Source organism: Schistocerca nitens, chromosome 5, assembly GCF_023898315.1.
Source record: "Schistocerca nitens isolate TAMUIC-IGC-003100 chromosome 5, iqSchNite1.1, whole genome shotgun sequence".
Lineage (NCBI taxonomy): Eukaryota > Metazoa > Arthropoda > Insecta > Orthoptera > Acrididae > Schistocerca > Schistocerca nitens.
The window spans coordinates 607,818,387-608,395,102 of NC_064618.1; the positions used below are offsets into that span (position 1 = coordinate 607,818,387).

Below are 576,716 nucleotides of genomic sequence, written 5' to 3' on the forward strand. Positions count from 1 at the left end.
AGTCTACATTTTATATCGTCTCTACTTCGGCCATCATCAGTTATTTTGCTACCCAAATAGCAAAACTCCTTTACTACTTTAAGCGTCTCATTTCCTAATCTAATTCCTGCAACATCACCCGATTTAATTCGACTACATTCCATTGTCCTCGTTTTGCTTTTGTTGATGTTCATCTTATGTCCTCCTTTCAAGACACTGTCCATTCCGTTCAGCTGCTCTTCCAGGTCCTTTGCTGTCTCTGACAGAATTACAATGTCGTCGGCGAACCTCAAAGTTTGTATTTCATCTCCATGGATTTTAATTCCTACTCCGAATTTTTCTTTTGTTTCCTTTACTGCTTGCTCAATATACAGATTGAATAACATCGGGGAGAGGCTACAACCCTGTCTTACTCCCTTCCCAACCACTGCTTCCCTTTCATGTCCCTCGACTCTTGTAACTGCCATCTGGTTTCTGTACAAATTGTAAATAGCCTTTCGCTCCCTGTATTTTACCCCTGCCACCTTCAGAATTTGAAAGAGAGTATTCCACTCAACATTGTCAAAAGCTTTCTCTAAGTCTACAAATGCTAGAAACCTAGGTTTGCCTTTCCTTAATCTTTCTTCTAAGATAAGTCGTAAGGTCAGTATTGCCTCACGTGTCCCAGTACAAATTGTAAATAGCCTTTCGCTTCCTGTATTTTACTCCTGGCACCTTCAGAATTTGAAAGAGAGTATTCCAGTCAACATTGTCAAAAGCTTTCTCTAAGTCTACAAATGCTAGAAACCTACGTTTGCCCTTGCTTAATCTATTTTCTAAGATAAGTCGTAGGGTCAGTATTGCCTCACGTGTTCCAGCTTTACTAATTCTGCAGCTGATCCTGCCATAGTCAAAACTTATTCGCTAGTTAACTGCCCTAACCGTGCCAGAATCACTGGTTCACTTATTCCGCATTTATTCTCTGGTTAGGCGTAATTACATGTTCGTACAACGCGTTTTCCGAGCTGTTCCGAGAATGAACTTAGCGGCTGCTAAACGGGGACTGTTCAACTGGTCCTTAGTAGTGTAGCGATCTGGAAAATCTTTTCTGTCAAAATTCTTTTGAATACAACGAGAAGATAATACGTAACCTTTCTTACCTGTTATTCCTGTTAGTCGTCCACTCTGGTAATCTGAATCTATGGGTTTCGCTAACAGTTATAACAACGCTGATCATTCGCACACATAATTAATCACATAAACAAACAGCGATTCGAATTCACACTTTCGAGTTTAATCTGCTCAGCTCGTGTAGCCCTGTCCCCTTTTGTCTGCGGGAAAAGTTTTTAGTTCTACATGCGACGAGGATTCCACTGGCAGAGACAGCACGTACATTGTGCATCCATTCATAAATCAACTTACGATTCGTTCAGAAATCAATTTACAATATGTTCAAAAATGTTCAAAAACCAACTGGAATGTGACCAACGTGCACTCGATGTTAGGCGCTTTGTGAAACAAGTTTTTCTTCTTTTTTTTTTTCTTTTAAGAAAATGAATTTGGCGCCGCCTGAAACTGCCAGCCGGGGCACACACCACAGTTTGTCCCTGCTCCCCCCCCCCCCCCCCCCCTCTAAATCCGGATCTGCGTTAGGTGTTAGTTCTCGAAAAAAAAGGATGCATACCTGTCAGAAAGTATTATTTCGTGGAGAAAGATTAGTCCAATAATTCGTCTGTCACTAATTGCACGCCACACTCCTGTTTTCACATCATGCAGAGGTTGTTGTAATACATGAGGATTTTCGGAGCTCCAACGACGAGTGTTCTGATACTTTACGTACCCTAACAAATTAAGCCATGTCTTATCAGAAAAAAAGCGTTTCAGGATCAATTTCCCCATTTTGCACAGACTGTAAAAGCCAGTTGCAATAACGACATCGAGCAACAGTATTTGAGTCCCTCAGTTGATGCTCTCCCGTTATTTTGTATGGTTTCAGTTTCAGTTTGTCCACAGCTCTGTGCGCAGATGCTCTTAACACCAGTCGGAACTGCCAAACGGCGCAGAGATTTTCTCGAACATGTTTCCAAGGCCTCCCCTATCTCGTTTTAATATTCGGTAAAAACATTAGGTTCTCTAGACCTTCGTTTGAGTAACAGAGATCCAGTCTCTTGAAATTTCTTCACTAATCTGCATACGGTCGAATCATTGCGAAAATGCACATCGGGAAATTTTCGTGTGAATTCAAGCTGACATTCCACACACGATTCTGTTTTTACATAATGAGCACAAGAAACACTCGTTGGTCCTTCGTGTATGACATAACGAATGGTAACTCGACAGGAAGCACAAACAAAACACCAGAAAACTCAGTCGCACAGCATAGACGACACGCTCGCAGTGTTTCTGTCTGAGGACCGGGCCCAGCGACATATGGGCAGGGAAAGCCCCGGATTCGGCGCAGTTGCAGTAATGACATCTAGCAACAATATTTGAAGCGATTAAACTTGACAAAAAACTCAAAAGAAAACGCCAGTACACTCAGTCCCACAGGGTAGGGGGCACGCCCAAAGTATTGGCGACCAAAAACTACTCTTTGCGACAACCAGCGGGCGCAGCGGCAACAGCCGGCAAACGCGCTGCGCTACTCGCGGACCCCTCCCGGGCATCTTTCGTTCAGTGCAGATACACATCAAGCCCGATCTCTTTGGCAAGCCGAAAGGACAAGTGAAAGGTTCGTGGGTAGATGAAGCTACGCTAGTAGAGTGCAACAGTCTGGGAAGTGTGCTCGGATGGCCGAAGCGTTTAAGGTGACGGTTCGCATTCGAATTGCGATCCGGCATAAATTTTCACCTGTTGCCACTGATTCATTTCAATGCCCAAATGCGGCTAATTTCACTGAAAAACTTTATACCCCTAAGAAGGACTTTTCGGACCGTTTCACGTGGTTGTATGAACGCCCTTTGCGTTGTACCCTGCTGGGGGGGGGGGGGGGGGGGGGGGGGACTATGTAGAACAAAAAAAAAAATGGCTCGGAGCACTATGGGACTTAACATCTTAGGTCATCAGTCCCCTAGAACTTAGAACTACTTAAACCTAACTAACCTAAGGACATCACACACATCCATGCCCGAGGCAGGATTCGAACCTGCGACCGTAGCAGTCTATGTAGTACACCTAAAGCATCAAAACCACTACCATCTTTACTTTTCTGTATTTTTTTTGTTAATCTAATTCTGAAACTTTTTCGACGGACGGGGTATGATACAAATCATCGGCAATGGTGAAGAAGGTATTCAACTGAGGGAAAAGAACCATGATATGGAAACGAATGAATCGATACTTATCAAGCCAAAGGTACTACGGTATAACTCTTCCAGTGGGATAAGAGGCAATGCAAAACGTTTGTGGTACAGTGTAGTAATTTTTTTTATTATATCCACAGGTGCTAATATTGTTGGCTAGGAAAACCCGACCAACGTGCAGGCGTACATCATACGGGTCGGGAACGGAAAACTCCACTTATGTGCTGCAGACTGCCACGGTCAGTCCTTGTGTGAATGTTTGTAAGACTGCAGTTTGTGTTTACACGTAGAAGTGTACAGACTAGCAGCGCTGGTGTAAAGGATTGTACCCAGTTACGAGATGGCAGACTGTTTTTCATGTATGGACAATCAAAAGGAAACAATAACGAAGTCGAATGGTTATACTAGGACAACTCTACACGTAACAGCCTGCATCAGACGTTCCCAAATAGGGAACAGGAGCTCATACAGCTGATCTGGCACTATTTGATGCCGTCTTTTGGAATCATGTGAAAACACTTGAGACACTTGTCGATACTGAAGAGGACGTTCTGACAAGGATTTTAAAGAGGGTCTCCTAGCAAGGATTTTATTTTTCTGTGACGTTGTTCGATCAGCTCAGGTGTTATGCGAATGGGTTAAGAGCTGAGAGAAGATGGGACTGGTATTTTGAACAACTACTCTTAAGGCAGCATATTCCGCAGGTTGTGCAGATGAATAAGTTATTACAAAGATGTGTTGGATTTTTATCTTTGTCAGCAGACCTATACTAAATCTATGATTTTCTCATTTTCGCTTATAACTTTCCATCCAGTCATTTCAGGACAAGGTTCCCTTCTTCCAGTTGATACGTCTGCCCTTCTCCATCATCCTTGAAAGTGGAATCACCAAACCTGCTATCCAGTCAGTCGTTGATTTGTTCGCGTACCAAATTGGAAGGAGTCAGAAATTGCGGGGATTTCTGTCAGGCAGGGAGAAACGTATCCACAGCTTTTTGCAAAGGATACCAATTAGAATAATGCAAATTTGCAGAATGACAGTGTTCCCTGTTCTGCGTAGTTATTACTGCCATGGTGTACTGTAAGTAAGGTAATAGGCTGTCGCGGACGGCCAGAGTGGCCGAGCGGTTCTAGGCGCTTCAGTCTGGAACCGCGCGACCGCTACGATCGCAGGTTCGAACCCTGCCTCGGGCATGGATGTGTGTGATGTCCTTAGGTTAGTTAGGTTTAAGTAGTTCTAAGTTCTAGGGGACTGATGACCTTAGAAGTTAAGTCCCATAGTGCTCAGAGCCATTTGAACCATAGGCTGTCGCCTCTCCGATCGCTTTCAACAGAACATACGTCCATATAAAAAGAACTTGAGATAAAATACCGCTTTTAAACTGCCAATAATTGGTACACCTGAATCAGTTTCTCATCAGTCACCTTCGCAACCATATCTCTGTGGAAGACGCCAGACTAGCCCCACATAATACTGGGCCCAGCAGGACATTCCGCAGCAGACAGAATATTAAGCACGAAAAGGAGCAATTCTAAGAGGCCAGAGAGAATTTTCTGCTGCCTCTTATTTCTAAACAGTTCAAAGATTCGACTAATAAGCTCATTGGAAAATGGCATTGAATTCAATAACTTAGTAATGATGGGAAAATATCGGAAACGTGTAATTTTAACTTAAGAAAGCAAGCCGTTCAAGGCACATAACCCCAATGTAGCTTTTGACGTAACGTGAGCTCATAAATTAGCAATAAGGAAGAAAATTTCGGATGTTTCCGTTGCTGTACGAATTGGACGATTGTGGTAAGCGCGGGATTAAGCGACGAGTTGCCCTCGCTGTACTGTCATAACACAGGGTCAGTGGGCGGCGGCGCAGCATCAACACGTCGATTAGGGACACTTAACCCCGGCGGCTGACTGTTAAGGACACGCAGCTCCGGGAAGGACCGCTACCGCCGATCATCCTGCGTGACGGTCACCATGAGGCGTCTCAAGGGCCCCGTGTTTTCCCCGTTGACTCTTATTGTGGTTGCAAGTACAATGTGTATACCTGTATTTACATGTATTGGTTGTAAACGGTAATTGTGTACAACTTACCACAGTGGTGCAGGGGAAGTCGAAACAAACAATTTGACATATGACACTTACACTCTGTTAAGCAGAGAAACAGCACACTACAAACTAGCCTACAAAAGACACCAAGTTACAACTCACTTGCCGGCCGAAGTGACCGTGCGGTTCTAGACGCTACAGTCTGGAGCCGAGCGACATCTCCAGTCGCAGGTTCGAATCCTTCCCCGGGCATGGATGTGTGTGATGTCCCTAGGTTAGTTAGGTTTAATTAGTTCTAAGTTCTAGGCGACTGATGACCTCAGAAGTTAAGTCGCATAGTGTTCAGAGCCATTTGAACCATTTGAACAGCGCACTTGCGCCGCACACGATTGTCAATAACCTCTCTTGCGGTGCCGGCTTAGCTATTTCCTCAACATTATTAATTTATACCGTTAGGCCCGCCCCGATTGCTGAGTGGTCAGCGCGACGGAATGCCGTGCAAAGGGACGCGGGTTCGATTTCCGGCTGGGTTGGAGATTTTCTCCGCTCAGGGACTGGGTGTTGTGTCGTCTTCATCATCATCATCTTATCCAACGGGGTGGCGATAGGAAGGGCATCCGGCCACATCTTAAATTAACCATGCCAAACCCGACCATAACCATGCCGACCCTGCGAAAAATGCTGGACAAAGGCACAAGACAAAGAAGAAGAACATTAATTTATACCGTTATATTGTATGTTCGACAGAACACACACATATATATATATATATATATATATATATATATATATATATATATATATATATATATATATTTCTTTTTTTTTTCAGCTGCCCCTACCTGTGGGTTTTATGCAACCTGCAACACCTTCAAATATCACGCACAGAATTTTCCTATTCTCTTGCTCATGACACATAAACTATTACTCATACAGAAAAAATGAACAGGACCTTTTTGTAGGAAATTTAATATAGTTAAATTTTATACTGGTATATATTTTCGCTAGAGGCCTTAGTTTTCGAATCTTTCAATAAAATCGTGCAAAAGTGGCCTTCAAATGTGTTTTTCTTGAGTAGCTCGAAAACTATATATATAGTACATCTTAGGTCTGACTACCTTGATGACTTCAGTGTGGACGCACAACAGGGTCTGACGAGCTTCTTGTTGAAATCAAGGACCCGCTGCGAGCAAGTAGGTGAACGGACAGTGAGTGCTACTAGTGTGAGACAAGCTGAAATTTGGGTCAGATGGGAAGCGTTTCCAGATGGTCGAGGCAGTGTCTCAAAGCTTGCAAACTTGTTGCACTTGAAGGGATCTTGGAGTGTGTGAATTGAATTAAGTAACTTGGTGAACAGCGGCGAACACGAAATAATAATAATAATAATAATGCAACTAAGGTAACCGCTTGCTTTAAATGGGAAATCAGGATTCGAATCATGGTCCGGCACAAATTTTCAACTTTCACCATCGAGTTATTTCGATGCCCGATTGCCGCTGGTATCGGTCTTTCCTTCGAAATTATTAATTTAAAACTTCCCATGATGTTAACGAAAGAAAGAAGACTTTCGTTGACGTTATGTAAAAGCTAAATGCTTTCAAAATTCACTCTAATCTTAACCTTTACAGGCACAATACTTTGTAATAAGAAGGCTAGAGACCAAAAACTATTTAATTATAAGGTTCTCACGGTTGAAATCCAAAATATTTTGACACAAAGTTTACACAAACGCCAATTTTAAATTTTGTAAGTGCAAGAATGAGGGGTTTATAATATTCAAGGACGACTGTAGCCACAAGCTCACACTCTAACTTGGTAACTTTTGTAGGCCAATTTGAGGCTGTTTCCCAGCCTGATAGATCGCAAGCATTCTATAAGCTGTTCCTCTCGACTTCACGTAGGTGTGTTGTAAACCGTTATCAGTTACACCCTGTATGCTCCACCAACAACATTATAGGGTGTAGTCGACAGTACTAATCCCAATACAGACCCCTCCCCTCCCCCCAAGAATTACTTACCAAGTCTATAGTCAGATAGTGACATTCTTGGAGTGTAATGTGGCACAAATGGAAGAATTAAATTCTGAGAGAAATGAGAAACAAGTTTATTTAAATATTGTAATATCAAAATCACCATCAATTACCAAATAGGAGGTTTTATCAAGTGGCATCACAAGAATCAATGATTATTCTGTAAATTTTTGACTCACACATAAACTTTAATTTAGAATGATAGTCACTGCTACGTAGCAGTTGTAATAGCCAAGGAAGTTCTAGTTCACTTAACACTATTCCTAGATTTCATTTTATGACATTATGCACAGTGCAACATTCCTCCCTCTGCCTTCCCCAGCTAATCTGATAGAGGGCAGTAGCAGTAGGACAAAGTATGTGTGGCCCCACTCTCCATTGTTGCCACATTTATTCAAGATGGTGGATCCAAGACGGTGGCAATGGGTATGGCAACATCACAATGACGTCATGGTGGGAAGTACAATTTTTGGCGGGGAAATAGGTCAGTTGGGCTACCAACATTAACCTAACCCCATCCCCTCGCCCCTCCCCTCCCCCCTCCCCCGTAAAATGGCAGGAAGTTCAAATTCCAGCAGGACAATGCACCACACCACAGCTGCCTCCACTAACCTAAGAAAATGGCGGGAAAATAGGTCATGTACGCTACCGCCACTAACCTAAAGGCCCGTCCTCAAGCAACGATGTGTCTGCGCAAATGTCTGCGCACATCTCATCTGCGCACACAGATCGTTGCGTGTGGACAGAAGATTTGCACCAACCTGAGGTGTGTGCAAACCTGGAAGTTGGAGTTGGAGGTTTGAGCGAAACCTCTCAAATCTGTGGGTTCAAACCACATCTGCGCAGACAAGTTGGAGCGTGTGGACAGGAGATCGCCGCAAATCTGGCGCGAAACAGCTGTTTGCTCAGTCTAGTGTTTGTAGTTGTGCGCACAGGGCATTAAAATGGCTGATACTCGTCAGTGTTCTCGAGAGTTTGTTAGTGAATTCATTGAAATATATAGAAACCACCCATGTTTGTGGAAGATTAAAAGTAAAGAATATAGTGACCGAGACAAAAAGACAGTACCATACAATGCTCTAATTGAAAAGTTGCGGGCTGTTGCCTCGGCAAACAGAGAAACAGTAATAAAAAAAATAAAAAAAAATTCGTTGCGAACTGTTTACTGAAAAGAGTTATCCAAAGTTCAGAAATCTAGAAGATCTTGTGTAGGAGTAGATCAAGTATACCAGCCAACGTTATGGTATTTTGATCTGCTTGGCTTTCTTAAGGTTCGCCCTGCAAATTTCGCAGTAAATTTATGTGAGAAAACTGCTTTCTCTTTAGCAGCCACTGTCTACACCATTTTGACCGCTTTCTCTGTTTCCTGCGGTTGGTCTGAATGTTTTTTGCAACACAAATTGTGAACACAGAGCACAACAGAACTTCCTCCATTTCTATATTTCAGAATAACTGAATTAAATTTTTGACGTTTACGGGGAGCGTAGTCGCTTGCCACTGATATTTCTTTTCTACACCGACAGATGGAGGGCGAGTAGTAGATTGCGGTTTGTGTCGTATAAACACACCACATTTGCAGCGATCTTTTGCACGTACAGACATCTGCGCCGATGTTTGCGCAGACAGATCGTTGCGTGTGGACTGGGCTTAAGTCATCTGATTGCCACCTCTTCCTAGGCATTGGCTGGGAAATGACTCAGCCTGTGGTGGCAGTACATCCAACCAGTGTGTTCACCATGAGGTCCAGAGTCCAACTGACTTAGTACACTGTACCACCACAAGAGAGTGCTGTCATCCCTCCCAAACTGTAACCCAAGGTGGCGATCTGGGGTGGGGTAAAATGGTGGGAAAATGATTGAGCCTGCACTGGGCTGCTGGAGAGAGGAAGGAGCGTACTTTATTTATTTGGGAACACATTATTTAGGGACAGATTACACATTGTTTATTTATTACACTGATACAAAACACCCACCCTGATGTGCTTGGGGTCACAGTAAATAGTATGCAGACCTGCAAACTACTCGTAAACTGTCGAAATAATGCAGTACACAGCATAGAGACACGCAAACTACTCGTAAATCACCGAACTAATGCGGTACACTGGTGTACAGACACGCAAACAACTCGTAAAGTGCCGAAATAATGCATTGCACAGCCTACACACACGTAGACAACTCGTAAATTGTCAAGAAATAATGCATGTGTAACGCTATGCAAACACTCTCACAATGCTTAAACAGCCGAAAATAATGCAGTGTACAAACACTCAGTGCACGTCAAAAACGCTTTTGAACTGTCCTCAACCACAACATATCAGCAAACTGTTCCAACATGTGCACGCATTGACACTGCTGCGAGCTATTGCTCTCATGCCGCTGCAGATGGCAGCCATCAGGTGAAAGTCACGTCTATTTTTGAGTATACAGTTAGGAGTTCTTCGAGTGTTATACTGACGTCACATTTCTATGTAAATAAGAGCCAAGTCACCCTCTGGGCCGCGCACGCAGGTTTATCGTTGCTGGTGTGTAAGCTCTCTACCTGTGGATACTGATGTCACAGGTCATGCTATAGAAATCTGTTCCAATGCTTCCCAGAATAGCATAGGGTGCATTGTTCCTAGCGATCCTAACGGGACAAGTGAGCTGCGTATAGCCATGCACACGTGTTTGTCTACCCAGTGTGGCTGACGCATCACCACGAAATGTTCGCATGGTGACTCACCATCTAAAAGGTTCTCAATGTTATACTGACCTCAAATGGCTGTGTGAATAAGAGTCAAGTCAACCTCTCGGAAATTGCAGTGTTCTGCAGAAATAGTTAACGATCACTTTTCTAAGAGCTTTTGTGATGTCTCAGCCTGTTTGCATGGAAATTCTGGTTCTAACGGGACCTGTTAACGAAAATAGCCCAGAATAATACCAAATGCTTTCTTCCTCGTGACCCTAACGGGCCACCCCGTCCATTACTTATCAGTTCCTTCTAGGAATTAGTAAGGTGCTGCAGAAATACTTAACCGTCGATTTTGTTGTAACTTTCGTGACGTTTCAGCTTGTTTGAATTGATATTCTTGTCTTAACAGGACCTGTTAACGAAAATAGCCCAGAATAACACAAATTGCATCCTTCCTGATGGTCCTAACGAGGCATCACGTGTTACCCTTCCCAGAGATCGTAATAACCTGCTTTCAACATACGTCTGACAAACGGTAAACTTCTCACCGCTAAAAGCCTTCATAATGTATGTGCACGCTTGCAAAAACACCATTATTCATAAAAGCATTCTTGTTACATGGAGAGAGAGAGAGAGAGACAATGGTCATATCAAGCACTTCCAGAAATAGTTACATTCCATAAAAGCTTATCATTGGCTGAACATTCAAATGAAGCTCTCTCACTGGTCGCCTCAGTCTATATATAAACCCACAACCAATCTCCATTGTCCTCAGTCTGTTGCTGTCCACCTTGTTGTGTGCTCCATCGTCTCTGTGTTTACTTGTAGTTTTGTCTCCGCAAGATGAAGAGAGGCAGCAATGCTTCAATGTGTAGTGGCAAGAGGCCTAGAGTCTGGAGACAGGATTAACAAGTGGGTAAATAATTTCTCTTTTGAGTGTAGATTTTCGTGTGTGTATGTTAAATTCTCCTTATTAATTCCGTCTGCTTGTTATAGTACAACTCCAGGATTCTATCTTGGAGTGTGAGGAGAGACAGGAGGGGGCTGGACCACAGCAGACTCTCGAAGTGTAATTTGTTCTTGTAAGTAGTGATTCAAAATTTTCTTATTTCATACTCGTTTTTTTCCCCTCTAGCTCACTTGATGCACATGCAAACTGAGCTGTAGGATGTTCCACGCAGCGCTACTGCTGCTGCAGTAGATAGTTCTTTTCAGCCCTCAGCTCTGCCTTCACTCAAAATAGAAATTATTTACTCACTTGGTAATCCTGTCTCTAGAACTCTAAGCCAAGTGCTGCTGCACTCTGAAGCATTTTTGAAGCTACCTCTCTTCATCTTGCGGAGACAAAACAACAAGTACACACAGAGATGATGGAGTGCACAACAAGGAGGACAGCAGCGCACTGAGGACTATGGAGAATGGTTGTGGATTTATAAATAGACCAAGACGACCAGTGAGAGAGCTTCATTTGAATGTTTAGCCAATGGGAAGCTTTTATGGAACGTAGCTATTTCTGGAAAGGCTTGATACGACCATCGTCTCTCTCTCTCTCTCTCTCTCTCTCTCTCTCTCTCTCTCTCTCTCTCCAAGTAACAGGAATGCTTTTATGAATAACGGTGTTTTTGCAAGTGTACTCATACATGATGAAGGCTTTTAGGGGTGAGAAGTTTACCGTTTCTGAGACGCATGTTGAAAGCAGGATATTAAGATTTCTGGGAAGGGTAACACGTGATGCCTCGTTAGGACCATCAGGAAGAATGCAATCAGTGTTATTCTGGGGTATTTTCGTTAACAGGTCCTGTTAGGACAAGAATATCAATTCAGACAAGCTGAGACGTCACAAAAGTTAACTATTTCTGCAGCACTTTACCAATTCCTAGAAGGAACTGATAAGTAATGGACGGGGTGTCCTGTTAGAGTCGCGAGGAAGAAAGCATTCGGAGTTATTCTGGGCTATTTTCGATAAGTCCTGTTAGGAGCAGAATTTCCATGCAGACAAGCTGAGACATCACAAAAGCTATTACAAAAGTGACCATTTACTACTTCTGCAGCTCTTTGCAATGTCCGAGGGGTTGATTTGGCTCTTATTTACACAGCCATGTGAGGCTAAAAAATGGCTCTGAGCACTATGGGACTCAACTGCTGAGGTCATTAGTCCCCTAGAACTTAGAACTAGTTAAACCTAACTAACCTAAGGACATCACAAACATCCATGCCCGAGGCAGGATTCGAACCTGCGACCGTAGCGGTCTGGCGGTTGCAGACTGCAGCGCCTTTAACCGCACGGCCACTTCGGCTGGCCAGCCATGTGAGGTCAGTATAACACTGAGAACCTTTTAGATGGTGAGTCACCATGCGAACATTTTGCAGTGATGCGTCAGCCATGCAGGGTAGATAAACACGTGTGCATGGCTATACGCAGCTCCCATGTCCCGTTAGGATCGCTAGGAGCAATGCACCCTGTGCTATTCTGGGAAGCATTGGAACAGAATACTATAGCATGACCTGTGACATCAGTGTCCACAGGTAGAGAGGTTTCATGCCAGCAACAGTAAACATGAGCGCGCGGCCCAGAGGGCGACTTGGCTCTTTCTTACATATAAATGTGGCGTCACTATAACACTCAAAGAACTCTTAACTGTATACCCAAAAATAGACGTGAATTTCACCTGATGGCTGCCATCTGCAGCGGCGTGAGAGCAATAACTAGCAGCAGTGTCAATGCATGCACATATTGGAACAGTTCGCTGATATGTTGTGGATGATGACAGTTCAAAAGCATTTTTGACATGCACTGAGTGTTTGTGCACTACATTATTTTTGGCTGTTTAAGCGTTGTGAGTGTGATTGCATAGCGTTAGACATGAATTATTTTTTGACAATTTACGAGTTGTTTTCGTGTCTGTATGCTGTGCATTGCTTTATTTCGACAGTATATAGTTAGCGAGCGTGTCTGCAGAGCGTTTTACATGCATTATTTTGAGAATTTACCAGCTGTTTGCGTGGGTATACACTGTGCATTGCATTATTTAGACAGTTTACGAGTTGTTTGCGTGTCTGTATGCTGTGTTGTGCACAGTTTCAGTGACTTACGAGTTGTTTACGTGTCTGTACATCAGTGTACTGCATTATTTCGAGAGTTTAAGAGTAGTTTGTAGGTCTGCAGACTATTTACTGTAACCCCAAGCACGTCAGGGCGGGTGTTTTGTATCAGTGCAATAAATAAACTACTTGAAATCCGTCCCTAAATAATTTGTCCCAAAATAAATAAAGTACACTCATTCCTTTTTCCAGCTTCCCAGCGCAGGATGAGTCATTTTGCCGCCATTTTCCCCCCACCCCAGATCGCCATCTTGGATTACGTCACATGAGGGACAACTGCGCTCTCTGGTGACAGTACTGTATACTAGGTCAGTTGGACTCCAGACCTCGTGGTCAACACACTGGATGGAGGTTCTGTCTCTAATTGTTTAAATAAAGACTGAAAATAAAAACTTACATCCATCCTATCCACCACAGGCTGAGCCCTTTCCCACCAATTCCTAGGAAGAGGTGGCGATTGGATGAATTAGCTTAGTGGAGGTAGCCCAAGTGACCTATTTTCCCGCCAATTCCTTAGGTTAGTGGAGGCAGCTGTGGTGTGTTGCACTGTCCAGCTGGAATTTGAACTTGCCGCCATTTTCTGGGGGGAGGGGGGGGGAAGCAGGAGGGAGGAGACGAGGTTGGGTTAGTGGAGCTAGTCCAATTGAGCTATTTTCCCTCCAAAATTTCAACTTCCCACCATGACGTCATTGCGACATTGCCATATCTATCTCCACCATCTTGGATCCGCCATCTTGAGTAAATGTGGCAACAATAGAGAGAGGAGCCACACATACTTCGTCCTGCTACTGTTGTGTACCGTGATTCATCACTCCACACAACGTTTTTCCACTGTTCAATTGTCCAATATTTGAGCTCCTTACACCAAGCGAGGTGTCATTTGGCATTTACCGGCATGATGTGTGGCATATGAGCAGCCGCTCGACCATGACATTCAAGTTTTCCCACCTCCCTTCTACCTGTCATAGTACTTGCAGTGGATCATAATACAGTTTGGAATTCCTTTGTGATGGTCTGGATAGGTGTCTGCCTATTATCCATTACGCCCCTCTTCGACTGTCGGTTGTCTCTGTCAGTCAACAGACAAGGTCAGCCTGTACACTTTTGTGCTGTATGTGTCTCTTCACTTTTCCACTTCACTGTCAGTCGGAAACAATGGACCTAGGAATGTTTAGGAGTGTGGAAATCTCGCATACAGATGTATGACACAAGTGACACCCAAGCACCTGACTACGTTTGAAGTCCGTGAGTTCTGTGGAGCGCCCCATTTTGGTCTCTCATGATGTCTAATGACTACTGGGGTCGCTGATATGGAGTACCTGGCTGTAGGTGGCAGCGCAGTGGACCTAATATGAAAAACTTATGTTTTTGTGGGTGTACAGATACTTCTGATTACACTGTAGTCCACACAATGGCTAAGGCTCATCAATAGACTAAACATGGTGGCAAACCAGTGTTAAAATGTATTCTTCCAACTTTCAATTTAATGATACAACACATCAGATGACAACTATGTTAGGTAGAGTGAGGTGTGAGAAAGTGTGGAAAAACTAAATATCTAGGGGAGTAGTTGGAAATAATGTGATCTTTTTACATGTTTAGTGGTACTTCGTCTCGATCAAGCGGAGGAAGATTCAGCTTTGGTTTTTTCAATAAGCCATTTGTGCACAGATTCCTCTAAGCTGTTTCAAACTGTGTAGGGACACAGATGATTGCAAGATAAGGAATACAGAATGGGCAAACGAAAATGATGATGATTCAGCAGATGATGAAGAAACTGGAAGAAGATAAATTTGTCACACAATCAATGAATGAGTGGAGATGAGAGAGAAGAGTTGAGGGAATTACACTGAAGCGCCAAAGAAACTGGTGTGGGTATGCATATTCAAATACAGAGATACGTGAACAGGTAGAATATGGCACTGCGGTTGGCAACACCTGTATAAAAATCAAGTATTTGGCGCAGTTGTTAGATCAGTTACTGCTGCTACAATTGCAGGTTATCAAGATTTAAGTGAGTTTGAAAGTGGTGTTATAGCTGACACACGAACAATGGGACACATCATCTCGAAAGTAGCGATGAAGTGGGGATTTTCCCATATGACGTTTTCATGAGTGTAAGTTGAATAACAGGAATCCGGTAAAATATCAAATCTCTGACATCGCAGTGGCCAGAAAAAGATCCTGAAAGAACAGGACCAAAAACACCGGAAGAGAATCGCTCAACATGACAGAAGTGCAACCATTCCGCAAATTGATGCAGATTTCAATGCTGGGACATCAAAAAGTGTCAGTGTGTGAACCATTCAACAAAACATCATCGATATGGGATTTCAGAGCCGAACGACCGCTTGTGTAACCTTCATGATTGCATGACACAAAGCTTTACGCTTCGCCTGGGCCTGTCGACACAACCATTGGAATTAAGATGACTGGAAACATGTTGCCTGGTCGGACGATTCGTTTCAAATTTTATCGAGTGGATGGACCTGTACAGGTATGGAGACAAGTCATGAATCGATGGACCCTGCATGTCACCAGGGGACTGTTCAAGCTGTTGGAGACTTTGTAATGTTGTGGGGCGTGTGCAGCTGGAGTGGTACAGGACCCCTGACACGTCTAGATACGACTCTGACAGGTGACATGTACGTAAGCATCCTTTCTGACCACCTGCATCCATTCATGTGCATTGTGCATTCCGACGGACTTAGACAATTCCAGCAGGACAACACGACACCCCACACATCCAGAATTGCTACAAAGTGGCTCCAGGAACATCCTTCTGACTTCAAACACTTCCACTGGCCACCAAACTCCCCAGACATGAACATTATTCAACATATCTGGAATGCCTTGCAACGTGCTGTTCAGAAGAGATCTCCACCCCTTGTACTCTTACGGATTTATGGACAGCACTGCAGGATTCATGGTGTCAATTCCCTTCAGCTCTACTTCAGACATTGGTCGAGTCCATGCCATGACGTGTTGCGGCACTTGTGCGTACTCGCGGGGGCCCTACACGATATTAGGCAGGTGTCAGTTTCTTTGGCTCTTCAAAGTATTAATCGACAATCATTAGGTATTTATACCAAAGTCAAGAGCAATCAACAATTTTGAGTACATATTCCGTGTGAAGGAGCACAAGTTCTTTGTACCTCATTACGCAATACCACTTGCATTCAGAAGCAGGGCCAGAAATAGGGCGCATGTTTCATGAGGGTGTGATTCAATATGTCATTTCCAAATATAACAGCCTCCTGAGAGTCGTTTAGAAGAAGGACAGATCTATACACCTCGTACTAGATTCCATACAGATCAAGACAATAATCAAGCCAGAGATGGAAAAGTAGACAAATTAGGAGAACTGTGACAGAGATTTGACTGGGTTATACTCTTTTTGTCGATCGATCTTAGATCGAGCTTCTGGCAGGTGGAACTGCATCATTCTTGCCATAGATATGCGTCTTTCCAGCTTTCGGTCGATGTTATCAATTCTGAAGATTTCCATTCGACCTAAACATATCTTCAGCTGCCTTTTTTCGTGGGCTTCATGGTATCCTTAATAAATCAGTAAAGAAGGTCATTACCCATTATGTGAACAACCTGTTAATTTCAAAAGAAACTTGGAAGTATTACAACAGAATCCTATAGGTGTTGGTTGGTACTCTGAGGAACCACAGAACAACCATGAATTGAGAGAAATTTGTTTTGGGACATGGAAGTTGAGATTTTCAGGTCACATTCTTTCATCGGGAGGAATTACACTGAAAACAGAAAATCTAAAGGCGATTGCAGTTCCTGACACCTCACACCAGGAAGAATTTAAGAGGATATCTCAGAGTCATCAGTTCTTATAAGAAATTATCATAGTGGACGTGTTAACAGCCCCAAGACTCTGTGTATTAATGGAAAAAAGGACATTGGGAGTGTGGGATGCGAATTGAAACAAACTGAGGAAATTGATTTTTTTAATTTCGTCCATATCAGTTACATTGGTTATCAGTTTTTGATTGACTCATCCATTCTCAAACCATACACCCAAAATTACAAAATACTTGTCATACTTAAATGTTTACATTGAAAGGGTACAGTACCGCCCGACATTGAAAATAGGTACAACATACTTCATTATTTTTGTCAGAACAACACATTTTTTTGTAAAATAACTCAATTTCAATTAATACAGCGAAGCCGGATACGAGTGTGGGAAAGAATGACAATTTATTTATTTAATTGAGCACATGTGCACTCCCACAAACTAAATCCCTACATCCAGTTTGGTGAGATCTGTGAAATGAATGAATGTATGGTCGTCTGCTAACCGCAGATAGTGAATGTGAATATATCATCATCTTTGAGACGATCCTTTGGCCACCTTTGGTAGGACCAAAGAGATGAAATTTACCTGAGCTTTGAGCGCCTGAAATGTGGCTGACCAATACGGTAGCAAGGTGCTCCCCCACTTCAACAGAGGTGTGAGAGGACCTGGACAACGGCCATGTTTCAGCACTCTGCTGCTGGATCTTGTGCCGTTAAGACCTTTTTTAGTTGTGCTCCGTAATGACAAAAGAGTGGAGACATGGTATGCATGTGGAATATTTAAGAGTAGTTTGAAATAATAATTTCTCTATTTCAGGAACTTTTGTGGGGAGAATTAAGTGTCAGGCAGGTAATATGAATGGGATTGTAGTAATCTTCGGAAGTGACCAACGGTCACAATGAAACCACGTGCAGCAATAAGTTGAAATACTTCCGTGTGCTTAAGTTAAGCTGAATTACTAGCGTGTGTACATTAAGCTGAAATATTTAAGAAATAGCGTGTGTACCATAAGTTGAAATATTTAAGAAATGGTGTGTGCAGGACTTGAAATTAGAGTCGAGTACTTCCACGTGGTGAGTACTGTGTGAGTCTCAAACTGTGTATGAGACAAAAGATAAAGAGAAGTACTCGTCCATGGTATCAGTTGAGGACTCGCGTGTGTGATGAATACGTTCTTAATATTACTTTGCGTGATATGATTCCGTGTGACGCTAGATTCAAACTCTGAGAGAGAAGCAAGGAGAGTCGGCTGTCTATACAGCAACGCCACTTGGCTTGCATTGCACAGGAAGACGTGCATATATCTCCAGAGTTCATAGTAGGAAAGTAGAATTACGAAGTGGGGCAGTGTCGTGTGAAACTGGAATAAATATTAATTGAAGTGGGAAAGCTGAAAGTGATAATGTTGTGACTATTCTCTGTGTAGTATTTCATATTGTAGTGTGGTGTATGTCATGTAATTTGGGTATGTGTGGTTTGCATGGGAGAGTAGCGAGGTAGTTTCAAAAGATTAGTGGGTTATGCTTGTTCCTTCTGTACTGCTCGGTCTGGAGGATAGTTTCGTGATGATGATTGTGAGAGTCGAAGTGTGAGAAATAATAAAAGATCCACCATCCTATCCAGAAAGTGCACTGTAGCGTTAAATAATTACGAGACCATAATATAGAGATTCACCATTGTAAAGCCATGCCCACTGGGCGGAATTTCTCATGTGTTATTGTTGTAGGTTATAGAATTTGTGTGTTTAGGTTAGAGAATTTATCGGAATAAATAAGATAGTGAAAAGAAAAAGATTGGTGGACTTTTCCTTCGAATTGTATGTTGTCATAATGTCCCGAATTTATAATGTGTGCGCCATTCATATTCAGTGTGGTGGCAACGTGTTGACAAAAGCCGTTAAATAAAAAAAAGAAAGAAAATGTGGTATTGCCAGTGCGTAGTGTACAGTCAGAGTCCTGTAAATTACTGATAGTCAGATGCGTGTTTCCGTTGCGTATTAATCATATAGGAGGATAACTTGTAACTTAAGTGTGAGTACTAGAGTTCATGTTACTCGATAAATAAGAATGAATCCACTCGCTTGGCAGACCACTCATCTTGCAGGCCTGGCTGCTTGATGCCACAGTATGAGCAAGGCATGTGGGTGCCTCTCATAATTTCGACCCTGCCTGGATATTTTGTGCCAGGATATTTTGCTGTTAGGGTTTGCTGTTAAGATTTTTTTTATTTTTTGATGGAATATATTGTGATAGCGCTAAGAAGTAAAAAAATTTTTTCTGTTTGCAATTTCTTTCTGGATTGGTGAGGATCTTTTATTTTTTTTATGTAATTAATTGCTATATCGCCCAAGGCTGGAAGATCATTGTATAATTTTTTTTTGCGTAATGTCCGTAGTAACTAGGTCGCAGTCGAAAAGTGTAGTCACCATGGAGAATAGTGATTCTGGGGTGAACGTAGCAGTGCAGCAGGAAGTAGGTGTCGACCATGGGCTAATGAGCGGGAACGGCAAACACTCAGAAGGGGCTGAATTGTTCAGTGGACCACTGCTAGGTGATCCTTTAAGCGGCGGGCTTTGTTCACAATCGGGGGCTTTTCCCGACGACGCGGGCGAGCCGGGACTAGGTCAGGTATGCAGTGAAAGTGCAGCTACCCTTAGCGAAGCTACGGTTTCTCAGGCAAACGAGGTGAGCGCACCGAAAGTAGCAAATGAAAGTGTGCTACTGAAGTTTTTACGGAGGATGGATAGAGATAATAAGGAAAGATTGGAAGCAAATAAGGAAAGATTGGAAGCGATGAATAAAGATAATAAGGAAAGATTAGAAGCGATGAGTAGAGATAATAAGGAGAGAGATAGGGAGAATAAGGAAAGATTTGAAGCAAATGAGGAAAGATTGGAAGCAAATAAGGAAAGATTGGAAGCGATGGATAGAGATAATAAGGAGAGAGATAGGGAGACTAAGGAAAGATTGGAAGCAAATAAGGAAAGACTGGAGGCAATGGATAAAGGAAATAAAGAGGCAATGAGGAAGCTACACACAGTTATCGATGAGCGTCTGTCCGCAGTTAATAATCGGTTAGATGAGGGGGAGAAGAAGTTGGGTGCGTTGAAGCAAGTATGTGATGCCGTGAAAGAAAAAGCCAATAATTTGGAGGTACGAATAAGTGCAATAGAGAGCGATATTGCAGGACGTAGGGACGTGTTGCCGGATGAGCGAATCAAAGAGATAGTGGAGGACTTACTTGCAGATAAACAAGGGGCATTAGACAGCGTGGAAGCGCAAGTCACCCGGCAGGAAGTGGCGCTAAATAAACACAGGGATGAAGTTGCGGAGGTAGTGGTCAGAAGGAATACGATTAGCGCAGATGTAGAAAAGATCAGTATGAGAGGCGAAACAGGCTCTGACAGTATGCAGCGAGAGGTTTATGCCGACCAGGAAGAGATACAATCACTATTACAGTTTAAAGAGGCACAATTAGAAACAAATAGGAAACATAGGGAAGAACTTGCACAGTTGCAATTAGCGTGCAGAAGTGAAGGTGAAACACCACCAGGTAGACTGCAGAGGGAGAGTGAGATAAATTCAAAAAACGAAGATAGGCAGAAAAAGGAAGACGAACTCAGAGAGTTAGAAGAACGGTTGTGTCGGATAAAACAGGTGGCAAACCCAACTGGGTATAGTCCAAGGTCAGAAAACATAAATGCGGAAGAAGAATGTAGGAGGCACTTCGTGTCAGTACAAACGTACACTTGTTTTCCGGATCCTGATAACTACCAACATCCATGCCTGTGGCTGTCTCAATTTCAAGATTCATTACCTTCATCGTGGGGACCGCTCCTCAAAATGAAGTTTGTGTGTAACCATTTGAGGGACGAGGCTAGAGCGAAAATGCAGGAAGTTATTAAAGACTGTAGTAGCTACAAGATATTTTGTGACAAGTTTTTAAATGAATTCTGGTCGAAAAGTAAGCAGGACCAGGTTAAGCAAATCATATTGATGATGCCAAATTGTAATGAAGGTGGAATAAGAGATCCAGTGTCGTGCTATCAGGAAATACTGAAACGAAATAGGTATTTGGATGTGCCATACGAAACTGGGGAGCTCATTAGGATCTGTATAGCGAAGTTGCTGGTGAAATTGCGCAGAGATATAGCGATAGCAGGCAGAGGCGTAGACGATTCTGCGTCATTTCAGCACTTGTTACAAGGATTGGGTAATGAGAGCAATATCGTGAACGGAGACACGACTCATAGGTCAGATAGTGTTGAGGATAGGAACGGCAGAAGCTATCAGAATGACAGGAGAGCATGGAATCCTGGCATTTCATTCTTGTCATAATGGATTGAAGAATAGGAGAAACTAATCCAACACATCAGCCCTTAGCATCTTGCCTTAAAACACATGCCGCTGGCACTGAAAATTGTCTATGTAACAGACATACTCTACTGATATGTAGGAATGCAAATACCATACTTCTGATCATAGTATAAAACACCAGTAATGGAATCTGTTAGGCTGGTATCTCAGAGCAAAATTTGCAAATTTTTATTTGGAACACTAAAGTAAAAGGACTGTTTCCTCAAAGACCAGTTGCTAAAAATGTTATGTAATAATGCCAATGAGTCCACTTTAATTAGTGCGATTTGACTATGGCAGGTACTTAACACGTAATGTAAAAGGTCAACATTGTGACCGAAGTTTTTAGATTAGCTGCCGTCTGATCGGTAGTATGTCATTGTCATAGTGACAGTTATAATGAGGTGCTGCGTATGGTTGTTCGGAATCTGCTGTTAGTGAAAGAGGCCACTAGTACCAAAGTTTCTAACACTTGGGCTGTCCCATTTCTCCCAGCTTGTATATTCTCTGCCACATTTAATTTTCATGTAAGCACAGATTCCTAACTAGGAAATTCTTTGCCGTGTATAGTGGACCATTCAGAGTGAGGCGGATTGTCCATGAAAATGCTGTACTGATTGAGACGATCAAGGGAAAACAATCTCGTGGGCTTCATCACATTTCTAACATCAAATTATGGAAAAGTTAAGGAGAGATTGAAAGTAGGCAATTTATGGTAGATAGTCAGTGTATTTATTTGTGGTGTGTAACGTTGTGCAGGGGCAAATCGAACATAAGACTTTTCAGGCGGGATGTCAGGAAGTATGACGGAATAGACTGGTCGAATGAGTCATGAACAGGAGTCGACAGAGTGGTGCATGTACGTATTTTTTGTCATATGAATAAGGATCAAGTAGAAACGACGTGATGATTAATGAGTGGATAAAGATGGTAGATAGAGAAGCGACGTGATAGTAGTGGATAAAGGTGATATTTAAGGAGAGAAGCGACGTGAAGCAGTGTGATTAATAAAGAGAGATTCGACGTGATGAAACAGTGGTAAATAAAGGTGAGTAGAATTAATAATGTGGAGATGTCTTAGATGTATGTTACAGAGAGGCCTGTGTATGCTGCAATAGAGATTGATGCCAATGGCGAAGGAAGACCAAGAAATGATGGAGTAATGGACGGACGGAGAGCCGAAATACGAATGAAGAGATGAGGACAACTGCACAATGTGAAAGGACATAAAGGGAGTATGAGATCCAGATGGTGAACGTTGTGGAATACTGACGTAGGATGTAATATAAGTGTAAATCTAATTCTTACCATAAGATTTGCAATTTGGCAAAAATAATTGTTTGTTGTTGTTGAAGCCTGGTACCACTATAACCAATCAAAACGGTACCAAGAATGTGTACAGTTATTTTGCAGGATGAATAATTCGTGTATTTTTTGTTCTTAGATGAGATGTCGCAATTCTAAGTGGATATTTAGGAGGATGAATAATCGGTAAAGTGAATGCAGAGGTAAGCCGATGGAGAGAGGTGCCAGAGTGAAAGGACGAATTCGGAGACTAGAATGCTATCTCCGAAACAGCTTCATGTGTTATGTGGTCGAGTATAAGGGAGCAAAGGTATGGTATGTTGAAGTGAGAGTGGTGGTGTTATGAGTATAAGGGAGCAAAGGTATGGTATGTTGTCGTGAGTGTGGTGGTGTTAAGGTTAGCTGACTTCTAGACCTATTCTGTTAGTGTATTAATGGATTGAATGAGAAGGAAAACGTGATGTCTGGTGAGTGAGAGTCGTAGAGTAGTGTGATCAATGCTACCGATCCATAACTAAAACATTATTGTGTTTTATTGTTTGATTGGGATGAACCTCGATGGCAGGTGAGGATCTGACATGTGGATGGTACATACGTGTTCTAGAAATGTTGTTATATATAATAAAAATGTAAAATATATGAAGAGATACTAATTTCAGTCTGTCACAAGCACAAAGGTGCATTGTATGTTGTAGATTTAGAGTCACGAGTTTCTAAAATGTTTATTGTGTTAGGATGTTAAAGTAGTTTACTATTTAATAACATGTGGTAGGTAATTGTGAGCTGTGTAGATTATTTCTTATTTTTTTGTTAGAACACATTCAAGGGGTATTAATTTCAGACTGTCACAAGCACAAAGGTACACTGTACAGGGTGATTCAAAAAGAATACCACAACTTTAAAAATGTGTATTTAATGAAAGAAACATAATATAACCTTCTGTTATACATCATTACAAAGAGTATTTAAAAAGGTTTTTTTTCACTCATAAACAAGTTCAGAGATGTTCAATATGGCCCCCTCCAGACACTCGAGCAATATCAACCCGATACTCCAACTCGTTCCACACTCTCTGTAGCATATCAGGCGTAACAATTTGGATAGCTGCTGTTATTTCTCGTTTCAAATCATCAATGGTGGCTGGGAGAGGTGGCCGAAACACCATATCCTTAACATACCCCCATAAGAAAAAATCGCAGTGGGTAAGATCAGGGCTTCTTGGAGGCCAGTGATGAAGTTTTCTGTCACGGACTGCCTGGTGGCCGATCCATCGCCTCGGGTAGTTGACATTCAGGTAGTTACGGACAGATAAGTGCCAATGTGGTTGCGCTCCATCCTGCTGAAATATGAATTGTTGTGCTTCTTGTTCGAGCTGAGGGAACAGCCAATTCTCTAACATCTCCAGATACTGTAGTCCAGTTACAGTAGCACCTTCGAAGAAAAAGGGACCAAAAACTTAATTGGCTGAAATTGCACAGAAAACGTTCGCTTTAGGCGAGTCACGTTCATACTGAGTTGTTTCCCGCGGATTGTCAGTGCCCCATATACAGACATTGTGACGGTTGACTTTCCCGTTAGTGTGGAAAGTTGCTTCATCACTAAACACAATCTTTGAAACGAAAGATTCATCTGTTTCCATTTGAGCAAGGATAAAATCACAGAAATCGATTCTTTTAATCTTATCAGCTGCAGACAGTGCTTGAACCAATTTCAGACGATAAGGTTTCATAACTAACCTTTTTCGTAGGACTCTCCATACAGTTGATTGTGGAATTTGCAGCTCTCTGCTAGCTCTGCGAGCCGATTTTCCTGGGCTGCGAACAAATGCTTGCTGGATGCGTGCTACATTTTCATCACTCGTTCTTGGCCGTCCAGAACTTTTCCCTTTGCACAAACACCCATTCTCTGTAAACTGTTCATACCAACGTTTAATACACCACCTATCAGGAGGTTTAACACCATACTTCGTGCGAAATGCACGCTGAACAACTGTCGTCGATTCACTTCTGCCGTACTCAATAACACAAAAAGCTTTCTGTTGAGCGGTCGCCATCTTAGCATCAACTGACGCTGACGCCTAGTCAACAGTACCTCAAGCGAACAAATGTACAACTAAATGAAACTTTATAGCTCCCTTAATTCGCTGACAGATAGTGCTTAGCTCTGCCTTTTGTCGTTGCAGAGTTTTAAATTCCTAAAGTTGTGGTATTCTTTTTGAATCACCCTGTATATTGTAGTTTTAGAATAAACAGTTTCTAATATTTTCACTGTGATAGGATGTTAGAGTAGCCTACTATTTGATATTGTAATTATGAGCTGTATAGATTGCTTATTATTCATTTTTTTTTTTTTTACACTTTCATGTTTTGTATTAGGGACGACAGGTACAATCAAGAGGACAAGTGTGGGCTGTATATAGAAAAGGGATAAATGTTGATGTTGTATGTGTAGAAAACTAGGGGGTATGATTTTATGTTTTTAGAACAAAGATTCTTTTATTACCAATGTATCTAATAGATCATACATGTAATCAATGAGTATTTAAATACTGTAAGAATATCCTTTTGTCTGTAATGTTGCGAGATGCACGGAAGGGTCTGACTGATTGGGTGTCGTAGCGCTGAGGGGCTACACCGAACGCGCCTGTACCACATAAGCCAAGCAGACGTCGGCAGCAGAGCCGGTGCGCTCCCCACTCCACTGCCGGTCGGGTTACACTCCACGCGCCTGCTACAGCAGGTCAACGGCCTGGGGCGACACGCACGTACCACTGGCCGTTCATAAGTTCCGCCACCCTTACGACTGGGGAAAGTGTCCCGCGGAGGCAACAGCGGGTGGTTTCTTCTGCTCAACGGCGGAGCGACGGCAGAATGAACGACACGCGGCAGAGTCCGGCGGGCTTTTTTTACCAGCAGCTATTAACTAGTACTGGACTGTGGAGCTGTAAAACAAAATGACTGCTCATATGTCTCCATAAGGTGAAAAGTGAAGGACTGGTGTTTCCACGTTGTGAGTGGTGGAAAAGATTTTGTCTTTAGCAGACAGGACGATCGTTTTGTTTTGTCTTGACCACTGAACGGTGGGATCCATAAACTTTTGGCAGTGACTTGTTAAGTGTACTTTGTGAATTGCATGTGGGACGCTTGGTATACTTAAAGAGGACAGTTGTCGTTTGGTGACTAATTAGTGTATGAACGCAAAACTAAAGTGGGACATTGAAATTTGCATTTGTAGTAGGAGACATTTCTTTAATTGGTGCGGGAATAAGTGCTGTTTGTTGGAACTTACGACTTTTAATTACACCATGAACTGAAAGGACAGAACCGTAGGTAACAGTAGTTGTAGGGCTATTTCTGGACGACCAGATTCGTGTGGATGGTACTCTGAGAGTGACTATGACATTTGTGTTTAATGTGAGATACAGTTTACTGTTCAGTGCGTGTTCAAAATGCCGATTTGAGTGACTTAAAGACTTTCGTCCGGGTAACCATGGGAGAGCTTTGACACCGAGACAGTGTTTCTAAGGAACCTGTCAGCAACTTTTTAGACCCCAAGAAAATCACAGAATGAAATGATTCCTTGTGACTCGCAAGATAGGGAATAATGTATTTGTACTTGTAATTGTGTAAATTTTTTTATTTGTTTCATTCCTGAAGGGACAGCAAGTGTAATTGTATTTCATTAACATTTGTGTTTAGAATAGTTTGTGTTTGTTTTTTGTTTGTTCTGGGTTATCAAGTTCACGTAGCATGTTTATTAGAATATTTGGTACAATGATGCTTTAATTATTAGCCAGTGGCATAATACTAACGTAGCCGCTCTTGTTGCATAGGTCAGTAAGGTTGTCACAGGGGACAAGGGTTTGCATTGCACAACGAATATCGGAATTAACTGATGCATTTTGATGTCGTGGACAGTAATGATCTTGTTGGCGTGTTGACTGAAGCCACTTATTTTCATTATCACAGTGGTGATATTTCACATTAAAGTGTAATGAAGGCTAGTCGAAATGCAAGTTCTTGTCGTCCAAATGTGTAACAACAGAGAAATGAGCAGTAGAGTAAGATACGAGAGCTACTGGTGGATTCAAGCGCTTATTGCTAAACTATTTACTGCGTGTATTGATCAAAGTTGATGGACTGACTAGATCAGCAGTAGGTATTTGTACTGGTGGGCAAGGATAAGGTTAAACTCACAGTCGAGTAGTGGTGGCAATTGCTTAAGTGATGATAGTTAACGAGGTATGACATGACGTCTTAGGTTGACTATATTACGTAACCAGTATGTAACTTGTGGTATATTTCATTGTTTTTCTTCTCAGTTTTATTTCTCTGTACGTTTGATGTATATTTTAGAGTAATGGTATGGAGCCTGACATTCTACATGTAACTAGTGTACGCAATGTTTTTCTTGTGTTGATTTTGTTTTGTATTTAGACTTTGCTGTGTAAAGGGTTTTACCCCGCAATTTATGAATGTCAGATTACTTGCTCTGTGTTTGGATGGTGAGCTATTTAAAATTTCATGAGTACAATTAGTATTTTTTATTTGTTTTAGAATTATTGAATTTTGGATTACTCCTAAAAATAACGGAGATCCCGGTAACTAAGCCAATTTTTATCTCACCATTATTTTTTATTTCTATGATGTGATGTTTTATTTGTCATTTGGATTGTTGTAAATATGTATGTGTACATTACTCCGGATTGTGGAGAGTACAATAATGCAACAACTGTGTCACTAATTTGGTAAAGTAACAGCATTTGGTCGTCTATTTGAGGTCACCAGGGGCTAAGGTCTCCTCCTGGTTATTTTGATGACTTGCTATGTTTGTTCTAATACAGTTTTCTTACAAAAATGTTCGGAACTACCCTCGCATTGCAAGGATAGTACCGTGCCATTTTTTTCTGCATGGGTAGCCGGTGGTGAAAGGGTACAGTACCACCCGACATTGAAAATAGGTACAACATACTTCATTATTTTTGTCAGAACAACACATTTTTTTGTAAAATAACTCAATTTCAATTAATACAGCGAAGCCGGATACGAGTGTGGGAAAGAATGACAATTTATTTATTTAATTGAGCACATGTGCACTCCCACAAACTAAATCCCTACATCCAGTTTGGTGAGATCTGTGAAATGAATGAATGTATGGTCGTCTGCTAACCGCAGATAGTGAATGTGAATATATCATCATCTTTGAGACGATCCTTTGGCCACCTTTGGTAGGACCAAAGAGATGAAATTTACCTGAGCTTTGAGCGCCTGAAATGTGGCTGACCAATACGGTAGCAAGGTGCTCCCCCACTTCAACAGAGGTGTGAGAGGACCTGGACAACGGCCATGTTTCAGCACTCTGCTGCTGGATCTTGTGCCGTTAAGACCTTTTTTAGTTGTGCTCCGTAATGACAAAAGAGTGGAGACATGGTATGCATGTGGAATATTTAAGAGTAGTTTGAAATAATAATTTCTCTATTTCAGGAACTCTTGTGGGGAGAATTAAGTGTCAGGCAGGTAATATGAATGGGATTGTAGTAATCTTCGGAAGTGACCAACGGTCACAATGAAACCACGTGCAGCAATAAGTTGAAATACTTCCGTGTGCTTAAGTTAAGCTGAATTACTAGCGTGTGTACATTAAGCTGAAATATTTAAGAAATAGCGTGTGTACCATAAGTTGAAATATTTAAGAAATGGTGTGTGCAGGACTTGAAATTAGAGTCGAGTACTTCCACGTGGTGAGTACTGTGTGAGTCTCAAACTGTGTATGAGACAAAAGATAAAGAGAAGTACTCGTCCATGGTATCAGTTGAGGACTCGCGTGTGTGATGAATACGTTCTTAATATTACTTTGCGTGATATGATTCCGTGTGACGCTAGATTCAAACTCTGAGAGAGAAGCAAGGAGAGTCGGCCGTCTATACAGCAACGCCACTTGGCTTGCATTGCACAGGAAGACGTGCATATATCTCCAGAGTTCATAGTAGGAAAGTAGAATTACGAAGTGGGGCAGTGTCGTGTGAAACTGGGATAAATATTAATTGAAGTGGGAAAGCTGAAAGTGATAATGTTGTGACTATTCTCTGTGTAGTATTTCATATTGTAGTGTGGTGTATGTTATGTAATTTGGGTATGTGTGGTTTGCATGGGAGAGTAGCGAGGTAGTTTCAAAAGATTAGTGGGTTATGCTTGTTCCTTCTGTACTGCTCGGTCTGGAGGATAGTTTCGTGATGATGATTGTGAGAGTCGAAGTGTGAGAAATAATAAAAGATCCACCATCCTATCCAGAAAGTGCACTGTAGCGTTAAATAATTACGAGACCATAATATAGAGATTCACCATTGTAAAGCCATGCCCACTGGGCGGAATTTCTCATGTGTTAGTGTTGTAGGCTATAGAATTTGTGTGTTTAGGTTAGAGAATTTATCGGAATAAATAAGATAGTGAAAAGAAAAAGATTGGTGGACTTTTCCTTCGAATTGTATGTTGTCATAATGTCCCGAATTTATAATGTGTGCGCCATTCATATTCAGTGCGGTGGCCACGTGTTGACAAAAGCCGTTAAATAAAAAAAAGAAAGAAAATGTGGTATTGCCAGTGCGTAGTGTACAGTCAGAGTCCTGTAAATTACTGATAGTCAGATGCGTGTTTCCGTTGTGTATTAATCATATAGGAGGATAACTTGTAACTTAAGTGTGAGTACTAGAGTTCATGTTACTCGATAAATAAGAATGAATCCACTCGCTTGGCAGACCACTCATCTTGCAGGCCTGACTGCTTGATGCCACAGTATGAGCAAGGCATGTGGGTGCCTCTCAACATATAGCATGCATGTCCATATTACACATAATAGCACTTTATGTCTATAAACATATAAGTACGTATAATATGGATGCATACTACATGTAAACATAATTGTACAACATGTACTTTTTAATTTTAGGTGTGTAGCTTGAGAATGGGCGAGTCAGACCGAAACCGGTAACCAATGCAAGAAAAAGTTGTATGCCATTGCCACTGAGATGAACGTAATGAAAAAATGAGCTGATTTCCTCAGTACTGAACTGTTGCAGACCTACCATCCCATGGCATCATGGCTCGAATGAGAACAATTGAAACATGCACTGTAATGGCACCAATACTGTTACATCCCAGTTTATCAGCAGATTGGGCGTGGCTACTGAATCGGCGAAGCTGGGAATTGGAGTAATGATATTCCAGAAGACTGAGAAAAACAGAGATAGTGAAGAAGGCAATAGCATTTTGTAGCTGTGTGGTATCAAAGCGTGAAAGGAATTACTCTGTGACCGATTCTGAGGCTTTAGCTGTGGTTTTGGATATTTAAGAAGTTCCACTATCTTGTCTTTTGATGGAAGATTAGTGTGTATATGGATCACTGAATCCTAGAATTTCTGCCAAGTTAACACAAAACAGACAGATGTGATGGCTCCTTTTTCTACAAGAATTCGATTTAACGATCAATTATGTCCCAGACAAAACAAATGTTATAGTCGAAGCTCTGTCACATTCACCAGTGGGCCAGATGGAAGAGTTAGCAGAGGATGTTGAAGATACTCACTTCAGTTTATTTTATCTGATAAAAACAGCCTCTGAGAACATCATTACCTTGTCACTGCAGGATATAGTCAAGGAATAGGACAAGGTTTTGGCACTCAGAGGGCTACAGGAGAAATGACATCAGATTGTTTTATTTGGTTAGGAATGGAATCCTGTTCCACCTTAGGAAACTGACTAACTCATTGTGGGCCCTTTGTATTTCAAAAGAACTACCAAATAAAATAATCTGCTATACACACGTCAGGTATGTGCATTTTAGGCCAAAGAATTTTTTAAACCGAGTACACAGACGACGCAAGCACCACTATCCTAGTGTAGCCAATAAGTGGGGTCGCAACGCAGCAGCAGGCTTAATGGGACCACTGCCCTTGTTGCATGGTGGCTTTTGCTATGTACTGGTTGTTGTTGAACTCACGTCTAGATTTGTGATTCCCACGCCATTACGTGAAGCTACCTCACTCACTGTATCAAAGGCACTGCACAGGAACTTCTTAGTGCAAATAGGATGTGTAGATAGGAAATCTCAGATGTTGGACCTCAGTTTGAATCAGAGTGGTGTAAGGTGGTTCTAGGAGGCACAGGATGCAGCCTACACATATTTCAGCCTAACATCCAATTTCGAATCTTGTGAATGTATAATGAGAGAACTTGGAAATTCGTGCAGAATCTACTGCCACAAGCAGCACAGATAAAAGGCGTAGTGTTTGAAGAATTCCGGAATGTACACAACAATATGCCATACAGATATACTCTGTTGCCACCAACAAGGATAGAAGCTGAAGAAATAAATTCAATTTTGTGTCACACCTGGAACCAAGGTCTCCTGCTTACTAGGCAGATGTGCTAACCACCGCACCATCTACCCTTCAAAGACAACGTTGAGGCTCATATATCTGCAGAAAAATGTAATTTCGTCTGTTGCCATCATTGAGCATTTTCAAGAATAAGATGTCAGCCAAGAAACTGCCAGAAATACTTGACTACATGCCAAGGATAAGGGTTCAACCCCACAAGATAATTAATCATGCACTGCACAGGATCTGTGAGGCAGGAAGAAAGAGGAAGGAGAAAGCAGGCAAGAAGGTGAGGGTAAAGAAATATCCAGATAGGACAGACAGTTCTTTTGAAATCATTCTGTCTGTCCAACAAGTGAAAGAGGTTGCGCCATAAATTATTTTCTGTATACAACGAGCCACTGAGGATTCAATGCACTGCACATCCAAATGCGTATGAGTTAGAAACCTTTAAGCCTAAGACGATAGTGTACACCACATATCCCGCATCAAACCATTCATAAAATAAATGAAGATGCGAGATACAGGAATTAGTGCAATAGCAAAGGTGAGAAGAGATGCCGGGAAAGGGTTACCATCTGACTGTACATGGTATACAATTAACAGAACCAATTCGTGAAGTGTGAATGTGGCAGGAGCTTGTAGAGAAAAATAGCATTCAGTGGGAGTGAGGGAGAATTAATTTGAATGCATTTATCATACCCAGTCGTGCTGTATTTTTTTAAGAGAGATTGCATTACAATGGATTCGAAAGAAATTTGTATGGTGAACTACACTGCCACCCAGTACCTACAGGTGGACTTTATTAGTTATGCAGACGAGGAGTGTCTGGCTGGAGAAGGTAAGTTCCATAACTGATGTTGCGTCAAGTCAGATGGTTGTTGCGAGAAATAAGTTGAACACTGATCCTCAAATGGCGTTTTGTAATTCTTAGTTGACAAGGTAGTCTAGTCATCAAATGATAATGTGGATTTATATGTTGTTTTATTAGGTCGACGCCGACCACTATCATTGATGATGATTTATTTGTTTTGATGTTTGGAAGTGGCAAACAGGGTCGTTTGTCAAATAGAGTGTGACATGGATGGGAAATGACTATGGGAATACACATTGTGCTACTGAACACCCAGATGTTCACCGAAACCAGCAACAGCACAGAATTATGATATGGCACACACTGTTTCATACTTCATCAAGGCCAGAGAACTTGCTGTTCTTTTGTTTTATTTTTATTTTATTTACACTTCAAGTTCCATAGGACCAAATTGAGGAGCAAATCTCCAAGGTCATGGAACGTGTCAGTACATGAAAATACAACATAAAAGTAATAACAGATAAAAACAAAATGTTTATGAACCTGGAAAAAGTTAACCCATAAGTAAAGAAACGCAATCAACAATACAAGAAGAATAATCTTAATTTTTCAAAGAACTCCTCGACAAAATAAAAGGAGTGACCCATGGGGAAACTCTTCAGTTTCAATTTGAAAGCGCATTAATTACTGCTAATATTTTTTAATTCGAGTGGTAGCTTATTGAAAATGGATGCAGCAGTATACTGCACACCTTTCTGCACAAGAGTTAAGGAAATCCAATCCAAATGCAGGTTTGATGTCTGCCGAGTATTAACCTAGTGAAAGCTGCTTATTCTTGGGAATAAGTTAATATTGTTCACAAGAAATGACAGTAAGAAATACATATATTGAGAGGCCAATGTCAAAATACCCAGACTCGTGAAGAGGGGTCGACAAGAGGTTCGTGAACTTAAACCACTTATTGCCCGAACTGCCTGTTTCTGAGCCAAAAATATCCTTTTGGAATGGGAAGAGTTACTCCAGAATAAAATACCAATCGACATAAGCGAATGAAAACAAACAAAGTAAACTAATTTTCGTGTTGAACGATCACTCACTTCAGATACTGTTTGAATAGTAAAAATTGCAGCATTAAGTCTTTGAACAAGATCCTGAATGTGGGCTTTCCACGAAAGTTTATTATCTATCTGAACACCTTGAAATCTGAATTTTCAGTTTCACTAATCATATGCCCTTTCTGTGAAATTAAAACGTCAGGTTTTTTTAAATTGTGTGTTAGAAACTGTAAAAACTGAGTCTTACTGTGATTCAGCATTTGTTTATTTTCTCCAAGACATGAACTTATGTCATGAACTGCACTATTTGGAACCAAGCCAATCTTGCACACAAGATCCTGTACTACCAAGCTAGTGTCATCAGCAAATAGAAATATATTAGACTTCCTCTTAATACTAGATGGCATATCATTTATATAAATAAGGAACAGGAGTGGCCCCAACACTGATCCGTGGGGCAGCCCCCACTTGACTCTACCCCAATAAGACCCCACATCACATCCATTCTCAAGATTGTGAATGATGACCTTTTCCTGTCTTTTGCTTTAGGTGAACCAATTTTGAGCTACTCCCCGTAACCATAATGGTCCAACCTCTGGAGCAATATTTTGTGTTCAGTCCAATTAAATGCCTTAGTTGAATCAAAAAATATGCCTTGTTAAATGGCTTCTAAAGCCGAACTGTACATTTGATTGCAAATCGTGTGATATAAAATGATAATTATCCTTACATACACAGTCTTTTCGATAATTTTATCAAATACTGATGGCGTAGAAATAGGTCTAAAATTATCTACATTATCCCTTTCTCCCTTTTTATAAAGCGGCTTTACTACTGAGTACTTTAATCATTCAGGAAAGTGACCATTCCTAAAGGAAAAATTACAAATATGGCTAAATACAAGGCTAGCATGTGCAGCAGAGTACTTTAATAGTCTGCTAGGTACTCCATCATAACCATGAGAGTCCGCAGTTTTCAATGATTTAATTATTGACTCAATCTCCCCCTAGTCTGTATCACAGAGGTGTATTTCAGACATCAGTCTCGAAAAGGCATTTTCCGAGAAAGTTATATGATTCCCTGTACAAACTAATTTTTTTTTAATTCACCAGCAATGCCCAGAAAATGATTGTTAAATACTGTATATATATTGATTTATCAGTAACAGAATTTCTTTTACTATGAACTGACTTTATACCATTGATCTTGTGCTGCTGACCAGACACTTCCTTCACAACTGATCATATGGTTTTAATTTTATCCTGCAAATTAGCTATTCTATTTGTAAACCACATACCCTTTGCCTCCCTAAAAACATTTTAAGCGCCTCACAGTACTGTTTGTAATGGGCTACTGTAGCCTGATTCTGACTACTTCTAACATTTTGATATAATTTCCACTTTGTTCTACATGATATCCTTACCCCACTAGTCAGCCATCCGGACTGCCTACTACTTCTAGTATCCCATTTACAACGTTCTAATGGAAAGCAACTGTCAAAGATCATGAGAAATGTGTTAAGAAAAGCATTCTATTTATCATCCATGTTATCAGTATTATAAACATCTGCCACTCTTGTTCCTTGACAAGGTTTAAAAAACTCTCTATTGCTGTTGGATTAACTTTCCTACATAGTTTGTAATTATATGTGACATTTGTTTGACTACAAAAGCCTTTTAGTTTTAAGATTTGTGCATCGTGGTCTGAAAGGCCACTCACCCTTTTACTAACAGAATTCCCATCTAGTAATGAAGAATGAATAAAAATATTGTCTATGGCTGTGCTACTGTTCCCTGCACTCTAGTTGAAAAAAAAACACAGTTTGCATCAGATCATATGAATTTAGATCTACCAACATTCTTTTTCTTGTACCATCATGTACAAAATTAATATTGAAGCCACCACATATAACTAATTTCTGGTACTTCCTACAAAGTGAATCAAGAACCCTCTCTAGCTTGAGTAGAAATGCTCTGAAGTCAGAGTTAGGGGACCTATAAATAACAACAATTAGAAGTTTAGTTTCACTAATTTCAACTGCCCCTGCACAACATTCAAATATCAGTTCAGTGCACTACCATTATATGTCTATGGACTCAAATGGACAGCTGTTTTTTACGTACATAGCCACTCCCCCACCCTACAAGGAACTCTTTGAAAAACAGCCAGCTAATCTGGCTGGTTGGTGGTTTAAGTGAATCCTTGCAGATCATAGAGTACAATACCTCATAAGATCTATTAACTGACTGAATTGAAATGACGTGTCGTCGTTCCCTACTTACAGCAGTGCAGCGAGTTGTGAGGACACAGACTGATAGATTGTACTGATACAGTGCAATCTCAGGGCAGGTCTGATTCAGGTTTATTACATAACTGTAGCTGCCACAATGGGCAGAGACGCATATACAGCCAATATTTATAGGTAAAAGACGCACTGGGTAGCTCTTGTATATTCTATAAGAATTTGTTTTCTGTGAACTGGGATCGCAGAAGATTTTTGCACTGAAATATTCACATCGTATATGACTGGATGGCACCGAAATGACACTCTGAAAAATAGGTCATAAAGGATTCCACTACCCAAACAAGCGCATCGTTGCCCATTAGAGCAATTAGAATGTGACCAAGCAAAGAGGAGACACCTTGAGAGTAGTCACAGCTTTTGCACCAGCAAGTCATGCTGGCTGTATTATGAAAACAGCTTCAAGATTCGTAGCTGACTAGTTCTTTGCGTACAAGATGTGGGCATGTCTCAAAGAGTGGTACAGGAATGCTGCAGGGCCATCCCTGCCACCTATGACATTAAGAGATGCTCGATTTCTAAAGCATCCCCATCGGATGGACCTGGTCGTCACAAGTTGCCTGCAGTAAGTGGGCAACAAATGAGGCCCTTGTACTGTTTTTGGCTGGGTTGAAAAGAAAGAAAGCGTCTCTGTGTAACCAGGGCGAGAACCTATTTACTTTATGAACGATTGTAATTGCTGAAGCATTGCTTCACAAGGAGATACACCCAAGCTGTATGAAGAGTGGGATGTTGCGAGATCTTATTCATTGACCTCGTGTAATTGTTTCTGTGATTTATCGATAGTGGACTTTAGCATGAAATGAAACAAATCGACCAGAAAATTGGCAAACTTGTTACACTGTTTAACAAATTTTTATCATTGTAATGCCTTTAATTAATTACATGTCATAATGAAATATATTTTTTCACATTCAGAATGAGCATCCTATGTTTATCTAAAGAGCTACAGAACACAAATTGACCTCTACCTATCATCTGTAACGCTGTTCCCTCTCTCTCATCACTTCTTTAAACTTCTCTCTTACATTTACATTGATTAAATTTATGTTACTATACAATTAATGTTAATTTGAACTTCTGTTACTTACACATAAATATATTTGATATTTGTCTATGAAATCACAGACTATGGATATTCTACACTATTTATTGTTTGATTAAACTGTTGTGGGTTAACAAAACTTACTTCATTACTTTTTAAATAACCCATAATACAAAATTACATTCAAGTGCAGGAGCAAACAAAACAACAGAATGCTATATCAGAAAAAAAGTAAATATAGATCATCGGCTGAGCCAAAGAAGATATTCCACAGGAACTTCACTTGTGTATAGCACTATACCATCCCCTTACTGTCACTGATACTTCTCATTAAACTTGATGTATCATCCAGAATGGGCAACAACAGGTAACATAATGGTTGCTGCTGGTTTGCTGGTGGTTGGCTCTGACGACCATTGTGGCTGCTCTGGAGTGTGTGGTGATGTGGCAGATGTGCTTGTCATATCCATAGTGGGTGCAACTGTGTCATGATCTGTGGTGGTTACACGAAAGGCTGGCTTAAGTGTATTGACGTTGATAGCTGTTAGTGTGGCCACTATTTCGACATTGAATCTTTTGTCAGGACTGCTAACTACATGGTATGGTCCATCATGGAGTACCTATTGCAGGTTGCTCACATCATGTCAGAAAAAACGTAGTGACAATCACATAGCACGGCACCATGAACAGGCAGTGGTTCAGCTGATTCCTTGGCGCCACTGGACATAGCTATCATAATTTTGTGCACAGCATTAGCTTGCATACACTTCAGACCGATTTTGGCAAACAATTTAGTTGTTTATGTTACAGGATAAACAACAAATTAGAATTAAATTATATGCATATTCACAGAGTCATTATTGGTCTTATCCACAGTACAATATAACTGAATACGATGTTCTATTGCACACTGCAGAAATTCATAAGTATTATGTATGGTAAGGCTCTTTCATGAAACAAGACTCAGAATCCATTCTCACAGAATTTGTTTATGAATTGTGATGTCTTCGTGAAAAACGCTCTTGCCAAATCTAGGAAATTGTTTGAAACTATATTTAATCTAGTCAAAGGAACTTTCAACAAATTCTTTATTATGGTTCCATATGCATAGTCATTATCAATATTTGTAAGAGAAACGATCATATCACCTCAATTCGCTTAGCCCAGTATCGATCGGTGAAAGAGAGGTTGTGCATTGCCATCTGTGTCAGGAGTATAGTATCGGACTTGAAGAACTAACGATATAATTTATTAATGGCCAAAACAAACTCCTTAGTATATGTTTCTTATCAATTGTTTATAGTAGCCACAAAGTGCTGAGAATTTAACCACCATTTCAAAACATCGACGTTTATTTGATAATAAAAGCATATACAAACAAATACATCGAAAATCTCTATAGGAATAAGTACAGTATGTTTATCTTATCCACTGTGGTATTTTTACCTAACTATTAATGATATAAACAACTGTTTTTTTCTCCTTCTTTATAGCAGACTTTCTCACTTAGAATGATATTTAAATACCATGCTTGTGGAAGGACACTCAATGGGGAAAATGCCGAAGATATGGAACATTTGCAATTTGCAACGAAAACAAACCACAAAATAAAGGCCGGCCTCTGTTGACCGAGCGGTTCTAGGCGCTTCAGTCTGCAACCGCGCGACCGCTACGGTCGGAGGTTCGAATCCTGCCTCGGGCATGGATGTGTGTGATGTCAGGTTAGTTAGGTTTAAGTAGTTCTAAGTTCTAGGGGACTAAGGACCTGAGATGTTAAGTCCCATAGTGCTCAGAGCCATTTGAACCATTTGAACAAAATGGATAGTAGTGAGAAACAAAAGCACAAAGTCCACCAATATGACATGCGTGAGCGCAGGGAAAATAGGTTAACTTCCGATGTTAGCAGACGAAGACTTAAACCTATCTTCCTCACGAAATCTTGACGCAACGTGACGTGACAGTCCATTGACCGCCTGTGTGAATGGGCCCATCTGAAATGCTTTGTGGAATGTTTTGACGTGACGTGACGTGCAGTGTGAATTGGCCTTTATGTGTGTACAAGTTTCAGATGTATATGGAAATCCATATTACGCGTGATAACTAACGAAAATAGTAGCTTATCAGCTCTTGGAATCGGGATTACTTTTTCATTGTTTTATACACTCAATTCTTAATTGTTTTGTCATTTAATAGCGTTCCTGCCAGAGTTTTAGATATATCCGGCGATGTATTTTCTATAGTGCATTCCCTTCTACCTTACACATTTAAATAGAAAGAGCTTCTTTATTTTATTTGCGGTGACGCTGATATTTCAAATGATATTTTTCGCCAGAGTTAGCACTTCCGTCACACTTCCACCTTGTATACTCAATGTGAACACTATCTCTTTGATTATATTGAGTGCGAACTGTGAACGTCTTTGGTATGTTTATGCACTAGGCTGTTGTTAAAACGTGGTCAATATGAAGCTCTTGCAGGGTAATGTTAGAGAAGTTAAGAAGAAAAAACATATTTCGAAAAAACGGAAGAAATCATTGAGGAAGTACATTGACATCAAAGATGTTGATGATTTTCTTGAGGATAAACGGTTGGAAGAACGCTTGGGGTAAGAAGTGTTGCGCTATTGTTACTGTGACAGATTTTGTATTTGCTGTGTGATTGTTATGATACGGTGTAAATCAATTTTCTTGATTACTCCAGTGTCTATTTTGTTGCACGACAGCAGTATATCTTGGTATTGGAATGCCAAAGCACTGTTGGGGTTTTCAGTTGTGGTAAAATGGTGCACTGCTGTTCGGAATAAACTGAGTTCGCAACTACGTTTACTACTGTCACCGTTTTTGTACTAATCTCTCAGCTTGGCCTTATAGCATTTCTCTAAGAAATGTAATGTTTGGCAATACTTGTGACAACCTAGCTGTAGAGGTGTTTTGTAGTGCGGATGATTGCAGTTTCCAAGTGAAATTTTTCCTCAGTATGTGGGTAGGTTAGACTCTTTGACGTCATTTTCATGCGGTGTGTTATATGAAACGGAACCAAATTAAGCGTAATAGCTATCTCAAATACCCTTCCGAATTCTGTTAGGAAATGTATGTTCTCGAACATCCTGTATTGACTGCTGATTCATTTTCTGTTTGCCCACAAAATATTGTGTGCACTTAAAAGTACGAAGTTGTTTCTGTGAAATATTTTCAAGTCAAGTTTTAGTGCTATCTATCAATAATGGGGTAATTATGGAAGCATGTGAAGTAAAAGCAGACTCTAGATGTTCGAAACTCGATGCAGGATATAGCTCACTCCTGCATTCAGGTAGAGCACTTCTGAACGTTGAGAGAGATAATGAGTCGTTTCTAACCAGTAGTCAATAAGTGTAACGATAAGTTGCTTCAACTACCAAATTGTGAATTACAGTATCGTAATTCGCAAGGTAAACATTTCAGTCCAGTGTTGACTTGTACGTCAGTTTCCATGAGGGATCAGGCGCCTTAGTGCGACTACTGCCTACTGTTTGTACACAGCCTTGCTGCAATGCACTTTTACTGTTGAGGGGTGGAAACTGTTTGCATTTCAAGATTACAGTTCTGACTGGCATAGCAAGAGAAGGAAAAGATCTGTTAGTGCACCCATGCTGTGAATCACCTATAGCAGAAATTAATTGTTAATCTGTGAGGGAAAAAATCTATTGTGTTTTATGAATTACAGTGCATTATCCCTTTTATTTTCTAAGATGCTGAAGATGGAAGATATTCTGCTATATGTTAGTACTTACATATTGCCCACATTGCAGTTCATTCAATCAGTGTATTTCGTATAATATGACAAACTAGTGTTTAATGTTAGTTGTTATTGGAAGACAAAATTTCTTGTGCAACATAGAAACTGTCTTGATTGTGCCACAGTATTTGTCTGGAATGTTATAATAACTCAGTATAAATTTGAATTCTGCCTGATGGCCATGGGAAAGTATGAATCTTCTGTTACCACCTGTCTCCTTTGACTCGATATCACAAAAATGGCTGGTAGCAACCACTGAAAATTTGTAATAAAGGTAGATTTTTTGTGCAGAACAGTTTCTGGAGGAGGTAGTAGGCCTAGTTCAGTGCTGCTCTTGGAATCGATGAAAATGTCAGATTTTCTCATATTCAGGAAGATATATGTTGAAATCCCCATCTGGCCGTCCTGATTTAGGTTTCCTATTGTATCCCTAAATCACTTAAGGCAAATGCCAGGATGGTCTGTTTAAAAAAGCATGGCTCTTTTCTTCCCCCAATATGATCTTCTTCTAGAATCTCTAATGACATCATCTGTGGAAACTTTCCTTCCTTCAAATTCATCACAATTGTAACTATGTTAATTGCTTCTTGTCCTAATTGAGCAAAAGTATATTTGTAGTATTTACAAAACATCAGTATCACACTGCCTGACAGAACAAGTCACGCACCCAGAAGACATAGTCAGGTGTCAAATTAACTTAATACACTTACACAGCGTTGTTGGGTACGTAAATTATAAGGTTTGCAATTCTTATGATAGATAGACCAGAGTGTTTTAATGTTTAGTGTTGTCACTGGGCCTGGGAGGGTACATAAGGGACATGAAGAGCATCAATTGTTGGGTAATCACTGTAAAGGACATAGAATTGCTCTGAACTTGGGCGAGACAGCTTTGTCAGCACCAGATGGATTTTGAAAGAGACCTTTTCATGGGTCTCCATTTGGCCAGCTTGTCATTTTATTAAATATCCAGATTTCTGGGGCATGGGGATGTTACAGAAGCTTGATGTTCGTGTTAGACTACATCCAGAAAGTGAAGGCAGTCATGTTTGTCGTCAAGGTTCCAGTTGGCTATGTCTGACCACCATAGGGGACATTTGATGTATTGTGCACCAAGCACATCACAATCCCTTCACATATCCACCTGCCATTTGAGAATAAGTAGTGGACTGTCTCAGCATTCATCCCGCTCCATAGATCAGACTAGCAGCAGCCGAACTAGGAAATTACTGTCTCATGCTTAGGGGCTGCTAACACCAAAACATAATTGGCTGCATTTGGAGTAGTGCTGTGACCAGGAAGTGTGTACTGCTGCTGAATGGCATCACATTGGATTCAGTGATGATCGCAGTTCTGCATTACCACAGATTACAGTTGTCAGTGAATATGGGAATGACCTGGGGAGAGGTCTCGTTCTTCCTATGTTTGGAGAGGTACAGCAGTGTTACTCCTGGAGTCATGGTTTGGGGAACCATCAGACAACTTCAGATCACAGCTGGTAGTGACTGACAGAACTCTAACGGCACAACACTAAGTCACGGACATCCTGCATCTGTGTGTTGTCTCCCAATGACAGTATTGTGGATCCATTTTTCAACTGGACAGTGCTTATCTGTACATAGCACACCTGTCTGTGTGATGTTGTACATACTCCCATGGCTAGCAAGAACTGCAGATTTGTTCATGATAGAATATGTGGGACCAGCTTGGAACTTGACTCCATCCCAGAGTTAGTATCTGGGTTATCAGTGACCAGTTACAACATTTGTGCATGGCTCTCGTAAGGAGATGAGACAATGGCTTGGACATCTTCCCCAAGCCAGTCTGTGCTTGCATTCAGGCCAGAGAGGGTGCTGCGTTATACTGATACGTGGGCTCATACTACAAAGTTCTTTGTAAGTTGGACTATTATAAACACTGAAATAATTATCACATACCTCTCAACCGATAAAGTTTCATTTTGTGTTGTCCTACCTTTCTTGGTGCTTCTCTTTTTGTCTTTCTTTTTTCAGGCAATGTATTTTGTTTTAATAAATCCAAATTGTGTGAAGTAATATTCCCACTGTCTACATAAAGTTGAGATGCATCGAAGTTTCAGATTCCAGAACTGTGGCTTCACTATTATTGCTATGGTATGCAATAGGCCCACATTAATTTATGAATATCAAGGAATTATAAATCCACAGAAAAGTTTTACGTTAAAACAAACCTGCATATCTCTCTTATTGCTGAAGAGGCCAGTATTTTTATTAGCCTCTTAATGGTCTCCATATGATGTTTGCATGCTTTGCAAAGACTTTTCTGTACAATCAGTGGTTCATGTCATGGATTTGTGACCCACGTTATAGAATAATCCACTGTTTAGCTGAGTTGGAGTGTAAACTGTCCTACAAAGTGAAGAGGTTTTTCTAAAGAGAGTTTTGTAATCAACTGGGGAAAATATTGCAGTACTCTGGAGTGTTTTAAAGTACAACTTTTCAGGTAAAGTTACAGTGTGTAGATATATCATTCTTGCGCTTGAATTAGGCTAATTGTTTTATTCTGGTCATGTTTGTGTGGGATTTGTATCTTCCAATTGAGAAATGTGCTGCTATATGGTGAAAATCTCAGTAAAAAGTGAATTATTGACCAATACACTCGGAAACAATTTGTAGAGTTGCTGAACAAGTCTGCAAATAACTCATTTACATTATGTATTGGAACAAATTTTTGTCGTAAAATTCTTCCTATATTGTTTACAACCGATTGTGTGAGGTATGAGTTTTTCCAGTTTTTACAGCGTACTGAGTAATTGATGAGATGTTGGTCATGCATTTAGCGTAAGTTCACTCTTTGCAAGAGGTTAAGTAGGTTGGATACACAGTACATGAGACCTAATTGAGTGCTGTTTAATTATTCGTGCAAAGAAGTTGTTATCAGGTTGCAAGGCCAGTTACCCAGGTGCTGGTGACAAGCCTCTTCCAGCTTTTTGTATCCATGTACAGCTCTTCAACGTGGACCCTATCTGAAAGCAGACCACTTTCAGCGATGTCCTTAATTATGTCGAGCCGTCTTCTCCTTGACCACCCAACACATCTTTTCCCATTTATAGTCATTTCAAGGGATTTGTCCTGATTTTTTTTCCCAGGTCATTTCATAAGACTATTCCATCTTAATGTGGATAAGTAGAGTTTTCTTAGTGCACTGAGCTTTGCGCCTGCATCCATTCTGTTCCCTTCATTCCTTATTGTATCCGTTTTTGTTCACTACAGCACAGATCTAACAAACTTCATTTTAGCAACTTGGATTTCATTATTCTCTCTATCTCTGTTAGAGTACAGGTCTCCAGTGAGCACGTCAAAATGGGAATATAATAGATACTGGAGCTGATTAATTTTGCCTTGTGTGATATCTGGTTTCCCAGAGGAGGCACTGTATTTGATTGTAAAACTGAGCAGTGTTGTAAGTGTGGTTTAGAACTTTGGATTAAATTTTCACAGTCGTATCACATTCCCCAATATTAGAAATTTTGCACATTCTGTGGGGGTCTTCCATTCAGCTGTAACTTGGGCTTTTCCCCTCCTTTGCTTACGTTAATGGCCACAGCTGTTGATTCACTGGCCGTAAGACCAAACTCTTCAAAGTAATTGTTCCATATATTCAGTTTTTCATTTGTATCTCCCCTGATCACACTATCATCGCTTTCAATTCAGGTCGTTATTGGTCCCATCTGCAGCTTGTGGTCTAGTGGCTAGTGTTGCTGCCTCTGGATAACGGGGTTCCGGATTCGATTACCAGCCGGGTTGGGGATATTCTCTGTCCGGGAACTGGGTGTTTGTGTCCTAATCATTTCATCATCCTCATCATTCGTGACAGTGGCTCAATTGGACTGTGTAAGAATTGGGAGTTTGTACAGCCACTGATGACCACGCAGTTGAGGGTCCCACATACTATTCATAATCATCATTAGTGGTTCCTTATCCATTCCATAATACTGTTCTTCACAATGACGGAGCAATGGACTCCGCATTTGATCTCGAACATTCTCTACTCAAACACAGCTGACACATCTTCTGCAGAGCATCTGTACTTTCTAAGTAGGAGCCTTGGATACATTTCTTCTCTCTAGGCACTCTCAGATTTAAGATGTTGGGACACTGTCATAAGCTTTTTCTGTAAGTAGGAAGACAAGTGTGATGCTTCTGTACCTTTTTAAATAGTGTTCTTGTTGCAAAGATCAGCTAAATTAAACTGCTGTTTTTCCTAAATCCATACTGTACTTCCAGAATAGATCAATTTATTCTCCAGTCTCTCTTTTTTTCTCTGTTCTCTTCCAAAATTTTTAATCAGGGCGAAAGCAGTATTACCCTTCCGTAATTTTCAGGCAGATTTTCATTACCTTGGAATAACTATGTAATGAAACCCATGATCAAATTGTCAGGAATGTTGTTCAATTTCCAGATTGTGTTTAACAGCCATTATGTTCAGCTGCCTTGATAGTAACTGCATTTAATTTCACAACAAAAAATTAATTATTCCTGTTGTCATTTGCAAACCAACTTAGTTGCCGTTCTCTAACACTTCCATTCTTTTCACAATACCGAGTCTGTGTTTCATTATTGTTCAGGTTGTTATCCATGTCTCCATTCAAGAGCTGTTATGTTCTTTCAGAAATGGATTACATCTTCCACTATCCTATGAGCTGATATGCTGCTGGTAACACTAGTTGCATAGAATGCAACTTCAAAAAGATAGTCAGATTGTCACATATGCTTTTTTGATTTCATGAATATAAGTGGATTGCTTTTTGAGTTTCATTGTAGTTTCAAACTTTGTGTAGTGGACCAACTGGAAGCAGAACCTGTCTCGAACATTTTCCTGCACAGGCAACATTTTGTTGACATAGTCCATAATTTGGTAGCCAGTGATGCTATGAGTTAATCATGAGATTACTGCATAAATGAAAACTCAACATTCTCCCTGTCCCTATGTGATCCTCCGTTATTGTTTGTTGTCATGGAGCTAGCTTCAGTAAACAGAAAAGTGTTCATGCTACTCTACTTCCACATCTGTACTCCACAAGCCACTTTATGGTGTGTGATGGAGGGTATTTTGTGTACCACTGTCCCTCCTGCCCTTTCCTGTTTCAGGTATGAGTAATGAAACACCCTGCTCTTCTTTGGATCTTCTCTATTTCCTTTACCAATCCTAACTGCTGTGCATCCCAGACTGAGGAACAATATTCAAGTATTGGTCCAAAGAGGTTTTTGTAACCTACCTTCTTGTCGATAGACTACATTTACTGAAGATTCTCCCAATGAATCTGCCTTACCTTCGATTATTTTTATGTGGTCATTCCATTTTAAATAGTTCTGTATGCACAATCAGAGATATTTTATGGATAAGTCTGGCTCCAGTGACTGTCCTGCAGTCTAATTATCATAGCATAGTCTTTATGCGTAATACATTTCCTTCCTCCAGCAACCTATGATATGCTGCTGATACGAGAGAAGTAAGTTCTTTCACATATCAGTGTAGAATTGTTTTTGTATCCCGTCAGGTGCAGTAGCCTTCCTCTGTTGAGGGATTTCATTTGCTTTGCTATCCCATGGTCACATGTTTCAGTACCTGTCATTGTGAAGTTTGTGCAACAATTTAAAGGAGAAACTATAGTTCATTCTTCATCAGTAGAACCACTTTCGATAAAGATGTTTAATATTATGGCTTTCTCTGTAGTCATCCTCAGTTTCAGTGCCATTATGGTCACAGTGTGTCTGGACACGTCTTCGATCCATTTACCGATATAATGTAAGGCCAAAACTTCGTAGCATTTTCTCTCAAGTCAGAGATAGATTTTTACTTTAGAACTCATTGAACTATTCACGCATTACTCTCCTTATACAAATTTTTGCTTCTTTCAGTTTTTGCTTGTCTGCGAGGCATTAGCTACATTTAAATTTACAGTGAAGCTCTTTGATTTCGTAGCAGCTTTCTAACATGGCTGGCAGGCCACAGTAGGTCGTTCATCCCTCAAAGCTTTGCTCGGCACATACCTATGTAAAAGGTATTGCACAATACTCTTGAATTTTGTATATTGATGCTCAGTATTGTCAGTGCTGGATCGCTCAAGTAATCAGAAATTTTCCATGTCACTCTTACCAAGAAAAATATCTTCCTACCTTTTTCTATATACCCATTTACAACTGTATTCAGCAATTCTGTGATGATCTTATAATCACTGATTCCTTTGTTTAGATGAATTTAGTTGAAAAGGTCAGGCCTGTTGGTCACCAGCTCTTATGTTATTTTCATGAATTGGTGCTCATGTCTAGCTAATATTTGAATAATATAATAGAGGGAAACATTCCACGTGGGAAAAATATATCTAAAAACAAAGATGATATGACTTACCAAACGGAAGCGCTGGCAGGTCGATAGAGAGACACACACATACACACAAAATTCAAGCTTTCGCAACAAACTGTTGCCTCATCAGGAAAGAGGGAAGGAGAGGGAAAGACGAAAGGACGTGGGTTTTAAGGGAGAGGGTAAGGAGTCATTCCGATCCCGGGAGCGGAAAGACTTACCTTTGCAGGTAAAAAGGACTGGTATACACTCGCACACACACACATATCCATCCACACATATACAGACACAAGCAGACATATTTAATACCCGTCCTTTTTTCCCCCTAAGGTAAGTCTTTCCGCTCCCGGGATTGGAATGACTCCTTACCCTCTCCCTTAAAACCCACATCCTTTCGTCTTTCCCTCTCCTTCCCTCTTTCCTGTTGAGGCAACAGTTTGTTGCGAAAGCTTGAATTTTGTGTGTATGTTTGTGTTTGTTTGTGTGTCTATCGACCTGCCAGCACTTTCGTTTGGTAAGTCACATCATCTTTGTTCTTAGATATAATATTTGAATAAGGCAGTTAGAAAAATTTCACACTATTTCCTGTCCCTACTAACTACCTTAATCACTTTAGTCTCTTTGTCTACAGCATGTAATTCAAATCTCCATCTAATACTATGACATGACCAGGAAATTTACACAAAATGTTCTTCAAGTTTCCCCTCAGATGTTCTGCCACTATTGCCCCCGAGTCAGGGGGTCTATAAAATCATGCAGTGGCCATGTTTGATCCACCTTTAACACTTACATTCACCCAAATTATTTTACATTTGGACTTCGTACTGATCTCAGTAGACATTATTGTATTTTTGATGTCTATAAACATGTGTCCACCACCATTTGTTCCAATTGGAATATAAAATTTTATTGCTGTTAACATCTGGTTTCATTCAGGTTTCTGTCGCTAGTATTAGGTGGTCATTATTGCTGTTTATAAGTGAGACTAGTTCTGGGGCTTATCCGTAGATGCTCTTGCAGTTAACTGATACCATATTAAGATTTTATTTTTTTGACCTGTCATGAAGAATGCTGCACCCTTTAATCAATGGAGGTAGTATTCTTCCCCATCTGAAATTATAACATGGCTCATCCACCCTGCGGAGGAATTCGTCCATCCTAAAACACCCACATGCACATTCTGCCACATGTAAGAATGTTCATACAATTCTGTATCCAATAGCGCAGGTCAACAAATCCATATCCAAGATCGTCGCAGAATTATCTGTGCCTGTGATGTAAGCCTTTCCTCTTGACCGCAATCACTTTTGGTAAGAATGCTGCAAAACACAAGCTCTGCTTCCACCCTACAAACAAGGCTAGTTACCAGTAGGAACTGTGGATGGGCTGTAAACCCATCTGGCATGTGTCATTTGTGCCAACATTTCCCACAATTTGCAGCGTGGTGTACCCAGTGCTCTCAGTGGCTGCCGGCACAGCCTGCTCCACATCTGTCATGATCACCCAAGAAGTAAACAGAGGGGACCCTGGCCTTCCTTTCTGATCTGCTCGCCATTTAATCCTCTGTGCTTGTCTGGACCTTTCAGGAAGATTGGCCCCACTCTCAACAGATGAGGCCACCCTGTGCTAATTCAGATGTACTTTCAGCATTTGGCAATACATCTAACTTGCTTCTTTTTTTTTTTTTTTTTTTTTTTTAAGGCATAGGGGGGCAACAGTGCAACCCATACCCACCTTTGCCTTCTACACAGAGATTCACAATTCAGTGTCAGGTAAGTGCCAACCAGCCAGAATGCATGGATCAGAAAGTGCTGCAACATCGAAATCTCAGATAATACTGTAGGCCCCCTGAGATACCAAAGCATTCATCTTGTGTGGCCCAGTGCTGCTGTAGCCCAGGGCAGCAACCTCAAAGCTGTCCACAATGGCCAACAGCTTCTAGCTGCTTATGGACCATGGCCAGTTAGTCCTGCCTCCATATGCAACAGGTGCAGTCCCTTTCCATCTTTAATTAATTTTCACCTATATCACAAGTAGCACAGTCTAAATTCTGATGCTATATCATTTCTGGTTTTTACTACACTCCACTGTTAGCTCAAATAATGATATTTTTTTGATCAGTGTTGCTAATTGACGTGGTATTAGGATCACCTGTACAGAAATTTTGTGACCTGTGACATGATGATGTTAGGTTACATCATTCATATGCAAACAAAACACTGACAGTATTTATTTTGCTTCTGCATTATTTTTAGGATTATAGGTTTTTGTGAAAGACTGATGTGAACTATTTCCCGAGATCTAGGCGAGGTTAGCAGCCGGGAGTTAAGTTGTGAGTTTATGAAACCAACAAATGTATGCATACAATTGTGGTTATGATGACCTACTGGTCAGTAGTGTAGCCCAGGGTGTAAGTTAGGTTGAAAGGAGATAGGTTGTGAGTTGTCAAAGTTGATGAATTTTGATATGGCACATATTTTACACACACTGAATTTAAATGAGTGGTTTATTTCTGGCATTTTCATGAAGTTATGTTTCAAAGCAGACGGGTGGTACCAAGAGCTTCAGTATCTCCACTTGGCTCAGTCGATTTCTTTGTTCAACTTGTTGGTGTATTACACTGACTGAAAGACCTTTTCACATCTCGTTTTGCTGTTGTTTTTAAATACAAATTTTGATCCTCTTTCTGTTCCTCTCTGCCTATTTATCATTTCACATCCAAATAAGTTTGTATTCAGAAGCTGTTATATGTACTTACTAAATATTGAAATTCAGTTTAATTTGAAATGGTGACATCCTCATTGGTATACTGTTAGCAATACAAAAATTTTCTATCCCAATTGCAAAGTATATTTATTAACATAACCTGTTTCAATGCTGTATGCATCATCTTGAGTTTCAAAATTCTTGGTTATGAACAGCAAGTCAGTGTGACACTCTAGTTTTAAGACTCTGGAGCTGCATTTTGATAGAATTGCAGTTTAAATCCTTGTCTTGCCTTGTAATTTGTGTTCTCCATGATTTCCGTAAATTGTGTATGATAAACCCACTGAGCTTGTTTCCCTACCTCTTTCATACTCCTGAGCACCTACAGTAGATCGTGAGTTGTTAACTTCAGTAATTATGTTGCTTGTATTCCAGCAAGGGATTTTTGAGTATTGTGCTGGAAAAAAATTTAATGTGAATCATGTATTTGTGTTGTATAAATTTTTGATTGAGTTCATTGTTCAGTTCTGCTGTATGTTTTTCTTTTGCCATTATATTCATATAAAGAGAATGTGAAATGCAACAAATTACCTTATTGTTTTTATACAGGGTACCATTTGAAGACCGACCAGATGAAGCCCTATTCCGAATAGAAGAAACTGCAGACAGTGTTGTTGAAAAACCAGAAACACATCTGTCTAAAAAAGAGGCACTTCGGCAAAAGCCTGTTAGGTGTTTCGAAATATTGCATTCATATTCTGCAGTACAGGACCCAGTTAGAAAAAGGTATGACTATAAATCAATTTAATATACTCCTAGTCTCTGATAAGAGTTGTATTCTGGCAACCTCCTGATATTTGTGTAGATGTTGAGGGGTTTGATGATAGTAGAGCAGATACTAACTGGGATACTAGAGCACTAGCAAATGGAGCATTTGATGCGGGAGTAGGGCAGCTGCCGAAGAGGAGTATTGTTTAGTCATTGATTTGTTGTGGACTGAATTTCAGATGTGAGCTTCAGTGAGTTGAATTTAAGGGCAGGGATGAGGTTGGCAACTGTGACATCAAATGAAATATTTGGGAGAGTACCAGATTGTTGAAAGGCTTGACAAATCATGCATGTGAGAGATTGGCGTAAAGAGTGTTTCTGTCAATGGGTATGAGGAAGATGTCAGGTGGAAGTAAGTTGGAAAATGATTCAAGGCATTGAGGGAGGTAGGTGATATCCGTTATGTAGTATTTTAGGTTCTGGGTGATAGGTTGGATGTGTTGCTCTATTGCAACTGAGTTGTATTTGGTTGTGGCTTTGAAGTCTGCCAATGTGAGACACACCAGAATTTTTGTTTTTCTGTGTGCCATGTTGATTAGAGGGGGGGATAAGAAGTTTTATGTAGGATTAATAAACACTGTGAGAGGTATAGGATTTCTGGTGGCAGTAATGTTTTAATGAGGAACACTTTAGTGTGTTGGTCAGCTCTGAGGCTGATGCAGACACAAGCTACTCACAGTGGTTGGGGATGTTGTGGAATGAAGCAAATGTTAGAGATCTTTAATAAGAGCTGCATGTTTAGATGTAGGTATGGGACTGAAGGTCAGTTCGTGCAATGGGACAGGTGACACCAGGGTGATGCCAGAGCAGAGAGGGATACTGGTGAGAGGTTTATGATTGAATGGGGATAGCTGTAACAGTAATAAGTGTGGATGGAAGATGTAGTAGTAATGGAAGATTTGTGGGCCTCTTGCATAGAATGTGTTGTTGGGTCAGTGTTGTGATTGCAGCAATGGAAGAGACAGACAGAGCTTTGAGGTATTCGACCAAAAAAGTGATTACAATAAAGTTTATGGCAGTCAGATACTTATGTAAAACATTCTAGTAACTGAACTGCCTTTATTTTCAGTAACCCTATGAAAATTAAGAATAAATGGTTTAAAGTGGGCATACAAAGACATTATGTTGATAAATAAATACTGTGCTAAATTACATGAAATTTAAGAGTTATGCACTCTTACCACTTGGCTAACTGGAGGCAGCCATTATAAATCCTTAAGTATCCAGGTGTGGCTATGGACGTTAACTGTTTAGCTTACTTGCAATATTTAAAATGTAAATTTAAAGAAGACATAAGAATGATACAACAGTAAATAGTCACCTCATAGTCTCTGAAATTACATCATCCGATTATTCAGTTTTCACTGAGTCCACCATACATGAGGTGATATATACGTAGGTACCTTTTTTTAATATTTGAAACATTTGATAATTCTTGACAGCTATACACTATTGTAAAACATATTTGCAAATTCCAGTTTAAACTTAAGGATTAAAAGAACAGATATGCAAATCCAGTTGCACAAATTTAGATAATTTTATTCTTATTTTAACTGTTGAGATAAAACTGTCTACATCTACATGACTACACTGTAATTCACAATTGAGTGTTTAACAGAGGGTTCATGAACCCACTTTCAGACCATTTCTTGACCGTTCCAGTATCAAATAGCATGTGGGAATTTTATCAGATGATAAACATTGTGTCTGCAACCCTTTTTTCTTTTTCCACATTTCATACCTTATGGATTCTCTGGATTTTTGTAAATTTCCTGTGGCACTATTTTCCAGATGATTCTAGTTTCTTCATCTGTAATAAAATGAGGCGATGCAGTGGGCAAGGTAGTAGGACTCACATTCGGCAAAAGTAGAATCCAAATGCCTTGTCCACTACAGCTACTGTGGTGAGCCGCATCAAACCAGTCTTTTGATTGAAGGCCACAACAAAAACATGGATGCTTTAATGACTTTGAATTCAATATAAATATGGATCACTAAACCACTCACTTGTGATATATTTATGTATTTCCATAAACTAATTTCCAAGTGATTTCAGGCTCATTTTCAGATCAGGCATGCAAAAATTTACATATTCATGGTATGAGCATGATGATGGGTGTTGGACATTGCTTCATGCAGCTGTATGGGTGGTATCAGTTTTAAGATCCAGCTGTCAGTTTCCATTGCCATTGACCATCTGCCACAGAATTAAGTAATATTCACTATCTATTACTGTTATACAATGATGAGGCAAACCATTATGACCCCTTGCTTGATACCTTGTTTGTCTGTCTTTGGAATGAAATACATCACTGATTCTGTGTATCAGGGATCCTACAGTTTGTGGATAGATTTGTGGCATTATATGTCTATGCACAGGTCATGTAATTTGCATAACTAATGGGCCACTGATTGGCATATGCGGTGATGGCCCCCAATAGCAACCCAGATGGTTTCTAGTATTTATATCAGGTGATTACTACCAAAGGTCCCACCCAAGTGCAGGTGAATGTCTTCGATAGCATAATACTGCCCCCAAACAGCCTGTTTCTGTGGCACATTACTCGTTTTGAGCCGCCATTCATCTTGATGCCATTGTTTATGGAGATCACCATCGACCTACTATAACAAAAATGTGATTCACCCAAAGACCTGACACATTTCCATTGATTGACGGTCGAATCCTGATGATCCCATGACTACTGCAATTGTAATTGATGATGTCATTGGGTCAACAACTGAACACCTAGGGGTGGTCTTCTGTGGAGCTCCATGTTCAGCAATGTATGATCAACGATGTGCTTGAGAACACTTGTGCATACACTAGCGTTGTGTTTTCCCGGCAGAGATGCCATGGATCACTATCTGTCATACTTCACAGAGCAGACAAGTCTCTGAACCCTAAGTTCTGTGAAGAGTCGTAGACGTCCAACCATTTAGCGCCTAGTGGTAGTTTTGCTGTCCTCCAACCTCTTTCTGTAGATGCTCATGACAGTAGCATGTGAACATTGGATGAGTTTCACCATTTTCAAGATACTCTTTCACAGGTTTGTTACAAAATGGCAGTAGGCTGCAGCATTTTGTTGGATGAGTGGTTGCTTACAAAGTGGAGGAATTAGCTCATGCAAAAACAGTTTCCAAGTGATAGCAAAGTATTTTATGTACAGATACTCTTACTTGTGGGAGTTCCTTCCATTTCTTCTTTACAGCATGCTCGGAAGATTACTCCTACAGATTTTGATAAAAATTGTTCCACTCATTGTCTCACAAATTGGACTCAGACAAGGAAAAAGCTCCCATCTTCCAAATGATAGAAGTTGGCCTTAAAATACAGTATTTGTAGACACTCTGTTGTTTATCATACCACACCTAATTGTCTGCTAATCAAGAGATGTACATCACCTCGGAGGACATTAATTTCAACCAGACCATTTGGAACCTTTATGAGAATTGAAGACTCCTCATAAAGTTTCAAGGATGAAGTAACTAATGGAGGAGACTGGAAAGTAGGTTGCCCTTGGGAAGTGTGGTAACCCGTAATCCTAGCTGATATCTATATTGTGGTCAGCTACTACGTGAAGAAGCTGTATTTAATTTCTGCACGTGATTGTGCTATCACAGTTCAGCTAAGCAGTTTCAAAAGCTTGAGCTAAAGTCCTACATTCATTGTCCACCCACTTCAAGAAGTACAATGAGAGACAAAGCGCTACAAAAAAAGATATTATTATGTCATTTGAATAACAAGGAAATTGCAAAAAGTTTGCAGATAAACGGGAAAGGAATGCTACTGGAAGACTGCTCTTCTATTAAATACCTTATGGTCATTTAGAAAGCTTAGTCAAAGATAGTAATATCTTCTGCTTGAGTCCTATGCTACTCCATGGCAGAATGTACTTGCTGATTGTGGTATCAGTTCAGTCACTTCATACGCCATAGATGTAATACTTCATCAGACGTGTCACATCACAACATATTGCGTCTTTGCTGTCTTGCTGGAATAAAACCCCAAGACAAATGATTAGTAGCAGCCAGGCAAAAGAAGACCAAAGCCACAACATCTGCTACTCATTTCCTGTTTCAACAGCTATTAGCACAGGCACAACTCAAGGAAGAGTTTCGTGGTATAAGTTGAGGTAAGGTAATCGTGCAAGATAGTTCATAGGTGTTACCCGCTAGGAGCATGTACTTAAAAGACGACCTGGCACCAGGGAACTGACTGTCCCTAGAACACATGGCGGAATCATTGTTGATTGGTCAGGAAATATTTAGTTTTAAGTAGAATCCTTTCTGTCCATTTTGTATTTGAGTGTATAAAATTATTATTGCATGTCTATATTGCTGTATTGCCCTTACTTGTGCTTCTAACACAAGAAATAAACAAAAATTGGATGCTAGTGTATCTGTACTCTGTGCTGTAGTGTTCATCCATCAACTGTCAGTCAACTATTGCTTTTACATAATAAAATATATGAAATGATGCCATATTAATTTCAGAAATCGTGTCCGAACTCCTGAAGAGAGAAAACATCCAATTAAAAAGAAGATTGAAGAAGAGAGGAAAAGTAAAGAGATTTTGACAGCGAAAGAACTTGATGCCGCTCGTAACAGAATAATAAATGCCCAAAGAAAGTTAAACAGACCAAAGAAAGGAGAATTCTCAGTTGACTTGTGGAATGATAATGGTAAGAATAATTATTACTTTTATCGTATTGGAAAACCAAAATTTTGTTATTTTATCATACCGGAAAATCAAAATTAATTGAGTCATGTTTTTAATAAGGCATTAGCGCATAATTTGAAGACTTTGAGTTTCCCATTGCTCAGATACTGCATTTGTGAGTGCACAAACTGACATTGAAGGGGGCATCGATCTATCAGTTAGTGTACATTCTATAGGATTCTGAAAAACAATGTTATTGTTATAGGGGCGTCAGTCAACAGCTTGTACCTGTTTAAAAAGAAGAGGAGGCATCAGTCATGTGTCATATCTCTGAAAATAAAGCTTACATAGCAGCCTTAATGATCCTGCATATCATACCTTAGACAGTGTTACCAGTAGTATTCTCAAGAAAACAATATGCTGCAGTCATTGCGACAGCTGCCCATTGTTGTCAGCTGGATAGCTCCATCCAATGCTATCAACCAACAATATGGCTCCTTTTGTTGTCTCAGTATGTAACTATGATGTATTGTTACACTTCACAATGAAATGGTGGACACTATATTTAATACATGTATATTTATTAATCACAGTTTCTGAGCTTGGGGTTGTAAACACAATTGTAACAAAGCATTTGGCTTCAGCAGTCAATGTAGACACTACTTTGTGTTGTGTGATCTGAAGATGGCCACTTAACACGTCGAAACTAGTAATAGATGTGGCCTCCCTTGTGATCTTGGCAAATAAAAAGTTTTCCTAAATAAAACAGCACCAAAGGACTCTCTCATGTGTATAATGCAGCAGGGACATCAGTGGTGCAGAGGAAGTAAACTCGGCCTTACGAATGTAGTTTTATCAACAAGTGGAATGATACATAGACACAGTGAACACTTTAATGTTGTTCAAAAGTCAAAATGAAAGAGTTTTTAAAAGTGATAGATGCTCGCTAGTCTATCTTGTTACTACATAAATATCAGCTTTCATAAAATCCAGATTAAAAATATAAAGATCGGACAACAGCACTGTGGAAGATCGTATGGGGAAGTGTTACTAATGATTGCTTTTACAGATTTGTTGTGCCTGCTGTCTTCAGACCATCTCATTTGTAAGTTTGGGAGCCAAGGTGTAAGGAAGGATAAACAAATAGTGCATGTAGTTTGAATTGCTTGAAGATGAAGATGACAGATTTATCATTTTAGTAGTGTGAGGACACATAGTTGTATTTTCATATACAGCTACAAATGAATGTTTCCAAGCCAAATTACAATCAGAGTTTTATGTTAACCCACATCTTGCTTTGTTGCACAAGCACAGAATACAAATAATTTAAAACACTGGCTGTTGTTGTCTCTCTGTGGAGTAATGAGTCTTTTCATTTCAAAAAGTAGTTCTTAGCCACAGTTATTGACGGCACACCACCACTAATCCAAGTAGAGGCCATGAGCAAAGCTTGAGTAGCATAGCAGCTGTTGTTGTAGAAACAGTTTGTTGGCTCTCATTAGGCAGCATGCAGGCATAGTACCACAAGTGACACCTCTTTTAACTTTCCCATGTTTCCTTGCTGCCTCCTATAGAGTGACTGTCACTAGCAGCCCGGATAAAAGAGATGCAGTTTGTATGGTAGTTGAAGTTAAGTCGAGGGTGTCAGAATACAGGGATATGTTGAAGGACAAGTTCCCTTCTCCAGAGATCAGGGAAACTAATATCAAGTAGGAGCAGCTAAATAGCCCATGTAGTTTGTCACTCAAGTCTCTTGCAGTATGCTTTGGCAGATGTTGATTGTTAGTTACCAGTAATGACAGAAAAGAAAACTATATGGTATAATGTTAGAATACTGTTTGTTAAGTACTGTACCAGTCATATGTATTGTTTGCAAGTGAAGTTATTTTTGAGAACATAAAATTCAAATAATTAATTTTGCAGGTAGTAGCCAGGATAACTCACTTGGGACAGATTCTGAATGGCTAACACCCACTACTCTGGTACATACTGTAAAAAACACTGGTCGATTTGTAAAACGGGCTCCAAAGCTGCTGCTGAAAAAGCCCTTAAATGTTCCAGCTGTAGAGAACCCACATCCAGGTGAGTTCCAAGTTTTTGCTGAGGGAATATTGACTCCCTGTATTAACCATAATTTAAACCAAGTGCCAAATGTTTCATATGAAATGTGGCAACATTATTTGTTAGTACTGACTTTTATTCGCTCTGTTGTTAACAAATATGCAAATTTATTTGTGAGCTTTTTGTGATCTCTCATCTATCTGATTTCTTGTCTGGTTTTAGGTATTTCCTACAATCCTTCTTTTGAAGACCACCAAGAATTGCTGAAGAAAGTTGCAGATGATGAGCTGAAAGTAATAAAACAAGAAAAACATTTAAACAGAGTCACCACTCAGATGTATTCATTTGTAACTCCAGAAATTAGAAAAGTAAGATAATATAGCATTTTCAGCAGATCTTATTATTGGTGTGTGTGATGATTACTAATGTTGTTTTTTTTTTATATATGATAATACTTCTCTTGTGCAGAAAGAATGGTTGAATGAAATGTCTGAAGGGCTGCCAGCAAAAGAGAAGGAAACCAGTGAAGTCACAGATGAGGAGAATAATGGTGATAATGAATATAAGGCTATAAATCCTCCAGTCAGGAACTTGAAAAAATCAAAACAAAAGCGTAGAAAACTGAAAGAAGCGCAAATGGAAGAACTGAAACGGAAGCAAGCTATCATCGAGAAGCGAAAAATTGCTGACATATACAAGTTAGTATACCATCTTTATTCACCGTTCATCTATTTTTTGTTCCAATATGTCATAAGTTGTTCAAATTTCATATAATATATTCGTAAAACTGTTGTATTCTGCATCAGGTTGAGGTTTGTGCAAAAAGCATTAGATACAAAGGAGAAGAAGCTTTCCAAGCTGAGAGAGAAGAGAGAAAAGATTAAAGCTCTAAAAAAGACTGAACCCAAACAACTAAGCAAAACAAAATATGAGGAGCCAAATGTGGATTTTAACTTGGCTGAAGAACTTAAAGGATGTCTTCGTGGTGTGAAACCAGAGGGAAATCTTCTCAATGATCGTTTTAAGAGTTTGCAAAGAAGAAGCATTGTTGAGCCAACAGTGAAACAGAAGTAAGTCTCTCCATCCCTCACTCCTTCCCCCTCCCCATCCCCCTCCCTCCTTCAGATTATCTCGTCTCTTTTTCCAGTAACCAGTTTCTCCTGTTACTCCTATCCACATGCTCAAAATATTTGACATTAATGGTAGTCTTTCATGTAGAAGAAAATATTTCCTGCTATGTTCTGATAAATTTGATTCAGTTCTGAAACTTTTTTTTTTTAATTATTATTCTGGCGATTGATTATTTGTTTTACTACAAGGTCAGCAGAAATAGCAAATGACATGAGATATTACACGTTAACCGTTGATATATTTTTAACTCTTTGAGATATTCACAGTTGGATAAACTAGAAATAGAACCCTGGTAATTCGAGCCCCAGTATTTCAAGGTTCAATGTAATTCAAGCTCATCTCTAGAAAATTAAGATTTTACATGAAACTAGAGCAAAAATCTGTTTCCATGTGTTGTCTGCATGTACGTTTTACACGCTTTTGATTGGGTTACGTTTCAATAGAGTAACGCTGTTTTCAAAATGTAACTTAGTTTATTGCTAATAGTTTGTCAGTTAATTGTTGCTGTGTGTGTTTTGTTTCTCATATAAGTGTGTTTCTGTTACAGGGCCGTAAAGAAAGGAAAACGTAAAAGATATATAAAGAACTCTCACAAGATAGATGTGACTGCTGCGTGAAAGGGCAATGCATGTTGTTGAACCACTTTGTAAATATATTTTCAAATAAAGAAATTAAAAAAAAACTCTCTTCCTACACATGTCCAATATTTTCCTGTACTTGTACTGTGAAGTCTTGCTTCTTGTCAAATTTCATAATTTTGGTTTGACTGGAAGTACCCTATTGGTTTTGATGAATGAGTTTACAAGTCTCAAAAAATGTTACTTAACTGGCCATAGCTTTTGATTACATTGACTTCGAAACTCTTGAAAGATTGGTAGACTTTAGTATGTGACATAAATATCAACTTGGTACATCTACCTGTTTGTGAAGTAAAGGAGTCTTCACAGACAGATGGTCAGACACAGTCATATAGCAAATGAGAAAGAAAAAAAAAATTGCATGAGGTAATTACAAATTCACAATTTTCAAATTTTTTTCCCCATGTGTTGTGAAAACCTTCTTATAGCCAAATTTCAGGATGCAGGTACACTGAGAAGTACCCTAGGTTTTGATGAGTGAGTTTGCCAGTCATAATATATGTCGGTTAAATGGCCGTATCTTTTGATTGCATTGACTTAGACACTTAAGTTTCTTACACTGCCAAAGAACATAGAAGACTGTAGACCTTAGTATGTGACAGTAATTTCAACTTCATACGTCTACACGTTTCTGAGAAAAAAATGTTTTTGACAGTCAGCCAGACAGACAACAAAGCGGTCCTGCAAATGTTCTGTTTTTACCGATTGAGGTACAGAACTTTAAAAAAATTATTAGTGTTTTGTGTTTAAATGTAAAGTTACCCAAAATCTGTTTGTGTTTTCAATATTTCCTGTAACTATTTTGTAGGACAGTATATTTTATTATCAGCACAGATCAAGATATGTTAGTATTCAACTTTTGTGTTTACAAAATTTTGGAAAACTAAATGCAGATTTCCTGCACTTATTCGTAAAAATATCTCTGTATGTTGTACTGTATCATAAGGGGACTTTATGAGGGGCAACTCATGTATGATCACCTCCAAAAAAAATTAAGTTAAATAATTTGAGAGACAAGAAATAAAAACTTTGAGGTTTGCGGATGACATTGTAATTTTGCCTGTTATAGCATAGTGTCGTGAAAAGATGTCTAAGATGAACATCGACAAAAAAATTTAAAAAAATGTGTAATGAAATGAAGTTCAATAAAATAAGGCAGTGCAGAGGGCACTAGATTACAAACTAGGACACTATCAAAATATCTGATGAAGTCAGAAAGGCAAAGACAAGAAAATCAGATGAATCCGTGAACGAGTACAAATAATGGGAGGTGTCCCTAACAAAGCAGCACATAAAGATTCCATGAGTCGGTCATACAGACCAATACATCAAGCAACAAATAATGAATTCGTGCACAACATAGATTCAAACTCATTGTCAGAACGTGATTCAGGGCAGTAAAAGGGCGCCACTTATGGAGTATTATCATAATCTATTGGCTGGCAGTGACACGACAATAAATGTTGTCTCCATGCATGTTAAAATATAGACTCACATACATCATTGAAATAAAGAATGGCAACAATTGCAGTAAACAATACAGATAAAAAATAATACATCATAAAATAAGTTCCAAGATGCTACTCCAGGCGGGTGTAAAATGAAAGTGCGCAACGGAAAATACTGAATGCGAAAATCAAGATTTGGCCCTGTCTGACTACCCGCTGAAGCAGATCTTAGGATCTCTTAATTGTGATGTTATTTCCTCCTCCTTGCTCTTTAACATACAAATTACAACCTAAACATAAATGAACGATGAAGGGAACTAGTAATGAATAAATGTTGTTTCTGCTTATACATTTATCACAGATTAAAAACCCTTAATATTGCAAATGTATATATTTCCTAACTAATATTACAGATCAGTTGCCTAAATCTGCCACTTTTTATGGCTACGCGGTCTAATATAAATAACAGAAGATGACTGACATTATCTACGTACCAAACACTAGAAGACACTATTTTCAATTATGATTTACAGTGGTGTGCAATCTCAGTGGAAATGAAACTTATGTGATCACAGCTGTTAGCCTTATAGACCTAATAAGCCGAAGAAATTAGCAAAATCACCGTATGTACTGAGTCCGGTGCACCGGAGTAATGGTTCTCATACACGTTAGCGATGATGGAAGAACTCCAGCCACAAAGTAAACTCTGAACTCCAGGATGGCAGAAGGCGGTCCTCTGACTAGTATAATCTAATACTGTCTTCTCCTCTCTGTGTTCTACAGACAATAAACGCGAACTCCCACCTACAAGGACAGAATTCAAATAATGTCTCTACTTGAGTGTAGTAGATAGAAGTGCTCTCAATCACTGAACGTTGCGTACTCAATTTCGACACCCTACCCAGAGGCGAAGTCCAGAATCATATAAGTTTGCAACAGTACAGTACCTAACTGTTCTAACTATAAAATCTCCCGAGAGCAAAGACAGCAAGTCGTCTGTACCAACAAAAGCTGGTACTGAGTGACCGTCAAACACGGTCACTCAAAATGGAAGACCATATTCTCTCCACCGCTGGCTTCCCAGCAAGCTCGGCTCCCCTCCCCCGTAACTGCAGAAGGCAAGTCTTATTCTCAAAACCACAGAATATTCTCCCTCTGCAGATTCTTCTGAATGTCGACCAACCCTATTTTAGTCTTTTGTCAGAAAGCTTGCAAGGAAATACCAATCCCCGTTAATTAGGAATACTTACAATGGTACACTTCTCCGAGTAAAAATCCTCGGAAGTAACCCAGCTGCGTGATTTCCGAGGTAACGATTCCTTGTTCCTCTTTGATGCATCCCAGATTTTCAGAGTTTCCAAAGTATTATCTCGTTAGCCTTCCGGTCCCACTGCAAATCTGGCTGGTCGCTGCTGTATTGTGCTTCAGCGCTCAGGTACCCCGACCGTCCGTCTTAGCTACTTCCTGTGTTAAGCAGGACTAACACAGCTGTGCAGGCTCTTCCACCCAGGGCTTGAGTTACGCCTGCCATTTCATTTCCACTGGCATTCCAACCTCTACTAGTGTAGGCAATCATTCATTACGCCATTTTGATAATAAAGACACTCCATCACCTTTCATGCAATAAGTGTTAACAGCTATTTACAAGGTGCATGTGGCAATTTCAGTCTTCTTTAAATATTCATATATACAATGTACAACCTATCAAATGATAACTAATTCTGGTTGTAAATCACGGCAGAGTATGTAGATCAGTGCTTGTAAGGTGCAAATTATAACCACCTTACAAAGTTAGAGGTAATTTATTGTGAAATATTTCAGAGGCATCCCATTACGACATGGATCAGAGGAAGCTTGAGTAGAGGTCTAATCATTAGCTCCTCAGTGAATAACTCATTATGCCAGTGTCTTCAGAAAGTTGCATTACTACAACCAAAGTTCTATCTCTGTTATTACTACCAGCTCAAAATTAAATGTCACTGTTCTGTGTGGGGGCTCCTTGTCAGTGTGTTTATATGCCTTGATGGAGATGCATAACAAGTTTGATGTCAACAGCAGAAATATCCTTTATCCATATAATTTGGGAAGAGGCTGTTTCTCTTTTTCTCAGTATGTCATGACTAAAAGCAGCCAAAATTGCCTGCAAGTTGGTAGTTAACTTCTATATAATAACCTGGGAGAGAACTGTAAGGACTCACTTAAACCAGTAAGTTCGTACTGAAAATGAACTAGGTGTGGAGTTTCGTGTACGTGATCACTGTTTTATAAAACAGTGTTTAATAATGTTGAATGTTCAATTTGTTTGTTCATGATTTTGCATTCTACTTGCTGACTGGATATGAACACCTTGATATCAGGCTCCATATTAAATATGTCACATCAAATAACAGACACCAAATCTGTCCATTGTGCCCCTAAATATGTTGTTTCTCCAGCTAGTATCTTTCAACATAATGATGGTATTAATAAGATACACATCAGAGGTCTGTAGGTGTGAAGGTCAAGGTGGTTACAGAAAGTTATGTCGAATATTTCACATATTGTTGCTATTTGCTGTAGATACGTGTTCTACCACATTTTCTCCATATAGTGGAGATGCTGAGTCACATAGGCACAACAAAAGATTGAAACTTCCTGGCAGATTAAAACTGTGTGCCCGACCAAGACTCGAACTCGGGACCTTTGCCCTTCGTGGGCAAGTGCTCTACCATCTGAGCTACCGAAGCACGACTCACGCCCGGTACTCACAGCTTTACTTCTGCCAGTATCTCGTCTCCTACCTTCCAAACTTTACAGAAGCTCTCCTGCGCACACTCCGCTGCAGAGTGAAAATCTCATTCTGGAAACATCCCCCAGGCTGTGGCTAAGCCATGTCTCCGCAGTATCCTTTCTTTCAGGAGTGCTAGTTCTGCATGGTTGGCAGGAGAGCTTCTGTAAAGTTTGGAAGGTAGGAGACGAGATACTGGCAGAAGTAAAGCTGTGAGTACCGGGCGTGAGTCGTGCTTCGGTAGATCAGATGGTACAGCACTTGCCCGCGAAAGGCAAAGGTCCCGAGTTCGAGCCTCGGTCGGGCACACAGTTTTAATCTGCCAGGAAGTTTCATATCAGCGCACACTCCGCTGCAGAGTGAAAATCTCATTCTGACAACAAAAGATTGTCATACACACATGCGACTGCAGTCTGCATGTGTGTGTGTGTGTGTGTGTGTGTGTGTGCGCGCGCACGCTATCCTTTCCATTATATTGTTACATTCCATATTGGATTTTCCATTATTGAATTCTAGCACATATTCTGAAAGCTTGTGAGCAAGAATAATGACTATTGTATCTTGCAGCAGCGTACCATGAAAGATTCTGTTATGTAGCATTGCTGGGATATTATATCACCTTTGTTAGATTAAAGTGAACACTAGTTCTGATCCTTTATACTCCATAGGGGCTCATCACTCTTTGGCAGGTTCCTGCCTCGGGCATGGATGTGTGTGATGTCCTTAGGTTAGTTAGGTTTAACTAGTTCTAAGTTCTAGGGGACTAATGGCCTCAGCAGTTGAGTCCCATAGTGCTCAGAGCCATTTGAACCATTTTTTTTTTTTGCAGGTTCATGCTTGGCTACCATGAGGCCCCAGCCTTGGCAGCACTTTTTCCCTTCCGTGTTGTATGTCTATTCTCTTGCTATTCTATTCCCCTTCTCTTGGGAAACATGTCTGGGGCATTACTGGGAATGTTGTACATTCTGCCTCTGACCTGAGAACAGTCACAGTTTTCTTTTTGACCTCCTTTTCCTTTCTTTGTTTCCCTTCTCTCATTCCTCCACTTCAGCATTTGAGGATCCTGTTTTTTTCTTCGTCCTCCCCGTGCACTCCTGAAGGACAGCCCATGTCTCTGATGCGTGAAAGGTGACTGGGTAACGTGCAGTTACCAGCCCTGGGTCGACAGGTAGGGTTTGCACGTACCCCCTGGTACAGGCCAGGCCCAGGGAGAGGTTTTTGCCTGAGCTGTAAACTTTCCCAAATTGTCAATTGGTCCGCCGGCCGAAGTGGCCGTGCGGTTAAAGGCGCTGCAGTCTGGAACCGCAGGACCGCTACGGTCGCAGGTTCGAATCCTGCCTCGGGCATGTATGTTTGTGATGTCCTTAGGTTAGTTAGGTTTAACTAGTTCTAAGTTCTAGGGGACTAATGACCTCAGCAGTTGAGTCCCATAGTGCTCAGAGCCATTTGAACCATTTTGTCAATTGGTCCCTCCATCAGGTGTTCGGGAGTTGCGACCTGATGTGTGAACAGTTATGTAAGGCAGGTGCGCCCCTTGTGAAGGGGGCCCCCAGTCGGAAGGAGCACGCCATCGGAGACGCTGGCAATCATGGGAGATTTCCTCGCGATGAGTCAATTATCCTCTCCATCAACATCGACGAAACGTAAATATAATGAGGCTAATGATTCGAAGGCCCTTCCCACTGCACTGTGGTTCCTTGTGGTATCACATATTGAAGACGGTCAGTCCTTCACCACGGTCAATCCATTTATTATTCAGAAAGGTGTTGATGCCATTGCTGGCCCTGTGAAATCCTGCTCTCGATTACGGCACTTTGCTTTTGGAGACGGCTTCTGATTCTCAAGCACAACTGTATTCACCTGCCCAAAAGTCATGTTCCTCCTGACACCGAATTCCCACTATATCTAACTTTAATCTGTCCATTTCCCTTTCCAAATTTTCTAACCTACCCGCCCGATTAAGGTATCTGACATTCCACCCTCCGATCCATAGAACGCCAGTTTTCTTTCTCCTGATAACGACGTGCTCTTGAGTAGTCCCCACCCGGAGACCGAATGTGGGACTATTTTACCTCTGGAATATTTTACCCAAGAGGACGCCATCATCATTTAACCATACAGTAAAGCTGCATGCCCTCGGGAAAAATTACAGCTGTCATTTCCCCTTGCTTTCAGCCGTTTGCAGTACCACCACAGCAAGGCCGTTTTGGTTAATGTTACAAGGCCAGATTAGTCAATCGTCCAGACTGTTGCCCCTGCACCTACTGAAAATCCTGCTGCTCCTCTTCGGGAACCATACGTTCGTATGGCCTCTCAAACAGATACTCCTCCGTTGTGGTTGCACCTACGGTACTGCTTATCTGTATCTCTGAGACACGCAAGCCTCCTCACCAAAGGCAAGGTCTATGGTTCACACAAAGTACAAATACGCTAGTACTCAGAGGAGTTATTAAACGTAAAATGGATGAAGATATTGAACAAGAATCGTGAAAGGAAGGAAGGAAGTTTGAAATTTTACGGCCGGTTGATGTCATCGTTATTAGCGGGGGAGGGGGAGCTCGATTTAAGAAAAACCAGGGAAAACTGAAATCTGGGTGATGGAAGGGAGTACAAACCCTACTTCTCCCTAAAGCAAGTCCACTGTGCTAGTCCAGGACCTTGCTTGGTACCGCGGAAAGAACACACGGTCCCCATGCGTTGGTTCACGATAAAATTAAGACCAGAGGGACCCGTATAGCGGTCTGCCCGCTTTGTGGTCGGGCCTGGGTCACCGACATAACGCGAAATTTTCCCACGTTTTTCCACTGTAATATCGCTTGTATTTTACGGTAGTAAATTCAGGCTCTGAGAGATTAAAATCCTGACCTGTTTCACCACCTCCTCAACAGCGCGTTTGTCTGCTGGCCCACCTCTGGAACGCCATGTTACTGTCATTCTGCATGGAATGGTTTCGGCAAGCTATTGGTAGGTACCAGGAAGCATGGCGCACCAGACTTCTACGCTCACGTCACGCAATTTCCGTAACTAACGGACCAGTGTTTGCTGGTACGGAGCTGGCGACCGATAGTGTGCTAAGTGCGTTCCTTCGAGTTCGCATCAGGCAAATTAGATGGCCGACACATCAGCCTGAGTTCACTATCATTCTCCTCACAAACAGCTGCAGCACGATTCTGACTACGTAACACGGACCGTTATCCTAGTGGAAGATGCCATCTGGGAAGACATCAAGCATGAATGGATGCAGGTGGTCCGCAATAATGTTCACAAATCCACAGCTGCCGTGGTGCCTTCTGTACCTACCACTGATTCCATGGAAGCCCATGTGGACGCCTCCCCCCCCCCTCCCCAACCCCCTCATAGCACAATGCTGTCTCCACCGACCTGCGTCTGAGGTGCGATACACGTTTCGAGGATACACGTTTCGCCTGGAAGACATCATACCCAGACATGACTATCGACCTGATGTAAAAAGAAACGTGATTCATCCGACCATGCGTTACTTTTCCATTGATCTACAGTCCGATCTCCATGATCCAGTGTCCACTGAAATCGTAAATGATGATGTCGTTGGGTCATCTTGGGAACACGTAGTAGTGGTGTGCTGCGGAACGCCGTGTTCAACAATGGGTCCTGAACGGTGTACTCTTAAACACTTGTTTCTGCACCAGCATTGCACTCTGTCGTCAGATATCCAGCATTACAGAGCAGGCAAGACTCCGACCTCCACATTTCGTGATGAGGCATTGACGTTGACATCTTGCTGCCTTTTAAAGGCACACTTGCATGCTGAGCTTTTCTTAGCAGGAAACGTAATTATAAGTAATGAAATAAATAATTTGAGCCATATATATAGTCCACGGCTGTATAAATATTGTATGCAGCTGCTGGAAACATTTATTGGCGAAAGAGGAAGAGTCACCTTTTGTTCTCTAGGTCTTGTCCAGATCGGACGTATATGGCACACCGCCATTAATCCTACAAATATTTCATTATTTTATTCACGAGTTGCAACCTAACGGCACTCGTAATCACATAATGTAAGTTTACTTATAATTGTGTTTTCATTTCAGAATATAGTTATTACTAACCTATTATGTTTTATTTTGTGTCTTTAATTATTGTTGAGTGACTTGGCTTGGCAAAAGGTTCCGTACTTTTGAGAAAAAAGTCGTCCAGCACGAACCACCGTCGTCTTCGGGTGCCGTCTTTTCACGAAGTCCGATATCAGAGAAATCACACAGAGAAGAAAACAGTTAAAAATACATGAACGGACCTTTAACGAAAATGCCATGCACAAGCGGAGAGAGTTTGTATAAATGTACTTAAAATGAATTACTTTAATTCATTGTATAGCCTCGATCCAGTTAAAAAGAACAAAAAAAAATTAAAGCCTACTAGTGATTTCACCGTTCTTCAATCACTTTCCAAGCATGTTCACGGCAGTAGCAGGCGAAACGCCAATCATCTTCGCCGTTTCGAAGATGTTCCTCCCCAGGCCCCAAATCGGCGCAGACCCCATGAAGCCATGCATCGAAGTTGTCAGCAAGGCACTGTGCAAGTTGCTGGTGCTTCCATAACGGTGTGGACTGTGTTAATATGGAATGGCCGAGTGCTCTGGTCCAACTGAACCGATCATTCACCGGAAATGATTATATTTGGGTACTTGGGTACCATGTCAAGGAATTCATGGACTTAATGTTCCCAAACAATGATGGAGTTTTTATAGATGACAATTCGCCATGTCACCAGGCCACAGTTATTCGCGATTGGTTTGTGGGACATTCTGGACAATTCGGGCGAATGATTTGGCCACCCAGGCCACCATACATGAATCCCATCGAACATTTATGGGGCATAATCGGGAGGTCAGTTCGTGCACAAAATCCTGCACCGGTAACGCTTTCGCAATTATGGTGTATTTTTGATGGCTTTTGATGCAGATATCTTTCCTCAGCAACAGCAACGTTCCATGTAACTGACAAGATCATACATATTCTTCATTTATCACGCTATTTGCACTGTATTACTGAGTGTTTATTAGCTTATATTTTCCATTGTACGCCCCCGTAGCCGTTCTGGCCACATAAGAGTCAGTCTGACCCGACCGATGGCCATGTCATCCATTCAGTCATTAGGAAGGTAAAATAGTGCGTGAATTTTTAAAAAAAATAAATAATTTCTAAAGAATTACTAAAGGATTTTTAAGGCTACATCTATGCAACTGGTATCTGACTTCTTGTTTAGAAATTTAAAAAAAACACGTGTTTCTGGAAATTCAAAAGGAACTGCAATAGGGTATGAAGATTTTTAAGACAATATTTCCTCACATTAAAAAATTTTAAAGTTAAATTTATAAAAAATTGGTTTTCATTTATCCGTTAGATTTGAGGAAATATTAGTTAGGGGATGAAAGTTGCTATGGAAATATCTCTACAAGGACGCAAAACGTATGATTAATAATAATAACTTTTGGTCAGAAGTACATTCGGAAAAGACCATGCTTATATGGCCTTAATTAGCTTGAAAAGCTTAGAAGGTGTTGCAATTTGTGAACAACATAAAATTCGATTAAATAAAAACAAAAAGATGTCTGCACGACATTCACTCTACGCGAGCGAAACAGCGGGCGCTAAGCTAGTGTTACATATTACTCATGCTGTGGTTCAATGTTCAAATGTGTGTGAAATCTTATGGGACTCCACTGCTTAGGTCATCAGTCCCTAGGCTTACACACTACTTAACCTAAATTATCCTACGGACGAACACACACACCCATGCCCGAGGGAGGACTCGAACCACCGCCGGGACCAGCCGCACAGTCCATGACTGCAACGCTTGAGACCGCTCGGTTAATCCCGCGCGGCTCTCATGCTGTGGGACCATAAGAGATAAAGCTAACAAGGAATATTGAGAGTATGCAAAAATGAGCAACATGAAACTCACAGGTTTGTTTGATTCACAGGAGCGATTCGTGGATTGCTGCAAAACCTTATCTCGTTGACGCTTGGAGTTTAAACGCCAACTTTCTCGCGAAAACCTACTCGCAAAGACAAAGTTTCAAGATTATGTATTAGGTGAGTAACCTATTAACATAGCACAGCGCCTTATATGTATATAAGCGCGTGATGTTGTGCAAAAAATGCTTGAAATTCGTTGCAATATCTTCGTTACACACAAAAGAAGTAAACGTGATTGGTTGTAGAAAAATACAAATAATTGCAACAAAGAATCTCTCGAAAAGCACACAGTTTCCTTTTCACCTACATTGGCTACAGTTTGTTGCCAGGACGAAAGAAAGTATGTTAAGAGGACACAATTCGTTCTACGACGTGGATTATAATCAACAAAAATACGTATTCCACTATCAAGACCTGACAAAAGGAAGATCCACAAAATAGTAGTGTTTTTGTTACAAGACCAGGGTGAAGCAGTTGACGTTAAGTCGGCACAAATCATTCGAGTTAACGACCTAAGTTTATGAGAACTGGGCAGTGGGTAAAATTATGTGAGAAAACAGCCAGAAACAGAATAACGAGTGACCTGAACTTCGTCGTCAAGTGTTTCCCATTACAGTACTTCTGTGTTATTTAGAACACATTGCGAAAATCTGTGAACACTCCCTTCCACCTGCAAAATAATACGCTACGCTTCCGCTGTTAGACTGCACAACACGTAAAGACCGATTCCCACTACAGCGCGGCGCGCAACAACGGCAGCGAGAAGCGTTTTCGCGATGACGTGGCGCGGCGGCTCGCGGAATTGGCGTTCCCATCTGGAAGTGGCATAAGCTAGCGGTAGCCAAGGACGGACCTACATGAGGGGTAGACAAAGTTGGGTGAAGCTATACCAATTTTTTTATTTCCTTTACAACGTACTCTTTCACATATTTCACTATCATGTTTTCTCATTTCACAATAAACAGATTTCATGACTGCCGTTCATGATAGTTCACTATTTCACTTATAAAACCAATCGCCCCAGAGCAGAAACGTATTGTTCCTTTCATTATAGCTTTTAGTATTGCAAATTGCAGTACCTAAACGCAGTTTAGTTGAGTGGTCAGCGCGACAGACTGAAAATCCTAAGGGCCCGGGTTCGATTCCCGGCTGGGTGTTGTGTTGTCCTAATCATCATCATTTCATCACCATCGATGCGCAAGTCGCCGAAGTGGCGTCAAATTGAAAGACTTGCACCTGGCGAACGGTCTACCCGACGGGAGGCCCTAGTCACACGACATATACTATAATGATAGTAAATTACCTGTTGTCTGATAGCCATTTATTTATAAATGAAAGTGTCTGACCGTTGATCCTCAATATTTGCTACGTTAAGATCATGTATTTTGAACAATCTTTGAGTGTTAGCTACTGAAGCTACCAATGAAGTAGTACCACAAAACACAGCTCCATCTGTAAACTGCTACTAACATTATCATTACCAAGACAGACATGACACTAACACTCATACCACAGTGATACAAGTTCACATGCTTACCTACACCACAGGGGATGAACACATTGAAACAATGTGCGATAAAAGAGATTATTCGGATAATTAAGCGAGACAAAAGTTTAAAATGCGATGAGAGACTGGAATCGGGTAGCAGGTATAGGAAGAGAAAATAATAAGAAAACAAAGGCTTGGTAGGAAGGGATGAAGGGGGATGCCACTTGAAAGAATTTCGCACAGAGCATAATGTAATCATCGCCAACAAGTTGCTTAAGAATCATGAAAGAATAATACACACTTGGAACAGCGTTTTCGTAACCAGATTTTAAATTGTAAGACATTTCCCGGTGCAGACGCAGACAGACAATAATTTATTGGTTACGAACAGCAGTTTACAACTAAAGAGACAGTAAACGGTAGCAAATTAAGGAGACAGAACTTGAATAAGTTAAGACCCAGTGTTTTTCGATAATCCAAAAGGTACGGTAAGTCAACGACTGACTGAAACAGACGAACGAATCCACTACAATACGAATGGATATCTTTGAGAGAAGAAGTGGTGAATGCAGCAGACGATGTGAATGGGAAAAATATACAGTAGAAATCCTTCTATAAAACATGATATGCTAATTTAATTGACAACATGGGAAAATATAAAAATGCAGCAAATAAAGTAGGCCATGGGGAACAGAGAGATCTAAAAATGACATTGACAGAGAGTCCAAAATCGCAACGCGATGTTGCACTTGGAAAACATATGTGCCGACATTAAATAAGAAAGAAGAAAGAAAACTTTGCTCAAAGGAGAAGCAACCGTCAAGAAATCATTTGGCAGGACAGGACTAAGCAAATAAGAGAAGGCTAGGGAAAGTGGAAGGAATATGTAGAGAGGAGAGGGGGAGGGGCTATACAAACTAACATAAGCACAATGTTAGATTCCGGTGAAATGTGTGAACACCCAAGGCAGTAATGATCCTACCACTTGGCTAAGCAGACAGACTGAAGAAAGGCAAACCGGTGTTTATAGCATTTGCAAGTTTAGAGAAAGGTTTTGACAATCTTAACTGAAAGACATTCTTTGAAGTTCTGGAGGTGTCAGCGGTAAAACACAGTGATACAAGATTATGTAAAACTTGTACAGAAACCAAACTTCATTTCCAAGACTTCACTGACTTGAAAGGAAAGCAGTAACTGAGAAAGCAGAAGTAGAAAGTATATAAAATGAAGACTGTCAACAGCGTTTCTGATAAAGAAAATTTGCTCGCATCGAATATAAATTTTAATGGTTGGTTGTATTTTACAAAGGTATCTGTGTGGAGTGTAGCCTTGTATGTAAGTGAAACGTGGACAATGAACAGTTCTGTCAAGAAGACAATGGACGCCTTCAAAACGTAGTGATAAAGAAGAATGCTGAAGATAAGATACATCTACATCTACATCCATACTCCGCAAGCCACCTGACGGTGTGTGGCGGAGGGTACCCTGAGTACCTCTATCGGTTCTCCCTTCTATTCCAGTCTCGTATTGTTCGTGGAAAGAAGGATTGTCTGTATGGTTCTGTGTGGGCTCTAATCTCTCTGATTTTATCCTCATGGTCTCTTTGCGAGATATACGTAGGAGGGAGCAATATACTGCTGGACTCTTCGGTGAAGGTATGTTCTCGAAACTTTAACAAAAGCCCGTACCGAGCTACTGAGCATCTCTCCTGCAGAGTCTTCCACTGGAGTTTATCTATCATCTCCGTAACGCTTTCGCGATTACTAAATGATCCTGTAACGAAGCGCGCTGCTATCCGTTGGATCTTCTCTATCTCTTCTATCAACCCTATCTGGTACGGATCCCACACCGCTGAGCAGTATTCAAGCAGTGGGCGAACAAGCGTACTGTAACCTACTTCCTTTGTTTTCGGATTGCATTTCCTTAGGATTCTTCCAGTGAATCTCAGTTTGGCATCTGCTTAACCGACGATCAACTTTATATGATCATTCCATTTTAAATCACTCCTAATGCCTACTCCAAGATAATTTATGGAATTAACTGCTTCCAGTTGCTGACCTGCTATTTTGTAGCTAAATGATAAGGGATCTATCTTTCTATGTATTCGCAGCACATTACACTTGTCTACATTGAGATTCAATTGCCATTCCCTGCACCATGCGTCAATTCGCTGCAGATCCTCCTGCATTTCAGTACAATTTTCCATTGTTACAACCTCTCGATACACCACAGCATCATCTGCAAAAAGCCTCAGTGAACTTCCGATGTCATCCACCAGGTCATTTATGTATATTGTGAATAGTAACGGTCCCATGACAGTCCCCTGTGGCACACCTGAAATCACTCTTACTTCGGAAGACTTCTCTCCATTGAGAATGACATGCTGCGTTCTGTTATCTAGGAACTCCTCAATCCAATCACACAATTGGTCTGATAGTCCATATGCTCTTACTTTGTTCATTAAACGACTGTGGGGAACTGTATCGAACGCCTTTCAGAAGTCAAGAAACACGGCATCTACCTGTGAACCCGTGTCTATGGCCCTCTGAGTCTCGTGGACGAATAGCGCGAGCTGGGTTTCACACGACCGTCTTTTTCGAAACCTATGCTGATTCCTACAGAGTAGATTTCTAGTCTCCAGGAAAGTCATTATACTCGAACATAATATGTGTTCCAAAATTCTGCAACTGATCGACGTTAGAGATATAGGTCTATAGTTCTGCACATCTGTTCGACGTCCCTTCTTGAAAACGGGGATGACCTATGCCCTTTTCCAATCCTTTGGAACGCTACGCTCTTCTAGAGACCTACGGTACACCGCTGCAAGAAGGGGGGCAAGTTCCTTCGCGTACTCTGTGTAAAATAGAACTGGTATCCCATCAGGTCCAGCGGCCTTTCCTCTTTTGAGTGATTTTAATTGTTTCTCTATCCCTCTGACGTCTATTTCGATATCTACCATTTTGTCATCTGTGCGACAATCTAGAGAGGGAACTACAGTGCAGTCTTCCTCTGTGAAACAGCTTTGGAAAAAGACATTTAGTATTTCGGCCTTTAGTCTGTCATCCTCTGTTTCAGTACCATTTTGGTCACAGAGTGTGTGGACATTTTGTTTTGATCTACCTACCGCTTTGACATAAGACCAGAATTTCTTAGGATTTTCTGCCAAGTCAGTACATAGAACTTTACTTTCGAATTCATTGAACGCCTCTCGCATAGCCCTCCTCACACGTGTAACTAAAGAAGAGGAAACTATGACACAACTTGTCTAAAAGAAGGTTTAATTGACAGGACATAATATGAGGCATCAAGGAATCGTCAGTTTGGTAATGGAGGCTAAGCTGTAGAGAGAGACAAAGTCTTGCCGACGGTAAGCAGATTAGAATGAATGTGGGATGCAGTAGTTACGTAGAGATGAAGAAGCCTACACAGGATAGACTACTGTAGAGCACTGCGTCAACACAGCGACGAATTGTATTTCTTGTTAATGCAGCCCAACAGCAAATAACATCACCTGTCATTAGGTACGTCAGTTGCGTATTTATTGCCAGAATATTTGTTTAATATAGCCTCTAGCACATATACTTGTGATGTATTTGTGTATGCATCTCTATTACTCTCTGCAAACAGTATTATGTCAAGGAAAAATTAAAATTTGAAAGCGGTTTTCTTATGGCGATTGTCAGCAAATTTTAAAGTTGAATTACTGTTTTTGTCACTCTTCCATTTGTAGTAATTTCCTTAAGACACGTATTCCTTCGTGAAATAACAACCGACTACTGGTTACGTATTATCCATGACATTAGAATGCAGTGGCAGTTCTCAAACTACGTAGAAATCATCGATGGCAAATGTATCGTAATGCAGTTGTATTATACGTATGCTGCCATACGTTTTTTTGTGCAGTGGAGGCTTTTCCGCTGACTTCAAATATCATGCGACCATTCTCAGGCATATTAAAGAACGCACTGACGTCCTATGAAACTATTTATAATTACCGTTTGTGTCAGGGACAGCACGTTAACCAAAAAATAAATTCGGCATTTTGACAACCAAATATGGAATCGGCAACTGGATTATAACGCCTAAAGTGATAACTGTGAAACCACTTATTATGACTGGTCCTTCATAACTGCTTGCAAGACTGGGATCAATGAGATTTTATGGATATTGAAGACGATTCAAACGATTTTCTAGTGGAATCTTTGCGATATTTGTAGATTATGAAACAGTTCATGTCTTTCTTTTTCGTGAATAGGTGATTACTTACACTTAATCGAGTATTTGGCTGGCATCTACGTTTCTTCTCCTTTGGTCGCAGGCTGTAGATCGCACTATAACTTATTTACGAGACTTAAGCTCATTTTCACGTTAAAAGCTTTTTTCTTCACAGTTTTCATGTTCTTTGTGCTAACTGGCGTGGTGCGCAATTATTATTCTTTCACCAACTGCGGATATTTCACCAATAACTGATTTAAAGTCGTAACTACTCTGTGTTCAATTTATGTCTCTTCTTATTTGGTTTGTTTATGTACATGTTGCCAACCTAACGAAGTATACGCTGAAAACTAAAGCCTGTTCATTCTCTTCCCTTTGCCGGCCGCAGTGGCAGAGCGGTTCTAGGCTCTTCAGTCCGGAACCGCGCGATCGCTACGGCCGCAAGTTCGAATCCTGCCTCGGGCATGGATGTTTGTGATGTCCTTAGGTTAGTTAGGTTTAAGTAGTTCCGAGTTCTAGCGGACTGATGACCTCCGATGTTAAGTCCCATAGTGCTCGGAGCCATTTTTTATCTTTTTCCCCTTGTGTCTGTTTATGTTTATGTGTGTGCGCAATTAGTCAGGGTGAGTTGTAGAAAGCTGAATGTGAATGTAATGTCTGTCACAGTGTAGTTGAAAGTTTTCGTCTTCAGCTGATTCGAGTTTTGGTTTAAATATTGGCTGGTTCAAATGGCTCTGAGCACTATGCGACTTAACTTCCGAGGTCATCAGTCGCCTAGAACTTAGAACTAATTAACCCTAACTAACCTAAGGACATCACACACATCCATGCCCGAGGCAGGATTCGAACCTGCGATCGTAGCAGTCGCTCGGTTCCAGACTGTAGCGCCTAGAACCGCACGGCCACTCCGGCCGGCCTTTAAATATTGTGTGCGGGGGTTCATGTGAGAGTGAGTACAAAGGGTTTGAGTGCTAGTATTATGATAATAATCATCTGTTGAAATATTATTCTACTATTTTAACTATTAATGTAAGCAGCGAGTTTACTCTTACATTAACCCCTCCAAAATATTTAAACCGAACCTTATATCAGCTGAGCACTAAAACTTTCGACTACTCTCTGACAACTATTGCATTCCCTTTGAACTTTCTATAATTCGCACTGACACACACTTACAAATATAAGGAGAACAGAAATAAACAGACATTAGTTTTCAGCATATAATTCATTAAGTTGGCAACATCTACCTAAACAAACCAAACAGGGAGAGACATAAAGCGAACACACTGTAGTTACGACTTTAAATCCCAGTTTTCGGTAAAATGTCTACACTTAGTGACAAAAGAATAATTGTACTCCACAAACATTAGCATAAAGAAAACGAAAATTGTGAAGAAAACAATAGCGAACATAAAAATGTTCTTCTGTTCCATAAGCTAAGTTTTAGTTCAACCTCCAGCTTGTTACCGGGTGGGACGAAACGCAGATGTCCGCCAAAAACTCGATTAACTGTAAGTAATGACTTAAGTAAAAAAAAAAAAATGTGAACTGTTTTATAAACTAAAAATATCAAACATCAAAACAAAATTGAATTGTTCTAGATTCCACCGAAGATGCCTCAAAGTAAAAGGCGAAACCCGTCTTGAACAAATATAGTATATTGCAGCAAGAAATAATTGTTACTTACAAAACGAAATAATCAATCCCTGCAGGTACTTAGCAAATTACATACCAGCAAATTAGTTTCAGTTTAACTTCTGTAGATCTACAGAGAATATTATGAATATTAATATGTTCCATGTCACTGCAATTCTCATTTCAGTTGCTATTAAATGCCGTTTAAAAAGTCATCGATCCATTACAAGAAACTGTAGTTACTTTCACATCTAGATAGAGAAATAAATTTTGCATTCTTATCATGCGACGAAATACATGACTCTTCGCGAGTTATCATTTTCAAAAAACTACGTTTCGATTTCTTCAAGCGTTTATGAAATTTGGGGCTGATATAACCACATGACTTACGACGAGCTGGACGAAGTATCGCGCGCGACCACAGCGCGGCCCGTCCGCCCACATGTCATTCAATAGAGAACGGTGATAGCTGTCGTTCTGTTCTCAACTTTAAAAACAATTTCAGAATGTTGGCTAAATTTCATACACAGTAATGAATTACCGAATCTGAACTGTACGCAATGTCCACACATTGCGGTTTTAGCTCTGCACACTCAATAAAATTTCGTGTAACGGTTTAAGTAAAAGTCATACAGAAAGCAACCACGACGAATAACAAAAAGAAATACAGTCCTACATCGAGAGAAGACATCAACTTGTAAGATGCAGAAGAATCAAATTTTTTCACCAAATAGTTTTGTTGAAATTGGATGATAAGTATTTCATAGATGGCACCGCGTCCGCGTAAGCGCTTCGGCGAAGTTCGTGTAACCCGGGGTTCCGTACCTGACGTCACGCTCAGCGCGTTCTGTGATTGGCGGCATGCACCTACGGCGCGCCGAGCGGCAGGGGTTCGACATCGCAAACCGCAACGCAGAACCGCCTGTGCGCGCCGCTGGCGGCGTTTCCCTGGCAACGAAGGGCCTGCCGCGCGCTTTTGCCGGCCTTTACACTTCGGCAAGCTTCGTTGACGTTCGGAGAAAACAGCCCCAGGGTGGCATCCGTCGCTGAAAGGTATCAGCTAACAACATAATTTCACAGTGCGCAGTTCATCCACAGCGTGGTGAGTGGCTGTTCAGCAAGGTAATATATATGTTTCGAAAATAATTGTGTATCGTATGTGTTTTATACGTCATAACACAGTTCACAAACATGCGCGATATACTCGCTTTTTAGCGAAAGCTTATATTTTCTTTGTTGGATAGTTCAAAATTTTCGCCGTTGTTCGTGGAGAAAAATTGCATTTTGTTTTTGATTTGTCATATTTCTCGTACATCTGTCTTTAATTTGTGAACTGTGTTTTTCACACTCGAAATATTATGTACAGAATGTATAGCTTTATCTAAGATTGTGTATTAGCAGTGTTTACGTATGAAAACTACCATAAATAAGGGTAATTACATGTCTCCACGCCTATGAAACAAAACAAATGATAGAGTGGGCTGATAACGCACTTATTGAAGGTTAGATAAAATATCTACGCATTAGATTAAAATCCAGAAACAGTTGTCAGACAAACGACATGTCTAGAAAATAGAAAGTCGTTATTGACAACTTCCTGGACGGTATGCACGATGTTAAAAATAGTTATAAAAAGAAAAATTACAGTGACAAAGGGACCAGAATTTCCGAACATGCTTATCGACTTTTAAACATTAAACAGAGAAATATACGGCTACCACAAGGAAAGGCAAATGATGACACAGCATTCGTTGGGGGAGAGGTCGATAGTCACGAATTTGGATGCCCTCTAGTTTGTTTGACGGTGAACTGCGCCAAGGAAGCAACAACTCAAGTCGTAGCTCTTTTGTGGCCATCATTTTCCTTTCAGATCAATGGCAGATGGTGGCACATAATATCGCCGTTACTTGAATTTCTTCGTTAGCTTTTATACAGTCACTCAGTGACATGTCCTGTAGAAGATGTGCTCCTATTTGAGGTGGTATGCCCTTGTCTTACTCTGACCTTTGAACTGACTTGCACAGTGGGTTGCAGGAGGACATTTTTGACATCAACAAACAGTGGAAGAGGTGAGAGAAGTGATAAGTGCAGATAAAAATCGTAGGACGATCGGAAGTTGAACCTCAGATCAGGCGCGTATCCATTAAGTCGGCAGACTAACCGATTGTTAAATCCGTAAAGTTACGAGTGAGTATAGGACTCTGCTGCCAATGTGCCACTTCCAGTGGTGAAACTCGTTCGGCAGCCCCTGTGCCCGCAAGCGCCCTGGCCGGGGATGACCTTGGCTGCTTCGTGCCTGTTCGCTGAATGCGCAGGGCACGGGCCTGGAAAGGGGGGGGGGGGGGGGCGAACAGGAGACTATACAGTTACATCAGATCGAAAGGAAAACTCCAACAATGGGCGACAGACTAACGTATTTTGAGTGGAATGAAGAAGCAGTTAGAGAGAATGCTTCGCGAGGGAACAGGCAGTGGAAGGAACATAACGCCAGTTCGAGAGGATACCTGGCCTAAAATAAATCAATTCCTGAAAACTGGAATGGGACAGTCAGATAGTAACGAGAAACTTAGCAAACGCAGCCATCGCCTTTAGGTGACACTGCTACCGTTATAATTACTGCACAAACAAACCTCCAAGGGCTCCATATTATTTCATTTGTTACACTATTTCCCTCATGAGATGCTAGCATTCTTAGATGTTGTTGTTGATGTGGTCTTCAGTCCAGAGACTTGGATGATGCAGCTCTCCATGCTACTCTATCCTGTGCAAGCTTCTTCATCTCCCAGTACCTACTGCAACCTACATCCTTCTGAATCTGCTTTTTACCCCCCATGCTGACCTCCAATACTAAATTGGTGATCCCTTGATGCCTCAGAATATGCCCTACCAACCGATCCCTTCTTCTAGTCAAGTTGTGCCACAAATTTCTCTTCTCTCCAATTCTATTCAATACCGCCTCATTAGTTATGTGATCTACCCATCTAATCTTCAGAATTCTTCTGTAGAACCACATTTCGAAAGCTTCTATTCTCTTCTTGTCTAAACTAGTTATTGTCCACGTTTCACTTCCATACATGGCTACACTCCATACAAATACCTTCAGAAACGACTTCTTGACACTTAAATCGATACTCGATGTAAACAAATTTCTCTTCTTCAGAGTCCGCCCCGGTAGCTGAGTGGTCAGCGTGACAGACTGTCAATCCTAAGGGCGCGGGTTCGATTCCCGGCTGAGTCGGAAATTTTCTCCGCTCAGGGACTGGGTGTTGTGTTGTCCTAATCATCATCATTTCATCCCCATCGACGCGCAGGTCGCCGAAGTGGCGTCAAATCGAAAGACCTGCACCAGGCGAACGGTCTACCCGACGGGAGGCCCTAGCCACACGACATTTCATTTCTTCTTCAGAAACGCTTTCCTTTCCATTGCCAGTCTGCATTTTTTATCCTCTCTACTTCGACCACCATCAATTACTTTGCTCCCCAAATAGTAAAACTCATTCACTACTTTAAGCGTCTCATTTCCTAATCTAATTCCCACAGCATCACCCGATTTAATTCAACTACATTCCATTATTCTCGTTTTGCTTTTGTTGATGTTCACCTTATATCCCCCTTTCAAGACACAGTCCATTCCGTTCCAGCTGCTCTTCCACCTTTGCTGTCTCTGACAGAATTACAATGTCATCGGTGAACCTCAAAGTTTTTGTTTCTTCTCCATGGATTTTAATTCCTACTCCGAATTTTTATTTTGTTTCCTTTGCTGCTTGCTCAATATACAGATTGAATAACATTGGGGATTGGCTACAACCCTGTCTACTCCCTTCCCAACCACTGCTCCCTTTTCATGCCCTTCGACTCTTGTAACTGCCTTCTGGTTTCTGTAAAAATTGTAAATAGCCTTTCGCTCCCTGTATTTTACCCCTGCCACCTTCAGAATTTGAAAGCGAGTTTTCCAGTCAACATTGTCAAAAGCTTTCTCTAAGTCTACAAATGCCAGAAACGTAGGTTTGCCTTTCCTTAATCTATTTTCTAAGGTAATTCGTAGGGTCAGTATTGCCTCACGTGTTCCAACATTTCTACGGAATCCAAACTGATCTTCCCCGAGGTCGACTTCTACCACTTTTTCCATTCATCTGTAAAGAATTCGCGTTAGTATTTTGCAGCTGTGGCTTATTAAACTGATAGTTCGGTAATTTTCACATCTCTCAACAAATGCTTTCTTTGGGATTGGAATTATTACATTGTTCTTGAAGTCTGAGGGTATTTCGCCTGTCTCATACATCTTCCTCACTAGATGGTAGACTTTTGTTAGGCCTGGCTCTCCCAAGGTTGTCAGTAGTTCTAATGGAATGTTGTCTACTCCCGGGGCCTTATTTAGACTCAGGTCTTTCAGTGCTCTGTCAAATTCTTCACGCAGTATCATATCACCCATTTCATCTTCATCTATGTCCTCTTCCATTTCCATAATATTACCCACCAGTACATCGCCCTTGTATAGGCCCTCTATATATTCCTTCCACCTTTCTGCTTTCCCTTCTTTGCTGAGGACTGGTTTCCATCTGACCTCTTGATATTCATACAAGGGGTTCTCTTTTCTCCAAAGGTCTCTCTAATTTTCATGTAGGCAGCATCTATCTTACTCCTAGTGATATATGCCTCTACACCCTTACATTTGTCCTCTAGCCAGCCATTTCGTACTACCCGTCGATCTCATTTTTGAGACGTTTGTATTCCTTTCCTTCTGCTTCATTTATTGCATTTTTGTATTTTCTCCGTTCATCAATTAAATTCAATATCTCTTCTGTTACCCAAGGATTTCTATTAGCCCTCGTCTTTTTACCTACTTGATCCTCTGCTGCCTTCACTATTTCATCTCTCAAAGCTACCCATTCTTCTTCTACAGTATTTCTTTACCCCATTCTTGTCAATCGTTCCCTAATGCTCTGCCTGAAGCTCTCTACAACCTCTCGTTCTTTCAGTTTATCCAGATCCCATCTCCTCGAATTCCCACCTTTTTGCAGTTTCTTCAGTTTTAGTCTACAGTTCATAACCAATAGATTGTGATCAGAGTCCACATCTGCCCCTGGAAATGTCTTACAATTTAAAACCTTGTTCCTGAATCTCTGGCTTACCATTATATAATCTATCTGAGAACTTCCAGTATCTCCAGGCTTCTTCCATGTATACAACTTTCTTTCTTGATTCTTGACCCAAGTGTTAGCTATGATTAAGTTATGCTCTGTGCAAATTTCTACCAGGCGGCTTCCTCTTTCATTCCTTACCCCCATTCCATATTCACCTACTACGTTTCCTTCTCTTCCTTTTCCTACTATCGAGTTCCAGTCACCCATGACTATTAAATTTTCGTCTCCCTTCACTATCTGAATAATTTCTTTTTATCTCATCATACATTTCATCAACTCTTTGTCATCTGCAGAGCTAGTTATCAGATACATTGCTATAATGGCACAACGTTAGGTGTTTAAAGGCAGTGCTGTCAAACATCGCCAGCACAAAGTAGTATCAGAGGATCCTCACATATGATGAGCGGAAGTAATCAAATACCTGTAGATCAAATGTTTTGGTTTATCTGTAAATTAATTACCAGAGACATTTATCAGCTTCGGATTTTTTTAATGAGAACTTGGAGCTCAGTGTATTAAGTGCATAATCCTTCCACTGGCGGTAGATCGTCTCGCCTTCTGTTACTCAAGACGTCTCGAGAGGTGAAAACTGGCTGAAGCCAAATGGTAAAAGCTACGAAATTCTAAATTCCGTCTGGAATACCTGTATATATCACAAAGACAGGTTCAACGTCTGTGGCGGAGGAATTTCTATAGCCATAAATAATACGACAATACCTACTGAAGTTACTACAAATTCCGATTGCAAAATAATTTTGATGAAGACATGTATTAAAGGTATGTTCGACTGGGTGTAACTACAGACAAGGGAACCCCAGAGCAAGTATATATAAAATGGCACCCCTCCCTCTCCCAACTCGGCAAAACTTTGTCCACACATCGTCTCTTATAGCCACTCCTCCCCCTCTCTACCGTCACATGCAAACACACTACATTACCTCATTCTCCAGCCGCTCTCCACCCACTTGAGCCAAATAGTGAAATAATAACACAGTCTGTTCTATTTTAAATATTTCGTAGTAGCGAAATATAAGCTGTCGGTTAGAATGCAACAGCATGAGCTACCAATATGTCCAAAACGCCGCGCATAAAAATGGGATTTTTCCGGAGCTCATACTTCGGGTTCTGTTGGTCGTAGAAAGGTAGCGTCAAGTGTTTGGGATAGTCCTTGAGCTAAGGACCATTTGATACCCACCAGAAGAACCGTCTTACCGTAACTGTTCTGCAGCACAGGACCAACATTTGAGTATTACACACTTATCATCCATAGGTGAGTGAGGCAAATCGGTTGGTTCTTTTTGCATTAGATGTGGCCTCCTGCGAGCCTTAAGGGGCTTACGGAGGCACCATTTAGTTTATAGGCGGTTACTCAGGTAAACAGGGAAAGCATTTTCATCATTTTTCCCCATTAGTAGTATTTATTTAAATTACTAACCTCAGCAGGTTATCCAAATTTTAACAGTATAGTCTCTAGGCATTTCTCTAGAAGCGTCATCTTCCCGTTTTCAAAGATCTTTATCCGTTATCGAGAAACACACCAAAAACATGGCTTTTGGGTACCAAAATCTCGCCACGAATGCCAAGATAGCTGTAATTTTTACGGTCTCTATCAATCTTTAATATTTTATTGATATCTTTTTCCGTTCCCCAGATACAAAGGTTCAAAGTTACCCTACACGTACACGTAAAACACGCGCGTAAAATCTGGTGTGAGGCGAAAATGTAGTATGTAAAGTGACCTAGCACGAAGAAATATGCTGTAATGTGTCTCCATTATAATCAGAAGTGCTCTGGAAACCTCATTTCATAGTACTGATGCCTATGCAAAAATGTTATGTGTGTAAAATCTGATCAGAGGCGTGAAATTTGTTTTCCATTATTTCAACTTCATGTAAGTAAACTATGAGAATTTTACTGACCCATAAAGTTCTTTTCATATGAATGACATGCTTTGCTGTAGCAGGGAAAAGAAGTGAATCAGGGGGAAAATGTTCCTACTGGAGCACAAAAAAGGCGAATATGCTCCTAATGAGAAGAATCTGACAAAGAATTGGGGTACCAGTTGCCTCGTTCTATTTTCCTCAGTGCCATTAAAATTTTCCCCAAAAATTTTGGCATGTGAACAATTTCACACTTTTTTGTGTTAAGAGAGCGGTATTGGGAAAGAGGCGGAAAAGTAATAAATACTGGAAAATAGTAGAGTGGTTGTGATTTACAAAGAGTGAAGAAGACAATGACAGTGTGAGAGAAAGAGAGGGATACAGTGCCAGTGGGAGATAGTTGCCACTGATAGAAAAGTGCTAGGGAAAGAGTGAAGGAGACAATACCATTTGGAGAGGAATAAAGAGAAGCAGAAAGTGGAAGTGGGTGAGAGTCAGTGATAATCAGAGACAGAATCTGACTGTAACAACGAGGAAGAGAGAGACAGTGGTAGTGAGAAAGACAGCAGCAGTGGGAATGAATGAATGAGGTAACAGCAGTAAGAGAGAGCAAGAGGGAAACAGTGAGTGAGAGAAGACAACATTAGTAGAACAGAACGAAGGGGAGTGTGTGTGTGTGAGGCAGGAGGCAGTGGCAGAGAGACACAAAGAGAAAATGACAGTGAGTTGGGCTAAATGAGTGCGCCAGAAAGGGCAACTGGGAGTTGATGGGTATGAGCGACTGACAGCAATGGACTAGAGGATGTGAGCGAGTTACAGTTAAGAGGAGCTTGTGGGAGTGAGATGTGAGTTGCATGTTAAAAAGAGAGTGAATACGTTCGCATGTCAAAATTTTTCAGCAAATTTTTAAAAATGTTGAGGAAGGTAGAATGAGGCAACTGCACCCCACTTTTCAGTCAGAGTCTTTTGAACAGGAGCATATTCGCCCTGCTGTGCTCCGATAGTGGCATTTTCCTAATGGTCCTCACATGAAACAGCTATTCGTCCCTGCACTATTGGCCATAACAAATATGGCACTCTCCCCAAGGCACATGTTAATAAAACACGAAACCAAACTGTTTCTAGGGAGACTGTATTTAATTAGTAAGATTACTTTTTCTACTTTCCAAATAAAAATAAATGTTAAAAATTTATTATTTTATTACTACACTGAACAATGAGGCAAAAGCGAAATATCTAATATGTACTGCAAGAGACAACAAGAACTAGTTGATAAATTCACAGAGGTACTGGTTTGTGTTTGAATATTCATGTAAAATGTAAACTGCTAATGAAACGCGTATGTTTGGTGACCTAAATTCCTGTGTTACTTAAATGATAATGCAGTGCTGGCTTTTACGGCCGGTATTTGCATTTTTGTTGATTTTTGATTTCTGAACCTTAGGCCGGTGAAACGGTCGGGTCGTAACGTCATCAGACCTTGTCTAAGACTGCGGAGTCGTATCGATTCGTGTTATCGACCACGTTGTGGGAAAGAGTTGGCACCGTTTGCTTCATTTAGAACTATGGGCCACAGTTAGTGTCATTTCTGTCCTTTTGTTATTCTGCCTGTTAAAGTTGATTTTGTTCTTGAAGGATTCTTATCTGATGAAGGCTTCTCTCCTGTTAAAATTGTTTTTGTGCTTTTGATGGATTGAAATTAGTCTAATTGAGGGCCTTAGTACTAAATAACACAAATAATACCGACTGTTTCCCACTAAAAGCTCCATAATACGCGTCGAAAGGACTCCGTGAGCTTAAACAATTCAACTTGCTAAGTTTGAGACTGATATCTGAACCTTTACAGCTTTTAATGGTATCACCAGCATCAGGAAGCGAAACATAGCCGCAGAAACATTTCCATAAAACAAAAATTGCTGAAATGAGTATCTCCTCTTCTGTACAGTGACGAAAAAAATCGCAACACCAATAAATATTTAATGTAGAGTAATGAAATTTAGGGAATACGTTTGTCTGGGTAACATATTTAAGCGATCAACATTGCAAGATCACAGGTTAATATAAGTGCAAGATAAGCCATTGCAAATGTGAAATGTTGGTACATTAACAATCAGTGTAACCGCCAGAATGTTGAATAGAAGCATGCAAACGCGCATTGTGTTATACAGGTGTCGGATGTTAGTTTGTGGATTGGAGTTCCACAGCTATTTCACTTGGTCGATCAGTACAGATGTGGTTAAAGATGTTTGTGGATGACTCTGGAGTTGTCGTCCGATGATGCTTCATAGGTGCTCGACTGGAGACAGATCTGGTAACCGAGCTGGCCAAGGCAACATATCGACACTCTGTAGAGCATGTTGGGTTACAACAGCGGTATGTGGGCGAGCAGTATCCCGCTGGAAAACATCCCCCGGAATGCTGTTTATGAATGGCAGTATAACAGGTCGAACCACCAGATTGACGCACAATTTTGTAGCCAATGTGCGTGGAATAGCCACGAGAGTGTTTAGCTGTGTACGAAACCGCACCATCACCGAGGCAGAACCGGCTTTCATCAGAAATTACAACAGACCTCCACCCTGCCCAACCACTGAGCTCTCGTTTGACACCACTGAAGTCGCAGAGGACGGTTGTTTGGGGTCAGTGGAATGCATGCTACAGGGCATCTGGCTCGAAGCTATCCTTGAAGTAACCGATTTGTAACAGTTCGTTGTGTCAATCTGATGCCAACTGTTGCTGAAATTGCTGCCGCAGACGTAGTACGATGCGACATAATCATAGGCCGAACACTATGTTCTTCCCTATCGGCAGTTCCACGTGTCGTCCGGAGACTGGTCTTCTTGCGACCGTACATTCTTGACCACCGCTGCCAGCAATGATGCAGACTGGCTACATTTTTGCCAACTCTTTGCAGTATCATTGGAGGAACATCCAGCATCTCGTAGCCGTATTACACGACCTCGGTCAAACCTAATGAGGTTTAAATAATGGCGTCTTTATCGTCTTAAAGACATTTTTGGCTAACGTCAGCTCGTTAGGTCCAACTCAAAGATACGTAACGCTCACGACTGTTACAGCGTGTAGTAAAAGCAAACCTGATTTGCATACTCATAGTGGCGCTACTAGCGCCACTCTTATGCGACCGCCACGGAATTTGAATAGACATCCTCTGTCAGATGTAGAAACACGCCTACCAACTTTCATTTATGTTTCAAAACTCCTTCTTGGTATTGCGATTTTTGTTTCGACAGCGTATGTGCAAAACAGCTAAGTATTTTAGAAAAATCCATTTTTCACGTTCTTTCATTTTCTAAGGAAATTTATCTACCTACGTCTTCTACTTTACTGGGCAAATCACTACATACTACGTGGCATAGGACACTGTTTATTGAACCATATACAGGGTGTTACAAAAAGGTACGGCCAAACTTTCAGGAAACATTCCTCACACACAAATAAAGAAAAGATGTTATGTGGACATGTGTCAGGAAACGCTTAATTTCCATGTTATAGCTCATTTTAGTTTCGTCAGTATGTACTGTACTTCCTCGATTCACCGCCAGTTGGCCCAGTTGAAGGAAGGTAATGTTGACTTCGGTGCTTGTGTTGACATGCGACTCATTGCTCTACAGTACTAGCATCAAGCACATCAGTACGAAGCATCAACAGGTTAGTGTACATCACGAACGTGGTTTTGCAGTCAGTGCAATGTTTACAAATGCGGAGTTGGCAGATGCCCATTTGATGTATGGATTAGCACGGGGCAATAGCCGTGGCGCGGTACGTCTGTATCGAGACAGATTTCCAGAACGAAGGTGTCCCGACAGGAAGACGTTCGAAGCAATTGATCGGCGTCTTAGGGAGCACGGAACATTCCAGCCTATGACTCGCGACTGGGGAAGACCTAGAACGACGGGGGCATCTGCAATGGACGAGGCAATTCTTCGTGCAGTTGACGATAACCCTAATGTCAGCGTCAGAGAAGCTGCTGCTGTACAAGGTAACGTTGACCACGTCACTGTATGGAGAGTGCTACGGGAGAACCAGTTGTTTCCGTACCACGTACAGCGTGTGCAGGCACTATCAGCAGCTGATTGGCCTCCACGGGTACACTTCTGCGAATGGTTCATCCAACAATGTGTCAATCCTCATTTCAGCGCAAATGTTCTGTTTACGGATGAGACTTCATTCCAACGTGATCAAGTTGTAAATTTTCACAGTCAACATGTGTGGGCTGACGAGAATCCGCACGCAATTGTGCAATCACGTCATCAACACAGATTTTCTGTGAACGTTTGGGCAGGCATTGTTGGTGATGTCTTGATTGGGCCCCATGTTCTTCCACCTACGCTCAATGGAGCACGTTATCATGATTTCATTCGGGATACTCTACCTGTGCTGCTAGAACATGTGCCTTTACAAGTACGACACAACATGTGGTTCATGCACGATTGAGCTCCTGCACATTTCAGTCGAAGTGTTCGTACGCTTCTCAACAACAGATTCGGTGACCGATGGATTGCTAGAGGCGGACCAATTCCATGGCCTCCACGCTCTCCTGACCTCAAACCTCTTGACTTTCATTTATGGGGGCATTTGAAAGCTCTTGTCCACGCAGCCCGGGCACCAAATGTAGAGACTCTTCGTGCTCGTATTGTGGACGGCTGTGATGCAATACGCCATTCTCCAGGGCTGCATCAGCGGATCAGGGATTCCATGCGACGGAGGGTGGATGCATGTATCCTCGCTAACGGAGGACATTTTGAACATTTCCTGTAACAAAGGGTTTGAAGTCACGCTGGTACGTTCTGTTGCTGTGTGTTTCCATTCCATGATTAATGTGATTTTATGAGAAGTAATAAAATGAGCTCTAACACGGAATGTAAGCGTTTCCGGACACATGTCCACATTACATATTTTCTTTCTTTGTGTGTGAGGAATGTTTCCTGAAAGTTTGGCCGTACCTTTTTGTAACACACTGTATTCATAGGCGTCCGCGAGGGGCGGAGGTAGGGGGGGGGGGGGGTGGCAGTGCCTCCCTCTGGAATCCAGACCACAACCATTATATTCACTACAGAACTCTCTCGATTTCTAGCAATGATTGCCTTCGATGCTACTAAACTGCAGATTTAACACTGCCGACCGAGATACTTCACCTTTAGCAGCCGCTATAAATATCTTGAGTATTCTAAGAAGTCACTCAGTTCAAGGAATTTATGCGGCAGTTTCCGCTCTGATGTGCAGTCAAGATAGATGCTTTACATCTGTCGCTATCTTACTGAGCTGCAGAAAGGAGCCGGTCTAACACCCTGGAGCAAGGATTCGTCATCGATTTTCAACACAATAAATGCGGCAGCAGTATACGTGCGAGTCATTCGTCCCCAATTCCCGTAAGGACGCCCTCTCCCCTTGATGCGCAAGAGAACCACAACAGTAGTTTACCATTACTCTATGGAAAAAGAAAATCCATACTGACTTGCTCATTCTGCTTTCAGTTATACATGACAGAGGTAAGCTATGGTAGTACACTCGAAGAACACAGTCATGGTGAATTCCGCCCATACCCAGGAGCACGGATGGGGGCCCTTGTACCTCTATACTCGGTCCCAAATACATCAGTCGAAAAACGAAAATAACATTTTGTGCACTAGAAGAAAAAAAAACTGTGTGAAATTTCAAGGTCGAAAAAATGTGATCTTCAAGGAAGGAACCCTCACAAAGTCTACTGGCGCAACACAGCGCTAGGTGCAGTCACAGACCTACGAATTCTGCTCTCCAGTTGACATGCTGCACAACACTGTGGCAAACTGGAGAGACGACGGTTGCCCTGGTGCAGTCCCAGGCTGCTAAAAGTTGATTCTGCAAGCGAACTTGAGGATACTTTTGGGAGACTTCCCGCATTCATTTAGTCGTATGCTGCCCTGGTCTACACTTTACTGAACCTGCCTAGAAATGTAGCTTTCAGAACACATTTTGTTCAACTTCTGTTATGCCTGTCGACAATAAAAAACATAAACCTTGAAAGTAACGTAAAAAATCCTATTAATGTGAACGGTTATCAAGAAAAAAGTGCTGTAGATGGCGTCAGATTTTTACTAACATATTTGAAAATTTATTTCCTATTTCTCCACTCCGAGGAGTATTAATGTGGCATCTTTGCTGAAATCCAACAGGATTTTCTCAATCATTCTCTTTTCTCCGAAACCGAACATTGTGGGAATATGAGAAAATCGTTTTTGTGGATATTTTCTACACTACTGGCCATTAAAATTGCTACACCACGAAGATGACGTGCAACAGACGCGAAATTTAACCGACGGGAAGAAGATGCTGTGATATGCAAATGATTAGCTTTTCAGAGCATTCACACAAGGTTGGCGCCGGTGGCGACACCTACAACGTGCTGACATGAGGAAAGTTTCCAACCGATTTCTCATACACAAACAGCAGTTGACCGACGTTGCCTGGTGAAACGATGTTGTGATGCCTCGTGTAAGGAGGAGAAATGCGTACTATCACGTTTCCGACTTTGATAAAGGTCGGATTGTAGCCTATCGCGATTGCGGTTTATCGTATCGAGACATTGCTGCTCGTGTTGGTTGTGATCCAATGACTGTTAGCAGAATATGGAATCGGTGGGTTCAGGAGGGTAATACGGAACGCCATGCTGGATCCCAACGGCCTCGTATCACTAGCAGTCGAGATGACAGGCATCTTATCCGCATGGCTGTAACGGATCGTGCAGCCACGTCTCGATCCCTGAGTCAACAGATGGGGACGTTTGCAAGACAACAACCATCTGCACGAACAGTTCGACGACGTTTGCAGCAGCATGGAGTATCAGCTCGGAGACCATGGCTGCGGTTACCCTTGACGCTGCATCACAGACAGGAGCGCCTGCGATGGTGTACTCAACGACGAACCTGGGTGCACGAATGGCAAAACGTCATTTTTTCGGATGAATCCGGGTTCTGTTTACAGCACCACGATGGTCGCATCCGTGTTTGGCGTGATGGTATGGGGTGCCATTGGTTACACGGGTGCCATTGGTTACACGTCTCGGTCACCTCTTGTTCGCATTGACGGCACTTTGAACAGTGGACGTTACATTTCAGATGTGTTACGATCTGTGGCTCCACCCTTCATTCGATCCCTGCAAAACCCTACATTTCAGCAGGAGAAAGCACGAGCGCATGTTGCAGGTCCTGTACAGGCCTTTCTGGATACAGAAAATGTTCGACTGCTGCCCTGGCCAGCACATTCTCCAGATCTCTCACCAATTGGAAATGTCTGGTCAATGGTGCCCGAGCAACTGGCTCGTCACAATACGCCAGTCACTACTCTTGATGAACTGTGGTATCGTGTTGAAGCTGCATGGGCAGTTGTACCTGTACACGCCATCCAAGCTTTGTTTGACTCAATGCCCAGGCGTATCAAGGCCGTTATTACGGCCAGAGGTGGTTGTTCTGGGTACTGATTTCTCAGGATCTATGCACCCAAATTGCGTGAAAATGTAATCACATGTCAGTTCTAGCATAATATATTTGTCCAATGAATACCCGTTTATCATCTGCATTTCTTCTTGGTGTAGCAATTTTAATGGCCAGTAGTGTAGCTTTCGGAATGAGATTTTCACACTGCAGCGGAGTGTGCGCTAATACGAAATTTCCTGCCGAATTAAAATCGTGTTGCAGACCGAGACTCGAACACGGGACCTTTGCCTTTCGCGTGCAAGTGCTCTACCGCTGAGCTACCCAAGCACGGCTCCCGTGTTACATTGGTTCTGGAAATTCAACCCGTAGCTTTACTTCTTAACTCGCCGGATATCCTGAATGTAGTCATATGAGGACGTAATTGCAGATCGTTGAATGAAACAGGAGGCATCCATACCCCTGTTAGTCTTCTCAGTGTTGTTGTGGTCTTCAGTCCAGAGGCTGATTTGATGCAGCTCCCCATCCTACTCCATCCTGTGCAAGACTCTTCCAAAAAAAATGGTTCAAATGGTTCTGAGCACTATGGGACTTAACAGCTGTGGTCATCAGTCCCCTAGAACTTAGAACTACTTAAACCTAACTAACCAAAGGACATCACACACATCCATGCCCGAGGCAGGATTCGAACCTGCGACCGTAGCAGTCGCGCGGTTCCGGACTGCGCGCCCAGAACCGCTAGACCACCGCGGCCGGCAAGACTCTTCATCTTCGAGTAAATACTGCAACCTACATCCTTCTGTACCTGCTTAGTGTATTCATCTCTTGGTCTCCCTCTACGATTTTTACCCTCCACGCTTCCCTCCAGCATTAAATGGGTGACCCCTTGATGCCTCAGAACGTGTCCTACCAACTGATACATTCTTCTGGCGAAGTTTTGCCACAAATTCCTCTCCTCCCTAGTTCAAAAATGGTTCAAATGGTTCTTGCACTATGGGACTTAACATCTGAGGTCATCAGTCCCCTAGACTTAGAAACTACTTAAACCTAACTAACCTAAGGACACCACACACATCACTGCCACCGTAGTAGGCGCGCGGTTCCGGACTGAAGCGGCCGGCCTCTCTAGTACCATTCAGTACCTCCTCATTAGTTACGTGATCTCATCTAGTCTTCATCGCTCTTCTGTATCACCACATTTCGAAAGCTTCTATTCTCTTCTTGTGTAAATTAGTTATCGTTCATGTTTCACTTCCATATATGGCTACACTCCATACAAATACTTTCAGAAAGACTTCCTGACAAATCTATACCCGATGTTAACAAATTTCTCTTCTTCAGAAACGCTTTCCTTGCCATTGCCAGTCTACATTTTGTATCCTCCCTACTTCGACCATCAGCAGTTATTTTGCTCCCCAAATAGCACAACTCATTTACTACGTTAAGTGTCTCATTTCTTAATCTAATTCCTTCAGCATCGCCTGATTTAATCGTCTACATTTCATTACCCTTGTTTTGCTTTTGTTGATGTTCATCTTATATCCTCCTTTCAAGACACTGTCCATTCCGTTCAACTGCTCTTCAAAGTCATTTGCTGTCGCTGACAGAATTACGATGTCACCGGCAAACCTCAAAGTTTTTATTTCTTTTCAATGTATTTTAATTCCTACTCCAAATTTTCCTTTTGTTTCCGTTGCTGCTTGCTCAAAATACAGATTAAATAACATCGGAGATAGGCTACAAACCCGTCTCACTCCTTTCTCAACCAGTGCCTCCCTTTCATGCCTCTCGATTCTTATAACTGCCATCTGGTTTCTGTACAGACTGTAAATAGTCTTTCACTCCCTGCATTTTACCCCTGCCACCTTCAGAATTTGAAAGAGAATATTTCAGTCAACATTGTCAAAAGCTTTCTCTAAATCTACAACTGCTAGAATCATAGATCTGCCATTCCTTAATGTATCTCCTAAGATGAGTCATAGGGTCAGTACTGCTTCGTGTGCTCCAACATTTCGACGAAATCCAAACTGATCTTCCCCGAGGTCGACTTCTACCACGTTTTCCAGTCATCTGTAAAGAATTCATGTTAGTATTTTGCAACCGTGACTTATTAAACTGATAGTTCGATAATTTTCACACCTGTCAACACTTGCTTTCTTTGCGATTGGAATTATTATATTCTTCTTGAAGTCTGAGGGCATTTTGCCTGTCTCATAAATCTTGCTCATCTCATGGTAGGCCGGCCGGGGTGACCGAGCGGTTCTAGGCGCTACAGTCTGGAACCGCGCGACCGCTACGGTCGCAGGTTCGAATCCTGCCTCGGGCAAGGATGTGTGTGATGTCCTTAGATTAGTTAGGTTTAAGTAGTTCTAAGTTCTAGAGGACTCATGACCTCAGAAGTTAACTCCCATAGTGCTCAGAGCCATTTGAACTAACCAGATGGTAGAGTTTTGTCAGAGCTAGCTCTCCCAAGGATATCAGTAGTTCTAATGGAATGTTGTCTACCCTCGGGGCCTTGTTTCGACTCAGGTCTTTCAGTGCTCTGTCAAATTCTCCGCGCAGTATCATGTGTCCCATTTCATCTTCATCTACGACCTCTTCCATTTCCATAATATTACTCTCCTGTAAAGCGCCCTTGTATATGCCCTCTATATACACTTTCCACATTTCTGCTTTCCCTTCTTTGCTTAGGACTGGTTTCCCATCTGACCTCTTTATATTCATACAAGTGGTTCTCTTTTCTCCAAAGGTCTCTCTAATTTTCCTGTAGCCAGCATCTATCTCACCCCTAGTAATATACGCCTCTACATCCTTACAATTGTCCTCTAGCCATCCTTGCTTACCCATTTCGCACTTCCTGTCGATCTCATTTTTGAGACGTTTCTATTCCTTTTCGTATGCTTCATTTACTGCATTTCTATATTTTCTCCTTTCATCATTTAAATTGAATATCTTTTCTGGTACCCATATATTTCTACTAGCCCTCGTCTTTACGTACTTGATCCTCTGCTGCCTTCACTATTTTCTCTCTCAAAGTTACTCATTCTTCTTCTACTGTATTTGTTTCCCCTGTTGTTGCCAATCGTTCCCTAATGCTCCTTCTGAAACTCTCCACAGCCTCTGGTTCTTTCAGTTTATGCAGATCCCATCTCCTTAAATTCCCACGCTTTTACAGTTTCCTCAGTTTTAGTCTACTGTTCATAACCAATAAATTGTGGTCAGAGTCCACATCTGCCCCTGGAAATGTCTTACAATTTAAAACGTGGTTCCTAAATCTCTGTCTTACCATTATAAAATCTATCTGAAACCTTCTAGTGTCTCCAGGCCTCTTTCACGTACACAACGTTCTTTATGATTCTTAAACCAAGTGTTAGCTATGATTAAGTTATGCTCTGTGCAACATTCTACCAGGTGGCTTCCTCTTTCATTCCTTACCCCCAGTCAATGTCCACCTACTACTTGTCCTTCTGTTCCTTTCCCTACTGTCAAATTCCAGTCCTCCATGACTATTAAATTTTCGTCTCCCTTAACTATCTGAATAATTTCTTTTATCTTATCGTACATTTCTTCAATCTCTTCATCATCTGCTGAACTCGTTGGCATTTAAACTTGTACTACTGTGGTGGGCGTGGGCTTCGTGTCTGTCTGTCTGTCTTGGCTACAATAATGCGTTCACTATGCTGTTCGTAGCAGCTTATCCGCGTTCTTACTTTTTTATTCATTATTAGACCTACTTCTACATTACCGCTATTTGACTTTGTATTTATAACCCTGTATTCACCTGACCAAAATTCATGTTCCTCCTGCCACCGAACGTCGCTAATTTCCGCTATATCTCACTTTAATCCATCGATTTCCCTTTTTAAATTTTCTAACCTACCTGCCGGATTAAGGGATCTGACATTCCACTCTCCGATCTGTAGGACGCCAGTTTTGTTTCTGATGACAACGACGTCCTCCTGGGTAGTCCCTGCCCAAAGTTCCGTATGGGAATATTTTACCTCCGGAATATTTTACCCAAGAGGACGCAGTCATCATTTAACCGTACAGTAAATCTGCATGTCCTCGGGAAAAATTACGGCAGTAGTTTCCCCTTGCTTTCAGCCGTTCGCAGTACCAGCACAGAAAGGCGGTTTCGGTTGATGGTAGAAGGCCAGTTCAGTCAATCATCCCCTGAAACTACTGAAAAGGCTGCTGTCCCTCTTCATGAACCACACGTTTGTCTTGGCTCTCAACAGATACCCCTCCGTTGGCTATCTGTATCGCTGAGGCGCGCAAGCCTCCCCACGAACGGCAAGGTCCATGGTTCATGAGGGGATCTTCTCTATACATAAAAGGAAATGTTCTGACTGATTCACCATCGTCCAGACCAAACCGCTAAGAATCGAAACTTCAGATTTAGAAAGGGGGCTGATCTTGTACTGCAGGCATCGTTTAAGAAGCGATATTTCGAAATTCCACCCCCACGGCTATGAAATAGGGGATGAAAGCTTTTCTTGAATATATGTATGCTATTAAGGCATATTTGAAGCTAGAATAACGAAAATTGATATTTGGTTTCTCGGTCAGAAATTAAAAAAAAAGTAGGTGTTTCAGCATTTTTGTAAATTCAAGCCGTAAGGGGTTGAAATAGAAGGTGAGAGTCTTTTTAAAAATAAATCATTATTAAAGAACTACTAAAGCAATTTTAAAGCTACCTCTCTGAAGATTAGAATTTAACTTCTGGGTTAGAAATAAAGAAATACGTGTCTCATTGGTATTGGAGATTCAACCCCTAAACGGATAGAATAGGGGATGAAAAGTTTTATGAAAATATTTCATTATGAAAACATTTTTGAAGCTAAATCTATGAAAATTGGTATTTGACGTATCAGTTAGCAATAAAGAAATATGTCAAAGGGGATGAAAGGTTCTTTGGAAACACCGCCACAAGAACTCAAAACGCTTGATTAATGAATGCCTGCGATTGCAGCTACCAGAATCGCTCTTTGGTCAGCAGTACATTCGAAAAGTTTAGAAGGCGTTGCAATTTGTGAACCAGAACAAAGAAAGCTAAATAACAGTCACCACGACAAATCGGCTTTGTCAGAATTTCATAGAAAAAGAAACATACCGGTATCTTTAATAATTAATTTTCAGTAGGCATAATATATGTTTATAAAAATATTTTTGTTTTAATTAGCACGCAAACTAATCATTAGTGATGGTAACATAGATACCACGTTTCAATGAGATTCCAAGTACAGGAATATCCATTTGAGATCCCCAGGTACAGAGTGTTGATTTGTACGTAAACGATGTGCTTAAGAATATGTTACTTTAATATTTTTTTTAAGCGAAGAATTGCTTCATTAAATTTTAATACCCCATATGTAGCCTGTCCGCAGCTGGTGGTCTCGCAGTAGCGTTCTCGCTTCCCGAGCACAGGGTCCCGGCGGAGTCAGGGATTTTTCACCTGCCCCGAAATGACTGGGTGTTGTTGTGTCGTCTTCATCATCGTCATTCATCCCCATTACGGTCGTAGGAAGGCAATGGCAAAACACCTCCACTCGGACCTTGCCTAGTACGGCGGTGCGGGTCTCCCGCATCGTTCCCCTACGCTCTGTCAAGAAGAGTGGGACTTCATTTCCATTCCATATGCAGCTTAGTTTACTAAGACTAGATACACTGTTTGCACATTGTATTGATTTACACATGGGCAATGAGAGTTAGATGTAAATTCTATTAAAAAGAAAAAAGAAAAGATTCTGTGCCGACCATAGAGTCTAAGAGCGAAGCAGCGGGCGCTAAACTAGTAACATAAAAAGACACTTTATATACAATATTGAAATATGCTTACCTTTGGGTACAAAACCTATCTACGTTAAAAATGCCGAGAAGATAACTATCAAACTTTTGACATAGAATAAGTTTTGCATACTTCTTCTCATATTTAATTCTTGGACCACGAATCAGTTATGTGAAGAGTGGGAAGCTTGAATCTTTCTGCGGAGGCCAGTGCATACTTTGAAGTATGTAACTGATTCTAGGCCGCTGTGCGATTCTAATGTACGAGGGTGGTTTGAGAAGTTCTCGGAATCACCACGACAGGTCAGCGCTAGCGCAACGAGTAGTTCACGTGATGTTCATTGGACTGTTGCCTGTAAACTCGTGCCACATCAATGCTCTTGGAAGAGAGCTGTGGCGCTGACGTGGCTCTGTTGTTGTTCCCGCGTAGTGATTTGCGAAGATGGAAAAAATCGAGATTCGAGCAGTGATTACGTACTTCGTAAAGAAAGGTATGAAAGCAAAGGACATTCATGCCGATTTCCAGAATTCACTGGGGGACTATGCTCCTTCCTATTCAACTGTTGCCAAGTGGACAAATGAATTTAAATTAGGTCGGGAGAGCTTAAATGATGATCCGCGCAGTGGTCGGCCAAGATGTGTCACTACCCAGAAATCATTGCAAAAGTGCACAAAATGGTCATGGAGGATCGCCGATTGAAAGTGCGTGAGATTGCTCACGTTTGCCAGCTGTCATCTGAAAGGATATATCACGTTTTTAATGAAGAATTAGAAATGAAAAAATTATCTGCAAGACGGGTGCCGCGACTCTTTACGCTGGATCAAAAACTCATGGGAATGGACATATAGGAACAATGTTTGGCCCATTTTAGGAGAAACAAACAAGATTTTTTTGCGCCGGTTTGTAACCACAGAGGAAACTTGGATGCACTAGCATACCACAGAGACAAAACAACAGTCAAAGCAGTTGAAACATGCTGATTCTCCGCCACCAAAGAAAGCAAAGACAATTCTCTCGGCGGGAAACGTCATGGCATCAGTGTTCTGGGATGCTAAGGGGATTCTATTTGTAGATTATCTCCCCACTGGGCAAACAATTACCGGAGAATACTATGCTAACCTCCTGGATAAATTGCAACAAAAGATACGCGAAAAAAAGCCAGGTTTAGCAAGGAGGAAAGTCATCTTCCATCAAGGAAATGCGCGCCCGCACACATGTGCCGTCGCTGTGGCAAAATTACACGAACTAAGGTATGAATTGTTGCCACACCCGCATTATTCACCTGATATTGCTCCGTCAGACTTCCGTCTTCTCCCAAAACTGAAAATTTTTCTTGGTGGACGAAGATTCACTGCAAACGAAGATTTGATAGCCGGAATTGACAACTATTTTGCAGGCCTGGAGTAATCTCATTTTCGAGATGAGACACTGGGACATCGTGTATTAATCTACAAGGAAACTACATTGAAAAATAAAAAAAAGTTTCAGTGGCTTAAGTACTTTTTTCTATTCCATTCCGAGAACTTTTCAAACCAATCTGCGCGATCTCTATTAATATTTAGTTTTGTTATTATTATGGTAATGAAACATTGCTGTTATTATTTTATCGAAAGTGTCTATATGTGGCGTAATATTGCTACAATTGATTTAAAGCAGAAAAAGCAATCTAGCAACGCTATGCAAATTCTAAGCCACATACGATCGATATTTTACGAACACACTAAAACACAACCAAATGCACATTGATAATTGCTCGTGAAAATAGATATGCTTCTGGCTGTCGCTTTGCTTTACCACGTGTTACGTCATGTACAATGTTCACTTTTTGTAATGAAAGTCGTCTTCCTTTAGATGCAGTACAGAGCCCAGAGCCTAATTGCATACAATACCCTAAAATGATTGGCAAATTCGTCATCAAACTGCCTGGTCCAGGTCTCCACCATCACTAGAAGAAAAATTATTAAATAATCTGCGCTGATACTAACGCGTCCGTAAAACAATAATGTAAATTTTAAATGTGTCGCGTAATGGCGGCGGACTGCTGCGGTCCAGCGGTGGTGTATTCTCTCCGCTGTAGGCAATGCTATAATTGTGACAACTGCGTTTATTTGATATGGGTTTGACAGTGCTATTGTTGTAATTGTTCGTATAAAACAATGTTCTTATGCGTTCCAAAGTCACACGAATTTTTCTCATGGTTTTTCTACGTCTCACTTCACTTGCAAAAAAATGTTAGTATTACAAGGGCGCTATATGAGCCCTCGGAATGCTAATGGCACACATTTTCAACGTTTGTTATTGGCATTCAAAGAGCGCAACTATATTGCCGTACACTCGTCATTGTTCCACTAGCGTCCATGGTTATGGTTCAATTTCTGGTTATCAGTTTACATTCATTTAAGTTCATTTGTTACATTCGTTGGAGGTCTAGCTTTACAGTGGTTCACATTACTTTTATTGCTGGCCGACGCAGGCTCGTCTTCCGGGCTAGGTTTATGGATATGGATTTTTATTCACTTGCTTGGGACAATATATTGCTGTGTGCTAACTCCCCCATTCGGGCAAAGGTCAATGGGATACCCAAGAAAACCTCGACGGAGCCCATTTGTACCCGTCCTACTTTCTATTCTGGGTTTTACTTTAATAAATACAAAGTTTACGTGAATTATGCATTCAAAATACATTGATATAGAGTTTACATAAATACTGTACAAAGAAACAGTCATGTTCTAAAGTTTTACAAGTTTTATGGTTTTTGTTTGGTTTGAACAGCCATGGTAGTTTCCATTATATACAAATGATTTCCAATTGTTCGGATAAGAAAATGTAGAATAACATTTGACGTTCGCGAGCTGTTTTCTTCATCGTATGCCGCTGTTGTGTCGCTGCGTCGTTGAGAGCGTGCTACAGTTGGCTTGTCAGTACGCCCGGCTGGAACACTGCATCGAATCCAGGACCCTCAGGAGTTGTCTGCTTGGCTGCTGGCGTAGAAGTCTCGTGTTGCGTCGTCTCGTTCACGCCTGGTGGTACTTTGCTTATGCTGGACAACTTCGTCAGATGTATGCATTACAGAATACAGCATTACATTCTGTTCTAGCTCTGACGTTAATGCTGTAGGTAGAATGCATAATCTTTAGTTATTATCGCCTAGCACAGGACCAGTTATGAAAGTTTTTAGTTGGTTTGGGTGTCACGGATCCATAAGTCTTGAATATTGACATTCTGTAGTAAGTTTATCTCGCAGTTTTTGGTAGTATTTTTGCACTTCATGTATAAGTAAACAAACGAACAGTTTATACACATGTAGGCAGCGATTCAGCGTCCGTCTGCTACTGTTGGTGTCACGAACGATGGTGGTCGACTTCAGGCTTATTCTGCCCATCCAGGGCATTCCACATTGGCTTCACGCACAGACTGCTGACGAAACGGCGTGACGTCACTAGGAATACGGGAAGCGAGAGGCGAGGACGCTACACGTGAATTGTTAATGCAAGCAAATTCTCAAATCCCTGCCTTGAAATAAATAGAATGCAGCTGCTTATTAGCTGATCTTCTTGCTGGTCGATTGGTAGTACCACGAGCAAAAGTAGAAATCATTGTGCTATTGCTGAATGCGAAAATGCTTCATATAAATCTGCGGATGTCGTTTACCATCGATTTCCAAACGATAATAACTACAGCACAAATGGATGCCACGTCGTAAAAGAACTGATTCTGTTAATGCGAATATTCATTTCCTTCCCGAAGGTTAGAAACGGGACTTCAAAAAAAAAAAAAAAATGAGCTTTTAGAAGTTTCTTTGAAAAAATAATTTAAAATTACAAAAAATTCCAATTGGACATGGAGATGCATCCAAAGCTGTCGCAAATACCAGCAATGACAAAGTATATATAATGGCCAAATATTCATCCTCTTTAGGAAAACGTTTCTATGTATTATTGGCTTTGAAATTATTCGAGCGTTTCTTATAAAGATAGCCGATGTGAAAAGACAAGAGTACGCTGTGTGCTTTGAACATTTATCTCCGAAGAAAATTAAAGTAGATCGGTCGACCACCACACATAGGTCTTGGCCTGGATGTTACTGCTAAACACGAAATAGATTAAAAACTGAGATACAGCTGTTAAGGAGAGAAAACTACGCTTTGAAAATCAGAAACAGGGTCCTGCAAGCCAAGTATTCTAAGTGTGTTGTGGAAGTAAATAAATGTGCTCCTTCTATATCCGCACGACTATTTTGCATTTCGCAAGCAGAGGGTTCATCGAACTACCACTCTGAAACAGCGCGCGGGAATAACTAACATTCAAATCTTTCCGTGCGAGCTCAGATTTATCTCATTTGATTACGACGATCATTTACCTCTCTGTAGGAGGGCACGAAAGAATATCTTCGCAATTGAAGGCTACAAATGATGATAGAAATTTGATGTGAAGATCCTAGCCGGCCGGTGTGGCCGAGCGGTTCTAGGCGCTTCAGTCTGGTACCACGCGACCAGTACGGTCGCAGGTTCGAATCCTGCCTCTGGCATGAATGTGTGTGATGTCCTTAGGTCAGTTAGGTTTGAGTAGTTCTAAGTTGTAGGGGACTGACGACCTCAGATATAAGTCCCATAGTGCTCAGAGCCATTTGAACCATTTGAAGATCCTACCGGGACAAAAAACGCCTTTGTTTTAATTATTGCCACACCAATTCGCGTATCATATTCGTGGCACTCTCTCCTCTATTCCGCGACAGTACAAAACGAACTGCCCTTTGAATTTTTTAACGATGTCCTCCTCCGTCAATAGCGTTTGATGTGGCACACACGCCACTCAGCAGTACTCTACAAGAGGGCGGACAAGTGTAGTGTAGGCAGTCTCTTTAGTAGACCTGTTGCCTTTTCTAAGTGTTCTGCCAATAAAACGTAGTATTTGGTTTGCTTTACCCACAACATTATCTATGTGATCATTCCAACTTAAGCTATTTGTAATGGTAATCCCTAAGTGTTTAGTTGAATTTACAGCCTTTATATTTGTGTTTTATCACGTAACCGAAATTTAACGGACTCCTTTCCGTGCTCATGTGGATTACTTCACATTTTCATTAAGTCTGCTGACAGTTTTCTTGTGCAGTAAAACAAAAAATTAGATAGTGTTTCACAACAGGTCAGATTTATTTTACATTGACAGTTCCGTGGGTTCAGTTTCAGAGGAACTTCTTCTGGATTCAGATTAAATCACAGGTAATGACTAGATTTCCGTAATCTCCAGAACTGAGATCGCTTCTCCTTAAATTGAATGGGTCAATAAAATAAACGAGTTTTAAGTGACATTTTGCAGTTTTCATGGGCGAATGTTGCTAAGTGTGATGGAGTGATGCAAAAGATAATTTCTACAATAACGTCGAAGTTCCCCTAAATGCATCATAAAGTGGTTTCTCTCTGCTTAAGGTCAAGAACCTTCATTAAAATAAGGCATCTGAAGAAACAAGCTAAAACAGGTAACATAAAAAAAACTTCCCGAGTAGAAAATCTTCAGGAGATTGCTTCGTTATCTTTCTGAGCTACAGTGGGTATTTATGAACGCTGTAAGATGTTCTAGCTCGTAATATTAAGTCTTTGAAAGGGGCTACTCTTATAAAAAATAAAGTTTGAGCAAAATAACATTACTTGCAAGTACCATGTTCCATCTTACAAGTACTACTTACATGTCATCAGCGTATTTCTTCAGATCCTTGTACGGATATAAACCCTTGATTGTATTACCTTCTGCATCTACTAGTAAATAGCTATACCCATGTGAAATACTGATTACCTTGTAAGGCCCTTCAATTGCCACTTCTCCTTTTAAGTACTTAAGGTTGACGATTTAGGGGGGGGGGGGGGGGGAGGTGCGCAGAGACGGTTTTATAACTCCCCAGTCTATCATTTTTCTTGTTTCTTAAGTAACAGACTCGTTGTTGGTTCGTGGGACGGAGCATGTCGCGTGGCAAAACGTATCATGTGGTATTACCTCAATATAGAACATATACCGGGTGATCAAAAAGTCAGTATAAATTTGAAAACTGAATAAATCACGGAATAATGTGGATAGAGAGGTACAAGTTGCCACACGTGCTTGGAATGACATGGGGTTTTGTTAGAACAAAAAAAAAAAAAAAAAAAAAAAAAAAAAAAAAAAAATACAAAAGTTCAAAAAATGTCCGACAGATGGCGCTTCATCTGATCCGAATAGCAATAATTAGCATAACAAAGTAAGACAAAGCAAAGATGATGTTCTTTACAGGAAATGCTCAATATGTCCACCATCATTCCTCAACAATAGCTGTAGTCGAATAATTTTGTGAACAGCACTGTAAAGCATGTACGGAGTTATGGTGAGGCATTGGCGTCGGATGTTGTCTTTCAGCATCCCTAGAGATGTCGGTCGATCACGATACACTTGCGACTTCAGGTAACCCCAAAGCCAATAATCGCACGGACTGAGGTCTGGGGACCTGGGAGGCCAAGCATGACGAAAGTGGCGGCTGAGCACACGATTGTCACCAAACGACGCGCGCAAGAGATCTTTCACGCGCCTAGCAATATGGGGTGGAGCGCCATCCCACATAAACTTCGTACGTTCCAGCAGATGTTTATCAGCCAGGCTGGGGATGGTGCGATTCTGAAACATAACGGCGTACCGCTCACCCGTTACGGCAGCAGTTACAAAACCAGAATCACGCATTTCCTCAAAGAAAAAAGGCCCGATAACGGTAGATGTGACAAATCCAACCCATACTATGACTTTCTCGTCGTGCAGTGGAGTTTCCACGACAGTTCTAGGATTTTCGGTAGCCCAAATTCTGCAGTTGTGGGCGTTGACAGACCCTCGGAGTTTGAAACGAGCTTCGTCGGTCCACAACACGTTACTCAACCAATCGTCATGTTCCGCCATCTTTTGAAACGCCCACACCGCAAATGCCCTCCGCTTCACTAAATCACCAGGTAACAGTTCACGATTCCGATGGATTTTGTACGGATAGCATCGGAGGGCACGCCGAAGTGCCAACCAACCAGTAGTGTATGGAATGGCGGTGCGACTTGCTACTGCACGAGCGCTGACTTCCCCGTGCATAGACGAACCCGCTACAGTTTCCATTTCTTCGTGAACTGTCTCAGCAGCATTACGCCTTGTGCACGGTCGGCCACTACGGGGTCTATCGTCTAAACAACGCGTGGCTTCGAACTTCGAAATCATTCTCGCCACAGCTGCATTTGTCAACCGACCTTTACCCGTTCGAATCCCCTTCCCATAGCGATAGGATCGTAACGCTGAACTAGCGCATTCCCCATTCTGATAATACAGCTTCACTAAAAGCGCCTTTCCAGGTAACGTCAACATGCTGCGACTGCTGGCGCATCTGATTCTCTCTCTCATTACAGTTCCTTTTATACACGATTGTCATGCGCAGTCACTGACGTTTTGCTGTCCAGCACCATCTGTCGGACATTTTGTGAACTTTGTTTTTTTTTTTATTTTTTGGTTCTAATAAAACCACATGGCATTCCAAGCATGTGTGTCAATTTTTACCTCTCTATCTACATTATTCCGTGGTTTATTAAGTTTTCAAATTTATACTGACTTTTTGATCACCCGGTACACCTTTATAACACCGGGTTTGTCAGAAAATGCATCTGAGTATTTAGTCAACAGCTGATTTAGCTCAGATTGCTGGCCAGTGGCCAAATACACTGATTCTCTCAACTTGGAGGAAACCGATTGAAATCTACCAGAAATTTTTTATTCCTTCGTATCAATTTAGTAGAAATCTCCATTGTAGAAGTTATTACTAATGTACAAATACTTGTGACTCCCTACGCGTTACCTTGATACTCTTGAGAGTATTTGCCAAGCAGCTCTTTCGTCTGTATCATTGCCAGTGAAACTCCTCTACCTTCATTCAAAAAGCTGAGTTCACCATTAGAGAGGTCAATATTTGCTTTCCTCTCACGGAGAAACTCACAACACAGTATACAGGCCAGTACCAAACATTTAAATACGAGAAAGGTGCATAATATCGCTTCGTTTCCGATTTAAACATTCACCTGTACCTGATGCTTAATGGTTTGTGGTTGAGCGCCAATAGCACCGGTCACCTTGCAATTTTTTATTGACAATGTTGCTAACTTAAAGGCCTGACTCGCTCTCTTAAAGAATTCTAGACTCATTACATTAACCGAAGCATCCGTATCTATTAACAGGATCACAGGTATTCCTCAAATACTTGTTTCGACCAGCCGGCCGCGGTGGCCGAGTGGTTCTAGGCGCTTCAGTCCGGAACTGCGCGACTGATACGGTCGCAGGTTCGAATCCTGCCTCGGGCATGGATGTGTGTGATGTCCTTAGGTTAGTTAGGTTTAAGTAGTTCTAATTTCTAGGGGACTGATGACCTGATGTTAAGTCCCATAGTGCTCAGAGCCATTTGAACCTTTTTTTTTTTTTTTTTTTCGACCACGGCTTGTACTAATTCATTCTCTCTCTGTGGGCAAGAATGAAGTTTGTTTAACGGCTCTTGTTGCAATTTTTTTTTTCCTACTGACCAACTAGGATCACGTAGCACCTCAATTCCTCTTTATTTTCTTGTTGTTTTCTACTCTCCCAGTACTTCTTCCTCTTCTCCCTATGTTGTCTTTTCCTTTCTTCTGCCCATGTTGTTCCCGAGTTATTATTTATCCTGCATTGAAAGCCTTCTAAATTTAATATTTTATTCTTAAAAAGATTTCTCTCTGGTATCTTCGATTCTTTGATATTGCTTCTTTCTACATTCCTTATTTTTGTAATCCATGCTATTGTCGATTTCTTCTTCCAGAAAGACAGGAATATTTGTTTCATGAGCCTATTCTCATTCATTCGGTAGAGGTGTTCATAAAAGATTAATCTTCTTTTAGCCATTACTTTTGATATTTTCTGCGTATTTTTGTAGATCTCCTCACTACTTCTCATTTTCCAGCCATCTGTAATTTGTATTGTATTCGTCTTTCAAGTACCTCTATTCCGCTTGGTGCTTGAGACCCTTTACGTACATGTCTAAAAGTTTGGTAAACATTTCTAGTACTATTTTTAGCAAAATTTCTTGCATTTCCATAAGCTGAGTTTTTTCAAAGGTTCTTTTAAGTTTTTGGATTATTTTTGGTGTTTCTTTTCTTTGATGTCGGAGTTCTTCTAAATGTTGTTTTTCTAACGTCTCCATTTTTGAGCTCTTTGTTCTAATGCTTCTTCACGCTATTCGTTCCACCATGTCTTCATTTTTTCTTGACCATTCCCAAAGTTTTCTCTCCCGCTTTAATAATTTGTATGTGGAATTCGTGCCAATCACCTTGTTTTGATGTCTCAGTTTCTTCCCTAAATTTTTTGTTCTTTTTTTCTATTGTAATATTAGCTGTAGCAGAGTTGTATCTGATTACTATCTTGGTTGTACTTCTTGTATTAAATGGGAGAAATCATATTTTAATTTTTGAGAGATAATGATCTGTATGAAATTCCCCAATTACGTTTACTTTAACACTCATAATTTCCATGATATTCCTGTTACATATGGCTATGTGTTGAAATTCTTCTCGCTTGGCATTTGGAGATATCTGTGTTTTTACTTTCCTTGGAATTTTGCAAAAATGTGTTTACATCGGGTTTAACCGGAACATTTTGGACGTATTGGTCAGTCTTTCACGAGTTCTGTCTGTTATTAAATGTGCTGGATATTCGCCTACAATATTCTTTAATTTCTTTTCCTTCCCAACTTGCACATTGAAGTCGCCGTGAAGTATTTTAACGTTGTTTTTAGGCGCGTTGGCATTTCAGATTCCGAAAGTTCCCGAAACTGATTTACTTTTTGCAGATTTCTTCTGTTACCATCAATTATAGGAGGTTGGTAATTTATGAGGATATAGTTTGTATTCTTCTTTCCTTCCGTTATTATAACTGGGCTAATTTCTTCTTCTGTTGCCTTTGTCACTGTGATTTGGCGAATTATTCTACTTATCACGCTTGCACGGAAATGAATTACCATTACCGTGCTCGCCATTCTGCTGTATGTCTTGTCATATTAAATCAATAGAACCTAACATTGACATGAAGTGTTCCATATCATGTTCCAGTACGTTAATAAGTTTCTCTTTGATACTGTTCGGTAACAGCGCTTTGAGTAACCGAATCACATTGCAGTTTGAGATAGGTTTATCCCAGTGTCGCCTCTTATTTATATTCTCATGAAATATTTTCTTGATGTACCATGTTTGTGATTATACATCTCTGGCTGAAACTTGTTTTCGCAACCGTTCTTGAATACAAGAAAACCAAAATTTCGAGAAAAACTGATTTTTCGGATTCTTCCCGCGTACTGCAAGTTTCCGCAATTTGCGTTGTCCATAAGGCTGCTTAGCCTTTGATATGAGGGATTGTATTTTCTGTCTCTCTCTGTCCACGCATATGACAATAAGTTCTTAAATCCTCTTATGATCACTACAGGATAATCGATCTCTTTTCATCTGGATAGAGTAAATTGCCTGTGTTTGGTAAGACTTTCCTCTAGCAATATGCAACGTTCCCACAACTGCAATTTTTTGTCTTATAATCAGGCTGTGGTTACTTGCGTTACAAACGCAAGACTGATCATGCGTGCCATGAAAACTATGTGCATTGCCGTATTGTTTCCTCAGTGCACGTTAATGTTATGTCTTGCCTATTGTTACACTTTTTTTTTTCATACACACACTCGGTATTGTTATTATCCCAAGGTGGTATGCTAGATTTTACTTTACTCACTGAGCAACTTGGCTCAGACGTAGTACACTCCGTGTTAACAACATTTTTATATCGAATCTCTTTACTTATTCGTTGTATAACATGTTTCTACACGTTCTGCAATTTCTGATCTTTAACTTATAACCACTGGCTGAACTCTCCATCAGTTTTCTTTGTCTGTTTAGCCAGATGCTGTTTACGTTTTGCTTCGTTTGGGGGTTCTAGGTTCCCTAAACCCTCCGTTATTTTCTGTACACCTTCTTTCATTACATTATATTCTTTTTGCAAAGTTTGCAACTGGCTTGCTAACGTATTGACTAATTCGGCTAGGTCTTAACAATTTATTTTCTTTATTTTTTTTTTAAGTTCAGTAACAGGGAGACCAAGAGATCAATACAGTAAGCAGATTCAGAAGGATGTAGGTTGCAGTAGGTACTGGGAGATGAAGAAGCTTGCTCAGGATAGAGTAGCATGGAGAGCTGCATCAAACCAGTCTCAGGACTGAAGACCACAACAACAACAACTCCATCTTCTGTTTCGTTTAGACTCAGCTCTAGCTTTTTATCATGTTCATTCTATTTTTTTCTCACATTCATTTAACTTTATCTCTAATGGTGCTTGTACTTTAGCGCCTAAAGGTTTGTTAACCTCAGGCTGTTTCAAATCACGTTCCCTGCCGTGTTCTTCCAACTTTCTTAATAATTTTACAAATGGGTCTGGAATCGGAGAACAAACTGACGCCCTTTCAGTCATGTCTGTTCCCAACTTACATTCTGTTTCTTAAGTTGTAGTAACCCAAAACCAACCGCGGAACGCCTTGGGCTGCGGATCAGAGCCGTCAGGCGGGAAGCCGCCGGCGGTGGAGCACGCACCACCGGGTAAACACAAGGACGAGTCGGACGACAGACCAACGACAACTGACAACAGCCGACTATGACCGACACAACAAGGAAGAGATAAGCAACAGAGGCTTGTAGAAACCACAACACCAAACACCAACAGTAAATCCACTCGGAACCAGAGCCAGGCAAATGTCAACAACGAGCAACGACCAGAACGCAGTACCGCCGAAATAGAGACGCAATCCAGAGCGAGTTCCAGACTGACTGGACTAGGGCAGAGTGGGTCCCTATACACGAGACCGGAGGGAGCGGCTATTGGCCGCGGTCTGCACGTGGCTTAGCGGTGGCGCCCTCGCTGCGCGAGAGCCGCTGCGCGGAAGAACCGCCGTGGACGCGGAGCCCTCTACGGGCTGGCCACGTCCATTTGTTATGGCGCGTGCTCGACTTCCGCGGCGGGAGGTACTAGATAAGTGTTACTGCGTTTTATTCCTCCGCCATATTACTATCAGGAAACGACATCGCTTCTACCGAACTAGCGTCCTTCACTTCCAGCATTGTATTGGCTGCAGTGGAGGCTAACTGACTATCTTTCTCTAAATTATACAGAGTACCTTCTTCGGACATCCCTTGACTAGCTTGTGATCCTACTTGTCTGCCAAATATGACCATACCTAACAATACATAATACACGATGTAAACAAATCACGTAGTGGATAATGCCGGATGTTCCACGAGACTTTTCGTGGATGAAGTTGCGACGTTAGAAAATTGTATCGATATATAGGAAGACCTACGATGGATCGACTCTTGGTGAGATAGGCAGTTGACCCTCATAGTAAACCAAACATGCTGAAAGACTCTTTATTGTATGATTATACGATTGCAGAACGATCATTGGAAGCAGTTGCATCCATTAAATATATAGGAATATGCCTAACGAACGACTGAACGCGGAAGGAGCACATAAAATTATTCGTAGCTAAAGCAGATACCAAACACAGATTCATTAAAAAAGTCCTCAGGAAGTGTGATCTACCCACAATGGAGGTAGCTTACAAAACGCACGTTCCACCAATGCCAGATTATTGCTTGTCAGCCTGTGATCGGTACCAGATAGAACTGATAAAGGAAAGAGAGAAAATCCAAAGAAGAGCAGTGCGTTTGTTACTGGTTCATTTAGTACGGTCGAAATCGCCGTGAGAACCTTGGCCAACTCCATTGGCAGACACTACAATCGAGGCTTTCTGTTTTGTGGTGTTCTACTACTGCCAAATTTCCGAGAGCGCACATTCGTGGAAGAGTCAGTCAACATATTGCGTCCCCCTAAGTATATCTCGAAAAAAAAAAAAAATCATGAAAATTAAAATTATAGAGATACCGACAATCGTTCCTTCCGAGGAAAGAGAGTGTATGTTTACCCTCCCACACATCACTATTAAAATTCTCATTCTTGGCAAAAATTTTGAAAGCTTCGAGAGGCTTAGAGTATACAAAAGAATAATTTTTACTTATCTTCATTATCTCATTGTTGTTGTCGATGGCTCAAAGTCTTGTCTAGAGGTACATTCTTGCAGCTGAAATTTCGATTTTGTAGGTTCTTGATGACTAAATAACTGATGAAGATTTGCCTATATTATTCTTGAATTTTATTCTTAAGTCACATCTTTCAACATCACACCGTTTTTACATTTTGTTGGCGACAAAGTTAGAAAACATTTACTTTCATCAGAGGCATGCCCACCACTACTTACATTCTGCGGTACTCACATTATTCCAAACAGTTTACAAAGGAAAAGAGTTTACAAACTTTCTTTACCAAATAAGAATCTTCGTTAAAATATATAATTATTTTGTAAATCAATCTAGAGATAAATTTAATAATTTGCATTAGAGTGTGCAATTAATAATATGAAGTTTAAGTATCCCACAAATTTCGTAATTTCAAATATTTTTAAAAGCAGAGTAATTTTAACTGTTAATACGTATCGATTGTAACACATTAATTTCTTTTTTTTATACATTTTAGCCTGAAATCTAACACATTGTATACAAAATCGTATGAATTCTTTTGATGAAACAGCTGAGATTAACCTATGCAAGAATCGATATTATACTTGATATCGGTTATCTCTATATAAAAAAGGGTAATGTTTAGAGGAGGGTGATTCATTATAAGAGGAAATGACAGTAATACACAAAGTACCCTCTGCCACAGACCATAATGGTGCTTACGGAGTGTAAATAGAGATGCAGATAACAATTAGATCGATTATGTTACTCGTACATATCTGCACAGATCTTCTAGTTAAGACACTCTTATTACCTCGTGACAAAAGAAACGAGACTTCCCGCTTTACTAAGAAAGTATCTATCGTGCCACAGTAGTGGACATTTGTGGACGAAAGTTGGTTCTGCTCTAATGATGGCCTCTACTAGTCGAACATATTTGGTAACTACACAGTTTTGCGACAGGAGTCTTGTTCCTTTTGTGCCAGGCATGCTGGGATGGTTCTCTTAACAACTTATGGTCAATGCCCTCTTTCATCCTACTCCAGGACTGCTAGAACTGCCTCTTAACGTCAGTGTAAGAACACACCAGTCGTAATCATCTTTAATTTTTTGAACTTGGGTGTGTGGAATATCATCCGAGATTGTATTGGAAACGAAAACAATCTTTCATGCACACTACTTACCCTCCTCCAAGCAAAACATTTTATACAATTCTAGAGGAAAGTAATAATGATATTTCAAATGCTTCTAATTTTCACCATTTCGACTGCAGTAAAAATATGCCGAGGTTTTAGTATAGACTTATCGCTCCTTTCAACTATGATAATGATTTATTAATGTGAAAAACACTCAACTTCGCCGTAGTTAGAAATCCATATTAAACTGTAGATTCTGTAACTGGTTGGGTTAATCAGCGTATTGGCTGGAAGAAAGTAAGGGCGCTCTCATTCAATATGACCAAGCCTTGTAAGGCACTACGATGTTCAAACCAACCTTCGGCCTCAGGGCAGATTTACGTTGTATCTGGTAAGCTTTCTCTTCATGAGATATCAAAGTAACTACCGGACTGAATATTCACTGGTCGGTGGTGATTAAAGGTATCAGACAAGCTTTGACCAAAAATGACCAATGGGAATGTTACATAGAGCTAACTATCGAACTTCTTCAAGGATCTTGTAATTCTGACAGGTACACTTGTAAATCAGAATGACCTCCATAACTTGCACTAAATAAACATACGTATTTTATTTTCTGACCATTTTTGGATATTTCCACAATATTTAACAGAGAAGCTGATTTCTCTCCCTCTTCCACACCCGCCCTGAACTCTTCATTTACACAATTTATGCAAAATCTCTGTCCTCGGGTAATGAGATAACAACACTGAAACAACTTTGACTTTCTGTTGTGTAGTAAATATTACTCCACTTTCAAACTGTTTAGTGAAGAAAAGCATGTTTAATCTATTTTCTAAGTTAGATATTACACCAATAATGTCCTACAACGCCATTTAATTTCTTTGTTGCGTACTGTAAGACTTCGGTGTATTTAGTCATCAAATAATATCTTTGGTGATTTACAGCAAATTCGTTCTTATACGATGCATCAGAAGACATGAAAAACATGAAACAGTGACACTAGAAAATGGGTTTGGAAACAAAACCTTGGTAGTGTAAGACAAAAAGTTCTGGGATAAAGATAAAAAAGTGTATTTTCATGTTAGACATGATCAGAGTCAGAGATAAAAAGAAATGTGCAGGTGGATTCCGAACAGTTTAAGGAACTGAGTAACGTTGTGTATTATGATGTCAAAATTACCAACTCACTGGCCACAATCAGAAAACATAAAGTCACATATTATTTCAGTGAGTTTACAAGTTATCATTGAAGTAACAAGACGTAAAAAAAGAAGCCTACCAGCCATACAGAAGACCTGCAGGCGTACTACTATTCTGCAACATTGCTCTGTATTCATGTTTATGCTAGATGTGTTGTTGCACATAAACCGCAGTCCAGTGCGTAACTTCTAAAATTTTAGGTGACGGAACGCATTTCTTTAACCATGCAACCCCCTCCCCTCAGCCATAACAATCTTGGTTTATTATTCGACAACGATATCCTTGCGCTTGGACTCCCGTGGCCGTTATTAAAAACGTGCAATGACGTTACAGTAAACAAGTACAGTGGTGACTGAGGAAATTGGATCGCACTGTGAGTGATCATACGCACGTAATATTTTAAATTTTCGGTGCCGATATGCTCCAGTGAGTTCAAAAAATATTGCCTGCGAGATGGCGCAGCACCGTTGCCGGAATTAAGCCGTGCACCACATAATCAAAAACGTATTAGCTGGTTGGGGTAGTGGGTTTCCATTAATTATGTTGTCAAACTACTTTTTGTTACCCGTAACAGTGTGAAGTTTGAGTACCGTCATGGTTGGCCCTTTGACAAATAACACTTGCTACTTCTCTTTAATGTTATCAATTATTGTACATCGCAGACGTATTTACACATATCAAAAAAAGTTTTGCACCACCTCGGTTCCGAGAGTTCTAGAACCTGTACAGAAAACTGGAATAGAAATCAACATAAACATCATTTCTGCCCTTTTTATTGCCCATGAAAACTAGACACTGCATGTTGTGCCACCACACAGCGAGACCTTCAGAGGTGGTGGTCCAGACTGCTGTCCACACCGGTACCTCTAATACCCAGTGGCACACCCTCTTGCATGATGCGTACTATCCACAACTTCATCAAGGCACTGTTGGTCCAGATTGTCTCACTCCTCAACGGCGATTCGGTGTAGATCCCTCAGAGTGGATTGTGGGTCACGTCTTCCATAAACAACCATTTTCAGTCTATCCCAGGCATGTTCAATAGGGTTCATGTCTGGAGAATATGCTAGCCACTCTAGTCGAGTGATGTTGTTATCCTGAATGCAGTCATTAATAAGATGTGCACAATGGGGGCGCGAATTGTCGTCTATGAAGACAAATGGCTCGCCAATATGCTGTCGATATGGTTGCACTACGATCGGAGGACGGCATTCACGTATCGTACAGCCGTTACGGCGCCTTCCGCGATCACCAGCGGCGTACGTCGGTCCCACATAATGTCACCCCAAAACAGCAAGGAACCTCCACTTTGCTGCACTCGGAGGACAGTGTGTCTAAGGCGCTCAGCCTGATCGGGTTGCCTCCAAACACGTCTCTGACGATTGTCTGGTTGCCCACTGCATGGTGTCGTGGTTGCAAAGATGGACCTCGCCATGGACGTCGGGAGTGAAGTTGCGCATCATACAGCCTATTGCGCACTGTTTGAATCGTAGCACGACGTCCTGTGGCTGCATCAAAAGCAGTATTCAACATGGTGGCGTTGCTGTTAGGGTTCCTCCGAGCCATAATCCGTAGGTAGCTGTCATCTACTGCAGTAGTAGCCCTTGGGCGGCCTGAGCGAGGCATATCATCGACAGTTCCTGTTTCTCTGTATCTCTTTCATGTCCGAACAACATCGCTTTGGTTCACTGCGAGATGACTGGACACTTCCCATGTTGAGAGCCATTCCTGGCACATACTAACAATGCGGACGCATTCGAACCGCGGTATTGATCGTCTAGGCATGGTTGAACTACAGACAACACGAGCCGTGTACCTCCTTCCTAGTGGAATGACTGGAACTGATTGGCTGTCGGACCCCCTCCGTCTAATAGGCGCTGCTCTTGCATTGTTTTTTGCGTCTTTGGGCCGGTTTAGTGGCATCTCAGAACAGTCAAAGAGACTGTGTCCGTGATACAACATCCACAGTCAACGTTTATCTTCAGGAGTTCTCGGAACTGGGGTGATGCAAAAATTGTTTTTGATGTGTGTAGCTGCGTATTTGTTTTACTGCACACTTAAACCGGTTCGTCATCCCTGTCGTCTTCAACGACGCACTCTGCAGAACATGCTTCGTGAAACTGTGTACAGTCTTTCGTCCTAGGTTCTACATGAATTTTGTGCTTGGTACGATAAATTACTCATAAATTTCTAAATACAAGTCGGTTACATAAAGAATGTGTTCTCAGAACGGTGTAGCGATAGATATGCACGCTGTGGAAATACCGCGTTGTTCCCTGAAAATTAGAAATGTTGTCCAGCGAGAAGATTCGGACAGTTACCTGAGTTTCAATAGCTAATTCTGTAAGTAATAAGTATATACAGTATTTCGTTCGGCCTTGGTTTCGCGCAACATTTTGGGTCCACCCTATAGCCATGAGTGACAAGGTGGGGGGGGGGGGGGGGCAGCCTTCAGTGGAAGAAAGAAACTGCGCATTATGTGTCCAGACAAGACATTAATGCGGACTACGTCGCCTCGTAATCGGTAGGTGTTTTGGTGCTTGTATCTCTACCGTCATAGCTAAGTATCGGCCGTAGAGGGAAAAAAAGGTTCAAAATGGGAGCAGGGACATACGAAATAGTTGTAAGAATATCAGTACTGGCGTACCATAGGCCTACACGAGAATTTGAACCACTCGATTTCTCGTCGAAATTCTGTGAATATCTGTGGTAGCCAATTCGTTCGCGCATTTCGCACAAGAAAATTCATGCTATGTTGAAATTCTTTAGATACCGTTTTTTCTGACTGGTTCGATGCGGCCCGCCACGAATTCCTCCTTTGTGCCAGCCTCTTCATCTCACAGTAGCGCTTGCACCCTGCGTTCTCGATTGTTTATTGGATGTATTCCGGTCTCTGTCTCCCCTACAGTTTTTACCCTCTACGTCTCTACCCATGGACGTTATTCCCTGATGTCTTATTACATGTCCTATCATCCTGGCCCTTTTTTTGCCAGTTCTTTCCGTGTGTTCCCTTCTTCGTTGACTCTTAGGAGATTCTTAATAGTTCATCAAATTTTCACAACCATCTATAGCATATATGTTAATACGTATACTGTATATCAGGTGTGTTCAGAAAATAACAAGAATGTTGGTAAATACGTCTGAAAACATATTAAAGAACAACCGCCTTCAGCCACGAATTGTGGTTTTACTATAATGCACGATGCGTTTAGAGCTCTGGGGGCAGATTTTCAGGTGCTTTGACGGTCTGTATCAACTTTACATAATTTCGATTAATTCTGGACCTGGCAAGATCACATTATTATATTACAAAATGCTTCATTATGAAATATAAGTTTATAAAACTATGTTAAATCGGAAAATAACTTACAGTACGTTACATTCTGATTTATCATAGTTTTATTAAATTATATTTAATAATGTGGCATTTAGTAATATAACGATGATGTAAAGTTGATGTAGACTGTCCAAGCACTTGAAGATGAGCCCCCAGTGCTCGAAATGCATCGTGCATTTTAATAAAATCACGATTTCTGGATGAAGGCGAAAGCAATAGTTATGGAAAAACACAGCAAACAACGGATAAAATTGCGTATGAAAAGAATCTGTACAACGACAGCCATAAAGTTACACGTATTTTGATAGTATCGACGATTAATTATTTTTTGTAAAAATAGATCAGGGAATTTTTGTTAAGTTTTCCTGTAAGAACCGAATAAAGTGCAGCAAAGTTCTAGAAATAGGCGCTATTAAGTATTGCTTCTGGTGAGACTGCTTTGAGGGTTTTCAACTAGTACAAACGTTTGGGAGAAGGCGGTAAGGACGTTGGAGATTAGCGCTCCGGAGACCCCAGCCTCAACCTAAGAAATCCTGAAAAAAATTATTACGATCACCGAATCACAGATAAGTCGCTGATGTCGCTAAGATTTTGCATTGGGCACCCCTTTCAGATTGACACACCAACCGGCGGCTTGTGTCACTTTAACCTTAAACCGGGCCGGCCGGGGAGCCCGAGCGGTTCTAGGCGCTGCAGTCTGGAACCGCGCGACCGCTGCGGTCGCAAGTTCGAATCCTGCCTCGGGCGTGGATGTGTGTGATGTCCTTAGGTTAGTTAGGTTTAAGTAGTTCTAAGTTCTAGGGGACTGATGACCTCAGAAGCTAAGTCCCATAGTGCTCAGAGCCATTTGAACCATTTTGAACCTTAAACCGACCCAGGGGTCTTACCATAAACTTTCTTTCGGTTGTTTTGGTTACGAAAAATATGACACAAAAATGTGTACCAAAATTGTTGTATTTCTAACAAAAACAGCAGCGAGTGCGATTTGGTCAAGTGTCGCTAGATGAAGCCAACAACGATGAGCTACTGAAACGTCTCGCGCCGAAATTAACGCTCAGTCGTGCCAGTGGAAACATTCTGGATCGCCAAGGCTGAAAAGAGCTCGACAAGTGCGTGCAAAAAGTGAAGGTTATGCTGTGTTCTTTGATTTTAACGACATAGTGCTCCATGATTGGTTGTCACAAGGCCCAACGATAAATAAGGTTGGGCTCCCATACCATAAAGGAGGAGAGGGAGGGGGGAGGGTCGCTAGAACTGAATGTACGGTTTATTTTTAATGATTTGGAAGACGAACGGTGACTAGTAAATAGCCATAAAAATTTTTCAGGTCCGAACATCTTAGAAACCGGTGTAACACTGACTTTTAAATCGTTTTCTTGAAAGAAAACTATATTTTTTCCTTTCCCCGAGAGCTGGGGGAGAGGACGAACGGGTGGCCCTCCTCTGCCCATAGGTAAAAGCGCCCTTGGTACTAATAACAAGTTTACCGATTACAATCCGAAAAAAACGCTCAGATTGTTGCTCACACATCTCTGCTTGTTCGTGAATTTGTGACCAAAACTAATACTAATATGATGCTACAGCCCCATATTCATCAGACATGGTCCCATGTGGCTTAGGTTAGGTTAGGTTAGAATCTATTCTATGTATGAAGTACAGTTAGTTTAACCTCCACAGATGGGATGGATACCACGACGGCTTTATGCTTGGAGACGACTGCTGCAATGTGGCGTTTGCTACTAAAAAGATACCGAATGCATGTAAATAAGCTATATCTGTTTCCAAAACAACGTGTGGGGGGGGGGAGGGGGTACTGAACAATCTGTCATCAATTATCAGAATTACGCAACAAGTTTTATGAATACGAGATGAAAGGGAAAACCCCTGCTATAAAAGTTAAAAATGTTTTAACTGCGTGACAACATTTTCCTCGTCCCACCTCCAATTAGCGTCAGAAGTAACCACTTACCTCTCAATCTAAAACGCCGTTCTTGATGTGTTTCATATTTATTCGTGCATATGACCAAAATATGTAGTGTCAGCGGTACATAGCATTAAGTCACTGTCCCAAACACGTTATTCCGAGTTATTATGCAACAGTGGTAGGACGTCCAACTTGTGTATAAAGATTTTGCCAATGAGGTTACGGGTGCGTAATGGTTAACTTACGAGGTGAAAGTAAATGCTGTTTCTATTATATGATACACAGATAAAATGACAGAGCAGGGAAGAATTATTTAATTAATGAAAGATAGATTTGTGTTTTCAGAATAGCTCACCTTTTTCTAAAAATGGTGAAAATTAAAGCAGTGGTTGCAGGATATTTAGATAATCAGATTCTAGTACAGGAAACTTCAATGTTCTTTAACACTTGATCAGTGCTCTTTTACACACTTGCTCATTGGATTTGGGAAAGCAAATAACAAGGTATCGATGGCTCTAATATTTTAGATTGAGTGTAGCTTTTAATAAAGGAAATTATCTACAACTTATCACCGTGTCTTTTTAGTACATTTGCACAAAGCATAGTTTCAATATTCGGTATAGGATAAATTTAACATTTTGTAGTTCGGTATCTGGGGTACAAAAGTGCAGATATTAGCCTTTAAATTAGTCTTTAGGGCATCGTAAATAGCATCCAACACATCAAACAAAAGCTTTGAAATTGTGCTTTTAACGTGGTATGACTTGAATATTGGAAAGATGTAATTGCCAGACGTGAAATACCGAAATCTACTTTTACTTGAGCCAGGACTGCATCTTTAATCTGAGCATCAGATTTTTTAACTGAGTTCGAATCAAACACTTCTACAAGTACTCGAATTACGTTTCGTTATCTGAAGGTGTTGCAAATATGAGTCTTTGGCTTTACATACTCAATATGATTAGAGATCACCCTGAAAAATTTGTTTAAAATTCTGCCAGAATACGTTAATTAATCTTCAGTGTCTATAATTTAGCTTATGTGTGAAAGATAAACAAAGCTTAGAATAAGATACTCGGAATAAGTAAAGCACTGAAAAGCAGATGCACATAACACCACATTTGAAACCATTTCATGTAACAGACTCACCCTCCTACTGACGTAAAAACGTCAGTAAGCAATAATAATAGTTTGCAGACAGCTAATGTCCACCTACCACAACACAAAAAGATCCACTACAGTAACTCAAGCATAAGATACTCCTTTGAACAAATTATTTTTTGATGTTATAATTCACACCTAAAATTTTCGATATAGATTTTGCCTACTTGTGGTATCCAATGAACCTGCGATTTCTGTAGATAGATTCCAGACTTTATCTCGATTATGATACTTTTATCCTCAGGATGCCACAAATTCATTCTTTCTCGGATAAGGCTTGAGTTTCTTACAGCCCATACATGAGAACAGCGGTCGATTTGACCGGAGAAAACAAACTGATTTGAATGTCACCGACTGTCGTACGAAGTCTAGGCCTATATGTTTGGGCGATGAGATCCGCTACAGTATGACCACATTCATACTGGCGTACTGATTTGAAAAGATCGGTCGTATTCGGCCGATGTTGGTCGTCAGCGGAATTCACCGGTATCGCTGATACAGAAAATTGGCACCAATTGGAATCCTATGTGACCTATCCAACCATGAAATTCTGCTAAATAAAGCAGACTATCATGGGTTACGTGGAATAATGGGGGGGGGGGGCATGTATTAAATCCTACTTTACAGATAGGAAACAAAGGGTAATAATTACTGACGTAAGGAAAACCAGCTTTATCCAAGTGGAGCACAGTCAACACTGGAGTGCCTCAAGGGTTGGTATTGAGACCCTTCCTGTTTCTTATATTTATAAATGACTCCCCCCCCCCCCTTCCCAATCCTGCGCCACGTCAGTGTCAGTGAGCAAGTTCACAATATTCGCTGACGACACTTCTCTTCTAGTTGATAAAGCAACAGAGAACAACCGGGAAACATCTGTGAACAATGCATCTGATGACATTCTGAAATGGTTTAACCGTAATGAACTCTCTCTGAATATATATAAAAAAACTCATTATGTCCAGCGTCATATGACGTAATAAACTGGGGGATATGAATATAGAATGTAATGGACAACAAATAAAGCAAGTCGACTCAGCTAAGTTCCTGGGTGTGTACATAGATAGCAAACGAAATTGGTCCAATCATATCACGGATCCAGACAAAAAGCTACAATCTACATCATTTGCTTTACGCATAATTGCATCAACCACACATAAGGATACCGTAGGAGCTGCTTATATCGGATATTTCCATGCACTTTTGTCTTACGGAATCACCTTTATGCGCAACCAAGGCACTCATGCAGGAATCTGTTTAGGAAACTACAGGTATTTACAGTGATATCCCAGCGTATATACTCCCTTGTATGTTTCATTAATAAAAACCACTCTTTCTTCAAAACCAATGATGAACATCATGATCACAACACGAGGTCAAAAGAAGACTTTCATAGCAACCAGTCAAACTATACCCTTGTACCGAAAGAAGTAAATTATACAGGCATCAAAATTTACTGCGCTCTACCCAGCGTCATTAAAAGTCTTGCTCCTGAAACACCAGTGTTGAAGAGCAAACTGAAGGAATACCTAATACAAAAGTCACTCTATCCAATTAGTGAATTTTTTAGTGCATAGGAGGAAGATTTTATTACACAATTGAGTTAGCAAAAAATGGTTCAAATGGCTCTGAGCACTATGAGACTTATATCTGAGGTCATCAGTCCCCTAGAACTTAGAACTACTTAAACCTAACTAAGCCTAAGGACATCACACACATCCATGTCCGAGGCAGGATTCGAACCTGCGACCGTAGCGGTTCCAGACTGTAGCGCCTAGAACCGCTCGGCCACACCGGCCGGCAACCGAGTTAAGGTCGGGACACACACGTCCGGGCGGTGTCAGGGCCGAGCGTTGGACGAGTGACGGCCATGCTCCGGTCCGTTCCTGCAGGGGCCACACATAACCGGGGCACGTCCGTGTCTTTGTTGTTCCTTGTAGTGACTCGGACGCGGTGATCCGTGTTTCTGTTTGTGGAAGCTGTAAAACATGTTCACTAATTTTCGTAATAGTGAATTAGGACTTAAAGCACTTGCTTTAGACGAAGAGGAAAAAGAACTTTATTCGTAAAATGGAAGGTTATGGGGTGCCCGAACAGAGGATGGATCAAAAGGAAACTGCTGAAGGATCCGGAAGATCATCAAATCTTCGAAACCTACCTCGAATTCGTGCGATATCAACAGATGCTGCATTTGCTGTACGAGAACAACTCAAAAAATTCCTGAATTCTCCACAAGGGACTGTGGAATGGCAAGAACATGTCGCCTTGGCGATATAACGATGACATAAACCAAACATCTGTTTGTAAAATAAAAAGTAAATAAATATCTTTCGGGTATTAAAACTTGGATAGTTTTTATCTTACCTTTGGCTTGTAGATCTGTTGCAATTGCCTTCTAAACTGTGTCTTTGTACTCGATATTCCTGTAGTTTTCGCTTCCCTGATCGTAAAGAACAGGAAACTTACGAACTTCTTCTATTAGTCGTTCCACATCCATGTTTTGTACACAGAACAGTCTTGCGCAGTTCCACAGCTCACAAGACAGTTCTACCGTCACGCCGTGTCCGTCACGTGAAAATTTAAACACGGCGAATCCCGTCCGGACTGGTCCCGGCCCTTTTGACGTTCCTCGTGCACGGCCCTGTCAAGTGGGGCCCCATACATTTCTTTTAATGATGTATTTCGTGGTGCGGGTGACGGCAGATACTCGGACGTGTCTCGGCACGGACACGGTCCGGACATGTGTGTCCCGACCTTTAGCCGTTCAGTCAGTGCAAGCATAAATGTAAACTATTTGTTGCTGTAGTTTTATATTGTTGTTCAGATACTTTGATGTTGTTAATTTGAAACTGTACACATAAGTATTAATTCTGATGTATGTCATGTGTTTTTATTTCTTCTAGTGTTCCATGTTGTTACTATAAGTCTCGTCAAGACTTAACCATATTGTGTGCTGCTGTACTGTTAACATTGTAAAAATACTGACCCGTTCCATATCCTTGCAAGTCCATTGCTATCAGGATCAATGGAACTCTCAATAAAATAAAATAATAAAAATAATCCGCCGATGACCGACATCCGCCAAAGACGACCGATCCTTTCAAATCATTACGCCACTACATGTACGGTCACAATGCAGCCGATCTCATTGCCCGAACTTAAAGATTTCTGAAGACAGTCGGTGGAATTCAAATCAGATTAAGATGAATGTATGTACCACTGCTGTATGTAAGTTTATCTAACCTATTAATGACGTTTGCAAAAGACATGAGCCTGATTGTCTTCACACAAAAAATGTAAATAAAGAAATAAAAGTTTTTTATTTATTTATTTATTTATTTATTTTTTTTTTTTTTTTTTTGGCATAGTGGCCGACACGACACTTGATTATGGACTGTGATAAAGAGTTGTAGCGTCCTGAGGATGAAAAATATCATAATCGGGATATAGTTCGGAATGTGTGGTCTGAGAACGCTGGTTTATTGGAAACAGCAAGTTGGCAAAATTTTTCCCGAAAGTATAAGGTGCAGATTATAAACTCGAAAATTAATTCGTTCAGGTGACAAGAATGTCTTATCTTATGCTTAAAGTTACTGTAAGGGATCTTTTTGGGCTGTGATGTGGACATTTACTGTCTACAAATTATGATTACCCTACTGGTTACTGCCGATTTTATGTCAGTAGGGTGGTGATTCTGTTACATGATGTGTTTGCAAATGTGGTGTACGTACATGTTTCCACTTTTTAGTGATTAGGTGTTAAGAATACCTTATTCTAAACTTTATCTTTCACACGTTTCGAGTACCTATGTAGACCTATGATTCGAGTTCTATTAGAAAGTCGCATACTCACATTAAAGATACAGTTCTGGCTCAAAATCAGAAGTGAAACTTTTATACTTGACGCATGGCGATTGATCTTTCCAATAATTAGCCTATGGCACGTTCTGAAAAGTACAGTTTCAAAGTTTTTGTGTGATATGCTGGATTCCATTTACGATGATCTGAATACTAATTTAAAAGCTAATATTTTCACCCGTTTGAACCCCAAATACTACAATTTTTTAAAATTTATTCTATACCGAGTTTTGGAGCTATGCTTCGTGCAAACGCATTAAAGGACGTTGTAATATAGTTGATTTTCTTTATTAAAAGTTACACTCAATCTGAAATAATACTGCCACCAGAAATCTTTTTACGTCCTTACTGAAATCCACTGAGCAAGTGTTTAAAGGGCAGTGAAGTTTACAGTACTCGCCACGTTCTTTTCGAGACAGCCCTATAACTGATTTACATGCATTTGGCATCTTTTTAATAGCAAACGCCGCACTTAGGTACTCGTATCCAAGCACCGAAGGTGAAGGTTAAAATCTAACCTACTTCATACACAGAATAGATTTTAACGCAACCTAACCTAACATAATCTCTTCGACCCAGCCAAAACCTGACAAATGAGATCGGCAGCACCGTGACCAAGCTGTCGGTCGATGTTATCGGACGACCTCTTTTGACAGTATCTGGCGACCGTTGTCGGTGTCATCGTGAACGCAACTGAAGTGCACGCTGCTTACAGTGATGGGCCGCGCAAAAGTCAAATTACGCGTCGTAATTCACTAACAAGGAAACATTGTCGACGGGCGAAATCATGGCCTACTTCATTTGTAGAAGAGTCGCCAGCCTCGCTTTAACCCACGAGACGTTAAACTTAGATTACTAAACCCTTGTAAAAATTACGATTGCAGTAGGCTATAAAATAAGATATTTTGTACTTAATTTGATATATAACATGCACCTAATAATTGTAATAAACTAATACATAACCTATATATTATGACTTCCTTTGAATAAAATGTGGAGTAGTGAACTTTACAACCGTTCAGTAGCAACGTAAAATTGCGCCCTTAGTGTTCTAGGTTAAAATAGTCCCCGTGGCTAAGTAATAACACTCAAAAAGATTACAGTTTCCTACCACTGCACTGGAAGACGTACGCCACTTTACCCACTAACTGTTAATGAACCTTAACCAACGGACTCCTGCAGAAGTTGGATACAATACTTTTATGTATGAACACAAAAAAGCTGCTAATATCTTATCAGAGGAAATACTCCATTTTAATCTTGTGAAATACATGCATACTATAAATTCTCTCAAATACGAAGATTGACTTTTACTTATTTGGAAGACGAACCGTATGTTATTGCATGATCATCAGCTACAGGAGATTACTTCTATTTAATCAGAAGAAATCAATGATTTAATTCCCATAATGCACAGAAAGCGATTCCATTTTTTTTTTTTTTCTTGTGAAGAAATATATCATTCAACGCCGAAAGATATGTGTCAACATTTAGTTACCGGTGCCTATAATCATTTTTTTAAAAGGAATGTTGTTATTTGATGAAGCCAGAAGAACAAGAACATTACTTTCGTTTCATAATTTCAATATTATTATTTCATTAATGAGGATATGCATGTAATCAAACAATCGCATTGAAGCCAGGCCCGCGAAGGCTGTAGGGGAGGCAGGAGGCCCTAAATAAAAAAGGGGTATAACAAAAATTAGAAAGAAGGAGAAGAAGAAGGGGTAAAGCATGTGCCAGAAATCCGGAAGATCGCGAGATCAAATCCCATTGAGACATCAAAATATTTCTGTCTTCCGTCACCTCTCAAAGACACAATGCTTCGCTAGAAACAACATGTGGTTCAGATTTCACATTAAACTGTAATACTCTTTCCACAGTAGGCTAGTTTCCAAAGTAGTATCCGATTCTACTCAGTAGATGAATTCTTCTACTCAATAGATGAATTCTTAGATACGAAGTATTAAAAAAAATAATAATTAATTAATTATTTTGTGTAAAGAAAACTTATGCTAAGGTGACACATTCCACATCATTATGAAATGCCGTATTCATGATCTATGGAACAAGGATTAATCTATGTATATATGTATGTATTGAAGGAACATAACTGTGATATAAAGTGACTGAGGTATGCAACCATGTCGAAAAGTATGTCTCTGCAAAAATGCTGAATAGGTCACTGTTGCCATGATCAGATATTTGTTACAGTAAAGTAAATCACCTAACTTGAAACTTCAGGTACCCAGTGGACTCAGTAGTTATATATTGTAGTGATAACAAAAAAGAGCAGATTAACTCAATACCACTACAGTCTGTAACAATTACTATATCCACTGGTTAATTAAAGTTCCTAGTTATGTGATTTATTTTTTTTTAACATATATCTGAAGACAGCAAAAGCTCAAACGTGTAATATTGGATTAATAAAGTCATTTTGTCATCATTCAGCCAGTGACTTTTCCCTCAGTGACCTATTCATCATTTTGCAAACTACACATATGTACCGACTGAAAGTCTTGGACGAGGCTACTGATTCACATACATTTTTTTTCCTCCCTTGAATTGGCCCAACCATGTAGAACTTGAGGCTTTTTGACCTTTCATTTCCTCTCTTCCCGGAACCTCTGCATTCTTTCACTTTCTTTTCTTCTCTCCTCCATGGATATGTGATGTGTGGACCTCCTCGTTAGTGGTTCAAATGGCTCTGAGCACTATGGGACTCAACATCTGTGGTCATAAGTCCCCTAGAACTTATAACTACCTAAACCTAACTAACCTAAGGACATCACACACATCCATGCCCGAGGCAGGATTCGAACCTGCGACCGTAGTGGTCACACGGCAAACTGTAGCGCCTAGAACCGCTCGGCCACCCCAGCCGGCCCTCGTTAGTGGTTTCTCTTCAAAGATTTTATGCTGTTGACTTTACTTCGGAATTATTCTCTGTTTTGGATTAGGCCTATCTTTACTGTAATGCCAGTTTCCTGTGCATCTCTTTTCATTCATTCTTGCTCGGTGTCCATAAATTCAAAATTTCAACCCTCATTCATGCATTGCAGCCATTAATTTTTTGGTGTGCTTTTTTTCTATTTTTCTAGGTTCTCTCAGTAGCCTTATGAGGTTCTAGAATGTTTCTGAGACTCTTCCTTTCCTTCATTTCAAGTTCTTCCAACTGCCCCTTTTTATTTAGAATTAGACACTCTAAAGCACAGAGTCGTTCTGGTTTTGTAGCTGGATTACACTGCCTGATTTTGGCCTTGTATGATATCACACAGTTGGTATGTTCTGTGTTAGTTTATAAGTGAGGTCTAGTTTTGTGGCACTTCCTTTGACTGCCTCTTTATCCAGTCCATTGGGTTGGATCCATTCTCCTAATTATTTGAATTTATCTTGTCCACATTGAATTGTAATTGTTATTATTTTCTTGTCCCCCAGTTTTGATAGTATATCATCAGCTGGCATGCTTTAGATTTTTAAAATGCTGTATGCCACGTGTCCAAGAGGGTGTGTAGAACAGAATGAAATTATTTAGACTACAAGATATCCAGTTGCAGAACAGTAAAGATTTTAGTAGCTGTGTGATGATTATACATAAAAATGTCATGTAAAAAAGTTTAAGACCCTGATTTAAAGATTTCCGCAGAAATCTTCATCAAAACAAAATGAGGTAACAATTTAAAAGATGCATGAGATGCGAGTCAGAGCAAAAATCAAAACACTGCAATTTTCCACAGAAAAATAGCAGTTTATTTAATTATAAGAAAAAACTTAAATAACAGAAAACAGTATGTTTCAGTTAGAAATGGATATTCTCTGATGAAAACTGTTGAGACAGGTCTTTTATGTATTTTATGACATCACTTGTTGCTGTGAGGAAATCTTCAAAATGACCCTTGTAGGCATGTGCAGGGCATATTGATACAACATAAGCAACTGTTTATCGTTCTGCACCACAGTCACATAATTGTGATGAATATTTACCCCACTTGTAGAGAGTGTCTGTACATTATCCATGACCCATTCAGATGCGGTTAAAGGTAGTCTAAATTGCCTGAAGCTGGTTGAATCCAGGGGATTTCTTCTGGCTGCGTGGCAGCTTCAGACATTGTGTGGAACAGTTTTGTTGCCAGCAGCATTTCCGTTCATCAGTGGTGTAGAATTCAGTTTCAGTAAGAGTTCTGGCTGTGATGAGAATGGGACGTCTTGGTCTTAGTCTCTTTCACTTCACAGGGAACACTCCTCCATTATTGGATGGTCAATATTATTAGCAGTCTCACGGTATTCATGCAGTAGTGCATTCTTCCATCTGATATCATGAAGTGGAATGTGGCTCAAGATAGGTAGCCAGTATGTGGGAGCATATCGTATAGACCTACTAACCGTGCTCTTGGCCTCGTTAAGTTGTATGTCTATCTTTTTCACATGTGGTTCATTAAACCAACCAGACACACAGTACTTTGCTGCTGAGTGTACTGAAACAAGTGCTGATACCTGGAGAGTGTCTGCTGACAATCCCCAATGAGAGCTGCAGAATTTATGGAGAATGTTGTTTCTTGTTTTGAGATTAGCAGATGTTCATGTCAAGTGCTCCTTAAAAGAAATTGTCCCATCAAACATGATGCCAAGGTATTTTGGATGCATATTATGATGAAATTTGTTTCCTTCAAAATAGATGTTGATGGCTCCACGTGCCATTCTGTTGGATAGATGAAAACATGAAACGTCTGTTTTATTTGAGTTTGGTTGTAAAATCTATTTACAGAAGTAGTGCCTTAAGGTGTCTAGATCAGAAGTCAGGATTCCTTCAATTGTTTCAGAAGTTTTGTGTTGGGTAGCTATTGCCCAGTCATCTGTATAGCCAAATGTTCTAGACTGTGTTGGAGGAATATCAGACGTACGTAAATTAAACAATAGAGGAGCAAGGACGGGTACCTGTAGTAAGCCATTATTCAATACTTTTGGTCAGCTAGTCTCTTTTTTTCTGTAGTTACGGTAAATGTCCTTCCAGTTAACACATTGTCAATTAGTTTTGTTGTCCATCTGCATAGGACAAACTGCAATAAATTATAAAGCAGTCCATGCCTCAAAACTGTGTCATATACTGCACTTATATCAACAAAAGCAACTGATGTTTTCTGCTTAAATAAATGTTGTCAAACACAAGACTTGATCAGTGGAGCTCTGTCCTGGTCAGAACCCAGCTTGCTCTGTAGGAAGGTTGTATAGAATTCTTTCAAGGAACTTGTAGACATGCTCAATAGTTAGACCAGATATCAGTTTAGGCTGGTCTGGTGCCATGCTGGGCTTGAGTATTGCTATGATTTTTGGTTGATTCATTTTTTGTGGGCCTGAATCAGATATCATAATAACCCTCTTAAGACCCACCATATTCTGTTGGAGGTCAAAGCATTGCTGCAGTGGTAACATCGGTTCCCGTCAGATCATCGAAGCTAGCGCTTGGATGGGTGACTGTTCAGGTCTGATGAGTGCTGTTGGCAAGGGGTGTCCACTCAGCCCTTCTGAGGCCAATTGAGGAGCTACTTGAAGGAGAAGTAGCGGCTTTGGTCATGAAAACGGACAACGGCTGGGAGAGTGGTGTGTTGACTACATGCCCCTCCATATCCACATGCAGTGACGTCTGTTGGCTGAGGATGACGTGGTGGTGAGTCAGTACCATTTGGCTTTCCTGAGGCCTATTCAGATGGAGTTTAGTTTTTAGTTTAAAATTCTGTTAGAGCCATCAACTTTATACCTAATGCAGAATTTAGAGGTGTAGTTACCTCTGAGTATCATAAGATTGATGTATTCAGGACTGTTCCTGTTTTACATTTTGTATGGACTGCTGTTATGGGCACACACTTCTCATACAATTGATTTAATGAAAATACAAAAAAAGTAATGTAGTGGTGTGTAGGGCTAGTCAAAGTGATCACTGTTGATCTCTGTTTGGAAAGCTCAAGTCACTCAAAGTTGTCAAGGTTCATATATTTCTCATCACTACAATATAAAAACAAAATCATGTGAGAAGATGAACTACACTGGAAGTGAAATAAAAGTTGATATTACAAGGCATACAGTGGTAAAAGCAGTCCACTCACCCAGAGTCAGCTCTCTAAAAGTCTTTAATAAATTGGATGGGTGACTGTTCAGGTCTGACGAGTGCTGTTGGCAAGGGGTGTCCACTCAGCCCTTCTGAGGCCAATTGAGGATCTACTTGATTGAGAAGTTGCGGCTTTATGCTTATATGTATGTCTATGTCTTCGAAATTTTTTCGAAGCAAATTGTACAGCATTTCGGGTGAAAATACATTTTACAGTATAACTGAATTTTTTTATGTCTACATAGTATAAACGTGTTAAAATTCTAAATGCTTGACTCCTCATTCTTTTTGCTGGCCTTATCCTGTGTGTTCATGTATTTGCCATGTTAACCTGGATTTGATAACATTAGTGGTAGGGGGTAGCTGCATACCCTTCCTGTTGTAGAATTTTTGTAGAGCAGATCTTATGTAAGACAGCTTGGCCCCTGCATGGAAGCACATTCTTGTCCTCAATGCTAGATGAGTTCATCCCTCTGTTCCAATGGGACAGCCACCTCAGTTTGCTGTCACCTTCTAAGCTTCATGCTTGCTGTGTTATCAATAAAACATTGTCTTCCCACTATGGCTGCACTGCAGGAATGGAGATGTGTGCACAACACCTGCAGTGCAACCTGTCTCAGTAGTTTCATGAGGAATTCCCTGTAGTTTCATCAGCGCTCATAGATATACAATACAGTGAAACTTAAAGAGTCATAACAAAATTCATATCTCACGAACGGTTCAAGGTATCTAAATGAGTTTTTGGCAAATGATAACACACTATGCAGAGAGAATTTTACTGTCTAGTTAACATGCAGAACTTTCTTATCTACTGCAATGTAAAGTAACCACTGACTTTTTCAGTGAAATAATGTATTTATTTTAATGGCCATCAGTAGCTGGTACAATGAGAATTAGTATAGGTTTGTAACAATGTAAGTGAAGGAATCACACTTATTTTTTACTGAGCATGAGCTTTTCTTGAGCTATTGACCTAACTTTCCCTCAGTTGTTTGACATTGCACAGTTGATTGTTTAATAACAGACTGTTTCAAGATTCTCCCACAATTGCAACTGCATTAGCATATTAGTGAGGTGAAATTGTGCAAACCATTTTAACATGGCAGCAAGAAAAAGAAAAGTAGATTTACAAGTCAGGCAAATATAAATCAGTTGTTTCATTGCAGTGTCAGAGTAATCCTATAACTCATTGTGTTTTTAATAATAAACTTTTGACTTGTCAAATTATTGGTCGTTTTGGCAGAAGCTGTTGATATGATCATTTGCAGACTCACTGGCTTTGGTTTAGAATTTCTGTAAGGTAGACAGACATCAGTGTGAAGGCTTCAGCTATAAAACTGTACCTCCCCTACCACACTGTCCCATCAGCAAGAATGCTCCAACCACTACAGTTCTCCTTTCCCTTACCGTGCTGTCTGCACAGCTAAAGGCCATGTAGTATTGTATGCACTGTACCCCATCTGTCTGCTTCCAGTGTTCTCCCATATGAAACTGTGAGAATGTTTTCATAATGTTTGTGAATCATGTAACGGAGGTGAGATGTATGAACCAGCCCAGTATTCACATAGCCAGATGTTGGAAACAATCTCAAAACCACATCCAGGCTGGCTGGCACACTGGTCGTTGTCATTAATCTGCTAGGCTGATTTGATCGAAGGCTGGTGCCCCTCCTGAAAGTAGCATGCTAACCAGTATGGCTACCAGAGTGACTCTCAAAATGTTTGACTCTTATATGTAAAAAAACTTCGTTTTCTGCCTTACGGCAGGTTTTGTCATAGGGGAAGCCTTGTCAGAGAGGTCCACCCCATGAGTGTCTAGGGAAATGATTGCAATGGTGGTTTCCCATTGCATTTCACTGATGATGATGATGAAATGATAATGAGGACAACACAACACCCAGTCCCTGAGCGGAGAAAATCTCTGACCCAGCCGGGAATCAAACCCAGGCACCTTGGCGTTGACAGACCACCGCGCTGACCACTCAGCTATCGGGGCGGACCATATGTAAATATACACTCCTGGAAATTGAAATAAGAACACCGTGAATTCATTGTCCCAGGAAGGGGAAACTTTATTGACACATTCCTGGGGTCAGATACATCACATGATCACACTGACAGAACCACAGGCACATAGACACAGGCAACAGAGCATGCACAATGTCGGCTCTAGTACAGTGTGTATCCACCTTTCGCAGCAATGCAGGCTGCTATTCTCCCATGGAGACGATCGTAGAGATGCTGGATGTAGTCCTGTGGAACGGCTTGCCATGCCATTTCCACCTGGCGCCTCAGTTGGACCAGCGTTCGTGCTGGACGTGCAGACCGCGTGAGACGACGCTTCATCCAGTCCCAAACATGCTCAATGGGGGACAGATCCGGAGATCTTGCTGGCCAGGGTAGTTGACTTACACCTTCTAGAGCACGTTGGGTGGCACGGGATACATGCGGACGTGCATTGTCCTGTTGGAACAGCAAGTTCCCTTGCCGGTCTAGGAATGGTAGAACGATGGGTTCGATGACGGTTTGGATGTACCGTGCACTATTCAGTGTCCCCTCGACGATCACCAGTGGTGTACGGCCAGTGTAGGAGATCGCTCCCCACACCATGATGCCGGGTGTTGGCCCTGTGTGCCTCGGTCATATGCAGTCCTGATTGTGGCGCTCACCTGCACGGCGCCAAACACGCATACGACCATCATTGGCACCAAGGCAGAAGCGACTCTCATCGCTGAAGACGACACGTCTCCATTCGTCCCTCCATTCACGCCTGTCGCGACACCACTGGAGGCGGGCTGCACGATGTTGGGGCGTGAGTGGAAGACGGCCTAACAGTGTGCGGGACCGTAGCCCAGCTTCATGGAGACGGTTGCGAATGGTCCTCGCCGATACCCCAGGAGCAACAGTGTCCCTAATTTGCAGGGAAGTGGCGGTGCGGTCCCCTACGGCACTGCGTAGGATCCTACGGTCTTGGCGTGCATCCGTGCGTCGCTGCGGTCTGGTCCCAGGTCGACGGGCACATGCACCTTCCGCCGACCACTGGCGACAACATCGATGTACTGTGGAGACCTCATGCCCCACGTGTTGAGCAATTCGGCGGTACGTCCACCCGGCCTCCCGCATGCCCACTATACGCCCTCGCTCAAAGTCCGTCAATTGCACATACGGTTCACGTCCACGCTGTCGCGGCATGCTACCAGTGTTAAAGACTGCGATGGAGCTCCGTATGCCATGGCAAACTGGCTGACACTGACGGCGGCGGTGCACAAATGCTGCGCAGCTAGCGCCATTTGACGGCCAACACCGCGGTTCCTGGTGTGTCCGCTGTGCCGTGCGTGTGATCATTGCTTGTACAGCCCTCTCGCAGTGTCTGGAGCAAGTATGGTGGGTCTGACACACCGGTGTCAATGTGTTCTTTTTTCCATTTCCAGGAGTGTACGTGTTTGGAATTAAGTGTATCTATAATTATGTACACTGATTGGAAAAAAAATTACAGCACCAAGGAGGAGTAATGTGACATAAATGAAAGTTGGTAGGCATGTTTCTACATCTGAAAGATGATGTGTATTAAAATTTTTCACCAGTCGCTTAACAGTGGCACTAATCGTGCCACTATAAGAATGCACATCAGCATAAATAAATACTGTATTGGTTGTGAGCATAATTTACCTTTGAGATTGAATGTGGTGAGTTGATGTTAATCAAGAATGCCTTTAAGGCACCAAAGACACCACTGTCACCACCTCACTGAGATTGAATGTGCTCATACAATAGTTCTACGAGAAACTGTCTACCTTCTGTGATAGTGCAGAAAGATTTGGCAGGAATGTAGTCACTGTAAGGTGGTCACAAGAATATATGGTCGCAAGAAGACCGGGCTCCAGATGGCCAAGTGGCAGTACCGAGAGAGAAGACCATCGTGGTTGGCGTATGGCTCTGGCTGCATCTGCAGCAGCAATTTGAGCAGCAGTTAACACCAAAGTGCCACAACAAACTGTTTCAAATTGGTGACTTCAAGGTCAGCTCTGAGCCAGACACACTGTATTGTGCATACCAATGACTGCAAACCACTGCCTCTTGGAACTTCAGTGATGTAAAGTGAGAGCTCATTGGAGGGCAGGGTGGAGATCTGTTGTAATTTCTGATGAAAGCTGGTTCTGCCTCGGTGGCAAGGGTGACTATGTGTTGGTTAAAAAGAAGCCAGTAGAGGGCCTCCAACCAACCTGTCTGTGTGTTAGATACACTGGACGTACACCTGGAGTTATGGTCTAGGGCACAATTTCATATGACAGCAGGAGCACTCTTGTGGTTATCCAATACACCTTGACTGCAAACTTGTATGTCAGTGTGATGGTTTGACCTGTGTGCTGCCATTCAGGAATATCAATCTAGGGGGTGTTTTCCAACAGGATAATGCTTGCCCACGTACTGCTCTTGTAAACCAAGATGCTCCACAGAGTGTTAGTGTTATGCTTTAGCATGTTTGATCATCAGATCTGTCTCCAATTGAACACATGTGGGACATCATCCATTGACAATTCCAGCACATCATCCACAAACAGCATTAACCATCCCGGTATTGACAAACCAAGTGCAACAGGCATGGAATTCCATTCCACAAACAAGCATCCAGCACCTTTACAACACAATGCCTGCATGTTTGCACAATTGGATTCAACATTCTGGTGGTAACACTGGTTATTAATGTACAAGCGTTTCACACTTGCAATGGCTTATCTTGCAGTTACACTAACCTGTGATCTTGCAGTGTTAATCACTTATGTATATTGCCTAGACAAATGTATTCCCAGAATTTTACTCTACATTACTTATTTGTTGGTGCTGCAATTTTTTTTCCTGTCAGTGTATAAGAAACAAAGCCAGTTCCATTGTATATATGCTAATTTTAATTGGTGAACAATGATTTTGTTTCAACATGTAGATTTTACATAAATGAAGGTACTATCAGTAGACACTTCAGATGGAAAGAAGGATGTGGATAGTCAGTAAAAGGAAAAAAAAAATTCTTGCCAAAGTGTTAATAAAGTATAATATTAAAACTTAACATATTGCTCTTTTTGCAGGTGTATCACAGCATTTTAGCATCATTCATAAAATATACAAGTCTGGCATATTTATATTGGGAGAACTGATACAACAATGCAGCCAGTAGTTGTGGTCAAAAAATTGTCTCCTGGAGAACTGAAGAGGCATGGTTATATTGTGAAGGTACTGTTTTAAAAAGAACTAACAGTGTTTGTTGAGCTGTTTACTTGTAGTGAACAGAAGTATCAAGTATTCCAGATACCTTTTAAAAACAACTATGATCGATATACACAGACTGAAATGACAAATGAAAATTTGTACGAAGGATTCGAATCCCAGCCTTGGTACAAATTTTAAGTCGTTACTTCAGTCTGCATATATGTATTGAAAATATGTATGGTACCATATCCAATGCCTCATGTTTTCTTTTACTTCAATTCTTTTTTTAAAAAAAAAATTGGCAGTTGCAAAAGTAGTATATCTTCAAGAATATATCTGGAAGACAGGTAAACAAAGCATCTTCATAGACATTGTGCTACTATGACCAACGGCTGCCAAAATGCATGCTGTGAATTTTGGATGTTTCACAAGTCTATTTTCAAAGTTTCAAACCAAAAGGCACAATATCGCAACCTGTAGTGTGATATACAGCCGTAATCCTGAACAGCCGTTTGGCTACCTTACGACTGCCTGATAACCATCAAAATTTATACAGGATATTTCAGGTTTTTAGGTTTTCCACGAGTCTGTCTTCAGAATTTCAAATAGAAAGATCAGAAATTACACCATTATGTAGTCTCCATCACACTGTGAAGCTCGGGTTGGTTAACTGAACTGAACCACAAGCTGTGCAGACGCAACAGAAGGAATGGTGTTGAATATTATTTCAGTTTCTCATCCCAGTTTGGTTTAATTCAGTTTATGCAAACTTTCAACTCCATTAAATTGGTTTGGTGTAAACCTTACTTGGCCCATTTCTTAACAAAATGATTCTTAACTTATTATCTGCATTAAGTTCAGTCATACTGTGCAATGTACCTAGTAGTAAATGTTAATGAACCCGTTTTGTTCTCAAGAAATTCAAGGCACTCATCTACTTTTAACTACTTATTGTACAAATGTTTTAGGTCTCCTATTCACAACACTGACTTTGACTTGAATGTTGAGATTTTCATGTGCACTAAACACAGCTTTTAGAAGTGTGGAAGCAAAAGCTAATAGGAAGTCTGTTTCTAGTACATCAAGGCCTGTAGAAGTGTTAGTGTATGTATGTTGTTAGCAACTAAGTGTTCAATGGTGATAGTAGACACCGTATTAAGCAAAACAAGGTAATGGACTGTGGTCATTTAATGTTAGTAAAAGAGCAATTATGAGTTCTTCATTGATTATGAGGATGAAAATAGCTGGCTGTGTTCCATACTATGTTTTACTTCAAAGTTTGTTCACTTTATACTCATGTATTGAATGCAACTTAATTTAACTTCAGTCTCTGGTGCAGTACAAGTTAAGTCACTTACAGGAAACATAATCTACCGGGTGATCAAAAAGTTAGTATAAATTTGAAAATTGAATAAATCACGGAATAATGTAGACGGAGAGGTACAAATTGACACACATGCTTGGAATGACATGGGGTTTTATTAGAACCAAAAAAGATACAAAAGTTCAAAAAATGTCCGACAGATGGCGCTTCATCTGATCAGAATAGCAATAATTAGCATAACAAAGTAAGACAAAGCAAAGATGATGTTCTTTCTACATCTACATCTACATTCATACTCCACAAGCCACCCAACGGTGTGTGGCGGAGGGCGCTTTACGTGCCACTGTCATTACCTCTCTTTCCTGTTCCAGTCGCGTATGGTTCGCGGGAAGAACGACTGTCTGAAAGCCTCCGTGCGCGCTCTAATCTCTCTAATTTTACATTCGTGATCTCCTCGGGAGGTATAAGTAGGGGGAAGCAATATACTCGATACCTCATCCAGAAACACACCCTCTCGAAACCTGGCGAGCAAGCTACACCGCGATGCAGAGCGCCTCTCTTGCAGAGTCTGCCACTTGAGTTTATTAAACATCTCCGTAACGCTATCACGGTTACCAAATAACCCTGTGACGAAACGCGCCGCTCTTCTTTGGATCTTCTCTATCTCCTCCGTCAACCCGATCTGGTACGGATCCCACACTGATGAGCAATACTCAAGTATAGGTCGAACGAGTGTTTTGTAAGCCACCTCCTTTGTTGCTGGACTACATTTTCTAAGCACTCTCCCAATGAATCTCAACCTGGTACCCGCCTTACCAACAATTAATTTTATATGATCATTCCACTTCAAATCGTTCCGCACGCATACTCCCAGATATTTTACAGAAGTAACTGCTACCAGTGTTTGTTCCACTATCATATAATCATACAATAAAGGATCCTTCTTTCTATGTATTCGCAATACATTACATTTGTCTATGTTAAGGGACAGTTGCCACTCCCTGCACCAAGTGCCTATCCGCTGCAGATCTTCCTGCATTTCGCTACAATTTTCTAATGCTGCAACTTCTCTGTATACTACAGCATCATCCGCGAAAAGCCGCATGGAACTTCCGACACTATCTACTAGGTCATTTATATATATTGTGAAAAGCAATGGTCCCATAACACTCCCCTGTGGCACGCCAGAGGTTACCTTAACGTCTGTAGACGTCTCTCCATTGATAACAACATGCTGTGTTCTGTTTGCTAAAAAATCTTCAATCCAGCCACACAGCTGGTCTGATATTCCGTAGGCTCTTACTTTGTTTATCAGGCGACAGTGCGGAACTGTATCGAATGCCTTCCGGAAGTCAAGAAAAATAGCATCTACCTGGGAGCCTGTATCTAATATTTTCTGGGTCTCATGAACAAATAACGCGAGTTGGGTCTCACACGATCGCTGTTTCCGGAATCCATGTTGATTCCTACATAGTAGATTCTGGGTTTCCAAAAACGACATCATACTCGAGCAAAAAACATGTTCTAAAATTCTACAACAGATCGACGTCAGAGATATAGGTCTATAGTTTTGCGCATCTGCTCGACGACCCTTCTTGAAGACTGGAACTACCTGTGCTCTTTTCCAATCATTTGGAACCCTCCGTTCCTCTAGAGACTTGCGGTACACGGCTGTTAGAAGGGGGCAAGTTCTTTCGCGTACTCTGTGTAGAATCGAATTGGTATCCCGTCAGGTCCAGTGGACTTTCCTCTGTTGAGTGATTCCAGTTGCTTTTCTATTCCTTGGACACTTATTTCGATGTCAGCCATTTTTTCGTTTGTGCGAGGATTTAGAGAAGGAACTGCAGTGCGGTCTTCCTCTGTAAAACAGAGGAAGACCGCACAGGAAATGCTCACCAATATCCACCATCATTCCTCAACAATAGCTGTAGTCAAGGAATAATGTTGTGAACAGCACTGTAAAGCATGTCCGGAGTTATGGTGAGGCATTGGTGTCGGATGTTGTCTTTCAGCATCCCTAGAGATGTCGGTCGATTGCGATACACTTGCGACTTCAGGTAACCCCAAAGCCAATAATCGCATGGACTGAGGTCTGGGGACCTGGGAGGCCAAGCATGACAAAAGTGGCGGCTGAGCACACGATCATCACCAAACGAAGTGCGCAAGAGATCTTTCACGCGGTCATTTTGTGAACTTTTTTTTTTTTTTTCTAGTAAAACCCATGTGTGTCAATTTTTACCTCTCTATCTACATTATTCCATGGTTTATTAAGTTTTCAAATTTATACTAACTTTTTGATCACCCGGTATTATTGGAAAGTATTTAATAACTTAGCACTAAAAAATGTTGTCACAGTGGACAAGTGTATAAACTACCACAGAATAATAGTGAGAAATAGCAATACAAAGATGCAAATCTTGATGTTTCCACTGATTTAGAGACTGTAGACAAAAGTGTACAGACAACCTAAGGAATCCAGGAATATCCTGACAGCAAAGAAAAAAGTTCAAATTTAGACTAGTAGTAGTCACAGATATAAAATTACCATGAAAGTGTTTCTGTTGGCAGTCATCAGAAGTGAATGCTTGAACTAGTGCAAAACTCTCTGGTTTGTGAACACAAAGTATCTGTTATTTTTTAAGCTAAGTGCAGGTTTCAGAAATGTCACTTATGACTTACTCTGGGGAAAGACCATTGTAAAGAAAATAATTGATTGATTGATAGGATGCTGGGAACAGTTTGGACCATAATTTCAATTATGCAATTGAGAACAACATCAGGAACGTTGCTGGTAGTGCTCCTCACACTAATGTGAAGATTGTGCCACTCTTTGCATGATAGAAGTCCAATCTGATTACATATAGATGTGATTTATTCATTGTCTTTCACACCAGACTCAACATTGTCTACATCTCAAGTAAAAACAGTCAGTGAAGAAACAAAAAAACTGCAGCTTGGACAGCACAAGCATAAAATCACAATACACATGGACTTTTACATCAAAATATAAGAAGCACTTAACATAAGAAAGTGAGCTTCTCATATCACTAAAGGAAAATCGAAAATCTAAAGAGCTTTCTACAGATGTGCTATGCACGTCATTAAGTTACTTGGAATTTGCAGAAATTGAAAAGATGAAAGTAAGTGTGAAATTTCTATTGGCATGATATAAGGAAATCAGGAGTGGCTATATACACATAAAGTGGAATAAAGGCCCTGAAAGAGTGCTGTACAGAACAGTTCTTTTACTGCTGTACTTGAGTAATGATTTTGAAAACTTAAAAGACAGCACTTCTGACAGTACAATTCTTAAACTCCTCTAAGCAGTTAGAGAAAATACTAAAATTACAATAGAATGTGATAGAAATGACTAAGATGTCGTTATGTGATTGACTAAGATGTCATTATATGATACTGACTGCAATCTCAATTTGTATTGTTAACAGGCACTTAGACTTAAAGATGTCCAATTTTTGATTTTCCTTCTGTTTGGCCAGAATGAGTGGTCAACATTGTCACATTTCATTTCTGGTGGCAGACTGGAGTCTAGCATGTGGTTGGAGATTACATGTGCCTGTTGAGCCAATGTCTGAGGGATTTTCCCTGATTGTTTACTGTAGTTCTCCCTTTGCTACCTGAAATTATCGATCATTGCAGCATGAGAATCTAGGATCCATTTACCTTAAGATTTCATTCTTTCTTGTTAAAACTATTGTCATGTTTGTAAATTTCTATGTCTTCCTGAACAAGTGGGACTGGTAGTTCTCCTCCACACCAAGAGCATGCCTATCAACAAACTTTGTTATCTTACATATTCATCATGCACACGCTACAAGCATATTAATCATGCCCCTTTCCTGGCTGGAGTGATGATTTGAGAGATTGTGCAGGTATTAGTGTATGCAAGTCAGTTTTCAGTACATGCTGTGACCCAGGTTCTCACTATTACTTGTAACTAGCACATCTAGGAAAAGAAGCTGTTGGTCTTTTTCTACTGTTCAGATAGAAAGTCAATGACCCTTTCCACAAGTTGGCTCCACACAGTGGAGGTGTCATTTGTGTACCTACATCACACCTTAGGTTTGCAACAGGCCAAGTCCAATGACTGTCTTTCAAAATGCTCCATGAAGAAATTGGCAACCACGTGACGATGTGGTTTATCCATAGGGATACCTTGCAGCTGATAGTAGAAATTGCTGTTGCATCTAAAGTCTGTATTGTTAAATAGGGCTGCTGATAGGAAATTTGTGTATTCAACCTCAGAAACCAGTACATGTTCTGGGACAAGGTATATGCTCCAGGACATAATAATGGAGCAAGAGGCCCATGGGTAGAAAAATGAAGATGAAGAACAACAAATAAGTCTGATTGTGTTTGGACACATTTTTTGGACAACAATGAATATTCGTTTAGATTATGATGGTGAAATATCCCTAATATTTCAGGAATTAACATTAACAATGAGAAATGAACATTTGTTTCTGATACTACCAGCGACAGGCGTTCATGTTGTGGGTAAAGAACGACAGTAAAAAGAAGCAAATAAAAATAGAACTTAGGCTACCTATCACAACTGATACATTTACTGTATTAAATTAAACACTTATTTAGCCTTGATGCACAGACTTAATTATTGGATGACCTATGTTTTGGGTTATGTGCCCATTTTCTAGTATGCATCTGATCCCTAAGGTGGCACCAAGCAAAGACAAACACATGAACTTCTTAATCCAAACTATAAAGGCTACCTTTGCTGACAATTTTGACACTGTTACAGTGTATGGTCTACAACATTGATTAGGACAGCATTTACTATAACTATGAATAACATACACTGGAGTGGAATCATCTGCACAGGAATTGGTGTCATCATCTATTTGTGAATGAAGGCACCCAGGTTCTTCCCACATCTGCATCTACATTGATACTCTGCAAATCGAATTTAAGTGCTTGGCAGATGGTTCATTGAACCACCTTCACAATAATTCTCTATTATTCCGTAAAGCGTGGGAAAATCGAACACCTATATCTTTCCGTGCGAGCTCTGATTTCCCTTATTTTATTATGATGATCGTTTCTCCCTATGTAGGTCGGCATCAACAAAATATTTTTGCATTCGGAGGAACAAATTAGTGATTGAAATTTCATGAGAAGATTCCTCTGCAATGGAAAATGCCTTTGTTTTAAAGATGTCCATTCCAGATCCTGTATCATTTCAGTGACACTCTCTCCCCTATTTCACGATAATACAAAACGTGCTGCTTTTCTCTGAACTTTCTTGATGTACTCTGTCAATGCTATCTGGTAAGAATTCTAAACTCTGCAGCATTATTCTAAAAGAGGATGGACAACTGTAGTGTAGGGAGTCTCTTTAGTAGCTCTGTTACATTTTTTAAGTGTCCTGCCAGTAAAACACAGTCTTTGGTTAGCCTTCCCTACAACATTTCTTGTGTGTTCCTTCCAATGTAAGTTGTTCGTAATTGTAATTCCTAGGTATTTAGTTGAATTTACGGCCTTAGATTTGACTGATTTATTGTGTAACGGAAGTTTAATGGAGTCCTTCAGCACTCATATGGATGATCTCACACTTTTCCCATGTACAGGTAGCAGCATTGTCGAAAAGGGGTGATTAACTGAATCGAGTCTGCTCATTCAATAGAAAATTTGAGGATATATACATCTGCTTCTTTTTTTTTTTTTTTTAATATCTAATATTTCTAATTAAGTGAGCTTTGCAACTTTTCTCTTTGTGTTGAGGACTTCTACTTGTATTACATATTTGTGCTTTTGGTTTAAGCTGTGTTCAGGGAAGGATGAATCAGGCTTTTTTAACCTCCAGCTCCTATGGTGTTCTTTGACCCTAGCAGAGACTGACGTCCCAGTCCCTCCAGTGTAGCAAACTGACACTCTTTGCAGATGATCATATAAACCACACTTTTTATGATGGCCAGTTGTTTATCGTTTGAGTTGCCCATAAAATGTGTATCCTTTGTAAACTGTAGTATTTCCTTTTTATTCTACCTACATTGTTTTTTGGACACAGTAAAGGGCTGGCTTGCTTCTTCAGTTTTTTTAGTGAGAATGTCAATAATTTTAGATTCAAATTCATTATTTATGGTAACTGTTCTATTTTATGAAGTTCTTCATCACATTCTTTTTGGGACTTGAGGATAGAAAGGAGATGCTGGATGAAGTGTTGAAATGCTGTATCTTTGTAGGCTGGTGGATGTTAAGAGGAAGCCAGATTTATATGTCAGTAAAGAAGTCTTTCTGGTAGATTTAACATTTATGCCTGCTATTTTCTATCTGTAAGTTGATGTCTTAGGAAACTGATGTTGGAATTTCCCTACTCCATACTGACCTTTTTAGTATACCATTGGTTCATATTTTCCAAGAACTTCTGGAGTTGTCTAGTGGAACCTTTCCATATACAGAGAATATCATTCATGTATCTCTACAAATAGACAACCCATTTAAATAGTGCTCCATCCTTAAGATACTCAATTTTCCACTTGTCCATGAACATTTCTGCTGGGCAAAGGGGATAAGGGGAGGGCCATTGCCATATCTGCATGCTTACAGTAACTCTCTTGAAAGCAGAAATAATTTTGATTTAAGCAACATTCTATTCTACTAATTGTGCTAAGCTGCTCATCTGGATTAATGCTCTGCAAATACAAGGATTTTGACACAGTATCTATAAAATCTTTCACAGGAATTCTTGAGAACAAGCAGTATACATCAAAAAAGACTGATTTTGTATTTGATGGAGTCTTAACATCTGCTAACAAGTTTACTTAATCCAAACTGTTCTTAATGCCATTTTTCCCTATGAAGTTTAGTTTTTTTCTTAGTGATGGCAGTGAGCTTCGTGACAGTATAGTGCACTGGTGCCTGCATTGCAGATACAACTGGTCAGATGGCACTCCTGGTTTGTGAAGTTCGGGTAAGTGGAGATTGAGTAAGCCATACAGCTATGAATCCCTAGGATTCATTTGAAGGATACTGTTACCAGCATATTCAGAAACAATATTGGAGCACTCGTGCAGTTTACCTGTCACAGGCAAAATTTGTAATAAGACAAACAACATTTTAAAGGCAAAGTGTTTCTGTGTGTTCGTCTATGACCCACAAACAATAGATACATGTTGGTTCAATTCAAGAGATCTAATCTACCAGCCATCATGAAAAGTGGAGTTTACAATATCACCTGCAGAGCATCAGTCTTGCTACATTGGGGAGACAGGGAGGTCAGTCTCTACTAAAGTCCATGTCATGTAGGAAGGTGGCCTAATTTTCAGCTGTTCTGTGCATCGTCCTCCATTAACCACTAGCAGCCAATAAGATTCATTCTCTTTCTGGTAAGTAGCTGTGAGCTACAGCTAGACAGTGAGAACGTCTCTCCTGCCTGCTGCACTGTTGCCTTTCCTTATGACAACTGACTTATTCATTGAATTGTTGATGTTGTTTTTGTGCAGCAATATAGCAGCAAATATGTAACTGTAACTCTGTTAATGCAATTTCCAAATAATGTCAGATTTCAGCAAAAAATGTGAAGTGTTCACAAGCAAGCAAGGGATATTATTTACCACATTTATAACTTTTTAAAATGTGAATTTGAAAGCAGGACACCTACTGTTTACATTTTAAGAAGCAAGAACAGACTGCAGAAGCCTGTTGTGTCAGCTACAGAACTGCGGAGAGAATTGTAAATGACAGTGTCAGAACTGTAGAAACCTCAGGAAATGTTGGTCTTGAGTTGCCTGGAAAGCATTGATGTTGCAAGGAACCTGTAACACAAATGTATAGTTTTGACAATGATATTTTCAAGTGCTCTGTATTTGAAATAAATAAAAGTGGTGAATATGTGGCATCACAAAAAGTTGTTAAAATTATGCCTGAGAAAATTGGCTTTGAAGGCAGCATTTCATCAATGAAAAAAAGAAAAACACACACACACACACACACACACATTAGTTTCACATAAGGCCTATGTTAAGAAGGTAGTTTTTAACTGAAAGAACTGACATAGATGCAGAATGAACCACATCCCCCATAAAGATGCACAATAAAAGAGAAGGAAGTAGTTCAACAGTGCATAACCTGTATACATGGGTGAATCAGAATCATTCCAGGAATATCTGGTGAAAATTAGTGATGGTAGTAGTGGTTTGAAAGTTCCCATAGCAAATGTTCTCTGATAATTATTCTGCATCCTGGCTCTTCTTCTGGTTTTATTTATTTAGGTGTAAGAAATCCAGCAGTGACTACCATTTCCAAATGAATGCTGTCAGTTTCAAGGAGTCACTCACTGAACAATTCGTGTATCAAAGTTGGTCATTAATGTACCCTGCCAGTTATCATTCAGCTGTTACAGAGAAACTCCAGGGAACCAGATATTGTGCTCTGGGTTATAAATACAAATATTCTCCATAGTGTAAACCAGACTCATTCCTAACTCCTGCAGCTCTTTAATTCATACAAGTCATGTGATAGAATGTAAAAAGTTGACTTCTTGCATGTGAATGTGGTCACACTGTTTTGCGTGTACCCACATATCATTGCCAGTATAAACAAATGGAATTAATTTGGGCACTGTTAAAGGCTATGTGGTGAGGGGAAACATTGAAGACGACGGACACTGAATTACTTGAATGTGAAGCAATGGACAACAACACCCCTTCAGTGTGAGACATTGTGTATGGCATGCTGGAAAGCTTCAGGAAGAAGACTTTGAGAGGAAGATGAAGACGGAAAGAAGGTTGGAATATATAAATCATAAATTTACGATCAGATGGTTTGCGCACAGACTTAGACACCAGTGATAATGATATTACAATGTAGACATTGGTTATAAGGCTCGTAGTTTATTGATTAGGAGTTTGTATTTTATGGAGTATGCCGACTGTAATATTCAAAAGAGAAGTTAAGCTTTTACATGTGTTGTATGCACTAATAAATCAAAAAAGCGCCTTGATAAATTTGTCAAAAACTCTGATATTTCGACAAGTAAATCCCTGTTATTCTCAAGGCACAAATTGGAAAATGCCTTAAAATGATATGGAGGATTACCTGTTGAGATATCAGTGGTTTTTGACGTTATTAGTCAGCATTCTCTCAAATTTTTCACAGAAGATGGTTAGTTGTTTGCTTATTCAATTGTTCATAAATGTGGTCTCACGTTGCAGTGTTGAATGAGTTAGTTTACACTCATAATGCCTGTTGACAGCAAAAAAATTGACAACATACTGCCCATTTATTGCACAACAATTTAGACTTAGCTATAGTCAAACACACCTACATACGTGCATCGTACAATTTTTTTTTTTAAATGTATGGGACAGAAGTAGTTATCAAGCAAATGTAACCATTTTGGTTTGTGTTTGAAGTTAATGTTGTTGTGTATTACAATTTTACTTGTAATATAATTCAAGTTGAAATAAATGACAATAATTGCAAACCAGTTTTGATGCCCTTGTCATCAGACAATCATCATTTTGAAAAAAATTGTACTTCAAGTCTTCTCAAAGCTGTGTCAGCTGTTCTTGCCTTCCAAACTCACATGGGCTCAAGCTATGAAGTGGTGGATGCAATGTTGTCCAGACATGAAGTAATATTTCTTTCATGTAGATGATTGAATGAAATCTGTTTCAAAATTTATTAGTCCCCTGGATTTGAGTGTATGGTACGGTGCACCATAGGCAAAAGAACCTGATAGTTGTCTGCAGCAACAGAGTCTGGCAGTGCAAAGTTTGTTTGCCAACACTCTGCTGCCATGCATGTGCAGACCTCATCCCCTCCATGTTTTCCTATTGCCCCTCCTCTGTGTGTGGAAATACTGTTCTATGTGAAGTGGGCTATAGGCTCAAAGAACATCATAGATGCACGAGATTGAAGAAGCCAGATTCAGCCTTTGGCAAACATAGCTTAAACCAAAAGCACAAATATGTAATAGATGTAGAAGTCCTGAAACACAGAGAGAAAAGTTGCAAGGCTCACTTAATTAGGAATACTAAACATAAAAAACAGGTGCATACATCCTCACATTTGCTATTGAATGAGCAGACTTGATTCAGTTAGTCACCCTTTTTGGAAAATGTTGCTACCTGTATATAGGAGAAGAATTTGGGTGCCTTCATTCATAAACAGATGACGACACAAATTCCTGTGCAGATAGCTCTACACTGGTGCGTGTAATTCATAATTATTATAAATACTATCCTAATTAATGTTGTAGAACACAAACTGTAACTGTGCCAAAATTGTCAACAAAGATAACTTTTATAGTGTAAGTCAAGAATAAATGAATTAAGAAGTTGATATGTTAATCTTCGCTTAGTTCCATCTTTGTGTACTAGAAAATGGGCTTACAGTCTAAACCTAGGTCATCCAATAATAAAGTTTGTGAATCAAGGCTAAGTAAGTGTGTAGGGGAACTGACACTACATAAAAGAATATGTATTCAAATTTATGCAATTATTCACTTAACTTTATTATACAGCATAACAGAACAAAACATTACATGAAGCAGGAAACAAAACACACTTCTCAAAAACTAGTGCAAAGAAACTGGCCTCAAAGATAATGCGCATGGTGTCCTGTCAACTTTTGATAGTCACTTCCACACACACACCCCTCCCCTCTCCCCCTCAAAAATGTAGAGTGACAGGTATGGCAGGGTACTTAAACTTCATCTCTTGGCCCACACGAGTGCAGACAGGAGAGAAGTGGGTGCTGTTGGATGGTTCCTCTGATGCAACCAGACCCAGGGTGTTAGAGTCACACCAGTGACAGCTGTGTGGCTCTTGTGGGAGGTGTGCATGAAGTTCGCTGTTGGGTTGTGGGCAGTGCTGACTGTATCCAAGTGGGTTTTATCTGCTCTATGGACACTTTGGTCAGTATTCCATGGAGGAGGATGTCCACCGTGTGTGTGTCTTTCCTATAGCTCTTGATATGGGCAAGTGTTAAGTGGCTGTAGTGGATGTCATACCAGATCCAAGCCAAGCATGGTGTGTGGACAACTATTGAAAGCTTTGTGTGTGAAAATCGGGCGTGTGCTGTGCTGTGACATCAGAGTTGTGTGCTTTCTGATTTGTTGCAAGAGGTGGGGTAGGTGTGCCTCAATCGGGAGTGGCATGGGCACAAGAAATTCCACTGGGACGTGTAATGGTTCCCCATATACTCACTCTGTCGATGAATAGGCCATGTCAGTTTTTAAGGCAGCCCGTAAACCCAACAAAACCAAAAGCAACACTTGAGTCAAAGAGTTTTTGTGGCACATCAGGGCAGCCTTTAAGGTGTGGTACCACATTTCCACCAAGTCGTTGCTGCCTGGGTAGTAGCTAGTTATCTGGTTACATTGGAAAGCACAAAGTTGTGACAATTGCTGTAACAATGTGGACTCAAATTGTTATCCCTGTTTGGTGGTAATGAAAAGTGGATACCCAAAATGAGCCATCCAAGTTTCCATGAATGGTCATGCAGTAGTCTTCACGGAGATGTCCCTGATTGGAATGGCATCTGCCCACATTGTGCAACAATCCACTGCCATAAATAAATACTTATAGCCTTTAGAAGGGAGAGGATCTGACCAAATCAATGTGGACATGCCTGAAATGTGCGTTAGAAATTGGGATTGTCCTACAGCAGCATGCACTTGGTGTCCTACTTTACCATACCCATTGGCACTGAAGGCACATGCAGGCCCACTCCCATGTTCGTTTCTTGGTTGACTGCCATGAAAAACTGTCACCAACTGTACCAAGGTATTAGTTCCTTGGTGCAAGGATTGTGGATGCTGTCAAATAGTTTTTGTCAGAAGTGGGGAGTAATGTATCAGCATGGTCTATCAGTAGAGATGTTGTACCATACCTTAGATGAGCCACAGGGTGCATCTGTAAGTTGGAAATGTAGACCAGTGGAAGATTCTGTCAACAAAGACTGTAACTGTGTGTCCAAAGTTTGAGCACATGCAAGTTCTGAATAATCTAACATTGGAGTTAGCTCATTGATGCATGAAAAAGAGTCTGCCACAATATTGTCAGCTCTGTGGATATGGCACACATCTGTAGAAAATTGGCATATGTACTTGATCTCATGAGCCTGCCAAGGAGAACATGATCACTGATTTTGTGGAAACGTGAAGTGATGGGTTTGTCGTGAGCGAATCTTGTGACAGGTCTGTTCTCAATGAAGGGGCAGAAATGTTTGTCACCATTGTACATCATGAGGAGTTCCCTGTCATATGCATTCCAATGAGTTTGGTCAGCCTATAACTTCTGAGAGAAAAAAACTTAGTGGTTGCTAATGTCCATTCATCTTCTGGTGGAGTGTCGTACCTATTATGAACTGGCTTGAATCGACTTCTAAGGCTAGGTAAGCTCCTGGTGCAGGGTGTGCAAGAGTCACCACATCACACTGGCCGTTTTGCATTTCGTGAAGGCCAACTCCATCTAAGGTGTCCATGGAAGCGAGCATTTACCATTTTGATTACATCCAGTCAATGCATTGTTTAGTGATGTGTGAGTGGTGGTCGTTGTGGAGAGGTGGCATTGATAAAAGTTTATCATACCTAGGAATCACCTGAGTTCTTGATAATTTTAAGGTTGGGGGAGGGTATGCAACAATTTCAACCTTCCCGGCAGTGGAAAAGTGCCCTGAGCTGACACTTTGTAACCTAGGAAGGTTACCAGTGGTTCCCTGAACATGCACTTGCCCTTGTTAACTGTTACTCCATGATCACTGAGCGTGTTTCACAACTCCGTCACATGCTTCTCATGGTCCTCATCATTTTCAGAGAATACCAACATATTGTCTATGTAGGCAAAAACAATAAGCTAACTGCCTCAATACACTGTCCATAAACCTTCGGTAAGTTTGTACAACATTTATGAGCCCAAATGGTGTGATCAAAAATTCAGACAGTCCGAATGGGGTTGTCACTGCTATTTTATGTATCTGGTTTTTGCCACGGGAATCTGGTTGTAAGCTTTACAGCATTCCAACACACTGAATTTGGTGATTCTGGCTCACGAATGAGTAAATTCTTGTATGTGCAGCACAGAATATCTGTCCAGCACAGTTCAGGCATTCAATGCCCAGTAGTCACTGCACAGACACCATGAACCATTTTTCTAAGAGATGAGGTGTAGTTGGGAGGACCATGGGATGTCTGATGGTTGGGTGATTCCTTCTTGTAAGATCTCATCAAAAATGGCCTCCATTTCACATAGGCAATCAGGTGCGAGTCTGTGGACATGGGAAAAAATTAGTGCACGTGATGTTGTCCAAATGTGGTGCTCCGTCTTGTGTCTAACCATGCCACATTTTGTTATCTGTTGCTGTGGCTCAGGTGCTGTTGCTGTGCCATCAGCCAGGCCAGACTCCTTTTTCGGCATGGTAGTCTTCAGTCAGTCATTTTCTGAACATAAATTGTTGAATGTGCCTCTGTTTGCATCACTCTCCTCCTCCAAACTATGGATGGTCACTTACAGATTGTGGTGATAATGCTGCTCCAACCAGATTCTGTTGTCCTGTAATATAAGTGCGCTGGGATTGTCCACCCTCAGGCAGGTATGAGATATTAGATGTCACTCTATTTCAAGGATAATGTTGCTGTTAGTGGAAAGGACGAGGCACTGTGTTGAATCATATTATTTTTACCATTCTTTTCTTTTCTTATATGTAAACTGAGTGGGCTGTAGACACCGACAAAGAGAAATTAATGAGTTGTTTTGTGGCAAGGATAATGTTTTGATACATCTGTATGAAACAAAATAAGAAATATTCTCTTCAATGTATCTTCACCCGTTTGTTTTGATAAGTGGTAGTGTGCGGGCATATGTTTAAATCCATTGTACCAGCATTGTTAAAAAATGTGTATTTCAACTGTACATTAAAAGTGTTAAAATAATTTATTAGGAAAGGAAAATGTATTCATATATTCAAGATGTCCACTCCTATCTGTTCGTCATTTCGCTTGCTGCCGAGATCCTGCATCTAGAGGTTCGAAGCAGACAAGAAGAATTTACCTCATACCCGGAGGAGTGATCCAGCATTGACATTGTTGCAATCAAGATGGAACTCAATGGAATTAATGTGAAGCAGTACGTAATGCAAATTATGAATATTGACCTTGAATGTATTGATATTGAAGGTCTGTTGACATTGCTATTGGTTAAAAATTTACCCAGGATTGTGAACATATTCATAAATTACCTTCAAATTTCTTTCAACTATTCTTTCCAATCAATTTTTCCAATTATTCAAGCAATTATTAATCAATTTCCATTGTCTTCCCACATATACCTATTCAGTGGTGACCTTGAGGGGCAGTAGTGAGTGAACATGGCAGCCTGCACTTGGTAGCATGTGAGTCAAAATGCTTTTGGAACCAGCAATGACCAGTTTGTTGTTTATGTGTCATGTGGCTCACATCTAGCGGCATGAACGTGCGCATGTGTGCTCTATTAGGATGTCACATTGCTGTAAGCACTGCAGCTGGGCTGTCAGCTGATCGATGGTGGCATAGAGGGATCAGAGATCTTCATTCATGTCCGGTGGTCATCAGGCAACCATTGCAGTACAGGGCCAAGACAGCCAAGTCAGCCATTCTTAGGGGGGGATTTGTTATTATGGTGGTTGCGGCCGCAGCCACTGTGGTGAGTGAGTGAAGCATGACGTGTTCTCTATGAGCACCCTGCTGCAGCTCACTTAATGGCTGACTCTTGTGCATTGTCAAGGATAAGCACACCTGCAGAGACAACTGTTGTTGCCATATGTGAAAAAGTGAGGTGTCTGACAGCACACAAGGGTCCACAATAGCCAGCCCCAGACCTATGATATCTCTGAACCAGAGCAACAAAAACTTGACAGTGGCCCCCCTCCCCCCCCCCCCCCCCCACCCCTCAAAAATATGTTCATTTTGTATTTTGTAGCACACATCCTTCTGAAGAGTTTGATAGATAAAACGTATAAGTTCAAGGAAAAGTAAGACATGTTATTTGGTCTTAAGTGTGCCAAACTGCACCGCCACGCAGCTTCTCACAACATTCTTCTATCACACATCGCTGTATTTCACTCTGTAGAATAGAAACATGTATATTTTGTAATGGGAGCCACCAAACCTAAGCCATCAAACCTATAGTCAGGGCGGTGGAAATTAAAATTTCCTGTGCTGCTTCTCCTACTCCCCGTCAGCCAGTTTGATACCCCATCACCCCCCCCCCCCCCGCAAAAAAAAAGAAATATATATATATATAAAATAAAATAAAATAAAAAAAACTTGAAATTGATACTGGGTGAGATTATTTGTGACTGGGAGATTAAGCACTCTACAGAAAATTTGCACTCTTTATTGCCTATTAGCTAATAACTTTCTGTTTTATATGAAAGAAAATTATATAAAGGAAACATAAAACCGGTAAAGACAAGAGACAAGCAAGACAGTGTACATTTCTTCAGTCCTTAGGTTCCAGCATCTTTTCTGTGTAATCTTGCTACAGCTTTACATGGCAAGCTCTAGTTTCTGTGAAATAATCTATCACCTCATCAAAGTTTATCAAACGTTTTGCTACATGAAAAATCAAAATGTCATTGTCTAATACAGAAAAAGCTGTTAAGGTTAATAGTACCCAAGACTGGTGTGGTTTCTTGACCAGATTACATCTATTTTGTCACTTTCTGCTAGATAAAAGAAAATAGGCCATAGGCCTTTCTAATATTCCAGCAGTTGTAACACATGCCAAATAAATGAGATTGTTTTGGCACGATGGTCATTCTTATTTACGTCATTTACATAAATAACATGACAGAATATAATTCATGAAGTACTAATGTCAAATACCTATTAGGTCTACTGCAAGCAAAAAGTTTTATATTAGGAAATAGTTTCATATTTCATTCATATGCTCCAGTTTCTCAGATAGGAGATCAAACAGTAGTAGTAGTAGTACTACGAAACTTTTATAAATTTTTATAAAAATATTTATATAAATATAAATTTGGAATGGTCATTGTTCCATAAAATTTGTGTGATGTCCCTGCATCTCCTCCTTGCTCATTCTAACAAACAATCTTTTCTTCACTAATTCTTCAACTATTCCTGCCATTGTCAAAATATATTCTCCAGTTAACTTCACTAACACTGCCAGAACCACTGGTTCAGTTATGCCACATTTATTCTCCAGTTAGGCTTTATTACATGTTCATACAATTCATTTCTCACACTAATCTGAGAATAAAACTTAAATGGCTGCTAACTGGGGACTGTAAAACTGGCCCTTAGTAGTGTAGTGATGGGGCAAAAATATTCTGTCAAAATTTCATTTTCTAGGTTGCACCAAGAAGATAATATGTAATCTATCTTACCTGTTATTCACATTAGTCAATTATTTCCTCTCTGGTAGTCTGAAATATGGATTTTGCTAATAATTATAACAATGCTTATCATTTGCGCGGCCTGTCAACAGCACAAAAAAACACCAATTATCATTCACCCATTCTGGTTTATTCGGCTCAGCTCATATAGCCCATCCCCTTTTGTCTGTGGGAAAGCTTTTTATTTCTAGATACGATGGGGGTTCCCCTGTCACATCATGTACATTATGAACGCATTCAAAAATCAGCTTATGGTTTGTTGAGAAGTCAGCTTAGAATGTGTTCAAAAATGTTAAAAAACCAACAGGGATGTTAGTTTGAGAATCATATGAATAATCGATAGACCAGCATACACTGGATGCTAGGTGCTTTATGGAACAAGGTGTTTTTCTTCAAGAATATGAATTTGGCGCCCACTGAAATTGCCGCCCAGGGCAGATACCCTGGTTTGCGTCCCTACAACCCCTCCGTAGATCTGGGCCTGGTCATAGTATGTAAGTGCCTCAAAAAGTCTGAAGATGACTTTTGCCATGCTTCTCATGGGACAGGAGTTGCTTTTGTTCTGATCTATAGGTTTTGTGCAGTGAAAGATTAATGCCCTCTTGAGTGTGATGTAAACTTGCTGTGGAGGGGGCTGTAAAATGATGCCCGACACTACTGATGAAGCATGTTAGTCAAGGTTGCAGATCATCAAAGTGAACTGTTCGAAATCTGAACTGTTCGAAATTATCTACTATTTGTTGCTTCACAAAAATGTTCTCCATAACCAAGAGTCACTTCTCTATTTGCTGGGCATGAAACAGTGGGATCCAAATTTCCAGTCACGAAGCAGTAGGCTGTAAGAACCAACAGACGAAAAGTTCATAGCTCATGGAAGCAGCACTGTTGTGGGTAACAGAAACGTGAACATGATCCCATTTGGTTTGATTTCACTGTGTCCTGTAGGTTGGCTGTGTGGGGCAATATCTTGTGGCAGTGTCATGTGAAATCATGGCACAACTGGTGTGGTTGGAAACATAATGTCACGGACAGATTTAGTTTGAGACAAAGGATCCCATGACACCATGAACTCAGGAATTTGTTGTATCATGTTGAGTTCCTTTTTGATGTTCTGTATGGCCGTGTCAATGTAACGGAGGAAGTTTTGTGCAGACAGTATGCTGGTACCTGAGGATACAGAATACATGTAAAGAAAAATTGTCCACCTCATACCATTGTAGTTTCAGGGTACTCATACTACATAAAAGAACATGTACCCATATTTGTGCTAATGTCCAGTTAACTTAATTGTACTGTAACTAATTACATCAAGCAGCAAACAAAATGCACTTCTCAAAAACTAGTTCAAAGAAACTGACCCCAAAGACAATGCACACAGTGTCTTATCGACTGTTGGTAGTCACTCCCACAAGTGCAATGTTCATAAGGAACCCACAGCTGAATCAATTACAATAATTCACTTACATTTCATCAGATGTTATTAGTAGCATATAACCTAAAATTAGATTTACTTTTATATTTATATTTGACAGTAAAGTATTGCTAGACTTTAATTGGAATGCATCACGATTTAAAATAACAACATGTCTTCGAAAAACATGGTGGCAGGAGAACCCACATATAAAAGTTTACAAGCTTTTCGAACCAGTGGTTCCTTCATGTAGCAGAAGGATTGAAGGGGAAGGAAGAGGGGTAAAGGAGAAGGACGGATAAGGTTTAGGAATAGGGGTAGAGTTCAAAAAGCCACCAGTTACCTAAATCATTTTGTAAAACCTCATCAGTCCTTTACCTTCACACCTCTTCCTTCTCCTTCAACCCTTTTGTCAGAAGAAGAAGTCAATGACACTGAAATCTTTCAATCTTTAATATCTTTTACACGTATGTCAAAGCAGTAGGTGGATCAAAACAAAATGTCCAGACACTCCGTGACCAGAATGGTACTGAAACAGAGGATGACAGACTAAAGGCCGAAATACTAAATGTCTTTTTCCAAAGCTGTTTCACAGAGGAAGACTGCACTGTAGTTTCCTCTCTAGATTGTTGCACAGATGACAAAATGGTAGATATCGAAATAGACGACAGAGGGATAGAGAAACAACTAAAATCGCTCAAAAGGGGAAAGGCCGCTGGACCTGATGGGATACCAGTTCAGTTTTACACAGATTACGCGAATGAACTTGCCCAAGTAGATGCCGTGTTTCTTGACTTCCGCAAGGCATTCGGTACAGTTCCCCACAGTCATCTAATGAACAAAGTAATATCATATGGACTATCAGACCAATTGTGTGATTGGATTGAATAGTTCCTAGATAACAGAATGCAGCATGTCATTCTCAATGGAGAGAAGTCTTCCAAAGTAAGAGTGATTTCAGGTGTGCCGCAGGGGCGTGTCATAGGACCGTTGCTATTCACATTATATTTAAAAATGACCTTGTGGATAACATTGGAAGTTCACTGAGGCTTTTTGCGAATGATGCTGTGGTATATCGAGAGGTTCTAACAATGGAAAATTGTACTGAAATGCAGGAGGATCTGCAACGAATTGACACATGGTGCAGGGAATGGCAATTGAATTTCAATGTAGACAAGTGTAATGTGCTGCGAACACATAGAAAGAAAGATCCTGTATCATTTAGCTACAATATAGCAGGTCAGCAACTGGAAGCAGTTAATTCCATAAATTATCTGGGAGTAGGCATTAGGAGTGATTTAAAATGGAATGATCATATAAAGTTGATCATCGGTAAGGCAGATGCCAGACTGAGATTCATTGGAATAGTCCTAAGGAAATGCAATCCGAAAACAAAGGAAGTAGGTTATAGTACACTTTTTCGCCCACTGCTTGAATATTGCTCACCAGTATGGAATCTGTACCAGATAGGGTTGATAGAGGAGATAGAGAAAATCCAATGGAGAGCAGCACGCTTTGTTACAGGATCATTTAGTAATCGCGGAAGTGTTATGGAGATGATAAATAAACTCCAGTGGAAGGCTTTGCAGGAGAGACGCTCAGTAGCTCGGTACGGGTTTTTGTTGAAGTTTCAAGAACATACCTTCACCGAGGAGTCAAGCAGTATATTGCTCCCTCCCTACATATATCTCGCAAAGAGACCATGAGGATAAAATCAGAGAGATTAGAGCCCACACAGAGGCATACCGACAATCTTTCTTTCCATGAACAATAAGAGACTGGAATAGAAGGGAGAATCGATAGAGGTACCCAAAGTACTCTCCGCTACACACCGTCAGGTGGCTTGCAGAGTATGGATGTAGATATGTTTATATCTCTCTACTTACAATATATTTTCAAAAATTGATTATTTTTGTTGATTTAACATACTTTCGAGTTTGACAGCATTTGTACTTTCTTACAACATTTAATAATGAATAACAAAATGTTACTAAGAGCTATGAAATATCTCCATACTTGTGACCTTATATCAAGTTCTTCATTAAACACAAGCATCGAATGCTGCACTAGTCTGTTACACTATTAACAACCCCCCCCCCCCCCCCTCTCCCCCCTTGCACTTTCCAAAATTGTAATGCACAAAGTGTATGCCAGAGCGTGCAAGCAAAAGGTAAAAAAGAAATACAAAAAATACTGTACTGATAAAGATTTGTCCATAAAAGTACAAAGTACCTCACTACTAAGTACTATTGTATGGTTAGTATGACAGTGAGTTGCGAACTCATTACATGAATACACTTTTTTAATTTATATTCTATGCATTGTGTCAACTGCTGAACAAAGTTGCAATACCTGTAATATTTCGTTAATACTTTGCACATAATTGTTTCCACTTTGTTTAGTGTGTTACTTAGTACTGGCAGTAAAGGCAGAATCTCATTTCCATTAATAATTCATTGTCTTGAATTGTTATTCCGTCATTCCACATACTTATTCAGAAAATCCGCTGATAACAAATATTACATTTAAATTTTCTCTTGTCACAGATTATACCATTAATTACTCTCACAAAATTACATGTTTCAGCATCAATACAGTCCACATATCTCCATGAACACAATTTACTTCATTCCATGATACAGGCCCCTGATCTTTATCTTCATTGGCCTACATCATAATCATCCCTAATGCATCATCATCGTCAACAATAATATCACCATAATCCACAAAGAACCATAACTTAGCACCATAATAAGTCACAAAGAATTGCTGACACATCATGATCGTCGCATCATTTCTTCTCTTAAAAAATTATCGGTGCTTCATAAATAACCTTGACAATTCAACTCCATAGTCATCTGTTACCTAGCTGCAACATCATGAAAGGTCAACAGCAACATCCATTTCATTATAACTTCATTAAACTGTAAAGTTCAACTGTTTAAAATTTTTTTTTCTGTTCTAATGATTAACATATATTTTAAGTTATACATGGATGATTAGTATAAGCAGTTATACACAACAAATACTTCCATACAGATCTCTGTCTCCAACACAAAACATGTTGGCAAGAGATGTCAAGTTACTGCCAAGATGGCGGCATGTATACAAACTGTGGTAAATTGCTCTGTAAATTTTGAGTTGTTATCATCAGTAAAGTGTTGTTCATGTGATATTATAGTGGAAAAAGGTACCCCTAATGGTCTCCAAGTAGAAATGGAAATGTGCAGTGCCGGAATTGAACTAAATGTATTACATGAGCTTTATTGTGATATAAATGCAGCTATAAAATACGCAGAATTTTTGGAGAATTTAAAGCAAGTATTGAGGAATCCTCTTGAAAACAAAAACTGTGAATCAGAAAGTGTTTATAGCAGGCCTACACCTTAAAAACTACAGAACAATTTCGACATTCTAGATGGTGGAAAAGCAAACAAGGAAGATTTTAATGATACTGATTGCCATCTAACAGACACTGCTGATATATGAAAATATAGCAATGGCATTGCCCAAAAGGCAGTAATGGCAGAAATATATATCTTAGGAAATCCAAGTTAGTTGTTTACTCAGACAGTTATGGTCGTGATCTCGCAAAAATTTTGCAAAATGAACACAATCTTAGAGCTACCAGCTATGTAAAACCTGGGGCCCATATGCACGAAGTTATGAAAAACAGACAGTGTTATAACATTACACAAGAAACTCAGGTTTTGGCTATAATTGGTGGTGCAAATGATGTCTATTGCAATGAACTAAAAAGTGCCATCCATGACTTACAGAAAACCCTAGATACAGTGAAAAATGAAAGTGTAATAGTGACTGGAATACCACAAAGATATGACCTAATAGAAACGTCATGTGTCAGCCAGGAAATCATTAGGGCCAACAGGCAATTTCGCAAATTATGCAAAGCATACAAAAACACAAATTTCCTAGATGTGAAATTCATGGAAAGGAAACACTTCACCAGGAATGGCATGCATATATATATTCATGGGAGAAAGTTCACAGGTTATAGAATAAATGAGATGGCTGAGATGATGTACACAAATAACAACGTCATACTCATTATTGTATCAACTCCAAACGGTGAAGCCATCTCATCACAGATGATACCAGCAACAAAAAAAGCACCAGAACAAACATAACCAACAGCAGTTACACAAAATGCAGCAGTACAAACAATAATCAGAGCAGAAATGCCAACAACAGGATCACCATCTACAGCAGCATCACAGACAACAGTAACAGCAGAAATCCCAGCAATAGCAGACAACAGTAACAGCAGAAATCCCAGCAATAGCAGGAGCAGCAGCAGACATGGTAACAAACATCCATGGGGCAGCAAGTAGACAGAAAAGGATTCCTACTTCCCATCTGAAGGATTTTTTAATTGCATATATGATGAAAAAGAAGCCACCAAGGTAAGTAACATTAAATGTCTAACAATACTCCTCCAAAATATTCAGTGTGTAAAAAACAAAAGTGCAACAGCTGGAAGTCAAGTTACAAATCTTAGACAGCACTGTTATCTTTATTACAGAGCACTGGTGTAAAGAAAGTGAAATCTTATACATTAATTTACCCTCATATGTCCAAGCATGTTCTTATTGCAGAAACACAATGAAAGGTGGAGGAACATGTATTTATGTTAAGAACAGTATTGAATTTAAAGTCAGAAATGATATTATCAAGGTAAGTGTAGACAAAGACTTTGAAGTGTCAGCAATAAAGATAGTTGCTATAAATATGTCCAAGAAACTAACTATATTATGTGTATAACATTCTCCCAGTGGTAATTTAGAGATATTCTTTTCAGAACTTATACAAAGCCTAGTTCTAGCGTTGACTCTGAAACATAATATCCTTTCGTGCAGGGACTTTAACATAAACACAGCTAAAACAGATGATACCAGTGACACATTTATGAATATCCTATGTAGTTTTGGCATGTCATCACTAGTCAACTGTGCAACAAGAACAACCACACATTCATCATCTACCACTGACCATGTAGCTACAGATGTAGGCATTGTAAACTGTGATATACTTGTTAAAAATCTGGGACTGTCTGACCATCTATGTCGGACTATAAAAGTAAAAGCTTGTGTAAAAAAAGAATCAAAACTGTATGTATATAAAAGAGTCTACTCTCCATCAGCTTTACAAGAGTTTTCCTCAAAGTTAACACATGAAAGTTGGGGTGGAGTTTATATAGAAACTAAAGTGAATAGCAAATTCTCCAATTTTATGTCTGAGTTTAAGTTAAAATTTGAAGAAACATTCCCCAAAACATAAATTCCTATTGGAACACCCACCAACAATAAATGGATTACTAAAGGAATTAGAAAATGTGCTAAAACTTTTCCAAAAATTGCTAATCAACCAATGTTGTTGTTGTGGTCTTCAGCCCTGAGACTGGTTTGATGCAGCTCTCCATGCTACTCTATCCTGTGCAAGCTTCTTCAGCTCCCAGTACCTACTGCAGCCTACATCCTTCTGAATCTGCTTAGTGTATTCATCTCTTGGTCTCCCTCTATGATTTTTACCCTCCACGCTGCCCTCCAATACTAAATTGGTGACCCCTTGATGCCTCAGAACATGTCCTACCAACCAATCATTTCCTCTAGTCAAGCTGTGCCACAAACTCCTCTTCTCCCCAATTCTATTCAATACCTCCTCATTAGTTATGTGATTTACCCATCTAATCTTCAGCATTCTTCTGTAGCACCACATTTCGAAAGCTTCTATTCTCTTCTTGTGTAAACTATTTATCGCCCATATTTCACTTCCATATATACCTATGCTCCATACAAATACTTTCAGAAACGGCTTCCTGACACTTAAATCAATACTCGATGTTAACAAATTTCTCTTCTTCAGAAACGCTTTCCTTGCCATTGCCAGTCTACATTTTGTATCCTCTCTACTTCAACCATCATCAGTAACTTTGCTCCCTAAATAGCAAAACTCCTTTACTACTTGAAGTGTCTCATTTCCTAATCTAATTCCCTCAGCATCAGCCAACTTAATTTGACTACATTCCATTATCCTTGTTTTGCTTTTGTTGATGTTCGTCTTATACCCTCCTTTCAAGACACTGTCCATTCCAGTCAACTGCTCTTCCAAGTCCTTTGCCGTCTCTGACAGAATTACAATGTCATCGGCAGACCTCAAAGTTTTTATTTCTTCTCCAGGGATTTTAATACCTACTCTGAACTTTTCTTTTGTTTCCTTTACCGCTTGCTCAATATACAGATTGAATAGCATCGGAGAGAGGCTACAACCCTGCCTCACTCCATTCCCAACCACTGCTTCCCTTTCATGTCCCTCTACTCTTATAACTGCCATCTGGTTTCTGTACAAATTGTAAATAGCCTTTCGTTCCCTGTATTTTACCCTTGCCACCTTCAGAATTTGAAAGGGAGTATTCCAGTGAACATTGTCAAAAGCTTTCTCTAAGTCTACGAATGCTAGAAATGTAGGTTTGCCTTTTCTTAATCTTTCTTCTAAGATAAGTCGTAGGGTCAGTATTGCCTCACATGTTCCCATATTTCTACGGAATCCAAACTGATCTTCGCCGAGGTCAGCTTCTACCAGCTTTTCAATTCGTCTGTAAAGAATTCGCGTTAGTATTTTGCAGCTGTGACTATTAAACTGATAGTTCGGTAATTTTCACATCCGTCAACACCTGCTTTCTTTGGGATTGGAATTATTATATTCTTCTTGAAGTCTGAGGGAATTTCGCCTGTCTCATACATCTTGCTCACCAGATGGTAGAGTTTTGTCAGGACTGGCTCTCCCAAGGCTGTCAGTAGTTCTAATGGAATGTTGTCTACTCCCAGGGTCTTGTTTCGACTTAGGTCTTTCAGAGCTCAGTCAAACTCTTCACGCAGTATCATATCTCCCATTTCATCTTCATCTATGTCCTCCTCCATTTCCTTAATATTGTCCTCAAGAACTTCACCCCTGTAAGGACCCTCTATTTACTTCTTCCACCTTTCTGCTTTCCCTTCTTTGCTTCGACCTGGGTTTCCATCTGAGCTCTTGATATTCATACAAGTGGTTCTCTTTTCTCCAAATGTCTCTTTAATTTTCCTGTGGGCAGTATCTATCTTACCCCTCGTGAGATAAGCCTCTACATCTTTATATTTGTCCTCTAGCCATCCCTGCTCAGCCATTTTTCACTTCCTGTCGATCTCATTTTTGAGACATTTGTATTCCTTTTTGCCTGCTTCACTTACTGCATTTGTGTATTTTCTCCTTTCATCAATTAAATTCAGTATCTCTTCTGTTACCCAAGGATTTCTACTAGGCCTCGTCTTTTTACCTATTTGATCCTCTGCTGCCTTCACTATTTCATTCCTCAAAGCTACCCATTCTTCTTCTACCGTATTTCTTTCCCCCATTCTTGTCAATTGTTCCCATATGCTTTCACTGAAACTCTACAACCTCTGGTTCTTTCAGTTTATCCAGGTCCCATCTCCTTAAATTCCCACCCTTTTGCAGTTTCTTCAGTTTTAATCTACAGTTCATAACCAATAGATTGTGGTCAGAGTCCACATCTGCATCTGGAAATGTCTTATGATTTAAAATCTGGTTCCTAAATCTCTGTCTTACCATTATACAATCTATCTGATACCTTCTAGTATCTCCAGGGTTCTTCCGTGTATACAACCTTCTTTTATGATTCTTGAACCAAGTGTTAGCTATGGTTAAGTTATGCTTTGTGCAAAATTCTACCAGGCAGCTTCCTCTTTCATTTCTTAGCCCTAATCCATATTCACCTAATATGTTTCCTTCTCTTCCTTTTCCTACTGTCGAATTCCAGTCACCAATGACTATTAAATTTTCGTCTCCCTTCACTACCTGAATAATTTCTTTTATCTCATCATACATTTCATCAATTTCTTTATCATTTGCAGAGCTAGTTGGCATATAAACTTGTACTACTGTAGTAGGCGTGGGCTTCGTGTCTGTCTTGGCCGCATTAATGCGTTCACTATGCTGTTTGTAGTAGCTTACCCACACTCTTATTTTTTTATTCATTATCAAACCTACTCCTGCATTATTTTGTATTTATAACCCTGTATTCACCTGACGAAAAGTCTTGTTCCTCCTGCCACCGAACTTCACTAATTCCCACTATATCTAACTCTAACCTATCCATTTCCCTTTTTAAATATTCTAACCTACCTGCCCGATTAAGGGATGTGACATTCCATGCTCCGATCCATACATCCGACATACATCCGCAAATAATTTCGCCACTCGTTAGGTTCGCCCTGCAACTCTCACAGTAAATTTACGTGAGAAAACTACTTTCGCTTTAGCAGCCACTGTCTACACCATTTTGACCGCTTTCTCTGTTTCCTGCGGTTGGTCTGAATGCTTTTTTGCAACACAAGTTGCGAACACAGACAACAACAGAACTTCGTCCATTTCTATATTTCAAAATAACTGAATTAAATTTTTGACGTTTACGGGGAGCATAGTCGCTTGCCACTGATATTTCTTTTCTACACCGACAGATGGCAGGTGAGTAGTAGACTGGGGTTTGTGTCGTGTGAACACACCACATTTTCAGCGATCTTTTGCATGTACAGACATCTGCGCCGATGTCTGCACAGACTGATCATTGCATGTGGACCAGGCTTTAGTGTTACAGGGCCAGATTAGTCAATCATCCAGACTGTTGCCCCTGCAACTGCTGAAAAGGATGCTGCCCCTCTTTAGGAACCACATGTTTGTCTGGCCTCTCAACAGATACCCATCCGTTGTGGTTTCACCTACGGTATGGCTATCTGTATCGTTGAGGCACGCAAGCCTCCCCACCAATGCCAAGGTCCATGGTTCATGGGAGGGGGGAGAAGCAACCAATACAGAAGCATATAGCAAATGCAATGGTATTGCTTTCAACTACTGAGGAGGAAGTATGCAATGTTATTAGGCAATTAGAGAACAAAAACTCTGCGGGTTTAGATGAAATCACAGTAGGTGTGCTGAAAATATGCATAAATTGTATCAAAGCTCCACTAATAGAAATCATAAATGAAACCTTCAAAACTGGTTGCTTTCCTGGCTATCTGATGCATGCCAAAATTTTACCAGTTAAAAGGTGACATAGAAAACGTTGAAAACTACAGACCAATACCCCTGTAGTCATGCTTTTCCAAAGTGATAGAAACAATAATTAAAAACAGGCTTATGAGCTATCTAAGTAAATTCAACCTCCTCTGCAGTGACCAGCATGGTTTCAGGCCTGGCAGAGGTACAGAATCTGCAATAGCACAATTTACAAAAACAGTTTTAGAATCACTAGATGAGAACAGCTATGTAACTGGCCTTTTCCTAGCCCTGTCTAAGGCATTTGATACAGTTGACCACCAGAAGCTGTTGCATAAGTTAGAGGCACTAGGAGTAAGGGGAGTGGTTCTCAAATGGTTTTGTTCATACCTAGAAAACAGAGTACAGTCAGTAGAGATCACACGTCTCCAGTGGATTGAAGTAAATTGAGAAACATATATCTGATCCACAATATATCAATATTGGGGTCCCTCAAGGAAGTGTACGGAGCCCAGTATTGTTTCTGGTATATATAAATGATTTCCCACAACCTATCAGCCATGGAGAGAAGATATTGTTTGCTGATGACAGCAACATAGTAATCACTAGTAAAACACCAGCACAAATGCTGGAACATTCTACTGAAGTGCTGACAGATGTTCACAAATGGTCTCAGGAAAACAAAGTAACTCTCAACATAAAGAAAACAAATACAATATTCTTTAGAATGAACAGAAAACAGAGTCCCTTAAATTTAAAACTAGATAACATCTCCATAGATGATGTACCTACAATAAAATTCTTAGGGTTGCACATTGACAGCCAAATGAAGTGGAATGAACATGCTATGATACTGTTGAAAAAGATATCCACAACATGTTATACACTTAGAGTCCTTGTATCCACATGCAGTAATGAATGTTTGAGAACTGTATACTTTAGTTATGTTCATTCAGTAACCAGTTATGGTATAATTTTCTGGGGAAACAGTGCTCAGAATTTACAAACAGTATTTAAAATGCAAAAGAGAGCAGTAAGAATTGTAACGAAAAGCAGCAAGCGGGCTCACTGCAGAGAACTTTTCAAAATGTTAGAAATTCTAACTGTTCCTTGTGAATTTATATTCAAAACCATAGTGTACATCAAGAAAAATATAGAAAATTATAGCACAAATAGCAATTTTCATAACTATAGTACAAGAACAAGTCACTGTCTTCACCTAGACAGGAAGAATAAACATTAGACTCAAAATAGCTACTTGTATGAATGTGTAAAACTGTGTAATAAACTGCTGCAGAAAATAAAAGAAACAGATAACATGTACCGCTGTAGGAAAAATATTAAACTGTTTTGCAGGAACACTGCTTTTACACTATAAGTGAATTCCTTAGTACAAAATGATTGTAAATAACTTTTGTTTCACAATATTTAACTATATGTAACGTTTTGATAAGGAGCAGAAATGATTGAAAATAACTAATATGTCACAGTGTTTAACTACATGTAACAACAAACTGTATAAATATATGAATGTACACAAACTGACAACACCCATACATTTTAAAATGTCCTCAGATGGCTAAATAAATAAATAAATAAAGATTCCATGTTCTTCCACAATGTCATCTTTAACATCAGCATGTTGATAGAAACATCACCTGACCAAGACATCTACTCATAACTATTCTCATTATAAGTAAAATTTTTGTAGTTACATGGTAATAACTGCTGATATGTAATCCAAATACATGGCAATATATTCTTGCAAACCACATAAAATCCAATTACAATGAAATACATTTCACTCTTCAGTTAAAAATACGATAATTAAGAAAGAATATGTGTAATTTCAAAAAAGTCACCATAGTATCCACTTAGAGGTAGGTTTTTCACAAAATTAAGTCAACAATTGTACCTTTCCAATCATTATAACTCTCAAAAAATTTACTCCACTAATGGTAATGTTCCCTACAGCTAAATTTCCACAAAATTAATAGACATAGATATAAAAGTAACTGACACTCATCATAAGGATGCCTAATGATAAATCAGTTAAGTAATAGCAAGAAAAGTGACAAATTTCAAATATGTACAAATTTGACTAGTACGTGGTTAGAAACAAAAGAATTACTGTTCCAGAAACTTTCCCAAAGCTATGCTAATGTTAGTGTAATTAATTAGTTGAGTCGTCATTGTGTAATCACATTCCTCATATTAAGTCCTTCATCATCATCATCCACAGTGGGTCAGTCAGCAGAACAGACTACGTTTCATAGAATAAGACAGCTCATAGGCAAAAGCATTAAACAAGCAAACCACAGAGTATTTCAAATTCATGAGATAGTCATTAGAAAAATGACCATGTATGAGAATTCATAGCACAGCGTAAGTTTTTCATTAGCTTCGTCATAATAACGTTCCAACAGTTCTGATTACTTTGACGTAATTTCTCCTTTTTGACTTTCAGCAAAATATTCCACAAATTTTAATTCTCCTTACAGCTTGATTCTTTCACAAAAAACTATTCTATTAATTGTAATACTTTTACTAGATTATCATACAAAATTGTGATTAGTTGAACACAATTTATCATTAAAATTATTAAGCCTTTCACTGCTATAGACATGCTGTCAGCATTCTGTGCTGAGAAAGGCTTTGTTGTCGCTGTACTGCTCACTAAATACTGACACTTGTGCTGAGAAACATCATTCTGTTCTGGCAACTATGAAATACGTATCATCTGTTTTTAAGAAAACTGTTCAAAAAAAAAAAAAAAAAAAAAAAACTGAATTGCTTTTCATTACTCGTCATAGCTTCTGCACTGCATCAAATTAAGCAAAACACTGCAAACTATTTTAAAGAGGTCAAGCGGTCACAGAAGCAAAAACATATTGTGTAAACTTTGCGTATGGTTGATTTTTAGCTCATGCGAAATGCAGGTGAGATATTGAAATTTTCTTATCAGCATAATTGAAGTGCATCATATTGTCACCTAGAAGAAAGTGTAATTAGATGAATGGTGAATAATAACATCTTTAACAAAGGATTATTCAGTACTTGCACGTACAAGAGCACGGAGCAAACTGCCTTCGGCCAGAACACATACAGTATATATACAGCTACAGAACATTCCAGTACAATGATTCTTGACATTTGTGGATACTTCTAGAATGTACTCGAACCGAATATAGAAATTAAAATTGTAGCGTCCAGGTGAGTTTTGAGCTCACAACCCCCATGCAACAGTTTAGTATCGTAAACACTACACCATGGTGCTACTTAGCTTCTTCTGCGACATTGCTCCCTCCGTAAGAGAACAGCGTCTTGGTGTTATGTTGTCTTTGTCCGGGAACGAGTCATCGGTCCTGCATACTCCGACTCCTGATGACTGATGCTCGTCCTGGCGGTGATCTTCGTAGAACTTCTTTTGCCGCTACACTCTTTGTCACCTTTCTGCTTGTTGCCTGTTACTGGAGCTTCAAACTTACCCTGGCTTGCAGGATCCTTGTAGGGCTTCATTCAAAGGACGTGGACCGTGTCTCTGATCTTTCGTCGTCTTGTGTCAGGGTCGAAATCTTCAACTTCATAAGTAACATCAGGACAACTGTCTTACAACCTTATAAGGTCCAAAGTAGCGCCTGAGGAGCTTTTCAGAGAGTCCAATCTTCTGAACAGGAGTGAAGATCCAGACGAGATCACCAGGCTTGTAGACAACGGGGTGGTGGCTCGCGTCTTACCTTTGGCAGTCGTTTTCTTGAGCCTGCAGAATGCAGAGTCGAGCTAACTGCCGAGCTTCCTCAGCTCTGGTTAACACCTGGCCTATGTAGTCATCGTCCACATCATCAGCATGTAATGGAAACACAGTCTCCATCATTGTAGGTGGCTCACGCTCATGCACCAGGAAAAAGGGTGTAAATCCTGTGGTGTCTTGTTTGGTGGTGTTGTAGGCAAATGTCACAAAATGTAGCACCTCATCCCAGTTGCTCTGCTCAACAGAGATGAACATTGATAGCATGTTGGCCAAGGTCTTATTAAGGCATTCAGTAAGCCCGTTAATGTGTGGATGGTAGAGCAGTCGTCATGTGATGAGTAATGTTGCACTGACAGTTTATCTCTGTTACAAGATTCGATTGAAAAACTTTCCCTTGATCCGTAAGTAATGACCTTAGGAGCACTGTGTTGTAATACAATGTCTTCCATGATGAATTTGGCTACCTCGGATGTTTTGGCTGTTTTCACGGCTTTTGTAATGGCATAGCTTATTAGATAATCAGTGCAAACAATAATCCACCTATTGTTAGTAGCAGACATTGGAAATCGTCCGAGGAGGTCAACCCCAACATGCTGGAAAGGCATTTCGGCTGGTGGAATTGGTATGAGTCAGCCAGGTTGTTTCTGAGGAGCTGCCTTTCTCCTCTGACACTTTCGAGAGTGTGACACACAGTGACAGACACTCCTAAATAAACCTGGCCAGAAAAATCTCTTGTGGATTCTATTCTATATCTTAATACATAATAAATGTCCGGGCTCAGGTGTGCCATGGAATTTCTGTAGAACATCTAAGTGCATGTGTTTAGGAATCACTGGTAGCCACCTCTTTCCAAACGGATCAAAGTTTTTCTTGCAAAGTAATCCATTAGCTACCTTAAATTGTCCTTTCACATCCTCTGACTGATTTAAGGCTCCTTCTGCTCAAAAGAGAGATCCTGGAGTGCAGCGAGACAGTCACTATCTTCATCAAAGTCTTGATGGTCTTGCATAGGGTTTCTTGAGAGACAGTCAGCGTCTTGGTGTTTTCTTCCACTTTTGTACACTATGGTAATGTCATACTCTTGAAGACATAGTGCCCACCTGGTGAGTCAACCTGTTGGATCCTTAAGACCTGTCAGCCAACAAGGTGAAGTTTTTAACAACTGTGAATGGCCTTCCATAGAGATACTGTCGAAATTTGCTCATGGCTCAGATCACAGCAAGACATTCTCTTTCTGTAGTTGAGTAGCTTCTCTCAGCTTTTGAGGGTGTCCTAGAAGCATAGGCTATAACCATAGGCTATAACCTTCTCTTTTCCATCCGAAATTTGCACCAGAACATCACCAATCCCGTACCCACTGGAATCTGTGTGTAGTTCTGTAGGTACTATCTTATCATACAGACCAAGTACAGGGTCAGTCATCAGAGCTTTTCACAGCACATCGAAAGAATCTTGTTGACCACCACCCCAGATAAATTTAGCATCAGCTTTTAACAACTCTTGGAGTGGCCTGGCTTTGATACAAAAGTCTTTGATAAAACGACGGAATAAGAACATAATCCGAGGAAGCTTCTCACATCTCTAATACTTTTAGGAATAGTGAATTCCTTTATAGATCTTCCCTTTTCTGGGTCTGGCCGCACACCTTCATTTGACACAAGGTGTCCAGGTATTTTGATTTCTTTTGCTCCAAAGAGACACTTTCTTGGATTTAGGTTCAGTCTGCCTTGTTGGAGACACTTAAGAACAGCCCTCAGTCTTTTTATATGTTCATCTAATGTCTCTGAGAGCATTATTATGTCATCTAAATAACAAAGACACATCGTCCACTTCAGGTGATGTAGAATATTATCCATCATCTGTTCAAACGTTGCTGGTGCATTACACAAACCAAATGCCATTACCTTAAACTCATACAGTCTCTCAGGGTGATGAATGCAGTTTTCTCATGATCAGCCTCATCTATTTCGATTTGCCAGTATCCTGAGTACATGTCCATGGTTGATAAAAACTTAACCCCCTTCAGACAATCTAGTGTATCGTCAATTCATGGAAGATGGTAAACGTCCTTTTTAGTTATCTTATTAAGATTCCTGTAAACAACACAAAAGTGCCACTGCCATCCTTCTTCCTGACAAGAACCACTGGTGACAACCATGGGCTCAGCGAAGGCTGAATGATGTAATTCTTCATCATTTTCTCTACCTTGTCGCAAATTTTCGATGTTCTGTTGCTGACACAAGGTATGCTCTCTGGCTTATTGGTTGATGGTCCCCAGTGCTAATCCGGTGTTTCACCGTCGATTTGTCTAATTTGCCCATCACCTGTGGATTGAAGCATTCAGAGAACTCTTGAAGAATGGCAAGTAGCTTCTACTGTTGTTCCTTAGTGAGCTCTTCTAACAGTTGAGCTAGAAGATTTTGTCTCATAGTGGTAGTGCTAATTTCGTCCACAGATTCGGCATGGGAGGTTTCTGTGATGCTCAGCTGTTCTTCAATTAATGGCTCAGCGTTTTCTATGCACGTGCATCATGGAAGGATCTGCGGTTCTCGACAACAGTTAACTATCCACAATTCACCAAATCCGTTCTTAAACAAGATGACAGAGGCTGGGATGACCAAGTTATTCTTCAGTGGTATGCTTCTCTTACATTCCACTACAAGATCCATGGGTTGATGCATGGCATGACACGTGACAGTTACCTTTCTAGCGCTGACTGCAGGAATGATCAGTTCATTCAGCACACATAAGTTTCCACACACTCGGATGCGCATCTTCCTGTCCACAGTATCTCATCTCATCTAGCATAATCTTCGAGTGACCACAATCTATAAAAGCCTGAGAAGCTTTCAAAAAGTCCCATCCAAGAATGACATCATGACTGCACTCTTGTTAGACAATAAATTCTAAGGGCTGTGTATGGCCACTTATACCCTCATGTATGGTAAATCTTCCTGTAGGTTTTATATATTTCACATTAGCCACCTTCAGCAGAGATGTTTTGTTGATGATGAATACTGTTTTCTGCAACTGGCGACAGTACTTTTCCGAAATGACTGAATATGATGTTCCAGAGTCCACAAGAGCTTGGGCTGGTCAGTCATCCATGAGGGTATCGATGTAGTTTCCTATCATTTTTGAAGTGATCGACAGTGGAGGATTTTTCTTTTCAGCGGCCTCACCTCCAAGGAAGGTTGCACCCTTTAGTTTTCCAGGTTGCAGCGGCTAGGTGATTGGCTGGAGTTTCTAAACGGCGATGGAGACCTTGATTGGCATGTTGGGGAGCGTCCACTCCAGCGACTAGCTTGCGGCGATGGTGACCTTGGTGACCTGCATTGTCCTGCACCCACATCTTCTTGTTCATCTTAATCATTCTGGAGTTGGCATCGCCCCAGATCGGTCTGCTGTCGTCTGGCGCGGGAATCATCAAATATTCGCCACCTTTCTTGTCAATAGCACACCACATGTCCCGGTCATCCGCAGTGGAAACATCCTGGTTGGTTATCCTGGGTTCCCAAGACATCAGTCTTCCTTGCTGCCCAAACAGGTTCCTCATGCAGCATTGTAGGAATGTAACTCTGCCTGGGTCTTAACTTTTTCACTGTTTTAAAGGGAAATGAAGGACCAGAGATTGGGTTCAGTGTCTTTTCCACTTCCTCCCTTACAACCCCTTGAACCGTCTTGGTTTTTTGCTCACTGTGCAATCCAAGGGCCTTCTGAAATTCCTCTCTCACTATCTGACGAAGAACACTTGTGAAATCAGTTGCTTCCTCCATCACAGACATCGATATGATGTTTGGAAGCCATTCAAACTTCTTGTGTGTAATTATTTTTTGATGTATTGTCTCAATATACTAGAACCATTTTATGACGTCGTCTGCTGTCGCAACTTCCTTCAGGCTTGATACAGGTCCTCAGCAACACCCTTCATGAGATGTGCAACCTTGTCTTCCTCCTTCATCTTAGGATCCACTATTTTACACAGTTCCAAGACGTCTTGACTGTAGGATGCTGTAGTTTCTCCTGGGCACTGTGCCCAACACTTTAATTTATCTTCGGCCTTGCATTTCTGTCATTCTGTGTCGCCGAAATACTTGCGCAGTTCCACCTGGAATACTTCCCAGCTTGTGAACTTCTGCTCATTGTTCTCATACCATTGCTTGGCAGTGCCCTCCAAGTAGTAAAATATGTTAGCCAAACACACGGTGTCATCACATTTGTTAAATTTGACTATATGCTCATATACCATCAGCCACTTGTTTGGATCTTGGCCATCCTCACCAGGGAACCCGGAAGGATGTCTCATGTGGTGGCACACTGTTGCTGTCATCGTAATGTCCTCTTCTTCTTCTGTCTCCAGTAGATTGCGATCTGTTGAATATGGCTCGAAATCGGGTTTCTCACCACATAAATGGCGGCTGTGTAGTGGCCTGATGGGAGCCACTGTGTCATTGATAATGTCCGCTATCACAAGTTTCAATACCCAGCGCCTCCGTCAGAATAATGTCACGTAGAAGAAGGTGTATATATATATATATATATATATATATATATATATATATATATATATATATATATATATATATATATATATATATATATAGAGAGAGAGAGAGAGAGAGAGAGAGAGGGAAACATTCCATGTGTGAAAAATAAATCTAAAAACAAAGATGATGTGACTTACCAAACGAAAGCGCTGGTAGGTTGATAGACACATAAATAAACACAAACATACACACAAAATTCAAGCTTTCGCAACCAACGGTTGCTTCATCAGGAAAGAGGGAAGGAGAGGGAAAGACGAAAGGATGTGGGTTTGAAGGGAGAGGGTAAGGAGTCATTCCGATCCCGGGAGTGGAAAGACTTACCTTAAGGGGAAAAAAGGACAGGTATACACTCGCACACACACACATATCCATCCGCACATACATACCCCCAAAACCTCAAAATTCCAATCAACACAATCTGGAACCACAACACCCTAATTCAGTAGTTAACCTTTCCTCCTAACCTCTCTCCCAATCCGAAACCTCTGTCCTATCCAAAGGCCTCACCTTCAGCCCCACTCCCACATTCAACCAAACAGCCCTCGTCAAAGATTTACTGTTCTACACTCGTAGTCTCTGCTGGAAATATCACTTTGCCACGAAGAAAAATGATCCGAATCCTACTGCTAATGATCCAACTCCCCAAGACACTATCCAAATTGAACCCTGCCTGGAACAGTTCCGTCCTCCGTCACAGTGGGACCCACCTCCTCTTCCTCAAAATCACCCTCTCCCAACCTTCCAGGGATTTCTGACTTCCAGCCTTGCCTCTCAATCCTTCTTAAAAAACCTTAATCATACTCCCAACATCACCACTGCTGAAGCCCAGGCTATCCGTGATCTGAAGGCTGATCGATCCATCATCATTCTTCTGGCGGACAAGGGTTCCATGACTGTGGTACTTGATCGTCGGGAGTATGTGGCTGAGGGACTGCGTCAGCTTTCAGACAACACTACATACAAAGTTTGCCAAGGTAATCCCATTCCTGATGTCCAGGTGGAGTTTCAAGGAATCCTCAGAACCTTAGGCCCCCTACAAAACCTTTCACCTGACTCCATCAACCTCCTGACCCCACCAACACCCCGCACCCCTACCTTCTACCTACTTCCTAAAATTCACAAACCCAATCATCCCGGCTGCCCCATTGTAGCTGCTTACCAAGCCCCCACAGAACATATCTCTGCCTGTGTAGATCAACACCTTCAACCCATTACATGCAGTCTCCCGTCCTTCATCAAAGACACCAACCACTTTTTCAAATGCCTGGAATCCTTACCCAATCTGTTACCCCCGGAAACCATCCTTGTAACCATTGATGCCACTTCCTTGTACACAAATATTCCGCACGTCCATGGCCTCGCTGCGATGGGGCACTTCCTCTCACGCCGATCACCTGCCACCCTACCAAAAACCTCTTTCCTCATTACCTTAGCCAGCTTCATCCTGACCCACAACTTCTTCACTTTCGAAGGCCAGACATACCAACAATTAAAGGGAACAGCCATGGGTACCAGGATGGCCCCCTCATACACCAACCTATTCATGGGTCGCTTAGAGGAAGCCTTCTTGGTTACCCAGGCCTGCCAACCCAACGTTTGGTACAGATTTATTGATGACATCTTCATGATCTGGACTGACAGTGAAGAAGAACTCCAGAATTTCCTCTCCAACCTGAACTCCTTTGGTTCCATCAGATTCACCTGGTCCTACTCCAAATCCCATGCCACGTTCCTTGACGTTGACCTCCACCTGTCCAATGGCCAGATTCACAAGTCAGTCCACATCAAACCCACCAACAAGCAACAGTACCTCCATTATGACAGCTGCCACCCATTCCACATCAAACGGTCCCTTCCCTACAGCCTAGGTCTTCGTGGCAAACGAATCTGCTCCAGTCCGGAATCCCTGAACCATTACACCAACAACCTGAAAACAGCTTTCGCATCCCGCAACTACCCTCCCGACCTGGTACAGAAGCAAATAACCAGAGCGACTTCCTCATCTCCTCAAACCCAGAACCTCCCACAGAAGAACCCCAAAAGTGCCCCACTTGTGACAGGATACTTTCCGGGACTGGATCAGACTCTGAATGTGGCTCTCCAGCAGGGATACGACTTCCTCAAATCCTGCCCTGAAATGAGATCCATCCTCCATGAAATTGTCCCCACTCCACCAAGAGTGTCTTTCCGCCGTCCACCTAACCTTCGTAACCTCTTAGTTCATCCCTATGAAATCCCCAAACCACCTTCCCTACCCTCTGGCTCCTACCCTTGTAACCGCCCCCGGTGTAAAACCTGTCCCATTCACGCTCCCACCACCACCTACTCCAGTCCTGTAACCCGGAAGGTGTACATGATCAAAGGCAGAGCCACGTGTGAAAGCACCCACGTGATTTACCAACTGACCTGCCTACACTGTGAAGCTTTCTATGTGGGAATGACCAGCAACAAACTGTCCATTCGCATTAATGGACACAGGCAGACAGTGTTTGTTGGTAATGAGGATCACCCTGTGGCTAAACATGCCTTGGTGCATGGCCAGCACATCTTGGCACAGTGTTACACCATCCGGGTTATCTGGATACTTCCCACTAACACCAACCTGTAAGAACTCTGGAGATGGGAACTTGCTCTTCAGTATATCCTCTCTTCTCATTACCCGCCAGGCCTCAACCTCCGCTAATTTCAAGTTGCCGCCGCTCATTCCTCACCTGTCATTCAACAACATCTATGCCTCTGTACTTCCGCCTCAACTGACATCTCCTTTACAAATGTCTGCTTGTGTCTCTGTATGTGCGGATGGATATGAGTGTGTGTGCGAGTGTATACCTGTCCTTTTTTCCCCCTAAGGTAAGTCTTTCCGCTCCCGGGATTGGAATGACTCCTTACCCTCTCCCTTAAAACCCACATCCTTTCGACTTTCCCTCTCCTTCCCTCTTTCCTGATGAGGCAACAGTTTGTTGCGAAAGTTTGAATTTCGTGTGTATGTTTGTGTGTCTATCGACCTGCCAGCACTTTCGTTCGGTAAGTCACATCATCTGTGTTTTTAGATATATTTTTCCCACGTGGAATGTTTCCCTCTATTCCACGTAGGAAAAATATATCTAAAAACAAAGATGATGTGACTTACCAAATGAAAGTGCTGGCAGGTTGACAGACACACAAACAAACACAAACATACACACAAAATTCAAGCTTTCGCAACAAACTGTTGCCTCATCAGGAAAGAGGGAAAGACGAAAGGATGTGGGTTTTACGGGAGAGGGTAAGGAGTCATTCCAATCCCGGGAGCAGAAAGACTTACCTTAGGGGGAAAAAAGGACGGGTATACGCTCGCACACACACACATATCCATCCACACATATACAGACACAAGCAGACACATTTAAAGACCTAAAGAGAAAATAAGACGACAGGAAAGATTTCGAAATGCAACAGCGACAATAACAAACGTAATTGTTCGGTTGAAATTAATGATATGATTATAATAGAGGGAAACATTCCACGTAGGAAAAATATATCTAAAAACAAAGCTGATGTGACTTACCAATGAAAGTGCTGGCAGGTCGACAGACACACAAACAAACACAAACATACACACAAAATTCAAGCTTTCGCAACAAACTGTTGCCTCATCATTAAAGAATTTAAATATGTCCGCTTGTGTCTGTATATGTGTGGATGGATATGTGTGTGTGTGCGAGTGTATACCCGTCCTTTTTTCCCCTAAGGTAAGTCTTTCCGCTCCCGGGATTGGAATGACTCCTTACCCTCTCCCTTAAAACCCACATCCTTTTGTCTTTCCCTCTTTCCTGATGAGGCAACAGTTTGTTGCGAAAGCTTGAATTTTGTGTGTATGTTTGTGTTTGTTTGTGTGTCTGTCGACCTGCCAGCACTTTCATTTGGTAAGTCACATCATCTTTGTGTATATATATATATATATATATATATATATATATATATATATATATATATATATATATATATATATATATATATAAAAACAAAGATGAGGTGACTTACCGAACGAAGGCGCTGGCAGGTCGATAGACACACAAACAAACACAAACATACACACAAAATTCTAGCTTTCGCAACCAACGTTGCCTCATCAGGAAAGAGGGAAGGAGAGGGAAAGATGGAAAGGATGTGGGTTTTAAGGGAGAGGGTAAGGAGTCATTCCAATCCCGGGAGCGGAAAGACTTACCTTAAGGGGAAAAAAGGACAGGTATACACTCGCACACACACACATATCCATCCACGCATACAGACACAAGCAGACATATTTAAAGCTTTAAATATGTCTGCTTGTGTCTGTATGCGTGGATGGATATGTGTGTGTGTGCAAGTGTATACCTGTCCTTTTTTCCCCTTAAGTTAAGTCTTTCCGCTCCCGGGATTGGAATGACTCCTTACCCTCTCCCTTAAAACCCACATCCTTTCCATCTTTCCCTCTCCTTCCCTCTTTCCTGATGAGGCAACCGTTGGTTTCGAAAGCTAGAATTTTGTGTGTATGTTTGTGTTTGTTTGTGTGTCTATCGACCTGCCAGCGCCTTCGTTCGGTAAGTCACCTCATCTTTGTTTTTTTATATATAATTTTTCCCACATGGAATGTTTCCCTCTATTATATATATATATATATATATATATATATATATATATATATATATACACACACACTCCTGGAAATTGAAATAAGAACACCGTGAATTCATTGTCCCAGGAAGGGGAAACTTTATTGACACATTCCTGGGGTCAGATACATCACATGATCACACTGACAGAACCACAGGCACATAGACACAGGCAACAGAGCATGCACAATGTCGGCACTAGTACAGTGTATATCCACCTTTCGCAGCAATGCAGGCTGCTATTCTCCCATGGAGACGATCGTAGAGATGCTGGATGTAGTCCTGTGGAACGGCTTGCCATGCCATTTCCACCTGGCGCCTCAGTTGGACCAGCGTTCGTGCTGGACGTGCAGACCGCGTGAGACGACGCTTCATCCAGTCCCAAACATGCTCAATGGGGGACTGATCCGGAGATCTTGCTGGCCAGGGTAGTTGACTTACACCTTCTAGAGCACGTTGGGTGGCACGGGATACATGCGGACGTGCATTGTCCTGTTGGAACAGCAAGTTCCCTTGCCGGTCTAGGAATGGTAGAACGATGGGTTCGATGACGGTTTGGATGTACCGAGCACTATTCAGTGTCCCCTCGACGATCACCAGTGGTGTACGGCCAGTGTAGGAGATCGCTCCCCACACCATGATGCCGGGTGTTGGCCCTGTGTGCCTCGGTTGTATGCAGTCCTGATTGTGGCGCTCACCTGCACGGCGCCAAACACGCATACGACCATCATTGGCACCAAGGCAGAATCGACTCTCATCGCTGAAGATGACACGTCTCCATTCGTCCCTCCATTCACGCCTGTCGCGACACCACTGGAGGCGGGCTGCACGATGTTGGGGCGTGAGCGGAAGACGGACTAACGGTGTGTTGGACCGTAGCCCAGCTTCATGGAGACGGTTGCGAATGGTCCTCGCCGATACCCCAGGAGCAACAGTGTCCCTAATTTGCTGGGAAGTGGCGGTGCGGTCCCCTACGGCACTGCGTAGGATCCTACGGTCTTGGTGTGCATCCGTGCGTCGCTGCGGTCCGGTCCCATGTCGACGGGCATGTGCACCTTCCGCCGACCACTGGCGACAACATCGATGTACTGTGGAGACCTCACACCCCACGTGTTGAGCAATTCGGCGGTACGTCCACCCGGCCTCCCGCATGCCCACTATACGCCCTCGCTCAAAGTCCGTCAACTGCACATACGGTTCACGTCCACGCTGTCGCGGCATGCTACCAGTGTTAAAGACTGCGATGGAGCTCCGTATGCCACGGCAAACTGGCTGACACTGACGACGGCGGTGCACAAATGCTGCGCAGCCAGCTCCATTTGACGGCCAACACCGCGGTTCCTGGTGTGTCCGCTGTGCCGTGCGTGTGATCATTGCTTGTACAGCCCTCTCGCAGTGTTCGGAGCCTGTATGGTGGGTCTGACACACCGGTGTCAATGTGTTCTTTTTTCCATTTCCAGGAGTGTGTGTGTCTTTATATATATATATATATATATATATATATATATATATATATATATATATATATATAAATAGAGGAAACATTCCACGTGGGAAAAATATATCTAAAAACAAAGATGATGTGACTTACCAAACGAAAGCGCTGGCACGTCGATAGACACACAAACAAACACAAACATACACACAGAATTCAAGCTTTCGCAACAAACTGTTGCCTCATCAGGAAAGAGGGAAGGAGAGGGAAAGACGAAAGGATGTGGGTTTTAAGGGAAAGGGTAAGGAGTCATTCCAATCCCGGGAGCGGAAAGACTTACCTTAGGGGGAAAAAAGGACGGGTATACACTCGCACACACACACATATCCATCCACACATACACAGACACAGGCACAAGCTTGTGTCTGTGTATGTGCGGATGGATATGTGTGTGTGTGCGAGTGTATACCCGTCCTTTTTTCCCCCTAAGGTAAGTCTTTCCGCTCCCGGGATTGGAATGACTCCTTACCCTCTCCCTTAAAACCCACATCCTTTCATCTTTCCCTCTCCTTCCCTCTTTCCTGAGGAGGCAACAGTTTGTTGTGAAAGCTTGAATTTTGTGTGTATGTTTGTGTGTCTGTCGACCTACCAGCACTTTCATTTGGTAAGTCACATCATCTTTGTTTTTATATATATATATATATATAAAAAAACAAAGATGATGTGACGTACCGAACGAAAGCGCTGGCAGGTCGATAGACAAACAAACAAACACAAACACACACACAAAATTCAAGCTTTCGCAACAAACTGTTGCCTCCTCAGGAAAGAGGGAAGGAGAGGGAAAGATGAAAGGATGTGGGTTTTAAGGGAGAGGGTAAGGAGTCATTCCAATCCCGGGAGCGGAAAGACTTACCTTAGGGGGAAAAAAGGACGGGTATACACTCGCACACACACACATATCCATCCACACATATACAGACACAAGCAGAACATTCCAGTACAATGATTCTTGACTTTTGTGGATACTTCCAGGATGTACTCGAACAGAATATAGAAATTAAAATTGTACAGTAGAGGTGAGTTTTGAACTCACGACCATCCCTGCAATAATTTAGTACTTTAAGTACTACACCATGGCGATACTCAGCTTCTTCTGTGATAATGTTCAGCTCTTTCATCAGTTTTACAGTGAGATTTCCAAAAAATTAGCCATTTTTACTTATAAAGTCTTTTGAAAATTTTAGTTAACTGTTCAGTCATACTGATTACTTAGCATAAAGTAAAATTAAATGACAGGTATGCAATCATTACGTATTTCAGTTATAAACTTCACCAAAAATGTGGAATATAGCACAGTTCTCAAATATTACAATGTATAACATTCCCTAGCATCAGGAAATTCAAAACATAAACAGCATAACAAATGCTCAAGTTATGACAGTGCTACATAATTTCTAATACTAACCGTTAGATAACAAAATCAGTATGTCAGGCAGCATAATAGAACATATTTCTCAGGATACTACATGACATAGATAAAAGCACAATCCTCAGATCATCATGACATCATAATACAGCACAGTACCTAACACCTGTCATTACACAGCATAATCAGTAATGTAAACAGTAGTGTCATTTCTTAAATCAGCATAACGCAAGATAGTTCATAGCATAAAGTGTTTCAGTTTCACCTCTCAACAGAATCCAAGTGCACAGCTACGAAAATGTGACAGTTGACTAATTTGAAAAATTTCAAAACAGAAAATAATAAAAGTAAAATATTAGTATCATCAGATGGCCATGAATGTGGACTAACTGAAATTGTTAGTCAGTCAACACAGCTTAAAGGAGCCACTGTTGTGAAGTGAAGTGCTCTGCTGTCAGAAGTAGGGAAGCTAGTAAAATTGTATTGTGTTGTATTGTATTTTATTGATCCAGGCAATCATAGTATTGTGCAGTTGTACATGTGATATTGAACAGGTCAAGAGAGCATATTTACAAGTAATTTTTACAAATTTACTTTTACATTATTTTGTAGTGAGGAAATTATCTATCTTGAACAAAACAGTCAATACAAATCATAGAATTGTATGGTTGTACATACGATATTGGACAGGTCAAGAGAACATATTTGCAAGTAATTTTTAATAAATTGATTTTACATTATTTTGTAATGAGGAAATTATCTATCTTTAACAAAACAGTAAATTCAAATGTTGTATAGTACAATACAAACAGCCAATACAAATGTAATAGTAAAATAATCCAGTATATTTCATAGACACGCACAGTATACAATAATCCAGTATATTTCACAGACATGCACAGTATATAATTTTCAGATGTAATTGAACATTTATTATAAAATTGTTTACAATTTTAACCCCTTTCAAATAAATGATCAATTACATAAAAGCACTGGTGCAAGAGATATTTTTTTAACTTATGTGTGAAGGCTCTTGGGTTCTTTGTTGCTTTGATTTCATTTGTTAAGTTATTATACATTTGTATCCCAACATTTAAAACACTGTTTTGGTAGCAGGTAGTTCTGGACTGAATCATGTTTAGGTCAGATTGCTGCCTTGTTGCATAGTTATGAATATCTCAATTGAATTTTAATGTGCAGTCATTGTTTAACAGGTATGACTTGAAAAATGAGACGATATTATAAATGTAAGCAGAGGGCAGTGTCATAATGCCATTTGTTTTGAAATGTTGTCTACATGATTCGTTATGTCTTATGTTACATATTATGCATATTGCCTTTTTTGCATTTTGAAAATATATCTACCCCCAGGTGAGTTCCCCCAAAATATGATTCTATACTGTAATGTAGAGTGGAAGTAAGCATAATATACATGTATGAGAGCAGATTTTGTGACTGATTTTTGAGTATCCTTAAAACGTAACACACAGTTGATAGCTTTTTTGAGATATAATTTGTGTGTCTCTCCCACTTAAGATTTTCTTCAAGCCATATGCCAAGAAACTTGACACAGTCCACACACGTAAGCTCTTGGTTCTTTATAATCACATTGAGTGTTTCTTGTTTTTGGGATGAGAGTCTGAAGTTGATGTATGTTGTTTTCTGTATATTTATAATCAGTTTGTTCTCGTTGAACCATTATGACATAAGCAGTTTAATTTTTTGGTTGTGGTCCTTTCTGTCAGTACCTGTTATTAGTATACTCTTGTCATCGGCAAATAGTGTGGTATGTCCTGTAGCGAGCTACGTGCTTATGTCATCAATGTATAGCAGAAACGGCATGGGTCCCAGGATTGAGCCTTGTGGCACACCGTATCTAATAGGCATTGTGTCAAAGGAGTGAACTGTACATTGATGGGTGGTTGTATTCTTTTTTTCAAAATTAATTTCAACTTTTTGTTATCTGTTTGACAGGTAAGATTGTAACCATTTGTTTGCAATTCCTCTTATACCTTTATTTGCTAGCTTCTTAAGGAGTATGGTATGGTCAATTACATCAAAGGCTTTGGATAAACCTAAAAAGATACCAGTAGAGTTCCTTATTATCCAGTGCTTTTAAGGTTTTGTTGAGATACTCATAAATAGCTGTGGTAGTAGTCTTTGGTTTTCTAAAACCATGCTGTTGTTTTGTTAATAAGGATAGTTTATTAGTAAATTCTTCCAATGTGGTGTAAAATAATTTTTCAAATATTTTTGAGAATGAGCTGAGTTGTGCTATGGGCCTGTAATTGGCTACATCATTTTTAGGGTCCTTCATGTGAAGTGGGGTAATTTTAGAAGTATTTAGTAGTTCAGGGAAAACTCCATTTGTAAAGGATGCATTTATTATGTGGGTTAGGGGTTCTACAATAGATTCTCCACATTCCTTTACAGTTAATTCAGGAATGTTGTCACTGCCACTGGAGTACTTATTCTTTAGTCCTTTTATAACTGTAAGTACTTCAGTATTGGAGACTTTGTGAAGAAACATTGATGCCTGTACTGGTATTGTTTCCATTAGTGTTTGGTGTTGAGTATTTGGTCTGTGGCAGTTTTTCTTTATCAGGTTTTCTGCTATTTTGCTAAAATAGTCATTAAAACCATTTACTACTTTAAGGGGTTCTGATGTGACTTCATCATTTAGGTTTAGTTTTAATGTTTTGTTTATAACATGCTGCTTACTGTTTGTTTACCATTTTTTACAACTGTCCACAAGCCTTTCATTTTATTGTTAGATTCCTTTATAAATTTATCATTGTGTAATTTTTTTGCTTGTTGGATTACTTTTCTGTAGATTACAAAATAGGTCTTACAATATGACCTAAACTGATCATCGACTTCATGGTGTTTCATGCGATTTTTTAAGTCACGCTTTTTTTGGCTGGAGATCCTTATCCCCTTTGTTACCCATGAGTTTGTGTGTTTGTTGTGATGACTGTGTCAGGTAATCATTAAAAATATCATCAAACACCAGTGTCTATAATACAGCATCAAGTATTGCATAAAAATATAAATAAATAAAATATCAAATTAAACATGTAGTAATCCTGACATTTTCATAGCTAACATTATTCTACTTTTGCATTTTACAGTTAGCCTTTTCTCTAAACCTGCTGCCACATTAAAACTGTGTAGCTTCTGAAAAGTGACGAACTTACATTGTCACATTGCAGTTACTTTCTTTCTCCTAATGTAAAGACCAAAATGACATTTTTTTTCATCACATTTAAACACTTCACACAAATTAACAGTACTTACAGCATTACCTCAAAGTAGTTCAAAATAGAACTGCGTAATCTCTCAATGGTTAATGTAATTAGCAAGTAAAAACTGTGTATTTTCTCATCAGAGTTGAATTTTTCACACAAATTAGCAACATTTATTGTATTGCTACAAAAATATTTCAAATTACTTTTAAATTGGTTGCAAAATTCCCTTTGATACTTTTTTCACCAGTTGACTGCAAAATTTGTATTTTCTTTCCCACACAGATTCATTGTTATAAAATAAATATGAATTTTTACTCACAGATTGTTTGCAAACAGTACATTTGAAAGAGCTTTCTGTGTATAATGTGCTTAATTCATCTTTGAAAATAAGAGAATGCTTTAGCTAATCATTAATGTTATCTTTGTTGCTCAAAACAATTATTTTATACAGTTATTACATGGAATAATTACATCATCATTAACATTCATGTTCATAAGCCTTTTCAATTTTGATGACAATATTTTGTTCCTCTACTAAAATTATCACTTGAATGTTTGATTCCTGAGATGATTGTAACTGTTAGTACATGTATTAGTGACCTAAGGCTGCACGTTAGATGTTATTGTTGAGATTTTTGCTTTTTAAATTGTCTCCTGCATACAAGATTTTGTTATTGTTACATTTTTTCAAGATTTGTCTATCATTTCCCTCATCATTGTCGAAATTATTTCTGTTTCTTGTTTAATTATTCCTAAATTCTCCCTGCTCAACATTTTTGGTCTCATTTCAGTGTGTAACCATGATGAGTTCAGTGCATTTGAATTTAGTCGTAGCCCAAAATTATACAAACAAAAAAGATTGTCAAATGCATTGTTTTCCAACAGTTTCACTCTTCACAGCATATAATAAAACAAAAATGAAGTTTCTTGTCTCATATCTATTTGTGATTGAAGTTCAAGTTCAGTCTGCTAGTAACACTTGATTCCATTCCATTGTTTTGTCTGCTTTCAGTTTCACTTTCATCCTTGCAATTCCTTCATTAATTGTATTTGCACTTCAAACCAAAATTGCAAGCATACTTTTAGTGGAAGATTATTAACTATTACCTAAAGATGCTAGTTTCAGTCCACCAATTCTAACCTCACCATCCGATAGTTCCAATAATAATAATTATTATTTTAAAATAACAAGTTTGAGATTTTAGGATTGTTTAATTGCAACAGAAAGCCAACAAATATCAATAGATAATTGCAGGAACAGTAATACAGAATGTAATTAATTTTAAATAAAATACGTTAACTTTTGGGTGTTTAAATATGAAGCCCTGATTTGCATGTAAATTAATAATTTAATAAATAATTGCATTTAATCTTCTTTTTGTCTGTGAAGAACTTCTTACACTCTTTATTTTTACTTTCAAAACCATGACAAATCTTTTTATAACTTAACTGATGATTACAAAAATTTTCATTACCATTTAGTGAACACCTGAGACTTACTGCTCTGATGGATACAGCTGCCCAAACATATATATGAATGTAACAATCAAAATTATTATTGAAGTGATTGCATCAGTTAACTTACATTTAAAAATTATGAGTTTACGAAACAGTCAAATGTAGGATTGTGCTCTATAAAATGGTATAGAATGTTTGATGTAACTGCAATGTTGGTAAATGTGACCTTTCAATATGTAAATTTGCAAATTTTGTTCTTTAACAACTGCATTTAATTAATGTGAGTTGTACTTCAATTACACAATGAGTACAGTTATTAACATTTTGACAGAATCTTTCACAACAGGTGTTTTAAAATATACAGTTTGAATATGGTCTTCAACAGAACCACCATTATGTCAGTTTTCCAGAATGAAGACTTCATGCTCCAAATTAAAAATAATAACATTATTTTGAGTCTGATAGTTTTTGTACTCTTTTATAACATTAATTAATGAATGACAAAATGTTAATAATAGTTGCAAAACATTCCCATACTCATGACCTTGGACCAAATTCTTCATAAAACATATGGATCAAGTGCTACATTAGTCGGTTCGATTAAAGGCTGAACAATAGAGGCCATGTTTTTTGCTAGTTCACGTGTCAGTTAGCCAGGAGCACTTCTGATGGATTTTAAAGGTACTTCATCTTTATGGATCTTTGGTAAACCATGCAGCTGAGATGGCAGGGCCTCTGTGCCACACAGGTTCCATTGAGAAATAAGATGCCTTTATTAACCAATTTATATTCTCTGTAATCTACTGTGTCAGATCTACACTTTTAGTAGAGCACCGGATCTAGTAGGTCATGTATCTTCTGTTATTAATGTTTGATTTTTATTAAAAGAGTCACATTTCTCTTGCCAGCAGACAGTACCAGTGTACTGTTGTTGGCATTAAGGATCTTGATAGCATGTAACTCTTCTCGTTTCAGGTTGCAAGCTGATGGTTTTGCTTGATTCCATGATGCAGTACCCCCCCCCCCCTCCCCCCCCCCCCCCTGGCTGTTTGCTTTTTCACAAGGAAGGGTTGTACTGGCAACTTTGGCATTAGCAACAATATCGCCCATTGGTAAAGTTCAGGTGATGGTAACAAAATTCGCTCCTTTTTTAAAGTCAGGCAGTTCCTCTGGGGTCAGTGATGGCCCTCTATTTAAATTGACTGCTGTGCGTGATGTATCTGGAATCGACTTTACCTGTCTTCCACTTATTTCAAACTTTTTCTGCAGTTGTTTGGTGCAGCAATCCAGTTCATTCTACATCCTCCTTTGAGTGATGCTGTCATTCTAATCCAAGTTATGGTGATGCATGCTGCCACTGAGTTGGTAGAAGATGTCCCAAGTTACTCAACAGTTTTTGCCACGTGTCTCCGTATTGTCTGAATTTGTTCATGAAGAATGGCTAATTTCATCTTGTCATAGATACAGAGTTTACAATACAGAAACTTTTGTGTGGTCTGTTTATCCTACCACTGCAATAAAAAAGTGAGAGAGGTCAGTATACGGGCATTCTTTTTCTGTCATTGGTCGGGGCATTGTCACAGTATTGAAATCTGCTCTGTCTAGAGATGTCATACAAAACTGTTGAGGCTTTCCTGACAACATGTTAATGTACACTACTGGCCATTAAAATTGCTACACCAAGAAGAAATGCAGATGATAAACAGGTATTCATTGGACAAATATATTATACTAGAACTGACATGTGATTACATTTTCACGCAATTTAGGTGCATAGATCCTGAAAAATCAGTACCCAGAACAACCACCTCTGGCCGTAATAACGGCATTGATACGCCTGGGCATTAAGTCAAACAGAGCTTGGATGGCGCATACAGGTACAGCTGCCCATGCAGCTTCAACACAATACCACAGTTCATCAAGAATAGTGACTGGTGTATTGTGACGAGCCAGTTGCTCGGCCACCATTGACCAGACATTTTCAATTGGTGAGAGATCTGGAGAATGTGCTGGACAGGGCAGCAATCGAACATTTTCTGTACCCAGAAAGGCCCGTACAGGACCTGCAATATGCGGTCGTGCATTATCCTGCTGAAATGTAGGATTTCGCGGGGATCGAATGAAGGGTAGAGCCACAGGTCACAAGACTCATTTGATTCTGGTGAAAATGGAATTTCAGCTGAATTACTGAAATATTGTGTTGATTTGGGAGTCCCCCACCCACTAGTTAACTTTGAGTCAAAGTGTAGGCCTATTTCTAAAAGACTGCAGTATGGAGTTGTAACCAACTATAAAATTAGAGATAATGGAGAGACCTCTAATCATAAACTAATCTCCCCCTTCCTACATGCTCAAAATATTTGCAAAGATAGCTTACAGCTTAACTTTTACACTATTCTGAGAATCAGCTGTCAACAACAGATCAGTTTGGTTTTTATTCATTCATTCATTCATTCATTCACACATCATGTTCCATGAATCCCATCATGGAAAGCCTTCAGGTATGTGGAATGTGTAAGGACCTAAAAATGTAGCTTTTGTTTTTGCTGGAATTAGCATCGATTTGTGGTGAAATTCCCAGCTAATTTTTTATTTGTTTGTAAACGGTTAAAAGTACAAATTTAAAAGCTTGTTACACTATTTGACTGAAGAGAGAGCCTTATCACATTGAAACTGACTGTTAAAAAATGGTTTTTAATGAAATCTTTGTTTTTGAAACAACTTCAACAGTTTTTTTTTCTGAAATGGTCTTTCCTTGTTTTCTTCTTTTGGCTCTACTTAAGCTACCAACAAATGATTATTTATGTTGAGGAACAGTATAATTTCCATGTTGGTGAATAGAGTGCATATCTGATTTTTGGTGTTTCTTGAAAATGTTTTTGTTTGCTCACCCAAATTGATGGGTATAATATCGGCACAATATTGATTTTGACCTTTTGAGGCTATTTGTAGTAATTTGACCTATATTTGACAGTGATATGGATAGAACCTACAAAGTACTTACCATAGAAGTAGAACCAAAAATAACACCATTCACTCATTGGGGGATGACATTTTACATGGTGAAATTACTTTACAGGTTTTGTTTTGTGGTTGCTAAATTGGAGAGTGTGGACACTGTAAACTGGCAGTTTGTTGCTAGTGCAAATAAATTAGAAATATGATCACCAGAGGTGATGCAGGATTGATGATCCCTTCTGGTGTTGTGAGGGTTGTAATTAAACTTTGTGATGGACCAGGATTAGTCTTTTCACTCATTTCAAAATAAGAAATAAAAACAGTAAACAATGCACAACGCAAAGCAATTAAAGCAGCTACCTCACAGTTGCTAACATAGGTTGTCAGTGTCATAAATGAGTTAGTTCAGGACCAGCCTCTATCAATATCTGATGCAGTCAAAAGTTCAAAACTTCGGCCAACTAAAACTACCATGATAAAGAGTCTGCATTTTCAATGTTTACATGGGGCTCCCAAAAGTGGATTTCGTAAACTGCTTTGCCAATTCACCATCTAGTTGATCACATTAACACTCCAATATTCATTCTAGAAATGCAATTCTGTATGCCAGATTTCATCTTCCACAATCAACTTTCGCTCCCATGTTTTTGAAATGTGCTTGGGTTGTCAGCTTACGTCATACTGCTAAAATGTTTTGGCTAATGTGGGCAGATGACTTTTTGTGCAGTGAAGGAGAATTGGAAATATTAGTCTGAGTGTGAAGTTGTTTACCTTTAATATTTAAAACAAGAGAATCAGCCATTGTGCTGGCTAAATCAGAAACCAAAACAGCTGGTTTTTGATGCAGTAGTTGACCAGATAGCAAAATTGTTTCATCCCCTTAAAATGTAAACATGACAGCAAAAAATGGTTTTCATCTGGAAGTCATGTAAACACAGCGATTATACCAAATTTTGAATTTTAGCTAGCAGACAAATGCATGGGTTTCTGTATTCTAAGATGTTAGATCCCACAGCTGAGTCCTATGTTGTGTTAAGCAGCATGTATAGAGACCATTTAACCACCCACAATTCATAAGGCACCAGAGCATTGAGTGCACTGATACATCATTGCGTTCATGCAGTTTCTAGTTTCCAAACATGTTCTTATGTGGGCAAAAGATAATTTTACAGAAATTTGTCAAAAATTTTAAACAAACAAACAGAACTTAGAAATATAAAATATACTGAGAACTTTTGCAAATTCTTGTACATGATGGAATTCAGAGAACAAAAGACAGTCCTAAATTTTTCATATGATACAAATTGATTTTTCAAATATATAAATTTAACAAGAAACCATAACTCTGACACACAAACCAATGTTGTAACAGTCATACACAAAGATGACAAAACAAAAGTAGGTTGTAAGATACTATGCTGTAGCTAATAATTATATGTACAACTAAAATTATCTAATAATAACTTGATTTTATCCAGGTACCCCTTGAAAATGAGCTGTTGCGTGAAACTGATGGTGGTAAATAAAACATAAAAAAGGTAGCTCTGGTGTATTACTGTTATAGTCAAACATTGATTATGTTTGTTGATATATGTCAATGGTATACATTTCATACAATCTGTTACGCCTGCAAACTGCGTACACAAGGGTGTTAAATATGTATTTCAGGAGAAAAACAATCACTTTAATAAAAAAAAAGATGTTGTTCCTTTTCCCTTACAACTGAGCTGTTATTTTAATCTAACAGTTCAAACAAAATATTTATACAACTTTACACAAACCACAGAACAGCTGTCTACATACTGAGAAAGTCAGGATCTATTCTACAAATATTAGAATTACATGGAATTCATGAGTATAAGTAATTTGATAAAATGTCAAAGACTGCATAATAATCTATTATTTCAGTTTGTTTTTCAATAATTGAACTTATTCACTTTCCTGGCTAATGTCCACTGCCAACCGTAGAGACGAATGGAAATTATTTCTACTTCTAGCACAGTGGTTGTGAGTTTCTGAGCTCATTCTAAATTCACTTTTGGTATTAAGCAAATATAACATTTGTGAGTGTATGTCTTTACCTATAAGTGAAAGAATTCCCAGGTCCTGGAATAGGCTTCTGTAAGATGTTCAGTTAGCAACTTTACACTGTATTTTTATTGCACATTTCTGTGGGCTAATAATCCTTCTTTCACTTATGCTCATTTCCTTAGAAGATTATGCCAAAGGACAGAACTGCTTGAAAGTGTGCAAAGTATACTAGCAATCCTATCTGTTAGTTAACTCACAGAGAGAAATTTCATGGTGCAAAGCAGCCAGAACTAAGCTTTTTGGTTAACTTAGCCACACACTGGTACCACCTAAGTTTATTATTCATCTGGATACCCAACTATTTCAAACACGGAGCTCCATCCAGTGTATTCCTACTGATATTTGCTTACAGTATCTATAAATCAAACATTGGAAGATCCAGGATGGATTAACTACAATGCAGAAAGAGTAGATTGCTGCTCACCACATTGAGAAGGCATTTGTCACAAATAGGCACACTGGAAAAAAATCTAAATATTTAAGGTTTTGGACAAAGTCCTTCTTCAGAAGTAGAAAACACACACACATTCACACAACTCACACAGACGTGGCAGAAATAATGTAATTGGATAGATAAAAAATCTACACCCAAGCGACGGCAGAACACACACATAAAAGAAGGTTATAATTAGGTAATTTTTTGGAGCCAGTGGTTCCTCCTTCTTCAGGCAGAAGGGTTGAAGGAGAAAAAGTGGGGAGAAGGAAAAGGACTTGAGAGGTCTAGGAAAAGGGATAATTTTGAGAAAGTCACCCAGAACTGTGGGTCAGGGGAGACTTACCAGATGGGATGAGAAGGAAAGGATGATTTTTGGGGACTGCACCAGATGAGATTTGGAAACCTGAGAGCTTAAAGGTGGAAAGCAGGCTAATATGCAAGACAGAGATTACTGCTTAAACATCATGCATGAGTTAATAACAGGGAATAGCTAAGTGCACTGTACGTAACAGAGGTGGGACGGAGCAGTGACAAATGGAAGAAAAGAAAATCAAAGATGTAGAAAACTAAAGTGGAGTGAAGAAAAGAGTAGTTACTGTGAAGAAATACTGAGACGGAAGAAATTAATGTAAATTATGGCCAAGTGGGTGGTGAGAACCAAGAACATGTTGCTGTGATAGTTCCCACTTGTGGAGGTTTGAGAAACTGGTGTCGGGGGGAAGAATCAAGATGGCGCCTGTGATGAAACAGGCACCGAGCTCATGATTGTCATGTTGTAGAGCATGCAGTGCAACAGGATGTTATGCATTGCAAGTATGCACCCTTTGCCTATGCCCAAGCATCCTAACTGATAGTTTGGTGGTAGTCATTCTGATGTAAAACGCTGAACAGTGTTTACATAACAGTTGGTGTATGACATGTGTCGTTTCACAAGTGGCTCTCCCTTTGATAGTATATGTTTTGCTAGTTACAGTGCTGGTGTAGGTGGTGGTAGGAAGGTGCACAGGGCAAGTCTTGTTGTGGAATGGTCACAGGGGTAGGAGCCATAGGGTAAGGAGATGGGTGCAGGAGGAGCGTAGTCTAACAGGAATATTGCGGAGACTGAGAGGGCAACAGAAAATTATTCTAGGTGTGGTGGGCAAAATTTCAGATAGAATGGATCTCATTTCAGATCCTCCTACCTCCACCTGTTCCAGCCCTGTAACTAGCAAAAAATATACTATCAAAGGGAGAGCCATCTGTGAAACAACACGTCATATACCAACTATTATGTAAATAATAGTTTACATCGGCATGACTACCACCAATTATCAATTTAGATGAATGGGCATAGTGAATAGTGGCATACGAGTGGGGGCACAGGCATAAATAACAGAAACTGATTAAGAGTTGATGCTTAAATAATTTTAAAAAAATTGGAAAGAATAATTGAAAGAAATTTGAAGGTACACATATCCTGGGTGAATTTTAACTGGTACTAATATCAACAGACCTTCAGTGTCAATACATTTAAGATAAATATTCATCATTTAAAATTATGTACTTCTTCTCATTAGTTTCACTGTGCATAGAGCTGATTATGACAATGCTGATACAGGATCATCCCTCCGATGCTCATGCAAATTCCTCTTGTCTGCTTCGAACCTGCTTATGCAGGATTCTCAGCATGGGCAAAATGATGAACAGACAGACAGATGTTATTGATGTAAATATGTATGAATAAACTTGCGTTCCTAATAACCTTCATAACACTTTTTAATATACGGTTGTAATACATATTTTTAAACAATACTGGCATGGCAGAGCTAGTCATACGTCCACCCGCTGCCACTTATAGGAACAAACAGGTGAAGATACAGAAGTGAATCAACTGAAGATCGTAACCCTTCTCTTTTTTGTATTGAAACATTATCTCTGGCACAAAATAACTTGTTACTTTACTGTTGATTATATAGCTTAGTTGTATAAAAAGAAAAGAATGAAGAAAGAAAAAATAATATGATCCATTATAATAGGCTAATGGTGTATGCTGGCAACAGTACCCAGAGGACACACTACAACATGACAGTCATTACCTCAGTGCCTGTTTCACCATACCCACCATCTGGATTCTTGTATCAGACACCAGTTTCTCAGAACTCTGCAGGTGGGAACTATCATTACAACTTGGCTTTGGCTCTCGCCACCTACTTGGCCATAGTTTATATTAATTTCTTCCATCTCAACATTTCTTCACAGTTACTACTCCTTTCATTGCTCCATTTTAGTTTTCTACATCTTTCATTTTCTTATCTGTCCATTTTTCACTGCCCCCTCCCTATCTGTTATGTAAAATCCACTTAGTGTTTCATTTTTATTAACTCGTGAATGACGTTTAAGCAGTAACCTTTATATTGCGTATTAGCCTGTCTTCCTCCTAGATTTTCAAATCTCATCGGGTGCAGTCCCAACAATCAGCCTTTCCTTCTAATTCCATATTTAAGTCTCCCCTGACTCACAGTTCTGGGTGACTTTTCTGAAATTACCCTTTTCCTAGATGACTCCAGTCCTTTTTCTTCCCTTTGTATACATTCAGTATCACCTGTTAGTCATATGTGATACATGTTCCACATACATGAGCAATATTCTACGATGTATCACGTGAGTGTTTTGTGAGCAGTCTCCTTTGCAGACTGATCCCTAGTATTCTGCTAATGAACTGAAGTGAGACGCTAGTTTTACCCAAGACTATAATGTTTCCCACTCTGAATTTAATCTTATTCCTGTTATATTGTTTGTTAGTGCAACTCTCTGTTTTCTGTTGTTAAGATATTACTCTATCCAAGGAAGGAGGAGATTTTAATGCCCTACCATATTAGTTCCTCTATCAGAATTTTATGAGTTACATAATAAAAGACCTTGAGAAGACCATATTAAAAGCCTATAGGGTAATTTTTGTTGTATAGTAGAAGAAGGGATTGGTTGGTAGGACACATGCTGAGGCATCAAGGGATCACCAACTTAGTATTGGAGGGCAGCGTGGAGGGTAAAAATCGTAGAGCGAGACCAAGAGATTTATTTATTTATTTATTGTCTTTTTTTGCAAACGTCATAGCATTTTTATACAATTTTTGTACAAACAGTAGGAATTTGCAATTCACATTTACAAGAAGCCACTTAAGGGTGACACACTTGGCAATATATTGTACAGTACTTCATAATGCAACATACAGTTGTTACATAGTAGAGGTATCTGAATTTACAGCATGTTGTTACAAAAATAATATATATTACAATCACCTCAGAATAGTACATCATATAGATAGAAGAATTAGGCCTACATTTAAGAATAGCTACATTTTAATATCAGTATTCATTCAGTGAGTACAAACATTTGAGAGTTAAGAACGATTTTAATTTCCTTTTGAATACTTTACCTCTGTGGCATCTTATAGCACTTGGCAGTTTGTTAAACCATATCTGACCATTTATCCAAGGACTATGATCTGTTGTCTTTAGTTTAGTTCTGTTTCTGAAGAAGCAATCTTTTTGTCTTGTGTTATGAGTATGCACATCAGGGCAAAAAAAATGGTTCAAATGGCTCTGAGCACTATGGGACTCAACTGCTGAGGTCATTAGTCCCCTAGAACTTAGAACTAGTTAAACCTAACTAACCTAAGGACATCACAAACATCCATGCCCGAGGCAGGATTCGAACCTGCGACCGTAGCGGTCTTGCGGTTCCAGACTGCAGCACCTTTAACCGCACGGCCACTTCGGCCGGCTCACATCAGGGCACTTAGCTTCATTATTTTTATGGTCCACAAAGAATGTTATTAATTTGTGCAGATACAAGGAGTATACTGTTAGATATTTATGTTGTACAAAGGTTTCCCTACATGAATCTTTGTATCCTAGTCGATGCATGGTCCTGATTGCTTTTTTTTGCAGTGTTAGGATTCTGTTCATGTGTCTATCAGCAGCACATCCACAAACCTCTATTCCATAATTGATATATGCAAATATAGTCCCATAATAAGCAGTTTTTAATGTTTGTTCAGAGACTAATTTTGATAGTTTCCTAATTAAGTGCAATGAACTGCTGATTTTATTGCATACAACATTGATATGTTCTATCCATCTAAGATTTTCATCTAGGTATATCCCCAAAAATTTACATTTGTCAGTGTCTACTTCTTTGATGCCACTTATGTTATCAATACAGGTCTGGTATGAATTACCAAGTTTAAATGGTAATAGCTGGGATTTCCTACTAGTGTCTTTTAGACCTTGATCGTGGAAGTAAGTAGTTATATGACTTAAGCCATCAGTTGCAGCCGATGTCAAGTCATTAGTTTGTTTGCAAAAGAACAAAAGTGAGGTATCATCTGCATAACTAGTTGCGAGTACAGAGGTGCCTCTAAATCATTAATGTAGACCAGGAAAAGGAAAGGGCCCAATACAGAGCCCTGAGGAACACCTTGTTTTACTGTTTCATAGCTGGATTGGAAATGTTTGATCTGACCATTAATTTCATAACTCAGCTTTGTACACTGCTTATGATTGGTTAGATAGGTGATCAGTAGTTATATGGATGTGGCATTTATATTGTAAATTTCCAGTTTGCTTAGTAGTAGCTCATGGTTCACTGAGTCAAATGCTTTAGTAAAGTCTAGAAATATCCCTGCTGTCTGCATTCCCTCATCCAGGGCATCATATACCTTGTGGAGAAATTTAGTAATTGCCGTAATGGTACTGTGATGCTTTCTGAAGCCATGCTGGGTTTCTGCTAGTAAATTATTCTTTGTGAAATAATCAATAAGTTGTGTCAACAAAACAATTTTAAATATTTTACTGAAAATTGGTATTAGTGATATAGGCCTGAAGTTTGATAGCTCTTCTTTTGATCCTTTTTTATGAACAGGTTTAACTGTACTTTTCTTCAATATATTTGGAAATGTGTGCTCCCTGATACTACTGTTGATCATATGGGTAATTATTCCAACTAATTCCTTATTGCATTTTTTAATTATAATACTACTCAGTCCATCCCAGCCAGATGAGTTCTTATTCTTTTAAGTTATTTATTATTTTTTCTATGTCCTCCACATTCACTTCCTTAAATTCAAAAGCAGTTTCAAGCCTAGGGTAAGGCTTTACCATCCGAGTCAGACCAGTGTCATTAACTGGATTCACAGCTGAAGATATAAAATATTCATTAAATATATTTCAGATTTTATCTGGATCATTAATATGGTTTCCTTCATGTTGAATTCTGTCAATCTGAGCATCTAACTTAGGGGTGGCTTTGCAATATCTATTTATTATATTCCATGAAGTCTTCCCTATATTTGATGACTGGGCTATTTCCTTATCTAGGATCTGTTTTCTTAAATTTGAGAGCTGTTCCTGAAATAGTTTTTTAGCTTGATTGTACTTATCCTTAAATATTTGCAATTTCATTGACTTATGAAGCACACATAGATCCTCAATATTTTGCCTGAGTTTAATTATCTAAGCTGGAAGAGTCAGTCTGGTGTTTTTTACATTTTGGTTGTGAGCTACTACTTTCTTAATTCCTTTCACTGGGCAGCAAAAATTAAGATACTGTAAAATAATATCATAAAATTTGGCCCATTTGCATTCAGACCCATTTTGCTGAAGAACTGGTTGCCATTCCTCAGATTCTAGTTTACTTTTAAAAGCATTAATGTTTTTCTCTTTATATCTTGAGTCCTTTCTTGGATGCTTGTGTGTTCATAGTCTACAAATTGACATTTGTGGTCTGTGTAGTGGAAGTTCACATTCCAGCATCTAATACTATTAGTATTATGTAGTCTATTCTGCTAGAAGTAGACTGAGTTACTCTTGTATCTGAATTTACTGCATTCATAAGATTATAGGAGTTAAGGGTATCTATAAGCTTGCTGTTATGGTTATTGCAAGATGTTGCTTCTATATGCAAGTCACCAAGTATTGTTACCTCATCTGGGTCACAGTGTCCCACTATTCTACTAAAACTATCAATGAAAGGCCCTACCTCTGATTTAGGTGGACGATAAATCCCAATAATTTCCTGTTTCATCGCACCCTTTCCGCAACCTTTGATATGGAGTTCAACACCTGTCATTTCAGTCAAGCCTTCAATAATATATGGATCTAGATGGTTTAATTTATTTACTTTGAGCTGCTCTCTAACAAATACTGCTACACCTCCACCTTTAAGATGCTGTCTACAGTAGTTATTTCCTAGGAAATAGCCATCTAGTTTAAAGTAAATAATTTCCTCAGATTTCAGTCCATGCTCAGTTAAAACAACTACATGAGGTGATTGATCATTTACAAAAGTCTGCAAAACATTGAGCTTATTTCTAAGATATTATATATTTAAGTGCATGAGCCTTAATGGTACTTTTAGTTTGTCACTTAGAATTGCCTGATGTTCTGGACTGTTTATATAGGGCCAAATCCAGTTGGAATTGGCCCTTTCCACTAGTTTCCCTGCATGTTGGGATTTATGGCGATAGACCGTTTGTTTTCACAGCTGTTTTCATGAATTATTACCTCAAGAGCTTTGTTTATGTCTGATGCAAGTCTTTTTTTACCAGATAGACTTAAATGTTGACCATGCATTGTAAAACTAGTGTTTTCGTAGCTGTTGGCTTCAAGAAGTCTTACGTTTTTCAACTTGGAGCAGAAATGTTGTAATTTATGAATTCAGAATGAGATTTTCACTCTGCAGCGGAGTGTGCGCTGTTATGAAACTTCCTGGCAGGTTAAAACTGTGTGCCGGACCGAGACTCAAACTCGGGACCCTTGCCTTTTGCAGGCAAGTGCTCTAGCAACTGAGCTACCCAAGCACAACTCACGCTCGGTCCCCACAGCTTTACTTCTGCCAGTACCTCGCCTCCTACCTTCCAAACATTACAGAAGCTCTCCTGCGAACCTTGCAGATCTAGCACTCCTGAAAGAAAGGATATTGCGGAGACATGGCTTAGCCACAGCCTGGGGGTTGTTTCCAGGATGAACTTTTCACTCTGCAGCGGAGTGTGCGCTGTTATGAAACTTCCTGGCAGATTAAAAGTGTGTGCCGAACTGAGACTAGAACTCGGGACCTTTGCCTTTCGCGGGCGAGTGCTCTACCAACTGAGCTACCCAAGCACGACTCACTCCCCGTCCTCACAGCTTTACTTCTGCCAGTACCTCGACTCCTACCTTCAACACTTTACAGAAGCTCTCCCGCGAAACTTGATGAACAAGCACTCCTGAAAGAAAGAATATTGCGGAGACATGGCTTAGCTACAGCCTGGGGGAAGTTTCCAGAATGAGCTTTTAACTCAGCACCGGAGTGTGCGCTGTTATGAAACTTACTGGCAGATTGAAACTGTGTGCCGGACTGAGACTCGAACTCAGAAACTTTGCCTTTTGCGGGCAAGTGCTCTACCAACTGAGCTACCAAAGCAGGAATCGCGCAACGTCCTCACAGCTTTACATATGCCAGTACTTCGCCTCCTACCTTCCAAACTTTACAGAAGCTCTCTTATGAAACTTCCAGAACTAGCACTCCTGAAAGAAAGAATATTGCGGAGACACGGCTTAGTCACAGCCTGGGGGATGTTTCCAGAATGAGATTTTCACTCTGCAGCGGAGTGTGCGATCTTATGAAACTTCCTGGCAGATTGAAACTGTGTGCCGGACCTAGTCTCAAAATCGGGAACATTGCCTTTCGCGGGCAAGTGCTCTACCAACTGAGCTACCCAAGCACGACTCACGACCCGTCCTCACAGCTTTACTTCGGCCAGTATCTCGCCTCCTACCTTCCAAACTTTATAAAATCTCTCCTACGAACCTTGCAGAACTAGCACTCTTGTAAGGAAGGATATTGCGGAGACATGTCTTACTCCTGAAGGAAAGGATATTGAGGAGACATGGCTTTGCCACCGCCTCCGGGATGTTACCAGTATGAGCATTTCACTCTGCAGCCGGGTGTGCGCTGTTATGAAACTTCCTGGCAGATTAAAGGTCTGTACCGGACCGAGACTCGAACTCGGGATCTTTGACTTTTGCAGGCGAGTGTTCTACCAACTGAGCTACCCAAGCACAACTCACGCCCCATCCTCACAGCTTTACTTCTGCCAGTACCTCGCCTCCTACCTTCCAAATTTTACAGAAGCTCCCCTGCCAAACTTGCAGAACTAGCAGTCCTGAAAGAAAGGGTATTGCGGAGACATGGCTTAGCCACAGCCTGGGGTTTGTTTCCAGAATGAGCTTTTCACCCTGTACCGGAGTGTGCGCTGTTTTGGAACTTCCTGGCAGATTAAACCTGTGTGCCGGACCGAGAATCGAACTCAGGATCTTTGCCTTTCACGGGAAAGTGCTCTACCAACTGAGCTACTCAAGCACGACCAACGCCCCGTCCTCACAGCTTTACTTCTGCCAGTACATTGCCTCTTACCTACCAAACATTACAAAAGCTCTCCTTTGAACCTTGCAGAACTAGCACTCCTGGAAGAAAGGATATTGCGGAGAAATGGCTTAGCCACAGCCTGGGGTATGTTTCCAGAACGCTATTTTTACTCTGCTGCGGAGTGTGCGCTGTTATGAAACTTCCTGGCAGATTAAAACTGTGTGCCGGACCTAGTCTGGAACTCGGGACCTTTCCCTTTTGCGGGAAAGTACTCTACCAACTGAGCTACCCAAGCACGACTCACGCGCCATTCTCACAGCGTTACTTCTGACAGTACCTCGCCTCCTACCTTCCAAACTTCACAGATGCTCTCCTGCGAAACTTGCAGAACTAGCACTCCTGAAAGAAAGGATATTGCGGAGACATGGCTTAGCCACAGCCTGCAGATTGTTTCCAGAATGAGCTTTTCATTCTGCAGTGGAGTGTGCGCTCTTATGACACATCCTGGCAGATTAAAACTGTGTGCCGGACCGAGACTCGAAACAAGGACCTTTGCCTTTTGCGGCAAGTGCTCTACCAACTGAGCTACCCAAGCACAACTCACGCCCCGTCCTCACAGCTTAACTTCTGCCATTACCTCGCCTACTACCTTCCAAACTTTACAGATGCTCTCCTGCGAAACTTGCAGAACTAGCACTCCTGAAAGAAAGGATTGTGCATAGACATGGCTTAGCCGCAGCCTGGGGGACGTTTCCAGAATGAGCTTTTACCTCTGCAGCGGAGTGTGCGCTGTTATGAAAGTTCCTGGCAGATTAATAGTGTGTGCCGGACCGAGACTCAACCTCGGGACCTTTGCCTTTCGCGGGCAAGTGGTCTACCAACACAGCTACACAAGCACGACTCACGCCCAGTCCTCACAGCTTTATCTCTGCCAGTACCTCGCCTTCTACCTTCCAAATTTTACAGAATCTGTCCTGCGAACCTTGCAGAAATATAACTCCTGAAAGAAAAGATATTACGGAGACATGGCTTAGCCACAGCCTGGTGGATGTTTCCAAAATTAGCTTTTCACTCTGCAGCGGAGTTTGCGCTCTTATGGAACTTCCTGGCAGATTAAAACTGTTTGCCGGACCGAGACTCGACCTCATGATCTTTACCTTTCACGGGAAAGTGTTCTACCAACTGAGCTACCGATGCAATACACACGCCCCGTCCTCGCAGCTTTACTTTTGCTAGTACCTCGTCTCCTACCTTCCAAACTTTACAGAAACTCTCCTGCGAACCTTGCAGAACTAGCACTCCTGAAGAAAAGGATATTGCGGAGAGATGGCTTAGCCACAGCCTGGGGGATGTTTCCAGAATGAGCTTTTCACCCTGTACCGGAGTGTGCGCTGTTATGAAACTTCCTGGCAGATTAAAAGTGTGTGCCAGGCCGAGACTCGAACTCGGGACCTTTGCCTTTGGCGGGCAAGTGCTCTACCAACTGAGCTACCCAAGCACGACTCACGCCCCGTCACCACATATTTTCATCTGCCAGTACGTTGCCACCTACCTTCCAAACTTTACAGAAGCTCTCCTGTGGACCTTGCAGAACTAGCACACCTGAAGGAAAGGATATTGCGGAGACATGGCTTTGCAACCGCCTGGCGGATGTTACCAGTATGAACTTGAAACTCTGCAGCGGAGTGTGCGCTGTTATCAAACTTCCTGGCAGGTTAAACCTGTGTGCCGGACTGAGACTCGAACTCGGGACCTTTGCCTTTTGCGGGCAAAAGTTCTACCAACTGAGCTACCCAAGCAAGACTCATTCCCCGTCCTCACAGCTTTACTTCTGCCAGTACCTCGCCTCCTACCTTCCAAACTTTACAAAAGCTCTCCTGTGAACCTTGCAGAACTAGCAATCCTGAAAGAAAGGATATTGTGGAGAAATGGCTAGGCCACAGGCTGGGGGATGTTTCCAGAATGAGATTTTCACTCTGCAGCGGAGTGTGCGCTGTTATGAAACTTCCTGGCAGATTAAAAGTGTGTGCCGGACTGAGACTCAAACTCGGGACCTTTGCCTTTTGCAGGCAAGTGTTCTAGCAACTGAGCTACCCAAGAACGACTCACGCACCATCCTCACAGCATTACTTCTGCCAGTACCTCGCCTCCTACCTACCAAACTTTAGAAAAGCACTCCTGCGAACCTTGCATACATATCACTCCTGAAAGAAAAGATATTGCGGAGACATGGCTTAGCCCCAACCTGAAGGATGTTACGAGAATGAGTTTTTCACTCTGCAGCGGAGTATGCGCTGTTATGAAAGTTCCTGGCACATTGAAACGTTGTGACTGACCAAGACTCGTATTCGGGACCTTTGCCTTTGACGATCAATTGCTCTACCAACTGACCCACCCAAGCACGACTCACGCTCCGTCCTCACAGCTTTACTTCTGCCAGTACCTCGCCTCCTACCTTCCAACCTTTACAGAAGCTCTCCTGCGAACCTTGCAAGACTAGCACTCCTGCAAGAAAGGATATTGCGGAGGCATGGCTTAGCCACAGCCTGGGGGATGTTTCCAGAATGAGCTTTTCGGTCTACAGCGGAGTGTGCGCTGTTATGAAACTTTCTGGCAGTTTAAAAGTGTTTTCCGGACCAAGACTCGCCTTTAGCGGGCAAGTGCTCTACCATCTGAGCTACAAAAAAATGGTACAAATGGCTCTGAGCACTATGGGACTCAACTGCTGTGGTCATCAGTCCCCTAGAACTTAGAACTACTTAAACCTAACTAACCTAAGGACATCACACACATCCATGCCCAATGCAGGATTCGAACCTGCGACCGTAGCAGTTGCACGGTTCCGGACTGTGCGCCTAGAACCGCGAGACCACCGCGGCCGGCCCATGTGAGCTACCGAAGCACAACTCACGTCCGGTACTCACAGCTTTACTTCTGCCAGTACCTCGCCTCCTACCTTCCAAACTTTACAGAAGCTCACTTGCGAACCTTGCAGAACTAGCACTCCCGAAAGAAAGGATATTGCGGAGACATGGCTTAGCCACATCCTGGGGGTTGTTTCCAGAATGAGCTTTTCACCCTGTACCGGAGTGTGCGCTGTAATGAAACTTCCTGGCAGATTAAAAGTGTGTGTCTGACCGACACTCGAACTCGGGACCTTTCCTTTATCGGGCAAGTGCTCTACCAATTGAGCTTTTCACTCTGCAGCGGAGTGTGCGCTGTAATGAAACATCCTGGCAGATTAAAAGTGTTTGTCAATCCGAGACTCGAAATCGGGGCCTTTGCCTTTTGCGGGCAAGTGCTCTACCAACTTATCTACCCTAGCACGACTCACGCCCCGTCCTCACATCTTTACATCTGCCAGTACCTCGCCCCCTACCTTCCAACCATTACAGAAGCTCTCCTGCGAACCTTGCAGAACTAGCACTCCTGAAAGAAATGATATTGCGGAGACATGGCTTAGCCACAGCCTGGGGGATGTTTCCAGAATGTGCTTTTGCCCTTTCGCGCGCAAGTGCTCTACCAACTGAGCTACCCAACTACGACTCACGACCCGTCCTCACAGCTTTACTTCTGCCAGTACCTCGCCTCGTACCTTCCAACCTTTAAGAAAGCTCTCCTGCGAACCTTGCAGAAATAGCACCCCTGAAAGAAAGAATATTGCGGAGAGATGGCTTAGCCACAGCCTTGGGGATGTTTCTAGAATGGGATTTTCACTCTGCAGCAGAGTGTGCGCTCTTATGAAACTTCATGGCAGACTGGAACTGTGTGCCGGACTGAGACTCGAATTCGAGACCTTTACCTTTCACAGGCAAGTGCTCTCCCAACTAAGCTACCAAAGCACGACTCACGCCCCGTCCTCACAGCTTTACTTCTGCCAGTACCCCGCCTCCTACCTTCCAAACTTTAAAGAAGCTCTCCTGTGAACCTTGCCGAACTAGCAGTCCTGAAGGAAATGATATTGCGGAGACATGGCTTAGCCACCGCCTGTCGGATGTTTCCAGTTTGAGCTTTTCACCCTGGAGCGGAGTGTGCGCTGTTATGAAACTTCTTGGCAGGTTAAAACTGTGTGCCAGACCGAGACTCCAACTCGGGAACTTTGCCGTTTGCGGCCAAGTGCTCTACCAACTGAGCTACCCAAGCACGATTCACGCCGGGACCACACAGCTGCCCGCATCTCGTGGTCGTGCGGTAGCGTTCTCGCTTCCCACGCCCGGGTTCCCGGGTTCGATTCCCGGCGGGGTCAGGGATTTTCTCTGCCTCGTGATGGCTGGGGGTTGTGTGCTTTCCTGAGGTTAGTTAGGTCTAAGTAGTTCTAAGTTCTAGGGGACTTATGACCACAGCAGTTGAGTCCAATAGTGCTCAGAGCCATTTGAAGCACTCCACACAGCTTTACTTCTGCCAGTACCTCGCCTCCTACCTTCCAAACTGTACACAAGCTCTCCTGCGAAGCTTGCAGAAATAGCACTGCTGAAAGAAAGGATATTGCGGAGACATGGCTTAGCCACAGCCTGGGAGATGTTTCCAGAATTAGCTTCTCACTCTGCAGCGGAATGTGCGCTGTAATGAAAATTCCTGGCAGATTAAAAGTGTGTGCCGGCCAGACTCGAAATCGGGACTTTTGCCCTTTGTGGGCAAGTGCTCTACCAACTGGGCTACCCAAGCACGACTCACGCCCCGTCCTCACAGCTTTACTTCTGCCAGTACCTCCCCTCCTACCTTCCAAACATTACAAAAGCTCTCCTGTGAACCATGCAGAACTAGCACTCCTGAAAGAAAGGATATTGCGGAGACATGGCTTAGCCACAGGCTGGGGGATATTTCCAGAATGAGATTTTCACTCTGCAGCGGAGTGTGCGCTGTTATGAAACTTTCTGGCAGAATAAAAGTATGTGTCGGAATGAGACTCGAACTCGGGACCTTTGCCTTTTGCGGGCAAGTGCTCTACCAACTGAGGTACCCAAGCACGACTCACGACCCGTCCTCACAGGTTTACATCTGCCAGTACCGCACCTCATACCTTCCAAACTGTACAGAAACTCTCCTGCGAACCTTGCAGAACTAGAACTCCTGTAACAAAGGATACTGCGGAGACATGGCTTAGCCACAGCCTGGGGGATGTTTCCAGAATGAGATTTTCACTCTGCAGCGGAGTGTGCGGTGTTATGAAACTTCCTATGAGATTAAAACTGTGTGCCGGACCGTGACTCGAACTCGGGACCTTTGCCTTTTGCGGGGAAGTGGTCTACCAACCAAGTTACCCAAGCACGACTCACGCCCCGTCCTCACATCTTTGCATCTGCCAGTACGTGGCCTCCTACCTTCCAAACTGTACTGAAGGTCTCCTGCGAACCTTGCAGGACTAGCACCCCTGCAAGAAAGGATATTGCGGAGGCATGGCTTAGCCACAGCCTGTGGGATGTTTCCAGAATGAGCTGTTCACTCTGCAGCGGTGTGTGCGCTGTTATGAAACTTATTAGCAGATTAAAAGTGTGTGCCGGGCCAGACTCGAAATCGGGACTTTTGCCCTTTGTGGGCAAGTGCTCTACCAACTGGGCTACCCAAGCACGACTCACGCCCCGTCCTCACAGCTTTACTTCTGCCTGTACCTCCCCTCCTACCTTCCAAACATTACAAAAGCTCTCCTGTGAACCATGCAGAACTAGCACTCCTGAAAGAAAGGATATTGCGCAGACATGGCTTAGCCACAGGCTGGGGGATATTTCCAGAATGAGATTTTCACTCTGCAGCGGAGTGTGCGGTGTTATGAAACTTCCTATGAGATTAAAACTGTGTGCCGGACCGAGACTCGAACTCGGGACCTTTGCCTGTTGCGGGGAAGTGGTCTACCAACCAAGTTACCCAAGCACGACTCACGCCCCGTCCTCACATCTTTACATCTGCCAGTACGTGGCCTCCTACCTTCCAAACTGTACTGAAGGTCTCCTGCGAACCTTGCAGTACTAGCACCCCTGCAAGAAAGGATATTGCGGAGGCATGGCTTAGCCACAGCCTGTGGGATGTTTCCAGAATGAGCTGTTCACTCTGCAGCGGTGTGTGCGCTGTTATGAAACTTATTAGCAGATTAAACGTGTGTGCCGGACCAGACTCGAACTCGGGACCTTTGCCTTTCGTGGGCAAGTGCTCTACCAACTGAGGTACCCAAGCACGACTCACGTCCCGTCCTAACAGGTTTACATCTGCCAGTACTTCGCCTCATACCTTCCAAACTTTACAGAAGCTCTCCTGTGAACCTTGCAGAACTAGCAGTCCTGAAAGAAATGATGTTGCGCAGACATGGTTTAGCCGCAGCCTGGGGGATGTATCCTAAATTAGCTTTTCACTCTGCAGCGGAGTGTGCGCTGTTATGAAACTTCCTGGTAGATTTAATGTGTGTGTCGGACCGAGACTCGAACTCGGGGCCTTTGCCTTTCGCAGGCAAGTGTTCTACCACCTTTGCTACACAAGCACGACACACGCCCCGTCCTCACAGCTTTGCTTCTGCCAGTACCTCGGCTCCTACCTTCCAAACTTTATAAAAGCTCCCCTGCGAACCTTGCAGACTAGCACTCCTGAAAGAAAGGATATTGCGGAGACATTGTTTAGCCACAGCCGGGCGGATGCTTCCAGAACGTGCTTTTCACCCTGTACCGGAGTGTGCGCTGTTATGAAACTTTCTGGCAGATTAAAGGTGTGTGTCGGACCGAGACTCAAACTCGGGACCTTTGCCTTTCGCGGGCAAGTGCTCTACCAACTGAGCTACCCAAGCACGACTCACTCCCCGTCCTCACAGCTTTACTTCTGCCAGTACCTCGCCTGCTACCTTCCAAACATTATAAAAGCTCTCCTGCGAACCTTGCAGAACTAGCACTCCTGAAAGAATCGATATTGTGGAGACATGGCTTAGCCACAGCCTGGGGTATGCTTCGAGAATGAGCTTTTTATCCTGTACCGGAGTGTGTGCTGTTATGAAACTTCCTTGCAGTTAAAATTGTGTGCCGGACCGAGACTCGAACTCATGATCTTTGCCTTTCGTGGGCAAGTGCTCTACCAACTGAGCTACCCAAGCACGACTCACGCCCCGTCCTCACAGCTTTACTTCTGCCAGTACCTCCCCTCCTACCTTCCAACCTTTACAGAAGCTCTCCTGCGAACCTTGCAGAACTAGCACTCCTGTAAGAAAGGATACTGCGGAGACATGGCTTAGCGACAGCCTGGGGGATGTTTCCAGAATGAGATTTTCACTCTGCAGCGGAGTGTGCGCTGTTATGAAACTTCCTATCAGATTAAAACTGTGTGCCGGACCGCGACTCTAACTCAGGACCTTTGCCTTTTGCGGGGAAGTGGTGTACTAACCTAGCTACCATAGCACGACTCACGCCCCGTCCTCACAGCTTTATTTCTGCCAGTACCTCGCCTCCTATCTTCCAAACTTTAAGAAAGCTCTCCCGCGAACCTTGCAGAACTAGCACTCCTGTAAGAAAGGATACTGCGGAGACATGGCTTAGCGACAGCCTGGGGGATGTTTCCAGAATGAGATTTTCACTTTGCAGCAGAGTGTGCGCTCTTATGAAACTTCCTCGCAGATTGAAACTGTGTGCCGGACTGAGGCTCGAACTTGGAAACATTCCCTTTTGCGGGCATATGCTCTACCACCTGTGCTACCCAAGCACGACTCATGCCCCGTCCTGACAGCTTTTTATCTCCCAGTACCTCGCCATCTACCTTACAAACTTTATAGAAGCTCTCCTGCGAACCTTGCAGAGATAGCACACCTGAAAGAAAGGATATTGCGGAGACATGGCTTAGCCACCGCCTGGGGGATGTTTCCTGAATGAGCTCTTCACTGTGCAGCGGAGTGTTCGCTGCTATGAAACCGCCTGGCAGATTCAAGTTGTGTGTCGGACCGAGACTCGAACGCGGGACCTTTGCCTTTCGCGGGCAAGTGCTCTAACAACTGAGCTACCCATGCATCACTCACGCCCCATCCTCACAGCTTTACTTCTGCCAGTACCTCGCCTCCTACCTTCCAACCTTTACAGAAGCTCTCCTGTGAACCTTGCAGAACTAGAACTCCCGAGATAAAGGATATTGAGGAGACATGGCTTAGCCGCCGCCTGGGGGATGTTTCCAGAATTAGCTTCTCACTCTGCAGCGGAATGTGCGCTCTAATGAAAATTCCTTGCAGATTAAAACTGTGTGCCGGACTGAGACTCGAATTCGGGACCTTTCCCTTTCGCTGGCAAGTGCTCTCCCAACTAAGCTTCCCAAGCACGACCTACGCCCCGTCCTCACAGCTTTACTTCTGCCAGTAACTCTTCTCCTACCTTCCAAACTTTACAGAAGCTCTCCTGTGAACCTTGCAGAACTAGCACTCCTGAATGAAAGGATATTGCGGAGACATGGTTTAGCCACAGCCTGGCGGATGCTTCCAGAATGTGCTTTTCACCCTGTACCGGAGTGTGCGCTGTTATGAAACTTTCTGGCAGATTAAAAGTGTGTGCCGGAGCGAGACTCGAACTCGGGACCTTTGCCTTTTGCGTCCAAGTGCTCTACCAGCTGAGCTACCCAAGCACGACTCACCCGCCGTCATCACATCTTTACATGTGCCATTAACTCGCTTCCTACCTTCCAACCTTAACCGAAGCTCTCCTGTGAACCTTGCAGAACTAGCAGTCGTGAAAGAAATGATATTGCGCAGACATGGCTTAGCCACAGCCTGGGGGATGTTTCCAGAATAAGCTATTCACCCTGTTCCGGAGTGTGCGCTGTTATGAAACGTCCTCGCAGATTAAAACTGTTTGCCGGACAGAGACTCGAACTCGGGACTTTTGCCTTTTGCGGGGAAGTGGTCTACCACCTGAGCTACCCAAGCACTACCCACGCGCCGTCCTCACATCTTTACATCTGCCACTACCTCGCCTCCTACCTTCCACACTGTACAGAAGGTCTCCTCCGAACCTTGCAGAACTAGCACTCCTGAAAGAAAGGATATTGCGGAGACATGGCTTAGCTAAAGCCTGGGAGATGTTTCCAGAATGAGCTTTTCACCCTGTACCGGAGTGTGCGCTGTTATGAAATTTCCAGGCAGATTAAAAGTGTGTGCCGGACCGAGACTGGAACTCGGGACCTTTGCCTTTTGCGGGCAAGTGCTCTACCAACTGAACTACCCCTAGCATGACTCACGCCCCATTCTCACAGCTTTACATCTGCCAGTACCTCGCCTCATAACTTCCAAACTCTACAGAAGCTCTCCTGCGAACCTTGCAAGACTAGCACTCCTGTAAGAAAGGATACTGCGGAGACATGGCTTAGCCACAGCCTGGGGGATGTTTCCAGAATGAGATTTTCACTCTGCAGCGGAGTGTGCGCTGTTATGAAACTTCCTATCAGATTAAAACTGTGTGCCGGACCGGGACTCTAACTCAGGACCTTTGCCTTTTGCGGGGAAGTGGTCTACCAACCTAGCTACCCAAGGACGACTCACGCCCCGTCCTCATAGCTTTACTTCTGCCAGTACCTCGTCTCCTACCTTCCAAACTTTACAGAAGCTCTCCTGTGAACCTTGCCGAACTAGCAGTCCTGAAAGAAATGATATTGCGGAGACATGGCTTAGCCAACGCCTGTCGGATGTTTCCAGTTTGAGCTTTTCACCCTTGAGCGGAGTGTGCGCTGTTATGAAACTTCTTGGCAGGTTAAAACTGTGTGCCGGACCGAGACTCCAACTCGGGAACTTTGCCGTTTGCGGCCATGTGCTCTACCAACTGAGCTACCCAAGCACGATTCACGCCGGGACCACACAGCTGCCCGCATCTCGTGGTCGTGCGGTAGCGTTCTCGCTTCCCACGCCCGGGTTCCCGGGTTCGATTCCCGGCGGGGTCAGGGATTTTCTCTGCCTCGTGATGGCTGGGGGTTGTGTGCTGTCCTTAGGTTAGTTAGGTTGAAGTAGTTCTAAGTTCTAGGGGACTTATGACCACAGCAGTTGAGTCCCATAGTGCTCAGAGCCACCTGAACCACTCCACACAGCTTTACTTCTGCCAGTACCTCGCCTCCTTCCTTCCAAACTGTACACAAGCTCTCCTGCGAAGCTTGCAGAAATAGCACTGCTGAAAGAAAGGATATTGCGGAGACATGGCTTAGCCACAGCCTGGGGGATGTTTCCAGAATTAGCTTCTCACTCTGCAGCGGAATGTGCGCTGTAATGAAAATTCCTGGCAGATAAACGTGTGTGCCGGGCCAGACTCGAAATCGGGACTTTTGCCCTTTGTGGGCAAGTGCTCTACCAACTAAGCTACCCAAGCACGACTCACGCCCCGTCCTCACAGCTTTACTTCTGCCAGTACCCCCCTCCTACCTTCCAAACATTACAAAAGCTCTCCTGTGAACCATGCAGAACTAGCACTCCTGAAAGAAAGGATATTGCGGAGACATGGCTTAGCCACAGGCTGGGGGATATTTCCAGAATGAGATTTTCACTCTGCAGCGGAGTGTGCGCTGTTATGAAACTTTCTGGCAGAATAAAAGTGTGTGTCGGAATGAGACTCGAACTCGGGACCTTTGCCTTTTGCGAGCAAGTGCTCTACCAACTGAGGTACCCAAGCACGACTCACGACCCGTCCTCACAGGTTTACATCTGCCAGTACCGCGCCTCATACCTTCCAAACTTTACAGAAGCTCTCCTGCGAACCTTGCAGAACTAGAACTCCTGTAAGAAAGGATACTGCGGAGACATGGCTTAGCCACAGCCTGGGGATGTTTCCAGAATGAGATTTTCACTCTGCAGCGGAGTGTGCGGTGTTATGAAACATCCTATGAGATTAAAACTGTGTGCCGGACCGAGACTCGAACTCGGGACCTTTGCCTGTTGCGGGGAAGTGGTCTACCAACCAAGTTACCCAGGCACGACTCACGCCCCGTCCTCACATCTTTACATCTGCCAGTACGTGGCCTCCTACCTTCCAAACTGTACTGAAGGTCTCCTGCGAACCTTGCAGGACTAGCACCCCTGCAAGAAAGGATATTGCGGAGGCATGGCTTAGCCACAGCCTGTGGGATGTTTCCAGAATGAGCTGTTCACTCTGCAGCGGTGTTTGCGCTGTTATGAAACTTACTAGCAGATTAAAAGTGTGTGCCGGACCAGACTCGAACTCGGGACCTTTGCCTTTTGCGGGCAAGTGCTCTACCAACTGAGGTACCCAAGCACGACTCACGTCCCGTCCTCACAGGTTTACATCTGCCAGTACATCGCCTCATACCTTCCAAACTTTACAGAAGCTCTCCTGTGAACCTTGCAGAACTAGCAGTCCGGAAAGAAATGATGTTGCGCAGACATGGTTTAGCCGCAGCCTGGGGGATGTATCCTAAATTAGCTTTTCACTCTGCAGCGGAGTGTGCGCTGTTATGAAACTTCCTGGTAGATTTAATGTGTGTGTCGGACCGAGACTCGAACTCGGGGCCTTTGCCTTTCGCAGGCAAGTGCTCTACCACCTTTGCTACACAAGCACGACACGCGCCCCGTCCTCACAGCTTTGCTTCTGCCAGTACCTCGGCTCCTACCTTCCAAACTTTATAAAAGCTCCCCTGCGAACCTTGCAGACTAGCACTCCTGAAAGAAAGGATATTGCGGAGACATGGTTTAGCCACAGCCGGGCGGATGCTTCCAGAACGTGCTTTTCACCCTGTACCGGAGTGTGCGCTGTTATGAAACTTTCTGGCAGATTAAAGGTGTGTGTCGGACCGAGACTCAAACTCGGGACCTTTGCCTTTTGCGAGCAAGTGCTCTACCAACTGAGGTACCCAAGCACGACTCACGTCCCGTCCTCACAGCTTTACATCTGCCAGTACCTCGCCTCATACCTTCCAAACATTATAAAAGCTCTCCTGCGAACCTTGCAGAGCTAGCACACCTGAAAGAAAGGATATTGCGGAGACATGGCTTAGCCACGGCCTGGGGGATGTTTCCTGAATGAGCTCTTCACTGTGCAGCGGAGTGTTCGCTGCTATGAAACCGCCTGGCAGATTCAAGTTGTGTGTCGGACCGAGACTCGAACGCGGGACCTTTGCCTTTCGCGGGCAAGTGCTCTAACAACTGAGCTACCCATGCATCACTCACGCCCCGTCCTCACAGCTTTACTTCTGCCAGTACCCCCGTCCTACCTTCCAAACATTACAAAAGCTCTCCTGTGAACCATGCAGAACTAGCACTCCTGAAAGAAAGGATATTGCGGAGACATGGCTTAGCCACAGGCTGGGGGATACTTCCAGAATGAGATTTTCACTCTGCAGCGGAGTGTGCGCTGTTATGAAACTTTCTGGCAGAATAAAAGTGTGTGTCGGAATGAGACTCGAACTCGGGACCTTTGCCTTTTGCGAGCAAGTGCTCTACCAACTGAGGTACCCAAGCACGACTCACGACCCGTCCTCACAGGTTTACATCTGCCAGTACCGCGCCTCATACCTTCCAAACTTTACAGAAGCTCTCCTGCGAACCTTGCAGAACTAGAACTCCTGTAAGAAAGGATACTGCGGAGACATGGCTTAGCCACAGCCTGGGGATGTTTCCAGAATGAGATTTTCACTCTGCAGCGGAGTGTGCGGTGTTATGAAACTTCCTATGAGATTAAAACTGTGTGCCGGACCGAGACTCGAACTCGGGACCTTTGCCTGTTGCGGGGAAGTGGTCTACCAACCAAGTTACCCAGGCACGACTCACGCCCCGTCCTCACATCTTTACATCTGCCAGTACGTGGCCTCCTACCTTCCAAACTGTACTGAAGGTCTCCTGCGAACCTTGCAGGACTAGCACCCCTGCAAGAAAGGATATTGCGGAGGCATGGCTTAGCCACAGCCTGTGGGATGTTTCCAGAATGAGCTGTTCACTCTGCAGCGGTGTGTGCGCTGTTATGAAACTTATTAGCAGATTAAAAGTGTGTGCCGGACCAGACTCGAACTCGGGACCTTTGCCTTTTGCGGGCAAGTGCTCTACCAACTGAGGTACCCAAGCACGACTCACGTCCCGTCCTCACAGGTTTACATCTGCCAGTACATCGCCTCATACCTTCCAAACTTTACAGAAGCTCTCCTGTGAACCTTGCAGAACTAGCAGTCCGGAAAGAAATGATGTTGCGCAGACATGGTTTAGCCGCAGCCTGGGGGATGTATCCTAAATTAGCTTTTCACTCTGCAGCGGAGTGTGCGCTGTTATGAAACTTCCTGGTAGATTTAATGTGTGTGTCGGACCGAGACTCGAACTCGGGGCCTTTGCCTTTCGCAGGCAAGTGCTCTACCACCTTTGCTACACAAGCACGACACGCGCCCCGTCCTCACAGCTTTGCTTCTGCCAGTACCTCGGCTCCTACCTTCCAAACTTTATAAAAGCTCCCCTGCGAACCTTGCAGACTAGCACTCCTGAAAGAAAGGATATTGCGGAGACATTGTTTAGCCACAGCCGGGCGGATGCTTCCAGAACGTGCTTTTCACCCTGTACCGGAGTGTGCGCTGTTATGAAACTTTCTGGCAGATTAAAGGTGTGTGTCGGACCGAGACTCAAACTCGGGACCTTTGCCTTTTGCGAGCAAGTGCTCTACCAACTGAGGTACCCAAGCACGACTCACGTCCCGTCCTCACAGCTTTACATCTGCCAGTACCTCGCCTCATACCTTCCAAACATTATAAAAGCTCTCCTGCGAACCTTGCAGAGCTAGCACACCTGAAAGAAAGGATATTGCGGAGACATGGCTTAGCCACGGCCTGGGGGATGTTTCCTGAATGAGCTCTTCACTGTGCAGCGGAGTGTTCGCTGCTATGAAACCGCCTGGCAGATTCAAGTTGTGTGTCGGACCGAGACTCGAACGCGGGACCTTTGCCTTTCGCGGGCAAGTGCTCTAACAACTGAGCTACCCATGCATCACTCACGCCCCGTCCTCACAGCTTTACTTCTGCCAGTACCTCGCCTCCTACCTTCCAACCTTTACAGAAGCTCTCCTGTGAACCTTGCAGAACTAGCACTCCCGAGATAAAGGATATTGAGGAGACATGGCTTAGCCGCCGCCTGGGGGATGTTTCCAGAATTAGCTTCTCACTCTGCAGCGGAATGTGCGCTCTAATGAAAATTCCTTGCAGATTAAAACTGTGTGCCGGACTGAGACTCGAATTCGGGACCTTTCCCTTTCGCAGGCAAGTGCTCTCCCAACTAAGGTACCCAACCACGACCTACGCCCCGTCCTCACAGCTTTACTTCTGCCAGTAACTCTTCTCCTACCTTCCAAACTTTACAGAAACTCTCCTGTGAACCTTGCAGAACTAGCACTCCTGAATGAAAGGATATTGCGGAGACATGGCTTAGCTAAAGCCTGGGAGATGTTTCCAGAATGAGCTTTTCACCCTGTACCGGAGTGTGCGCTGTTATGAAATTTCCAGGCAGATTAAAAGTGTGTGCCGGACCGAGACTGGAACTCGGGACCTTTGCCTTTTGCGGGCAAGTGCTCTACCAACTGAACTACCCCTAGCACGACTCACGCCCCGTCCTCACAGCTTTACATCTTCCAGTACCTCGCCTCATACCTTCCAAACTCTACAGATGCTCTCCTGCGAACCTTGCAAGACTAGCACTCCTGTAAGAAAGGATACTGCGGAGCCATGGCTTAGCCACAGCCTGGGGGATGTTTCCAGAATGAGATTTTCACTCTGCAGCGGAGTGTGCGCTGTTATGAAACTTCCTATCAGATTAAAACTGTGTGCCGGACCGGGACTCTAACTCAGGACCTTGGCTTTTTGCGGGGAAGTGGTCTACCAACCTAGCTACCCAAGGACGACTCACGCCCCGTCCTCATAGCTTTACTTCTGCCAGTACCTCGTCTCCTACCTTCCAAACTTTACAGAAGCTCTCCTGTGAACCTTGCCGAACTAGCAGTCCTGAAAGAAATGATATTGCGGAGACATGGCTTACCCACCGCCTGTCGGATGTTTCCAGTTTGAGCTTCTCACCCTTGAGCGGAGTGTGCGCTGTTATGAAACTTCTTGGCAGGTTAAAACTGTGTGCCGGACCGAGACTCCAACTCGGGAACTTTGCCGTTTGCGGCCATGTGCTCTACCAACTGAGCTACCCAAGCACGATTCACGCCGGGACCACACAGCTGCCCGCATCTCGTGGTCGTGCGGTAGCGTTCTCGCTTCCCACGCCCGGGTTCCCGGTTCGATTCCCGGCGGGCTCAGGGATTTTCTCTGCCTCGTGATGGCTGGGGGTTGTGTGCTGTCCTTAGGTTAGTTAGGTTTAAGTAGTTCTAGGGGACTTATGACCACAGCAGTTGAGTCCCATAGTGCTCAGAGCCACCTGAACCACTCCACACAGCTTTACTTCTGCCAGTACCTCGCCTCCTTCCTTCCAAACTGTACACAAGCTCTCCTGCGAAGCTTGCAGAAATAGCACTCCTGAAAGAAAGGATATTGCGGAGACATGGTTTAGCCACAGCCGCGCGGATGCTTCCAGAACGTGCTTTTCACCGTGTACCGGAGTGTGCGCTGTTATGAAACTTCCTTGCAGTTAAAATTGTGTGCCGGACCGAGACTCGAACTCATGATCTTTGCCTTTCGTGGGCAAGTGCTTTAGCAACTGAGCTACCCAAGCACGACTCACGCCCCGTCCTCACAGCTTTACTTCTGCCAGTACCTCGTCTCTTACCTTCCAAACTTTACAGAAGCTCTCCTGCGAACCTTGCAGAACTAGCACTCCTGTAAGAAAGGATACTGCGGAGACATGGCTTAGCGACAGTCTGGGGGATGTTTCCAGAATGAGATTTTCACTCTGCAGCGGAGTGTGCGCTGTTATGAAACTTCCTATCAGATTAAAACTGTGTGCCGGACCGCGACTCTAACTCAGGACCTTTGCCTTTTGCGGGGAAGTGGTGTACCAACCTAGCTACCATAGCACGACTCACGCCCCGTCCTCACAGCTTTACTTCTGCCAGTACCTCGCCTCCTATCTTCCAAACTTTAAGAAAGCTCTCATCCGAACCTTGCAGAAATAGCACTCCTGAAAGAAAGGATATTGCGGAGACATGGTTTAGCCACAGCCTGGGGGTTGTTTCCAGAATGAGTTTTTCACTCTGCAGCAGAGTGTGCGCTCTTATGAAACTTCCTCGCAGATTGAAACTGTGTGCCGGACTGAGGCTCGAACTTGGAAACTTTCCCTTTTGCGGGCATATGCTCTACCACCTGTGCTACCCAAGCACGACTCACGTCCCGTCCTCACAGCTTTTTATCTCCCAGTACCTCGCCTCCTACCTTACAAACTTTATAGAAGCTCTCCTGCGAACCTTGCAGAACTAGCACCCCCGAAAGATATGATATTGCGGAGACATGGCTTAGCCGCAGCGTTGGGGGATGTTTCCAGAATGAGCTATTCACTCTGCAGCGGAGTGTGCGCTTTTATGAAACTTCCTGGTTGAATAATAGTGTGTGCCGGACCGAGACTCGAACTCGGGAGCTTTGCCTTTGGCGGGCAAGTGCTCTATCAACTGGGCTACCCAAGCACGACTCACGCCCCGTCCTCACAGCTTTACTTCGACCATTACCCCCCCCTCCTACCTTCCAAACATTACAAAAGCTCTCCTGTGAACCATGCAGAACTAGCACTCCTGGGAGAAAGGAAATTGCGGAGAAATGGCTTAGCCACAGGCTGGGGGATATTTCCAGATTGAGATTTTCACTCTGCAGCGGAGTATGCGCTGTTATGAAACTTCCTGGCAGAATTAAAGTGTGTGCCGGAATGAGACTCGAACTCGGTACCTTTGCCTTTTGCGAGCAAGTGCTCTACCAACTGAGGTACCCAAGCACGACACACGTCCCGTCCTCACAGCTTTACATCTGCCAGTACCTCGCCTCATACCTTCCAAACACTACAGAAGCTCTCCTGCGAACCTTGCAGAGCTAGCACTCCTGAAAGAAAGGATATTGCGGAGACATGGCTTAGCCACCGCCTGGGGGATGTTTCCTGAATGAGGTCTTCACTGTGCAGCGGAGTGTTCGCTGCTATGAAACCGCCTGGCAGATTCAAGTTGTGTATCGGACCGAGACTCGAACGCGGGACCTTTGCCTTTCGCGGGCAAGTGCTCTAACAACTGAGCTACCCATGCATCACTCACGCCCCGTCCTCACAGCTTTACTTCTGCCAGTACCTCGCCTCCTACCTTCCAACCTTTACAGAAGCTCTCCTGTGAACTTTGCAGAACTAGCACTCCCGAGATAAAGGATATTGAGGAGACATGGCTTAGCCGCCGCCTGGGGGATGTTTCCAGAATTAGCTTCTCACTCTGCAGCGGAATGTGCGCTCTAATGAAAATTCCTTGCAGATTAAAACTGTGTGCCGGACTGAGACTCGAATTCGGGACCTTTCCCTTTCGCAGGCAAGTGATCTCCCAACTAAGCTACCCAAGCACGACCTACGCCCCGTCCTCACAGCTTTACTTCTGCCAGTAACTCTTCTCCTACCTTCCAAACTTTACAGAAGCTCTCCTGTGAACCTTGCAGAACTAGCACTCCTGAATGAAAGGATATTGCGGAGACATGGTTTAGCCACAGCCTGGCGGATGCTTCCAGAATGTGCTTTTCACCCTGTACCGGAGTGTGCGCTGTTATGAAACTTTCTGGCAGATTAAAAGTATGTGCCGGAGCGAGACTCGAACTCGGGACCTTTGCCTTTTGCGTCCAAGTGCTCTACCAGCTGAGCTACCCAAGCACGACTCACGCGCCGTCATCACATCTTTACATGTGCCATTAACTTGCTTCCTACCTTCCAACCTTTACCGAAGCTCTCCTGTGAACCTTGCAGAACTAGCAGTCGTGAAAGAAATGATATTGCGCAGACATGGCTTAGCCACAGCCAGGGGGATGTTTCCAGAATGAGCTTTTCACCCTGTACCAGAGTGTGCGCTGTTATGAAATTTCCAGGCAGATTAAAAGTGTGTGCCGGACCGAGACTGGAACTCGGGACCTTTGCCTTTTGCGGGCAAGTGCTCTACCAACTGAACTACCCCTAGCACGACTCACGCCCCGTCCTCACAGCTTTACATCTGCCAGTACCTCGCCTCATACCTTCCAAACTCTACAGAAGCTCTCCTGCGAACCTTGCAAGACTAGCACTCCTGTAAGAAAGGATACTGCGGAGACATGGCTTAGCGACAGCCTGGGGGATGTTTCCAGAATGAGATTTTCACTCTGCAGCGGAGTGTGCGCTGTTATGAAACTTCCTATCAGATTAAATCTGTGTGCCGGACCGGGACTCTAACTCAGGACCATTGCCTTTTGCGGGGAAGTGGTCTACCAACCTAGCTACCCAAGGACGACTCACGCTCCGTCCTCATAGCTTTACTTTTGCCAGTACCTCGTCTCCTACCTTCCAAACTTTACAGAAGCTCTCCTGTGAACCTTGCCGAACTAGCAGTCCTGAAAGAAATGATATTGCGGAGACATGGCTTAGCCACCGCCTGTCGGATGTTTCCAGTTTGAGATTTCACCCTTGAGCGGAGTGTGCGCTGTTATGAAACTTCTTGGCAGGTTAAAACTGTGTGCCGGACCGAGACTCCAACTCGGGAACTTTGCCGTTTGCGGCCATGTGCTCTACCAACTGAGCTACCCAAGCACGATTCACGCCAGGACCACACAGCTGCCCGCATCTCGTGGTCGTGCGGTAGCGTTCTCGCTTCTCACGCCCGGGTTCCCAGGTTCGATTCCCGGCGGGGTCAGGGATTTTCTCTGCCTCGTGATGGCTGGGGGTTGTGTGCTGTCCTTAGGTTAGTTAGGTTGAAGTAGTTCTAAGTTCTAGGGGACTTATGACCACAGCAGTTGAGTCCCATAGTGCTCAGAGCCACCTGAACCACTCCACACAGCTTTACTTCTGCCAGTACCTCGCCTCCTTCCTTCCAAACTGTACACAAGCTCTCCTGCGAAGCTTGCAGAAATAGCACTGCTGAAAGAAAGGATATTGCGGAGACATGGCTTAGCCACAGCCTGGGGGATGTTTCCAGAATTAGCTTCTCACTCTGCAGCGGAATGTGCGCTGTAATGAAAATTCCTGGCAGATTAAAAGTGTGTGCCGGGCCAGACACGAAATCGGGACTTTTGCCCTTTGTGGGCAAGTGCTCTACCAACTGGGCTACCCAAGCACGACTCACGACCCGTCCTCACAGCTTTACTTCTGCCTGTACCTCCCCTCTACCTTCCAAACATTACAAAAGCTCTCCTGTGAACCATGCAGAACTAGCACTCCTGAAAGAAAGGATATTGCGGAGACATGGCTTAGCCACAGGCTGGGGGATATTTCCAGAATGAGATTTTCACTCTGCAGCGGAGTGTGCGCTGTTATGAAACTTCCTATCAGATTAAAACTGTGTGCCGGACCGGGACTCTAACTCAGGACCTTGGCTTTTTGCGGGGAAGTGGTCTACCAACCTAGCTACCCAAGGACGACTCACGCCCCGTCCTCATAGCTTTACTTCTGCCAGTACCTCGTCTCCTACCTTCCAAACTTTACAGAAGCTCTCCTGTGAACCTTGCCGAACTAGCAGTCCTGAAAGAAATGATATTGCGGAGACATGGCTTACCCACCGCCTGTCGGATGTTTCCAGTTTGAGCTTCTCACCCTTGAGCGGAGTGTGCGCTGTTATGAAACTTCTTGGCAGGTTAAAACTGTGTGCCGGACCGAGACTCCAACTCGGGAACTTTGCCGTTTGCGGCCATGTGCTCTACCAACTGAGCTACCCAAGCACGATTCACGCCGGGACCACACAGCTGCCCGCATCTCGTGGTCGTGCGGTAGCGTTCTCGCTTCCCACGCCCGGGTTCCCGGTTCGATTCCCGGCGGGCTCAGGGATTTTCTCTGCCTCGTGATGGCTGGGGGTTGTGTGCTGTCCTTAGGTTAGTTAGGTTTAAGTAGTTCTAGGGGACTTATGACCACAGCAGTTGAGTCCCATAGTGCTCAGAGCCACCTGAACCACTCCACACAGCTTTACTTCTGCCAGTACCTCGCCTCCTTCCTTCCAAACTGTACACAAGCTCTCCTGCGAAGCTTGCAGAAATAGCACTGCTGAAAGAAAGGATATTGCGGAGACATGGCTTAGCCACAGCCTGGGGGATGTTTCCAGAATTAGCTTCTCACTCTGCAGCGGAATGTGCGCTGCAATGAAAATTCCTGGCAGATTAAAAGTGTGTGCCGGGCCAGACACGAAATCGGGACTTTTGCCCTTTGTGGGCAAGTGCTCTACCAACTGGGCTACCCAAGCACGACTCACGACCCGTCCTCACAGCTTTACTTCTGCCTGTACCTCCCCTCTACCTTCCAAACATTACAAAAGCTCTCCTGTGAACCATGCAGAACTAGCACTCCTGAAAGAAAGGATATTGCGGAGACATGGCTTAGCCACAGGCTGGGGGATATTTCCAGAATGAGATTTTCACTCTGCAGCGGAGTGTGCGGTGTTATGAAACTTCCTATGAGATTAAAACTGTGTGCTGGACCGAGACTCGAACTCGGGACCTTTGCCTGTTGCGGGGAAGTGGTCTACCAACCAAGTTACCCAAGCACGACTCACGCCCCGTCCTCACATCTTTTCATCTGCCAGTACGTGGCCTCCTACCTTCCAAACTGTACTGAAGGTCTCCTGCGAACCTTGCAGGACTAGCACCCCTGCAAGAAAGGATATTGCGGAGGCATGGCTTAGCCACAGCCTGTGGGATGTTTCCAGAATGAGCTGTTCACTCTGCAGCGGTGTGTGCGCTGTTATGAAACTTATTAGCAGATTAAAAGTGTGTGCCGGACCAGACTCGAACTCGGGACCTTTGCCTTTCGTGGGCAAGTGCTCTACCAACTGAGGTACCCAAGCACGACTCACGTCCCGTCCTCACAGGTTTACATCTGCCAGTACTTCGCCTCATACCTTCCAAACTTTACAGAAGCTCTCCTGTGAACCTTGCAGAACTAGCAGTCCTGAAAGAAATGATGTTGCGCAGACATGGTTTAGCCGCAGCCTGGGGGATGTATCCTAAATGAGTTTTTCACTCTGCAGCGGAGTGTGCGCTGTTATGAAACTTCCTGGTAGATTTAATGTGTGTGTCGGACCGAGACTCGAACTCGGGGCCTTTGCCTTTCGCAGGCAAGTGCTCTACCACCTTTGCTACACAAGCACGACACACGCCCCGTCCTCACAGCTTTGCTTCTGCCAGTACCTCGGCTCCTACCTTCCAAACTTTATAAAAGCTCCCCTGCGAACCTTGCAGACTAGCACTCCTGAAAGAAAGGATATTGTGGAGACATGGTTTAGCCACAGCCGGGCGGATGCTTCCAGAACGTGCTTTTCACCCTGTACCGGAGTGTGCGCTGTTATGAAACTTTCTGGCAGATTAAAAGTGTGTGCCGGAGCGAGACTCGAACTCGGGACCTTTGCCTTTCGCGGGCAAGTGCTCTACCAGCTGAGCTACCCAAGCACGACACACGCGCCCTCATCACATCTTTACATCTGCCATTAACTCGCCTCCTACCTTCCAACCTTTACCGAAGCTCTGCTGTGAACCTTGCAGAACTAGCAGTCGTGAAAGAAATGATATTGCGCAGACATGGCTTAGCCACTGCCTGGGGGATGTTTCCAGAATAAGCTTTTCACCCTGTTCCGGTGTGTGCGCTGTTATGAAACTTTCTGGCAGATTAAAGGTGTGTGTCGGACCGAGACTCAAACTCGGGACCTTTGCCTTTCGCGGGCAAGTGCTCCACCAACTGAGCTTCCCAAGCACGACTCACGCCCCGTCCTTACAGCTATACGTCTGCCAGGACCTCGCCTCCTACCTTCCAAACTTTATAAAAGCTCTCCTGCGAACCTTGCAGAACTAGCACTCCTGAAAGAAATGATATTGCGGAGACATGGCTTAGCTACAGCCTGGGGGATGTTTCCAGAATGTGCTTTTGCCCTTTCGCGCGCAAATGCTCTACCAACTGAGCTTCCCAAGCACGACTCACGCCCCGTCCTTACAGCTATACGTCTGCCAGTACCTCGCCTCCTACCTTCCAAACTTTATAAAAGCTCTCCTGCGAACCTTGCAGAACTAGTACTCCTGAAAGAATGGATATTGTGGAGACATGGCTTAGCCACAGCCGGGGGGATGTTTCCAGCATGAGCTTTTTATCCTGTACCGGAGTGTGTGCTGTTATGAAACTTCCTGGCAGATTAAAATTGTGTGCCGGACCGAGACACGAACTCAGGACCCTTGCCTTTCGTGGGCAAGTGCTGTACCAACTGAGCTACCAAAGCACGACTCATGCCCCGTCCTCACAGCTTTTTATCTCCCAGTACCTCGCCTTCTATCTTCCAAACTTTACAGAAACTCTCCTGCGAACCTTGCAGAACTATCACCCCTGAAAGATATGATATTGCGAGTCATGGCTTAGCCGCAGCGCTGGGGGTTTTTTCCAGAATGAGCTTTTCACTCTGCAGCGGAGTGTGCGCTTTTATGAAACTTCCTGGTTGAATAATAGTGTGTGCCGGACCGAGACTAGAACTCGTTAGCTTTGCCTTTCCGAGACTCGAACTCGGGAGCTTTGCCTTTTGCGGGCAAGTGCTGTATCAACTGAGCTACCCAAGCACGACTCACGACCCGTCCTCACAGCTTTACTTCTGCCAGTACCGCTCCTCTTACCTTCCAAACTTTACAGAAGATCTCCTGTGAACCTTGCAGAACTAGCAGTCCTGAAAGAAATGATATTGCGCAGAACCGGGTTAGCCACAGCCTGGGGGATGTTTCCTAAATTAAATTTTCACTCTGCAACGGATTGTGTGCTCTTATGAAACTTCGTGACAGATTGAAACTGTGTATCGGACCGAGACACGAACTCGGGACCTTTGCCTGTCGCGGGCAAGTGCTCCACCAACTGAGCTTCCCACAACGACTCACGCCCTGTCCTTACAGCTATACGTCTGCCAGTACCTCGCCTCCTACCTTCCAAACTTTATAAAAGCTCTCCTGCAAACCTTGCAGAACTAGTACTCCTGAAAGAATGGATATTGCGGAGACATGGCTTAGCCACAGCCGGGGGGATGTTTCCAGCATGAGCTTTTTATCCTGTACCGGAGTGTGTGCTGTTATGAAACTTCCTGGCAGATTAAAATTATGTGCCGGACCGAGACACGAACTCAGGACCTTTGCCTTTCGTAGGCAAGTGCTCTACCGACTGAGCTACCAAAGCACGACTCACGCCCCATCCTCGCAGCTTTTTATCTCCCAGTACCTCGCCTCCTATCTTCCAAACTTTACAGAAACTCTCCTGCGAACCTTGCAGAACTAGCACCCCCGAAAGATATGATATTGCGGAGACATGGCTTAGCCGCAGCATTGGGGTTGTTTCCAGAATGAGCTTTTCACTCTGCAGTGGAGTGTGCGCTTTTATGAAACTTCCTGGTTGAATAATAGTGTGTGCCGGACCGAGACTCGAACTCGGGAGCTTTGCCTTTCGCGGGCAAGTGCTCTATCAACTGAGCTACCCAAGCACGACTCACGACCCGTCCTCACAGCTTTACTTCTGCCAGTACCGCTCCTCTTACCTTCCAAACTTTACAGAAGATCTCCTGTGAACCTTGCAGAACTAGCAGTCCTGAAAGAAATGATATTGCGCAGAACTGGCTTAGCCACAGCCTGGGGGATGTTTCCTAAATTAAATTTTCACCCTGTACCGGAGTGTGCGCTGTTATGAAACTTTCTGGCAGATTAAAACTGTGTGTCGGACCGAGACACGAATACGGGACCTTTGCCTTTCGCGGGCAAGTGCTCCACCAACTGAGCTTCCCAAGCACGACTCACGCCCCGTTCTTACAGCTATACGTCTGCCAGTACCTCGCCTCCTACCTTCCAAACTTTATAAAAGTTCTCCTGCGAACCTTGCAGAACTAGTACTCCTGAAAGAATGGATATTGCGGAGACATGGCTTAGCCACAGCCTGGGGGATTTTTCCAGCATGAGCTTTTTATCCTGTACCGGAGTGTGTGCTGTTATGAAACTTCCTGGCAGATTAAAATTGTGTGCTGGACCGAGACACGAACTCAGGACCTTTGCCTTTTGCGGGCAAGTGCTCTACCAACTGAGCTACCCAAACACGACTCACGCCCCATCCTCACAACTTTTTATCTGCCAGTACCTCACCTCCTACCTTCCAAACTTTACAGAAGCTCTCATGCGAACCTTGCAGAACTAGCACTCCTGCAAGTAAGGATATTGAGGAGACATGGCTTAGCCCCAGCCTGGGGTATGTTTCCAGAATGAGATTTTCACCCTGTTCCGGAGTGTGTGCTCTTCTGAAACTTCCTGTCAGATTAAAACCTTGTGCCGGACTGAGACACCAACTTGGGACCGTTCCCTTTTGCGGGCAAGTGCTCTACCAACTGAGCTACCCAAGCACGACTCACGCCTCATCCTCACATCTTCAGTACCTCGCCTCCTACCTTCCAAACTTTGCAGAAGCTCTCCTGCGAACCTTGCAGAACTAGCACTGCTGAAAGAAAGGATAATGCGGAGACATGGCTTAGCCACCGCCTGGGGGATGTTTCCAGCATGAGATTTTCACTCTGCAGCGGAGTGTGCGCTGTTATGAAGCTTCCTGGCAGATTAAAAGCGTGTGCCGGACCGAGACTTGACCTCGTGACCTTTGCCTTTCGCGGGCATTTATCTACCTACTGAGCTACCCAAGCACAACTCACGCCCCGTCCTCCCAGTTTTACTTCTGCCATTACCTCGCCTCTTACCTTGCAAACTTTACAGAAGCTCTCCTGCGAACCTTGGAGAACTAGCACTCCTGAAAGAAAGTATATTGTGGAGACATGGCTTAGCCACAGCCTGGGGGATGTTTCCAGAATGAGATTTTCACTCTGCAGCGGAGTGTGCGCTGGTATGATACTCAGTTGGAAGAGCACTTGCCCGCAAAAGGCAAAGGTTCAGAGTTCGTGTCTCGGTGCGCACACAGTTTTAATCTGCCAATAAGTTTCAATTTATGATTTGTTCATCAAATTTCACTATTTACACAAGACCCGTCCGCCAGATCAAATCTCAGAGGTAAATTTGCTACTATCACATTTTTAGTCAATAGCAACTGCAAGATAACAAGCTGATTTCTTATAAATACACAGGCCTTGTTGCAGTAAACAACATTTGATCCCGCTGTGAGAACAATATAGTTACTTTTCGTCCAACTGGCACATTCTTTTTGTATATTGCTGGTTACATTTCCAAATTTTGCTCCAGGCTTAATAACAGCTGACACACTCACGTTCTCTTTAGCAGAGTTTGATACAAAGTTTGAAACATTGCGTGCATGGCTGTCTCCGAATATTTTTAATTTGAATCCACGATGTATTTGTTTTTGCATTGCTGAAGAATTGTTCTTTGGAGATTTTGTGTTGGTTTTTGTGATTTTTAACACTGCAGAGCTGTCTTCAACATTGTCAGACATAAGCTTTTTTTTTGTTTGGGTTTTGAATGTTTATGGAACGTTGGTGCTCGTCTGCTATTCTTGCACTATTTTTACCTCAATTGTCATGTTGTATTGTTTTAGCTGCAGCACATTTCTTGGGTTCACGTGATTTAACAGTTACAGTACATTTGTTTTCATTCACTATTAAATTATTGCTGCTCCCCAAGATTTTGCATTTGTGTTCTAAGGCAGCACACTTTATTTGCAGCGCTTTAATATCACTTTGCAACATTTCAGTTATTGAATCCTTGTCTCTGATAATGTTTATATACTTCTTTTCACACGTTCCTGTTACATAGGCATAACACGACCACAAGTAGTCCACAGTTATTAATTTTTTGTTTATTTTGCAACAGTTTTCGTGAAACCACCATTTAAAGTATTTGCACTGGATACCTTTCCTGACTTTTTTGTTACATAACTTGCAATTATCACGATTTTTAACTTCAGTTTTATCCCTTTAATGGAACTATTTACGCCCGCTAGTCTGATCAGCGCCATATTTACAGCTACCAGATGAATACACTAAACTGATTCATAAGGATGTAGGCTGCAGTAGGTACTGGGTGATGAAGAAGCTTTCACAGGATAGAGTAGCATGGAGAGCTGCGTCAAACCAGTCTCTTTACTGAAGACCACAACAGTTGTAGTAGATTTGAGCTTGTGGGATTATATATTGCATACTCAATTAGAGAAGCCTCTATAGAAGCCAAACTGAGTTGTTGTCCAGGAATTATTCTCAGAAAGATGGTTCAGTATTCTGTTGTATGAAGCTTTCACAGAAACCTTTAGAACAGAAGGGAGGTTAATCAATAATTGGAGATCAGTTGTGTGTCTCCACTTTTTGTGCTACTGCAGCATTCTTCAAACTTTCAGGAAATGCACCCAATTCATTGACTGGTTGCAAAGGAAACTCAGTGGTGGTGCTGCCAAATCAGTACAAGATTTCTGTTCTTTGTTAGAGAGACTGTCATAGCTGCAAGAGTTACTACTTTTTACTAAGCTAATGATTTTTATGTTCTCTTGAACACGTGTTGGCAAAACTGATGCTGGAGTAAGCATTGGTGGTCTTAAGTATGTGTATTAGATCTGTTTTCAATGGATCATTTTTTGTTCTGTGGTTTCAGCTATTGTTAGGAAGAATTCACTGAATTTAGTAGCCAGTAATTTGAATTTCAAGTTATCTATCTTACTGCTGCTGTCATGTGAGAGTTCAGTAAAATTAGCTTTGATGAGTTTATTTCATTTTTGCCAAACAATGCTCCAAATTGTCCTTGCATTGTACTTGAAGTTTTGCGTTATTTGTCTGTAGTATATCATTTTAGCTTTTTCATGACACATTGAAGAAATTTGCAACACTGCTTGTAGTGTATTTTTAAGTCTCTATTATCCCAGTATAAAATACTTGGATCCCAGATGTTATGCACCCTCTTTCTCAACTTACTCTGTAAATGTCCTTGGCAAATAAATAAAGGACCCCAGGGCTAGTCTGCAGAAAAAAAGAGTATGTAACTAAGATGTTTTTCAACTAAACAATGAAAACTACCCTGTTGGTAATGGCTTTGATGTTGTCAAGTGCTCTGCTCGTGAGTGAAATAACCCCTGTTGATAATGTCTTTGATGTTGTCAAGAGCTCTACTCGTGAATGAAATAACTTAATGGTGTGTATACGTAATTACAGCAGTGTGCACCTAAGAATGCAGGTTGTGAGGCAGTGCGAAGTGGCAAGAAACAGTGTGCCATGTGACACTCCAGCTAATATTGTCATTCTGCCGAGTCTTTGTAGCACGCACATCGAGTTGTGTGCAAAACATTCAGCATTTGTTGACATGTGTGTAGGTACATGATGAAAGACTCCCAGGATACCGTAAAGTTAAAATTTATTAAAAACAAAAAATGAAACACCGATTGACCATAAACATTGGCAAAGACATTAATTATGAATGTGTGGTAAGGGACAGACAAATGAAAAAAAAATCATCATTCATTTTTATTTATACATGGTTTTGTGTCTCCCTCTCTTGTATGTAGAAGTTCTGTTAAGAAGTGCTGTTCAGAATATGACAGGCTACAAGTGTTTTGTATCATACATGTTTCAAAATAAGAAAAACTTTGATACCAATCTTAAGTATTTTTTATTCAGGTGAAGTGAAGCCAAGTAAGAAAGGATTTTCTTGTTTATGACAAGCACTGGTGTACTTGGAGTCCACTGTCTGCACCGACAATTGAATTGTAAAAGAAGAAGTGCGATAGCCAAAAAATTTGTAAAAGCACAGAACATGTCTAATAACACAATTGTATTATCCTATTAATTGTTTTTCACATGCATATATGTATATTATTTATTTTATTTTTTTTTATTTACAACACAACTGGTGGACTTCGGGGCACCAGTTGTGAATAGTGTTTGTTAACTATTGTTATAGTAAGAAATTTCTATGACATTGTTATTAGTCATAAAAACTAATTGTCTGCATTTTCTGTTTGTGTGAATCATGATGGGGAGCAAGTAAAGCAAAAAGAAATTCTGAAAATTGATAAGAATTGGATGCAGGTTATGTAAAATTTTCCATAGTAAACTGTTTTGTTCAGTGCAGCAAAGGTAGGACGGCTACACAAGTTGCTTGCATGGTTATGCTTGGTAGCACCTCTTTTGATGTAGATAGAAACCTTTTCCTAATTATGCCCTTCCTTGAAATATATGGTGGAAAATTTACAAGGATTTTTCAATGTGGTATGTGTGATCAATAAAACATAAAGAGTTGCAACCAATAGTTCACATATCATAATAGATATAAAACAGGCTTTGACATCACATAAATTACAATTATCAAGTGTAATAATTAGCATATGAAATTTTAACATTTTTGTTAATTTTTTTTTTTTTGTGTAATCATACAACATGGCCGAAAAATATATGTCCATTGTTGACAGCAATAGCGAAAATGCAATCATCCAAGATGGCATAGAATTGCGTGATCAAACAATTGAAGTTCAGGCGCCATGAATGCCTATTGCAGAAGGTTTAAGTAGGTCAGAGACGAGTTTCGCAGATGTAACAAATGATAGCGATGCTCCACAGCAGAATAACTCTGACAACACGATATTTACAATTCACGAGACAATGTCAAGCATCTCCCAGAGTGCTGTACCTCTCATGAATGAATCATCAGAGAGCAATACAAATATCAATCTTGACAACACGTTACAAACACCACTTGTTCACAACACAAACATTAACTCAGATAGTATAGCTGACAGCAACCACAGTAGTACAACTGAAACACTACTGTGGCCGTTACTATCTAACATAAACATGAAATATGATAATATGAACACCAATCTCAGTGATATGGAACACAATATGAACACCAATTTCAGTGGTATGAAACAAGATATGAATACCAAAACTAGTAATTTAACACACAATCTGAACAGCATCACACAGGATCTAAATATAATGAAAACAAGAACAAAAACAAGTATTCAAAGATTTGCAAGACACGGTCTCACAGAAATTCAGTGACATAGCCAGTGACATTTGTAGAGTGCAAAATGTAAACATACCCACAACTCCAATAATTACAAACCAGAATTATAGGTAACTACAATAACAACATAAATATGACCAAAAATTCTGCATGTCTATCAACTATTTTTGCAGATTAAGGTTTGCTGAGACATCGACAGTTTCCTGCATTCACTACCAAAGATAAAAGAATGAATGGTAGTATTCATCAGTGCTTTTCATCATGTATTTCCAAGCAACTGGACAGAAGGACAGAAAATCAGATTTGTCATGGGATACATGCAAGGTGACATTCTCTTACGGGCAACTGAATTGGCAGAATGTTGCAGCACTTACATCCAATTTGAATGAGCAGTCCTCCACAAATACTGGTCTGAGGCAGAGCAAGAAAGACTCAGACGTCAGGTTTTTAACCCTGCACCAATCAGTGGCAAATACGGTAGTCTATATGGATACTTCGAAATATACCTGAACAAGACACGCTACAGGATGAACCCAATATCACAGGCAGAAATCTTAACAATACTGAGAAGTTTTTTACCATTGCACATTAGAGAAAAATTAGTCACAATGCCAGAGCATGACACTGAATATTTTCTGTCAGTGCTTAATCTATGAGGAAAGACCTGTACTCAATAGAGCAACAGATACTCAGGCACAACAACAATGTGGTTACGTAAATCAGTCAGTAACACGTGATCCAAACACACAGCAGGGATGGTACCAACAAGTTACATACCCAGAGGTAATGAGTACGGTAATGGGAACAGAAAAAACAAATGATTTAAAAGAAATTTTCAAAACAACAGGAGTAATTTCATTGCACAAGCAAATTACAATCCACCATCACAAGGCCCTATGCCGAACATGAACAGAAACTGTGTGCCCGACTGAGACTCGAACTCAGGACCTTTGCCTTTCGCAGGCAAGTGCTCTACCAACTGAGCTACCGAAGCACGACTCACGCCCGGTACTCACAGCTTTACTTCTGCCAGTATCTCGTCTCCCACCTTCCAAACTTGCCCACAAATATCTGCAGATATATGCAATGACCAAATGTATCAGTGGCCACTGAGCTATGTAATGCTATTAGTTTTAAGTTTTTTTCTCTCAGCGACCAGTCCATCGTCACAGCACAGAAGAAGAAAATTACGTCACGAGTAGGAGGCACCAAATGAAGAAATGGGCCACACCTCGACTAAACAATTTAGTTATAAGGATATTTATACAAAGGTCATAAGGCAAATGAAAAATGAAATATGAATCATCACAGTATGTCTCTGTGACAGTTATCACTACCTATTCGCTGCAGAGTACACGTAAACATTTAAGCATGACACATTATTTTCATCATGGCAGTGACAACAGCAACCATTACAAACTTGTCTCAAATGAAAAAAGCCTACAGTTGCACTAAATTATGTTTATTTTAAACCTTGACCATGGTTTCTGCTGTAATAATATAGAATATAGCATTATTCATCTAGACCAGTGATACAATAAGTGATATTTTATTGACATACCTGTTTTCATAATTTTTAAAGATGTGTCCATACATCTATATGCTGCCTTCAGTACCTAGGCAGGTACATATTTCATTATTTTCATCATGGCAGTGACAACAGCAACTGTTACGAAATTGTCTTGAATGAAGAACAGCCCACAGTTGCACTAAATTATTTTCATTCGATTTAGTGCAACTGTTGGCTGTTTTTCATTTGAGACAGTTCATAACAGTTGCTGTTGTCACTGCCATGATGAAAATAATGAAATATGTACCTGCCCAGGTAGTGATGGCAGCATATAGGTATATGGACATATCTTTAAAAATTATGAAAACAGTTATGGCATTAAAATATCACTTATTGTATCACTGATCTGATGTTATTATGATCATTTTTAGGACTTCTGAAGAAGGCCTTATTATTATAGCAGAAACTGTTGTGACAGTGTCACGACATTTAACAGTGCCGCTACGACAGTACGCGCAAACGGCGATAGAGGCACTCCGCAACTCGGCTGAGCACGGGAGCGCCACCTATGTGTAAGTCGTTATTTCTATCTTGGATTTCCCCACGGATCTATCAGCTGCTATCTCAGTTAGCCCCTCTGCGGGAACCTGCCTTTCTGTCCTTCCAAGAAATGTGTGACTTATTGTCTAACTATTACCGAAAAAACACCCACGTCGTTGCCACACGTGTGGCATTCTACCAGTGTCGTAAACAGCCCCATAAATCTTACCGGGTTTGGGCAGCAGAACTACACTGTCTCAGTAGGAAATGTCAGTTTGTCACAGACACTCATAATGAGTCTTATGCTGATTCAATGGTTAGGGATGCTGTTCTATGGCTTGCTCCTGATAAAGAAGTTCGGCAACGTGCCTTACAACTGCCAAACCCGTCGTTGTCGGAAGCTCTAAGCATCGCTCAATCCTTTGAAGTGTCTCACGCTGCTGGCACGCAAATAGACACGTGGTGTGATGTAGGCACTGTACAGTCAACTTTTGACACGGACAATTTGCCTGTTTCACAGGAGAACGAAGATGTGGTGGCGATTCACTCACGTAAACAACGTCACGTTGGGCCACAACGCTCACAGCGAAAACAGCAACCACAGAAGCAGGTTCGTTCCGCACTTCCTTCTTGTCCACATTGTTTCGTACAGCATGACAGGGCCGCGTGTCCAAAACGTTGGGCCACGTGTAATTCATGTAGGAAAAAAGGCCACATTGCTTCTGTGTGTCAGTCCCCTAAAGTTCCTGTTGATGAGGACGAGGCATCAGACATGGATGTTAACTGTGTGCTTTCTCAAACGAATAAGTTGTTTGTTACTGTTCGTGTTCTGGATAAAGACATTTGCATGCAAGTGGACACTGGCTCTGCAGTAACTCCTGTCAAGGCTGAGATAGACAGGTTAACAGCTTCCAGGATTCTCCTTCCTGTTACCTCCAGCGAATGGGCATCACCAATCGTGGTGGTTTCTAAACCAAACTGGAGTCTGCGATTGTCTGGTGATTTTAAAGCCAATGTCAATGCTCAGAGCCTCATTGACACCGATCCTCTTCTCCGTCCTGAGGAGTTATTTACCAAGCTTTCTGGGGGCCAGTTCTTTTCCAAACTTGACTTATCGGAGGCGTACCATCAGTTGCCATTGGATGCTTCTTCCAAGGAATTTCTCGTCTTCAACACTCCTTGTGGGTTGTATCAGTACCAGCGGTTACCATTTGGCGTTGCTAGCATGGCGGCCATTTTTCAGCAGTTTTTGGAACAGCTCACGGCTTCCGTTCCCGGCTGCATAAACTATCTGGATGACATTGTTGTCACGGGGGCCTCCACTGAGGAGCACCTTCGCAATTTGCGTTCACTGTTTCGGGTTTTGCATTTGGCTGGGTTGAGGTGCAATCTGAACAAGTCACAGTTCTTCCAACCCTCCATTTAGTATCTTGGTTTCCACTTGTCCGTGAGGGTATACGTCCTCTACATCAGCATTTTGCGGCCATTAACGCTCTACCGCGGCCGTCTACGGTCAAAGAACTTCAGGCGTTTCTAGGCAAGATTGCTTATTGTCACAAATTCATTCCATCCGCGGCGCCTGTAGCTCATTCTCTGCATCAGCTGTTACGCAAAAACGTCCCTTTCTGTTGGTCCGACGAGTGTGAGCAGGCTTTTGTCCACCTGAAGGCTCATTTGCAGTCGGCACCTTGTCTTGCCACATTCCGTCCGGGTCAGCACTTGATTCTGGCGACTGACGCATCACAGTATGGCCTAGGGGCTGTTCTTGCCCATCGGTATGAGGATGGGTCGGAACGACCCATCGCATATGCTTCCAAGACCTTCAACGATGTGCAACGGCGTTACTCTCAAATCAGAAAGGAGGTGCTCGCTATCATTTATGCTCTAAAAAAGTTCAGCGTTTTTTTGTATGGTTCTAAATTTCACCTCATCACCGACCACAAGCCGTTGGTCTCTCTGTTCTGCCTATCGGCGTCGCTTCCAGATAAGGCAGCTCACCGCCTGCAACGTTGGGCCTTATACTTGTCTCGTTTTCACTATGAGATTCACTATCACCCCACGGCCCAGCACGCCATTGTCGCGATTGCTGATGGGCCCCGACCCAGTTTTCGATCGTGATGAACTACTCTGTTTCCACATTGATGAGGAAGAACGTCGTGCGGTCAAGGGTTTTCCACTTACAGGTTGACAGGTCACGTCGGCTACTGCGCGGGACCCGGTCCTGCGTCAGGTGATCGGTTTTGTTCAATGGCATTGGCCAGACAGAACCAAGGGCCGGGCATCGGATCCCCTTCGCAACTACCATGCCTTGTGCCTTTGTCTGTCTGTTCGTGATGGTGTTGTTCTTCTGGCCATGGATGGTGCATCTCCACGGGTCTTGGTGCCCGCCTCTCTTCGCGAAGATGTTCTCAAACTGTTGCATGAAGGCCATTGGAGTATTTCTTGGGCTAAGTCCCTGGCCCACAGGCACGTTTATTGGCCCGGTATTGATTCGGACATCACCCACATGGTTGCTGCGTGTGGTCAGTGTGCTCAACAACTGGCTGCACCTCGTACAATGCCCTCTCCGTGGCCTGATCCGGCGCAGCCATGGGAACGGGTGCACAGCCATGGGTACGGGAGCACGCTGACTTTGCCGGCCTCTTCCTCGGTACTTATTGGCTACTGTTGATTGACGCCTTCTCGAAGTTTCTGTTTGTTGTTCAATGTCCGTTGCCCACCACTGCGGCGACGATGCTGGCTTTGTCCAAAATCTTTGCGCTAGAAGGTCTTCCATCCACGATCGTCACGGACAAGGGCCCTCAGTTCTCTTCGCAGACCTTCCATGATTTTTGTACTGGACAAGGGATTCATCATGTTACAGCACCGCCCTTCCATCCACAATCGAATGGGGAGGTTGAGTGCCTTGTCTGCACTTTCAAAAGCCAGATGAAAAAATTCCTTAGTGATTTTTCCACAGATGACGCTCTGCTGCAATTTCTGAGTTCTTATCGCTTCACGCCTCTGGGTGATCGCAGCCCTGCTGAACTCTTGCATGGCCACCAACCGCGCACTCTACTGCACCTGCTTCACCCTGTCAGGCCTTGTGCTGTGTCCCCTAGTGCGGGAAAATACTCAGTGGGCGCCGACGTGTGGGAACGAGGGTATGGATCTCGCCATAAATGTTTTCCAGGGGTGGTCAAGGCTCTTCACGGCCGCCGGCTTTGTGAAATACGTACGGACGACGGCATGGTTGTTCGCCATTACAACCAGATGCACCCACGAGTGGTGGCCATGCCGGTGCCACCGCCTCTTCCTTCGCCTCCACCAGCCCAAGAAGCCAGTCCTGTCGCTGCTGCCAATCTACCGTACATGTTGATGCAGCCGACGTCGCTACCACTTCCGAGTATGCCGGAACCGGCCCCAGTCGCGACGCCGCCTTCTCCGGGACTCATCTCGCTGGAGCACACCCCCAGGTCCACGACACCTACGGATGCTGCTCCGGAGTTTTCACCCATCATCTCATCCAGGAGGCACGCACGAGCTTCCGTCCTGGACATTTTCGACCATACTCTCGTGTCTCTCCGTGGGATCTTCTCAGGGCCTCACAAGAGGCCATGGATGTCTCCACACTGTCCATGTCTCCAAGGAAGTGAGTGTTTTTTTTTCAAGGGGGGAAAAGTGTTGTGACAGTGCCACGACATTTAACAGTGCCGCCACGACAGTACGCGCAAACGGCGATAGAGGCGCTCCGCAACTCGGCTGAGCACGGGAGTGCCACCTAGCTACGAACGGCGCTGGCTGCATGTCACGGCACGGCAGTCGAATAAGAGATACTGAGCTGTTATTATGTAACCAGCTATTGTTTCTAAGTGAGTGTGTTTGAATATCCATGCAATTATTGGTGATTAAAGGTTATAACAGAAACCATGGTCAAGGTTTAAAATAAACATAATTTAGTGCAACTGTGGGCTGTTTTTAATTTGAGACAATTTAAGCATGAGATTTTACATACACCAATTAATTTTTATCATGTTACATGAAAGCTTGAATACTGACATTTCCGGGTATTTGTGAAAGATATGTCTATGATGGTTAAAATGTCATCTTTCACATTAAGCTACATGTGAATTGAAGTAAATAGCACTAGCACATTAGTCAGTACACATTATTTCCATGAAACAAAAGTTCCTTGGTAACTAGTCCATGACTGTATGAGTATTATTTCCTCATAAATCATTGAACCAGTAGTTGAGCATTTCCTTTCTTCCCTCCCAAACAAAGGAGGCAGCATCAAGTGTAGTTAGGTCAGCAATGCGTAATGTTTTAGTCCTATTTTGAATGTTTTTCTACCTCCTCTATGTAAGGAAGAAATGAGCTCCCTAAGTGATTAAACCCTATCTATAAAATGAAGCATAAATGTATCGTATGCTTGTAGTGTATCATGATAATGTGTAATTAATTTGTATATGTGGTGTGAATGAAGAGAAGTTGAAGCTAACAAACAAACTGTAGTAACAGAACCCAGTTAATGAAAATTTCATGATGTTTTGAAACTTAAGAAATTTATGTTCATAGTAGAAGCAATGGGTGAAATGTCAGCCATAGGTATAAGCTATCATGTTATGTATATTGTTGGAACTTGATACTTGTGTGAATTTTGATTGGAAACCAAACTCTACATGAACAAATAAACTTTAAAGACAAGCAATTTATACTATGTTTAGGATGGCTATATTTGTCTTTCAACATGTGGATGGTCAGGTGGGGTAATGTGAACATGTGTGTGCAATGAAATAATTTCTGAGTATCATAGCTCACAACACTTGACACATTTACAGGTGAACTATAGTTGTTCGAGCCTGTACTTACCTCATCGACGGATGATGTTGGTTGGGGTTCTATCCACTGAAAATGTGAGTACAGTGGGTAATAATGATTCCTGGGCTGTAGAAATGGAGATGATCTGCTACAGCATTGGATTTTGAACAATAAGCACACACCCACTGCACCCAGAATGAAGAAAAATGCCACAGCAATAGTTCAGTATGTGACACTCGGGTAAAAGTGTGACACTCAGTGTGAAATCAACACTAAGAAAGCGAGTGCGTGCAAGTGTGACATAAGAATCTAATATGTTGACTGTTAGCATCTAGCTCTTTGCCGCCAAATCTGCCATTGCGCAAGTGCGAAACCCGGCAGCAAGACTGAAGCATACTGAACATTATTGTCAACGTGCTAAATTCAAATATGTAGTGGACTGTCATATTATGTATATAATTTTTTAATTTCTTCTAGAACATACAGAGGATAAGCTGACATATCCATTCCATTAAATAAAGGAGAAGTCGACAAATAAAGGGCATAGACCCCTATTGGTAAATGTAAACAGGTACAAGCAAAAAACACTGTACGTCTCCATACGATGTCAACGTACAGTGTGGGGGCAATTGTGTAGGTACATGATGAAAGACCCCCAGGATATCATAACGTTAATATTTATTAAAAACAAAAAATGAAACACCAATCGACCATAAGCATTGGCAAAGACGTAATTTGTGAATGTGTGGTAAGGCACAGACAAATGAAAAAAAAATCATCATTCATTTTTCTTTATACATAGTTTTGTTTCTCACTCTCTGGTATGTAGAAGTTCTGTTAAAAAGTGCTGTTCGGAATATGATGGGCTTCAAGTGTTTTGTATCATACATGTTTCAAAATAAGAAAAACTTTGATACCAGTATTAAGTATTTTTTATTTCAAGTGAAGTGAAGCCAAGTAAGGAGGGTTTTCTTATTTTTGACATGCACTGGTGTACTTGGAGTCTGCTGCCTGCATCTACAATTGAAATGTAAGAGGAGAAGTGAGATAGTGTAATAATTAATACAAGACAGAACATTTCTAATAACGCAATTGTATTATCCTTTTAATTGTTTTTCATATGCATATATGTATATTATTTATTTTATTGTATTTTTTTTATTTACAACTCTCATATTATTTTAAGTATCATATTTTAAGTACCATATTTTAAGTATCACAAATTACTTAGCCATTATAGTGTTCATTATGGGTGACATAAAGCAAACACAACAAGTATTACTATAGGAAGTGAAAAAATTGGAAATTTGTGGTAAGGACTACGAGACCAAACCACTGAGGTCATCGGTCCCTAGGCTTATACACTAATTGATCAAACTTAACCTAACTTACACTAAGAACAACACTCACACCCATATCCGAGGGAGGACTTGAACCTCCGACGAGGGGAGCCACGCGAACTGTGACAAGACGCCACAGACCACGCGGCTACCCCGCGTTGAAAAGAAGTAACAACAGTAGTTTTCTGAGCATATGAATTCTGTTAGGCAGAGTCAGAGGCAGAAACAGTGGCCAGATGCAGTGCTTGCCCCTGTGTTGCCAGTTACCAGGGTAGGTGATGGATGGACAGAAACAAGAGAGCACACTGGCGCCATTGTGAGGTATTCTCTCTCTCTCTCTGTGCTGAATGCATTGCATTTGCCACCTTCTTCCATGCACCCTGCTATAGTGATAGGTAAGCCTGAGAGAAAGTGGTCAATGGTCACATCTGACTACCCTACCAAAATGACAGGAAATGTCAGTGTCACTGGCCGGGGGCCTGGTGTGTGTGAATTAAAACTAGAATGCATTTGTCAGTCGTTGTGTCAGGTAGAATTCCCAGAAATTTATAGTCCAAGACTGTACCTGATGGCTGCCACTATATGCTACCAGATAATGCAACCATTTCATTGTGCTGTCAGTAAAAGTTGCGATACCTTCACTGCTATAAAAAGTGTTTATTCAGCACAGAAAAATATACAAACTATTTAAAAGAAGGACCACCTTTTATTGAGTACTAAATGGCTCACTCATCATAGAAGTAAGGAATACATTTCAACATTTATTTTGAAAATTAATAAGTTTCATAAAAAGCTGTCAAGGTGTAATAAATATATTATTCAGTGACGTGCTTCATGCAGCAGTGAATAATATATAATAAGTATGTTCAATGTACAAAACTTCAAATGTTTGTTTTACATCATTTTAATTGTACTACGTTCTTGATTTTAGACTAAATATATAAGAAATCACAACAGGAAATTATATGATGCAGCGGAAAATAGTAATGTTATACATTGTCTAAACATTAAAAAATGGGTGATGGCTGATTTCTTGAATTAAGTAAATTTTAAGTCTTACATATAATTAATTTGAATATTCAGTATGAACTATTAAAATTAAGGACAAATGATCATCATCAGTGGAAATAGCAGGATAAATCCTTTGGAATAAATGGGTTCATCTTTAGTTGTAATAATTTCTTTTAAATTAATCAAAATAGTAACTTATAATAAGAAAAACTCCATTAAATAATAGCTGAATAAATATAAACATCACCATGGTGGATGCGGCTTTGACAGTGGCACCCTGTGGTGCCAGTAGTTTTAATGTAGATTATAAGATATAGTTTATTATTCATTTTTTTGTATTTGTATAGTAAGGAAAGTTCTGTATTTAGGTATCAAATGTAAGGATTTGCAGGCAAAGTGGGGGCGTAGATATATAGGGACTGCATACACAGAGTGAAGAACAGTTGTGAACCTGCATTACCTGAGTGGGATTTGAATGTCATTTGAGTCATGAAGCTTTGTAGAAGTTATGGAGACAGATTATGGGTGACTGGAGTGGAGTATTGAAGTTTGTACAGTTTGCCGTGGAAGTGTAGTAGACTGCTGATATTTATTGAAACACCAACTTCCAGAAACCATTTAGCATGAGAGAGTTGGACAATGGCATAAATACCATGAAGAATGGGAAAGCCGCTGGGTTTGATGATATTTGCGTGGAACAGATTAAAAACTTCGGCCTTGGCGCCAGGGACTGGATACTTGGAATTTTTAACGTGTGCCGTGAAACCTTTCAAATCCCGAAACTGTGGAGGAAGTCAAAAGTGGTGGCTCTCCTTAAACCCGGGAAGGACCCAGAGTCTCCGAAGAGCTATTGACCCATACCCCTTCTCTGCCATCTGTTTAAGCTCTATGAAAGATTGATCCTCAACAGAATAGAGAAGATCGTTGACTCGAAGCTAATTCCACACCAAGCAGGTTTTAGACCTGGAAAGTCCTGTACCAGTCAAATTCTAGCATTGACGGAACATATCGAGGATGGGTTTGAGAATAAACTAATCACCGGGCTGGCACAAGTCGACCTAAGTTCCGCCTATGATACAGTACATCACCAGACACTATTGCATAAAATCTACGAGACCCTGAAAGACTACCACCTAGTCAAGATAATCGAATCCCTGCTCCAAAATAGACAGTTCTTCGTAATGCTTGAGGGGAAAAAGAGTCGATGGCGGAATCAGAAAAATGGGCTCGCCCAAGGGAGCGTGTTGGCGCCAATCCTATTCAACATATATACAAATGATCAACCAACTCCAGATAAAACCAAAACTTTTGTATATACAGACAACCTGGCAATAACAGTTCAAGGCAACAGGTTTGAAGCCATCGAGGAGAAACTAGAAACCGCCCTTTCTATAATGTCAACCTACTACAAAAAGAATTCTCTAAAACCCAACCCCTCTAAAACTCAAGTGAGTGCATTCCATCTGAACTCGAGGCAGGCAAAGTACAGGCTCAATGTTACCTGGGATGGGACATTACTAGAACACACAGATACTCCCACCTACCTTGGCGTCGTGCTGGACAGAACATTGACATACAAATATCATTGGGAAAAACACGCAAAAAAGTATAAGCACGAAATTCCCTAATAAGAAAGCTGTCCAACAGCAAATGGGGTGCCAAACCTACCGTGGTCAAAACTTCAGCTCAAGCTTTGTGCTTCTCAACTGCCGAATATGCCTGCCCGGTATGGTGCAGATCCGCCCACGCAAAAAAGGTAGATATTAGCTTGAATGAAACATGCAGGATAGTGACAGGCTGCATGAAACCTACCCCCATAGAAAATCTTTACAGGGCCGCAGGTTTCACAAACCCTGACTCATGTAGGAAAGCCCATGAACATACCGAGAAGCTAAAACAAACCTTTGATGCTCGTCACTCAATATTTGGCCTAGAGTGTGGCCCCAGCAGACTCAAATCCAGACGCCGTTTCCTAAGTTGCGCCTTAGATGAGCTCCCCATCTACTATCCACTAAGAGAGGACCCACCAAGTGGCGTTTCTGGTGATTGGAAAACCTGGAGAATGCTTAACCGCATCAGAACTGGGGTGGCTCCTGTGAAATCTAATCTGATCAAATGGGGTTTGTTGGACGAAAATGACGACAAATGCGACTGTGGCACTCGACAGGACATGGAATATCTCCTACAATGCCCAGCCTGCCTGCACAGATGTGCCCTCGACGATCTATGGCTGGCTAAAGAAGAAGCATTGGACATTACCCAATATTGGGCAAACAAATTGTAGTTTCCGGACACGAAAAAGTAAAAAGTAAGTATTGATAAATTTCATTAATTAAATGGAACCTCAAACAAACTCTTGTGTGTCACCCAGAGTTATTCATTATCCACTGCCTATATTTTAATAATCACTGGTGATAGAAACAGAAACTTTGAGCTTGAGTGGAATCATGTGACTTTGTGTGGTTGCTCTGCCTGACAATTTAGTGGCCACACATTGTTCCAGTAGCCTTGTTATTAATAAGAAACATTAATTCCTATGAGGTTGCATGTGTGCATCGCAAAATTCTTCTAGGGAAACTAAAACTGGCTGATGTTTAAAAATATTCCACTTGTATTGATGATGTCAGGCAAAGGCAACCACTTACCTACAGAGGATGAATGTGTGAAGCACACAGGAGTGTGCATTTGGGTGTCTATGTGATGGTATGTGTGAATGTGTGTGCTTGCACTAGAAAAAAGAGCTATTGCTTGAAACCTACTGTGAATGCTGTTTTCTGTGCTCCACCCATTGAATACTATAGGTGAGTGGTTGTCTTTCCACTATTTTATATATTGTTTCATCCAGGAAATTTCATTATTAGAATAGAGCGTCACATTTACAAATGAGTAAGGAATAAGACTAGAATTAAATACGGTGTAGCATAAAGTTTGGTGCTTGACTAAATCCTGTTCTTGAAGTTTGTAAATGATGTATCCAAGAAATTGGAGAAGTCTTGAATGATTGTGATGTTTGTTGATGCACAAATATGTCTGTAGCAATGTTCAAGGGGAAAAAACACACAAAAAACTATGATATAAATTGCATTTTGAATTGTGTTAACCTATTATTCTTCAACAATGATCTATAGAACAGATGAGTTAGTGCGAGGGGCATAGCAGCATCTTTGTGGCCCAGAAGTCGTCAAGCTAGAAATTCTCCAACTGTTTTGTCTTCTACTCCCATTAATAACTTAATTTTTTCTTTGATTTTCATTCTATTTTCAACACAGTTGTGCATATAATATGTTGTTATTTAACTGAGTGTCATTTGACTTTATTGTTCAATACAGTATTTTCAGTGTGCTGATATCAGTGATGCAATTAGTTGTACTAGAAACAGTATTAATTAAAAATACAGTAACTGAAATTTTTATTGCTACACATAATGATAATTATATTTAGTGACCTAACTGACATATTTGGACAAATTAATAATACTTGTTTAAAATACTGTCATTTGACTTCCCAGTAACATACTTTAATATCTGTAGAACTAATTAACTTCTGAGATACTATAATTAATACTTAAGTCTCATGCCATCATAATTTCCATTGCTGATTTTGTCCCTGTGCTTGTTAGATTCAGAACTCTGATGCTGTTATGGAGTGTACATTACCTTACCTTTTCTGAACCAGATGACACCCCTCACTGATTAATTAAGCCACTAATTAAGATTTTATGTAATTTACCATTATGCAAGATATTTTCAGGATAACAACCATACTCCCAAGTAAGGTGTTCCCAGCATGGATGGTTCTGTGTATTTTTATAATTTATTAATGTTCAGCATATTTTGCAGACCACATTATTTTCTTGGTATCAAGTCCATTCAGAATAGAAAAGTGTAACATAGCCATTCTTCAAAACATTATGTGGTTTCTGAAATGAACAACTCTCTTTATGTTAGTCTTTAAATAGTCCACCCATTCCCAAAATTGCTAGTCTGCACTTAGATACCATGATGCTAACATCTCTACATCAGTTTGAGTAAAACATCTGGGTTCAGGTAGCAGTAGTGTAACATCTTTCTCTCACTTACTTATAAAAGTCAGTGTCTGGCAAACCAACACTTAACATCAGTAACAAGTTCAAGCAAATGCTTCCATCTGTTAGTAAACATGCACCAGCTAATTGTTAATATTTTGCAAGTGCTACTCACTGGATATTGTAATCAGTTTTAGTGACTGTCCACGAATGTGTCTAGCCGACATATGGAGGTCATTTACGTGTATAAACAGTCTAATTCGAAACTGAAACTGACCACAACAACTGTAATAGTGCTAATAAAAGTGTAACAAGCCACTTAACTAATACAGCTATGTTGTGTACATCATTTCAAGTATCCTTGAAAGCCAGTTTTCAGCTAATTTCTGCAAAACATCAAGATATGAGACTTCAGGAATCTGAGGGTAATACTGGTAAAGGAGACCATCCCAATGTGTCCTTTGTGTGTGAAAAAATGAAGAGCAAAACTATGTGATATATTATAAGCTGTCAGAAGCATATTGTTTGTAAATCAGAGAACATTGTATAAAAGGGACCAACTGAATGAGGCAATGCAGCTCTTAAGGCAATGACCTCACATTTGGGAGGATGCAGTTTGTTCTGTTCGGCCATCCTGATTTCGTTTTCCTTGGATTTTGTATATCACTTCAGGCAAGTGCTAGGGTGGTTCCTTCACCATGGCTGTCACTAACCACCTGCCATACTCTCAGAGAGCCTTAACATGTATACTATGTGTTTATTGTTTTTCATTGTATTGCCACGACAATTCCCATTGTTGTTGTTGTTGTTGTTGTTGTGGTCTTCAGTCCTGAGACTGGTTTGATGCTGCTCTCCATGCTACTCTATCCTGTGCAAGCTTCTTCATCTCCCAGTACCTACTGCAACCTACATCCTTCTGAATATGCTTAGTGTATTCATCTCTCGGTCTCCCTCTATGACTTTAATGATCCACGCTGCCCTCCAATACTAAATTGGTGATCCCTTGGTGCCTCAGAACATGTTCTACCAACCGATCCCTTCTTCTAGTCAAGTTGTGCCACAAATTTCTCTTCTTCCCAATTCTATTCAGTACCTCCTCATTAGTTATGTGATCTACCCACCTAATCTTCAGCATTCTTCTGTAGCACCACATTTCAAAATCTTCTATTCTCTTCTTCTCCTAACTATTTATCGCCCATATTTCACTTCCATACATGGCTACACTCCATACAACTACTTTCAGAAATGACTTCCTGGCGCTAAAATCTATACTCGATGTTAACAAATTTCTCTTCTTCAGAAACGCTTTCCTTGCCATTGCAAGTCTACATTTTATATCCTCTCTACTTCGACCATCATCAGTTATTTTGCTCCCCAAATAGCAAAACTCCTTTACTACTTTAAGTGTCTCATTTCCTAAGCTAATTCCCTCAGCATCACCCAACTTAATTTGACTACATTCCATTATCCTTGTTTTGCTTTTGTTGATGTTCATCTTATATCCTCCTTTCAAGACGCTGTCCATTCTGTTCAACTGCTCTTCCAAGTCCTTTGCTGTCTCTGACAGAATTACAATGTCATCGGCGAACCTCAAAGTTTTTATTTCTTCTCCATGGATTTTAATACCTACTCCAAATTTTTCTTTTCTTTCCTTTACTGCTTACTCAATATAAAGATTGAATAACATTGGGCAGAGGCTACAACCCTGTCTCACTCCCTACCCAACCTCTGCTTCCCTTTCATTTCCCTTGACTCTTATAACTGCCATCTGGTTCCTGTACAAACCATAAATAGCCTTTTGATCCCTGTATTTTACCCCTAGCATCTTCAGAATTTGAAAGAGAGTATTCCAGTCAACATTGTCAAAAGCTATCTCTAAGTCTACAAATGCTAGAAACATAGGTTTGCCTTTCCTTAATCTATCTTCTGAGATAAGTCATAGGGTCAGTGTTGCCTCACATGTTCCAGTATTTCTACGGAATCCAAACTGATCTTCCCCAGGGTCAGCTTCTACCAGTTTTTCCATTCGCCTGTAAAGAATTCGCATTAGTATTTTGCAGCGGTGACTTATTACTCTGATAGTTCGATAATTTTCACATCTGTCAACACCTGCTTTCGTTGGGATATTCTTCTTGAAGTCTGAGGGTATTTTGCCTGTCTCATACATCTTGCTCACCAGATGGTAGAGTTTTGTCAGGACTGGCTCTCCCAAGGATGTCAGTAGTTCTAACGGAATGTTGTCTACTCCCAGGGCCTTGTTTCGACTCAGGTCTTTCAGTGCTATGTCAAACTCTTCACACAGTATCGTATCTCCCATTTCATCTTCATCTAAATCCTGTTCCATTTCCATAATATTGTTCTCAAGTATATCACCTTAGTATATACCCTCTATATACTCCTTCCACTTTTCTGCTTTCCCTTCTTTGCTTAGAATTGGGTTACCATCTGAGCTCTTGATATTCATACGAGTGGTTCTCTTTTCTCCAAAGGTCTCTTTAATTTTCCTGTAGGCAGTATCTATCTTACCCCTAGTGAGATAATCCTCTACATCCTTACATTTGTCCTCTATCCATCCCTGCTTAGCCATTTTGCACTTCCTGTCGAGACTTTTGTATTCCTTTTTACCTGCCTCATTTACTGCATTTTTATATTTTCTCCTTTCATCAATTAAATTCAATATCTCTTCTGTTACCCAAGGGTTTCTACTAGCCCTCATCTTTTTACCTACTTGATCCTCTGCTGCCTTCACTACTTCATCCCTCAAAGCTACCCATTCTTCTTCTACTGTATTTCTTTGCCCCATTCCTGTCAATTGTTCCCTTATGCTGTACCTGAAACTCTGTACAACCTCTGGTTTAATCAGTTTATCCAGGTCCCATTTCCTTAAATTGCCACCTTTTTGCAGTTTCTTCAGTTTTAATCTACAGTTCATAACCAATAGATTACAGTCAGAATCCACATCTGCCTCGGGAAATGTCTTACAATTTAAAACTTGGTTCCTAAATTTCTGTCTTACCATTATATAATCTATCTGATACCTCCTAGTATCTCCAGGCTTCTTCCATGTATACAATGTTCTTTCATGATTCTTGAACCAAGTGTTAGCTATGATTAAGTTATGCTCTATGTAAAATTCTACCAGGCGGCTTCCTCTTTCATTTCTTATCTCCAATCCATATTCACCAACTACGTTTTCTTCTCTCCCTTTTCCTACTGTCGAATTCCAGTCACCCATAACTATTAAATTTTCGTCTCCCTTCACTATCTGAATAATTTCTTTTATCTCATCATACATTTCATCAATTTCTTCATCATCTGCAGAGCTAGTTGGCATATAAACTTGTACTACTGTAGTAGGTGTGGGCTTCATGTATATCTTGGCCACAATAATGCGTTCACTATGCTGTTTGTAGTAGCTTGCCTGCACTTCTATGTTTTTATTCATTATTAAACCTACTCCTGCATTACCACTATTTGGTTTTGTGTTTATAACCCTGTAGTCACCTGACCACAAGTCTTGTTCCTCCTTCCTCCGAACTTCACTAATTCCCACTATATCTAACCTTAACCTATCCATTTCCCTTTTTAAATTTACTAACCTACCTTCCCGATTAAGTGATCTGACATTCCACGCTCCGATCTGTAGAAAGCCAGTTTTCTTTCTCCTGATAACGACGTCCTCTTGAGTAGTCCCCGCCCAGAGATCTGAATGGGGGACTATTTTACCTCCGAAATATTTTACACAAGAGGACGCCATCATCACTTAACCATACAGTAAAGCTGCATGCCCTTGGGAAAAATGATGGCTGTAGTTTCCCCTTGCTTTCAGCCATTCACAGTGCCAGCACAGCAAGGCCGTTTTGGTTACTGTTACAAGGCCAGATCAGTCAATCATCCAGACTGTTGCCCTTGCAACTACTGAAAAGGCTGCTGCCCCTCTTCAGGAACCACACGTTTTTCTGGCCTCTCAACAGATATCCCTCCATTGTGATTGCACCTACGGTACAGCTATCTGTATCGCTGAGGCATGCAAGCCTCCCCACCAATGGCAAGATCCATGGTTCATGGGGGGAGGGGAATTCCTATATCATTGTAAAATGTTCCTTGGATGACTAAAAATTAACAAATAAAACGTAATTTTTAAATGTGTCATGGTAATTGAGCACTATGTAACACCTATAAAGAAATGAAGGGAAAAGCTGAAAGACGCACAGAATGGAGACAAGCTGCCATTGTAGCTGTTGCAAACCAATCCTTGGATCGACCACTACAGAAGAAGAAGAAGAAATTGAGCAGTAGCTGATTATAAATAAATAAATAAATAAAACTTCCTTTAATGTGGCTGTAAATTCTGTGAGACAACCAATTTTCAGTTCTTTTGACTGTGAATGAAGACTACATACACATATGAGAGATAACATAAGTTGCATGTATTTAATGGTAGTTGTTCATGTAACCTGTGAAACTAAGGACACTGCCTCATGGTCGATTCTATAAATTACAGTGCATGAGTGGATGTTTTTCTGTTATTCTAATGTCAGTTTTGTGCAGATATATGGTGCTTTGTGACATCTTCATATTATAAATTTTGAGTTTTTAAGTATTCAAGTGTCTTAAGTGCATACAGTATTAATATTTATGGTCCAGAAGATTTTTTGCTAAAGTTAATTAAAAAGAAGTAATAGCTTTTTTAAAAATGTTTTGAAAGATTTTAATAACCTGAAATTGAGACAATCAGTGGTAAAACAAACTGTGTAACATGTGACTGTTGAATGTTGAAATGGTTATAGATAGCTTAAAAAATTCATGTATACATGTTAACAGGGCTTTTGTATATGAAGAAAGTAATTGTCTTTCCGTTTTTAAACCACAGTTGTGCAGTAATACATCAGAGAGACAGTATGAATTTATAAAGGAAAATTCTGTACCAGAATCACAGAAAAAATTACATGAAAATGAAGTCCCACATTTTCCCTCCTGGTAAAGTAAACACAATTTAATTTTTTCTTTATTTTCATTTTTGTAATTTCTGTAAATATTTAATCAAATTTTGAATTAAAACTCAATTGAGTTAATACATGTAATTTAATTTTATAGGTAACCTTGATTATTGTTTATTGATACTGCCTGAGTACAAAAGTGACATATTCTCGAGGAACCTGAAATTCATCTACTTACACGCCAGGGCATTTTGTGCTTCATGTTATTTGTGGCAACTAATAAAAGCCAGTTTCATGTGTAATGTGATCAACAATATTGTTACTAGTATTGATTAATCACTCGATGGAAAATCAAATAAATCCAGAACTGAATTGGTAGTTGGAGATATACTTTTGTCAATGGAATAATATTCAGTTACTCAAGGACACATTCACCCAAAATGCTTTCATAACTCGAAATTATTTAACAAGAATTCAGTTTACTTATAAATGATTCTACATATTTTGCCAATGAGAGCAAACTATCAACTCCTTCTTCCAAATCCTCTCCCCCTCCAACCCTAGCCATCCCTTCCCTTCATTATTCAGTAGTAAGCTTGTGCCTCCAAAAATCAACACAAGATTATAAAGCAGGGTAGATGGATAGTTTATACCATAATAATGAGCCAGAAATTTCATGAGTACTGTTTGTGATATTTAATTATGAAAAACAGAGCAGAAGGACAAGATATAATTATCAAAGTGAGTGAAATATCTGAAATGAGGAAGAAACAGCACCAGAATATTGTCTCTTCTCACATTTAGGTTGTCAAGGTACTTTTATAATGATGTATTTTACTTAGTACAGGACAGAAAAAAAGTTTCATATCAACTGCTAACATAGTGTTTTGGATTTCCACCTGAAATCTGGCACCCTATGCAGCTGATAGTAGTGGACCTACAATATCCACAATTAAGGGCACAATCTAAAATACATAAACACGAGATTCCTATAAGGGCAGAGTTGAAGTATATTAATAAAAACCTAGGGCAAAAATTAAGCTTTAAGAAGGAAAGTAATAAAAAGATAAATTTATTAGATGGTACATTCTATAATGATGAAGGAAAACACAGTTTGATACAAAGAAAAGCAATTACAACAGATACACTCATTCAAACCATTCTGAAATCTACAGATCCAATTTTTTGACAAAATGATCCACAAAATAATACAAAGAGAAATAAATGTCCTTGAATACATTACATTTAATAATGGTGTAATGCTCCTACTCACAAAATAGATGAAAATTAAGTCAAAACTAAGGTTCATAAGTGTTAATTATTTGCAGTATCAGTTTAACATTTTCATCCTAGCAGAATGATAAATTGAGCTTTGAAATAGAAAAACATTACTAAAATACTCTGATACGCATCTGGTTGAATTGGTGGTCATGAAGATCATTGGACTTTGCTGCAGACGTCCCAAGGCAGATCTGGCTGCAAGGATTTTGTTTCATTGAAAAGTCTTGAATCAACTCATTTTAAAGATCTTCACTTATTCAAACTAAATGCAACAGCATTGTTACTGCCTCACACTTCTAATTACATGATGAACCCACCACAGCCATATGGTCACAGTTGCCATCACTAGTACAGTCAGAGCCAGAAGTTAAATTTAAAAAATTCAAATCTTTATTAATGTACATAAACTGTATACACTTGCAATATATCTTTTCTCATAATAGATGCTGGAAATGTTCTCTATTTGCTGCAACACATATCTCAACGTAGTTCTTCCTGTTAGCTGCTACTTTTTGGATGGTTGCTACACTTATGTGGGATAGTTTGCCTGCAGTGTTGTGCTGTGGTTGGTTGACTGTGTGAAGATTGTTCTTGTAGATGTTGTCCTTCAGATGTCCCCAAAGAAAAAAAGTTGAGGGAGACAGATCTGGGGATTTGTGTTACCACAAGTCACCCTCCAAAGAACTCATGCTACAATATCATGGTACTGCTTGTCATGTGCTGTTCCACTATCTTGCTGCAGCCAGCAGTGTCAATCATCAGGCTCTTACAATGCTAAGAATTGTGTGATGATGTCATGGTAATGTTCAACCTTTATCATTTCCAAGAAAAAAAAAGTGGACCTATAATATTATTGTGCGAAACATTGCAGCAAAATCCAACCTTTAAATGTGATGGGATCACATGGAAAACGCAAGAGTTCTGAACTCCAATATCTGTTGTTCTGGCTGTGTGCATAGCCACTTAGATGACCCATACTTTGTTGGAGTAGAAAACATAATCCAACAACTGAACACTTTTGCAAACAAAATGCAAGAATCATTGATAGTAATGTAGTATTTTTCCTGTATCAGGTTCTTGAAGCTCATGCAGAATCTGAATGAGTGTCAGCTTCTTTGTAGCTATGCGAACACTCCTGTAAGACATTCCAGTTTGCCAATACAGCTTTTGTTTTGACATTTGTGGTGAATGTAGCAAGAATATGCAGATACTTTCCAGTGAGGTATCACTTAACACAGAAACTTGGTTGGAACTTTCCCATTCATTCACATTACCAGTTTTTCTGAAATGAACCACTGTGTATGAAATCATTGACTGGTAGGCACCCTTGTTTAAGGGAAAGTTGCCCTAAAGTCTTCATGACATTTTAAGAAAGCTTGTGATTTGAAGTAACTCTCAAGATTGAGCACATGTTCAGCCTCAGAAAAAAGCATGTTTGTTCACACACAGATAACTCAATACAGTGACAATAGTATAGTTAGTTAACCTGGAAACATTCTATTTAGAGAAATGTTATGTGATTGTAGTTGGATAGTTAAACTGTATATTTACAATGTCAGACTCATATAGAGTAATATTTTGTCCTGCCAGCAGTGAACTTTGTTAAATTGGGTTAATTTATGCTGCTTTCTGATTTGTATCAATTACTGAGTCACTTGTAATTTTCAAAGCCATCCGTCATAAAGTGAACATGATGTCTCAACAAACTTAAAGAGATATAAAATTAATTGATGCCATTTTGTGAACTTTATTTGCCAAATAAACAGAATTCAGTAGTAGCAGGAATAGAACATAACATGTTATGAGGCTTCAGAGGCACAAATACAACATTAAGTTACAGTGATGCTTACAAATTCTTAAACCATAGTCAGATCATATTATATTGTCACATTGTAGCAACATGGAAGTCCATATCCAAAAGCAGAGTTGTCGCTGAAATACAACACTTAGCATATTTATTATGAACATCAACATATAGGTAGAACAGAACTGACCTCCTGGATGGAGAGTGCAGCTATGTGCAGAAAGATGCAATATACTACAGTGCTGGTGTTTATACAAACATCAATTATTCCAGGCTATACAAGTATTCCAAACATAAGATATTTCAATAACCTTCCAGGAATGACAAATAAATAAATAACAAATACCTTTGGTGGCCAGATCTGAATTGGCAACTCACCGCAAGCCAGCCATCAGTGCACCACACACTGTGTAAACCACAACTCTCAGCTTTGCAGCCCCTACTGGATAAACAGTGACCCACTGTTATAGAAGTTCTCCTTGGAGCTGACTACAATGACCTGGATGTAGATCTTGACCAGGTCCTCTGAATGGCAGCACTGGTGATCCTCACAGTTTGGTCATGACGTTACATCATCTTCACCATGATGAGTATTAAAGGTAGTCCCTCTCATTGCGTCATGATTATTGAGTGTTTCTTTAGTTTTCTTGAACCTCCCATCATCGATCTGTACCTCTGGATTGCAGTAGAGCTTTATATGGAGGACATGTATGATGTCTCTATGTTTTTGTGTCCTTGATGAATGCTCATAATCCAAACATCATATGTGATGTTCGGCAAGCAGCAAAGGATAATATACAGTCCACAGTAGTACTTTTGTAACTGTTCTGATAGTCACACTTTCTGCACAGGTGTAAAAATCCATATCAAGTCTGCCAGGCTGCATCTCACTGGATGGGGCTTGGTGTTAATGTGATAGATGTCACAACAGACAGTATTGTATCCCAATCTCACTGTTCAGCACCACTGTACATTGAGAGCATATCTGCCAATGTCTTATTTAAGTGTTCTTTGATGCTGTTACTCTGTGGATGGTAGATATTTCTCATCCTGTTGGTGATGTCCCAGTTTGAAATTACCTCTGACACTAGTCTCGACTGGAAAACTTACCTACAGTCAGAGATCATTACTCAGGCTACTTCGTGCTTCAAAATGAAGTTTTCTGCAAGAAACTTTGCAACTTCGAGAACTTTGGCAGTCATCGCGGCTTTGGTGATAGCATAGCAGTTGAGGTAGTCAGTGCAGGTTATTATCCACTGACATTGTGATGAAGCAAGCTGGGATAATTTTAATTCCTCTCTTGTTTTGCCACTGCCTCCTTAAATTTGTTGTTTCACTTTTAATAAATTACCATTAGTATACGTGAGTATAATCTGCATTTTCATAAAAGAGAAAGGCTGGGCCTCAGTTTTAAAGAATATAACACCAGATCTAATTTGGCGCTTAGTGTTATGTATGTAATTGATTTTGTAATTTATTTTGGCTATTCCTAGTTAGTATCTTTTGTTATATGGTGAAATCAGTAATTGGTTCATAACTTAAATTCTATTGTTGATGTATAAACAAATATAAATTCTGTACTAGTTATAAACATTTGGAGGAACAACTAATAGTATTCTTAAAGTATTTATTTGGCTCTATTACAAAACATGTTAGCAAAGCCAGACTTTAGTTAGTTCCAAAGTAATTAACAGTTTTGTCAAATGTATTGTTTACGTAACAATGTATGTTAATTTCATCATTTAAACAAATAATTCGGCCTAAACTTTGTAGTAGAAGAAACTGTTAAATAGAGGGAACTTTTCAATGTATTCAATTAGTTTAGTGAGTTAAGTTTTAGTTCTAATTTCTGTAAATTTAACTTTAAACAATGTGTAGTTTCAGCCCTATTATTATGATGATATATAAGGGCCCAGTTTTTGGTAATGAGACAGTCAGTCCACGACCGAGTTTCAGACGAGTAACGTGTGCTGGTTAGAACAACAACAGTGCTTCAAATTAACTGTGGAATAAGTGTTACACAATTCGGTTGGCTGTAAAAGCAGTGACAGTGTCTGCTCCATACATACCTGATTATTCTTCAAAAACTGTGAACTTTGTGGTTAGGTTTTACTGCTCATAGATGTTCAACAGGAAACTAATGTAGCAGTGTGTGGAGGTTCACCTTGCAAATTATTGATGAGGCTTATGGAAAGTTAAACAATAGTGCATTGACCATATAAATGTGTATATCAGGGGTTGTGAAAAGTGAAAGTAAAAGACAGTGAAACACAACTGTGCATCAGTCGGCTACATTGTTTACAGCAGTCAGTGTCCAAATTACAACCCCATATTTCAGCCAGTACATTGACACCGAGGACAACAAACGAAGAAATAAAAGCAGGTGGAATTGCTACATATGGTGCCCCGGGTTAGGTGTATTCATCTACATCTACATCTACATCTACATGGATACTCTGCAAATCACATTTAAGTGCCTGGCAGAGGGTTCAGGGACCACCTTCACAATTCTCTATTATTCCAATATCGTATAGCATGCAGAAAGAATGAACACCTATATCTTTCTGTATGAGCTCTGATTTCCCTTATTTTATCATGGTGATCATTCTGCCCTATGTAGGTCAGTGTTTGAAAAATATTTTCGCATTCGGAGGAGAAAGTTGGTGATTGGAATTTCGTGAGAAGATTCCATCGCAACGAAAAATGCCTTTCTTTTAATGATTTCCAGTCCAAATCCTGTATCTTTTCTGTGACACTCTCTCCCATATTTCGTGATAATATAAAACGTGCTGCCTTTCTTTGAACTTTTTCGATGTACTCCATCAGTCCTACCTGGTAAGGATCCCACACCATGCAGCAGTATTCTAAAAGAGGATGGACAAGCGTACTGTAGGCAGTCTCCTTAGTAGGTCTGTTACATTTTCTGAGTGTCCTGCCAATAAAACACAACCTTTGGTTAGCCTTCCCCACAGCATTTTCTATGTGTTCTTTCCAATTTAAGTTGTTCATAATTGTAATACCTAGGTATTTAGTTGAATTTATGGCTTTTAGATTAGACTGATTTATCATGTAACCGAAGTTTAACGAGTTCCTTTTAGAACTCATGTGGATGACCTCACACTTTTTGTTATTTAGGGTCAACTGCGACTTTTCGCACCATTCAGATATTTTTTCTAAATTGTTTTGCAGTTTGTTTTGATCTTCTGATGACTTTCTTAGTCAATAAATGACAGCGTCATCTGCAAACAACTGAAGACGGCTGCTCAAATTGTCTCCCAAATTGTTTATATAGATAAGGAACAGCAAAGGGCCTATAACACTACCTTGGGGAATGCCTGAAATCACTTCTGTTTTACTCAATGACTTTCCGTCAATTACTACAAACTGTGACCTCCCTGACAGGAAATTGCAAATCCAGTCACATAACTGAGACGATATTCCATAAGCACAAAATTTTACTATGAGCCGCTTGTGTGGTACAGTGTCAAAAGCCTTCTGTAAATCCAGGAATATGGAATCGATCTGAAATCCCCTGTCAATAGCACTCAGCACTTCATGTGAATAAAGAGCTAGTTTTGTTTCACAGGAATGATGTTTTCTAAACCCATGTTGACTGTGTGTCAATAGACCATTTCCTTTGAGGTAATTCATAATGTTCGAACACATTGTATGTTCTAAAATCCTGCTGCATATCGACGTTAACAATTTGGGCCTGTAATTTAGTGGATTACTCCTACTACCTTTCTTGAATATTGGTGTGACCTGTGCAACTTTCCAGCCTTTGGGTACGGATCTTTCGTCGAGCAAACGGTTGTATATGATTGTTAAGTATGGAGCTAATGCATCAGCATACTCTGAAAGGAACCTAATTGGTATACAGTCTGGACCAGGAGACTTGCTTTTATTAAGTGATTTGAGTTGCTTCACTACTCCGAGGATATTTACTTCTTCGTTACTCATGTTGGCAGCTGTTCTCGATTCGAATTCAGGAATATTTACTTCATCTTCTTTTGTGAAGGCATTTTGGAAGGTTGTGTTTAGTAACTCCGCTTTGGCAGCACTGTCTTCGATAGTATCTCCATTGTTATCGTGCAGAGGAGGCATTGATTGTTTCTTGCCGCTAACGTACTTCACATACGACCAGAATCTCTTTGGATTTTCTGCCAGGTTTCAAGACAAAGTTTCGTTATGGAAACTGTTATAGGCATCTCGCATTGAACTCCGCACTAAGTTTCGAGCTTCTGTAAACGATCGCCAATCTTGGGGATTTTGCGTTTGTTTAAATTTGGCATGTTTGTTTCGTTGTTTCTGCATCAGTGTTCTAACCCATTTTGTGTACCAAGGAGAATCAGCTCCGTCGTTTGTTAGTTTATTTGGTATAAACCTCTCAATTGCTGCCGATACTATTTCTTTGAATTTAAGCCACATCTGGTCTACGCTTATATTATTAATTTGGAATGAGTGGAGATTGTCTCTCAGGATGGCGTCAAGTGAATTTTTATCTGCTTTTTTGAATAGGTATATTTTTCGCTTATTTTTCGAGGATTTGGGGATTACAATATTCAATCTCGCTATGACAACCCTGTGTTCACTAATCCCTATATCAGTTTTAATGCTGGTTATTAACTCAGGATTATTTGTTGCTAAGTGGTCAAGTGTGTTTTCACAACCGTTTACTATTCGCGTGGGCTCATGAACTAACTGCTCAAAATAATTTTCAGAGAATGCATCTAGCACAATTTCGAATGATATTTTATGCGTACCTCCAGAATGAAACATTTATTTTCGCCAACATATGGAGGGTAAATTAAAGGCGCCACCAACTATTATCGTATGAGTCGGGTATGTGTTTGAAATCAAACTCAAGTTTTCTTTGAACATTTCAGCAACTGTATCATCTGAACAGGGAGGTCGGTAAAAGGATCCAACTATTATTTTATTCTGGTTGCCAACAATGACCTCTGCCCATATTAACTCACAGGAAGTATCTACTTCAATTTCGCGACAAGTTAAACTACTTCTAACAGCAACAAACACGCCACTGCCAACCGTGTTTAGCCTATATTTTCGGAACACTGTTAGGTTCTTTGCAGAAATTTTGGCTGAGCTTTTATCCGGCTTTAGCCATCTTTCAGTGCCTGTAACGATTTGAGCATCAGTACTTTCTATTAGCGCATGGAGCTCTGGTACTTTCCCAACACAGCTACGACAATTTACAACTGTTATACCAATGGTTCCTGTATCTATGTTCTTCCTGTGTTCAGCCTGTACCCTTTGTGACTGAAGCCCACCTTGTATTTTCCCACAACCCTCTAACCTAAAAAACCGCCCAGTCCAGACCACACAGCCCCTGCTACCCGTGTAGCCACCTCCTACATATTGTGGACACCTGACCTATTCAGCAGAACCCGAAACCCAACCACCCTTTGGCACAAGTCGAGGAATCTGCAGCCTACATGGTCGCAGAACCGTCTGAGCCTCTGATTCAGACCCTCTACTCTGCTCTGTACCAGAGGTCCACAATTGGTCCTGTCGACTATGCTGCAAATGGTCAGCTCTGCTTTCATCTTACAAGCAAGACTGGCAGCCTTTATTGTATTGTACATAACTACAATAAACAAGGACTCACAAACTCTGAAAAGTGAAATCAAGAGTGGTTCACAGTGCAGCAGTGCAATCGCAAATCAGTGCTGGGGTTTCATAACGAAGAAGGTGCAGCCTGCCATAGAGTACAGGAGCAGCCAGTCAGCACGCAGGTGGACACAGCTACTGAGGTGAACAAGACACCTCGCCAAGAGAATCACAACTAGCCGCAGCCTTGAAGAAGATGGACCAAGAGGACAACCACAACAGCAGCAGCAGAGCAGCAAAAGAAGATTGAATGAGAATAAGGTAGTTTCATAGAAAAAGCTGTTTTGTATTAAGTGGTACATAATGAACAACTTTAACGAACAAGAGAGTGGGACTGAGGACAAAGCTGTTGTTAAATGAACAGGAGGACTTAAGTGTGACTGGTTCTCTAGATGGTGATGATTATAAATCAAACATGAACTTTGAACGATGGAGACGAAAGTCCTATTGGAAAGAGCAAAATGGACGAAAACAGTATGGAAGTGGATGAGGTCGTTAAGGTAAATGGAAATGCCGTGTGGCTAGGGCCTCCCATCAGGTAGACCGTTCGCCTGGTGCAAGACCTTTGAGTTGACGCCACTTCGGCGACTTGCGTGTCGATGGGGATGAAATAATGATGATAAGGACAACACAACACCCAGTCCCTGAGCGGAGAAAATCTCTGACCCAGCCGGGAATCGAACCCTGACCGTTAGGTATGACATTCCGTCACGCTGACCACTCAGCTACCAGGGGCGGACATCGTTAAGGTTAAGGAGGAAGAATCTAGTAGCGAAAGTCAACAAGGGTAAACGTTTATGACATACGGAGAAGTGGAAGCAATGTTAAGGCAAATTTTGAGTATTACCAATAGACTGGCAAGTAGTATGGATAGGATGGAAAATCATATGAAGAAAGTAGTACCTAATATGAATGAGAAATTAATATTGAGTAGTAAGTGGGTAGAAGAGAAACTTTGTGATGACAATAGTAGGAAGGTGGAGGTTTTCAAGAAATTTTGTACTGAAAGTAGAGTTAAACTTGAGAACCAAATAGATCACATTAAAAATGATTCATAAACTAAGGTAGAAATCAAGTGTGCAGTAGTGTTAGAGGAAAAACTGGTAAAAGTAAATGAAATTGTAGATTCAAAGTTGGCTAAGATAGAGAAAAAGGTGGAAGAGGTGCAAAATCTAAAGCATAGCATAAATGATAGTGGGCCTGATTCTGACTGTAGTTGTAATGATGATTAGCAGTGACAAATCCAGTACTGATGAGAATGAGGTATTTGAATTTATAATTGATAATGATGGCCTTGTGGTACACGAAGAAAGAATAAAAAGAATAGTATTAGGCCTAATGAAGAGATAGAGTTTGAGAGTGGTAACGAGGAAGAGGACCTTGCTATCTGTCATTTGACTGTGTCTGATAATCAATTTGGTAAGCAGGATGATAGATTTTCTGGGGAAAAGATTAATGATGATTTGTCGCATGGAGATCGTCACATGGTAAGTAAAAACGAATTGGATCACTGTGTAATAACAGCAAGTGTACAAGGTATATATGTTAAGTTTTTACTGGACAGGGGTAATCATTTGAATGGCATGTCACAGGCATTTTCTGAATCTATTAAGAACACAGAGGGAATAGTAGTAACGCATGTTTCTGGAATAACAATTATTTGTGCTACTGGTAAGCAATTAAAGAGTGTGAAACAATAGGTACTATTAAGTGTGGAATTGGCAGGACAGCTGTTGGAGGTCAATTTGTTGGTGATTCAAAATCTCAGCAGTGATGTAATATTTGGGACTAATTTCTTGTGCAAATCGAAAGTAGGGAGTTCAACATTCTATGTTGGATTCATTATGTGGTGATAATGCTTACCCCAGCTGTCTGTCTCATTTTTTTCATTTTCCATGTTTCCTGAGGCAGTCAAACTCTTCTCCTATCCTATCTGTATTTTATAAGTGAATAAAATAAATAAATAAATAAATAAATAAATAAATAAAAGAGCTGTCGGCATATGTGGAGGATAATTAACATCTGAAGTAATCAGCTCATGTGTGAAGTTAGTATAATTGGGTGCAGCAGCAGAGGCAATATGCAGTAAAAACCATCTTGAATACTTAATATTAATTGTAGTATAATACAAGTGTTTGTGTTCAGTGCAATTGGTATATGGAGATAACAATGTAGCCATAGAAGTGTCATGGTACAGCCTTGTTTAACATTAGGGAATTATAACTTGAGACATAGCTGCCTGGAGTAATGTGTGTGGAAAAAGTAAGCAAGATTTGTATGTACATCGCCCTTTAGGCTAGAATATTAAGCAATTTGATGGAATACAGTGAAGTAATAACTTTGGCTGAACGGTAAGGAGAGTTAAGTTTGCCTTAGAATAAGGATTTGTTACCTTGGAGTGTTTTTCAGTAGAGTCAGTTTTGCATTAGATAAGCAGAGCAGGTGTTTATGTATTATTTAATGAAGCAATAATGAAATAATAAAATAATGGATAATGTTAGGGTCTTAATGGTTAGGGAGCCTGTCTCTGCAGTAGGGATATTTTTTGAGAATGCACTCCACTAACTAACATGGTAAGAAATGTAAGTAAAATAATGGAGCTGACAGGCATTATTAATGCAAAAGATAAAAATATGCAAACAAATGTGGTGTACTGTATTGATGATATAATTGTGAACTAGGCAACATTGGGTACTGTGTACAGGGTGTCCCACTCAAACTTCCAAGATTTCAAGGACCCAGGAGAGAAAAACCACAGTAGATACGACAATGAAAAACGCACCACATTGTAGAGTATCTCAAAGAATTTATATTCCCACATCAGAAGTGCCAAGTATAACCACCAGAGTGCAGCATGGTTGCATGAAGTGAAAATAGTGACTCCACAGCAGCGCACGCAAGCATTAGTGTAGTTTGCAGAAACAAAATCGCCAATTACTGTGCAAAGAAATTATCGTTGTGTGTATGAATGTGATCCACTTGATGTAAAAACAATTAAGGAATGGTATAGGAAGTTTCTGCCAACAAAGTGTTCTGAAACATTCTGGCCGTACATGTTACGGAGTTTGAGAAGAGACAGTGGAGGACATCAGACAAAACGTTTCTCAGAAGCCCATGTAAGTCAATTTGTCAAGCAACTAGGAAACTTGATGTATCTTGATCAACATTGCATCATGTAGTTCACCAGTGTCTTTATATGTGTGCTTACAAAGTGCAAATTCTGCAACATCTGACGTTGAACGACAAACCATGCCAATAACAATTTCCTGCGGATATGCTGCAGCGTAATGATATGGATACCAGCTTCTTGAAAAGAATGTTTATTCTCAGATGAGGCAACCTTTAATCTATCAGGAAGGGTTAATATGCATAATGTTCAGATTTGGGGTTCACAAAATCTGCATGTTGTCATTGAACATATTCATGATAGCTCTAAACTAAACATCTGGTGCGGGATAATGCACAACAGGATTGTTGGACCATTCTTCTTTGTGGAACAAACAGTGAATGGGTCAGTGTATCTGGAAATGTTGGAGCCATTTGTGTACCTTCAGATACAAGACTTGCAATCCAACATCATTTTTCAAGATGGAGCTCTACTGCATTAGTCAATGGCTGTTTGCAAGTTCCTGGATAGGAAAATTCCCAATCGTTGGAACGGACACGGAGGACCCATTGCCTGGCCACCACATTCACCCGATATTATGCCGCTCGATTTCTCCATGTGGGGATTTGTGAAGAAATGCATGTATGCACCCAAAGTGGACAATATTCCTATATTGGGACATCATATCACTAATGTGATTGCAACAATAACAGAGGAAATGTTACAAAGAACTTGGCAAGAAACTGAATATAGACTCGATATTCTTCATGCTACAAATGTTTCACATGTAGAGGTGTATTGATGATAAATAAGTAAATTCTTTGAGATGTTCTACAATGTGGTGAATTTTTCACTGTCATATCTACTGTGTTTTTTCTGGGTCTTTGAAATCAGGGAGTTTGAGTGCGACACCCTGTATATAGTGCAGTTCATGACACTGCAGCTGGGAATGAGAGCTTAACATACAGAGCAATATTTTAGTGAGGTACAAGTCATATAATGCTGCATCATTGGATCCATATGTTATCTGAAAACTTCTGAGGAATTATGAACTTAAAGTGGTGATAGTGGAATGAAGGAAAGTAATTTTGGTGATTAACTGAGAACTGTGGTGCTAGACTGATGTGAACCACTACAACATCCACAAGAGTTTGCTTTTGATTTAATGGAATGGTGCTGCTGCAGGTGGGTCTGGTATGCCGGCCGAAGTGGCCGTGCGGTTAAAGGCGCTGCAGTCTGGAACCGCAAGACCGCTACGGTCGCAGGTTCGAATCCTGCCTTGGGCATGGATGTTTGTGATGTCCTTAGGTTAGTTAGGTTTAACTAGTTCTAAGTTCTAGGGGACTAATAACCTCAGTAGTTGAGTCCCATAGTGCTCAGAGCCATTTGAACCATTTGGGTCTGGTATCAGGTGTCCCAGAGGTAATTGTGGTTTTTGTTCCTGCCGTCAATGTTCATTACAGTGGTTCATGTAGTGTCTTCAATCTGTAGAGGCTTGCATCTGCATCTGATTCTGTCTAGAGTCTTCATGAATTCCAAGTGACTGAATGTTGGAGCATCTTGAAAAATATCCCAGGATAACTGGTTGTAGATTACCTGCGATGACAAACGACCATTTTCACCCCACTGTATCATAGTTCCTCTTAAAAAAATGCTGTTTATTAATTGGAATTCTGCATTGGGCAGTTCCTTCAAGGCCTCTATGGTTTTCAGCAGTGCTGGATCTTCCCTCTGTTCAGCAGCAAGTTCATTTATTGCAGTGATGACTGAGATTTTATTCACACTGTTGTGTTCTGTCAAAGGATTCCTTTGAAGGCAGTTGACATCTTTGTGTCTGCTTTTGTATACCACTGTGATATCATACACCTGAAGCCTCAAAGCTCTCTTACCAGTTGACCTAATCCTTCAGGCTAGTCAGCCAGCATAAAGAATTGTGATCCACCACAATGGTGAATGGTTTTTCAATTAAACCTGCCCACTCTTTGCTGGTTGTGTGTCATTGTTTATCTTGACTTTGTAGGATAGTAAGGTTCTCTGGAAGCATAAGCTATTACCTTTTCAGCACCTTCCTGAATTTACAATAGAACTGCATTGATCCCATAACCGCTAGTGTTGGTATGAAGTTCTGCTTCAGCATTCTTGTCATACAATCCTAGAACTGGAGAAGATGCTGGTGCCTCCTTAAGAACAAGGGAAGATCCTTCTTACATCTTGTTCCAGCAAAATTGGATATCTCTGTGCTATAGTTCTTGCAAGGGATGTACTGTGGTACAAAAGTACCTTATAAGTCACTTTTAGTGTGAGCAATTCCACAGCAATTTCTCATATCATGAGCATGCTGAATGGTCACAAAATCTGTGACTGGTCTTATTTTGTTTGGATTGGGATGGACTCTTCTTGCCATATACTAGGTGCCCTAAGATTTTTATTTGTTGAACAGTGAGGAGGCACATTTTTGGATTGAGGCATAGACCTGCTGTCTAAACACGCTTCAAAAGTGCTGCCAGATAGCTCTGATGTTCTTCAGGTGTCTTAAAAACAGACAATGTCATCCAGATGTCTCGCGTATTTAAAATGTTGAAGCAGTTTGTCTATCGTATGTTCAAAGGTGGCTGGAGTATTAAACAGTCCAAATAGCATAGCTTTAAACTAATGGAGGCCAGCAAGAGTTAAGGAGGCAGTCATTTCCCAGTTAGCCTCATCGACCTGGATTTTCCAGTAGCTTGTTTGCGTATCCATAGCTGAAAAATACTTTTCTTCTTTCAAGTAGTGTAGGGTTTCATCAGTGTGTGACAATGGATAGAAATCTTTTTCCATGATGTTTTACATTTGCTGATACTTGACACAGAAACACCATGTGTTGCCCTTCTTCTTCAGAAGGATCACAGGAGAGGATGAAGGACTCTATGAAGGTTCAATGATATCATCTTGCAGCATATTCTCCACTTACTTATGGATTATCCAACATTCAGCCAGCAACACTTACCTGAGCACTGGGTACTTGGTAGATGATGCTCAGTGTTGATATGGGCCACTTGGACTTATTTTCTCCACTCCTGATTTGAATCCATCTGAAAACTGATACAGAATAGTTGCGACTGATCGATGTTGTTTCTTGTTCAGGCCAGATGGTACTGGCAATTCTATAGTAGCTTATTCCTCTACAGTGCCTGTAGTTGTAGCAGAGGATGATTCTTCATTGATGACATTAAGCTGCCCTTCCTGGACTGGTTCGGTTATCCCTATGCACAAACCCTTCGGGATGAGTTGTGGGTACATGTGAGAGTTAGTGATCCAAAATTCTCCTTTTTTTCTCCTTCACCACCTTCAATGCTTATGATAATAGCTAGCATGTAGATTTCTTCTGTGAGCCTGAATAGCTTCTTGCATAGTTTAAGTGAACATCTTGATTTATGACTGCAATTCATGTCATTGATATGGTGGTATAATAACATCTCCAATGGCAAACAACTGCCCAGAGCCATCTTTGTTATATGTGCATGTTGCAACAACTTCATCAGTCTGGGGTGATCTTCCACAGTCTATTACTGATGCCTACAAGATCTCCCATCTGAGAATGACATTATGACTACATGCTGTTAAAATGGAAAGTTCAAAGTGTTGTTCTGTTGTTGTTACCTATTCTTTCAATACATGTTCCTGTTGACTAGACATATTTCCCATTTGCATCTTTCAGCACAATCATTTTTTATCATAAAAAATTGTCTTCTTTGGATGATGATGATAAGAATCCAACATTACAGAAAAATAACGTCCTGAGTCGACTACTGCCCAGACACTTTAGTCTAATGACATCAATGAGATTTTCTGACCTCTTGGAGGCTGTTGTCCATGTAGGATTTGCATTTGGCAGCCTCCTCTCAATAGAAGGTGGCCTCACATGGATTTCCTAACGTCGGTGGTGATGGGTGCAGCTGATACCTCTGTACATTGGGGAACAGGTCTGTGTGTTTGGGAACAAATTTGTCTGTGGTATGCCATGGGATTTGTCCCACAAGCTGATTGTAATCATATGTAGTTGAGTGATGTGAATAGAACTGTTGTAATGTTTGATGTCTAGTGGCATAGCAGTCATTGAAAACTTGTGTCCTTTCTGTGCAGTAGCATACAATGTGTCCAGGGTGTCCAGCATATTGTCCTCTGTTTTCCAACTATCTGTTCTATGGACTTTATACTTGCTGTAGGAGTTGGTTGTACCTGCATTGGTTGAATCCTGGGTTGTTGTTTGATGACTCTGCTGAACTGCGAGTTGGCTGAATCCATTCTTCCTGGTGTGTTCAGCTGGTGACAGGTTGGTGATAAAGATTGGTACACCACTTTTTCAACATTCTCCATTACCTCCTGACGCTATCAGTCAACATTGGTGGCTGTTATCACCTTGCTTACTTGGTCTTGTTTACTTGTTCTACAGTTCTGGTTTTCATAAAATGCTGTATCTCTTCTCTCACTACCTGAAATCGGAGAATGGTGAGGTTTTTGTGGTGTTTCAGAGCTGCCCTAGGGATCACATTCAGGAGTCAGTCATATTTCTACTGATTCTTTTCTGTTGCTATTTTTTGATATACTGGTACCACTTGGTGGATTCTTCAGTTGTTGTGACAGGTCTTACCAGAAGAGCGTTGGTAAATGTCTTCTGTAAGTCCTTTAATAAATACAATACTTTATCAGTTTCTGTCAGATCTGAATTCACAATGTGGTATAGGAACAAAACATTCTCTATGTATGAATGTATCATTTCTCCATGATGGACCTTTTTTCAATTGTTCTTCCACTAAGCAGACTTTCTGCTGATTGCTGTCAAATATTTCCATCAGTTCATCCTGGAATTTATCCCTGCTTATGACGGTAAACAGGGTGGAGGCCGCCTTTAGATTTATGTTTATGTGGTGTGCTAAAACTGAGTGCAGATCTGATAGCCTCCTCTAGCTGGGAAATTATGCAACTCAGATGTTTATCTGTCTCATTAAGCAGTAAGGGTTCAATTCCATGCTGTTGCCTGTTGGCCCAAATAACACAGAATTCAGATGGTGTGCAGAATAGTTAGACAAATAAAAAAACACTTGATTTTCAAGCAATTACATAAATTACACTGATAAAGAATGAAATAATGTCAAAGGAAAATATATCCCAAGGGATAAATAATGTTGGCAAATGCACTGAATTAAATATTAACTTGCAGTGATCATTACAAGTGAACTAACTAAAGAAATCTATTTAACGGACATTAAGTAGTAAGCAGAGTGATAGGAAATGTTTCATCCATTATGTATATTATGTATAAGTCACTATATTAATCACCAGTGACACATGGAAAATTCTGTCCATACTTGGAAATATAACATTAGCAAAGTCTGTAACTAATAGAAATATGTATTACCATTCACACACAGTGCCCTTAAAAGTCCTGTGTGATAACTGAAATGTACACAAATTCTGAAATGTGCAAATACTGGACACTCTAAGCACTTGCAGCACTCTGACCACCCATAATCTCATTAATCCTACCACAAATGACAAGGAGGCAACTTTAGAGAAACAACACCAGCGAATGAGCCCTGAGACGCACTCTGCCTGCTCTGCTTACTTAGAGCCTTGGTCATGTGACATACTACTGTATGCAAGATACAAGGTTCCTATCCCAGAGAATTGTAATATTTACAGTTTTATTATACTTCACTTAAAATACATAATATATAATAAATAAATTCACTGTTTCTTACATATCTATATCACTTTCATTATTCAAATAGCTGCAAATATTTGATAAAAATATTTTGAATGGATAGCCCATTTCAGTTCAAATGCATGATTGTTCTAATAACCCTGTTCCCTCTGTTCAGTAATCATGCATGTAATAAAATACAGAGAAATGTGTTCTTGTCATTTTTGTCAGCATCAACTAACATTTATATGTATAATGTCTTAAGAAGAAAAACGGAATCATAGATAAGCTATTGCCAAGTTGGTTGTAGCAGTGATTAACAGTCAGTAAATATACTCAGATTGATTTTTTGTAGGTAATGTTGCTTGGCTCATCGTCCAGTAAAACTTTGAGAATGATTCCTTCATAGATCTTACCAGGTTTACAATGATTCTCTTCATTTACATAAAAATGACACTGTTTAAAAATTATCCCTTTCAAATTAAACACTGTTTTTTTAAGTATTACAAAATTTATTCCCTGGTAGCAAATTCTTTGGCATTAGGTGTATTAGGTGTGGACATACTATCTATTTGCAACACATGAAAATTCATGCCAGACTGGGACATGAATGTGGATTTTCCACATATTGCAAGCAGTTGTCGTAATCATTTCTGAGGTATCTGAAGGAACAGACCATTTCTGAGGTGTCTGAAGGAACAGACTTTATAAAATAAATTTTGTAATATGTGCTTAGACAAGCCAACGATGATGACGATAATAATCCAAAATGTTGTGAATTGTGTTTTATTCATCTCATCTCATAACATATATTCACAACCCATTTGGTTTGCATACAGGAGACATGTCAAAAATATATAATACAGTTACAATGATTTTTACATTAATAAATAATAGCACTACAATAAATAATAACACTGTAAGGATATTACTTGGAATAAGTACCATATTGTATCCAGCTTAAATTTCCAGTTTGTCCTGCATGAATTCATCTACTGAGTAATAACACTTGTGTCAGTACTTCATCTAGCTTTATTTTAAGTGAACCTAAATTCACCTGCATCAACTTGTTTCCTTTTAATTTATTACAAATTTTCATTCCCATGTATTGAGGTCCCTGGCGTACAGTCCGAGGCGGTGGGTGGGGAGCAAAAAATTTTCTTTATTTCTAGTATTATGTGAACGGACAAAATGGTGTTCCTCAAATAATTCATGTCTGGCATACAAAAGTATAATAATCTCATATATGTAAGGATGGCAGAGTTAATATTTTAAGTTTTCTACATAATGGTTGACATGGTTCTTTGTGATTTGCAGTGCACATATTTAGCATGATTTTTTTCTCTACTTTTAGTACCTACATTATGTTTGTCGAGTTGTCCCAAAAAACAATAGTGTACCTAATAATAGATTCAAAGTAGCTTGCATATGCTACTTTTTGTGTGTTCATGTCAGTTGCAGTTGATAATATTTGCGATTGTGTAGATGAAACATACCAATATGTTATCATAAGGATAGTATGACATAAGGTGTTGCGCTCAGGTGTCAGGGTGCCACATTTGTGGGCTTACATAAATTTTGTAGCATTGTTATTTCATTTATTATCATTTTAAACCTCAGTTTATTATACTGTCATTAATTTCACTACATCTCTGTTCTTGTTTGACTGTTATTGATCAATAGTTGCACATAAAACATAAAAACTTCTCATTTTTTAATTCCAGAATTCTTTTCACAAAAAGTGAAACTAGCTTTTCATTAGTAATTATATAAAAACACATGTACATGTTAGGAACATTTTCCAATTAATATGTAAATTACAGTGTTGATGAACTGATTGTACAAATTTGTATACTAACAGCTGAAAGCCATGTAAAACTTTATGTTGCAATTTGAGAGGAGTGAATTAACATTTAATTACATGATGTCAGTCAGTATACGCCAGAAAATTTTCGATTTTGATCCACCCATTTTCTGTTTGTAATAATGGATGACACACATAGTGACTGTTAACGCAATATATAAGCAGTGGTGAATCAGCCATCAGGATCCCAGTTTTCCAATGATATTTGTGAGCCAGTTTTGTTGTAGTTTCGTAACCATATTATGCAATAAACATATGATTCTGAATTATTCTGAAATATTGTGTCAACCTGCAGTCCTTGAAATGTATTTTGGCACTACCAAATCATTAGCTGCACTGTCAAGAACTCAGCAAGCTGCAGCAAATTATAGTAAAGCTGACATTCACAAATTATTTTAGTGTCACATCAGCATAAGATATAATCTAGAAATGAAGGTGAATATTTGCTGTTAACTGTTATGCCATGTTGCATTTTTATAGACAATGTGACAAGCATGCACGTATAGCCGAAGTGGTTAAGGTGACCACTCATGCTAAGCAGGAAATCTGACACATTAGCAGATGGCACATTTGTACCTAATATAGTTAATGTCAAAGAATTCACATTCAGTGAATAAATTTTGTAATATTTGAGATAGGTGTGAATCACCAGCTTTGTCTGTAAGCATGTTTAAAGCAACAGACATTGTAAAATATACTTTTGAGATTGACTGGTTATATGTTTCTTCCCATACTGATGCATTATGTATGTTGACATTCTTGATATAAACATATTTGCCCATAGTCAGCTCACAATACAGATTTCACAACATTTAACATGGAAGCACGTTGGAGACTTGGTTTCTTACATCTGCTCTCCTCCAACACTTCACAGAGACTCTCTCGCCAAAGTTAAATCACAATAAATAAAGATAGAACGCCTCTACATCTACATCTACATGATTGCTCTGCTATTGACAATAAAGTGCCTGGCAGAGGGTTCAATGAACCATCTTCATGCTGTCTCTCTACCGTTCCACTCTCGAACAAAACACAGGAAAAACGAGCACTTAAATTTTTCCACAAGAGCCCTGATTTCTCTTATTTTATCGTGATGATCATTTCTCCCTATGTAGGTGGGTGCCAACAGAATGTTTTCGCAATTGGAGGAGAAAACTGTTGATTGAAATTTCATGAGAGGATCCCATCACAATGAAAAACGCCTTTGTTTTAATGACGGCCACTCCAATTCACGTATCATGCCAGTGACACTATCTCCCTTATTTTGTGATAATACAAAATGAGCTGCCCTTCTTTGTACTTTTTCGATGTCATCTGTCAGTCCCACCTGATGCGGATCCCACACCGCACAGCAGTACTCGAGAATAGGGTGGACAAGCATAGTGTAAGCAGTCTCTTTGGTAGACCTGTTGCACCTTCTAAGTGTTCTGCCAATGAATCGCAGTCTTTGGTTTGCTCTACCCACAATGTGATCATTCCAATTTAGGTTATTTGTAATTGTAATCCCTAAGTATTTAGTTCAATTTGCAGCCCTCAGATTTGTGGGACTTATCATGTAATCAAAATTTAGCTGATTTCTTTTAGTACTCATGTGAATAACTTCGCACTTTTCTTTATTCAGGGTCAATTGCCACTTTTTGCACCACACAGATATCTTTTCTAAATCATTTTGCAAGTCATTTTGATCATCTGATGACTTTACAACACGGTAAATGACAGCATCATCTGCAAACAATCTAAGACGGCTACTCAGATTGTCTCCTATGTCATTAACATAGATCAGGAACAATAGAGGGCCTATAACATCCTTGGGAAACGCTGGATATTACTTCTGTTTTACTTGATGACTTTCCGAATTACTACAAACTGTGACCTTTCTGACAGGAAATCATGAATCCAGTCGCACAACTGAGGCAATACTCCGTAGGCACGCAGTTTGATTAGAAGATGCTTGTGAGGAACGCTGTCAAAAGCCTTCCGGAAATCTAAAAGTATGGAATCAATTTGACATCCCCTGTCAATAGCACTTATTACTTCATGAGTATAAAGAGCTAGTTGTGTTTCACAAGAACGATATTTTCTGAATCCGTGCTGACTATATGTCAATAAATCATTTTCTTTGAGGTACTTCATAATGTTCGAATACAGTAAATGTTCTAAAACCCTACTGCAAATTGACGTTAGTGATATAGGCCTGTAATTCAGTGGATTACTCCTACTTCCCTTTTTGGGTATTGATGTGACTTGAGCTATTTTCCAGTCTTTAGGTATGTATCTTTCTGTGAGCGAGTGGTTGTATATAACTGCTAAATATGGAGCTATTTTATCGGCATACTCTGAGAGGAACCTGACTGGTATACAATCTGGACCGGAGGCCTTCCCTTTATTAAGTGATTTAAGCTGCTTTGTTACACCGAGGAGATCTACTTTTATGTTTCCCATCTTGGCAGTTGTTTTTGATTGGAATTCAGGAATATTTATTTCATCTTCTTTGGTGAAGGAGTTTTGGAAAACCATGTTTAATAACTCTGCTTTAGTGGCACTGTCATCAGTGACTTCACCGTTGTTATCGCGCAGTGAAGGTATTGATTGTGTCTTGCCACTGGTGTGCTTTATGTATGACCAGAACTCTTTGGGTTTTCTGCCAGATTTGAAGACAGAATCTCGTTGTGGAATTTATTAAAAGCATCTCACATTGAAATACGCGCCATATTTCGAACTTCTGTAAAATTTTGCCAGTCTTGTGGATTTGCATTCTTTTAAATTTGACATGCTTTTTTTGTTGCTTCTGCAACAACGATCTGACCTGTTTTGTGTACCTTGGGGGATCAGTACCATCACTTATTAATTTATGTGGTATATATCTCTCAATTGCTGTTGATACTATCTCTTTGAAAACATTCCACAAGTTTTCTACACTTACATGATCAGATCGGAAGGAGTGAAGACTGTCTCTTAAAAAGGTGTGAAGAGCATTTATATCAGCTTTTTTAAACAGATATACTTTGCGTATCTTTTTGATGATTGTAGGTGTTACGGTATTCAGCCTAGCAGCAACTGCCTTTTGGTCACTAATCCCTGTATTCGTCACAACAATCACTATTTGTCCAGGATTATTTGTTGCTAAAAGGTCAAGTATGCTTTCGCAACCATTTACGCTTTGAGTGGGCTCATGAACTAATTGTTCAAAATAATTTTCTGAGAAAGCATTCAGTACAATTTCGGATGATGTTTTATGCCTGCTGCCAGCTTTAAATGTATAATTTTTCCAGCATATCGAGGGTAGATTGAAGTCACCACCAACTATAATTCTATGAGCGGGGTACTTATTTGAAATGAGACTCAAGTTTTCTTTGAACTGTCCAGCAACTATGTCTTCTGAGTCCAATTAATAGTTTAGTCCGATTGTCAGGTATAACCTCTACCCATACTATTTCACATGAAATATCTACTTCAGTTTTGCTACAAGGCAAACTACCTCTGACAGCAATAAATACTCCACCACCGACTGTATTTAATCCATCCTTTCTGAACACTGTTAGATCGTTTGAAAAAATTTCGGCTGAACTTATTTCTGGCTTTAGCCAGCTCTCTGTACCTACAACTATTTGAGCTTCAGTGCTCTCTATTAGGGCTTGGAGCTCTGGTTCTTTCCCAACACAGCTACGAAAATTTACAACTACAATACCAATCGTTTCTACAACTACCTTACCATGTTTTACCTGCCCACTTTCTGACGGACACCCCTTCTGTGAATCCCTGAGACCCTCTAACCTAAAAAACTGCCCAGTCACTTCCACACAGCCTCCGCTACCCATGTAGCCGCCTCCTGAGTGTAATGGACCCCTGACCTATTAATCAGACCCGGAAACGCACCACCCGATGGCGCAAGTCAAGGAATCTGCAGCCTACATGGTCACAGAACTGCCTGAGCCTCTGATTCAGACCCTCCACTCAGCTCTGCACCAAAGGACCACAGTCAGTTCTATTGACGATGCTGCAGATGGTGAGCTCCGCCTTAATCTCGGAAGCAAGACTGGCAGTCTTTACCATTTCCGATAGCCACTCGAAACCAGACAGAATCTGCTCCGATCCAAAGCGACACACGTCATTGGTACCGACATGAGCCACCACCTGCAGTTGGTTGCACCCTCTACTCTTCATGGCATCTGGAAGCACCCTTTCCACATCCGGAATGACTCCCCCCCCCCCAGAATGCACACGGAGTGCACACTGGCTTCCTACCCCTCCTTGGCAGCCATGTTCCTAAGGGGCCTCATTATGCACCAAACGTTGGAGCTCCCAACTACCAGCAAACCCACCCTCTGTGAATGCCCAGACCTTGCGGGCCGAGAAGTTTCCTCTGGAATGGGGTGGACGACTGCATCCGGCTGAGAGACATCGCCAGCCACAGACAGCACCCTGAACCTGATTGTCAAACAAACCAGGGAGGCCCTACAATAGGCCCCACGGAAAGTTTTTCGCTGCCTGCCAGACTTTGGATCTCCCACTCAACCATGGGTAAGGGGACAACCTCAGTGCAGGCAGTACCCGGGGAGGTCACAGCAGTGGACCGATCAGAGGACACGTGGGACGTGCTCAATGTTTCTCGCATCCCCGCATCTGATCCCCCACAGTGACGCCCCTTGGCAGCAGCCTCAAGCTGTGTGATGAAAGCCAACTCAGCTTGAAGCTGTGAGCAAAGGGTCCTTAGCTCAGCTAGCATCTGTACACAACAATCACAGTTCCTATCCATTACTGCACTCCTCCTGTTTGAAGCTCGTAAAAATATATCAGTGCAAAGGATTTGTAAGATAACATCACAGCATGTCTGAGTAAACTTTTATGAAGAAAGTAATAACCAGAACACAGATGTATTTTATAGAGAGAAAACAATTTAGATGAAGATGAAATGGGAGATATGATACTGTGTGAAGAGTTTGACAGAGCACTGAAAGACCTAAGTTGAAACAAGGCCCCGGGAGTAGACAACATTCCATTAGAACTACTGACACCCTTGGGAGAGCCGGTCATGACAAAACTCTACCATCTGGTGAGTAAGATGTATGTAACAGGCAAAATTCCCCCAGACTTCAAGAAGAATATAATAATTCCAATCCCAAAGAAAGCAGGTGTTGACAGATGTGAAAATTACCAAACTATTAGTTTAATAAGTCACAGCTGCAAAATACTAACGCGAATTCTTTACAGACGAATGGAAAAACTGGTAGAAGCCGACCTCGGGGAAGATCAGTTTGGATTCCATATAAATGTTGGAACTTGTGAGGCAATACTGATCCTACGACTTATCTTAGGAGAAAGATTAAGGAAAGGCAAACCTATGTTTCTATCATTTGTAGACTTAGAGAAAGCTTTTGTCAATGTTGACTGGAATACTCTCTTTCAAATTCTGAAGGTGGCAGGGGTAAAATACAGGGAGCAAAAGGCTATTTACAATTTGTACAGAAACCAAAGGGCAGTTATAAGAGTCGAGGGACATGAAGGGAAGCAGCGGTTGGGAAGGGAGTGAGACAGGGTTGTAGCCTCTCCCTGATGCTATTCAATCTGTATATTGAGCAAGCAATAAAGGAAACAAAAGAAAAGTTCAGAGTAGGTATTGAAATCCATGGGTAAGAAATAAAAACTTTGGGGTTCGCCGATGACATTGTAATTCTGTCAGAAACAGCAAAGGACTTGGAGAAGAGCGGTTGAACGGAATGGACAGTGTCTTGAAAGGAGGGTATAAGATGGACATCAACAAAAGCAAAACAAGGATAATGGAATGTAGTCGAATTAAGTCGGGTGACACTGAGGGAATTAGATTAGGAAATGAGACACTTAAAGTAGTAAAGGAGTTTTGCTATTTGGGGAGCAAAATGACTGATGATGGTCGAAGTAGAGAAGCTTGCACAGGATAGAGTGGCATGGAGAGCTGCATGAAACCACTCTCAGGACTGAAGACCACAACAAACAATTAAGCATAAGTTTTGGTAATGAAGTTTCATGATTTGGGTAATATTAAATATATAATTATCTGCCAGTTACTGACAAAAGGAACAAATCCAATTTCATGGGATAGTCAACATTTCCTTAAATAGCACAAAAATGGAAGAAATGGCCATTCAAAATATTTTAAGAAAAATATGAACAGTAATAGTTACCAAGTAACATAATAACTCTGAAAGTTCCCGCAATGAACATAAGATATGCAATTTTAAAAGAAACATCATCAAAATAAAAATGGTATCAAACATTTCATTAAATAGAGGTGTATCATCCTCTACTACTGAACAGGCAGCACTGTATACAGTACAGGTTCATTTGGCTGTCTTCTGCATGCTGCAGCAGTGTCATACTTGTCAAACCAGGCACTGTTAACATCAGTGATTTTATCAAAATGTGTTTGCAATAATAATTGCTGCATGGTAATTATTCCAAACTGAACTTGCTGGTGGTAGTTATTTGTGTACATGTGGAGGATTCTGTTTCACTGAGTGTTTAAATAACCATAAAAATTAATTTATTTAATAATTTATAAATGCATTGATTACATCAGAAAGCTGCCTAGCCATGTAGCTGACATCAGTGCCTTGGTGTGCCAAATGTGTTGCTAACTTGTCTGTACAATCATAACTTTGTTATAAATTACAAATGTTTAAATAATAATAGTTCTTAAACTATGAGTTTTATGACTTTGGTGATAATTTTGTTGGAGTTTAGAGCTTCTGCTGATTTTAAAACATCTTTGGATTCCCTGTAGCACACTTACAAGCGATTTTAACAGTTTATGTGAATATATAGCATTTTCACCTTAGTATTTAAGTTATTAGTCCATGATGGCTTCCATTCTTTGATAATGCTGTCCTTCCTGCCAAACTGGTATCTGGGAAATACAGCGGCCTCTCGGTGGCTGGTCACTTGCCACCTCGTGTCAACCACATCTTCATTGCAATGCTCACCAATTCTGTGGCCCAACTGTATATAGCATTCTGCAGGCTCTTGAAGCTCACAATGATATCATATGAAATAATACGGCCAACCTGCTTGTAAAGTAAAAATCTATTGGGCTTCTTTTTACTATTTTTAAATTCCTGTTGAGCTGTGTCATCCAAGTAAAAGTACAAGTTTACCAAACACACATATAATCATCCCACATGTTGTGTTTGGTGACTCAGTTGAATCCTTTCAAAAATTTTGTTGAGTCTTGACCAACATCTCTGGAGAACAATATTGGATGACTGATGTGCAGCTGACTTACTGCTGGATTGGAATCCATTGATTTCTTGGCTATAAGGACAGTGAAAATGATGTAGGCTATTCCTTGTGTTCCATTTCCTGTCCATGTAAGTGACAACTTTTATGTTGCCTAATTGGAGTCATGATGATGTAGATATTTTGAACTACCTAGCTTATCAAGCAAACAGTGTCATGTTGTAACCACACTGAAATCCAAACCTGAAGGCAGGGTTGTCAATGAAGTACAGCACTGAAAACATATTTACTATGAACACCAATTTATAGTTAGAACAGAATTGACTTCCTGGATGGAGAATGCAGCTGTTTACACAAATGTTGAGCATTCCAGAATGCTGGTATCTATACAAACAGTAGAAACATAATATATTGCTGACAAATTTAAATAATTAATTGCTGGTGGTCAGGTTTCAACTAGAAGCCTGCAGCATGCCAGCTAGCAATGCTAACCAGTATGCCACATTATGTACACCACAGCTTGTGGCAATATTAACACTCATCTTTCTTACACCTATATTTTACACAAAATTAATAGTAAGCTATAATGCTTTACATCTATACATTGGTGTTTTCATTGAGATAGGAAAAAAATTTTGTTTCCGAGGAGAACCAGCAAGCCATCTCATAGATAATGAGAACAGAATTTCAATATTTTATGAGAACAATGAAAACATAAATAGATCTGACTGAAGAACGAAAAATAAAGCTGTAGCATTCATATCTGAACGGAAGTAGCTGCTGATTTTCTCACACATAAATACCATTTTTCTCTCGCGAACAAAACCAAAAGAAGAGTCAACATGCCTAATAACAATCTGAGAACTTTTTTCTATGGGAATTTTAAAACCACAAGTACCACCACTTGTTTTCAGTAGGTTTACCTGGAATGTTAATGGTTCAGCCATGTTTCATCAAAGTAATACACTGCTGAACTACTTTCTTCTGTTATTTATTGCATCTTTTCAGGAATGTGGCTCATACTGCAACTATGTCAATTCTTTCTATTAAAAACTTCCTTCCATTGTTACTTTTGATGTGTGTGAAACCAATCTGCTTGCTTTGTAGCCAGTTTTCTCTTGCCTACTTGTTACAAGTTTTTGTGATATTGGATATTCAACAGCTATATACATTTCAAACACGCACTGCATTAAAAGATCAGTGGCCAAGCAGCCCATTTGTTTTATAGCTTTCTTGTAACAACACAAAACCAACAAATCCTGACATTTATACTGCTCTGGCACTTTTGTTTACTATTCTATGTACAGGTCTCGTGCTGACAAATATTTCTGCAGTTTGTTCTTGCATCTTCAAAATGCAACAGTAGGAGTCCCATTTTCAGATTCACATTTGAAAACGTTGTAGATGTGGTAAATAAACCTCCTCACGTGGTTGTGAAGCACTTCATGTGTATTAGAATCAAATGATTTATTTATTTGGAAACTGCGCTAACACATTTTTCAGATACACATTCACAGCTACAGTGCTACAAGAAAATAACATTGATGTGTTAATGAATAATTCAGTTGCTCTCTGAATGGACCTGCATTCTCATGAAGTACAGCAACGGCACAACATGCGGAAGAGAAAATCTTGCCATCTAGGTGTAACTTGTGGCTACCTGCTTGAAAAGAGAATGAATCCTATTGGCTGCTAGTGGTTAATGGAGGGGGATGTGCAGAATGGATGTTGCACAGAATGGCTGAAAACTTCCTTCCCACATGACGTGGTTTTTAGAGTAGCATGAAACTCCAGTTTCCATAAATTTATTGTAAAGACCACAAGACAGTCTCAGCCAATGACTAACATGCACAACATAATGATGTACGACATTTGACTCTGACCCAAAAAACAATAAATAACATAAACAGACATTATAAAATTGAACATTTGAGTATGTACAAATTTCAGTCAGAGTTTGCAACATTTGTGTCAATCATTACTTTTTCTGTCTCAACACACAGTTTATGATGGTGTTCAGTCAGTCTGATACAAAAATATTACTTTTCATTATCTTTTGTGAGGTTGTAATAATGCTAGTTTGTTTAAATAGTAGAGTCATCTCAAAACTAATTCACACATATTTTAGAAATAAAATAGTGTAACATGTACCTGCTTTCAATTACACAGTTAAGTTTCATTTCTTATGAAGATCATTCTTGCATTAATAGTACTCGGTAAGTACATAATATGTAAACCCTTGTCCCTCTTGTCCTCAGTCTGAGTGACGTGTGCTTCCTTTCTAACCTTCACAGCTCTATCCTTCTCCCCTTCCTGAGGAAGGAACTATTAGTTCTGAATGCTTGGAGTGTGTATGTACTTTAATTTGTGTTCATGAGCACTGCTGACATATTGTCTCCAAAAGAGAATTACTGGACAGGTAGAGAATTATCCTTTTGATATAAAAAAGTATATTGTGGCAATATAGGCCTAATGCACTAAAATATAGTTACAAACACTAATTTTCATTTAAATATTGAAAAGTAGATTCTGCATGATAGCTCGAAGAAAGTCTCTAAAAGCTTTTGATAACTCATTAACATAGAGTTGAGAGACTTAATACATTATGACTTTTCAAAAAAATATAGGATATATCTTCTTGCTTCATGTTTTAGTAATTGTGAACCAGCAACCCAAATTATCTATGGAGACATTAACCAAAAAAAGTATTATTCATTAGATTTTTTCATCAATTGCAAATGTAGTTGAAGAAAAATCTGGTGCTCTGTGTTATGGAGAAAACAAATTTACTCAGGAAGCATCAAGCAGTTATTATGCAGCAGCACCAATGCATGATGGGAGTGGTGATTGTGTGGTAGTATGGAGGAGGCTGGGGCAGGGAGGGGGAGGGATAGTATGGTGAGGGTGGTGGACAGTGAAGTGCTGCAGGTTAGACCGCGGGCAGGGGAGAGGTGGGGAGGGGGATAAGTCATGGAAAAGAAGATAAATAAAAAGCCTGGGTGTGGTGGTGGAATGACAGCTTTGTATTGCTGGAATAGGAACAGGGAAAGGGCTGGATGGGTGTGGACAGTGACTAATGAAGGTTGAGGCTAGGAGGGTTGTGGGAAAATAGGCTTTATTGCAGGGAAAGTTCCCACCAGCACAATTCAGAAAAGCTGGTGTTGATGGGAAGGATCCATATGGCACAGGCTGTGAAGCAGTCATTGAAATGAAGGATATCATGTTTGGCAGCGTGCTCAGCAACAGGGTAGTCCACTTGTTTCTGGGCCACAGTTTGTTGGTGGTCATTTATGTGGACAGACAGCTTGTTGGTTGTCATGCCTACATAGAATGCAGCACATTGGTTGCAGCTTGTCTTGTAGACCACATGACTGGTTTCACCTTTGAAGGGATAGGTGATGTTAGTCACCGGACTGGAATAGGTGGTGGTGGCAGGATGTATTAGACAGGTCTTGCATCTAAGTCTATTACAGGGGTATGAGCCATAAAGTAAGCGATTGGGAGCAGGGTTTTGTAAGGGTGGACGAGTATATTGTGTAGGTTCGGTGGATGGTGGAATACCACTGTGGGAGGGTTGGGAAGGATAGTGGGCAGGACATTTCTCATTTCAGGGCACGACGAGAGGTAATCAAAACTCTGACAGAGAACATAATTCAGTTGCTCCAGTCCTGGGCGGTACTGAGTTATGAGGGATATGCTCCTCTGTGGCTGGACTGTGGGACTTTGGGAGGTGGTGGGAGGCTGGAAAGAGAAGGCACAGGAAATTTGTTTTTGTGGAAGGTTGGGAGGATAATTAAGGTCAGTGAAGGCTTCAGTGAGACCCTTGGCATATTTCAAGAGGGACTGCTCATCACTGCAGATGTGACGACCATGGGAGGCTAAGCTGTATGGAAGGGACTTCTTGGTGTGGAAGGGATGGCAGCTGTCGAAATGGAGGTATTGCTGGTGGTTAGTAGGTTTTATATGGATGGAGGTACTGACGTAGCCATCTTTGAGGTGGAGCTCAACATCTAGTAAGGCGACTTGTTGAGTTGAGTAGGACCAGGTGAAGCAAATGGAGGATAAGTTGTTGAAGTTCTGGAGGAATGTGGATAGGTTGTCCTCACATTCAATCCAGATAGCAAAGATGTAATCCGTGCATCTGAACCAGGTGAGGGCTTTAGGATTCTGGGTTTTTAGGAAGGATTCCTCTAGGTGGTCCATGAATAGGGTGGCATTGGATGGTGTGATGCAAGTGCCCATAGCTGTGCCCTGGATTTGTTTGTAGGTAATGCCTTCAAAGGAGAAGTAATTGTGGGTGAGGATGTAGTTAGTCATGGCGACTAGGAAGGAGGTTGTTGGTTTGGAATCTGCCTGGCTTTGGGAAAGGTAGTGCTCAATAATGGTAAGGCCATGGTCATTAGGAATATTAGGGTACGGGGAGGTGGTATCAACAGTGACAAGCATCGTGTGGTAAAGGGACAGGAACTGTGGAGAGTTGGTGGAGGAAAAGATTGGTATTTTATTGGACTTTACTGTCCACCACCCACCATACTATCCTCCCCCTCCCCAGCCCAGCCTCCTCCTTACCCCCACCCAGTCACCACTCCCATCATGCACTGGTGCTGCTGCTTGCAGTGTGGTTCCAGTTGCGTGAGACTGCAGTTTTGTGTGTGTGTGTGTGTGTGTGTGTGTGTGTGTGTGTGTGCGTGCGCATATGTGTGTCTATTGTTGACGAAGGCCAGTGGCCGAAAGCTTTAATTGTGAAAGTCTTTTTTGTTGTGCCTATCTGCGACTCAGTATCTCCACTATATGGTGAGTAGCAACTTTCTTTCTCATAATATTGTTACGTTCCATCCTGGATTTTCCATTGTTTGATTTTTAACATAAAAATTCTTCATTGTTGAATTTACGTTGTTACAGTCTTGTAGTTGTCACTGCATATGACAATTAATATTTTCATTGTAAGGATGTAATGTTGCTCATAACCATTGCTGAACAGCCTTTGGATACATTTATTTTTCAGTTGTGTAGATTCATAGCAGTGTAATCTAGCCAGGGAGACTGCACCACCATTGTAGGCTTCATATCAAAATTTAATGATGTAAAGCTGATTGTTGAATTTTTATTTGGTAATATTCTCATGTTTGGATAATAATTCATTAGATTCACACAGGCCATCCAATGAAAGCTCATAAATAAATAAATATTACTAGTATGCATTATTCAATGAAGAAAACTGAATAACGGAGTCCTAATGTTGGTATGTTACAGGACAGAAGGAAGTATTGTGTGGGGAAGAACACTAAATTCTCCCTGGTGGCCTGGTAGGTAGTATTTACTTAACAGTTCGGTATTTGTATGATCCTTTATTGATGCTTTTAATTTAATGACTTAATAAAATGTTTTGGCAGCAGTTGTCTGTACACCTGCTCGCATGCAAGAGAGTAATATTCCAGGATGTGCTTGGCTGCAGTGGGCATGTGAATCAACCTTTGATGTGGTAATTAATAACTTGTCAGATTTATTTATTCTGTTATTTGTCCTAAAAGTTAGTATAGTGTATATACTATTACATGTCTCTATCAGTAGTACTGATATTTCTCTTACATTTCTATGTTGGTGGTCAAAGTTTTTTGCAGCTGAATGCCTCACCCCTTTTTGTGCCACACCACAACTGAGTGATGGGCATTATAACCCATTTCTCTTTCTAGCATTATGTTTATGACACTTTGTGTTCTTTTGGAACTGTGATTGATACTTGACAACAAAATTCATAAGGCAGTAAATGCACTGTGTGACAGTTGTTGGTATGCTAATTATGTACAAGGGGCTCTAGAATGGACACCACATTTTACCTTCATTACACACTCTGTGCAACACACACTTTTTGGTTCTCAACAATGCATAACCCCAGTGCATGTTGCCACAAGACAGTAGTTGATAAAAATAGGGAAAATAAGTGATCTTTTTAACATGTTCATCTCTAAATGCTCTAATGAGGAATGATATTCTCCAGATTGACAAAGAAGACATTGCTGAGAGCATTGTGGAGAAGCAAGATATGACTTGGTATCATTGGTGGGCAGTTTCTGAGTGGAGCAGTGGCAGCCAAGTTCGATCTACTATGAAGTGTCAAACTCCCTTTTTTTTTATTTGGGTACTGCATTTGGTATTATCTGTTGCACATGACAGTTCATAATAGACCCCACTATCTGAGTTGGTATTTATTGTTGTGTTGCTCTCAGATTAGATTAGATTAGATTAGATTAATACAAGTTCCATGGATCATAAATACGATATTTCGTAATGATGTGGAACGAGTCAAATTTTCCAATACATGACATAATTAGGTTAATTTAACAACATACTTAAGTTAATATAACAACTCTATTTTTTGTGTTTTTTGTTTTTCTTTATTTTTTTATTTTTATTTTTATTTTTATTTTTTTAAATATTTTTTTCCCTTAATTTATATCTAAAAATTCCTCTATGGTGTAGAAGGAGTTGTCATTCAGAAATTCTTTTAATTTCTTCTTAAATACTTGTTGGTTATCCGTCAGACTTTTGATACTATTTGGTAAGTGACCAAAGACTTTAGTGCCAGTATAATTTACCCCTTTCTGTGCCAAAGTTAGATTTAATCTTGAATAGTGAAGATCATCCTTTCTTCTAGTATTGTAGTTATGCACACTGCTATTACTTTTGAATTGGGTCTGGTTGTTAATAACAAATTTCATAAGAGAGTATATATACTGAGAAGCTACTGTGAATATCCCTAGATCCTTAAATAAATGTCTGCACGATGATCTTGGGTGGACTCCAGCTATTATTCTGATTACACGCTTTTGTGCAATAAATACTTTATTCCTCAGTGATGAATTACACCAAAATATGATGCCATATAAAAGCAATGAGTGAAAATAGGCGTAGTAAGCTAATTTACTAAGATGTTTATCACCAAAATTTGCAATGACCCTTATTGCATAAGTAGCTGAACTCAAACGTTTCAGCAGATCATCAATGTGTTTCTTCCAATTTAATTTCTCATCAATGGACACACCTAAAAATTTGGAATATTCTACCTTAGCTATATGCTTCTGATTAAGGTCTATATTTATTAATGGCGTCATACCATTCACTGTACGGAACTGTATGTACTGTGTCTTATCAAAATTCAGTGAGAGTCCGTTTACAAGGAACCACTTAGTAATTTTCTGAAAGACAGTATTGACAATTTCATCAGTTAATTCTTGTTTGTCAGGTGTGATTACTATACTTGTATCATCAGCAAAGAGAACTAACTTTGCCTCTTCATGAATATAGAATGGCAAGTCATTAATATATAATAAGAACAACAAAGGACCCAAGACTGACCCTTGTGGAACCCCATTCTTAATAGTTCTCCAGTTTGAGGAGTGTGCTGATCATTGCATGTTATGAGAACTACTTATTTCAACTTTCTGCACTCTTCCAGTTAGGTACGAATTAAACCATTTGTGCACTGTCCCACTCATGCCACAATACTTGAGCTTGTCTAGCAGAATTTCATGATTTACACAATCAAAAGCCTTTGAGAGATCACAAAAAATCCCAATGGGTGGTGTTCGGTTATTCATATCATTCAAAATTTGACTGGTGAAAGCATATATGGCATTTTCTGTTGAAAAACCTTTCTGGAAACCAAACTGACATTTTGTTAGTACTTCGTTTTTACAGATATGTGAAGCTACTCTTGAATACATCACTTTCTCAAAAATTTTGGATAAAGCTGTTAGAAGGGAGATTGGACAGTAATTGTTGACATCAGATCTATCCCCCTTTTTATGCAAAGGTATAACAATAGCATATTTCAGTCTATCAGGGAAAATGCCCTGTTCCAGAGAGTTATTACACAGGTGGCTGAGAATCTTACTTATCTGTTGAGAACAAGCTTTTAGTATTTTGCTGGAAATGCCATCAATTCCATGTGAGTTTTTGCTTTTAAGCAAGTTTATTATTTTCCTAATTTCAGAGGGAGAAGTGGGTGAGATTTCAATTGTATCAAATTGCATAGGTATGGCCTCTTCCATTAACAGCCTAGCATCTTCTAATGAACACCTGGATCCTACTATATCCACAACATTTAGAAAATGATTATTAAAAATATTTTCAACTTCTGACTTTTTGTTCGTAAAGTTTTCATTCAATTTGATGGTAATACTGTCTTCCTCTGCTCTTGGTTGACCTGTTTGTTGTTTAATAATATTCCAAATTGTTTTAATTTTATTATCAGAGTTGCTGATTTCAGACATGATACACATACTCCTGGATTTTTTAACAATTTTTCTTAATATAACACAGTAGTTTTTATAATGTTTGATAGTTTCTGGGTCACTACTCTTTCTTGCTGTCAGATACATTTCCCTTTTCCAGTTACAAGATATTTTTATACCCTTAGTAAGCCATGGTTTGTTACAAGGTTTCTTACGAGTATATTTAACTATTTTCTTGGGGAAGCAGTTTTCAAATGCATTTACAAAAATGTCATGAAATAAATTATATTTTAAATTGGCATCAGGTTCACGGTACACCTCATCCCAGTCTAACTGCTGTAGGCTTTCCCTGAAATTTGCAATTGTTAAATCGTTGACTGAACGTACTACTTTGGAGGACTGTTTAGTATTGCTGAATGGAGCTATGTCATGTATTGTAACTAGCTGTGCACCATGATCAGAAAGACCATTCTCGACTGGCTGAGCATTTATCTGGTTAAACTTATCTTGGTCTATAAAGAAGTTATCTATCAGTGAGCTGCTATCCTTTACCACCCGAGTAGGAAAATCAATAACGGGTGGCAAATTGAAAGAACCAAGTAATACTTCAAGGTCATTTTTCCTATTACCCTCTTTAAGAGAATCTACATTGAAGTCCCAACAAATAATAATTTGCTTCCCTCTGTCTGACAGATAGCACAACAAGGAGTCCAAATTTTTCAGAAATAGTTGAAAATTTCCTGATGGGGACCTATATACAGTTACAATTATAAATGTGCCTTTATTTAATTTAAGCTCACAGGCACATGCTTCTATATGTTTCTCTACACAAAACTTTTTTGTTTCTATACTTTTTGCACAATGATAACTTTTGACATATATGGCAACTCCTCCTTTCTCCATATTTTCTCTCATTACATGTGCAGAGAGCTTATATCCACTTACATTTACCTTATCCATATCAGTAACAATGTGATGCTCAGACAGGCATAGTATATCTATTTCATTCTCAGCTTCTAAATCTTCTAAACAAACCAGAAGCTCATCTACTTTATTCTTTAAACTCCCAATATTTTGATGAAATATACATACATTATTTTTAATTATACTTTTACGAGAACCTTTCCTTATTCTAACATTTGCAGTACTCTCCTGTCTGAGTTTCTCATTGTGCTTAGGCCTAGTTCCTATACCAGTGGTCACATGGTGTTCAGAGAGGCAGATTATGTCAACTGGGTTGGGTGACTTTAATTCATCAATGCAATTTACCTAGGACTGAGATACAACTTGGTGGAGATAAAATTTCTGGTGATTGGTGAAAATTTATAATTGACAGCTGTGATTGGTGATTCAATGTGCTAGAATTGTGCTGTTTAATTTCTTTCCTAAACTGAAGATTTGTTTCAATCCTAACCTCTCGTAGAACTTGACATCTTTCTGCCTTACCTATCCTAAAAAAGGTGCTGCTCCAACACCTGTAACCACTGGTATTTTACCATTCATGGCAGTGCTTCCCCCCCTTAAATTTCCTGCTATTACCCCAGCCAGTTTCCCCTTCCCTTTCCTGTTGAGATGTAGGCCATGCCTGGTATAGTCCCACCTACTGAGATAATCAACAGGAACCACACCAATATGAGCCCCCACACCCGACCCAAGCAGCCGTTCCAACTCCAAATTAACTCTCCCAACAGATGAGCTCAAATGAGGCCGGTCATGGCGTCTCAGGACAGATACAAATTCAACATTGGTGTGTCTTGATGCCGACGCAATCTTTACCAGGTCACACTCTATACTGTACCCAGGATCTCTGTCGATGCTGTTCCCAGGCCCTCCCACAATAACCACGGTGTCTTCCCTAGTAAATCCTTTACAGAGTGAACCTAAATCCTCTGTCACCTGATCCAGACTAGCACTTGGTTTTAAAAAATTTGTGACCTGGTATTCTGGTCCTAATTCCTCCTGCAGAAATTGGCCTACACCTCTGGCATGAGAACTGCCTAACAACAAAACTTTCTTCCTTTTCGATGACTTTCCTACATTCTTTTTCAATTTCCTATTGAAAGTTTGTTGTGTCCTGTCTACACCTACCTCTGCTTGAGGCTCATCAGTTTCTAACTGTAGCAACAGGTCAAACTTATTTTTGACATTCACCACACAACTGTCAGACTTAGTTCTAGGCCTGTTCCTTCTGCTACCTGTTGCTACTTCCCACCTCTCTTTGCCCTTCTCCCTCCTTAACCTGTCCAGATCTTCCCTAGCCTGATCTAGCTCAGCCTGAAGGGCAGCAATTTTCCCCTCCTGTTCCACTATCTTCCTATCTCTGCTGCAAATCCTCCATAAACACTGATGAGCCTGATCCACTTTCCCAACACCCATGCCACTGCAGGCCCCCCAGTGAAAAAAACTACTGCATCCATCACACCAAACCCCGGAATTCTACGGCAAGTCAGGCACTTCTCACTCATGGCAAAAATAATACTTTAGCTAGAATGAATCAATTAAATTACCGAAAATCAAAAAAGACGTTACAAGAATTAAGCCTATTCACAAATGTATATAAGCAAGTTTCTGATTTTAAATTCCGCTGTTTTTCTGAGATCTGTATTATAACAATGAAGGTATACGCAATTTATTATATATTTCACTCGATGGAATGAAAAAAAAGGACAATTAAACGAGATACTTTAACTTTGATTCTCCAAAAACGTTACGAGAATTAGGCCTATAAACAAATGTATATAAGCAAGTTTCTGATATAAAGTTACGCTGTTTTTCTGAAATCTGTATTAAAACAATGAAGTTATTCGCTATTTACGGTAGTTTACTTATTTGTTACCGAGAAACTAGTTAAATTACCGTGAAACAAGAAGTGAACACGTTTACAAAATTTAAGCCTAAGCGCGACTTCGCGAAGTTACGATCTTTTCGTGTTTTCTGAAAAATTACGCAAAGAAAAGTCAAACCTTTAACGGCAAGACTAAACGATACACTAATGCACGTATTTAATTTGTTGTCGGCGTTAAACTAAATTGTATTCCTGTCCAAATCACTTAACTTTCTGGAAATGGTTTTTGGCATCACTTACTCGGCGGCCATCTTGCTCATTAACTGTTAGCAAATTTTAATGGACCAGATGGTAAATTGTCACTTTGTTTGGATCTTAGTTGCTTTCAGTGTAGATACAGAAGGGTAAGTTGACTTTCCTGAAGAAGTAACTACACCATATTTTGTTGACATTACCAAATAGGTGTCTTCTTCATTCTTGAAAGTAACTTAGAATTTACAGACAGCTCCACACAAGGAGCTTCCATGGAAGATTTCCTCTTCCCCACATTTTTTTTTTTTAAATATCCGTTTATTGGCATCCCTTCTGTTATGTCTCAAAGAGAACTCATTCAGACTTTCTGGTTCTTAAAGCAGTGAAGAGGATGACTGCAACCACAAACGTATGTGAGCACTTACTCTGTGCTATAGTGTCCTATTGAAGGTCAGCTGATTGTCACTCCATTTTGTTTACATGTTGTACTGTAACTGCAGTCCTTTCTCTTTGCGTAATGCAGTCAAAAGAACTGTGTGGGATAGGAAAGTGATGGTCATGGCTTATCTCTGAAATTACTATGGTTTTATTTGCCAGAAATTGTTTATTTAAATTTTGCTATCGATGTATTAAGACGTAATTGCAGGCCATTATTTACATTCAGGATGTGACGTGGTTAGGGCTGCTGATAGACATACATAAAAGTGATCGCATTATCCTGATATCACCGCTTTAAATTTAACCTCCTAAAGACAAGAAATAGCCACTAATTCTGTACATATTCATTAGTTTTCTTGATTCACTTCCCCTTTTGATGCTATTAATGTGTTGACAAATTATTTATGCACCCGAGTGGTAACCCATTTCAAATTACACTCCTGCAGAACATCCCCTTAGTCACAGACTGTCATCAAGTTCAATCACTCTCAATAAAATATTCCTAATTTTGTGCCGTTACTGCAGCCACATGATATTTAGATAGATACAACACAAAATTGTTGCAGCATTTGAAAATTTTCTCAACTATAAATTATCATCCAGTGGGTTCCTATAGCAGTGGAAAGTTCTGGCAAAATGTAAACAGTTTAGAAGTAGAGGTAAAAATTCACTGCATAATTGAGAAGCACATAAAAAACGTTGAAAACTTGCTACCTTTTAAGATAAATCCTTTTTCAAGCTAGAGTACACCCACTCTCTCTATCTCTCTCTCTCTCTCTCTCTCTCTCTCTCTCTCTCTCTCTCTCTCCCACATTTGTAAATGTCTGCTTGTGTCTGTGTATATGCGGATGGATATGTGTGTGTGTGCGAGGGTATACCCGTCCTTTTTTCCCCCTAAGGTAAGTCTTTCCGCTCCCGGGATTGGAATGACTCCTTACCCTCTCCCTTAAAACCCACTTCCTTTCATCTTTCCCTCTCCTTCCCTCTTTCCTGATGAAGCAACCGTTTGTTGCGAAAGCTAGAATAAGATGATGTGACTTACCAAATGAAAGTGCTGGCAGGTCGACAGACACACAAACGAACACAAACATACACACAAAATTCAAGCTTTCGCAACAAACTGTTGCCTCATCAGGAAAGAGGGAAGGAGAGGGAAAGACGAAAGGATGTGGGTTTTAAGGGAGAGGGTAAGGAGTCATTCCAATCCCGGGAGCGGAAAGGTAAGTCTTTCCGCTCCCGGGATTGGAATGACTCCTTACCCTCTCCCTTAAAACCCACATCCTTTCGTCTTTCCCTCTCCTTCCCTCTTTCCTGATGAGGCAACAGTTTGTTGCGAAAGCTTGAATTTTGTGTGTATGTTTGTGTTCGTTTGTGTGTCTGTCGACCTGCCAGCACTTTCATTTGGTAAGTCACATCATCTTTGTTTTTAGATATATTTTTCCTACATGGAATGTTTCCCTCTATTATAACTATATACACTCCTGGAAATTGAAATAAGAACACAGTGAATTCATTGTCCCAGGAAGGGGAAACTTTATTGACACATTCCTGGGGTCAGATACATCACATGATCACACTGACAGAACCACAGGCACATAGACACAGGCAACAGAGCATGCACAATGTCGGCACTAGTACAGTGTATATCCACCTTTCGCAGCAATGCAGGCTGCTATTCTCCCATGGAGACGATCGTAGAGATGCTGGATGTAGTCCTGTGGAACGGCTTGCCATGCCATTTCCACCTGGCGCCTCAGTTGGACCAGCGTTCATGCTGGACGTGCAGACCGTGTGAGATGATGCTTCATCCAGTCCCAAACATGCTCAATGGGGGACAGATCCGGAGATCTTGCTGGCCAGGGTAGTTGACTTACACCTTCTAGAGCACGTTGGGTGGCATGGGATACATGCGGACGTGCATTGTCCTGTTGGAACAGCAAGTTCCCTTGCCGGTCTAGGAATGGTAGAACGATGGGTTCGATGATGGTTTGGATGTACCGTGCACTATTCAGTGTCCCCTCGACGATCACCAGTGGTGTACGGCCAGTGTAGGAGATCGCTCCCCACACCATGATGCCAGGTGTTGGCCCTGTGTGCCTCGGTCGTATGCAGTCCTGATTGTGGCGCTCACCTGCACGGTGCCAAACACACATACGACCATCATTGGCACCAAGGCAGAAGCGACTCTCATCGCTGAAGACGACACGTCTCCATTCGTCCCTCCATTCACGCCTGTTGCGACACCACTGGAGGCGGGCTGCACGATGTTGGGGCGTGAGCGGAAGATGGCCTAACGGTGTGCGGGACCGTAGCCCAGCTTCATGGAGACGGTTGCGAATGGTCCTCGCTGATACCCCAGCAGCAACAGTGTCCCTAATTTGCTGGGAAGTGGCGGTGCGGTCCCCTACGGCACTGCGTAGGATCCTATGGTCTTGGCGTGCATCCGTGCATCGCTGCGGTCCTGTCCCAGGTCGACGGGCACGTGCACCTTCCGCCGACCACTGGCGACAACATCGATGTACTGTGGAGACCTCACGCCCCACGTGTTGAGCAATTCGGCGGTATGTCCACCCGGCCTCCCGCATGCCCACTATACGCCCTCGCTCAAAGTCCGTCAACTGCACATACGGTTCACGTCCACGCTGTCGCGGCATGCTACCAGTGTTAAAGACTGCGATGGAGCTCCGTATGCCATGGCAAACTGGCTGACACTGACGGCGGCGGTGCACAAATGCTGCGCAGCTAGCGCCATTCGACGGCCAACACCGCGGTTCCTGGTGTGTCAGCTGTGCCGTGCGTGTGATCATTGCTTGTACAGCCCTCTCGCAGTGTCCGGAGCAAGTATGGTGGGTCTGACACACCGGTGTCAATGTGTTCTTTTTTCTATTTCCAGGAGTGTATATAAACAAAGATGATGTAACTTACCAAACGAAAGTGTTGGTATGTTGATAGAGACACTAACAAACACAAACACACACACAAAATTCAAGTTTTCGCAACCCACGGTTGCTTTATCAAGAAAGAGGGAAGGAGAGGGAAAGATGAAAGGATGTGGGTTTTAAGGGAGAGGGTAAGGAGTCATTCCAATGCCGGGAGTGCAAAGACTTACCTTAGGGGGAAAAAGGGACAGGTATACACTCGCACATACACACATATCCATCCGCACATATACAGACACAAGCAGACACATGTAAAGGCAAAGAGTTTGGGCAGAGATGTCAGTCGAGGCGGAAGTACAGAGACAAAGATGTTGTTGAATGACAGGTGAGGTATGAGCGGCGGCAACTTGAAATTAGCAGAGGTTGAGGCCTGGTGGGTAACGGGAAGAGAGGATATATTGAAGGGCAAGTTCCCATCTCCGGAGTTCTGATAGGTTGGTGTCAGTGTGAAGTATCCAGATAACCCAGATGGTGTAACACTGTGCCAAGATGTGCTGGCCGTGCACCAAGGCATGTTTAGCCACAGGTTGATCCTTATTACCAACAAACACTGTCTGCCTGTGTCCGTTCATGTGAATGGACAGTTTGTTGCTGGTCATTCCAACATAGAAAGCTTCACAGTGTAGGCAGGTCAGTTGGTTAATCACATGGGTGCTTTCACACGTGGCTCTGCCTTTGATCGTGTACACCTTACGGATTACAGGCCTGGAGTAGGTGGTGGTAGGAGGGTGCATGGGACAGGTTTTACACTGGGGTTGGTTACGAGGGTAGGAGCCAGAGGGTAGGGAAGGTGGTTTGGGGATTTCATAGGGATGAACCAAGAGGTTACGAAGGTTAGGTGGACGGCGGAAAGACACTCTTGGTGGAGTGGGGAGGATTTCGTGAAGGATGGATCTCATTTCAGGGCAGGATTTGAGGAAGTCATATCCATGCTGGAGAGCCACATTCAGAGTCTGATCCAGTCCCGGAAAGTATCCTGTCACAAGAGGGGCACTTTTGGGGTTCTTCTGTGGGAGGTTCTGGGTTTGAGGGGACGAGGAATTGGCTCTGGTTATTTGCTTCTGTACCAGGTTGGGAGGGTAGTTGCGGGATGCGAAAGCTGTTTCCAGGTTGTTGGTGTAATGGTTCATGGATTCAGGACTGGAGCAGATTCGTTTGCCACGAAGACCTAGGCTGTAGGGAAGGGACTGTTTGATATGGACTGGGTGGCAGCTGTCATAATGGAGGTACTGTTGCTTGTTGGTGGGTTTGATGTGGAGGGATGTGTGAAGCTGTCCATTGGACAGATGGAGGTCAACGTCAAGGAAAGTGGCATGGGATTTGGAGTAGGACCAGGTGAATCTGATGGAACCAAAGGGGTTGAGGTTGGAGAGGAAATTCTGGAGTTCTTCTTCACTGTGAGTCCAGATCATGAAGATGTCATCAATAAATCTGTACCAAACTTTGGGTTGGCAGGCCTGGGTAACCAAGAAGGCTTCCTCTAAGTGACTCATAAATAGGTTGGCATATGAAGGGGCCATCCTGGTACCAATGGCTGTTCCTTTTAATTGTTGGTAAGTCTGGCCTTCGAAAGTGAAGAAGTTTTGAGTCAGGATGAAGCTGGCTAAGGCAATGAGGAAAGAGGTTTTAGGTAGTGTGGCAGGTGATCGGCATAAAAGGAAGTGCTCCAACGCAGCGAGGCCCTGGTGGACATGCAGAATATTTGTGTATAAGAAGTGGCATCAGTGGTTACAAGGATGGTTACCGGGGGTAACAGATTGGGTAAGGATTCCAGGTGTTCGAGAAAGTGGTTGGTGTCTTTGATGAAGGATGGGAGACTGCATGTAATGGGTTGAAGGTGTTGATCTACGTAGGCAGAGATACATTCTGTGGGGGCTTGGTAACCAGCTACAATGGGGTGGCCAGGATGATTGGGTTTGTGAATTTTAGGAAGTAGGTAAAAGGTAGGGTTACGGGGTGTCGGTGGGGTCAGGAGGTTGATGGAGTCAGGTGAAATGTTTTGTAGGGGGCCTAAGGTTCTGAGGATTCCTTGAAGCTTCGCCTGGACATCAGGAATGGGATTACCTTGGCAAACTTTGTATGTAGTGTTGTCTGAAAGCTGACGCAGTCCCTCAGCCACATACTCCCGACACTTTCCACCTTCTAATACCTTGTCACCCTCACAACATACCCACAATGACGTCATTAAGTTTTATTTACATTCCTTCCACAAACATGCCTTCCCCCTAGCCCGATTACACTCCCATATTTTATTTACTCAGGCTTGTCTGACATTTGGCATTACCCCCAAAGGCCTAACACTTAAAGTTCCTATCTCTGGCTGTAACCCTTCTTTCCATCAGTCCCTATACCTGTTCCAAACTGAACAATCCATAGCCCTCACCCACCTAACCCTTCACGTACACATCAACTCAGCCAATGAACACACCCGTCAACTCCTATCGTTAATAAAAGTCCTTAATCTTTCCTCTCCCACATCCACACTGGCTGTTCAGAGCATCCTCCTACAGGCCAACCACAAATTAGAACAGCATGCCACCCTCCACCTCAAAAAACTATCCAGTCTCCTGGTTTCCCACCTCTGGAAAGGCAACTCACTCACCCTCCACAACCTTTACAGCAAACCTCAACCTCCTCTCATTGCACACAGACCCAGTCTCTCCCATCTACTCAACCTCCCACTTCCAGCTCCACTCCCCCAAAAACCTCAAAATTCCAATCAACACAATCTGGAACCACAACACCCTAATTCAGTAGTTAACCTTTCCTCCAAACCTCTCTCCCAATCCGAAACCCCTCTCCTATCCAAAGGCCTCACCTTCAGCCCTACTCCCAGATTCAACCAAACAGCCCTCGCCAAAGATTTACTGACCTACACTTGTACTCTCTGCTGGAAATATCACTTTGCCATGAAGAAAAATAACCCTAATCCTACTCCTAATGATCCAACTCCCCAAGACACTATCTAAATTGAACCCTGCCTGGAACAGTTCCGTCCTCCGTGACAGCGGGACCCACCACCTCTTCCTCAAAATCACCCACTCCAAACCTTCCAGGAATTTCTCACTTCCAGCCTTGCCTCTCAATCCTTCTTGAAAAACCTTAATCCTACTCCCAACATCACCACAGCTGAAGCCCAGGCTATCCGTCATTCTTCCGGACAAGGGTTCCACGACCGTGGTACTTGATCGTCGGGAGTATGTGGCTGAGGGACTGCGTCGGCTTTCAGACAACACTACATACAAAGTTTGCCAAGGTAATCCCATTCCTGATGTCCAGGCGGAGCTTCAAGGAATCCTCAGAACCTTAGGTCTCCTACAAAATCTTTCACCTGACTCCATCAACCTCCTGACCCCACCAACATCCCGCACCCCTACTTTCTGCCCCACTTGTGACAGGATACTTTCCGGGACTGGATAAGACTCTGAGTGTGGCTCTCCAGCAGGGATACGACTTCCTCAAATCCTGTCCTGAAATGAGATCCATCCTTCACGAAATCCTCCCCACTCCACCAAGAGTGTCTTTCCGCCGTCCACCTAACCTTCGTAACCTCTTGGTTCATCCCTATGAAATCCCCAAACCACCTTCCCTACCCTCTGGCACCTACCATTGTAACCGCCCCCAGTGTAAAACCTGTCCCATGCACCCTCCCACCGCCACTTACTCCAGGCCTGTAACTCGTAAGGTGTACACGATCAAAGGCAGAGCCACGTGTGAAAGCACCCACGTGATTTACCAACTGACCTGCCTACACTGTGAAGCTTTCTATGTGGGAATGACCAGCAACAAACTGTCCATTCACATGAACGGACACAGGAAGACAGTGTTTGTTGGTAATGAGGATCACCCTGAGGCTAAAGATGCCTTAGTGCACGGCCAGCACATCTTGGCACAGTGTTCCACTGTCCGGGTTATCTGGATACTTCCCACAGACACCAACCTATCAGAACTCCGGAGATGGGAACTTGCCCTTCAATATATCCTCCCTTCCCGTTACCCACCTGGCCTCAACCTCTGCTAATTTCAAGTTGCCGCCGCTCATACCTCACCTGTCATTTAATAACATCTTTGCCTCTGTACTTCCGCCTCGACTGACATCTCTGCCCAAACTCTTTGCCTTTACATGTGTCTGCTTGAGTCTGTATATGTGTGGATGGATATGTGTGTGTGTGCGAGTGTATACCTGTCCCTTTTTCCCCCTAAGGTAAGTCTTTGCGCTCCCGGGATTGGAATGATTCCTTACCCTCTCCCTTAAAACCCATATCCTTTTGCCTTTCCCTCTCCTTCCCTCTTTCCTGATGAAGCAACCGTGGGTTGCGAAAGCTTGAATTTTGTGTGTGTGTTTGTGTTTGTTAGTGTCTCTATCAACATACCAACACTTTCATTTGGTAAGTTACATCATCTTTGTTTTTAGATATATTTTTCCCACGTGAAATGTTTCCCTCAAATATTCTGTAACTTACCAAACGAAAGCATTGGTACGTTGATAGAGACAATAACAAACACAAACACACACACATACAATTCTACTATGTGGAAGAGAGAGAGAGAGAGTGAATACATAATTCTGTGACTGCAGTTCTGTAGGTTGACTGGGAGGAGTGTTTGTATTGAACGGAGTGAGAGAAGGGAGAAAGGAGGTGAGGAACTGGAGGAAAGGTTGGGGAAAGTTGGCTCATAGCGTGGAGTGTGGCTGCAGGTGCATTGGCTAGGCAGGCGACACACAGGCACTGCCACCGACACGTACATGTAGTGCACGATGATGCACTGTCCATGAGTGGCCAGACTACATTCCTCCAAGGCCTCAATACCTTCTCACCACATTCACGTAACCTGATCCCCATCATCCCAATGTGTTACCTTTGTGGAAGTTAACCTCCACCCCATAGGTAGCTCCATCAATATTTCAGTCCATATCAACAGTATCTGCATTTTGACAGCTGTCATCCCTTGCACGAAAAACTTATACCCATATAGTTTGCCACCAGTTATCAGTGAATTTGGAGAGATAAGAATTCCTTTGCATAGTACGCTGAATGTCTCACTAGGACTTCCACACATAGGCAATATCCCCAAAAGCCTGCAGATTGATTTCTCGTCGCATATCCTCACACCCCATAATCCTCCAACCATCCCCAAGAACCAGCTGCAAAGGAGGACTCATATCATTACCTAGTATCATTTCAAATGGGAACAACTGAAGCATATCCTGTGCCAGGGCTAGGAAAAACTATGATTGTGCCTGAAAATAGGGACATCCTACCCACAATCCATCTCTAACCTCCTAAAGTGGAATTCCATTGCCCACCCAACCTATGCAACATCCTGGTCCATCCTTAAGTCACACCCATTGTGTAAGATCTAGCTGCAAAACCATGCAGCACATCCTTTTCTGGTCCTGTCACTTGTGTATCTTATCCCATTAGAGTAGGGCCAGTTCTGCTGCAATTTATGTACAGCTTTCTATATGGACATGACCACTGATCAGTTGTCCACGCAAGTGAATGGCAACCCCAAACTGCACCAAAGAACAGAATTGATCACCCAGTGCTGGAAAAGGTTGCTGAGCACAATGTCATTGATTTCAATGGATGCTTCACAGTTCAGGCCATCTGGAGCCTAATCACCAACACCAGCTTTTCTAAACTACATAAATAGAAGTTGTCCTTGGAACTCATCTTTCTTTCTTGTCATTCTCCTGGCCCTAATTTCCACTAGCTCCCTGCTTCACACATGCTTCCATCCTGCCCCAGGACTCCAAATTTAGTCAGCCTGCACCCACATCCTCTTCCCCACAGTCTCCTCTTCCTTCATTCTGTCACCCCCTCCCAATCCATTCCACACATCAGAGTCATCATACACAGCATGAATGCACCAGTGCCAGTGCCCTTGTGTTACATTCCTACTCTGTGTACCAGAGCTGCCTCTCCCTTCTCCCTCCTGCACTGCTATCCCGTAGACCTGCTGCCTCCTTTCAAACTGTCAATTACCCTTTGCCAGCCCTCCCTCCTACTTCCCACCTCCTTTTTTCCCTTCCCACTTCACCTGGCAGAACCCATCAACCCTGTCAATCAGTAGAACTGCAATCCCAGCATTGTTTATTCAGTTATCACAATATAGCTGTACAGATTATGTGTGTGTGTGTGTGTGTGTGTGTAAGTTTTCAGTCTTGTTTGTGCACCTGTACAGGACTCAATGCTGCAAATATTGGGGAAGCTATTACCTGTACACCTAAATTATTTATCATCATTGGTTTCACTGGTCATAGCTAGTTGGTCCTTGTAATTCTTTTCTACATCTGTGTCCCTACTCTGCAATCATCCATGAAGGGCACGGCAGGAGATACTTCCCATTGTACTGAATATTAGCATTTCTTTCCATTTCATTCATGTAAGTAGGACAGGAAGAACTACTGCTTAGATGCTGATTTGGGCAGTTTAATTAATATAATCTTGTATTCATGATCCTTATAGGAAGATATGTAAGGGGCTAAAGTATATTCCCAAACTCCTAACATAATACAGAAGATTGAAATTGTTTTAAGTAGGAATTTTTAGAATAGTTATGTCCATCTTCAGGCATCTTCTGTTTAAAGTTTCTCAGTATTTCCACAAAACACTCCTGTGAATAAAACAAACCTGTGATCATTCATGGTGCCCTTCTTTGTATATATTTAGTATCCCTTATTAGTCCTATTTGGTATGTCTCTTGCACATTTCATCACTACACTAGGATGGGGCACATGGGTGTTTTGTAAGAATCTCTTTTGCAGACTGACTGCATTTCTCCAGTATTCCACCAATGAACTGAAGTATGCCATCTGTCTTACTTACAATTCAGAATATTTAGTCCTTCCATTTTATAAATAAACATTTCAAAACACCCCAGTGTTTGCGATGGTTGGCTAATTCCAGTTATAAATCACTGTTACTGTAATCATAAGATATTCTATTTTTTTCTTTTGTTACAGTGCACAGTTTTACATCTGAGAACATTTTAAGTAAGCTACCAATATTTGAACATTCTGAAATACATCATTGTGTTGATACAGTGCCTGTATCTTCACAATATGATGTGCTTCAGAACTCTTTTGTAGACTGACTGCATTTCTCCAGTATTCCACCAATGAACTGAAGTATGCCATCTGTCTTACTTACAATTCAGAATATTTAGTCCTTCCATTTTATAAATAAACATTTCAAAACACCCCAGTGTTTGCGATGGTTGGCTAATTCCAGTTATAAATCACTGTTACTGTAATCATAAGATATTCTATTTTTTTCTTTTGTTACAGTGCACAGTTTTACATCTGAGAACATTTTAAGTAAGCTACCAATATTTGAACATTCTGAAATACATCATTGTGTTGATACAGTGCCTGTATCTTCACAATATGATGTGCTTCAGAACAAATGGATGTTTGGATCAATCCAGGAGACAAGCTCAGATAACTGAAGTGGTTAAGGCAACCACTCGTGAGAAGTGGGAAATCCAGGTTCGAATCCTAGTCTGGCACAAATTTTCATGTATCACAAATAGCTGACATCAATGTGTAATCGCAGCATGTGAATAAATTTTGTAATTTTCAAATACACTGCCTGATAAGATGTGAAGCACCCAGAAGACATGGTGAAATGCCAATGTAACTCTGCACATGTGCAAACCAGTGGCAGATATGTAAATGATTAGAGCTGCAAATTTCTATGAGAGATAGAGTGGCCACCACAGTGCATTAGTGTTGTTCAAATGTAGTGTTGTTACAGGTCTGGTAGGGTATATAAGAAGTGTGATCAGCATCAGATGTTGAGTGATCATTGTGGAGGACATTGGAGATGCCACATGCTCATGTGAGACAGTGTTACCTGTATCAGTGTTAAAAGGGGCCTCATTGAGGCTCTCTATTTGATAAGCTGGTTGAATCAAGCAATATAGATTTGTGGGGCATTCAGGTGTGACAGAGTCCTGGTGTTGGACTGCATGGGAATGTGAGGGCAGGTATACTCACTCATTGTCAAAGTTCTGTTTGACCTAGTCTGACCAACACAAGGGAGGATTGTGTTAGTGTGTACCATGCACACTGTAACATCTCCACATCCGTGCCTGCCACCCAAGAACAAGTAATGGACTCCCTACAACATTCTACAACATCCTGCACCATTGGTCAGAAACTAACAGCATCAGAGTAGGGAACTACCATCCCGTACAGAGAACAACCATCCCATGCAGAGGCTGCAGTTAACAACACAGCACAAATGCCATGGGTGGGAAGCATGGACTGCTGATGTCATATTTTGTTCATCAATGAATTGTGGTTCTACACTACCTGCTTGACCATCATAAAAAAAAATGATGGCAACTGGAGAGTGGCCACAGTCTTCCAATTTTCTTGAGAGGCACAATGATGTCATTCCTGACATCTTGGTGTGAGGAGCCATTGGCTCATATGCCAAGTTCTTTGTAAATTTAATTCAAGTCTGTTATCACTGAAGTAATGTTACACACCTTCTTAACTCATGAAGTTTCATCCCATTTCCTCCTCCACTTTTGGCCACTTTACTTTTATTGTCGGACAGTGTATTATCAAAATCGTACTGATAACCTGTTCAGCTTTATCAAACACCAGAAGATCCAGAATGGAATAATGACAATATTATGAATAGGTTTGACTACTACTCACTGTATGGAGCAGACACTGATCTGCAGACAGGCACAACAAAAAGACTGCTATATATTTAAGATTTTGGCCGACAAGTCTCCCTTTAAAGTAGAAAACAAGCACAACTCATACACCTGACCACTGTCTCTGTGTCCAGCTTCAGTGACTAGAGACAGTGGTCATGTGTGTGTAAGTTGTGCTTGTGTGAATATGTGTGTGTTGTGTACTCTAGTAAAAGACCTTTTGCCGAAGGCTTAAATTTATAGCAGTCTTTTCGTTGTGCCTGTCTGTGATGCAGTGTCTTCTTCCTATATGGTAAGTAGCAATTGTTCAGCTTCATTGAGACAGAAATTCATTATAGAGGATTTTATTATCTGCAAAATATCTGCTGATACTATTGATATTGTCTGCCATGTTATTAATATAAAACATTAACAACAAATGTCCCGTCACACTTACCTGGGGATGTGCCTGAACTCACTTCCATATCTGTCAATGATTCTTCATTTAAAATACTTTCTGTTCTCCATACCAACAAATTTGGTGGTCAGACCATTTGGTGGAGGAGGGAGGGGGGGGGGGGGGGCAATTCCATTAGCTAGGCAAAAATGGAGGAAGAGTACATAGGGTTCAGTTCTGGCTAGGGATAGAGGGATAGGGAAACTTTTCTGTGTAGGTGCAGGCAGAAGGAGCAAGGATCCGTAATAGAGGATGAAAAGCTTGTAAAAATACATGGGAAATATCACAAAAAGAATGAGACAGCTGAAGTATGGTGAAAAGAGGTGAAAGCTGATGGTGTAGGGCCAGTAGTACAAGACAGTAATGAACTAAAATAGACATGAATACACAGTAAGAACAAAGAGCAAAATAAATAAAAAGAGGATAACAATGGGATGCTCTGGATGGTGGGGGCTATGTGTGAAGAGAGGGGGGCAGGCAGAGAGAGAGAGAGAGAGAGGAGGGGGGGCAGTGGTGGTGATAGGCAAAAACTGAACATTGGTGATGAATCAGTTTTGCGAGAGAAAGCAAATGTTAAATTAAATGAGTTGAATTATACACTAATGATAATTATAAAAAAAAAATTCTCATAATGTAAAAAGATTGTTGCAATGACAAAAATTACGTTAAACACACATTAAAATGAATTTTTTTTAAGATTACGTCATAGATAATACCAATTGCTATTTCTGTTTCAGTTTATAGTGCTGACAATGCAGATAGTCTTTGTTGGCACATTGTGCTTCTTAAGTATTTCTTAATCAATTTTAACTTTGAGAACTGACCAGAACTGTGAGCATTATTCTGATTGTTATGTAAAGATTTGGATGTACTTTTTCCAAATTATTTTTTAATATGTACTGATTAAGTTGTTTTGTGTCTTTGCTTGAGTCCTGTAGTTTGGATTTTAAAAGTTGGAGTTCCTCATAAAATTTGAAAGGCTGTATGTCACTATTTTTGCCTTCTTGAATATTGTGCCTAAATCATTACACTGTTTGCGAAGTTCGTCCGTAGATAAAGATTTCAAATAATTCATATCGTAAATAAAACCGAATCGTTCAAAATATTCATTGAGTGCTTTGAATCGATGTTCAGTGGCGACTATTGTAGTGACTATCATTATGTTAAAAAAGTTATCTCTGTACTTCATTTCAGCAGATTGGATAGGTTCACAAATTTGTTCATAACTGAATATTCATTTTTTCTGTGCTCTTGTTTTTTTTTACCTGAGACTCAATTTCATAACTACTTTTTTTCTACAAACAATTGAGCTTCTGCACAGACTTCTTGAATCCACTCACGAAATGGGTGTAAGGTATTAATAGTGTTGCCATAGTTTGCTTACATTGTTGGCACATAATAAAATCTCATACCACACATGTCTTGCAACAATAAACTCAAAAGTTAACATTTCCTTCAACACTGCTTCAAAGTCGCTAAGAGTTTTGGAATCACCAGTTCTATTTTTCAGGTCACTCAAACTGTCAATGACATCATAAAATTGCAAAAATATTGCTTTTTCAGCTCCGATTCTACTTTCCCATCATGTTTCAGACACAGGTTTCGATCTCAACTGCAGTTTAGTTTTTATAAGATCCCAACAACTGCTTGATTTTTTAAAAAGCACTTAAACTTTATTGATCAAGCCAAAAAATGTTTTAGCATTTGTAGAAGAGTTAGTAGCACCTGGCAAAAGCAAATTCCAACAGTAGCATCTGCATGGCGTGAACAAAGCTCGTGGATAAATATTGAATATTCTTGTTTTAGCACCTGTATTATTGCCAACCATATTGGCACCATTATCATATCCCTGTCCCTGACAGTTTTGAATGTCTTTTAATGCCAACCATACTGGCACCTTTTTCATATCCCCATCCTTTGTCAGTTTTCCAAATCTAGACCATTATGTTCTACTTCCTTTACAATGCCATTTGTTAAATACCCTTCCATTGTTTCTCTGATGGCAATAAACCCAATGAAATGTCCCTCTATTTCTCCAGTTGAGAAACTGCAAAATCTTAATATTATTGACATTTGTTCCCTACGGCTCGAATCCCTGGTACAATCGAGCATGAAGGCATAATATTTTGCTTGTTTGACTCTGTTTATAATTTTGTTGATAACAGATTTGGACATTAATTTAATTAATTCATTTTGTGTGTCATGGCTCAGATAATGCTGACAAATATGATTTTTGTTAATATATTGGAAGTGCTCTTTTAGTGTTCGATCATATTTGGATAGCAATTTAAATAGGTCTATAAAATTTCCAATGTTTCTGCTGTCATTCAGGTTGATGGATTCTCAATGCTTTCTAAATGCCAGATTGTGTGAAGCTAAGTATTTTATAATACTGATCAATTTTTCAAATGCTGATTCATGACAGTTATATCCTGCGTGAATTGTGTAATGTAATAGGCCTACCAGAACCAGTCTGCAGTCCCAAACGTGTACACTTGGTGTGTGCCGTATAGGTGTACACTTTGGGTGCATCTTGTAATGGGCCTTACCTGTCATAATGTTGCCAGATGAGCCTAGATAAATATTACTACATCAGTACGGGAAGACAACTAAGTAGCTAAAATTTTAACAGTTCCAACAGCTTTTTGTGAGACCCCCAAAGGCGCGAGGCCATCAGCAGTCGCTGATGTCGCCAAAACTTAATGCCGCCAATGGAGAGGGAGGGGGGGGGGGGATGATATGTGTGGGGTTCAAAAATTCATGTGGCGCATGAAGGCATGGGAAGTAACAATCAAAAATTTGTGACCATGAGGGAAGAAGTGTAATCAATTTGAAGGTCTAAGAATGCCACATGAGTTCTGTCCTTTTTTGGATTTTCCCCAAATATGTTTGTTCATTTTTCATCCTCTATTATGGATCCTTGCTCCTTCCATCTGCGCCAATACCAGAAAGTTTCCCTATCTCTAGTCATAGCTTAGTCCTACATACTGTTCCTACTTAGTTGCCTAGCTTACGGATTCCCCCAAATGTCTTGACAATCAAATTAACCATCTCTGGTTGCAACCTCTAGTTCCAAAATGACCTCTATCTGTTCAAATTCTGTCAGTCCATAGTCCTCATGAACAGAGTCCTGAAAATCCGTATAAATCATGTGCAGACCTCATTGCAGTATCTCCTCTCCATCCATAAAATTCTTCTGCTCTTCAATCCCAAATTCCTGCATCCCATCTCCAAGATTGAAATTCTTGCTCTCCAGGAACTAGAGTAGTGTGCACAATGCCTCCTCAAAAAGCTCTCCAACCTATTAATTTCCTATTCCCACCTTGGACTACCATTATCCATGGCCTTTACAAGATCCTCCAAAAGCCACTGCACATTTCCTCATAGCTGAAAATCTCTGCCTCACAGATCTACTACATTTACTACACCCTCAGAAATCCCATCCAACACTATACAAAATCTTGAAATTAAACAGATCCAAGACACATTCATGATCTTTCCACTAAAAGCCGCAGTCCCATAGAAGTATTCTCACGTTTTTGACGGTGATTTAAAGTGTGAAGTAGACATACAAACTTCCTACTTTTTTTATACGAGGTGACTTACTTGAAATTCACAGCCGATCTTCTTTGCTGGCTGCTGGAAAACTCTCTTGACTTCATCTCCATAAAGTGATGCCAGGTACCAGAATATTTGAGCCTCTCTCTCTACTTGTGAAATAAGTAGTAATGCGAACTTTACATTTCGTTAACCAACGGTATATTTGAACTCCATACAGAATAAAATTCTTACTTTCCACAAACATATATGACTTCCAGTAAGTCACTTGCTCTGTACAATGTCAGAAACAAATTTAATTACATTTATGAAAGAGCTGGCTTAATAACCATGACTCTACTTCACAAGAATCATAAAATAGGTCTTGCCTCTACCTAGGCTGGATTAAGAGCTTATGAGAGTACTTTTTTCAATTGTTCTTGTTTCACATAACAATAGTTAGTGAAACAATACACACAGAATTGCATATAAACTCCGTGGTTCTTCCTTACACACGCACTAACACATCTGTAGATTGTCCTACAGATACTTGTCGGTACTGTTCGACTGCTGCGTCTACCTTCTTCCCGCGACTGATTTTAAACTTGCACACACAGACATGTGATGCGGAGGAGGCAGGATTTTACCATCCCACACTCGTATCTAGAATATTGTGTGTTTGAGATGATAGAAGGCTGAGTGATTCTAGAATTTACACAGAAATTCTCGAATCACTACATATCCCTCCCACCCCCTCAGACCGAACACATGATATTTTATATATAATCATTATGCAAGTAATATCACTTATAATAACGTTTCATATCTTAACAATATACATTTCTATATATGTTTATTTACATATCTCTTCTTTCAGTAACAATTCTTTGTCCTTTCTTGAACAATTTTTCATTTGACATGAGCATACACTTGAGGTTTTAGTCAGCTTTATTAATATTTAGGAATTATGAGAACATTTTTTCTTTATTTTCTTTTTCAATAAAAAACTTCAGGTGTTTATGAAACATGCGTAATCTATTTGCTATTCTTATCTTTTTGTACTACCTTTTTTCTAGAACATACTATTTTCATTAGTTGCAGCTTGGAGGAACTCTGCACAAAACAGAAGTGTTCTTTTGACACTCATTTATTTCTACAAAACATAATAACACTAGTTGTTCATAGAATTTATACTTTCCAGAATAGTTCCTATAAAATCTGTGACTTTTGTCACGATGCTGACACCTTCTCCTAGGATCAGCACCTATTCCTTACTTCTGGGTTGACCTTATGAAAGCACTTCCTCCTTCCATTCTGGTAGGTATGCCCCTGATAAAACATCTCTATTTTTTAGGCCACAGGTCATCCTATCTCCACGTAGGTACGCCTGCCCTTAGTGAATTCTGGGTACGCCCCACTTATCATTTCTGAGTAGGCCTCACCGTTCATTACCCTGGTATACATTTCTATGGATAACATAATGAAGTATTTTCTGGTAAAGATGTACATCTGTCTTAAGCTTCACATTTATTCTTTAATACATCATTTACTCCCCAGAGTCCTCCTCTGCTTATCAACTTCTATACATTCAATAGATACTATGTCAACATATACTATTCATGTCTCACTATCCTTCAATTCATTACAGTATTTATTATACTGACATTTCTTATTGATCATCATGATTAACGTTCTCTCCTGCTTTCATTTTCTCTCTTTGCACTTGTCTCTTTCTTAGTTTATATACACCTTTTCTTATGCGTATTTGATGTAGAACCATCATAACTTCCTATAAATGTGTGCGTATTTCTAGATGTACTCATATTTTCCCCTACAACACTTGGCGGTTCTCACATTGTGACAGGCTTTCTTTTCTGTAATTGTATGTTCTTGTCTAAGTGTATACTTGTGTATATGCAGATGTGTGTCCATGTAGTCCGATTCTTCGGCCTTGTTATCTAAATATAAGATGTAGGTTATTAGAAACTACGGAAATCAGGAAGAACTTCAGCGAAAGAAGTTTATGAATATGGAAAGATGGAAAAAATAGGTCCTCAAATAAGAAGTAAGTAAGGAAAAAATAGATGTGGATACTAGGATCAAAGAAGAGGAAGAAGATAGCCCCAAAGACAGGAAACCCTTCCCACCCCCCTTCCCCGGGACTCCTACCTGTTGCGTGGGATTAGCCGAGCGGTCTAAGGCGCTGCAGTCATGGACTGTGCGGCTGGTCCCGGCAGAGGTTCGAGTCCTCCCTCGGGCATGGGTGTGTGTGTTTGTCCTTAGGATAATTTAGGTTAAGTAGTGTGTAAGCTTAGGGACTGATGACCTTAGCAGCTAAGTCCCATAAGATTTCACACACATTTGAACATTTTTTGATTCCTACCTCTCAGGTACTTGAGTGAGATGCCGGAGGAGGTTTGGTGTTAAATTGTCTCCTACAGAACGGACTTGTCTCACCTTCACCTTCGAGGTCCCCAAAAGAAATGCTAGCAACCCTATGGGAAATGGCAAATGATGAAGAATCAGGCACACTTGTTTGTGAGGGTTGTTTGAAAGGTGTGCTGTCTGTTTTGTGTTAGGCATGATTTATCTGTTCTTGTAAATCATGCTTTATCTACAATACCCACGCCTTTCAAAATTTATACAAACCCTCCCATCTATATCACTTCTCATAAAAGGTATAAAATACTCTATGCAAAATAGAAAAGCTGTACACTACGGTATAACAATAGTTTGGCTAGTCACATCTTATTATATTTTCCACAAATATAATACTCTATTTAGTTTATTTTGTCTAGATATCACTTCTTTTCAGTGATTTTCTTAAGTTGTACTCTATTTTATAGTCATATTCAGTTTTCTAAGCAATAAGATTATAGGATAGTTTTAGACTTTAAAGGAACTCAGTGTAAGAATACTATTTTGGAAGAAACACAGAAAACAACTCAGGATCCAACGGTCATCACTCCGCCCATTAACGCAGAATGTTAACGTCCCTGGGGGATAGATGACAGAATAGTTTAAGATTTTAAAGGAATTTGGTGCAAGAAACTATTTGGAAAACACACTAAAAAGAACTTGGGATCTGACAGTTGTCACTCCATCCATTAACTCAGAATTTTAATGTCCCTGGGGGATAGATGACTCCGCCCAGGTTCCAGGGATCTGATATTAACTTTTCTTGTGCACTGGCAGACCAGTAATTTTCTTTAAATTTCTTTTGAAAGTCCTCCCCAAGAGGAAAAATTCTCAATATTTACTGTACTCCATTCTGAGGCTTCCCCTAGAAGGTACCCCATAGCAAATTCGATCTTCTTAGAATCTTCCCAATTTTTTGGTAATGCTCGGTTAAACCTTTATAAGGAATGGATTGTATGTACATCTCTACCTGGCTTAAATTTAGAGAATTGTCTAGATAACCATGAATTAGCTCCCCATTGTAAATCATTCAAAGCTTCACTAGTTAATACCACATTAGGTGAAGTTACCCTTTTATCTACTTTGTCTTGGATAAGCTTGAATTCTCTCCACAAGTCGTCTATACCCTTCGTGGTATAACTAAGTTTGCGAGATAGAATAGGCAATACGTTTCCGGAGGTTATGCTCTCAATAACTTTTTGATCTATAATTTCTTCAACTTGTTCCTCCAAACTACTTTCATTTATGATATCAGAGTTCACTATCTTCTCTTTGAAATTTCTTTCTACATTATCTACTCATGTACAGACACCTGTAATTTGCAATTGAATAATCAGTATTAATTCATTATTATTATCTACACTCTCTTTCAAAGTATTCAATCCCTGCTTTACAGCATTAAACTTAACATCGCACACATTTTCAAAGGATCCTAACTTTTCATTAAGTTCAGATTCCACATTATTACATCTGTTCTCAATGTTAAATTCTAACCTTTCTGATAAATCTTGGAAATTGTCCTTCTGTTTCAGACTAAGATCAGTAAACATTTGATTTACAAGAATGGTCAAGAAATTAGTTGATTCATTCTTTAAATCTATTTTTAAATTCTCTACTCTACTATTTAACGCATCAAATTCAGTCTTAAGTGCATCCATGCAGTCCCATAGATTACCAAATTCTTTGTTTTGTGAGTTGATTTTGGCATTCAGCAAACCTAGATTTGTCACTTGACTGTTAAGAGTTTCACTCTGGGTATTTAATTGTGAATCTAACGAGTTTTACTTAAAACTCTGGGCATTTAAAGCTTCACTCTGTGTACTTAATTGAGAATTTACCAAGCATAATTATTTCAATAGAATCTCATTCTGAGCATTTGATTGCAGACTCTGAACTTTAATTAAATTTGTCAACTCAGCCCAGTCTGGCACTTCTTTGCTCACTTTCACAGCCATAGCTGGTTCTTGAGTGTCCTCAATTTGTTATATATTGTCCATGCTTTTATATGCTTTAGCCCTAGTAAGCATTTAAAACTAACTTTAAATACTATAATTACACAATAAAAGTTCATTCAACAGTATGTACCACTTTGCACTTAAGTAATGAAGTTTAGTTTCATGCTTACCCGGCGTAGAAGTCTCGTTGTGTAGGTGAGCAGATGTAGAGGCGGGTCAGCACCGGTGAACAGCACCTGGTGTCGGTGGCTTTCGATGTACATTGGTTTCCTTGTCTGTGTCCCCATGACGTGTGTGAGAGCTGTATACTCACCACACTGGATCATCTTGGGTGAAGTTTCTACGCATATTTCTTCTTAGACAAATGTGTTGACATCTTCCTTGCTGTTTTATAGTTGTGAATTTTCCATGTCTTTCACCATTTTTCATTCAAATTTGGCTTCATTGGATTCTTGAACATATTCCAATGTCTCAGAGTAAATCCCTTGTCATGTTATGTTTGGTTGCTAGGGCAATACGTAACAAATTATTTTCTAGTTTTTGACTTAAAATTCCCATTTTCTCGGGTCTTTTCACACAGGTCGCCATGTTCTAACATTTTTGATGGTGATCGAAAGTGTGAAGTAGATGTACAAGCTTCCCACTTCATTTATATGAGGTGACTTACTTGAGATTTGCAGTGGATCTTCTTTGTTTTCTAGTTGGCTGCTGGGAAACTCTCTTGACTTCGTCTCCATAGAATGATGCTAGGTATGGGAATATTTAAGCCTCTCTCTCTACTTGTGAAATACGTAGTAATGCGAACTTTACATTTCATTAACCAACGGTATATTTGAACTCCATACAGAATAAAATTCTTACTTTCTACATACATATATGACTTCCAATAAGTCACTCGCTCTGTGCAACATCAGAAACAAATTTAATTACATTTATAAAAGAGCTGGCTTAATAACCATGATTCTACTTCACATGAATCATAAAATAGGTCTTGCCTCTACCAAGGCTGGATTAAGAGTCTATAAGAGAACTTTTTTCAGTTGTTCTTGTTTCAATATCTATGGATTGTCCGAGACCGCCGCGTCTACCTTCTTCCTGCGACTGATTTTAAACCTGCACACACAGACATGTGACGTGCAGTCGGTAGGATTTTACCATCTCACACTCGTATCTAGAATATCGTGTGTTTGAGATGGTAGAAGGCTGAGTGGTTGTAGAATTTACACAGAAATTCTCGAATCACCACAGTATCAGTCATTTACAGAAACCTTACTGTTTACTCCATTCCAAAATTCAGTCATGCTAGACTTCTTAAGGACCTTCTCTCCTTCTCTTGCTCCTACTGTGGAAATACTGTTTCACCATCAACCCTACCAAACACTTTTTCACCACCAGCCCTACCAACTAGACTCAGTTTAAAACCAATACTGAACCCTGCCTGACTTAGTTCGGTATTCCAGCTGACCATGACCCCCCCCACTCACTGGCCCCAAAACACCCCCTTTTAATTTTCTAGAATTTCATAACATCAAACCGTGCCTCACCATCATTCCCCAAATCCTCAGCATGGAAACATACTTTAAATCTGCAGAAAGAATTGCAGTTTACCAGCTATAATTCCTCCTCCCTCTTGGGCAAAAGGTTACATGTTACTTGTTCCATATGATGAGAGATGGAGAGAAGATGGAATTATCTTAATGATGGTAACAAATTTTCTTTCGATCACCACAGTCTCTAATTGTTGGTCTGCTACTAATAAAATGATGCATGATCATGGAAAGTAATTTAAGTATTTTAACACTAGCATTAGCATATAGGAGTGGTACTTCTTTAAATGGGCCAGACTTTGTGAAAAAAATGCAGATTGTTTCGTTGATCATGCAACATGTATTTAAGGCCACAGCAATGGCTGCCGATGAATAGCATCAATGTCTTATTAACACCAATATGCAATTAGTTTAAGTTATACAACATCACCTTCTGCTGTCCATGCAAACAGGAAGGCATCAAGAGACAAGTGGTACAAGAAGAAGTAACTCAGAAGATTTTTTTTTAACAACAAAATTATAGAGAATATTATGTCTTAATGCCCATAGTATCTGTTACTATTTGAGGTTGTGGATTTATTTTTCTCAATTTTTAATGTCCAAACTCACACCTACGAGATACGTGCCAATGGAGGCTCCACAACTGTGGTTTTGAATTACAGGGATTACCTGGTGGAGGGACTCGGCTAGCTGTCAGTTTCATTCACCTACAATCGTTGCCACAGTGACCCCCTTCCAGAAATCCAGTCCATCCTCAATACAGAAACAGATCTCTTGTGCCTTGTCTCTCTAGTCATCTACCGCCTCCCAAATATGAACCGTCCAGTTGGAATGGAGCACTCCTTTCATGGCTCAGTACCACCCATGATTGGAGCAGTTGAATCATATTCTCTGCCAAGATTTTGACTACTTTTCCTCATGCCCGGAAATGTGAAATTTCCTACCCACTATCCTTGCTACCCCTCCCACAGTCATATTTTTTCACCCACTGAACATATGCAATATCCTTGTACATCCCTAATCCACCCTTGCTTCTAACCCCTTGCCTCATGGCTCACATCCCTCCACTAGACCTAGATGCAAGAACTGTGCATACATAGCCCCACTGACACATAGTCCAGTCCTGTAACAGGCATGGCATGAAAGGCCGGGCTATCTGTGAAAACAGTCATATGATCTACAAACCAAGTTGCAACCACTGTGCTGCTTTCTAAGTGAGTGTGACAACTAATGAGCTGTCTATCTGAATTAAATGACACTGCCAAACTGTGGCCAAGAGACAGCTGGCCCACCCAGTAACTGAACATGCTCCCCAACACAATGTGCTTCACTTCAATGATTGCTTGACAGCTAGTACTACCAGGATCCTCCCTGCCAATGCTAGTTTTTCTGTTCTCTCTCTTATTCTGCTCCCCACTCTCCCCCCCCCCCCTCTCTCTCTCTCTCTCTCTCACACACACACACACACAAACAACCTCCCCTCACTGCACCTAGCAGACTTTTCCTTTTTCCATAATATCACCACCATGTACACTTCCACAAGCAGTGCAACACCTTCCCCCACCCCTACCCTGCTATTCCTCCCATCTCTGTTTCATAACATGGCCTTTTGGCTTAACGCTTAAATATTTACCAGTCATTTCATTGTGCCTGTCTATGACTCAGCACTTCCTCTGTATGGTGAGTAGATGAGTGTTGCTATTTATACAGCAAAATAACAGATGATGGCCGAAGTAAAGAGGATATAAAATGCAGACAATGGCAAGAAAAATATTTCTGAATGTGTTAACATTTAATATCATATGCAGGGTAGGGAATCATTTTCATGTGTATTTGTCTGGAATGTAACCTTTTACAATGTGAAACATTGTCAATAAGTAGTTCAGACAAGAAGAACAAGAAGAGAACAGAAGCTTTTGAAATGTGGTGCTGTAGAACAATGCTGAAGATTAGATGGGATTGAATAACTTCTGAAAGGTAGTGAATCAAACTGGGGAGAAAAGGAATTTATGGCAAATTTGACTGCAGGACGGAATAGGTTGAAAAGACATATTCTTCAGTATCAAAGATTTCACATGTTTGGTAAGGTGAGGAAGATATTGGAAGGACTTGGTGTGTGTGTGTGTGTGGGGGGGGGGGGGGGGGGAGGGGGGGCAGTGATGTAAAATTGTGGCACAATAGCAAGGCTTAACTACTGTAAGTGGGTTCAAATGCATGTAGTATGCAATAGATATAAAGGCTTGCACAGAACAGAATAGCAAGAGGACCTGTTTCAAAACCAGTCTTTGTATGAAGATCACAATAGCTTCTGAATATGATGGAGCATTTTCTTTTCTTGTCTGAATCAGAATTTTATTCATCTTCTTCCCCAATAATTCCAGTCTTTTATTGCTACACATTTTGGTTGCAGCTTTCTCTTCAGCATTAACACAAGCATCATCCTCGTCACATTCTGTGTTGTCATTAATTTCCTATGTATGTTAGTCAATGCTATATAACAGTAACAAATTTCAGTTGTATACAATACTTTTTTGGCTTTGTCCTACATTGCTATTTCTAGATGTTTAATCAGCTTTTTTCACTCTTCCAGTATTACAGAATAGCCCAAATGAATCTGTTATAATGTCATAAAATTAAAGTGCAGCTAAACATTTCATTGAAAATTCAGATTCAGCATTCCATATTCAGGGTGTATATGACCCGGAACTTCTGGGAGATCCAGGAAAAACCTGGGAATATTTTCGTCCGGGAGAAAATCGGGGAAAACCCGGGAATTTTTTAGAATTCGGTAATTTTTCATTGTTTTAGTTACCAGTTAAATTTTTGTGATTTTGACTGGTAAGAACCAATACTCTAATGAAGGATATTACTGTATCCCACTTTTGTAGAATAATACTGCAGCAACAAAACATGACGAGAGAGGAAAAAAAACGAAAATGAGACTTGAGTCGCAAAGGAAATGCACCATATACAACAACAAAGCACTGTGCTCATACAAGCGTGTGCCAACTAAAGTGTGTCAAAGGCTTTAGGAAGAAAATTCAGTGTTTCCTAACAACAAATTGCCTCTGATGAGCGGGACGTGACAGCTGTTTACATTAGATTCATTTGAGCAGTTGCAGGCAGGCTATTGCGCGTGCGCAATTGAGTTGCATGTGAGCAGTACCTTCTCCCGCTTCTGGCTACAGATGTGTGGCTTGGCGTCACTATCTAAATTGCTCTGGTTCAGAAATCATAGATCCGGGACGGATGCACAGAGCAGTCTGAGCTGTAGTGGGGAGGTGGGTAGTCTCCACATGACCCGTGTTTATGTTTAGTGATTTTGCAGTTTCCTCTTCAGTTATTGTTCTCACATTAAATGAAAACAAAAAGGATTTCTGTAGCCGGGAGCTACCAAATGAATTAAAATAAGTTCGCATAATTATGGAAGGCTAAAATATTTTGTTAGTTTCAGGTTTTATTTCCACCTTTCTGACAGTCAAGCATTAATCGTCTTGCAGAACAATGAAGTTATTTTTGTCTCTTTGCTAAAGAGATTTGACTTTTATTAATCTTTTGCACTGATGCAGTCAATTTATTTGAAACGAAGCATTTAATTCCGCACTGTTGGCTAGTTTCAACTGTTTGCTGCATATCAAGTGCACGTTTTCCACCTTCTAGCTCATATGGCATTATGCCATAATAATGAACCAAACATGAGATAATAGAGTACTGGTACTCAAGAAAATTTACATCCGAATCTGGACAAAGGATTGTGCACTTTAAGCCGAATTATGCATTTTAGTATGGTTCATGAAATTCCGATGCTCTTGAAGTATCCTTTGATGTCTTTTTTCTTTTATGACATAATGCAAGATCTTTTAATGTTTTACACTTACGAACATGCGGGCTTCCTGCGTCAACGTAGCTGTGGAGGCGCAGTGACGCCTGTTACCTGGTGCTCTCTGGCAACTGCTGAAATGAACCAATTTCTAGCAGGTCACGGGAAAATATTGCGAATGATGGTTTGAAAAATGTTACTTTCAAAGTAAATTTCCTTTTACGCAAAATGAACTATGTGCGAGAATGTACGATGAATTTCTTAGATCACAGGGCGTTAGACTCTCATTCAAAACCAACTCTTTGAGGATGACCATCTAGAAGAATTTCGAGCCCAGAAGATCAGACATTTACGTCGTTAATAAAAATTTTACTGGCACATTGTGTGATGTTTCTTAAAGTGTAACACGCGCAAAACGATCAGTATTATATGTGGAAGCTTAGCTTCTCTTGCAGTTTATTAATCTTGTGAAAGCTTTGTTTTCCTTGTAGCAACACTATGTCTATTAATTTCCACCATTAACTTTTCTTTCTTGTGTGTTTGCGCTCTTTAAGAGTGATCTTGCTATTGGTTAACTACACCACGTGTCCTATGCTGTCATCAGCTGGCGAGATCACGTGACATGAGCTATGACTGGCTCACAAAAGTGCATCGCAATCTCGATTTCATTGCTTCGGAAAGTAACATGCAGTGTTTCGTGGAATTAGAATTTGTACCTCCGTAACACGAAAAAATGCAGCATACATGTTGCTGCACATCAAAGATCGTTCCAAAACATGTTTATTTCCCCCCTGGGTTTCATTTTCTAAAGTGCCGGCAAATTCTACGTCTGTGTAGAAAACCATAAACATTCTAAGGATTGATAAGTTTTACAGTGCCGAGGAAAAGTATACTGTCACTTAACTCGGAAAAGTGTATTTTCAACTGGGAAATCCGGGAATTTTTTTTCTTTGTCCATGTATACACCCTGATGTTACAACTTGTTTTTTCAAATAATTTTGTTTTATTGAGTATTTCTACTTTTATCACAAGATTTAAAATTGCTTCTTGTGTCATTCTGCAACTGCTAATCATTCTTAAAATGTCACTCCTCATTGTAAATAAAAAATCACACAATCACACATTTCTATATTATCACAGGCAAAATGACACTCATAAAAGTTCGATGTTGTCTTTGTAGGGCAGCCCCCCCCCCCTCCCCCCCGAAAAATGACTGAAGAGCAGTCCAATGGAATCTGCATCTTCTTCATGAACATAGTTTCTCTATGAACACACAAAAACTACTTTGTAAGGCTCTTCTGCTGTGTCACTAGTCTCTTCAGTAGGAAAACCATTAACTCCTCAATATATATTTGTAGGGTTTATCTACTTCCATGTGTCCATTGGATGGCTGTAGTACAAGATATTTGAGTCTTCCATGAAATGTGACTTACTTGCAGACACAACCTCTATCAAGCCAGAATACAGCCTGCATCATGTAGGATGGTGCTTTCATGCATAGAGGCGGAGTGCTAGGGAAGCATGAGATCTGTGCATGTGTTCCACCTGAGAGCAGTCAAACAAAATACTCATTGCTGAACTGTGTTGCTGTGTTCAACAGTCAGTTTCATTTGCCTATGGTACATCATATGATATGTTCCAATCTATGAGGAGAATAATAAATTTTGAAAACGCTTTTGATCAATTATCATGAGAGAAATCTTACTTCATGTCTTGATGACATAGTGCCCACTGCTCCACAGCTGTAGGCCACTTGAAATTGAGAACAGCTGATACAGCTTTCTTAAGATGTCAGGTACAATTTTTCTCAAAATGACAGTTGTCTAATGACAAGGTCATTGAAACTGCCTGCAGTAATTGTCATTTATTGTGATTTAGACAGTATTATAAGTAAAATAGAAATACACAACAAAATTAAGTTCAAGAACAAACTGAAATCATTATATTTGATTGACAGTTGCTTCTACTCCATATAATTTTTAAAAATGTGTTTAAGGCATGTGTGTGGGTGTGTTTGACTGTAATTAAGTGTAATCACTGCATGTAAAAAAGAATTGCTGGCAGGAAAAACTAATGTAAAAGACTATCATAAAAATGATCAGTATCCCGAGGGAATGCTGACCAATAACATCAAAAACCATCAATATCTCAACAGGTCATTTTAACACATTTTAAGGCTTTTTAAATTCATACCTTGAAAATGACAGGGGTTACTGTGGAAACACCAGAGCTTTTGACGAATTTATCCAGCAACATTCTTGCAAGTTTATAGAGTGTACAACATGCAGATAAATGCTTAACTACTCCTTGGGCAATATTTTGAACATTATAGTCTATATACTTCATATGATACAAATTCCTAATCAATAAAGGCTATGAAGTTCTCATATACTATGCATGCAATTGGTATGTTGACAAACACATTTTTTAAATCATGAATTTTTAAAATTAATAAATACTACTACTTTACTTTGTTTCAATGTCTGCATCATAATACCATCACCACCACTATCTGAATCTGTGTCCAAACCCTCTGGTTGTAAATTTATGATGATATGTTAATGGCTTACAACCCACTTCATCTCCTTATCAGTCTTTATCCTGAAGCATTTCAACATGCTGCTCACAGTGTGCCCACACTGAAGAGGAGATGTTGTTTATTGCTTCATCCACAAGTGATTCAATGTCTGTGGTCTTGAATGTTTCATTTTATTCTCCCAAATAGCCTTTAAGTATTGCCCAAAGTAATTCCATGGGATTATACTGACAGTGATATGTGTGTAAATGCAAAACTGTGTGAACACGTTCATGTGCAAGAAAGTCAACTATGCATGCTCTGCCAACTGACATATAAATTAACAAGCTGCAGGTGTTCAGCACTAGTCTGGTTTGTAATATGTGAAATATTATTGTTTTTAAGCCAGTGCAAAATATTTGCTTCCCTGATGTTATTTTGACTGGCTTTGAACCAAGGTATGGTAAGAACTATTCATTGAACCACTTCAAAAAACTGACAGTATACATTTCTGAATGGTAGTCACTGCTGTTTTTCTAACACCTGAATGCAAGTGTACTGTTACGAACAAAATCAGAAGAAGAGACAAGTGTTTTGCTGCAAGTCTTCCTCGAATGAGTTTAATTCATCAATGTTTCATCAAGCTAATACACTGTTTAACTACCTTCTTCTCTTGCATTGTGCATCTCTGTAAGGGATGTGGTTTGTGCTGCACCTATGATACTTCATTCAACTAAATTCTCTCTTCATAAAATATTTGAAACCAATGTCTTTTAAAATTCTTTACAATGACGAAGCACCTACCTCGAAGCCCCTGGCAACAGTTGCCTGAACTGCAGGCATGTGTGGGTGAGTTCCGTGTGTGTGTGTGTGTGTGTGGTGTGTGTGTGTGTCGTCCATTTTTGACGAAGGCCTTTTGGTCTAAAAGCTTTATTTGTTACAGTCTTTTCATTGGGCCTATTTGTGACTCAGCATCTCCGCTATATGGTGAATGGCAACTTTCCTTTTGATAATATTGTTATATCAGTGATGTATGTATGATGAAAGGTGACAAAAGAAAATTTCTACCAGTCCTGAGACTGGTTTGATGCAGCTCTCCATGCTACTCTATCCTATGCAAGCTGCTTCATCTCCCAGTACATACTGCAGCCTACATCCTTCTGAATCTGCATAGTGTATTCATCTCTTGGTCTCCCTCTATGATTTTTACCCTCCACGCTGCCCTCCAATACTAAATAGGTGATCCCTTGATGCCTCAGAACATGTCCTACCAACCGATCCCTTCTTCTAGTCAAGTTGTACCACAAACTCCTCTTCTCCCCAATCCTATTCAATACCTCCTCATTAGTTGTGTGATCTACCCATCTAATCTTCAGCATTCTTCTGTAGCACCACATTTCAAAAGCTTCTATTCTCTTCTTGTCCAAACTATTTGTCGTGCATGTTTCATTTCCATACATGGCTACACTCCATACAAATACTTTCAGAAACGACTTCCTGACACTTAAATCAATACTTGATGTTAACAAATTTCTCTTCTTCAGAAATGCTTTCCTTGCCATTGCCAGTCTACATTTTATATCCTCTCTACTTCGACCATCATCAGTTATTTTGCTCCCCAAATAGCAAAACTCATTTACTACTTTAAGTGTCTCATTTCCTAATCTAATTCCTTCAGCATAAAACGGGTGAATTCGACTACATTCCATTATCCTCATTTTGCTTTTGTTGATGTTCATCTTATATCCTCCTTTCAAGACACAGTCCATTCCGCTCAACTGCTCTTCCAAGTCCTTTGTTGTCTCTGACAGAATTACAATGTCATCGGTGAACCTCAAAGTTTTTATTTCTTCTCCATGGATTTTAATACCTACTCCGAGTTTTTCTTTTTTTTACTTTACTGCTTGCTCAATATATAGATTGAATAACATTGGGGAGAGGCTACAACCCTGTCTCACACCCTTCCCAACCACTGCTTCTCTTTCATGTCCCTTGACTTGTATAACTGCCATCTGGTTTCTGTACAAATTGTAAATAGCCTTTCACTCCCTATATTTTACCCCTGCCACCTTCATAATTTGAAAGAGAGTATTTCAGTCAACATTGTCAAAAGCTTTCTCCAAGTCTACAAATGCTAGAAATGTAGGTTTGCCTTTTCTTAATCTATTTTCTAAGATAAGTCGTAGGGTCAGTATTGCCTCACGTGTTCCGACATTTCTACGGAATCCAAACTGACCTCCCCCAAGGTCGGCTTCTACCAGTTTTTCCATTCGTCTGTAAGGAATTCATGTTAGTATTTTGCAGCTTTGACTTATTAAACTGATAGTTCAGTAATTTTCACATCTGTCAACACCTGCTTTATTTGCGATTGGAATTATTATATTCTTCTTGAAGTCTGAGGGTATTTCGCCTGTCTGATACATCTTCCTCACTAGATGGTAGAGTTTTGTCAGATCTGGCTCTCCCAAGGCTGTCAGTAGTTCTAATGGAATGTTGTCTACTGCCGGGGCCTTGTTTTGACTTAGATCTTTCAGTGCTCTATCAAACTCTTCACACAGTATAATATCTACCATTTCATCTTCATCTACATCCTCTTCCCTTTCTATAACATTGCCCTCAAGTACAGACCCTCTATATACTCCTTCTACCTTTCTGCTTTCCCTTCTTTGCTTGGAACTGGGTTTCCATCTGAGCTCTTGATATTCATACAAGTGATTCTCTTTTCTCCAAAGATCTCTTTAATTTTCCTGTAGGCAGTATCTATAGTACCCCTAGTGAGATAAGCCTCTACGTCCTTACATTTGTCCTCTAGCCATGCCTTCTTAGCCATTTTGCACTTCTTGTTGATCTCATTTTTGAGACGTTTGTATTCCTTTTTGCCTGCTTCATGTACTGCATTTTATATTTTCTCCTTTCATCAATTAAATTCAGTATTTCTTCTGTCACCCAAGGATTTCTGCTAGCCCTCATCTTTTTACCAACTTGATCCTCTGCTGCCTTCACTACTTCATCCCTCAAAGCTACCCATTCTTCTTCTACTGTATTTCTTTCCCCCATCCTTGTCAATTGTTCCCTTATGCTCTCCCTAAAACTCTGTACAACCTCTGGTATAGCCAGTTTATCCAGGTCCCATCTCCTTACATTCCCACCTTTTTGCAGTTTCTTCAGTTTTAATGAACAGTTCTTAACCAATAGTTTGTGGTCAGAGACCACATCTGCCCCTGGAAATGTCTTACAATTTAAAACCTGGTTCCTAAATCTCTGCCTTACTGTTATATAATCTATCTGATATCTTCTAGTATCTCCAGGCTTCTTCCATGTATACAACCTTCTTTTATGATTCTTGAACCAAGTGTTAGCTATGATTAAGTTGTGCTCTGTGCAAAATTCTACCAGGAGGCTTCCTCATTCATTTCTTACCCCCAATCCATATTCGACTACTATGTTTCCTTCTCTTCCTTTTCCTACTACCAAATTTCAGTCACCCATGACTATTAAATTTTGGTCTACCTTCACTATCTGAGTAATTTCTTTTATCTGATCATTCATTTCTTCAAATTCTTCGTCATCTGCAGAGCTAGTTGGCATATAGACTTGTACTAGTGTCATAGGCATGGGCTTCGTGTCTGTCTTGGCCACAATAATGCGTTCACTATGTTGTTTGTAGTAGCTTACCTGAACTCCTATTTTTTATTCATTGTTAAACCTACTCCTGCATTACCCCTATTTGATTTTGTATTTATAACCCTGTATTCACCTGACCAAAAGTCTTGTTCCTCCTGCCACCGAACTTCGCTATTTCCCACTATATCTAACTTTAACCTATCCATTTCCCTTTTTAAATTTTCTAACCTACCTGCCCAATTAAGGGATCTGACATTCCATGCTCCGATCCGTAGAACGCCAGTTTTCTTTCTCCTGATAACGACGTCCTCTTAAGTAGTCCCCGCCCGGGGATCCAAATGGGGGACTATTTTACTTCCGGAATATTTTACCCAAGAGGATGCCACCATCATTTATCCATACGGTAAATCTGCATGCCCTCAGGAAAAATTACGGCCGTAGTTTCCCCTTGCTTTCAGCCGTTCACAGTACCAGCACAGCAAGGCCGGTTTGGTTAGTGTTACAAGGCGAGATCAGTCAATCATCCAGACTGTTGCCCCTGAAACTACTGAAAAGGCTGCTGCCCCTCTTCAGGAAGCATACGTTTGTCTGGCCTCTCAACAGATACCCCCCCATTGTGGTTGCACCTATGGTACGGCTATCTGTATTGCTGAGGCACGCAAGCCTCCCCACCAACGGCAAGGTCTATGGTTCATGTTCCTGTAAAATTAGTCTCACAGTTGTGTTCTTTATGTTCATTGACTTTACAACATTTGCAATATTTTGACATTATTTCCACATCTAACACTTTTCTGCTGTCTACAATTGTGGCAGTCACTACTCCATTCACAGAAGTATGCCAACTTCCATAAATTGCAACTGCAATATCTGAACATCCATCATTTTCTTCCACTGCTTTCCTAGCAGCCAGTTTCACGCTTTCCTCACTGACCTCACATACAGCTTTCTCAGTTTTTTCAAATTTATTTGGTGATTGATGTAAGTTCATCAATGAACAAAATGTTCTCCCTAGAGCCATGCCCTTGCCAATGGATTGTAAGGCATAAACTAATCTAGTATTGATTTCATAAGGGCCACTTGCATCTGGTTTTGAAGAACTCGTTAATGAAATCACAGGTGAGAATGTATTGCAAATTAAATCCAAAGCAATTACTAGGCCTTTTCTCCCACTGGTACTCTCACAAATTTTCAAACTCTGTGACTCACCACACTGTCTACATGGTACAAATTTAGAAATTACATCTGATAATATTCTCAAATTTATAATAATGTTACTGCACCGCTTGTCACTTACAGTAAATTTGTTGTAACTCTCTTGAAATGGTAAGAGCTTCTTTGATGATGCACTTATTGAAGAATTACAATTAGAAACATCGTTGCCAGGTGACATAACCTCTTGTACAGAAAGATTTCTAAACTTGTTTCCTCTAACCACGTGTTTGAAAGTGTGTTGTTTACAAACAGCAGAAACAAAAGAATACCAACCGTTGCATTCCAAGGATAGCCAACACACTCAGTAGTAAAAAAAAAAAAAAAAAAAAAAAATCCCTAATTTGCAATGTAGGGGATATAAAGATCTAAAATATATGCAGAAAAATGGGTGACAGAAAACTGGGCATGCACATAAACACTAGTGGTAGGAAAATGCACTTTAAATGCTAACCACTACATCATTTTGGCTAATGACTTTGCTCAACTGTGTGGACTACCCTAGCACAACTCCCTCCTCAATCCAAATTCCCATTCATGCTTCATCTATTCTTGCATGTACATCGTAGATGTTTGAGAATTGGGAAGGCCTCTGGAACAATATAGTTTCATAGTTTCATTTGATTAAACCACTACTGACGCCTTGGTTTCAGGAGGCGCTCCCATTTTTGTCGATGATAATGTGCTATTCCAATACAATTGGAGAGCCTCTTCAATGCTGTTTGAGTTTAGGGGGAATGCCAAGTGGACTGTGGCATGACTGGGAATTTGGATTTAGAATGGAAGCATACTAGGGTAGTGTGTATGTGTGTGTGTGTGTGTGTGTGTGTGTGTGTGTGTGGCATAGTGGATAGCACATCCGTCTAGTGAGCAGGAGACTCAGTTTTGGATCCTACCTTTGTACACATTTTCATTTGTTGCTTGGTGTGCGTATATACAATGAAAAATGACTGCTAGCTTAATTTTTCGTTGTGCCTATCTGTGACTCAGTGTGTCCTCTGTGTGGTGAGTAGTAATCTATCTTTTCCATAATGTCATTAGTACAGATGCTGTTTAGGAATTTAATGTTATGTATATTAGTAATTATGTTTTTTACTTACTTAGTAATGATCTGAACTTTTTAATGTTGAGGTATTTTAATGCTTCTTTTTTTCACAGTGGATGGTTTTTGTTAAAGTATTATGTATGAGACTGATTCAGCACCAATTATATACAACATAATTTTGAATTTTTAATACGGCCTCTCATCTGAAACAGAAGCAGCTTTCTCTGTTTGACAAAATATACTTAAATCCATGCAGATTACTTATTATCCTTTCTTTCTCCTTCTTTCTCCTTCAATCTTACTATCATCAATCTTATTGCCAAATCAAACTAATATTTCTGTAGAATTTTATGATTAATTCAATATATTCATAGTTGTACACAGAATATGAGATTCAGTGCTTGCTCTGCAACTACAGTGAATCTGGAAATGTTTACCAAAGAATGATACCAATGGTCACTGTGAAGATAAGTGCAACAATTGACTGCAGTGAAAGGCATTATTTTTATCTACCACAATATTTCAGAAAAGGAAGTAGTAGGTATTATCAGAAACAGTCTTCATTCAAGTACACAGTTGATTGTTACTTTGATATATGAATGTTTCTTTTGGTTGTATTTATGGCCTAATTAATAATATCAATTGACAATTTCAGGTTTGTAATGTAAATGTAAAGAACTTCAAAGAAGAATACTCAAAATGCTTTAATGATAAATTTAATCATAAAGGGTATAAAAAGGCTGTATTATCAAATATTAAGGTAATTTTTGCATTACGTTTCACTAAATAATTGCTTTGCTGTAAAGTGTGGTAGCTTTCTAGTTACACTTTCAAATACTAGGAATATGCATCTAAAATTTACACAGGATTGCATGTTGACCATTTTGATATAAATAACATAAACAATTTCAGGAAAAAATATTTTATTCTGCCATACATGTTGTTTTGGCATGGAAAAGTAACCAACATAACATGATTTTAGACTATAGGCCTTTTCATTTACCAATTATTAGAAATTTACCACAGGTATCATGATCTCTCACTGACAAAAATAACTATGTGGAAAATATGATTCAAAATACCACAGGCACCTCTAGTGACTATAGATCAAACAATAGTGATCTTACAGCAACAAGTAAATGTAAAACTGATGTTTAAACTGATAGCCAAGGCTGAGGAATAGGCTCTGAAATGCAAAGTATATGTAGACATGAGATCAATAGCGTGGTAAAATTGGGTGTGGATTTCAGGGCAGCAACTGCAGTCAGTGATGAACTAATCTCAGGGTTAAACTAGTGAGTTTTCTGTCTTCCTTGTGGGGATAAACAACTTAGCAAAGAATTATGCAAAGGATTTCATGCTTTCCCTTAAGCAGAGGCTGTACAAATTCAGAAATATGAATGTGATCATTTTTTTTCTGTAATCTATCACCATGATCTAAGTAATTGTTCCTGTGTGATTAAAGAAGTAGAAAAAATGAGTAAGGCTGTACAAATTATGGGCAGGGAGTTTAAAAAGGCAACACACATTGATATCAGCACACTAAAGAGGTGACTTCATACAGCACAAGGTTTACACATCATCAGACTGCAAAAGGCATTTGTTATCAGTCATAAGACTCAGATATAGTGCATATGAAATCAAACATGCAGTCAGGTTTTAAGCAAGGTATACCTCTGAAAGAGAAAAGTTATGTATGTCTGGAATTTAACTTGGGGTGTGATGAAACAGTACTGGTCGTAGTCTCTACAAAGACCAAGAGCGGTGATGAAAATGCTTTTTTAGTGGAAGCACGTCCAACTTAGACAGTTACAGTGTGTGTAATTTGGATATGCCAAATGCAGATGAATGCTTGTTTGAGAAAGAAAACAGTGATAAAATATTTACTGTGTTGCAAGTGAATGTCCGTTGTACATGAAATAAATTATTGGAATTGGAACATTTTTGTAGTGTAAAGGATGTAGATGTGATATTTGTATCAGAACACTGGCTAACTATTGGAATTGGAACATTTTTGTAGTGTAAAGGATGTAGATGTGATATTTGTATCAGAACACTGGCTAACAGAAAATCAGATGAACAGTTTCATTCCTTACAGATACGTTGTTGCTGAAATAATGTGTAGAAAACAGAAAAAAAATGGTTGTGCAGGAATTTACATCAAGAATTAGAACTGGAACATTTTTGTAGCATTAAGGATGTAGATATGATGTGTGTAACAGAACACTGGCTAACAGAAAATCAAATTAACAGTTTTGCTCCTCAAGGGTATCTTGTTGCTGACATAATGTGCAGGAAACACAGAAAACATAGTAGTCCTGGAAATTAAATAAGCATTGTCCATATTTTAAAAAATTAAACATTATGCCATACTGTTCAAAAGTAAATGCTGTGTTTAGTTATGTAAGACTGATTGAAGAAAATACCAGGTGATCAAAAAGTCAGTACAAATTTGAAAACTGAATAAATCACGGAATAATGTAGATAGAGAGGTGCAAATTGACACACATGCTTGGAATGACATGGGGTTTTATTAGAACCAAAAAAATACAAAAGTTCAAAAATTGTCAGACAGATGGTGCTTCATCTGATCAGAATAGCAATAATGAGCATAACAAAGTAAGACAAAGCAAAGATGATGTTCTTTACAGAAAATGCTCAATATGTCCACCATCAGTCCTCAACAATAGCTGTGGTCAAGGAATAGTGTTGTGAACAGCACTGTAAAGCATGTCTGGAGTTATGGTGAGGCATTGGCATCGGATGTTGTCTTTCAACATCCCTAGATATGTTGGTCGATCACGATACACTTGCGACTTCAGGTAACCCCCAAGCCAATAATCGCATGGACTGAGATCTGGGGACCTGGGAGGCCAAGCATGACGAAAGTGGCGGCTGAGCACATGATCATCACCAAACGACGCGTGCAAGAGATCTTTCACGCGTCTAGCAATATGGGGTGGAGTGCCATCCTGCATAAACATTGTACGTTCCAGCAGGTGTTTATCAGCCAGGCTGGGGATGATGCGATTCTGTAACATATCAGCGTACCTCTCGCCTGTCACGGTAGCAGTTACAAAACCAGAATCATGCATTTCCTTGAAGAAAAAAGTCCCGATAACGGTAGATGTGGTAAATCCAACCCATACCGTGACTTTCTCGTCATGCAATGGAGTTTCCACAACAGTTCTAGGATTTTCGGTAGCCCAAATTCTGCAGTTGTGGGCATTGACTGACACTCGGAGCGTGAAATGAGCTTTGTCAGTCCACAACATCTTACTCAACCAATCATCATCTTCCGCCATCTTTTGAAATGCCCACACCGCAAATGCCCTCCGCTTCACTAAATCGCCAGGTAACAGTTCATGATGCTGATGGATTTTGTACGGATAGCATCGGAGGGTACGCCTCAGTGCCTACCAAACAGTAAGTGTATGGAATGCCGGTGCAACGTGCAACTGCATGAGCGCTGACATCCCCATGCATAGACGAACCCGCTACAGTCTCCATTTCTTACTGAACTGTCTCAGCAGCATTACACCTTGTGCTCGGTCGGCCACTACAGCGTCTATCGTCTAAACAACCCGTGGCTTCGAACTTCGAAATCATTTTCACAACAGCTGCATTTGCCAATGGACCTTTACCCATTCAAATCCCCTTCCTATGGTGATAGGATCATAACACTGAACTAGCTCATTCCCCATTCTGATACTACAGCTTCACTAATAGTGCCTTTTCAGGTAGCGTCAACATGCTGTGACTGCTGGTGCATCTGATTCTCTCTCTCATTACAGCTCCGTTTATACACAGTCACTGACGTTTTGCTGTCCAGCGCCATCTGTCAGACATTTTGTGAACTTTGTTTTTTGTTTGATTCTAATAAAACCCCTTGTCATTCCAAGCATATGTGTGAATTTTTACCTCTCTATCTACATTATTCCGTGGGTTATTAAGTTTTCACATTTATTCCGACTTTTTGATCACCTGGTATAATAATCATTAGCCTGTATAGGTCCCCAAATGGAGATATAAATGAATTTTTTGAAAAGTTTGAATTATGGTTAAAAGACTTTTTAAGTTTAAAAGAAAGCTTGTTATCTGTGGAGCGTTAATATTGAAGTGGGCGATTCAAAGCAACAAGATACCAGAACGTTTTAAGATTTTTAAACTAAAATTGCATAAACAAGTTATTGAAGTATATCTAGACATTATTATTGTTAATTCACATGGGGAGGATGTATAGGTTCTTTAAATGGCTTACAGACATAAATAAAAAATTGTAATGATCCTTATTCCCCCTGTCCCTGTACTGCAAAGATATCATAGTGAGGTATGAGTTTATCTGAGTAAGCTGACCAAGCTGACCCATTCCCATAGTGATGACCCCGCAGTTTGTTCGTGTTTCAAGTCTTCTGCACTGGTGTTCATGCAACAAGTTATACATGCCAAACAATGCCTTGTTCGAAGATGTGGAAGCACAACTCCGCTCACTGAGTTTCGTCGTTCCTTTGCCAACGGCGTATTCATCATTTATGCACAGTGATTCGCGTTCTCAACCAACACCGCATGCTAATCTCATTAGTTTCCAACGGTTGACAACTACACCGTTAGAGTGAACAATGGACTCAGATTTCATGTCACCAGATTATGCCCATCTGACAGTGAAATGTGAACTGAACAATATTTCGAACTGTGTCTCGTCAAATCGAGTGTTTCAACTACAAAGTGGTCTCAATTCGAACACGTGTTTAGCCACCCACCGACATGCTACATCATTTACTGTCATGTCGTGTGCAATGCTGCCATTACTACAAACCACGTCGGATCCGTTCCACACATATGGTGTTCTTGTGTCCAATTTACATGAACAGTGTTTCGCGTAACATGGATCCTTTACCTCAGTGGCCCGCCACATGCACTACAGGGATGTTATGCATCAAATATTTTCCACGTGGGTGGCATTCTCAACCCCCCCCCCCCCCCCCCCCTTCACTTGCTGGGGTTTCTGGTTGCTCGACCACCTGCCACTCCCACAGCGGGTTTTCAGCAAGATCTTTTGCTAAGGTATGACGGTGGTGACCTCACAACTCTGGTGCCGCCTTCTATTGCTGATGAATGAGTATACAATGCCATATGCCATGCTATGGGCTGTGTGGTCTGCCAAACTACCTACCGATATACAGATCCATCTGTTACCACACTTGTTTGAGTCCATTGGCTCCCACATACGCATTGCTGACCAGTTGTATTCACTGCTGCGGCAACATCAGCCAGTTCATTCCACACCGTTCATCGGAACAGCCACCCCTGCATACCGACCTTCGGCTGGCAGAGGCAGGGCTCACTCTGCTGTCACCTAGTCTGCTTCTCCTGGCAGTGTCGGCTCACTCTCTCCGCTGTCCGAGCACTCCAGGATAACCCACACACCTTACGTACTGGTCTATTTACTGGAACGAATCAGCGAGGACAAGCTGCCCCTGCTGTCGCAGTCTCCACCTCCTCCTCATCCTGCTCACCCTTTCTGCTGGTACCACGAAATGTTCAGCGATGACACCAAGAAGTGCAGGTTGCATGCCAACACCCAAACGTCGACCGCAGAAACTAAGAGACGCTGAGTCCTGTAGGAACCTAACAGGCATCCTCTTACATTACACTCTGCTCACTTGTCCGCCCGGCGAAGTGATTGTCTCTATGTGACTGACATTGCGTTAGGTCTAGCTTTTCTAGTCGATGCTGGTGCTGACATGTCAATCATACCTACTTCGATTGCTCAACCCGCTTTTTCACAGATGAAGTCACTTCTACGAGCTGTCAACGCAAGGATGTTACCTACCTCAGGCTCAGTAAAGGTTATGGTGAACCCATCTCCTCCTCTACATTTTCTGTGGACATTCTACATTGCCAACATTGATAAACCGATCCTCTGTATGGATTTTTTGTCTCATTACGAACTGTCTCCGAACGTTGTACAGGGTTCAGTGCTCCACCATCCTATGAACACTCGCGTACGTGTGCCCGCACTTATGTCCAATGCTCTGTTTCCACTGCATTTTACGGTATCATACACGAGTGCTTCGCTCTTGCGGGCAACATTGTGACCTGCATTACTGACCTACTGTTACAATATGACTCGGCGACACAACTCCACCAGGACAATGAGAAGCTGAAACAACACATCACATACACTTACAGTGAGCTCATCGCGGCTTGTACTTCGCTTCTGCAACTGCAGTTCATGGCACTTCCACCTAAACAAGATTGTTTGGCTGAGCCTAGCTCGAACTCTTACCAGGTTAGTCCTCGCCTCATTATTCAGTGCCATGTGTTGCAAACAGTGCTGCTAATGACAGTCGCACGCATGTTGCAACCATGCCCACCTCTCAGACAGCTACCGCACGTGTTGATAAACATTCCCCCTCTCTCACTCACCAGCCACATGACCCAGTAACCATTGTGGTCCCACGTGCGACGCCAGTGCTGCTCTCGCCCGCACCCGTTGTCCAGTGCAAGGTTAACAGCGGACAGTCACCAGCTGTTCCCCTCCACTCGGCGCTGTGCATGCACCCACCCCCTCCACACAAGTGCACGCCGCACTCCTGTAAGACACATGTGACTTCTGTGCTACCTTTCCCCACTCGCACTAGCGGCTACGCCTCATCGCGCCCTACTAGTCCGAAGGCTCTGCGCCAGGACATTAATCAGTCTTATGTGCAGTTCTCAGTTGCTTCCGTCACTGACAGAATAACACACAAGATAGTTACCACTGCTGGCTCTCCTATTAGGAATAAGGTCCGACGCCTCAACTCTATCAAGTTGCATGTGGCCTGGCAGAAGATTAATGAACTTTTGGCGGCAGGTGTTCTGCAACCTTCAGACAGCAACTGGTCTTCACCAATCCACCTCATCCCCAAACAAGATGGATCTTTTTGAATGTGCAGTGATTACAGACGCTTAAACTCTCGTTCCATTGTGGACAATTACCCAGGGCCAAACATCAATGACTTCACTCATATGTTATCGGGCGCCACAATTTTCAGTGTTATTGACTGTAAATGCACCTACCACCAAATTACCGTGGCACCAGAAGACATTCCTAAGATGGCTGGTGTCACACCAATCAGTTTATTCTAATACCACTCCATGCTGTTCGGCCTAAAGAACACGGCGCAAACGTGGCAACATTTCATTGACTCTATCTTGTGACAGTTTGAGTTTTGCTTTGCTTATCTGGATGACATTCTCGTTTTCAGCAGCTCAGTGGAGGAACATGAAAATCATCTGTCTACGGTCCTCCACACCTTGAACTCCAATAGTGTCGAGGTCAACAAAGACAAGTTTCAGTTGCGCCAGGTGTCAGTCTCCTTCCTAGGTTACACCATCTCTGCTGATGGAATACAGCCTCCCAAATCTTGTGTGCAGGCTATCACATCTCGGCCGCCCCTGGCTACTTACAAAGAGCTACACCGTTTCCTTGGAACCATCAATTACTGTCTTCGCCATCTGCCTTCCGCCACCGCTGTTCAGGCACCTCTGATGGATGCTCTATCAGAGAAACAAATTTCTGGTATTAAACCCGTCTCTTGGACTGCTCTGATGCTAGAGGCCTTCAAGGCTCTGAAGACATCTTTAGTTCATGCTGTAACACTTGCCCACCTCGACCCCTCGGCTGAGTTATTCATCACTACGGACGCCAGCGACATCGCGATGGGGTCAGTGTTGCAACAATGGAAGGGCCACACAGTTTCTCCCCTTCATTTCTTCTCCAAGAAACTATCTACAGCTCAAAGAAAATATTCTGCATTCGATAGAGAGCTCCTTGCTGTTTACGAGGCAATCAAACATTTTCGCCCTGATGTCGATGGACGTTCGTTTTTCGTCCTCACTGATCACAAACCACTGGCAGAAGCAATCTGCAACCCACTTGAGGACCCACCCCCTCAACGTTACCACCACTTTGACATGGTTTCTAAATTCACAATGGATGTCCATTACATCAAGGGTGCAGATAACATTGCTGTACATTTCTTCTCGCAGATCAGTGCTGTTTCATGCATTGTTGATCTTTCCGATCTGACCGCCCTCCAAGCTTCTGATGAAGATTCTCAGGCTCTCCTATGAGACCCACAAATCTTACTTGTTTTCACAAAGGCTAAATTTCGTGGCGTTTCCGATGAAGTGTGGTGTGATTCTTCGACCACCACCATATGCTCTTTGCTCCCACCTGGGCTGCACTGACAGGTTTTCGACGCCCTGCATAACCTAGCCCACCCGGGTGTTCGAGTCACCACATGTTTCGTGACAGAATGTTTTGTTTGGAAGAATATGAAATGGAACTGTCAAACTTAGGCATGCAGCTGCATCACTTGCCAGTGCAACAAGATCAGTTGCCACACCTCCCCACCTCTGGGCAAGTTTGACATTCCTGCAGGACGATTCCATCACGTACATATTGATCTGATCAAGTCTCTTCCTCCTTCCGAGGGCCATAGATATATCTTATCAACTATCGACCATTTGTCTTGCTGGGTCAAGGCTGTCCCTCTCCCTAACATTACTGCCGAGACTGTAGCCAAGGCTTTCATTGGCTCGTGGATCGCTCGTTTCGGGTGCCTGACCACTATCACCACCGATCAGGGTCGACAGTTCGAATCCTCCCTTTTCACCATCCTCTGCAATATCTCCAGTGTTAAAAAAATACACACTACTGCGTATCACCCACAAAACAATGGGTTGGTGGAGAGATGGCACTCCACCCACAAGATGGCCCTTTGATGCCTCTATTGTCTCTGGCCGGAAGCTCTCCCATGCATGCTACTTGGTCTATGCTCGACCTATAAACCTGACCTACAGGGGACTATATCCGAATTTGTTTTTGGCGAGAATCTGGTCCTACCGGGGGAACTTATTCTTCCCCAGGTTATCGAGGATCTTCCCCCCTCGCCACATTTCACTAGCCAGATGCACATGCATTTTCAACAAATGCGTTTGCACCCACCCATCAGTCACTCACCGCCCAAGATTTATGTTCCCACCACACTCTGCGACTGCTCCCATGTCATGCTGCGTGATGATGTGGTTAGGCAGCCTCTTCAACCTCCTTATCTTCATCCCTACAAGGTCATGCGGCGGGGGAACACGACTTTTGTTATCATCATTAAAGGCCGCACACAGACAGTTTCTCTGCATTGCCTGAAACCGGCTTTCGTTGACCCTTATGGTCTCACATCACTGCATTCGGACTCTGCAGACAATCCATCCTTGATCGAGAATGAAGATGTGCTTCCATCAACCTCATCGCACATCTCTTCCGCCAAAGACTGTTTGTCACCATTTAATGGTTTCCTGACCTCGCCCCCTGTTTCACCCTGCACAGGTTTCGCACCTTCACCTCCAATGTTGGAGACACAGACACCTACTATCAGTTTGTCCTGCAGCGTGCCATCACACCGAGTGAATGACATTTCTATAGTGACGTTCGCGAACCAAGTGTTTATTCTTTTGACAGATACTGAGGTCCCGCCTTCGGACAGTCCCTTACACATCAACATTGCACAGAAGCTCACATTCCCGTGTGAGTGTGACCGAGCACATCTACGTGCTTTCATTTCTACGGGCGGCTTGATCCACTTAAGGACCACACATGCCTCCACCATGCCGTCGAGAGCCCCGCCCGCTTACTCCGAGGCCAGCCACTGTCTCATCCGGCCACGGTGGCTGACTGACTAAGAAGTGGACCTGCCTCTCACCGCTCTGCCTGCACAGCCCACCTTGTTCGAGATGGAAGTACCTGTGGTGCACCTGCTTACGTGCATGATTTCCACCAATGTCAATGCCCGCATGCCATCATCAACCACGAAACTTAATATCTGAGAGCTCTAAGTGATTTGTTGAGCCTCCATCTTAACTTTACTATAGCCAGTTCTTTGTTATACTTCATTCTGTATGGATGCAGTGTCAAGTGTTAATACAGGGTAGTCCATTGATAATGACCGGGTGAAATATCTCACAAAATAAGCATCAAACGAAAAAACTACAAAGAACAAAACTTGTCTAGCTTGAAGGGGGAAACCAGATGGCGCTATGGTTGGCCCGCTAGATGGTGCTGCCATAGGTCAAATGGATATCAACTGTGTTTTTTTAAATAGAAACCCGCATTTTTTTGTTACATATTCGTGTAGTACATAAAGAAATATGAATGTTTTAGTTGGACCACTTTTTTTGCTTTGTGATAGATGGTGCTGTAACAGTCATAAACGGATAAGTACGTGGTATCACATAACTTTCCGCCAGTGTGGACGGTATTTACTTCATGTTAAAATGGACCATTTACCAATTGCAGAAAAGGTCAATATCGTGATGATGTATGGCTGTTGTGATCAAAATTCCCAACGGGCGTGTGTATGTATGCTGCTAGGTATCCTGGATGACAACATCCAAGTGTCCGGACCGTTCGCTGGATAGTTACATTATTTAAGGAAACAGGAAGTGTTCAGCCACATGTGGAACATCAACAACAACCTGCAACAAATGATGATGCTCAAGTAGGTGTTTTAGCTGCTGTCGCAGCTAATCCACACATCAGTAGCAGACAAATTGTGTGAGAATCGGAAATCTCAAAAACGTCAGTGTTGAGAATACTACATCAACATCGATTGCACCCATACCATATTTCTATGCACCAGGAATTGCCTGGTGATGGCTTTGAACGTTGTGTACAGTTTTACACTGGGCACAAGAGAAATTACAGGATGATGACAGATTTTTTGCATGCATTCTATTTAGCGACGAAGCGTCAGTCACCAACAGCGGTAATGTAAGCCAGCATAATATTCGCTATTGGGCAATGGAAGATCCACGATGGCTGTGATAAGTGGAACATCAGCAACCTTGGTGGGTTAATGTATGGTGCGGCATTATGGGAGGTAGGATAATTGGCCCCCATTTTATCTATGGCAATCTAAATGGTGCAGTGTATGCTGATTTCCCATGAAATGTTCTACCAAAGTTACTACAAGATTTTTCATTGCATGACAGAATGGCTATGTACTTCCAACATGATGGATGTCCAGCACATAGCTTGCGTGCGGTTGAAGCGGTATTGAATAGCATGTTTCATGACAGGTGGATTGGTCGTGAAGCACAATACCATGGCCTGCACGTTCACCGGATCTGATGTCCCCGGATTTCTTTCTGTGGGGAAAGTTGAAGGATATTTGCTATCGTGACAATGCCTGACAACATGTGTCAGCACATTGTCAATGCATGTGTGAACATTATGTAAGGCGAACTACTCGCTGTCGAGAGGAATGTCATTACATGTATTGCCAAATGCATTGAGGCTGATGGACATCATTTTCAGCATCCATTAAATTAATGTGGTATTTACAGGTAATCACGCTGTAACAGCATGCATTCTCAGAAATGATATGTTCACAAAGGTACATGTATCACATTGGAACAACCGAAATAAAATGTTCACATGTACTTACGTTCTGTATTTTAATATAAAAAAAACCTACCTGTTACCAACTGTTCATCTAAAATTGTGAGCCATATGTTTGTGACTATTACAGCGCCATCTATCAGAAAGCGAAAAAAGTGGTTCAACTAAAACATTCATATTTCTTTACGTACTACACGAATGTGTAATAAAAAATGGGGGTCCTATTTTAAAAAAACGGAGTTTATATCCGTTTGACCTATGACAGCGCCATCTAGCGGGCCAACCATAGCGCCATCTGGTTTCCCCTTCAAGCTAGACAAGTTTCATTCTTTGTAGTTTTTTCATTTGATACTTATTTCGTGAGATATTTGGCCTGGTCACAATCAATGGCCCACCCTGTATATATGAGCTACGACATATATGGGAATTAAGTTTTCAAAATCCCTATTACTGACCCCATTCCCATAGTGTTAATTAAAAGTTATGAGTTATTTTCTAATCTCTACATCCTGATGCAATGAGAACTTGTATTTTTAAATGGACATTGCCAGAGGAGAAGCCAACACAAACAGAAAATAGCTGTTACAGCCACCCCGGCAACGGTGTACATCTTTGGGTGCATGAGGCAAATATCAACCCGTACAGCAAAACTCAAAGGAATTAATCTTGACTTGATGTTCAAGAGCTGCCACAATGTTTCTTAACCTGCACGCATCCACACCTGTGTGTGTTTGTGGACTTACAATTTCTGGTGCAGCTAAATGTGCATTAGTATAACTATGTCAGCCCTGAACAATTCATATTATCTCTCTCCCTAACTACTATAAGTAATATGTGGTTAGCCAGGTGAATGGAGTATTTGCAGATCATGTTTCATTGTTTTTAACATTAAGTAATATGTGGCTAGTCAGGTGAATGGAGTATTTGCAGATCATGTTTCATTGTTTTTAGCATTGTATAGTAAGCAACCAACTTACTCAAATGAATTTGGTTTGGTGGAGGTAGGAGGTCAGTTATTTTATTTATTGACAACTTACAGAACTCAATCTGAGACCCTGTACATGAGTGTCAAACTAGAAAAACTGGAGTTGAAAATGATTTTGATGACATTTAAAAAAAAATATAGAGATGTATGGTTTTTGTGTTCCCCATTAATAAAAATTAGCTCCTCAGATAAATGTAAAAGTACAAATAATACCTGGTGTACAAAAGCATTCCCAGAAATGAAAGAAAACATGCTCATATGGTACAGAATGTATAAAAGTGAAGATAATGAAGGGACTGAGTGGATGAATTTGGATTACAGTGCTTAGCTGACATTTAAAAGTTATTACAGAGCTAAGCTCATACAAGGTAAAAAAGCAGCATTTGTAAGGTACATAGAAGGTACTCCCAATAAGTGTAAGGCAGCATGGGAAGTTATCAGACAGTTTTTCCAGCCAGGTATGTCAAACTCTGCTTGAACAGGAGAACTGAACGATTAATCTGTGACATCAGTGAGAGAACTTGGAGACAAAATTAAGGCTATAGACACATCTGCAAGGGATCTGCTTGGTCCCCAGTTGTCTGAAAGGCCTTTGTCTCATTGGATAAAATCATGCATGATCACATCAGTAAAACTGTTTGTAAAGTAACTAATTCCAAAAGTATGGTCTGTCACTGGATGACTAATTATGTTGTTAAATGAGTAATTCACTTGATAAGTAAGCTATTGAAATTATTTTTGATAAATGTTTAGACTATGGAGTTTTTCTGTATTCGCTCAAAATCTTAAAATTATCCCAATATTCAAAATGGGTGGTAAACATATCCCCAGAACTACCAATCAGTTCTATTTTGCTAATATTCTCAAAAATATATGAAAGACTCTTGTACAATCAATTACACAATTGATGTAACTCTTCAGGTTTTCCTGGCGAGATCTTGACATGTGGAATAATTGGGTCTACAGCCGGATGTTTGTGTCGCTGTGGCACAATATTTTGGCCACGTAACTCATTGCCTTCTTCAGGTGCTACATGAGACTGCCATAGGAGGATCTTGTCCAGTAAGGCAACGAGTTACATGGCCAAAATATTGTGCCAGAGCGACACAAAGATCCGGCAGTAGACCTGATTATTCCACATGTCAATTACACAATTACTTTGAAAAACATGTCCTCAGCAACAGTCGGAACAAATTTCAGCCAGGTAAGAATACCATTGCCATTTTTCTGGAAATTGTTGATACTACTGGATACTACTGCATTCTTTTTAAAATATTGCTAACAAAAGTAGAGTAGTATGGTATACAACAATCTACATGTGCAGTAATTTCTTCTTACCTGAACAACAAAATACAGTTTGTCCTAGTTAGTAATGAACACACCCCCTGAGTAGAAACTGGTACAAGTGTTCCACAGGGCTCTCTCATTGGCCCTGTTTTTCATTATGGTTGTCAACAACCTGTTCCATCACGTATCACAGTTGGTTATCTGCTATGCTGATGATACAGCTTTACTTACTTTGCATCATGACAGTCCAATTCTTCATAAGAGTGCACAAGAAACTCTTTTAAACTTGTTTGTAATCCAGACAAAACACAAAACCTTATGTTAGGACTGTTTAAGAATGTACGTAATAAATACGTCAAACTCTTAGGAATACATATTGATGCCAAACAAAGTTAGCAAGAACATATCAACAAAGTCTGTAAAAGGATTTCATGAGTGTCCTACCTCTTGTGGAAACTGAGAGATATTGTCAGCAATAATTATCTCTGTTTGATATATTTCACAGTTTTCAGTCTCTTGTATCATATATCTTACTCATATGGGGATGTTCTCCTCATATCACTAACATTAAAAAGAAAAGTCCATGTAACGTGCAAGGCTGGTCATAAAGAGCAATGCTCTCCTCTTTTTATGAGGCTTAGGTACTAACAGTGGTGAATCTGTATATCTATGAGTCTGCACTCTTTGTCAGGAATGTGTTATCAGGGAAACAATTCATGAACATGTCACTAAAAATAAGCAAACATTGAAATCCCAAGGCACAGGCTAGGAATAACAGGAAACTCTCATAAAGTGAACACCTGTAAAATTTCTAACAAGTTTTCTCTTGCTTCATCCTTGCCATTTAAAAAATTCAAAAGTCAGTGATACAACATGAAAGAATTATGTCATCAGTGGCAGTGAAGAATCTGAATATGAATCTATGCTGTTGTTGGAGCTACCATCATATTAAAATTACGTGTTGAACCAAAAGTTGCTCATGGACCCTTGCCTTTAGCGAGAAATACTGTTACCAGTTGAGCTATCATTGCACAGTTTGGTTTCAGTTTTTATCTACTACAAAGTTTCCCTCTTAATGCTATATACTGTTATATAGTCATAGTTTGAGGAGCTTGGTAAATTTCTGTGAAGAAGAAGGAAATTTTGTTAAATTATTAGTACTGGTAAATACGGCTCATTGTCAGTTTTACGTATATACAGTTCGCAGCATTTTATTGGAGACCATCTGAATCAATCCATGTGTTTTGTGGCATAATAAGTGAAAGAAAATTAATTTTGTGCTGTTGATAAACACTTCAATTTGAAGTGGTGGACACTTACACATATCAAAAGTAAAATGGATGTGAAACTTCCTGGCAGATTAAAACTGTGTGCCCGACCGAGACTTGAACTCGGGACCTTTGCCTTTCGCGGGCAAGTGCTCTACCAACTGAGCTACCGAAGCACGACTCACGCCCGGTACTCACAGCTTTACTTCTGCCAGTACCTCGTCTCCTACCTTCCAAACTTTACAGAAGCTCTCCTGCAAACCTGGAGAGCTTCTGTAAAGTTTGGAAGGTAGGAGACGAGGTACTGGCAGAAGTAAAGCTGTGAGTACCGGGCGTGAGTCGTGCTTCGATAGCTCAGTTGGTAGAGAACTTGCCTGCGAAAGGCAAAGGTCCCGAGTTCGAGTCTCGGTCGGGCACACAGTTTTAATCTGCCAGGAAGTTACATATCAGCGCACACTCCGCTGCAGAGTGAAAATCTCATTCTAAAATGGATGTGTTCTGGATGCTTTATATGACTGAACACTATATTTATGTACATCTGCATATACATTTATATCTATACTCTGCAAACTACCAGGAAGTGCAGGGCACAGAGTATGTCCCATTGTACCAGTTTTTAGAGTTTCTTCCCATTCTGTTCATATATGGAGTGTGCAAAGAATGATTGTTTGGACGCCTCTGTGTGCTGTAATTATTCTAATCTTATCCTCATGATCCCTATGTGAGCAACATGTAGGGGGTTGCTATATATTCCTAGAGTCATCATTTAAAGTCAGTTCTTGAAACTTTGTTAGTAAACTTCCTGGAATAGTTTACACCTAGCTTCAAGAGCCTGCCAGTTCAGTTCCTTCAGTACCTCTGTGACACTCTCCCATGGATCAAATAAGCCTGTGACCATTTGTGCTGCCCTTTTCTGTGTTTGTTCAACACCCCCTGTGGAATAATGAATTGCAACAGTGTTCAGAAAAACAAAAAAATCACATGCATTGAAGGAAATTGCATGGAAGACCAATGCATATGTTTATGATTTTGTAATGGAAGATTGGAGAATGGACTTTCCCAAATGGCATGCTATTTTAGTCTTTCAACTTAACAATATCCTATTCAAAAAGGTGACTGTAAGAATCTATATATACACTAAGGGCTTTTAATACTACTTCAGACAAAACAGAAATGCAGAACAGCAGGACTGGTAATGAAACATGAACATATCCCCCACCTCAGTAGCTGTGGCATAATCAAAATCGTGATTTAACAAGTGCCGAGACATCTGAAATCAAATATTCATATTCTAGATTCTTCTATAAGTATTCCAGCCTAACTGTTCTGGGTGTGCTACAGTTGTTATTTCTATGTAACTATCAATTATGCAAGAGCTTAACCTGAATCTGAGCATGTGGTGGTGGGACATGGCAGGAGGAGAGGGAACTCACATTAGTTTCATGAAAGGGGGAAGGGGTGGAGGAAACTAAGCAAATTTTCTTACAAGATAAAGCTTAACAACTATTGAAAAAATGTGTTCATTAATTGCCAAACATAATAATGCCACCACTCTATAATTGGTACCTGCTACCTTATGATGTGTCAGAAAGTATAGTTTGTATGAGATCAGAACAGGTAATTTTGCTGTTGTCCACCTTTGCAGCTGAGTGGTCAGTGTTGATAACTGCCATGTGGTGGACTCAGGTTGAATTACCAGTACTGGAAGCTAATTTCTTTTGTGTAAGGACTGGAATGAGGTCCATTCGGCCTTCTGGTGCCAGCTGAGGTGTGCATCCAAGTTGTCCATTGGCTGAGGATATCATGGTGATCAATCAGTCCTGATTAACTCGTCTGAGGCCAGAGTGATGGAAATTTGTTGCTTTTATTTGCTGTCAGGAAGGTAATGTACTGGTACTGTCTGCATTCACATTGTTAGTTGTTTCTGGCACTGATAACAGGAGAATAAATGTCACAGATTGAAGATACACTACTGGCTTTTGGAATCTATATTCATCTGGTATTGTTAGTTGCAAGGAGAATAGTGGCATCTATGAAATATTTTTGAGATTTTATGACAAGTGGCTCTCATTATGCTTGCTACTAGTCAATGTCTCTTACATGTTCCAGCTTTCTTCAAAGTAATACTAAACTGTTATATGAGTATATGATGTGTGTGTGTGTGTGTGTGTGTGTGTGTGTGTGTAGAGTTTGATTTACAAAGATCATTATGTGTCCCAGCCCAGGAACACTGACTGGGCTGGGACACGTAACAAACAACAATCACACTATGTTCTGGTGTAGTGAAAAGTGTTTTACTATGTTATTTGTGGAAAATACTTGTTATAGCTACGTATGCATCACAACATCTCAACATTATGCGGAGAATGGAAGTGCTTGCCACATGAAAACATGACAAGCTACCTGTAATAATTAACACAAAAGTGGTTCAGAAAATTCATGCTCACCAAATGTAAAGAATAAATAAAAATGAAAACCCACTGGTAATGGCACAGTGTTGCTAAACATGTTTGGGTACTGAGAAAAACGGTGTTTTGTGTAACTGGCGGACCTCAAATCCCAAAAATTTTAACTACAAACACGGCCAATACAAGGAGCTGCAAATCAAAAGATGTCAATGAAATTGTGTATGCCAATCAAAGACTGACTTTCCAAGAGTTTTGGATCATGTTATGGAATCCTGAAACAGTATCTTGGAATGCATTGTGTTGCCACCAAGTTGGTCCCATGGCTCATGAGTCGAGACCAGAAGGAACTTGGCCTCACAATCTGTGAAGAGCTTTTGGATAGCGCAAAACAAAAGCACATGTTCCTTAACTGGTGATGAGACGTGGATCTATGGTTATGATGATGAGTCATTGAAAGGATGAAGATTGGCAACAATATACGAGTTAAAAGAAAATTTGCAGATAGCATTTGCATGATCCAGAAAAAGGCATACCAATACTGTCTCCAGGAGTGGAAATGGCATTGGGAGTGGAATATCAATTGTGGAGGAGAGTATTTTGAAGGAAACCATGCACAATAAGTAAAAGGTAATCATAGAAAAAATTTGTGAAAAAAGTTGTTAAATTTTTTGAACAGACTTCGTATGTGTGGTGAGGCTGATGTGGATGATTTTCTGTAATCTCTGCCCAGTCTCACAGGATTGTTTCCCTTGGAATTTCGTATTGGCTCCAGAATTTTGGAGCATTAGGTTTCATTCATATCATATAAGCTTTTTGTCTATCATCAGACGTGTGTTTTAAAATTTTCAGTATATTTTTATTTTTGTGTGTAACCTGTTTGTTGGGTCTGACTTTAAGTTCGAGATTTTATTCTGTGAAGTGAATTCTTGTGTCTTGTTATTGTATTCTTATTTATCCGTGAGAATCACTGTGCTTGTCAGTCTGCCATGGTGATAGTATCTTCTCTGTATAGTTTTTATCTAGAGGTTATTTATCCTGTTTGACTGTATTCAAGTCTTGTATCTGTGATGTTTTTAATTTGTCTGCTTGTCAGTTCTCTTTTTAGAACAATGTTCATTGTGCTTGTTTTCTCCCTCTGTTCTCGAGATAGAATGTTCTCAGATCCTACAATTAAATTTTGTATGTAATGTTCATTTACTTTGTGTTTGCATTGTGTTTCTTCATTCGTAAATGAGGATAATTTTTCAAAACATGATAAATGCAACTGGTGCAGTTTTTCATAAAATGAGTTTTTCTATTTCCATGTAGATAGATATGGTTGGACATTTGGATTTTTGTGTAATTACTAGATTTAATTAAATATGAATTATTTAGGAATAAAGTAGATGACTGTCTGAAATGCAGAGGTGTTGCATCGTCGATAGATACACAAACAAAAGGTACAGAGCTTGGCTAGCTTTAGGAATGCACTTCCTTTTTCAAGCTTGTAGAAAAAACACACACACATCTCACTCACAAGCACAGACCTGTCTCCCTTCACTGTGCCCAGTCAAATGCCAGCTATTTCCTGGTGTATGGCAAGTGTACTGGGGTGAGGTGGGGTGTGTTGGAATGGGGTGAGGGATGGAGAGTGGTGGAAGCCAGGGAGGGGGTGGGGAGAAGCTTGTGGGAGAATGGGGAGCCATCTGTGAGCTAGTTAGGGATGCAGGTAGAGGCAGCAGGTGGTAGATGGCTGGGCATGGGATTTCATAAACTAGGGTGTGAGATAATAGCACATGGTTATCTGATGTGGAGATACAAATTGGGCAAATTGGGCAGAAGGTACAGGGCAGGGGATGGTATACACACACACACACACACACACACACACACACTGTTGGGTGGGGAGTGGGGGAGCAGCGAGTTACCTTTGGTTTAGGCTTGGAAGATTATGGGAGCGAAGGATGTGCTGTAAGGATAGCTCCCATCTGTGCAGCTCAGAAAAGCTCATGGTGGTGGGGAGGATTCAGATGGCATGGCCTGTGAAGCAGCCATTGAAATCTTCCATGTTGTGCTGTGCTGCATGTTGTGCCACTGGGTGGTCCACCATGTTTTTCGCAACAATTTGGTGGTGGTCATTAATCCTAGTTGATAGCTGGTTGGTGGTCATACCAATGTAAAATGCTGTGGTTCTGGGTGGGCGGATTGGGCAGGTCTGGCATCTGGGTCTTCCACAGGGGTATGATCACCTTGGCAGAGGATTAGATGTGGGAGTGCAAAAGGGATGGACTAGGATGTTGTGAAGGTTGGGTGGGTGGCAGAACACCACTGTGGGATGGGTTGGAAGTATCCTGGGTGGGATGTCCCTCATTTGAGAGCATTATGATAGACAATCAAAGCCCTGACAAAGGACTTGTTTCTGTCATTCCAGTCTGGGGTGCTACTGATGACAAGGGGAGTGATCCTTAGGATGAATGTGAGAATCATGCATGTGTGAGGATATGGCAAGAGAGATCTGTTGTTTGTGAATTAGGTCTGGAGGGCATTGCCTGTCTGAGAAAGCCTTTGTGAGGCCTTCAGCATACTGTGCAAGGGAGTTCTCATCACTGCAGATGCATCTACCATGGGTGGCCAGGCTGTATGGGAGGGGTGTGGAAGGAGTGGCTGCTGCCAAGGTGCAGGTACTTTTGGTGGTTGGTGGTTGTAATGAAATATATTCAAATTTTATTATTATAATAGCATATTTGGAGCGTAAGATCTGTGCCCTTCAGGTGCAGTTGAAAAACGCACAGGAGGAGCTAGATAGGATGAGGAGGGAGAAGGGGGTTGGGGAATGGGAGCTGGCTGTTGGCAAGAGATCTGCTAGGAGAAGGAGATTTTCAGATACTTTTACTATTGGTGTTTGTAATAGATATGACCAACTGTCAGAGTCTAGTGGAGAGGAATCTCTAGTAGCTGTAGATGTAGGAAGTATGCAGCAGACCTCAGCAGTTACGGTGGCTAGGACAGTTGCAAAGTCTAAGAGAAAGAAGAAGGTTCTGCTGTTAGGTAGTTCTCATGGTAGAGGTGTAGGCCAGCAGTTGCAGGAAGTTTTGGGGAGTGAGTACCAGGTCACCAGCATTGTGAAGCCTAATGCAGGATTGGCTCAGGTGACTTTTAACGTAGGGGGGTTATGTAGGGATTTTACTAAAGAGGATCAGGTAGTGATTGTGGGTGGGGCTGGTAATAGTATTGATAGGGATGGGGAGTATGACATAGATGGTGACCTGGAAAAGATAACCACTCAGACTGGCAACACGAATGTGCATTTCATGGAACTGTTTCAGCGTCACGATCGGCCTCATCTTAATACAGCCGTCAGGCGTAATAACATGAGACTTGGGGGTGCGCTGATGACAGAAGGCATGAGTCACATTTCAGTGGTGTCGGTGGAGTCCATCAGCAGGACGGGTTTCACTAGACATGGCCTGCACCTCAACAGGTATGGGAAGGGGAGGTTGGCAAAACTTATAGGTGACAGCATAGGTGGGGGTGGTGGGATCACTCATGGGAAAATTCCGGTAGTTGTGGGTGTTAAAGCTGTACCTTTTTTAGATTGAAGTCAGCTGATAGGTATTCCTGCTTAAGGGAAGTCTCTCTAACAAAGAAACCACTTTCTACAAAGCTTGGGTATCCGATTAATGAGGGAATTAGTATATTTCATCAAAATATACAAAGTATTAGAGATAAAGTTACTGAACTGCTTATAGATGTTGACTACGAAATTATTGGTATATCTGAACACTTCTTAAATAAGGAGATAATTCAGAGGCTTCCTTTACCAGGATACAGGTTGGCTGGCAGCTTTTCTAGGAGCTCTTTGCGGTGTGGGGGAGTAGCCATGTATGTGAAAAACGGTATCCCATTTGAGTCAATTGATGTTTCAAAGTACTGCACTGAAAAGGTGTTTGAATGTTGTGCAGGTGTGGTTAAATTTAGTGGAGCTAAACATCTTACTGTTGTTATTTATAGATCCCCAGACTCCGATTTCACAACATTTTTGCTAAAGCTAGAGGAGGTTCTTGGTTCACTTTATAGGAAATACAAAAAGTTAGTTATATGTGGTGACTTCAATATTAATTGTATAAGTGATTGTGCAAGGAAAAGGTTGCTGGTAGACCTCCTTAATTCATATAATCTTATGCAAACCGTATTCTTTCCAACGAGAGTGCAAGGGAACAGTAGAACAACCATAGACAATATTTTTGTTCATTCGTTCATTACTAGAAGGGCATTCTGTTAGCAAAAAGGTGAATGGCCTTTCAGATCATGATGCACAAATTTTAAGTCTAAAAGATTTTTGTGCTGCAACACATGTTAAATATAGTTACCAACTTTTTAGGAAAGCTGATCCAGACTTTTGTAAACCTTATCAAGGAACAAGAGTGGCAAGATGTTTATAGTGCTGATACAGTAGACGATAAATATAATGCTTTCCTCAAGACTTTTCTCGTGCTCTTTGAAAGTTGCTTTCCATTAGAACGTTCAAAATAGGGTACTAGCACAAACAGGCAGCCTGGGTGGCTGACTAAAGGGATAAGAATATCTTGTAGAACAAAGTGGCAATTATATCAAAACGTTAGAAAGAGTCAAAATCTAAATGCAGCAGCCCATTACAAACAGTATTGTAAGGTGCTTAAAAAAGTTATTAGGAAAGCAAAAAGTATGTGGTATGCAGACAGAATAGCTAAGTCTCAGGATAAAATTAAAACCATATGGTCAGTCGTAAAGGAAGTGGCTGGTCTGCAGAGACAGGTCGAGAATATAGAATCAGTGCGTAGTGGGGATGTCCATGTTACTGATAAGTCACATATATGTACAGTATTTAATAATCACTTTCTGAATATAGCAGGTGAACTAAATAGAAACCTAGTCCCAACAGGGAATCATATAGCGCTCTTAGAAAAAAGTGTTCCGAGACTGTTACCTGAAGTGCTCCTCCATGATACTGACAAGAGGGAGATTGAGTTAATAATTAAATCACTAAAGACCAAGAACTCTCATGGATATGACGGGGTATCTAGCAGAATACTGAAGTATTGTTCCATGTATGTTAGCCCAGTACTTAGCCATATCTGTAACTTTTCCCTTAGGAGGGGTCAGTTTCCTGACCGATTAAAGTACTCGGTAGTGAAGACACTCTATAAAAAGGGAGACAGGGATAATGTTGACAACTATAGACCCATTTCTATGCCATCGGTGTTTGCTAAAGTTATCGAGAGGGTTGTATATACAAGGTTACTGCAGCATTTAAATTCACATAATTTGCTGTCAAATGTACAGTTTGGTTTTAGAAATGGCTTAACAACTGAAAATGCTATAGTCTCTTTTCTCTGTGAGGTTTTGGACGGATTAAATAAAAAGTTGCGAACGTTAGGTGTTTTCTTTGATTTAACGAAGGCTTTTGACTGTGTTGACCACATAATATTACTGCAGAAGTTGGAACATTATGGAGTAAGGGGAGTAGCTTACAATTGGTTCGCCTCCTACTTTAAGAACAGAAAGCAGAAGGTAATCCTCCGCAATATTGAGAGTGGTAATGATGTTCAGTCCCAATGGGGCACTGTTAAATGGGGCGTTCCCCAAGGGTCGGTGCTGGGGCCACTGCTGTTTCTTATTTATATAAATGATATGCCTTCTAGTATTACCGGTGATTCAAAAATATTTCTGTTTGCTGGTGACACCAGCTTGGTAGTGAAGGATCTTGTGTGTAATATTGAAACATTATCAAATAATGTAGTTCATGAAATAAGTTTGTGGCTTGTGGAAAATAATTTGATGCTAAATCACAGTAAGACTCAGTTTTTACAGTTTCTAACTCACAATTCAACAAGAACTGATATTTTAATCAGACAGAATGGGCATGTTATAAGCGAGACGGAACAGTTCAAGTTCCTAGGTGTACGGATAGATAGTAAGCTGTTGTGGAAAGCCCATGTTCAGGATCTTGTTCAAAAACTAAATGCCGGTTTATTTACCATTAGAACAGTACCTGAAATAAGTGACATTTCAACACGAAAAGTAGTCTACTTCGCATATTTTCATACGCTTATGTCATATGGTATTATTTTTTGGGGTAATTCTACTGATTCAAAAAGGGTATTTCTGGCTCAAAAACGGGCTGTTCGAGCTATGTGTGGTGTAAGTTCGAAAACCTCTTGTCGACCCCTATAATAGTCTGGGAATTTTGACGTTGCCCTCACAGTATGTATTTTCTTTAATGTCGTTTGTTGTTAGCAATATTAGCTTATTCCCAAGAGTTAGCAGCTTTCACTCAGTTAATACTAGGCAGAAATCAAATCTGCATGTGGAATGCACTTCCTTGACTCTTGTGCAGAAAGGAGTGCAGTATTCTGCTGCATCCATTTTCAATAAGCTACCACAAGAACTCAAAAATCTTAGCAGTAGCCCAAACACTTTTAAGTCTAAACTGAAGAGTTTCCTCATGGCTCACTCCTTCTATTCTGTCGAGGAGCTCCTGGAAGAGCTAAAAAATTAAGCAAATTCCAGTGTTACATTATTGATTTTCTTCATTTAAACTAACGACTTGTCGCCCGAATATGTTTCTTATATTTCATTTTATCTGTTTCTACAATCGTGTTATAATTTCATGTATTGACTCGTTCCATGACCATGGAGACTTCTCCTTAATGTGGTCCCACGGAACAATAAATAAATAAATAAAATAATAAAAAAAAAAGATTATACCAGTTTCAATACTACATCCACACATATTATAAAAGTTTGTGTATGTATGATTGTGTGTGTGTGTGTGTGTGTGTGTGTGTGTCTGTTCCACATCTCCTCCTAAATCACTGGACCAATTTCAGCGAAACATGGTACATTCATACTTTACTTTCAGCCATCAATTGCTGTGGGTTAAGCACCATGTACCCATCAAAGGGGTGGGGGTGGACGTGAGAAAGAAGTGTAGCCTGCTGCATGTGAACTTCCAGGTATTATTCATCCAGTATTTGAGAATGAGAGTACTTAGTGTCTTCCAATGAACTCTACAGATAAATTTAAACCTTTAAAAAATTTTTCTTACTGTCACCCCTACAAATAGATGAAAGGAAAAATGCTTATGTATACTCCTTTTCTGCTGTTCTTGCAATAAAAGTACTACATGAGGTGTGATGTTACACTCTGTTACTTCTTTACTACTAACTATATTCACAACATGTTTTGCAGACAGTAAGCACATATACCACTGAATGTAAATGCAAAATTATAAAATTGTATTGTCAGGAATACTGACATCATAAACAGCAAGATGCCTGAAGAATTGTCACATCATGCATGACATTTAATGCACCTACAATATTATATCATTGTACGACACAGTTTAGGAGATATGATGTCATTTTGCACAAGGCCAGATGCTTCGTGTTATGGATGTGGATCCACAGCTGTATATATCTGGGCAATGCAAGGTTTCTCCATGTAAAGTAATAAATGAATAACTGCTGCAAAAATACACATGTTGTAGTTACATATTTATTGTTGAGTCTCTGTCTAACAACTATTCATTATTTGTTTAGGTTATCTTCATAAAACTCCTTTGCATCATCTGGAATTTCAAAATACTTTAGCACGAAAGACATGTCTTTACTCTCTTTTTAAGCATATTTTGTTTTGGTAAAAGGATGGGTGTTAGTACCGTTGGATGGCATGGTTTCTTTCTTCTCAGGATGTTGACTTGTACTGACCTCCAAAGTATATATTACTTACTGGCACATTAACTAATTTTTTTCCTTTCTTGTGTTTGAGATGATACATTGGCTATTCATGTTGATTGACAGCTTGGAATTTAGTACTTTCTGTGCACTATCTCTTAGAGTCTTAACAATCCAGTCTACATTTAGGACTTCAAGAGTACTGTACTTTTCTGAAATACCATAATATTCTTTATGAGACAAGATGCTTCATTTTTTCTGTAAGACTTCTCAGTTATGCTAGTCACACACTCTAAAGGCATTTAGCTACAGCCATTGTTTCCTACTGTAAGCCACAAACAAAAGATGGCTACAGTGAACAAAAGTTTATTCTTCTTAGACATACAAGCAAACAACATTTGAGAACATAGACACAAACATAGAATCAATCCAGGTACTGTCACAAGCAGTTGTTGACAACAAATATGAACACAATATAAGATCAGTGCACATAAAGAGGAAGGCTCTGGTAGACACTATGGCAGATGATTTGCCATGTGCACAAATCATATTCTTCTCTGCATGTGGCCTCTGGTGGCTGGCCCCCAGGTGCCACTGGCAGAATATTCAAAGTGTAGCATGCCAGTGGCCTGGTGCTATGATGCATATCCCCCTTGGGGAAAGGGCGCTCCACCAATGCTGGCTGGCATCAGGGTGGCTGTTGAAACATCCATGGTTTATATAGTGGACACTACAGGTGGTGACAATGGTGTTGGAAGGAGAACCCATGCTGGAATCAGTGAGCAGGGAGAAAGTGGCATGGCCATGGTCACATGTGGCAGCTGTGCCAGTATGAAGTACCATAAGTGAGGACCAGTGACAAGGGAACTGGTACCATCTCAATGTCTCCTCATCCCGTGACGTGGTGGAACTGTGTTGGTGGTGAAGGTGGTGGGTTCTCTTGTAATTGGCAGAGGAATCGCTGGTGGCAGCCATGCACGCCCCTCCGCCCCTCCCCCCGCCCCTCCTCATCCCCCCTGTGGCAGTGATGCCCTGTGAGGCTGGGACAGGTGCTGAGGGAGAAGGTGGAGATGGTGGCCCCATGGCTCTTGCTGTGGTCTGAGGATGCAACTGGCATGGTGGTGCACCACCAGCCCACTACTGGTGTGCACCACACAGAGTTGGCAGCTGTGGTCTGCAGCTAGAATCCACTTCAGTCAGTGGTGTAACCACTGAACCCAGCCCGTGGAGCTAGGAGTGAACTGTGATGAGAGGTGTGCAGATGGTGAGGTGACATGAGCATATGCAGGAGCGTGCATGGCTGGCATATGATAATGTAATGCCTTAACACCATCCTGATAAAAGTTAAACTCCAAATACACAATGAGTGGCTGAGGAAAGTATTACCAGATTTATAAGTAGGCTAATTTTTGTGTCAAATGATCACTCACTTCAGACACCGTTTGAATTAATCATATGCCCATTTTGTGAAATTAAAAATCAGGTTTTGTTGAATTGTATGTTAGAAACTGTAAAAACTGAGTCTTACTGTGATTTAGCGTTAGTTGATTTTCTACAAGCCATGAACTTAGGTCATAAACTGCTTTATTTGAAACCATGCCTATATTGCACACAACATCCTTTACTACCAAGCTAGTGTCATCAGCAAACAGAAATATTTTAGAGTTACCCATAATACTAGAGGGCATATCATTTACATAAATAAGGAACAGGATTGGCCCCAGCACTGATCCCTGGGGGCACTCCCCCCCCCCCCCCCTTCCCCACTTGTCTGTACCCCACTCAGACCTCACATCACAGCCATTCTCAAAATTGTGAATAATGACCTTTTGCTGTCTGTTGCTAAAGTAAGAGGTGAGCCAATTGTGGGCTACTCCCGGTATTCCATAATGGTCCAAGTTCTGGAGCAATATTTTGTGATCAAAACAATCAAATGCCTTAGTTAAATAAAAAAAAATATGCCTATCATTCAAAACCTTTTGTTTAACCCATCAAGTACCTCACAGAGAAAGCAGAATATAGCATTTTCAGTTGTTAAATGACTTCTAAAGCCGAACTGTACATTTGATACCAAATTGTGTGATACAAAATGATCAATTATCCTTACATACACAACTTTTTCAACAACTGTAGTAAACACTGATGGTGTAGAAGTAGGTCTAAAATTCCAGAATGAGATTTTCACTCTGCAGCGGAGTGTGCGCTGATATGAAACTTCCTGGCAGATTAAAACTGTGTGCCGGACCGAGACTCAAACTCAGGACCTTTGCCTTTTGCGGGCAAGTGGTAGAGTACTTGCCCACGAAAGGCAAAGGCCCCGAGTTCGAGTCTCGGTCCGGCACACAGTTTTAATCTGCCAGGAAGTTTCAGGTCTAAAATTGTTGACATTATCCTTTTCTCCCATTTTATAAAGTGGCTTTACTACTGAGTAATCGTTCAGGAAATTGACCATTCCTAAAGGAAAAATTACAATTATGGCTAAATACAGGGCTAATGTATACAGCACAGTACTGTAATATTCTGCTAGGCACTCCACCATATCCATGAGAGTCCTTAGACTTCAATGATTTAATTACTGACTCAGTCACTTCTTGTCTGTATCACAGAGGAGTATTTCAGATATCAATTTTGGAAAGGCATTTGCTAGGAAAGTTACATGATTCCCTGTAGAAACTAAATACGAGGGTATTTCGAAAAGTAAAGATACAATGGCTCGCAGTCCTTAAATAGAACATTTATTTAGAAAACGTGAGTTACATCTTATTAACTGGATTATTTGTTATTTTTCGACATAATCACCCCCATTATCCAAACATTTGTTAAGTCGGTCCATAAGCTTTTGTATGCCACAATCATAGAAGGTTGACACTCGTTGTCAGAAACACATTTCAACTTCATCTTTGATCTCTTCATCATCGTGGAACGATTTTCCACCAAGATGTGACTTCAGGTAATGGAAGACATGGAAGTCGGTGGGCACAAGGTCCGGACTGTATGGCGGATGGTCCAATACGTCCCATTTGAATTGTTTGAGTAATGCTTCGGTTATGAGCGCTGTGTAAGGCTGAGCATTGTCATGAAGCAAGCGGACTCCACTTGTCAGTATTCCCCTGAGTTTGTTTTGAATTGCCCTTCAAAGACGTTTCAAAGCCTGGCCATATACAGCAGCATTAACTGTCGTTCCAGGAGACATAAATTCCAACAGAAGAATGCCTTGTCTGTCCCATAAAAAACAGAAGCCATGATTTTCTTCACTGATATCAACGTTTTGCATTTCCTGGCTTTTGGTGAATTCGAATGGCGCCATTGCATTAATTGTTGCTTGGATTCAGGTGTATGGTGATAAACCTACGTCTTGTCACCTGTCACAATGTGATCAAGGAACTCATCGCCTGCTTCAGCATAGCGTGTGAGGAAGTCGAGTGCAAAGCCCATCCCTTTTTTTTTGTGTTCTTCTGTTAACAGTTTTGGAACCCAGCACGCACACAATTTCTTGTACCCTAACTTGACAGTCACAACCTCATAAAGAGTTGTCATTGACACGTCCGGTATGATCTGGTGCAATTCTTTTAATGTGAGACATCTATTCGCACAAATTGCTTCCTCTGTCCTCTGTAGAAGGGCATCAGAAATCACAGATGGCCGACTTGTTCTTTGTTCGTCTTGAACATTGGTCCTACCTTCAGAGAAACAACGACACCTGAAAGACCATTCACCCTTTTACTAACAGAGTGCCCATATAGTAATGAAGAATGAATAAAAATATTGTCTATGGCTGTGTTACTGTTCCCCTGCACCTTAGTTGGAAAAAAGGCAGTCTGCATCAGATTGGATGAATTTAGGAGATGTACCAACGTCCTTCTTCTTGCACCATAATATACAAAATTTATATTGAAGTCACCACATATAACTAATTTCTGGTATTTCCTACAAAGTGAACCAAGAACCCTCTCTAGCTTGAGCAGAAGTGGTCTGAGGTCAGAGTTAGGGGACCTATAAACAACAAGAAATAGAAGTTTAGTTTCACTAAATTCAACTGCCCCTGCACAGCATTCAAATATCTGTACAGTGCAGTGCCGTGATACATCTATGGACTCAAATGGAAAACTGTTTTTTACGTACATAGCAACTCCCCCATCCCACAAGGAACTCCTTGAAAAACAACCACCTAAGCCGTACCTTGGTAAAGGAAGCCTCTGAATTGTCAAATTATTTAAGTGGTGCTCCAGTATACCAATAATTTCAGAGTCAACATCTATAAGCAGTTTACTAATTTTATCTCTAATACCTCTTATATTTTGATAAAATATGCTAATTCCTTATCTACTTGGAAACATGATATCCTCTGAAGATGAGCCGTTAGTTAGAGGGATTTCCTTTAAGCAGGTATACCTATCAGCTGACTTCAATCTAAAAAAGGTGCAGCTCTAACACCAACTACTACAGGAATTTTTCCATGAGTGATCCCACCACCACCCACTACAGTGTCACCTATAAGCTTTGCCAGCCTCCCCTTCCAATACCTTTTGAGGTGCAGGTCATGCCACTGCACTGTTGCACTGTGCTTATCAAGAGGAGGGCTCACTCAGGTACATGGTGCAGTGGATTCTGTGCTGTACACACAGTCATGTGGCCCCACTACAAGGATCCTCTGGTGGTGAGGCCACACAGATCCCATTGGCAGAATATTCAAAAGTACAGTACACCGACAACCTTCTGCCATGGTGCATTTCCAAGTGTTATGTATACGGTTATAGGAGTCACAAACAGGAAAGAAGTGATAAGAATTACTGTATTTTATGCTCTTTTCCAAGAACACTGTAAGCATCACTATCATGTAAGAGTTTTTATTTTGGCTGCTGCAAGAATCTAAGAAAAGATGTATAATATTGGTTCCGTGACCTCTGAAGATGCTTTAAAATAAGCTAAATGCATATCATCTTAATAAGACTTTCATTGCTGTTGCAAAATACTGTATTAACCTGCATAACATGTAACAGTATATCACACCAGGAAATTGTAGAATACCACAGAGAACAGTGATATTAAACATTGCATATCACTCAGAAACCTGTGTTATGCCTATCTCCAATAATATTAATTAGATTTTAAATACTTCAATGAGAAGTAGTTAGAGACCAGTGATTATTATCAGTGGAAAGATGAGGAAAAATCCTTTGTAAATGTTGCTTCCACAACCCAAAAACAAACAGAAGACAAAAACAGCATGCAATATCAAAACAAAGCACATTAATGGCGAGATGGCAGTGAACCTACAGGACATAAAAATGTGAATATTTTAATGGTATATTTTAAATTAACCAACTTTTAACAACTTATTGCAAGAGAAATTTAATAAGGCCAGACCTTAAGTGATTTTAAGCAGATAACTGGAACTCTGAACTATACTGGTTAGTGATGGTAGTTTGCAGCTTAATTTATAGTTCTAAAATCTGAGGAATTATCTGAAAAAATACAACAGCTTAAATTTGAAAGATAGACTCATTCTCATGCAATCTAATGCTGGACTAGATACTCGTGTGCCCACCCTGTACATTAAATTGCTGATATTTATTGCAGAGTTCTGTTGATTAAACAGGACATCAAACAAATTCTTGTGTGTTGCCAAGATTTATTCATTATCCACTTCCTATATTTTAATAATCACAGGTGTTAGAAGAAGATGAACTTCAGTGGAACAGAGTGTGACCGTGTATGGCAACTTGCCTGGACTACCAAGAGAAAAACAATTTAGTGGCCACACGTTGTTCCAGCAGATTTGGTGCTGAATATTTTAATTGCATGTAACAGTTTCAATTATAAATTAATAAATTAAATTTGGAATTCTAGCATGTGTTATAACTGTACAGGATTTTTTAAAATCTGTGACAAGGAATGTGCAGATCTAAATAAATGCAGTACAATCTTAGGTGTAAGATGTCCTGTATCACAAAGTTTGCTATACTGCATATAATATAATGGACAGATAATAAACTATAAACTAAAAGTTGCAGCAGTTACAGCTCATAAGTGCTTCTGAATCTCAAAGCCCAAGATCAACAAAAATGTTTCACATACTGATCAGTGATCACATGTGAGCAGAGCCCTCAAATATCCAGTGAATTTGTCATTTAGCAACCCCTCTCTCTCTCTCTCTCTCTCTCTCTCTGTGTGTGTGTGTTTGTGTGTGTGTGTGTGTGTGTGTGTGAGAGAGAGAGAGAGAGAGAGAGAGAGAGAGAGTATAATATATCTAGATTGGACTTTGGGATCTGAGCTGGTTGTTTCCTTATCTTTCCTACGATGTTATTAATATAATAAAGTAAGTAATGTAGTTGTCAATTGTCACCTATCAACGCTTAGTATTGAACTATGTAATTATTTTGACATTAAAGCATATGATTTTGATTTCTGTTAATGTTAATTGGTCTTCAGTATGTTTTTACAAATTTAGTAACATTTGTTGGTTTGTTACAGGCTATAGCAAGAAAGTCTGGCATTGATGTGGAAAACTGGACAAGACATCGACTTATGAAGTGGGCCTCTAATGGCTTTAAGCATCAAGTTAAAGGTAAGGAGTGTGTAGGGTGTTATGAATTAAAGTCATAAATTCAAAACTATTGGGCCTAGCACAAAGAAAAGAAAAATGTAAATTAATAACATGAGATAAAAAAATGTTCTTAGTAGGAAAAAACATTGTAGTGTATTTGATGAGAACAACTATGGTTTTCTTTGGTGAAACCTTGTAAATGTAAATTGTTATTTTCACCTTTGATCTCTCCTCTAATTGTCACAGAATAAGTAGTCTGATGATCTGTGCTCCTGGTCATAACGTGCATGTGAAGCTAAGTAGATTAGATTAGATTAGATTAATACTTGTTCCATAGATCATGATACGACACTTCGTAATGATGTGGAACGTGTCAGGTTAATAAAAGATGTTTGTACAAGATATTACATTACACAAAATATTGCATGACACTGATGTTTAAGTTGGTTTTTTTCTTTTTCCTTCCCCCCCCCCCCCCCCCCCCCCCCACCCTCCCCCGCCCTCCTTAATTTATATCTAAAATTGAATAGAAGGAGTTGTCATCTAGAAATTCTTTTAATTTGTTTTTAAATGATAGTTGGCTATCTGTCAGGCTTTTGATGCTATTTGGTAGATGAACAAAGACTTTTATGGCAGCATAATTTACACCTTTCTGTGCCAAAGTCAGATTTAACCCTGCATAGTGAAGATCATCCTTTCTCCTGGTGTTATAGCTATGCACACTGCTATTACTTTTGAACTGGGTTGGATTATTAACAACAAATTTCATAAGTGAATATATATACTGTGAGGTTACTGTGAGGATCCCTAGATCCTTAAATAGATGTCTGCAGGATGACCATGGGTGGGCTCCAGCAATTATTCTGATTACACGTTTTTGAGCAATGAATGCTTTTCTACTCAATGATGAATTACCCCAGAATATGATGCCATACAAAAGCAGCGAATAAAAGTAGGCATAGTAAGCTAATTTACTGAGATTCTTATCACCAAAATTTGCAATAACCCTAATAGCATACGTAGATGAACTCAGACGTTTCAGCAGACAATCAATGTGTTGCTTCCAGTGTAACCTCTCATCAATGGACACACCTAAAAATTTTGAAAATTCTACCTTAGCTACAGACTTCTGTTCAAATAATTTTGTGAAAAACATCATTTACAATTACATCACTTAGTTCTTCGTTTTTGGGTGTTATTACTATATTTGTATCATCAGCAAAAAGAACTAACTTTGCATCTTCATCAATGTGGAATGGTAAGTCATTAATGTATATCAAGAACAGTAAAGGACCTAAGACCGAACCCTGTGGGACCACATACTTGATAGCCCCCCAGTTTGAGGAATCAGCTGTTGTTTTAACAGTACATGAACCACTTATTTTAACTTTCTGAATTCTTCCAGTTAAGTATGATTTAACCATTTGTGCACTGCCCCACTCAAACCATAATGATTTAGCTTATCTAAAAGAATTCCATGATTTACACAATCAAAGGCCTTTGAGAGATCACAAAAAATACCAATGGGTGATGTCCGGCTGTTCAGAGCATTTAATATTTCATCAGTGAAAGCGTATACAGCATTTTATGTTGAAAAGCCTTTCTGAAAACCAAACTGTCATTTTGTTAGTACTTTATTTTTAGAAATATGGGAGGCTACTCTTGAATACATTACTTTCTCAAAAATTTTTGATAGAGCTGTCAGAAGAGAGATTGAGCGGTAGTTGTTGACATCCGACGTATCCCCCTTTTTATGCAATGGTTTTACAATGGCATATTTCAGTCTATCGGGGAAAACACCCTGCTCCAAAGAGGTATAACATACGTGGCTGAGAACCCTACTTATCTGTGGGGAACAAACTTTAAGCACCTTGCTGGAAATGCCATCAATTCCGTAAGAGCTTTTACTTTTCAGTGAGTTTATTATTTTACTGATTTCAGAGGGAGAGGTTGGTGGAATTACATTTGTTTCAAACTGCACAGGTATGGCCTCTTCTATTAGTAGCCTTGCCTCTTCTAGTGAAGATCTAGATCCTATTTTCTCCACAACATTTAAAAAATGATTATTGAAAATATTTTCAATTTCTGATTGTTTGTTAGTACACTTGTCATTCAGTTTTATGGCACTAAAGTCTTCCTGTGCTCTTGGTTGCCCTGTTTCCCTTTCAATAATATTCCAAATTGCTTTAATTTTATTATGAGAGTTACTGATCTCAGACATGATACACAAGCTTCTGGACTTTTTAATAACTTTTCTTAGTACTACACAATAGTTTTTATAATATTGTACAATTTTGGGGTCAGTACTCCCTCTTGCTGTTAGATACAGTTCTCTTTTACGGTTGCAAGATATTCTTATTCCTTTAGTTAGCCAAGGTTTTTTATATGTTTTCTTGGAATTATGTTTAACTATTTTCTTGGGAAAACAATTTTCAAATACCCTTAAAAATGTATCGTGAAATAAGTTATATTTCAAGTTTGCATCGGGTTCCTTATACACTTCATCCCAGTCTAGCTGCTGTAGGCTTTCCCTAAAGTTTGCAATATTTATATTGTTAATTGAATGCACTGCTTTGAAAGTCTGATTTGATATACTGCATGGAGCTATGTCATGTACTGTAACTAGCTGTGCACCATCATCTGAAAGACCATTCTCAATGGGATAGGTATTTATGTCCTTAAACTTATCTTGGTCTATAAAAATGTTATCTATCAATGTACTGCTGTTCTTTGTTATCTGAGTAGGAAAATCAATGACGGAGCTCAAATTGACAGAACTGAGTAATACTACAAGGTCATTCTTCCTATTACACTCTTTCAGGGAATCAACATTGAAATCCCCACAAATGATAATTTGCTTCCCCCCATCTGACAGGTAGCACAACAAAGCATCCAAGTTTTCAAGAAATAGCTGGAAATTCCCTGAGGGGGACCTATACACTGTTACAATTATGAAAGTGCCATCATTTAGTTTAAGTTCAGTGGCACATGCTTCCATATGTTGCTCTACACAAAATTTTTTAGTTTCTAAATTTTTTACACTGTGGAAGCTTTTGACATATATGGCAACTCCTCCTCTTATCATATTATCTCTACTTACATGTGCAGCTAATTTGTACCCATTGATGCTAACCTATTGAGTATCAGTGACAATGTGATGCTCAGACAGGCATAGTACATCTATTACATTCTCAGTTTCTATATCTTCTAAACAAAGCAGAAGCTCATCAGTTTTATTCTTCAATCCCCCAATATTTTGATGAAATATACTAACATTATTTTTCACTTTACTTTTGTGAGTATCTTGAACTTTTTTAACATCTTTAGCACTTGCCTGACTGAGTTTCCCACTGGACACTGATCTTACACTAAAGTAAGTCATTAGTAAGTCAACTTTAGGTTTTCTTAAAAGGACTGATGAGAGACAATGTCCAGTAAAAATTAACTGAAGAACTGCAAGATGTGATACAAGTAGAAAATCAGAATATCCAATAAAAGAAAGTAATTCCATATTCAGGAAATATAAAGATACAAGAACAAAATCTATGATGGCCCAGGAATACTTGGCAAAATTCATTTATTAAAAATTTTCGGGAAACAGTGTACTAATGTAACTTTCAACAAACTTCCTAATCTGATGAAGAAGACAATAGATATGAAACTTGTCAAAACAATGCATCATGATGATGACTCCATTACATGGCTGCAACCAGATAGGATTTCATTGAAGAACATCAAAAGTATAGAAATCTTTGAATGTTGCAGTGGTAAGGAAGAGAGACTGTACATAATTTTTTAACTCCTTATAAAAATTAGGTCTGGACCAGAATGATGTTAAGTCTGGTTTAAGGATCAAAAAATGACTCAAAATATATTAAAAGTGACATTGCTTATTCCACTAAACTTAAATCATACTCAGCAAAGAAAATAAATTGCAACTATAAACTACAGAAGAAAGATGTTGAATGTAAGTTGTTTATCAGACAGAGTAGTGGATAATTTCAGACTTTGTTCTGTATAGGACATTGTTGCTTGGTTGCAAATATATGCAGCATGTAGAGTGTATGATGCAGGAAATTCCAATAAGTGAAATTTTGACAGAATAAGCAAATAACCAGTGCAGTAAAACTTTTTAAAATCATTTGAGTGTAGACAGATAATATTTTTAACTGAAGTATCACATTTAAAATCTGTTGTGGTAACTGAATGAATTATAAGAATGAACTTCGTGATCACTGACACTGGAGAGTGAAAGTTTATTTATTTTAACTCTGTGATGCGCTGTTATTGTTGTTGTTTTGTTGTTGTTGTTGTTGTGGTCCTCAATCCAAGGACTATATTGATGCAGCACTTTATTGTAGTCTATCTTTTGCATGTCTCATATTGCCTGCATAACTACTGCAACATATGCCTATTTGAACCTGCTTAAAGTACTCGTGCCTTGGTCTCCAATTTTTACCACCCACACTCCCCCTCCCCATTACCAGATTTATAACTTAGTATGTGTCCTATCCAATAGTCTCTTCTTATAATCAATTTGTAACATAAATGTCTTTTTTTCCTTTTTTCCACCATTTAGTTCTGCACCTTCTCATTAGTTGCTTAATCCACTGATACAACCTTTCTCGTTCTTCTGAAGCATCACATTTCAAATCTTCTGCTCTCTTCTTGCCTGAACTGCTTATCATTCATCTTTCATTGCCATACGAGTCTGCTCTCCAGACAAATACTTTCAGAATATTCTTCCTAATGCTTAAATTTATGTTAGATATTAACAGATTTCTCTGTCACCAAGCTACATTTCATATTGCCTCTGCTTCATATCATCAGTAATTTGCTGCCAGAATAACAAAACCCATCAGTTACTTTTTGTGTCAATTTCTAATCTAACTCCCCTTTCCAACCCATGATTTAATTTGACTGAAATTCATGACACTTGTTTTATTTTTGCTGATATTCATCTTCTAAGCTCTTTTTCAAGACACTGCCCATTCTGTTCCACTGCTCTTTCCAAGTCCTGTTCCATCTCTGACAGAATTACAGTGACACTGACAAACCTCAAAATTTTTGTTACTTTTCTCTGAACTTCAGTTTTTTTTATACAGGAATTTTTCTGGTTTGATCACATTTCACTATTTCTGACACAGAATTTCAGCACTCATCCATCCTCATATCTGGAGTAATACAAAAGGTATAAAGATGGGATACATATTATTTTTCATATTGCAAGAAAGATTTGTCGTACGAGAAAAAGGGGTAAACATGAGATATACATTATTTCAACATATTACAAGAAAAATATGTGCTTATAAAGTGGTGGAAGACAGATACTATATATAAATAAGAACAATACATACCACAAACTGAAGGAATCAATACAACTTCTTGCATCAAACAGTACATTATTGAACCATTTGTGATGCCATGATTAATAATGAGATACACGTTTTTTCATTTCTTTTACAACCTTGTACTCCATTGATATATTTCTGATGACGTAGAATAATTTTCATTCGGTTATATAGTGTAGAAAATTGAAATGTGTGTGACTATGTTTGCTGTGCTATTTTCTGTATGAGTTCTTTATGTAAAGACTTGGATTTTGTTTCTGGTGATCTTTCAAATAGTTTTATTAAATGTATTGTGTGAAACAGAATGCAATAGGCAGATGTCTTGTAAGAACTGTGGAGCGAAAGAGGTATCGATAGCTGTCAGGTTGAACAGTGTGGAGCAGACAGTGGGAGTTGGTGCGAAAGCATGGCGGTATGGAAGGAAGTACTGACTACTGTGTGTAGCAAATGGTGTGCATTTAAGGCAATATTAGTACTGGACGTTTTTGTGTTAGACTGGTTTGGAATTTGACTTTATGATGGATATTCTAAAAGGACATTGCATTACGCAAATGCTGTTGGTTTTTGCAGAACGATGCCTGTGGCAATGACAAAGCACTCATGAACAGATAGTATTGTTGTCAGTTTAGAATTGAACTGCATTACATAAACTCTGAATTTAATATTGCTCATTTTCTTGACTACAGTATATGACATGTGCTAAAACAGTAGTTATTGCCATCATTTAATTTTTTTGTTCTTCAGAGTATTTGCATTAGTTGTTGCATGCATTGTATGATCTTTTGGAAGGGCCTGCATCGATGTGTATCTGCAGTAATTTAGACAGGAGAATTTGTGTGTTGCACTGTAAAATGTGGCTAAACGTGTAAGTTGAGGCACCTGCCATTGATATTATTTACTCCAACTAATTACAAAGAACTAGCTTATTCACCATTGGTTCAAGTTAGCATATTGGAGGGAACTTTGAATCTGACAGTTGTTAAAGTATGCGATCTTTGTTTACATGCCACTTAATGTCATATTCCCGTTCATTCATGTTTAGGTGCAAATTTATCTGGGTTTAACTGTTACTGGTAAGCAAAATTACAGTACACTGTGTCATTATTTATCAAATTAGCTTTAGATTGTTTTACTGTTTTCCACAATCAGAGGATTTTATTATCAGGAGTTTAACAGGATTCATGAACTTCTCATATGGAGGTGTGCTTTTGAAGTTTCCTGAAGTAGAAATGATTAGTAGTGTTTACACAATTTTAATTTACTTCATGCAGTTTTTCTTTAAACATTCTGTTTTTCTTTAAACATTTCCTGATTTCAAATTCATGGTCACAGTAAATCTCCAGGAACCATTTTCTTCACATATGTTGACTGTGTAGTGACAGAACAGTATTACTTGGATGCTGCCAGTTCAAATCAACAGAATTGTTTTGAAATTTTGGCAGTAGGTGATATTTGTTTGGTGGTGTTGTTTATACAGCAAATACAAAAAGATGACTATCAAAGAGCATAAACGAGTAGCCAGTTTTAAGGTGTGGGATGATGAGCAAGGGGAAAAATGGAAAAGGTGGAAAAAGATATAGTCAGCAAGACAGAACCAGGTGTTGAGGGAGAAGTAGGGGAGAAAGTTCAAATAGAAAGTATGTTTGCTGCGCTGTTGGTGGAAATGAAGAATGTGCAAGATGGATTGAGTAGAAAGATGGAAGCTGTTAGTGGGGAGGTAGAAGTAGTTAATAAATCTCAAAAGGATATGGGAGAAGTACTGAGGAATTTAGATATGAAATTTGAACAAAGGCTTAAGGATTTTAAAGATGATGGGATAGAAAAGAAGATTTCTGAAATAAAGTCAGTTGTAGCCAAAGATTTTGACAGATTTAAAGATGATGTTAAAGAAACATTTAAAGAAAAAGAATTCGAGTTGGTGGGAAAGCAAAAGAGATTCAGGGAGGAGGTGAATGGAAGGGTGGAATGCTTGGATAAAAATATAGTAGCACAAACTGAAGTGTGTGATAAGGGAAAGACAGAAGCGAAGGAGTGAGAGAATGTTGCACTAACATAGCAAGAAAGCTCAAGCAGAAGTGGAAGAAATCAAAGAGTCCACTTTTGTGATTGAGAAGAGCTTAGGGACTTTGGAAAGAAAGGCAGAAGATAGGAATTACACAGCTCCATCTGTGGTAGTACATGTGAGAGATGATAGTAATTTTAATAATATACCGTATTTACTCGAATCTAAGCCGCACTTTTTTCTGGTTTTTGTAATCCAAAAAACCGCCTGCGGCTTAGAATCGAGTGCAAAGTAAGCGGAAGTTCTGAAAAATGTTGGTAGGTGCCGCCACAAGTGACTTCTGCCGTCGAATATAGGTAATGCTGCATAGGCATGCTTTGCAGGCACAAAGATAAATACTAGTGCCAAAACCTCCGCGTCAGTAAATAAATTAAAAAAATAAGGGTGGAAGACAAGCCTTCTTCTCCGCCCCGAGTTTCGACCACTGCATTTTATACATTATCCAACGAAGTAAATACAAATTCCGTATTGTTCATCTTCGAATGTAGCAGCATTTCAATGTACTACGAAAATCCGATTGGCAAGACTGTTTGGGATGTTTGTCAATATGGCCAACCCCACGTTCTGAATTTTTTCCTACCTGTGAGAAGAGATGGTTGCTAATAGGAACTTTTATGAATTGTGAATCACATACAGTATTCTCTTCGCCATAAGAATAATACGATTATAAACATTTTGCCATGTATTCTTTCATGTTTGCTGCTATCTCATTTAAATCCTGCCTGCCTAATAAACTACGAAACTAGGGTGAGACAACAGCAAACGCGGAAGAATATGCATATCATGTCATGTTTTTATTTGTATTATTCTTATGCCTAATAGTGATACAGTCAGAAATGAAAATGGCAATTGATTAGATTCTTAAATCTAAGATGACTCTAATTTCTGTGCAGAATGTAATGTACTGAAGAGGCGTCTGCAAAGATTTTCAAACGGAGAAAAATTTTTGCTAAACTCTCGTTCAGAACGTCTTCTATCAAAAGCAGTCTATTATTTGGTTCTTGTTGATCATTATCAAAGAAAGCAGCAGTGTAAGTAACAACAAATAGCAGTCTCTTGCCGTTGTTTTGCTAATGAAATGATTCCTCTCTTTGTTTATTGTAAGTGGCGGTAGCGTGCACGAAAACAAGCCATGCCGCGAGCGGGGACAGGCCGTATACACTCATATTAGAATGCGACAAACAATTCATGACACAGTACAGTAATGCATTTTCAGCTTAGAGTGACGTAAACACCTATAACAAAGAGAACGGCACTTACCAGATCAAAGCAAAATAAGCAATCAATTCAAACCAGACGTGAAAAAGGAAAGGTACCTGTATAAATACGGACGGAGTGCATGACGCGTAGCAATGGCTACCCTGTAAAGCTTAACTGCTAAGCTTACGACTCGAACCTACTGTAGCTGTATCGTCATTCATTCGACCTAAATTGTGTCTCATATTACAATGGACCAACTTTGTTTCGATTTGTAGGTGCGGCCTAAAACTTTTCTCCCCCCTTGAATTTCGAGTCTCAGATTTCAGGTGCGGCTTAGATTCGGGAAAATTTTTTTTTCTCGTTTTCGAGTCTCATTTTTCAGGTGTGGCTTAGATTTGAGTGCGGCTTAGATTCGAGTAAATACGGTAGTGTTTGATCCTAAAGGCAATGTCCATCCGGTGGCTTTTGAGAATACTTTAAGAAGTCAGTTTACTGTAGAGTGGACTGAGAAGGATAAATTAAGGAGGGCCAGTGCTTGTTTGAAAGGTGGGAGTTTAGAATTGGGGGGGGGGGGGGAGGGGGGGGGACAGATACACCGGATAAATATGAAACACTTGTGAATTTTGTGTTAGCTTTCCTAGCAGAGTACTGGTCTAGGGAGAAACAAAGTGATTTCATAGAGGCTTTTAAGAAAACACTGTGGTATGATAACTGAAATAGGGAGAGTATGAGAGAATATCATGAGAGATGGATCAATAGGTTGATGAAACATTTGGATAGTACTTGGAGAGATCAAGATACAATAGAAGTATTGATGGGGAAGTTACCTCCTAATAGGAGATGTGGATTAATTGGCCATAATAATAGCCTGAAAGATTTTCTGAATAGGGTGAGAGATGTAGATAGATGGCAGACAAAGTGTTCATTTAATGGAAATAGAGATTCTTGAAGGTACCAAGAGAACAGGGAATAGACCAATAGAGTGAATCTAGTAAATGTGAGAGATAGAGGAGAAAGATGTCGAGCAAATTTTAGAGGTAATAATTGAGGTTACAATACGAGAGGAAGTTTTAATACGGGAAATGGTACCCCGCAACAGTGAGGGCCCATGCTGGGGCAGGTCACGTGTCTGGGCCTACCAATGTTGCCTGTTGCCACAATGATGCTAGATGTTTTGTAATGAGTAGTAATAATAATGCTAATCATGGTGATAGGGGTTGTGAAAGTCAAAGCTTGGTGATTGAAGAGGTAGGGCCCAAAGCTAAGAGTAGGAATAATGTAGAATCAGGAGGTTCATATATGGAGGTGATTTCCCATATGTATGATGATGTTAAAGAATATGAAAGAGAGCAAGTAGACAGGGAGAAGGAGGATAAAGTGATACAATTGCAAAGTAGTGGAAGTGAGAGGGAGGAAACAAGCAGTGAGGGTAGTGATAGTGAGGAGGGAGAAGAAGAGGTACAGGAGAATACGTTTCTTTTTCAAATTAATTTGAGGGCAAGAAAGGGCCAATTTCTGAGATTATTGAGGGAGGGACTTCAACAACTCCTTGAACCATGGTATAGATACTAATGAGGAGGAGGAAGTTAATGTGTTTCTTATTGGCAAAGGTAAGGGAGTGGCAACTTGTAGCGAGGAGGAAGAGAGTTTATGTGCAATCAGACAGGGGTCAAAAGAAGAAGCCCGGTCAGAAATAGGTTATAGAAAGTAGGAATATGACAATATTGAAAGAGTTTTGTTACAAGAGGATGAAGATGTGGGGGATATTAAAGCAGAACAACCTTTCATGAAAATAAATGGTAGGGAGCAAAAGGATCTTTGGAACACAGGTAGTAAAATAAGTGCCTTAGCTAAGGAGTTCTATGATTCTACAAAGGAGGGTGATGAAGTAATAGATGTACCTGTGTTTGGGGTTGAAAATAGTGGGTGCTATGGGCAAATTGAACGAAGTTATCAAGTGATAGATCATTTTAAAATTTGAACTTGGGGGCATAAGCTTAGTAAAAAATTTTTGTGGTCCAAGACCTCAGGGGTTTCACTTACACTTCGGTGAATATGTTCCATAGCATGCACAGGGCCCTTAGCTGTAGTGGTGCTATTTCTTCTTTAGTTTTCTTCACTGCTGCCTACTCTTTTACTATTCTTTATATCTATCAAAACTATCTTCAACTGTCAACCTATCCGGGATTAGGAATAAGTAAAGATAACGTGATGTGATGATTGATGACTTAATCAAAAGATATTTTTAAAAAGGAATTCTTGAATGTAGAATTTTGTAGTATTATGATTTGGAATAAGGAAGAAGTAAGCTGTCAGATGGGATGAGAGGTTTTGAAATATGACGAGATATTTAAGTTAGTAGTTTGATAATCGAGTGTGACTTCAAGAAGAATATAATAATCCCAATCCAAAAGAAAGCAGGCGTTGAAAGATATGAAAATTACTGAACTATCAGTTTAATAAGTCATGGCTGCAAAATACTAACGTGAATTCCTTGCAGATGAATGGAAAAACTGGTAGAAGCTGACCTCGGGGAAGGTCAGTTTGGAACACGTGAGACAATACTGACCCTACGACTAATTTTAGAGGCTAGATTAAGAAAAGGCAAACCTATGTTTCTAGCATTTATAGACTTAGAGAAAGCTTTTGACAATGTTGACTGGAATACTCTCTTTCAAATTCTGTAGGTGGCAGGGGTAAAATATAGGGAGCGGAAGGCTATTTACAATTTGTACAGAAACCAGATGGCAGTTACAAGAGTCGAGGGACATGAAAGGGAAGCAGTGGTTGGGAAGGGAGTGAGACAGGGTTGTAGCCTCTACCCGATGTTATTCAATCTGTATATTGAGCAAGCAGTAAAGGAAACAAAAGAAAAATTCGGAGTAGGTATTAAAATCCATGGAGAAGAAATAAAAACTTTATGGTTCGCTGATGACATTGTAATTCTGTCAAAGACAACAAAGGTCTTGGAAGAGCAGTTGAACGGAATAGACAGTGTCTTGAAAGGAGGATATAAGATGAACATCAACAAAAGCAAAACAACGATAATGGAATGTAGTCGAGTTAACTCAGGTGATGCTGAGGGAATTAGATTAGGAAATGAGACACTTAAAGCGGTAAAGGAGTTTTGCTATTTGGGGAGCAAAATAACTGATGATGGTTGAAGTAGAGAGGATATAAAATGTAGACTAGCAATGGCAAGGAAAGTGTTTCTGAAGAAGAGAAATTTGTTAAAATAGAGTAGAGATTTAAGTGTAAGGAAGTCGTTTCTGAAAGTAATTGTATGGAGTGTAGCCATGTATGGAAGTGAAACATGGGTGATAAATAGTTTGGACAAGAAGAGAATAGAAGTTTTCAAAATGTGGTGCTACAGAAGAATGCTGAAGATTAGATGGGTAGATCACATAACTAATAAGGTGGTATTGAATAGAATTGGGGAGAAGAGGAGTTTGTGGCAACTTGACTAGAAGAAGGGATCAGTTGGTAGGACATGTTCTGATGCATCAAGGGATCACCAATTTAGTATTGGAGGGTAAAAATCATAGAGGGCGACCAAGAGATGAGTACATTAAGCAGATTCAGAAGGATGTAGGCTGCAGTACGTACTGGGAGATGAAGCAGCTTGCACAGGATAGAGTAGCATGGAGAGCTACATCAAACCAGTCTCAGGACTGAACCACAACAACAACATATACTGGTTTGCTTGTCATACCTGTTACCCCGGTTACCTTTATTCCTGTGACTGGTAATTGAGGGAATGAATTTAACCAGTTATTTTGCTGTAAGAAATGGTGATCATCTAAAGTAACTTCCACGGTTATGTTCTTTACAAAGCACATCAATTTTGGTTTCATATATTCTTTTATTTTTGTATTTCCTTCATATAGTAAGACATGTGTTAAACTCTGGTCATAATCATACCTAATTAAGCTAGAACAGATTTGTTGTGGCTCGTTTTCTACTGCTTCAGAAGAATATTAGTTTTCCCTCTCTGTATTGTTAAATGTATTATTGCAGTAATTTCTGCTATTGTTTCTGTGTCTATTCCCTGGGTGGTTATAATCATGCCCATTCTGTACCCTGTTTCCTCCATTCATATCACTCTCTCTGGGGAGGTAAAGTGCTCTGTTAACATTACTCTGTTGATTATTATTTTTGGTACTGCTGCCTATGTGCCATCTTTCTGATTGCCTTTCCACTGTGTCTACTTGTTCTATAGATTTGAATAAGTTGTTCACTTTTTCCCAGTTCTTCCCTAACTTCTAATAAACGTTGCTCTCTTATCAGATCATCTAGATATTTAGCTTTGTTAAGATACCATTCTACAAAATCTCTATACACATTCCATAAACAGTTGTATGGTTTCAACACTAAAAGTTCTAATGTGAATTTCTTTTGGGTTCCCTCACTCCAATACTTTGAATGAAATTCTGTGTTGAAATCATTGTAAGTTGTGAATTCTTCTGGCTTTAACATGCTCCACTGTGGAGCATCACCCATCAAATGACTTATCACAAATCATATGTTATTAAAATCAGGCCAGGAATTGGGTAACATGCCATTAAATGGCTTTAGAAATAAAACACGGTGAATATCAAATGAAGGTGAAAATTTTGGGAATTTGTGATATTATCATTTGCTTAGTGTAATGGTGGTCATCACAGTTATTAGTTACTGCCCTAGTCTTTAATAACGAATCTTCTACCTCTTTTTTTAAGTTCTTTCTTTGTCTCTTCCAAGCTAAAAGAGTTATTACGTATTATTGCATTTATGTTTGAGCTTAAAATATCACTGTCATAAACTGTTTTCTTGAAGCTGCAGATGTAGTCTTTTTAGAGGTAAATTTACTGCCTAACAATTCTGTATCACTTACATCATTACTAAATTCAAATTTTTGTATCCGTGGTTCCAATTCCTTAATTATTTCAGGCAACGCATGAATACTTTGTTAGTTAAGTACATAACATTGGTTCACTATCCAACAGTTCTTTTTCTAGCATCTCAGTTCTGTGCGCTAATTTGTCATTTTCTGCTCTGATAATATGTACGTACTCTAAGATACCAACTTTTTTAGTTTCCACTGTTTCTAAGTGCCTATATATTTCAGAAACATGATTGAAACCCATGTTCCAATGTTGTTTCCAAAGCATCTCTTGTATCATTAAATTTTGTAGTGACCACATCAAATCGTGTTTCTAAATTCATGAGTCTGTTGTCAGTTTGCATCAATCTGTTTTCTACTTGTGTAAACTTATCATCCACATTCATGACTGTAATATTTAAATGAGCCCATTGTTGTAAAACTGATTGCATTTGTGGCGTTGATAGGTCGTATCGACCACGATTAACACCACTGCCGAGCCTCATGTTAGTTTTTAGTTCTGTTCTGTATCTCAAGCTGTGTACACATTTATGACTAACTACAAAATATATCTCTGTGTGGAATTTTGTGGGGATAGCTATTGTATTCGACCAATAATCGTATCCCATTCCTATACTGGTGACCCCAAAGTTTCTACGTCTTCCATGACTTCCGTGCCGGGTGTTGTAAATCAACAGGTTATGTGCACAATGTCATGGCTACCTCACCCAGTGCTTTATTCGAAGATTTTGAGGCCCAACTATGACAACCAGGCCACTCCTATCCTTCGCCAATGGCTGGCTCTCTACTAATCGACAGTGATTCATGATCTCCAACCAAGTTAACCTCAAACTTTGTTGTTTTACAACAGTCAAGTGCTACACCATTAACTCAAACAATGGACTCAAGTTTTGTGTTGCTGGACTGTGCTTGCCAACATGTGAAATGTGACGTGGATAATTTTCAGAACTGTGTAACTACTGATCAAATGTGTAATGTTCAAAGTGATTTACATTCACACACATTCTTTGACTCTCAACAGGCTGCAATGTCAGTTACAGTCATGCCATGTGCAACACCGCCATTTGTGCAAAACGCATGCGCCATCAACCGCTATCAACCTATTCCCGTTTTGCCTCACTCACAAACTAACGATGGACATTCTGTTGCTCAGCTTTTCAACCATGTGGGCTCGAGCTTAAGGAGCTTCGCCTTCCAGGAACGTTTTACCACGATAAGTTTCACCGGCAGTTTATAGTCTGACCATATGGGTGTGTTCCCAATGTACACAGAAAACGCACACTGTTGTTGCATAAGACCGTTCAGCTGCTCGCCTCTCCCACAGTTCCGCCTGTGTCTGCCATGCCGGCCTTCAGCATCATTTCTGAGGTGGACAATTTGAAATCTATACCTCCAACCTCCAGTCCAGTTTACAGGACGACCACATGTGTTGCGCAACCACTCGTTCCCATGGTACCGACTGTGCCAGCTGCATCGTGTTTTCGCGACACGTCAAGGACAATGAAACTCGCTGTTGCTCCGGACATGCATGCCAATAACAGACCTACGCCTATGGTGCCCGGCTGCAGTATGGCCCCTCCTACCATGAACCATCAAGCCCTCCAAGCTACACGGGGGCCGGCTCATCCGTATTGTTGGTACCACATGATTTTCGGCGATGATGCCAAGAAGTGTCGATTACCTTTTGCCAGCACCCAAATGCTGACCGCAGGTCTAGAAGACACCGAGTCCTGTGGGTAACCTCACAGGCATTATCACACATTGCCGAGCAGTCGTTTATACGTGACTGACATTGCATCATGGCTTGTCTTCCTAGTCGACACAGGTGCTGACGTTCTATCATACCCCCACCTTTTCACCGATGGGGTCAATTCTAGGAGCTGTCAATGCATCAATGTTACAAACCTCAGGCTCTGTCAAAACTACGGTGCATCTATCTTCTTCTCTGTGTTTTCTGTGGACTTTCTACATTGCCGACATCGATAAACCAATTCTTGGTATGGATTTTTTGTCACATTACAAACTCTCTCCAAACAAGGTTCAGGGCTCAGTGCTACATCATCCCACTAACACTCAGATACTGTGCTCCCACACATATGTTCCATGCTCTGTTTCTCTTGCAACATGTGAGTTAGTATGTGAATGCTCTGCCCTCACGGGCAACATTGTGACCTGCGTCACTAACCTACTGTCAGAAAACGTCTCGGCGGCACAACTCTGCTGGGAAAACAATGAGCTGAAACAATGAATAGCACACACTTACAATGAGCTCGACGTGGCTCATACCTCGCTGCTGAAACTGCAGTCCACAGTGCCACCACCTAATCATGTTTCTCCAGCAGACACCAGCTCAGACACTCAGCAGGTTAGTTGGTTGGTTGGTTTCGGGGAAGGAGACCAGAAAGCGAGGTCATCGGTCTCATCGGATTAGGGAAGGATGGGGAAGGAATTCGGCCGTGCCCTTTCAGAGGAACCATCCCGGCATTTGCCTGGAGTGATTTAGGGAAATCACGGAAAACCTAAATCAGGATGGCCGGACGCGGGATTGAACCGTCGTCCTCCCGAATGCGAGTCCAGTGTCTAACCACTGCGCCACCTCGCTCAGTCAGCAGGTTAGTCCAAACACATTAGTTGCATGTGATGATTCACGTCTGATAAGACACCACACCCCTGATGCGCTCGCCACGTTCAGTGCCATGTGTTTCAAACAGTGCTTATAATGACAGTTGCGCGCACGATACGACCACACCCACTGTGCAGTCAGCCACCCCGCGTGTTGATAAACATTCCCCCTCTCTCGCACACCAATCATGTGACTGGGCAGCCATTGCTGTTTCCTATGCGATGCCAACGCCTCTCTTGCCCACGCTGGTTACTCAAGGCAAAGCTGACAACAGACAGTTGCTGTGTGTCCCGACGCGCTCCTCACCGCACGCGCAGTCAACCTCTCCAAACAAGCACACGCCGTGGTCACGTAATAGGCATGTGACTTTTGTGCTACCTTTTCCCACTCATGCTAATGGTTATGCCTCTTCGCGCTCCACTTGTCCAAAAACTTCATGTCAGGACGTTGGTCAGTCCCGTGTGCAGTTCTCAGTTTCTTCTGTCACTGATGGAATGACACACAAGATAGTTACTACTGCTGGCCCTCCTATTAGTCACAAGGTTTGACGCCTCAACCCCATTAAGTTGTGGACAGCCTGGCAGCAAATTAATGAACTTTTGGAAGCAGGTATCCTGCAACCATTTTACAGAAACTGATCTTCACCAATTCTCCTCATCACCAAACATGATGGATCTTTCCGAATGTGTGGTGACTACAGACGCTTAAATGCTCATACTCATGGACAATTACCCAGTGCTGAACGTAAACGATTTCACTCATATGTTATTGGGCACCACAATCTTCAGTGTGATTGACTGTAAAAGTGCCTATCACCAGATTACCGTAGCACCGGAAGACATTCCAAAGACAGCTATTATTGCCATTCAGCCTGAAAAATGTGGCACAAACAGGGTAATGTTTCATCGACTCAATCTTACGACAGTTCAAGTTTTGCTTTGCATATCTGGGTGACATACTCATTTTCAGCAACTTGGCTGAGGAACACAAAAATCATTTATCCGAGGTCCTCCAGGCCTTGAACTCCAACGGCATCAAGGTCAACAAGGACAAATTCCAATTGTGCCAGTCATCTGTCACATTTTTGGGTTACACCATCTCCACAGATGAAATACAACCTCCCAAATCCTGCGTTCAGGCCATCACGTCACTGCCACCTCTTGCTACTTACAAAGAACTCTGATGTTTCTTGGGTGCAATAAATTACTTCTGTCAGCATCTGCCTTCTGCCACCACTGTGCAGGCCCGCTGACAGACTGTCAGGCAAACAGACTTCAGGCCTTAAACCAGTTCACTGGACTGAACCTATGCTGGAAGCCTTCAAGGCTTTAAAAACTTCCTTAGCGCATGGTGTGACACTTGAGCGTCAGACCCATCGGCCAAGTTGTTCATCACTACGGACGCCAGCGACATCACGGTGGGGGCAGTACTACAGCAACCCAAAGGTGACATGGTTTCTCCCCTTTATTTCTTCTAAAAAAAACTGTCTACAGCTCAGAAGAAATATTCTGCTTTTGATAGGGAACTTCTGGCAGTCTATGAAGCCACCAAATACTTTCGCCCCTATGTCAAGGGCCGTTCTTTCTTCATTCTTACTGATCACAAAGCACTAGCAGATGCTTTCTGCAACCCTCCCAAGGACCAACCCAGGCGTTTCTGCCACTGTGATTTAGTCTCTCAATTCACAATAGACACTACATCAAAGGCACAGAAAACATCCACGCTGATTTTTTCTCATGAATCAATACTGTCTCACGCATCATCAACTTATCCAACCTGGCTGCTCTCCAGGCCTCTGATGAGCAATCTCAAGCTGTTGTCACAGATTCTCAAACATCTCTTGTGTTTACCAAATCCATGTTCCCCAGTGTTTTGGACAAGGTGTGGTTTGATTCTTCTCCCACGCACATTGCGTCAACAAGCCTTCGATGCTTTCCATAACCTCGCTCACCCTGGCATCCGCACAACCACATGGCTCGTATCCGAGCGTTTCATTCGGAAAAATATCTAAGGGGCTGTCAGACCTGGGCATGCAGCTGCGTCTCCTGTCAACACGACAAAATCGGCTGCCACACCTCCCCTCCACTAGGCAAGTTTGACATTCCGCAAGGAAGATTTCATCATGTACATATCGCCCTTATCGGTCCACTACCACCGTCGGAGGGCCACAAATATATTCTCTCCACAATCTACCACATGTCTTGCTGGGTGGAAGCTGTTACTTTACCCATCACCACTGAAACCATGGCCAAGGGTTTCATCTCCTCATGGATTGCCGGGTTTGGTTGCCCGACCACCATCTCCACCGACGAAGGTCAGCAGTTTGAGTCTGCCCTGTTCACCATTTTATGTAACATCTGCGGCATTAAAAGAATTCATACAACAGCCTACCACCTGCAAAGCAACGGGTTAGTTGAATCACCCTACCTCGGCCCCTTTAAAGTACTCCGGCAAGGTGAGACAACATTCTACATTATGGTTAAAGATTGTCCTCAAACTGTTTCATTGCACAGGCTGAAACCTGCTTTTGTGGACTCCGACGCCGCTCAACCATCTCAGTTGGACCTTCCTGATGAGTGTTTTGCTGCAGAGCATGAAAATACTTCATCTTATCCCACAGCACTGTTTTCTCCAACCCAATCCATCGTCGCCATTCTCAGGTTTTCCAGGCACATTTCCATCCACCCCATGTGCGAGTTTCGCCACCACTTCACCGACTGTGGAGGCTCGCTCTCCCACATTCAACCTGTGCTGCAATGTGCTACCACACCATGTGGACGACATGTTGATCATCACCTTCAATGACTGTGTGCTCGTGCTCTTGACAGACACCGTGGCTTTGCCCACCGACGGGCAGTTAAATGTCAGTGTAGTGCATACCCTGTCCCTCCCCTGCGAGTGTGACCCGTCAGAAATTTGCGCGTTCATCTCCTCAGATGGCTCAATCGGCATTCGGGGCAGGCTTGTGTGGCGTCGATAGGTCGTATTGACCATGATTAACACCATCTTTGGACTCTTTATTGCTCTGCCGAGCTTCCATGTTAGGTTTTAGTTCTGTTCTGTATCTCAAGCTGTGTACACGTTTATGACTGACTACAAAATATATCTCTATGTGGAATTTAATGGGGACAGTTTTTGCATTCGACTGATAATCGTATCCCATTCCCATACATCATCTCTTCCATGGTCATGCTGTTCTCTATGTATGGCATCATATTATTTCTAAACTAAAACAAATTTATATCTATCTCACTGATTAAAGCAGCTATTCTGAGTTATATGCAACAAAAGATGTCTTAATCGAGGAATTGCTGTTGGTATATTTGCTGTAATGGTCTGGTTTTTTATTTAATCATAATACTACAGTGTTTGAATGTCACAGTGAGCTGACTGTAAGCAACTGTATTCAAACAAAAGTTGTCATGATCAAATTACTGTACTAGTACTTCATTTTAATTAATCTTTATATTCATTTCATCACACCACTGCACTTTGAAAAGAAGAAGGAAAAAAGTCAGAACCCACCAAGTTATGGCGTCTTGAGACTTGTGGACAGCAGCAAAGATGGTTGCTGTCTATCACTGTCTGCTACAGTACATATCAGCGCTGATGAAATATGGAAAAATCAGTTATACTGTTTAAATTTGTTGAATTCCACTTTTTCTGCTTTTTGCTGTACCAATTCTTGATGTTTCAGCATGGTACACTTGTTGGTATTGGTTCTTGAAAAGTAACTTTTGTATAGTTTTGTATTGCCTGTTACCAACACCTGTTACATCATTAAAGTCATTTCTTCTGAAAAGGAGTCTTTGCTTATGTTTTAAGTTACCTCGTTGTGATCTTCAGCTCAGAGTAGTCTGCGAATCCCCAACTTGTTAAATATTCTTCTTATCTGTTGAATAGCTTAAGTTTTTCTAAAAATCAGGGCTTGGCATTTCTGCTACGTTAAGGCTTTTATTGCACCTCTAAATAAACACATTTTTAGATGGTAACTGTCTCATTACAGGAGACCTTCTGTGTACTGAATAGCATTGAAATGGCATGGAGACCAGGTGCGAGTGTATACCCGTCCTTTTTTCCCCCTAAGGTAAGTCTTTCCGCTCCCGGGATTGGAATGACTCCTTACCTTCTCCCTTAAAACCCACATCCTTTCGTCTTTCCCCCTCCTTCCCTCTTTCCTGATGAGGCAACAGTTTGTTGCAAAAGCTTGAATTTTGTGTGTATGTTTGTGTTTGTTTGTGTGTCTATCGACGTGCCAGCGCTTTCGTTTGGTAAGTCACATCATCTTTGTTTTTAGATATATTTTTCCTACGTAGAATGTTTCCCTCTATATATATATATATATATATATATATATATATATATATATATATATATATATATATATATATATATGAAAACACGTTGTTACTAATTGCACAATTACCTAACAGTTAATCCAATTGCCGCCATTATCAATTATAGTTTGGCACCTTTTTGGCAGTAATTTCTCTACATAAAGAAAAACACTTGTGTGGATTTTATACTGTGAATGACCACCTTTATTGCACCGCGCAAACACAATACATACATACGTTAATGCGGGAAACGAACACTGGTTGTTTCCTCCAAAGAAACTTGCTCACAAAGAGAATCTTTCAGTGTCCTGTCGACTATTGACTTGTCACTCCCACAAAGCCTCCCCCCCCACCCCACACCCCCTCCCCCTGAAGTGCGGAGCACCCGGTATGATGGGGTACTTAAACTTCACCTCTCGGCCTGCCCGAGTGCGGATAGTGTGGGTGTGGATGCTGCTTGATGATTCTGTTGCTGCATTAGGTCCCCTGGTGTGGGGCTCCGGTGGGTCACAGCTGTCTGGTTCTGTGGATGGTGTGGGTTCATTGCAAGTTGTGTCTTAAGTTGTCTGTAAGACTGTAGTCGGTGCTGTCATTGTCCAAGCGGGTTTTACCCACTCAATGGAAACCTTGGTCGACTTTCCCTGGAGGAGGATATCCATTGTGTGTGTGTCCCGTCCTAGCACTTGGTATGGTCCAGTGTATGGTGGCTGTAACGAATGACGTACCAGGTCTGTGTGGAGCACGATGTGGGAACAAGTGTCGAGGGACTTGTGTATGAACACTGGGTGTGTGCCATGCTCAGACGTCGGGGCCGTATGTAATGTCTCTGCCTGCTTCCTCATATGTTGCCAGAAGTGGGGTAGTTGTATGTCATCTGGGAGAGGAACTGGTGCAAGGAATTCTGCTGGAACATGGAGTGGTTCTCCATATACCAACTTTGCCGAGGAACTATTGATGTCTGTTTTTAATGTGGTCCGTAACCCCAACAAAACCAATGGCAGCGGTTGAGTCCAAGAGTCCTCGTGGCACATCAGGGCAGCCTTTAAAGTCCGGTGCCACCTTTCCACCAAACCGTTGCTGGCCAAGTGGTAGCTAGTAGTCCGGTTTCGTTGGAAGCCGCAGAGTTTTGACAGTTGTTGGAACAGTGTCGACTCAAACTGGTGTCCTTGGCCGGTGGTAACGAAAAATGGGCACCCAAAACGAGCCACCCAAGTTTCCAAGAATGCCCGTGCAGTAGTCTCTGCAGAAGTGTCCCTGATTGGTGTAGCCTCTGCCCACCATGTGCAATGATCCACTGCCGTAAACAAGTACCTGTAACCATCAGAAGGGGGGAGGGGTCCAACCAAGTCAATGTGTACATGCCCTAAATGTGCCGTTGGGGTTGGGAATTGTCCTACTGGAGTGTGAACACGGCGTCCCACTTTGCTACGTTGACACTGGTAGCGCCTGCAGGTCCACTCCCGTGTATCTTTCCTGATTGAAGGCCACACAAAACGGTCAGTCACTAACTTCACTGAGGCATTGGTTCCCGGGTGTGCCAGGTTGTGAATGTTGTCAAATACCTTTCTTAGGAACTGGGTGGTGATGTATGGGCGTGGTCTAACCGTGGAGGTGTTGCACCATACCTTACATGGTCTGCAGGGGGTGACCACAAGTTGTAAACATAGGCCAGTGGACGTGTCTACCAACAAGGACTGCAGCTGCGCATCTGAAGCCTGTGTCCTTGCCAATTCAGAATAATCCAACATTGGACTTATCCCATTAACACGTGAGAAATAGTCTGCCACAATGTTCTCAGCACCATGGATGTGATGCACGTCTGTTGAAAACTGGCATATAAACTCTATATGGCAGGCCTGGCAGGGGGAACATGAATCGCTGACTTTGGAGAAAGCTGCCATGAGACGTTTATGGTCGGTGTATATGGTGAATTGCCTGCCCTCAACGAAAGGGCGGAAGTGCCTGACACTTTCATACATTGCAAGGAGTTCCCTGTCGTATGCGCTCCAACGAGTTTGACTCATCTGTAGTTTTTGTGAGAAAAAACTTAGTGGCTGCCAATGACCCTTCACTCTCTGGTGCAGTGCTGCAACGATTGCAACTTGGCTTGCGTCCACTACTAGGGCTAGCTGAGTTCCTGGTGCAGGGTGTGCAAGCCCCACTGCGTTGTGAAGGCTGTTTTGCAGTTCCTTGAAAGCAGAGTCCATGGGTGTCCATGGGAATGGGCGCTTGCCAATTTTGTTGTGTCCAGCCAAGGCATTGTTCAGTGGCATCTGGATTGCTGCTGTTCTGGGGAGGTGGTGACGATAGAAATTTATCATCCCTAGGAATCGTCGGAGATCATGATAATTCTGAGGCCGTGGTAGGGTACACAACAACTCCAGCTTCTCTGGCAGTGGGAAAATGCCCTGAGCTGACACTTTATAACCCAGGAAGGTTACCACGGGTTCCCCAAACTCGCTCTTGTCCTTGTTAAGTGTTATTCCATGAGCGCTAAGCCTGCTTTGCACCTAGCTTTCGTGTTTCTGAGGGTCAGAAACATTCTCCAAAAACACCAGAATATCATCTAAATAGGCGAAACAATATCGTAGCCCTCTTAGCACATTGTCTAGAAATCGTTGCCAAGTCTGGGCAGCATTTTTCAGCCCAAAAGGCATCACCAAAAATTCAAACAGCCTGAATGGGGTTGTCACTGCAGTCTTTGGTATGTCCTGCTCTCCCATCGGGACCTGATTATAAGCCTTACGGCAATCCAAAACACTGAATATGGTTGGCCCGGCCAGTGAATGGATGAAATCCTGTATACGTGGCACAGGGTATCTGTCTGGAACAGTTCAGGCATTCAAAGCTCGATAATCACCGCACGGGCGCCATGACCCGTTCTTTTTACGGGTGAGGTGCAGAGGAGAGGATCACAGACTGTTGGATGGCTGTATAGTTCCTTCCTGTAGCATCTCATTGAAAATGGCCTTGGTTTCCCATAAGCGATCAGGTGCTAGCCTGCGAACACGTGAGGAGACTGGTGGGCCTGGAGTTGTACGGATGTGGTGCACTGTCTCATGTTTCACCCTGCTCTTTCTTGTTCCATGTTGTGGTTTGGGTGTCGCCTTTGCGGTTGAAACAGCAGAGGCCTGTTGTTGTGTCGTCAACTGTTTTGATATTGTTTGAGCCATCTGCTGATCAGATTCCTTTCTTGCTATGGTGTCCTCCCAGGTGGGTGCACTGAGGTTATCTACCCTTTGGCATGCATGAGAGGTCGGACGTCCTTGTATTCCCGGAATAACCCATCCATTGGCAGAATGGACGAGTTGTGACTTGCGTAAATCCACGGACAATGCATGTTTTGCCAGGAAATCAGCACCTAGTATAGGTTGGTCGATATCGGCCATAACGAAGGTCCAGTTGCATTTTTCTGGTAGCCCAATGTCCACTGGCAGTGTTTTCTGTCCATATGTATGGATGTCTGAATCGTTAACTGCTTTCAAAGTGGTCTCTTCAGTGCGTTTGTCTGAAGGGAAGAAAATTACCAGCAGAGTGCTGACACCTGAGCCGGTGTCAACCAAGAACATCCATCCTGTAGAGCAATCAGGAATGAAAAGTCTTTGTGAAGCTGCATACCTTACAGCTGTGGGAGAAGTCGATCCACATAATGTAGGCTCGTGCTGAAATGGGGGTGTTCTCCTTCCATGCGTCTGTGAGTTTAGGCGCAGTTGCTTGTTGTCACAATCGGCTGCACCTAAAGCAGACCGTGGAATGCATTTGGGTGCTAGCATGCCGCCTTACACTTCGTAGCTTGCGCGCCGAAATGCTGGTGGAACCAGCAATAACCGGTGCCGTTGTTTGCGTGACGTGGCGGGCACGGCGGCTGGCGACAATGCAGGTGTGTGTCAGCCACTGCAACATCGCGTACCTCTAGCTGCTGCAGCTGGGTGGTCAGCTGATCGATGGCAGCGCGGAGAGACCGGAAATCTTCGGTCGCGTCCGGCGTTCATCGTGGCAAGACAAGCTGGAGCCGCTGCATCAACCGGCTCCGGCCGTGCTCGGCTGGTGTCATTTGCCTAGGTGGTTGAGGCGGCTGCCACTGTGGGCATGAGTCGAGCAGGGAGTGCGCTCTATCAGCCACTTGCAGCAACTCGCTTAATGGCTGGCCCTCGTAAGCAATTAAGGTTCAGCACACCTGAAGAGGTAACTGCTGTTGCCATATGTGCACAAGTAATGTGTCTGAGAACATGGAAGTGTCCACCATAGCACATAAATGCCGGTAAAAGTCTGAAGGCGACCTGTCACCGCGTTTCTTGTGGTACAGGAGCTGTGTTATCTGTTGGTCCACTGTACAACACGAAATTAAAGCCGTCTTGAGAGTGGTGCAGGCTTGTTGTGGTGGGGGTTGCATAATTATATCTGATACCACTGACGACACACGTTGGTCCAGGTTGCATATCACTAGCGTGAACTGTTCAAAATGGTTGACTATTTGTTGCTGCACGAAAATGTTCTCCATAATAGCGAACCAAATTTCCGGACGTTCGGGAACGAAAGGTGGGGGCCGAATTTGTAACCACGACGCGGGTGGGCCACAATAACCAGCGAACGGAAAGTGCGAAACTCGTGGGAGTGCTATCGACGCGGGTGATGAAAACGCGAGCACATTTGGTCTGATATCGGTGTGTCCTGCAGGCTGATTGTGCGAGGAAATATTCTGAGGTGGCGGCGCGGGACCGGCCGGCACCCGCGGGGCGCGGTTGGAAACGTAATGTCGTGGATGAAGTCAGTTAGAGATGTAGGCGTCCGTGGCACTGTGAACTGAGGGTTTTGCTGCATCATGTCGAGGTCCTTCTTGATATTCTGGATGATGCCGTCAATGTCGTGGAAGAGGTTCTGTGCAGACGACATGTCGATACGAGACGTCGCGGAAAATATCTAAAGAAACTTGTCTACTGTCACACCGCTTAGTTACGGTGTCACCACTTATGTAGGAGTAATTTCACTACATAAAGAAAAAAACTTGTGTGGATTTTATACTGTGAACGACCACCTTTATTGCACCGCACAAACACAATACATACATACGTTAACGCGGAAAACAAACACTGGTTGTTTCCTCCAAAGAACCTCACTCGCAAAGAGAACCTTTCAGTGTTCTGTCGACTATCGACTTGTCACTCCCACAGATCATTATCCTCTTGAAGTTCCCAGTTTGGCTCTTTTGAACCAAATAGGTTCTTAACAGAGCTCAAAAGGCATTTTTGATAAATGCTGCACATTTTTTCAGCATTTAAATTGGATGTATAAAAGTGCAAACAGCCAAAACTTCAACCGACAAAACAAAACTTTCAACTTTCACACAGTTTATCTATACAGTGTGCAAAAGCGCATTGAGTAAGATTCGAGACCGCTACCAGAGATGATGCTGTGGGCATAACATTTAAAATTATGGCATACACTTTCTTGTGGAACTGACTGTAATTCTACTGGTAAAGCTTGTTCATTTATATTCAAAATTAATACGATATTTCACTTCCACTCAATGAAATTATTTATTTCCTAACTTTAGCTACAAATCATTTGGAAAATCTTATACCCTCACACCAGCCACACCACATGAATGAACAAGCTTTTGGCTACTATGTGGTTTTCACATAATTTTTTTTGTTTTTATTATTTTATTATTTTTTTTTAGTATGTATGTTCCACATACACTTATATGTATATTGTCTGTAAGTTCATTTACCATCACATGTTGAATTTGGATAGGAGGTACATAATTAACAAAACAGAGCAGATTGCTTGATTTTTCCATGAAAGACTGTTCAAATTCATCATGCATACAATTAATGAGACTACATCTTTTAAATCTTATTATGGGGCTGAATAATACCCAGTAGTTACCAAGTTTACACTACCGGGGTTGGAGAACCTCTAGCTCTGTACTGCCTTAGGCTAATCTTGTTATAACAAATGTTATAGACTGGATATAAAGAAGGGTTTGATGGATGGAACTATTGCTTGTGGGTAGAGGGAGGATAGAACCTGTACCTCAGTAGAGGAAGAAAGAAAGGATAATAAAGAACTAGGAGTGTAAGGACTGAACAAGGCAGAAGACAGACCCCCATGGACTGGTACCTTTCCCATAAAACCCGTAAAACCTATAAAACTAATCAACAATTACTCTTGTTGTAATATATTTAGAATCATATGGTGCAGCCGCATGAAATCAGTAGCAGTATTTTCTCTGGAGCAGGTGGTCATTTCATGTGAACTGTGGAGAGGAATGAGTTTGATTGCCTCCAGCCCCAGTTTCTGGGATCCAATTGTTCCCCAGCCATAGCTGCACTTGTAGGTAAACTTGGTAAGATTGGAGGCATCCTGCATCGGTAGGGGGTGGCAAATGAGAGAGTATGACAGCATTGTTTGTCTCACCCACAAGTACATTAATACATTTAAATAAAATGGAATTTAAGTTGTCATCATCAGGACACTCTACTTTTTTTTGTAGAGAGAAAGTATAAATTTCTCTCCTACTTTTGCAGTGGTATCAGGAGAATATCCATGGAATATTATGCAGCTTTCCTTTCCAAAACAAGGCTGAAGTGCTGTCGCAACCACTAACTGCATGAAGAAACAGTATTGGATTCTTGCAGTCATGAATGAGTGAGGAGTTACGTATATCTTTAGGACTGTAACACCTTATTCTGATGCTATCTTTACCTTCCTTCATCAGGATTACATCTGTGTCATCTGAAGCAAGAGTGATAAGTAGCACAAGAAGCTCTACATCTTGAGCCACAATAATCACTTGCTGGTAAAATTTTGAGGCATTTATTTCTTTTGCAACAATTCCAACATCTGCATCATCATCCACAATCCTAGTATAATACCAAAAATGTCTAATCTTTGCACAAGCTGTGTAATAAACATTTCCTTATTGTCGAGGTTACTAAGAAAGGAGGAGTGTGATTCAACACATAACGTCTCATCATTAAAGAAAATTTCTCATGAGGTCCACTTCATCGTTTGACTTAGGTGTTCAACACTTTTTATGTTCAGAGAAGTTCCTGAATATCTGTCAAATACAACAGCAACATCATCTTTATAATGTCTCAAGTTTTATAAGTGTCACCAAAAGTTCCATTCTCGGGCCAGATGGCATGGCAATTAAGAAACCTTCCATCTATAACAAAGAACTTCGATTCATTATCGTCAATATTCCTTTCTGGTACTTGATTGAAAAGATTGTACAGTGATGACTTTTTTGTTTTCCTCTGTCAAACAGAGACATTGGTACACTCGATAATTCAACGTGAAGCAGTACTTTAGATAATCAGGTGAATGAAACATGTACAGTATCCTCTAAAATAACTGCATTGTATCAACTTCAGTTTTTATATATATATATATATATATATATATATATATATATATATATATATATATATATATATATATATATATTTTTTTTTTTTTTTTTTTTTTTTTTTTCAAACCTAACGGTTGACATGCATATTGCCCTAACCATGCTGGATCGCTTAAGCTTCAGAGAACCAGATTTTTGGCAAGACAGTAACTATTGTTCAAAGAGCTTCTTCACCAACAGACACAGCTTCGTAGCAGTTTACTTCCTGAGAAGCTACAAATACAGATCCTAATGAATACGACTGCTCGTTATAAACAAATGAAGTGTGTTGTTGCAACCAGAGTTGAAATATTCGGTGATTTTCTAACCAATTTCTATCCTCCCACTCCTCAGTTAAACATCTTGATCATTCAAAAATTGCAGAACTGTTCCACAGCTTCACATATGTGATGTGTTATTGGTATACCACAAATCCATTGGTTCAACACACTATCAGTGAAACCTCTTCCATGTGAAACATCTCCAACTCTCTTCAGGTTCACTAGCGTTTGTTATATCATCATGTTGGTCCATATTCCACACCAATACTTACCAGAGCATAGAACCATGAGGAAGATGTCCTTGGTGAATTTATTGAACTCCGTGAGTTTCATGGTTTCTTTCAGTTTTTCCATGTTCTGGAGGTACAGCATAAAGAAAGTGTCCAGTTGCATGGAATATTGGGAGCATAGCTCTCACACATTCTATATGGAGCTCCCAATTCCCCATGCGATCTGCCTCAAAATTCAATGCCAAGATGACAAGCTGAATGTATTGTATATCTAACCAGGAAGTTTTCCCTCATTGCTTAAAATCATCCATTGTGTTGAGAAATATGTTTTTCAGCTTTTCAATCACTTCATATTTTTCCAAATCACCAAAAGATGCAGTTTCCACTTAAATCAGAAATACAGTCTTTAGTATATTTCTTGCCCTCCTCCATGACTGCCATTTCCTCCAGTATTGTGATGGAAAGAGGACACATGACTGCAGAGTGAGCCTGAATTGCCCTTGTGTCTGCACGACCAGAAATATATGGGGAACAGTAGCTGCAGCATATACAGTCTCCAAAAGTTGAGAGAGTCCACTGTCTCTTGTTAAGAATCCTTTTGCTCCTAGAAAACACATTATCAAGTGAAAACCTCCTAAGATCAAATAACTACATCAGTGAATAGCTCATTCCTTCCATTAGCCCCCACTTCAACTATATCTTTAGCTTTCATGTAGAGTGGTTGATCAAACGTCACAATACATATTTGCTGTGTGGTTAAGTAGTACTGTAATCTGTTAAGTAGTACTGTAATCTGTGGGCATGTTGTTGATGAATGGAAGCACTATTACATTTGATTGCATGTAAGGTTCTCTGGTTGTGATTTTTTTCCCATAAAACCTTGACATGCCGGAATAGAAAGCTGTAAAAACTTTCCCATCATCCAAGTAAAATCATGATTGGTAGGCACTGTTACTTTAGTAAATGACTGCTCTGAGTTGACATTTTGCAGAACAATATCTTAAATTCCAACTCTATTTTACCTTTGGAACATTAGCAAACTAATTTTTTGGGCACTTGGTGTTTCAGTAGACCTTGGTATGACAGACAGTTTCATTACTATCTGATGTTCTATCGCTCTCTCAGGAGTCACACACCTGATTTCACCCATAGCATGGAATGTACATTCACCCATCATTGTTGCAATATTGAAGTCAGCATTATTGAACATGAACTGCAAGAATGAATCATTTGAAGTATGTGGTTTCCAGAACTGAATGGCAGAAGCCTCAAATAAATCCACAGTGCTATATGAAGAGCAGAAACCCATATTTGAGACAATTACAACAATGTTTTTTGATCCCACTTTATGAAATAAATACACTGCAAGACCATGTTGCAGTGGGAAGATAAATGATCGAGGCCTGGTAGCTGACAGAATTGTGTGGGATATTGCCGTACATTCTTTAAAGGGGACTGTTCACTACCTTTATTTTTTGACAAAACCACACCCTTCAAAAATTTGTGTAAAGTGTCAGGAACTGTAACTTCAGCATTCTCTGTCAAGTCATTGATCTCTGGGTAATCAACAGTACTGTAAGGAGTCACTCATATCTTCAAGGATGATAACTGCTGCTGCTTCTACTATTCTTTTTCTCTCATTTTTTTTCATTAACAGCTCATTCACTGTACCATTGATTCAAAAGTTTGTGGCCACTGCCACGAAACAATACAACTAGGGGATTTTTTGGCATTGTGGCAAACAAGGCCCCATCACCAAAGTGTACAGTCAGTTTTTTTCCAGAGTTTTTATAGTCATTGTCTCTCCTTCTGGGAGACATTCATTAACTTTCTGCAACAAACTGAGCAGTGAAAATTGACATCCCTCTGAACTATCTATAAATTTGTATAATTCTAGAAAAGTGGCATCAAAGTTGGTATCTTTAGGGTGGCCGCTTTTTCAAACAGAAAAGCAGTTTGACACTAATTTAGCATAGCAATCTGGATGATGAGGGGCTTCTGCAGCTACTGAACACAAAACAGTGTTGATATGTTTGGCAACCTTTCTATCGAAATCATCATTGTGTTTCTCTGCTTTCTCACCAGCATTATTGTTTTCTCAGTCCAGACAAAAGAAATGAGACCAAGAATAAACTCTTCATAACACCACAAACTGATAAATACTGTCACAAGAAAAGAACTCTCAGGCACTACTTTGACAATTCACAACATTAGCCCAACTGAACTGGACACTGGGTAGGAAGAAACAGCAGTGACAATATTGCTAGGGGAGCACTGAGTGAACGGGAAGGGGAACATGGTATTTTCATTGTTGGCATGTACTCCTGATCTCAACAATACTGATCGCAAAAGAAATTTCAAGTAGAATATATAGGCTACAAAATATTTCCATACACTGAATTTCGCTTTTCATTTAAATATTTTGCTAAGTAACAAAAACTGCAAACTATTACATTAACAGAATTCTGTTCCAATTCTTATACCTCAAATACCATTCATATAAATGAAAAGATGCACAAGATTTTTTTGTGTAAAATTTGGCAAGGAATATTTTTACTAATAAGAGCTCTGTTCGAAAAATGAGCCTTTTTGCATATAAATTTACAATATGTTACAAATTGACTTTCAGAGGGGATAAAAGGGGGACCCATCCCACTTCACCCCCCCCCTCCCCACCCCCACCCCCCCACCCCCCCAAATGAAGGGGAACTTTTCTGATTCTTATTACTTCATCCCATATAAGTATTTTCCCAAAGTTTCGAAGCTTTAAAGCTTTATACATTTTTCCCACCATTTGCTGATTTTCTTACTAATTTGCCTGGAGTATATGGATATGCAGTGCAGCTAGTATACAAGTCAACAGCTGATGCGCACAGCGCAGTGTGGTTCGACACATTACATAGGCAGCGGACTGAAGCAGCTTAGCAAATGAATTCCAACCAAACTGTATTTTAGAAACTTTGGAATATAACTTAACTGCTATAGAAAAGAAGAGTCTACACTGCAAAGCTAAAGCTAAAAGGAGAGAAGAATTAATCTCAGAAATATTTACACTGGACAAAATGACAAAAAAATAATTATGAAAAAATGTCTACACACGTATTACTATGTTCAGTATAGACAGCTGTACAAATGACTATATACAAGCAACACAATCACTACAGGAGGATTTATATCTACGCTGCCCTCCAATGCTAAATTTGTGGTCTCTTGATGCCTCAGAACATGTCCTACCAACTGGTCCATTCTTCTTGTCAAGTTGTGCCACAAACTCCTCTTCTCCCCAATTCTATTCAATACCTCCTCATTAGTTATGTGATCTACCCATCTAATCTTCAGCATTCTTCTGTGGCACCACATTTCGAAAGCTTCTATTCTCTTCTTGTCCAAACTATTTATTGTCCATACATGGCTACACTACATACAATTACTTTCAGAAACGACTTCCTTACACTTAAATCTATACTTGATGTAAACAAATTTCTCTTCTTCAGAAACGCTTTCCTTGCCATTGCCAGTCTACATTTTATATCCTCTCTACTTCGACTCCTTTACTACTCTAAGTGTCTCATTTACTACTTTAAGTGTCTCATTTCCTAATCTAATTCCCTCAGCATCACCCGACTTAATTTGACTACATTCCATTATCCTCATTTTTCTTTTGTTGATGTTCATCTTATATCCTCCTTTCAAGATACTGTCCATTCCGTTCAACTGCTCTTCCAAGACCTTTGCTATCTCTGACAGAATTGCAATGTCATCGGCGAACCTCAAAGTTTTAGTTTCTTCTACACGGATTTTAATACCTACTTCAAATTTTTCTTTTGTTTCCTTCACTGCTTGCTCAATGTACAGACTGAATAACATCGGATAGAGGCTACAACCCTGTTTCACTCCCTTCCCAACCACAGCTTCCCTTTCATGCCCCTCGACTCTTATTACTGCCATCTAGTTTCTGTACAAATTGTAAATAGCCTTTCGCTCCCTGTATTTTACCCCTGCCACCTTCATAATTTGAAAGAGAGTTTTCCAGTTAACATTGTCAAAAGCTTTCTCTAGAAACGTAGGTTTGCCTTTGCTTAATCTTTCTTCTAAGATAAGTCGTAAAGTCAGTATTCCCTCACGTGTTCCAATATTTCTACGGAATTCAAACTGATCTTCCCCGAGGTTGACTTCTACAAGTTTTTCCATTCGCCTGTAAAGAATTTGCATTAGTATTTTGCAGCTGTGACTTATTAAATTGATAGTTTGGTAATTTTCACATCTGTCAACACCTGCTTTCTTTGGGATTGGAATTATTATATTCTTCTTGAAGTCTGAGGGCATTTCGCCTGTCTCATACATCTTGCTCACCAGATGGTAGAGTTCTGTCAGGACTGGCTCTCCCAAGGCCATCAGTAGTTCTAATGGAATTTGTCTACTCTCGGGGCCTTGTTTTGACTCAGGTCTTTCAATGCTATGTCAAACTCTTCACGCAGTATCGTATCTCCCATTTCATCTTCATCTACATCCTCTTCCATTTCCATAATATTATCCTCAAGTACATCACCCTTGTATAGACCCTCTATATACTCCTTCCACCTTTCTGCTTTCCCTTCTTTGCTTAGAACTGGGTTTCCATCTGAGTTCTTGATGTTCATACAAGTGGTTCTCTTATCTCCAAAGAGCTCTTTAATTTTCCTGTAGGCAGTATCTATCTTACCCCTAGTGAGATAAGCCTCTACATCCTTACATTTGTCCTCTAGCCATCCCTGCTTAGCCATTTTGCACTTCCTGTCGCTCTCATTTTTGAGACGTTTGTATTCCTTTTTGTCTGCTTCATTTACTGCATTTTTATATTTTCTCCTTTCATCAATTAAATTCAATATTTCTTCTGTTACCCAAGGATATCTAATAGCCCTCATCTTTTACCTACTTGATCCTCTGCTGCCTTCACTACTGCATCCCTCAGAGCTACCTATTCTTCTTCTACTGTATTTCTTCCCCCCATTCCTGTCAATTGTTCCCTTATGCTCTGCCTGAAACTCTGTACAACCTCTGGTTCTTTCAGTTTATCCAGGTCCCATCTCCTTAAACTCCCACCTTTTTGCAGTTTCTTCAATTTTAATCTACAGTTCATAACCAACAGATTGTGGTCAGAGTGCACATCTGCCCCTGTAAACGTCTTACAGTTTAAAACCTGGTTCCTAAATCTCTGTCTTACCATTATATAATCTATCTGGTACCTTCTAGTATCTCCAGGATTCTTCCATGTATACAACCTTCTTTTATGATCCTTGAACCAAGTGTTAACTCTGATTAAGTTATGCTCTGTGCAGAATTCTACCAGACAGCTTCCTCTTTCATTTCTTACCCCCAATCTGTATTCACCTACTATGTTTCCTTCTCTCCCTTTTCCTACTCTCGAATTCCAGTCACCCATGACTATTAAATTTTCGTTTCCCTTCACTACCTGAATAATTTCTTTTATTTCATCATACATTTCTTCAATTTCTTCGTCATCTGCAGAGCTAGTTGGCATATAAACTTGTACTACTGTAGTAAGCATGGGCTTCGTGTCTATCTTGGCAACTATAATACGTTCACTATGCTGTTTGTAGTAGCTAACCCGCACTCCTATTTTTTTATTCATTATTAAACCTACTCCTGCATTACCCCTATTTGATTTTGTATTTATAACCCTGTATTCACCTGACCAAAAGTTTTGTTCCTCCCGCCACCAAACTTCACTAATTCCCACTATAGCTAACTTTAACCCATCCATTTCCCTTTTTAAATTTTCTAACCAACCTGCCCAATTAAGGGATCTGACATTCCACGCTCCGATCCGTAGAACACCAGTTTTCTCTCTCCTGATAACGACGTCCTCTTGAGTAGTCCCCGCCTGGAGATCCGAATGGGCGACTATTTTACCTCCGGAATATTTTACCCAAGAGGACGCCACCATCATTTAACCATACAGTAAAGCTGCATGCCCTCGGGAAAAAATTACAGCTGTAGTCTCCCCTTGCTTTCAGTCATTCGCAGTACCAGCACAGCAAGGCCGTTTTGGTTAGTGTTACAAGGCCAGATCAGTCAATCATCCAGACTGTTGCCTCTGCAACTACTGAAAAGACTGCTGCCCCTCTTCAGGAACCACAAGTTTGTCTGGCCTCTGAACAGATACCACTCTGTTGTGGTTGCATCTATGGTACGGCCATCTGTATCGCTGAGGCTCACAAGCCTCCCCACCAAAGGCAAGGTCCATGGTTCATGGGGAGAAAATCATAATATAATGCTGAAAACGCCCATTGGGTGAAGAGGGTATAAAAGAATGTGGTGCTCCTGAGTGGTGCTCACAGAGCAAGAAAGGTTCTAATGCACCCAATAAGTAGTGAGCAAACCCAGTGTGTCAGTGGTCCTATAAATGTAAATCCTTAGATACCTAGTGTAAGACAATAATGATGTATTGTAAAATTCATTTGAATGTGTTACATTGTAAGACCAGGACTATGATGAAAGATCGGATCTCCAAAATGGATTGTGAAGTTATATGAATGCTTAACAAATGCAACATATTATCCTACCTGTGTGTCAAATTGAAAAAAAAAAAAAGAGTGAGTGCTTACGAAAAGGAGAACATTTCAATCCTCAGTAGAGTTGTGGGATGACAGAAATTTTACAAAAGAAAGTGTTTTGAATAAAGTAGAAAACATTGTAAACTTACCTTGACCTCAATCATGTGTCAACTTGGTGTTGAACACATGAGTTGGGTTCGATCGCTGAAGTATTTGAATTATGACAGGGCACCACTGCCCTGGCCTGTAAATGGTGGGCCTACTCATCGCAGCATCGATAATAATCCAAGTTTGCACATCCCACAACACACCATTTTGAAGCAACATAATGAACACTTTGCCAACAAACTTAATGATAAAAAGTGAATTACTAGAAACTCAGTATACCGAAGCCTCTTGTTTTAGTCATCTTCTTGTTTGTCCCGGCGTCTTGAGATCTCTTGATGAAGAGACACGATATAATAAGTTTCGTAGTGATACAATAAAACTACGCAACAGTTGGAGATTTAACTTTTGAAACTGCCAGTTTCTTGGCATTTATGGAAAGAAAAACACTCTCATACTCTCATGCAGTCACTTGTAACACTTTGTGTGTGTAATGGGACTTACTGCATCGCACATCGTTCTGATAAATTAATTAAGCTGTATTAAACTGTTGCAAGGCAATTGTAATCAACACGGTGATACGTGTGTCAATTAAAACTGAACCTCAATATTTTAAATAAACTTTTGGTTCATTTTTGTCAAAATTAGTACTTGTCTCAAAATTAACATCCAACTTAGTGCATTAAGTCCAAGTGAATTTGCAACTATTTTATGCGATTTTCAGGACAGCTCGAGTATGCACTGGTGTGTAATGTATTTTAAATTTAGCGTGCAAGTTTCAGTTTTCTCTAATGGGCTAAACAACTCTTTTGTAATAACGTGATCTCACATAAAGTCTAATTGGAACTGGATTTGTCTCCATCTGAGTCAAAATCATACAAATACACTCCTGGAAATGGAAAAAAGAACACATTGACACCGGTGTGTCAGACCCACCATACTTGCTCCGGACACTGCGAGAGGGCTGTACAAGCAATGATCACACGCACGGCACAGCGGACACACCAGGAACCGCGGTGTTGGCCGTCGAATGGCGCTAGCTGCGCAGCATTTGTGCACCGCCGCCGTCAGTGTCAGCCAGTTTGCCGTGGCATACGGAGCTCCATCGCAGTCTTTAACACTGGTAGCATGCCGCGACAGCGTGGACGTGAACCGTATGTGCAGTTGACGGACTTTGAGCGAGGGCGTATTGTGGGCATGCGGGAGGCCGGGTGGACGTACCGCCGAATTGCTCAACACGTGGGGCGTGAGGTCTCCACAGTACATCGATGTTGTCGCCAGTGGTCGGCGGAAGGTGCATGTGCCCGTCGACCTGGGACCGGACCGCAGCGACACACGGATGCATGCCAAGACCGTAGGATCCTACGCAGTGCCGTAGGGGACCGCACCGCCACTTCCCAGCAAATTAGGGACACTGTTGCTCCTGGGGTATCGGCGAGGACCATTCGCAACCGTCTCCATGAAGCTGGGCTACGGTCCCGCACACCGTTAGGCCGTCTTCCGCTCATGCCCCAACATTGTGCAGCCCGCCTCCAGTGATGTCGCGACAGGCGTGAATGGAGGGACGAATGGAGACGTGTCGTCTTCAGCGATGAGAGTCGCTTCTGCCTTGGTGCCAATGATGGTCGTATGCGTGTTTGGCGCCGTGCAGGTGAGCGCCACAATCAGGACTGCATACGACCGAGGCACACAGGGCCAACACCCGGCATCATGGTGTGGGGAGCGATCTCCTACACTGGCCGTACACCACTGGTGATCGTCGAGGGGACACTGAATAGTGCACGGTACATCCAAACCGTCATCGAACCCATCGTTCTACCATTCCTAGACCAGCAAGGGAACTTGCTGTTCCAACAGGACAATGCACGTCCGCATGTATCCCGTGCCACCCAACGTGCTCTAGAAGGTGTAAGTCAACTACCCTGGCCAGCAAGATCTCCGGATCTGTCCCCCATTGAGCATGTTTGGGACTGGATGAAGCGTCGTCTCACGCGGTCTGCACGTCCAGCACGAACGCTGGTCCAACTGAGGCGCCAGGTGGAAATGGCATGGCAAGCCGTTCCACAGGACTACATCCAGCATCTCTACGATCCTCTCCATGGGAGAATAGCAGCCTGCATTGCTGCGAAAGGTGGATATACACTGTACTAGTGCCGACATTGTGCATGCTCTGTTGCCTGTGTCTATGTGCCTGTGGTTCTGTCAGTGTGATCATGTGATGTATCTGACCCCAGGAATGTGTCAATAAAGTTTCCCCTTCCTGGGACAATGAATTCACGGTGTTCTTATTTCAATTTCCAGGAGTGTAAATTCACTGCACAGATCGAAGAACTGTACACGCGCACATTTGCACTCTTAAGTGATAACTCGTCTCAGAGTGAAAGCCACACATAAATTCACACTTTTTTCATGCATACAAAAATCAAAACGATTTTATATTAAACAGATAAATTATGGCACGCAATTACTAATCAAACATTTCTGACTCTGAGTAAATTTCAAGAACTTGTATTTCATAATCAATAAAATTTATCGCCTAAGAGAAACTATTAGTTTGCTAAAATGAATTCAGATTACAGTCAACTCATGTCTGGATGATGACGTCATGAATCAACATTGCTTGGAATGAACAAAATACCTGTACTGAAAAATACTGTCTATTGAGTGATTTACTGACTTTTATGACAAATTTGGTACCCCTTACATTGCTACACTGCCTCCTAATCTGTAATGTCGTGATGAGATTGAAGGTGTTACAGGATTCACTGGAGCATGCTAGGGTGGTGTACTGTGCTGTTATACCTTAGTTGAGCCATCCCAAGATTCATACCTCAAGTTGTAACATACACTTTACATCAAATTTTACATGATTAATTGTAAATGGGGGCCTAACAGAAATTGCCCATTTAAATGAATCTCCAAAAGTCAATGAATTTGTTTGAATTTCACTTCACACTCACTATACAACAAACACACATCACTTCACTATCTGGTGAGAAGCCCTTTCAACTCGCTGCACAAGGCAGGGATTGCAGCCAGCCCCGATAGAAAATGGATAGAACTGCGACCTCCACTGAGCCGTATATGCAACTATAGTTGGCTCGGTCATCTTCTTCTTTCTTGCTTTCAAATGAGCTGTGTACAGTGTCGGGTTGAATGATATATCAGCTGGTAACATCATCTCTGCTTCTCCACTGTGTATCTTGCGATTCTCTGTGGAGAAAGTGTTGTGTCTTCACATGATATTGTTTTGCCAATATATTTAAACTTTTTAAGTGCTCATACTACAGCTAGTACCTCTAACTCTGTGGTACAGCATGCCCTTTCACATTTAGAGAGCGTTCTACTTGTGAATCCTATAGTCTTAATGGTATTCATATCTTGTGGATCATCCATTTGGAACAGCATAGTGCCTAGGCCTGTTTTGGAAGCATCAGTGGCAATCTAAAGATCATGTTCAAGTTTTGGATGATGTATCAGTGGGGTGTTAACTAAAGCATCTCTGATTTTGTCAAATGCTCGACTACACTCAGGGGTCCATTTCCACATGATTTTCTTTCATAATCACTATAATAAACATTCTTGGCTGATTAATTGATTAGGCAAAAATTGGCATGAGGCTAATCCAGTGAAAGATTTTACTTTTTATTTTTACTTTTTATTTTTAGGATAGGGACATTCTTTGATAGCACTCATCTTCTTAGGATTTGGCCTATTACCGTCCGGTGTAATTATATGTCCTAGGAACTTCAGTTGACTTCTGGTGAATCTAGATTTCATTAAATTTACTGTTACTCCATACTCTAAGAGTTTCATAAATACTTTTTCAAGCAGATCGAGATGCTCCTCCCACGTTTTGGTAGTGATCAATAAGTTGTCCACATACAAGGTAACTCTATCGAGCAAATCTTGGCCAAGTACAGTGTCTAGTGCCGATATAAATACACTTCTACTAATATTTAGTCTAAATGGCATAATGCTAAAAGCAGTATACTTTCGTGATTCAATAGAGATTTTCGTATGCCAGTATGAACTTCTCACATCAAGGGATGTTAGGAAGTAGGCACCACTGAATTTCTGAATTAACTCATCCAAATTCTCAGGTCTTGTCTGTGCTGGTATGATTATGTTGTTTATCTCTCTGTCGTTGAGAACTAATCTGACGTCACCATTTGATTTGAGGACCGCCAAAAGAGGGCTACAATATTCAGAATGAGAGGGCTCTATAATTCGCCACTCTAACATTTTGTTAATTTCTTTCTTACTGCCTCTCTTTGACCAAGGAACAGAATAGGAAGTGCGACAAAAAGATTCGTGTGGATACGTCTTAATGTTGTATTAAAAAACTGTGATTATCTCGAGATATTTGCTAAATACAGGCAGACAATTACTCAACAAGCAACACAATTTTCTCATTGACTTGCAGATAGGTATTCAGATTCAGAGGTTTTCTCCTGAATTGTAACTTGATTTATTTCTTCTCCAGTATATTCAGTATAGACAATATCATCAACTAAATTACAGTCAATACCAATATAGCTAACCATTAACTTCATGCAATACTGATCCAGGACGACTTTGCCCTTTATCATAGAGACTGTCAAAATGTCGCCTTCAGAGTCCAAGGTACATGTTCCTTCTTTTAAATTGATGACTGCTCCAGCATTGCACAAAAAATCTACACCGCAAACACATGGTATGGTCATTCTTGGAAGAATCCAAAAGGTACTGTCTATTGAAGCCCCCCGCATCATAATGTTGACTCGTGCCTTCTTTGATACCTTTTGCGCTTTCGCACTAAATGCTCCAGATACAGTACATCCAGTAACAGGAAATGTAAGCACTTTTGTTTTTCTGCTAGTTTCTTTAAAACAATCTTGTGTCATTATGCTAATGGTTGCCCCAGTATCAATCAAAATTTCAACATCAATACCATTTATTACTGCTTTAACTACTGCCTGCAAAATTCATCCACACTTATACGAAATGTAAGGTGTTTCTTCAATCAGTTCCTCCCTCTCAAGTCATCCTAGGAAGGCTTTCGATGACCGGTTCTAGTTTAATCTTTCAGTAAATGTCATGTTTGGTGGTTCATGTAGTTCAACAATGCATACCGTATGGTCAGAATTTGGTGATTGTTCCCTTCGCGACTTTATTGCTCCATTACCAAGTGGTATCGGTCCTTGCAGTTGTTGTTCTTGTTGAGTTACATTTGCACCCACCCATCAAACTTCAGGTGTCGAAGGGTCTTTCTAAAGTTGTATACTATCAGGATTGTCTTCTGGGTATATATCACATCTGCGTGACTTACCATACTGATTATTCACTCTGTGTATGCTTACGATTTGGTTTTCCTGTACTAATCTGATTCATCTGATTATTATTATTTCCATAGGTTTCTTTAGTATAATAGGTGTTACGTTTATATTGATTATTATTATTGGCTTTACTATAGCCATAAGATGTTGCTTGTCCTCCTTCATGTAGTATAGGTTTAGGATTTCTATCTTAGTTGTCATTATTGTTAATATTATTATTATTATTATGTTGTGAGGTAGACATTTGATTATTATTCCATACTCGGGCACCTTCGAGTATCATATCGATCAAATCAACTACAGACAGAAACTGTTCCACGTCATAATCAGGGACATTTATAATTTTCTCACATATATGAATAGGTAATCTTCCTTTCAAAATACATATCACTTCCCAAAGGGAAATAGGATCAGTCCAGTACCTCGTTTTATTAATGTATTTTTTGAAATCCTGTCTTAATGAACCTCGTTTACTATTATAAAATTCCAGTTGGTACATCTCCTTTTGTAGCCTCTCTGGTTTGCTACTCGACCACTATTTTGCTAAGAAAAGTTGTTCAAATTCCATGCATGTATTACAATTCTCACTTGCTTCTGCAGCCCACAGTGTTGCTTCGCCTGTGATCTAGGACACAATAAATCAAAGTGTATCATTTTCAGACCAACTGCGAGAAAAATACGCTTAAAATTGTTGATGAAAAATTTTGGTTGGATGTCATGTTTTTAAGTCGAAAAGGTTGGAAACTGTCTGCTTTTGAATATGCTTGTCTCAACCTTTAAAGACAACAAGTACCCTCTTTGGATAAAAGTGTCATTTTCATTTCCATAACAGTCACAAAATTTATCAGATGTATTCCCACAACAGTAACATTTTACTTCAATACAGGATTTATTATTCCTAAGCCTGCCTTTGGAATAGCTGTCATTAGTTAATATATTTCATGAAGATTTTTGTTCTAAAGCCTGACAATTTACAATTTGTTTCACTTTGCCACTTAGGTAATTCTTCAATTACTTTATCCTTAATAGCCTGAAGCTAACTAGTAAATAACTTGATAAGTTCCTCATTTTCATTTTGTTTTTCCTTAACTACCTCAGCTTGTTTCAACTTGAGAGCAGTATTGACTTTCTCTTCAATTTCCTTTTTTTAAACTTCTATCATGCGATTTACAGGACAGCTCGATTACGCACTGGCGTGTTAACGTATTTTAAATCGAGCGCGCAAGTTTCAGTTTTCCCTAATGGGCTAAATGACTCTTTTGTAATTATGTGATCTCATGTAAATTCTAACTGGAACTGGATTTGTGTCCAACCGAGTCAAAATCATAAAAAAAAATGTAACTGCACTGGTCAACGAACTGTAAACGCGCACTTTTACACTGTAAGTGATAACTCATCTCAGAGTAAAAGCCACACATAAGTTCACATTTTTTTCATGTATAGAAAAATCAAAACACTTTTATATTAAACAGATAAACTATGGCAGGAAATTACTAATTAAACATTTCTGACTCTGAATGAACTTCAAGAACTTGTATTTCATAATCAATAAAATTTATTGCGTGAGAGAAACTTATAGTTTGATAAAATGGATTCAGACTACAGTCAACTCATGTCTGGATGGTGATGTCCTGAATCAACACTTGTTTGGAATGAATAAAGTACCTGTATTGAAAAATACTGTCTGTTGAGTGATTTACTGACTTTTATGGCAAATTTGGTACCCCTTGCATCGCTACATCAGATAGTCTATCTGTTGCTGCAATATCAATGAACTCCAAAGTGTGTGTATGGCATACATTGCATGGCATGCATGTGCTTAACCATGCTGACAGCAGGCAACAATTACACTCCAATAAGGGGAGAAAAACTTTGACTTTCAAATGTGCCTATTGTAAATTATTTGTGGACATAAATGTATGTATTATAATGCTGACACATACTGGATAAAGAAAAAATGAAAAATATGGACACCAATCAAGGTCTTTCATACACATACAGGAAAAAAATCATAATTTAAAATGTTTAAAAACAGAAAATTGAAGATGCTGGATTGCCTCACTACTGCATATCATCGCCAGTGATAGTGGAACACGTTAGTATACAAAGGGTGGGGGGGTGGGGGGGAAGTTGTATAGGTGCCCATGAACCTTACCTGTATAGAAAAATGAAATGTATTAATTCAATTAGGTGCCAGTTGGATGTTCCAAAGACATATTAATTAATATTACACCACATTAATGTAAACTGAGGGGCCAGTGGAAAACTTAAAAATGTGCACCAGTACCTTCAAATTTTTTAGCATCATCTCTCTTGTTTTAATGCTGCCATGGTGTAAGCTTGTTCTATATGGGCCTAACAAGTAAAAAAGCGTAGAGCTTGTGAAAGAAAAGTATTTTATTTCCACGAGCTTCAAGTACACCTGTTCCCCCCTATGTGCATCATGAACAAGTAAGTCAGTCTTTGAATGCACAGGAATAATCTTCAAGAAGGCAACCACCACATCACCATCAACATTGTTGTATTACAAGAGAGAAGAGGTGATTGTTGTTAATAGGAAGAGAACCCTCTAAGTTAATGATTTCAAGTTTATGTTACAGAAGATTGAATGCAGTACCTATCATCATGTCCTGCATGATGTTTGTGTAAAAGAAAGAACTTTCAACAGGTGATGTTGATTATGGTGTTATCATTATCCTACTCTCTCTTGCCAAATTAATTTGTACTTTTATACATCTTCCATCTCTTGTGCCTGTTGATCAGCCATGTTGTGTTTTCTATACTATCTGTTGACCTGTGCTGCAGGTCCCAAGCAGGTTGTAATCTTTGTAAGGAAACTGTGAGTGACTTCCCATGTAGCAGAATGTCAAAGGTATGCTGTCCTTGCTTAAGAACTGGATGTGGTCCTGTATTAGGAGGTTTAATGATGGGCAGATCATGTTGTTCTGAAGCATAATGTACTTGCAGTCTGCCAGCGCAGATACGTTGTTCACTATATGGTTGCTGGAGTAGAATACTTATGTGAGGAATTTGATGTCTAGCTTTCTGGACCAGATCAGGTAACTCTGTAGTGGTCAGCAGTGATGCAGGGGTAAAAAATTCTGCCAGAAGTTTGAGATTTTCACCATAAAAGGTTTCCGCTAATGACACCTGTATGATTTCCTTGGAGGCTGTTCTGATACCTAAGAACATCCAAGGCAAGACCTCTGTCCATAGCTTCTTGTGGCACATATGTGCTACCTTGAGCATATGGTGCCATCACTCCATGAACACATAGCTCTGTTGCTGGTAAGCTGTCGTTCTGAAGCAATGGACATTGCAAAGGTTGCATAACTGTGAAAGCAGGTGAAACTCAACTGGCAGCCTTGCCCCATTAGGTACAGGACAACCGAAAGACAAAATCCTGGTTTGAAGGAATACTTTAGCCATAGTTTCAGTTGTAATATCAGCCAATGGCACTGCTTTTACCCAGAATGTAAAATGATCTGTTATCAAGAGTATGTAGCAATAAATTTCCAGCTCAGGTAGAGGTCCTATGAGATCAAGGTGGACATGTTAGAGTCATCCTTGTAGTATTTGATATTTGTTACCCTTGGCATATGCTTGGTTTTCTGCTTTACTTTATTGCTTTATTGACAGCTAATGGAAGCTTGTGTTTGTGACTTACTGTCTGCCTTCACCTTCAGCCGTACAAAATATTCCATTATTGATTTTGTAGTTGGTCATGTCCCTGGGTGAGACAAGTTGTGCAGACTGTTGAAAACAGTTTCCTAAGTTTTTGTGGGACTGCTGGAGATAATCCTATTGCAGGAAACGTTCTACGATAATAGAGTAGCAGTTCGAGGAATCATCATCTGCTCTGTTTAGGTCCAGTAGCAGCAACTTGTAGTAATTCTTTGATTTGTTGATCCTGCTGTCATGCTGCTGTGAGCTCTTCATAACTAATATTATTACTGCACTTATAGATGAAAGGAAATTGGACATGATGTTGTCTCTCCACTTAAGATGTCGAACATCATAGTGAACCGGTCAATAAAAGCAAGGTGACAGGATCTGCATGGGGGACATTCCTCACTCCGATTTTCAGTGGAGTGCACTATTTGCTAATGATCTCTAAAAATTGTGAATGTTTTGCCTGCAGTGTCTTCTCAGAAATGCTTGTCTGATTCATAATGCATAACAGTTACTGGTCATAAGCTGACCACTTGTGTTGCAATGCCATGAGCTTAGAGAGAAAAACCATAGCAGTTATTGCTCATCTGTGATTGTTTGCTGCAGAAATGCAGTAGTTTCTCTAGTGTCAGTACTTACTGATACAGGTACCAAAGACACCAGTTGTACCAATATAATGACATGGTGTAGACTTTTATTTGGTCAGATGCATAGGATGTATATGCCCCAAGAAATAAAGGAATTTTTTCATCCAAGAAAAATCTGAGAAAAACCCGGGAATTAATTTTTCATTATTTTAGTTTTCTGTTAAATTTTTATCATTTTGACTGTAAGAACTGACACTATAATAAAGAATTTTACTGTAGCCCATTACTGCAGAATAAAACTGTGGCAATAAAATATAAACAAGAGAATAACACCAAAATAAAACTTTAGTTGCCACTAAAGTGATCCATCTGCAACAACAAAACATGGTTCACATGCAAGCATCTGCTGACAGGAAAATGTGTCAAATGTTTTAGGATTATCATTGTGCAATACTTCATAACAACAAACTGCTTTCAATGAGTGTGACATCACAACTGTTTGTATTTCTAACAGGTCATGGGAAAATGTTGCAAATGTTGGTTTGAGAAGCTTTTCTTTCAAAGTAAATTTCCTTTTAAGTAAAATGAATTACATTATGAGTGATAAATTTCTTAAATCGAGGAGCATTTGGCTCTCATTCAAAACCCTTTGAGGACCAGTCACTTAGAAAAATTTTGGGCCCAGAAGAACAGCCATTTATGCCATTATGCAAAATTTTACTGGTGCAATTGTGTCTGATATATCTTAAAGGGTAACACATGCTAAAAAAGATCAATATTATATGTGAAAACTTAGCTTTTCTTGTAACTATACTGTATGCATATTAATTTAATCCATAACCTATGTTATTTGTGTGCTCACACTATCTAACAATCATGTTGGTATTGGCTGACTACATCATATTTCATATGCTCTGAATATCTGCTGTCCTTGGCTGGTGAGATCACATGATGTGAGCTATAATTGGCTGACAAAAGCACATTACCATTTTGTTTTCAGTGTTTTAGAAGCTACCATGCTGTATTTGGTGGACTTAATATTTATACGTTTGCAATATGGAAATATGCAATGTACATGCTGCCACACATCAAAGATATTTCCTGCTGGCTTTGTTCCCTAAAGTGCTGGGAAGTTCTACAATGGTGCACAAAACCTTTATCATGAAAAGGATTGAAAAGTTTAACAGCTCCAAGAGCAAGTATATTGTTGTTTAACATGGAAAAAATGTACTTTCACCTGAAGTACTCTATATTTTCACCAGGGAAATAGTGTATTTTTAACTGATAAACCCTGGAAAATTTTGGGAATTATTTTTCCTTATCCACATGTACACCTTGAATGCATGTCAGGTCTTACTGGTCCATGGCACTATTTGTTTGCTGTGAGCATTCCTACCAGCCACTGCACTAGTCAATGTGACTTGAATTGTGGCAGCCTGAGATATATTACAATGGTGGAAGCTGATCATGCTGAGGAAAAATCTGAGTTAGTCGAAGTCTTTTTGGCCTAAGCATCTGACAGAGAAGGTCTTTGTGTTTCTGTATAGGTCTGTTATCCATCTGTGTCACAGAATGACCTGGAAAGATGATTTGTTGCTTATGGAGTCGACATTTTTTGCCAATCATGACTGTCCTGGATCGTTCCTAAGAGTAAAAATTATGGAAGGTGTCCTTTGCAAATGTGAGTTGACACAAAAATTTGTAGGATATTGTCCAGGTAAGAAAAGCAAAATGGGAATTTATGACGTTAACAGAATCTTCCATCAGTTCTTGGTAGAACATCATTATAATAAATGATAAGCACCAGTTGACCTAGTAAATAAGTTAAAAGGTATATCTGTCTCACACAGTGATAAATTAATATCTTTTGATGACTGCACTTTGTTTTCCAACATACCAGTGGTGGAATGCATTGATATTCTGACAGAGCTGATGCATAAGTGTAATGTCAATCCTGTGGAATTGAATGACTTGCGGACTGGACATTCAAACATGCTTGGCACAGAACTATTTCCAGTTCCAAGGGACTCTTTATGAACAATTAGATGGCTTAGCTGTGGGTTCCCCTCTTAGTCCACTGTTGGCTGAAATATTTATGGACCATTTTGAATAAAATTTTCTAAAAACAAAACCTTTGAGTGCAAATATCAAATACTGGTTTAGATATGTAGATGATATCCTGTGTATGTGGGCTGGTGCTACTAGGAAATCAACACATTTTTGAAAAATCTAGACAGTTAACATAAAAATATTCAGTTCACAATGGAGATTGTCAACAAATCCATAAACTTCTTAGACCTCACCACTGACATCAGTACACAGACACATTATTTCAAAATATATAGGAAAACTATGACTACAGACACAGTAAGACCACAGTAATACCTTATTGCTCACAACAACCCATAGCTCACAAACATGCAGCTTTCCACTCAATAGTACACCATCTCATATCTATCCCCATGTCCAGAGATGGTTTTAAAGCAGAGTTAGATACAATAAAATTTATTGCCACAGCCAATGGCTACAGTCCAGTTCTTATTGACCACATCTTGCACAGGAAACAAAAGCAGAAAATTATACTCCTTCCCTATGCCCCAACTGCTTTCCCATCCACTGTCTGCAAGAAATGGTGTACACTACCATATCTAGGTGAGGTATCACAGATTGTAGCCAAAGCACGGAAAGCCTGCAAGTATAGGCTTTCCTACTATGTTAAGAACATAACAGCCCAGTGTATTTTTAATAGCAAAGATAAGACCCATTTTTAGCCAACAGTGGGGTATACAAAATCACCTCTTCTGATTATGACAAATTTTACATCGGTCAGTCAGGCAGAGAGACATAGCAACTAAGTTGGCTGAACATGAACGGAGCTGGAGGTTGCAGAATTCTGACTCCACATTTGCTGAGCTGTACTGAGTGAGGGTCACAGCTACCAACCAGCCTCCTATGTACTTCACTTAGCAAACAAAGGCCAGAAACTCAACCTGCTGGAAGCCCTGGAAATTAACAAACATCTTGCACACAGTCCAGATCTAATCCTAAATGACCAGACACAGCTCAACACCTCCCTTCTCCTAAACTTCATATAATCATCTCTGTTGTTCATTACTTCCCACACTGTCTGTTCCTACATATTCCCATTTTCCTGTATTCATTAAGTTCTTTTGTTTTATTGAAGTTGTCTGTGTATTCCATATAGACTAGTTTCAATTGTTAAGGCTTTCTTTTAACTGGTACTTGTATTACTGTCCATGTTTAACACCTCTTGTAGTTGTCTCATCAAATATTGTTTTTATTTTACTTGGTTCATTTATTTAATGCAAACTGTTACATAGCCACAGTTTTGAATATAATGTTAATGTTAAAGGGTAGTACCACCACACTCTCAAAGATTGCATTTACTGTATGTTCCCTCAAATGCCTCCTGCATTTATTTATTTATGTTATCTTATTGATATTACTTAAGTTCCTTATGTATTCTGTAGTTACATTGATAAATGGTTCTTCTTTTAATTGGTTTATGTATCACTCTCCATGTTTTACACATCCTGATGTAGCCTTGTCAAGTACAAGTTCTATTTTATTTTATTAGTTTTGTTTATTAATAGAAACTGTTATGTAGGCATGCTGTTCCTATTTTGTGATAAAGTTTTTCCTGTCTACTCCATTTTTATTTATTTACTGTTCAATTTTTTACTTCTTCATTGCATTACCACCATACGGTGGTTAAGTCTAGACATGTTACTTCTCTTACAACATTGTTTGCAAACATTGTAACTTCTTTGGTGACAATACTCAGTAAATGTCTGAAGATGGCCTCGTAAGCCGAAAACCCATTAACACAATAAAAGTAATGTTGTAGAGAATTTATGGATGACTATGTTTACAAAATGTTGTTTAGTATGAGTGGCATTATTTGATCCAAATTATCGCAGTTTTTGGAGTGTATTTAGGGGTTCTTGGGATTTGCAGATATGCTGTCTCACAGTCTAACATGCTGAATATGAAGACACATGCTTAGGTGGTAAAGAGCCTAGTAACCCCCACACAGGTGGTATGAATTGCCTTTTTGGAGGGGTATCTGTTGAGAGGCCAGACAAACGTGTGGTTCCTGAAGAGGGGCAGCAGCCTTTTCAGTAGTTGCAAGGGCAACAGTCTGGATGATTGACTGATCTGGCCTTGTAATACTAACCAAAACAGCCTTGCTGTGCTGGTACTGCGAACGACTGAAAGCAAGGGGAAACTACGGCCATAATTTTTCCCGAGGGCATGCAGCTTTACTGTATGGTTATAAGATGATGGCGTCCTCTTGGGTAAAATATTCCGGAGGTAAAGTAGTCCCCTATTCGGATCTCCGGGCGGGGACTACTCAAGAGGATGTCATTATCAGGAGAAAGAAAACTGGCGTTCTACGGATCGGAGCGTGGAATGTCAGATCCCTTAATCGGGCAGGTAGGTTAGAAAATTTAAAAAGGAAAATGGATGGGTTAAAGTTAGATGTAGTGGGAATTAGTGAAGTTCGGTGACAGGAGGAACAAGACTTTTGGTCAGGTGACTACAGGGTTATAAACACAAAATCAAATAGGGATAATGCAGGAGTAGGTTTAATAATGAATAGGAAAATAGGAATGCGAGTAAGCTACTACAAACAGCATAGTGAATACATTATTGTGGCCAAGATAGGTACGAAGCCCACACCTACTACAGTAGTACAAGTTTATATGCCAACTAGCTCTGCAGATGATGAAGAAATTGAAGAAATGTATGATGAAGTAAGAGAAATTATTCAGATAGTGAAGGGTGATGAAAATTTAATAGTCATGGGTGACTGGAATTCGGTAGTAGGAAAAGGGAGAGAAGGAAACGTAGCAGGTGAATATGGACTGAGGCTAAGAAATGAAAAAGGAAGCCGCGTGGTAGAATTTTGCACAGAGCACAACTTAATCATAGCTAACACTTGGTTCAAGAATCATAAAAGAAGGCTGTATACATGGAAGAAGCCTGGAGATACTGACAGGTTTCAGATAGATTATATAATGGTAAGACAGAGATTTAGGAACCAGGTTTTAAATTGTAAGACATTTCCAGGGGCCGATGTGGACTCTGACCACAATATATTGGTTATGAACTGTAGATTAAAACTGAAGAAATTGCAAAAAGGTGGGAATTTAAGGAGATGGGACCTGGATAAACTGAAAGAACCAGAGGTTGTACAGAGTTTCAGGCAGAGCATAAGGGAACAATTGACAGGAATGGGGGAAAGAAATACATTAGAAGAAGAATAGGTAGCTCTGAGGGATGAAGTAGTGAAGGCAGCAGAGGATCAAGTAGGTAAAAAGACGAGGGCTAGTAGAAATCCTTGGGTAACAGAAGATATATTGAATTTAATTGATGAAAGGAGAAAATATAAAAATGCAGTAAATGAAGCAGGCAAAAAGGAATACAAACGTCTCAAAAATGATATCGACAGGAAGTGCAAAATGGCTAAGCAGGGATGGCTAGAGGACAAATGTAAGGATGTAGAGGCTTATCTAACTAGGGGTAAGATAGATACTACTTACAGGAAGATTAAAGAGATCTTTGGAGAAAAGAGAACCACTTGTATGAATATCAAGAGCTCAGATGGAAACCCAGTTCTAAGCAGAGAAGGGAAAGCAGAAAGGTGGAAGCAGTATATAGAAGGTCTATACAAGGGTGATGCACTTGAGGATAATATTATGGAACTGGAAGAGGATGTAGATGAAGATGAAATGGGAGATACGATACTGCGTGATGAGTTTGACAGAGCACTGAAAGATCTGAGTCGAAACAAGGCCCCCGGAGTAGACAATATTCCATTGGAACTACTGACGGCTTTGGGAGAGCCAGTCCTGACAAAACTCTACCATATGGTGAGCAAGATGTATGAAACAGGCGAAATACCCTCAGACTTCAAGAAGAATATGATAATTCCAATCCCAAAGAAAGCAGGTGTTGACAGATGTGAAAATTACTGAACTACCAGTTTAATAAGTCACAGCTACAAAATACTAACGCGAATTCTTTACAGAAGAATGGAAAGACTAGTAGAAGCCGACCTCGGGGAAGATCAGTTTGGATTCCGTAGAAATGTTGGAACACGTGAGGCAATACTGACCCTACGACTCATCTTAGAAGCTAGATTAAGGAAGGGCAAACGTACGTTTCTAGCATTTGTAGACTTAGAGAAAGCTTTTGACAATGTTGGCTGGAATACTGTCTTTCGAATTCTGAAGGTGGCAGGGGTAAAATACAGGGAGCGAAAGGCTATTTACAATTTGGACAGAACCCAGATGGCAGTTATAAGAATTGAGGGGCATGAGAGGGAAGCAGTGGTTGGGAAGGGAGTGAGACAGGGCTGTAGCCTATCCCCGATGTTATTCAGTCTGTACATTGAGCAAGCAGTGAAGGAAACAAAAGAAAAATTCGGAGTAGGTATTAAAATCCATGGAGAAGAAATAAAAACTTTGAGGTTTGCCGATGACATTGTAATTCTGTCAGAGGCAGCAAAGGACTTGGAAGAGCAGTTGAACGGAATGGATAGTGTCTTGAAGGAGGATATAAGATGAACATCAACAAAAGCAAAATGAGGATAATAGAATGTAGTCGAATTAAATCGGGTGATGCTGAGGGAATTAGATTAGGAAATGAGACACTTAAAGTAGTAAAGGAGTTTTGCTATTTGGGGAGAAAATAACTGATGATGGTCGAAGTAGAGAGGATATAAAATGTAGACTGGCAATGGCAAGGAAAGCGTTTCTGAAGAAGAGAAATTTGTTAACATCGAGTATTGATTTAAGTGTCAGGAAGTCATTTCTGAAAGTATTTGTATGGAGTGTAGCCATGTATAGAAGTGAAACATGGATGATAAATAGTTTGGACAAGAAGAGAATAGAAGCTTTCGAAATGTGATGCTACAGAAGAATGCTGAAGATTAGATGGCTAGATCCCATAACCAATGAGGAAGTATTGAATAGGGTTGGGGAGAAGAGAAGTTTGTGGCACAACTTGACTAGAAGAAGGGATCGGTTGGTCGGACATGTTCTGAGGCATCAAGGGATCACCAATTTGGTACTGGAGGGCAGTGTGGAGGGTAAAAATCGTAGAGTGAGACCAATAGATGAATACACTAAGCAGACTCAGAAGGATGTAGGTTGCGGTAGGCACTGGGAGATGAAGAGTCTCGCACAGTATAGAGTACCATGGAGAGCTGCATCAAACCAGTCTCAGGACTGAATACCACAACAACAAATGTGTGGAGGATGCCCACAGGCTATGTAAATGGCATACTGTATCTGTTTGCAGTAATTCATCGATATCAGCCTGTTAGGCAGTGGGAAAAAACATGGTGTTTGTTCTTTAATTTTGTAAGTTGAAAGGTTTGGTAGTCTTGTTCAATTTTTAGATATCATAGACTTTTATAATGGCCAGATAACTCTTGGTGTGGACAGCCAGAAAGTGATGGAGAATGTACAGTCTATAGTCTTCATAACGCAGGTCTACTTCTCAGCTCAGCTAAACTGAAATAAAATGTTCTAACTCTCTGCAAGGGATTCAGGAACAATGATGATAAATAAAAGCCTACTGTTGTTTAATGGAGCAGTATATTATGGTCCATGTCCACACGCACAAGAAACTGGTTCTTCAAATAATTTATGTTTCCTATCGTACTCACCACTCAAAATGGTTCAGAGACGATTTCTACTGTTGGTTCCCATTTGAGTAAAGTAAGCTGTTCACCTTGAAGGTGAAGAGTAATCTCAGACCACACCAACCCCACACACAAAACAGGACACTGGTAATGAAGCACAGGCTATCCAGATGAAACCTTAATCCAAGTAAGTTCACTGTTATATAGGTTCACCAGATTTATCCTTAGACCAAAACAAAATAATGTCAGCCATTATTAACACCATCCAAGGCATATGCTTGTGCAAATAGATTCACAGTGGAGCATAGCATGACTGACAACAGTCAAATAACCTCTCAGGTGCAGTCACCTGGTTATTTATATATACTCAGTGTGGATGGTGTCAGTGGCCTTGCCACAGTGGTACACTGGTTCCTGTCAGATCACCAAAGTTGCGGTTGGATAGCACGTGTGTGAGTGACCATCCGGTCTGCTGAGTGCTGTTGGCAAGTGGAGTGCACTCAGCCTTTGTGAGGCCAATTGAATAGCTACTTGATTGGGAAGTAGTGTCTCCAGTCATGAAAACTGACAGCAGGCAGAGAGTGGTGTGCTGAGGATGACACAGCAGTTGGTTGGTACTGCTGGGCCTTCAAGGTCTGTTTGAATGGACTTTGGTCTAATTCAGTGGGGATGGTGAGGAAAACACTTGCCTCAAAACTGTGTCCAGGTCAGGACTAACAGTGATTCCAAATTTTCAGCAAGTGTCACTGCACTTTATTTATGTTCCATAAAAGCCTTCTACCAATAACTCTTAAATTTTGAACTCCACAATTTTCCTGCTGGAACTGAAGATAGGTGGTGACCTTTGAACTGACTCTGTTTTAATTCTCTACATTCTAAAATTTACAACATTATTTTGAAAATTGGTGCAGCCGTCTTGGCTTTGTAGCTTAATAACAAAGATTAATTAATCCAATCTTTTTATGAAATTTAGCTATGAAAATTGGTTTTTCCTTAACAGTTAAAAAACAGATGAGGTACCTTCATGAAAACATCTACCATATATTTCTTTTTTAAACTGAATCTAATTCCAGAAGTAGAACTAATATTATGCCCATCTTAGAATTTTACAAAAGGTGGATTTTTTAAGTAACTAATTAGCAAACCACTTTGAGATTCACATTATTTAACCTTTTCATAGTCTTACATAATCTGACCAAGTTTTGAAACAATATGTAAATGTTTAATTTAATGTAAGTATATGGTGCAATCTCATTGTTGGTGGCTCATGCATACGTCAGGCTCTCTGTGGGACTGACCTCGGCTGAGTGGCTAGGAAAAATCAATTCTTTACTTGCGTCACTTGTGCTGGCATGCTTCCCCATAAGCCTTAGTGGCTTGTAACTTGCCTGGAGCTAGCTGGTGAGCCTTATGAAAAATTGGTGGCCCTGGCATAGTGTTTATCATATGGACTGTATAACGTTTAATGCCTCTCTTTTTGCTAAGAATACTTGTAATGCTGGGGTCTCTGATAACATTGGGGGTGGTAGCATGTGAGCTGTTATTTGCTTTTTTGGTACACACACATATATGATGGAGGAAGGTTCCTCATGTGTTACCTGTGTATTGTGCTCTCCTCCCTGCAAGTGATTTCACTTGATAACGGCTCCTCTGGTTAGTTGCACCCATCACTCACTGTTGTTAGAGCTTCACTTTGTGTATGATCCACAAATTATTTTCTAGGATGAGCTCTTTTGTTTTTGAATTTCCTTGTTTGTACCACTCCCTGTTCCGTGTAAGACTTTTTGATTTTAAACATATGTTTTCCCTATTTCTTTTTTGTTGTTGTTTCCCTTTATCTTTATACTTCTTGTGCATAGCTGCTAGATCTGTTTTCAAAGAATTCTTCAGTTGGTTGTTGGTCATTATTTTGGAATCTAAAGATAGCATGATCGCAGATCGAATGCATTTAGGCATTGTGATGATCAATCCTATTAATCCTATTACTACTTCGTGTTTCAAAGTGGTGCAGGTGGACTAATAAAAGCACATGGAGCGATGTTTCACAGGTATGAATTACCAGGACACAAGGAGTTTTCAATGGGAACAGTGTCCAGTGGTTGTAGAACATGATGAATCAATTTTAAAATCACTGAGGGACTCAAACTGTCATACAGTGTCCACACAAATGATCCTTATTGTTAATGCTAGGAGAAGGTTTTAGAAGCTCATCACTTTCAATTTTCACGACATTCGTTGCCTGTGCAATTTCATTAAAAACACTTAAAGAGCCACACTTGAAGTCAGAATACTGGTAAAATTGTCCAGGGAAACATTGCTCATTGTAACAGGCCATTGTCATTTTGAAGCACTCCACTGTGTATGTTGAGTTTTTCCAAAAATGATTTGCATGCTTGCTGTGTGTCACTCTATGGGAATTCCAGGTACGCTGGTACCAGTAATCACCCTCAAACCAATTGCTAAATAAGCTTGGTGATATTACTGAGTATATACACAATACATTAACAACTTGAGCAGCAAAGAATTAATTGACTCACACCTCTTGCTGAAGATACAATTCAGTGCAGAGAAAATGTCTGACAAAGATAGTTGCAACCAGCAGATCATCACTTGGAGGAAAAGTCCCCTCTGATGTATACAGAATAGAAATTTATTCCTATCACTGAACAACTTATCCATTACTATTTCCAAATCAATGTTGAAGACCAGCCAGTCATTTGTGTGTGTGTGTGTGTGTGTGTTTGTGTGTGTACAAATGTATGTTTCGTGTCTCCTCTTAAATCACTGAACTGATTTCACCCAAACTTGGTACACCTATCTCTTAGTGTCAGGCAACAATTTCTGTTGGTGTAAGAACCATTTACCTATCGTAGTTCAGAGGGTATGGCATCATAAACAATGTTATGTGTGGAAAACTGCCGCATTTAGAACAATGTTTAAATTGATTAGGTCCATGCTAACAACTCTATTTGGAATAAATTTTGCAGATAGTATCCACATATTCTGCTAAGTGGATTTACAAAATTATATCATGGTACCACATAGTTCAAGAGATAACATGTCAGAAACACTGATATGCCTGAAGAACTGCCCGCCGTATGCATGACGTTTAAATTTATCATTTTTTTGATACTAACTCTGTTCATGACAAATTCTGCAGACAGTATCCACATATGACATTGAACATACTTAAAAAATTATATCATTGTATGACAGATGGATCAGGAGATATAACATCATAAACAATGAGATGCATGAAAAATTGTCGCATCATACATTATATTTAAATTTATTACTTCATTGCTAAGAACTCTACTTGCAAAATATTTCGTAGACAGTTTTCACATATGCTGCTGAATGTACCTACACAAATATATCATTGTTTGGCACATACTTCAAGAGATATGGTGTTATGAACACAGAGAGGTATGAGAAAATGCTACATGATGCATGAAGTTTTAATACATTTATTCTTTATTATTAAGACATTCCTGCAGTCAAGTCAGCTTAAGGAAACCCCTGACACCGGGCAGCACTTCTGAGAGGTTTCAAATGTGAAGTGCAAACGGCTACAGGCAAAAACAATCGCTGTCTATAGAGCTACGAAGAGATGTTGCTATAGAGACATTTACATAATCGTGTTTTAGATACATGAAGTAGCTGCACCCAGTGTGCAGAAACTGTCTGGGATATTACACTGCAAACAGTTCATTTTTAAAATTTTTGTTGCTAATAGAAAATTGGCAAAATGAATACCTGGGCAGTGCCTGGTTTTTCAGCTCGTATATACATAATGGTAACACTACTTGGGTGGATACTTCAATTTAGAATTCACATCATTTTCATTCTTGTGTGCCCTTGTTTCTCTTCCTATTAACAACAAATAGTTTCGATCATAATGATATAACTCATCTATTCCAGTATATTTCTAACTACAAGTGCTGGTTGCAATCATATCGCTCTACTACAGGCAGATAAAAAGACATGAAAAATAATTAAGATGTATTTTACCATCTGTCATTCATATTCTAATTAATATAATACCTCTAACAGTTATATTTTTCTTTTGACAGTGATATTCTACTTTTTTAAAGACTTTGACCTTAACACTCGAGTATGCTTCTCTACCATACTACACAACACAACACCTCAACCACAAGTTCATTCTCATATCCTAACACAAGTGGTCACATAGTAACCACATCATCATTACATCCATATCAACAAGTGCATCATCATTCCCAAGTAACGTAACCATGGCTTCATCATCATTTCATCTCACATAATATTCTCATAATAAGCCACAAATTTCACCATAATCATCTCCCAAATAACTGCTGTAGTATAAGATAGTATGCCCATTCCTTACACCATAGTTACACAGTATTAATACAGTTATTCCACTTTCACATTTACTGCCTGTCAGTAGTGTGGTGTGCAAATGGCCTGTTCATATCATATAAACTTACTCCAAACTTTGACATACCTTAAGTTTACTATAGACATACTGAGATATTAAGATAGAAGGTATTTCTTTTGTTTAAAGTATGCATCCTGGTCAGTCACAAGCTAAAGAAAACAAAACTGATGTTCTCCCACTACAGTATAATATCAGACACAGTATAACACCTTAGTCCTGTCTACTCTGTACATGACACCTATACCTACCATGTATATGCCACTTACAGTCAAGTGAATGAGTAATGACAGATCCCATACTTCCTGCAGAGGAGATAAGATCTACAGGAGAGGACAGAATTTAATATACCTTTGCTACCTCCAGTACACAACTCTCAGATATTTTCTCATCACAAAAATTCAGAGCAGCTGCCAATCATTTGACATTAGTCAGGGCAATTTCCAGTTGCTTATGAGCATTAACTAACCCACCCTATGATCAGCACTAGCATTCAGAGTAGGGCTGCATTGTGGCTGGTGCAATGTTTTGCAGGACAGTGAACTGCTACTGTTACTGTTATGACAACAGAAGCAAAAAATTGTAAGATAGTTTCTCATTGCCATTATTTTAAAAGTTTGTACTTCTATGATTTCCGTACATTAATTACAATTATTTGTATGCCTTGCAGATGGGGCGCATTCAAGATGTATATACAATACTAGAAGTAAGAAATTTTATAATAGTAATGATAATAAATGGATTGGTGATCTCAAAACTGATGTCAAAAACCACAAACTCTTCAGTTCTCAAACTCAAAAATGTCAATTTGACCAAGAGGAAAAATGAAATGAAGCCCAAAAGAAGATAATGAAAAATTATGAGCAAGAAGAAGGGCAAATACACGCCTCTAAGTACTCAGCATAATCCTAAAGACATTATTCACAAATGATAATAATTAATGTTAACTGATAAAGAGACAGACAAATAATTTTGTGAAAATTTATCTGTAAGAAGAATGTAGTGGATATCATTATACTGTAGTATTGTTTGAGATATAGCTATTAATGATAATTTTTTTATAAACTAAGAGAGCAACAGAAAGTATTATTGCAAATGTGATAGTATTGTATATTTTTCAGTTTAATTGTTCTTCATTGGCAACTTAAAGAAAAAAATATTACATCTAGAACTTAGTGGTAGCTTTTCACTGGTACAAAATTAAATTTATGGCAAGAAATGCTTCCAAAAAATCTCATCTGTTATGAAGGCACCAAGAGAATTGTTAACTGAATATGAGTTGAGAGTGGTGATGTCCATATTTCGTAGGAGAACAGTAGCATAACTCTTTTGACTGCTGGCAGTATGTGAACTATGGTGTTTCTTTGAAAGCCAACCATTTATATGGATTTTTGATATTTTTTATTGCGTAACTAACAAACATTTAACTATGATATTTCCTGCATTACATTTTTCCAGTTTCTTTGAATCTTTAGTTCTTTTTCTTTATATTTTTAATAAATGTCAGTTTTTACAAAAACTGTAAAAGTGTACCAGATTCAAACTTTAATTATCATTCTAACCCTAATAATCTATCATGCTTCTTCCAATAACTGAAAACTTACATCCTCAAACAATAATTATAAATTGTTTCACATTATTTTCACACAGCAGAATTTTGTGTTGTGCAATACATTCTGAAAGAATGTTCTTTGCCTATGGCAATTTTTGCACTCACTGCACTGGCACAAAGTGTCTTTTCTTTCAGCCTTTCTTGTTTGCAATTTCTTTTGGCTGAATGTGCTTTCCACAGCCCTTGGATTCTTATTTTAAATGGTAGATGTGAATTTTTTCCAGAAAATGCTGTCTTATCAATAGCCTGCTAAGTTGACACCCATTAGAACTCAGTCTAAGAGCATCTTTGAACATTCTTAATTCTACACAAAATTCCTTTAAGCATTTAGACAGAAGCATCTTCTAATTTTTTAAATTATTTTGTAGTGGAGAAATGCATGAATTCATCATACATGTAAGACAACAATAAAACATAAGTGTCCTCCATCAGTTCACTGTTCTGTGCTCAGTTGCCTGTATGACACCCTTTGATCAGACAGATCATTGCTGACCTTTGTTGTATTCCATAATGCAAGTAGGATTCGTTTTTTTCTTACCTCTCATGGTTGCATAAATTATCATTTTCACTCTGTGTCTAGTACTTAGCATGTATATGTATCTTTTACATCTCTACCATATTTTAATGGATTCCTATTCCTCCAGAACTGATCCATTGTTTGTATGCAGGATGATTCCAAAGTTGGAGATATTCTCTTTCTATACTTCATTGTGGCTCCAATAAGTTGTTTCCTCTCCTTTTCTGTCTCTCTTGGAAATTCTTGCTCGCATAGAACCAGTCGGTGGATAACATATGCCCCTAAACTGCTAAGGTACTACATTCACTAACAAAGAGATAGAGGGGCTGGCCAGTACTTACCTCAGCTCAGTACAGCCGATAGATATACAAAAAACAGAACCGAAAATTTTCGGTTCTGTTTTCTGTTTTTTGTATATCTATCGGCTGTACTAAGCTGAGGTAAGTACTGGCCAGCCCCTCTATCTCTTTTTTAGTATTTGTTTCACATCTTTATATGAGATTTTCCATTAATCATTAAGGTACTACATTCTCTATTCACAATGCCAACCAAAACATTGCTTTGACTTTTAATAATGTGAAAATTCCAGATATAACCAGCATTTTACTCTTACAGGATGTATAAATTCATGCAATATTTGCTTGGTTTATGTGGCATATACTGCTTGTAATTAATGCTGCCCTGTATTTACATATACCTTCATCAGAAAATATGTCATGGGTTGTTAGATATGCATACTGAAACAATAAGCAGATGTTTTCAATTAGAGGGTGGCCCTTGTCTAATTGAAGGTACCTTGCCTTGCTTGTTTTCTAATAAACTTGCATTCACATGGAAGTTTGACATGATATGCAGGAATCTATTTCTGCTCAATAAATTTAGGCAGGAATGACAAGAGACACAAGTCTCTTAGCTCCAGTGATTTTTGTAGGAGGTTTTTGGCTGCTGATGCTCATTTCCATGAAAGTGGCTTCCATCCAATCAGACTTTCTTCTTGCAGGAGTGAATTGACTGCCCATCTCTGTTTCCCTATCTTCTGTTCTGACATAAACATTCTTCTTGAAATGAGTAAGAAGGTCATTGTTCACAAAATATGAAGAAAAAGCAAAATCAGAACTGTCTGCAGCCAATTCATACAAATTTTATTGTGCTGTAACTTTTTTGTTTTCCATTCATTGTTGTCAGCACTGATATTTTACAGTTCTACATTCATCACAGGATAACAACCATTTTCTGAACATATAACAAAGATAAAAATGTAATTTTTCAGAAAATGAAGGAACATCATAAAAATGTAAACAATTTATTCAACAAATGTTTTATGAAATGAAAACAAGAAATACTCACTTGGAGTTTGATACAGTTCTTCTTGCACAGTGTCAGGATCATCATCTGAATCATCGGTATCATTATTCTTGCTATTATTGTCAATAAAATTTCACTCCAGTTCATGTAAAATTTTGTCATCCATAAGAAAATGTGAAGCCATGTCTTTAATTTTCTTACTTTGTCATCAAACAGCTGCTGCCCACCAAAAGGTTGACTTTATACAACATAAATGATCTACCAACTGCTTTAGATAGTTGACTGGCCCTTTCAATGTATATGATGTATTTAAAGGCAGGAGAAATTGTACCCCATCAAATTTTGGGATCGGTAGTCTACCAAAATTTTTGAGTCCCTATTAGCTGACAGGATTGGCAGTCAAAGTGTTCAAGATTGCTCGTTTCACCAGCAGTAACTGTTTCACTGGAAAATGATGTGAAGCAGCCATAGCAAATAATTAAGTCAGATGTTATAAAATATATTATTATTTTCATCAATAAAGTTTTAATTTTTTTAAATATGTGCCATCATTTGCAGATACATGGGAAAATGCAGTGAGCTACTTTCTACACATGATTTAGTGTTTACATATTTTTATGGTATTCCCCATCTGTTTGAACAGAAGTTTTCCTGCACTTTTTCATCCTCAAATTCATGGTGTAGATCAACCCCAGCTTGTGAGGTCAGAATTCTCAAATCAGACACCAGATTCCTACCTTTAATGACAATAACAGAAAAGAACGCACGAATCATGATACAATGCATATGATACACAAATTATTTTGAATTTGGTCAAATATTTGAATACAAGAGGACATATGTTGGCATGGTCAAGTATTTGTTGTATTTTCATACTGTGATTCCCTAAATCCAGACATAGATGTAGTATTATAAGAAAGGACGGTTTACTGATAAATTGGTTTCTTACAGGTGAAAACCATTATCACCATCAGTTTGTCTACAGTTTGAACAATTTTAACTTTTTTGGTTTAGAAGAACATGATGATTTTCATAGAAGGTAACCTGGTTTTTACAAAGAAATAAAGATCATACTGCTCGTGGCATGATGCACCAAAAATAACAACTGGTTCCACAAAAGCAAGCCGCCCCCCCCCCCCCCCCCCATAAGAAATTAGGGTAGTGTTTCACTTGATGTATCCATTCTATCTTCTATTCAGGTATCAAAAGATGTATTATGTGATGCACACAAACATTTGTCAAGTGGAGATCATATATTGTATGCAAATATTTCATGCGGAGAATAGCATGAAACTATGAACACCCTATAGCAGGAAATACAAGAGCATTGCTTTTAGTTTATATAATATTAACTGACGTTGTATGACAACATTCATATGCTAGCAGCAAATGTTAATTCACCAAAAACAACCAAATGCCAGTAATGAACAACCAAATATATATGCATTTAATTTAATTTTGAAGACACTACATGCCCCAACAAGAGATATTAGTTTCAAAAATACAACTCCTGGGGAGATGACAAAATTCCATCAGATTACTAAAAAGTAGCAATTTTTCTGTCTATGGTGCTGTTTTTAGCAAAATATTAAAATCTTTTACAACATGATACAATTATCCTTTAAGCTATCTTTAAAATCAGGAAGTGACTCTGAGCATATTTCCTTGATGGACTTAAGTACACAGTAATAACACTAATCTACAGAGCTGGAAATAAGAAATAACCTATAATTAGACATCTATTTCACTGAGTCCACTCTTCCCAAAGATGATTGAGAAAGTGACCTATGGTAGAATGCTAATTCATTTAACTGAGCAGATATTAACTGCTTTAGCTTCCCTGAAGATCCTCCACCAACAAATGAATACAAAACTTCACAAATGAAGTCATAGTGAAGTTAAAAAGGAAAAAAAAAAAACAATCGTCTTGATGTATTTTGTGCCTTGCAAAAGCTTTTATGTGGATCACAAAATTCTACATAAGTTTTATGGCTTTACTGGCATGCCTATTGCATAACGGAAAGAAAAAGGTCTCATTGACAGACTGTGCAATATGTATGTAACTAAACTCAGAATGGGGAACATTACTTACGTGGTTCCACAAGAATCAGTACTGGATCCACTCTCATCCTAAACCTGTATAAATAACCAGCTAATGACTAAAGAGCTCAGATGCAGATGTTAGCTTAACCGGCAAACAACTGATTCACAAATAACAAGTTAAGTCTTAATCTACATCCACTACTGTACTCTTCAAACCAATTCTTGGGTCCAAAGACACTTCCTCGGGGTTCACCTGATACAGCTTCTCCTTCTGCCAATAAATCTCAATTAGTGATAACATTCTGCATCCTCTCTATCAAGAAATAACAAATTCTCAATCTAGTCACAAATTCTGCTTGAAACACTATAAAATTGTACCTTCAATAATAAATGTAGGTAGGAAGTTGGGCAATACAGTGCCTACCTGACTACCTTGAACCATGGCTTTCACTATGCCATGTGAGAAAAGCAGAAGTTTTTGGAACCCATGCTGTTTGACATACAGGTCATTCTGTGAAAGACACCTTATTATGTTTAAGCACAAGATACACTCTAAGATTCTATGATAGTTGGATGTCAGGGGCAGTAGACATTAGTGTTCTAGCGTTATAGATCACTTCTACCACCCTTCTTGTAGATGAAAGTGCCCTGTGCTTTCTTCCCCTACACCCAAAAGGTGTACAGTTGTAGTGCCCCCAGAATTTTACGAAAGTCTGGAGACACTTGGGTTCCAGCCGTTTCGAACATGCGTTATTTTAAAGCAGGGCATAAGGATGAGCATGGGATACTGCACCCATTTATTGTTTGTGCAGGCGAAACTGGAAGGGAGAAAATTCATCAGCGCTGGCAAGTGTTCAGCACAACCTGCCAAGAATAAATACATACGGCCCAGAAGCTCCATGGCTGGCTGCAAAGAGTAATGTAGCTTTGTATTGTTGAAAAACAAATGGAGTGGCTTGAGGTAGTGACTGTTTTAGTAGACGTTGAACTGCTGTTGAGAGTACATGGACTGGACATGGATAGTCAGCCATGATAAAAGCTTATGTATTAATTGTGTTCAAAAATGTGTAATTAACTGCTCTTGGGTGCCCGGTAATGTGTGGGCTTACGTCAAAAGTTTAGTTGTTTTTTTGTACAAAGTGGAAATAAATATGTTCTGGTGCATTGAATGATATTCCATGAGTAGTGTATTTTTAAATAAGAAGAGAGAGTGAGAGAGTGAAAATTTCCCCTTCCTAGCAGTGAAATCTTCGGAGAAGTATCCAGTGCTAGCAGCAGACATCGGCGCTTCAAGAAAGCAGAACCAGCATCAAAATTTAGTATAACATTAAACTCGGTTAACCAGTCTAAACCAAACAATATGTCTCTATTTATGTCTTCCACTACTAGCAAAGGTTGTCAAAACGTCATATCACTTATACGACAGTGTGCCAAGGTTTCGTATTTAACAACCTTACTCTTCTTTCCAGTTATACCAACTATGAATACCCCAGTTACTGGTAAAACAGGTAAATTACTTTTAGTTTTTAATGTATTAAAGTATTCCTTAGAAATAAGTGATACTGCACTACCAGAATCGATGAATATGTCTACTTTGTGGTTTTCTATCTCTCCTGTTATAATAGGTTGTGGTGGCGTAGTTATTTTGTCCATTTCCTCCAGCAGTAGCCACTCCTTGGTAGGTACTTTATGCATAAAGGAAACCTGTACCCTCTTATTTAGGCCTCTCAATGTATTTCGACGACCTGGGCCCCGGCCCTGGGTCCAGATCGCTCCACGTTTTCCTCGTGGGTAGCAGCCATGGAACGATTTCCAAACGTTGGAACTGGAATGAGATCCAGGAAAAAAATCAAGAATTTTTTCATTTGGGAGAAAACTGGGAAAAACCCAGGAATTCTTTAGAATTCTGGGAATTTTTCATTGTTTTAGTTTTCAGTTAAATTTTTGTGATTTTGACTGGTAAGAACCAATACCCTAACAAAGATATTACCGTATCCCGCTACTGCAGAATAATACTGTAGCAACGAAACATGAACGAGAGAAAAACGAAAATGAAAATAAAACTTAAGTTGCAAAGGAAATGTGCCGTATACAACAACAAACACACAGTGCTCATACAAGTGTCTGCCAACAGCAAAGTGTGTCAAAGGGTTTAGGAAGACTGTGCAATGCTTCATAACAACAAATTGCCTCCAGTGAGTGAGACGTGACAACTGTTTAGTTCGTTTGAGCAGTTGTGGGCTGGCTCTTCTGTAAGTGCCGTTGAGTCGTGTATTAGTAGTACCACAGTCTAACATAACAGTCATGACACTTCACCTTGATTTTGTTGCCAACTGCGTGAGCAGCGTCCAAGCAGCCAATAAGTTAAACTGTTGTGTTCAGCATGCTCGTGAAAGCGAAAGCGAATAGTAGTTGTTTATTTTGGTTTGTACAATGGTTTTTACAAATGGGAGTGTAGCATAGCACAATAAATTGCAGCAACAACAAGAAGAAGATACAAATTCTGCTTTTTCTTAGGTTTCCTAAGGACCCTGAGAGGTATATACCATCAAGTTACTAAACCGCATCATCAGGATTCGCTAGCAAATTGCATGTATATTGATGTTTAACGTTTTGTTTTAGGAGCAGAAAATGGCTAGTGAATAACAGACAAGAAGATCTAATGAAAAAACACCCTGTTTACCTTTATAATAACATTAAGTTTTGTCCGCTTGACATCGAAAAAAATCAGTTCACGAATGCTGACAATAATAAACTCGTGTGGAATACAGTTAACCACATAGTTTTACATTCCAAATACACCACCTCAACTGATGATGAAGAGGAGACTGCCACAAAGGCTCGACCATCCATCTAAAGCTGTAAAACACTCCTACAGCACAAAAGCAGCCAGTTCAACTCTCCATATATCAGTGTCAGATTCATCTGAATCATCAACACAGACCTGCTTTGACAATGAAATGGTAAAATTAAGTGCAGTTACTCATGTTCAGAAAAAGTATGTGGAGTGTCAGAATGTGCAAATAGCTACACTTTGTGCAAAACTGTTATGGGACAAGGAAAGTGCCTATTATTTTAAGTACAGACAGTAACAGAAACTATATCAGAAGGATCAAGTGAAGACAGACAAAGAAATTTTGAAAACTATAGGATCCCAATATTTAAAAAAAGATGTCTTTGGCTTGTTGTTAAACCAGATTAGCAAACCATCTGCAAAATGGAAAGACAAAACTAAGCTGTTTGCTCTAAATTTATTATATTACAGCACTCAGGCATACAGGTTTTGTCACAATGTTTTATGTTTCCATCAGTGTGTTAATTACTGAGGTATGTGAAGGCATACAAATAAAATGTGGGGTAAGAGACAATATGTTCTATGTAAATGACATGTTCTACACCCAAGCGATTTATCGCTAATGGGTCTACAGAACATGAATGAAATAAATAAATTTAAAGCAGAAGATACAGCTTTTCTCCGATATTGATAAACTAGTGTATATGTCATTGAATGAAACATCTCTAATGGCAAATTTAACAAATGTGAAAACTTCTGACAATGTTATTGGCTTTGATGACTTGGGGTTTACAATCACAGTATATTTCTCCTACTATATGGCACTTGCTTCTACCACTTAGAATAATATGCAGATGAAGGCTGTATTTGTGGCAACAGGTGACAATAACTAAAATACAGTAAGCCTATGGAACAACAAATGGGACGTCGATTCCTTTTTGCATGTAGAGGTACATGTCTGTGCTTATGTGTGAATCTGTGTGTTTATATTATGTTGATATCAACATGGTAAGCTGCAGTTCTATCTAACATCACAAGTGTTTCTTCACGAACATATTGTAACTTGCCACTGGATTCATGAGTTTTATCCCTACTTGTGCTTATTTTAGAATCATTTTTAGGAACATCTATGACTTCTGATATTACACAAACTCTTGGAGGGAAAGAAATAATTCAAATATTTTGTAAATCACACAGGAAAGGGACACAAAACAAAAACTATGCTTACGACGCATCTGAAGTTCTCCTTTCTCGCTGATTGGAGTGCTAGTGTCGCTCCAACTGTCAAACGGTGACAACTTTTACAGCAGTGAGTGTCGCGTCTGTTATGTTAGACTGTGGTAGTACCTTTTCCTGCTTCTGGCTACAGAAGTGTGGCTGAGCACCACTATCTAATATTTCCCACTTCGGAAATATCGTAGATCCCTGGCTGATGCACAGAGCAGTCTTGAGTTGTGGTGGGTCATCTCCACATGACCTGTGTTTATGTTCAGTGATTTTGTTGTTTCCTCTTCATTTATTGTTCTCACATTAAATGATAACAAAACGGATTTTTGTGGCCGGGAGCTATGAAATAAATTAAAATACATTCACATAATTACAGAAGGCTAAAATATGTTATTAGTTTCAGATTTTATTTCCACCTTTCTGACAGTCAAGCATTAATCACCTTGCAGAACAATGAAGTTCTTTTTGTCAGTTTGCTAAAGAGATTTGGCTTTTATTAATCTTTTCTGCTGAGGCAGTCAATTTATTTGAAATGAAGTGTTTAATTTCACACTATTTGCTAGTTTCAACTGTTCGCTGAATTTCAAGTGTATGTATGGCATTATGCCATAATAAAGAACCAAACATGAGATAATAAAGTACTGCTACTTCAAGAAAATTTACATCCAAATCTGGACATATGAATGTGCACTTTAAGCCGAATTATGCATTTTAGTATGGTTCACGAAATTTCGATGCTCTTGAAGTATCCTCTGATATCTTGTTTCTTGTATGACATAAGGAATGATCTTTTAATGTTTTACACGTATGAACATATGGGCTTCCTGCGCCATTGTAGCTGTGCAAGCATGGTTACGCCTGTTACCTGGCACTCTCTGGCAACTGCTGAAATGAACCTATTTCTAACAGGTCACAGGAAAATATTGTGTATGGTTGTTTGAAAAGTGTTACTTTCAAAGTAAATTTCTTTTTATGCTAGCTGAACCATGTGTGAGAATGTACAAAGAATTTCTTAAATCACAGAGTGTTTACCTCTCATTTAAAAATCAACTCTTTGAGGATGAGCATTTAGAAAAATGTTGAGCCCATAAGATCAGACATTAATGTTGTTATTAAAAATTTTACTGGCACATTTGTGTGATGTATCTTAAAGATCAACATTATATGTGGAAGCTTAGCTTCTCTTCCAGCTTATTAATCTTTGAGCCCAATGTTATATGTGAATGCTATGTATATTAATTTAAACCATTAACATATCTTATTTGTGTGTTCGCGCTACTTAAGAATGATCTTGTATTGGCTGACTACATCATGTGTCCTATGCTGTCATCAGCTGGCGAGATCACGTGACATGAGCTATGATTGGCTTACAAAAGCGCACCGCAATCTCAATTTCAATGCTTCAGAAAGTGACATGCAGTGTTTGGTGGAATTCGAATTTATACCTTTCTAATACAAAAATATGCAGCATACCAGTTGCTACACATCAAAGGTCTTTCAAAACGTGTTTTTCCCCCCTGAGTTTTGTTTTCTAAAGTGCCGCGAGATTTTACTTTGGTATATAAAATCATAAACATACAAAGGATTGACAAGTTTAACAGTGCTGAGGAAGAGTATACCGTCACTTAGCACTCTGCCATCTGGCGACAACACAGTGGTGTCGTGTGCGAAGTAGCGGTCAGCAGCCGGTGACACCATAGTGGTGTCATATGCATGGTATCTCGCAGTGGCCGGCAACAGCACTTTACTAGTATCTTTTGCATTCTGTTGGTGTTTTGTTTAGGTAACAATAAGTTACACATGTCAACAAGTTTTTTGTTTTTATAAATACTTGTGCCCTTTCATCATGGGGGACGAAAGAGACAATACGATTATTTATGATGAATGCGCGGACATCTCGTTTGACGTTCTGGACAATTTGGCCGATTGGGAAGAAGACATTGGATATCAAAAAAATGAAAGTGAAGCAGAATCGTTGGAAAGTAGTGAAATATGTCCAAGAAGAATTCAGTCAATGCTATGGTTGCCAACTGATTCAGATGAATCAGACGAAGAAGACAGTGCACGGTGGTCAGACTTTTATTTACAAAGGAATAATAAATTTGAAGGATCTCGGGGTTCAAACATATTTCTCAAAGATACACAGAGCGTCAAGGATATCATAGAATTATGTATTGGGAATGAACTATTTGAATACATAAGCAATGGCACTAACAAGAACTACAGTCAAAATTGCAGTAGAAGGAAACTGGATAAAATAATTAACAAATTTGTCGACATTATGAGACTCAAACATAGAAAATGGTTTGGGCTTGCTGTCCTTATGGCTTGTAAAAAAAGCGAGGATTGATGATTAATTGGTGAATGAATCCATTGACAGACACACCGATATTTTGCAAAATGACGTCCCGCAACTGATTCAGACAAATAATATCATATTTATGTTTTTCCGACAACAACAATAAACCGGATAATGCTGACTGGCTTCTCAAAGTGTAATTTGTAATTGATTATTTTGCCAAAAAGTTTAAATAAACAAATGTATACCTTCAAACTTTCATGAAAGTAGGGGAACAAGGTTGAAAGCTTACGAGAACTAACGATGAGATTAGTAAAACTTAACAATTTATAATCTCCTGATAATGGCAAGAATGGCCGGTGACAAGCCAAGTAATCCAAATTAGCACCGCCAGCGCCAAGCGAATCAGTTTGTATGAGAAGTGCGGACGACAAAGTGTTAACATGGAAAAAGTGTATTGTCACCCGGTAGAAAGTGTATTTTTAACTGGGAAATCCGGGAAAAATCTGGGAATTTTTTTTCCTTGTCCTTGTATACACCCTGTGCATTGAGTGGTGTGTTTGACAGCCTAACAGTGGTAGGATGCTCTGTTATTCAAAGACTTACTCCAAGGTAGTAATGTAGGAGATTTTACCAAGATAGTGCAGCTCCTTGAAGTCCCATATTTGACTAAATGAATGAATGAAGACGTGTGTCTGAGCTTTGTTGTCTTCATAGATGGAAGGGACATGAGTACCAGGTAAGGAGCAACAAAGAGTTCAAAAAATGGCTCTGAGCACTATGGGACTCAACTGCTGAGGTCATTAGTCCCCTAGAACTTAGAACTAGTTAAACCTAACTAACCTAAGGACATCACAAACATCCATGCCCGAGGCAGGATTCGAACCTGCGACCGTAGCGGTCTTGCGGTTCCAGACTGCAGCGCCTTTAACCGCAACAAAGAGTTGTGAGTTGCTTTTTGCCTTAACTCCTCAAGATAATGGTTATGGAAGTTATGTCATGCTTGTATGACTGGTTTAGTATAAGCTAAATTAAGTGGATAATAATCAGGAATTTTACATAGTTTTGATAAAAATGTTGAATTACATGATTGGGTTTGTAAATGTTCTTAAGGGAGGGGCTTTACTGTAATTTAATTACTCCTTTTCACATTTTCTGTGGGTTAATGATTTTGAACAACCTGGATATTAGGATTAGTTTTTGATACTGAAGAATCACTTACCTGTTCCATGAGTAAACAGGATGAGCAATTAGTAGTTGAACCTGGAATTTACTCAATGGATAATTTTATGTGTGTATGGTACACATTTTCCTGATAGTGAACTCAAAAAAGAATCATAATATGGCATGAAGAGCAATAGTGTTAAAATAGAATTTTTCTTATCAGTATTGCAAGCTAAATCCTCATGTGCATGTAAGGATTTGAAACCAAGCTAAAATGGTTAAAGATTGTTTAAAATTTAGAGATCAGTTCACTGCACAGTATGATATGGTCACATAGAAGGTGTAATTAGATGAATGATGAACACTAACTTCACTTAACGGAGGTTTATTCATCACTTGCACATAAAAAGGTGCAGAGCAAACTGCCTCCAAACACGTACAGCATATATACAGCTACAGTACATTATAGTACAATGATGCTTGACTTTTGTGGATACTTCTAGAATGTACTTGAACCGAATATAGAAATTAAAATTGTACAGTCCAGGTGAGTTTTGAACTCACGACCCTCCATGTAACATTTTAGTGTCACAACTACAACACCACAGTGCTACTCAGCGTCTTCTGCAACATTGCGCCCTCCTGAAGAGAACAGCATCTCGGTGTTACATCCCCCTAGTCCAGGAACGAGTCATCGGTCCTGCATACTCTGACTCCTGATGACTGATTCTTGCCATGGTGGTGATCTTCTTAAAAGTTCTTGTGCCGCTACGCCTTTCCACTTGTTGCCTGTTGCTGGAGCTTCAAATTTGCTCTGGGTTGCAGGATCCTTATCGGGCTTCATTCAAAGGACGTGGACCGTATCTCCGATCTTTCGTTGTCTTGTGTCGGCGTCGAAATCTTCACCTTCATAAGTAACATCAGACAACTCTCTTACAACCTTATAAGGTCCAAAGTAGCACCTGAGGAGTTTCTCAGAGAAACCAACCTTCAGAACAGGATTGAAGATCCAGATGAGTCACCAGGCTGGTAGACAACAGGGCGGTGGCTCCCATCATACCTTCGGCGATCATTTTCTTGAGCCTGCAGCGTGTAGAGTCGAGCTAACTGGTGAGCTTCCTCACCTCTGGCTAACACCTGGCTAACATAGTCATCATCCATGTCATCAGGATGTAATGGAAACACAGTGTCCATCATCGTCGTCACCTCACGCCCATGCACCAGGAAAATGGTGTAAATCCTGTGGTGTCTTGTTTGGTGGTGTTGTAGGCAAACATCTACATCTACATCTACATGATTACTCTGCAATTCACATTTAAGTGCTTGGCAGAGGGTTCATCGAACCACAATCATACTATCTCTCTACCATTCCACTCCCGAACAGCGCGCGGGAAAAACGAACACCTAAACCTTTCTGTTCGAGCTCTGATTTCTATTATTTTATTTTGATGATCATTTCTACCTATGTAGGTTGGGCTCAACAAAATATTTTCGCATTCAGAAGAGAAAGTTGGTGACTGAAATTTCGTAAATAGATCTCGCCGTGATGAAAAACGTCTTTGCTTTAATGACTTCCATCCCAACTCGCGTATCATATCTGCCACACTCTCTCCCCTATTACGTGATAATACAAAACGAGCTGCCCTTTTTTGCACCCTTTCGATGTCCTCTGTCAATCCCACCTGGTAAGGATCCCACACTGTGCAGCAATATTCGAACAGAGGACGAACAAGTGTAGTGTAAGCTGTCTCTTTAGTGGACTTGTTGCATCTTCTAAGTGTCCAGCCAACGAAACGCAACCTGTGGCTTGCCTTCCCCACAATGTTATCTATTTGGTCTTTCCAACTGAAGTTGTTCATAATTTTTACACGCAGGTACTTAGTTGAATTGACAGCCTTGAGAATTGTACTGTTTATCGAGTAATGGAATTCCAACGAATTTCTTTTGGAACTCATGTGAATCACCTCACACTTTTCATTATTTAGCGTCAACTGCCACCTGCCACACCATACAGCAATCTTTTCTAAATCGCTTTGCAACTGATACTGGTCTTCGGATGACCTTACTAGACGGTAAATTACAGCATCATCTGCGAACAACCTAAGAGAACTGCTCAGATTGCCACCCAGGTCATTTATATAGATCAGGAACAGCAGAGGTCCCAGGATGCTTCCCTGGGGAACACCTGATATCACTTCAGTTTTACTCGATGATTTGCTGTCTATTACTACGAACTGTGACCTTCCTGACATCATGAAAGGTAGCACCTCATCCCAGTTGCTCTGCTCAACACTGACGAACAATGATAGCATGTCGGCCAAGGACTTATTAAGGCGTTCAGTAAGCCCATTAGTTTGCAGATGGTAGGCAGTCATCATGTGATGAGTAATGTTGCACTGACGGTTTATCTCTGTCACAAGATTTGATTGAAAAACTTTCCCTCGATCTGTAATTAATGACCTTGGGGCACCATGTTTTAATACAATGTCTTCTACAATGAATTTGGCTACCTCGGATACTTCGGTCATTTTCACGGTTTTTGTAATGGCGTAGTGTGTCAGATAATCAGTGAAAACAATAATCCATCTATTGTCACTAGCAGATGTTGGAAATCATCCCAGGAGGTCAATCCCAGCATGCTGGAAAGGCATTTAGGCTTGCGGAGTTGGTATGAGTCAGCCAGGTGGTTTCTGAGGAACTGCCTTTCTCCTCTGGCACTCTCGACAGTGTGACACATAGTGATGGACACTCCTAAATAAACCTGTCCAGAAAAATCTCTTGTGGATTCTATCCTATGTCTTAATAAATCCTAAATGTCCAGCCTCTGGTGTGTATGGAATTTCTGTAGAACATCCAGGCGCATCTGTTTGGGAATCACTGCTAGCCACCTCTTTCCAAATGGATCAAAGTTTTCTTGCAAAGTAATCCATTAACTACCTTAAATTGTCCTTTCACATCCTCTGACTGGTTTAAGGTAAGCATAATTTGAAATATCTTGGCGTCCTTCTTCTGCTCAGCAGAGAAATCCTGGAGTGCAGCAGGACAGTCACTATCTTCATCAAAGTATTGATGATCTTGCACAGGGTTTCTTGAGAGACAGTTGGCATCTTGGTGTTTTCTTCCACTTTTGTACACTATGGTAATGTCATACTCTTGAAGACATAGTGCCTACCTGGCGAGCCGTCCTATTGGATCCTTAAGACCTGTCAACCAACAAAGTGAATGATGGTCTGTAACAACTATGAATGGCCTTCCCTAGAGATACTGTCAAAATTTGCACATGGCCCAGATCACAACAAGGCATTCTCTTTCTGTAGTTGAGTAGTTTCTCTCAGCTTTTGTAAGTGTCCTAGAAGCATAGGCTATAACCTTCTCTTTTCCATCCGAAATTTGCACCAGAACAGCACTGATCCCATACCACTGGCATCTGTGTGTAGTTCTGTAGGTGATCTCACATCATACAGACCAAGTACAGGGTCAGTCATCAGAGCTTTTTGCAGCACATCGAAAGAATCTTGTTGAGCACCACCCCAGATAAATTTATCATTGGCTTCTAAGAACTCTTGGAGTGGCCTGGCTTTGATACAAAAGTCCTTGATAAAACGATGGTAATAAGAACACAATCCGAGGAAGCTTCTCACATCCCTAATGCTTTAAGAATAGGAAATTCTGTTATAGATCTCACCTTTCTGGGTCTGGCCGCACACCTTCATTTGACACAAGGTGTCCAAGTATTTTGATTTCTTTTGCTCCAAATAGACACTTTCTTGTATTAAGTTTCAGTCCGCCTTGTTGGAGACACTTAAGAATGGCCTTCAGTCTTTTTGTATGTTCATCAAATGTCTCTGAGAACACTATAATGTCATCAAATAACAAAGACACATCATCCACTTCAGCTGCCTTAGAAGATTAACCTTCATCCATTCAAAAGTTGCTGGTGCATTACACAAACCAAACGGCATTACCTTAAATTCATATAGGCCCTCAGGGGTGATGAATGCAGTTTTCTGATGATCAGCTTTGTCTACTTCGATTTGCCAGTATCCCGAGTACATGTCCATGGTTGAGGAAAACTTAGCCCCTTCAGATAATCTAGTGAATCACCAATTCATGGAAGAGGGTAAATGTCCTTTTTAGTTATCTTATTAAGCTTCCTGTAATCAACTCAAAAGTGCCAACTGCCATCCTTCTTCCTGATGATGACTACTGGTAATGACCATGGGCTCTGTGAAGGCTGAATGTTGTTGTTCTTCATCATTTTCTCTACCTCATTGCGAATTATTCGACGTTCGATTGCTGACACATTGTATGCTCTTTGGCTTATTGGTTGATGGTCTCTAGTGCTAGTCCGGCTCTGTCGTGGCCTGATGGGAGCCACTGTGTCGTCAGTAATGTGCACTATCACAAGTTCCAATACCCAGCACCTCCACCAGAATAATGTCACATAGAAGAAGGTTTAATTAAATGAATGGTGAACACTAACTTCACTTAACGAAGGTTTATTCAGCACTTGCACATACAAGAGTGCGGAGGAAACTGCCTCCAGCCAGAACACATACAATACATATACAACTACAGAACATTCCAGTACAATAATTCTTGATATTTGTAGATACTTCTAGAATGTACTTGAACCAAGTATAGAAATTAAAATTGTAAAGGCCAGGTAAGTTTTGAACTCACAGTCCTCCCTGCAACAGTTTAGTATCATAACCACTACACCATGGTGCTACTCAGCTACTTATGCAACAATATTATGAAGTATAACATTTTGTTTGGGACAAAAGACATGCCGAATGATACTGTTGCAATACCATCTATCTAAGTGGGGACTGTGAGGTTCAAGATATTGCTTTCTGCTTAAAGAAATATGTTATGCCTTTCCCTTCCCATCTGAGCAATGAATGCGCAGCATTTTAAGCAACTTTCTTTTTTAGTTTGTTAGACATTTGCGACCTGTATTCTGTGTGTGGAATTTTTGTTTTGTTTTCAGTATTCTGGAATGATGCAGTGTATCTGCAAAATAGGGATGCGGGCAGTGATATTACAACACATTGTGGCACTTGCAGCAGCGATTGGTTATTCCAATGGAACCTCCAGGGAATTGGAGACTGATATGTTGACTTCTCTAAGATGATGATTTTGTCATTGGTTGACAGCCAGAATATGCAAGAGACATTGTACAAGGCTAATGTATTAGTTGGAGTGTAACAGCTGTTAAAATGGTAACAGAAAGTGAATACATGTATTGCAAAGAAGAGTTCAAAATTATTCAACAACTACACCTCAACCCATCTTTTTAATACACACTTAAATTTTCCCTAAACATTTTGTAGTTGTCTATTACAGGTTGTCCAGCTAACAGGTAGCTTGATAATGTTCAATGTAATGAAAATGGCTAATTGCTAAATAAAGAAAGAAAGTTGTTCTTTAAAAATAAAACAGCTTATACAGGAAAATCAGTTCCCTCAAGATGAAGATGAATAATACTACTGCTGCTGCTACTACTACTACTACTACTACTACCACTACCACTACTGGTAAGAGGAGAAAGATTTCTGTTGGCTTTTAACATTTGTCTACTACCTACTTTCCTTCTTCATTACTCTAAAGAATTCTATCTTAACTATTTCTACTGCCTTTGTTTTACAATGTTGAAGTGGTCAACTTTTATTTTCATTTGTGTGTATATGAGAACAGAACACTCTACACCAAATACAAAAGATACCGAATAGCAGACAAACATCTAGAAAAGGTTGGTGGCAGATGAATTTTCAGACGGTACATTGTAACTGTCACAGAGTTTACTCTATTGAAGAATATTTAAATTAATAAATTGTGTCATACAGGGTGAGTCACTAACTACTGCGATGTAGAATAAGTTTGAAAGTATGATAGTAGCTGAAAAGTTTGTGGGACAATTGTTGCATGGGACAACAGGGGCCATAATATGATGATGTTCTTAGGTGGGGCCATGTCAGAGATATTAAGGTCAATTTTGTTTTTTAAATGTGATGCTATAGTTTGGTACTTATTTTCTGATAGTAGCTATTGAGACAAATCTAGTGATGTGTTACAGTATGGTCTCTGAAGGTGGCATGAACGCCCATTTACAAAAGATGTTTGAAGCGATGACCATTGGTATCAATGCAGTGCTGCAATCTTCTTATAATGGATTGAGTGGTATTCCTTATCACTTTGGAACTTTCCGAAGCACATGTTCTGACCATTCTCTCTCGTATATTGTGCAAATAGTAAATATTCACCGAATACGGTGTATCCATCTAATGTGCCATTGACATGTAAATACCATTTGACATTTTCACAATACAACACTAATAGGAACGGTAAGACCAATATCATCAAATCAAGGGAATGTGAATGATATACTCTTTCGAAGAACAGGTCGATACGATTCTCATTTATGGAGAATGCCAACGAAATTCAGTGAGAGCTAGAGACTTATACGCTGAAAGATATCCTCAACCTATTCACCGTACACATTGTACATTTAAATATATGTATGATAAATTAAGAACAACTGGATCTTTAACACGTCGGAAACATATGTAGCCAAGGAAATTTACTAACAAGAAATGGAAATTGGCACTCTTTCTACTGTTGTTAGAGATCCTTGTGTTAGTTCACATCAAATCACAAGGGAATCTGGCATGAGCCAGGGTAGTGTTGTTTGTGCTCTGCATCACCATAAATATCATTCTTACCGTATCACTCTCCACCAAGAATTAACTGGTACAGATTTATTAATTTGATTTTATTTACTGATGAGGCTACATTCACAAACGACGAAAATTTTAATTTGCATAACATGCATTATTGGGCAACTGCAAACCCATGTTGGCTGTGGCAAATTGCGCATCAAAAACCATGGTCAGTGAATGTGTGGTGTGAGATTCTGGAGGACAGAATTATAGACCCCTATTTCATCGAAGAAATCTTAGTGGTTAATATTGTATAATATTTATTGTCAAGCATTGTAATTATTTGTACACTTTTTATTTTGGTAATAAAAACATTGTATATATATTTTGTCAAGTTTTTTGATTGGTACCTAAATGGAAATACACATGTTACTGTACATTGTGTATAGGTAGATTATGCTTCATTTTGTTTATTAATATTCCACACCATACATTTGAAGTAAATTAAAAAATGCCAATGGATAAGGTTTTTTTGATGCATCCTTCAAATCATCAAATTTTTTCCACCTGATTGTTTTTACACGTATATCGTTAAAATCAGGATGTGAACAAACAATAGGTAGATTGTTAGAAATTAATAATACAGGTGTTCTTCTCAAAATGGTGTCCCCTTTATATTTCACACCATTATTACAAGCTATACCCTCACATATTTTCTTAAAGTCTTCTAATGCACCGTCTTCAATTGATATCTCATTCCCGACTATAATTCTCCTATTTACAGCGTCTTGTAATGCGAACTGATTTGTCTTGTTATTACAACGGCCTATGTGACCTACATTTAGTGCCAAACTTATTAAACAATCGAAAAACCAGTTCTTTCCACTATTTGGAGGTCCAATTACACATAAAGTATTGAGTTTTTTACTTTTACAAAACATGTCATCATTTCTACAGTATAGCCCTTCTTTATTGAACCATGAAACAAGATTTGTCAATAATTCCGTTGCTTTATCACTGTCATTTTCACATTGGAAAAGAAGTAACCTATTGAGCCATGAAATAGAATCACCAAGAGTATAATAATAATCCCACACAGTGTTACATGTTGCATAAAACACATTTGTTTCTGAAGAGGAACACAGTAAAGTTTCAATACCTTTCAAATCCAAATCATTTACTGTCTTTTTGTACAACTCTAAACCCATGTCAAAAAACCTTCTAAATTTAGGATCAATTAAATTTAAAAAATAACCATGACTTATGGGAATAGCATTAGTTATATTTTCCGGCGGAATGCAGTTGTACTGCATCAATAGGGAAAGAATCTTCTTCGCGATACTTGTAGGGTTGCACCCTTTGCCTGTAATGATGAATTGGCGTCGCGAATGAGGTTGTTCACATGTTTCATTAGTGGACTGTTTTTGTTCGATGTTATAAGTAGATCCACTAGCTTCCCTTTCCAATATTGCTTTGTATCCTTCGAGGCAATTTTGCCGTCGTATAATTTCAGTTGTATTAGGTAATCATTTACTGGTTCCTCTAATCCATATTTGTCCCCGACCTGGCCCTTTTGACACAAAGAAGTATAGAAATACATTGAGCCAGTCGAGGTCAGACATGGCTGCGATTGCTCTTGTTCTTTTACTATACTTTTTGAGGCGTGCGGAAATAAATGGATCAATTCTAAACCTGCATCTGCATCGTCGGGACGAATAGATGCAGTCGTGGATGAGGTGGAACTGGTTTCCGTCCTCACTCCACATGACAATTTCTCCAGGATACTTAGTTGTGAACCCAAGCAATCGTTGATGGAGCTCGTCAGATTCGTCCCTTGTTTGGGTGACAATGACATCACTGAAATACCAACGGCTTGAGACTTCACATAATCTAATAAACTGTCCAAACCATAAAAACATTTTGAGGAAGTCATTTCGAATGTTATCAAAAAGTTCAGAATCATACTGAAGTATTTTGCTGAAAGTCCATCTTCTGCTGCCAGTGATGATTGGATAGTTGTTACCAGGTAAATGAGCTGCCGGAGGGATGGTGGTTTGTTCAAGGCCGCTTCCATCATTGAGTGTATCAATGTGACGACTTCCAGTATGTTCTCCATCATTAAAAGGCTGCAAATAAATTGTGGACAATCATTTCATGATCATCGTCTGAATCGGATACTGCACCTAGAGAACCTCCGTTACGTACACTACGGAACAATGGCGTTTTGGCACATAACGCGCACCAAAAGTTAAATTTCGTTACAAGTGGTGGTGCAAATACACCTTCATACAATTCTGTTGGCATTATAATTAAAGCCAAAGAATCGATATTAAACATTGTACGTATTAATTCTCTAGGTTTAGTATCCAACATTTTATGCAGACATGGTTCACAAATATTGATCTGTTTGAAATTATCTGTTGGTATATATAATTTGATACGGTAATATTCAACATGAACTTTAAACGTGCTAGTAAACCAATTAAATGGTTGCATATCTGCCATAGCTAAATGACATATTATGGACCAGTTCATTGGTCTGTTTAATCTAAATTTCCGTCCAAACACAGTGGCATCAACTACAATTTCACATAGCTTAGGCACATTTACACTACTTTCAAAAATATAATTGTTCGGTAATCTATATTGAGACAATTGATACATAATTTTCTCATTTCGGAAATGTAATATAATATCTTGTACTATAGTGTTTGGAAGATGCAATTGCAAACAATCTAATGCATTCTCTAAGTGTCCAATCACATTCTTTCTACATAAATTATATAATGAAGCCATTGTTCCGTAGTGTACTTACAAACAATTCTTCCAATGTACAATCCCTTGAAGTAGTCGCAACTGGTTGTATATCAGTCGAAGACATTGTGCAGTACACCGATTCCGTGTTCCTTATATACAAGTCGCGGCGCTAATGTCTGCAAAGATAACAGCTTTGCCTGACTTCAACTTTTGCCTGGCGTGGGTGCTTGCCGAGATAGTGTCTGAAAGACAACTATCTTGCAGGGACAGCCATGGCCGCCAAGGCGACCTTGGGACCCAGTGACCCGGCGGCCTGGTGCCTCGAAACAAAATGGCACTTGTGCCATGTTTCATGTTTCATGAGGCACCAGGCCGCCGGGTCACATTGGCAAAATATATATACAATTCCTGCAATAAACATTAGGTCTGTTATTGGAAGAAATACCTTTAGGAACAAGGAACAGGATGTAGTATGAACTCAATGTGCGTCCAGCATTTTTCGCTGATGGCTAGAAATGGGTTGCAGAGACAATTCCCAAATCATTGGATTGGACACAGAGAAGATGTGTCATCGCCAGCTTGTTCGCCAGTCTTGACGTTTCTGGGTCTTTTCTTGTGGGGATTCGTACAAGATGTTGTTTATAAAGACGTTGTAACTACACCTGAAGATATGTGAGGGAGAATTGTCAAAGCATGTGTTTTGATAAGTGCCAAAGTGATAAGGAATACCACTCAATCCATTATAAGAAGATTGCAGCACTGCATTGATACCAATGGTCATCACTTTGAACAACCTTCTGTAAATCGACGTTCATGCCACCTTTTTGACTTCGGTTGACCTTCAAAGACCTTACTGTTACATATCATTGGACTTGTCTCAATATCTGCTATCAGAAAATAAATATCAAACTGTAGCATCCTATTTAAAAAAAAAAAAAAAAAAAAAAGTTGACCTTCATGTCTCTGAAGTGACCCCCCCCCCCCCCGCAACAAGAAACCAACAATGTTGTACTGTGGCCCCGGGTGTTCCATGCAACTTTTGTCCCTCAAACTTTTCAGCTCATATCATACTTCATACTTTCGGAGTTATTCTTGGTGACAATAGTTAATGTCTCATCCTGTATAAATACTTAACGTCTAAATTTGCTTGGCTCATGGAATCCCTCCAAATGGCCTTACCATCAAATTACCCATCTCTGGCTGCCACCCCTCCTTCCACAGTGACCTCCATTTGTTCAGATTCCACCAATCCTTAGCCATCACCAACATAGTCCTGCAAAACCATATCAACCAAGACCAAACTTTCATGTGGTACCTTCTCTCCATCCACAAAATTCTCCTGCTATGCAATCCCAAGTCACTGGAACATGTAACACACATTGAAACTCTTGCCCACCAGGAAGAATAGCAACATCCACAGCGCCACCTCAAAAAACTCTCCAACCTACTAACTTCCTACTCCTGTTTTGGAGTATCACTGTCCACCACCTCTACAAAAACCTCCAAATCTTCCCCACATCCCCTCATAGCTGACATACCCTGTCTCGCATACCTATTACATTTATCCCCCCCCCCCCCCACCCCAAAAAAAACCCTCTCCCACCAAGACACAGAATCGAGAACCTAAACAGGCCTGAAACACAGTCATGAACCTTTCCCTGAAAAGCCTTAGCCCCACAGAAATATCAGTCCTTTCCAAGGGCCTCACTCCCAAATTCAATCATGCAGGACTTGTTAAAGGCCTTCTCTCCTCCTCCTGATCTCTACATTGCAGTCATCTATCCAACTGTGGTGCACCCCCACTGTCCCCAAATCAACCCCTGTTAACTTTCCAGAATTTGTTTACCTCAAACCTTGCCTCACCATCATTCCTAAATCCCTCAACATGCAAACTAACCTTACATCTGCAGAAAGAACCACAATCCACCATCTAAAAACTGATCCCAACCTTATAATCCTACTTCCATACAAAGGCTCCACCACTGCTGTTTTGAACTGCAAGGATTACCTGGCAGAAGAACTCCACCAGCTATCAGATACAGCCATCTACAAACCTTTCCACAGTAACCCCATTTCAGAAATCCTGCAGGATCTCCAGTCACTCCTTGAATCCTTAGGGTCATCCCAGAACCTCTTCCCAGAGTTCATCTCTGCTCACCCCTACCACTCCCCACACTCCTACCTTCTACATGCTTCCTAAAGTCCATAAACCCAACCACCCTAGATGCCCCATTGTGTCCAGTTACTGTGCCCCCAATGAGAGAATCTCTGCTCTTGTAGACCAATACCTCCAACCTATTGCCTGGAAGCTAACCTCCTATATAATAGATACCAAGCATTTCCTCCACCAAGTCTCCACAGTTCCTGTCCCTTTACTACATGGTGCCCTGCGCATCACTATTGATGCCACCTCCTTTAACACTAACATCCCTAATGCCCATGGCATTACCCTGTTGAACACTACCTTCCCCAACACCCAACGGATTCCAGACCAACAACTACCTTCCTACTCACCATGACCAACTATGTCCTCACCCATAATTACTTCTCCTTTGAGGTATTACCTAAAAACGTCTGAGGTTTGGCTACAGGCACCCATATGGCACCATCCTGTGCCAACCTATTCATGGGCCATCTAGAGGAATCCTTCCTAAATACTCAGAATCCTAAACCCATCACGTGATTCAGATTCATTGATGACATCTTTGTGATCTGGATCGAGGGTGAGGACACCCTATCCACATTCCTCCAGAACCTCAATGGCTTCTCCCCCATTTGCTCCACCTGGACTTACTCAACCCAACAAGTCACCTTCCTAGATGTTGACCTCCACCTCAAAGATGGCTACGTCAGTACATCTGTCCAGATCAAACTTATACTAATCACCAGCAATACCTCCACTTGAACATCTGCCACCCATTCCATACCAAGAGTTGGGTTGGGTTGGGTTGTTTGGGGGAGGAGACCAAACAGCGAGGTCATCTGTATTATCGGATTAGGGAAGGATGGGGAATGATGTTGGCTGTGCTCTTTCAAAGGAATCATCCTGGCATTTGCCTGGAATGATTTAGGGACATCACGGGAAACCTAAATCAGGACAGCCAGACGCAGGATTGAACCATCATCCTCCCGAATACAAGTCCAGTGCGGTAACCAGTGAGCCACCTCGCTCGGTCCATACCAAGAAGTCCCTTCCATACAGCCTAGCCACCCATGGCCATCCCTTCTGCAGTGACAAGTGATCTCTCCCTAAATATGCTGAGGGTCTCACAGAAACCTTCACAGACCATAATTGTCCTCCAAACCTTGTACAAAAGCAACTGTGCCTTATCTTTCCAGTCCTCCACCACCTCCCAAAGTCTCACCATCCAGCCACAGGGGAGCATTCCCCTCATAGTTCAGAACTAACCAAGACTGAAGCAAGTGAATTACATTCTCTGCCAGAATTTCAACTACGTCTCGTCATGTCCTGAAATGAGAAACATCCTGCCCATTATCCTTCCCACCCATCCCACAGTGGTATTCCGCCATCCACTGAACCTACACAGAATACTAATCCATCCACACTCAACCCCTGTTGCCACTCCTTATCTAATGGCTCTTCCTGTAATAGACCTAGATGCAAGATCTGTCCCATACATCCTCCCACCACAACCTACTCCAGTCTGGTCACAAACATCACCTATCCCATCCAAAGCAGTCATGTGATCTACAAGCTAAGCTGTAACCACTGTGCTGCATTCTATGTGGGCATGACAACCAACAAGCTGTCTGTCCGCATGATGGCCAGCAACGAACTGTAGCCAAGAAACAATTTGACCACCATGTTGCTGAGCACGCTGCACAACATGACGTCCTTCATTTCAATGACTGCTTCACAGCCTGTGTCATATGGATCCTTCCCGCCAACACCAGCTTTCCTGAATTGTGGATGTGGGAGCTCTCCATGCAATATATCCTATGTTCCCATAACCCTCCTGGCCTCAACTTCATTAGCCATCGTCCTCTCCCATTGAGCCCCTTCCCTGTTCCTATCTGAGCACTCCGTAGCCCTCATTCCACCAATGCATCCATGCATCCAGTCTCTTTACTTTTCTCCTTTTCCGCTACCCCCCACCCCCCCACCCCCCACCCTCACACCTCTCCCTTGCCGTCTAACCTCCTCACCTCACTGCAGTGAACTGCCCAACGTTCTCTCACCTCATACCCGTACTCCCCAGCAGCACTTCATTGTCCCCCACCCTTACCCTACTGTCCCTCCCCCTCTCTGCCACACCCTCTTCTTTATACCCACACAGTGGCCACTCCCATCATGCTCAGCTGCTGCTGCTTGCAGTGTGGCTTCAGCTGGCAGAGACTGCAGTCATATGTGTGTGAGTTGCATATGCATGAGTGTGTGTGTGTGTGGCTGTCATCTGTTGACAAAAATCTTGTTGGCTAAAAGCTTATTTGTGACAGTCTTTTTGTTGTGCATATCAGCATCTCCCTCTATGATGAGTAGCAACTTTCCTTTTCATAATATTGTTACATTCCATCCTGGATTTCCCATTGTTTGATCATGTATAAAGTGCATTATTGTTAACTTAAACGAGTATGCCTAGAAATCACTTCAGAAGTCTACTTATAACTTGACTTTTCCAATGTCTTATGCAAAGGATGCTTTTATAGACAACAGGACCAATAAATAAAATACAAAGGACTAAAATATCAATACCAATTCACAAAGTTCTACACACAGCAACTGTCTCTCCTAAACTGTGCCAAGAGTAGAGGCCCCATCACTTCCAGTACATACATGACTCAAAAATTGCACACTAAAAATTAATGGCTGGAGTAGTATAATCATTAAAATGTGCAAAAAATTAAAAACAAATTTTGATTTCATAACACTTTGTATTAACACATTCTTCCAAATATGTAGGCAATTTAACAATCGCACTCAAAAATGAAAGGGACATAGTGGAAGATTTTTCAAATTTATGCTCTTGCTCTTACTATTCCATTTATTTAGCATTATGATTAAATACGATCTTTTGGATATATTTCTATGAAATTTCTTATTCCTTTTCTGGCTGTTTTGAAGATTTCTGTTGCAGTGTATCAGGGGTTTTATCCTGAAATCTTACCTTGGATCTTTCCTGTGACAAAAAAGATTTATCAGATCTGCCAGTTATGTCAGAAGACCTAGAACGTAAACTAGATTTCTTTGATATATTAGATGTTTGGGAGGATGTTTGACGTAATTCAGTGTTCAAAGGAAGAATATCATCTAGTTCTTCTGACTCTGCGTGTATCATAGCAGATGATATATCCCTCAAAAATGATGAAGAATGAGTAAATATTGAACTCTCCTGAATTACAAAAGAACCCTTCAATTCAATTGGTTCCACTTCTGTGATCTGTTCTGTGGAAGCTTTAGGGGTTTCTGTTTGTTTTCCAGAAATATTACCAGCCTCACTAGAATGACTTCTTTGCTCTGCCAAGGAGATCTTTCCACTTGAGTCAGAATCTTCATCATGTGAGTCAATTCTTCTAGCACCTTCATCTTCTATTACAGTCTTTATGTTTCCTGAAGACATTTTTGAAATAATCCCTAGATTACCTGGCATGTACATTGCTGAACATGCAGTTGATTTCAGATTCCTGCAAAATTATAAAATTAGAATTAGAACTACTAGCTAAGAGACTCCTATAAAGTCTCTGCATATTTAATATGTCTGAAAATTATATATAGTCACATAACGTGTTACATTTTCAATAAATATAGAAAAATCACTTAAAAAAGACAAATAATGTGCATAAAAAAGATGACTTGAGTGAAGAATGAGACTAAAGAATGAATGGTTCTGGTTATCGCTACGGCACATGATTGCCCTTTGTGCCAGTAAAAATGAGAAGTTGTATGATGTGGTGCTTATGATAACATGAAGTAAAATCTTTCAGCAAGAAATATTAAATTTTGTAAAATAGTGGATTAAGGCCATAATTGTCCTTCATAATGGCAACTAGCATTTTATTTTCCTCAATGAATCATTAAATATGTGCATTCATGTATTTCTTTTCAAAATCCTCACTGGCAACTTAGTGTAGAAAAATTATTCTCCCTTGATACTTGGTCCAACAGAAGATAATTTAATTGTATTGTAGCTATATTGCTATTCTGCACTATAGTGATATTAATGCAATCATTTCAACATTGTGAAACTTAAGTTCGTCCCAGCATATAAACCGAACAAATTATTTAGAAGAATGCAGGTAGGTATTGTCCTTGACAACCAGTGGTTGTCTTCACAACCATGCTGCTTTCCCTTAAGTTATATGAACATTTGGAGTTTTCTTACAACAATTGCTTGTCCAAATAAATCAAGCTAAATTACAAACAGTGGTTTGCTGTGACCTTATCAACAACAGTTTTGATTTTCAAACTGCACAACAAATTGTGACAAAGTAGGTGGATTCTTGGCACCTGTTATGTTTTCCTTGTGCCCAAAATTTATATTTTCTTTTCAAATGTATTCAATAGTGTTATTTTTATTATGTGCACAGTACCTGAAACCTTGAATATTTACTCAGGGCTTAGCCATAACTTTATTATCCATTACATTCATTTGGTTGGCTAGAATCTGTTGGCGTGGCCAGTTTACCTAAAAACTGTGCTAATTACCAACACCAGTAATTTTTTATTTCATTATCATTGTTCCTATGTAAACATATATCCCATTACTGACTTCCTGATAAAGTAAATCTAAACTATATTTAAATAAGTGAACTATCCATACAGCTAATGAGGAAATATATTGGCAAATCTTGCACTCATTTAGTTTAAACATAATTGGTATTCTTATTTAAAACACTGATACCAAAGTAGAATCCCAAATTTTGGCAAAATAGACAGTGTAATCCAGTAGCAGTTAATGTTTTATCTAAAAGTCATCCAACAAACCTTATTCCACTATTCAGTTATTCAGAAAAAGAAATCTTTAATTATAATTTATAAAAAGACAGCAAACAACAATAGCTGAATTTATAAAAAGACAGCAAACAACAATAGCTGAATGTATTGCTAAAGCTGAGGTCACATTACTACATAAAAAGGTGAATTAAATTGATCGGCAGTGCCTGTTGAATAATAGTAGGTCTAAATCAAAAACCAAGGAATGCTTTCTGACTATCATAACTCAAAACAGGTACCAGATTCTTGACGAAATACCGATAGCGGAAGTTGCAGCATTGGAACCCATGCAAACTAAAACCAACTGTTCAAATTGTAAAAAAATCACCACTGATAATTTCAAAAAACTCCAAGTCCCAAACTCATGTATTAATGCTAACCTAGTGAGTGAACATAAACAAAATGTTCAATGTAATGACAGTGAAATCCATGAAAGAAATGACAGTGTAATCCACGAACGTGTATGCAAGAAACTGTTCTAAACCGGCAGTAGAAGAAGCAAGAAGTACAAGAGGGCCTGGATTTTTATATATGGAGACAGTCTTAGTCGTGAAATAGCTCAAAACATCACGAATATCCAAGATGACTTCAGAGCTGTGGCTCACATTCAGCCTGGTGCACCTCTTTCTGCTGTAGTGAAGCCGTGTGTGCAAGATAGTGAATTGTTCTCAGTAAATGATTATGTCATTATCATTTGTGGTACAACTGATGTGGCTAAAAATGAAGCAAATGTCGCTATCAGGCACATGAAAGCAACACTCGGTAAGTTGACTGGCACTAAAGTAATTGTCGTTATCATTCCACAGAGACATGATCTAATGGACCAATCTATTGTGAACTTGGAAGTGCATAAAACAAATGTTAGGCTTAAAACAATATGTAACAAATTTCGCAATGTGTCTTTGGTAAACATCAGTAACCTAGATAGAAACCTGCACACAACTCATGGTATGCATGTGAACAAAAGAGGTAAAAAGACTGTGAAAAAATTAATTATTGATGAAATCAGACGAAATACACACAAAGCAGTGTAAATAAGTGCATTGCTATGGAATGGCACAACACACCCAAACAGGACTTGCCACACAAAGAGCTACAGCTGACAATCCAGGGAAAGTTGTAAACCCTGCTGGACAGCCTGGTAGCTCTAAATCTCCCTGTATGGTCCAGCAGGAGAAACTTAGCCCTAATATCATACAGCGGAACCGTTGTACTCTTAAAAACAACCAATCTGGTAGGGTGACACGCTCATCAAGTGTTCAACAATCCAAACTCACTTTCAAATTAATTCAGCAGAACTTTCAAAGTCTTGGCAATAAGCACAACTAGTTGGATACCATTGCAGCAATTGATAACCCTGATTTCATTAAGGACCTACTTGTTGACATTGACAGTAAACACTGCAATAAAAATGGCTGGGTTAACATAATACTAACTGTAGATATAAACATTGACTTGCTGTCCAATGACTCTGTATCTAAAAAACTAATGCTAATACTAGCTCAATTTAACTTAACATTTCTGATAAAGGAGCCCACTAGAGAGGTCAATAGTGTAAAATGCATTGACAACATTATAATTAACACGTCCCACTTTACATGCAGTGCATCAGTTCTGAAGCTTGCCATTTCTGACCACCACGCAATACAGGTATTGATAGAAGCTGAAAATCTTCATGTCAATATAAAAGAGAAACAATATGTGACAAAAAGAATCACCAATGACGACAATGTTAAAGATTTCAACAGTTTGCTGAAAAGCTTACAAAGGGGTGAAAAAAACAGCATAACTTTCAGTGATTTTTCATCAGATTTTCATTATTGCTTCAATGTCTCATGCCCAGAAATGACCTTTACAGTAAATGACTGCAAAAAGATCAAAAAAATTACTGGATAAATCATGAAGTAAAAACAGCAAGAGAGAAATTCCAATTTGCAATGATAAATAATAACAATAATAATAGACTAAAGGTAGAATTTAAGAGCTATCAGGATTACTATAAAGATCTTCTGCTAGAAAGTAAAAGTAAATATGTAGCCACAATGTTAAGAAACTCTACTAACACTGGTTCAGCTGTTTGAGAAGTAATAAATCGCTTTAGGGATTGTAAGGACAGATCAACAAGTGATTTTACTATAAACCATAAAGGGCATATCATGAAATGTCAAAGTCAGATTGCAAATGTTTTTAATGAGTACTTTTCTTCTGTTGGAAAATCTATCAATGACCATTTTAAGAATCTTCAGCATAGATATAAGGGCATTCCAATCAAACAAAGCATATACTTGGCCCCAACCAATAGCAAGGAAGTCAAAAACATAGTAATGTCATTAAAAAAATACAAAATCAGCAGGCTATGATGGATTGTCTATCAGTGCACTGAAAAGATGCATAGACAACATACCGTATTTACTCAAATCTAAGCCGCACTTTTTTTCTGGTTTTTGTAATAAAAAAAACCACCTGCGGCTTAGAATTGAGTGCAAAGCAAGCGAAGTTCTGAAAAATGTTGGTAGGTGCCGCCACAACTAACTTCTGCCGTCGAATATATCTAGTGTTACACAGGCATGCTTTGTAGGCACAAGGATAAATACTGGCGCCAAAACCTCTGCATCAGTAAATAAATTTAAAAAAAAATGTGGAAAACGAGCTTTTTTTTTCTCCGCCCCGAGTTTTGACCACTGCTTTTTCATACATTATCCAACGAGGTAAATACAAATTCCGTATTGTTCATCTTCGAATGTAGCAGAATTTCAATGTACTACGAAAATCTGACTGGCAAAAACATTTTGCCATGTATTCTTTCATGTTTGCTCTTATCTCATATAAATACGGTCTGCCTAATAAACTACGAAACTAGAGTGAGACAACAGCAAACGCTGAAGAATATACGTATCGTGTCATGTTTATATTCGTATTATTTTTATGCCTAATAGTGATACAGTCAGAAATGAAGCACGGCAACTGACTAGATTTTTAAATCTAAGATGACTATTTCTGTGCAGAATTTGATGTACTAAAGAAGCGGCCGCAAAGATTTTCAAACGGAGAAGAATTTTCGCCTAACTCTCGTTCAGAATATGTTCTATCATACGCAGTCTATTATTTGGTTCTTGTTGATCATTATCAAAGAAAGCAGCAGTGTAAGTTACAACAAATATCAGTCTCTTGCCATTGTTTCGCTAATGAGACGATTCCTCTACCTCTTTTTTTTTTTTTTTTTTTTTTTTTTTTTTTTTTTTTTTTTTTTTTTTTAAATTGTAAGCGGCGGTAGCGCGCATAAAAGCAAGCCATGCCGCGAGCGGCTACAGGCCGTAAACACGCACTATCAGAATGCGACAAACAATGCATGACACAGTACAGTAAGGCATTTTCAGCTTAGAGTGACGTAAACACCTATAACAAAGAAAATGGCACTTATCAGATCAAAGCAAAATAAGCAATCGATTCAAACCAGATGAAGCACGTGAAAAAGGAAGGGTACCCGTATAAATACGGACGGAGTGCCTGATGCCTAGCAATGGCTACCTGGTAAAGCTTAACTGCTAAGCTTACGGCTCGAACTACTGTAGGTGTATCGTCATTCATTCGACCTAAATTGTCTCTCATATTACAATGGACCAACTTTGTTTCGATTTGGAGGTGCTGCCTAAAACTTGTCTCTCTCCTTGAATTTCGAGTCTCAAATTTCAGGTGCGGCTTAGATTCGGGAATTTTTTTTTTCTTTATTTCGAGCCTCATTTTTTAGGTGTGGCTTAGATTCGAGTGCGGCTTAGATTCGAGTAAATACGGTATCTGATGCCATGGCCACAGCAGTAAATGATGTAATTGCATCAGGTTGTTTCCCAGATAGTCTAAAGATAGGTGATAAATCTAAAATTGAAAACTACCACCCCATCTCAATCTTACCTGCATTTTCTAAGGTAGATGAGCAAGTTATTTATACTAGACTAATGACATTCCTGAGTCAACACAATTTAATATTAGAAAATCAGAATGGCTTTATGAAAAACAAGTCAACTTCAGTAGCAGCAGCACAATTAATAGACAAAATAATAATGGCCATAGAGAACAAGGAGTATGTAACTGGAGTGTTCCTTGATCTAGAAAAAGCTTTTGATTGTGTCAACATCACCAAGCTGTGGAACCTTGGTATCAGAGGAACTGGCTATGAGCTAATAAAATCATATACGAGCAATAGAAAACAATTTGTCCTGCTTAAAACAAACAGTGGGTCTTACAAATCTAAAATTACTGATATCAGATATGGTCAGATATGGAGTGCCTCAAGGTTCTGTCTTGGGACCCCTTCTTTTCTTGATTTATGTTAATGATATACAGTATTGTTCTCCTAACTTTACAAAAATATTGTATGCAGATGACACATCAATAGTGTGTAAACACAAAGACTATGAGAGTCTGGAGATGCTGTGCAACAGTGTAACTAATGAAATAGTCAAGTATTTTAATGAAAGCCATCTAAATGTAAGTGCTTCAAAGACTGCAATGATAGAATTTAACACAAGGAAACAAATAGAATTTGACATGAAATTATACATAGGAAATGACATTGTAAAAAAGGAAAAATGGACAAAGTTCTTGGGAATTACAATCCAGGACAGCCTCAAATGGGACATGCATATCGATTCTTTAGCATGTAAGCTGTCAAAGAAACTGTTTGCTATAAATGTGATTAGCAAATATTGTAAGGACATGTGTGTACTAAAAACTGCTTATCATGCCCTATTATCATCAAATTTAAACTATGCTGTAGAAATATGGGGTACAAAACTCAAGCCAACCTAAGCACATTATTAATACTACAGAAAAAAGTTATCAGAATTATTTGTGGTGCCAAACCTCAAGAATCATGTCAGAATCTGTTCCCAAAATTAGGTGTGTTTACCATTATAGGTGTATACATATTGAAAGTTATATTGCTTGTGAAAACAATAAATCCAAATTTCAACTGTGACCTGCAGCAGTACGATACAAGGCAAAAGTTGAGATACCATGTAAATAGCCACAGAACAGCTTTATATAAAACAAATGCACTTCATGCTGGGCTGAAGCTAGCCCATGCCCCACCAAAAAGTCTCACAACCCTTCCTACTGACAAATTAAAAGATCAGCTAAAAAGAATTCTAATTGAAAACCCTTTTTATTCCCTTGACGAATATTATATATGTATGAAAAGTGCTTCATAAGTATGTCAAGCTCATAGTTTTAAGTAACCTACAACAAATATAATGTTGATAATAACAATATTTGTAATATTGTGATTGTATACTACCAAATGTAAAAATGCATCAAAATGTAAAATTTATTAATACAAACAAATCTTTAGTTTGTAATTTATAAACTGACGTATTCAGAAGAATAATCTGTATGATGTCCTGAAACTCTATTATTTCTAGGGATTGTATTTGATTATTCGATGTTGAATAAATATTGTTATTATTATTACTATTGTTGTTATTATTACAGTCTTGTAAAAGAGAGGCTTTCGGGAGCCATTTCAATCAGTTCATAGCAGTTGTGATGTGAGCAAGATCTGTGCCTGAAGTTACTGCACAATATACACAGATGAGTTAGAAAGAGCATCAGTCATCATAGGTGCTCAGTGCTATATAATGCCATGTCTGAGAGTTTATTTTCTGATTGTTTTTTGACTATTGACCGTAAAATCACAGTTAATCTTATGAACTGTACTAATTTTCAATAATGCATTCTGCAAACTGTGCTAACAGTATTGGACTGTGAACTATGTTATTTCCAAATTATATTTACTGTGCACATAGTTTCTGTTTTCATATGACTGTCTACTTTAAAGCACAGTGTAATTAGGGGATGTGTTAATGTGGTGCCACAAGCATGGAACGATAGACAACAGAAAGATAACCTGTCACTCTCATTTTCAATCAGTTATGCCATAATCTTCTGGGAACATTCAACAAATGTCATGAGACTTCTAGGGAACATGAGTGATGCCAAACAATGGGCATAATGTTGACCACTGTTAATAGTATCAGTTCCTTCCCCTTACATACATAAAGTATTTTTGTTCTTATATCAAAGTCAACATACACTTAACTCTTTCCATTTCAACCATAACTGCAGTTCTTGCCACTGTATAAAATTCTATGGCCAAAAAATGGGGTTAAAATTTACAATAAAATAAAAGCCAGTAATGCATTTAACATGGAGCTAGGTTCATAGACTACTCTATATTCCTCTGGTGGAAAAGTGTTACCATTCTACTGAAGAATTCTTTGAGGACAGTTTTACAATTTGAATGAGGGAATTATTTTTTTTGTCTAAAATAACATCTGGGTCCAATTTATGTATGTTAAGCAACATATGTCAAATTTACCAAAAGATAACAGCCAAAATACCCAAAATACTTCTTAAATATTTTTTTATGCATCACAATGCAGGTGTACCTGACATGGGCTTTGTGCCTAAAACATGATGTAGGAGTGACATAGGACATAGGACTGATGCCACTGCCATTGCTTCTTATATAGCATCAAACATTGGTGAGTTGTTAATCAGTTAGCATGTCAGAATGTTACAATTCTCATATCAAAATTACATGAAATCCGTAACAACAATGGCTTAATTAGTTTTGTTAACTGTGATTGTGGTTTATAGTTTCTAAAATAAATCCTGTATCTTTACAGTTGGCTGTATAACAATTACTATCACTTTTTATGCATGAAAAATATTATGAAAAGTATTGATTGCTATTCACCATAAAGATGATACGATGAGTTGCTGATGGGCACAGTGAAAAACTGTTACACAGTCAGCTTTCAGCCAAAGTCTTCTTCAGAAAAAAAAACATGTACGCATTCACACAAGCAAGCACTAATATAACAGAGGAAAACATTCCACATGGGAAAAATATATTTAAAATCAAAGATGCTGTAACTTACCAAACGAAAACGTTGGTATGTTGATAGAGACAATAACAAACACAAACACACACACAAATTTCAAGCTTTCCCAACCCACGGTTGCTTCATCAGGAAAGAGGGAAGGAGAGGGAAAGACAAAAGGATGTGGGTTTTAAGGGAGAGAGCAAGGAGTCATTCCAATCCCGGGAGCGGAAAGACTTACCTTAGTGTGAAAAAGGAACAGGTATACACTCGCGCACACAACGTATATCCATCCGCACAGATGCAGACACAAGCAGACATATGTAAAGGCAAAGAGTTTGGGCAGAGATGTCAGTCGAGGCGAAAGTACAGAGGCAAAGATGATGTTGAATGACAGCAACTTGAAATTAGCTGAGGTTGAGACCTGGTGGGTAACGGGAAGGAGGATATATTGAAGGTCAAGTTCCCATCTCTGGAGTTCTGATAGGTTTGTGTCAGTGGGAAGTATCCAGATAACCCGGATGGTGTAACACTGTGCCAAGATGTGCTGACCATGCACCAAGGCATGTTTAGCCACAGGGTGATCCTCATTACCAACAAACACTGTCTGCCTGTGTCCATTCATGCAAATGGACAGTTTGTTGCTGGTCACTCCCACATACAAAGCTTCACAGTGGAGGTAGGTCAGTTGGTAAATCACGTGGGTGCTTTCACACTTGGCTCTGCCTTTGATTGTGTACACCTTCCGGGCTACAGGACTGGAGTAGGTGGTTGTGGGAGGGTGCATGGGACAGGTTTTACACCAGGGCGGTTACATGGGTAGGAGCCAGAGGGTAGGGAAGGTGGAGGTGGATGGCAGAAAGACACTGTTGATGGAGTGGGGAGGATTTCATGAAGGATGGATCTCATTTCAGGGCAGGATTTGAGGAAGTCGTATCGCTCCTGGAGTGCCACATTCAAAGTCTGATCCAGTCCCGGAAAGTATCCTGTCACAAGTGGGGCACTTTTGGGGTTCTTCTGTAGGAGGTTCTGGGTTTGAGGGGATGAGGAAGTGGCTCCAGTTATTTGCTTCTGTACCAGGTCGGGAGGGTAGTTACAGGATGCGAAAGCCGTTTTCAGGTTGTTGGTGTAATGGTTCAGGGCTTCAGGACTGGAGCAGATTCGTTTGCCATGAAGACCTAGGCTGTAGGGAAGGGACCGTTTGATATGGAATGGGTGGCAGCTGTCATAATGGAGGTACTGTTGCTTCTTGGTGGGTTTTATGTGGACGGATGTGTGAAGCTGGCCATTGGACAGATGGAGGTGAACGTCAAGGAAAGTGGCATGGGATCTGGATTAGGACCAGGTGAATCTGATGGAACCAAAGGAGTTGAGGTTGCAGAGGAAATTCTGAAGTTGTTCTTCACTGTGAGTCCAGATTATGAAGATGTCATCAATAAATCTGTACCAAAGTTTGGGTTGGCAGGCCTGGGTAACCAAGAAGGCTTTCTCTAAGTGACCCATGAATAGTTGGCGTACGAGGGGGCCATCCTGGTACCCATGGCTGTTCCCTTTCATTGTTGGTATATCTGACCTTCGAAAGTGAAGAAGTTGTGAGTTAGGATGAAGCTGGCTAAGGTAATGAGGAAAGAGGTTTTAGATAGGGTGGCAGGTGATCGGCGTGAAGGAAGTGCTCCATCGCAACGAGGCCCTGGACGTGTGGGATATTTGTGTATAAGGAAGTGGCATCAATGGTTAAAAGGATGGATTCTGGGGGTAACAGACTGGGTAAGGATTCTGGGTGTTCGAGAAAGTGGTTGGTGTCTTTGATGAAGATGGGAGACTGCATGTAATGGGTTGAAGGTGTTGATCTACGTAGGCAGAGATACGTTCTGTGGGGGCTTGGTAACCAGCTACAATGCGGCGGCCGGTATGATTGTGTTTGTGAATTTTAGGAAGTAGGTAGAAGGTAGGGGTGTGGGGTGTCGGTGGTGTCAGGAGGTTGATGGAGTCAGGTGAAAGGTTTTGTAGGGGGCCAAAGGTTCTGAGGATTCCTTGAAGCTCCACCTGGACATCAGGAATGGTATTACCTTGGCAAACTTTGTATAACCCTTGTCAGCCGGAAGAATGACGATGGATCGATCAGCCTTCAGATCACGGATAGTCTGGGCTTCAGCTGTTGTGATGTAGGGAGTAGGATTAAGGTTTCTCAAGGAGGATTGAGAGGCAAGGCTGGAAGTGAGAAATTCCTGGAAGGTTTGGAGAGGGTGATTTTGAGGAAGAGGGGGTGGGTCCCGCTGTGACGGAGGACAGAACTGTTCCAGGCAGGGTTCAATTTGGATAGTGTCTTGGGGAGTTGGATCATTAGGAGTAGGATTAGGATTATTTTTCTTTGTGGCAAAGTGATATTTCCAGCAGAGAGTACGAGTGTAGGACAGTAAATTTTTGACAAGGGCTGCTTGGCAGAATCTGGGAGTAGGGCTGAAGGTGAGGCATTTGGATAGGACAGAGGTTTCGGATTGGGAGAGAGGTTTGGAGGAAAGGTTAACTACTGAATTGGGGTGTTGTGCTTCCAGATTGTATTGATTAGAATTTTGAGGTTTTGGGGGGAGAGGAGCTGGAAGTGGGAGATTGAGTAGATGGGAGAGACTGGGTCTGTGTGCAATGAGAGGAGGTTGCGGTTTTCTGGAAAGGTTGTGGAGGGTGAGTGAGTTGCCTTTCCGGAGGTGGGAAACCAGGGCATTGGATAGTTTTTTGAGGTGGAGGGTGGCATGCTGTTCTAATTTGCGGCTGGCCTGTAGGAGGATGCTCTGAACAGCTGGTGTGGATGTGGGAGAGGAAAGATTGAGGACTTTTATTAAGGATAGGAGTTGACGGGTGTGTCCATTGGATGCGTTGATGTGTAGATGAAGGATTAGATGGGTGAGGGCTATGGATTGTTCAGTTTGGATCTGGTATAGGGACTGATGGAGAGACGGGCTACAGCCGATTGGGGCCATGAAGATATTGGGAGCAAAGATATGTCACCAGGGTAACTTCTATCTGGACAGTTCAGAGAAGCTGGTGCTGGAGGGAAGGAGACAATGGCCTGATTGTGAAGTAGGCATTGAAATTGAGTATGTTGTCTCCATCCAGGTGGTCAGTTTTGTTGTTGACAACAGGTTGGCAGTGGCCATTCATTGTGGTGGACAGCTGGTTGGTAGTCATAGTGACACATAAAATTCTTCATTGTTTGTCACAGATTTGGTACGAGGGCATTTCAAAAAGTAAAGATACAATGGCTCACAGTCCTTAAATATAACATTTATTTAGAAAACGTCAGTTACATCTTATTAACTGGATTACTTGTTATTTTTTGACATAATCACCCCCGTTATCCAAACATTTGTTAAGTCGGTGCACAAGCTTTTGTACCCCACAGTCATAGAAGGTTGCCGCCTGTTGTCAGAACCACATTTCAACTTCATCTTTGATCTCTTCATTGTTGTGGAATTATTGTCCGCCAAGGTGTGACTTCAGGTAACGGAAGACATGGAAATAGGTGGGTGCAAGGTCCGGGCTGTATGGCGGATGGTTCAATACGTCCCATTTGAATTGTTTGAGTAGTGCTTTGGTTACGAGTGCTGTGTGAGGCCGATCATTGTCATGAAGCAAGCGGACTCCACTTGTCAGCATTCCCCTGCATTTGTTTTGAATTGCCCTTCGAAGACATTTCAAAGTCGGGCAGTATGCAGCAGCATCAATTGTCATTGCAGGAGGCATAAATTCCAACAGATGAATGCCTTGTCTGACCCAAAAAATAGAAGCCATGGTTTTCTTCACTGAAATCGACGTTTTGCATTTCTTGGCTTTTGGTGAACTCGAACGGCGCCATTGCATTGATTGTTTCTTGGATTTAGGTGTATGGTGATAAACCCACATCTCATCACATGTCACAATGTGATCAAGGAACTTATCACCTGTTTCAGCATTGTGTGTGAGGAAGTCGAGTGCAAAGCCCATCCATTTATTTTTGTGTTCTTCCGTTAACAGTTTTGGAACCCAGCATGCACACAATTTCCTGTACCCTAACTCGACAGTCACAATGTCGTAAAGAGTTGTCATTGACACGTCAGGTATGATCTGATGCAATTCTTTCAATGTGAGACATCTATTCGCACGAATTGCTTCCTCCTTTCTCCGAAGAAGGGCATCAGAAATCACAGATGGCCGACCTGTTCTTTGTTCGTCTTGAACATCGATCCTACCTTCCGAGAAATGACAACACCATTTCATTACATTTTGTCGATTCATAATGTTCCCATAAACAGAAACAATTTCTTTGTGAATATCCACTGGTCACTGACCTTTTGCATGAAGAAAACGTATGATGCAGCATACTTCGCATTTGGCAGGATTCTGAATCAGCGCAGCCATTTTAAACACAACCTATTCCAACCAGAAGCAACGTTCAACTGCCAAACGACTGCGAGGAGAAAGCTAACGGTTCAAGGTTAACACCAATGTTGTCAACTTCCTCGCCAAAAATCTTCTGTTCCTCTGGCGTACGGTGTATCTTTACTTTTCGAAATACCCTCGCATATGACAAGGCTGCTTTCATAGGTGACCTGGCTTTTGATAGGGTAGGATAAGCCTGTGATAGACAGGAGTAGGAAATGCTGGGTGAGTGGACTTGGAAAATCTTATGCTTTGATCTTCCACTGGGATATGATCACTGTGTCAAGGACTTGGGAATGTGGGTGACATAGGGATATACAAGGATGTTGTGTAGATTGATGGGTGACAGAACACCACCTTAGGAGAAATGGGAAGGATGCCCCTCAGAGCATGATGAGAGATATTCAAAGCCCTGACTAAGGATATGGTTCATTTGTTCCAGCCCAGGTTGATAATGGCTAACAAGAGGGCCACTTCTCTATAGCTGATTATTGGAGGGTTGTGGGTGGATGCTACCATACTCAATTTTTGATTCACTTGAGGGAGAAGTTCAGGTTGATTACACCAAACAACATCCATTTAGCAGTAGTTCATTTATTCATCTAAACACATGCAAGGCTCGCAAAGAACTGAACATGGTGGAACAGCCCAAAGACAATGCTCAGGGTCCAAAGATGATGATCAGAGTCCAAAGACGAGTGCATATCGATGCTGGTGTCGACTTCATCGGCGCCACATAGCCCTCTCCCACAGTACGGAGTACTCTTGAGTGGCCGGGAGGGGGGGTGACTAAGGTGAGCTTGACAGTGTCGTCATCTGGGAGCTGTGTGGGTAGGTGTCGTCAAGGAAGGTTCGGCCACCAAAACTGGAATTCGTTGAAGCCAACCGGGCATCGTACTGGGCGTGCTGGTCGTTCCGCAATGGGTAGTCCGGTGGTTTGCAGGTGGAACGGAGCAACGCCGACGTTGCCTCCGGTGGGCGTGGCGAACACATGAAGCATGTCCAGGTTGACGTCGGGTGGGAGGGGAACACATTTCAGCAGGTGGCAGGGAACGGTGGAGGTTGTGTCATGAGCACTGGATGAAGGGAAACACACGACGAACAGTGTATAATCGCGCAATATTATTGAGATGTCGTGGATTATGTCCGGGGGGACAGGCACAAACTCCTCGAGCAAGGGCACGTTCATGATGGGGGATCGTGAGAAACCTCGACAGGGTGAGGCAGGCAATGGTGGAGAGGTTGAAGGGACCGGCAAAGGGCCCGGTGGTTAGTGCGTGATTGTAGGTAAGCTCGACGTGGGGAGCATGTGGTCACTCGATGGAGTGCGTGAGACCGGAGTAGAGGGCGAGGTCGGAGGAGAGCTCGACGATTGGAACTGGAAGTCACTCGATGGAGAATGTGAGACCGGCGTAGAGGGTGAGGTCGCAGGAGAGCTCGACGATTGGAGCTGCAAGTCACTCGGTTAAGTGTGTAAGTCCGACGTGGAGGGAGTGGTTGGAGCGTCGTGAGCCACGACAGTGAGTGCTGTGGCTGTGGCCTGAAGGGGGGTAGAAGAAGACTTGACATGAGCAGGCTTATGTGTGCTGAGAGAGACTGTAACAGCTGAATCTTTCATCTGGATGTCATAGGTGTTGGCTGAGTGCCGGAGAACTCGGTACGGGCTGGTATATGGAGGTTGGAGGAGAGCACGGACAGTGTCATCTCGGAGCATGACGTACTCACAATTGTCCAGAGATTTTGGGACTTGAACCTTAGGGCGGGAATGGCTGGTGGGTGGAGGGATATGGAGGTTGATGAAGTGGCGTCAGACGCGGTCAACGAAGGAAGGTAAGTCAGACTGAGGTAGAGAAGCGGAAGGGCTCATAAGTTCGCCAGGGAGAACAATGTTCTGGCCGTATACGAACTCAGCTATTGTACCTTTGAGGTCTTCCATATGGATCATACGAATGCTGAGTAGCAAAAGGGGAAGGGCCTCCATCCATAGAGAGTCGTGACATCGAAGAGCCGCCTTGAGCGTGCGGTGCCAGCGCTCAACTAGCCCGTTACTTTGTGGATGATATGCTGTGGTATGGATGCGCCAGATGCTGCAAATGTTGCAAATCCTGTTGAACAGGGCCAACTCAAACTGTCCGAAATGCGATACCCATGACTCGATGAAAGCTCAAGCAACAGTTTCTGCCGTAATATTGGGGAGGGGGAAAGCCTCGACCCAGCGAGTTGTTCAGTCGACAGACGAGAGAACATAACAAAAGCTGTTAGAGGGGGAGAGAGGACCGACAATGTCAATATGAATATGCTGGAAACGCCCAGGAGGGATCGAAAAGGAGCCGAGGGGGGGGGGGGGGTGAAGTGTGCTTGTGTACTTTTTTGCATTGGCACGCGACGCAGGAGTGTGCCCATTGCTGGCAGCCCTTTTTGACATTTCTCCACACAAAGCACTCCGCTTTAAGGTGGGCAGATGCACAAACACCAAGGTGGGCTAAATTATGCAATGCATTGAAGACAGCTCGACGGAGCATGGTTGGGATGAGAGGGCATAACGTGCCCATACTGTCATCGCACCAGATCTCACCAGAAATGCCAGGGAAGGTGGTGTGGACAAAGTGTAGTGAAGAAGTAGAGTCTGAAATCAGGTTTTGTGTATCCTTGTCAGCAGGTTGGAGGTTAGGCAGTTTGGAGAGGTCTAACAGCGAATGGATGGCATTGACTCGTGAAAGGAAATCAGCAACTATATTGTCAGCTCCCTTGATGTGTCTGACATCGGTGGTGAACTGAGATATGAAGTCCATGTATCTGAAGTGGCGAGGAGGCGGGTCAGCTGGCAGGTTTGTAATGGCCGCAGCCAGGCGTTTGTGGTCCATTAACACATAGAAGGGACATCCCTCAACGTCAGTCTTAAAAAGCAAGCAACTCCCTGTCAAATGTGGAATATTTCTGTTGTGCATTGGTGAGCTTACGTGAGAAGAACTGCAGAGGCGAAGTTTGGCCATCGATTGTCTGGCTAAGGACAGTGCCGATGGCAGTATCGCTGGCGTCTGTGGTGATGAAAAACTGCTCATTGGGATGAGGATGCGCGATGGTGCAGGCCTCGGCAAGAAGATTTCTGAGGGCAGTGAAAGAGTCAGTCATAGCAGGGGTCCATGGAATGGGCCAAGATCCAGAAGTGTTGCTGCCGGCCAAAACATCCATCAGTGGAGCCTGATAATAATGACACAGATCTGGGTAGGTTTAGTATTGTTTGTACTTTCTCAGGGGGCGGTGAAATGCTGTTGGCAGAGACCCAAAAACCAAGAAAAGTGACAGCAGGTTAATGTAGCTGCAATTTGTTCTGGTTGGTCTCGATGCCTGCTGCTGTGAGAGTGTTCATAACAGTTTGCACATGTCGAATGTTGTCCTCAATGGAGGATCTGGACACAAGAATGTCACCAAGATATGCAAAGCAGAATTTTAGGTCGAATTGCACTTCGTTGATGAAGTGTTGCCAGGTCTGGGTTGCGTTATTCAGACCGAAGGGCATGTATCAAAACTGAAATAACCCAATCGGGGCAGTGATTGCTGTCTTCTCAATGTCTTCAGGTGCCATGGGGATCTGGTGGTAGGCCCGTTTGCAATCAATGACAGAGAATGTGGTTGCACCTGCGAGGGAACTGGCAAAGTCGGCAATGTTGGTTTGGGATAGGTGTCCATAATTGTTCATGCGTTAAGTCGACAGTAGTCTCCGCACATGCGCCACGACCCGTCTTTCTTGGGCGTCATATGTATGGGCATACACCAGCTACTGGCAGAGGGTTCAATGACTCCAGAGCTTAGTAGTTCAGAAATCTGTTTTTTAAGTTCGGAGAGGCACTCGGGACAAAGTCGATGTGGTTTACTGGAGATCGGGGGGCCTGGTGTGAGGTGAAGCTTGTGAACTGTGCCATTGGTGTTGACGGAAATGTTGCCGGCGGTACGGGAGGCAGTTTGTTTACAATGTGTGGTGGGCGGGACAGGCGAGGTGTGGTCGTGGTGTTCAGAGCCACTCAGCGGATCCGACAGGAGCCGAGGCGGCAAAGTGTCCCAGGAGTCGATGCGACAAGATGGCCACCGGCCTGAAGTAGTGGCACCATGGTCAGGTGAGCTCAGTAGAGCTCGTGAGCCGTTAGTGAGTCCATTGTCCGAGGGCGCAGCCTGTGGCAGCACGGTCGCGGGTGAAATCCTTGGCACGAGTGCACTGTTTGTGTTGTCAGTGGCGGTTGCACTGTGGCGCACAGGAGCCGAAGTTTCATTGTTTGAGGTGCTGTCCGCAAGGGGCGGGGTAGGAGCCGTCAGTTCAGAAACACGTGACGCTCGTCGTGCATGCACACTCGTGTCCGGCTGAATGTCAAACGCTGCCTTGTTAGGAGGACGTGGCCCTGCGGAACTGTCAGTACATGTTGTGGCAGTCTTGATAGCACAGTTGCGAGGGGTAGTGGGAAGTAAACACATGGAGGCTCAATTGCTGGGACTGCAAGCAGATTCGGTGCACTTACTGACCTTGCCTTGTCCTTGCTGTATTGTCTGTAATTCCTTTTTCTGTGTCGGAAAGCTGGAGCTGTGTTTTGTGGAGCCGGAGAGAGAGCTCGAAGTTTTCCTTGCATAGGCGAGCGACTTGTTCAAGCTCGACAAGGCACTTGTGCGTGGCTTCTTGTAACATCGTCGACAGAGACAAGGATGTATGGATGAGATGAGCCTGGACCAATATGTCACGGGGGGGTTTGCTTGACGGAGCACAGGGAAAGTGAAGTTTGGACGGATGATCAAACACGGTGTTTTGCACTAGGTCCGGTGAAAGTTTGTGGTGTTGCAAGAAGTCAATTTCTAGTATAGGTCCGTCAATTTTGCACACTACAAAAATCCACTCGAGTTTGCAGTTTGCAGAGAGTGAGATGACATGGGAAGTTGAACCCGAGCATTGTAGTTTAGTTGAATTCACGGCCTGCAGTGAAGTATGATGAGGGCGTAGGTTCGACAACAGTAATGACATAGGCAGCAGCAAAACATTGGCGCCTATGTCCATTAGGAAAAGGTATCCCGATGAAATGTCTTTAATGTAAAGTCGTCCGCAATTATCCGGTCGTTCCCGGACAGAATGGAGCATTGGGGGGTGCCTGTCATGTTGTGCGCAGGAGGCAGCACCCGGACCTACCTGCGATTGGCGTTTGGGAAGTAGCAGGGTGGTCTGCAGTACCGTGCTGCCTCACCAAACTGTGTGTGGAAGTAACAGTACAGGTAGTGCGGTTGCATTTCCTGCGGAAAGTTCGTTGCAGTGGCGGTGGCCAAGGTTTGGTGGCCGCAGCAGGTTCGGTTGCAGGAGGGGGCATGACCGTGGGCAGAGCCGGTGACATCCCAGTTGCTTGTTTACTGCTTCCCAGAGCGAGCGGAATGGTCGGCACAGTATGGTCCTGGCTGCGTCCAGCCGCATAGCGATGAGCCTGAACCTGAGACTTGTCAGGTAGGCAGTGGCTGGTGAAATAGAGCAGTGATGCATCGTGTAGCTTGTCAGCAATTGTCACTCTTTGCTCGACAGGTTCAGGAGACCTTTGAGCCAGAGCAAAGCGGATGTGAGGAGATAGTTTATCTGACCAGATGGCGAGGAGAGCTGTGTCAGAGAATAGATCGGCGCTGACCAGGGAGCGTAGCCGTCTCCAGAGCTGGGAAGGTTTGTCATTGCCTAGTTGCTCAACGTGGAGCACTTGCCGTATTGCTGCCTCAGTTGAGCGTGCAAGCCGACATAGAACTGTCTTTTTGGCTAGAATGTACCAGGTAGATGAGTCCGGGGGATCAACCAAGTTAGCAATCAAGTCCTCCTGGTCATGCAGGTGGGTGATGGAGGCACAGAAACCTGGTTGACTCATCGAGATTGTAATGGTCGAACACTTCGTCCACAATTTTGAACCAGATTGTTGCCCTGTCAGGATTAAACGGCGGCAGCGTCGGTAAGCATTGTAGAATGTTCGGAAGAACAGGTTGTCTTGAGATTGTCGGGGCACTGCCTGAATTGAGCTGTTATTGCTGTAGTATTCCAGGAGAGTGTGCCTCCAGGGGATGTGGCAATGACGGCTGTTCGAGTGGCAGCGTGAAGGTGACATGTTGTGGTTGAGCGTGATCTGTCATGATGCGGAAGGCCAATGCGGGTGAGACACCGTAATGTGTCGATTGCGGTTGCAGAAGCTCAACACATTACGGGTGCATTCGGATTGATGCGTCACAGAAGACTGATGCGGATGAGGCACCAAGATGTGCCGAGAAGAGTAGCAGAAACTTGACTGGAGACAGCGTGGGGGCAACAGGTGAGAAACAGTTCAAAGCTTGAGAACGCGTGTTAGTCCATGGAAGACTCGACGTATGATCAGAGCCGGGGCCACCTGTGTTGCAGGGATACTGTGGAGGTGCGGGCTGTCCAGGAGCACAGTGTGGAAAATGATATCGAACACGGGACGTAATGTGTGAATTTTCACTGTTCATAGTCACTCCACTCAAAACGGTGTGCTGATAAGGTGAATGTCATGGCACAAAACACTGAGGCATAGCAGTGGGATGGAGGTGGAGGTCAGGCACAGATAACAAGTTATTGTTCCTGCAGGCCGAGGTATCGAAGTAGGAAGGCATGTGCTGATGCTGAACCAAGGCAGGCGCAGGCATGGTCAGAATCTGAGGAGGTAGACCTGTGAACGAAGCAGTTCCGGCCACGTGACAGGTATCTGTGTGGTACTGCATGAATTGCGGTGTGGCAAATCGTTGTCCTGGCAGTAGTGGGTTGTCCGATGAAGCATTTGCGGAAATCGGCATTGGTCCCTCACTGCACGGAGATCCATAAGAGGTAACTGCACAGTCAATGAGGGAGGGCACATGTGGCGGGAACAAAGGCATTTGATAGCCATAGACATGCGCACTCCTAACCTCACTTATTGTTGCAGGCTCGAAAACGTCCGGCAAATTCGGCGGAATCATCGAGTGAGAGGCATCGTGTTGCAGTCCTGGCGGGTGTACATCGCCTGCAACACAATGCATGTCGATCACAAAATTCGGCATTAGACACTGGGCCAAAGTCATTGTTCAAATGCGGGCACAGTGAAACGGCAAAAACGGAAGATGTAACAACTTGGGGTCTCCAGTGAGAGACAAGTTCGGGTTGGTTACACCAAACAACACCCATTTAGCAGTAGTTCATTTATTCACCTAAAAACATGCAAGGCTCACAAAGAAGTGAACATGGTGGAACAGCCCAAAGACAATGCTCAGAGTTCAAAGATGATGCTCAGAGTCCACAGATGAATGCATATAGATACTGGTGTTGATGTCATCAGTTCCACACACTCTATTCTACTACTATTCTGTCCATGGACTTAAGTAAATGTAATTTTCTTCTGCTATCCAAAATAGAAACAATCAGTTTTGAAACTAATGATAGTTATTAAAATTTTAAAGAGAGTGGAAGTCTAAGTTATATACATTAAGAAAAGAGTGTTTAAATTTATTCTTTTTTTTATGTATAGTAAGAATGAAAGTTGGGGAATATTGAAGATGCTCTTTGGGCTAAATGAATGCATCATTATGGTATATTACTCTGATAATGAAGGTAAATGTAAATCTGTCATTTTTTATATTTCTTGGTATTTCTTATTTTTGGACATCCTAAATAGTAACAAGTAAATAAAAAGGGTAAGCAGAAGTTGAAGTATGTGAAATACATCCAATATATCATAAATGAATGAAATAAGGGAAGTTGTAAGAAAGCAATGAGGATTAATGCACCAGTTGTAGAAAAAGAATGAAAAACTAATGTGAATGCCAGTTGAGTCAGTGTATGGAAATGTTGTTTTAAGTTCTGTGCGCTGATAAGATAAAATGTTTGTCGTTAATAAGATTTAGCCCATGCATTATTTCCCCATTTACTGTGTATGCGTCATGAAATACAGCATACTTTTGAAGGTTGGATACTGCAAATAATTTAATTTATCATATATCTTTATTTATAAACTACATTCTCGGTTCTTTGAATTTTAGATTCAGTATCTCCATTAAAATAGCTATTCCCCAAATTTCTGTGTATGTCTCCTCTATGTGACATTTATTTTGAGAGGTTTTTGGAACCATTTATGTCTTGTGAGTAATACATTTTGGATTAAATGAATGGTTGTGAAGTACAGTTGTGTGTTCAAAAAATTATAGTAGCGATATCTTGGTCAGAAACTTGTTTCACCTTAATTGCAGAGTAGATATAATATGATTAATGTATTAGTTTCATTTTTATGATTGTGACGTAAATGCAGCTTTCATGCTGTGTCATAAAATAGTGGTCTCTGCATGTTACAGTTCTCATACTTTTTCCCATTTATCTTCCCAGTTCAACAGCAGTGTATATTGTCATGCCGCTCGTACCACTATTTTCGAGTTTGTTATTGTTAGTGAACATAATATTGACAAGGGGTATAAGTTCACTGCTGTTCATTAAGCAGCTGGAAATCACTGTGGCTTCTGTTAAGTGGTTGAATGCTGGTGTGAACTGTTGTGTTGCTCAGGCTCCTAAGACACACTTACCATGTACACCAAAAATGCATCAAATATCTTTCTGTCCTGTGTGTGATGTTTGCTTTACTCCTCAATTAGCATCATGAAGGTGAGTGCACCCTGAAAAATTGCAACATCGCATGGTGGCCTGAATGGTCACCCATCCAAGTGCCGACCATGCCCGACAGTGCTTAACTTTGGTGATCTCACAGAAACCAGTGTATCCACTGCGGCAATGCCATTGCCTGTGCAAGTGTGTAGGGCTTTGATAATTGTTGGCATTTCAAACATATGACAAGCAATGGTACTCCTTAGGAGAAAGTGGCAAGAGAGGATAAGGATCACATTTGTATTCAGTATGAATGTGTGGGCATAAAAGGGGCCATTCTGGTAGCCACTGATTGAAAAGTATGCAACTGCCTGCAGATCATTTCATCTGGACTTCTAGATACTACTTGGATCATTCTGCCAGGTGACAGAGATGGATAAGAATACCAGCCTTGCTCACGGAATTTAAATGATGCCCAAAATCAACAGCAATGCCACTGGATCTAATCATGCCTCCCTGGTTATCAGTTGAGTGGAAGGCTTCAATCAGAGATGTTGTAGGTTCTGTGACAACCTATAGTGTGAGTTCTAGTCTTGCACCATGGGGCTGAGAAATGCAGAGTCCACTTGAGTGAGGGAGAGATGCACTAGAAATCAGAGTTGCTATCCAGGTAGATCGTTGTATGTAATCCCACCCAATTGTGAGTCTATTACACTTATAGTGATCAGGTACCAAAGCATTTGACACAAAGTGCCAGAGTTTGAAAGCTCCTGAAAAATAGTGGCAATCATATAATTATTTCATTTATTTATTTCATTTTCCTGTGATCCATGTTGTGAATATATCACAGGATATGGAATGGTTTTAAAACTTTGGTGTGGATACATTCTGTGGCTTTATGTAAATAGTACTAATCAGTTTCATATTAAAATATCTACAACTTAGGTTCCATTACAAAAATAAATAAGTTTTGCAGATAAATAAATATTACAGGAAATATAAATATTACAGAAAATAAAAATTAGAGAAAATCTATTACAGAAAAATCAATACATTTACAAGAATAAATAGACAGGATCACAATAAGGATCTGTGAATGTATCTGAACGTTACAGGTTCATGGGTACTGTACAGTGTTTTTTAGCAACTCTGCTATAGTGTAAAATGATCCTTTCAATAGGAACTGATTAAGTTTTTAAACAAGAGCTCATCGTCTACTAAACATTTAATCTGTGAATGGTGGACATTAAAAATCTTAAATCCACGAAATGGACCACCTTCTGTACCATGCTCAGGCTTGTTTGCTCATGTTGGATACCTTCTTTTCCTCTAATATCATTTTTTCCTTATGAAACACACCAAGCAGAATATATATTATGCAGTGACTGTAAGGATTTCAAGTTCCTTAAAAAGATTTCTGTGCATGACTGCAGGGGGGACTCCACTTGTGATTCTTATGGTTCTTTACTGTGCAACAGCTAGTGGCTGAGTTCACCAAAATATTATTCTGTATACCATAATGGCATGGAAATAACCATAATAAGCAGATTTATGTTTCCATGAAAGCAAACCAAAGGAGCAAATCACATAAATTAGTCTTTTATGGTTTTACTAGTTTATTTTTACGGCTGAAAGCAAGGGGAAACTACGGCCATAATTTTTCCCGAGGGCATGCAGCTTTACTGTATGATTAAATGATGATGGCGTCCTCTTGAGTAAAATATTCCAGAGGTAAAATAGTCCCCCATTTGGATCTCTGGGTGGGGACTACTCAAGAGGATGTCGTTATCAGGAGAAAGAAAACTGGCATTCTACGGATCGGAGCGTGGAATGTCAGATCACTTAATCGGGCAGGTAGGTTAGAAAACTTAAAAAGGGAAAAGGATAGGTTAAAGTTAGATATAGTGAGAATTAGTGAAGTTCGGTGGCAGGAGGAACAAGACTTCTGGTCAGGTGACTACAGGGTTGTAAACACAAAATCAAATAGGGGTAATGGAGGAGTAGGTTTAATAATGAATAGGAAAATAGGAATGTGGGTAAGCTACTACAAACAGCATAGTGAACGCATTATTGTGGCCAAGATAGATACAAAGCCCACACCTACTACAGTAGTACAAGTTTATATGCCAACTAGCTCTGCAGATGACGAAGAAATTGAAGAAATGTATGATGAGATAAAAGAAATTATTCAGATAGTGAAGGGTGACGAAAATTTAATAGTCATGGGTGACTGGAATTCGAGAGTAGGAAAAGGGAGAGAAGGAAACGTAGTAGGTGAATATGGATTGGGGGAGAGAAATGAAAGAGGAAGCCGTCTGGTAGAATTTTGCACAGAGCATAACTTAATCATAGCTAACACTTGGTTCAAGAATCATGAAAGAACGTTGTATACATGGAAGAAGCCTGGAGATACTAGGAGGTATCAGATAGATTATATAATGGTAAGACAGAAATTTAGGAACCAAGTTTTAAATTGTAAGACATTTCCAGGGGCAGATGTGGACTCTGACCACAATCTATTGGTTGTGACCTGTAGATTAAAACTGAAGAAACTGCAAAAAGGTGGGAACTTAAGGAGATGGGACTTGGATAAACTGAAAGAACCAGAGGTTGTACAGAGTTTCAGGGAGAGCATAAGGGAACAATTGACAGGAATGGGGGAAAGAAATACAGTAGAAGAAGAATGGGTAGCTTTGAGGGATGAAGTAGTGAAGGCAGCAGAGGATCAAGTAGGTAAAAAGACGAGGGCTAGTAGAAATCCTTGGGTAACAGAAGAAATATTGAATTTAATTGATGAAAGGAGAAAATATAAAAAGGCAGTAAATGAAGCAGGCAAAAAGGAATACAAACGTCTCAAAAATGAGATCGACAGGAAGTGCAAAATGGCTAAGCAGGGATGGCTAGAGGACAAATGTAAGGATGTAGAGGCTTATCTCACTAGGGGTAAGATAGATACTGCCTACAGGAAAATTAAAGAGCTCTTTGGAGATAAGAGAACCACTTGTATGAACATCAAGAACTCAGATGGAAACCCAGTTCTAAGCAAAGAAGGGAAAGCAGAAAGGTGGAAGGAGTATATAGAGGGTCTATACAAGGGCGATGTACTTGAGGATAATATTATGGAAATGGAAGAGGATGTAGATGAAGATGAAATGGGAGATACGATACTGCGTGAAGAGTTTGACAGAGCACTGAAAGACCTGAGTCGAAACTAGGCCCCCCACAGTAGACAACATTCCATTGGAACTACTGACGGCCTTGGGAGAGCCAGTCCTGACAAAACTCTACCATCTGGTGAGCAAGATGTATGAAACAGGCAAAATATCCTTAGACTTCAAGAAGAATATAATAATTCCAATCCCAAAGAAAGCAGGTGTTGACAGATGTGAAAATTACCGAACAGTCAGTTTAATAAGCCACAGCTGCAAAATATTAACACAAATTCTTTACAGACGAATGGAAAAACTAGTAGAAGCCGACCTCAGGGAAGATCACTTTGGATTCCGTAGAAATACTGGAACACGTGAGGCAATACTGACCTTACGACTTATCTTAGAAGAAAGATTAAGGAAATATGTTTCTAGCATTTGTAGACTTAGAGAAAGCTTTTGACAATGTTGACTGGAATACTCTCTTTCAGATTCTGAAGGTGGCAGGGGTAAAATACACGCAGCAAAAAGCTATTTACAATTTGTACAGAAACCAGATGGCAGTTATAAGAGTCGAGGGACATAAAAGGGAAGCAGTTGTTGGGAAGGGATTGAGACAGGGATGTAGCCTATCCCCGATGTTATTCAATCTGTATATTGAGCAAGCAGTAAAGGAAACAAAAGAAAAATTCAGAGTAGGTATTAAAACCCATGGAGAAGAAATAACAACTTTGAGGTTCGCCAATGACATTGTAATTCTGTCAGAAACAGCAAAGGACTTGGAAGAGCAGTTGAATGGAATGGACTGTGTCTTGAAGGGAGGGTATAAAATGAACATCAACAAAACAATGACAAAACAGTAGCTTAAATTAGTGCAAATTACTATTTTGGTGCAAAAGAAAATATTCAGTGTATTTGAATCCAGATAACCAGAAGAGACAAAATCAAAGCAGCAGTTTAAATTGGTGTAAATTACTGACATTAAACATATGCCCTCTTTGGGAGAGTGGGTATGAAACTGGAGAAGCATACAGGATCCTAAAAAAGATTGTGGTATTACAAGAAGTATGCAGGGGGGACAATTGTCATGAAGGAGCTGGTAGCATGTGCTGACTAAATGTGGGATAGAACCCATTGTCGATCAGATGCGTAGTGCAGTGGACCATGCAGCTGGAATGAATAGGAATGGAATTCCGAAAAACTTGAATTGTAAAAAATATGCTTCAGAAGGCCATCTGCAGTTCAAGGTTTGAAAGGGGGTCCTTAGTGCATGGCTCCTATTTGAGCTTGCAGCTTTGGGTAAATGTTTTTGATTTAGCCAAGACATGCAGCCATTATCTTCCCAATCAAACATCTTCCTTGCTGTAGCTATGTTACAGTGCATTAAGCAAGGTTTGAATGACGAACCAGAGCTGACACCAAGGCAAATTGTGTGAACTGATAAATTCTTCTTGCCAAAAATGTTAACTGGGTTGGAATTAAAGCTCAGCTAATGGCACCATTTGAAACACACTGTGCATATTTTACATGCAAACAATGGAAAATATATATTTTTGTGGGAGGTTTCTGAAGTGTACCACTTCTACACTATAACTTCTATGAATCTGTCCAAACTTTGCACTAAGGTACATAAATGGATAAATTAAAAATGAAATTTTTCATCCAATAATCTCTATCAGTTGTTGAGATATGCTGGTTTAAACTCAAGCTAAAATTAGCACCTAAAATTCATCCCTTCTTGAATTGAAGGTGCACACATGGTTTAAAGTGAATAAAAAAAAATAAAAAACACATTCTAACTATAAAATTTAAAACTTGCTTTCAACAATCTAGCTTCATTCGGATCTTACACATAAAAGACAAGTTTTTTGTGAGTTTTTCTACTCACCTAATTTTTTTTCAGACTTTTTCGAATCAGTTCAAATTTGGTAAGAATGTTGACAAATACATGTAGTTAATGGTCATCCTATTGTTTTGTGAAAGCGTTATCCATTGGCATAATACAAGCAAAAACAGTCTTCACCCAGGTTGAAGCACAACCAGATTACCTTTTCTGATATTTGTCTGGTAGCTGTGCCTCCATTGAATCTGGCTGAAAAGTGCTTGTGTGAAGTACGCTGTTTTAAATACTGTGGACCACACCAGGTTTGCAGTCCCATCACTTTAATTGCACTTTGGTATTGAATAACCTATAATTTATGACCAGATCATGTCTGTTATATCAGAATTTCTGCACAGATAGACAGCAATGTACTACACTTGAGCGATATCCTGTAATATGTTTATTTGAGTGCAATAACATAACATAGGCATAATTCTTCACAAAAGTTCACATGTGGCAAACATTTATAATCAGTGCACTTTATGAATTTCTTAAGACACTGTCCTTCAAATCTGGCATTCGTATCAATACAAAAACAATATGCACAGCAATTAACTGTTGGAGATAACACTATTCATATACTGTACCTATTATCACAGTGAGCATTATTGAAGTTTAGCATAGCCCATAATGATAATTACACATTCCCTGTCCAGTCAAATATTGAAAAGAGGCACAAAATTATAGAATGATCTTGTGGATGCACTGTTTAGATGAAACATGCCTCATTTTGTGATTTATAATTTGCGCTAACTGATCTGTGATACATTTCCCCTTATCAGTGGACATGGATCTTGCACATTTCATAATCTCTAGTAGACTGACTATAACATTACATTACAATAGTTATAACTACATTTATCTGTTGTTTGCTGAAGTTTTACAAGTTACAATTAAAATTTACATTTCTGATTATCTGAACACTAGAGGGACATTCTCCTGAATGTGAACAGTTAGGTAAAACAATAATTGCTATTGAATTATGCTGTCCAGTTTGTCAAAATACAGTACCCTATTTCAGGAACAATGTTTTACTATGAACGCTAATTACTCTAAACTAAATGAGGGCAAAAGTTGCTAACATATTTTCAATATTACTTGTATGAATGCTAATGTCCTTTACATGGATTTTTATCTATATTATCAGAAAGTTAGTAGTCAGGTGTATGTTTACATATGAAAAATGATAAAGAAGTTTTATGTTACTGGTATTTGTAATCAGCATGGTTTTTAGGAATAGTTTTTACACATATAAGTTCCCATTCATGAAAAGAATGTAATGGATGATAAATTTGAGTTGGCTAATGCCTGAATTAGTATTCAAAATGTTTGGTGCTATGCACATGCCATATAAGAGGGAAGAATAACATAATAGGAACCAAACAAATGTAACAGGCAGATGGAATTCATCTGCTTTGTTACGAAGTCAACAAAACTCTACATCACTTACCAAGCTATTGTGATCTAATGTGAAAATTATGGCAGAGTAAAAGTTTGGAACCAGAATGAAAAATGCTCCTATTGTAGCACAAAAAGGCAAGTAAACCTTGGGCAGAGTTAGTGTTGTAAAGGAATGGAACTAGCTTTTCAACCTGTAAGTTAGCTTAAAAGAGACGTAAATCAAAACATCTTGACATACTCACACTTTTTTTACAAGGTAACATTACTTCCTCAGTGTAGTCAGCCTTCTTAGGTGCAAGGTGTTGGCACACCTGCACCTTGTAATGGCTGAAGATCAGACATGTTATAGTTAAAAAAGTTTTTCGAGGGGGGGGGCGATAAAATTTTTGGGGGTGGATTTGTTCCTGGGGAGGTGACATGCATCATGTTACTTTACTTGATGTGATGAATTACATTACATGATATGGGTACTAGTACTAACAAAGGTGCGAATGTGTCAAGATGTTTTGCTTTAAATGCATTTGAAGCTGGCAGATAAGTTGAGAAGCTAGTTCCCTTGTTTTTACATGCATAACTCTACCCACAACATATACATCTTCTTTTGTTCTACGATAGGAGCATTTTTCAGTCCAGTTGCATAATGGGTCATATCTGCAACACTGAAACAACAGGAGAAATTGCAAGAGCATTATGGAGTAGCATTCAGCTTTGAAGAGGAAGCAAAAATAAGTGTCAGCACATTTCAAGATTATGTGAAGTAACTTTGCAAGAAACAACGTTATAGTATTCACCAAGAAGTACACAGAGAACAATTGCCTGAAACATTCATATGTTTTGAGTGTGAGTAAAAGATAAGGATTCAAAATGAACTGTATTAGAACAGTACATTACATGTTTGTTCAAATTGTTAAGACTGAAACATTGCAAAATAATTCATTATGCCTGAAGCTGAAGATAATGATGCTCTACTCTACTTGCAGTGGCAGGTCTCACTTGGTATCACATGAAGACTAATAAAAATGAGAGAACTGTTATTAGTGACTCCGAAATAACATAAGGCATCCATGACATTAGTGGAAAAACAGGAGAAAAATATACAGGCATTAATGGAAAACGGAAACAAGAACAGATGGAGTAACGTTAAAAAATTTTTTTTAAAAAAATTGGCCAATATTACACAAACAGCAAGAACATGTAGCCAAATGAGAAGATTTTAAAACAGACAGTCAAGTAGGAACTTCTGAACTGGGAACAGATCTAGTAAGAAGAAACCAAATTGAAACAGCTGCAGGTATGTTGAAGAAATTTGATTGTGTATAGATTTAGGTCAGGAAGAAAATTTAAAAGACAAGAGTGAGAGACAAGCAAAGGATATCAGTATAACCAAAACAGAGGAAGAAATGTGTACTATGGAGACTTGTCATATTAGGAGCAGAGGCAATGACAAAACATAAAGTAGAGGTCAGTTTTAGTGAAAACACCACAAAGATTTGAAAGGGAGAAAAAGGTGATGTCTAAAGAGAGGAAGGCTCCAGAAGATACAGAGGATATACTATACTATCATAGGAGAAGACTATGGGAAGAAAGCATAAACAAACCACATAAAATACGGCAGATTGATACAGCATTTAGAAGAGCAGGAAGCTCCCTTGAAAAAGAGGAAGTTACCCAGAAAATTGAAGAGAATGGTACCAAAACAGAAGAAACTGAACCAGAAAAGTAAAGTGAACAAAAGAAAGTTGTGGTAAAGGAAGAAGGAGAAATTGTGGATGAGATGGGAAATCAAAGCAAAACAGATGACTTGAAACTATTTAAAAAATGTCACACATGTGCCACAAAAAAAGAAATGTAACTTATTTTGTGGCACAAGAAATAACAATAGAAAAAAGAAGAAAGAAGACAGACTGCAAGGTTCATTGCACTGTAGTGACAGCTGGGAGACAGTTTATTTATTTATTTATTTATTTACATTTTCTTTGTGTGGAGCCATCATAATGATGGCTTTTGTAAACATCAGACTTAATACTATGGTTATATTTACACTTATGAAATACAGTATATTCTGTAGCTGTTGCTCCTTATGTCTATTTTGTACATTTATCACATTACAGCTGATATGCTAATGCCTCATGCTACAATCAGTATCTTAAAATTTGTTGAAAGAAAATAAACATTTTTCTATTAGGAAAGATTTTATTTTAAAAACATTTCCCGTGTTTGTTCTTAGAGTGTTTGGTAGCTTGTTATACCAAATCAAACCACTGATATATGGCCTTCTATCAGTCATTTTTAACGTTGTTCTGTTACAAAAATAGTTACACTTTGTTCTAATGTTGTGATCATGAACATCACTGCCCTTGATAGCTTGTTAGTTGACTTGTAAAAAATACAACTATTTGGAAGATGTACAAAGAATATATTGTCAGATACTTGTGCTGCACAAACACTTCACGACATGAATCTCTATGTCCCATCTCATGTATATGTCTTATTGCTCTTTTCTGTAGTAGTAGTATTCTTTTTAAATGTACATCAGCTGCACAGCCCCATAGTTCAATTCCATAATTGAGAAATGGGTAAAGTGTTCCATAATATACTAATTTCAGTGCTTGGCTAGGAACTGTCTTTGTGAGCTGGCTGAGGAGATAAATGGCACTACTGACTTTTTCCCTTACAAAATTAATGTGGTATGTCCACCGCAAATTTTCATCAACATACACACACAGGAATTTACAGTTACCATTTTCTGTTGCAGATATATAACACACACTATTCATATTGTTATGGTGAGAACTGCCTGTTTTAAATGTCGGTAGTTGAGATTTGGTGACATTCACCTTGAGTCCCTGATCATTGAAGTATTTTGTTACTTCTGTTACACCACTAGTAGCAAGAGATTCTAGCTCATTAGATTCACTTCCATAGAATAAAATTGATATGTCATCTGCATAACTTACAGTATGGGAGTTGATGGGTTGTGCAATGTCGATAATATATATAAGGAAGAGAAAGGGTCCAAGTATTGAGCCCTGTGGTACACCTTGTAATACAGGTTCACTGGTGGACTGGGAGTTCCTGATTTTATTATCTAGTTTGTATGACAATTTAGTGCTTTGCTTATGATTCAGCAGATATGTGGTTAGAAGATTCATGGCTTGAACCCCAATACTATAAGATTTTTGAGAAGTACCTTATGCAGTCTGCATCTTCTGGTCCAACAGACAGTAAACTTTATGGATGAACTGTGTAACTGTTGTGGTTATACTTAGCTCTTTTCTGAAGCCATAACTGAGAAAGGATAATGCTTTCGAATATCTTACTAAAAGTGGGAATTAATGATATCGGTCTATAGCTGGAGACATCTTCCTTACGTCCCTTTTTATACACTGGTTTCACTACACTCATTTTTAGAGCTGTTGGATACATGTTTTCTCTAATGCTGCAATTAATCAGGTAAGTAAGAGGTTTAGAGATTTCTTTTAAGCACGCTTTAGTAATAGCACTGGATATGCCATCCTATCCAGATGAAAATTTTTCCTTTAGCATATGTATTGCCATGTGAACCTCCTGCTCATTTACTTCCACAAATTCAAATTCGGTACACTGGGTGAGATGGCATTGGGCCTCTACCTGTGATTCTATAATATGGGTTGATTGTTCGCCAGAAATGTAGTAGTTATTAAAAATATTGCATATGGTATCTAGATTTTTTATAATGTTACCATCGTGTCTTATGCTGAGTGGTTCCATATTCATCTTGTTGGAACCTTTTCGGTATTTGCCAATCAGCTTCCAAGATGCTTTGGTTATGTTGTCAGACTGTCATATTGTTTTGCTGTTAATCTGCTTCCTTAGGTTAACAATTTCAGTTTTAAAGGTTTTCTAGGCCCTAATTATTTTTCCTTGAAAACCTGCATAGTAGTAGCTTTATAAAGCTGGTGTAGATAGATGTACTTGCTACCTGAGCCTAATCAGATTTGGTGGGAGTTTTAGTCTGGGAGTACTTCCATTTTGACAGTGGTTAACTACCTTTCGGATTTCCCTGACTGGACAACTATGTTCATAATGATGCAGTGGGGTTGAGTAGAATTCATTCCATTTCTCATCCGACACATACAGTACCTGTTCCTGCTCAAATAATGCAGTAATAGTTGTTTGAGCATGTCAAGAACTGCACATCATACTGCTGATGAAGACATGAAGGCAGCACATGTGAGTTCAAAACAATAAATAAACCTTTTAAGCTTTGTTCTTCCAGTAATATTGCAATAATATGACATGTAAAACACTTCCCATAACTATAAATATTTTCTTTGTTGCAAATGAGGCTTTTTCTTTAAGGACATTCAAACTGAATTCAGAATATCGAAGAAAAAAGCACAAATACTGAGCTCTACATTTATATTTTCCTTTACAAACAATTAGCTAGGAGTACAGTCACAATATAGTTCATAAATTATTGCATTGATGATTGATACACAAATTACTGTCAGTGGTGTTAAGAAATCACTAAAATAGTTTATACTGAAAACGGCTCCAGGGATGGAATCCACATCTGATTCAATACAAAATTTTCAGCTGAGTTAACCCCTCTTCCAGCCATAATATATTGCAGATCCCCTTAAAAAAATCTAGTAACAGGGCTAGAAAGAACAGTGTGGTCACACTTGTTGTAAAAAGGGTTGCAAAAGTGATCAACAAAACTATGGTCCAATACCAATGACATCCATCCACTATAGAATCATGGAATATATTCTGATCTCAACATGGTAAGATATTTTTTTTTTAAAGTTATGAAGATTATACATTGTGTATTTTTATGCAGTGCAATTTTAAAATATTTAATTGTTATATTCGTGAGAAATGATTATGCTGTATTGTTGGCTCATTTTCATGTTGTGCAAGTCAGTGAATTTCATCCTTTAAGGGTCATCAACTGGCCACTGTTATGGTTGCCACACCAGTCAAATCTTCTGAGAAGATGAATTTCAGGAATTGTGCAGTCAGTGGTCATTGGTTCATTAATACGAGGGTTGGAACTTAAATAGTGGCAACTATTTATTCACAACTGATACAAAAGAGTTACATGTTTGCACCTGTTACTGTCCTTCAAAGTAGTCACCAGAATTATATAGAACCCATTGGCAGCAATGTGGAAGGCATAATATACTGTTAGCAGAGCCTGTTATGTTGATGATGCGAATGGAGTGGTCTGCTGCCTGCCGAATCTCTGCAACTGTTCTGAAGTGAATGCCATGAAGTGGTTCCTTCATCTTCGGAATCAAATCATAGTCACAAGAACTTAAGCCAGGGAGTATGGTGGATGGTACAGTACTTTCCAGTCCCATGGACCAAACAGAGCGGCAACAGCTGCATATTGTTGTGCAAAATGATGGGTTGATTGTGCAGAAAGTGTCACTGCTTCTTTCACAAAGCTGGTCACAGGTGATGCTCCAAAAACAGACAGTAATACTATGCATTAATGGCCTGCCGTGGATGAATGTAATGCGTTAGGATAATGCCGTCACAGTCGTACACAAGAATCACCATAACTTTCACTATACTGGGGCTCTGATGCAATTTTGACTTTCACGGTGACCCATAATGACGCCATTCTTTGGATTGGCATTTCTGTTTAGGCTCATACGATGTGGCCCATGTCTGATCCAGTTTTCCGACAGCATAAAAAAAGCCTCTCCTTTGCGCTCATAGTGTTCCAAGTGTGTCTGAGCAGCATCATAATGCATCCATTTCCGCATTTCTGTCAAGTCATATGAGACCCATCGTGATACAGTTTTTGGCATGCCCAGGTGTTCCTTCAGGATGCAAAGCACAGTCATATGTGCTAATCCAGTTTTGTGGGTGAGCTCACGAATTGTATGGTGTTAATCACTGTCCACTAACGCGGCAACAGGATGCACTTCTTCTTCAGATACGTTAGGATGACCTGTCCGATGCATGTCTGCCACAGTTTTCCGACATTCATTGCAGGCCTTTACCCAATGTGCCATTGTTCCGTATGGCAATGCTGATTCCCCGTACACCTCTTGAAGACGTTGATGGCACTGTCATACTCTACAACCTGTGGCACATTCCATCTTGATCCAACTCTGTTGCTCCTGTTTCAAAAACATAGTGACTGCCTTACGTTAGTCTGCTCACTCACAAGTGACTGTGCGATTGTGCACATGCTGGTGACATGGGACAGGCAAGTCCATTTGCTCAGAGGTAAGGTAGGTATGTCAACAACATGTGCTATCAACGACAATAGTAGATTCCATTGCATTGTGTTTCCACAGCAGTGTTGCCACCATTTAAGTTCCAACCTATGTAATAACTTCTTTTAAACTTTATTTTTTTAAATGTTTGAAGACCAGAAATACTGTAGCTGGTCATTAACTCTTTTAAGCAAAACACAATGTTGTTTTAAACACATTAAAATATATACAAGATATTTATGTTGTTGTTGAATAAAAAAATTTTTAATATAAAAACATTTACTCTCTAGATTGCAGTTTATATTCTACAATTATAGCATGATGGCTAGTTTTGGTCACTTTCAGCAAGCATCTTCAGATCATTTAAATCATAATAGTAAGTTGGATGTGAATAGAAAAAAATCAGCATTAGTAACAATCATGCAATGACATGCGTTCATATTATGAGCCAGTAAGACTAGAATAGTATGTAATTAAAAGCATCATTGAGGAAGAGCCAGGCTGTAAACCATAATCTCTGTGTTTTAGGCAATATTATTCAATAATTATGATAAGACTGCTGTCTACTTCCAGACAATCTCAAGATTTATTAATATTAATATGTTGACTGCATTTTACATCACAATGAGATCAAAAATCCAAATTTATTTCAAGTTAACTACTTTTTTTTTAACTGTCACTAAACTGACAAGTGTAAATGTATCTGAGGCTTTACTAATAGTAATATATTGACTGAATTTTAGATCACAAAGGCATAAAAAATTCAAATGTGTTTCAAGTTAAAAAGAAAAAAAACCACAACACTGTCACTGATCCAACAAGTACAAATATTCTGAGGAAGAAACACCTCAATATCTCAGGCAGGATTAAATGCTCTATACCAACCAGCATGGATACCAAAAACACTGACCATATGAAATCCACCTTGCACTTTGCTCAAGTTACATTCTAATAACCATGCATATAAAAATCAGGTTTATGCAGTTCTTCTTGAATTCTAAAAAGAATTTCACTCTCTACCACATCAATGATTATTAATGAAACTATGATCATAGCATATATCAAACCAGTTCTGTGACAGGACTGAGGTTTTCTAGGTAAGGAAGATGCAAAATGTTATCCTCATTGGGGATCCATCAACAAATATAGAAATAACTTCAGGAGCACTGCAGGTAAACATGTTATGACCCTTCATACTCATATTATGTATTAAATATCTGGCAGATAATATTAAAAGTAAGTTCAGAGTTTTTGCACATGATGAAATTTTCCGTAGTCAAGTCTTGCACACAAAAGCAACACTGGCTTTTAGTCAGAAATTGACAAGGTTTCAAAATATTGTAAAGATTGGCAACTTGTTTTAAAGGCTGAGAAACATAAAGTTGTACACTTTACAAAAAGAAAAAATGTAGTATCTAGTTACTAAAAAAATCAGTGTGTCACGATTGATGTCTTGAACTGTACTAGAATATTTCTCAAGTGTATTTGGACACCACATGAGAGGTCATATTTTTGGTGCTTGTGATGTGTTTGTGATGTGACTATTTGATCAGTTTCATGAGAGAGAGTTTATTAACTAACACATCCAGAAGCACATTAATATTATGAAATGAAGTACTTACTTTTTGGGTGTCAACTTTGAAAATTGAATTAAATTTCCTCTTATTAGGTCCAGTAAGGTGTTTAACAGACTGTCTCGTTCATCAAGTGCAAACTCTTTTTCTTCAGTTGTCATAATACTTCTATTAGGCTTCTCTGTATCCTATCAATCATGAGTTTTCTATTAAACTCCATCACAATCAATAGATCTCAATCATGAAAGAGACCTTAAAATATGTGGGACAAGTTGAGATATTCATTAAAAATTGAAGCACCTGTTAGAAACTGCATAATAATTAACAATTTTTAAACAGTGATAAACTATTTGTGTGTACTCAAGCTAAGTTTAAGACATCAAAAGTAATAGAAAAGTTCCTACTTTAAAAAAAAAAAAAAAAAAAAAAGAAAAGGGGGGGGCTGCTGCTTCATCTTATTTATTCAGTATTATGATAATATTATAAACTTAAGATGTACATGACCATATTATCATACTGAAACTTACACAAAACAATAGTTATGTGCATGTTGAAAAAGTAGAGGTCTGTTTACATGAAATATTGTTACTTGTCAAGTACCAACATGAATCTTAATTCTTGAAACCTAATAGAAATAATTTACTAATGTAGGTGTCATATAATGATAATTGAAGACATATTGCAAATAGGTAGTTCAAATACATACTACATCTGATAACATGGTTAACTATTGTATTGTCATCTGATTGTTTCTTGTCAACCAAACTGAAATATGGAATGATATGTTCTGAGGCTTTGTAGCTATAACAGAACTTCAGCTGACCTCAGTAAAGAGGGATGAATTATAACAAGCGACATCTCAGTTAGTGAGATCTACCATGACCATTAGTCATATAAGCCACAGCTGGGACAAAGGTTAGGCAACTTGGAAACTGGAAAATGATGTATTCCAGGAAACTGTAATTGTCAGCTTGTCACATTTTGCATCTGGACTGTACAGTTTGCATCTGGACTGTACAACATTCACTTTGATGACACACACAAACACACACACACACACACACACACACACACACACACACACACACACACACACACACAAACATGTGCACACACAGGTGTGTGTGGTGGTAAAGAAAATATAAAAGCAGAGCAGAGAGGAACTGGGAATCATTCTAGTGATCATACAGGCCACAGATAGTGAAATCCACTGAGATTAGTGATATTGACAAAGGGCACAGTACTATGGCCTCATGCCTGATATAAAGTTATGACAGAAAGATTTCTGTGTCTTTAGAGGTCTTTACATTATGTTTAGAGTTGCGTGGGTGTTACTGTAATGAGTGAAATGGTCAGAGTGCCATAGAAAGGCAGAAGCAAGTACTTGTATTAATTATTTGTCACCTAAAATCAATGTTTGGTGAACTAAAAAGTTTTGATTATACTGTTGTTTCTTAAATGTATTGTCTCCAGTTATGAAAATAACAATGAGTGATGTGTACATGATGGTTCAGCACTTGTTTCCCCACGGTGATACCTAAGTAGAAACAATGAGTGACAGGACAATATTTGGTGGAAAAGAATCATTATATAAAAATTAAAAGTTATTTTAAATAGGCTGAGATTACATACCAACAACAGCTGTGAGAATACACATTGTTGAGTGCCAAGTAGGATGCAGAATAACGTGCCACATAGCCTGTATGAAGTATACAACTCTGAACTGAGGATTGGATTGAATTTATGTGTTGAACAATGGAGGAATTGCAGGGAAGTCATGAACCAGTTCACTATGCAGTCATAGCACTTCAAGACAGCAAAACGTATGTGATGAAAGAATTAAAGCTGTAGTTTTTGCTGTAACACTGTACATCATTTCTGGAAATGTGTCATAGCAGCAGGCCACCAGCATGCTACACTCAAATACTCTGCCAATGGCATATGTGTAGGTGGTTACAGAGGCTGCCCACAACTTGTACACATGCTATGGCACGCACTGTGCCTTCTGCTGGACCTGTCCTCTATATAAGGACAGCACAGCAGGTACATGTCTTCAGATTGTGTTCTACTGGTTATTGTACTGTTTGTATGTTTGTTGTTTACTTGAATGTGGATCAATATACTTTTGTATATTGTTCTTAGCAGCCATACTATTGATTGCGTCCAGAATTACAGCACTATTGGTGAAGAGTGTGGTGTTCACTTCCAAGTGCTCAGTCTACTGGTTGTTCCTTTTGCTCTCCTGGCCATGGAGGAAGTGTTCAAGTCTCTCCTTGAGTAGTGGCAGACTCTTACAGCTGCTATCATGAACTTGTCACCTCAATGACTATGCAGTCTCTCATTCTGTCAGTGAAACCACAGCCCTTTTCCCCATACAATGATGTGGTTGAACACTGGGAGGCTTATAAGAAGTGAAAAGTGACTTCAGCAATACTTCCTCTCCTTTGGTGTCACTGATGCAAACATCTGTAAGGCTTTGTTCCTTTCTTCGATCCCTTCTCAAATCTACAAGTTGCTGTGCCAGTTAGCCCCACTCCTGGAACCTGTGTCTCTCTAATTGGATGAAATATGTAGATTATTGTCACATTATCACTATAAACACATGCATATCATTGCAGCATGTGTAGAGTTCTATTGTTGTCATTAAAAGACACACCAGTTCTACTAGGCTTGGGTGGCCAAACAGCAAGGCACCAGTCATAAATGCCAGTTTATTATCAATACTCATAATGAATCCTATGCTGATTATATGGTCTGTGACACCATCACTCAGTTATCCCCTGATAAGGAGTTGCATCAATGCAGACTACTGTGCAAGAATCCATCTTTGGCTGAAATATTAAATATTGCCCAATCTTTCATGGTATCTCATGCTGCTGGTGACCAGATTGAGGCTTGGTGAGGTATCAGCATGATGGCTCCTGTTCCTGATCATTGAGAAGTAGATAGTTCTCAAGGGGAGGATGATGTGACAGCCATACAAATTCAGCTGCTGGTATGCACTGGACAGTGACATGCCAAATAACAACCACAGCAGTGGCAGCAGTCACTGTTCCCATCTTGTCCATACTGTTGCGTGCAACATGACAGTGGTGCATACTCTAAGTGCTGGGTAACATGCAACAACTGTAGGACAAAGGAAACATATAGAATTTGTGTATCTCTCCCAGCCCTCATCTTCAGATGTGTATGTGGATGTTAATTGTGTGTCTCCCATGCTTACAAATAATAACAAACTGTTTATTGGTTGCATATGATGGACAGACGGACAAAGTGCTCAGAATACAAGTGGACATGGGTGCAGCTGTTGCACTGCCGAACTCACAGGCTTATGGGGACCTGGGAGCTCTGGCATCATCTATGGTTATTTGACAATTGGTGAGTTACAACAAGCAACGTATCCCAATTTTGAGAAAATTTATGATTACCACTGTTTATAAATCTGTGTTTTTTTCTTTGACTTTTCATGTAGTGGATGATGTTAGTGCTGACAATTTGTTAGGGCTGGATGCTTTCAATGCTTTTGGGTTTTCCATTGCTGATGCGGTGCTCCTTGTTCACTACCAAGACCCTTACCAGTAATTAGATTCTTGTGTTCTGAGTTCTTATGTCTTTTTTTGGATGAGTTAGGTTATGTCACTGATTTTATGGCTCAAATTACCTCTAAACCTATGGTGAAGCCACGCTTTTTCCACGTGCGCCCTATTCCAGTGGATTTGTGCACTCAAGTGAAATCCAAATTGGGCAGGCAGACATTGTTGGATTGTTGGTGGCCACACAAACTATTGCATCAAGTGAGTGGTCTGCTCCTCTTGTGGTTGTTGAAAAATAAATGGTCAGCCTGACATCTGTACCAACTTTAAAATTTCCATTAGCACTCGACCATCATTGACATCTACCCTTTGCCCCATCAGGATAATTTACTGGCCGAAGTTGTTGGGAGCCACTTTTTCTCTGAAATTGATTTATTTGAAGCCTATTTAGACGTTATGTTGGATGAGGATTCAAAATGGCTCCTTGTAATTAATATACCATTTGGGTTGTACCAATATCAGTGCTTCCCGTTTGGCACGGTTAGTGCCCCTGGCCATGAGCCATTTACAGTCCTGCATTTGCTCATGCCACTCACCAATATCTGTCAGCATGGCCCTTATTGATATTTGCTCCTGGCTCTGCCTTCTGGGCTTGGGGACTTGGGCACTGGCCACATTGGATTCCAGCCTCAGTACATAGCTGCCAAGGTGGGCACCAGTGAGGGGCTGATGGCACCATCACGATCAGCTGCATCCTTGTGCCATGCAGAAGGCCATGGTCAACTTAATGCATTAATAAAACCAACAGGAGCGACAATGGCTAAGACGAATGGATGCAACTGAGGTACATTTGTTAAGAAAGGGGGAGAACTGGGTGATGTGGTTAATATATAAGGAAGAACGGAAGGAAGAAGGAAGAACAGTTAAAGGAGAAGAAAGAAAAGAAGGAAACACTTAAAGAATTAATGGAAGAAGGGTGGACCAAATGTTAAAAAATAAAAAAAGAAATTAAAATGTTAATGAAAAAATGCGTAGAAAAATATAAGGAATTAGAAAACATACACCTATGGAATAATTTTTGCATTGGAAACAGAATTACAAAACCAATCTGAAACAGTTGCAGTTATGGGTGAGAAAATCCAGCAGAGTACAGACTCGCCTAAGGAAGAAAGCACAAGTGTAAATTGACATAGAAGTTAACAGCAAGAAAAGAAATCACCAAGAACAATAACCAGATCAAAGAAGCCATATGGGAATGTGTTAAAATGGAATTAAAGGCAGAGTCAAATAGCGTCCATAGTGGAACTGCCCTCTTAGGGAGTCTCGACTCTTGTTTCAGTGGAACTGACAAATCTGATCTAAAAGGCTTGATCCATGCTATTGCATTTTTAGCATACTTAAAAGCAGAGGCTGGTGTCACAGTTGGACAGAAGAGGGAAAGATCAGTTTTGTGTCAAGAACATTAATGGGACACACAGTTGGGTAGCACATGTGTGTATGAATGACACTAAAGTGCTACACAGATTTAGATGTGCCCTTCCTGCAAGATTACTGAATAGAAGAAAAAGTATAAATTGAAGTAAATCTTAGTCAGCAGACCAAAATACTGAATACAGAATGGGCTTGCGGAGAAGAACTTATCTCTGAGTTAACAATTCAAAGATAAATTTTTAGTTTTAACTTTGATAAAAAGACTGCTGTGGTAGGAGCACAATAAGTCAAAGCAGGCATGGTAATAGAACCCATGGAAACAACTGTCAACTTTTAAATTGAGTAGATCAGGTGAAACAAGAAATACATGACCAAAGTAACATGCAGCTTGTAAACAGTACATAGTATGGAAATCGGCAAAAAGCTTAAGTAAGTCATTGCATGTGAACCTGGAAACAGTGTGGCATCTATGAATGAAGGGGTGGAAGGGGTGAGTCATGGTTTGGAACATTTGACTGCAGAAAGACAAAACCATATTCAGGAATTGGAAAACCAGATATAGTGCTAGGAGAAAATTCATCTCGAATTTGAGGTGACAAATACTGGTAATATTCATGGACAAGTTAAAGATGGAACAACAAGAACTGTAATTAGAGGATGAGGAAGATGAAAAGTAACAAAAATTGCTGATAATAAACATAAAAGTAAAGAATATACTGTTGCGAGCTCTATTAAAATCAGGAAATGATGTTTATTTGATTTTTTAAAGTCTGTACGAGGGGCTATTGAAAAAGAGAGATCAGTTATTTAAATTTTATTTTAGTAGGTACAAGATCATGGGTACAATCAGTGCTATCAGCATATAACAACTATTGTTGGATGTGAAAATAGAGAGGGAAATGTGTGCAGTTCAGGCTTTGGTTGTATCAAATTTATGTGCAGATTCTATGGAGATGACAGGTGGAGGTTAATTTTGGTGAGAATGCAGTAAGAGTGTACAAGAGCAAAAGAGAACAAAGGATTACATTTAAAGAGAATAATATGGTAGAAGATATTCATGGATTTACAAGTATATAAAGGGCTGTGATGAAGGAAAACTGGGAAGTAGCGAAAAATAGATCATATAGAATATAACAGTCTCAAATAGCATATAGAAGAACAGATAACTGATGGAAAGAAAATTACACAGAAAACTGGAAGAATGGAAAATGCAGGCAGCAGAATAAAAATAAATTATCCAGCCTAAAAATCAAGTATAAGGAAGTAAGTCTTTTCCAGAAATCTGGGCATAATAAAGGCACCACCAAATAAAATCAGAATAAAAGCACAGCAGTCACACTTCATGAAGCTGGAAAAAGGAGAAATACAATGGTTGCCTCAACTGAGTCAAAAAACGTTGACTAGCCAATATAATAGCTCATTATTAATGTTGGACAAAAGTAACAGAGAAGTGAAAATTGTGTTAGATTCCGGGAAAGTTAATCATATTTTAAAACTGGAATTGGACCACTCAGAAAATTTAGAGAAGATCCTGCAGAAATTTAATCGCACTAAACTATTTAGCAGCCTGAACTTAAAGGCAGGTTACCATCAAATCTAAATGTATGAAGAACCTTAACAATACAAGACATTCCTCTATGCAAGTATTTGCTACCAATATAAGATGGTACAATTCGGACTGAATATATGTGCAACCACTTTCATCCAGACCCTAAATATTGTTTCAGAGGATCAACTATTTAGTAAAATTATGTTATTGATAGGCACCATGCCACTTACTCCAAGAATGAAGGGAGACTTGAAAATGATCATGGAGGTATTACATCATTTCAAGGAGGCCAGATTGACTGTGAACCTACAGAAGTCTGAATGCAGTAGAAGGAGTGTACATTTTTTTGGCCACATTATAAAATGGGAGGGTACTGCACCTGACCTGGACAAATTGAAAGCAATTTGCCAGAAACCATTGCACTCATTTTTAGGCCTGTACAACTTCTGGAAATGCTTTAACAGGAACCAGGGGTTAAATAATAAGATCTTACAAGAAGTACTATGAAAACAAATCCTTTGGAAATGGATAGTAGAATGTAAGAAAAGATTTGATGAAATCAAACAGAAATTGAGCATCATAGTCATCCTATCCCATCCAGACCTAAAAGAATTTTGTTTGGGCAGCGACTGCTCAGAAACATGGTCAAAACAATAGCCTTTGCCATTGCACAATGAAAATGCGAGAGTAAATATTCCATCACTGAAAAAGAAGCATTGGTGATAGGATTCATTTTCTTGAAATTCAAGTATGACCTGGTGGTGGGAAGAACTAAAGTATTTACCAATCCAAAACTTTAATTATTATTACGAGTAGTGAATTACATCACAACTGTTTGACTCATGGGATGCTTACATTTCAGGAGCTTTGTTTCCACAGTTTTTACATACAAGGCTCAGAGAATACTATACCTAATGAACTATCTAGAATACCAATAGTTCTTGGGGGGGGGGGGGGGGGGGGGTGTTTAATCACACTTGGTGAGTAGAATTTTTATCTATCCAATTAATTATGGTTTGTTAGATCATTTCCATTACATCATGAGTGATGAAGCATGGCCTCATCTTTCTTAATTCACAGAACATGAGGTACTGAGCAATAGAGAACCTCAACATTATCTGTCAGCATCCACTCCACGATGAAAGAATCAGCGTTTGGTGTTACATAACAGGAACACACATAACTGAAAATCTTTTGACACTACCCTCAACACGGTTGCATATATGGAAATTTTCAATGCATTTTGTGCTCAACTCACTGAATATGAAAGACAATACTGCTTCTTCCTGCAAGATGGGGCAACATGCCACATGTCTAACATATCCCTGGAACAAGTCCTTGATATCTCCACTGAGAAATCAACCTGTCAGCAAGTATTTATGGCCACCACATTCAGTGGATCCAACAACATGTGATTTTTTCCTGTGGGGACACTTGAAGAGCTTGGTCTATGTAACAGATTCACAAACAATACAGGAACTGAAAGACAAGTTCAGCATGAAGTTCCTGCCATCAACATTTGAATTTTGCTGGGTGTATCTGAATATGCTTGGACATGTGCAGGATGTGCAGCTGTATGTTGATGTTGCAAGGGGTCACTTCAGCATCTTCTCTACCTGTATTTGTCATTGTAAATGAATGGTAAATCCATTTCAGCTCTCTGTTTCTGTATTTTTTCTGTATTTTTTGTATACTTGCATGGACTACTTTGATCTGTGCCACCCTGTCTAATGAAAACTTGCTATGAGAAGAGAAAATAAAGATGGGTACAGACAATCTGATGAAGAAGGCATGGGAAGGGAAACAACATATAATCTTCTAGTGCTCACAGTAGTATGCAGAGTAAATGAGCTTGTGTAAGTACGAAGACATGCTAGGTCAAAGAAAATAGACATGTAAAGAAAAAAGTTTAAACACATATATAAAAGACCATATTCAGTTGTACAAGTAGAACACCTCAATACCATTGAGTTGGAGTCAGTATAGACTACAGCAATTCGTGGGAAGGAACATTTTGAAAACTGTTGTGACCCACACCACTATCCCTGTCATCTAGTCCACCCTTCATGTAAGGTTCGTGACCAGGACAGTATAAATATCAGGTGAAGACAATACATTGGATTTCCAGCAGTTGTCCACAGCAGTACCAAAGGTGATGGACTTTGTTGTATATTGTGTGTAGCTGCCAGAGCAGTGGCAGGAAATCACTCTGCATAGCAGCCAATGGAGCAGAGGCTTAATGCCACTCTACTCAGCAGCCAGTAGCATGGAGACACTGTATTACTCTGCACTACTACTTAAGTTGTGTCCCATGTCTTAGCTTGCACTTTTTACTTTGGAGTTCACACTTACAATTCATTGAGTTGGTCATCCTAGAGTGGACCTTATCGCAGTACAGGAATTCAGCTTGAGTCTTTGAGTTAGTCTGTCACTGACCATGGCAGATCCAGTATACTGTGCACCACAAAAATAGGCATCCCCAGAGTACACAGTAGATGGTGAGTTAGAACATTATTTGTCCCACATAATAGAGAACCAGCAAGGTATTTTGAACTGATGAGGTTAAATGGACTACTGAAATTTCATACATTAACCAGAAATTAATGACAAATTTTCAGAGTAGCTGCACACCATAGTTTCTGAAAGCTTATAGGAAACAAAGGCATTCTTTCAAAGAATGGGGCACCATGTTTCTAGGCCTCACTATGGATTATAAATTAATGCATGAGAAATTCAGTAAGCACATCCAACATTACCTGGATTACACCAGATGAGGAGCAGAAGATGAACTTTATTGCCAGTGACCTCCCAGGTCTCCAGACCTCACACCTTGTGACCTGTATCTGTGAGGTTATGTAAAAGACCATGTTTTTATTCCCCCTATGCATGACACTCTTGAATGTCTGTGACACAGCATTGTCGAAGCTGTGAATTCGATGATGAGAGACCAGCTGCTTCATGTGTATGGCAGAAAATCCATCTCTGTTTTCATATTTGCTGTGTAATGTATGGTGCTCATATTGATGCATAAAAATTTGAACTTTTCTCTTTCCATGAACGTTGGAATTGTGTTTCTGTTTTTTGTAGTTTGGAAGCGATAAATGTCTGAAATCTGTCCCTTCTTTTTGAATAGACCTGTATTGGTATAATTGTATGTGAAGATTATATTATAAAGTGAAGTACAACCCTATCATCATGTCTGTTGGTATCAAAAAGAGATTCTCAGAATCAATGTTATCTTCAAGCACAGATAATGTGGTCCCTCCTCCAAAGCAGTTACTATGACAGTCAAATTATCATCCACTAAATTAGAGACCTTCCCTGGAGACATGGAAAGCTGGCCTACATTTCCAGAACAATTTGAAAGCTCAATGGATAGCAAGCACTTGTTGTCCAGTGTTAATAAGAACGTCTTTCTTCAAGGCTATCTCAAAGGTGAACCCAATGACAAGACATAAAAATGAATGCTACAGTACTAGTGCATTAAGAGACACAACAACTGTTTCTTTACCACAAACAGTTATCACTGGAAAAACATTATAGATGATGTCAACCAAAAGAAATTTGTTATGAGCTACTGCAGGCTTCTTCGATCCACTTGGCTTCTGGGATTGGGCTGGATTGGCTCAAAATGTAATATGTGGCCATTTATTCTGGATCTATGTAATATATCCATATCCAAATGAAACTCAACCTCTGAGAACAGAAACTCATAAACTCACATTTTTTTGCAATACGTCTATCTAATATATCTATATCCAGATGAATCTCAACCTCTGAGAACAGAAACTCATGAACTCACATTTTTTTGCAATGCTTCTATCTAATATATCTATATCCAGATGAATCTCAACCTCTGAGAACAGAAACTCATGAACTCACATTTTTTTTGCAATGTTTCACTTTGTATTAAATGTGTACGGACCATGGAAACACTTATTCATACCTAATTTGCAGTGAAAACAGTTTAGCACACATCAAGAGAGTAACAGTCTCACATTTTGAATTGCTAAGTACAATGTTGCGGATCAGGCTGTTGCATTATTTCTGCAATGATATCAGCTGTGGCACTGAAAATATGATGCTTTGGACTGACTCCTTTATAGCCCTATCATGGATACTAGCAGATATCAACATTTGAAGGTTAATTGCCCCACATGTGGCTTGGTGGAGAGGATGGTGGGAAAGAATCATTGGTTTGGTAAAACAATACCTTCATACAGTACTTGGGCAAAGCAGTCAATATGATGAGGGACTTGAAACTGTTCTTCTAGGCACTGAAGCTGCAGTCAGCTTGAGACCTATCTCCTAGACCAATGATGAAGTGCTCACACCAGCTGACTTCCTGGTATGCATGAGACTTACTACTTTACCAAATTGAACTGAGCTAAATGACTTAGTAAAAAGATTCAAGCCCCAGTAGAAACTAACAGAAGACAAGTCCAGAATATCAGTGACAACCAGAAGATTAGAATTGAAGACATCATGCTTTTCTAAATAAAAGTCTTGCACTGAAGTATACGAAAAAGAGCAAAGGCAAAGGATTTACAAATTGGCCAGGAAAGAGTTTATTTGACTGTTATTCTGAGTACTCCAGAGTGAAGAGAGATTACCAGACCAATCCAAATGGTTATACCATTGGAGGTTCTCCAGGGTATTGCCACAGTGAACCAATTCCAGAAATCCAGCAGAATTTCCAATCCCTCCTCAAATCCTTAGATCCATCCCAGAAGCCCACCCCTCCTCTCTTCTTACCCAACCACCCCCAACACTCCTAATTTCTAAAGCTTCCTAAAGTTCATTTAAGGGCCACTGCCTTCAGTCAGTAACTTATCCTCTAGTATAAAAGACACCAACCACTTCCTCCATCGGCTCTCCACAGTTCCTGTTCCTTTACTGCCTGGAATCTTGCTCATCACTGACAATGACTCCTCCCCTCTACAGTATCCCCAACATCCACAGCCTTGCCACTACTGAACAATACCTTTCCTAATGTCTGACTCCAGACCTACAATTTCCTTCCTGGTAACCAAGGCCAACTATATCCTCACCAGCAGTTATTTCTCCTTAGAGGGTATCATCTGCAAACAAATCCCTGATAGAGTAATGGGATGCCTACATGGCATCATCTTTTGCCGGCCTATTTATGGGACATCTTGAGGAATTGTTCCTAACCACAAAGAATCCCAAACACCTCACATGGTTCAGGTTAATTGATGACATCTTCAGGACCCAGACCAAGGGTAACAACACACCATCCAGTTCCTCCAGAAACTCAATACCCACTTCTCCGTCTGCTTCACTTGGTCCTCCACAGACCAACAAGCCCCTTTTGTTGATGTTGACGTCCATCTTGAGGATGGCTACATCACTACCTCTGTCCACATCGAACATAAAAACCACCAACAGCTCCTCCACTTCATAGCTGCCACTCATTCCATACCAAGAAGTTTCTTCCATCCAGCCTAGCCACCTGTGTTGTCACATCTGTAGAGACAAGCAGTCCCTCTTTAAATATGCCAGTGGTCTTAATGAGGCTTTTACAGATTGAAATCACCCTCGCAGTATTGTCCTAGCCATGTGGCTGCCACCTGTAGAGACGAGCAGTCTCTCTGCAAATATACCAGCAGTCTGAATGAGGCATTAACAGACTTAAACTGCCCTCCCATCATTGTCCAGAAACAGAACACTGATGCCTTTTCTCACCAGTCATCTACCATCCACCAATTAGCCATGTTATGGCCATAAAGACTATTTCTCTCATGACTCAGTACCACCCAGGACTAGAACAACCAAATCACTTTCTCCACCGCTATTTTGACTACCCCTCTTTGTACCTGGAAGTGAGAAGTATCCTCCCTACTATTCTCCTGGAGTACACAATGCCCTTATGCACCCCTATTCCAACCCTGCTCCTAATCCCTTGTCTTAAGGTTCGTATCTCTGTGATAGGCCTAGATGCAAGGCGTGTCCCACACATCCTCCACCTAGCAGCTGTTCCAGTCCTGCCACAGGCATCTTGTATCCTGTCAAAGGCAGAGCCATCTTGGAAAGCAGCCGTGTAATCTATGCAATCATTTGCAATCACTTACCTGCATTCTACCTGGGCATGACAACTAACAAGCTGCCTGTCCACATGGATGGCCATTGTTGGATACTCATTGTCAAACAGTGGCCAAGAGACAGAGGGACCACCCAGTTGCTGAGCATGCCACATAGCATGATGTGCTGCACATCTATTACTACTCCTCAATGCCCCCCCCCCCACCCCACCCACTACTGGCCTCAGTATTCACTATTCCTTGTCCTCCACCTGCCTAGCACCTTCTTGCTCCCATTCTAGCACTACATATACCTTCTATGCCGCTAATGCACTCACATAGTCCTTTCCTCTTCTGTACTTTTCTCCTCTGTCCCAGCACTATCCTGACTGCACCATGTCCCTGCACACTCCTCTCCAATACCTATGCTGTTATCCCTCCCTCTCCCCTCCCCAAACCCCTTCCTGAATTCCACTACCCACCCCAGCTAGATTCCTGCTCACGTCAGATGCAGGTGAGCCAGGCCTTAGCAGCCAGAGACTTGTATGTGTCTGCACCTCCTCACTGTCTGTCCTATGTGGGGAGCGGGGAGTTGAATATTACCTATAATCAGATTTTAATTGTTTCTGACTTTTAATGCTAAATGAGAAAAAAACATGATCACTAAGTGAAGATGAACAAAAAACTATAATCTTTTAAAACACAGAACCATATGCCTTATCATAAGCAAGAAAAAGGACTTATTCTTATAGCTGATAATATATAGCACTATTTCGTCAGTGTCCTTGTCTGCCAGTCAGTGTTTCCTTAATGGGGTGAGTAGCAATCTGTCCTTTTCTTATTGCTGTTCATCTATTCAAATTTCCCATTTTACTAGGTATAAGTCTCTTAATACTACTGTAGTTGCAAAGTAACTTAAGTTCAATACTGATAATTACAAAACTGATAATAGCTGTTTCTAAAGCATCACTTTAATTGATTTTAAGGGTATCACAATGATCTAATTGCTATAAAACAGCAATTATTGCACTTATTAAAATTTTATGGCCTCTTATATCATGGTTCAATGTATTTTATTGATAAACCGGAGGTTGTATCACTGTCTACTTTATAAGGGCTTAATTTCAGAGATCAGAGTGAGATAGGAAATTTTAATAATTGAATATACCCAAAATTTATGACAAAAAACTTTATCCTTTCAAATTTAAAAATTAATTTACCACACTGCTGGGTAAAAATCACTTTACCATAATAGCATTCTTGATTTCAGTTGCTGCAGTGTCCAACACAGCTTCCAATGTAGTGGCCCAAGTTTGAGCATCCACAACTTGGCGCTGCAACTGTTCTTGCAAATACTGTGCACTATGCAGCTGTTGTTTGAGGCTCTGTACTTGCTGATTGGATGCTGACAGCTCTGTTCGAAGGTGCTGCACCTTTGACAATAAATATACAAAATTTTAAACACTCTAAAATAAACAATAACTTCAATGACTTGTAAAAATCATAAAGTAATTCTTTCTGCATGTATCCTTGTTATGGGTACGATGGCTCATTTGCATTTTGAGACAGTCTCACCTCAGCAGTAAAGAGGCTTTATTAAGGTCAGGGTAATGTATAATCCATGAAAAAGTTTGAACTGTTTTCATTCAATTTTTTCTTAGTTTATTTTTTGCCTGTTAAAATTGTTCCCTGCTGATACACCTAGATTCATCCAACTTATTCATAATAAAAATAAATCCATTTCACACTCAGTGAGACCAAAGTGCAAATATTGCCCCATAATAGAGCATAGTGAAACAGACAAATTATGTGTCAAAATGAATTTATTTCTTTGGAAACTAAATAGAAAGATATGTTTTCCTGTAAGAGTGAGTGTAGATGCAATATGCCATATGGGCATACTGGAATCTATTTTTATATAAAATATCCAGTCACAGTAATGACAGCTGAAAATAAGGTGCAATGCTAGACATTAAAATTGCAAAACTACAAATAAAAATAAAGAATAAAATTTTACTTATAGTGCATATAAATTTTGTATAAAGAACACATGATTAAATTTGTAGGTGATATGGGGATCTACAGGATCCATAATTTAGATCTGATACCCCTGGGGAAAACAACTGCTCTGGTCCAGCAGGATATTGAATCAAACTGAGCTTAAATGATGGATAAAGGTTTATCTCTCTAGGCTGCTTTAGCTCTATACCAGAGTTCATCTATCACAGTGGCTGCTGAATAATAGCAAGCAGTCCTTCAGCAATCGATGAGCAGATGTTTATGGTTAAGAGATCTGGTGAATGTGCTGGCCAAGGCTATAGATGAACATCCTCTGTGTGTAGGTGGGTCAGGACACCATGGACAACATGTAGTCTTGTGTTAATTTGGTGAAAGATAATGTCATGGACACACTGAAGGTCTTAACACACCAACTGCTGTCCAAATTACCCACTATGAGAACCACAGAACTCATTGGTACCCCGTACCATCACGTCAGGAGCTGGGCACTTATGGTTACAACAAATGCAGTCAGATAGCATTTGTTCTTCTTCAGATCCTCCAAACATGGGGGTGACTATGATGATGCTGTACACAGAACTGGGAGTCTTCTGAAAAAAATTTGCAGGACTCGTGCACTGAGAGTTCTGTATAAACTTAATTATGTTCATCTATAGTTCACACATCCTAAAAACATAAACTCATCTACAGGCAGTGGCAGACCCAGTGGTACCGACTGGCTGCTGTGGCATCCTCAGACCACAGGAATCACCAGATGTGGAGATGGAGGGGAATGTGGTCAGTACACCGCTCTCCTGGTCGTATGTCAGTTTACGGGACTGGAGCTGCTACTTCTCAATATTGTAGCTCCTCATTTTGCCTCACAAGGGCTGAGTGCATCTCGCTTGCCAACAGTGCTCAATGTACTGGATTGTCAACCATCCAAGTGCTAGCTGAGACCGACAGCATTTAACTTCAGTGATCTGATGGGAACCGGTGTTACCACTGCAGCAAGGCTGTTGGCAGTTCTCACATCCTGGGAGTTGAAAATCTCAACAATTTCTACATGTTATTGATACTGATACTGACAAGGGATTGGTCTGAGAATTTCAAAACCTTATCCAAACCTTTACAATAGCTCCACAGATTAGAACGGACGTCCAAGAAGAAGCAAGCAGGAGATTGCAGTTTATTCATGTGGAGAGAGAAGATTTAATAAAGCATTTTTTATTTACTTTCTAAAACATGACTACAACTTATATTTTATGTTTGCATGCATGTTGTTGTTGTGATCTTCAATCCAGAGACTGGTTTGATGCAGCTCTCCATGCTACTCTATCCTGTGCAAGCTTCTTCATCTCCCAGTACCTACTGCAACCTACATCCTTCTGAATCTGTTTAGTGTATTCATCTCTTGGTCTCCCTCTATGATTTTTACCCTCCACACTGCCCTCCAATACTAAATTAGTGATACCTAGATGCTTAGAATATGTCCTACCAACCAATCCCTCCTTCTAATTAAGTTGTGCCACAAATTTCTCTTCTCCCCAATTCTATTCAATACCTCCTCATTAGTTAAGTGATCTACCCATCTAATCTTCAGCATTCTTCTGTAACACCACATTTCGAAACCTTCTATTCTCTTCTTGTCTAAACTATTTATCATCCATGTTTCACTTCCATACATGGCTAGACTCTATACAAATACTTTCAGAAATGACTTCCAGGCACTTAAATCTATACTCAATGTTACCAAATTTCTCTTCTTCAGAAACTCTTTCCTTGCCATAGCCAGTCTACATTTTATATCCTCTCTACTTTGACCATCATAAGTTATTTTGCTCCCAAATAGCAAAACTCCTTTACTACTTTAAGTGTCTCATTTCCTAATCTAATTCCCTCCGCATCACTTGACTTAATTCAACTACATTCCATTATCCTCATTTTGCTTTTGTTGATGTTCATCTTATATTCTCCTTTCAAGACACTGTCCATTCCGTTCAACAGCTCTTCCAGGCCTTTTGCTGCCTCTGATAGAATTACAATGACATCGGCGAACCAAAAATTTTTTATTTCTTCTCCGTGGATTTGCATGCATAGTGTTTGTCCATTAGGCCTTTGATGCAATGTATATTCAAATGGCAAAAAGACTTTTTTTATTTGGTACAGTTACAATTTAACAAGTTTCAGAGTTTTTGCTGTACTTGTACTGTGAAATCATGCTCCTTATTCAATTTCATGATTTTAAGTCAACAGGAAATACCCTATAGATTTCAATTAGTGAGTCTGTAAATTTCAAAATATGTGACATAAATGGCTTTTCATCACATTGAGCCGGCCGCGGTGGTCTCGCGGTTCTAGGCGCGCAGTCCGGAACCGTCCGACTGCTCCGGTCGCAGGTTCGAATCCTGCCTCGGGCATGGATGTGTGTGATGTCCTTAGGTTAGTTAGGTTTAAGTAGTTCTAAGTTCTAGGGGACTGATGACCACAGCAGTTGAGTCCCATAGTGCTCAGAGCCATTTGAGCCATCACATTGACTTAGAAGCTTAAATTTTTACCCTGGCAAGGGACAAAAGAACTTAATATGTGACATAAATTTGAATTTGATACTTCAACCTATTCCCAAGGAAAATGGTTCTTAACAAATTGACTGACAAAAAGACAATTATGAAAGAAAATGACAAAAATTTTTTTAGTGCTTTACTATTGTAAATTAATAATTTTCGAAGTTTTTCCTTTACTTGTACTGTAAAGCCTTGCTTCTTCCCAAATTTCAAGATTTTAGGTCAACGACCCCCATGAACCATGGACCTTGCCATTGGTAGGGAGGCTTGCGTTCCTCAGTGATACAGATATCCGTACCGTAGGTGCAACCACAACAGAGGGGTATCTGTTTGAGAGGCCAGACAGACATGTGGTTCCTGAAGAGGGGCAGCAGCCTTTTCAGTAGTTGCAGGAGCAACAGTCTGGATGATTGAATGATCTGGCCTTGTAACACTAACCAAAACGGCCTTGCTGTGCTGGTACTGTGAATTGCTGAAAGCAAGGGAAAACTACAGCTGTAATTTTTCCCGAGGGCATACAGCTTTACTGTATGGTTGAATGATGATGGTGTCCTCTTGGGTAAAATATTCTGGAGGTAAAATAGTCCCCCATTTGGATCTCCAGGTGGGGACTACTCAGGAGGACATCGTTATCAGGAGAAAGAAAACTGGCATTTTACGGATCGGAGCATGGAATGCCAGATCCCTTAATTGGGCAGCTTGGGTAGAAAATTTAAAAAGGGAAATGGATAGGTTAAAGTTAGATATAGTGGGAATAGTGAAGTTTGGTGGGAGGAGGAACAAGACTTTTGGTCTGGTGATTACAGGGTTATAAATACAAAATCAAATAGGGGTAATGCAGGAGTAGGTTTAAGTTGAATAAAAAAACAGGAATGCAGGTAAGATACTACAAACAGCATAGTGAATGCATTAATGTGGCCAAGATAGATACAAAGCCCATGCCTACCACAGTAGTACACGTTCATATGCTAACTAGCTCCACAGATGACAAAGAGATTGATGAAATGTATGATGAGATAAAAGAAGTTATTCAGACAGTGAAGGGAGAGGAAAATTTAATAGTCATGGCTCTGAGCACTATGCGACTTAACTTCTGAGGTCATCAGTCGCCTAGAACTTAGAACTAATTAAACCTAAGGACATCACACACATCCATGCCCGAGGCAGGATTCGAACCTGCGACCGTAGCGGTCACGCGGTTCCAGACTGAAGCGCCTTTAACCGCACGGCCACACCGGCCGGCCTAATAGTCATGGGTGACTGGAATTCGAGAGTAGGAAAAGGGAGAGAAGGAAACATAGTAGGTGAATATGGAATGGGGGCAAGGAATGAAAGAGGAAGCCGCCTGGTAGAATTTTGCACAGAGCATAACTTAATCACAGCCAACACTTGGTTCAAGAATCATGAAAGAACGTTGTATACATGGAAGAAGCCTGGAGATACTGGAAGGTTTCAAATGGATTATATAATGGTAAGACAGAGATTTAGGAACCAGGTTTTAAATTGTAAGACGTTTCCAGTGGCAGATGTGGACTCTGACCACAATCTATTGGTTATGAACTGTAGATTAAAACTGAAGAAACTGCAAAAAGGTGGGAATTTAAGGGGATGGGACCTAGATAAACTGACAGAATCAGAGGTTGTACAGAGTTTCAGGGAGAGCATTAGGGAATGATTGACAAGAATGGGGGAAAGAGATACAGTAGAAGAAGAATGGGTAGCTTTGAGAAATTAAATAGTGAAGGCAGCAGAGGATCAAGTAGGTGAAAAGAAAAGGGCTAATAGAAATCCTTGGGTAACAGAAGAGATATTGAATTTAAATGATGAAAGGATAAAATACAAAAATGCAGTGAATGAAGCAGGCAAAAAGGAATACAAACATTTAAAAAATTAAATCAACTGAAAGTGCAAAATAGCTAAGCAGGGATGGCTAGAGGACAAATCAAGGATGTAGAGGTTTATCTCGCTAGGGGTAAGATAGATACTTCCTACAGGAAAATTAAACAGACCTTTGGAGGAAAGAGAGCCACTTGTATGAATATCAAGAGCTCAGATGGAAACCCAGTTCTAAGTAAAGAAGGGAAAGCAGAAAGGTGGAAGGAGTATATAGAGGGTCTATACAAGGGCAATGTTCTTGAGGACAATATTATGAAAATGGAAGAGGATGCAGATGAAGATGAAATGGGAGATATGATACTGCGTGAAGAGTTTGACAGAGCACTGAAAGACCTAAGTTGAAACAAGGCCCCGAGAGTAGACAAGATTCTGTTAGAACTACTGATAGCCTTGGGAGAGCCAGCCCTGACAAGAAACTACTATCTGGTGAGCAAGATGTATGAGACAGGTGAAATACCCTCAGACTTCAAGAAGAATATAATAATTCCAATATCAAAGATAGCAGGTGTTGACAGATGTAAAAATTACCGAACTATCAGTTTAATAAGCCACAGCTGCAAAATACTAACACGAATTCTTTACAGACAAATAGAAAAACTGGTAGTACCCGACCTCGGGGAAGATCAGTTTGGATTCCATAGAAATAATGGAACACGTGAGGCAATACTGACCCTACGACTTATCTTATAAAATAGATTAAGGAAAGGCAAACCTACTTTTCTAGCATTTGTAGACTTAGAGAAAGCTTTTGACAATGTTGACTGGAATGCTCTCTTTCAAATTCTGCAGGTGCCAGGTGTAAAATAAAGGGAGTGAAAGGCTATTTACAATTTGTACAGAAACCAGATGACAGTTATAAGAGTCAAGGGGCATGAAAGGGAAGCAGTGGTTGGGAAGGGAGTGAGACAGGGTTGTAGCCTATCCCTGATGTTATTCAATCTGTATATTAAGCAAGCAGTAAAGGAAACAAAAGAAAAATTCAGAGTAGGGATTAAAATTGATGGAGAAGAAATAAAAACTTTGAGGTTTGCTGATGACATTGTAATTCTTTCAGAGACAGCAAAGGACCTGGAAGAGCAGCTGAATGGAATCAACAGTGTCTTGAAAGGAGGATATAAGATGAACGTCAACAAAAACAAAATGAGGATAATGGAATGTAGTCGAATTAAATTGGGTGATGCTGAGGGAATTAGATCAGGAAATGAGACACTTAAAGTAGTAAATGAGTTTTGCTGTTTGGGGAGCAAAATAACTAATGGTGTTGAAGTAGAGAGGATATAAAATGTAGACTGCCAATGCCAAGGAAAGCGTTTCTGAAGAAGAGAAATTTGGTAAATCAAATTGATGTAAGTGTCAGGAAGTCATTTCTGAAAGTATTTGTATGGAATGTAGCTATGTATGGAAGTGAAACGTGGACAATAAATAGTTTAGACAAATAGAGAATAGAAGCTTTTGAAATGTAGTGCTACAGAAGAATGCTGAAGATTAGATGGTTAGATCACTTAACTAATAAGGAGGTATTGAATAGAATTGGGGAGAAGAGAAATTTGTGGCACAACTTAATTAGAAGAAGGGATTGGTTGGTAGGGCATATTTTGAGGCACCAAGGGATCACCAATTTAGTCTTGGAGGGCAGCATGGAGGGTAAAAATTGTAGAGGGAGACCAAGAGATGAATACACTAAACAGATTCAGAAGGATGTAGGTTGCAGTAGGTACTGGGAGATGAAGGAGCTTGCACAGGATAGAGTAGCATGGAGAGCTGCATCAAACCAGTCTATGGATTGAAGACCACATCAACAACAACAGGTGATAGGAAGTACCATATAGGTTTCAATGAGTGGTTTTCTGAGTATGAAAATATGTGACATGAATGACTATATGGTTTGATTGAACTGACTGAGAAGCTCAGTATTTTTCCACCACCAAGTGACTATGGACCTTAGTATGTGTCATAAATTTAAACTTGATATTCCAAACTGCTATGTAGAATAAAGATGTTGACAGATGGACGGACAAAGTGACAGATGGATAAAAAATGACAAAAAAGTATTTTTTCATCACATATAATTAGAAATTAACAAATTTTGATTTTTCCCTTTACCTATAGTGTAAAAGCTTGTTTCTTGCAGAATTTAATGAGTTCAGGTCAATGGAATGTACCCTATAGGTTTTGAGGAGTGAGTTTTTGAGTATCAAAATATGTGACATAAATGGCCATACCTGTTGACTTAGAAAATCAAAATTCTTACACCACCAAGGAAATACAGACCTTAATATGTGACACAAATTTAAACTTGATATGTCTATCCATTCATGAGAAAAAAGGGTCATTGCAGGCAGGCAGATAGACAGATGGATAACAAAGCGATCCTATAAGGGTTCTGTTTTTACAGGTTGAAACCTAAAAAAATATATGACTCCACATGTGTCCAGTATTGTCACTCAGTGATTTTCTGTCTGTGCACCTCTCTCTGTTGCCATGTAAGTATTGTTGCCTTGTTGACAACCTATGGCACTCCTTGTGCTTTCTGCAAACTTGTCTTCCTGCATCCAAGCCTATTAGTTAGATCAAGGTGTTTGAGACAATTGTATCACCTCACATGGTCTAGTGAACAGCATGACTATTCTGTCAGGCACTAGTCATGTAAAGCAATTAAGATCCTGCATGGTGTAGAGTACAGTCTTTCCTGAGCGCACAGCCCACTTATTGGATATTCACAAGATGGTCAGTGGATTATGACCAACACAAGACATAAGGTCATGGAACAATAAACTTCAGTTTCAATGTGCCACAATCTGACACTGTTGAATTTCAAAATATACTGGCACGTGTTTCTTCTTCCTACATAAGGCGTAATATGATCTTATAACAAACAAAGAAACAAACAACATTTAAATATAATTTCTATATGATAAATTAACTGCGTAACATTCCTTAAATACAGAAGTTAGATGGAGTTACCCCAACCTGCTGTTTGTGGTTAGGCTGTACTCTCATAACTTTGTTTCACATTATGTTCGTAATTTGTAGCGATATAAAGACATTGATAAAATGACATGATTCATTACTGAGTAATTTAAAAGACATATGTCAGGATTAATAGACATTTTCAGAATGAGATTAAACCAACCATTTTTACATCAACATATTGCAGACCTACTTGTATGATGTTGACCTCGAATGTTGTCATAAGAAAAATATTCTTACATTTGTTTGTGACTAAAATTTATACAAATTATATAAATTCTTAGTGTAAATTTGTTGAAGTGAATTTCACACGTTTTACAACTGAAGAAATTTTTGCTGCTAGTTAATAAGATATCTCTCATCATTTTCTGTAAAGGGTCATCAATACCCTGTAGTTATCAAAAGCCCTTAATGGAGATTGTAAAAATAAAATTAAACCAAGAATGCAAGTAGTTATTGTTTTCATCCATCATCCATGAAAGGAAAGAAATCTTAAGTATGCGATATCTAAAAATGTAGCTATGACAAAGCACATTACAGTGGTTTGCAGAAACAGAGCCACATCAAACGTGATTTCTGTTTCATAGCAGTGGGCAATTTCTTACATAATTATCAATTAAAATAGTAGTTTAACATCTGAATAGGGACAAAATATATTCAGTATCTATTTGTGCCCCCAGTATTGGCATGCAAGCTATAACATTTCCTCATATGAATAGGGAAATAATATTTGTGTGGTAATTTTTTGCTTCAGAGGGCTCTGGATGGTGATTCAACTGCATCCTAAAAGTAACAGGTACCATCCAGTGGGATGATTTTGGATGGTTTTGTACTTATTTTCACCATAACTTGCATAGTTGCATTGTTTGTTGCAGGTGTGGTGGGATATATGTGTAAGATATAAAATATCCTAAGAACAGAAAGTCTGTACGCATCTGTATTTGTCTGGGAAAGACAAATGGAGTGCCCAAAATCACCCCAAAGATTAGGATGATTTCAGACACATGTATTTTTTAAATTCCTGTCCAGTGTATGAAACTATATGGAGGGAAATCTGACAAAAATTTACATTTTTTGGAAAATATTCACATTCTTCCCATTTGGTTTGAGTGACTTTTGACACACTTTAACGTCATCCATCATCACAAATAAGTGATAAGGATTCAGATAATGAATTTTAAGTATCATATGTTGAGTGCTACTTAAGTAAATAAATTAGTGAAATCAAAGTGAAGTAGAAATTAGAATATAAATGAAAAACTTGGTTTAGTTTAGAGAGTTACATACTGGCACACAGCGGGCACAACAGCAGAGCAGAAGAGACAATGACCGTGAAGTCAGCAAGTTCCACATAAGTGGGCACTGTCGATTCAGCCGTCAGGGCATCACCCGACCGGCTCACGTGTTTCTCAGTTGTCGTATGTGAGCAAAGGCCCTCGCCTACATCCCAAGAGCCAATGACCGACGTTAAGAAGATTCTTCGAGAAGCTTTTCAACGTGACAGAAGAGGCAATGACCGGCTCACGTGTTTCTCAGTCATCACATGGGATCAAAGGCCCTCGCCTACATTCCAAGAGCCAATGACCGACGTTAAGAAGACTCTTCGAGGAGCTTCTCAATGTGACAGAAGAGGCAATGACCATAAAGTCGTTCACCTCCAGTAAATTGAAGTGAATAAATACGTGAGACGCAGTGGGCCAGAGAGATGAAGACAGAGACGGAGACGGAGACGGAGACGGAGACGAAGACGGAGACGGGGACGGAGACGAGATGAGAGACGAAGAATGAAGAAAAGAAGAGTAGCAGTAGTTTTCAGTCAGTTTCGGTGCTGAAGACCGTCATGCAAGAAGAGTCTGCATCATGCACAGACGAACCAAGTCCACCGCTGTAATGGAATAGCAAGCAGCAGCTGTGGCGCCAGAAGACAGAAGTTAAAAGGTGTTTGAAGTCGGATTTTTACATACCCGGGTGACTCGTGAGGACGGGAAGGAGACGGCCTCACATCAGCAGTCACCTGTGAGCTGGGATGAAGACCTGACAGCCGAAGACTGGCAAGCGGTAGTCCATGGTTCGAGTCCGCCACACTGGCCTTCCCCCGTCGCGCCGCTCCGCTGGCCGACGCAGAACACGCGCGGCCGCTTAGAGAAGAGAAACACTGGGACGCCACATCCAAGGTATTATCATCCGATGCACGATTTTGCTTGCAATAATTAAACGGGCCACCTCGCGCTGCGCGTCTCCAGTCAACTGGGCGAGACGGCGACACGAGATACACACCGCTACGCGTAATCAGACGCCGCCGCCGCCGCTGCCGCAGCAGAAGACTTCACAAGCGACACAGCTGCCGCTCTCCAAACCGGAACATTCCGTAAGATACAGTTGTACAAATCTTCAATAAAAGTTATCTTATGTCAAAATGATGTTTCATTCGACCTCATACCCGAGCCAAGGAAGAACCCACCCTGCCCACATGTTGTTAAGAGAGAAAAGTTAATTTATTTAATATTTCCACCCTGACAGAATGCTTTAGAATGCTCATCCTGACAATTGACTTGCATCAAAAGAGAAAACCCAGTTACATTTAGTGACAGAAGTGTCACATTTAGTAACACAACTGTTACATTTGGTGTCAGAGAAAAAACCCTTGGCTCAGTATGAGGTGTGAATGACAGTCACTAAAGGTCCACAGTTAGTATTGTTTAATGTGTGAAAGGATAGAGGTTTGCATAGCAGTCGTAATATTTTCTTTATTTAGAAGTGTATTCTCTCTCATAATTTTAATAGGTTGTCGAAAATATTTAAACATCTTTTTCATTCAGTGTAGTAAGATTGTGTAACTAACAGTTCGTAAAATGATGACACGAAATCGTACAAAGTCAGAGTCAGCACCACAAGCGGTTTCTACTGAGGAAGCTATTCAGAGCTTAGTTAATCAAATAGCACAGCTTAAAAGTGATAATAATGCATTATTTAAACAGTTGAGTGAGGTTAGGCAAACCAGTTCAATCCCTCCCACCCTAGATTCCTCAGCAGCAGCCTTAGTAACTCCTTTTTCATGTAAACCTGGTGAGGACATAACAGCCTTTTTTGATGATTTAGTAGCAGCTGCAAAGTTAGTATTATGGTCAGATGAACAGCTCTTACAAATGACAAAGTTAAGATTGACAGGAGAGGCTAAAGCACACGTCTTATACCATGAAGAATTACGGAATGCTCCAACATTTGAGGAATTGAAGAAAGGATTGCTTAAACGTTTTCAGAAACAGAACAGCTGTAGATTTTATAGGGAAAAATTAAACACTATCACTCAGAGGCAAAACGAGTCGTTAGAAAGCTTTGTAGATAGGATTAGAAAAGTTAATATTAATACCTATCAGTTGACAACAAGTGATGAAGCAAATAAAGTTATTTTACAAGAGACAGAAAATAGAGCTCTGGATACATTTTTACGTGGGTTAACTCCTGAAACGTCCCGTCATGTCAGGGCAGATTTTCCTAAAAATTTAGCAGAAGCTGTATCTGTGGCGACGGCTTTTGAAGAAATTGACATTTCCACCAGATACAAGGAGAAGCGAAATGTATTTTCAGCAGGAGTATGATGTTTTAGGTGTGATCGACAGGGACATATAGCAAAAAACTCCAGACAACCTCAATGCACTAATTGTCAAAGAATTGGTCACACATTCAAGGAATGCAGGTCTAAGAAATTTTTTGGAAATAGAAATCAGTTAAACTCAAACGGGAATGTCGGAGCCGCTGCCAGGCGTTCCCAATAAAATTTCATGCCATTAAGGCGAATATGAAGGCGGAATGCTGGTTATCTGCTACCATACAGGATAAAGAGGCAAGGATACTAGTGGATACAGGCACAAACGTATCAATAGTAAGTAATGAATGTATTGGAGAAAAGAAATATGACCCTCTAAGGTATAGATTGAGTGGAGTAGGAGGAGGTACAGTGAAGTCATTAGGATGTACATCACTGATTTTCTATATTCACGGTGTACAGTTTCAAGAAGATGTAGAAGTGGTAACAAAGGTAACTGACGGGTACGACGCGATCCTAGGAATGGATTTCCTGAATAAACATCACGCTAAAATCGACCTCAGACAGCAAACTGTAGAACTTAGCAGAATAGTGTTTCAGCTAGGTGACACCGCTGCAAAGGGCCCGCTGCCGCAAGATTTCCCCAACCGGAAGGTGAAATCAACTATATTGCGTGCAACGTCCTTGAAGGTTGATTCGCGGGATCAGATACCATCTGGCTCAGGAAAACTCTTCTGGATGACCATTGACTCCGAAGTACCTACAGATACAGTGTGTCTAATAGAGCCTTTAGAGGAAAATGAGGAATTAGATGTATCACATTGTTTTGTACGAAGAAGTGTTGTACGGGTTCAAGACGTTGAGGGTGAAAGAAAAGTACCGGTACATATTGACAATTTCGGAGTGGAGGACAAAGAGTTGCATAAGGGAATATTAGTAGCTACAGTCAGTACTTTTGAAGAAGAAGATTTCATTTGGTCAGATATTAACGATGGTCAGAAACCAGACGCCTATAAAACCGCATTATGCCAGAAGATTGAGCATTTGAAAGGAAATGATAGAGACCCGATAGAAGCAGTTTTAGTTGAGTTTCAAGATTTATTTAATGCAGAAGGTCCACTGCCAGCAACAGATATCACACAGCATAGGATCCCAACAGGAAATAGCCCCCCAGTTTATAGGAAGCCTTATAGAGTTGCGCATCACTTACAGCCAGTACTGGATGAATTTATAGAACAGCATCTAAAAGATGGAATTATAGAATATTCTGATTCACCTTATAATTCAAATATCGTAATTATTCGAAAGAAGTCTCCCGACTGTACGAAACGATATAGATTTTGTTGTGACTACAGACACCTTAACAAACAAACTATCTCAGATGTTTATCCTCTTCCAAAAATTACAGATATCATTGACAGTTTGGGTATCAGTAAATACTTTTCAACAATCGATCTACGTAGCGGATATCATAAATTGGAAGTTGCTTTTTAAGATAGGCATAAAACAGCATTTTCTACCCCTGGAGGCCATTGGCAATTTAAAAGAATGCCTTTCGGTTTGAAAAATGCACCAGCAACTTTTCAAAGACTACTCGATGGAGTATTGCGAGGACTCAAAACTCAGCAATGTTGTGTATATCTAGACGATATTATTGTATTCTCCAAAGACATTAATGAACATGCTGTGCATCTGCGTAATGTTTTTCAGAGACTTAGAAAAGCTAAATTAACATTAAATATGGAAAAATGTACTTTTGCATTGACAGAGGTTACATACCTAGGGCATGTCATTAGTGAAAAAGGAATTAAAACAGATCCTCGATTAATTTCGGCAGTTAAGGACCTCCCAACACCACAACGCGTTAAGGAAGTACAAAGTTTCATTGGTCTCGCATCGTATTACCGAAAATATGTTCAAAATTTTGCTGAGATTGCCCGACCCTTAACCCAATTATTGAAAAAGGGTGCAAAATTTCATTGGTCTGAAGATTGTGAATCAGCATTTCAAACCCTTAAAGATAAGTTAACACACAGTCCAGTATTAGCCTACCCAGATTATAATAAAGAATTTATTTTATCCTGTGACGCAAGTGGTCATTCAGTAGGAGTTGTTTTGAGTCAGAATATTAATGGCGCGGAACATCCCATAGCCTACGCTTCGAGACAACTAACAACGGCAGAAAGAAATTATTCCACAACGGAGAAAGCATTGTTAAGTGTTATTTATGGTATCAAATACTTTAAATGCTACTTGTATGGTAGGAAATTCAAGGTCATTACAGACCACGCAGCTTTAAAATGGTTGCTTGGATTAAAGGATCTATCTAGTCGTCTCACGCGTTGGGCCCTATGTCTTTCCGAAATGGATTTCGAAGTTATCCATAAACCAGGCAAAAAACACACGAATGCAGATTGCCTAAGTCGGAAAATAGCACTTTTGGAAGCAACAGGCCGAGATACTGAGGACTGGAGAAAGGCACAAGATGAGGATACAGAATGCAAAAAATACGCAATTCAAAAACAATTTTGCTTTGAAGATGGTGTATTATGCTGTAAAACAAAACTTGGACCACGAATTGTTGTTCCCCTACACCTTAGACAAGAAATAATGGCAGAGGCCCACGATCATATCTTTGCAGGACACGGTGGACAGCGGACAACCGAAAGACGTGTAGCAGAGCGATTTTGGTGGCAAAGCAGAAAGCAGGATGTTGCGCAGTACGTTCGTAATTGCATTGCGTGCGCACAACGAGCTGAACTTTCTCGTTCAAAAATACCCTTACAGAGGCTCCCCGAGGCTTCATGTCCATTTCAAATCTGTGGACTGGATCTCTACGGGCCATTTCATAAAACACCTGCTGGTAATAAGTATGTCCTTACAATTATAGATCACTTTTCACGCTATCTAGCTATGGTGAGTCTCCCAGATCAGCAAGCAAATACAGTTGCCCAAGCTTTAGTTAACAACTGGATACTTAAATTTGGCGTACCTGAAGCTATTATCACAGATCAGGGATCTAATTTTATGTCTGAATTAATGAAACAGCTATGCCACTTACTAAAAATACGTAAATTACACACAACTCCATTACACCCTCAGTGCAACGGGCGCGCAGAAAGAGTTCATCGAACAATTGGCAAGATGCTTAGTTATTATATTAACGAACAACATTCTAATTGGGATACATATTTACCAATAATCGTGTCGGTATACAACGCCAAAACGCATGAAGCAACTGGCATGTCACCTTATGAAGTGGTCTATAGGAGAAAAATGCCGTCCCCTTTTGATGTAATCAGGCAGAAAAACAGAAAAGTCGGAGAAACAGTAAGAGATTTCAGTCGAATGATGAAGGATGTATGGGAAAAGGTTCAAAAATCTAATACAGAGGCTTTGGAACGACAGGAAAGATTAGGTAATACACAAGCTAAATATCCAAATTACAAAATCAGTCAGTGGGTGATGCTGTAATGGAATAGCAAGCAGCAGCCGTGGCGCCAGAAGACAGAAGTTAAAAGGTATTTGAAGTCGGATTTTTACATACCCGGGTGACTCGTGAGGACGGGAAGGAGATGGCCTTACATCAGCAGTCACCTGTGAGCTGGGATGAAGACCTGACAGCCGAAGACTGGCAAGCGGTAGTCCGTGGTTCGAGTCCGCCACACTGGCCTTCCCCCGCCGCGCCGCTCCGCTGGCCGACGCAGAACACACGCGGCCGCTTAGAGAAGAGAAACACTGGGACGCCACATCCAAGGTATTATCATCCGATGCACGAGTTCGCTCGCAATAATTAAACGGGCCACCTCGCGCTGCGCGTCTCCAGTCAACTGGGCGAGACGGCGACACGAGATACACACCACTACGCGTAATCAGACGCCGTCGCCGCCGCCGCTGCCGCAGCAGAAGACTTCACAAGCGACACAGCTGCCGCTCTCCAAACCAGAACATTCCGTAAGATACAGTTGTACAAATCTTCAATAAAAGTTATCTTATGTCAAAATGATGTTTCATTCGACCTCATACCCGAGCCAAGGAAGAACCCACCCTGCCCACATGTTGTTAAGAGAGAAAAGTTAATTTATTTAATATTTCCACCCTGACAGAATGCTTTAGAATGCTCATCCTGACAATTGACTTGCATCAAAAGAGAAAACCCAGTTACATTTAGTGACAGAAGTGTCACATTTAGTAACACAACTGTTACACATGATACATACATTGGTTCAAAATTTCTTCTTCCTCCTCATTTAGTGTTGGTTATCCTCCCATTCTTCCCCTGGTAAATTTTTAGCAATTTTGTTTTCTTTTTGGCCATACTTATCAAGGTAGACATTCAATAAATATGTAATATCTAATTTAGTGAAAGGAAATTCCCAGTGTGCAGCCTTCCAAGATACCTTGCTTCAACATTTCTTCTTCTGTCTTATTTAGTACTTGCTGTCCTCCCAGTTTTTGGATGTATTTCCCACACTTTATTTTGTAGGGCCAATCTAGGTATGCAGAACAGATCACCCCCTTTTCTATATGATAATTTGCCACACTGAAAACCATGAACAACTTCATCTAAAAGTTCCTGGTCATATTTACACCTTATTTTTGCACCTTTCGTGCTTTTATATGTTCTCAACACTATCCAACCAACCCCCTCCCCCCCCCCGCCCCATCCGCCCCACCACTCAGTAGACAATTTTGTAAAATCTGTCGTAATTTTATAACTTTACATGAAAAACTCCCCAACATTGTACAAAAATTGTCTCAATAGCATAGGCTACTGTGCTCATTGACAATGCAGCTATTATAATGCTTTCCCGCCTGTCACAGCAATAGAAAGTTTTCAGCTGATGATACTGATTGAGCTTGCAACAGTGAAACTGTTCATCAGATATTTACCTAGATAATTGACTGAAAATAAAAGTTTCAGAATGCACTAAATGCAATCTCAAGCCTAAACTCAATGGTGCACAGAAGCAAAAATGAGTGACAGTTCACTGCTATGCAGCAGGAAAGAGCAAATAAACCATAATGTCAGAAATCCCCCTGGCATCTAAAATAATCCTGTTTGATGGAACATTGATGTCTGATGCAATGTCATTCATATGAGGTTACGCCACAGTAGATTGTCTAACTGATAATCAACGAAGAATGGCTAAGATGTTATTCTAATTGTGCTAAATATTCACGATTGTAAGAGCATATAAATGAAATTTAATTTTACGTACTTGTCAGAAGGTGCTGACAGAGAATCAGCCAGGCCATTAGTTTAATGTGGGTCATTAAATCAGTAAATAAATTTAATTCCATGAAAATATGATATATTGTTAAGGAAAAAAGTGTGCTGGTATATTACAGAAGAATAATTCAGTTAATTACTTGCATTTTATTAGGAATAAAACTATTTGTTATTAGGATAAATAAGACAAAAATTTTCATTGTTTCAAAGATGAGGAGCGGAGCTGTATGTTTGTGAGATACATTTATATGAATTTCAAAGTTTACATATAAATAACAAGCAACCTTTAAATATATGGTGTCAGAAAGAAAGGATATTGCTAAAATGGTAATACTACTACTACTACTACTAATAATAATAATAATTACTAACAAAGAGATAGAGGGGCTGGCCAGTACTTACCTCAGCTCAGTACAGCCGATAGATACACATAAAACAGAACTGAAATTTTAAGATCCTAGCTTTCGGAACAAATGTTCCTTCATCGGGGAGGAGAGAGGGAAAAGAAAGGGAAGAAGGGAAAGGAGATTCAGTTACTCACAACCCAGGTTATGAAGCAACAGGGAAAGGAAAAGGAAAATAGGGAGGGTAGCAAGGATGGAGGCATGGTTGTCAGAGGGAAGCCAAAGATATTCTACTCTAAGTACTGTGCCAGCTTCAAACCAAAGAGGATGCATACAGAAGTAAAGAGATATATAGTATAAAGATAAACACAACTATGTAGGATGAAAAGATGCGTGAATAGCTAAAGAGGAAAGGGAAAGAGGAGAAGACTGAAGAGTGAATGGGAGTGAGGTTGTTTAACGTAAGTTCAGTCCAGGGGGATGGCGGGATGAAAGGATGTGTTGGAGTGCAAGTTCCCATCTCCGCAGTTCAGAGGGACTGGTGTTGGGTGGGAGAAGCCAAATGGCACGTACGGTGTAGCAGGTTCCTAGGTCCCTAGAATTATGCTGGAGGGCATGCTCCGCTACTGGGTATTGGGCATCTCCTAGGCGGACAGTTCGTCTGTGTCCGTTCATGCGCTCAGCCAGTTTAGTTGTTGTCATGCCGATGTAAAAGGCTGTGCAGTGCAGGCATGTCAGTTGATAAATGACATGTGTAGTTTCACACGTAGCCCTGCCTTGAATTGTGTATGTTTTGCCAGTAGCGGGGCTGGAGTAGGTGGTTGTGGGGGGATGCATGGGGCAGGTTTTGCAGCGGGGTCGGTTACAGGGGTAGGAACCGCTGGGTAGAGAAGGTAGTCTGGGAGTATTGTAGGGTTTAACAAGGATGTTACGGAGGTTAGGGGGGCGACGAAAGGCAACTCTGGGTGGTGTGGGGAGAATTTTGTCAAGGGATGATCTCATTTCAGGGGTTGACTTGAGAAAGTCATATCCCTGGCGGAGTAATTTGTTGATGTTTTCAAGGCCAGGATAATATTGGGTGACAAGGGGGATGCTTCTGTGTGGTCTGGGGGTAGGAACGTTGTTGTTGGGTGGGGAGGAGTGTATTGCTCGGGAAATCTGTTTGTGGACAAGGTCTGCAGGATAGTTGCGGGAGAGGAAAGCACTGGTCAGGTTATTGGTGTAATTGTTGAGGGATTCGTCACTGGAGCAGATACGTTTGCCACGAATACCTAGGCTGTAGGGAAGGGAGCGTTTGATGTGGAAAGGATGGCAGCTATCAAAGTGAAGGTACTGTTGTTTGTTTGTGGGTTTGATATGGACAGAGGTGTGGATGTGAGCTTCAACAAGATGAAGGTCAACATCCAGGAAGGTGGCTTGGGTTTTGGAGAAGGACCAGGTGAAATTCAGATTCGAAAAGGAGTTGAGGTTATGGAGGAAATTAAGGAGTGTTTCTTCACCATGAGTCCAGACCACAAAGATGTCATCTATAAACCTATACCAGGCCAGGGGAAGCAGCTGTTGGGTCTTCAGGAAAGCCTCCTCCATGCGGCCCATGAAGAGGTTGGCATAGGACGGAGCCATCCTGGTTCCCATGGCCGTTCCCCTGATTTGTTTGTAGGTCTGGCCCTCAAAAGTGAAGTAATTATGGGTGAGGATGAAGTTGGTAAGTGTGATAAGGAACGATGTTTTTGGAAGATCTTTGGGTGGGCGTTGGGAGAGGTAGTGCTCAAGGGCAGAGAGACCATGGGTATGTGGGATGTTTGTGTAAAGGGATGTAGCATCTATGGTGACAAGAAAGGTTTCAGGTGGGAGAGGAGTGGGAATGGATTTGAGGCGTTCTAGGAAGTGGTTTGTGTCTTTGATGTAGGATGGGAGTCTGCGGGTGATAGGTTGTAGGTGCTGGTCTACCAGAGCTGAGATACGTTCGGTTGGGGCTTTGAAACCTGCTACAATGGGACGGCCAGGATGGTTCTCTTTGTGGATTTTGGGTAATAGGTAGAAGGTAGGGGTACGTGGCTCAGGTGGAGTGAGTAAGTCTATGGAAGCCGTTGTGAGGCCTTGTGAGGGACCTTGGATTTTTAGGATTTTTTGCAGCTCAGTCTGGACGGAGGGAATGGGGTCCTGGGTAACAGTTTTGTAGGTTGAGGTGTCAGAGAGTTGACGCAGTCCTTCTGCCACATACTCCACACGGTCAAGTACGACAGTTGTGGAGCCTTTATCCGCCGGGAGGATGACAATAGAGCGGTCTATTTTCAGCTCCTTAATGGCACGGGATTCAGCTGGGGTGATGTTGGGGGTTGTCGGTATGTTCTTCAAGAAGGACTGGGAGGCAACACTGGATGTGAGGAATTCCTGAAATGTCTGCAAGGGATGGTTTTGGGGGAGGGGAGGAGGATCCCTTTGAGAAGGCATTCGGAACTGTTCTAGACTGGGTTCAACACTGGGTCTAGTATTTGGGGGCTGTGTTTGGGTAGTGAAGTGATATTTCCAGTTGAGGTTCCGGGTGAATGAGAGGAGATCTTTAACCAGGGCAGTGTGGTTGAATTTAGGTGTGGGGCTAAAGGTTAAGCCTTTTGATAGAACAGATGTCTCTGGAGGAGAGAGGGATCTGGATGAGAGGTTTAGGACTGAATTGGGACTGGTGATATGTGGCATTTGACTGTGGTTATAGTTGAGATTTGGTCTGTGTGGGGTATGTGCTGGGATGGGGAGATTGAGTAGGGTGGCTAGGCTAGGTTTGTTGGCTATGAGGGGGGTTTGTTGAAGGTTCTGTTGTGGTTGGTGTTTGTGAGGGATAGGGAGAGGGACCCCACTTCTTAGGTGTTGCACTAGCACTGTGGATAGTTTTTTCAGGTGGTGTGTGGCATGGAACTCAAGTTTGCAGCTGGCTTCTAGGATGATGTTCCTGAGTGTGTTCTCCAAGCAAGGGTTTGAGAGGTGGAGGACTTTGAAGAGAGATAGGAGCTGTTGGGAGTGGTGGTTACATGAAGTAGTGTAGAGATTCAGGACAAGTTGGGTAAGGGCTAAGGATTGAAGGTTCTGGAAGTCCAGGAGAGACTGGTGGAAGGAGGAATTGCACCCGGAGATGGGAACTTTTAAGGTAAGCCCTTTAGGGGTAATTCCAAAGGTTAAGCAGGACCGGAGGAAAAGTATGTGGGATTGCAGTTTGGCTACAGTGAATGCATGTTTCCGGAATGAATGTAAATAATGTGGTATAGGATTAGGGTACATAGTGGGTAACTGGTGGGTAGGGAAATTAAATAACTAAAGTTGAAATAGTAATCATAAGAAGGAATAAAACACGGAGGGAAGCACGAGAAGGAAAGAAATTGTGTTGGTAATGTTCAATACCAAAGGAAGACCACTAAATAAGAAAAATACGGAAAAAGTTGACCAGACCAAGCAAGTATGTCCAGATCAGGGGAAAAGAACACACATTGCTCAAAAACAGAGATAGCGAGTGGCGAAAAAAGATCGCGGGTGCCGCAAAAGCGATCGCGCGTGCCACAAAAGCGATCGCGCATGCCGCAAAAAAGATCGCGCGTGCCGCAAAAAAGATCGCGCGTGCCGCTGCTTCCCCTGGCCTGGTATAGGTTTATAGATGACATCTTTGTGGTCTGGACTCATGGTGAAGAAACACTCCTTAATTTCCTCCATAACCTCAACTCCTTTTCGAATCTGAATTTCACCTGGTCCTTCTCCAAAACCCAAGCCACCTTCCTGGATGTTGACCTTCATCTTGTTGAAGCTCACATCCACACCTCTGTCCATATCAAACCCACAAACAAACAACAGTACCTTCACTTTGATAGCTGCCATCCTTTCCACATCAAACGCTCCCTTCCCTACAGCCTAGGTATTCGTGGCAAACGTATCTGCTCCAGTGACGAATCCCTCAACAATTACACCAATAACCTGACCAGTGCTTTCCTCTCCCGCAACTATCCTGCAGACCTTGTCCACAAACAGATTTCCCGAGCAATACACTCCTCCCCACCCAACAACAACGTTCCTACCCCCAGACCACACAGAAGCATCCCCCTTGTCACCCAATATTATCCTGGCCTTGAAAACATCAACAAATTACTCCGCCAGGGATATGACTTTCTCAAGTCAACCCCTGAAATGAGATCATCCCTTGACAAAATTCTCCCCACACCACCCAGAGTTGCCTTTCGTCGCCCCCCTAACCTCCGTAACATCCTTGTTAAACCCTACAATACTCCCAGACTACCTTCTCTACCCAGCGGTTCCTACCCCTGTAACCGACCCCGCTGCAAAACCTGCCCCATGCATCCCCCCACAACCACCTACTCCAGCCCCGCTACTGGCAAAACATACACAATTCAAGGCAGGGCTACGTGTGAAACTACACATGTCATTTATCAACTGACATGCCTGCACTGCACAGCCTTTTACATCGGCATGACAACAACTAAACTGGCTGAGCGCATGAACGGACACAGACGAACTGTCCGCCTAGGAGATGCCCAATACCCAGTAGCGGAGCATGCCCTCCAGCATAATTCTAGGGACCTAGGAACCTGCTACACCGTACGTGCCATTTGGCTTCTCCCACCCAACACCAGTCCCTCTGAACTGCGGAGATGGGAACTTGCACTCCAACACATCCTTTCATCCCGCCATCCCCCTGGACTGAACTTACGTTAAACAACCTCACTCCCATTCACTCTTCAGTCTTCTCCTCTTTCCCTTTCCTCTTTAGCTATTCACGCATCTTTTCATCCTACATAGTTGTGTTTATCTTTATACTATATATCTCTTTACTTCTGTATGCATCCTCTTTGGTTTGAAGCTGGCACAGTACTTAGAGTAGAATATCTTTGGCTTCCCTCTGACAACCATGCCTCCATCCTTGCTACCCTCCCTATTTTCCTTTTCCTTTCCCTGTTGCTTCATAACCTGGGTTGTGAGTAACTGAATCTCCTTTCCCTTCTTCCCTTTCTTTTCCCTCTCTCCTCCCCGATGAAGGAACATTTGTTCCGAAAGCTAGGATCTTAAAATTTCAGTTCTGTTTTATGTGTATCTATCGGCTGTACTGAGCTGAGGTAAGTACTGGCCAGCCCCTCTATCTCTTTGTTAGTATTTGTTTCACATCTTATATGAGATTTTCCATTAATAATTTAGATTACCTACATGGTCCACATCCTTCATTGTTTTGTCCCTTTGTTAGCTATCACTTACGTCTGTCATCTTAACACTTTCTCTTCTTCAGTGTTTTATATATACATAAATAAATATTTTCGTCACCAACTGTGCTAGTTTCATCTTCCTCCTATTATCTTGTTCCGTTTATAGTCCTCTTCTCTTTTTTATTTATTGATTTATTTATTTGTTCAACATTCCATAGTTGTAACGTTCGTTATTCGCTGTTTCCCAGCCAACAATCACTGCCAACAATCTCTTCCACACCTACCAGTATCATCCATTTCTGTCGATTTCTTGTTGCTGGCGATATTTTTGTGCCATTGGCTATCTTTCTCTGCCACAAGAAAATTTTTTTGGGACATTTCTGCGCCACCCGCGATCTTTTTTGCGGCACGCGCGATCTTTTTTGCGGCACGCGCGATCTTTTTTGCGGCACGCGCGATCTTTTTTGCGGCACGCGCGATCGCTTTTGTGGCACGCGCGATCGCTTTTGCGGCACCCGCGATCTTTTTTCGCCACTCGCTATCTCTGTTTTTGAGCAATGTGTGTTCTTTTCCCCTGATCTGGACATACTTGCTTGGTCTGGTCAACTTTTTCCGTATTTTTCTTATTTAGTGGTCTTCCTTTGGTATTGAACATTACCAACACAATTTCTTTCCTTCTCGTGCTTCCCTCCGTGTTTTATTCCTTCTTATGATTACTATTTCAACTTTAGTTATTTAATTTCCCTACCCACCAGTTACCCACTATGTACCCTAATCCTATACCACATTATTTACATTCATTCCGGAAACATGCATTCACTGTAGCCAAACTGCAATCCCACATACTTTTCCTCCGGTCCTGCTTAACCTTTGGAATTACCCCTAAAGGGCTTACCTTAAAAGTTCCCATCTCCGGGTGCAATTCCTCCTTCCACCAGTCTCTCCTGGACTTCCAGAACCTTCAATCCTTAGCCCTTACCCAACTTGTCCTGAATCTCTACACTACTTCATGTAACCACCACTCCCAACAGCTCCTATCTCTCTTCAAAGTCCTCCACCTCTCAAACCCTTGCTTGGAGAACACACTCAGGAACATCATCCTAGAAGCCAGCTGCAAACTTGAGTTCCATGCCACACACCACCTGAAAAAACTATCCACAGTGCTAGTGCAACACCTAAGAAGTGGGGTCCCTCTCCCTATCCCTCACAAACACCAACCACAACAGAACCTTCAACAAACCCCCCTCATAGCCAACAAACCTAGCCTAGCCACCCTACTCAATCTCCCCATCCCAGCACATACCCCACACAGACCAAATCTCAACTATAACCACAGTCAAATGCCACATATCACCAGTCCCAATTCAGTCCTAAACCTCTCATCCAGATCCCTCTCTCCTCCAGAGACATCTGTTCTATCAAAAGGCTTAACCTTTAGCCCCACACCTAAATTCAACCACACTGCCCTGGTTAAAGATCTCCTCTCATTCACCCGGAACCTCAACTGGAAATATCACTTCACTACCCAAACACAGCCCCCAAATACTAGACCCAGTGTTGAACCCAGTCTAGAACAGTTCCGAATGCCTTCTCAAAGGGATCCTCCTCCCCTCCCCCAAAACCATCCCTTGCAGACATTTCAGGAATTCCTCACATCCAGTGTTGCCTCCCAGTCCTTCTTGAAGAACATACCGACAACCCCCAACATCACCCCAGCTGAATCCCGTGCCATTAAGGAGCTGAAAATAGACCGCTCTATTGTCATCCTCCCGGCGGATAAAGGCTCCACAACTGTCGTACTTGACCGTGTGGAGTATGTGGCAGAAGGACTGCGTCAACTCTCTGACACCTCAACCTACAAAACTGTTACCCAGGACCCCATTCCCTCCGTCCAGACTGAGCTGCAAAAAATCCTAAAAATCCAAGGTCCCTCACAAGGCCTCACAACGGCTTCCATAGACTTACTCACTCCACCTGAGCCACGTACCCCTACCTTCTACCTATTACCCAAAATCCACAAAGAGAACCATCCTGGCCGTCCCATTGTAGCAGGTTTCAAAGCCCCAACCGAACGTATCTCAGCTCTGGTAGACCAGCACCTACAACCTATCACCCGCAGACTCCCATCCTACATCAAAGACACAAACCACTTCCTAGAACGCCTCAAATCCATTCCCACTCCTCTCCCACCTGAAACCTTTCTTGTCACCATAGATGCTACATCCCTTTACACAAACATCCCACATACCCATGGTCTCTCTGCCCTTGAGCACTACCTCTCCCAACGCCCACCCAAAGATCTTCCAAAAACATCGTTCCTTATCACACTTACCAACTTCATCCTCACCCATAATTACTTCACTTTTGAGGGCCAGACCTACAAACAAATCAGGGGAACGGCCATGGGAACCAGGATGGCTCCGTCCTATGCCAACCTCTTCATGGGCCGCATGGAGGAGGCTTTCCTGAAGACCCAACAGCTGCTTCCCCTGGCCTGGTATAGGTTTATAGATGACATCTTTGTGGTCTGGACTCATGGTGAAGAAACACTCCTTAATTTCCTCCATAACCTCAACTCCTTTTCGAATCTGAATTTCACCTGGTCCTTCTCCAAAACCCAAGCCACCTTCCTGGATGTTGACCTTCATCTTGTTGAAGCTCACATCCACACCTCTGTCCATATCAAACCCACAAACAAACAACAGTACCTTCACTTTGATAGCTGCCATCCTTTCCACATCAAACGCTCCCTTCCCTACAGCCTAGGTATTCGTGGCAAACGTATCTGCTCCAGTGACGAATCCCTCAACAATTACACCAATAACCTGACCAGTGCTTTCCTCTCCCGCAACTATCCTGCAGACCTTGTCCACAAACAGATTTCCCGAGCAATACACTCCTCCCCACCCAACAACAACGTTCCTACCCCCAGACCACACAGAAGCATCCCCCTTGTCACCCAATATTATCCTGGCCTTGAAAACATCAACAAATTACTCCGCCAGGGATATGACTTTCTCAAGTCAACCCCTGAAATGAGATCATCCCTTGACAAAATTCTCCCCACACCACCCAGAGTTGCCTTTCGTCGCCCCCCTAACCTCCGTAACATCCTTGTTAAACCCTACAATACTCCCAGACTACCTTCTCTACCCAGCGGTTCCTACCCCTGTAACCGACCCCGCTGCAAAACCTGCCCCATGCATCCCCCCACAACCACCTACTCCAGCCCCGCTACTGGCAAAACATACACAATTCAAGGCAGGGCTACGTGTGAAACTACACATGTCATTTATCAACTGACATGCCTGCACTGCACAGCCTTTTACATCGGCATGACAACAACTAAACTGGCTGAGCGCATGAACGGACACAGACGAACTGTCCGCCTAGGAGATGCCCAATACCCAGTAGCGGAGCATGCCCTCCAGCATAATTCTAGGGACCTAGGAACCTGCTACACCGTACGTGCCATTTGGCTTCTCCCACCCAACACCAGTCCCTCTGAACTGCGGAGATGGGAACTTGCACTCCAACACATCCTTTCATCCCGCCATCCCCCTGGACTGAACTTACGTTAAACAACCTCACTCCCATTCACTCTTCAGTCTTCTCCTCTTTCCCTTTCCTCTTTAGCTATTCACGCATCTTTTCATCCTACATAGTTGTGTTTATCTTTATACTATATATCTCTTTACTTCTGTATGCATCCTCTTTGGTTTGAAGCTGGCACAGTACTTAGAGTAGAATATCTTTGGCTTCCCTCTGACAACCATGCCTCCATCCTTGCTACCCTCCCTATTTTCCTTTTCCTTTCCCTGTTGCTTCATAACCTGGGTTGTGAGTAACTGAATCTCCTTTCCCTTCTTCCCTTTCTTTTCCCTCTCTCCTCCCCGATGAAGGAACATTTGTTCCGAAAGCTAGGATCTTAAAATTTCAGTTCTGTTTTATGTGTATCTATCGGCTGTACTGAGCTGAGGTAAGTACTGGCCAGCCCCTCTATCTCTTTGTTAGTATTTGTTTCACATCTTATATGAGATTTTCCATTAATAATAATAATAATAATAACAATAATAATAAGAATAGGCCTCCGGTATGTTCTGCCAGTCGTAAAAGGCGACGAAAAGAACAAACCACTAATAGGGCTAACCCCCCTTTTAGTGTGATTACTTGGTTCAGGACAGAACTAAAGAAGCCTCGGACAAGCGCCGTCATGGTCGGGGACGACGCTTGAACCCTATGCCCGCCCACAATGGTAACGACACTGCTAGCCAACTGGAAAATGATTTAAATCCAAATAGAGGTGTTTTGCAGGATATGCTTCCTGCAACCACCCTAGAAGGAAAACAAAGACAGAGGATGAGATGGTCAGATGAAGTTAATCGACACCTCATGTTCTGTTATTACCAAGCAACAAACCTAGGAACCAACACAACTGGATACAGATCACAAGTATACACAACATTTATTACCAGATACCCAGAATTAAAATTTTTAACAGAACAACGACTAGCTGATCAGATCCGTGTAATAATCAAAAATAACAGGATACCCCAGTCAGAATTAGAAAACATCAAACAACAAGTACAACAAATACTGGAACAAAATAATGTGCAATCAGAAGAAGAAGAAAATACAGTAATGGACTCAAACATCCCAGAGCAAACAAACAAAGAACAACACGCACCAATTAAACAATTAGAGGAAAACGAAATCTTAAGACAGCCACCAGAACAAGCACAAATAGAACACGAAGTGACACAGATGCTAGATATAGAAGAAAAATTTCAGCTAACATATATAGAATACAAAGACACAAATACAGACATTAGACCATTCTTGCATAGACCACCAAATAACCCACAAGTCGAAACAACAATAAAAACTATCAACACAATCATACACAACAAAATAAATGAAAACACAACTATGGAAGAGTTACAACTACTGGTTTATATAGGAGCACTCACTACATTAAATATACACACTAGACAGAGATCAGAACCAACCAACACACAGAAGAAACCCACAAAACCAGCATGGCAACACAGGCTACAGATCAGAATAGAAAAACTGAGAAAAGACATCGGACAGCTAACACAATTTATAAGAAATGAAATCTCGGAAAAAAAACGAAAAAGGTTAGGTAAAATCTCACAACAAGAAGCGACAGAGCAATTAGACGAAAAGAAGCAGAAATTACAAGCATTAGCCAAACGACTCAGAAGATACAAAAAAAGTGAAAATAGAAGGAAACAAAACCAAACATTCAACACAAACCAAAAGAAATTTTACCAGACAATAGATAACACACACATTAAAATAAACAATCCACCAAACATAACAGACATGGAACACTTCTGGAGCAACATATGGTCAAACCCGGTACAACATAACAGGCATGCACGGTGGATACAAACAGAAACAGACACATACAAGATGATACCACAAATGCCTGAAGTGAAAATTTTGCAACATGAAGTCACCCAAGCAATTAATTCTACTCACAATTGGAAAGCCCCTGGAAATGATAAAATAGCAAATTTCTGGTTAAAGAAGTTCACCTCAACACATTCACATCTAACTAAATTATTTAACAGTTACATTGCAGACCCATACACATTCCCTGATACACTTACACATGGAATAACTTATCTGAAACCTAAAGATCAAGCAGACACAGCAAACCCAGCTAAATATCGCCCCATAACATGCCTACCAACAATATACAAAATATTAACTTCAATCATTAAACAGAAATTAATGACACATACAACACAGAACAAAATTATAAATGAAGAACAAAAAGGCTGTTGCAAAGGAGCACGAGGATGTAAAGAGCAACTGATAATAGATGCAGAGGTGACATATCAAGCTAAAACTAAACAAAGGTCGCTACACTACGCATACATTGATTACCAAAAAGCTTTTGATAGTGTACCCCACTCATGGTTACTACAAATATTGGAAATATACAAAATAGATCCTAAATTGATACAGTTCCTAAACATAGTAATGAAAAATTGGAAAACCACACTTAATATCCAAATAAATTCAAATAATATCACATCACAGCCAATACAGATTAAGCGTGGAATATACCAAGGAGACTCATTAAGTCCTTTCTGGTTCTGCCTTGCTCTGAACCCACTATCCAACATGCTAAATAATACAAATTATGGATACAATATTACTGGAACATACCCACACAAAATCACACATTTGCTATACATGGATGATCTAAAACTACTGGCAGCAACAAATCAACAACTCAACCAATTACTAAAGATAACAGAAGTATTCAGCAATGATATAAGTATGGCTTTTGGAACAGACAAATGTAAGAAAAATAGCATAGTCAAGGGAAAACACACTAAACAAGAAGATTACATGTTGGATAACCACAGCGACTGCATAGAAGCGATGGAAAAAACAGATGCCTATAAATATCTAGGATACAGACAAAAAATAGGAATAGATAATACAAATATTAAAGAAGAACTAAAAGAAAAATATAGACAAAGACTAACAAAAATACTGAAAACAGAATTGACAGCAAGAAACAAGACAAAAGCTATAAATACTTATGCCATACCAATATTGACCTACTCATTTGGAGTAGTGAAATGGAGTAACACAGACCTAGAAGCACTCAATACACTTACACGCTCACAATGCCACAAATATAGAATACATCACATACATTCAGCAACAGAAAGATTCACATTAAGCAGAAAGGAAGGAGGAAGGGGATTTATCGATATAAAAAACCTACATTATGGACAGGTAGACAATTTAAGAAAATTCTTTATAGAACGAGCAGAAACTAGCAAAATACACAAAGCAATCACTCATATAAATACATCGGCTACACCACTACAATTTCATAACCACCTCTACAACCCTTTAGACCACATAACATCAACAGATACGAAGAAAGTAAATTGGAAAAAGAAAACACTTCATGGCAAGCACCCGTATCATCTAACACAGCCACACATCGATCAAGACGCATCCAACACATGGCTAAGAAAAGGCAATATATACAGTGAGACGGAAGGATTCATGATTGCAATACAGGATCAAACAATAAACACCAGGTATTACAGCAAGCATATTATTAAAGATCCTAATACCACAACAGATAAATGCAGACTTTGTAAACAACAAATAGAAACAGTAGATCACATCACAAGCGGATGTACAATACTAGCAAATACAGAATACCCCAGAAGACATGACAATGTCGCAAAAATAATACATCAACAGCTTGCCTTACAACATAAACTTATAAAACAACACGTTCCTACATACAAGTATGCACCACAAAATGTACTGGAGAATGATGAATACAAATTATACTGGAACAGAACCATTATAACAGATAAAACAACGCCACATAACAAACCTGACATCATACTCACCAATAAAAAGAAGAAATTAACACAATTAATCGAAATATCCATACCCAATACAACAAATATACAAAAGAAAACAGGAGAAAAAATTGAAAAATACATCCAACTGGCTGAGGAAGTCAAAGACATGTGGCATCAGGATAAAGTTGACATCATACCAATTATACTATCAACTACAGGAGTCATACCACACAATATCCACCAATACATCAATGCAATACAGCTACATCCAAACATATATATACAATTACAGAAATCCGTAATTATTGATACATGTTCAATTACCCGAAAGTTCCTAAATGCAATATAACATGTACCGTACAGCAAAAAGGAAGTGATGCTTGATAAAGGTCCGCGTCACTCCATTCTTAACCAGACTTCTAAAAAGTCTGAGAAAGTAATCAAATAATAATAAAAAGAATAGGCCTCCGGTATGTTCTGCCAGTCGTAAAAGGCGACGAAAAGAACAAACCACTAATAGGGCTAACCCCCCTTTTAGTGTGATTACTTGGTTCAGGACAGAACTAAAGAAGCCTCGGACAAGCGCCGTCATGGTCGGGGACGACGCTTGAACCCTATGTCCGCCCACAATGGTAACGACACTGCTAGCCAACTGGAAAATGATTTAAATCCAAATAGAGGTGTTTTGCAGGATCTGCTTCCTGCAACCACCCTAGAAGGAAAACAAAGACAGAGGATGAGATGGTCAGATGAAGTTAATCGACACCTCATGTTCTGTTATTACCAAGCAACAAACCTAGGAACCAACACAACTGGATACAGATCACAAGTACACACAACATTTATTACCAGATACCCAGAATTAAAATTTTTAACAGAACAACGACTAGCTGATCAGATCCGTGTAATAATCAAAAATAACAGGATACCCCAGTCAGAATTAGAAAACATCAAACAACAAGTACAACAAATACTAGAACAAAATAATGTGCAATCAGAAGAAGAAGAAGAAAATACAGTAATGGACTCAAACATCCCAGAGCAAACAAACAAAGAACAACACACATCAATTAAACAATCAGAGGAAAACGACATCTTAAGACAGCCACCAGAACAAGCACAAATAGAACACGAAGTGACACACATGTTAGATATAGAAGAGAAATTTCAGCTGACATATATAGAATACAAAGACACAAATACAGACATTAGACCATTCTTGCATAGACCACCAAATAACCCACAAGTCGAAACAACAATAACAACTATCAACACAATCATACACAACAAAATAAATGAAAATACAACAATGGAAGAGTTACAACTACTGGTTTATGTAGGAGCACTCACTACACTAAATATACACACTAGGCAGAGATCAGAACCAACCAACACACAGAAGAAACCCACAAAACCAGCATGGCAACACAGGCTACAGATCAGAATAGAAAAACTGAGAAAAGACATCGGACAGCTAACACAATTTATAAGAAATGAAATATCAGACAAAAAACGAAAAAGGTTAGGTAAAATCTCACAACAAGAAGCAATAGAGCAATTAGATGAAAAGAAGCAGAAGTTACAAGCATTGGCCAAACGACTTAGAAGATACAAAAAAAGTGAAAATAGAAGGAAACAAAACCAAACATTCAACACAAACCAAAAGAAATTTTACCAGACAATAGATAACACACACATTAAAATAGACAATCCACCAAACATAACAGACATGGAACACTTCTGGAGCAACATATGGTCAAACCCGGTACAACATAACAGGCATGCACGGTGGATACAAGCAGAAACAGACTCACACAAGATGATACCACAAATGCCTGAAGTGATAATTTTGCAACATGAAGTCACCCGAGCAATTAATTCTACGCACAATTGGAGAGCCCCTGGAAATGATAAAATAGCAAATTTCTGGCTAAAGAAGTTCACCTCAACACATTCACATCTAACTAAATTATTTAACAGTTACATTGCAGACCCATACACATTCCCTGATACACTTACACATGGAATAACCTATCTGAAACCTAAAGATCAAGCAGACACAGCAAACCCAGCTAAATATCGCCCCATAACATGCCTACCAACAATCTACAAAATATTAACTTCAGTCATTACACAGAAATTAATGACACATACAACACAGAACAAAATTATAAATGAAGAACAAAAAGGCTGTTGCAAAGGAGCACGAGGATGTAAAGAGCAACTGATAATAGATGCAGAGGTGACATATCAAGCTAAAACTAAACAAAGGTCACTACACTACGCATACATTGATTACCAAAAAGCTTTTGATAGTGTACCCCACTCATGGTTACTACAGATATTGGAAATATACAAAGTAGATCCTAAATTGATGCAGTTCCTAAACATAGTTATGAAAAACTGGAAAACCACACTTAATATCCAAACAAACTCTAATAATATCACATCACAGCCAATACAGATTAAGCGTGGAATATACCAAGGAGACTCATTAAGTCCTTTCTGGTTCTGCCTTGCTCTGAACCCACTATCCAACATGCTAAACAATACAAATTATGGATACAATATTACTGGAACATACCCACACAAAATCACACATTTGCTATACATGGATGATCTAAAACTACTGGCAGCAACCAATCAACAACTCAACCAATTACTAAAGATAACAGAAGGATTCAGCAATGATATAAGTATGGCTTTTGGAACAGACAAATGTAAGAAAAATAGCATAGTCAAGGGAAAACACACTAAACAAGAAGATTACATATTGGATAACCACAGCGACTGCATTGAAGCGATGGAAGAAACGGATGCCTATAAATATCTAGGATACAGGCAAAAAATAGGAATAGATAATACAAATATTAAAGAAGAACTAAAAGAAAAATATAGACAAAGACTAACAAAAATACTGAAAACAGAACTGACAGCAAGAAACAAGACAAAAGCTATAAATACTTATGCCATACCAATATTGACCTACTCATTTGGAGTAGTGAAATGGAGTAACACAGACCTAGAAGCACTCAATACACTTACACGATCACAATGCCACAAATATAGAATACATCACATACATTCAGCAACAGAAAGATTCACATTAATCAGAAAGGAAGGAGGAAGGGGATTTATCGACATAAAAAACCTACATTATGGACAGGTAGACAATTTAAGAAAATTCTTTCTAGAACGAGCAGAAACTAGCAAAATACACAAGGCAATCACTCATATAAATACATCGGCTACACCACTGCAATTTCATAACCACTTCTACAACCCTTTAGATCACATAACATCAACAGATACGAAGAAAGCAAATTGGAAAAAGAAAACACTTCATGGCAAGCACCCATATCATCTAACACAGCCACACATCGATCAAGACGCATCCAACACATGGCTAAGAAAAGGCAATATATACAGTGAGACAGAAGGATTCATGATTGCAATACAGGATCAAACAATAAACACCAGGTATTTCAGCAAGCATATTATTAAAGATCCCAATACCACAACAGATAAATGCAGACTTTGTAAACAACAAATAGAAACAGTAGATCACATCACAAGCGGATGTACAATACTAGCAAATACAGAATACCCCAGAAGACATGACAATGTCGCAAAAATAATACATCAACAGCTTGCCTTACAACATAAACTTATAAAACAACACGTTCCTACATACAAGTATGCACCACAAAATGTACTGGAGAATGATGAATACAAATTATACTGGAACAGAACCATTATAACAGATAAAACAACGCCACATAACAAACCTGACATCATACTCACCAATAAAAAGAAGAAATTAACACAATTAATCGAAATATCCATACCCAATACAACAAATATACAAAAGAAAACAGGAGAAAAAATTGAAAAATACATCCAACTGGCTGAGGAAGTCAAAGACATGTGGCATCAGGATAAAGTTGACATCATACCAATTATACTATCAACTACAGGAGTCATACCACACAATATCCACCAATACATCAATGCAATACAGCTACATCCAAACATATATATACAATTACAGAAATCCGTAATTATTGATACATGTTCAATTACCCGAAAGTTCCTAAATGCAATATAACATGTACCGTACAGCAAAAAGGAAGTGACGCTTGATAAAGGTCCGCGTCACTCTATTCTTAACCAGACTTAAAAAAAAGTCTGAGAAAGTAAAGAAATAATAATAATAACAGCATTTGGGAGGACGACGGTTCAATCCCGCGTCCGGCCATCCTGATTTAGGTTTTCCGTGATTTCCCTAAATCGCTCCAGGTAAATGCCGGGATGGTTCCTTTGAAAGGGCACGGCTGACTTCCTTTCCCATCCTTCCCTAATCCGATGGGACCGATGACCTCGCTGTCTGGTCTCCTTCCCCAAACAACCCAACCCAATAATAATAACAGTATCAGCTCACACACATTGGCCCCAACATTGGACCAAGCAGAAAATAGTCCTTATTCAGAGATGCAAGGAAAGGCTGCAAGAAGATTTTGCTTCAAGCTGTGATATAATGAAGACAGTCAAAGTGTCAAATTAAGTAATTAGAAGACAGACGTTTCAAGAGGGAACTTTGTTCATTAATTTTCATTTATATCTGGGAAAATTATGAGACCAGTGTGTTTGCCAGTGGCTTAAGGTGAGCAAAAAGAGTAAAGGTAGGTTTAAAAAAATAAGTATTTGTTGTAATCAACAAGCTGAAGCCTGATTTGATGCAGCTCTCTACACATGCATTCCATGCAGGCCTCTTCACCTATGAAAAACTGCTGGAACCTTCTGCATCCATTTGAACCTGCTTACTGTTTTTGTGCCTTGACCTCCCACTACAATTCCTAACTCCCCCCCCCCCTCCCCACCACCCACACACACACTTCTCTCCATCACCAAACTGACTAATCATTGTGTCTCAGGATGTGTCCTGTCAACTGATCCCTTCTTTTAGTCAAGTTGTGCCATACATTACTTTTTTCTTCAGTTTGATTTAGTACTTCCTCATTAGTTCTTTGATCTACACATCTAATCTTCTGCATTCTTCTGTAGTATTACATTTCAAAAGCATCCTTTCTCTTCTTATCTGAGCTGTCTGTCATCCACATTTCACTTCTGTACAAGGCTACACTCCAGGCAAAAGTCTTCAGAAAAGAATTTGTAACACTTAAATTTATATTATATGTTATCAAATACCTCTTATCCAGAAATGCTTTTTTGTTTGAAAAAAAATAGTCTGTATTTTACGTCCTCTCTACTTCAGGCATCGTCAGTTATTTTGTGGACCAAACAGTGAAAGTTATGTACTACTTTCAGCACCTCATTTCCTCGTCTAAGTGTCTCAGCATCTCTTGATTTAATTCTACAACATACTATTACCCTTGTTTTACCTTCGTTGATACTTCATCTTATAATCTCTTCTCAAGACACTAAACATTTCATTCAGTTGCTTACCCAAGTCGTTTACCATCTCTGGTAGGATTATAATGTCATTGGTAAATCGCAAAATTCTAGGTACTGTCTCTTGGTGTACAGGGAGTTCTGTGTTGTCTAGGATTTTTCTGTATGCTCTTGTGACTAATTGTGATTGCCCAATTTCAAGGGGATCTATATTTGCTAGGATGGGGAGCCAGGCACATTGGATGTCAATGAGTGATGTGGAGATAATTCAAATTGTCTCCTTCATTTGGGTGTCCACTTAAGTTACATGTGCACTTTTGATTCAGACAGTCAACAGTGTTAACCCTTTCACTGCTCCAGGCATAAATATATGCTAATTGTTTCAGTGCTCCAGATGTATATATACTATTTGCTATAAAAAATACTTACAGCGGATCCCTGCTACAGTCGTATAGTTATGTATAATGCTGACAATTGGGCCAGTGAATCGGAGGTAATGTTGAGCAAGTATGCAGTTTAATTGTTGGAATACTAGGAAATACCTGAACGACTATTGAATGCTGAATTCTCATTCTGCTGAGTTCATTCGTATCGCTATATTACCTAGTTTGTGTGCGTCCGTTTCCGCGTTACCGAATAAAATGACGCGACGTTACCGCCCGTTTACAGACAATGAGCTGCTGAGTATTCTAAACCAAAGTGGCGACGAGGACATCGTCATGCCCAATCCAGCTGATTATGGGTGGATAGATAACGACAACAACGAACTGGCAAATAAATCTGTCACCACAACTATAAAAAATATTTCAGAGCCAACAAACATTGAACCAGTAAATGCAGATCCAGATTTTGATGTTATCGTCGATTCTTTCTCAGATTCCGAAGAAGAGCATGAGCGTATGCCTGAAAAATCTCCTAAGAGACACAAAACAGTTGATTTTAGATGGAAAGACTCTGATTTGGACCCTTAAATGTATAATTCCGATAACAGTCGTTCCGGTTCCAAATCGTCAATTTAGATGATTTATATACAGTATACGACTGCTTCCAATTTTTTTTTAGCCAAGAAATTGTGAGCTACATAGCTGAGCAATGTAATTTATATTATGAACACCTTTTCAATGATGCTAGTGAAAAATCAAGTCTGCGACGTTGGAAAAACACAAACAGTGACAAAGTTTACTGTTTCCTTGCTGTAAATTGTCTGATGGCTCAAGTGAGAAAAAAATGAAATAAACAGTTATTGGACTAATGATCAGTTACTGTCTACTCCAATGTTTGCGAAAATCGTGCTGAGAGATAGATATCTTCTGTTACTTACAATGTTACATTTTGCTGATAACAGTAAGGATCCTGGAGATGACAAAATCTGGAAATTACATCGAATTGTGGATCACTTAAGAAAAGTATTTCCAGGTGCTTTCTGTCCTTTTAAAAATTTGTGCATTGACGAAAGTTTAGTTCTGTTCAAAGGTCATCTTCTTCAAGCAGTACATTCCTTCCAATCGCCACAGATTTTGTGTAAAATTTTTTGTGTTATGTGATTGTGAAACTGGTTACATTCTTGAGTTTATTATTTATGTGGGTGTAGCAACAGACGCAAAAAAAGAAACTGACTTTGGTGTAAATGTTGGACTATCTGGAAGCATTGTTCTCACTTTACTTGAGCGTTATCTTGGTAAAGCTCACACATTATATGTTGACAACTGGTACACTAGCCCAACATTATTTTCTTATTTGCATGACAGAGTGACTAATGCCTGTGGAACTGTAAGAACAAACCACAAAGGCATGCCCGCTTTATCAAAAAAACTTAGAAAAGATGAGATCGAGTTTATGTCAACAGATAAACTTCTTGCTCTGAAGTGGCAGGACAAGCAGGAAATGAGGATGCTTTCAACTCTTCATACAAGCAAAATTACAGCAATTGACAAAATTGACAGAACCATGAATGAACCAAAAAACAAAACCAGCTTCCATCGTAAGCTACACTGAAAATATGTGGGCCGTCGACAGGAGTGACATGATGCTAAGTTCAGTAGAATGTGTACGAAAAACTGTAAAATGGTATAAAAAAGTATTTTTTCATTTGGTGGATCTGTCCCTGCTCAATGCGGATGCATTATATAAAACTCAAACAGGACGAAATATTTCAGTATCTGATGTTAAACAGAAACTTATCAAGTAGATCCTAGAGATTCACCACCAACCGCAAACAGTGGGACGTCATGGAAGGAGATCAGCTGATAGCGACAATCCCCTACGCCTAACCGAGCGCCACTTTATCTCACTAATCCCAGGAACTTCAAAGAAGAAGGCCGCCCAGAGAAGGTGTATTGTATGTGCAAAACATGATAAATGAATTGACACAAGATACATTTGTGTAAAATGTAATGCGTCTTTATGTTTGAATTTTTGTTTTGAGAGATATCACACTTTGAAGTATTACTAATGTAATACGTTTTGTATTTTTTTCTCCTAATAAAGTGCCTTTTTTGAATGAAATAAGACTTTCTGAACAAAGATTTTAAAAAAGGAAATGATTTACACCGACAATACTGGATTTTGCGTCTCATTTTTATCTCAATAATAGCGGTAGACTGCTACAGTCGTATATATATGCACCAGGTGAAAATAATGCACACAGGGTGGGAGCCGCTGAGAGTAAATGTGCAGTGAAAGGGTTAAGCTACACTGTAGAGAAGGGCTGGTGCTAAAGTCTTCAGTGTGCTCACACCACAACCCCACATTCTTCCAGTCAGTTTCAACAGGATAACATTTCAAGATTTTAGTTTCTGTTTTGTGTCTTCTAGATGTGAGTTATATGTTAGAGTGCAGTCTAATTTTACTTCCAAGTATTGAGTCATATTCTAAAGCCTGATGCATTAGCCATTCAAACAAAGGATACAACCCTATCCCAATTCCTTCACAGTTACTTCTTCTCCTTCAAGTAATTAACAATAAATAAGAAATAGAGTATGAAATTCATCAGAATCATGCAGTAGGCTTGTTAATCTTGTTACTAAAACAAAATAGCAGATGCCTGTATAAGCTAGTTGGGAGCCACTACAGGTGAGTCTCTTCCATCCTGGAATCTTAGGACCTGCCCTTCTTTTCTAACCTTCCCCAACAGGTCCCTCACTCCTCTCTGACAAAGAAACCATCAGTTCTGATAGCTAATTAGTGTGTCCTTTTTTATTTTATATGTATGTAGAGGGAGTACAACTTGTTTTGCCCCTGAGGATAAATGTTAGCCTTCAGTTTTGACTCACAATTGATTAAAATCTCTTGTATTATCTCAATCCGAACAAATCAAAATGATTTACAGATAGAGAAGCATTGAGCAACACACAGGCACATTTAAAAGTACATTAGAAGCAGACTTTACCACCTTCTTCAAATGTAAGAAAAGACACACTGGCCCATGTATACACAACTCACACACAATAACCTCTGTCATCACTGGGCATTAAGACCCATCTCCTTTTAATGTGTCTGCCTACCACTCTTTGCCTGCTCTCTGTGGCAACTAGCAATAAATTCCAGATGTTCAATTCTTTAATTTTACAGGTACCAGAAGTAGAGATCAACATGCATACACTGGATGAGGCTCCATTTGTGAAATTTCAAAACACTTACATGGGTAATAATCACATAAGGCACTATCAAGTGGCTAAATTAATCAAAAAGTTCAATTCTGCCTTCGCACCTAGAATATTGATCTGCAGACATAATTCCTAGTACACTTTGTGTATTCTTACACAATAATGTCCTATGACATTTTGTTCTAATGCAATGCAAATAAGATCAAAAAGTATTTATTCAACAGATGTGTGCAGAATGCTTATTGTATAAGGAACATAATTTAAAATTTTATAGACTCCAAGAAGATCATTAATAAAAATGATGAATTTCTCATATCTGTGAAAGAAGAGGAAAGTGTAGATAGAATTTGAGCTGGTTATTGTGCATATCAGAACAATACTTGAACATCATCGTAATTTAACTCATCTAATTTCACTCCAAAGTACAAATTAATATTGTACTATTCTAGAACCAGTAAGAAGAAATGAAGAACAGCTATGTATGCACAAAAATGGTTTTAAGGCACAAAAAATTGTTTTATCTTGTTGAATCTTCAGGTTAATGAAAGCTATTTTAAACAGCACTGTTAATTTTGTACCACAGTGGTGAATTAGGAAACCCAAAAGTGTGTAGTGTTGACAGTTTGCAGGTCACCAAAGAGAAATATTTTAAGCTTCATAATGCAGCTAAAGGGAGTTTTAATATGGTTATTCTGACTTACCTCAATAATCATAGTTTGTAGAGAGTTTAATGTTTATTTTCTGTGAAATAGTCTAGTACAGAGTGTGTTCCATAAGTAATGTGACCAATTTTTTTCTGACACAACGGTACACCACAGCATGTTGTAACCGGCTCTTTGTCTCATTTGGCTGAGAGCTGCTGGAGAGCCAGGACATGCTTTTCTGTCAACCCCATTTTGAGTTTATGTAACACGGCACAATGGATCATTCTGTAGAGCAACGGTATACTATCAAATTTTGTGTTAAACTTGGGAAGTCTGCCACCGAAACGTTTCCATTACTTCAGCATGCCTTTGGGACTGATTGCTTGTCCAAATCACAAGTTTTCTGATGGCACAAGTCGTTCATGAAGGGCCGAGAGGAGATCACTGATGAACCTTGCAGAGGACGACCATCAACCACGAGAGTTAACAAAAATGTGACGTGTGTGCACAGTTGTTTGAACTCTGACAGACAGCTGAGCCTTCAATTGATATCACAAACTCCAAACACGTCAAAACAACCATTTTCTGCATTGTGGCCAACGATTTGAACATGAGAAAGGTGTGTGCCAAACTCATCCCAAAAGTGTTGACTGACGAACACAAGCACATGCAAGTGCTTCGGTGCCAAGAAATGTTGGAAATGTGTGAAAATGATCCTCATTTTTTAAACCTCAGTTATCACTGGTGATGATTCATGGATTTTTGAGTATGACCCTGTGACAAAAATGGAGAGTTCAGAGTTGCACACCCCAAGAAGGCACACATGAGCAAGTCCAGGATCAAAATCATGCTCATTGTCTTCCTTGACGTCAGAGGCATTGTCCACCATGAATTTGTACCTACTGGGACTGCAGTGAACTCAGCTTTCTGCTTGGAAGTTCTCAAAAGACTGAAAAGGAGAGTCTCGTACTGCCAAAGCAACATCAAGGACAAGAGGATAGTTCACCACGACAATGCGCCAAGTCACAGCACCTTCATTGTCAACGACTTCCTGGCCAGGACCAAGAACCCATTGGTTCCCCAGCCTCCCTACAGTCCTGACCTGACTCCTACTAACTTTTTTTTGTTACCTTGGTTAAAAGGAGTCATGAAAGGAAAACGTTTAGACACGATTGAAAGCATCCAGGCGCATGTTACATCAGCTCTAAAGGACATTCCAGAAAAGGCATTCCAGGATGCCTTCCTGGCATGGAAACACCGCCTCCAGAAGTGTATCGAAGCAAGAGGGTGCTATTTTGAAAATTTTTGATTATTTGTATGAATATATTTAATAAATGATTTTTTTATGAATTTGGTCGCATTACTTATGGAACACACCTTGTATGTATTGAATACATGTAGAGCTACATTAGATTATTTGCTACAGTAAAATTTCCTACAGGGATTGAAGCACATAGTACAATAGTAATAAATAATTTCTTTTTAGATGTAAGATTGGTGTTACATGTCATTCCAGAAGAGCAATGTCTAACTCTTACCAATGAATGATACTCATGACCCATAAAATAACAAAAATAATTTATTATGTAAAAGAATGGAGAAATGTACGATTAAATAAGTGAAATGTTTCTAAAGAAGGAGGTGGTGTCAATGATAGTGCCTCCAGAAGCAAAATACTTGTGGTTGAGTTTTACTCCAACATAGTGTAGAAGAAAAAGCCCATTGATCAGCTTAATCAGGAAATTATCGAAAACACAAAAGTTTCTGAGTTAATATGATTCAAATAAGGTAGGTTTAGGAGACAGAAATTCTTGATATGCTAACAACAATAGGAAATTGACCCCATCTGTAGGGTTATGGAGATCAAAGGTTAAAGTGAAAGCGAAATCAAAGGTTAAAATGATTACAGAATGTTAAAGCAAACAGAATCTGCTGTTCTATAATAAAAGCTGTACAATACTTCAAAAACTATATATATCTGATAAAATTGCTTGACGAGTATATTGTTACAATTCTACTGAAGTAGCATTAAGAGGCAAATATTGTGAAGGTAAAGCAGTATTGAGTAAAAATATGAGCAAAAGAAAAGGTCACTATTGTGAACATTGAAGTTGAATATTACTCATGATGAAACATAAAACAATGTTGTGTGCACAGATAGAAACATATTATTTTAATGACTATACAAAATTATTAATAGACTGGGAAACATATCGAGATGTCCAGTAGCAGAAAGGAAGAATCCTAATACTATGTTTTGAAAATGAAAGTATGGGAACAGGATACGAGTAATGGTATACGGAATAAACTGTTCCCATTTATATCTGCACATACATATATTTTAACAATGATCATACATGTTCACACAGTACGAGGTACAAGAACAGACTGAATTTACATGGTGGCTCTTACGAGTGATCTAAGTCCCAAAGATTATGTTATTAATGGTCGATATGCCCCACCCCCCCCCCCTCCCCATCTGCAGTATGGAGTACCGCATGTGAGTCTTGAGGGAAGACAATGTGGGCATTGACACTCCTGGTGGTCGTATGAAATGGTAGACACACGACTGGGACCTCCGCTTCGACCGGGGCGGGGTGCAAAGGCGGAGCGACAGGAGGCAGGTCCACCTCAAAGGTGAGCCTATTCAAAACACTGATCTTTAACTGGTCGTCGGGTGGTGAGGCCACGGTGTCTGTGGGTAGAATGAGAACTCAGTTGTTGAGAGTGACGATTAAAATATCGTCCATGCGGTGTGGGGGGTACATTCCAGAGCAGGGTGACTATGGGAGAGGGTGTCTCCGTAGTGGATGAGGTAGCAGTGAAACACACACATGGGGTGGAGGTTGACGTGTCTGAGAAACCCACAAAGGCAACGGGGAGGTGTCAGGTGAACAAATTGGCATGGTGGCCCAAGGAGAAACATTGTCAGACGCCACGGCGGGAGGGAGACTGGCGTGTGGCGGGACAGTTGTTAGGAGAATCAGACTGAGCCAGCAGAGGGGCATCAGGGTTCACAAATGCTGGTTTGTGTTGGTGTAACAAAACAGTCTGCAGACTGTCTTTGACAATGATGTCAAAAGTTGTATCGCCCCACTGGAGGGCTTTAAAGGGGCCGAGATAAGGTGGTTGCAGAGGTTGTGGACTGAATCGTCTCTCAGCATTACATGGGAGCAAGCGTTGAGAGCGGTTGGCACATAAGTGTCCGGTGAGGAGTGGCTGATAGGTGTGTGCAGGCATGAATATTTGAAGTGAGTGCGCATAAGACTTATGAAATCCAGGGAGGAGGGGGGGGGGGGGAGGGGGGGGGGGAATCTTCAGGACCTGAGGCTGAATGAGTTCCCCTGTTAGGACGGGGTTCTCCCCAAAAACGAATTATGAGATAGTTCCCTGTAAGTCGGCATTGAAAGTTGAATAAAGGCTGAGCAGCTCCCATGGAATTGCTTTGGACCAGAGGCAGTCATGGGACCTGAGGGCCATTTTTACAGTGCGGGCCACCATTCTACTAAGCTGTTGCTTTGTGGGTGGTAGGCTGTATTATGAATTTTCTTTATGCCACAGACATTACATAAAATGGTGGACAGGGAAGACTCAAACTGCCAAACCTGGTCAGTGGTGATGGTGGTCAGGCAACCGATGCTAGGAATCCATGAGGAGATAAAACCCTTGGTCACGGTCTCAGCAGTGATGTTAGGTAAGGCAACTGCCTCTACCCAGTGGGACATGCAGTTGGTTTTGTATAGAATGTATCTGTGGTCCTCTGATGATGGAAGAGGACTGATAAGATCGATTATGTACATGATGAAATCGACCTGGGGGGATGTCAAACTTTCGCAGTGGTGAGGTGGTGTGGTGGCTGATTTTGTTGCATTGGTGGGGGATGCAGTTGTGTGTCCAGGTCTGACAGTTCGATTTTATATTTTTCCAAATGAAACGCTCAGAGATGAGCTGTGTTGTGAAGTGGAAACCAGGATGACTGGTGTTATGCAGAACGTCGAAGGCCTGCCAGTGCAGGCAGGGTGGGAGTAACGGGCGTAAGGTACCGTAGAAGAGTTGCACCACACCTTGTCCACAACACTGGGGAATTTAGCTTTGGTAAACACAAGGGATGTTTGAGGGTCCATGAGGAGAGCTTGAGATTCCTCAGCGGAGGCTTGTAGAGTGGCCAGGTTGGATGAGTCAATGATGCTTGAAATAGTATTGATCCATGAGAAAAAAACTGCAGTGATCTTGTCTTTGCTTTTGATGTAGCGAACGTTGGTTGTGAATTGGGAGACTAGCTCAAAGTGGCAGAAACACCAAGAGGGTGGGTCCTTGGGGTGGGGGATTTGCAGAAAGCATCTGTGAGGGACTTGTGATCTGTGAGGATGAAGAATGAGCGACCCTCCATGTCGGGGCAAAAGTGTTCGATGGCCTCGTAGACCACAAGGTATTCTCTATCGAAAGCAGAGCATTTCTTCTGAGCTGTTGATAGTCTTTTAGAGAAGACATGCAGAGGGGAAACCGTGTCTGCCTTGCGTTACTGTAGTACTGCTCCCACTGCATTGTCACTGGTGTCCATTGTGATGAACAACTTGGCCAAGGGGTCGGGGTGGGCCTATGTCATGGCGTGAGCTAAAGAAGTCTTTAATGCATTGAAAGCCTCCAGTATAGGTGCAATCCAGTGAACGAGTTTGAGACCTGAAGTCTGTTTACCTGACAGCGAGTCTGTCAGTGGGGCCTGCACGGTGGCGGCAGAGGGCAGGTGACGACAGTAGTAATTTATTGTGGCCAGAAAGTGTTGGAGTTCTTTGTAAGTAACCGGGGGCAGCAGTGAAGTGATGGCCTGAACGCTAGATATGGGAGGCTGTATTCCGTCGGTGGAGACGGTGTAACCCAAGAAAGTGACGGTGGGCTGATGCAACTGGAATTTGTCGTTTTGGCTTCGATGCCATTGGAGTTCGAGGTCTGGAGGACCATGGATAAATTGTTTTCATGTCCCTTAGCTGACTTGCTGAAAATGAGAATGTCATCCAGATATATGAACCAAAGCTCGAACTGTCGTAAGATGGAGTAAATGAAATGCTGCCACATTTGTGCCACATTGTTTAGGCCAAATGGCATGTAGTTGTATTGGAACAAATCAAACGGCGTGATAATAGCTGTTTTGGGATGTCTTCCGGCGCTACGGAAATCTGGTGGTAGGCACGTTTACAGTCAATAACACTGAAGATTGTAGCACCCAATAACATATGAGTGAAATCATTTACGTTAGGCATGGGGTAATTGTCCATGATGGTATGAGTGTTTAAACGTCTGTAATCACCGCATGTTTGGAAAGAATCGTCATATTTGGGGATGAGGTGAATCGGTGAAGACCAGTTGCTTCCTGATGGTCGCAGGATACCTGCCTCCAAAAATTTGCTGCCGGGCAATGTGCAACTTAATAGGGTTGAGGTGTCTAACCTTGTGCCTAATAGGAGCGCCGGCAGTGGTAACTAACTCGTGTGTCATTACATCAGTGACAGAAGAAACCGAGAACTGCACACCAGATTGGTCATTGTCCTGACGCGAAGTTTTTGGACGAGTAGGGCACGACAGGGCATAGCCATTGCATGAGTAGGAAAGGGCAGCCTGAAATTCACATGCCTAGTACCTGAGCATGGCTTGCACTCATTTAGAGAGAGTGGCTGCAATGCTTGGTGACTGTCTGCTGTCAACCTTGCACTTGGTAACTGGCACAGGTGGCATCGGCGTTGGCATCGTGTGTGGAACAGTGATGGCTGCCAAGTCATGTGGCTGGTGTACGAGAGAGGGGGAACGTTTATCAACATGCGGGGTGGCTGCCTGTGCAGTGGGCACTGTTGTATCACGCGACTGTCATCAGGCGCACTGACTGAAACTTATGGCACTGAACGTGGTGAGCACATTGTGGGTGCAGAGTCTACCAGACACAAATTGTCACAAGTAATTAATATTTTTGGTCTAACCTGACGAGTGTCTGAGCTGGTGTCTGCTGGAGAAGCTTGATTAGGTGGCAGAATTGTGGACTGCAGTTTCAGCAGCGAGGTATGAGCCGTGACGAACTCATAAGTGTGTGCTATGCATTGTTTCAGCTCGTCATTTTCCCAGCGGAGTTGTGCTGCCAAGTCATATTCTGACAGTAGGTTAGTGACACAGGTCACAATGCCACCCACGAGGGCATAGCACTCACATACGAACTCACATGTCATGAGAGAAACAGAGCATGGAACATAAGTGTGGGAGCACTGTATGTGAGTGTTAGTGGGATGGTGTAGCATTGAGACCTGAACTACATTTGGAGAGAGTTTGTAATGGGACAAAAAATCCATCCTGAGAATAGGTTCATCAATGTCGGCAATGTAGGAAGTCCATGGAAAACACAGAGAAGGAGATAGGTGCACCGTAACTTTGTCAGAGCCTGAGGTTTGCAACGTTGATGCATCGACAGCTCGTAGAAGTGACCTCATTGGTGAAACGATGGGGGGGAGTCATCAATGGACATATGATAGACACATCAGCACCCATGTTGACTAGGAAAAGGAGCTGTGACAAAATGTCAGTCACATACAAATGAATGCTCACCCAGGTGGATGAGTGGACGGTGTGCAACGTATGAGGATGCCTGTGATGTACTCCGCAAGACTCAGCGTGTTTTTGATCCTGTGGTCGGCGTTTTGGGTGCTGGCAAGGTAAACAGCTAGCATTATCACAGAAAACCTTGTGGTACCAGCAGTACAGATAAGCCGGATGTGGCGTTGGTGGTGACTGTAGCAGTGGAGGAGACTTGTTCTCGTCAGTTTGTTCTGGCATGTATACCAGCACATATGTAGTGAGGGCAATCCTGGAGGGCTCAGGTGGTGGAGAGAGCGAGCAGATGCTGCCAGGCAATGTAGAAGATGTGGAGGTGGAGTGAGCCCTGCCTCTGCCAGCAGGCAGCTGGTAAGTGGTCGCAGTTGTGCCAACTAGCAGTGAGTGGTGAGCTGGCTGGTGTTGTTGTAGCAATGAATACAGTTGGTCTGGGATGCGGAGACGAGAACCAATTGACTCATAGGAGTGTGGTAGCAGGTGGATCTGTAGGTAAGTAGGCAGCTTGGCACACCACACCACCCACAGTGTAATGTCCGGCATGGTATACTCATTCACAAGTAGCCAAGGGTGGTGCCAGAGTTGTGATGGGGTTCGATCCCCCAGGTGTTCCCTGTACAAGACCTTGATTATTAATTCTTGTGGTGAGCAGACAAGGCGTTCTATGATCGTCTTCTTCATGAACTTGTATTTCAGTCGAGGTGTTGGCGAGAGGAGGAGATCGCGAATTTAGTCCAAATGATTGTGGAGGTGCACGACGAGGCACAGGAATTTAGAGTTATCATCGGACACATGATGCAACTTAAAAAGATGTTCAACAAGTGTACAGCATGACACTGTGTTGTCCTCATATAAAGGTGGCAGCTTCCACAGATGACCTGGGGGAGGGGATGATGGCAGCTTCGGTGTCTCTAGGAAAACTAGCTGGTCCGTGAAGGTAGAGGCTATACAGCAGGCCAGTGTGGTAGGCATGGGTGTGTTTATTGCAAAAACGTGCATAGCAATGGCAGGCTGCATTGTCCTTGATGTGTCACAAAATCACAATGTGGCTGATACGGTCAGAACTGTGGGAACAAGCGGTTGCGTGGTAGGCCTTGAGACCCCGTCCCGTAAACTGGGCCATAGGCTACGGGTGCTGAATTGAAATGACCCACCCTGGAAATAATGCGGAAGACCAGTGCAGCAGACACAGGCAGTGCAGTGAGAGAGGTGAGCAGTTGAGTGGCCAGAACTGGGGCCCCATACAAGTGCGGGAGGGGCAGGGGGATGGGGAGGTTGTCAGTAACTCGTATGACCAAAGTTTAACTTCTCCACACATGTTGAAAACACGCCCCATGAGGTCGCACTATAACTGACTGTTGGAACTTGTGAGAAGTCACATCAGTGTGCTAAGATGCCATTGGAAGGCAAAACACTGAATGATGCACTTGAACCAACATGGTCGAAAACTTGAGCAACTGGCTTAGGGGGGTGAGCACAGAGAAATGTGAGCACTAAAATGTTCTTGATTAGTTTGCCAATGAGGCAAAACCAGAACAGGTCACGGTTGATAGTGGCCGGGTGCATTTTGCTGTAATGGCAGCGCTGCACACCGTGCAACAGTAATTGTTGTTGCAGCTCCTTGATAGTCAAAGTACGTGTGTGAACGTAGATGGCTTTGAGCATTATACAATTGATCGATAGGTACACAGTTCTGAATATTATGCACTACACACTTCCCATGTTGGTGAACACAGTCCGGCAACACAAAACCCGAGTCCATTGTTTGTGTTAGGAGTGTAGCACTCAACCGTTGTAGAGCGACAAAGTTTGAGGTTAACCTGGCTGAAGATCACGAATCACTGTGAATTAATGTAGAACCGATCATTGGTGAAGGAATGAAGAGGTCCAGCAATCATTGTTGTGCTTCAAAATCTTTGAACAAAGCATTGGGTGAGGTTGCCATGGTGGCGTGTGCATAACCTGTCGATTTACAACAGCCGGCACGGAAGTCACGGAAGACGTAGAAACTTTGGGGTCACCAATATGGGAACAGGATGTGAGTAGCAGTATACAGAATAAACTGTCCCCATTTATATCTGCACATACATATATTTTGGCAATGATCATACATGTTCACACAGTACAAGGTACAAGAACAGACTGAATTAACATGGCGGCTCTGATGAGCAATCTGAGTCCCAAAGATTATGTTATTCATAGTCGATATGACCTATTGACACCACAAAAGTATCAGCTTTAGGAGGCATCAGCAGGTAAAGATTTTTTATAAGGAGTTGTCTTCCATTGTGAAAGTCATGACTTATTTGCATAAATAAATATATGAGTTAAGTATAGTACTGAATTCATGGCAAAATCTTTCATTTAAGTGGGAGGACATGTGGTGTTACATTTCAGTCGAGATGAGTGATGCTTGACTCTGTGTATTTCTTCATAATGATTGATACAAACTATAAACTGATACAGACAAATTATGATATAGGTTAGTATAGCTACAGTGAAAATTACTTATGTTCATGTGGCAAGGCATGTCTTCAAGATGAGGCAGTGATTGCACTCAGTTTGCAAGAGAAAGTTGCTATGTGGGTCCAATGTTTATGCTCCCTGAGTATACCAGCTCATGTTAAAGTATCAACCCAGGAATAAAAGGAGGAAGTGAACAACGACTGTATCAAGTTGAGAGACAAATGAACATTGTATTGTAGATTCATTTTCATTTTGAATTATGGGATCTGAGTTTGTAAGTAGAATTTTTGAAGAATTGTTATATGGAGATTCCTATACTGGTTTAGTTCCATGATCAGAGACTGAATATGGGGGAGCAGATGCAGGAATTTTGCACTGCTGCTCATAGCAAGGACCTAGTGGTATTGATTTGCCGTTGCCTTGCTCTGAACTGTTATGAAGTGTCAAGTGGATATCTATGTCATGTGGATGACTGTGATGAATGATTGTACAGTGCGGTGTTGAGTCTGTATTGTTATGGATGAAGGGAAGAGAGAGGGCAAAACACAGTGCCAGCACATAGCCTACACCTCTTGGAAAACACTGATGAAGCTGCTAAGCTAAATGTACCTGCCCATGAATGGATCACAATCAACAGCATCACAGGCCACACTTCATAAAACACTGTGGAGAGGTTTTGAACTTAATCCAGGTCACTGGTGCATAGAATAGTGATCTGAAAATTTATGTTGCCACTTCTCTTCTCCTTGCTGGCCAGACACTGGCAATGAAAATTTCTCCCACCACCAGGATTGGAACAGGCTTACTTCTGTTTTGAACACCATTGCACAGATGTGTGTTAGTGAGCTCAGCTATGGAGGCAGATTTTTGAAGAATACATGACATACATTTTCATGAAGTGTAACACCTTCATTAAAGTAGAGTAGAGTTCATTCTAAATCATAGCCTCCAACAAATACTCCATAATCACATGAAGAAGTCCAGTGTTGCTGTATCTGAGGTCTACCAAGCAACTGAAGACAAGGAGAATTTAGTATTCACTGCTTGATATAAATCTGTACTTCCGAATAACAATGGGAACACTACATTCAGAATGCTGTGTTCCGTTGTATTTGTATGACTCAGACCATATTTCCTGGCAGACTACATGCTGTCCAACAAACAGATCACTATCAACAGTGTCACATGCTCTCACTTCATGAAACACTGTGGAGAGGTTTTGAATTTAGTCCAGGACATTGATACAAAGACTGTTGATCTGAAAATTTATGTTGCCATATGTTACCACTTCTCTTCTCCTTGCTGGCCAGACACTGGCAATGAAAATTTCTCCCACCACCAGGATTGGAACAGGCTTACTTCTGTTTTGAACACCATTGCACAGATGTGTGTTAGTGAGCTCAGCTATGGAGGCAGATTTTTGAAGAATACATGACATACATTTTCATGAAGTGTAACACCTTCATTAAAGTAAAGTAGAGTTCGTTCTAAATCATAACCTTCCAGAAAATACTCAATAATCACATGAAGAAGTCCAGTGATGCTGTATCTTAGGTCTACCAAGCAACTGAAGACAAGGAGAATTTAGTATTCACTGCTTGATATAAATCTGTACTTCCAAATAACAATGGGAACACTACATTCAGAATGCTGTGTTCCGTTGTATTTGTATGACTCAGACCATATTTCCTGGCAGACTACATGCTGTCCAACAAACAGATCACTATCAACAGTGTCACATGCTCTCACTTCATGAAACACTGTGGAGAGGTTTTGAATTTAGTCCAGGACATTGATACAAAGACTGTTGATCTGAAAATTAATGTTGCCATCCCTCCTCTCCTTGCTGGCCAAATACTGGCAGTGAAAATTTCTTCCACCATCAGGATTTGAATTGGATTGCTTCTGATTCAAACACCACTGCACACGTGTGATTTAGTAAGCTATGGAGGCAGATTTTTAAAGAAGACATGACACATAATTTCAAGAACTGTTCCATATTTTTTCAAGTAAAGCAGAGTTTGTTCTAAATCATAGTCTTCCAGCAAATACTTGATAATTGGGTGAAGAGATCAAATGTTGCTGCACCTGAGGAACTGAAGACAAGCAGAATAACATTTATAATTCATTGCTTTAGATAAATCTCTACCTCAAAATAACAATGGGAACACTGCATTCAGATTGTAGTAGTAGTAGTAGTAGTAGAAGTAGTAGTTTTATTTATCTGTAGACCTCTTTTCACAAGGATATAGGATATTTCAAAGTATTTACAAGTTTACACCAATTTAAAATAAGCTAATATGTATATACATATATTTACAGACTTCTAGTTAGAGACAATCATTAGATTTTGCTTCTGATATACAATCCTTCTTTTACAAATAACTTATTAAATCATATAATACCACACTGTTCACTCATATCTCACTATCAGTCACTGCACACACTATACACACATTGTTTCATAACACTTTGCTCACTACACACACCCACACACACTGGTGATCTCTGGGCCATTTTCCATACCACAACTTCCCATTTGCTATCCTGAAAAACTGAGTCAGCATCCCTCCATAACTAGTGAGATATTGAGCTCAGAATGAGGAAGAGGTGTTAGTATTGTGCTATGCATAGCTTGAGGGTAGCGTGTTTCTAGAAAAGAAAAAAGAAGGGGAAAAAACATAAAGTGAAGGTGTTATGTGGATGTTGGATGTTTTAAAATCATCATTATTATTATTTATTTGTATAACATTTTTTTGTCAAACCCCTACTCTGTTTTATCTAATTAATCCTTAAATGTGTAAAATGTATTGCATAACAGGTACTTTTTAGCTACCTTTTTAAATAAGTGTATTTTTGCAGTTTCTTTAATCTCTGTTGGTAATTTATTGTACAATTTTATTCCTTGGTAGAAAATGCTGTTTTGAGTTTTATGTTTAATTTTTTCCTGGTAAATGTAATTTGAGTATATCTCTTGTTGTATTCTCATGGACAGAGCTGATTGTGCAGCAATTTCCAATGTTATTTTTGATGTGTGCAACTGACTGGTAAATGTATTCACATGGAGCAGTTAAAATCCCCAGTATTTTGAACAGATCTTTACAATGAGCTCGACTAGTATTTTTGGTTATTATTCTTATGGCTTTTCCTGGAGTTTGAAAATCATGTCCATATTTTGTGTGTTTGTTCCCCCAAAAAAAATGCAATAGCTAAGAATTGAGTGTACATATGAATAAATGTATCATATGTACATATGAATATGTAACTAAAAGACACTGCATGTTACAAACTGATGATAATATTCTAAGGGCATAACAAGCTGATGACATTCTGTTTGCAAGTACCTTTGTGTGTTCATACCACTTCAACTGGGAATCAGTATTCATTCCAAAAATTTTTGCATTTGTTGCACAGTCTGTAAGGGTGCCATCTACATTTAATTTAACATTGTCATTTTTCCTCCTCAAACTGAAATTCATGGCATTAGTCTTCTTTATGTTCAATGTCACAAAATTGCTTATTGACACATCATAAACTTCCTTGAGAGTTTCATTTGCTTTCCCAGCAAGGAATTTTCTTGTTTTCTCAGTGACTATAATTTGCCGTCATCAGTGAAGAGAGTTTTTTCACCATGAGTAACACTACTTGTAGGAGTAATTTCACTACATAAAGGAAAACACTTGTGTGGAATTTATACTGTGAACGGCCACCTTTATTGTACCGCACAAACACAATCGATACATACATTGACGCGGGAAACGAATACTGGTTGTGTTCTCCAAAGAACCCTGCTCGTAAAGAGAATCTGTCAGTGTCTTGTCAACTATCAACTTGTCACTCCCACAGTGTTGATGTTAATGTCCCGACACAGAATTATCTTGACCTTTGTGCTTGCGACTTTATCTAGAACTTCTGTTAATTTATTGAAAAAAGTGTCCGCACTACCACTGGGAGATCTGTACACACACAAAATGATTAATTTCTTGGTCTTATCAAGCCCCATTAATTCAATAGCTGATATTTCAAAGTGTTTGTCTTCACTTACTGTACTGAGGTCATGTCTTGATTTGAACTGTGTTCCTTTTCTGATATAAATGCCAGATCCTCCACCCCTTGCAGTAGTTCTGCACTAAGAGTTCGCCCTTTCATACAATGATAACACTACTTGTTGGATTTCTGTGTCTCTACATCAGTGCTCAGTAATACAAACTACTGTGCGGTTCAAAGATTGGAGCTCAACTTCTAATAGTTGTATTTTATTTTGTTATTAATTTCATGTTTTGATGGAGGAATGTTAAGTCTGTGGAATACCCTATGGTACTCTTTCCAATGGTTTGGTTTTCTTTGTGACATCTGGTATGTGTGATATTTGAAGTGTTAAAGTCTGTCTTGTGAGTGACTGTTTCAGTATTTTTTAAACTGCTGGAGATACTCTTTAGGCGGGGGAACCTGTTGTCTGGATTTATTCCAAAAATGACCTACTTTTCCTACCTATGACAACAGGTAGTGTTCCATTGTATTTGTGTGACTATGATCATATTTCCTGGCTGACTTATATATACTATGAATGATCTTGGACTATCAAACCATTTCTGCCAAGTAATAACATAAAATTGGGTATGGAAAAAAATCCCTAAACTACAGGCCAACAGAAGTCATTTATCAGAAATTGAAATATAAAATTTTTCATGAGAACTAGCATTGAGATGAAATTTATAGAGAAACTATTGTAAACATGAAATTCTCTATATTCTCAGTATCATTTAAACTGAACTTCAAATAGACATTTCCAAAAGTATTTGCATCAGTATCACCATGTCAATAAAAAAATAAGTTGATAACAATAGGTATTAACAGTCGTTCCAAGCCCATAAATGCCTCACTTCCATGAAAATGAAACATGTTAAGCCAAAGTTCTTAAATTTCTGTCACAGGTAAAAAAGAGTTACATAAAGGTTCTGATTACTGAAAAAAGTCATTTAATGACAAAATAATATGCAGTGAAGAGAATAAAAACTAAGCAGTATGGAAAGTCATTAAAAAGGGAAAAGGGGAAGAGAGAGGCATAACAGCGTACTCATAAAGTAATGAATGATCCATCTACCAAACTATGTGAATGGGCATTCTTCAAATATTGCAGAGAAATTACAACAAATATTCTCAAAAACCAACAAGCATCAGTAAATAATTATTCACTAAGAACATTGATGTTACTACCTATGACAGAGCATGTAGTCAGTAAAATTAAATCAAACCTAAAAAAATAAGAAAGTCTCTATTACCAGTGTTTGTACTGGAACGATGCATACAGAGTACACAAGCTCCTTTAAGAAGCATTGTAAGTGAATCGTTCACATTATGGAAATTTCTAGAGTGTTTAAAACAGGCAACCCTTTTATGTCTGCTAAAGGAAGTTATGAAGAAGATGTAGAAAATTAAGAGCCCTGTCAGTCTCAAAAGTAAAAGAATCAATTATGAAAGAATGATTAACCCTTGAGCAGGGAAGCTTGTGTATAAAGCATGCCAAAGACAAACAGCATCATCTTGTACCACTCCATTGTTGTTTTACAATTGTGAGCCCGTACCTGTCCTCCATTTTTGCTTTAGCTAACGAGGTGATAAGATTTGTTGTCATAAGTCCAAGTGGGCAGCAGTAATATAAAATAAGCAACAAGCTACATGAGGAAAAATTTAGAATATACACAAGAAAATGACTCATACTATGAGCTAGCAGCACAGTCCCATAATGAGGCAGTTCTCTATAACATAATTAGTTAATGAATAAGCAGTTGACTGGAATCTAATGCAACTGCACTGTTTAATGCCGTGAGCGAGTCATTACTGTGGGGTTATACCTGTACACAGCAACAGTGTGTTTTAATGAAAGTTTATTTTATTATTTGTTTAATTTCAGTACTTTAGCTCACATAATGTGAGTTTATTTTATCATTGTTAAAACTAAGATTAAACAAGGATTTTGTTCATACATGTTTCCCGTGGTAACATAAAGACAGCCATTCTTTACATGTGTACAAAATACATTGCACAATCACTTGTATAATAAATATAGTGAGCTAGTTCAAGGTTTAATGAATTACTTGAATGAATACAACCTTTTAAGTGAATCACAGTTTGGATTCTGAAATGATAGACGTACAGTATCAGCCATAGCAGTGATCATAAAAGTGGTATTTTATGCCCTTGACAATGATGAGTGTGTTACAATCATAATTTTAGATCTTTCAGAGGGTTTTGGTGCTGTCACCCAAAGTATTCTACCAAACAAGCTAGAAGCATTTAGAATAAGAGGTGTAGCCAATGACTGGTTCTGATCATATTGTAATGCTCTTGCTAATTGCAGGCATTACTGAGTGAGAAGCAGCTTTGTTGCAACCATAAGTGAGGCAAGCAGGAGGAACACAGGTGCTTATGTGTAATTTATCGAGCGGGTCTGTTTGTACACTGCAAGATGGCTGGCCCAAGCTGTACAATCATTGTGTGCACTGCAGAAAGGCCATGCAACTATGCACTGGCCTCCAGAGCATTTCCACATCATTGAGATGTGAAGGTGGTGTTCTGTATGTGCCTGGAAGCAACAAACATGCTATTGATCACTACAAATCTCCTCCAATTCTAGCACAGTTATACGCAGTCTGGCAGCACCCACCATGACACTGCGTCCATGTAAGGGTCCATGTAAATCTCCATCACATTATGGGCCAGCCAGCAGCTGATGCCCGTCTGGGTAGCCATTTTGACTAAACCAATTCATTGTTCTAAATGGCACCTGTGGACTTAGAACAACGTGCTTGGTTAGCCATCCCTAGGCTCCACTATAGCACCCCTGACTTCAAGGGCAGTGGTTTGCAGAAGGGGCAGTACTGCCACCATCCATCTACACCAGGGCAATCTTCTAACTTGATAGCAATGGATGCCTATGAGAATTCAGCAAGTGTATACATTTCTGGCACTGCTCACTCAGTCACATAGTGCTAATTTAGGCATGCACTGCTGAGTGGGGTAAACAGTGTCAGCCAAGCAGGATGTGAACATCAAATGGTCATCCTGCTGCTGCAGCGTTCCAACATCAACATCACTGCTGGCAGACCATACACCTGCAGAGGGCATATCTGGGGGCATTGCAGCCCTTCAGCATTGTAGCTCAGGACTAAATAAAACACATTATACACTCCTGGAAATGGAAAAAAGAACACATTGACACCGGTGTGTCAGACCCACCATACTTGCTCCGGACACTGCGAGAGGGCTGTACAAGCAATGATCACACGCACGGCACAGCGGACACACCAGGAACCGCGGTGTTGGCCGTCGAATGGCGCTAGCTGCGCAGCATTTGTGCACCGCCGCCGTCAGTGTCAGCCAGTTTGCCGTGGCATACGGAGCTCCATCGCAGTCTTTAACACTGGTAGCATGCCGCGACAGCATGGACGTGAACCGTATGTGCAGTTGACGGACTTTGAGTGAGGGCGTATAGTGGGCATGCGGGAGGCCGGGTGGACGGGGCCGCCGAATTGCTCAACACGTGGGGCGTGAGGTCTCCACAGTACATCGATGTTGTCGCCAGTGGTCGGCAGAAGGTGCACGTGCCCGTCGACCTGGGACCGGACCACAGCGACGCACGGATGCACGCCAAGACCGTAGGATCCTACGCAGTGCCGTAGGGGACCGCACCGCCACTTCCCAGCAAATTAGGGACACTGTTGCTCCTGGGGTACCGGCGAGGACCATTCGCAACCATCTCCATGAAGCTGGGCTACGGTCCCGCACACCATTAGGCCGTCTTCCGCTCACGCCCCAACATCGTGCAGCCCGCCTCCAGTGGTGTCGCGACAGGCGTGAATGGAGGGACGAATGGAGACGTGTCGTCTTCAGCGATGAGAGTCGCTTCTGCCTTGGTGCCAATGATGGTCATATGCGTGTTTGGCGCCGTGCAGGTGAGCGCCACAATCAGGACTGCATACGACCGAGGCACACAGGGCCAACACCCGGCATCATGGTGTGGGGAGCGATCTCCTACACTGGCCGTACACCACTGGTGATCGTCGAGGGGACACTGAATAGTGCACGGTACATCCAAACTGTCATCGAACCCATCGTTCTACCATTCCTAGACCGGCAAGGGAACTTGCTGTTCCAACAGGACAATGCACGTCCGCATGTATCCCGTGCCACCCAACGTGCTCTAGAAGGTGTAAGTCAACTACCCTGGCCAGCAAGATCTCCGGATATGTCCCCCATTGAGCATGTTTGGGACTGGATGAAGCGTCGTCTCACGTGGTCTGCACGTCCAGCATGAACGCTGGTCCAACTGAGGCGCCAGGTGGAAATGGCATGGCAAGCCGTTCCACAGGACTACATCCAGCATCTCTACGATCGTCTCCATGGGAGAATAGCAGCCTGCATTGCTGCGAAAGGTGGATATACACTGTACTAGTGCCGACATTGTGCATGCTCTGTTGCCTGTGTCTATGTGCCTGTGGTTCTGTCAGTGTGATCATGTGATGTATCTGACCCCAGGAATGTGTCAATAAAGTTTCCCCTTCCTGGGACAATGAATTCATGGTGTTCTTATTTCAATTTCCAGGAGTGTATGTTGTAGCGGAGTTTTCCTAACCACCCCTCGCCAGCTCCAACAATTCCACAACCCACCACCCTACACCATAGCAGCCCTACTCATACTGGATTGCTATAGAATGGTATCAGAAGTATATTGGTGTCACTTGATCTTGTCCAGCAATTGAAACCAGCACAGTCAACCTCTACACTGCAACGCTTCACAACCATGGAACAAAGTTTCAAAAAATTGTGGGGTGAGTGAGCAGACTATTGATTTTTGTGGTTATCTTTTGTGTTTTATGTGTAGCGGGCATATGTCTAAGTGAGTGATGCACAGGGCTTTGATAGTTATATTTTTCCAGGCAGTGGAACCAGCTGATCTTTCAGAATTCTGTGGTAATGCAAAGGAGTACTATTTATGTCCTGCAAGATGTGGTTAACATAACTCACCAAGCCATTTTGCACCATGTACAGAGTGAGTACCAGTAGTTCATGTGAACTGTCATTGATGTGGGCATATGACTAGTCAGAGCACAGAGTCAAGATGGATAATGGTTAGTCATAATATGCAAGAGCATTTTGTCATATTGAATGTCTTGAGCGTATTTTGTGTTTTTTTTAGTGGGGCAGGAAAATAAAGCTCTGCAATGGCAGGGTCTCAGCACAGGGTGTCACTAGCTGGGAGGCAGTTGAAGCATTGGTTAATGAAATAGTGCATCTGGGAGTAGATAATACAGACTTGCATAACAGGCTTGCAGCTAGGGATGAAGAATTGGAATTAGCTGATCAACCTATTTCTGTATGAGATACAGCTGGAGCCAGTTTGACCATGCACTTTCTAGAAAGTCAACTGATGATGTAATGGCTTGTTTGAGTCACTTGCAGTTAGCAGCTAGTATTGAGGGTGGTTGCAGGATCAGTTATTACAGGTGACAAAGTTATGACCTGGTAGAAGAAGCCAAGATGTATGTCAGATGTACAGAGGAACAAAGAGGCGTAGAGATATTTGTTGAATTGAAAAGAGAAGCAAAACAGCAGAAGGCTTTTTATGAGCAGTTGATAGTCTGTCAAAGAAGAATGAATAGTCAGTAGAGAATTTTGCAGAAAGAATACAGAAATTGAAAGTGCTGACATATAAATTAGGGGAGAGTGATGAGGCAAATAGGGTCAAACTCCAGGAAGCACAGCACTGCAGAGCTCAGGGTGCATTTTTATGGGCCTTGCCACCTGATATGTGAAGAAGTGTGAGAATGGGTACCCCACAGGATTTATACTCTGTGGTCATATTAGCCATGGAATTTGAAGAAACTGATGTAATAACAGGAATGTGGGATAAGAGAGGCATATTCTCTGATAACATGAAGTGATGTAGGTATGGGGGAACAGGAGGTGTGGAGAGGCAATGTTGCGAACTTCAGTGTGGCAGATGTGGTGTGGTTGGACACTACCAATATGACTGTGGAAATGTAACGGGAAACAGGGGATGAATAAGAAGGTCTTAAATGTAAAAAGGAATCCCTGGTTTGCTGCACAGAGTTTCCAATAAATTTTGATGCAACTAATTTGGGTACAGTGGCAGATTGTGTTAATAGTGTGAATAGTGAAGGTTAAAAAGCAAAAGTTTATGTTGGACACAACATTCCCAGCAACCATTAAAAACTTGGTTTCAGATAAAGAACAGTTTAAACAGAGTTTGAAAGACCTTTTGATAGGCAACTCCTTCTACTCTGTAGATGAATATCTTAACAGGGACTCTTAGACCAGCTTAAGTAAAAATATCAATTAGATTTCAATTTTGACAGCACTTAGTTGCAACAGTCACAATTAGGTACATTGTTTATGATAAATTTATTAAAAATGCTCAACTATGTTTCTTTTTGACGGTGTATTAATTCTGTAAATATTAGCAGTAACAGTTTACTGTTATGTATTCACTAATTTTGACAATCACCTGACAAATGAACAGGGTAGTGAGTATTGTATTCAAATTTTTTATGTTTTTTATTTTACACCTTCTGGCTTGTTCCATACCAACGAAAATCATCTCATTTTTGGGTCTTCCATAGGTTCTCTTAATGGACTACACATATAAATAAAGATTTGTGATTAGTCTTATCTGCATTGTCCCCATCCAGCAAAGATATTCTAGGGAGGTTTGATCATATCTGAGTAAAATGACAGAAAATTGAAAGCTGTAATATCAATTGTCTTATGAATCTCAATTGATTTTCTGCACTGATCTTGGTGTCTGTTGGTCTTTTGAGCTAGTGTGATAAAGACATATGTACTTGCACTCTCCAAATATTGTGTTAATTAAAAGTTATAATATGCAGAAGTCACAAGTTTTCACTCCCCTATCAAGCTATGTCCTAAGCTTCATATTCTGACGTGATGAAGACTTTTGGTTTAAATGGACTTCCTCAGAGAGGAAGTGAACACAAAGAGAGAATATCTGGCACAGACACACTGGCATTGTTGTTCATCATTGGGGAGATGAGACAAATATCAAACCATACAAAAAAAGTCAAAAGGAATTAATCTTGAATCAGTGTTCTGGAACTGCCACAAAGTTTCTTAAAACGCACACATACATACCTGCATGTGTTTGCTGACTTATATTTTTGAAAGCGGCTAAGTGTACATTGGCATACCTATGTGATGTCTGAACAACTCACATTATCTCTGTCTCTAACCACTATACCTGGTGATCTATACTAGGACATTGCCATCAGGAGAGAGTTAGCATGTTTGTAATAATTTAAAATAATTATATAACTTTGTAAATTTTCTTTTATACTAATTTTTGTCTTTCTCTGTTTCATGAATGGGATACTATATTATCACAAGAAGGATGGAAATTACATGATGTGCAAGAGGTTAAACATAACCAATTGGAGAATTAATTCTGAAAGTGACAAAGAAACCAACAAAAAAGATAGCAAAATTTGTGATCCATTTCATGCTTGGCTGTGCTTAGTAGCATCTCTGCCAGTAGTATTTGTAGTACCTTTCTTAATCCAATTCCCAAATTCAAACATTCTTATAAAATAGGTAGATATTTGGACAGAAAATTTATTTTAGGGAGAGAAATGTGTGCCTACAGTTGAGTTACACTGACAGTGTATTTTGATACATGTTAGTGAGGCACCACTGAATAGTTTTGTAGTGGTGTCTTCACTACTACAAACACAGTATTTCATTTTCAAAAGTATTTTTTTATTTTGACATTTTGTAAAATTATAAATGAGTACATGAGATAGTAACACTGAATGTGATGCAAATTCAATTGCCAGGTAGCCAGGCATAAGATGTCACCAACATGGATGTGGTAACAAGTGGAATCAAAACTGAAAATCTTGGTTGCAGTGATTATGACCAGTTACATTTTTCAGTTAAGATGGATACAGATGATAGTATCATTATCATTCAAAATTATACAGTGATGACAGTAGATGAGACAGGATCACAATTTTCTCCAGGGAGTATTTTTTCCCCTGGTGAAAATGAAACATGTGACAGCACAGTCTTATTAAAAAATTCTCTGTGTGGTACACTTATGCCTAATGCAAATGTGATTGGACAGGGTGCATTGCTCACACCAGAAACTCTTGATCATGACGCAAATGTGACAACAGTTATTTTAAAAAAGCTTCAATGATTTTTCAAAACAACAAAATGAAAAATTCAATATGTCTAATGAGTAAAATCAAACACTTAAGGAAAGCATTGATGAAAAATTTAATGTTTTACAAAACAACAGACGTATACACAAAAGGAATTACTTGAAAAAACAGCAAAAACAAACTCTTGGTGCTTTTTTGTTGCAAGATATAAATAATTTAAGCCAGAAAGTGTCATCAGTAGGCATGACACACGAACAGTTCACAGAAAAGTGGAGGAGGTTCTGAGGCTCATGCAAAATTGTAGCAGGAGCAGTTATAATATTGTGCCAGAATATAAATATAATCACAGGTACCACTGACGGGATGCAAACAGCATACAAAGATCTATATGAATAGGTGCAAGATGTGTCACTGCAACTAGATAGCATAAGTTAAAATACTCAGTTCATGAGAAAGGAGCAAGAAAGGACAGATAAAGACATTAAGGTCTCAACATCTATTCACACTTGAACCCTTATCTATCAGCTGAAATAAATGACAACTATAACATCCATCAGGCACTATCAACTTCTGCCCCTGTCATGGAGATGTATTTGGAATACAATCTGATTCATCAAAACAGTACCTCACCAACAACGGACAGTGCTGCATGCATTTCTACTTTGCTGAAGACTTGTTATGATACAGGCAGTTTCCGATCTTTTCTTTCGAAGGTAAGTGAACAAACAGAGTTGTATTTATAAAAGTCTTCCTGAATGTTTTCCTGTGGACCTGGACTGAAGTACAGATGATACACTTTGTGTTAGGTTATCTAGACAAGTTCTGGGCCATTGCAGTACAAGAGAGACTGGGGCATGAAGTGTTTAACCTGACACCATTTAGCAGTAAACATTGAGGGCTTAGAAAGTACTTTGAGAAGTACCTAAAAAAAAAGACCATTACTGGACCAACCTGAAATTGGACATAGATGCCATAAAATTTTGAAAAGCCGACTACTGGCTAACATACTTGAAAAATTAAGCACCACTCCTGAGCACAGTATAGAAAAATTCCTCTCACTTCTTGATTCCATTAATCTTACCTATGAAGAGAGACCTCCGCAACCACAAATTGACAGTGTACAGGCAGATCCCACATGAACTAATGAACAACACGGCGGAAATGGCAATAACAACCAACATGGTTGGCAGCTATATACCCCTCACAGCAATACCAACAGGAACCTATTTGGTAATGGAAAAGGGAAAAAAATTCTAGCAAGGATATAAAAATAACCAAGAACAGAATTTCAATCAGTGAGGATTTAATGGCCAGAGGGGTCATTGTCAGCAAGCGTACAATGTGCTGCCGACTGTGGGCAATGACGTGAAGGGCAACTGGCAAGGGCAGAATGCAACTGAGTGAAAAAATAATCTACCTTCACCTGACTATAATTAGTACAATCAAAATTACATTTTGAATAGTGGTCAGCGACAGCAAAATTTTGAATTGAGAGCTAGGTAAAGATACTAACTGGTGAAAGCAGATGCATAATGTGCACATAGTTGATGTTACCCTAACAAGGAGGTCAGTGCTCAGAAAACTCAAGCCAGTCTCAATAGACCCCCATCTGATGTTCAGTAATAGGGGTGGAACACTGGAACTAGTTAGAAGCTGGTTTCTTAGATACGACAATTGTGGTGATATCAAAGATGACCTGTGTCAGGAAAATGTTACCAACAATGCAGATAAAAATGAAGACACACTACAGGCCATAATCAGTGCATAAATACTTTGTTTAAGAGTACCCATAGTACTGGACACTGGAACTACCACGAATATAATTTCACAGGATCTGTCTGATTAATTACAGAAATGAAGACACATACTGATGCTTCCAGTCCAAATTCGTAAAATCCAAATGGCTGGAGGAGGTAAGTCTAAAGGAGTAAAACTGCATGCATGGGTTCCTATTCAAATTGATAGCTTCTCTTTACAATGCCTTCTTTGTGGCTGAAAGGCTAATAGTAAACTGCCATATCAACAAGAACACCTTTACTAAGTATCTAGCACAACTTGATGCTGGCTGGGGGAAGTGTCATTTCATTGTGAACAAGCAACAATATTCAATAGACCTAGACCAAGTCAAATTCCAGAGAACACAAACCAAAACACACTGCTGATGTTTGAATACAATTTTTCTACTCTACTCTCATGTTTGTAAACTCATGGGGGATTGAACAATCACAGGAGAGCATACATGCCAAGGCAAGAGCATCAGCAAATCTTATGGAAGAACAAAAGGAAGAACTGCAGGAGCTTTTAATACGTTATGCTCATATTTCTGAATGCTGCCCTGGAATAATCAAAGGATACAAATACAAAATTGAGGTGTACCCACACAAAACCTTCTGCTTTTCACCTTTTCCATGGTACAAGAAGGGGTCTAGAAATATCAATAGAATGCTAAACTGGAAAATAATAAAAACATCCTGAACTACATACTATAGCCCCAATTTGGATATTAGCAGATCAGATGGTATTTTCTGCCTCATGCTTGATGCACAAGGAATAAATAGAATTAATGTGCCTGTCAGAATGTGGCCTGAAAACCTGGAAGAACAATTTCCAAAATTCCATAATGTTAAGTACCTACATCTACATCTACATCTACATAATTACCCTGCTATACACAATAAATGTATCACACACACCACACAGCAATAATCCAGGATATTGTGGACAAGCATGGTGTAAGCAGTCTCTATGGTAGACTAGTTCCACCTTTTAACCAGTGTTGGTGAGACCATTAGTGAGAGAGAGCACCGAGAGTTCCTGCTGCTAGTAAGGTGAGTACACATTTGTTTATTATATATTTTTATGAGCTTCATACAAGAGTGACTTATTTTCAGTTATCTGTGTAGTTACTAGTTTATTTTTGTAATTTATTGTGTGTTTGAGTGCTTACCAGGCACAACCTTTTATTTTTAAGGTTGTCGACCCTTCACTCACAGCTCCAGGAGGTGTTGGCTTCCATCACACAGCTAGAGACTGCTGCCAAGAAACATCACAGTGGTGGGTTGGACGTGGGTATACAAGGGCTGTGGAACATGTTCCACATGTCTCTTGATTAGTCGACTGCTGTGGCCACCATGGGTACTGCCTGCACTGAGGTTTATCCCTCACCTGTAATCGAGCGGAGATCATTCCAAAGTCTGTCAGGCAGCGAAAGACTTTCTAAAGGCCTGATTGTAGGGCCACCCAGTTTGATGAACAGGTTTCGGGTGTTATCTGTGGTGATGAAGTCTCTGAGCCTGATAAACTCATCCACCCTGTTCCAGAGGAAGCTTCTCAGCCCGCAAGGTCTGGGCAATCACAGGGGGTGGGTTTTCTGGTAGTTGGGAACTCCAACATTAGGCACACAGTGGGACCCCTTAGGAACATGGCTGCCAAGGAGGGGAAGTAAGCCAGTGTGCACTCCATTTCCATACCGGGAGGAGTCATATCGATGTGCAAAGAGTGCTCCCAGTGGCAAATGGTGGCCCTTGTTGGTACCAATGATGTGTGTTCCTTTGGATCAGAGGAGATTTTCTCTGGTTTTGGGCATTTAGAGGAAATGGTAAAGACTGCCAGCCTTCCTTGTGAGATTAAGGTGGAGCTCACCATCTGCAGCATCGTCAACAAAACCGACTGTGGTCCTTTGGTGCAGAGCTGAGTGGAGGGTCTCTATCAGAGGATGAGGCAGTTCTGTGACAATGAAAGCTGCAGATTCCTTGATTTGCACTATCAGGTGGTGGGTTTCCGGGTTCTGCTTAATAAGTCAGGAGTCCACTACACACAGGAAGTGGTTACGTGGGTAGTGGGGGCTGTGTGGAAGCGACTGTGTGGTATTTTAGGTTAGAGGGTCTCAGGAAACCACAGAAAGGGCATCTGTGTAAAAGGAGCAGGTAAAACACAGGAAGGTAGTTGTAGAAATGATAGGTATTGTAGTTGTAAATTGCCGTACCTGTGTTGGGAAAGAACCAGGGCTCCAAGCCCTAATAGAAAGCAATGAAGCTCAAATAGTTACAGGATTGGAAAGCTGGTCACATTCAGAAATAAGTTCAGCTGAAACTTTTTTCAAACTATCTAACAGTATTCATAAAGGATAAATTAAATACGGTTGGTCGTGGAGTATTTATTGCTGTCAGAAGTAGCTTACTTTGTAGTGAAATTGAAGTAGATAGTTCCTGTGAAATAGTATGGGTAGAGGTTATACTTGACAATTGGACTAAACTATTAACTGGATCATTATACTGACCCCCAATTCAGAAGATATAGTTGCTGAACAGTTCAAAGAAAACTCATGTCTCATTTCAAATTGGTTTAAAGCTGGTGGCAGGCATAAAACATCATCTGAAATTGTACTGAATGCTTTCTCAGAAAATTATTTTGCTCGATTAGTTCATGAGCCTACTTGAAGTGTAAATGGTTGTGAAAGCATACCTGACCTCTTAGCAACAACTAATTCGAGACAAATAGGGAGTATCATGACAGGTACAGGGATTAGCAACCACAAGGTAGTTGGTGATAGGCTGAATTCTGTAATGCCCACAACCAAGAACAAGAAATGCAAAGTACAGCTATTTAAAAAAAGCGGATAAAATTGTTCTTTAAGAGACAGTCTCCACTCCTTCTGATCTGATTGTGTAAGCATAGAAAAGATGTGGTATGATTTCAAAGAGATAGTATCGATGGCAATTGAATGATATACATCACATAAATTAATAAGTGATGGTGCTGATCCCCCAAGGCACATGAAATGGGTCATATTACTGTTGCAATAATCAATAGTAAAAGCGTGTCAAATTTAAAAGAACGCAAAATCACCAAGGTTGGCAAAGTTTTGCAGGAGTTTGAAATATAATGCATGATTAAATGCAAGATGCTTTTAATAATTTCCTCCATGAAACCCTGTCTCAGAATCTGGCACAAAACCTAAAGGGATTCTGGTCATACATAAAGCACACCAGTGACAAGACACAATCAATACATTCATAGCGTGATAACAATGGTGAAGTCACTGATGACAGTGCCACAATGGTGAAGTCACTGATGACAGTGCCACTAAAGCAGAGTTATTAAACACAATTTTCCAAAACTCCTTCACCAAGGAAGACAAAGTAAATATTCCCAAATTCCAGTCAAGAACAACTGCCAAGGTGAGAAACATAGAAGTAGATATCCTCAGCGTAGCAAAACAACTTGAATCACTTAATAAAGGAAAGACAGATTGTATACCAGTCAGGTTCCTTTCATAGTATGCTGATACAATAGCTCCTTATTTAGCAATTATATGCAACCACTCACTCACAGGAAGTTCCGTACCTAAAGACTGGAAAATTGCTCAGGTCACACCAATACCAAAAAAGGGAAATAGGAGTAATCCATTTAATTACAGGCCCATATCACTAACATCGATTTGCAGTAGAGTTTGGAACATATACTGTGTGTGAACATTATGAATTACTTCCTGGCAGATTAAAACTGTGTGCTGGACTGAGACTCGAACTTGGGACCTTTGCCTTTCACGAGCAAGTGCTCTACCAACTGAGCTACCCTAGCACAGCTCACGCCCCATCCTCAAAGCTTTAATTCTGCCAGTACCTCATCTCCTACCTTCCAAACTTCACAGAAGCTCTCCTGCGAACCTTGCAGAACTAGCACTCCTGGAAGAAATGATATTGCGCAGACATGGCTTAGCCACAGCCTGGGGGATGTTTCTAGAATGAAATTTTCACTCTACAGAGGAGTGTGTGCTGTTATGAAACTTCCTGGCAGATTAAAACTGTGTGCCAGACCGAGACTTGAACTTGGGACCTTTGCCTTTCATGGGCAAGTGCTCTACCAACTGAGCTACCCAAGCATGACTCACGCCCTGTCTTCACAGCTTAAATTCCGCCAGTACCTCATCTCCAGAGATACCTGTATGGAGTGACTAGTGGAAATTGACCCTGAATAAAGAAAAGTGTGAAGTTATTCACATGAGTACTAAAAGAAATCCACTACATTTCGATTATGCGAAAAGTCACACAAATCTTAAGGCCATAAATTCAGCTAAATACTTAGGGATTACAATCACAAATAACCTAAATTGGAATGATCACATAGATAATGTTGTGGGTAGAGCAAACCAAACACTTCAATTCATTGGCAGAACATTTAGAAGGTATAACAGGTGTCCTAAAGAGACTGCTTACAGCGTGCTTGTCCACTCTATTCTCGAGTATTGCTGTGCAGTGTGGGATCTGCATCAGGTGGGACTGACGGGATATTGAAACATAGTTGAGGTAGTGCCTCAGACATGATATGTGAATTGGTGTGGCCATCAACAAAACAAAGACATTTTTCATTGCAATGGGATATTCTCATGAAATTTTGATCACCAGTTTTCTCCTCCCATTGTGTAAACATTCTGTTGGAACCCACCTATATAGGGATCATCATGATAAAATAAGCAGAATCAGGGATCATACAGAAAAATTTAAGTGCTCATTTTTCCCGCACACTGTTCGAGAGTGGAACAGTGGAGAGACAGCTCAAAGGTGGTCCATTGAACCCTCTGCCAAGCACTTATTGTGAATAGCAGAGTAATTATGTACAAGGTCTGTCTAAAAAGTATCTGACCTTCGATTTTCCCTCACAAAATAGAGATGATAGTGTGGCGCTACTGTAAACAGTAAAGGAAGAGACCTTTATGCGCATGTGTGAATTTTGTGTCTGCCTTACAGCATGTCAGTCACTGCATGTCAGTGACTGCACTGAGTGAGGTGCTACACAATGTGTTCGTTGGATTATCGATTCTCTCAAGATGACTGAACATGTTGAGCAAAGATACTGCATCATGTTTTGTCAAAATCTTGGTTCTCAAAGTGAAACAATTTGTAAGATTCAGCAGGTGTTTGGAGAAGATGCGACGAGTATCACACAAATTAAGGAGTGGATCAACTGATTCAAAAATGGCTGCACATCAACGGAGAGTGACCAGCGTGGCAGGCCCCAAACTGCCCGGAGTGCAGCTGTTGTTGAGAGGGTGCAAAATTTTGTGATGGCAGATCATCGTTTGACCATGTGTGAGATTGCCCAAGAGGTTGGAGTGAGTAAAGATTCTGCACATGCATTTTTTCTTGATGATTTCAACATGCACCGAGTGGCTGCAAAATTCGTGCCAAAGTTCTTGTTGCCAGAACAAAAAGACCTCCATTTTGATGTTGCACAGGACCTTCTGGACACTACCAACACTGATCCTGGGTTTCGGTTTCTGAATGCTGTGATAACTGGAAATGAGTCATGGGTATACAGGTACAGTCCAGAAACAAAGAGACAATCGTTTTGAGAGTAAAGAAGAGGTAATGCAGAACATGACAACGGAGATGAAAACATATTCCAAAAGAAGATTTGCTGAGGTGTTTCCAGCAGTGGAAAGATCGGTGGGCTAAGCCTGTGCAGGCACAAGGGGCCTACTTTGAAGGGGATTAGTGCCCCAACCCCGTCAGGTATACGAAATATTTTTTCTGGCCAATGGTCGGATACTTTTTAGACAGGCCTCATAGATGTAGATGTAGATGTAAGTGTTCTGCCAATGAATCCCAGTCTTTGGTTTCCTCTACCCACAACATTATCTATTTGATTGTTACAATTTAGGCCATTTGTAATTGTAATCCCTAAGTATTTAGTTGAATTTACAGCCTTCAGATTTGTGTAACTTGCCGCGTAATTGAAATTTAGAGGATTTCTTTTGGTATTCATGTGAATAACTTCATACTTTTCTTTATTGAGGGTCAATTTTCACTTTTCTCACCATACATATATCTCATCTAAATCATTTTACAATTTGTTTTAGTCACCTACTGACTTTAAAAGATGGTAAATGACAGCATCATATGCAAACAATCTAATAGGGCTACTCAGTCTGTCTCCTATGTTGTTAACATAGATCAGGAACAGTAGAGGCCCTATGAAGCTTCCTTGGGGAATGCTGGATATTACTTCTGTTTTGTTCTATGACTTTCTGTCTATTACTCTGAACTGTCACCTATCTGATAGGAAATCATTAATCCAGTTGCACAACTGAAACCATTTTCCGTAGGCACGCAGTTTGTGAGGAACAATGTTGAATGCCTTCTGGAAATGTAAAAATATGGAATCAATTTGACATCCCCTATCGATAGTACTCATTACCTCCTGCATATAAAGAGCTAGTTGTGTTTCACAAGAATGATATTTTATGAATCTGTGCTGACTGTGTGTCAATAAATTGCTTTCATTGAGATAATTCATAATGTTTGCACACAGTATATGTTTCAAAACTCTACTGCAAATTGGCATTAGTGACATTGGCCTGTAATTCAATGGATTACTCCTATTTCCCTTTTTGGGTATTGGTGTGACTTGAGCAATTTTCCAGTCTTTAGGTATGGATCTTTCTATGGACAAGTGGTTGTATATAATTGCTAGACATGGAGCTACTGTATCAACATACTCTGAAAGGAACCTGACTGATATACAATCTGGACCAGGGGCCTTGCCTTTATTAAGTAATTTAAGTTGCTTTGCTACACTGAGGATATCTACTTCTATGTTTCTCATCTTGGCAGTTGTTCTTGATTGGAATACAGGAATATTTACTTTGTCTTTTTCATTGGTGAAGGTGTTTTGGAAAATTGTGTTTAATACCTCTGCTTTAGTTGAATTGTTTTCAGTGACTTCACCATTGTTATCATGCTATGAAGGTACTGATTGTGTCTTGTCACTGGCGTGCTTTATGTATGACCACAATCTCTTTGGGTTTTCTGCCAGATTCTGAGACAGGGTTTCATGGAGGAAATTATTGAAAAGCATCTCGCATTGAAACATGTGCTATATTTCGAACTCCAGCAAAAATTGCCCAACCTTGGGGATTTTGCATTCTTTTAAATTGGCGTGCTTTTTCCATTGGTTATGCAACAGGAATATGACCCATTTAGTGTAGCATGGGGGATCAATACCATCACTTATTAATTTATGTGTTATATATCATTCAATTGCCATTGATACTATCTTTTTTAAATCATTCCACGTCTTTTCTATGCTTACATGATCAGATCAGGAGGAGTGGAGAGTAAATAGATGTACTTTGCGTTTCTTTTTGTTGGCTGTTAGTGTTATGGTCTTCAGCCTAGCAGCAACTGCCTTGTGGTTGCTAATCTCTGTATCTGTCATGGTAATCCCTATTTGTCCAGGATTATTTGTTGCTCAGAGGTCAAGTATGCTTTTGCAACCGTTTATGTTCCAAGTGGGCTCATTAAGTAATTGTTCAAAATAATTTTCTGAGAAAACATTCAGTACAATTTCAGATGATGTTTTATCTCTGTTGCCAGCTCGAAGCATATAATTCTTCCAGCATATTAATAGTAGATTGAAGTCTCCACCAACTATAATTGTATGAGCGGGGTATTTATTTGAAATGAGACTCAAGTTTTCTTTGAACTGTTCAGCAACTATATCTTCTGAATTGGGTGGTCAGTAAAATGGTGCAATTAATAGTTTAGTCCAATTTTAAAGTTTAACCTCTACCTATACTATTTTGCAGGAACTATCTACTTCATTTTCACTACATGGTAAACTACTTCTGACAGCAATAAATACTCCACCACCAGCTGTATGTAATCTACCATTTCTGAACACTATTAGATCATTTGAAAAAATTTCAGCTGAACTTATTTCTGACTTTAGCCATGTATCTGTACCTGTAACTATTTGAGCTTCATTGCTTTCTATTAGGGCTTGGAGCTCTGGTTCTTTCCCAACACAGCTACGACAACTACGACAATTTACAACTACAATACCTATCATTTCTACAACTACCTTACTGTGTTTTACCTGCCCCTTTTATATGGATGCACTTCCTGTGGTTTCCTGAGATCCTCTAACCAAAAAAATCAGCCAGTCCCTTCCACACAGCCCCCGTTACCCATGTAGCCACTTTCTGTGTGTAGTTGACCCCAGACTTATTAAGCGGAACCCAGAAACCCACCACACGATGGTGCAAATCAAGGGATCTGCAGCCTATATGGTCACAGAACCACCTGAGCATGTGATTCAGACCCTCAACTTGGCTCTGCACCAAAGCACCACAGTCGGTTCTATTGACGATGCTGCAGATGAGTATCTCTACCTTAATCTCACAAACAGACTGGCAATCATTACAACTTCCGCTATCTGCCCAAAACCAAATAGAATCTCCTGCTATCCAAAGTGACACATGTCATTGGTACTGACATAAGTCACCACCTGCAGTTAGCTGCACGCTGTACTCTTCATGGCATTCGGAAGCACCCTTTCAACATTCGGAATGACTCCCCCCGTTATGCACGTGGAGTGCACACAAGCTTCCTTCCCCTTCTTGGCAGCCATGAATCCATGAATGCTGTTCATCAAATGAACTGGGGAGGCCTTATCATTGGCACCTCAGAAAGTCTTTTGCTTCCTACTAGACACTGCTACGATATCCCACATGATTACGGGTGAGGGGTCAACCTCAGTGCAGGCAGTATCCGGGGCAGATACAGCAATGGGCTGATTGGGGAACATGTGGGACATGCTCGATGTCCACCCCCCCCCCCCCCCACACACACACACACATTGATGTTCCATGGCAACATCCTCAACCTGTGTGATGGAAACCAACACCACCCAATCATCCCGGCCGCCCCATTGTAGCTGGATACCAAGCCCCCACAGAACGTATCTCTGCCTACGTAGATCAACACCTTCAACCCATTACATGCAGTCTCCCATCCTTCATCAAAGACACCAACCACTTTCTCGAACGCCTGGAATCCTTACCCAATCTGTTACCCCCGGAAACCATCCTTGTAACCATTGATGCCACTTCCTTATACACAAATATTCCGCACGTCCAGGGCCTCGCTGCGATGGAGCATTTCCTTTCACGCTGATCACCTGCCACCCTACCTAAAACCTCTTTCCTCATTACCTTAGCCAGCTTCATCCTGACCCACAACTTCTTCACTTTTGAAGGCCAGACATACCAACAATTAAAGGGAACAGCCATGGGTACCAGGATGGCCCCCCTCGTACGCCAACCTATTCATGGGTCACCTAGAGGAAGCCTTCTTGGTTACCCAGGCCTGCCAACCCAAAGTTTGGTACAGATTTATTGATGACATCTTCATGATATGGACTCACAGTGAAGAAGAACTCCAGAATTTCCTCTCCAACCTCAACTCCTTTGGTTCCATCAGATTCACCTGGTCCTACTCCAAATCCCACGCCACTTTCCTTGACGTTGACCTCCATCTGTCCAATGGCCAGCTTCACACGTCCGTCCACATCAAACCCACCAACAGGCAACAGTACCTGCATTATGACAGCTGCCACCCATTCCACATCAAACGGTCCCTTCCCTACAGCCTAGGTCTTCGTGGCAAACGAATCTGCTCCAGTCTGGAATCCCTGAACCATTACACCAACAACCTGACAACAGCTTTCGCATCCCGTAACTACCCTCCCGACCTGGTACAGAAGCAAATAACCAGAGCCACTTCCTCATCCCCTCAAACCCAGAACCTCCCACAGAAGAACCACAAAAGTGCCCCACTTGTGACAGGATACTTTCCAATAATTTAATTTGGATTAGATGCTCAAAAAGGACAGTCTGTGGACTTGAAGTACTCAAAATAGGTGTCTATGATGTTACAATACTGGAAATAATGGCAGAATTGAAGTGCTGAAGAGAGTTGGTGCAGATCCTAGTGTCCATACAACAAAAGCATTTTACACCATCAACAACCTAACAGATCAATTTCTTATCTGCAAATACAGGCCAGGCAGATTTGAAGAGGAGAGATGAGGAGTATCAGTATGGAAGATCTTAAAATTGAGGGAAGCATATTACATGTAGATGTACGAGAAGAAAATCTTTGAACCTCATTTCCTGTGTTTTACATTTTTTATGTTGTTAGAAGCCTTTCTCAAAAAGTATATGTGCTAATGATATGAAATTTTCAGGAATTGTTTGTAATGTGTTGCTGTCTCCCTGGAACTAAAAAATACAAGATCCTGCAATTGCATTCTGATTTTTAGGTGTGCAAAATTTAAAACTCTGTTAATGATGCAATTTGTACCATAAATTAATAACTGTAGTTCAGTGGTCTTATAACATTCTCAGGACACTACAATACAATTTTCAGATTAATTGCATAATTAGAATTTGAGTTATGGCTTTTTATGAAAAAGACAATAAAAAAAATTAAAAATTCAAATTTATGTGCAAAATATTAATCCTGCATATTTTATTATATTTTTCCATTAAAACACAGTTCTGGTGCTTTACACATGGAAAGTTTTAGATTTGTACATTAATAAATGTGGCTGTAATAATTTTTTAAATAAATGTTTACATTTTCCATTACATCCCCTCCTAAAGAAGCTCTTTCAAAGGCAAACATCTTACATTATCCTGACACGACCCAGTATTTTTGTCTGTGTACAGAAGCATCATCACAATACTGGGCACTTGTTTATCCCAAATCACTGACACAAATGGGGGAGCTTACCCCATGGTAATTAGTGTTGGTAGTAGGACCCTATATGAATCTGAATGAGCATATTCTGTGACTGAATTGGAAGCTGTTGTGGTAATATGGGCTTTCAAAAATTTCAAATATTTCGTGTGGGGAAAGCATAACATCAGTCTTTGCCCCCCCCCCCCCCCCTTTCTCTCTTGTAAAGTCTTACACAGGAGGATTGCTAGGTGGAATTTAATTTTGAAATTGCATATGTCAAAGTTAATCAAAAGGTAATTGATGATACCTTAATGAGACTTCCACAAGGTCTAGACAAATTTTGGTATTCATGGAGAACAATTCAGAAATAAGGATTTTGTTGATGACAGACAAAACGTAACAGCCATACTACATCAGGATGTGTAAAAGCACGAAATAACTGTAGCAGAATGATTCCAGAAGGCAAAAGGTAAAGATAAAACTGGCGCACAACACTGATGATGGGTTGAAATTTTTTTTTATGATTTACCAATGTGCATTGTTTCACTGACACCACCCAGAGCAGAGCCAGTGAGGTGTTTGTTTACCAGAGGATCCCATTAATGATTTTATATTCCACACTCACAATGTTTGGGACACTATGGCATCTCCAAATGACTAAGTGAGATAAGCACTTATTGTTACCATCCAAATTTAAAACGAAAAGTTCTGCAGGTAATGTGGAAATGTGTTGTGTGTCAGAAGGCTTAACATACAAATAAACTGAGACTGATTGAAGTACACCTGATATTGCCTAAAAGCTAGTTTCCTTGGACATGGATGGTCCATATCCACAAGGGAAAGGAGATGTAAGATATGGTGTTGCTCTATATTATATTTTCTCCAAGTATGTTAAATTGTATGCTGTGAGGTCACTGACTGCAAGCACCATCATCATAAGAATTACAATGGGTTATTTACCCAGAGAAGGCTAGATGGAAATACTGATGACAGATAATGTATCGTACTTTAAAGGCAGCCATTGGAAACATTAAACATATAGTTGTATCCACATTTCATGCAGAAGCAAGTCCCATAGTACAGATATTTAAGGAATTTAACAGATTCGTCTGGACTTACACCCATCATAAATGAACAAGATGGATCAAATACATTACCTCATTCCAGCACCCTATTAACAATCTTGCATATAGGTCAACCAGCTTCACACCTACAAATTGCTGTTTGACAAAAGGCAAGCAGACAATTGGGAGAAACCTCTACCAAAGGTCCCTGGGAAGGAAATGTAGTGTGAGGGGAAAATACATGGGGCACTGGTAAGTACTGAAGAAAAGGCAGAATACAGAAAGCAATTGTATGATAAGAAACTAGCACACTGTAGAGTACCATGTGGGACAAGTACTCCTCAGGACTCATCCAAAATTGACAAAGCATGGTAAATTGAATTGCAAGTAGCAACTGCTGTACACAGGGCCATTCATTATATCAAAAATCCATCACCCAGGAGCCTATAATATACACTCCTGTAAATGGAAAACAGAACACATTGACACCGGTGTGTCAAACCCACCATACTTGCTCCGGACACTGCGAGAGGGCTGTACAAGCAATAATCACACGCACGGCACAGCGGACACACCAGGAACCGCGGTGTTGGCCGTCGAATGGCGCTAGCTGCGCAGCATTTGAGCACCGCCGCCGTCAGTGTCAGCCAGTTTGCCGTGGCATACGGAGCTCCATCGCAGTCTTTAACACTGGTAGCATGCCGCGACAGCGTGGACGTGAACCGTATGTGCAGTTGACGGACTTTGAGCGAGGGCATATAGTGGGCATGCGGGAGGTCGGGTGGACGTACCGCCGAATTGCTCAACACGTTGGGCGTGAGGTCTCCACAGTACATCGATGTTGTCGCCAGTGGTCGGCGGAAGGTGCACGTGCCCATCGACCTGGGACCGGACCGCAGCGATGCACGGATGCACACCAAGACCGTAGGATCCTACGCAGTGCCGTAGGGGACCGCACCGCCACTTCCCAGCAAATTAGGGACACTGTTGCTCCTGGGGTATCGGCGAGGACCATTCGCAACCGTCTCCATGAAGCTGGGCTACGGTCCCGCACACCGTTAGGCCGTCTTCCGCTCACGCCCCAACATCGTGCAGCCCGCCTCCAGTGGTGTCGCGACAGGCGTGAATGGAGGGACGAATGGAGACGTGTCGTCTTCAGCGATGAGAGTCGCTTCTGCCTTGGTGCCAATGATGGTCGTATGCGTGTTTGGCGCCGTGCAGGTGAGCGCCACAATCAGGACTGCATACGACCGAGGCACACAGGGCCAACACCCGGCATCATGGTGTGGGGAGCGATCTCCTACACTGGCCGTACACCACTGGTGATCGTCGAGGGGACACTGAATAGTGCACGGTACATCCAAACTGTCATCGAACCCATCGTTCTACCATTCCTAGACCGGCAAGGGAACTTGCTGTTCCAACAGGACAATGCACGTCCACATGTATCCCGTGCCACCCAACGTACTCTAGAAGGTGTAAGTCAACTACCCTGGCCAGCAAGATCTCTGGATCTGTCCCCCATTGAGCATGTTTGGGACTGGATGAAGCGTCGTCTCACGCGGTCTGCACGTCCAGCACGAACGCTGGTCCAACTGAGGCGCCAGGTGGAAATGGCATGGCAAGCCGTTCCACAGGACTACATCCAGCATCCCTACGATCGTCTCCATGGGAGAATAGCAGCCTGCATTGCTGCGAAAGGTGGATATACACTGTACTAGTGCCGACATTGTGCATGCTCTGTTGCCTGTGTCTATGTGCCTGTGGTTCTGTCAGTGTGATCATGTGATGTATCTGACCCCAGGAATGTGTCAATAAAGTTTCCCCTTCCTGGGACAATGAATTCACGGTGTTCTTATTTCAATTTCCAGGAGTGTAGTATACTTAAACAGTGGTAAGGAAAAAGGGCTCTACCCACAAAAAGATTTACATGAATTTGTGCACTAAACAGAATTTGTCACTGATTAGGCATGGCTTGGAGCAATGTAAGTAAGTGTAAATAAAAGATGACATACTGTCCACTTGAATATACTTATTATGATTGACATTTAGTATGAAGAAAAGATTTCATGTTGCCTATTTCATGTGTGTTGCCTTATTAGGATGTAAGTGTTGATTATGTAAGATTTTCAGTGCATGTTTACAAGCCAGAGAAGCTCAGAAAACATTACCCTCACTGAGTGTGAGAAATTATTTAACGTGACACTGTACTGTTTAAAAACAGAGTAGGCATTTGATTGAGATGCAGGGCATGGAAATGGTGAGTTGGAGTGAGGACAGAACTGTGCCTGTGCAGTAGCTGGCTTTAAAGTTGACAACTTCTGTACATACATACAGCACAATGTAAGTTGAAGGAATGCCATCAGATGACATTTGTAGCTTAGCTAAGAACTGCCAAGCAATTTTCACTTAGAGAAATCTTTATAATATGACTTGACTATTAAGGAAATAAAACATCTCCACTACAGAACTAAACTAAGATTAAGAAATTAGGAAGAACAAAGCTAAGGAATATATGTACAGAGGACAAAGTGAACACTATTTACTGAAAATTAGCTACATAGGATATCTACATGAGGAATGAAGAAATATAAACTAAGTCTTGAATATACTATGAGAGATAGGAATTTGCCTCGCCTATGATAATACTTTTCTATCCAGGTGCAAAAAGGTAAGTCAAAGTGACATCTGCAGTATGAATATCTGTGCCCTTGCAATTCAAAAAAAAAAGATTAAGAATGAACTAAGTACTGACACAAATTGAATATATTAATATTGAGAGTGCCAGCAAGCAACTATGCACATAGTTATGCACATAGTTAGTATTTAAGTAACCTTCCAGAAAATGATGCAGAGTCATGTCTTGGTTAAAATAGGGAACTCAATAGTTAGGTGTCACCTGAAAATAAATAATAAGTAGCAAAATATGTGTGAGTGTGATGGTATTAATGTGTGTAGTACACCAGATGTATAAACTAGAAAATTATCTTCACTGTAGACTTACAACAAAACTTTCAACCACACAGTTATCAAGAAAACAAATTTTTGGAACAGACCAAATCCATATTATATGTAAACAAACATCTGAACTCCGACATTTTAGAATTAGCCATGTTAATTTCAGTAACAAACCCAAGATGAAAATTACAAATTCTGCTGTATTGTTTAATTATTAGTTACTCCCTGAACTGTGATTTTAGGCTACTTTTCTGAACTCTAAACCTCACCAGACCTTTCCCTTCACCCCTCTTCCTTCCCCTTCAGTCTTTCTGCCAGTAGAAGGAGCCACTGGCTGCTAAAGTTTTCGAATTTTAATACCTTTTAAATTGATATTTTCCATTTGCCACTTGGTGTGTAGATTATTTTATCTAACCAGTTACATTATATTTCCAAAAATGTGTCATGCATAATTTCTGGAATATCATCTACAGAAATTAAACATTATATTCAGGATCTCAATAAACATCTTGCACAACTAATCAATACATCCTTCATGAACAACTGTTTGAACACAGTATCTGAAGGAATTAAACATTGTTTGTCAGAGCTCAAGAAGCCTCTTGTGAAACTAATAAACACATTCTTCATAGACAACTGTCTGAATACAGTACTAAAGACACAAATACATAAAAGGGCAATGAATACAAACCAGGGAATTGTAGGCCCATTGCTCTTCTGCTAATCATATCACAAATATTTTAATGAGCTTACACACACTGACTCATTGCATTCTTAATTAAATATGGCATAATGAATAAAAGTCAGTGTTGTTTCCAGAAAGATAAACTTCCCATAGATGTATTCATATATCTCAGAGAGTGTCAACAGCAACTTAGACTCCAGAAAGAAATGTATAGGAGTAAATGTGGATCTCACAAACACTTTTGACTGTGAGAATGAGAGAATATTAGTAGAAATGCATATGGCATAAGAGAGAAGGCAAGAGACATGACACTGTCACATCTTTAAAAAGGTAACCAATACACAGAAATAATAATAATAATGTCAAGAGAGAGGATACAATCAGAAGCAAGTAGCTAAATTGCTCTGTCTCACAGTGATCCACACTTGACCCATTATGCTTCATACTAGACATAATCATATCCCAAACACTGTTAATAATATCAGTATTGTTGTACAGATGATAAAATTCTACTATGAAATGGTAACAATACAGAAAATCTGAAAGTAAAGGGCAACTTGAAAAATACCATCAAAAGGTTTGAGGAACTAAATTCACATAATAACATTCATAAAACACTTTAAGATACAGACTAAAATCAGACACAATTCAGGTATTTAAGTTGGCACATGTGACTCGATAGCAAAAAATTCCATATGCACAAAATTCTTTGGCATAATAACTGATGATAATTTAAAAAGAGGAAGAAGATAGAATAAATAATATGAAGTGTCATGGAATAATAGCATCACTTTGTTGAGTCAAATGTTGAAGTATTCCCCTGATAATACAAGAGGTGAGCAAAGAAAGTCAGTATTCAACAACTTGGTGGAGTGCATGTAGGGAAGGACCACTGATGTTGTATGTAACATGATTGCAAAACGGAGTAAATTGCGACACACTGAAAGAGCATGGCATCCAAAGTGCCAATGCAGCAGAATGTCATCATAGGGAGAGAGGGATACTGTCACTGTGTTGACCATGCAGAGTGGAGTAAGAAGGTGTAAGTCATGTGCAAGAATAACTACTTAGTTCACTGACTTTACAATATATACCCACCACCGCTCTTGAAAGGCAGGGTTGGGACACCTTTGAGCTGCAACCAGTGTGACCAGAGAAACTGAATTGACAATAAATGTAGGACAAGTGATGTTATTGTCGCCTCACAATAGCTAAGTACATGAGCCAGCCCTGTATAAATAGTAATCCTATTGTGGTGAAGGGCCTACGCAATTCACAGCCATCCAGGCTGGAGGCATTGATTCCAATGCTCCCTCTGCCATTGCACCAAAGACAGCATGCCACAACCTGGCATCAGCACATTCTGGCATGGTGTGTGCCATCTTCCTCATACTGTAGCTGTGAACAGCCCATGAAACAAGACAGTTGTGCATCTTTCAACAATAAATTTTTTCTTTGTTAATAACATTTCATTAATGCCTCTGGGTATTTTACTGCTAGCCACTGTCAACCTGTAACCAGAGATGGTGGAACATCTACATCCTGACCTTGGCAAGCTACCAGCATCACCCAGCATTGTGTCTGCTCCCACAGCATTAGAATAAGATAAAAAGTGCACAAACCTGTACGTCCTGCACAAATGCAGCTACATAAAAGACACAAACATTATGAAAATGACACTCTTAGCATTATTTCATGCTGCAGTATGCTTCTCCATAGAGGCACATCCAAAATAAACAGGATATTCATATTGTAGAGAAGAACAGTAATAATGATAATGAACCTAAAATGGAGAGAAACATGTAGTCCAGCAACAAGTAACTTGAGATTTTAACACCACCCAGTATATATCTATATGTGTTCACATGGTGGAAAAACATCAAATGTATTCCTTCCAACTTACAGTTACAAATATTTTTTTTAATTTGTTCCAATATAATATCATGTCCCAGTAAGAAAAGTGACACTAGTGTAAAAACAGCATCTTTCATTTATTCTTTATTGATCCACTGAATCCTTTTATATACAGAGAGTACTACATGACATGGGACAAGTCATTATAGTAGTTAAACATTTAAAAATATGTAACACCAAATTAATTACACCTAGATTTACACAATTGTATTATAGTTGTAGATTACAATATATAGTATTAGTATGCTCATAACTTGTTCAAAATTAAGGTCAACAAGGACTAATTAAAATTAAAATTTGTGGATACTTAAAGTCAAATTAAGTACTGATAAGCATTATATAATTTATACAAACATTAAGGTTTACTGGATGAATGTAGTAAGTACATACAAGTACATCAATTTTTAACAGTCGGTTAGGCCTTGTCGAAATTTACTCTTTGAAGATAAATTATAATACAGAAAGATAAGAGTGCAAATATGCATGTAAGTTATAAAAAGAATATTTTAATAATATCAATTTAAGCCTTAATTTAAAATGTGCTAGATTGTTTATGTTTTTTACATTTAGTGGTAGATGATTATAATGTTTAATCCCCTGTACTTTACAATATCAGCACAGAATTTGGTGGAACGGGGAAACTGTGTCAGCAAGTATTTCCCTCTAGTGTCAAGTTGGTGATCAGCTTCAGGCTGCCAATATTTAGCTTGGTAAAACTTAGTATCTCCAATATGTACTGGTATGGACGTGCAAGAATACCTAGTTTTTGGAATAGTTGTTTACACGAGTCTCTCTGCTTTTTAAATAACATTATCCAGACAGCTTTCTTTTGGAGCTAAGATATTTTATTGGACTCAGAACTGTGGTCACGAAGTATGAGGCCATATGTTAGGATTGAGTGAAAAAGAGTATGGTACACTGATGTTGGGATATTTATACTCATCACTTCCCTGACTGTCAGAAGCATAAAACATACTTTACTTAGCTTGGTAGCTGAACTATAAGTGTGCCTTTTCCAACTTAGAGTGTCAGATAGATATTCCAAGGAATTTATTGATATTTTCGAGTTCAATACTATTTCCACCTATTTGTATAGTTGGCATGATGGGATTTCTGTTATGGAATGTATGAAATGTTAGGCCTAAAGTCTTTTTTGCATTAGGAAGTAGCCGATTAGCTTGTAAGTCCTTAATCCAGTTGAGCTGTACATTGGTTGACTGCAGCTTCAATGCGATTATCAGAGTCAGATATCAGAATACTGCTGTTGTTGGCAAAAAGGAAGGTATTGCAAGCTGTTAAGTAAAGAGAACGATCTTTAATAAACAGGAGAAATAGAATTGGGCATAAAACTGATCATTGAGGGACACAATATTTTATGGTTTGAATTTCAGGACTTGACACTGTGGATTAACCAGAAGGGGTGACCTCACGTAAGTGCACATACTGTTTTCTGTTTAGTAGGTAGCTTGCAAACCAATCATAGGCCCAGTATACCATAGTTATATAGTTTTTGTAATAGTATTCTGTGGTTTACAGTATCGAAGGCCTTTGTAAGATCAAGGAACAACCCCACAGCTGGCTGTTTCTTATCTATGAGAGTGAGGGTTGTATATAGAAATTTATAAGCAACATCTACTGTTGTTTCTCCTTCCTGGAATCCATACTGAGCTGGCCCGCAAAGGATACTTACTTATTCAGAAATAATTTTAGTCTGTTAGCCGCTACATACTCAAATGTTTTACCCGACACAGAGAGGACTGCTATAGGCTGATAATTATTGTGATCTTGTTTAAAGTCTTTTTTGTGTATCAGTATAATTTTTGCTATGGTAAGTACTCTAGGGAATATGCCTTCCAAAAATGAAGAATTAATAATATATTATAGAGGCTTACTTATTATACTTGAACATCTATGAACAAGGAAACAAGGGATTACATCGTGTCCAGTAGAAGAAAACTTCTTTATTTTTTGGCCAATTGTATTTTTGTTTTTGCTTCTGAGGTTGGTGATAAGAATAGTGAAGCAGTAGGGTTGCTTGAAAGAGGGCACTGGTAAGGTTTTCAACAGAATTTGTGAAGAAGGAGTTAAATTCATGAGCCTTTTCTTTTATGTTGGTAATCAATCTTCCATTTATTTCTAGGTTAATGCTATTTGCAATGTTTTAGTCCTACTAGTACTAGTATTAAATATCTGGCACATACATTTACTTTTGTTCGTTGAATTTTTGAGAAGTATGTCATAATGAAGTTTTTTGACTGCCTTGACAACATTTCTGAATATTTTTTTTATAAGCAGTGAAGTATTTTTTAAACTGAATACTCCTGCCAAAGCTTATTTTGGTCAGGGAGAAAAGCTCCCTCTCTCTTTTGGAGGAAGTTATAATGCATGAAGTGATCCACTTTCTGAAATAACCACGAACAACTTTTTTTTTAATTCTAAAGGAAAATGGTAATTGAAGTAATAGGAGAAAATGTTTAGGAATGCTTCAAACTTATCATCTACTGTTTCTTATTGTAAGAATGTCTGCTAATTTTCTTTATTCATGTGGGATAGAAAATTTAGAATATTGTTTTCTGAAATGTTTCTGCTTTCTCTTACTACATTTCTGACTAAGGCAATGTGGTAACTTTGCATTTATAATTATAGCATTGTTGTCCGAGAACCCTAGGTATACAGAGTGTGCAACACATTCTACATTAGTGGCTACTTGGTCAATACAGCTACTACTATGGGATGTGGTTGTAGTTGCAGATTTCGCTTTCAAATGAAAGTTGAAAGAATTCCTCAAATTTATGAAGGCTGTCTGGATGCTGCCATCATTAAAGAAGTCAGTATTAAAATCGCCACAGAATAAGGTATTTGGAATGCTTCTCTTTGTTAGAGTTTCAAGAAGTTTTTAAAGAAAGAGCCTATGTTATCAGAAGGTGATCTGTAATCAGTTATTAAGAGTAAATTGAGGTCAGTAACTTGCATCCCAGATAATTCTATATCGTTTTGAATAGTGTAAGAACAGAATATTTGGAGTGGATGTGCTGCAATGCATTCCCTTGCAAATATACAACTCCCTCCACCATTGTAAATTTTTCTTGAAAAATTATCTGTTAGTTTGAATTGTGGAAGAACTACACTTTCGAGGGATTTTTCTGCTACCTGAACTTTGAGGTGGAGCTGCTGCACCAGAAATATCTGATGATGAGTTATTAACAACTGCACCTGCACAAACACCTGTTGCTGAGATAGAACTTCTATAACTTCTTGTGCAGGGAGAGCAACTGGAGATGAGTGACTAGCAACAATACTTGCATCATCACCTGACACGTCTGCTCCTAACACTAGATCTTCCATATCTTCATAGGTCGGAAAGCAACTGTTGATGAGTGACTAGCAGCTGCACTTGCCCTATCAGCAGACATATATGTTGCTGAAGCTACTGTCATATCTTCTTGTGGTGGAAGAACATCTGATAAAAAATAAGGAATATCTCCACTTTCATAATTACCAGACACACACTTTACTGAAGCTACTGCCAAATCTTTTGGTGGTGGAAGGGCATCTGACATTTGGGGTGGATGTACTGTTGTGGAGTCAGCTGTTACTTCTTTTGTAGGATCTTTTGCTACTTCTGTTGCTGGGGCTGCTGATAAGTCTCTTCTAGTATATGACAGACCTGTAGGTGGACCTGTGTGTTTTAGAGTAGGCAATGAAGTTGACCTAGCTTCTTTTCCTATTACTTGTTCTTGTACTAACCCATCAAAAATTGGCTGTTGGTTATTTTGCCCTCTTCAATTAATTCACACAAACATGGTTTTCCTAAATCATTTAGATGCATCCCACGATTTGTAAAGAGAAATCTTTCAAGGTGGAAGAGTCTTAGAAATGAGACATTTGTGTTGCGTTTAGTGACTCTTTCAAGTTCCCAGCACATTTTCCCTATCATTATGTTTGTTCAGGAGTCAGTAGTAAGGTCATGCCTGGGTGGGATGCCTAGTAGCATGACGTTTGTATTAGCTAAGAGTTTTAGTGCTTCCTTTGTTGAGTTGATCACTAGCACTTCATGAGAATGGTTAATGTCATTTGTTCCTCCTAAACCTACTATTACCAAGTCATTCTTCATCAAATTCTGGGCTAACTTTTTTACAGTCTCTTAGGACTTCACACACTGAGTCACCTAGTTTAACCCAGCCTGTGGCATTTATGTCACATCTTCTTAATTACCTGTAAGTTTCTGGCCTTGGCTATCTGTGACAATAAGAATATTTTAGCTTCTCTTGTCATGGGTCTTAATGTATTTTTCTTTAGTGTTCCATTCGTGGTGATATCCCCTTTGCATGTAGTGAGATAAGCTGTTAAGCACAGATTTTAAAGTTTTAAGTTCTCTTTGCGTTGTTTCCAATTCCAATTTTAATTTATCAGACACACATGGACATTTATTTCAGTTACATTCAGCCTGAAAGATACATATGAAGTGCACTGACATGCATAAAAAAATTATAGAATTTACTGCCAACAATACATACTTTAAATTTAAACAAAGCTTAAACTATTTCAATATATAAGTTGTTGTTGTTGTTGTGGTCTTCAGTCCTGATACTGGCTTGATGCAGCTCTCCATGCTACCCTATCCAGTGCAAGCTTCTTCATCTCTCAGTACTTACTGCAACCTGCATCCTTCTGAATTTGCTTAGTGTATTTATCTCTTGGTCTCTCTCTATGATTTTTATGCTCCACGCTGCCCTCCAATAATAAATTTGTGATCTTTTGATGCCTCAGAACATGTCCTACCAACCAGGCCATTCTTCTAGTCAAGTTGTGCCACAAATTCCTCTTCTCCCCAATTCTATTCAATACCTACTCATTAGTTATGTGATCTACCAATCTAAACTCCAGCATTCTTCTGTAGTACCACATTTCAAGAGCTTCTATTCTCTTCTTGTCTAAACTATTTATCATCCACATTTCACTTCCATACATGGCTACACTCCATACAAATACTTTCTGAAACGACTTCTTGACACTTAAATATACTCGATGTTAACAAATTTCTCTTCTTCAGAAATGCTTTCCTTGCCATTGCCAGTCTACATTTTATTACCTCTCTACTTCAACCATCATCAGTTATTTTGTTCCCCAAATAGCAAAACTCCTTTACTACTTTAAGTGTCTCATTTCCCAATCTAATTCCCTCAGCATCACACAACTTAATTCGACTGCATTCCATTAACCTCGTTTTGCTTTTGTTGATGTTCATCTTATATCCTCCTTTCAAGACACTGTCCATTACATTCAACTGCTCTTCCAAGTCCTTTGCTGTCTCTGACAGAATTAGAATGTCATCAGCAAACCTCAAAGTTTTTATTTCTTATCCATGGATTTTAATACCTACTCTGAATTTTTCTTTTGTTTTCTTTACTGCTTGCTCAATATACAGATTGAATAACATCAGGGAGAGGCTACAAACCTGTCTCACTCCCTTCCCAACCACTGCTTCCCTTTCATGCCCCTCAACTCTTATAACTACCATCTACTTTCTGTACAAATTGTAAATAGCCTTTCCCTCCCTGTATTTTATCCCTGCCACCTTTAGAATTTGAAAGAGAGTATTCCGGTCAACATTGTCAAAAGCTTTCTCTAAGTCTACAAATGCTAGAAACATAGGTTTGCCTTTCCTTAATCTATTTTATAAGATAAGTCATAGGGTCAGTATTGCCTCACGTGTTCCATTATTTCTATGGAATCCAAACTGATCTTCCCCGAGGTCGGCTACTACCAGTTTCTCTATTTGTCTGTAAAGAATTCGTGTTAGTATTTGGCAGCCGTGGCTTATTAAACTGATAGTTCGGTAATAATCACATCTGTCAATACCTGCTTTCTTTGGGATTGGAATTATTATATTCTTCTTTAAGTCTTGGGGTATTTCGCCTGTCTCATACATCTTGCTCACCAGATGGTAGAGTTTTGTCAGGACTGGCTCGCCCAAGGCTGTCAGTAGTTCTGATGGAATGTTGTCTATCCCTGGGGCCTTGTTTCGACTCAGGTCTTTCAGTGCTCTGTCAAACTCTTCACACAGTATCGTATCTCCCAGTTCATCTTCATCTACATCCTCTTCCATTTCCATAATATAGTCCTCAAGTACATCGCCCTTGTATAGACCATCTATATACTCCTTCCACCTTACTGCTTTCCCTTCTTTGCTTAGGACTGTGTTTCCATCTGAGCTCTTGATATTCTTACAAGTGGTTCTCTTCTCTCCAAAGGTCTCTTTAATTTTCCTGTAGGAAGTATCTATCTTACCCCTAGTGAGATAAGCCTCTACATCCTTGCATTTGTCCTCTAGCCATCCCTGCTTAGCCATTTTGCACTTCCTGTCGATCTCATTTTTGAGACATTTGTATTCCTTTTTGCCTGCTTCATTTATTGCATTTTTATATTTTCTCCTTTCATCAATTAAATTCAATATTTCTTTTGTTACCCAAGGAGTTCTACTAGCCCTCATCTTTTTACCTACTTGATCCTCTGCTGCCTTTACTACTTCATCCCTCAGAGCTACCCATTCTTCTTCTACTGTATTTCTTTCCCCCATTTCTGTCAATTGTTCCCTTATGCTCTCCCTGAAACTCTGTACAACCTCTGGTTTAGTCAGTTTATCCAGGTCCCATCTCCCTAAATTCCCACCTTTTTGCAGTTTCTTCAGTTTTAATCTACAGTTCATAACCAATAGATTGTGGTCAGAGTTCGCATCTGCCGCTGGAAATGTCTTACAATTTAAAACCTGGTTCTTAAATCTCTGTCTTACCATTATATAATCTATCTGATACCTTCTAGTATCTCCAGGATACTTCCATGTATACAACCTTCTTTTATGATTCTTGAACCAAGTGTTAGCTTGATCAAGTTATGCTCTGTATAAAATTCTACCAGACGACTTCCTGTTTCATTTCTTACCCCCAATCCATATTCACCTACTATGTTTCCATCTCTCCCTTTTTCTACTCTCAAATTCCAGTCCCCCAATGACTATTAAATTTTCGTCTCCATTCACTACGTGAATTATTTCTTTTATCTCATCATACATTTCTTCATTTTCTTCGTCATCTGCAGAGCTAGTTGGCATGTAAACTTGTACTACTGTAGTGGGCGTGGGCTTTGTGTCTATCTTGGCCGCAACTATGCATTCACTATGCTGTTTGTAGTAGCTTACCCACACTCCCATTTTTTTATTCATTATTAAACCTACTCCTGCATTACCCCTATTTGATTTTTTATTTATAACCCTGAATTCACCTGACCGAAAGTCTTGTTCGTCCTGCCACCGAACTTCACTAATTCCCACTATATTTAACTTTAACCTATCCATTTCCCTTTTTAAATTTTCTAACCTACCTGCCCGATTAAGGGATATGACATTCCATGCTCCGATCCGTACAACGCCAGTTTTCTTTCACCTGATAACGACATCCTCCTGAGTAGTCCCCGCCTGGAGATCCAAATGGGGGACTATTTTACCTCCATAATATTTTACCCAAGAGGACACCATCATCATTCAACCATACAGTAAAGCTGCATGCCCTTGGGAAAAATTACAGCTGTAGTTTCCCTTTGCTTTCAGCCATTCAAAGTACCAGCACAGCAAGGCCATTTTCGTTAGTGTTACAAGGCCAGATCAGTCAATCATCCAGACTGTTGCCCCTGCAGCTAATGAAAAGGCTGCTGCCCCTCTTCAGGAACCACACATTTGTCTGGCCTCTCAACAGATATCCCTCCATTGTGGTTGCACCTTCGGTACGGCCATCTGTATTGCTGAGGCACACAAGCCTCCCCACTAACGGCAAGGTCCATGGTTCATGACGGAGGGGGGAAGGGGTTCTCAATTAATTGTTTAAGTAAAATTTTATCAATTAATTATTTATTATTTCTCAATTAATTATTTAAGTCAAATTTTCTAATGTACTACATTTTTGAGTTGTGTCACTGTTTCTGCCAGAGTGCAATATGTGATGTAATGTATGTTAACAAAGAAGACTTGTTTCATAAATCCCACTGATGCATTTGGAAAAAGTATGTTTATGTAGTGTAGATGGCCATCCTTGTAAAAAGAATTATAATGTAGTACCAAATAGACCTAAAGTATGATTTTGTACAATGTATTATGTAATTATATCTTAAAAGATTCATGAAAACATTTGGGAGAAAGACATATATAGCATTGATGATTATCCTTGTATGAAAAAGTGATTCTGGATTGCATCCATCCATAAGTGTCTATTTATTTCCGTAACTTCAAAGTGATCTTCTGATAAACAAAACTTGTGTTTTCATTTTTTTTGTTTTAGAAGCTCACCATTTTTATTTATAAAGCATCTTATATTTCAATATAACATGCTACAGACCCATAGCTGTGCCCAAGGTTTAGTAGTTTGCTTTTGTAGAAGATGTTTTAACTACAATTTCCTTTATTCTGGAGCTTTTTCTTTCAGGAAAACTTATAAAAAATAAAAAGACTTAGGTAAAACACTGGAAATCATTAGGATCGGACACTCCAGTAAGAAATGGATGATAACAATAAGCTGTGAAAGTAGTTTCTTACAACAAAAATTCACATTCAGAGCACATCTTATGTGAAGTAGCCATGTGATGGTTGTTGATAAATCAACAGAAACTAAGGTTAGCTACCAGCACTTCAGAACCACTAGAGAAACTCAAAATACTTCTGTATTAATTTACCAAATACATCATAACTAATTAATTATTTGTGAACAGGGAAGTGAAAAAAATGAGTAATGGAAGATATTTATGTGAAGTAAAATTTCACTTTGCAATGATTCCAATATCTAATAAAATTATGCAGTGACTAGTTTTTAACCTAAACTGATAAACAGTAATGTAATACCTATGAATGCACCTATTTTATACACATAAATATCTTGTGGAATACTGTGCAAATTTATATATAAGCGTTATATATAATTAAACAAATTGCTTGTATTCTCTTGGCATACTTCTGGTGTCCTTTGTTATATTCAACTTCTTCCGCCGTAAGTATTCTCTTGACCATATGTTTAACACTAGTTCTTGATCCTGCTTGTTCCACCGATGCAGGCCGCTGACATCGAGATAATGCACAGAAGGAAGGAAAATTTTCATGCTGTTGCACATATAATAATTATTTTTCAGACAACACAAATGGCTACCACACACACATCATACAAAAATACGTCTTCTCCACTCAAGAACAATAGACAGAGTCCCTCTATTTAAAAAGAAAAATTGAATGGAATTTTTTTTTCATTTATTCTTGCCGTCTGGCATAGCAAAATATATCTTTTGCGAGTGCTTACAGCAGTTATCCTTGGCTTTTCCTACATACCAATACAATACATAGCATCTGCATCTGATGTTCTCTAACTAAAATATGTGACAACAATTCTGATGATATCTCTCTTTCTGCAGCAGTATGTTGCGCACAGTATTTGTTCAGTGTTTTCCAGAATTGATGTATCTATGTACTCCTCAGAACTAGATGGGAAGTTAAGTTGTGTAAAACTAATGTCTATATAGGTCGCCATATGGTGATGTAAATTTGTTTATTGAAAAATGTGAATTAATAGTTCAAAAGATATTGAAGAGTAAAACAAGAATTGCTATATGTGGTGATTTCAATATAGAAATAGTAAACACACAGAGGCCAGTTGCTAGGACATTTTTGAATACGCTAAGATCATTAGACCTCTATTGTACATATAAGCATGCCACACATAAGAATGCCTGCATAGACAATATTGTTGTGAATTTCCATAGGGAAGATTTTACAGTCAGACTTTCAGGAAGTCAACTTGCAGATCATGAGCCACTACTCGTTACACTCTGAAGAGGCAGCCAGTTAAAAAGGTAGAACGTTAAGTAGTAATGGTGCGAGGAGAAAAGGAAGAATGCATAAGTATGTTTGTTGATAGATTAGGAAGTGCAGATTGGGACTTCATTTATCATTGTCAATCTGGAAAAAGGGAAGTTGAAATTACCTTTGACAACTTCATTACAAAGTACACAGATTTATGGTATCCTTGGTCAACAGTAAAAAAAAAATTAGATATCCAAGTGAAATGAAAAAGAAAAGTCTGAACTGGTTTACAGAAGAGCTAGCAGAAATTAGATGAAACATGTATATGCTGTACCAGATGCATAAGCAAGCTGCTGACCAAGGAGCAGAACAGAGCATAGGTCATATCTGAGATGCAATAAATACTACAAAGCTAAACTTATTCTGGCAAAAAAGCAAGCAGTGGAAAACTATATAGAAACGGCTCCCAATAAATGCAAGGCAGCATGGAAAAAAAAAAGTTCAGATGTTTGTGAAATCTTATAGGACTTAACTACTAAGGTCATCAGTCCCTAAGCTTACACACTACTGAACTTAAATCATCCTAAGGACAAAACACACACCCATGCCCGAGGGAGCATTCAAACCTCCGCCGGGACCAGCTACTCAGTCCAGGACTGCAGTGCCTAGGCAGCATGGAAGATAATAAAGCAAGAGAATACACCAAAATGTACAGAAACAGCTCTGCTTGAACCTGAGGAATTAAATAAATACTTTTTAAACTCAGTTAAAGAAATAAGTAAGAGTATTAAAGCAACAAATTCATTTGCAATGGAACTTGTCGGAACACCACTGCCTGTTAACCTGGTATTTCAATGGAGGGCTGTCACACCTGCTGATGTTATAAAAGCTGTATCCAAATTTTCAGGTTCTAAAAGTATGGACTGTTATTGGTTATCAAATAACATAAATAAAAAGACAATACACTCAATCACCAAACAATTATCTTCTATTTTTAATAAATGTGTAGAATTTGGAGTTTTTCCAGATGCACTTAAGGTATCAAAAGTTGTCCCAGTTTTTAAAAAAGGGTACAAACATCTTCCCCAAAGCTACAGACCAGTCTCCATTGTTCCAATATCCTCAAAGATATTTGAGGCACTGATACACACACAAATAAGTAGCTTCATTGAAAAACACAATATCCTATGTAGCAATCAGTTTGGTTTTCACAAAGGGAAAAACACAACAGGGGTCATCTTGGAAATCATTGAGCAAACCTTAACAGCTTTTGAAAACAATAACACGGTATCGCTGGTACTATTGTTAACTAAGCAAAGCTTTCGATTGCATTCCTGTTGACGTACTACCGGGAGAACTAGAGTGGTGTGGGAGGGAGCACTTTAGCTGTGATAAATTCGTATTTAAGTAACTGAAAACAATTCGTTTCAGTCAGAAATGTAAATTCTTGTGTAATGGAAATCAGCACAGGTGTACCACAAGGGTCTATCCTTGGACCCTTCTTCTTCATTGTAGCTATTAATGATTTACCTAAAAACATAGCCCACCCTGTAGTGTGTTATGGTGACGATACAACACTACTTACCACACATCAGAACATTTCAGATCTGAATAAACTAACAAAATAAACACTTGATAAGGCCCTGGACTGGTTTGCAGCCAATAAGCTCCTGTGCAATCCTGATAAAGCCCAACAACTTTTAATGGGAACATCAAATGAAGTAGGCAATAAGTCAGTAAATCTCTTAGGTATTCACATTAACTCTAAACTCTATGTGGAGGAACATGCCAATCACGTATGTGAAAAAATATCTTGGGTGGCATACCTTATCTTGAAACTATGGCAGGTAGTGAGCTTAGAGTACCTTAGGGTGACATACTTTGGATTATTCCAGTCGCATATCTCATATGGTCTGATTATATTGGGGGCACTCCCCTAACATCAAGAACATCTTGAAATTACAAAAAAAAGGGTTTACGCATAATATGTAAAAGAGGTCATAGGGAGCACAGTTGTCCTCTTTTTTCCAGACTCAGAATACTCACAATCATAAATTTATACATCTATGTGTCTGTACTCTACATTAAAAAAAAATATTTCAGAATTTATTGCCAGAGGGGAAATACATGAACACAACACCAGGGCTAAGGGCAATTTAGACATACCGCGCCACAGATTAGCAAGAACAGGAAATTCCCACAGAGAGAACCCACTCAAAATGTTCAATAAACTGCCAATTCGTGTTCAGTCTATTGATATAATTTTTTTTTTTAATTAAGTGGTACAGCTGTCTTTCAGATCATCCATTCTATGACATTAAAGAATTCTTTGAGATGCCTGAGGAGGATACTAGCATTTAAAAGTTGTCTGTAGTTAAACATATTATTGTGTGCTGTGGTTAATCATGTGTAATTACATAGTGTATACAATAAACAATACAATAGTATATTATATTAGATTATAGTACAGCTTTTTGCATTAACTTTTAGAAGCTATCCTTGTGTAATTTGGTACACTGCCATGCTTGGAATGTATTCTATAAAGTACTGACACTTGTTTATTTTATTATTCTGTATGTACTAGTACATCCTGTATGGTGAAGCCAATATCATTGTAAAATGAGCTCTGGTGAATAAAATTCTTGATTCTTAATATCTATAACAATGTCTAATAACAGTGGCGCAGAGGTAAAAGCTCAATTTCCCATCACTAGAGCATACCACATCTCTCCAAGAATGTTGAACAGCTTCTTACAGTACACTGACAGCAGGGGAAAGTAATGTAACCAGAACCCACAGAAAGGGATGGTGTAGTTATCAGACCATGCCACAGTATAAACTTGAACAATACAGTTAAGGGTAAACTACTCAATATATCTTATGAACAGAGAAAAAAGCCCTTGTCTGGTGATGAGTATGCCTCTCACAGCTCTATCCTATGCACCTAGGACTTTGGAATAATTTTATTGCTTCTATATAACAGCTGCTGTTGACTGCAAAAGCCTACAATCTGCTGCACCCTTCTTCTAAAATGTAAATCAATACTGCCTTGCCTAACAAAATGTTTTTGAACAAAATATCATTATACATTACCAAATTGTTTTAATTTATTTCTTCAAATGAGACTGAAATGGAAAAATAGTTTAATATTTGGATGGAAATCATGAAAAGCATTCCAGAAACCACATCACAGATATATCTGTCAATTCAGATAAGTGCAGACTGATGCTTTCTCAGAAATAAAGATTCACCATTTTTGGCTGTCCACAAGATCATAATAGTGAATTAACTGAAATATTAGATGTGATGACAGAATGCAAAGCAGAGTGAAAATTACAACAAATACATTTTTTAAAAATTCTGGAACAACACAATACACACCTTCAGTTCAACTTCAGGCAATCGGTGAGCAGCATAGGAAAGCCGTCCCATTTGTTCAGTTGCTTCATCGTATTGTTGAGTCAAATGGGAAATTATCTAAAAAAAAAAAAAAAAAAAAACCAGTGTTGAAATAATCTACAAAAAGTACTACATGATAATGGTCATACAGGTTTCAAAGTGGCAAAAAAACAGCTCTTATAGATGTGACACTAAGAAACTGCACTTAATATGCATAAAATATTTAAAATCATTGTTGAGATATCTTATTATCTATCTTCTAGTGTACTGATTTTGAGTCACTTCTGTAATGATACCAATATAAATAAAAAAGATAAAATTTCTCACAAATTAAATAAAATTTAAGTCAGACTCAGTTCACCATATCTTGCTATTTGAAATACAATCCATTAAACAGGTACAATTTTCCACATCATCCAGTGTTTGTCCTTTTAAAGACTAGTAAATAATTTACATTAAAAATGTACTGTGCTGGAGCAAGTAGGCCACAAATACCACAAACTAATGAACCTAAATTTTAGTGAAAAGTGAATAGTGTTTTATTCGTCTCATAACATACAATTTCTAATCATATGATTAGTGTACAGGAGACATGTCAAAAAAATGGATAATACAACTTAGGCCTAATTGGTACAAAGAATTTTAACATTAATATAAACTTTTATTTTTCTTACCTCCCTTTTGTGAAGGACAGCTACATTCACACACAAGACTATATGTACATTTATCCTGCTCAAATGTTCCGTTCATCCTTCATGAACTCCTCAACAGTGTAGTAGCAGTGTCTGACAAGTATATCACATAGCTTTCTTTTCAGTGTCTCTAGGTTCATACTCAGAACATTCTTTCCTTTTAGCTTGTTATGAATTTTCATTGCCATACACTGAGGAGACTGCGGATATAGGTTTAAGCGATGAGTGGGAAGCATAAAATTGTCTTTGTTTCTCGTGTTATACGCGTGATTGAAACAGTTTTTCTCGAATAACTCTAAATTGCTCTGTGGAAAGATTATATCATCATAGATGTATAAGGAGGGAACTGTTAATAACTGTTGTTTTTCAAATAGTGGGCGACATGTTCTCCTTGGATGGGCAGTACACATGTTCCTTATTATTCTTTTCTGTAACTTTAGTATGCGCAATATATTGCTTGAATTTCCCCAAAAAATAATACCATACCTTACAACTGATTGAAACTAGCTGTGGTGTGCAATTTTCCTTGTATTCATGTCTGTTGCACCAGCTACTACTTGCATAGCAAATTCAAAGCTCCATAATTTGTTTAACAGGTAGTCAACATGTTTATTCCAATTTTTATCTAGGTTTAACCCTAAAAACTTCACAGAATCCACTTCTTCTATATCCTGATTTTTATGAGTTATCTTAATTTCTTGGGGCTTTGACTGTTTTGTTCTGAACTGGACCATGTGGGTTTTGGGGATGTTCAATCTTAATCCATTCAGTTGGAACCATGTTTCTAGTTTGTTCATTGTGTTTGTTATGTAGAGAGGGATGTTTTCTGGTTCCTGGTTTTCAATTAATACATATGTGTCATCTCCAAATAAAATCGATGGAGCATTTATATTGTTCGGTAAATCATTAACAAAGAAAAAAACAAAATAGGTCCTAGAATCGAGCCTTTAGGGACACCTTGGGCTACTGTTTTCCATTTTGAATAGTAATTTTCTGCATTAGATGAGACAATCACTCTTTGTTTCCTATTTTATAAGTATGAAGTAAGCCAATTTAGAACATTACCCTTGATCCCATACTTGTCAAGCTTATAGATGAGTAGTGCAGGATTTACAGAGTCAAAGGCTTTTGTGAGATCACAAAATATTCCTGCAACTTTATTATAGTTGTCAAATGAAGTTCCATTAAAATCCCATTAATATGTTTTAGTGAATACATCAAAGGATTGTTTAAACCAAACACTTGGTTACTAAACATGGGAGCTGCAGTTCTGCTTTAATGGCATGTAGACCTAAGTTGTAATTTGCTGAAAGTTCATAAAATTATTGGGTCAATGCAAACAAATTTTCCACAAGTTTTGAGATTATTAAAGAATTGTGTGACTTTCTTCTGCTGTGATAAATTTCCAAATGGCATGCTAAGCAGTTCTAATTCCATAACTTTAGAGTACTGAATATTGGTGAACTGTCTGATACTGAAAGAGCATACAAAATTGATATACATCATATGTACTTTACAACTATATAATGGTTGGTAAAAGTTGTGGTTTTTGAGACAGCAGTTCAAGACTTCTATTCTTGTACAGGCTACTAGTGTGAGAATGAGCTATGTGAGTGAAAGTAATAGCACAAGCTATGAGAAACAATGTGTTTTTACATCATTAACTGTGTGTTGATATGGACTTAGTAGTATCACTTGTGTCATGAAAATGACAATGTCCTGTAGCATTTTAGACAAGAAGTTCTTTTATTTAGTAGCCTCAGTAAGACCTAATACTATGAACCATCTTCCTATTAGGAAACAGAACATTTCATGCACTTTGCGGAGACGTGTAGTGCACCCTTCAGTTCAAGGGGATTTTGTAGGTTGAACTATTATATATTTTGCTTCAGGACAGGCCTTGGATCAAAGATGCTCACTAAGGTAATTGAGTAAAGTTGCAAAAGACAAATGAGCCTGTGACAAGTCAATACATTTAGTTCTTTAACCATCTCTACACTGTAAATGAAGCATTTGTGTTGTAAAGAATAAATTTTTGTTCCTATGAATGTGGTTCCAGAATAAGATGCGTTTCATATATGAGTACTTGATGTTACTGTGCTAGTTGGTATGGAATAATACTCCTTGTTGAGAGATTGATAATATTGGAGTTCAGAAAAACATGAAAATTATGAAAACAAAACTTTATTACACAACTAATTTTCACAATATCATATAACTTACGTAGAATACTGCACAGTTATTGCAACCATACAAGGAATTTATATTGCTTTTACACATGGTTCTATCTCTGACTGGATAAGGAATGTATGTGACTGGATGGCAGTAAGAGATGGAGAGTGGGCTTATGGGCAAGTCTTGCACCTCCGGCACTCACAGAGAAATGGCCTCCAGGGTTGGGCAGGGTGGAGAGCAAGTGGGACAATGGAGGGAAGAATTGACTAGGATATTTTGTAAGTTG

The 576,716-nt window shown here is 40.4% G+C and overlaps 3 protein-coding genes and 1 non-coding gene across 4 annotated transcripts; 2 read left to right on the forward strand and 2 right to left on the reverse strand.

Annotated features, from left to right (window-relative positions):
* Nucleotides 1-38,571: 38,571 nt before the first annotated feature.
* LOC126259416 (ribosome biogenesis protein NOP53) lies at nucleotides 38,572-58,363 on the forward strand. Its single transcript, XM_049956196.1, has 8 exons — nucleotides 38,572-38,782; nucleotides 49,611-49,787; nucleotides 54,324-54,511; nucleotides 56,413-56,571; nucleotides 56,773-56,918; nucleotides 57,019-57,248; nucleotides 57,357-57,620; nucleotides 58,229-58,363. The coding sequence occupies exons 1-8, from the start codon at nucleotides 38,640-38,642 to the stop codon at nucleotides 58,296-58,298; spliced, it is 1,377 nt and encodes a 458-aa protein (XP_049812153.1). The 5' UTR covers nucleotides 38,572-38,639; the 3' UTR covers nucleotides 58,299-58,363.
* An 18,458-nt stretch (nucleotides 58,364-76,821) lies between these two features.
* On the forward strand, nucleotides 76,822-404,149 carry LOC126260042 (uncharacterized). The gene is made up of 8 exons (XM_049957222.1): nucleotides 76,822-76,952; nucleotides 132,988-133,132; nucleotides 242,750-242,856; nucleotides 274,651-274,703; nucleotides 274,791-274,879; nucleotides 315,486-315,590; nucleotides 346,390-346,483; nucleotides 403,823-404,149. Exons 2-8 carry the CDS (start codon nucleotides 133,064-133,066, stop codon nucleotides 403,978-403,980), a joined length of 675 nt encoding a protein of 224 aa, XP_049813179.1. The 5' UTR covers nucleotides 76,822-76,952; nucleotides 132,988-133,063; the 3' UTR covers nucleotides 403,981-404,149.
* Nucleotides 197,084-197,158, reverse strand: Trnaw-cca (transfer RNA tryptophan (anticodon CCA)). Its single transcript has one exon. It is a non-coding gene; the product is annotated as a tRNA-Trp (tRNA).
* Nucleotides 404,150-462,025: 57,876 nt separating the features above from the next.
* LOC126260607 (uncharacterized) lies at nucleotides 462,026-462,993 on the reverse strand. The gene is made up of 3 exons (XM_049957943.1): nucleotides 462,979-462,993; nucleotides 462,756-462,922; nucleotides 462,026-462,233 (listed from the first exon to the last, which is right to left on the reverse strand). Exons 1-3 carry the CDS (start codon nucleotides 462,991-462,993, stop codon nucleotides 462,026-462,028), a joined length of 390 nt encoding a protein of 129 aa, XP_049813900.1.
* Between the last annotated feature and the right edge of the window lie 113,723 nt (nucleotides 462,994-576,716).

Coding starts and splice junctions, on each gene's coding strand:
- LOC126260042 (XM_049957222.1), top strand. CDS start 133,064: ATGCAGCCAGTAGTTGTGGTCAAAAAATTGTCTCCTGGAGAACTGAAG. Junction 274,880..315,485: donor GTGAATCAACCTTTGATGTG/GTAATTAATAAC, acceptor TGACAATTTCAG/GTTTGTAATGTAAATGTAAA. Junction 346,484..403,822: donor CTTTAAGCATCAAGTTAAAG/GTAAGGAGTGTG, acceptor TATGCCTTGCAG/ATGGGGCGCATTCAAGATGT.
- LOC126260607 (XM_049957943.1), bottom strand. Junction 462,234..462,755: donor CCAAATCTGATTAGGCTCAG/GTAGCAAGTACA, acceptor GATTAATTGCAG/CATTAGAGAAAACATGTATC.
- LOC126259416 (XM_049956196.1), top strand. CDS start 38,640: ATGAAGCTCTTGCAGGGTAATGTTAGAGAAGTTAAGAAGAAAAAACAT. Junction 54,512..56,412: donor TGACTTGTGGAATGATAATG/GTAAGAATAATT, acceptor TTAATTTTGCAG/GTAGTAGCCAGGATAACTCA. Junction 57,249..57,356: donor AAAATTGCTGACATATACAA/GTTAGTATACCA, acceptor ATTCTGCATCAG/GTTGAGGTTTGTGCAAAAAG.